The sequence below is a fragment of the Urocitellus parryii genome, chromosome 3 (assembly GCF_045843805.1).
Source record: "Urocitellus parryii isolate mUroPar1 chromosome 3, mUroPar1.hap1, whole genome shotgun sequence".
Lineage (NCBI taxonomy): Eukaryota > Metazoa > Chordata > Mammalia > Rodentia > Sciuridae > Urocitellus > Urocitellus parryii.
In genome coordinates, this window is record NC_135533.1 from 173,709,798 (window position 1) to 174,148,634 (window position 438,837).

General features: G+C 41.5%; 3 protein-coding genes across 6 annotated transcripts; 1 reads left to right on the forward strand and 2 right to left on the reverse strand.

Moving 5' to 3' along the window:
- Window positions 1-2,851: 2,851 nt before the first annotated feature.
- Window positions 2,852-327,233, reverse strand: Arhgef3 (Rho guanine nucleotide exchange factor 3). Of its 4 annotated transcripts, XM_026388621.2 has the most exons (13): window positions 327,182-327,233; window positions 280,319-280,411; window positions 214,255-214,321; window positions 147,272-147,334; window positions 46,306-46,413; window positions 28,810-28,980; window positions 24,444-24,506; window positions 21,979-22,075; window positions 21,741-21,817; window positions 17,381-17,638; window positions 10,034-10,204; window positions 7,144-7,330; window positions 2,852-5,060 (listed from the first exon to the last, which is right to left on the reverse strand). In XM_026388621.2, the coding sequence occupies exons 2-13, from the start codon at window positions 280,378-280,380 to the stop codon at window positions 4,708-4,710; spliced, it is 1,677 nt and encodes a 558-aa protein (XP_026244406.1). In that variant the 5' UTR covers window positions 280,381-280,411; window positions 327,182-327,233; the 3' UTR covers window positions 2,852-4,707. The 4 variants fall into 4 exon arrangements, with proteins under 4 accessions (XP_026244406.1, XP_026244407.1, XP_026244408.1 ...); XM_026388622.2 differs by lacking the exons at window positions 214,255-214,321; window positions 280,319-280,411; window positions 327,182-327,233 and adding an exon at window positions 175,432-175,532; XM_026388623.2 differs by lacking the exons at window positions 147,272-147,334; window positions 214,255-214,321; window positions 280,319-280,411; window positions 327,182-327,233 and adding an exon at window positions 72,885-73,069.
- On the forward strand, window positions 311,376-321,187 carry Spata12 (spermatogenesis associated 12). Its single transcript, XM_077796474.1, is given in 5 exon segments — window positions 311,376-311,409; window positions 320,700-320,777; window positions 320,780-320,848; window positions 320,851-321,009; window positions 321,012-321,187. Coding segments are annotated over 5 exon segments (516 nt in total).
- Window positions 327,234-334,864: 7,631 nt separating the features above from the next.
- Window positions 334,865-400,785, reverse strand: Il17rd (interleukin 17 receptor D). The gene is made up of 13 exons (XM_026388637.2): window positions 400,660-400,785; window positions 361,567-361,624; window positions 356,400-356,525; window positions 353,101-353,219; window positions 352,467-352,587; window positions 349,816-349,860; window positions 349,564-349,715; window positions 348,398-348,463; window positions 347,242-347,296; window positions 346,637-346,747; window positions 345,440-345,624; window positions 341,895-342,840; window positions 334,865-340,740 (listed from the first exon to the last, which is right to left on the reverse strand). The coding sequence occupies exons 1-13, from the start codon at window positions 400,783-400,785 to the stop codon at window positions 340,628-340,630; spliced, it is 2,223 nt and encodes a 740-aa protein (XP_026244422.2). The 3' UTR covers window positions 334,865-340,627.
- Window positions 400,786-438,837: the final 38,052 nt, after the last annotated feature.

Genomic DNA, 438,837 nt, shown 5'->3' on the forward strand with positions numbered 1-438,837 from the left:
CAGATAAACAGTGTTTGAAGAAAAAATGTTTACCCAAACTATGATACCCTCAGAAAGTTTATAGAAGACACTGTTTTCTCTAAAAAAGAAGAAAGATGCTCTAGTACAAGACTAATGAGAAAAAAGAAAAAAAAAATTAGCAAAAAAAGGATCTGTGAGGGTAACCCTTTCCTCTAATTAATATAAGGGTTAAAAACAAAGGAGAGGAAACATTTCTGAAAGTAGAACAAAATATAAGGAAATTAAAAAAAAAAGCAAGAATAGCTTATTCACAGAGTGCTTGCCTACCATGTACAAGGCCCTGGGTTTAATCCCCAGTACTGTAAGGGAAAAAAAAAGTTAAGAATAAAGAGATAGATATGCACATCTGTAATCCCAGAGGCTCTGGAGGCTGTGATAGGAGGATCACAAGTTCAAAGCCAGCCTCAGCAATGGTGAAGCACTAAGCAACTCAGTGACACCATGTCTCTAAATAAAATACAAAATAGTGCTGGGGATGTGGCTCAGTGGTTGAGTGCCCTTGAGTTCAATCCCTGGTACCAAAAAATAAAAAATAAATAAATAAAAATAAATAAATAGATAAAGAGATAAGGGGCTAGGGGTAGAGCACTTGCCTACCATGCTCAAGGCCCTGGGTGCTGTGGTACATGCCTGTAATTCCAGTGACTTGGGAGGCTAAAGCAGGAGGATTTCAAGTTGGAAGCCAAGCAACCTAGTGAGATTCTCAGCAACTTGGCTCAGCAACTTTGTGAGATCTGTCTCAAAATAAAAGAAAAAGGGCAAGGGGGATAGTAGCTCAGTGGTAGAGGGTACCTGGGTTCAGTCTCCAGTACTAAAAACAAAAACAAAATAACATTCAGATTCTTTCGATTGAAAAGGCTCCCCATGACACAGCATAATGAATGACAAAAGACTTGGACCACAGCCACACTTTTGAGAAATTCCACAACACATGATCAAATGTGATATTGCATAAAAGCAAGGAAAACTACTAGATTTTCATCATTTTAAAAATGATTTCACATCTACAGTCTCACTCTTTAAATGGGCTGAGTTACATCCCAAGTCTTTTTTTTTTTTTTAACATATATGGAAACAGACACTGAATAAAACATCTGAGGAGGGCATATTTCAAATCTTTCACAGGTGAGATAACACTGAGGTATGTTTGTGTGTGGACATGTATGCATAGTGGACAAGCCATTTGGAATGCATGTCCAATTTCCTGAAATAAATAATTAGCTTTCAAAAGATAGAGCTCACGCTACTAAATCCTTGCTATTCCCCTAGTCTGCTGATGAACTTCTTTGTCAGAGTAGGTCTGGGTAACTGATGATATGCTAACCATACCTGGAGAAATGAGATAGGATGTAATGAGCAGTGATGTTTTCTGTGAACTTGTTTGCCTAAATACCCTTGAGGTACAGTGAATACAGTCACCTCTTATCATTGTGTGCTTATTCACACGGTCACAGTTTTATATCTTCATAATCTTCAGATTCCTACTGGTAGGTTTGGCTTTGGCGATCTCTCTCCCATTTCTCTTCCAATGTAGTTACTATAGAATTCTGTCAAGAAACAAGATAGCATGAATTAAACGAATCAACTATATCAACAAAAGGGGGCATTCACTACCTATTCCACAATGCCAGGAGGAGCTTGGCTGAGTAAACTGACCTGAGTGTGGCCATTCTCTTCATCAAATATTCGAGAGAGTCCTCAGGCTTTTGGAAAATTAGTCAGAAATAGACACGAATAAAATATAAATGGAAAAGTGGAACCAAGATGGTTCACCAAGATGGTGGGCTGCAGCTTCCTGTAACCACAGTCTTTGCTGAAACAAAGACTGTGGTTACAAAGAGGTTTGCATTCTTAGCTGCTGGAGATTATGCTGGGAATGGAAACCAAAGCAGTCGGTGGTGGTGACCACAGCCCAAAAGCTGAAACCACACTCTAACTTTGTACAACATGACTAGTTCTGGCTGTTTTCATTGCTTAAGACTGTTCATTTAGACTGTGAGGATTACATCTAGTTGTGTGTAAAATAACCCTCAGTCATTTGCACTAACTCACAAAATGTCAATGCAAGCATTTTCTAATATACTAGTAAAGACACATCCTCTAGTCACAATTGTGGGAGTGAGAAATGGAGGGAATATCCAAGATGGCACCAAAGAAGGACAAGAAGGACAAAAAAGAAGAGGAGGAGAACTTTTTTATTTTAGAAAAAAATATGGACTTATTTATTTGACTTTCTTACATAATCTGGGAATTAACAACTTGTTAAAGAAAATGGTATCATAAAGATAAATCTACCAGCCTTATTAGACCAATGTGCAATTGAGAACTGGCTACTGACAGCTTAAAACTGTCTATTTTTTTTCATTTGAAAACTACCCTTTGTAGGAAATAAAACTAACCATTTCAATAAAAAAGTGGACTGAAATTCCAGTAAGAATTTCAAAGTGAAATTTGCCTTCTCTTATATTTAGCCCCAAGTTTATCAACAGTCACCTATGTTGGCAATAAGATTCAATATTTCCATAATAAGTGACTTTATACCTAATATGGATAAAGCCAGAGTTATTAAAATGAGTGAATAAATAAGTAAATGAATATAGAATGAAAAAATAGATCTTAGATACGTAAGTTCCAAAAAAGCTTTGCTAGGCTAAATCAAAGCATTTATTTCAGCTGTACACTGTTACGAGTTTGTATTTGGGAAAGATAAGCAAAAATTTCAGAAAGACCCTTCCTTCCCAAAAGGACAGTTGAAACTTGCTGGTTGTTAGGCAAACACTGGACAAAAGAAAAATGACATTTTTAATGTAATTTATTTGAAATGCTTCCAGAAAAGTTTAAGGCCATTATACAAAAACATTCATTTCATCAAGACATTCATTGACTTTCTTCTCTGGACAAACACTTGACAAATCTCTTCTCAATATGTTGCCCAAAGTGGCCCCACAGCTCTTTCTTTTCTTTCTTATCATCAAATGACTCTTCCGAGCTTCCCTCTGCTTCTTTCTATCTGCAGTAGGTTCATCCACCTGCTAACTCAATAACGACTTGAGAAACAAAGCAGTTTTAAATAAACTCGTAATAGAAAAAATTCACCATGTTTAAAATCTATAAATACAGAAATATGTTTTACAGGGTAAAATTGACCATAATATTTTTCTTTGTTTTTGAAAAATAATAATGCCATATACCTTATTTTTATATTGATAAATCTTGTCACACAGCTTTTTTGAATGCACATGATATATATACATAATAAAATGACATCATTGTATGTTCTGTTTTCTGTAAACTTGAAAGACACAGGAAGATTAAAAAAAACTTTTGGCAATAATTTAGAATCATTACTACTAGTGCTGGTGTGGGTATACTTTTGCACAGTTCATCCTAAATATTTACATTCATAGGGAACTTTTCCATGTATTTTGTTAAGTATTTTTTTGTTTGTTTGTTTGTTTGTTTTTTAAGGTGCACGCAACTTTGCTCTGTAAATCAGGGCCTGGGCAAGTTTTCCCAGGCCTTTTCTATTGAGTTTGGCTAGCTGATCCTAAGAGAGATAAAGAAATTGGCCTCTGGAGAATGTATACAATTCTGATTACAGTGCACAACCAGAGATGCAAAATGATGGCCCAAAAGCAGAGCAGGAAATCCAAGGCTCTGGCCTTTCTGAGAAGGCTCTGGACCATGCTTTTCTTTTTAAATGGTTCCCTCAGAAGGTCCCAATGAAGCACTTCTCACTCTCAATTCTCCCTCTCCTGGGACAAGGGAGCACTTCTCACTCCCAATTCTCCCTCTCCTGTGTTTTGTAAACAGAGTCATCCACACTAAGGTCTCTTTTCTGCTGCTTCACACTCTAAAATAGGAGTGGCTTAGGCAGATTAAAACAAATGGAGTCATTATCCTGGCAGGTTTTCCCAGGCCTTTTCTATTCTGCAGTTTTAGGCTAGAGATGGCTTTCTACAGCAACCCACTAACCATGACAGCCACATCCTGGAGCTGCACACATTTCAGTTAAAGATTCAGAGCTGGCAGCTGCTTTTGTCCCTTGCCCTTCCAAGGGCAGCCTCTATTTCATGTCCTCATAGATTACTGCATCGAATTTGCACTAGATGGAACTGCAAGGTTTAAACCATGATCTCTCCTTTGCAAAATAAGCCTTCAGAATCCCCAGGGATGTTTTCATGCTTTCTGTTTGAATAACAGAACCAAGCTCACTTCAAGGACTAGTCTTTTCTGATTCTCCCTTAAAGCTGTCCTGATACCCTGTTGGCAAAGCCCTCTAAATTTCATGCCTTTGGCTACCATGTCAAAGAGCTAGACAAGCACTAGAGAAGCATGGGAGGAAGGACTCTGCAAGCAAGCTATGCAAAACAGTAGTTTAGAGTTTCTGTTCTTTCTACTTTTCAAAATCCAGCAGGACAATTGAAAGCAACTTGTTCAAGTACCTGTCCATCCATCCAGACACTTGTGAGATACAGTACAGGGTAACGGCTGCCACAGATTCCAGCTGATACAGACAGATTGACTGGCAGTTACAGTACTAGGAACAAAGATACAGATACAAGAGACTGGGCCAACACGTTCACAAAAGTATGAAAAAGTGCTTTTCCAAACTGTTCCATGTGTGGAATGCAAATACTGTACAGGTAGAACACAGGGCTACTTCCAGGAACATCAGCCCCTCTATCAGACGTTGCTTTCCACATGCCTGCTGTTCCCACAGGAGGAATCTGTCTGTTCCATTCGCTCACAGTCAAGGCTGACCTCGCTTGTGTCCATACTGCAGTCTGACTCACTGTCTGACTGGTCCATCTGCTCGAGTTTTGTTTCTCCCTGTGGAGCTCTGCTTACAGTGGCGGGATTAAGGTATGGTTCCTCAGAGTCAAGCATCCCAGCCTGCCCGGTGGCACACAGGACTGTTTCCTTGGCTTGACGAATACAGTTGAGCCATTGCTGCTTGTTGAAAGTGTCATTGGCTTGTAGCGAGTGGGTCTGACTTTGGGATCCATTTTTGAAACTGACTCTGAAGAAGTTTTTAACTAGAAATTAAAAATATGTGGAAAAAAATGTCAACAGAAAAGTACTTCCCCAGGCTGACACTACCCTAGATACCATGGCAGACACTGCTGATTGTAAAATGTTTGCCACTGATGCGGCACATAGCTCAGCTCCACCAGATGCCACCATCTATCAATTGGAGTTGACAAGAGCTGGCCTCTCAGTTACCCTTACTGCTCTCAGAAGCTAGCAAATGAATATCGGCTTGGAATACCTAAGTGTTACTTTTCAGGGGACCACCACAGTATTGGTTACCAAACTTGTCTCCAAAATCCCTTAGGGAGCTTGTTAAAAATACAGATCCCCAGGCCCTATCCTTAGAGATTCAATATGTCTAAAGCTGACCTTATATTGTACAGTTTCAATAAGTGCTCCAAGGAAGAGCTTTTACCAGTTTAAGAAGCTCTTTGTAACATCAAAACATGCCCACAACCCTTCATATGAGAGTACCTGGATGCTTAGTATTCAGTGATTGAAAAGATATTTAAAGTCATAGAGCTGTTATAAATTTTTGCTTAAAAAGAAAATTTTATTTCAATTATCTCAATAGGCACAACATGCATTAGTTAATTCATGTATTTACAGTATTAGACATTGAAAATAGGAACACTTTAACACTGAGCTATATCCCCAGTCCTTTTTATTTTTTAAATTATTCCACGACAGGGTCTTGCTGAGTTGCTTAGGCTAGCCTTGAACCTGTGATCTTCCTTGCCTCAACTTTCCAACTTGCTGGGATTATATGGGTGCTCCACTGTGCCCAGCGGCAACTTGCATTTAAAAAATGCTAGTACATGATATGGAAGACCTTTATTCTAAAAACAACATTGACTAGCATGTAATGGGCCCTGTGTGCCACATGTAATGCTTGGTTCATAGAAATATCTATAGTTAGACACCTTGCACTTCCTGTGTGACCATCAGACTGGGAACTACCACTCCAGCCATTTAGTGGCTAAGCAATAAAGGTAGAGTAGGCCAAAATGTTTCATTGGTAGTTGCCTTTGTCTAGAAGCTAATCCTAGTCCCTTAAATTAAGGCTCCCCATTTTGATTCTGTATTAGTGCCTCAACTCCTCTGTGATTCAGTTGCTTTATTTGTAAAGCCTTTATTTGTAAATGTGATAATTCATGTAAGTGCTTATACAATACCTGGCCCAAAGTCAGTACTCAAAAAATGTAAGATTTATTTCTACCTTGGCTGCTGCTGCTACTACTACTACTACTACTGGGATACAGGAATTGTTGAGTAGCTAAGAGGCAGGACATAATAATTATCTTCACAACAGGATGTCTATGTTAACCCAGGAGATTCAGATATTATTTTCTTTAAGAACTCCCTGACAATCTCTCCTATAACAAACCTCCTACTCTATCCCTCTCTCTCCCCTTACTGGGTTTCAGTTTTTAACCAGCACCATGAATGTTTGTTTATTGATCTCCTCTATGACAATGTAAGCTCCACAGGGACAAAGAATCTAACTGCCCAGTTCACCACTGTATGTACTAGTGCCAAGAACAGCACTTGACACATGGTAGGTACTTTCTAGACATTGCTGTTGTAGCTTCTCTTATTTAATTCCTTTGTTAAGCCTCTAGTTAGAGAAGCCCATTGAGTAGTGTTTCAGATGAATGCTCATCTCAGCTGACCATTCTTAAGTCTCTTTAAGGACCATTCTGCCTGCTTAACCTCAAAAACCACCATTATATAACTGGTACCCAGATAGAGACCATCTGGTATTAAGTACACTTACATCCAACCGCAGGGATCAGGGACAGGGAGTGAAAGGTGCACCAGCTATGTGCAAATGGCTCACTTACATTATCTCTCTTAATTGTTAAAACAACTTTATGAAGGAGGTAGGCACGCATCGCTTTTGCAGATAGGAAACTGAGGCTCATGGAGGTTGAACAAGGTTACATAATCAGTAAGTGAAGAGACAGCATTGGAATGCAATTTAACTGGAAGGCTAGGGCTCTTCACTTTTCACCATCCAGGCATTCCTACTAAATTCTAACGACCAAAACTATTCACCAAATGAACAGAGTCTACCCCTGTACATACTTCTCTCATTGTTGCTGAAAGCCCCACGCAAAGAGCCACCTAGCCTCACTTCTCCGTCCTGCAGGTCTTCCAGCATAAGGTCCTTCACGGGGATTGGCTGACGGTACAACTGGTAGCAGAGCTGCTCGTTGTGGGTGACGGCTCGAGTGATCACAAGCACTTCTTGGAATAGGAAAACATGCAGTTTCTAGAAGAAAAGAATCCACAGATTTTCCTAAGCAACAATCTAAAGAGTGGTTCATGTGTAGATCTCTGTAGCAAGAGGTCCCAAGTTCTCACAAAAAAAAAAAAAAAAAAAAAAGAGGTCCCTAGGTACCGGGTTCACAATGGATTGTGGACTCTTAGGCTCAAATCTACCTCCAGGAGAGAAGAAGTTGGGCAGATTTAAAGCATTTCCATATATGAATAGCCTGCCTTTCATATAGATACCTTCCTAAAGACCCACTGGAGAAAGTCTTTCTGTTTGTTACAGATACGTAACGCCAGGGCTGTCAGCTCCAGGGGCCCTATCTACACTGGGATTCAAAACCTGTGCAGGCACACATAGCTTTCAGCTCCACTAAGAGAAAAATAAGAAAGGGGAATAGAATGAAAGGGGAAAAAGAATTCTCCTGGCTTTGGTGTATAATTGCCCCATACAAGAGATTGACATTAACAATGGTATATAAAAAATGAGACTGTCATATCAAAGCTTAATAGTCATCTCTGCTTCCTAAACTCGTGAAAACGCTTGTTGCTTCAACCACAGAGCTGATTATCAGCTTCATCCAGTGATTGCAATGGGGGAATACTGCTCATTCCTGAGGGAACAGAGTACACTGCTGTAACCACAGGAAAGATGATCCAAATTTTCCTTCTTGGTTAAGTTCATCAGCACCTGAGTTTTCCGAAGAGGCTGTGCTTAAAAGGCACATTATGGGCAAAAAAAAGGTCTCAAAAATGAAGACTTTTCTAACCATATCATGAAAGAGTTTGCCAGGTGGAGCTGAGGAAAATTTGCTCCATTCAATTCCTTTTTTTTTTTTTTTTGGTACTTGGAGTTGAACCCAGAGATGCTCTATCACTGAGCCACACCCTCAGCCTTTTTATTTTTTATTGCTGAGGCTGGCCTTGAACTTAGAATCCTCCTGCTTCAGTTTCCTGAGTTGTGGGCATTACAGGCATGTGCCACCACGCCTGGCTGCTGCATTCAATTCTAAGTCCCAGACTCTTCTCACAGTTTGGAAATACTTTGGGGTTAAAGTAAAAAGATCCACAACCCTGCAGCTAGGTTCTGGCTTTCTGGGGGAAACATTTGGGAATGTATAACCAGGGATCTCAAAGGAGTGATCAGAAGGTAGAGGTGGAAACTCAGATTAGATTCTTGATTTGGAGGCAGGAGAAGCACACTGAGCATTATCAAGTCATTTCTTCTTTGAGAAAAAAGTAATCTTGTCAGTCTCCCACCACACATACATACCACAAAGTGCAGAAACAAAAACTCCACCAAATCTCTGTTGATGAATATTAAAGGTATATTTTGAAAGTTTGGAAAACAGAGTAAAACACAAAAGAACCAAGTTCAAGATTTTTTTGAGATGGTGGTAGAATGTATGAGGATTATTCTTTTGGACATGGGGGTAGAAAGGGATTGGTCATTATTTTATATACTTAATCAGATTCTTAAACTATTTTTTAAAAATAGTATACGAACCTTTATTTTATTTCTTTATTTATATGTGATGCTGAGAATCGAACCCAATGCCTCACACATGCAAGCGCTCTACTACTGGGCCACAACCCCAGCCCCAGATTCTTATACTATTTCTACCTCAATCAATCTTGTAGTTGAGATATGTAGTTTGAATTCAGATCATCTGAGCAACCTTTAAAAAATATACTTCATTCATAAATATTCATGGAGAATTCCTCTTAGTTTCAGCTCCCTTTTGCCCTCAAGTTATCACATTTTTTTTTTTTGACACAGGATTTTGTTCTCAATGACCTTCACAACTCTACCAAGGGCGAAATGCAACAAACTTTCCACCCCAGTTGCTATCTTTGTTCTCATAACTCTATCTGCCTAGGGTTCATCTTAAATGTTCCAGGCACATCAATCAGAAAGTTCTCAGGCCTTCAGTGAGAGACAAAAGAGAACAGGTCCACACCCAGTGGGAAAAATTCTTCCTATTTTGCACAGGGCTTCATAGAAAGCACATGCAAGTTGTTGAGTGTCAGATAATAGAAATCCACTAGTGCTTCTTGTGTCTTTCAGCAAGAAGCAGAACATGACTTTCTGGCCATTGTAACTCCTTAGAAAACAGACACAGGACTTCAGGAGTGGTCTTGCTGGGTCTTATTGCCCACATCAAACCATCAGCTGGCTAGATCCACAGCAGCCCTGATAACAACCATGACATGTACTCACTGATGTCAAATGACATTTCCAGGCTGCTCAGTCTTGGTTGAAAGGGTGTCCCTTGAATTCTCAAACTTTATCAATCTCTTCAAGATTGAAAAATTCCTTTTTTCTAAAATTTTTTGAGACAGAGACTTGCTAAGTTGCTGAGGCCTCAAATGAGTAATCCTCCTATCTTGGCCTCCTATGTTGCTGGGACTATAAACATACACCACTGTACCTGGTGTCTTTCCAAAGGTCATGATCAAACAAAATAAAAAATCTGACAAACCTGTTGGTTTCCAAAATTCTTTCTGAATATTTACTTGCCCATGATATTAAAAATTTAAAGGTAATACATAGTTCAGTGATGTAAAAGATACTAAAAAACCAATTTTTGTTTATAAAAATTCAACCCTAGACTGGGAAGGAATAATAAGAGGAGGCTCAGATCAAATGCATTAAGGATGGGGGTGGCCCAGGATGAGATTGGCAAGGAGAGCAGCCACTTACCACACCCCGGTTGTTCTTCAGTTCACCATGACAACACAGGACTCTTGAGCTGTCAATCAAAGAGTCTTTCTGGCCTTCTTCCAAATAAAGAAGCCGTTCTTTATAATAACGGCATTCAGATTCCCCAGTCTTGATGTTGATTTCTGCCACAATTCCCTGAATGATGTTTATCTATGGCAACAAAAAGGAAAATAAGTGTGGAGAAAGCAAGCAAACCATCCATACAAAGTAGTTTTAGGGCCAGCCTAGAGATCACCAAGATCCACTTGTATCTAATTCTGAGATTTATCTCAGTTACCACTTTGGGAAAAGAGGAAAAATGCTTTTAATATACTGTTATCTATCCCTACATATCCTTAATGTGCACATACAAATACATTTTATTTACAAAAATATACAGATTTTTATATTGCATATAAACCTAAAAATATTGAGCCAGGTATGGTGGTGCACACCTGCAATCCCAGCAACTTGGAGGCTAAGGAAGGAGGATTTTAACTTCGAGGACAGCCTGGGCAACTTAGTAAGACCCTGGGGATTTAGCTCAGTGGTAGGGTGCTTGCCTCTCATGCATAAAGCCCTGGATTCAATTCCCAGCATCTCACACACACACACACACACACACCCCAAAAAAAAAGAAAGAAAGAAAGAAAGAAAGAAAGAGAGAAAGAGAGAGAGAGAAAAGAAAAGAAAAGAAAAAAGGACAGGAGTTGTAGCTTGGTGGTAGAGTGCCCCTGACTTCAATTCCCAGTACTGCAAATAAAACAAAACAAACCTAATATTGATGCATATTCTTATCTGAGAGAAAGAGATCAAGGTGGTCTGATGTTTAAGATACCATTGATGAGCACATTTCTTAATAAAACACACTCATAATGTTGAAAATTTAGGCATATAAATAATTGGACCAAGGAAAAAAAAAACAAATCTGAATGTAGATGTCCAAAAAAGAGGGTCTGTCTCTGGGATGTAAAAGTTGGTTTTAAGGTCTCTCTACATGTGCCCAACCTAATGCCACAAACTATAATTGCAAATTGAATGTGAACAAATGGTTTGAATATATTTTTAATGAGAAAACATAAATGTTTTATAAAGGATGGAGGAAAAAAGAATGCAAAGACACTAGGAGTAATGAAGGGGAAATTTTGTACAAATGCATTTTGCACATGTAAGGGAATTAGGGGCAAAGAAAATTCAAAGAGATAGTAGATTCAAGAAAAAAAAATGGCAAAACAAAACAAGACTCTGAGATGTAACCAGTGGGTACTTATTTGGATGTATTGTTATTTGATGACTTGGATAACATGTCCAAACATTAGAAAATATGGAAAACAAAGGATGAGAAATTAGCAGAACAAAATCAATTACACAGGGCTGGGATTGTGGCTTAGCAGCAGAGTGCTTGCCTCGAACATATGAGGCACTGGATTTGAGCCTCGGGACTACATAAAAATAAATAAATAAAATAAAGGTATTGTGTCCATCTACAACTAAAAAAATTATTTAAAAAAATCAATACTACAAATCAAAGGCAAAACAATGACTTCCTCAGCAGGGTCCTCTGTTCCCTAAGAGTGTAAAGAAAAACAGTTCCACCTTTCTTATGGTAACTGAAGAAAACTTAACAGATGGGTTATACTGACTAGGCCTCTTGGTCACATTTACTCAACAGAAAATACAATTTGGTCAAAAGCAAGGCTCTAACTTTTATACTGTTGGTGGGATTGTAAATTAGTTCAACCACTATGGAGGTCCTCAAAAGAGTGTGCATGACACTACCATATCATCCATCTATACCACTCCTCAGTATTTACCCTGAGGAATTAAAGTCATCATACTTAGTGATATGACATACCCATGTTTATAGGAGCACAAGTCACAATAGCCAAACTATGGAACCAAGCCTAGAAAATGGGATATATATATATATATATATATATATATATATATATATATATATATATATATAATGAAATTTTATTCAGCCACAAAACAGAATGAAATTATGTCATTTGCAGGAAAATGGATGGAACCTGAGATCATTACATTAAGTGAAATAAGCCAAACTCAAAAAGTCACAAGTCATATGTTTTCTCTCATATGTGGAAGCCAGAAAAAGAAAAAGATATGATGTGAACTCATGAAAAACAAAGGAATATCAGTAAAATAGAGGAAAAGGACCAGTGGATAAGGAGGAGGGGAGGGAAGGGGAAAGCGCTGGGGAGTGATATTGGCCAAATCATTATTAAGTTGCGTGTATGTACAAATAGGTAACAACAAATCCCATCAACCATAATGCTCTAATTTAAAAAAATGTGGAGGAAAAAAAAAGCAGGGTTCTAAAGGGGTCTTTATTTAGTCATCAGCTACCAGATCTGGTAATAAACATGGTAATGAATTCTTTCTAGATTTGCTAAGTGATCTTTTATCTATGCTAGTTAAATGATAACTTGTGTCCAAAGCAACCAGATAAAGACTACCACTCAGTTTTTGTTTTGTGGTTGTTGTTTTTGTTCGGTAAGGATTAAACTCATAGGCACTCAACCATTGAGCCACACCCCCAGACCTATTTTGTATTTTATTTGGAGACAGAATCTCCCTGAGTTGCTTAGTGCCTTGCCATTGCTGAGGCTGGCTTTGAACTCTTGATCCTCCTGTCTCAGCCTCCCAAGCTTCGGGGATTACAGGTGTGTGCTACTTCGCCCAGCTACCACTCAGTTTTAATGTTTGTATTTGACACATGTTTGGCAAATCTAACAGCTCTGAGTAGGTCTGGTGATTATGTCTAGAGGATAAATGCATAATCTGTACATTTTTGTAGCTATTATGAGATTCAAAGATGATTTACATCTTTTCTCTATTTCCTAAATTTTGGTGATAGCATGACTGATTAAAAATATATACTTTAGGGTCTGGGTTCAATCCTCAGCACCACATAAAAATAAATAAATAAAGTAAAGGTATTATGTCCATTTGCAACAAAAAAAAATACTTAAAAAATACAGGCTCCTTAGTGTCATATAAAAGCTTTTGGCCTTTGATGTCATCAGCCTAATATTAAATCCTCTAAAATTAGTCTGAATTTTATTAACACAAAGCAAATAATATTAGAGTACTTTGGTATCTTTGATATACTAATTTTGTCTTTGTTTCTTTCTTCTCATCTTGGTTTTCCCCTCTTGATACTCATTGTTACTTTTTTTTTTTTTTTTTTTTGGTACTGGGGATTGAACCCAGGGGCACTTAACCATTGAGTCACATCTCCAGTGCATCCCCTTTTTTTTCTTTAGAAACAGGGTCTTGCTGAGTTGCTTAGGGCCTTGCTAAGTTGCTAAAGCTGGCTTTGAACTTGCGATTCTCCTCCTCGGCCTCCTAACTGCTGGGATTACAGGCGTGTGCCACTGTGCCTGGAGCATTGTTACTTTTGAAACTACACAAAATACACTAAAACCCATGACTCATCTTTCAAATAAATTTAACTAATGTTTGTTGAGTACTGGTCCAGTGTTGGATTAGATGCTTTCAAAGAAATGAGAGTGGGCTGGGGATGTGGCTCAAGCGGTAGCGAGCTAGCCTGGCATGTGTGCAGCGCTGGGTTCGATCCTCAGCACCACATACAAATAAAGATGTTGAGTCTGCCGAAAACTAAAAAATAAATATTAAAAAAATTCTCTCTCTCTCTCTCTAAAAAAAAAAGAAGAAGAAGAAGAAGAAAAAGAAAAAGAAATGAGAGTGAGTCCCTGACCTTGAAAAGCTTAAAACACACAGGGAGGTATCTGAGCAATTGTTTTATGTCTACCTTATCATTTTGTCTTTCTTCGTCTTTATATGTAGTGGAATCCACACTTTCCCCTTGTTTTTAAAGAACTTAGCATAGCTGCCTGTGGTTTATCTTATCAATTAACTATTACTAGGTGTACCAAGCCAGCTGGAACAAACACTTGAATCAATTTTCTGAGTTACCTGCAAGTATTCAGGAAATCAGAAAGAAGACAAACCACAGCCATAATGATGTGCTCATTTCCTAATTAAACCTAGGAACTGAACAGCTGGCATGTCACGTGAAGATTCATGAACTCAATGCCACAGTGACTGTTCCTTAGGCAGCTATGACTACTTTCAAATTCTGCTTCTTTTTCTGGTATTAGAAAAAATATTGAGGCAAAACAATGGAAACAGTGTTATCATTTCATACTCTATATGTATACATTCATAAAAATAACTGCCATATCTGCTTTTGTTTATTAAAAATGTTTTGTACTTTTATCCACCTGATCATGACATCACAAGGGTCTTTTCCTTTCCTTTTTCTTTTTTCCTTTTTGTGGTACTAGGGATTGAACCTAGGGGCTCTCTACCACTCAGCTATATCCCCAGCCCTGCAGTGGGACTTGAAGGAGATTTACTCTGCAGGATTTCAGGCAGTAATAAAGTTACATGTAGCAGTTTGCCAGTAATAGTCATGATAACTGTATATTTAAATTAAATTTATTATTGCATGTCCCATCAAGGACTGGAAAGAGAAGATAATGAGAAACACAACAGGACACAATGGGCCCACACATTATGGAATCATCATCCTCAGAGTGGTATCTGAAAGCCCTGGCCATCTAGTCCCTTGTATCACAATGTCATCTACTCATCAGCTCCTGACAAGAATAGCAGTCTTCATTGCAGTTGCCTCAAAAGCAAGATTGTTCTTCCTATTTATTTATTTATTTATAGGAGTAAATAAGAAAGAGGAAGTTTTTTTGGGGGGAAGTAAATAAAGAAGAGTAAGGATGGGGGGTAGGGATTAGACTGCAGAATCATTTTCTTACTGAAACAATCCCTAGAATTTAAAAGATTAAACAACCAATTATCTGGAATATCTGAATATCCAAAGTTCTATTTTAAAAAGTTCCCTTTAGAGGGAAATATCTATCACCCCTCAAAACACTATTGATTCCTTTCATACTGGAAACAATCATATTTTTATCTGTTTTTAAATTCAAGCTTTAGCTCATTTTCTTACAAAAAGAATGGTATTCTTGTGCTACATATTAAAAAGAAATCTTTACAGTACAACTCAGAACAGGATTGTGTGCTTCACCAAAGTAATTATTTAGAGTAGCTGGGAGCTCACTGTTGTTTCTATTCAGGCAGACCACACACTTGCTGGGATGAAATATGGAGGGGAGGCAACATGATCAGACACTTCCCAGTAATAAAAACAGACATGATGAAGTGAGATAGGCCTTATCCTCAGAGCCTGCATCCCTATCCATGCTGGACTGGGAGCATGGTCTGTGTGTTGGGTCTGCCAATATACTGAACACCTCAAGGATCAGGAAAGTCTTTCCTTGTTCTTCTCTATTCCATGTGGAGACACTCAGCCCAGCTTTGCATCATAAAAGCCTTGCCACAAAGTCCGTCTGGTGACCAGACAGCTCTCTGCAATTTCAAAGGCAACACAGGCTCAAAGAAGTGGCCACCTTTCTGCACTAATGTACAGCATCATAACGAAGAATAAGGGTCCCAGCAGCTCAGGAGGCTGAGGCAAGAGGATTGCAAGTTCAAAGCCAGCCTCAGCAATGTAGAGGCACTAAGCAACTCAGTGAGACCTTGTCTCTAAATAAAATACAAAATAGGACTGGGGATGTGGCTCAGTGGTTGAGTGCCCCTGAGTTCAATGCCTGGCATTCCCCCAACACCACAAAAAAAAAAAAAAAAAAAAAAAAAAAGCATAAGGGCACAGTATTTGGAGTCTACATTGACAGGGTTTGAACATCAACTACTACTTGATGGCTCTGGACCTGAGCAAGCTATTTAGCTATAATAAACTTTATATAGACAATGATCCCAATAAGAAAGCTATTTTGGGCCAAGGTTGTGGCTCAGTTGGTAGAGTGCTTGCCTACCATGTATGAGACACTGGGTTAGATCCTCAGCACTACATGAAAAAGAAATAAATATTAATAAAGGTATTGTGTCCATCTACAACTAAAAATATTTTTTTAAAAAAAGCTACCTCATAGGTTATTATGAGTGTTAAAGAAATACACAATCTATAAGGCAATTATATAAAGTTGATTTACTAGATATTTGATAAATAACAGGAATTATTATTATTGGTGGTATTGGTACTGTTTATTATTATTAAATTACTCTCTGGGAGGAGACAGGCAGTTTGCTCAGCAGGTTCAAGAGTTCTGATTTTCAAATCACTTCTGCATATCCTTATGTTATTGTGCTGGATTAAATCAGGGAATGAGCCTTTTGTGTGTGTGTGTGTGTTTTGTGGGATTCAACCCAGGGCCTGATGCATGTGAGGCAAGCACTCTATCAACTAAGCTACATCCCCAGCCCAGGGAACGAATGCTTTGAATATGTCCATTAGCCTTTATCCTCCTACCCCAAATCAGGTTTTCATGACTTCACACCTACACCACTGTGCATTATCCCCACCAGCTTCTTTGTCTCTTCCTCCTCAGTTCCCTGTTCTACAAAGAGTAATGTATCCAAGGTTCCACAGCTTATTAGTGATAGAGATGGGATTTGAACCCTGAATCCCAACTATATAGGAAATAGAATAAATTACACAACACAGGAAACAGAATTAATTACACAACACAGGAACATTTCTCAAATTTAAACCATTTAAAACTTTCTATAACCAGATTGGAGCCCACATCCTGTGCCTCATCTTTTGCTCCTCAGAGTATCCTCAACCTGTGGTAGACTGATTCATGGTTTTCCCCAGGTGTGACCTGGCCTATTTCCTTACACCTGTGCCCTGCCTCCACCCCAGCCTGCCATCTGTTCCACCCTGCCCCACAGAGTTAGAACCCAGATCTCCAAATAGAATGCTCATAGTTCACAAGATTTTAATGATCTGGATTTCATTTTCCCTTGTCTTCTCTTGCTACCAGGGAAAGAAAAATCTATATCTGCTACATTGGGTCCAGCCCATACCTAATAAACATTTGCAGGAGGTTTGACTAGTCTAGTCACCCCATTGCAGTTGGGGCTGAGAGGAGCTAGATGTTCAACAGGAGGTTGCCTTTACAAATGGGCTTTGGGCCTAAGCTAACAGACAACTAAAAATCTCCACAAAGATTTTAATCCTCACAGCCAGCAACTGTAACACCACATTAGAACCATTGAAACAAAACCGAGAAATTTTAAAACCAAAGGAAACTTAAACTTCATGCAACAGTGTGTCTTACAGGTAGGAAACTGTTCAGAGAGAGGAAAAGTGACTGGCAATATAAAAAACTAGACTTAGATTTCTGTGTACATGGGACCCCAACTCCTAGCCATTATGGAAAAAGAAAAGGGAAGAGAGAAGAAAACAGGCATACTTACAGCTTCTTCCAAGTGCTGCTGATCTGGGTTATCATTTGGTGTGTGCCTCAAGATTTCTCGAAGAAGCAGAGGGTATTTCACCAAACGGCTTCTTGGAATATCAAGGAAATTCCAGAGATCTAGTTTGCGGCTAAAGGGGGACTCTAAACATCGTTGAAGAAAGTCCTGGACTCGGTGATCCTGTTTTTTATGATCTAGCAGAGCTTTGGCAGCCACTTGATTGCTGCAGTAGCTGTCATAGGAGCTGAGACAAGGAAGCTAAGGAAGAAACAGAAAAAGATTGGGGTGTCAACATCCTTAAGCTTTGAAATCTTCATTCATTGGGACTGAATGAACACTGAACTGGGATGTAGGCCTGGCCAACATTTCTTTATTTGCATGGCTGGAGGAAACCAGTGGAATCTTCAAAATGGCATGCAATAGACAGGTTCCGCTTATTTTCACAAGGTACCTTTCTTAGTTGCACATTTACTTTCTTGATTTTGAGAGCCCTATCTCAATTTCTCTGCACTTCCTACCAATCCAAGCTAGGGACAAAAGCACCTGAATTCTTACATATGCAAACAGTTCAGAATTTTTCCTAACTTTTTAAAAAGTATCCAGTATGTCAAAAGTTACCTTGTAAGGATGTCTTCAAAAATTATTCATAAAAAACCACGAAGAAGACTTAACCAGCACACACAAAAAACAAGGGGCCAGTGCAGCCTTTTGTATGACATTACACAGTCCTTTTTGTGTGGATTTGTGCAAACACCTCTATATTAGTTTAAGATTACCTGATTCTAAGGCAGACCAATTATAAAGGCCTTAAGAAGTTAACACAAAAGTATGATTAGTTAAAAAAGAAAATCAGGTGCAGGAAGCATTTAAAAAAAATCTCTTAAATTAGTTCTGACAGGCCAGCAAAGATTTTTGGTTATATCTTATGGTTCACATCACAGCCCAAGCAAGGAACAATGTAAGTTTAAAGACTTTAGAATGTTTTAAGTTCACTGCCTTCATTCCAGCAAAACAATCTCTCTGACATATTCTATCAATCACAATGTGCAAAGACCACATCAGAGACTCAAAGGAAAAGCTTCTCATCCTATTTTTTCTATTTCTCCCTCTTAATGGTACCCGAGATTCAGCATCTTAATGCAATGCTACCAGCCTCCAGAAAGTTTCAAGAGGCAATAAAATGCCTTAGAGCACTTCTCATTATTTTACACTAGGAAGCTACATTGTTTACCATGACACCTCTGTAGAGGACTCAATAAGTCAGTGACAAGAAGGTGTCTTTCATTTCTGCATCCTCAGTACCCTGCATTGTGCTTCCTATACAGCCCACAGTCAAAGTTTGTATTCTGGGAGAACAAATAAATGAATGCTTATTTGTAATAATGGATCATAAAATTGGGCAATATTTGATGGTTTGGGAACATCCCTTAAAAATAAAGTGTAGTGGCATCTGAAAACTTAAATATTCTTATACTTCTTTTACACCTTTTATTAAAATTATTTTCTCATTAACCAAAATAAAAAAAAAATTACTAGGGAAGTAGTATTTAAAAGGCTCAATACTAAGCTTAACAATCTTGGAAATGTTCACCTTCTTTCCATGTTATTAAAAATAAAACAACATCCAAAATAAAAAAACCCTCTATTGTGTTCAAAAGAGCTGAAAAAATTCCTTCCTCAACCTTACATTTGAAAGTAATGATAACCAGTACACACATATCCATACACACATCCATGCTCTCCCCATCCCGTCCCTGCCCAATAACAGATGTGGTACTTATAATCTAGATTTTAAGAGTTAATTAAAAGCATCTCAGGCCCTCTTAATTTCATTTCCACTTCCTTGCCTTTTAAAATACCTGGAAATGACCAATGTTTTGATTATGGAGAAACAAATCAGCAGTAACCATCGGATGTAAATTAGTGAGGAAACCCAGCTGCACTGCTGCTCACTATCCATTGGACTATTACTTTCACAGATCCTGACACCTGCTACCATGGCAACAAAGTTAAGCTGTGGTTCTGTGTTCACACCTGATGGGGTGCTCATTTCCTGGAAAGGCTACCACATTTAGCCACTGGTTAGAAAAGGTCACAAATGATAGGAGAAGACAAATGTACACATCTTGGTTCCCAAATAAAAATAAATACACTTATTTAAAATATGAGAAGTGAAAATTCAGTGGTGAAGAGGGAAGACTTTGGAATCAAGGAGAATCAGGTTCAAAGCTCAAGTTAGACAGCTGCTCATGAATGACTCCTGTGAGACTCAGTTTCTCCAATTAAAATACGTATACTAACATTTTCCTTTCCCTTAGTGAATGAGAAATATAACATGTGTATCATAGAGCTTGGTCCCTGTTGAGAATCAGTAAGTACTAGCTGTTAATTTTTGTTCCTAGAATACTTTATTCAAGAAACTGGTTTAAAGAAGCAAAGCTACTTGCTCAGCAGGACTCTGAAGCCTGTTCTTATCTATTTTCCCCTGCAAAGCTCTGAACTACTTGATATCTCTTTTAAATAGACTATCAAGAACTTTTATAAGGGAGGACAAAGAATTTATAAAGGAAACTCTCCCTTGCGCTGCCCCCCCCTTTTTTAAAGAAATTCTTATCTCCCTAACATTGTAAAAAGTGATAGAACAAATCTATTTTTTTTTTTTTTGGCTTCCAGGTGCCCTGCCTTTCTTTTTGGAATTAAATTTTAATTAGAACCCAAATTAACATGAGGACTGGCTGTCTTGGAGAGCTTATAAATTATTTTATTACTTAGATAAGTCACTTGGGAAGCTGATTCTTTGTGATAGGGAAGGCTTGCTCCAACAGGGTGACCTACTGGGGAGGGGGAAACGGATCCTCAGTAACCAGGGTGGTTCCCTGAAAAAAAAAAAAAAACAAACTGCAACCACCCTGTTTAAGGTCTTCAAAGTAAAAGTAATTGATTCATTCTAAGGTCAAAAGGAATGGTCAATGCTGCCCCACTTGGGCAGCTTACTTGTTTAAAAGGCTTTTTCATGTTTTTTCTTCGGGGGAGAAATAAATCAATTTTTCATGGGTTGAATGGGCTCTGACTTTTCTCATTCAAAGTCCACCAAGATGTTTATTTTGTTCTGTTAAAAAGACCAGAGCTCAAACAGATGTACCCTTTGGTTTACAGTTCCCACTCGCATGGACACATCTGCAGTTAAAAGAGGGAAAACATTTAACAGCTCGTTGGGCCTGTTAAATAAGGCCATTTCTCATGAAGTCTGGTAACAACCGGCCAGTTGTTTAATTTGAGGCTGCTCTTGAAGCTGCAAGTCCTTTGGCCTGAAGGATCCAGATAGCAATGGACCAGCATGGTCATTCCTCTCTTCCTTTGGATACCCAAAATGACTGTAAAATCTGCCCCTAAATCAAACTAATTTCCTAACAAAAGTGATAAATATTTATTTCAAAAATAAAGTTAATAACTAGACAGATTCCTACAATTTTGTTTCTGGAACAAATTCACAATTTGCACAAGATGTTTAAGGAAACCATGTATTTTTTATTGCTATCACAGCAAACACAAAGCAATCATCCTGCTAATTCTAGAGTGTGGCCCTATTGCCCCCTTTATTCCCTCAAAGCAGTCTGCAGACTAAAGAAATTTAAGAAATACTGAAACAGACCCTCTCTTCTCATTACACCTTCTGTGACTCTAGTTGGCTGGCTCTCTTTAGAATATTTTTTTTTTTTTTGCTAAAAGAAGTTAATGAAAGGAAAGTTGAAAGTGTAAGATGAACAATCTCTCCTGAAATATTAATGCTCATTTTTTAAATTATTCATCTTAGAACATTACTTGTCTTTCAGATACCCTTGGGATATTTCAGCCTTGGTACTAAAACAGACTCCTGAACTAAATCTAGCTAAGTCGTGAATCCTCAAAAGTTCTGCATTAAGGCAGTAATGCACTAGAAATGCTAATAATTTCAAGAGCAATTGGTCTGGATGCCATATTACCTAGTTTCGTTTTATTTGATGTGAAACTAATAGTTTCACGTGTACCTGTACTTATTTTAATGCCACATTATCTTAAATGCAGTAAATGTGTAACAAGAATTGTTTTCATGCTTTAAAAAGATAAGTCCTAAATATAATTACAAATTTTATTAGGAACTGAATTTTTATTTTTCTGATATAAGACCAATATTTGCCAATAAGAAAAGTCTAGGTATAATGAAACTACATCTAAATTATGGAAATCTTGCCTAGCATGTGTGAGGCCCTGAGTTCAATCCATAGCACATCTCCCCTCCCCACTCCACAAGAAAATAAAAATTAAAATTAAAAAAAAAAAGGAAATCTGTCTTCAACTAAGTCCACAGAACTTTTCTTACCCAGCCCACGAGGATGGGACCAACGTGTTCTGTTGAGCCATCAGGCTTCCGAACATCCCGAAGCTGACTAAGAAGCTCTGGCAAAAAATAAACAGAATGCTTATTTCGTTAGGCATTCAAATATGAACACGGCTGGAAGCAGTTCTGGGTTATTCACATTATTACACAATCACTGACTTGTTGTAAGACAAGTCAACTAAGCTACAAGTCACAACTCATCCCAGGAACAAAACGATACCTTCGTGTAGAGGAATTAGAGAGTCCAGTGTTCCAAAAATTTGGTTCAACTCTTGTTCTGTCATGATGGAGAGTTTCAGCATAGGGTCATGATAGGCCTGCATAAGAAGGACAAGAGATGGACACAAACATTTAAATTCAGAGGAACTAGCATCTAAGAGGTGCTATGTGATTAACAACAACAACAACAAAAATCTGGTTCTCCCAACAACTTCTCCCATAGTGCTGCAGAAACAGCAGACAGGAGTAGCTGGAGGAGAGGAGAATCCAGGACTCCTTGAGCCTTTTGTGGTCACTGATAAACCAAAGTAGAAGGAGCATACGTCCTTGATATAGATTTGGTTATTATAATGTTTTCAAAATCACCAAGATCCTACAACTTGAAAAACTCCCACTTTATTCAAAATTAGCTACCAGATGCTCTTTTGCAAATCAGTACATAGTTAAAAGAAAGATAAAAAAATGATTGGCACTGTTTTTTTTTTGTACTGGGGATTGAGCCCAAGGACATTTTACCACTGAGCAATATTCCCAGCCCTTTTATTATTTATTTTAGGATAGGGTCTCACTAAGTGCTTAGGGCCTCACTAAGTTGCTGAGGCTGGCTTCAAACTTGTGATCCTCCCACCTGTGCCTTCCAAGTCACTGGGATTACAGGTGTGTACCATTACACCCATCTGGAAAGTTTTTTTTTTAAATGCATGGAAAATTAAATACATGTTTAAAAATCTATTCAAGCCAGGCATGGTGGAACACATCTGTAATCACAGTGGCTCAGGAGGCTGAAGCAGGAAGACTGAGTTCAAAGCCAGCCTCAGCAAAAGTGAGGCACTAAGCAACTCAGTGAGACCCTGTCTCTAAATAAAATACAAAACAAGAGTGGGGATGTGGCTCGGTGGACGAATGTTCCTGAGTTCAGTCCCTGGTACTAAAAACAAACAAAACAACAACAACAACAACAACAACAAAACTACTCAAGATTAACAATGGGAGAGATGTTTATATGATCAAGTTGTAAGTGCTCTAGACAGCCAGAAGATTAAAGGTGCACTGACAAAGGAAAGTTTTAAAGATGAGCCACTTGGCACAAAGGAGGAGGTAATAAATATTATAGAAGAAAGAATTGAGATTTGTGGTGGTGCCCAGAAGACCGGTAGATAAAGAGGGTTGAAAGGAAGAGAAGTGTTGCCAGGAAGACGCTAGCATCTGGGAGAACTTGATCCAGGTGAGATGAGTTGAACATAGAATCAGCACAATGTCTCTTAGAGTGAAGAGCCTTTTTGGTCCTCTCTGATCTGCTCCCCTTCCTCCAGCCCTGACTGAAACTCTGTTTCTTGGCTATATCCAAGTATAGCTTGGATGGCCATATCAGGAATGCTGGAGGTAGGGGTTCACATTAGCAGAAAGCTGTACTAACAACCCTCAAAGAAGGGGAAACATCCTTCCTTCCCAATAATTATTTGAGGATGCCATGAATATCAGGATGAAGGAGTCTGGATTAATTTCCAAGCTATGGGAATGGAATGTGGTGCAGTGGCCTGGTATTGCTGGAATGGAAAAAATTTTGAAGGGAAGCTCATTGTCAAGAATGTACATTCTACAAGGCCAGGGTATTCCCCCCTGCTCCTCCCACACAATGTTAATTAAAAAATAAGTTTCTGGCTAGAGCATGGTTCAGTGGTAGTGTATGTGTGTGTAACATGCTCAAGGTCCTGAATCCAATTCCCAGCACTAAATCAACAAAGCAAAACAAACAAACAAAAACCCCAATCCAGTTTTCATAGAAAAACCCTAACTTACAACAGTTATACAATTGTCTCATTTCAGTACTTCATCCACTTTTGAGATTCATATGTCCTCCTTCCCCTTATACTAGGAATTGAACCCAGTGGTGCTTTACCATTACGGTTCATTCCCAGTCCTTTTTATTTTTTTATTTCATTTTAAGATAGGGTCTCACTAAGTTACCAGGTTGGCCTTAAACTTCTGCTTCAGCCTAAGTCACTGGGATAACAGGCATGCACCACCATGCCCAGCTTCAAATGCCTTTTTTCTAAGATATAGTTCCTGTTTAAGACATCCATTCTCTTCCACAGACAAAGAGGCCCTGCATGTGAGACTTCTAGGACAGGCATCCACGGACACTTTCTGATTTAAACTGATATATTCTTTGAGGTACGCCAGAGACATGAAGAGGTGAACTCCTACACGTGCCAGGTGCAAAGAGCTATTCTACCTTTTTCTTTGAACCATTTCCCACTGCTTGGTTTGTGGTCACAGGTTCTTCTCAATTTCTGATGACCTGTCTTAGTCATGAAGAAGGTGTTCATAAAGTATCATCTGAGTATTATGAAATTATTCAGAGGGGAAAAATATGAAGTGACTAAAATGAGTACTTCATCCACTTTTGAGATTCTTCTGAGCTCCACCAGGTACACTAAATAAAACTATTGGATTTTAGTTTACCTTTTTTGCTAATTTCAAGTCCTCTATCAAGTCTTCTTCTCCTTGAGAAAGTTCAAAGATTGCCTGAAAAAATAAAGATGAAATATATATATATGTTTTTTAAACAGAGAGGGAGAGAGGAGAGAGAGAGAGAGAATTTTTTTTAATATTTATTTTTCAGTTCTTGGCAGACACAACATCTTTGTTGGTATGTGGTGCTGAGGATTGAACCCGGGCCGCACGCATGCCAGGCGAGCGCACTACCGCTTGAGCCACATCCCCAGCCCCAAGATGAAATATATTTAATGAATTTTCCCTTCCTTTATGAGACCAAATTCAAACAGTGCCAGTTCTAGTACTCAAAAATCCATCTCTACTTTATTTAAAAAGGATTCTCGAAAAGTTAAATCAATCTGAAGAAAATGTACCTACTAGCTAAAACCTGCAAAGAAAAGATATTACAGTATTTCTGCATAATGGACTTCTCTGTGGGAGAAAGTATTGCCACAAATTTACAATTTAACAGTCATCTTCCATGTTTCAGTTTGAGCCATGGATTCTGCATCTTTGTTATGAATGTTAATCCTAAGAAAGGATTTAGGGTCTGTTCTCAGTAATAGACCTGGCAACATTATTGGCTGGCCCTTCACAGTTTGCCTCCCTCTTACTCAACAAAAGATGAATCTTAGTAGAAAGCTTTATTCCTATCACCGATTTGTCAGATGAGCGCAGGGGCGCATGCCTGTAATCCCAGCAACTCAGGAGGCTGAGGCAGGACAGTTGTAAATTCGAGGCCAGCCTTGGCAACTTAGTGAGATCCTGCCTCAAAAATAAAATAAAAAAGTCTGGGGATATAGCTCAGTGGTAGAACACCCCAGGTTCAAACCCTATTAAAAAAAAAATCCTATCCTCCTCTTAGCTTCTAGTTGTTTTGTTTTGAGATTGGGATTGTACAAAGAATCCAAAACTTCATCACTCTAAATAAAAACTGGTGAAGTTAATTCATTCTAAAGTACTTCTGAGCTCCACCAGGTACACTAAATAAAACTATAGGAGCAGGCTGTGTGCAAGAGTGTATAAATGGGTCATTTCTAATTTGGCTCTATTAAGCCATCATAATTTAGAGAGCTATGACACACAGAACATTTACATCAGAGGATCTAAATCCTTGGCAAACATTATGTTATTAAAGGACAAGTCTGTGACGATAGGTCAAGGACTACTGCAGGGCAGGACAGTGAATGTGGGGGCAGGAGAGTAGCCCAAGGGCCCAACCCCTCTGAGTTCCAGAAAACCCCATGCTTTTTATTCTACTTTATTTGCCTTTTTATTTTTAAATAATTATAGATTCACATGAAAAGTTACAAAAAATAGGCCAGGCAAGGTGGTGCAGGCCTGTAATCCCAGTGACTTGGGAGACTGGGGCAGGAGTGTAGAAAGTTCTAGGCCAGCCTTAGCAACTCAGCAAGTGTCTAGGTCAAAATAAAACAAAAAGGGCTGGGGGTGTAGCTCAGTGGTAGAGTGTTCCTGAATTTAATCCCCAGTATCACATCTACCCACATCCTACTATCACCCCCCAAAAAAATATGAAAAAAGTGACAGAAATAGTGAGGAAGTTCTGTGCTGTGCACCCATCACCTGTGGTACATAACTCTAGGGAAATAATGGGCTCAAAATAACTGATTAGCCTTAATGTGGATCTTCGTCAGATCTCCTTGTCCATCTGTTTTACCAGAGCTCACTTATACAGACTGGCCAAATGTGACCTCTAAGAGAGGCAAACCATAGACCTCCACACTAGGAAATACACCATGGGATTTGGTGCAGAAAAGGAGCCAAATTTGAATCCTGACTCTATAATATACTAGGTGGTGACCTCCTGCTCACCATGCCTTAATAATGTCCTCATCTATGGAATCCATCCTTCTTTTCTTCCCTTCCTTCCCCTTTCTCAATGTCAGATTGTACAAATTGTATATGTAACCTATTAACTTTTGGGAAAATATAGAGAAGCATAAAGAATAAAAACTTTAAATAATCCATAATAGCATCTTGTTAACTCTTGAGAACACAAGAATAACAAATTCAGTTTCTCCCATACTCTCACAACACATATCACTTCTGATATCCAGTATGTGGGGCTTTCCCCCACATACTGAACAAGCCATCAGTTTTGCAGTGGACACCAGTTGGGCCTCTCCTAATTCAATTTTGACACCATGTACCTGGGGACAGCATCAGATCCCACAAGTTGAGAACTCAGTCCCCAAGACTACTCCCCTGTCAGATGCCAGTCCAAAATCCAATCTGCTATAAATCAGGGTTCCCATTACCCTCTCCTCAGGTTTGATTAATTTGCCAGAGGGGCTCACCAGACTCAGGGAAGCACTTAGGTTTACCAGTTTATTTTAAAGGATATTACAAAGGATATCAATGAACACCAGATGAAGAGATGAACATGCTGGAGTACAGGGGAAAGGGTGTGGAGCTTCTATGCCTCATCCAGGCACATACCCTCCAAGAACCTCCATATGTTCAGCAATCTGGATGCTTTCCAAACCTTATTATTATTATTTTTTTAATGGAGGCTTCACTAAATCATTGGCAATTAGTTATCAACTTAACCTTCAACCCCTTTCCCTTCCCCAGAGGTTAGACTTTCAGTCGCAACCATCTATCTTGTCTTGGTCTCATTGGTAACCAGCCTCCATCTGGATTCTACCAAAGCTTGGTCAATCTATCAACAAACAAAATGCCACTCTGAAGATATGAGTTATATGCCAGGAAATGGGGATGAAGACCAAATACATCACAATATCACATTAACCAGATATTTCTTCACAGGACTTTTTTCAGTGCATGTATTATTTTCAAAGCCTTCATTTATTAATTGTTGAATAGGTAATACATTTACATGGCATAAAATTTATAGTGCACAGATGGGCACATGGTAAAAACTGTCCTTCTCACTTCCTTCCAGCCACCCCAGGAGGCAACACTGTTGACAGTTCCTTGAGTAGTCTTCCAGAAATATTTTATGGTTCTACAAGCAAATACATAAATATATTAATTTTTCTATTTTTATATACATGGTAGCATAATCTACATCCTATTTTGTTACTTGCCTTATCCACTTAGCCAAACATACATATCAGCACTTCTTCATGTGTCTCTACAGTTGCATAGTATTTTATTTATTTATTTGGTACCAGGGATTGAACTCAAGAACACTTGACCACTGAGCCACAACCCCAGCCATATTTTGTATTTTATAGAGACGAGGTCTCACTGAATTGCTTAGCACCTCACTTTTGCTGAGGCTGGCTTTGAACTCTTAATTCTTCTGCCTCAGGCTCCCGAGCAGCTGGGATTAGAGGCATGTGCCATTGAGGGAAGCATTATTTCATTTATTTAGACTGGTTTCTAATAATAGTTGTTTAGGCTCCTTCTAAATTAGTACAATTATAAATATTACTGTAACAAGTAATCTTGTACATATATCTTTTCACCTATATACAAGCAGTCCTGGCAGATTTCCTAGAAAGGAACTGCTTAGTCAAAGAACTAGACAATTTTCAAGTTCCCCTTTTGCCAATGTCAAGTTCTCCACAAAAAAATAGAAATTGCAGCAGAGATCTCATTAGAGGATGCACAATGCAAAGTGCTTAGCATAGCCTGGCGTATGACAAACCTTCTAAAAAGTATAATGTCATTGCAGTCAATTATTAGGGTAATTGATACAGAAAGCTCATAAAGAATGGAATTAACTATGCACTAGAAAGAAGTTTTCTGCAAAGCTGAATCAAAGTTCTATAATCTGAATTTTTAAATTTAAAATTTTATCTTTTTGCATTGCTAGGGATTAAACTCCGGTTCTTGCATGCTAAGCAAGTGGTCTACCACTGAGCTATACCCAGGCCTATAAACTAAATATTATAAAATATTCTAGAGGCTGCTCTCAAAATATAATGGAAAGGATTGTTTTTGTGAACTTAAGAATCTTAAATAGGCACTTGGTTAACATCCTGTAAACTCTAGATTTGCACATCAGTGTCTTTTTTTTTTAAATAGAGAGAGAGAGAGAGAGAGAGAGAGAGAGAATTTTTTAAATATTTATTTATTTATTTTTAGTTATTGGCGGACACAACATCTTTGTTTGTATGTGGTGCTGAGGATCGAACCCTGGGCCGCACGCATGCCAGGTAAGTGCGCTACCGCTTGAGCCACATCCCCAGCCCACATCAGTGTCTTTTTAAAGTGGGGGGCCACACCCACCCAGCTGGACACAGGTATTTTTCAGTTCCTTCCACTAGATTTGGAGACTGCAGTGCAGACCCTGCAAGATGCTCCCCTGCAGGGCACCTCCCTGGCAGATACAGGAACATACCTCCTGCCGTTTGATCTCCTTAGATGTAAGCATTTGATTGACACACACATCGAAGGTCTCGCTCCATAGCTTGCTGTCTCTCCGCTTGGTGCTTGAGGAAGAGGCATTTCTGGACCAGGGTCGGGGGGCGAGGATGTCAGGGCGGCTCTCGCTGCGGAAGCTAATGGAACGCTAAACAATGAGAAGAACAAGCCATCATGGGGTCAGCAGCAGAACTAGGTGGATCCTTTGAGCAGCTTCCTGTTGCTGACGGAACATAAATCATATATTTGCAAAAAAGAATGGACGGGACCACAGGGCCTTTAGGAAGCAGGGCATTGTCTTGAGTCTACGTGCTAAGTAAAACTGGACATGTTCCACACGTGTACTACAACACCAAAACACGTAAGGCCAAACTCCTGGGCAACAGCAGCTCCCAGAAGAATGGTGAGCTATACTTGTTTCCAAAGGCCACTTCCCCTCTTCAGAAGGACAAGGGATGATGGGCTGAGGTTGTGGTACAGCACTTGCCTTGCTCAGGTAAAGCACTGGGTTTCATCCTCAGTACCACATTTTTTTTTTTTTAAAACAAGTTAAGGGGCTGGGGATGTGCCTCAAGCGGTAGCGCACTCGCCTGGCATGAGTGTGGCCCGGGTTCGATCCTCAGCACCACATACAAACAAAGATGTTGTGTCCGCCGAAAACTAAAAAAAAAAATATATTTTAAAAAAATTCTCTCTCTTAAAAAAAAAAAAAACAAAGTTAAAAAGAAATCTTAAAAAAGGGAGGCTGGGTGCTGGGTTTGTAGCTCAGGGGTAGCACACTTGTCTAGCATGTGTGAGGCACTAGGTTTGACCCTCAGCACCACATAAAAATAAATCTATAAAATAAAGGTATTATGTCCATTTACAACTAAAAGAAAATATTAAAAAACAAAACAACAAAAAACATCAGGCCTCACACCTACTCCCCTCCTCCTACCAACAGCACTTCCACTATCCCTGGGCATTCCACTGCACTTAGTTTGGGTGGACTCCACCAGACTTGACCAGTTAGAGTATTCCAACCCTGCTTCAGGGTTGGGCACTGAGTCCTAGAAATTTGCTACATGGTTTATAAAAAAGGGAGGTGGGGCGGCTGAGGTTGTGGCTCAGTGGTAGAGCACTCACCTCACATGTGAGAGATTCTAAGTTCGATCCTCAGCACCATATAAAAATAAGTAAACAAAATAAAGATACTGTGTCCATGTATAACTGAAAAAAAATTATTAAAAAGAAAAAGAAAAGGGGAATTGTGATCTCAGGAGATAACTTCGGCAGGGGTTTCTTATAGTAACTCTCCCATGTCACAAAGGAGAATCTATCTGCAACAGGAGTAAAGGAAATATTCTTCTCAAGCTCTTCGTCCCTACCCTGTCCTTGTTTACACCCCTTATATCAAAGGAGTCATTTGGTATTTGTTTTTTAAAGATTGACTAGCTTCACTTAGCATAATCTGCTCTAATGCCATCCATTTCCCTCCAAATTCTATGATTTTGTCATTTTTTAATGCAGAGTAATACTCCATAGTGTATAAATGCCACATTTTTTTTATCCATTCATCTATTGAAGGGCATCTAGGCTGGTTCCACAGTCTTGCTATCGTGAATTGAGCTGCTATGAACATCGATGTAGCAGTGTCCCTGTAGCATGCTCTTGTTAGGGCTTTAGGGAATAGACCGAGAAGGGGAATAGCTGGGTCAAATGGTGGTTCCATTCCCAGCTTTCCGAGAAATCTCCATACTGCTTTCCAAATTGGCTGCACCAATTTGCAGTCCCACCAGCAATGAACAAGAGTGCCCTTTTCCCCGCATCCTCTCCAGCACTTATTGTTGTTTGACTTCCTAATGGCTGCCAGTCTTACTGGAGTGAGATGGTATCTTAGGGTAGTTTTGATTTGCATTTCTCTGACTGCTAGCGATGGTGAGCATTGTTTCATGTACTTGTTGATTGATTGTATGTCCTCCTCTGAGAAGTGTCTGTTCAGGATGAGAGGTGGGAGGGAAAGGGAGTGAGAAGGGAAATTGCATGGAAATGGAAGGCGATCCTCAGGGTTATACAAAATGTCATATAAGAGGAAAGGAGGGGTAAGACAAGAGAATACAAATGGAAGAAATGATTTACAGTAGAAGGGGTAGAGAGAGAAAAGGGGAGGGGAGGGGAGGGGAGGGGAGGGGAGGGGAGGGGAGGGGGGATAGTAGACAATAGGACAGACAGCAGAATACATCAGACACTAGAAAGGCAATATGTCAATCAATGGAAGGGTAACTGATGTGATACAGCAATTTGTATACGGGGTAAAAGCGGGAGTTCATAATCCACTTGAATCAAACAGTGTAATATGATGTATTAAGAACTATGTAATGTTATGAACGACCAATAAAAAAAAAAAAGAAAAAAAAAGGAGTAAAGGAAGGGACACACAGAATAAAGGATGGAGAGACTGACTGATAGAAGCAGCAGAAATGTAATGAGCTTTGCCAACACTAGTGTTTTGAACCCCTGGATTCCACTATGCCTGAAGCCAGGAAGAGCCACCTTTGGATATTTTAGTTACATGGGGTAATACATTACCCCTATTTACATTGATCTCAGCTGGAGTTCTGTCAACTCAAAAAGTCCCAATTAACATACATAATAAATACTATTTTAGCAGCAAATGATGATGGAGTGGTCTAACCACCCAAAGTCCAACCCTGTGGCAGAAATATGTTACCATGGTGCTTTCTCATGACAGAAACAAATCATCAGGAAGGAAGTTAAATGCATCATCTTTAGTCCTCATCCTACAAGATTTCAACACACTCACTGGAAACTTTGCCAAAGCAATGAGGTATGACTGTGCTCAAAAACCATATTGTTATTTAACAAGTGTTCCCTGCCACCATTCCCTGTGGCCTTCTATGTCAAGTTCCAACTCCTTAGCTTGTCACAGAAGGCCTCTTGTAATCTGACTACAGGCTACGTACTTAGGATCACATCCTGCCACTCACCCACAATCCCCCTATTCTTCAGCCATACTAGGCTATTTGCCATTCCTTCAGTGTGACATGCTTTGCCATCTCTTTGTGCTCCCTTCAAATCTTCTGTTTCTAGAATGCATTTCTTATATTTTACAGTTAATTCAGAATATAAGTCAAATACCATCTCCTCTAGGAAACCTTCACTAATGTTCGCTTGTCCTTCTCTCCCAGAGCAATTTGGACATACCTCTGATATAGCAATGATCACTTTTTACTATATATACTGGTCACCTGTTTTAAACTATAAACTTCCCAAGGGCAGGAACTGATTTTGCATGTGACATATGAGCCAAGATCACTAAGACGTTCTAAGGTAAGGTAGCTCCCAATTATTTTGAAATTCAACAATAAAATCCAATAAAGTAGAGTTTTTATTTGTTTGTTTTTATGGTTTTTTTTAAGTGAGTGAGTGAGAGAGAGAGAATTTTTTATTATTTATTTTTTAGTTATCGGCGGATACAACATCTTTGTTTGTATGTGGTGCTGAGGATCCAACCTGGGCCACACACATGCCAGGCGAGCGTGCTACCGCTTGAGCCACATCCCCAGCCCTTTATGGTTGTTTTTTAATACGGTATTGCTCTGTTGCTCAGGCTGACCCCTGGGCTCCTGGGCTCAAGTAATCCTCCTACCCCAGCCTCTCAAGGAGCTGGGACTACAGATGTGCACCAATGCACCTAGCTAAGAGAATATTTTTTAAAGGAACCATCCAATATAAGGTTTTTTAAAATAAGTTACTTGCTTGGAATATTATTCTAGCCAATAAAAGAATTCTGAGATAATTTAAAATCTGCATATGAATACTGTTTAATAATTATGCAAAAGTCCATAAGAGAAAAGATAAAATGGGAGTGCCACAAAATTCTATTTCTTTTCATCAGAGGTGATTTCTGATTTTCCTACTTTTTAATTTTTTATGACCTAAGAAAAAAAATGAATAAATGAAAAATGTAAGGAGAAGCTTCCAAGGAGCTTCAAGGTATTACCAGAGCCTTCTGGAAGCTGGGAGTTAGCCATTTGCCAGTAGCAATACAAGCTCCTTGGGCTGGCACAGGCCTCTGTGAGCACCAAGAGCTTAGGATTGCTGGAGCAGACCTGGGCAGGAGATCAAGAAAACATGTGCACCCAATACACAGTTCGCTAATGGCATCTTGCAAATCCTTATGATCTCTTAAAACAGTTCCTTATAAACAGTAACCAGATTAAATGAATGTAGATCCCCTGTGCTCAGAATCAATTAACCATAGTTGCTGAAAGGTCAAAACATGCATAGTGAGTCACCAAGTAACTCCATTTGCTGTTTTGAAGGCATCCCAGACAGGCATTAAAGCCCAGAAAGAAAGAAAAACACACACAAAAAGAAAATTCAAAATGAAACACAGTTTCCACTTTCACTTAAATGAATCACCCTCCTACCTCCTTACATTTTCAGTCCCTAACCAACTTCAGACTTTCTCCCCCAGTTTGGAAGTAATTTATGCTAATTTTAAAATTTCAGATAATACAGACATCTCAGATATTTAATATTAAGTAGCAATTCCCTCCTTTCCCCAAGGCCATTTCCTAAAAGGAACCACTGTTGAGTCTGTTCTATATCTTTCCAAACTTCCCCCTTACATTTGCTAACATTCACGAAAAACAATGTTATCTTCTTCTTTGAAATATCTTCATGTTATGGTGTAAGTCTGTCTGTCTGTCTGTCTGTCTGTCTCTCTCTCTCTCTCTCCACATTTATAGACGGATATAATACCTTTATTTTATTTATTTTTCTGTGGTGTTAAGGATGAAACCTACCACTGAGCCACAACCCCAGCCCTGTAAGACTTAATCTTTACAAAAACAGAGGTGAAATGCACAGAGCATAATCATTTTTAAAGTGAACAAGTCAGTAGCATTTAATAAGCTCACAGTGTTATACAACTTCTACCTCTACTTCTAAAACATTTCTCATCACCCTAAGGTTACTCATTTTTTTCAGTGACTGCAGTTAGTTATCTTATGATCTAAGCAGACTACACTATTTTAATTAATTCCCAACTAATGGACATTAAAATCACTCCCAGTATCTGTATCTGGCTATTATAAAAAGTGAACATCCTTCATGTAGTCATGTTAGTATATCTGTAAGGCAGATTCCTTAGGTAAAATTCCTTAAGTCTAAAATATTTCAACATTCTATTTATTTATTCTCTTAATTTATTTATTCTCTTAACAGAGCTGGGATTGAACCTGGGCCTCAAGCACACTAGGCAAGTGCTCCACCACTGAGCCATATTCCCAGCCTTCATATAACATTTCAAGGCTTGGTATGTGCTGTCAAATTGACCTTCAAATAAACTGGTTCAACTGTATATCTCCCAGATAGTCATGGGTAGCATACTTTATTTATACTCTCATCAACAAGGTATTATTATCAATCTGATGGGCAAAACTATATCCGAATTTCAGTTTCACGTTTTGAATATAAGAAAAAATATATACATATATATTGAATATATATATATTTGGCGGGGGGAGTATTGGAGATTGAATTCAGAGACACTCAACCAATGAGCCTTCCTACACCTCCACATCCCCAGCCCTATTTTGTATTTTATTTAGAGACAGGGTCTCATTGAATTGCTTAGCACCTCGCTTTTACTGAGGCTGGCTTTGAACCCACGATCCTCCTGCCTCATTCCCAAACTGCTGGGATTATAGGAGTGTGCCACTGTGCCAGGCAAGCATATTTTTATATATGTATTGAAATATTCCCCAGAGAGTTGGAGATTTTCTTCTGAGGCAACTTGGAGAAAATGAGAGAGGTGGGCTATACTAGATGAACTCCATTATCAAGAATTCCTCATTTTGGTTGGGCACAGTGGTGTACTCCTGTAATCCCAGCAGCTTGGAAGGTCAAAGCAAGAGGATCATGAGTTCAAAACCAGTCTCAGCAAAAGAGAGGTGTTAAGTAACCCAGTGAGACTTGTCTCTAAATAAAATAAATAATAGGGCTGGGGGTGTGGCTTAGTGGTCCAGTGCTCCTCAGTTCAATCCCCAGTACCCCACCCCCCAAAAAAAATAATTCCTCATTTTGTGTTTTCTCAGTGATTGCTGGGCTCCAAGTCCCATAGGGGTATTATCACTGAAGTCCTTTATGTGCCTGCCTGTGCTTAGACCTTCTGATTCAATCTCTCCAATCCTTGCCCCTACCCTGCAAGGTGGGATTTGTTTTCATTTTACCTGTGAGGAAACTTGAGGCCGAGAGAAGTTAAGGCAATTGCCCAGGCAGGATCCAAAAATCAGATATGTTTGTTCCAAAGCCCGAGTATTTTCTGCTCTTGGGGGCTACATATGCAGTTTCCATACAAGTCATGCACTGTGGGGAGGTTTCAATGAGAGGAGATACAGTTCCTGCCTTCTAGGAGTTGAAATCAAGTAAGGAGAGAAAATGCATTCGTTCTGTTTTAGGAATAATGAGTGATCACTGACCAATCAAACTTCAGTTTTATGAATGAGGGGTTGTCTTGGACACTAGGATATTTAGCAATCTGACCACTAGATGCTAGTAGCACTCCACCCCAGTTGTACCAACCAAAACATCGGTAGACACTGCCAAATATCCTCTGGGTTGAGAAACACTGGTCCATGGTACCTATGTCCACGGTAACAAGGTCCACCTTGAAGGGAGAAACCCACACTTGGGAGGGACCACCTAAAAACAGAAACATATACATAGATCTATTTCCAGGGGTATGGGGATTCTGGGACTGAAATGAGAAAATGTTCCATCCAGGACAAGCAAGAGTTTCCATGAGGAAATCTGGCCTAGCAAATGAGCTGAAAACCCAGACCTCATAATTACTGGCAGCTAAAACAATGGCCACAAGAGACACAGGTAAAGCAGATTTAGGAAATGGGTGTTCACATTTATGCCCAAGCTGGGTATGTGGAAAAAACACTGCACATGCAAAGGGGACTGTCCGGGTGGAAAGTGGAGGCCCTTTACACATGTCAGAGGAAATGTACACCCAGCAGGTAGACATGGTGGGACAGATTTGATTTATTAATGCTGTCTGTTCAGCCGGGTGCTCCCTATCCTTTTTAAAAAACAGAAAGTTTCCACAGCCAGAGATAACATGCTCCAGCAAAGAGAGGTCAAGATGGGTAAACCCTCCATAAGTTCCCTCCTGACTGTATTTCTATTTGGTAGCAAAGGGTTCATTATTAAATGGAATGTGAAATGTTCTCCCACCACATTCTGGAGGACTCTTCTAAAAGCTTGATTAGAGAAATTAGCTGAAAGTTAGAAAAGAAAACCTCTCTGTTGTGTAGCCGTGTCACATTTGCCCCTCATGCCAGCCCCTGGAGAGGCATTGGCAAGCTCTTCCACTTTTAACAGATGAGAAATTAAAGGACCAGAGGATTAAGTAACTGGCACACGATAGTGTTGGAATAGGAATGGAGTCCAGATGTTGAACTCCAGAACACAGATTTCGGTTAAGAACAAAAGCTCTGGAGTAAAGTAAACATGGTTTCAAGTCAACTCAATGGTTGAGGGACCTTGGAAAACTTCCTTTCTCTTTCTGGAACTCAGTTTCTTCATCTTTAAAATTGGCATTTGAACATGATACTTTTTTTTTTTTTTTTGTGGTACTGTGGATTCAACCCAAGGCCTTGTACAGGTTAGGCAAGAGCTCTATCACTGAACTGCACTTAAAAAAAATTATTACCTTAATTATTGCTTTAAGATAGGTTCTCAGTAAATTGCCCAGGTTATCATTGAACTTGCAACCCCTCTGCCTCAATATCCCAAGCAAACTGGGATTAAGGTTATGTGCTGCCACACCTGGCTGGGGCATGATAATAAGTATCACACAAAGTTGTAATGTTATAGTGAGGACTGGATATGATATAGAGTGTCAGAGGCTTAGCTAAATGCCGGTGTTCAGCAAGCAGGAGGTGGTTGGTAACTATCACTATTAGATTTTTTTTAAAAATTTTGTTTTAAAGAGAGAGAGGGGGGGAGGGAGAGGGAGAGAGAGAGGAGAGAGGAGAGAGGGAGAGAGAGAGAGAGAGAGAGAGAGAGAGAGAATATTTTAATATTTATTTCTTTTAGTTTTCGGCGGACACAACATCTTTGTTTGTATGTGGTGCTGAGGATCGAACCTGGGCCGCACGCATGCCAGGCGAGCACACTACCGCTTGAGCCATATCCCCAGCCCCACTGTTAGATTTTTGACTGCACTGCTACCACTAGTGCTGGTTTATATACAGTAGTCTCTCCTTATCCCTGGGAATATGTCCCAAGAGCCCCAGTGGATGTCTGAAACCACAGAAAGTACTGAACCTAATATTCACCATGCTTTTTCCTATATATACCTATCACAGGTATCATCATAAAGTTTAATTCATAAATGAGGTATAGTAAGAGTTTAAGTATAACAAAAATGCAGTAATTTTAATATTATAATAAAAGTTATTTAAAACTTATGAACTATTTATTTCTGGATTTTTCCATGTAATATTTTCAGATCACTATTGACTACAAGGTAATAAACTGGGAAAAGTGATATCATAGGTAAAGGGACTACAGTATGCTTTCATCTGTTAGCAAACAGCAGACACACCTCTGAGCTTCTTGGACCAAACAGCTCCTTGAAGGATCTTCACTAAGAATAACTTAAAAGAGTGAGAAAAACCATTAGAAGGATAGTACTATTTATAAGAGATCTGGGAAGAGCCAAAAGTGCCTAACAACAATGATTAGTTAAATAAGTCACAGTGTAACCATAAAATGGAATATTCCATGGTTGTTCAAAAAACATTCTTTTTCAGAAAAGCTTAATGATGAGTGGCAAACCTTACAGACAGACATAGGCAAGAGAAGAAAGCTCTTGATTTACAATAACACTAAACATTAACAGGGGTTACACCCTTGGATGATGAGATTTTAATAGTCCGCTTCGTAATTTTCTACATTTATCTTTTAGACTTCTTGAAATGAACAGATATTAACTAAAAAAAAAACCCCAAAATCAGTTGACATATATGCAAGAATAAGAACACTGAGTGAGAAGGGACACTATAAAAATAAAATCAAATATCTAGAATTTGGTTCAGATTAATGCCCAATAAAAACATAGTAAAAGGTCACTCAATCATTTGAAAATCAATACATTTCAAAACCCAAAGAGCCAGTGCAAAGAGAAACCTTTTGTAGCTTAGAGAAATTCTAAGTTAAATAAATGAAAAGCTGAAAACAATATTTGGTGTCAGTATGGAAAAAATATACAACTTGCTTTGAGCCAGCCCAAAATGAGGAAGCCTTCTAGAAGCCTGGGGCAGCTACCCAACCAATGTCATAGGGTACCATCAACAGGCCCTTGTATGCTAATGTTAATGACAAAATATTCCCCTCACTGAAAACAATGACTCTCCCCACCGCCCCCAAGCAAAGTAAGGGACATCTGAGAGGTAAGATGCTCCAGCTCCAAAGTGTGGTGGTTATTTTTAGATTCTGACAAATTGTAGGCTTTTTCTTTTTAATTTTTTTTTTCAGTTGTAGATGGACATAATACCTTTATTTATTTAACTTTATGTGGTGCTGAGGATTGAACCTACTGCCTCACACGTGAAAGGCAAGTGCTCTACCACTGAGTCATAACCCCAGTCACAAATTGCAGGCTTTATTATGACCAATTTTTAAACTTTTTTTGCAGAGCCTGCCATGAGAAAGGCACCCCGAACACCCTGTAGAGTCCCAGCTCCACCACTTACCAGCTGTGTGACTCTGGGCACATGTTTAAACATTCAGGTTTTTACCCTATAAAGTGGTAATGAAGCCCACCTTGCAGAGTCTGGGAGGTACCTATATGAGGTCATGAACATAAAGTGCTTTGTATGGGACCAAGATCATAGTAGCTAATCAACTAGTGAGAGTTCTTATTAAAAATAAGAAACAGCAAGCTTTAAATTACAAGTCAACTATTTACAATGGTTTGCTATTACTCCAGGAATAATGAAGAACAGCAGAAAACTAGAAGTTCTTCCTCATACAGAATTCAGGTTCCTTCTCAGCTATACCATTTCCTCGTAACAGCAAGGTAGATCTGGTTGCTGGTTGTTTCCCACAACACACATATATACACACAAACCCCAAGTTCATTTCCACATCTGCCAAGCAACTAGGGGCCAAGGACTTACGACATCAAACCAAGGGACTAAGTTGCAGGTCCTTAAAGAAGAAAATCATGCCTGCCAAATGTACAGCAGCACATATCCTTGTGAGATCATTTATTTCTCATATCTAGATGGTATCCATTTGTGTGCTCCTATCTCAACCCTGAAATGCCCTTTCTCCCCTTCATCCTTATCAGCTCTGAGCCATCCCAGACCCAACACAAATCCCTCCCTCTTTGCAAGGCAGCCTTTCTTGATGTCTTCCATCCCTAAACCACTACTAAACTCTCTCTCTCCCTCAAATACTTTATTACATAAGATTTTCAAGTCTTAGTTGAGTACATGGCTGTGGTTATCAGGAACCATTCTAAAACCAAGCAATTCTCCCTGGAGGGGCCAGAGTTGGGAAGGAGTACTGTGGGGAGCCACTCTGAATGACTCATGCCTTCCAGTCCTGAAGCAAGAGGCTCTGACCAATCACTATATTTCGAGGTGACTTGGGTGTTGTCCCAGCCCAGGAAGTCAAAGGCTGTCACCCTGGGGTTGAGCTACACTCACCTATTCCTTTGTAATCCTACCCCTTTTCCCTGTTTGGGACAGAATGTTCCATGGAAGCTCCCTTTGTGTGTCCCCTTCTCTTGCTTTGCCTTTGGGTGTGGCCTTCCTAGATGTCAGTCAATCTGCTGACAGCAGACATCATGAGGCTAGATTCAACCTTCTGAAACCTGACCCCTTGCCTCATTTGAATGGTTTCTCCCCAATGAAAGGGTTCAGCGAGTGCTCCTCTCTCTTTCCTGGAACCCCTAAGGTCAGAGGAGCTTCACAGGACCCAAAGAAAGGGTATCTCTTTCTCTTGTGTGATTATTTCACACAGCCCAGTTCACCTGGAGTCACCCTGAGTGTTTTAGTCATGAGGAATGCGACAGAATACATGTTCTGATGTGTTGGTTAAAGAAGAAGGGCAGGGCCCAATCACTAGGCAAGTATCCACTGTCAGCCCCTGGGGAGACCCTAGGAGTAGCAATGGCCACTGTTTCTAATAATAACAGTGACAATAATGGCAACTACCAATATTTTTTTATCACATTTTAAGTAATGTGTAGTTTTAGGCACTATTGACACAGATAAATAACTTTGGGGGCTGAGTGTAATGGCATGTGCCTGTAATCCCAGCAACTTGAGAGGTCAAAGCAGGAGGATCCTAAGTTCGAGGCCAATCTTGGCAATTTAACAAGACCCTATCTCAAAATAAAAAAAATAAAAAGAGCTGGGAATATAGCTCAGTGGCAGAGCACTTTTCTAGCATGCACAAGGCCCCAGGTTCAAAAACAAAAATATAAACAAAAAGTTTTTTACCTTTTTGTGTTCATAACCTTTGGTTGGAATTACACTCTAGGAATATAATTGAAGGAAAGGAAAAAAAATACAGGCACACACAAGAACGCAAAAAATCTGTGATCAGGATGTTTAAAGCAATGTTATCTACAAAGATTAAAAGAAAAAAAAGGGGGCACCATTTAAATGTTCAACAATATGAGTGTGATTAAATAAACTGCCATATCCTTTGGGCAAAACTCTATGAACCCATTAAGAACTGGGTCCATGAGCTGGGTGAAGTGGCACATGCTTACAATCACAGCTACTTGGCAACTGAGGCAAGAAGACTGAGGCTAGTCTTCTAGGCAACTTAGTGAGACACTGTCTCAAAAATAAAAAATAAAAATGACTGGGTATGTAGCTCAGTGGTAAAGCATTCCTGGGTTCAATCCATGGTACCAAAAAAAAAAAAGCAGTATGATTATGAAGTTGGTTTTAAAAAATATGCATGTTGCTGGGGATGTAGTTCAGTGGTAGAGTGCCTTCCTAGCATGTACAAGGGCCTATGTTCACTTCTAACACAGGAAAAAAAAATGCATGCCGCTATATATATAGTAAAAGAACAACTGCCTGAGTACATACTGAGAGGCTAATGTAAGCTTTTTTTGGTGATATGGAGGAAGGATTACAAGTGACTCTTACTCCCTTTTTTGTATTTCACTGTAATTTTAAATTTTATGTTATATAATCAAAAGAAAGCACAATAGATGGTACTTTTTAAAAAAATAGGACAAATATCTTCAAATGATATTCAACATAGTTAGCAATACAAAAATATCCACAGCCTAAATATTCACCAGTAGGCCAATTGTGTAAAATAAATCATATCAACACATTGAAATAATATATACATAGTCCATAAAGATCAGATTTTTCCAAGAACAACAGGGATATACTACTACTTCTCCTACATAAAAACTTCTCATCCAGGTAAATGACAAGAGGAGGATGAAAATAGATGAAACAAAACATACTAAGCCAAAAACAAACAAAGAAAAAAAAAGCATTAAAAGAAATAAATAGGGATATTTAAGTTGGTTTTTTTTTTTTTGATATGATATTGGGGAGTGAACCTAGGTTTGCTCTACCATAAAGCCACAACCCCAGCCCTTTTAATTATTTTGAAACAGAGTCTCACTAAGTTGCTGAGGCTGGTCTCAAATTTGTGATCCTCCTGCCTCAGCCTCCCAAGTTGCTGGGATTATAGGCATGTGCCACTGCACCCAGCTAGGGCTATTTAACTTTAAGGAAAGGCCCAATGCATACAAGAAACTGTAACAGTAACAAATATGAACATTTTTGCACCTAAATGCAGAGCTTGGAAACACATGAGACCAACACGGATCCACAGATCATCTGTGGTCACCTCGAAGGCAATAACCTCAAAGGCAGCCAATCACACAGACAGTGATGAAGGTGGAGATACTCTGAGTGACCCCAAAGTAGGCTCAGGGGAAGTAAACGATGTACTTATACCCCAAATAATACTGGAAGAAAATTATTAAAATATGAACAGGAGGTAGTTTTGGAGTAGAAGGCTAACCATGTTCTTTTCTCTTTCTTTTCTGTATTTTTTCCATAATGAACATACTTTCATAACAGAAGAGAAAAAAGTTGCTGTCCAAAGAGAATAAAGGGCTATATCACAGAGCAATGAGCACAGCATTTTGTCACATGTGCTGGACTCAGTGCAAATGAGTCCTGCAGCTGTGCACAGCAGTCACAGGAGAGGCAGGGAGAATCAAGCTGCCAGCCCACAGGAAGCTCACCTTCCCACTCCACACCAGGGGAGTACACTCTGGCCCCTTTCGGACCTGGGCCAGGTTTTCCTCTCCTGCAGTCCAGGGAGGGAATTTATAGGCCCAGAGGGATTCAGACATCTGTGCTCCAGTCTACAGAACCACTAACCTTCCTGGAAAGGAAGCAGACAGAGCGCCATGCAGACGTCGGCCTGTCCCTTCCCCGACATCCACAAATGCAGCCTTTGTACTGTGGCCCAAGCCCCCAGCCCATATGGGTTCAGGGAGGCAAGACAGAACAAATCCTGCTGTGTGCTCCAAGGACCACTCACATTTGTGACGGGGCTTTTTGTTTTTTGAGGGAGGCTGCCAGCCCAAAGCTCTCCTAATATCCTCCTGGGATAACTGCTCTCCCAAGGAACCAGAGGAAGACCTACTAAGTGTTCCTGTATTGATGAAAGCACTGTGTTCAGGCCTCAATTATCTCTTAGCCTACAATGAAAAGGAACCTGACTTGAGAGACATAATTGGATATCCAAAGGGATCCATAAACATCTAAGATGCCAGGAGCCAGGGAAAAGGAATTCTGCAACAGAAAATCAAGCTGCTCCATGACAGCCCCAAGTCATTTTTGGAAGAGAAAAGGCATAAATAATATATACATGTGGGTGAGGATGAATGGTTGCTTAGAGGCTCAGGCAGCCCAGACTTTCCTGATTTCTCTTTCTTCCCTATTAGAAATGTTCTGGAGCTCCAGACAAACTGCGGAAGGATATGAAATTGGTTTACTGAACATCCCTGTGAGGCCTGCTTGTCCTCCTTATCCTTCCTGTTCCTCAAGCTATGTTAGCATCTACACCCAGTCTAGCCGCTACAGTAAAGTCAGGGAGCAGTTACTGGGATGCTAGGACTGAAAATAATGCTGCAGAATGCAGAATGGAAATAATGTTGGACTGCGGGCCCCAAGGTGAGCTGCAGAGATACCTAGTGGGCAAGATGGCATTCTCCACGCTTCATGGATCATTTGTGGACATGCTGTGTAAGGCTGACTACAACCCACAGGGCACATTTTCTATTCACTGACCTCTCCACCCCCACCAGGACACACTTGAGAATAAACATGTTACTCAAGTACTTTTTGTGTCTTTATGCATAACTATATGAATAACTGTTCTATTTCTGCCAGGTTGTTTCTGTCCCATATGTACAGCTAGAGTCAGCAATTCATCATATTTGAAAAAAGTAAATAGAAAAATTCCTTTGCCAAAAAAGAAAAAGAAAAAAAAAAAGACTTTGAAGCTTTGAAAACCAATTTTTACATTTCAGTTTTCCCTCGGGCCTGGCTTTCTCATCCTTGCTTGGTCTTAGTCTACTGGATTTCAGACATGATTTCTTTCTTTCCCAATTCTCCAGGTCAATGCAAATTTCCAAGGTGATCAAATATTTTCTCTAGTATTTACTGAGTAGGATCTCCAAAAACAGGAGAAAAGAAATGAAGATTTCCTGAGAAGCCAAAAGAAAGACAGTGAGGGCAAGATATGGAGGATCTCAAAGCAATGTATCATCAGAGCTGGGCTGCAGTGGGAGACACAGAAGCTGCTTTTCCTAGGAGCATGAATACAAAAGTCTATAGTTCAGGCAAAGCGATGATAGCAAGTGAAGCAAAGGGATCAGTATTAGAAGGAGAGTGGGGGAACATCCGTAGGTGACAGGTGGCTAGTTACTCCGGTCCAACTCATTATTGCCACATGGGAACCTAAGCCCATCTCTGCCATGAATCTACAAGAAAGCAACTCCATACAGAACAGAGCAACAGGAAGGCAGGAAGAAGAATATGGTGCTTGGTGAGGTCTTATTCTGTGCCTGTGGAATGAATGAGGACCTCCTGGGCACAGGGTGGGACATTCTGGGGGAAAACAACAGGAAGAGATGGCCAGTGATGGGGACGTTCCGTAATCAAGAGAAGAAATTGTTACAGTGTGAACCTGAATCACAGTCACTAGGATGCAGAAGAAATAGTCAAATGCAGAAGAAGGCTAAAGAATTACCAAAAAGCAGAACTCAGTGAAAGACCAGACATGAATCAGGTGGTGATGACTCTTCCAGGGGAAGCTGATGGCAATGAGCTTGTCCAGTGGGGCTCAGAACTGGTCATAAAAGAGAGCAGGTAAAGACATCCTTCTTCACTAGTTTTTCAGTCCTTCATCTGGCTCCCCAGTTGACCTTATTCTCTTTTTCTCTGTTCTTCCATAAAAAAAGATCAGGGTGTAACTAGGGGCCCAGGGGACTAACCACTGAGAGAAACAGAGCCAAACCTACAGCAAATTAGGTGATGAGGGATTCATTTGGGAGCAACTGTTGGCACAGTTAACAGAGGAATGGGCACCAAGGGGATGAACTCTGGAGAGGGATAGCATCTATAGGAAAGTGGCAGGAACAGAATGGGCTCTGTGGAGTCATGATATATTGGCTAAACTGTGAAAAAGCACGGACAGAAATTGGGTAAGGAAGAACCCCAAAGAGTTCTCAAGTCATGGATCTTTGTCACATCAGACATGTCTGGGGTTCTGGTTCACAATTTTCTTAAGGATGCAGAAAGCAAGGATAATATTGCCAAGCCAAGGTATTTGGGAAAAAAAGAATGGCTCACTTGAAATGGTTCAGCTATATTGGGTGAGCCTTTTCATGGCATGATTTCTGTGGGCTTGAGTTTAAAAGAGGACACTTGGGTCTAAGGCCTTAGATAAATCTCAATTTTCACTTTAAAAAATAAACTTCATCAGGAGTTTAAGAATAACTACAGCTGGGCATGGTGGCACATGCCTATAATCCCAGCAGCTCAGGAGATGGAGGCAGGAGGATAGAAAGTTCAAAGCCAAACTCAGCAACTTAGAAAGGTCCTAAGCAAGTTAGTAAGACCCTGTCTCAAAAGATAAAAGAAACCTGGGCTAAGGATGTGGCTAGTGGTTAAGCACCCTTGGGTTCAATCCCCAGTACAGAGAGAGAGAGAGAGAGAGAGAGAGAGAGAAATAACTACAAACACTCATTAACTAAAAAATTACTATAGTAACCAATATTTACTACTGAATTAATTAGTAAATTATTATTATTATTAAAGAGAGAGAGAAATTTTAAAAAATATTTTTTAGTTTTCGGTGGACACAACATCTTTATTTTATTTTTATGTGGTGCTGAGGTTTGAACCCAGCGCCCTGCGCATGCCAGGCGAGCATGCTACTGCTTGAGCCACATCCCCAGCCCCTAATTAGTAAATTATTGATGGCTAACACAGGGCCAAAGCACTATAGGAGACCCTTTGAATATACTGTCACATAAATCTTTACAACGATTTTACAAAGGAGCTGGTGACATTGTGGCAAAATTTATCCATAAGGAATAAAAGCGAGAACTAGAGATGTTAAATTACTAGCCCAAGGTGACAGTCTTTCAGTGAGGCAACTAAGATCGGAGCCAAGGTACTTCCACTCCAGGGTCTAACCCAGGGATCAGCAAACATTTTCTGTGAAGGGCCAGATGGTAATTATTTTTGGCTTTGTGGGCAATATGGTCTCTGTCACAACTATTCAACTCTGCCATTGGGGTGCAAAGGCAATCACTGAAAAAGTACAGATGGGCATGACTGGGTTCCAACAAAACTTTACTTATAGATAATGAAATCTGAATTTCATATAGTTTTCATATATCAAGAAATACCATTCTTCTTTCCTGCTCCTCTCCAAACATTTTAAAAATAAAGCCACCCTTACCTCATAGGCCATAGAAACAAAACCCAGGTGGCAGACTACATTTTTTCCACATGCTGCAGTTTGCTGACCCTGCCACCAGGTTCTGTTATGAGTCACCCCCCCGCCCCCCCCAGCTCATATCATGTGCTGGGTTTCTTTTGAGCACATACATAGTTTAGGACAAAACCTGTAAGAGAACATCTAGATGCAGCATATGCCTTGGAAATACAATCGTGAGGAAAAATACAAGAGAAATGGTTCTGACTCTGCCTGACTTTAGATTGCAACTTGAAAACACTTTTCTTCCTTTCTGCCCTCTCATCTGTACTCTTCTATTGAGACAAGCATTGAATTTGGTCAGTCTGAAAGCAGGGGAAAATCTGGGTAGTATAAGGATGCCCCTTTCTACAGAAAACCACTGTGTCCATCTTACCTGCAGAGTTTGGCTGAAGCGTTTTAATGGGGTGGCCTTCACGGGTGGGATGAGGTTTGCCAGAGATGTGACTCTGGAAAGGGGCTTGACCCGTTTATTACTAGGTTCCTGTAAGGGGGAAAAAAAAAAGGAAAATGTCAAGGTCAATTCTGAAGACAACCTTATTCTACCACACAATCATGTCCTTCTTCATAAGCTGCTGGTTGCACACTAAATTGTGGAACATCAAAAATGCCCTGTCTTACTCCAGCTCTGCAGAGGTGACCTAGCTTAGGAGCCAGGAAAGGATAAATGACAGGGGATGTCAACAGAGGCAGCTTCTGAGAGAAAAGCACAGGGCAGGGATCTCCTTTTTCCTCACCCACAGTATCTGCCAGCTTTTTATTTGGAAGCCTCCACTTTGTAAAATCATCTTTCCTACTCCTGTAGAGAAAAGTGACCTCTGATTTCCCATTAAATGACCTTGTTAGGCAGGTGTCTTTTGTTGCTTGTGGTTTCATCTTTTTTACAAACCATCTCTCCATTTCCCCTAAAGCTACTCTTCTTTTTCAAAGTGGTCTTTCAAAAGCACAAAGATTGCTTTTCTTAATTCACTAAGTTAAAAATCTATTTTTTAAAAGAAAGGAAGTTTTATTGCTGGGATCTTATGAAAAGTATCTTTATATTTACAATGTATTTAAATGCATTATTTAAATATTAATACTCATAAATATAAACCTAATTGCAAAAGAATATGTACAAGGAGAAAATTGTACCATGGGCATTCCTTTCTATACTATTTATAGCCACAAATTTTGAACATCCCTCCACAGAAAATGCTATTTGCAAATCTGCAAGTTACTCCCAAACTGGACGATGGGCGAGAGACAGCCTACCCATCCCAACGACTTTAAAGACAAGAATTACATAAATAAAAACAGCAGGCTGTGGGGAACAGAGAGATGAAAGACAAAACATTTTCCAAAGACAAAGAGAACAGTTTACCCTTGTCTTCCTAAGCTCCATCTGACCTGCAGTAGATGCTGGACAGCACATGAAGACACCAGATTTTGATGGAAAAAGCCAAAGTAGCCAATTGTGGCAGACCTCAGTCATTTGCAGAGGGAGCCCCCAGGTGCTCATCTTTCCTTTTCAGCCATTGCTTTCAAAGTTTTGAGGGGTTAAACCAGAACTTCTGATTCTTCAGGACATCCCTGCAGAATATTCTGAACATAGCAGGTGCTTGGAAAAATCCTTTGTAAATCTGGAATTCTGCTGAGAAGCTCTCCTGTCATTTTATGCCCTTGCCAGCCTCAAAAAATTGTAAGTCTTCTCTGAAATAGACTGTCCCTGAGTTCTATGGTATTTAAATAGAAAAATTCAAAATTTTAACCCTCTCAAAAGTTCAAAACACTTCCACACTGTGACTAAGAATGACTTCATAATTTCTCAAAGCAGTCAGATACTTTTCTAAGAGAGAATGAATCTGGGCTGCCGGGGACCTCCCTGGCTTCTTGGCATGCAAAGTTGAACAGGCAGTAGAAAACTCTCAGACCACCAAGAAGGCTTAGTTCCAAAATGTGACAGAGGAATCTTCCAACATAAGAGACACTGTGTTACAAAGATGTAAGTATTGAAGAGAAAGGTCTAACAGTCTTTCTTTCAGCTGACAGTGCCATTCAGGATGCTCTCTGTCTGGTGTCTGGCTCCTGAGCATCTGCGCCTAAAAGACGACTTTTTTTTTTTTTTTACGTCAGAGCTGCACCACCAGCATTGAATCCACGCATGCGCGCGCGCGCGCGCGCACACACACACACACACACACACACACACACACACACACCCCCTCTTAAGCATCCCCTGAATTTCTCTAAATGGCTCATATTTTGGTTTGGAAATGCTAAGATCATGATATCTCTACCTTTGGTGGCATAAACTGCATTTGGCATAAACTGCATTGCAGCAATTGAGAAGGCAGAGGATTCCCTGGGGTAGCAGGACTTGGTCTCAGATAATCCTATATGTACTTCAGAGTCCAGAGCCTCTGGTTCTCATTTTTGTGGCTGAAGTTGTTGGGTCACAAATTCTGTATCAGAATGGAGAGGTTGAAAGGCAAATAGCAGCTAGTTTTTTTTTTTTTTTTTCTTTAAAAGGGGACAAGAAGACGCTGCATACTTGGCAGGTTGAGGGATGATCCAGTTCTGTTCCACCTGCTGTGTCATCTTTTCTAAGGTTCTGCTGACTTTGCTGCCCATTTCACAAAACCCAGTCAGATGGGCATTAGCTAAGTAGCTATAAAGATATATGTATGATGCAACTGTGGACTCCTCTGAAGGTTCAGCACAGTGTTGCTACACAAGATTCTAAACTAAAACTGCTTTCCTGAGGCATTGCCCATTTGCAAGTGAACATCAGGCTGCTATCTGGTAATCTTAAATTCTCAAGTAAAGAAGGACTGAACCAGAATCCATTGCTATCATCCAGCAATACAGGCAGGTGTAAGTTCAAAAACAGAACACTTACAGGTTATTGGATCTTTGTAGGGGGAGCTTTTTGCCTGACCCACGAGTGAAGTATGAATTATGGTGTTCTCCTTGAGGGCTTCTGTGAAACTAGGAGATTAAGAGAAATTCTTGGCCTAATTTGATTTTTCTTTTCCATTTACTCAGTATGTCTCCAGCTACATTTTACTGCTGTCTAAAGAGAGCCTTCAGGGAAAATGTTTCCAGATTCTAGATAAATAGCTCTACTGAGAACTAGCAAATGCAATACCAGGGATGCTTTCAGGCTTTGCAGAGAGACAACAGAACAAAACCTACAGAGAGGCTTCCTAGTCCAACAACTAAAGCTACCAGATCAAATTGGGCAAGGTCAATGCCTACCCTAGGAACAAGATGTCCTGTTTCAAGGGCACACACCAGCTCGACCACATTATTTTAAGAGAGGGCAGGAGGGCATATCACTAAAGAGGTTAAAAAAAAGATAAAAAAGCAATGAATATTCTCTGTAGGCATTATTTCATGAATAACAATAGTTTTGTTTCATATTTTCTAGATTTTAAGACATTTGTTTTTCTTATCTTATTGCACTGGCTGGAGCCACCTGTATGTTATTGATTATAAGGCAAGATAGTGAGTGTACTACTCTGATTTCTAATACTAAAGTGATTATTATTTAAGATTTCATCATTATATATTATGTTTGCTGAAAGAATGGAAGAGTCATTGTTTATTGAGAAGGGATAATTCTCTCTGTACCAAGTTTGCCATGAATTTCTATTATAAATTGGCATTGACTTTTTTTTTTTTTTTTTTTGGTGGTGCTGGAGATTGAACCCAGGGCCTTGTGCATGTGAGGCAAGCACTCTACTAACAGAGCTATATCACCAGCCTGGCCTGGCATTTGACATTTATAAAAAAAAAAAAAAAAAAAAAGGTTTTTTTTTTTTTGTCTATTCAGAGAGCAGGGAAGCTGGGAAAAAGAGGAAGAAACTAAAAGAAGGGAAATGTGGCAAAAAGGGAAAGAGAATGAAGAAAGGCATACAGGTAGAACTGATCCAGCAATTTAAAATACATCTTAGGGTTACAAACAAAATGGATTTTGATATTCCTTCTGAGAAACAATGATTTTTATATTTTCCTCCAAAGAGGTAAAAACCAAAACAAATTGATTGTAACATAAGAAAATGTTTACCACATGCATATGACCTGGCATATTTCTTCCTTCAAAAATAGTTTCAATGAAATAACTATGATATTAATGAGGAAACCCTCACTAATTTCCTTTGTTTTTTTGCAGCCATAGTGGGGTTGGAATACTAGGAAGATGATCCATGTTATGTCTGCAGCTGCCCTGAGACTCTACCTTCACTGGGCTACAGATACGGCCCAGGAGGGGCTGGAAACGGAATCATGTGCATAGGGAATTAGACTGCTGTACTGCAAGGAAGAAGTGAGAACTGACTGAGTCAGTAGACATTTTACCCATGAGTTGATAGAGTCATATAAAATAGCCTTTCAAACACTTGGAAATATTAGGGAATCCTTTATAGGACTCTGTGTAGGCTGGAAACTACCCTCCCAAGGGTTTGTCTAATGTACCTCGTCACCCTATAGGTGGCTTTCACTATCTTCATATGAAATAAGAAGTTATAGTCTCACAGTGACTGAGAAACTTTAGCTTAAATAAATAATAATAATTTAATACTGGCCGTAGTAACTTATCTCAGTGCTTGACATATAAAATATATTAGTTTACTCTTGCCATTATCCCTACAATTTAACTACTGTTATGATTCCCATTCTCAAGATGAAGAAACTGACACATGGAGTGGTCAACTTGCTTAAAGTCATTAAACTTAAAAAAAAAAAAAAAAAAAAGGTGAGCAGGATTTAAAGCCAAGGCAGCGTACTCCAGAGTCTATGTCCTACACCAGGCCTAGCTTTATCTGTGAGGGGCCAGAAAGTAAGTAATTCAGACTTTGTGGGACATCCAGCCTGTCACAACTACTCATCTGTGCTGTCAGTCATAAACAATAGGTAAAATTATGAATGTGGCTATAGCCCATTATACCTTTATTTACAGACATGCAAATCAAATTTCAGAATATTTTCATGTCAAAAATATGTATCCTTCTTTTTCACCTATTTAAAAACAGAAACTCTTAGCTTAAGGCCCATAGGATGTATGCTGTATTTGGCTTGGGGTCACCCAAAGACAATATATATAGAAGCCTCACTCTCACACATAAGCTAGATTTGCATATTCTCCCTGGGGCTGGGCATGCAGGCTCCTCTCCTGATGATCAGGGGATATATATGACTTTACTTTTTGTATGAGTGAACCTTATCCTCCTGCATTTTATCCTCTTAATTTTCTAAGCAAACCAGTCCAAACAAAACACCAACGTTCCCTGATCATTAACATGTACAAATAGAACATATTAAGAAATGACATGATGCCTGGGATTTACTTTAAAATAAAACAAAGTTGGGGTAAGGGGATAGGGATTGATTACAGGTCGATAGATGTCAAAACCAGGTGTACCACACAGAGGACTCAGTAAGCAATCCCACCTATGGTACAAGCCAAAATTCTCCATGGTAGGAAGTATTTTCAAAATTTTTGTGGTACTGGGTATTGAACTGAGAAGCACCCTACCACTGAGCTAACTTCCAGCCCTTTTATTTGTTTATTTATTTATCTTTTTATTTATTTATAGATAGGATCTCACTAAGTTGTTAAGACTGGCCTTGAATTTGAAATCCTCTTGCCTCAGCCTCCAGAGTCATTGCGATTACAGGCATGTGCCACTGTGCCTGGCACATGGTTATTTTTTCCCACTTTTTTTCCTTTTCTTTTTTTTTTTTTTTTTTAGAGAGAAAGAGAGAGACTTTTTTAATATTTATTTTTTAGTTTTTGGCGGACACAACATCTTTATTTGCATGTGGTGCTGAGGATTGAGCCCAGCGTCAGACACATCCCCAGCCCCCACTTTTTTTTCTTTATTGTGCTTATTTATTTTTACGTGGTGCTGAGGCTCAAACCCAGTGCCTCTCATGTGCCAGGCAAGCACTCTGCCACTGAACCACAACTCCAGCCCTTTTCCCACATTTTTTAGAAATTATTATTTTTTTAATGTACACAAAATGTTTTTGCAAATGTACCAACAAACACTGTAACTAGAAATAAACAGATGTCACCCAAGCATTTTATGTCATTTGTTAGTACAGGCCTAGTGAAGGAGGACACCAGAGAGATAGATGTCCAAAACAGAAATCTGGTAAAATGAAAACAACAACAACAACAAAAACCTGCTGAATTTTAGTACCTCTTAACCAATACAGACTGGACTAGGAAAAGGCCCTCAATGCTTGGATAGTGAAAGCTGGGAAAACTACTTCACAACATTTAAATTCCAGGGCAGGCATCTTGATGAAGAAGCAAGCACCAGCCCAGCTGTCAGACTCCCTGAAGTCTGTCTTATTCTATTGACTTGTTTATTTATTCCCTCTCATTAAGAAATCCATCAACAGGCTCCTGATCACTTAACTCCATAACATAAAGCAATCTAATGGAGGTCAACTCTGATTTATTTTGGAAACACACAGAGAAAACAGAGGGCCCTTCAAGGTCAGACTGCCCATGGACAGGAGTCCTCTGATCCTGTTGTATTTATTTAAATTTATGGACATGGTTTGCTTTCTCCTACCCCCATCTTTTCTGTCTCCCAAATTCATGCTTTTCTCTTCATTCTTACAATAACACTGTCTTCTACTTAAGAGGCTGAGACTTCTTATCAGGGCTAGAGTCTCATTTCCCCTCTGCCTCTCTCCAATCAAATAAGTTTAAAGTTTAAATTAGTGTACCATTGCCTTGACTTTATCACCCCATTCCCCAGGGCCAAACAGCAGTTCACACACTGTTCTACAGCTTATGGGCAAGATTCTCACCCTTCAAAACATCTAGGTCACCACAAATACCCTTGCGTTCTCACTTCCTTTGACATCTCCCATTGCCAAGTCCTTCCTTATCCTTCCAGAGGCTCTCATTTACCACTGGCCAATACCTCTCCTGCCTCTGCTTCCTTCCAAGACACAAACTGTACTTCAAATAGCCCTATCCCTCCTCTCCGGGGGACATGACAGCTTGCTGTGTAGCCTGTCCTTCAAAAAAATTCCTACAGATTCTCCCTCTTGTGTTAATGGCATTGGGAGGAATCGGCTGAGAATACGCCATCTTATTTTTAAAACATTCCAAGAGAGAGCTAATATTATTGTCCCCATTTTACAGGTGAATATGCTGAGGTTCAAGGAGCACAAGTACTTCCACAAGGTCACATACCTAAGATGGCAGAGACAAAATATGGACCAAATGTTTGATTATATGCCTCTGCTAAGCTAATTTGCCCAATGGCTAATGATGAGGAGCACATGGCACAGTCGCTTTATGAACAGTGAACTCTCAAGTGAACAGGACCCGGAACAAGATGGACAAACCTACATGTATTTTACTAAAGATGATTTCCCCTCTAAATTCTTTGCCTCTATTTACAAGTAAACTTATCTAATTACTCAATATATGCATAATCTTTCAAAAAATTGATTTAGAAATGATTTTAGATTTACAAAAGAGTTGCAAAAATAGTACAAAGTGTTCCCCTATACCCTTTTATCCCACTTCCTCTAATGTTAACAGCTTATATATCCAAGGAACATTTATCAAAACTAAGAAATTAACATCAACACAAAATTTAACTATAAAAGGAGTCATTGGGATTTCAACAGGTGCCTCGCTCATATCCTTTTTCTTTCCAGGATCTGATCTGAAATCCATATTATATTTCATTATCTTATCTCCAAAGTTTGTTCCAATCTGTGAGAGTTCCTTAGTTTTCTTGTCTATCAGGATGTTATAGCTATCTGACACTTTTTTTTAAAATGTGTGTGGCACCGAGGATGGAATCAGAGGTGCTGTACCACTGAGCTATACTCCTAGCCTTCTATACTTTTTATTCTGAGGCAGATTCTCACTAAATTCCCCAGACTGATCTCAAACTAGCAATCCTCCTGCCTCAGTCTCCCATGTGGCTGGGATTATGGGCATTCAGCTCAATGCCCAGCTCTCTGAAACTTTTGAGGAGATTGGTTGGTTATTTATAGAATAACTCTTGATTTAGATTTGGCTGATGGTTTCTCATGATTAAGTTTGGTTTATACATGTTTTGACAATTTGACAGAAGGATGTGACCTTCTCCAAACATCCTCCAAACATCAGAGAGGTACATGAAGTTGCTACATCTTATACTGATGATATTAACTTTGACACTTGTTCAAGATGGTGTTATAAGTGAACTATGTCCCCACAAGAAGATATGTGCAAATTCTAAGCCTGGATACTAAGAATATGACTTTATGTAGAAATAGAATTTTGGACATATAGTTAAGTTCAGATGAGTTCACGCTAGGTTAGAGTAGGCCCTAAATCTATTTGCTGGTCTTCTCATAAGAAGGAAGAAATTTAGGCAGAAATGCACAGGGAGAAGATGACCATGCAGTGAAAGGGAAGCCAAGATCAGAGTCATGCATCTGCAAGTCAAAGAATACCAAGGATTGCCAGCAAACTCCAGAAACTAGCATGAGGTAAGGAGGGATGCCCCTGTAGGTTTCAGAGGGACCAAGGCTGTGTTTACAATAGACTTTTAGCCTCTAGAACAGTAACAACAACTTTCTGTCCTTTTACATCAGTTGGCTTGTGATACTCTCTTATAGCAGCCCTAGGAAACTAACACAGGTAGCATCTGAGGGTTTCTCCATGGTAAAGTTACTACAGTGCTCTTTGTAATTAATACATAAGTTGGAGGAGACACTCTGTGACTATGTGTATCATTTTTAATCCAACTCAGTAGTGTTTACACAGTTTTTGCAAACTGGGCTTCACTGAAGAGTACATATATCAGCCTTGGGTGAAGCATTTCCTCCTGGTGGCACAGGGAAAACCAGAATATGGATCCAGAGTAAGTGTTGGCTGCAGCTGTCAGGGAAGTGGGCAGGGGTGAGGTGATGATCAGGCAGGGCAATTTGGATGATCCACACAGGCAGTCATAAAGTGTCTGGACAAGAAAGAAATAGGGTTGGTGGGGATGTAGCTCAGTGATAGAATTCTTGCCTAGCATGTGAGAAGCTCTGAGCCCAATCCCTGGTTCTATAAAAGGAAAGACAGGGGAAAAAAAAGAGGAGTGGGATTGTAGAGATAGGAAAGGGAACTTCCTTACAGCTCACAAGTGTCTATTCATCTTATTTATGGGGTTGGGGGAGACAATAATGAAGTGATTGTTCTAATTCCAAATTTTCCACTATTTTTTTTTCCTGTTCTCTTTCCCCTGGCACAGTTAATTAACCTGATATCATCTGTTACCAGAAGATGAAAGGCAAATAATGAGGCCCAAATTCCAACGGAAACCTGGGTTCATTGATTAAGCCTCATGTGTTTCAGAATTATTGATTTCTAACCCACAAGGTGAGTAGAAGGTCCTCCAACTCAACACTATAAATTTCCTCTACAGACCCTTATCAGTGATTTTAATAAGGAATGACAGGTTTTGTGGTTTTTGACAAACCACCAGGAACTGCTCCTGGAGGGATCCCCCATACCAACTGTGGAGGCTGGTCTCAAATATGGAGGCCACGCCCCTGTGTTTGTTTTTGCCAGCTGTCTGGCTGCCCTTGACCTTGCACTAGGCATCCAAGGGGAACTAGATTTCCTTTTTGATGGAAGGGCTCAACTCCCCCTACACATCAGGTGCTATGAGGAAAACGCTCTAATTTCCTTCCTTAAATGAGAAAAGAAAAAAAAAAGCTAGGGTTTATTTGTTTTGTTTTTGCTAACAGGGAACAAGAAGAACTTGGATAAATAAAATCCAGGGAACACCTTGAGTTAGTTTAGACTCATGCCCAAGCGACAGACAGACTGTCACACTGCTGGGTGGAAACTCTGATGACTTCTCCATCCTTGGCTCATGGAAGTGCAAAAGCAGATGATGAAGTTGCCCCAGGATGTTGTGAGCAAATCTACAAATTAAACCATCAACTCTAAGGGCTATAAGATTGAAAGTACTGGGGCTGGGCGTGTGGCTCACTGGTAAAGCATGTGCTCAGCATTCATGAGGATTTAGGTTCAATACTGGGCACCAAAACAAAATCCTGAACATATTAACGTTAGAGAACTGACATTTATTCCCTGTATATCAAGCTTTCAAGTAACATGGCGGGCAAAAATGTATAGCATTTCTGGACCCAAACCCTGTCTTTGAGCCAGTGGGCATCAGAAGCCAAGTGAGCAGCTGGGGCTTCTAGGCCAAAGTGGCTGCTTTTATGGGAGTGCTGGTTAAGGGACAGACATCAGGAGGATAGCTGGCTGAGCTCAGATGATTCTGGCATGAGTCTCTGAAGCCACAACCAGGGTATCCGCCCCAAATACAGCTTCCCATACAATGCAACAAAACAATGGGCTAGAAAGAACTCATTCCTATGACCATTTCTGGAGCCCTCTTGACTCCCTTTTCTTCAAGTCTCCCCTGTGTACTTCAAGTCCACAATACACCCTGGTGAAATACTACAGCTCTCTCAAGTTTACACAAATTAAATGGCAAAATGAAGGGAAGATGGGGGTGTGGGGCAAATGAGATGAATTTCATCCAGTACCCCTTGGAGAAGCCATGCATTTTACCACTGTGGTGAAATGAGGACTCATGTCCATGGCATATCATTTTGTTTCTGAGAGAAGACTTAAGCAAGGGATTGCCTTTATTCTTCTCATGATCACTGAAATTTTTTTTGCCCCCACCTTGAAAAAAGGATCTTGTCCTACTTGCTTGACTACAGGGAAATCGGTTTTTTATTTTTATTTTTATTTTTTTGCCAAATGAAGGTTTATGGGCTAGAATGGGAGGGAAAAAATAAAGAACTTTGGGAAATCATTTAGGAAAACATGGTGCTCTAAGAGTGGGAGCAGTAGCAGCCTCAGTTATGAATACAATCTCTCAGCAGTGCCAGTAAAATAAAACAGAACCACTGTTTCAGACTGTAGTTTTGGCTAAGGTTTCACTCCTCAATTACTTTCAAAGTTATTCATTTTTGTCAACATTATAAGGGTAAGTCAACATTTGTCCTGGCAGCAAGCCCATATAGTCATTTTATTAGTCTGCTACTGGTTAAACTGGCCCAAGATTAAACTCATCTAAAGATTAAACTCATCTAAAATAATGGAGTTTAGCAGAAAACCACGTCAGAGTTCTCTTACCCAGAATGTTACTATTACTTAACCTTAGGCAGAAGGAGAAACACACACCTCGGGTAAGTTCCTTTTAGCAAATGCCGTCCCCATTGCCTCAAGCTCATCTTGGTCATGCCCAGCCATGGTGCCATAGACATTCAGAGAAAGAGGAAGGTCCTTCTGTGGTCCTTGGCTCCACACCTGCCTTTCAAACTTCAAGCAAAGCTTTTACTCTGACAAGGCAGAAAAGATCAGCTGCTCAGGGTTGAGGCACTTTCAAAGTTTGACCTTCTGAAGAAGCAGGTGGGCTGCTAGCAGAGTTGCATCTCAGTGACTCTTTCAGGAAGGCCAACCTTAGGTCTAGAAATGCTATAGCTTTCTGTCTACCATTCTGCATTCATCTCCAGGTCTGGAAAAAGGGGCTACAGCTAGACATCCCTGGTTGGATGATGCCAACAAGGCTAAGGAAGCTCTCTGTGGCTTTGGTGTTACTCAATCAGTCACTTCCTACTGATTTCTTAGAAACCCCTGGGTGGGATATAAGCTCTGCCCATGTTTATCTCTGTCAAAGAGATATCCTGACTCAACCCTTGGTCTGGCCTGGAGGGGAAGGGAGAAAAGGATGCCACTGGAGGATTCCATCCCTGCCTTAGGGTTCACTGATACATACAGACCCCAAGAGTACTTTAAGGACATTTTCTGGGTTTGCTCAGAGCTAGGAATGAGTCAAAGGCTTCTGCAGCCAATGACAAAGCACTTACCACTATAGCCTAAAGAATGTGTCAATTCTTTGCAGAGGCTCTAAGGATAAAATATGAACCAACTTCCTGTCCAGAGACCAATATTCTAAAACTATGAGCGAACAATGTAACCTCTATGAGCACAGTTTCCTCTGCTGTGAAGTGAGGATGACACTCTTACCTCCTCACCATTGCCAGGAGGAGCACATTAGAGTACATGTGGAGTGTGTTTAGCACAGGCTTGCCCCATAGGAAGCCACCGGAAATTATCAGAACATTGCCCTTATTTCTAATGTCCAAGAAGAGGTCTGGTCTCTCCTCCAGGCAGCTCTCCTGCCCATCTCTGCTCCCTGCAGCACTGGATTTTTGCCTTAGGCTTCCTAAGTCAAATTGTTACAAGCATACCCTGGCACTGTGTGGCCACTGAGACTGCTATGAGACTGTGTATTTTGATTCCACATTCCTGCTTTCTCTTTCTTCCAGTGGCTTTATCATCTGTTTAGTCAAGCTCTGGCTGGAAAGAGCAAAGGTGGGAGTGGCTTGGCAGGATCCAAGGCTGTGTTGGAGGAGAGGAAAAGGTCAGTGGTGAAATCCCAAGATAAGGACATGAGTGGGAGGAGAGAGCCTAGTAGATGGGTTTTGAGGTCTGCATGGAAATATCACCCCATCAACAGATGCACTGATTATGGACTAGTAGAGTGGGTGTACAGTATTTTTTAATTTTTAACTTTGGTACTAGGAATTGAACCCATTGGTGCTTAACCACTGAGCCACATCCCGGAGACCTTTTTATTTTTTATTTTAGGCAGGGTCTCACTAAATTGCTTAAGGCCTCACTAAATTGCTGAGGCTGGCTTTGAATTTGAGATCCTCTTGCTTCAGTTTCCCGAGATTGGGATTATAGGCCTGCAGCACCACATCCTGCTGGCTTCTAGAAAGGACCACCCAGAGCTTCACACATATTCTTGTTTTCATCCAACTGTCATCTTTTGAAGCTCAGCTTTATCTTAGCATCTCAGAAGAGAAAAAAGAAGTACAGAGATAAAAAGGGATAGATCAGTGTCCCAAAGAAAGGACAGATTGTTCTAGCTCAATCTGGAATGATCAAACACATCCCAGGAAAGCAAAGTTGACAGGTCTGACATCAAACAGAAGATGTGGCAGGGACTTAGATTGGGTATAACCTATAGAGACATTCAACTAAAGGCACCAGGTGTGCAGGAGGAGATGGATCCCTTTCTTTTGCTGCCCAGTTGGTTTCTGTTTATGACAAGAACAATGATTTTGAGCAGACAAACCTTGCAGTGCTGTGAACTCCAGAGAGGAACACAAAACACGTTCACAACTACAACCCCTAACTATTCTCCTAGCACCAATATTCCTTCAGATGTTTAGCCCATGTGTGTCCTCAGCAACATATGCCCACACTTAGAACCAGGGAACATGGCACTTGGGTGTTTTAGAACATTCTGCTCCTGAGAACAAAATATATCCAAATCTGATGATTCGAAATTAAAAAAAAAAAAATCTACTAAACAACCACTTGGGATTGATTGGATTGGGGATATATTTTTTTTTTAATTTAAAATTTCCTATTTGGTATTTCAGACATTTTACCACCCACTAAGCAACAGTATGCAGAAAAACAGGGTACAAAGCACGCTGTTCAAGACACAGGTAGGTAATTCACAATGGATTCACATGGCCCTTCTGTTGTCCTCCACTCCCTGAAAGATGAACAGATGAAGAGCTTCAAAACGCTATTTCTTGAGAGGGATACTCAAGCAGAACATAAGACTGATTGACTATGTTGAGACAGTTTTAATTTTGTAGTGCATTTTTAATGACAGGAATTTAAAAATGCCCACTAACAATGGATTTTTCCACAGGCTCATGACAAACACTGGCTCTCAGTGCCGCACATTTGCAACCCTGAAACATAGTAATTATGTGTTATTTCTAAGTCTCAGCAATTAATATGCAGCCAGATGTATCATTATCTACAGCCTATTAAAATTTAGAAGCTTGTGAATATGAAAAAGAAGGTATCAGATGACAAAGGTGACAAGGAGCCTTGGAGACCTGCCTCTGCACCCCTCATCACTTTCAGCTCATTTCAATAATGCAGTGATAATCAAGAATATGGGTAGACAATGGCAACTGACTTAAAATACAGAGGTAAATACAAATCTGTGACTTAACTATTGGGTTTGGTAAAGAAATGTTGGCTTAGCTGCCAGAGAGGAAGAAGTAAGAGGTGCTAACAAAAATTTCCAGAAGAGACAAGGACAGTTTTGTTGAAAATTCCTATGTGTGGAGAAGGGCAACGTTTGTTCTCATGTGTTTTCCAGTAAGGGCCATCTACAGGGGGAAGGATTCCTTTAGGAAGCTGCAGGGTATCTCACCTGGCAAATGTATCCCTGGTAAAGGTTCCTGAGCATCTGCAGATGGCAAAGAGTAAGGGGAAGGAGTAAGGGACACTCCTGAGTGTACAGAGAAGAGATGTTTCCAGGGGCAGCAAGGGCCTCCTGATCCTGCAGAACCTCAGTGAATTGTTACTAAATAAATTATATGCTGACAGAGCCCCTGTCTACTCACAGATTCAAGCAGTTTTCTAGAAACAGAGAAATCATCTCACACCTGCTCCAGGTGTGAGTCTTCTAGTTCTGAAGCACTATGTAAACAGCAAGGACCTATGGGGAGGGTAGGAAGAGGAACCAAGAAAAACAGAGCTAGCCACCATCACCAGTACCAGGTGCTGGCATGCATTCTCTCATCTATTCTATGCAGCCACCCCATCACTCCATTTTATAGAAGAGGAAGCAGGTGTTCAGAGAAGTGAAATCTTGCTCCAAATCATTCCTAGTAATTATCTGGCAGAACTACAATTTGAATCCAGATCTACCTGACATGAAAGCCTTTCCTGCCAGGATACACAATTTCCTCTTATTAATAACGTAATAGTAATATACATGGCAACTTTGTGCCAGGCAGTGTCAAAGTGCTTTCTGTGAATGGTATTCTTAACTTCTCTTTAGTGCTATTAATATACCCATTTCACAAAGCAGATGACTGAGACCCAGAGGTGTTAAGAATTTGTCTAGGGTCACACAGCCAGGACTGAGCCCAAGGCTACTACTCAGCCAGCCTGGGTTCTCAACCACAGCATAGCTCTTAGTTTCCTAATTCATATGGGAACCTTGAAGGAAACAAAGGCTAGAGGCAGTGGGGAGGTGGAGACTGAGGCAGAAAGTGTTCAAGTAGAAGCGGATGATTCAACATTCAAGCCCTATAACTCTGGCATCTGCAGTCCCTCTTGGTTCCTCTGGAGCATCTCAGAGAGCTTGGCCAGGTACACAGGTGTCTGCTTATGCCCCCAGCAGGGGTACTCTGCTAAGCGCACACCTGGGGACTGGTGGGTGGCATCCAGCAACAGGTCCACTCTGCCAAGCTCCCCAGTGAGATGGCCTGCTTCTCTACTTGCCTTTTCCCAGGTTGATGGTCACTACCCATATGTTAGTTTTGCTAATGACTCAAACTCAAGTAGAGGTTCTTTGAAGGCAGAGAGTGTACCTTTTGTTTTCTAAACATGGGGGGAAATGACATACACTGTCAGGTCTCAATACATATTTAGTGACAACTAAAGAATAGTAGGAGTCATTTTTTATTTGTCCAACTCTTTACCAGCTCATAGCCATCATGCTATGGAGTTTTCCCACATTTCCAACAAAGGATTTATTTATAAGTAAAGCTCCCTGCTAATGAACAGGGCATGAAGAACTCAAGCAACCTAATCCACCCCCATCTCCTTGTCTTGGGTCTGTGTCTGTGGTTGGCCCTTAGCTAAGATTCTCAGATGAGGCATGTCAGGCAGAAGGTGCTCCCATGGCCAGGGTGCTTCTCTATCCAAAGGTCACACACCAACTCCTGTTTAAAACGTATTCTGGGAACAACTAGAAAAACTACACAAGATTTTTTTTTTTTAATTCTACCTGGCAGGAATGAATGTGAAGCTTGCCAATGTTCTTGGGACATCTTTTGTTAAAAATAACTAACATCCATTGCCAGCTCAGATTCCTGGGAAACTGAGTGGTTATTTCCTACAAAGGAAAAGAGTGACCTGAGAGCAGACTCCTTGATAGGGATTGCCAGCCACAGCATCTACTAAACTGATCTACATTCAAAACACACTACTGTTGCTGCTGATGATGCTCTATTGAACACTTGCTCCGTGGAAGCCCTTTGCATGCCCGCTTGATCTTCACAATTCCCTTGGAAATTCTCACTTTACAGATGAGGAAACTGAGGTGTAGCGGACCGATGGGTCCAACGCTCTCCAGTGGCCAAGTGGGGATTTGAATTCAGCTTACTCTGGTCCTGAAATTCAAGTTCCTCAACACTACACTCAGGCCCAAAGTGAAATATAATCTTGCCCAATCCTTCCCCCTCAGGGCGAAGGAAAAAAAGGAAGAGGATAGGTAAAATGATTGCTGGAATTAGGGACCTATCGTAGAACCTTTGAAAAGAAAAAGTAATTAATGTCCTTAGGGCAGAAACTTTTTTTTTTTTTTTTTTAATGTTGGCTAACAACTAGTCCAGGATCCTCCCCTTACCCTTCCCTCCCTCCTGCTTTTCTTCTTTCCTTCCCTCTCTCCTTCTTCCTTCCTTTTTTTTCTGTACTGGGAATTGAACCCAGAGGTGCTTTAGCTCTGAGTTATAGCCCCAGTCCATTTTAAAAAAAAATTTTTAAAACAGGGTCTCACTAAGGTTCCAAGACTAGCCCCAAACTCACAATCCTCCTATCTCAGCCTCCCAAGTCACTAGGAATATAAGAGTGCACCACCACGCCTGGCTCAAAATAATTTTCAATGACACATAAAAGACACTTTTTATCTACTTAAAAGTCTTAAATCTGAAATCTAGGTCCTATATATAATATCCAAATTTTAAGTTTAGTCTGTAACCAAACCTTTTAGAGCTTGCAGAACATGCCTATTGCAGTTTCTGAACTCTAGGTACCACTTAGTATTCCCCTTCCCCCACAAGTACAGATTACCTGAGCTATTGTGTATTTGATGTTTCCTCAAGTTACTTTTTATTTAGGTAAACTTATAAAAATATACAATATCACTACTTACTCGGAAAACTATCACCTGCTAAAACAGAAACTTTAAAAAATGAACACTATTAAGTTTTTGTCAGATACTCTTGTTTGCCTGAAGCTTCTGAGCCTAAGGTCTGTACTTTGTTAAGAAGGAAAATTAGCAAGTGATAGAGAGGTGTTAAAGACATACTAGCTCCAAACTGAGCTTGACATAATTAGGACAGGAAGAGAATGGGGAAATGATTCAAAATTATTTTGTGCCTCAGCAATTTAGAAGGACCCAATCAACTTATCAAGACTCTGTCTCAAAATATAAAATAAAAAGGACAGATGTAGCTTGGTGGTTAAGTGCCCTAGGCTCAGTACCAAAAAATAAAAAAATTGTGTCTTGTCTCCATATCATTTGAGCTGCCACAAGAGTATGAATCCCACTTTCTGGGAAATAATGATCTAATCTAATCTTTTCATTCCAGAAGCAAAGATTCCTGAGAGGCTGAGCCTGCTTATGCACTGTCACCAGCTGGTAGGGGAACTCTTGTTAAGAGCAAGCTCTTGTTAAGAATCAGCTTAGAAATAAATGCTACATTTACACAACCTTCCAGGCAAGCTCCTGCTCCTTGATGTAGGTCCCAGAACGGAGCATGTACATAAAGCATTCAGAGACTAATAAGAGAAAACAAGTCTCTTCTCGATGTTTCCGCCTTCAAAGTTTTCAGATAAGTCACCATTCAACAGCTGAGGGAGAGGGAGGTGATGTCTCACCATGTCTGTGGCTTACATGTAAACCACCATCAGTTGTTCCAGCTTCTAACAGTTCATTTCCTTCTTTACAGTGGTTTCCAAACCCTCGTGCAAGATCACACCCAAAAGTCCCCAAGAAAATCAACAACCAGCAAGGAAGATGGCTGGCAAGGTATGTGAAAATGAACCAAGACCTCTTAAACCAAACAGGATGTCGAAGACTCACCCACACCCCTCCCCTACCAGGTGAAGTCAGGAATTAAGAATGAGCTGGGTGTATGTAGAGCATACAGGAGGCCCAGGGTTCTATCCCCACCACTGCCATGGGGGCAGGGGGAGTCTACACCAGTGACCTCTAGTTACCTTCTCTGTATCTGCCCTTGGTCATTCTTAGCATGCCTGCATTGCTTAGGGATTAGAAAAGGTTAGCTTGTCAATTTAAGATAACACACTAGAGAAGGGATCTTGCACTGGCCTTGGGTTCAGACCAGAAAGCAGGCAGAGGGAAGATTTACCACTTAGGCCCCTTGGTCATCAGGCCCAGCTCCATCTCTTTCCAACCACTGGCCTATTCCCTTTTCCTTCTATGGCTTCTTCCTCTGGAAATACTGTGAACTTCCAAATCTAACAACAGGTGGCAAGTGCTAAGTATTTACCATTATATATATTTTAAGGTCCTGACAAGTGCTTTCAGTTTTATTTAACTCAATTAGGTTGTCAACCTCTAGTGGTATCTATGAAAGAGAACCTTCAGGAAGTGCTGTAGTTTGCCTGTTTTTCACCTCCTCTGTACACATTACAGTTTAGAAAGATATCACGTAAAGATATGCCACCTCATGTAGAAAAGGTTGTGGCCTCCTTCTTTGTGGGCTTTTATTCCTTTTTCTTTTTCTTTTTAAATTCTAACATTTATCTCATTTCAAATATAAAGCAAGGGCTTGCTTGTGGTTGGATCTTTTGGAATGTAGACCAAAGTCAAGGCCACCTGTCCACAGGCCTGAAGATGAAGTCACTCTGTGCAACTTTAATGGGGTTCACTTTGAATGCCTTCCAAATAGCCAGTGCTGCTTACAACCCCACTCAGGAACATGACTATCTTGAGTCAACAATGTGGCATGCCAAGAGGTCAAGGCTGGGTAAAGAGGGAACTGTCATCTTGCCCGGACTCCTAATCTCTCTAAAACTCTGTTTCTTTCGTTGATAAAGAGGATAGCGTTTGCCTTACCAACCTCCCTCAGCTGATGTAAGGTCCAAAGGGGATAAAACATATAAAATTTGAACAAGGGGTAGCACTGCTATTACTTTAGTGAACACAATGAAAAGGAGAGGGGATTCTCTGATTGTAACATCCCTTCCCCCATTCTCTACATCCCAAAATGCCATATACATACAAACTGGTTTACACTGGTTCCGTCATATATATATGTAGTTATGCTCAACTTTTCTTCCTCTTTATTTCTTCCAGGGACACTAGGGTATTTCTATTTGCTAGTTGGTAATGACTGCAAATGATGCCACTACAACCTGTGCCAGAGACCATGGTCCATGGTCCGTAGAACTATTTTATTCCCCTATTACTGGGCAGAAAGGCTGATGATTTCTCTGGTTACTATAAATAAGCAGGAAAGGATACTAGGCTGGAATTAGACAATTGGATGTCAAACTCCAGCTCTGTCATGCCCAACTGTGCAATCCTGGGCAAATCACAGAGACTCTCTAACCCTGGAATCCTCATTTTTAAAATAAGAATAATTAAGAGTCAAAGAATATAAAAGTGCTCTGAAACATAATAAAATGCAAAAATATAAAATATGAAACTATGCAAGTAACGTCATTAAGAACAATTTGGACACAGTTTTCACCCCAAAAGCTGGAACAATGGGTCCAGAGATTTGAAGCCTTTTTGTCTTTCAATATGCAAAAGAAGTGCATTATTTTGCAAAACCCACAGCATTGGGTTTTACCATGTCCATCAAACATTTGCAACATCAATTAAGTAAGAATTAGCAGTGATTACTAGCTGCCTTTTTCATTTATATATAATTCTATTAAAGTGGACATTTTAAATAACCTTTATTTTCAGAGTTCCTTGAATGTGAACTGTCTTTTGCCCATTTGACAGGGGACATCCTGGGGTATTCTTCTACATCTGTATAAATTACTTATATGACAAAGACATTAATCTTAAGTCTGTCATCATTATTATAAATGATTATATAATTATGTAATTTTATAATCATTATTATAAACTATATACATATTTGTCTAAGGAAGCATATTAAAGAAAAAAATTTTGTTTGTTGATATGGCACCATCAGTATCTCTGGGCTGATCAATACTCATAATTTCCTGGTACACTGAGGATGCCCAGAAGAAATAAGCAAAGACAAGAAAGAGAACAGTATATTACATTTGCAAAAGTAATGAGGAGAAGGAAAGCTGCTGGGGTGGGGTGGGGGGAATACATTCAACTATGCAGTAGGAGAGATGCGGGGAGGGATGGCAGTTTTCAAACATTGAAGGCAATGATACACAAGAGAGAATTACTAAATAAGGTGAGCTCCAGAAAGCAATGTTACAATTAAGGAAGGGTTTTCTTATGATCCATAATGAACAAAGACAGAGCATACAGCCTTGGAAGGTTATGAGCTCTCTGTCCCTGGAGGTGTTTAAGCAGAGATCGAATAGATCCAGCAATGGGATAAGAACTGGGCTACAGGTCTGCAACAGGTCTTGCCCATTCTGAGGTTCTCTGATGCAATGACCCTAGGTCATTTCCTGGAGTCTGCTCTTGTTTGTTTCATAAATCCCTGGAGGGAGGAGGGGAGGCTGTTTTGCTACTCCTTTCCTTCTCATCTTAGGAGCCAGAAAGGAAGAAGAAAAAAAAAAAAGCCAACAAATTTACCGTTAAGGTTTCTGGTTCAGCTCCAATTAATTGAAGTGTACTAATAATCAGGGTTGCCCTTTGCAAAAGGACACAATGGCCCAAACATAGAAGGTCCAGGCACAAGTATTGCTAGACTTGAAAAAAAAAAACAAAAACCCACTCCTTTCCTAGTGGAAGGTTCACAAGCCTTTCCTGATTAAATTGTGACAGCCTCTTCTAAGCCAGTAACTGATATCAATTTATTAATTTAAAATAATAAGGAAAGCATTAGAAACCACTGGCCCTTGCTCCTGACAGCCCATGAGCCAATACAACAAGAAAAAATGGCAATAGGATTGCAGCAATTTCCTTATTTTGTGTGTGACCTCTATCCATTACCAATGCTGACAAATTAGGTGAGGCAACTGCACACATACATCACAAATGAAGCAGCCATAACACACACACACCACTAATAACAATTACAATTACATAAGGCTTTGCAAAATTAAGATATGATATATCAGTAAACATTAAGATATAATATATGATCAGTAATTCAGCAGTTATGAAAACAGTGGCACTGATCCAGGATTTTATAGGCAATCACAGGGTGTCTTAAGAAGAAATGACACAATTTGCAATACCCAGACGTTAGTTGGGCCTTCCAGTTACTGGTTTACTTGGAAGGCTGGTGGTTCATGTAGATAAGCAAAATGACTAATAAAAGAACTAACAGTGTCACCTCCACAGAGCTGAGCATGCAGAATTCTGCCAAAACTCAGCTGCCTGGTCTCAAGAAACACAAAATGGAAATTACCAAAACCCTCCCAAACAGGCTTGAAAACCCCACTACCATAGGTCACAGCTATTCAATGAAGTGGGCTGTAGGAAGCATTGACCTCTGGTGGGGTCTCCTACCCATATAATCAGAAAAAAAATGGCCCTTCCATTGTCAGGCAATTAGCTTGAGCAGGCAGGTTCACCCTTCATGTGTTACGTGGTGAGACCTACGATTTAGTCAGTACAGGCGATGTGATGTGGTTGGGAAAGTACAGACTTCAGGGTCACACTGGGCTGTAAATCTTGGCTTCTCCACCCAGTAGCTTATCACCCTGGCAAGTCACTGTCCTGTTCAGAGCCTCAATTTTTCCTTCTACGAAAGGGGACAATAATATCAGCGTCCTAGGATTGTTATGATGATAATTAAAGTGAAGAATGTAAGTAAAGCTCCCCAAATACACTGCTATATCTAAAACAGCATTCAGGAAATCAGGATGGTGATCAAAATACCACTGTAGGGATTTTTAAGATGCCAAAGTACTGATGATTTTATTCAGCACTTACTATGTGTCAGGCACTATGCTAAGCAGTGCACAAGATTTCTCTCATTTGAACCTCACTGTTGTCTTAGGAAGTAGAACTATCATCACCTCCATTTTACCACTGAAGAAATTGGGGCTTTGAGAGGCATGGTGGCTTGTTCAAGGTTGTACTCCTGACAGGTGATAGAGATGGCTTTGGGACCCAGACAATATTGTTCCAGAGTTGATGCCACAAACAGATTTAAAGTCAACTTGTATAAAGCTAATCCATTTTTCTTTAGTAAACCTGCTCTTAGTTTATGTGCATCCTGGATGTCCACGATCCCCAACATACTTTTCCATGTGAATGAGATTTCAGAGTTGTGACCCAATGAGCACAACCAGATCCTATTAACAGTAGCCTTTTCCTGTGTAACTTTGCATGGCTCTCTACCCAGCAAGATCTCTGAGGTCACATGGTTGATTCATGGGGATTATTTATGTAGTCATCTGAAGAAATACATTTCCATGCAGCTGGTCATATATACCAACAGTATATATGATGCAGATTCCAAGGAAAGTATATATTACTGGAAGCCAATAACCCTTTAGCTCTCCAGGTGCCATTCAAGGAACAGAGCCTCAGGTGTGCAAAATTTCCAAATATACATGTTGACTGATGAGGCATAAATCATGGCAGAGTTCACTGTGTTCTTCAGCTGAGGCTTAAAAAAAATACATTCTTAGGTACTCAAGATAATGCATCTAAAAGGTAATATTTAAAAAATGTTTTTGTAGTTGTAAATGGACAGAATGCCTTTATTTTATTTGTTTATTTTTATATGGTGCTGAGGATAAAACCTAGTGCCTCATGCATGCTAGGCAAGCGCTCTACCACTGAGCTATAGCTCCAGCCCTAAAAAGGTAATATTTTAAAGTATTTTATATATCTGTTAAGCTTTGTATCTCTCTCCTCCCCCCCCCCAGAAATAAATACCCTTAGATGCTACAAGGGATGCCGGATATTGAAGGTTGAACTAAATCCATCAGGAAATCTGGCATTGGATCTTGGCTTAAGATGCTGATTTTCTTTGTGTACTTCTGCAAGTTACCTTCCCTCAGTGTCCTTATTCATAAAGTAGGGAGAATAATCCATGCTTTATGTTAACCTTATAACATAATTGGGGTCTCAAGAGAAACACTAGACATGACAGACTTTGAAAAGAGGTAGAACTTTGTTATTTCTAGATGCATGTCATTATTCCCAGGGTCATGCAAAGCCACTGGCTGAGGCAAAGTCAGAATCTATACCTTTGAGACCCAAGGCAATACTCAACTATTCACAAGAAAGGCATATGGTTTACATGTTCCAACCTTTTACAACCACTGAGAGACAAAGGCAATACAAATACCACCCACCAAATCAGGCCTAATCCTGACCAATATCTAAGACAGTAAATCTTAACCCCCAAAGTAAGTTGTCCACCAAATTATCAGATATATTCTTAGAAATAACAGAAAATCCTTCTTTGTATTTTTTAATAAAAATGAAATGGAGGCTGGGCATGGTGGCACATAACTGTAATCCCAGAGATTCAGAAGGCTGAGGCAACTCAGCAAGACCCTGTCTCTAAATAAAATATAAAAAGGACTGGGGATGTGGCTCAGTGGTTAAACATCCTTGGGTTCATTCTCTGGTATCAAAGAAAAAGAAAGAGAAAGAAAGAAAGAAAAATGAAATGGAGGGGCTGGGGTTATGGCTCAGTGGTAGAGCCTTGTCTAGCATGTGTGAGGCACCAGGTTCAATCCTCAGCATTGCATAAAAGTAAACAAATAAAATAAAGGTATGCTGTCCATCTACAACTACTTAAAAAATTAAAAGAACTGAAATGGAGCCAGGTGCAGTAGCACACATCTGTAATTCTAGTGACATAGAAGACTGAGGCAGGAGGAATGCAAAAGACCAGCCTGGGCAACATAGCAAGACATATCAAAAAATAAATAGGGCTGAGGGTATAGCTCAGTGAAAGTGCGCTTGCCTAGCACGCATAAAACCCTGTTAAAAAAAAAAAGTTAAGACTCTTAAAATTCTAGCTTTCTTAGCCAATATATCCATTCACCTAAGCTTTCTTCATTTAATAGCAAACCTACTGTGAGGAAGTAGAATTTTTAACTTACAGAGTATAATAGTTTTCTTTTAGTGAATTGATTAGGTGTTCAAAACACCTAAGCTGTCTAGAATGAACAGTCCCTTCTGGCATGGGAAGTGGCATGGGAATAAAAATGAAAACAGATAAATTGAGCAAGACCATATCAAGATCAGAAAAAATATACAGAACAATGCTTATATCATACCATGCTTCTCTATGAAAATCCAGAGCCACGTCCTAAGCTCCTTAGATTTCACAGTTAATGATTAGAGCTGGAAGGATCTAGCTGGTTATGGGTATTAAAATTGAACATTTGTAACTCAGCTCATATACTCATGTTATAAGAAATACCAGATTAAGAAGCAGCATTATATTAACAGTCATAAAATAGCAGACAAGCAACATCACAATCCATAGTTTAATAGATCTTTCTTTAAAGAAAAATAAAATTTAAACGTTATCACATTTTGTTCTCACTAGAAACTACCACTGGTATTCAAAAAAATTACAAAGCATTTTAATTAAATCTCAACAGAATTTTTATTATTTGCGTTCAAGAGAACTTTATTTTGCACCATTTTTTACTCAAGTGTACGGTGTCAAATGCACATAAAGGCTTGCTCCCCACAAGGTTTTTCATGAGTGACCTTCCCTAACACACTTGCTGCAAAGAGGATCCAGTGCTGGAAAGCACTGAGAAGGCCACACACTGTCCTCCCTGTGGCAAACTCAGAACACCACTGTGAATCTACAGGGCACAGGTGCTCTGCTGTAAGTGCCTTTGAAGGTCAATGAGTCCTAATATTCTGGAAAAGACCTTTGGAAAGACCCCTTTTTTCTTTTTATGACAGCCATATTCTTTCTACAAAGAAAATGATCAATATTAAAAACAAAACAAACAAATAAGCCTTTTAGAGGCATTAAGAGCCAATGTCTACTTTATGAATAATTATATAACTATGTTTTTTAAAAGGCAGATAAGTGAATACTGTTTTTTTAAACATCTACAAATACTGACGACACCTACTGGTAGAAAATAGATCTAGTTAACTGCTTATGGAGAGGCTATCCCTACCAAGATTGGTTGTCTTTTGTGCTAACAATGAAACCAGAAAACTTTCCCTTAAACTGACTTGGGTTTCTTTCTCCAATTTTGCTTATCGCCATTATTAGTCATTGATGTGTCAGATTAATGAAGCTAAAAGGCATCTCTGCCCTCAAGTTGCATTAAATATACTTTTACTCTGGTTTAAAACAACAACAACAAGAAAACTCAATGGGGGTGATACCTGAAGAATATCTACCAACTATTTCCAAAAAATCATTAATTTACCCATCCATACTCTCATACCTGACATCTTCAGAAAAGGAAAATAAGTCATATTTTAACATTTGGATCCAGTTACCAGAGAAGAAAATTAATATTTGACATCTGACGATACATTTATTTCAGCATATTTGTGAACTACAGACATATCTATATTCTATGCATAGGAATAAGATTAAAGAGATAAATTGCAGTGTTCCTCCATTCATTAAATTATAAAGTTCCCATTGAAAAGTATACTGTATCCATTCCAAGCCTGAACAACCTGAATTCTATGTAGGTGCCATCTTGACAAAACTTAAAAAAGAATCCAAATGCCACTAGGGCCACCACATTTTCACAGCTGTTGGGAACAAAAACTCTGAAAATATTCAACTGAGCTGGAGTACGGAGTGTGGAGTGGGGGCAAAAAAGAGAAGTTAATTTTGCTCTCAGTCTACTGAAAGCTGAATGCAACCAGAGACTATTGGGAGCCTTGCCAGCCTGGAGCAGATCCTGATAAAGTCAATGAATCTTTGATGCCACTCTTCCAAATACACATAATTCAGCAAGAAAAGTGCACACACTGAGCAGTAGTGGGTGATGTGGAACTCCAAGAAGGCTGTGATGGAGCCACGGCACACCTGCCTTCAGTCTCCCCCACCTGACCTTTGCAATGGTTGTATTCTCAGAGTGAGGTCGGGGGAGAGTGGAAATAGAAACCACAGAGTGTGTGTTGGGTCCTATGGCTCCAGCATAGCTTGGGCCACAGCAAAGCTGTGGTCTAATGAAAGCAACTGTTTTCCTTAAGGCCCTTTCAAAAGTTAGGACTGTTTTGTCCTCCAGCTGAGCCCAACTTTTAAGGCCAGTAAGCCATTTGCCAGAGAAATAGCACATGGGAGGAAGAAGACCACTAAATACAAGCCCTAGGACTCCCACTCATTACCCCCAAGGCACAGGAAAATTCCAGAAAGGGAAATGTTTTCAGTCCTCCAAGGCAGCTTTTTATCAACAGAAGGAGTTTAATTCATTTTCAAGATCCATGTGAGGAGACAAAGTACTCTTTTAGCTCCAGACCCTTAGATAAATGACCCCCTTCTGGCCAAAGGTGACAAATAGAAGCACTGTGTCCTATCTTTGCTGCCAAAAGCTGCAAGGCCAAGTCTGACAGGTGAGATGTAGGGGAGACCCTAAGAACCTTCTTCTGCTCTCCCAACCCTGTCAAAAGGAAACACCCGGTTAATGGATAGCTCTTCCCTGACATCTGTCTTCTGATGCAGTTGGAGAAAAGTCCGTTGGCCAGGTCTACAAAGAAGATCATAATCCCCAGAGCCCTGCAGTTAATGCTCCAGCAAGAGAGGCCAGAGCAAAAGGCAGGGAGAGGGACTGGGGCAGAGGAGGCAGCTCATGCTTTACTCACAGAGAAGGGGTGAGAAAGGAAACAGTGTAAGAGATGGCCATAGAGAGACTTGGACAGAGTGTGTGAGAGAGAAAGCGAGCGACAGTGTGAGATGGGAAGAAAGACGGGCAGAGGGAGGGTGCCAAGACAGTGAGAGAGGAGGAGGGAGAAAGGCAGGCAGATGGAGTCCAAGAGGTCCAGGTGGAGCGCGCCCTACCTCGGCGTCCTTGGCTAGACCGCTGGCCAGGGGCACCTCCAGGCTGCAGTTTGCTCTCTTGACAGTGAGGTAGAAGGGGTAATCCTTGGCCACCATGGCGGCTGCCGGGCCTGCCCTTTGGGATGTCACTGCTGACCCGAGGCGACCATAAAACTCCCAGGCGAAAGGGGGCCCCAGCTCCACGGTGCCGGGTGGGAGCGTCTACGCGGAGACCAACAGCCGGCTGCTAGCCTGGCGGGACTGATCCGGCTCTCCTGCTGAAAGCGGGGCGGAGCCGCAGCCGACAGCCGACACGCCCAGCGCGGGCGGGGCAATGCCGGCTCCGCCCGCCCCACGCTTCCTGGAGCCCGGGTGCTGCTCTGCCCACACACTAAGCAGGTGAGACCCTAGGGGCCGTCCGGGGCGGGAAGGGATCTCTCTCTCCGGCCCGGTAAGACGACGCAACAGCAGGGTCGCTGGACCCAGTGACAGCTCCACTTGTGCTCCCTGGCACTCTCGGCGAGGAGGAGGGGGCGGGTAGAAAGGAGGCAGGGTAGTAGGAAGAGGCCTTTAGGGGTGGGGAGCCACCGTTTTAAAAGCCCACATTTTAAAAAAGGTGGTTTTCTGTCTTGCCTTTTTTCCAGGCCGGTCTCCCAGCACCCTCCCTCCCTCCACAGTATTGGGAATTGAACCCAGGGGCGCCGCACCATTAAGCTACATCCCTAGGTTTTTCTTTTAAGACAGGGTCTAAATTGCCCAGGATGACCTTGAACTTGCTATCTTCCTGCCTCAGCCTCCTGACTAGCTTGGTGTTAGAGGTGTGTGCCACCGCCCCTGCACCCACCCCCTTAAACATCACTGGAATAAAAACAGTGCAAACTGTAAAATGCACCTGTTTTAAGTGTGCAATTTGCTGAGTTCTGACATATGTAAATACCCTTGTAACCACCTCCACAATCAAGATACAAAACATTTCACCACCCTTGGAGAGTCTCTTGGAGCCCTTTCCCCCATCCACTCTAAAATATGACCAGAAGGGTAAAGAGGCTGCCTGCCATTCAGAAGAGCAATCTGACAAAAGTCTGTTTCCAGTCCAAAGCTGTGCAGCAGTGACCTTGCCCTACCATGCCTTTTTTGGACCCTTTTTTTGAGAAATCATAACATTGTAAATGCCCAAGGAGCAATTATGAAGTCCTTTACTGCAGCCCTGTCTGGAGCAGTAAGAAATAAACTGGCAACAATGGTAATATATAAATATGGAGAGCTTAAATAAACTTTCTTTATTATGGAATACCTCTCATAGCAGCAGTCAAAAAAGGAGATGGAACTATGGGTATGGCATGGTAAGATCTCCAAATATTGGGCTCAGTTGAAAGACAATCAAGATTACAGCACAGTATAATACCATCTGTGTTAAAAACACATCTACAAAAGAATACCATATATTTTTCACAGAGATATATTTGTAGGTAAATAGTATTGAATACTGTCTGGAAGAATCCACAGCAAATCTTTTTCTATTCCCTGTGGATGGAGGGAGGGACCTGGAATAAAGAGATTAAAGCTAGTGGACATAGGGGATTTATGGCTACATTAAAAAAAAAATGTTTACAGGGCTGGGTTTGGTGGTTCACACCTGTAATCTCATGGTGGCTCAGGAGGCAGGAGAATCATGAGTTCAAAGCCAGCCTCAGCAATTTAGTGAGGCCCTAAGCAGTTTAGCAAGACCCAGTCTCAAATAAAAACTAAAAAGGGCTGGGGACGTAACATGTAGCTCAATGGTTAAGCACCCCTGGATTCAATCCCCAGTACCAAAAAAAAAAAAAAAAAAAAAAAAGTTTTACAAGAAAAATGTACTCATGTATCACTTAGCAAATTAAAAATTAATTTAAAAATATTAAAATTATTATCGCCAAAGTTATTTTATAGGCTGTACTGTTGACTCTTTTCTTCCTTCATATGAAAGTCGTGGCTACATCAGGTGTTGGTTTGGGGAGACAGTGACTCTTGTTTTTACTTCTTGGGTGTGGGATAGGTACTGGGAATGGAGACATACATCCCTATTTCATGTTTTCTGAGTCCAACGGAAGATGGAGCTCAGCACTTTCTACTTTCCAGGCAGGAAACCTCACAGTACATAGCTCTTTGATTCCAAGTATCAAATCCATGCCCAGGCACTAAATCCACCCACTGCCTTGCCCTGCTTCCCACAAACTGCCTTTGGAAGCAAGACGAATCTGAACCAATTAGCAGTCTGCTATTGCCACACATGTAAAGGGGGCTCCTGAATGAATGGGTGTCAACTGAGACTGAAGAGAGAGCCTGAGGTTTTTTCCCCCCTTGAATGCACAAGATAAAGGGAGGAAAGTGGCTAAAGAAGATGTGCAGTGAGAATGAACACCTCAGAACCAATGGGAATTCCTATTGATACTCCAGAACATAGCCTAATCCTTTTAGCCTGAGCTGTGCTGAGGGTAAGCTCACACAAGTGCACCTCCATCCCATCCCACACACTTTACCAAGAATTGAGCATCATGCAGGAGATGGGGAACAGAACAGGAAGACCATCTCCAAGGACACCCAACCAAAGCACCCTCTGATTAACTGTGCAGCCAAAGCCAGGCTGGGAGGCTTGCCTGGTCACTCAGGATCTGAGCAAAAATACCCAGAGCCACTCCTTATTCTCCTCCTTTTTCCTGCTCTTGGCCTCACAGACCTACTATCTCAACTAGAAGACTCTGGCCTTTAACAACTGATTCCCGGTAGAGCTTGCTGGGCCTTGTTCTCCAGCTAGCAAATGTACTTAAAGCACTTAGTGAAGAAAAGAATCATCCTGGTAAATTCTCATAACCCTGAAACTGGGCTACTCACTGTGGTGATCCTCAGGACTGAGCAGAGAATGTGACAAGCCATTAGTCCAGAATAATCATAGATTGACCCAAGAAATGGTGGAGAGAGGGGCTTTAACATCAAGTTTAAAACAATTATTGCCACAAAAAGAATTTTCATACTGATTGCAAGAAAGCTGCCAAACACATTTTTGGGGTGGTGTTGGGGCTCCTCCAGAGATAATGGAATTGATCTCAGCAGCACAAAACAAAACAAAACAAGATATTGTAGGACTGGGATATAGCTCAGTGGCAAAGCACTTGCCTTGTACACACTAAGCTCTGGACTCCATCCCTAGTTCCATAAAAAAAGACATCTCCCCACAAAAAAATGGAACCATGAAAACCAGTGAATATATACAGTGACTCAATATATGTACACCAAACTTATGTCTTTTCCCATGTGCATCTAGGCAGGGAGATTGCTAATGGCCCATAATAATTTAAATAGTGCTACAAAAAGGCATAAGTTTCAAAATGAATATGAAAGGAAAGAAGGGGACCCTTGGGTGGTCTGATTCTTCCCAGCTTCTTAAAACCTGAATACCTCATCCCTATATAGGATTCTGGTGTTTAAGGACATACATTTTTGGTACAATAGAGCCTATAAACCCAAACAGGCAATTTGGATCCACACAAGCCTTGTATGTGATCCTTGAGACATTTAAAGAATTTTAAGGGTACTTTTGACCCTATGCGATTTTTACCTTGTGCCCAGACCTCTACCCTGTGGGATGTGCTGCTCCACTATTAGCTGATTTGGGGTTTGGGCAATGTGCCTTGGACTCTAACCAGGGATGTGCATAACCAAAGACTGTCAGAAAACAGGCTGTCCTATAGAAGGAATCCCAGGCACATGCCCAAGGTTAGTGTCATAGTTGAAAGAAGCTGGTCCAGCCTATCGTGCCACCCAGCCAAGCAGCCCCAGCAGCTCAGGGTTCCCTATCCTGCTTGTGTCTGTATGTGTTTACAGGCCTAGGAAGAACACTGCCCTAACAGGCAGCTTCACTGAAAGCAACAGCACAAAGTGCTTTTCAGAACTCGCCTTTGGCGCAACCAGTTATAATCTTATAAGATGCTTCACAGCCAGGCAGTGTTCCTTAGGAGCCAGAAGCCTGGAGACTGGAATAAAGAAGGTTGTTCTGCATTTGCAGGAGTGGTGCCAAGCACAGAGCCATGGGCTTGCCAGTTCCAGGTGGGGGTCATTTGTGCTGCTAGTGGAGTGGTAGGCCGCCTCACACAAGCCCACTGCTTGGGATTAGCTTCTTTTTGATTAGCAGATGAGCAGGCATGGCAAGGAGACCATCTACTGATTCCTCAAAGCCAAGCACTGTGACCGTGAGTAGAACAGGCCCAGTATGAGGCTAAAACTTCAGAAGCTAAAGTGGCCGTGATAATCTCAGCCAGCAGAACGGTGCTCTGCCCTATAGTGTTATTTTTAATTAATATCAGGGCAGGGGGGGGGCTCCTTTTTTTTCTTAAAGTCTGTTTTCTCATTCATTCACCAAATATATACCAAGTACTTACTACCAGTCAGATGTTTAGTTCGATATCTTTCTCCCATCCTCTTCTCACCATTCCTGAACCTCCATGCCAGGCAGGTGTTGTGGTTGATGCTTTTTGTTTTTGTTATTTGGTACTGGGGATTGAACTCAGGGGTACTTAACCAATGAGCCACATCCCCAGCCCTATTTTGTATTTTGTTTAGAGATAGGGTCTCACTGAGTTGCTTAGTGCCTCACCATTGCGGAGGCTGGCTTTGAACTTGTGATTCTCCTCAGAGTCCTGAGCCACTGGGATTACAAGTGTGCACCACTGTGCCTGGCAGACAGATGCTTAATACATACCTGCTCAAGGAATATTGTCCATTTTAAAACATGGTCTTTCAGCTGTAACCTCTGCAATGAGGTTTGTGTTTGCAGAAGTTCAAGTGACATTAGCAGATCCCCAAGGCCCAGCTTTCAAACATGTATACCTCCATTTGCTTCCTTGGCATCTGAAGTCATCTCTTCTTCCTGTTAATTTGGCGTAGGCATGTAGGTACATGTTGGGCACATATGTGTTTCAACCCCTCTCCCCTTCACTTCCATTTGGGTAACATTCCTAGTTAATGATCAAGCTCCCTCTTCCCTCTGCAACTTCAGTCTTGATGAGGAGGGGTCAAAAAACCTGAAGTTGTTTTGGCAGGAATTTGGAGAGATCAGGACTATGACTTACTGTTAGGTAAATGTGGCACAAATGGTGTACTGATAATATCCAAATCACATACTATTATAACACTTTCCCTGCCTGAGGATGTGACCACTGGCTTCGGGTTAGAGTTATGAAAATATTTTATTGGATACTCTACAACTATAAGATTTAATTCTTGCATTTTTTTTAAAAGTTCATTTTCTGGAACAAGTCTTAAAAAAACAGTTATGGGATAAAATCTTTCTCTTCCAACCTAATTCTTTGGATTATTAGTTACAATGCCAAAATAAAAAGTTATAAAAAAATTAGATATAAAAATTATATTGTCGGTGATCAGGTACATTTCCTACCCTCTTGTTCATTACAGCATGGATTCTCAACCAGGGTGACTTTGTTCTTCAGAGTACATTTGGCAATATCTGGATATGTGTGTGTATGTATGTGTATATAATTTTTTGTTTTATTTTTTTTGGGGTAGTACCAGGGATTAAATCCAGGGCCTCATGCATGCTAGGCAGGCACTCTGAGCTATATCTTTATACCACTGAGCTATATCTTTAGCTCCTATTAATATCTGGATACATTTTTTATTGTCACTGGCAGGCACCAGGGGACCACTGCATCTACTGGGTACAGGCCAGGGATGCAAGTAGACTTAACACACAGGACAGTCTCCCACCACACACCCAGAAAATGAATAGGTCCAAAATTCCAACAATGCCACTTGAGAAACTTCGTTAGAGAGAGTAGAACTGAAAAATGGCATTGGAGCCAAGAGAATCTGTTGGTTTTTTACTTAAAGAATCTTTTTTATTTCAGACCTTGATCATTTATTAGTGTCATATGATAGTTTAGGCTAAATAGAGCAAAGAAATGCTGGAGTGCTAAGAAGCCCCAGACCACAGTCATACCTCAAAATCTTCCCTGATGCCCAAGCCTGACCCTTAACCAAATAACAGGACAAACACATAAAACACAAACAGGACAAGAAAACAAAAAGGAAAGTAGGAACAAGAGGGTGAGGAAACAGAAATTTTTCTTAAACTGCTTCAAATACAAAAACACCACTTCAAAAGACCAGTGAGACTTAGTTTCAATGAGATATAATTAAGGGTAACCAGAGGAGGGCAAAGAAAATTTTCTAATTTTGTTCTTTCCCATGATACCCATATTCTACTGTTTTTCTGCTATCATATTTTACTGTTTGGGGGGCAGAAATGCAAACCCAGTAATTAAATAAGAACCCCAAAGAGTTTAATTGTCTTCTTAAAAGTATTTCTGTCTTCATAACAGGTGTGATCAAAAACCAGTTTTACAATAAGAATTTTGAACTTTTCCAATTTGAATGGATGACTACCAAGTAGGCTTAATTTACTCATAGAAAAAAGCCAGTCAGGACCCCTAAAGCTCAGGAAATAACACCAAGAGTTAATAAATGGGATGGTATCAAATTTAAAAAGCTATTGCACAGCAAAGAGAACAATTAGGAATGTGAAGAGAGAACCAATAGAATGGGAGAAAAATATTTGTTAGCTACTCTTCTGACAGAGGATTAATATATAGAATATACAAAGAATTCACAAAACTTAACATCAAAAAAATCAAATAATCCAATTAATAAATGGGAAAATGAAGTAAACAGTCACTTCTCAAAATAAGAAATACAAAGGGCCAACAAACATGAAAAAGTGTCCAATATCAATAGCAATTAGGGAAATGCCAATCAAAACTACACTGAGATTTCATCTCACACCAGTCAGAATGGCAGTCATCAAGAATACAAATAATAGGTCTGGGCTCAGTGGTACAGCATTTGCCTAGCGTGTGTGAGGCATTGGGTTTGAGCCTCAGTACCACACAAAAATAAATATAGATATTTGTGTCTATCTACAATTAAAAAAAAGGAAAGAAAAAGCAGGCTTTAAAAAAATAACAATAAATACTGAAAGTATGTAGAGAGAAAGGAACACTTTTCCACTGTTGGTAGGATTTTAAATTAGTACAATCACTATGGAAATAAATATGGAGCTTCCTCAAAAGAGGAAGCTATACCACTCCTCAGTATTTATCCTAAAGAATTAAAGCCATAGTACAATGATACATGCATACCCATGTTTATAGTAGCACAACTCATAATAACCAGACTGTAGAACCAGCCTTGATGTCCATCAATGGGTGAATGGATAAAGAAAATGTGGTATATACACATGATGGAATTTTATTCAGCTATAAAGAAAAATGAAATTATGTCATTTGCAGGAAAATGGATGAAACTAGAGACCATCACCTTAACTGAAATAAGCCAAAATCAGAAGATCAAGGTTCAAATGTTTTCTCTCATATGTGGAAACTAGAGAGGAAAAAGGAAAAGAAAGGTTGGGGGATGGGATCTCATGAAAATCAAAGGGAGATCACTAGGGGAAAGGGACCATGGGGTAGGATCTGGGGAGGGAGGGGTAAGTGCTGGGGTGTGATATTGGCCAAATTATATTGCTATATTGTACACACATACGAATATATAACGACAAATTGCATCATTATGTACAACTAAAATGCACCAATAAAAAATGTGGAAAGAGAAAAAAGAAAAAAGAAATAAGCTAGCCCTTAGAACAGTTTCTGTATAGCACTAGTGAGGCTTTAACCTTATGGAGAGTCTCCATTTGTTTGCAAGTGTTTCCTACTTTGGGCTAAGAATTCAACAACTTTGCTATTTTCCAGGATTTAAAAAAAATTCTTCTCAGACTATAGCTAATTCATGCATTTATGTGGGCTTTTTATGTACTAGGCATTACATGGAAAAATTAGAACCTAAAATGTTCCTTCTCATAAATGCTGTCACCATGGATCTTCAGGCCAGAGGTGCCCAGGGGAAATTAAGTCTAGTGGTTGTAGCATCAAAATCTAGAATGTGCATAGGGAGCTCTTTATCTTATTTGTTCCTCCAAACCAGTATGTGCTGAGGAACCATGGTGTGCCAGGCCACATGCTGTAAACATGGGTACATGAAAAATAAATAACCAAGTCCATACTCTGAGTAAACTGCCAACTAAGCCATATACCTGGATATGTGTCCTGGCATTTGGGCCTAGATTTACAATCTGGAGTCCACAGCTCCAATTAAAAACATGCTTATCTTCATAACCAGGGGGCATAGCTGCATTTAAGTCTTTAAAAAATTAGCAGTAGAGAATGAAAGGAGGGCAGTTGGCTTGAGATATTTACCTGAAAAAAAAAGCCCTAGGGCCTAGGGTAATGTGGAGGGTGTTGGTGTAGAGGACCTTAATTACAGAACAGTCAAACCAGCAGAAACAGGCCTGGGGACTCCTGGCAAGTGTGTGTCTTAGCTGGTGGGAGCAGAAGTCGGCTGCTGTGTGCTTCTGAGCAGCAGCCCATCAGCTAAAGTGCTCTGACTCTGGGAGACTCAGGTGTGTTTTACAGAGGGGCTAGAGCAGGTGAGCTAATCGAGAGCTTTGGTTTAGTGGGAGTTGAGTTAAAAGAGCTTTTCTTTGTTTGATGTTTTCCCCCATCTCCCATCTAAAACCAAGCCCAGCATACAGGGTTCTCTCAGGGGTCCACAATTCCCTCTGAATCAAAAGAATTGGCAAGAGAAGGCTAAACCAGTGGCTGGCTGGCTTCCCAACTCTGAAGACTACACTATCATTGGTTCTTCAATTCTGGTGCAACAAGCACAACCACCCAAAGGCTTTGTCTGCTAATTCCTTTCAGCCAAGGTTGCTGGTGACCCCCAGGCAAGGGCAACCCTTGCTTTGAATCTCCACTGTGCCAAGTACTTCTCTTTCACCAATCTCACCCCATCCTTATCAGTTGATTTGTCTGTTTCCACTCATAGCCTGACTGCAAGCTACCAGGGGAAATGGACCTTACCTTATCTAACTTGCTTATCACATAGTTATTTGTTGAAACAAATATTAAATTGAAATGGAGAGACTGGGGTTGTAGCTCACTGGTACAGTGCTTGACTAGCATGTGTAAGGCACTGGGTTCGACCCTCAGCACCACATAAAAGTAAATAAATAAAATAAAGGTACTGCATCCATCTACAACTAAAAAAAATATTTAAAAAATTGAAATGGAGTAAATCAGAGAATATGTTATAGAGGACACACATCTGCAGAAGACTTTTTTATAAGAAGGAACATAGCATACTTGAAGTTTCCAAGATGGGATCAAGAAGTCATAAGTGAGCTGTCATAAATTTTGAAAGGTAGACAGGTATCCTTAACTGTTAGCATCTAGAAGGATCCAAAACTCACAAAAAACACTTTGAGAGAAATCCTGCAGTATAAGGCTGTGAGGGCCCTCTCTGATATCATGAGAGCTTTCAGTCCCCCAGCCTTCTACACAAACCCAGCAATTGATGCTCATTCCTGAACAAGGGGGACTTGCTAGGAAGACTAAGGCCAAGGGACAACAAATCATTTATTTTCAAAGATGTCCTGCAACATGCTCATCTCCCTCTTCCCTCCAACTCCATCAGGTGCTTTCTTCCCCTTTCTTCTCAAGGTTTTTGATTTCAGGTTCAACTTTACATACATACACATTATTTTTTCCCCTTTTCAATTTCTCATGCTCATACCTAGTACTATTCATATTGAAACTTTGTTCTCTTGAGTTGGACCCTGAGAGACAGACCTTGTAGGGGGAATTTCACCTAGTGTTTGTGCAAGATTACACATGACATTAATCTGAAGTTCTGGTTCAAATTTCTATCTTTTTTTTTTTTTTTTTTAGGAGTTATGTTGCTGAGGCTGGGCTCAAGTGATCTTTCTGCCTTAGCCTCCAGAGTGGCTGGGCCTCCAGTATTGGGCCACCTCATTTGCCCCAGGACTTGACATTTTTATCCAAGGAAGTCAGAGGAAGAAGAAAATTTCTCTGGGAACTGCTACACCAGGGAGGACCATGCTCTGCCTCTGAGGCTTATAAGAGTGCCTGAAGAGCTCATTCTGGCTTAGAGACAGTACATGGTGAACCAAACTCATCTGTCAGTGAGTAGGAGGAAGGGAGGCAAGGAGAGAAGAGAGAATTAAAATTGTAAACCCCATATCACGTGGCTTCTTCCTTGAACTTTAATAACTCTGTGTTGCCTACAGGCTCAGAAACACCAAATGCAATAGTAGGTACAAGGATTGCTCTGGTGCCAGGAAAATGCAGTAAGACACAACTTTTACAAGGTAGGCAATGAATAAATGCCCTGCAGGAACAAAACAGGCTTTTTCATCTCCAAAGTTGGCAGCCAGATGCCTCAAATGTTAGCTTAGTGCATTCACACACACAACAGATAGGACCACGTACTTGAAGATGAAATCATTTTCCAGGGGAAACAATCTCTGGGGAGGCTGGGTTTTATAAGGAGGAAGAGGGGAGGATCTGTATTTTCTTTGCCACAGCATGACACACTTTAATGCATGTTTTTGGTATGTTAGGCACATTTTTTTTTTAAAGAATGCTTTAAAAGAGAAGACAGTGAGCAGATTGCTTCAGTTACTCAAAGAACTATCATTGTCCCCTAGTTGGAGAGGGATCTAATTCTGTCTCATAGTGGTGTTATCAAAAAGATATGAAACTACAAGTCTTCATTTGGATTCTGCTGTTATGAAATGCAGTTGGGGTGTCTTGTTACACTCTACCCCCAGAAGTGTTAAAGGAAGTGCCTGTCATCAAAATTCAAAAGCAAATCCAGAAACGATGCAGGCAAAACCAAAAGGATCAGCATTTTGCTTCAGTTTCCTGTTCATAAAACTTTATAAAAACAACCCACCCACTTAAAAAAAATGCCACAACAATAGCTCATATTCTTTGCTTAACACTTGCCTCATGCCTGTGTGAAATGAGGTGCCATCACGTTTCCTGCATATACCACATCCCTTTCCTCCTTCCCTTGCCCTCACCCCACCTGGCATCATTCCTAGATTCAGTCACTTCTCCAGATTACGAGCTCAAGCAGAGGGATGCCAATTTCCTCCCCAACCTGTCCTGGGGAAGCCAAGTACTTGTTCCAGCTGGAAGCAGGAATAATTGAGGTTCTGTTTCCCCAAATTAATTCTCACTTCCTAGAGGAATTTGTAATGGGGAAGCTTAAGTTAAGAAGTCACAAAGTTAAGGAAAAAATGCAGACTGCTCCAGTAAACTGAAAAATAACCTTAATTTTTGAAGAATAGGATATTTTCTTCCTATCCTGGCCCTATCTCAAAACTTTCTTTGTGGAATATCCAACAGACTGTGCTTCATTTTCTGAGAGAATAAAGTAGAATAAAGCTCTTGAACAAAAAAAGGTGAATTCAAATATCAAGTTTTCACTTGCTAATCATATGACTTTGAACAATTTACTTAGTGATATTAAACCTTAGTTTAATCATCTGCAAAATGGGGATATGTGAGTTTTAAAGGCTTTGATAAGATAAAAACGTGGATAATTTAATGAGATAATATACATTTCAGCATCCTAGGCATACAGTTGACATATAACCCATATTGTTATTAACCTTTCTGATAAATGAATCATCCTACTCCCCTTTCATCAATGAATTAGAGGAGAAAAGATGGGATTGGGGGACCTTGTCCACTATCTTTGCTTTCAAAGGGGATAATTTTCATTATTATTATTATTGTTATTTTATTTATTCTACTTAGTTATACATGATAGTAGAATGCATTTAAATTTATTGAACCCAAATAGAGCACAACATTTCAATTCTCTGGTTGTACATGATACAGAGTCGAGCCATTCATGCAATCACATATGTACATAGGGTAATGATGTCTGTCTCACTCCACCATCTATCCTGCGCTATGCCCCCTTCTCTCCCAACCCTTCCCTTTGCCCAATCCAAAGTTCCTTCATTCTTTGCATGCCCACCCCCCCCCATTATGGATCAGCATCCACTGATCAGATAAACCATTTGGCCTTTGGTTTTTGGGGATTGGCTTACTTTGCTTAGCATGATATTCTCCAACTCCATCCATTTACTTGCAAATACCATAATTTTGTTCTCTTTGAATGCTGAGTAATATTCCATTGTGTATATATACCACAGTTTATTTATCCATTCATCTATTGATGGACATTTAGGTTGTTTCCACAGTTTAACTATTGTGCATTGAACTGCTATAAACATTGATGTGGCTGAGTCACTATGGTATATTGATTTTAAGTCCTTTGGGTATAGACTGAGGAGTGGGATATCTGGGTCAAATGGTGGTTTCCAAGTTTTCTGAGGAATCTCCATACTGCTTTCCAAAGTGGTTGCACAAATTTGCAGTCCCACCAGCAATGTATGAGTATAGCTTTTTCCTCAAAGGGGATAATTTTTAAATTTAACTCCATGATTTCAAATACTGACTTGACTGTTGCGAATATCAAAGAAGGAGGCACAGTGAAGGCAAACTGACCAGAATTGGAAAACATGGGTTTCAATCATGGCTCTACCATTAAAGCTGCCCAAAGCAAGTCAAGAGACCTCTAAGGCGTAGTTTCTTGAACTGTAAAATACCATGATTTTAATTATGTTTGAATTATGTTTCTGATTCTATAAAATAGCAAAGACCAAAAAGTATGTAAGAAGTATTGTCCTGATTTAATTCTATTTTATTCCAGGAAAAGTCTTCATAGAAAAATTATAATATCCCATATTGATGAAAGTACCCTTGTTAAAAATCAGCAATGTTTGGTCTAGGCAGCATGGAGTATGGGTTAGCTCAGTACAGTAATATTTCATATGGGTCATCAGAAAATTAAGCTTAATGACTTCATTTGTCAGAGAATGCATATACATACAGATTCCTTTAATATCAAATGCAAAAGCAAATAAGAGGGTTTAACAGAGGGAAGATCTACAATGGGAAAAGACAATAAGAGAAAATTTGTAGATAGACTACAAATGAGAGGGAGCTGACTGAAAATACACCACGGTCACTTAAAAATAGGTACTTGGTTATGCAGTGTCTGTGTTATCTGTCCAATAACATTTGGTTCCTTCTGTCTTCTTCCCACAGGCCTGTTATGACTATGTTCCTTCTGTGGACCTACTCGCTGCCCTGTGAATTCTATCCAGTCATAACTTCCTGCCTTGCAGGGGCGCGATGCCTGAAGAAGGCAAGGGGCAAGACCATGGTTAGTTGTATTCTAGAAGTAACACAGAGCTGGCTGCTGGTATGAGATACTGAGCTGTAGCACAGGCTTCTCAAGGCTGAGGGCTCTGTGCAATCCCCTGGTTAAACTTCTGACATAAAATATTGACATTGATGTTGCCTGTTATAAAAGTCAGAACTGAGGAAAAGATACAATGTAGCAACTTCTAAGTAGTGCCCTGTAAATAACAAAGGAAACTAGAATGGCTCATTAAGTCATTAGCTGCCTTCTTGTTTGATATTTGTTTCTCCCACTAAACTATAAGCTCTGCAAGGGTAAGAATCACAACTCTCTTCTTCAGGGCTGTGTCCAAAATATGTGTAAAAATATGCCTGGCAAGTGATAAAAGCACAATAAATGATGCTGATCTTGGCTGGGCACTGTTCTCTGACTTTACATGAAGTATCTCATGCAACCCTTTTCATGCAATCCCGAAGATAATCCTGCGAGATGAGAATTTTCATAGTGGGAGAAACTGAGGCACTGGAAGTTAAACAACTTACCCAAAGTCACAAAGCTGTAAGTAGCAAATCTGGGGTTCAAATGCTAGTATTTTGCTTCCAGAACCTGAAGTTCCAATTTTGAAATGGAACATTAATAATGTGCAGGTCACTGACAAAGCAAGATGACCTGACCCTACAGCCTGTGATGCCAAGGGTCAAGGATTCAAACATATATGATATGAATGAAAAAACAAAAAAGAACCCCCCCCCAAAAAAAAAAACATTGAATAACAATCAGGACCCATGGGTTCAAATCTTGGTCCTGCATTCCCACTCTAATTTTTGGTCAAGTCCCAGGATTTCTTTGCTCACTAGTTTCCCCAGTCTGTCAATCAGGAGGTTGAATGTTTACTCAAGTCCCTGTCAGTTGTCAACCCAAAGCACTAGGATCTCCCTGGATGTGATCTTACATGGAGACAATGGTAGTATACACAAATGTGTTCTTTCATCATCATCCATCAAAATTTCTTCAAAAATCAAGCAAGTTAATCTCTTGGAGACTCAGTTTCCTCACCTGCAATTAGAATATAACAACACCTACTTCAAAAGTGGAGAGGGGGAGATTAGAGAAAAGGCTGGTAAAGGAGCTGACATGTAATAGCAACTCTATAAACAGTAGCTTGGTTTATTATGGTCCCAAACATAGATGAGAGGTAAGTCTGGAGGAGGAGAGGATCACTTCAAAGCCCAAGAACCAAAGAGCCAGTCAAATGGACACTCTGAAACTCAGAGGTTCAAATAATTTCTAAGAGAAGATGAACTATGTGCCACATCCTCCAAGCAAAAATTTCATATCAGATTCTTTTTTTAATATTTATTTTTTAGTTTTAGGTGGATTCAATGTCTTTATTTTTTATTTTATGTGGTGTTGAGGATCGAACTCAGCGCCCCCATGCATGCCAGGCGAGAGTGCTACCACTTGAGCTATATCCCAAGCCCTCATATCTGATTCTTAAAATAAACAAAAAACAAAAAACACTGGGCTAGAGTTGTAGCTCAGTGACAGAGCGCTTCCCCAGCGCTGGGTTCAATCCTCAGCACCACATAAAAAAATAAATTAATAAAATAAAGGTATAAAATAATACTGAGTAATACAGATTTGAGTTAACTTTATATGGGACAACAACAATAAAAACACTATGGGTTGGGAACTTCACATCCAAGAGTGCTGAAAAGGAAGAAAATAATGTTTGGTGTCACTTGCTCTATGCCAGACCTAATAACAAGCACATGACATGCATTAACTTAGGGAATACTCCCAACCTGCTGAAGAGGGTCATTCCCCTGTTTCATAGATGAGAGCAGAGAGCCTCAAAAGAGGATAAGTAACTTGTGCAGAATCACATAGCTAAACAGCCATGAGAACTGAGCCAGTCTGGATACCAATGGTCTGAACCACACAGCTACAACCTGCCCCAAGAATAGGTGGCCCCTGCATGCCCCAGATCCACAGGTTAGCTGAAACCACAACATGGGGAGGTAGCTTTTAGGAAGGCTATGTCTGTGGTCTAGAGTCGCCTTGGGTTTTAGTCCCTGTTCGTCCACAGACTCTGGCAGCTATGGAAAAGTCATTTAACTTTCCTGAGCTCTGTTTTGATCAAACAGAATGTACTGGATTAGGCTTTTTCAATCCAAGTCTTGTGGAACATTAATCACATTTTATACCCAGGAGGTTGGGGATAAAAGAGAAGCCAAGACATCATGAGCTGACCCTCTGTCCTAGGATTCTGGTTAGGGGAAGAGGTGGAATACATTTGTGAACAGTCAGAACTAGTTGACCCTCAGTTCCTCCCATCTTGGATTTTATGTGACAGGAAGAGGAGCAAGGGGAGAAGAAGGACTTAGGGGAGTCTGAGGGAGGAGTCAGGCTTATCTTGAAGCGGTGTTTGCACAGCAGCTACAATGTACATACTTAGTTCGTATGATTATTCGAGGATATGTTCAGGGGGAGAGCTGATGGAAATAATGGGGAAGGGAGCAAAAGAGTCTAATACAGATGCTAATAGAATTGAATTCAAAGGATCAGACTTGAATCAAATGATCAAGAGCTGAGTTGCTGCTGAAGATGGATGAATATGTCAAGAATGCTAACAATTTCTTTTGTACTCAGCCACCCACTCTGCTATATGCCATTTTCAGTCTCTTTCTTGCAAATGAGCACACCTCTTCCAGAGGGATAACCACAGGTCAATCTCCCCTTCACCTGTGTCAGAGGAGCTTTGAATCTGAACAAAGGCAAACTGTCTAGAAGTTAAAGAATTCTTGTTTTCATTTACATCTTTGCCCAGAGTGGTGACAAATATTGCTTCATGAGTTTCTAGCTTGTTTTAGAGCTCAAAGGATAAAGTGCTCCCACAAAAAAGAGTCAAGAAGAAGAATACACACACATGCACGCGCGCATACGTATATATCAATTTTTTCTTTCCATTTGAATTGAGAAGTCTTTTCTCTCCAGCTGACAGTGTGCTACAACCTCACCCAGACCTGCCAAAGTTTCCAGCTAGAAATGCCAATAGTAAAAGAACCTTAAGGAACTCTTTTTGTTCTTCCAATTCGGAAAACTGGACTTTAAAGGTCTTTTGACTCTTCGATGATGTTTTCCCCCCAAATTAGGTTGCCTCATAAGCCGAAATCCCCAGGCCACAAAATGATTGCCACATAATAGGTGCTCAATAAATATTTGTCAAATGAATTAAAGAACAAAAGAAAGAGAAGGTCTCAGAAGATAGGTTTCAAGGGCTGTCAACATGAGTGGATAAACTTGTTGATATTTGAGTTTTGTCTTTCAACTCAGATACGAATAGACCCTCTCTCATGCTTCTCCACGTTTAAAAATATCACTCAGTATTCAAATCTCAAGCCAAGATTTTCTTCTGAGAAAAGTCTGCAGGTCAACTCAGCCCCAAGGATACAGTACTTTCTTTTGAGTTCCACTAACATTTATTACTACCATTTTAAACCATGTTCCAGTTAAGTAACTTTTCCAAGCAAATCTTCAGATTATCTCTCCATCTAGAAACCGTGGGATCTGGATCTAACCATACCTACCTCTGTAAGCATTCTTAGGGAACTAGAACTAAGAAAGGAACTTCTAGAGGAATCACCAATGACAGCTGGAATATTTTACACTAATATTATGACTTAATCTTATGTTCAAGTTATTCAAACAGTTAACAGGCAAGAATATCTTTAAACTGCTCTCCTGCTACCTGGGGATGCCAGTCATAATTGGTATCAGGAACTCTATTTAAGACTCCCTTTAGGAAAGGACTGTGCAGATGTGTTGCCCCTCAAAATACTTCATGTTAAAATTGAGGAAGGGGCAGGGGGTGTTGCTCAGTGGTAGAGTACTTGCCAAACATGTACAAGGCCCTGGGTTCAATTCCTAGCAATGAAAATTTAAAAAATTAAGGAAGGTACTTATCAAGCCTCCAGATCTATTCAACAGTTTACAGAAAACATGGGATAGAGAAAAAAGCTAAACCATATCATGAGAAAGCAATTCCCAAATCCAGGATAGAAAACATTCTATAAATCAGGTGCACTCCTGTAATCCTAGTGATTGCAAGTTTTAGGCTAGCCTCTCGACTTAGCAAGACCCCATCTCAAAATTAAAACAACAACAACAACAAAAGGGTTGGGGATATGATTCAGTGACAGAGCACTCCTGGGTTCAATCCCCATATAAGTAAATAAATAAATGAATAAATAAAATAATAACAACATTCTATAAATTACCCATTTTCTCCAATGAATCAATGGTGAAGGGATAAAGAAAGGGGTAGAAAAGTTTTTCAGAATAAAATCCATAAGAAATGGGTGAACCATGTCAAAATTCCAATTTAGAAAGAATTCCTTAACATCACCTAATACACAGCCCAAAGTCAAAAGTGAAAACTACTTACAAACAGGGTGTAGTGGCACATGCCTGTAATCCCAGCAGCTCAGGAGGCTGAGGCAGGAGGATCACAAATTCAAAGCCAACCTCAGTAACTCAGTAAGACCCTAAGCAATTTAGTGAGACCCTGTCTCAAAATAAAAAATAAAAAGGTTGGGGATATAGCTCAGTGGCTAAGCACCCCTGGGTTCTATCCTTAGTACCAAAACAAAATAGAAAAACAAATCCTACCATGACATCAAGAAGTGTCAATACATCCCAAAAGCAACGTGGATATACAAATATCTTGGCTTAATATTCCTACACATGAGAATTTCCCAAAAGGAATCATTCAAAAAGATGAAAAGACTGTTGCACCTTGATCTAAATAGTGATGAGTTAGAAATAATGGATTAGCTACTACATATGGGGAGTACAATATGTTCCAGGAACTCTATCAAAGGCTTTCTATACATTATTCTATAAATAACCCTTTAAAGAAAGTACTGTCTTTCCACAGATGAAGAAAGCAAGTCACAGAGCTAGGAAGGGGCAGACCTGGAAATCCAGGCTAGGTTGGCTTCAGGATGCACAATCCTGGTCCTCCCCTAAATTTCCCTGAGATCCAAATGTCAGGCAATAGGAGATGTTTAATCAAACTATAGGATATCCACTGGGTAATCACTGTGTCAAAAACAACAAGTATATTTACAAAGCCAAGCAATGTGGGAAAATGCCAAGCTAATAAAACAAAGAATGAAAACTGTTTCTGAGGGCACCCATGAAATACATATACACATATGTGGAAAAGCTTCTTAGGAGAATACACAAGATGAAAATCATGGTTGTATCAGAAGGGAGGGCTCCTGATTATGGGCCATATACTTATGCTATTTTTACAATTCAAAAAAGTAAAAGGTGGGGAGCTGGAATTATGGCTCAGTGGTAGAGTATTTACCTTGCATATGTGAGGCTCTGTGTTCGATTCTCAGCACCACATAAATAAATAATAAATAAATATCCATCTACAACTAAAAAATATTTCTAAAAAATGTAAAAGGTGGGATTGATCCCCAGCACTGCAAAAATAAAAGATAGGAGATAGAATTTTGGGAATGGTGTTTTCATATATATTAGAAACCATCAGTTTCTTCAAACGCATTCTTTTTCTTCTTCTTTGGAAGACTACTGAAACTACAGGAAGAAATATTCCCTTTTCCTTCCCTAAATATCTTTCTGATGATCTGTGCTAGGAATTCACTGACTTTGATCAGGAAGCAAAGATTATCCTGAAGTTTTCTCTTGTGGCAGAAGAGACATAAAAGGTTACAAGATGAGATGGATGTCTTCAACATACTACAAAAAGGATTTTTTTTTTTAAAAAGGCAATATCTTAAAGGAATCTACAAAGGACTGCTTCATGATTGAGATTCTCCCCAAGATTTGTGAACTTCTCTCTCAGGTCATTAGCAAAATTGGGGGAAAAGAAAGAAAACACCACCAGAGTTGGAGATCAGTTCACCATCTTATCATGGTCAAGGCCAGGCACATCCTGTATGTACCTACCAGAATGCTAATCATTCCCAAATCCTACCCTACAATTCTACATTTGATTTCCTCTTCCTTCCCTGCATCTTCCCTGGAAATACACATCTGACCAGTTCCCAGACAGGTTCACTGCCCATTTATGGAAGTGGAAGTGCTTTGGAATCTGTGAAATGCTCTACAGATGGGAGGTTATCCTGATTAAAAAGCTGATCTGTGCTCTTGTGCATTTCTTTGGCCACAAATGAATTCTACAGATGTTCCTTGGGAAGGGAGAAAACAAACAATTAAGTAGATCCCAAGTTATTGTAACCACCAGAATCAAAGTTGCCATAAATAATCAACTTTTTTTTTTTTAATGACAAAGCTCTATAACTGCCCTCAGAATCTTTATCACCTGGAAAAGGCACTAATCTGTGAGCCAAACCACATGACCACTTGAGATCCTAAGCAGTATAGGGCAGTACCTGTCACCAAGATAATAACTTAATTGTGAATAGGGGATGTGAGAATATTTTAGAGAAAACCCTTCAAGAGATTCCCCCGAAGCTGAATAAAGGATCTTGAGGGGGAAAAAATGAAGGGAACAAATCAGAGAGCCAGCTGGAAAGGAAGGTAGTGCTAAAGCTACTGGCCCATTGGAGCTTTCAGGGAGTTCATGCAACTTTTATCAAAGATTATGCAAAAGCTACTGTTTTTCAAGGCTTTAGGACATCAGAGGAAAACACACACACACACACACACACACACACACACACACACACACACGACAGTTTGCTCAACAGAGAACTTTAAACAATTCAAGTTCAAACAAACAGATTTCCAGGAATTAGGAAGAGAGGAAATTGCAAGGTACTTTGCAAACCACTGAAAAGGCAAGGCTATTTAACTATTAAATGTTGGTGATAAAAATGAAGATTTTGTTGTGATAGTATTTGTTTTGGAGTGGGAAGGAGTATTATTGTTTCCTGTAAGGATAGGAAATAATAGTAAGAGTCAGATGGTAATAAATGGTTGTATTTCTAGCAGCCAGCCTTTTTTGACCTCTTACTGGAGACAACACTGAGCTAAGCATTTTGGAAGCATCGTTTCCTTTAGTTCCCATGACAACCTAGGAACCCAGTCCTACAAATGACTCCCTTTATGAATGAGGAAACTGAAGATCAGATAGGTTCTATAATTTCTTTTGAGGTTGCAGTGACAAGGCTATGATTCAAACCCTGATTGCTTAAAAGTCCAGCCTTCGAACCATTGACAGACAGGTCTATAATTATCCAGTCTCATGGACTGATAGTACTTTTGAAGATTACTGACAATTATCACATTTAGAGCTGATGTCCAACAGGGTCAGCAGCCTTCCTCCTTGCCTTTCTACCTACTGATAAAATGAAAGAGAGTACCACTGCCCAGTTCACTGTAGTAACTGTGAATGTTCCCCGCAAAAGGAGGGAAGAAACAGAAAAATCTGAAAAGTTTTTCATTGTTTATGGCCCATTATTATGAGCCAGGATTCTCAAAGGAAAACACCTAAGTGGCAACACTATGTAGAAGTTTTTCTAATAACCCAAATACTCACCTGTAAAAAAAAAGACTGAGGAAACTCCAAGAAGCAACATGGGGTTATTGAGCATGGTTAGGAGCATACATATTGCTGTCCGGCAGCCTGAGTCTGAATTCTGACTCATTTGCTCTGGGACCATGATGAGCAAATCTTTCTGAGTCTTAGTTTCCTTAACCCATCCCCCTGCAAAAAAAAAAAAAAATTGAAGATGAAAACAGTTCCTCTCCATAGGACTGCTGGGGAAACTACATGAGATGATGATGCATGGACAATAAAGGCACACTACAGGGCAGCCACACCATTTCATTTACTAGGACCCCTGCACTTCATGCCACATTCTTCACAAGCTACAGAATATTCAGGTGTGAAATGAGTTTATTTTATTATTTCCCAAAACTTTTTTTTTAAAGTTTTGCCATACTGGGAATGAAACCCAGGGGTGCTCTAACTCTGAGCTATACCCCCAGCCCTTTGTATTTCCTTTTACTTTGAGACAGTCTTGTTAAGTTGACCAGGATAGTCTCAAAATTTTGATCCTCCTGCCTCAGGCTCCTGAGTTGCAACACCACACCTGGCTGGAAGGACTTTTCAAATGACATTTACAAAAGCACTAATTTCAGAATCTTTGCCCAAGCCATGGTCAGTGGTTGAGAAGAGGGAAAGAATCTTTCGATGCTCTTTTTTTGTTGAGATTTGGCACTTGATTTGAATGCTGATTGCACGATGATACCTATTCTGAAAAATTCCATTAGAATTTCAGAAACCCATCCTCAGGGACAGAGAGCAACATTTTCTGCTTGTTTAGTTTTATTCTGTGAAGCTGGTGAGGGCTGACAAAAGCTGTTGCTCATGATGATGATCACATGCCAGCAGCTCAGTGAGCCTTCGTGTTTTCTAGGCTTAGCAGAGTCCAACTGCTCCATTCAAGATGTTCATTACTTGGGCATTTGGCACCCAGAGTTGAGTACTTAAGAGCTTCAAGAACAAGCTGCTGGTGCTGCAGTGCATTCTGGGGCTTTGGCTCAGTTTGCACCAATTCCTCTCTTTTCCTATAATGGCTCTATGATTTTCTTTTGGGAGACTGGCCCTCCTCAACTCTTCAGTGCTTGTGATTTCAGAGGGACGGAGCTCACTCTAATCCCCTTGGAAGCACATGTGATTCAGGACTGAACCATCAGCAGGCCCCTTCCTATGGTCACAGTGACTGGTTCTAGAAGAGGCATGAAAAGCAGGCTTGGGATTTTTGCAGGATGAACTGGGCAAGAAAGCACCTCAAAGCCAGAAGGAGGCAAGCAGGGCTGCCGTGAGGATTAAAACACATGTGAATGCTCAGTGACTGCCGGTCACACAGCAAGTGCACAGTAAGCATCTGCTGATGATATTCAAGTAGAGATTTTAAAAGTAAGAAAACAACCTCAAGATCTTGCAGATACTCAGAATGCAAGTTCCATGTAAAGCATAACAACCAACCATCCACAGTTATAAAAAATAAAGTCCTATTCTTCTTTTTCCAACTTACCTGCCTTGTTAAATTTACAACAAACATGGATATAAGTATTACTGTTGCCATTTTACAGAGAAGAAAACTAAGACTCAGAGGGATTAAGTAACTAGATTAAGGTGGCAGGTTCTAAGTGGTAAAAATAAAGTTCTAACTGGCTGCAAAAGATGGGGGTTCACTAGACTACACCATTTTGTCTCTCCCTGCTTTAAAAGCAAAGAACCAATGTGCCCAAACTAAATAGTAGAAGGAGAAGCTATCCAGAGCTACTAGCACCAAAAATCCCAGCCCTTTAGACTGAGAACTGACTCTGGCCCAGGAGTGAAAATTACTATTCATGATGGCTTGTTTCTAAGTGGGAAGGAGAAGGTCCACGCAGGGACTGAGCGGATCTTTACCACATGTTGCTACTGATCTTCCTCATTGTCGCCCAGAAAATAGAGAGGCAGGAGAGATCCCTATGTGGTTGTGGTTGGAGGGAATTCACCGCTATTTCTTTGGGACCGACTTAGGCATGGCGCAACTGCCATCTGCTTGGGGCCTGCAGAAGATGCCTCAGCAGCAGTGAGCGTGGTCTCTGTCTCTTGCACCAGCTGTCTGGGCTCCAGGTGAGTGTACGTCCTGAGGGCATTTTCCCACTGGTTCCAGTGTGTGACAGACACACCAAGGCCCCCTATTTGGCCCAAATTATTAAAAGCCCATAACTGGAACCTCAGAGAGCTCAGCCACCCCTGTGGCCCTGCAACTTAAAAGAAGGTCTGCTCATGATGGCTAAATAATGCACCCTTACCATGCTTCCTTTTTTTGGCACCAGGGATTGAATCCAGAGGTGCTTACCACTGAACCTCATCCTCCATCTCCAGCCCTTTTGACTTTTTATTTTGAGACAGTGTCTCACTAAATTGCCAAAGGTCTCAATAAGTTGCTGAGGCTGGTCTTGAATTTGTAATACTCTTGCCTCAGACTCCCAAGCTGCTGGGATTACATGCGTGCACCACAGTAACCAGTCAAGCCTGCTTTTAAGAGGTAATGTCACGCGAATAACAAACTTGCCAACCCCCATGCAGCTGTGGCTCAGAGGCCCAATACTCTTGCTGTGGAAATTCCAATATGTATTTTGCCTTTAAATCTTTGGAATGCTGATTTAAAAGCCTGAAGCCAGAATGTTCTAACAAACAGTGGGCTGTCTTGTCTCTCAAATGGCAGCATTTCAGAGGTCAGGGCAGAAGCCCCCACCCTCAGATTCATCAATCGATGAGATACATAAAGAGGGATTTGTTTTCAACCTTCAAGGAGGATATCCACAGAAGATCAGGATTTGAGCAATGTCCCCCAAACTCTATTAAGTATAGGACTGTATTCCAGTTCCCCAAATAACAGCAACAGTGTTTAGTGTTTAGTATGTGACTGGCATGTTATGGAGCTTCACAGTGTCCTGTAAAGAAAGTACCATGATCACCCCATTTTACAATGGAAGTGACTGAGACACAGGAAGAAGTGTCCTTTGCCCAAGGATACAGAGCTGGTGAGCAGCAGAGCTGGAGTATGAACTCAAGTGGTGTGGCTAGAGTGTAAATTCTCAATCATAATGTCACACTATCTCTTGACCTGATGGATGGTGGCAGTATGACAGTGATGGAGGTGGTGGTGATTCTGCTGGTGGCGGTAACTGTGGTAGTGATGATGCTAATGACAACAGGGGTGTCAATGATACCATATCCCTGGTCCTGTGCTAAGCATGTCCCACATATTATCATACTAAATCTACTACTCTTTCAGCAGGTCCCATCAGTTTCACCTTCTCCACCTATTTCTCTTCACCTTACCTGCTTGCCACTGTCCCAGCCCAATCTGTTACCATCTCTCACCCAGAAGAGTGCAACAGCCTGCTCACTGGTCTCCCTGATGCAAACAGCACCTGTACCATCTCATTACCCTTCCCAACCAGAGGGATCTTCAGAATAGTTACATCAGTTCACGGCACCCTCTATTGTCTAACTCCTCCACTGGCTTCTGCTGCACAAACCTCAATTCCTTGTCACAACTGACAAGACCCTGTAGGATCTGGTTCTGCCACCTCCCCTCACCCACTGTGCTGCAGCATCTCCCTTTTCCTTTTTCCTGACCATGCCAGCCTCACACCAGGCCAGGGCATTTGTATTGGCTGTGTCTGTTGCCCCCAAATCTCTGCAAGGCTGAATTCTTTTAGTCATTGAGGCATCAGCCAAATGATCCCTGCTCAGAGATTCTCTGACCTCCCAGCTATGGGAGATCTTCAACTTCCATCTCTCTCTGGGTCTCCCCTGCCTCCTCTGGCCCTAGCCACCTCAAGACTAGACTGTATCTTTGCTGATTTATGGCTGTTTGCTGTCTCCCCAGGTAGGCAGGCTTCAAGCTCCATAAAGGCAGAGAGCTTGTCCCTTGTGTTTTCTGTTTTTTCACCAGCATATCAGATAGTGGCCAGCACAGAATGGAGACCAGCGAATATTTACTGATGAAATAACTGAGTTATCTCATTACCCTTCCCAAGAACACTGTTTTAGAAGTAAGGTAACACCCTGTAAGCTTTAATAACACACCCAAGGCCATGCACCCAGAAAGTGGCTTTTAACTCCAGAGCCCCTGCTCTTAACTCCCAAGAAGTAATCAGCTTGGACTTTTCACCCCACTTCTCTGCATTTCATTGTCATCTTTACCTAAAATAAGAAGACAGAAAGATCTTCATTGTCTCTTCATTACCTTCCAATGGCATTTGGAGTTAAGAGTTTATGTTCTAAATCACAGCCAAGGGTTGGCAAACTTTTTCAATAAAAGGCAAATAATAGTTATTCTAGGCAGGCTTTCCAGACCATGCCATCTTCATTGCAACTACTCAACTCTGCTAATGCAGAATGAAAGCAGTGATGGACAATAAGTAAATGAAAGAATGTGCTGAATTCCAATAAAACTTTATTCATAAAAGCAGACAGCAGGTCAGGATTGGTTAAAATTTGCTGATACCTGCACTAGGAGAAGCAGCCTATGGTACTCATTTGTCACTCATTATTTTGAGGCCTGCTTATCTGAGACAAAGATCTCCTCTTTCCCAGCAGAAATAATTTCAGAAGAAATAATCAGCACTTTAAGAAAAGTTGAGGTTTTCTTCCCAGTTTTACGGTAACTAGTCATCATATTCACAGAAACAGAAATGCCTCTTGTGTTTTTCTCAACCTAAACTTCATTAATCTTTGGGTGAGCCTGGCAGCAAGGGATTCACAAAGAACAGGCAACAGGACTATGTCCAGGCTCAGGGAAGAGTCAGGAGGGCAAAGGTCTGGAATGAGTCACAGAGGAATCTAGAACTTTGACATATCTACTAAATCAGGATTTCAGTGACAAGTTTGGTTAGGAGGGTCAGTGGAGGCAATATGGAGAGTGTATGATGCACTGGGGTCTAAGGAGGTAGGCAGAGACCTGAGCTTAATGGGAAGGCCCTTTACTTCCATAATCTTCCTTCTCCTTCCCTCTCCTCTTTTTCTTTTTTCTTTGTCAAGCTGGGGATGGAACCCAGGGCCTTGTGCATGCTAGGCAAGCACTCTACCACTAAGCCATATCCCCAGCCCAAGAAGGCCCTTGTCTACACCTCTATCATTTCAGCTGTCCCTGACGCTTTTACAAAAAATTTTTTTTTTCCTTAAGGAACTTGAAAAATCATAGCAAAATACTATGGATAATGTAATAAACATTAATTTTCCCATCACTGAGAATTAATAATTTGATGTTTTGTTAAATTTGTGTCCAGTCCTTTTTTTATTTTTAATAGATGAAAGAAATAAAGCATTGCCAATATGGCTGATATCACCTTTTCCCATATCCCACATTAGTTGTCCCCAAGGATACCTAGACTATCCTACAATTAGGATTTATGCCCCTATCCTACCAGTCCATTTATCATTACAAAAAAATTTATTGAGATAAAAGTCATAACATAAAATTCATCATTTTAAACGTTTTATAGCATGCAATTCATGCTAAGTGAAGTTAGCCAATCCCAAATAACCAAATGCTGAATGTTTTCTTTGATGTAAGGAGGCTGATTCATAGTGGGACAGGGAGAGGGAGCATGGGAGGAATAGATGGACTCTAGATAGGGCAGAGGGGTTAGAGGGGAAGGGAGGGGGCATGGGTTTAGAAATGATGGTGGAATGTATGAAGACATGAATTAGTGTGAATATACTTTGTATACAACCAGAGATATAAAAAATTGTGCTCTATATGTATAATAAGACTTGTAATGCATTCTGCTGTCATATATAAGTAAAAAAAAGAAAAGAAACAAAAAGCATGCAATTCAGTGGTGATAATTATAGTCACAATGGTGTACAACTATAGCAACTAATTCCAGAACATTTCCATCATTCAAAAAGAAACCCCATATCTTCTAAATCTCTCCTCCCCATCCACTCACAACTACTAATCTATTTTTTGTCTTTATGGATTTGGTTACTTTGGATATTTCCTATCAACAGAGTCGTAATGGATATATAAGACCGTTGGTATTTCACTTATTTTGTTTAGCATGGTATTTTTAAGTTTGGTGCATTTTGTAGTATTCACTCCTTTTGATGGCTAAGTAATAGCCCCTTGTTTGGATACACCAAATTGTGCTTATTCATTCATGGGTTGATGAACATTTGGGCTATTTCCACTTTTTGGATATTATGAATAGTGCTTCTATGAACATTCCTGTTCAAGTATCTATTTGAGTCCCTGTTTTTGAGTCTTTGGGGGTATATACCTAGGAGTGAAATTGCTAGTTCATATGATAAGTCTATGTTTAACTTTTTCAGGAACTGCCAAACTCTCTTCCACAGTGGCTACCCTATTTATATTCCCAGCAGTTCCATACAAGAATTCCAATTCTCCACTTCCTCACCAGCACTGGTTATTTTCCATCCTTTTCTATTATAGCCATCCTGGTAGACATGAAATAATATGTCATTGTGGTTTTGATTTGTATTTCTCTAATGACAATCAATACTGAGCATCTTTTCATGTTTTTACTGGCTATTTATGTATTTTCTTTGGAGACTATTTTTAGGATCTAAATATTTTCTCCACTTACCATTGTTTTTGAACGCCTCCTACCTAGTTTAATATTGCTCTAATCCAAAGCTTAACTGCATCAGGTATTCTCTACACCATAATTTATTTATCTCTTCTCTTGTGAGATGAATGCTTATATATTTTCTGTTTATGTAGTTTTTTTCTTCTCTTTTTAACTGTTATAAAATGTATTTCACTTCCCTCTACAAGCCTGCTGCATTCCTGAGACAGGATCTCAAACTTGTTATTTATAAGGCAGGACCACAGGATGTGCACATTTACAATCTTGCCAGATGTGCAGTTGTGTTTTTTTTTTTTTTAAACATATGTATGGAAAACCAAATACAAGTCTGAATCACACTTCAGGAGACTCCTCAGCCCGGCCTGTGTATATCACACCTGCACATTCACCAACCTGGATAACTGCTTAATTTTTCTGACTTTTCACTATTCTTAAGTGCCGATTCAAGCCTTCCAATCATAAGGCAGCATCAGGAAACAAGTCTTCTGCACTACCTCTGGCAGAGCAGTGATTCCCAAGGGGTGGTCCATGGACCAGCAGCATCAGTGACACCTTTGAACTTGTGAAGAGTGCACATCTTGGACCCAAATCAGAAACACTACAAGTCCTCCACGTGAGACTGACAGAAACAAACATGTGAGAACCATTATGTTGGAGCTTTGCCATTTTGCAAATGAGAAGCTGAGGAAAAGGACCAATCGTCTAACATGAGGTTGAAATGAACAGGCCAAGAGAGGAGGGCATGCTTGTATGTAAGAACCTACACAGCATTGGGAGAGGGCAATGGTATAGAGAATAAGGCTTGTCCACAACCACAGAGAACAGGGTTCAAGTTCTGTTCCTACAGGGTGGTAGTGATGGGAACACTGTAAGCTCCTTAACTTTCTTGATCTTACCTGAGAGCGCCTTTGAGGGATAAAAGATGTTACACCAAAGGTTAGATGTTAAATGACACATTGTTTCTGAAATGTCCAGAATAAGTGACTTCATAGAGATAGGAAGTAGATTAGTGGTTGCCAGGGCCTGGGGTGTGGGGAGATGAGTAATTGCTTAATGAGCAGGCAGGTTTCCCTTTGGTCGACAACACTGTTTTGCTTTCAGATAGAAGTGATGTTCTCACACCACACTGCACAACATTCTGAGATGGGACTGTACACTTTTAAATGGTTATAGGATTGAATTTTATCTCAATTAAATTTTAAAAAAGGCAAGTGTAACATGGAAAATGCTTTGGCCACCATTGGGTATGAAGTGGAAAGCAATCATCAGGGCTATGGACAGAGCTAAGAGGCAGAGTGCTTGCCTACCATGCCTGAGGCCCTGGTTCAGTGCCGAGTACTGCAAAAACAAACAAGCAAACAATGATGACAGATAGTAGGTATTGCCACTATAAAAAGTTGTAGCCAGAGTTAAGAAAACCTGAAGTTGAAAAACTGGGTATTATATAGATATTAAAAATACTAAGGACCATATCAACAATAATAATGCCCTGTGTACCACCAAGGAATACAAGCAAGCCTCAAAATTGCCTGTACCTCATGTCAGCTTGTCTGTCTGTACATGTAATTGCACATTCAGGAGCACTAGCCTCCAAAATATGAAGAGTGGTAAAATTATGTTCTAATAATCTGTTTTAATGTTTATTTTTATTTTATGATTTCCTGCAATACCCATGAAATGCTAGTATAATAAATAAGACTTTGGAAGTGTGAAAAATAAATGTAATAGGGTATTTTTAACTTTTTAAGATAAACTGTGGTCACCAAAAATATTCTGAAGATAAGCTCTCTTTTTGTGTATTCACAATTCTAGTATTAATTGTTTTTTTGGGGGGAGGACGTGGAAGGGATTGAACCCAAGGGCCCTTTAAAGGAGTAGGCTTTGAACTTGCAATCCTCCTGCCTCAGCCTCTGAAGATGCTACCATTACAGATATATGCCATCGTTCCTGGTTAGCAATTTTTTTTTAAGAGAGAGAGAGAGAAAGAGAGAGAGAGAGAGAGAGAGAGAGAGAGAGAGAGAGAGAGAGAGAGAGAGAGAATGAGAATTTTAATATTTATTTTTTAGTTTTTGGCGGACACAACATCTTTGTTTGTATGTGGTGCTGAGGATCAAACCTGGGCCGCACGCATGCCAGGCGAGTGCGCTACCGCTTGAGCCACATCCCCAGCCCAGCAATTTTTTTTTTAAAGTAAGTGTTTACACTTATTACCCGCTTTAAAATAAGACAATTTTAAGACAAGCTAAATGTTAGATAAAATAATTCAGAGTAAGATCTCTTTAATTAGTTGTTACTTCCATTTCCAAAGGTCTAAGCCACATGAAAGAACAATATCACTCCCTCAGAAGAAGAACCATTTCTCTTTAGCAGAAAGACTTAAGTGTACTACACTCTATCCTCTCATTTTCATACCACACAGAAAATGACCCAGAAGATACAGCACAGCCTATACTGTAGGGCTAAAATGGGGCCTGATAAATAATTTGCCCTGCGCTGAGTCACTCACAGCTCACCCCTGACCTCTGTAGAAAAGAATAGAAAAACTGAATCATGCACCTCCACACAACCTTCCTGTGGGAAAAAAAAGATTTCTCAGAGATCAAGAAATGGCTTAAGTCTTTTGTTTCCTAAAAGGAGAAAAAGTGACTTAAGTCTTTCCCCCCTCAATTTACCAAAAGGGAGAAAAATGAGGCCTCTCAGGAAAATGTCTGGTGTTTAGCATGAGCAGTTCTGCAACAAAAATGATTTTTCTGACATCTCAGGAGGCCAAGGTGCTCTGTTTGCATGAAATTAACACAAGCCACCTGCTCACTTGGGGGCCTCTCCTCATCCTCTGTGCTTCAGAGAGAACTACTCATGATTGCATGAGGTCAAGAGAATGATTTTAGGAAGAAACAAATTGAAAAACAGATGTTTGTTTTCAATCAAGAGTTGATGAAAATCTATTAAAGGAATAAAGGCAGCTCCTCCCTAGAGGGAAGGGAGCCTGCTGTAGGATATGGGATTTGGGGTTTCTGTATACTTTATTCATACAAATGTCCAGTTAACTTTAATCTATTATAATACTTGAGGAAATGGTAACTAGTTGAGTAAACATTTAAATTAAAAATCAGTTCTGAAACATTACAAACCCCTCCATGTGATTATTCTAATAAGCTGCCTCACTCATTCATTCTATGACTTATCTATTCAATGATTCATTCATTCGTCCAGAGAGTCTCTCCCATAGATCAGACACAATCCTGTGTCTGGGATGCCAGTGTGGTTTCAACCCCAACCCATTCTAAAGATCCTTAAAAGACAGCCAGACAGAATACATTCTAAAGACGAGTATTAGAGATTTTTTCTTTTATTTATTTATTTATATTTATTTGGTGGTACTGGGGTCTTAATCCAGGTCCTCTTTAATGCTAAGCACACATCTTACCAGTGCGCTATCTCCCTAACCCCTAAAAAAAGACTTTATTTAAAAGGAAAAAGAAGAAACAAGCAAAGAATCCAGACTTTATTCCACTGTGCTGCCATACTCCCAAAAAAAGCATGACCAGCTGAGCACACAGTAAAGAGACCCAGTCTCATGGTCCCCAACCCTTGCCTCAGGGTCCCACATTAGAGCCACAATTCCACCAGCTGAGCCGCCTGGAATTGCCTGCTCAATGGAATTAGCCTTCCATCTTTAATTGGCTAGAAAGCTTGCCAAGAAATTTGTCCTGAATAGTCCATCAGGCAGAAAACCTGAGGATAAAAGATGGTCCAATAATTACCACTGGGAACTAAAGAGGATGACTATTCATGAAATAGGCTATTTTGTGAAGCTCCCTGAAGCTGGAGGGCAAAGAATGCTGTGTGGGGCAGAGCCTGTGGAGGCCTGCCCCCTCATAAACCCTCCTCTCCGAGGCCATCACCTCTAGCCGATGAGGTCACAACAAACCGCAACAGGTCCTGACACATCGTGCCCTCCCAAGAGTCAACAAGTCACCTGAAAAGGCTGTCAGGATTTGCCCCAGCAAGCTGTCCTGTGCTATAGCCACTTGGACAACTCCATTCCAGAATTTCAGGAAGAGAAGCTTCCTTCTGCAGCCAGAGAAGCCTGCATTTCTAACATGCTGCTAAATGTGGGAAAGACCATTAATAACCACCTGATCATACATTTTTGACTCAACAACTCCACTCCAAGGAATATAATCTCTTTTTTAAAAAAATATCTTTTTCTTAGTTGTAGTTGGACACAATACCTTTATTTTATCCATTTAATTTTATGTGGTGCTGAGGATGGAACCCAGCGCCTCACACGTGCTAGGCAACTGCTGAGCCACAATCCCAGGCCAAATATAATCTCTTGGATATGTGCAAAAATGCAGCTATAAGACTGTTCATCACAGGAGGATTATTAAAAAAAGAAATACTTTATATGTCCTATGAATTAAAGATAATGGTGGGCCAGGGGTGGTGGAGTATGCCTATAATCCCAGCGGCTCTGGAGGCTGAGGCAAGAGGATTGAGAGTTCAAAACCAGCCTCAGCAACAGCAAGGTGCTAAGCACCTCAATGAGATTCTGTTTCTAAATAAAATACAAAATAGGACTGGGGATGTGGCTCAGTGGTTAAGTGCCCCTGAGTTCAATCCCCACTTCCACCAAAAAAAGATAATGGTGTAGGAAAAAAACCTTCTTATTTATATTTCCCAACTTTTTTATAGTAAATAAACATTTTTACAAAACTAGGGGGAAAAAAAACCCTGTGCGGGGGGAGTAAAATTTTATATATATCAATATTTAGAGTTAAGGCCCTAGGTTCAATCCACCAGCACCACACACGTGCGTGTGCGAGCATACACACATACATACACACACACACACACAAAAAAAAAATCTAGATTCTATTACTAAAATTCTCATTTAATTTTTTTTCACTGTTTTGTTTTACTTTTTAATTAAAATCTGGTCAAAAACTGGGAAATGGTACCAGGTACCATGGTGCATGCCTATAATTTCAACAACTCAGGAGGCTGAGTTGTTGAAGATCCCAAGTTTGAGGCCCTTAGGGCAAATAAAGGAGACTCTATCTCAAAATAAAATATTTTAAAAAGGGTATGCAACTCAGTGGTAGAGCACCGCTGGGTTCAATCTCTTGTACTGAATCCAAACAAAAAAGCTCTGGGAAATAAGATAATTAAGAAGGCTTTTGGGGGAAAAAAAAATGTCATCCATGAACTTTATCAACAGGTAATTTTACTCCTAGAATTTCAAAAAGCAGTACATGGTCATAAAATCTTAACAGGGCAGCAGCTATGGTACGGAGGTGAGGAGGTTTGTCTGCCACCAGAGATGCTGATGGCAGAGGAAAACAACAGCTGGCAGTTTGGTAACGAGAGAGGAGTGATTGAGCTATGAAGTGCTGACCCAAGAACTAGGAAAGCACAAACAGTCCTAAGACATCGAGAGGTCAACACAATCCAGCAAAGTACACTGACTGATGGTCACGTGAGTCACCCAAAAAACACAAATGGTGATTTGTATAAATTGACTCAAAGGCAAAGACCATGATACATATTTATATGACTAGGTAAATTTTCCTAGGCACATTTTTAAAGTAGGATTTCATTTATATTTGTGTGTTGGCATAAAGGTAGGGGGATATAGTTGTTTTTAAATTTTTAGCTTTTACTGAAGAATATAGGGTGAAGTGTAAACACTCTGTCATTTTCTTAGTAGCACTGTACCAATGACACTTTTTTGATTTTGACAAAGATACTGTGGTAATTTAAGATGTTCACATAAGGGGAAGCGAGGTGAAGGGTATGTATACAGGAACTCTCTGAATATCTAAAATTGTTCCTTGGTGAAAGTTTATTAAAAATATAAAAGACAAAGAATAGGGTCTTATTTATCTTACATTATCTCTACACTCTGTATCATCCCCCCAATTCTCCAAGGGTCGTAGACAACATTTCAATGATAGGGTTTTCTTATATATATTCACCATTGCTAGGATACTTTGGCCCCACCCTGCCTTTAGAACCTAACAGCTCAGAGCAGAGGGCAAAAGATCTCCCCTCCTCCTTCCCCCTTGCAAAACGGAGTGACCTTTCTTCATGGAGTATCAAAAAAGTCAGCTTGGTCCCTAGGTTTGCAAAATCTGGGAAAGCAAGTGGCACCACTACCCTCAATCCACTCCTGGGCAGGATCCCAGGGTCCGGAAATGCTTTATCTGACAGGAAGCCTCTTGAGGATGACTTCAACCACCAGACCCTAGGCATTATCTCATCTTGGCGGCGTGTCATCTTCTGTGTTCTCCCTCAAGTTGCTAAGAGGAAATGGGGGATGCAATGTAGTTCTCACAGCCCACCTTGTTCTTAAGTGGCTATTTTTAGTACTTTGAGGCACAGAAATTACTTTTTTTCTTTTCTTTTATTCTGCTTTAGTGGTGCTGGCGATGGAACCCAGGATCTCATGCATGCTAGGCAAATGCTCTTACCACTGGGATACACCCTAGGGTTTTTGTTATTATTGTCCTTTAAAAATAAACATAGTTTTTGCTATGTTACCTAGAATAGTCCCAAACTCCTGGACTCAAGGGATCCTCTTTTTTCAGCCTCATGAGTGGGCTACCACACTTTGCAAAGAGGTTAGTTTCTAAGGCCACACAAGACATGCTCTGTTACATTCAAGGAAAGGAAAAACAAATGAAACAACAACAACAACAACAACAAAAAAAAAAACAAAATGCAGTGGCTTAGAGGAGCCAGCCAACAACAGTGAACAATAGGGGGGAAAAAAACTACAATTCAAGGGGGCTGTCAATATTTACTGTGTCCAGGGTGTATTTACTATTCAATGGTCATGTAAAACAAATGTTCTAGGACCAGATGTAGCCTGCACCTCTATAGGATCCCAGAGTTTCAAAGCTGAAAAAGAGCAGAGATGTCATCTAGTTCCCACACTGTACAGATTAGAAGGTGGAAGCTCTAAGTACGCTCCCATCAAATGTCCACTTTTAAAAATATCTCTATTACAACACACACTCCCCAAGCCACAGTTCACTGTTTTATCTGTCTTATTTCTCAAATGAGATTAGAAATGTGCGTATACAGAGGGATTCAGTGCTGTGCTGTGAGACAGCATCATAAGTAGTCAATAAAAATTTGAGACATCAGGATGGAAGCTCTGCTCTGACTCATGCTTCCGGGGACCACTTCCCCACACCTAATTTTAAAACTGAGAAAGACAAATTCTATTCCTGAATGGCTGAAACAACAGGTAGGAGTTCATTGGGAAATTTACCCAGTGACATATAAAATTAATACTACTTATTAAAATTATTTAAATCTACTTATTTTGTCAAATAAAGACGAAAATAACTTTCATTTTCTAGATGAAAATTTCTAGAATGTTGCTTTATTGAATTTCATGGTTAGGAAGATTTACTGAGATATAAAAGATTTTTCAACAACTATAAGATCAAAATAGCAAAATGCCTACTACAAACATACAGATAGGTATTAAGCAATGCCAAAGCCTTGAGCCCCAGCTTACACCCACCTGATCTTATGAAGTTTAATTAGCAATCTGGGGTACAAAAAATATGGAAAATCATTCTCTTTGTCTCAAATACATGAATATCTCCAGCTCCTCAATTGTACTAATCAAGTTCAGGATAGAACAGAATGGCAAATTATCACAATCCCCAGATAAGCCCACTATATCATCTCAATACAAGAATGAGATGAAGGATCAGCCTGGCTTGCATTTTTTCCAGAAAAGCTTGAATCAATGCCAACTACTTAGAAGTTTCAAACAGGGGCAAGAAGGAGAACTTGCTGGCTTCCTATGGGTGGGCTTCCTCAACTGAGTCCTCCTTTCGGCTATAGGGCAGCTTCTGGTCTATGCTATGCAAGATCTTCAGTGTCTTCCAATTAAGACACAACTTACCCCATTAGCTGCCATCGGCTCTGCATGGCTCATGCTCTGACTTTCTCCATCCCCGCAATCAAAGCTTAGCAGAGGAATGAACTATGTATGCCATACGGGATGTATTTGATATAAAACTTAAACATAAGCACCAGCAATTGGATGAGATGTTTCTAAGGCTTTAGTTACATAGTTTCATACCCAGAGACCTCACCCCCATAAAGACTACTTAATTAGAAAAATTCTTGGGTGTGAGTCTATGCATTTCAGGGCAGCTATGTAATCACTCTGGTCCCATGCTTACCTTTTTCAGCCATCAGATTGATTTGCAATAGGTAATTCCATGTGTTAATAAGTGTTAACAAAAAAAAAAGTGGACTGAAAGGGAATAGCCTAGGGTGAAAACAAAGGAAAGACAAACACACATTTCCAAGGCAAGAACTTGAGCACTGAGCCATCAGTAAAGGATGGCAACATCTTTTGCAAAAATTATATTTAATCAAGACATAGCATTTGTCTTATTATTGCAAAAGAACTTTTTCCTTTGCTAACCTTTTTTTTTGTAGTACCACATATAATGCTCTTTTTTTTTTTTTTTTTTTTTTTGGTGGGGAGGGGAGTTGGGGGAAAGGCCCTGGGGATTGAATCCATTGGTGCTATATATTACTGAACCACATCCCCCAACAGCCCTTTTTATTTATTTTTTTAAATTTTGAGACAGGGTCTTGCTAAGTTGCTTAGGGCCTCACTAAATTGCCGAGGCTGGACTTAAACTTACAATCCTCCTGCTTTAGCCTTCCAAGTCACTAGGGTTACAGGCATGCACCACTGAGCCTGGTCACATTATACTTTTTATAGACTTTAGCTCAGGTAAATCTCACAAATGCCCTATGAGATAGGAACTACTAGAAGAAGTTGAGGCTAAGATTGTTAAGTCCCTAGGTCATCTGATTAGTTGGGGAGGCAAGATTTGAACCTATTTCCTCCATAAACCTAAGCCCATCACACTGTTATTACTGTTTCCCCAACTACAGTCCATGCACAGTAGTCATGTGTGAGATTTTTTAAGATACATGTGGATATACATATTTTTATTTCAATAGTTATTTTAATGTGGATTATGAAAGAACTATGCAACTAGCAGATTCACCTTGGATCTTATTGTTTAGGACCTGGCTAATTTTGTTTCAGTTATATACTTTTCAAGAGTTAAGGGTCTTGGTTCAGTGGTAGAGTGCTCATCTAGCATGCATGAGGCACTAGGTTCGATCTCAGCACCACATAAAAATAAAATACAGATATTATGTCCACCTAAAACTATAGAATAAATATTTTAAAAAAGAGTTAAAAGAAATAGTTACAAGTTTTTAATGCCATTTCTCTTAAGAATCAAGTGATTGGGGCTGGGGTTGTGGCTCAGTGGTAGAGCACTGGCCTAGCATGTGTGAAGCACTGGGTACAATCCTCAGTACCACATAAAAATAAATAAAATAAAGGTATTGTGTCCATCTATAACTAAAAAATGAATAAAAATAAAAATAAAAAAATCAAGTGATCTGGCCTGTCAAAGGATGGAATCTATACCAGTCTCTAAAATTAACTTCCCTAGTTGGTCTGGACATTAAAAGATCCTTAGCAGAGCCAGGTACATTGATGCATACCTGTAATCTCAGTGACCTGGGAGGCTGAGGTGGGAGGATTGAAAGTTCAAGGCCAGCCTGTGAGATTTAGTGAGATCCTGTGTCAAGATAAAAAATAAAAAGACTGGGGATATAGCTTAGTGATTGAGCACCCCGGGTTCAGTCCCCAGTACCTAGCAAAGAAGAATTTCTTTTCTTATCCCTTTCTTCTTCATCAATTAACCCCTCACCTTTCTTCCCATCCTCCAAAACACACACACACACACACACACACACACACACACACACACGAGTCATCTAGCCCTAGAAGATTACCCAACATAAAGTGAAGTGAGGAAGGGTGGAGATGTCTGGAAGCAAATAGACAGGCTCACTCATCCTTCTGTCCCCAGTATGGCTCATAGAACTCTCCCTGGGTGGCCATAGCTGACCCCTGAGCAAGTATTTTGTTTAGATGCTGGCCAAACATCAAAATCCTAACTGATTTACAAGTCTCTGGAGAAAAAAGTCCATTTGGTGATGTGAATTTTCAGTTCATCATTTTTCTCTATTGTGGAAATGACTTATAAGCAACTGTAACTGTTGGTTGTGGCTAGACATGAGGTGAGCTGATTTGAGGTCCACATTTTACTTTAAAAAATAACTTCTGTTGGGCATGGTGGCTCACACCTGTAATCACATCGATTCAGGAGGCTGAGGCAGGAGCATCCCAAGTTCAAGATCAGCCTCAGGAAGTTATCAAGGCCCTAAAAAACCTAGTGAGACCCTGTCTCAAAATAAAAAATAAAAAGGCCTGGGGATATGGCTCAGTGGTTAAGTACCCCTGGGTTCAATTCCCAGTACCAAAACAAAAACAAAAACTTCAAATGTTACAGATTGAAGTTCTTCCCAGACTGCCTCTGGGGCCCACTTCCTTAGAGGGAACTATTTTAATGAATTTAGGGTATTATTCTTTCAGACTGCTTCCTAAGCATACACATTTATTTATGTCTGAACACATTTATTTATGTTTGAAAAATAAATAGAGATGCTTTATGGTGGTTTAGTTTAGCATACAAATGCCATAATACTCAAATTTCTGTAACTACTTTTTACAAATCTAACACTGTCTTAGCAACTTTATTTATTTAGGTACTGGGTATTGAATGTAGGAGCACTTTATTTTTTATTTTGAGACAGGATTTCACTACACTGCTGGATGAGGGTGAGTATGGAATTTGCCATCCTCCTACCTTAGCCTCCTGATTCTGTAAGAAAATGAAATGAAGAAACAAGCAGAGTACCTGGCACATGGTAGACACTTAGTACATGGCAATTATTTAAAGATTCTTGGCAACATTCTGCTCGACAGTGCAGAATGTAAATAAATTTCTAGTATGGATAATTTCCAGTTCATGTTCAAAAATGACTGTTCCCCTTGGAACATCTTGTTAGTATGGATACTGCATTCTGGATTTATAGGTAGGGAAATTGAGACAGAGGGATTGCTCAAGACAAATCTATCATGGTGCCGGAATTAGCTTTTCTAAAAGCCATTAAGCTCCTTTTCTTGTGGCTTACTATTAAATTAGTAAACAGAATGTTTGAAATTGCTACCTGAAACCCGCTAAGCATGTTGACTGGAATCCTGCCTGTCTCTCTTAATTTCCCACAAATAAGTATTTAAAAACAAATAAAAGGAATGATATCTTCCAGGCAAAGGAAAATAAAAAAGAAATGGGAATAAATAAGTACCAACTGCTGCTGACCCCAGGATTCCAACCAACAGACAGTGGGTTTTGTCTTAACCTTGAAGCAGGACTAAAACCAATCAGCCTGTGGGATTAGGGGGCTGGAGGAGGCACTCTGGATTAATCTCCCAGGATTCCACAAAGTCTGAGGAAAACAGAGGGTAGTTCTGTGATAACAGAAATTTTTCTGGGAGTCCCACAGGCTGTGTTCTCCTCTCTGTTTCTCCTGCTTCATTAACCCCCACCAAATCATACACATCACATATGAGAGACAGCCTCCCAGGGTATCCCCTGATTTCTGCCTCCTGCTGCTTATGCCCTTGATCCTCCTCCCCTTGAGTGTAGACTGCTTAATGATTTGTTTCTAGCCATAGAGCACTTGGCAAGGTGGCAGGTTGTACAAGATTATGTGTACACAATTATGTTACCTAACATGGGTTACACACTCATAGTTTGAGGCAACTCTTCTTTGCTGGCATTAAAGAAACAGGTCATGTTGGGAGAGGCCCATATGACAAGGAGTTAAAAGGCTGCCTTTCAAAAAAAGAAGCAGGGACTAGGAATGTAGCTCAGTGGTAGAGCCCTTGCCTAGCATGTGTGAGGCCCTAGGTTCAAGCTTTAGTACTGAAAAAAAAATTGTTTTTAATTTAAAATAAAAGCTGAAGATAGCCCTCAGCCAATAAGAAACTCAAGCAAGCCCTCAGTCCTATAACCATAAGGACTGAATGCTACTAATAATAAGTGAGTTTGGAAACACAGCCTTCTCTAATCAAACCTCAGATGAGAGCCCAGTCCTAGCCCACACCTTGATTTTAGCCTTGAGGACCCTCTTAAGCTGCTTCAGATCCTAACCTACAAAAACAGTACCATAACAAGTGTGTGCTGTTTTAAGACTCCTAATTTGTAGTGACATTGGTATAGATAATGAATTCATCTTATTTATTCCCATTTCTTTTTTTTTTTTTTTTTGGAGGGGGGGTACTGGGAATGGAACTCAGGTACACTCGAGGACTGAGCCACATCCCCTGCCGAATTTTGTATTTTATTTAGAGACAGAGTCTCAGTCAGTTGCTTAGCACCTTGTTTTTGCTGAGGCTGGCTTTGAATTCGAAGAGAAATCACCAGCAGTAAAAGAGCAAAATTTCATATCAGACTTGGACCAAAAGTTCTATTTGGTGATGCCTGAATTGAATGGAGCCCTATGGCATTATTTGATTTTTCCTTTCCCTTCAGTGAGAGAACATACATTCTAATATAAAATGTTACATCATGAATAGATGATTTTTGTGGGAGATCTCCCTGACTTCCTAATTGACTTATCAGCCACCAGGGCCTGACTTCATCAAGCAGCTCCCTCAGTCCTTGGTCTTTATAAAAGACCATCCCAAACAGATTCTGTCCCTCTTCCAAAACCTACACTGCCTGGAAAATCAAAGCCAAACTCTTTAGGAGGGCTCCAAGGTCAGTTTATTGAGTGAATAAAGAAATAAATAAAGGTCTCGGGTACCTGTAATCCCAGCGGCTTGGGAGGCTGAGGCTGAAGGACTGCAAGTTCAAAGCTAGCCTTAGCAGTAAGAACCTGTCTCAAAATAAAAAAACTTAAAAAGGCTGGGGATGTGGCTCAGTGGTTAAATGCCTCTGGGTTCAAACTCTGGTACCAATAATTAAATATAATAAAATAACAAATAAAGGCATCTGGTAGAGCGAATCATACGCCCTGAAGCTGTGACTCAGCAATGGCAGGATTGTGGCTCATTCATCTCCATCGCCCAGCGTCTGGTGCAGGGGTCGCCCTGCAGTAGCTGCCCCTAGACTTCCACTGAAATGCTGAAATAAATGTGCAGTACTCTTGCTCTCCACTGCTTTAAGTATCTCTCTGTGTTACCTTAGTGGCCTTGGGTCAGGACCTGCACTACTGAAAATGAACCCAGCTTCTCCAAGGCCTATAATCCATCTATTATACAATAATATTGAAAACAGTATAATACATTAATAATCTGTTTAATGTCCCTAAAATCTCATCTGGGTCCATAACACTTCCTTCCTTGCTCTAATCCAAGAGATTTTTTTTTTTGTGTGTGTGGTGCCACGGATCAAACCCAGTTGCACATACTAAGCAAATGCTCTACCACTGAGCTGCATCCCCAGCCCCTCCAAAGGAGTCAGATATATGCCTTACATTTGATATTTTTTATTCTACTTCAGGCCTCAAATGATCACAGGAACACAAACACAACTGAACAGAAATTAGAAAAATTGGGTTGCAGGTAATAGGGATTGGATTAAAACACCAGATAATGGTCTTATAGCTATTGGAGATATGTAGTTACTTAAAGTTCAGCAACAATTAATGAGAGCTACAAGTTCACAACGATTAATGAGTGTTAATTATTACAGTAGGTGAAAATGACCAGAGAACTTCCAGGCCCAGTATTATTTACTCGAAAGGGCACACTGATAGAGATTGCTGGGAATGGGCTCAGAATATGTGTAAGTGTTTTAATTTGGTGGGTTTTGCTGCTTTGTATGAGCTCCTGTACAGCTGAAATTATCTGGTTGTGTTTTAGAACAGGACTTGCTCATGCACATGCTTCACAACCTATTCCTCAGAAAAGCACCTTCCTCAGATCCAGTCTTGGACCAAATATGCCCTGTGGACCCAGAGCCTTGGGTCCTATCCTATCCTCTCCCTCTCATTGCTCCTCACAGACCAGGCATGGTGATGGGTGCCTGTAATCCCAGCAGCTTGGAAGGCTGAGGCAGGAAGATCATGAGTTCAAGACCAGTCTCAGAAATTTAGTGAGACTCTGAGCAACTCAGCTCAAAATAAAACATAAAAAGGTCTTCGATATGGCTCAGTGGTTAAGTACCACTGGGTTCAGTCCTTGGCACAAAACAAACAAACAAACAAAAAAAAAAAAACAGCTCTAAACACCTAGAATCAGTCTTAAGACAGATTACTATTCAAAGTGCTTCCTTTCAAAAGCACCTGTATTTTAACGAAGAAAGCATCAATAATTATTAGAGAATTTATATACAAATTATTTGCATACATAGCATCTTATTCAATGCCCAGTACCCAGAACATAATAGGCACTCAGTCATTACTGATTGGGCAGATCAAGAAACTAAAGCTCAGATAACACAATATGTTAGAGATAGAACATATTTCCTGACTCTATTCCAAGTTCTCCATATTCCTACCAAGTTGTAAACTACAGAGAAAAAGATTCACAAGCAAAATTTTAATTCAGGGGTAAGTAGTCATCTCAACTCCCTAAAATTTATTCCATGAAAAGATTTTTACCTCCACCCTGAGCCAGCTGAATCTTATCTAAATTGAGGCACAATTCTAATATCCAAACTTGCAAGTCCATACCTGAATCCAGCCTCATTCTATACTTCAATTCAGTTTCCCTGGCCCACAGGGGCCCACTGTGCTCTACCTGTAGGTGCTTTCAAGGTGGAAGCAGGGATTTTAAGGATAGAGTAAGCCTTTTCTCATCTCTTCATTCAAATATTCTCTCCTTTTTTCCTGGTATTGCTTGAAAATTATGAACTTCCAGTTTTCAAAAGGCTAAGACATTCTTAAACATGCTAATCCTGGATTGTATAAAGAGAAGTTGGACCTGGCTGACTCAGCACAGAGAGCAGGGTAGGTACTGCAGGGCAGGATGGCACAGTGCCTACCCTCCAGGAGACAATCACACAGAGATGGTGACATCACACCCACATGAGCACCTGAACATGGAGGAAACAAGACTCCTGAGGCCATGGGAACCAACCTATCATCAGGCCACTTTACCCTGTATATTTCTGGGGACTCTTTCTTTGTCAGAGGTAGCTTTAAAGCAAAACAACAACAACAACAACAAAATCATTGTGACATTTAAACTTGGATTTTATTTATGGATTAAATAATAGACTGCTAGGATTTGCTTTAAAATACCCCTCCCCACAAAATGATGCGGGGGGGGGGGGGGGAATAGGTAAAAGAAAAATATTAAACTATGATAGGGATGAGTGACCAGTATTCAGGGCTTCATTATTCTAATCTCTCAAATTTTGTGCGTGCTTGAAAATGTCTACAATAAACAAAATAAAATATTTGGTGAATCAATGGTAAGCTGGGTAACACGTGAGCTCTGGGGTTTTTGGGCAATTTCCTGACCTCATTAGGCTTCAGTTTCCCTAAGTATACAATGATTATAATAGCATCTCCCATAGAGGGCTGTTTTTAGAACTAAATGATAAGAAAATAAAATATACATAAAGGACCTGATAATATTCCTGAAAAAAATTTAAGAGCTCAGCAAGGGGTAGTTTGTTACTGTTATTCTATAATAAAACTTTTTGGAGGACATGGGTGGTAAGTACATACTCCTACATGGGCACAGCTGAAGCACAGCTGAACAATCACCATTCAGTTCTCCCACGGAGACATCTTAATACAGTTGATATCCCGGTAGCTTTTTTAAAAGGCTGAATTCAACACTAATTATTATCAGCAGGTATCCCAGTTCTTTATTTAGTAAAACCATTAAAAGAGATTTATTTTAATCTTAACTGCAGCAAAGCAAACCTCCTTTGCCTCCTGCCAACAGGAAAGCCAGTCTTCAGTGAAGCTGCTTTATTCTGTATGTTCCTAGGGCTTACTAAATAGCACCTAAGTGTCCTGTAAGTACAGAATCAGAAGGTCTTTTCACTAGAAACTTACGTAATTCTTCTTTAGTTAACACTGTGGCTTACTTAAAGTAGAAACAAACATGCCCCATGAGGTGTTCCCAGGCAAATCCACATATGATGTGGTTTAGGGATAGTTTAGATCCATCTTAGCCATGTCAAGACCTTGATGAAGTTTCTTTAACTCTCTGGCCTCATTCTTTTCATCTGTAAAATGGGGACAGTGATAGCAGCAGTTTCCTGGGGTAGTTAAAAGGAGAAAACATATTAAGTCCACACAGTAAAAGTTCAATAAGCCTTAGCTACTTTTAATGTTGTTGTTGTTATTATTATCATTATTATATTTTATTACTATTATTTTTGCTGTAGTAGGGATTAAACCCAGGGGTGCTCTACTACTGAGCTGCACCCCCAAACCTTTTTAATATTTTGAGGCAGAATCTCACTAAGTTGTGTAGGCTGGCCTTGAACTTGCCATCCTTTTGCCTCAGCCTCCCAAGAAGCTGGGATTATAGGCGTGCACCACAGCACCTGTTTTTACTATTCTTGTACCCTGATCTCCACTAAGCAGCTCTCACTTGGAGCTCACACATCCTTCCCACAATGCTCATGTTCTGTTGCCTTAAAGATGATGTTATACCAACTCTAGTAGCCCAGAATAGACCATACCTCCTCAACTCTGGGTGAAGCAACAGAAATTTAATTACCAAAGAAAACACACTGTTTTCTATTTCTAGATACAAATCCAAAAGTAGCACAAAGCATGGAAGAGTGTCTCCGAAAACACATTTTCATCTAGGTTGGCTGTTTCTAGATTTCAGAGAACAATGTATTCTAAAAATACTATGCCTGCATTCATCTTCCCCTGCTTCCCCCTCAGAGAGCTGCCTTCTACCCTGACTGGGGTATGACAGCTGAAAGAGCCTTTGGCAAAACACAGCTTACAAGATGCAGTCCCAAGCCTTGGATCAAACCAATTTCATCTTCTGGGTTTTAATCTAGGCTCCACCATCTCTCCCATAACACTGCTGGTGCCTTATCAAAAATGTTTTTTAAACCCTATTTCTTGCTTAATTGATTGGTTATTACACTCAGGCACACAATGCTGCAATTCCTTTCATTTTTAAAAATGTTGGTAGTCAGTATTCAGTGTGTATATAGGTAGACCCCATCCAACGAAATAGTCATGTATCGATTTATTATTTATTTATTTATTTATTTATTGGTACTAGGGATTTAATCCAGGCATGCTTAACCACTGAGTCACAATCCCAGCCCATTTTTATTTTTCATTTTGAGACAAAGTCTCACTAAGTTGTTTAGGGCCTCACTGGGTTACTGAGGTATCTCGAGCTTTTGGTCCTCCTCCTTCTCAGCCTGAGTCTCTGGGAATACAGACATGTCCTGTTGTGCCCAGCTCAATTTTTTAAAATATAAAATTGATTATTTGGAACTTAAAATGAGGTTAATTTTGTTTTCTTCTTCCATTCTCTTCCACATAGGAAACAAATGGCTCTGACCATCATGGGATGGTCAAAAAACATTTAAAAATCTACTTGCCATATGTATTTATTTGACAACTGTATGCACACTGTGTGTGATATACTTGCAGGGCACTCTGGGAAGCACTTGGAGAGAGACAAATTAAATATACATTTCAGGTCCTCAAGGGGCCTCAAACCCTAGTTCTTTTGGGGAGGGAGGGTACTGGGGATTGAACTCAGGGGCACTTAACCACTGAGCCACATCCCCAGCTCTATTTTGTATTTTATTTAGACAGGGTCTCACTGAGTTACTTAGTGTCTCGCTGTTGCTGAGGCTGGCTTTGAACTCACAAATCTCCTGCCTCAGCCTCCTAAGCAGCTGAGATTACAGGCGTGCACCACCACACCCAGCCCTAGCTTCTATTTTTATTTATTGATGATTATATGGAGCTCACGATAGGCTCGGTGGTGTGCTGACCACTTTACAAATATTAATTAATTGAATCCTGTTCTTATAACAATTACATGTGAAAAGTATTATCATCATCCTAGTCATACAGATGAGAAAACTGAGGCACAAAAGAGGTCAAGATTATGCAGTTAGTGAGTGACAGAGTGGAAATAGAAACCCAGACCCCCTGAATCCCAGGTAGTTTTCTTTACTAGACCCAAAGTGCTGCTTCTTGGTGGGGAATTTCCCTCTGATTCCACATGAGGTCCTGGCTGTGTGCTGGGGGTGGGAGCATATGTCATCCATGTTACCACTTCCTCTGTGCCTGAACACATACTTTCTGCTCCATCTCAGCCCCAGTTATAGAGAGAAGTTATTGAGTCCTCAAATTATCACCCTGGCCCAGCACGGCAGCTCCAGCTTTATGATCCACTTCTATCCTCCCCTCTTTCAATGCCACTCTCACTCTAACCTGGACTATATCCTAATGGGTTTTCTTTGCTCTAGACTTTCTTCCAATGCTCTCTTTTCTTAAAAAAAAAAAAAAAATGGTGGGGGATGTCTGGGGATGTAGCACAGTGGTAAAGTGCTGGTGTAGCAAATGAGAGGCCCTGGGTTCAATCCCCAGCAGTACAATATAGACAAGCAAAAAGGAGAAACTTACATTACCTAAAGCCTATTCCTAGAGATAAGCCTTTCATCAAATCTTTTCAGATTTTTACCTCTTTTATGTACCCAATATACACTAACATCAGACTACCCATTATTTTTCTATAAAGCTTATTATTTCACAAAGATTCAGAATTAATGAGAGATGAATCTGGTCACATTTCACATGGATCAGAAACCTTGCCCCTGGGTCTTGTCACCTGTACTCACCCTGGGAGAGTGGTCACCCCTAAGGACCTTTGTATATCCCACATACATATGACTCATTCTGCCATTTTCCAAACCCAGTCTTCACCAGGGCTCCTCCTTGGGCAGGGAATACCCCCACCCTCAACAGAGATGTGTCATACTTGGCAATAATACCCTAGTGTAGAAAAAGAGAACTTCCTCCTGGGCCTCCTCCAATGATAGGTGTCTCCAAGGGCCTCATGGCTGCTAAGGGTTCTCATCTATTGTCATGATCCTTTGCTCTCTGGAGTGATTTTATTTCACTACTGTGAAAAAGGCAGACTCTGTGTAAGTGTTCTGTCCTGGTTCTTCCTCCAGTAGTTTCTTTGGGTTGAATGAGATGTCAGAGACCAGATAGAAGGGACCTAGATAAAAAGAGACACTGACCACCAGTGATATGAGCCTGATCACAGTTTAGTCCCTGGGAAGCACAGCCTGGCAAGCTGCCTGACCCTCAGCATGCTGACAGCACCACTGGAGGATAGGCACATGTATGGACAGACGCTCACAAAGCCCAAAACTGCTATTTTCTCAAATACATCAGGAGAAAGCTATAGAACTGGGCCCCTTTCTCTTTACTTCTGCAGACCAAAACCATGGCCTGTTGTTTTTTGTTTCAGAGGATTAAAGGGGGGAAAACCCCCTACAGAATTGAGAACTGTTGATTCACATGCTGGGGGGAAAAATCCTACTTAATATGCCATTATTTAAAAAAAAATATATATATATATATATATATATTTTTTTTTTTAGTTGTATATGGACAGAATGCCTTTATTTCACTATTTGTTTTTATGTGGTGCTAAGGATCAAATGCAGTGGCTTACACTTGCTAGGCAAGCACTCTACCACCGAGCTGCAACTCCAGCCCCTAATATGCTATTCTTTTTTTTTAATATTTTATTTTTTATTTGTAGTTGGACACAACACCTTTATTTTATTTATTTATTTTTATGTGTTGCTGAGGATAGAACCCAGGGCCTTGAACGTGCTAGGCGAGCACTCTACCGCAGAGCCACAACCCCAGCCCTAATATGCTATTCTTAATGGTCAACTTGGAGAAGAAAATGAAGTATGCAGCTGATTAACTCCCAGCTCTGGGCTGGGCTGGCTGAATCAAATCCCAAGCTGACATGTCCACTTGATCCTCTTGGCCATTCCCTTGACTCACAAGAATTAATTACTTCCCAAAGAGAATGCCTGGCTGCTTAGCTGCTATACAGATCATACACTACATTTCAAAAATAGTGTAAGTAAGGGCTAAAAATAGCAAGAAAAGTGCTTGAATCCAGAATCACTATTTGAAGTTCAAGGGGTTTTGTGTGTCAGAAAACAAGACCTCCAAGAACAGCAGACTTTTAAACACTGAATTTTTCCAAAGATGAAGATCTATATGCATGATAAACTGCATTTGTTAATTTTTTTCAATTCAGCACTCTCCACCAGAATCTGAGTATGGGCTGCTGAGTTAATAGAAGAGATGATCTAGTATCCTTGAAGGAAAATTCAGTACAAGTAACAAGTCAAAAGTCTACAGGTAAATAGGTCTGGTGATTATATTGAAGAAGGCTTACATCTTCTACCCTCAAAAATATAACTGAGCTATCTCACTATTCAATGTTTCTTACTGCATTTTTATTATGGACCATGTTGTTGGGTGTTAAGAACTGAATTTAATGACTGCTTTACTCTGTACAACCTCTTCAACACACTATGAATCTTGACTTTTTTTTGGTTCCCTTTGTTGAGTGTTTGTGAAGCACATACTATGTACCAAAAGTGGTGCCTAGCACTATAGGCACTTACATGCAAGTGAAACACAGGCTCCTATGGAAGCCTCCAGAAGGGGTGCCTCTGTTTGAGGGTCAGGGAAGCCTTCTTGGAGGAATTTACACCAGTAACCAAAACCTAAAGGGCAATCAGGCAAGGGTGAGGATAAAGGAAAAAGAATAAAGATTCTGGGCAGAAAGGCCAGGAGGTGGGAAGGACTATGTCCAGGAAGTTCCAATCTGTTTAGCTAGTATAAAGAGAGGGAAATCATGTATATAAAATATGTCAAAATACATTTTACTGTCATGTATACCTAAAAAGAACAAATAATAAATAAATGAATAAATAAAGAGGGGTGGGGGAAGCAGGGCATAGTGATGCATGCCTGTAATCCCAGCAATTGGGAGGCTGAGGCAGGAGGATTGCAAGTTTAAGGCCAACTTAAGGCAACTTAAGGGTCTTAACAAGACCCTACCTCAAAATAAAAAAGTATAAAAAGGCTGGGGATGTAGCTCAGTGTAAAGCGCCTCTGGGTTCAATCCCAGGTACCAAAAAAAAAAAAAAAAAGCTAACGAGAGAGAGAGAGAGAGAGAGAGAGAGAGAGAGAGAGAGAGAGAGAGAGAGAAAGAGAAGAGAAGAGATAGATAGATGGATGAGGGAATAGAGAGAGATTACAGAGGTGGGCTGGGGCAGTTCTTAAAGCCACATTAGAAGGATTGATCCTCAGGCTTTCTCTGGAAGGAAAAGGATGTGTAGTGTAAAGTGGTGGAGTGACAACCCAACTTGTAAGTTGGAACACTGAAGGGAACAGACTTGAAGGATGGCAGGGCAGCAGGCAGATCTCCTAGTTGGCAGCAGGAATCAGGCCAGAGATTAAGGGGTCCCCTCAGAGGAGGAGGCACTGGGGCTGGAAAACCTGGAGGAATCCAGAGACATTTAGGAGGCAGGCAGGTAAAAGTTAGTGGTGGAGTCAGGGATGAAAATGAGGGATGCCAGGCGCAGTGGCAACCAAGTAATCAAAGTGGCTCGGGAGGTTGAGACAGGAGGATCTTGAGTTCAAAGCCAGCCCCAGCAATAGCGAGGCACTAAGCAACTCAGTGAGACCCTGTCTCTAAATAAAAAATAGGGGATGTGGTTCAGTGGTTGAGTGGCCCTGAGTTCAATCCCTAGTATCCCAACCTCCCCCAAAAAAGAAAGAAAATGAAGAAAAGAAAGCAGAGGGGCTATAGTTCTACCAGGCATCTGGCTTTAGCAACTTCAAGGGGACTATTCAGGGGACATAAATACCTGAGGGGCACGGGGTTGGGAGAGGGCAGGAAAGATAAGGTGCTGCATCTTGGACATGTTGAGTGTCCCATCTGGGCACTGTCTGGATGTAGTGCCCGCAGGCTGTCTAGTAGGCCTCAGAGAACACCCCAAGGGATGTCCCTATTTAAGAGGTGGACACAGGAAGAAGAATTTTCAAAAGGATCCAGGCTAGAGTGCTCAGAAAGGTGAGCAGGGTCCAAAGGCTGAATCAGGGATGGTCAAGCCATTTCTTCAACACAGTAAGATGATGAGATCAATAGAGAGTAAAGTGGGCTGGGGATGTGGCTCAAGTGGTAGCACGCTCGCCTGGCATGCGTGTGGCCCAGGTTCAATCCTCAGCACCACATACAAACAAAGATCTTATGTCCACCGAAAACTAAAAAATAAATATTAAAAAAAATTAAAAAAAAATAGAGAGTAAAGGGAGGGATCCCGACTGAGGAGCCTCAGGGAGAGATGGGGATCGAGAGTGGTCTGTGAGGGGGAGATGGCAATGAGAGGCGAGTGGAAGAGGGCAAGCCTGCAACTACCAGGGGCCTTCTACTGAGATGGAGACACTTCAGGTTGTCAGGCAATCTTAGTGTTCCCATTTTTATCTGGAGGAAATTATTTTCCCCAGACCATGTATCTAAAAAGCAAAGGAAGAGGAATTAAAATCCAAGCTTTCTAACTCTGTCTATGATATCTCATCTTTGTGGCAATGAATGGATCTTTGGTGATGCAAAAACAAGTATGTTGGGATGCCTGCAAACCCCCACCCCATGGCTATAGCATTCCCCAAAGGGGAAAAAGCTGTAATGCTGAACTACAGTGTGCCCAAATTTGTGGCATATGGCACAGATGACAAGGATATCATCAGAAAAGCAGTGAATATTTACCCTTGAACCTAATGTAAAAGGCAATATAAGTGATAAAACTAAACCCAAAAGGAAAAGTGTTTTCTTTCAATGTCACTACTTAGCTTTCAAAGGGCTTCTTTCTTTGTCCAGGTTGTGTCATTCACTCAGTTTTGTTCTCAAAGGAGCAGCAGGCTGTAGAGCAGCCAGGGCTCCTGATCTGAGGGGGAAGATGTGGGCTGAGGCCTTGATCCCTGTATCTCTGAGATGCCTAGCAAAGATCCAGATGTCAGGAGTCCATGACCTACAAATCCTGAGAGTTGGTACCACTAGAAGACACCAAGTCACATAAAATACACATAACTCTGGGGCTGGGATTGTGGCTCAGTGGTACAACGCTTGCCTAGCACATGTGAGGCACTGGTTTCAATCCTCAGCAACACATACAAAACTAAATAAAATGAAGTTATTTTGTCCATTTACAACTAAATATATTTTTAAAATATATGCATAACTCAGAAAAAAAGAAACAAAGGGATAAATAAGAAGGAGGAGGATAAAGAGAAAGAAAATGACCTACGTTAATAATATGTCTGGAAGGACAACCACTCAACATTTTTAGAAATCTCAGTCCCTATCTCTAGCCTTTTGCCCCAGTGCCCTCGAAGGCCAACATGGGACCAAAGGATTCTTAAGTCATTAAGCCTAATAACTGCAATTTCACTTGTGTGTTTACTGCTAATAAGCTTTTATTAATGTTTTATTACATTAGTAATTCACAAACACCCCCTCAAGAGCTCCCCTTCCCTGTTCCCCACCTCCCTACCACATCCTAATACTAATCTCTACTTCTACCCTTGGGGAATTCCCTTCTCCACTGAGGAAGTTTAGGTAGCTCTCATTTCAGACCTTTCCATAGACCCTCATTTATTTGCATCTTTTGTTTAATAGATTGTTTCAAAGTGAACCAAATTCGACTTGCCCTTGCTTTTGTTTTGCTTTCTTTCTTTCTTTCTTTTTTTGGGGGTAGTTTTAATTTCATATCATCCATCAAGACAGTACTGACACTTCTGCTGCAATAAAACTGGAATTAACAAAATATCTACAGGCTTTCCGGCACTCGGTGATAGGCTTTGCTCTGCTTCCCAAAACCAAATGACTTGCTCTGCATCATCTAAGTAAGGTCTAAGCAATGTTATTTCTGCAGAAATTTATATTAGAGCTCTCCCAAATCCCTGGCATACACTTCCCCTTTAAAACTGAGGATGGAGAACAAAGCCTGTTATAGAAACATCCCAGTCTGCTGCCACAGGCTATATTTCTTCAGCTGCCAGATCACATGACTGATAACAAGGCCAAGATAAAGGCAATAATTTAAAGCATTTTTTTCCCTAGGAGAAAATAAGTCCCCCATATTTAAAAACATAAAACATAAAAAGAACTCTTCTTGTCATTAAGTGGTTATTCCTCAACACCAGAACAAAAAGGAAATTTTATTTTAAAGGAAGCCACACCTATAGTACACAGTGTGGGGTTGGTTGCTTTCCCTCCCAAGAGCCTCTACTTTCTGTAGTAGTTACCCCATTCATCCCCAGTGCCTAATCTGAGTCCATCTGTGGGGTATTTGGGGCAGGGGTGCTGTTATTGGCCCAGGGATGGGAGTATGATCTTACACACCCAATTACATTAAAGGGAAGGACTTATTTTCTAGAAAGTGTAAACACACTGCCCCGGTGGCTACTGGCAGCCATCTTGAAACCATGCGGGACATGAGCCTGAAGGTATGGAGAGATTAGGGAGATGAGAAGGCCGGATATTTGATGAGAACTGAGTAACTGAGTTGTCAATCAGAGATTAACCTACCTCTGTACTTCTTCTCCCCACACCCACTGCTGGAGACCAAAACAACATCCTTGTACATGCTAGGCAAGCACTCTACTGCTGAGCCATACCCACCCTGACCTCTGCACATCTTCTGAGATACAGATCATCCTTATTGTTTAAAGCTTTGTGAGTTGGGATTTTTGCTGCATTCTCCAAACTCATAAACATCAAAAAAGCATGGGGGCTGGTAGGAATTGATTGGTACCATTTTCTAACCTATAAGTTAGGTTTTGAAAGGTTTCATCTTTCCTTCACTATCCCAGTTGCCCTGCCCGTTCACTCTATCTATACACATTTGATAGCTGAATATATTTTCCCAGGTTTTGAAGGAACAACTTAATGGTTTTACACTTAGTGATTAAATATATATGGATATGATCATGGCTACCACATGGAAACTTCAGCTCAGAGGACACAAACTCAGCTCAGAGAACACTTGAGTGCCTGCCAGGACAGTCAAGGTGTTGAGATTATAACAATTGACAACTGCAGTCTTTGTACCTGTGTGGATGAGAGGACAGTCAACAAGGATGACAGATGGTTCAGAAAGTAACAACTGCATGGAGGAAGCCCTTGAAGTGAGGGCGGGGCTGCCTTTGGATTGAGTTATCAGGCTTGGCCTCTATATGATGGTGAGGTTGAAAACTGAACTCAGAGCAAGATGGGAGCCAGATCTGGAAGAAGAAGAAAAGCAAAAACCAACCTGGCTTGTTTGCACAGCATCAGGAAGTTCTGTTTTACTAGAAGATACCAAGAGAGGGTGAGGGTAGAAGGAACAAGTTGGCAGGTGGGTAGGAGCCCAGGCACAGAAGGCCCTAGAAGCCAAAGAATTTCTATTTTATTCTAAATTAGAGATTCTCAATTGTATCTGTGCCTTCATCCTCTTGGGCAGCCTGCTGAAGTCTACTGACTTCTTAACAAAATGTTTTTTAAATGCAAGATTATGAAAGATAAAGGGTGAGGAGTGGGGCAGGGAGATAGGGGAGTGGTTCATCCTGGCAGAAAGGAATATTTTGTCATAAGCATTGTTTTGAGACATCAGCCTAGAGTGGTAATAGAAAGAAGACAGACTTTCAGTTGATCTTATTGTTTTTCTTTCTTTCTTTTTTTTTAGAGAGAGAGAGAGAGAAAGAGAGAGAATTTTAATATTTATTTTTTAGTTATCGGCGGACACAACATCTTTGTATGTGGTGCTGACGATCGAACCCAGGCCGCACACATGCCAGGCGAGCACACTACCGCTTGAGCCACATCCCCAGCCCTTATTATTGTTTTTCGATACTTTAGCCCATGCAGCACCTTCCTGCCTGAACCCGGGGCGGACTGCATTATTGCCGCCCCCTTGTGCACTTCTGTTTATCCTGAAAGACAGCTGTCAACCTATTAGAAAGGTAATTTATCATCCTATTTCTCTGTTCATGCTTTAAACAAGACATCGGATCCGATTGCTACTGTCATTTTGAATAGTCATGGGCAAATGATATTTTGAGATGTATATAACCAGTATAATATGAAAAGAAAATATCTTTTCATAAAAGTGCATTCTTTTGGTGACAGCCATAGGTAACTGCTGATATCACTGTGGTTAGTAGTCCTCGCGTACATTAAAGGAAACTACAATTGTAGGGTAGCAAAAATAAAGCTGTAATTTTTTTCCCAGTCCAAGTTTACAGACCCCTGTGGAAGTCCCCTGATGTCACCGGAGGGTTTGACTTAGGATGTAATGTGATCCGATTTGTGTTTTTGAAAAGATCAGCCTTATGGGTGGGTGGGTAGGGGGTGAAACAAATAAAATATGCCAGGGTCATTTCCTGTTCAGAAGCTGGCAATGCCATCTGGAAGGAAGAGCAACAGCTGGCTTTTCCGGAATCATTGCTATTGAAGAACAGAGAAGGACTGCTGCAGGGAAGGGAGGTTGATGGCCTGGAGAGATCCTGTGTGCATATGAGTAGCTGGGAGGAAAGACACCATGTCAGTCTGGGCTTTCTCTAAGACAGGCATGAGGATGACTGGCTCCCAGGCCCCTTCTGCAGATGGAAAAGCGGCTGTGCAGTATCTGGCAGCAGTGAGCCCTCAGGAAGTCGGAGTCAGTACCCAGGTGGCCCCCTTCCCTTCTGGTATCTTCTGCCTGGGACCTCAGCATAAATTTCAGAGGGGGATGGAACAGGGAAACATCTAAAGGGCTTTCTCATCTTTCCAAAGACAAGGAATGGCCCTAGGTCATCACGAAAACTCAGGGTAGGGACTGGAACTGAATTCTGTCATCCATTCAGGTTTAGAACAAAATCAACATGGCCCTCTCAAATACTCAAAATTTAAAACCTACATTGCCCAGGTGAAATGTACTTCTTAGCAGGGAAAGCAAAGAAACTTGATCCAGAGGACAGTATAGGACAGTGGCTAGAGCAGGAGCTTTAGCCAGGCCCAAAGACTGGGTTTTTCTTGACACACTGGCAGAAAGAGGCTGTGGATCTTTTTTTTTTTTTTTTTGTACCAAGGATTGAACCCAGGAGCATTTAAGCACTGAGCCACATCCCCAGCCCCAGAATTTTTTTTTTTTTTAATTTTGAGACAGGGTCTCACCAAGTTGTTTAGGGGCTCACTAAATTACTAAGGCTGGCTTTGAACTTGTGATCTTCCTGCCTGGGATTACAGGTGTGTGCAACAACACCCAGCCATCACTTGCTTCTTAAAGGGAGCCTGAGTTTGTACCATTTGAGGGGCAAGGGACAGAGTGGGAAAGGCCATAGCTGCTGGGCCCATAATAGGAGATGCTCAGATCACTGCAGGGAGTGAGGAGTTCAGTCTACCATGGTTGAGTCCTGTGCTCAGCCTGAGACTCCTGCCTTCTAGAAGCACCCCTCTTCCCCAAACTGGAGAATGTGCCTCACGCTCTGCCTTTTTTTCTTCTAAAGGTTACTGAAAACCTCTAACCTCTTTATTTATTATCCCTAACTCTTTCTTTGCCAAATGTCTAATCTATGAAGTAGATTTTATATACAGGTATAGCAGGTCTACACCTGTAATAGTTCCCAACTGATCCCCAAAACCCATACGCAGCAACAAAGTACACGAATACAAGGGCAAAATCATATTCCCATCCACAGCTTAAAATGGGGGAGCAAAAGGAAGAGAAAGACCCTGACCCCCATCATCCCCTCTTTATTGGGAATTTAAGTGGAACAGGACAGAGGCCGAGCCTGGCTAGGGGAATGGGAGTCAAGGGCAGGGGTGGCTGTCCTGTGTGCATGAGAGAAACAATGAAAACCACCTAAGAAAATCTCCTCTCCACCCATTCATAACCCTGTGCCTGTGTGGAATGCAGGTCCACTGAAGAGCTGCTAGTGAGCCAACAGCAAACCAATTTTTAGGAGGGTGAGGAAATATTCTTTCCCCATAGCCCTATTCTTGCTCCTGGGGTTAAACAAAAAGCTTCCATCAGGTTTATTTGGCTGGGCGACATGGCACAATGAAAGCAGTCCACTTGCAGTCTGAAGGGCAATGGGGCTGCTCTTGTTTTAATCTGTAGCTCCTCTATGAAGACCAGGGCTGATTCACCCTCACCCCCTGACCTTAGGGGAACCTCCCTGCTAAGGTGCATTTGCTTAAAAACTCATACAGGACAAACCTGCTGCAGGCAGCTGACACAGGTTGGCCAGCAAATTACATCCTCTTGTCTTTCCCTTGACCCTGTTATTAGATTTTTTTTGTCATTGAAATTGTTATCAACATTCCTTCATGGAAAATATTTGGGGTTAAGCTGAGTGTGTCAGTTACAACCGCTGACAAAGGATTCCCAAATCACAGCACATAAGAATCCAATTAACCCCCTGAGCTTCTTTTGCTTCATTTAGGCTGTGTGCTCTGGGCAGCATCATTAGAATCTCTGCTTTCACTCCTACATCTATGAAGGGGTTTGTTTTGTATTTTCTAATAAATCACATCTGGTGGGTTTTTAAAAGGCATTCTAATTAAAGAAGACCCTTGTATTCACCATAGCATGAACTGGCAAAGTGCACAATGGTGCCCCCTAACTGTATATGCCTTCTTTCACCATCCAGGGAGTTGGAGTTACTTGAAGCAAGATGGTTATGTAGCAAACTTACATACTGATCTCCATTATTAGTCAACACATTTATCTTTTGGTCATCCTCTTGAAAACACACAGCAGCACAGACCCAGGAAGACTGAGCACTGAAAAGGATGGGATCCAACTGCATTATTTGATAGACGGGGAAACTGAGGTCCAGAAAGTTGAAGTGACAGGTACCAGGTCTGACAGCTACACAGTGACAGAATTCAAAATAAAACCCAAGACTCCTGATCCATGCCCAAAAGAAAAATTTCACTAAGTGGCCACTCAAAACCAGGCAGTAAAGATACAAAGGTACTCCACGAGTCTCCCAAGCCAGACTGTCCCAGGGACACCTAAATCCAGGATACCATTTCTCATCAGGAAAGCAAGGCAGCTTCTGAACTGTCATCCACATCTAACCTTGGCTTCCTCTGATCCATTCTCCACATAACAGCCAGAGGAATCTTCTCAAAACACAACTACACCTTGCTTATAAGCATCTGCCACCATGTGACTTCCTACTGCTCTTAAAGACTAAAGTCTTGAACATGGCCTTGGCAGAGCCTGGTTCCTGCCCACCACTCCAGTCTCCTGGTCTTCTGCCTACCCACCACAGCTGCCTTCAGAGCAGCATGATCCATCCTACCGCGGGGCCCTGGCACATGCTGTTCCCATGGTCACAACTCTTTTACTCTCTCCTTAGACCTAGTTAACACCCTTCCTTCTTTCAGATCTCACTTCCCCAGAGAAGGTTTTATGACCAGAGCAAGGTCCTTGTTTAAATGCCCTCAAAGCAGCTGCTTTCTTTCACCTTCAAAGCTTTCATTTCCACTTATTATTACATTCTCATTACCATGATCATTAATCAATACTGACTAGACCATGGGCCATAAATCACCAGAACCTCTCCTGGCTTGCTCACTGTGTTATTTTCTAACTACCAACACAGTGTGCACATAGGAGATGCTATAGCAATAGGAATATGAATGATTAAATAAACAGGATCAGAATAAGCAAATACATGGAAAGCCCTCAAAGACCTCACCATCTAGAAACGTCTTCTGATTAACCTGTGAGTCTGAAAGCTCACTGACCAGTGTCACTTAACATAGACATACCTAAGGAAAAGGGTCTAGATACTCCCCTCCCCACAGAAGACTGGAGGGTTTATGGCTTAAAAATTTTCTCCCCACAGAAGCACACTTGCTTCTTTGAGACCACATTACATATAATATAATAACGTTTCAGAGTCTACTCAGATCCCTTCTGCCAATGACAGACCTCCAGCCAAACATAAGCTCCCAACTAAACACAGCCTCCAGGGTCCCTAAGGAAATGCTGCTCCTTACTGTGGTTTCCCGGGAGCCCATCAATCAAGCCTTGGGTGGTATAACTTACCACGATAACCCCTTCACACAACCCCTGCTTGCGGATACATCCTCCCTGAGTCCCCAGAAGCTGGGTTACTTCTCATTTCAGGCACTCCTCCACTTCCCCCATGGGAACAGAGTGCGTGGTAGGCCTATTTCCACAGTCTGCCAATAATTTAAATTAAATTTCAGCCTCGGTTTCAGTTTGTATTACAGAGAAAGATCATCATCGAGGAACAGACCAAAACTTAAGACATCAGTCTGGCTGGGAACGCCGTGTGGCAGTGCCAGCCTCAGCACTTAGTAAGAACCTATCTCAAAATTAAAAATTAAATTAAAAAGTGATTTTTAAAAAGAATCCCCTCCTCTGCTCAAAATCAAAACAAGAGATATCCACTGTCAAGGAACATGATTTAACAATCATTCAAAGCCAAGTTTTTGTCAGCTAAACAGGTGAAGAAAGGGCTTTCTCAATTTTTTTTTTCTGTCCCTTATGTAAGTCATTCAATTCCCTTGTCTTTAATGACATTTAGACAGGTGGCTGGTGAGGTATTATCTGTGACCTTTGACATGGTTTTGGAATTAATGTTTGCATCCTCCAAATAAGGGTTAAAATCCTAATCTTCAGGAGCTGGGGATATGGCTCAAGCAGTAGCACGCTCGCCTGGCATGTGTGCGGCCCAGGTTTGATCCTCAGCACCACATACAAACAAAGATGTTGTGTCCGCCAATAACTATAAATAAATAAATAAATATTTTTAAAAAATCCTAATCTTCAATGTGAAGGTATTCGTGATGGTATCTCCAACAGGTGATTAGGTCAAGAATGGAGCCCTCATCATGGAATTAGTGCCCTTAGAAAAGGGACCCCAGAGAACTCCCTCTCTTTCTGCCCAGTGAGGATTCAGCAAGAAGTCTACCATCTGTATCCCAGAAAAGGGACCTCCCTCATCAGAAACAATCCAGGCTGACACCCTGATCTCATATTTCCAGCCTCCAAAACTGTGGGAAAAAAAATTTCTGCTGTTTATAAGCTACCCAGTCTGTGGTGTTTTGTTATATCTGCCTGAACTAAAGCAGGCATCTTTTTCAAGGTGCTTCTGTCAATTGAAGATGAATCATCTGCCTTTTGGATTATCTTCAAATTTAAACTAATAAACAAACACACCTTTCTAAGTTTTTAGCATGATTAAGCTGAGAAGAGCATCAGATCCATTTTGGGGTCCATTCAGCACCTCTTATTTTCCCACTGTCTTTGAATTTTATAGTCAACAAAAGGCATCTGATGTCAAAATTTTATTTACCTAAATAAATAGAAATTAAACACACAAGATAAAAGGGAAGCTACAGGTAGTGGGTCAGCCTGGCACTTCCCTGCATCACTTTCCTAAGGAAGGGTACTCTACCAACCCCAGAAAGAGAGAGTGGGGAAGAATATCACCTGGGACCAGCTGGGAGAACCTGGTACATTTCTAGTTCCTACAGTGTTGGGCCGCTCCAAGGTGCCTCCCTTATTTTCTTCACGGTGTTGAGAATGTTCAAGATGCAAGGTACATTTGCATTTGAATGCAATGACCCAAATGTCTTTGCAGATGGCGTAGAATTGATATACTGGTACCCTACTATTTGTATATCACATAGAATCTATTCCTTTTCATGAACTTGGATAAATAAGCAATGATGGACAGGATGAACACAATATGCACACAATAAATATGGGTTATATGGAAAGAAATCAAGATTTCAAAAATGGAATGCCTTGTATCTTTTTTTCTTTTGTACTAGGGAGTGAACCTAAGAGCACTTAACCACTGAGCCACATCCCTGCCCCCCACTTTTTAATTTAATTTTTTATTTTGAGATAGGTTCTTACTAAGTGCTGAGGCTGGCTTTGAACTTGTGATCCTCCTGCCTCCTGAGTTGCTGGGATTTGGGACATGCATCACCACATTCAGTTTCCCTTTTTAATTTTGAGACAGATTCTTGCTAAGTTGCTTAGGGCCTTGCTAAGTTGCTGAGGCTGGCCTGGAACTTGTGATCCTCCTGTTTCGGCCTCCAAAGTCGCTGGGATTACAGGCATGCACCACTTAGCCCAGTGGAATGTTTTGTATCTTAACGGACAATTTCCATTCCTACCCTCATTGTGATAGACTCCAAATGAACTTAATGTGAAAGCATTGGTGTCAACAATTCCACATCTATAGGGAATCATACATACATTTCACATTCTTTACATTCTCTCCTCTTCAGCCTGATTTATTTTATTAGCTCCTAAAGCCATGTATTATTTTCACATACCTTGCTTTGTGTTCGAGGCCTCTTTAGGTAGACTCTGCCTTTCCTCTTGTTTTTATTGGTTTTCTTCAAAAATGAAGGAATGCGAGTATGTGTATAGAGGAAGAAAGACACTCTTAAAATGTTGCCAAGATAAACCCCATTCATGTTTTCAGTAACCTTCCAGAGACAGGACAAAACTTACGAACAATGAAGCGGCACTCATTCATTTAGCCATTAAATGCTTACTGAATGCAGTCTGTGCCAGACACTGTCCCAGATACTGAAAATATGACAAATAATAACAACAATAAAAGCTGCATTCTATAATAGAGGTACAGATACTAATAAAAAATACATTAATGTGGCAGGTGAATATAAAGGTTATGAAGAAAAAAAGTTAAGTCAGATAAGCAAAGAAGGGAATGCTAGGGTGGAGTTAGGGGAGAATGAAAGGCTATTTCACAAGAGGGAATAGACTAAACCTTTCTAAGGGCACTTGAGCAGACACCTGAAGGAAATCAAGGCAGTAAGTCACATGGGTATCTAAAAGAAGTGTCTACATAAGGAGAAATAGCAAGTGCAACATCCCTGGAATATGTGCAGAATAGGAGGGTCATTATGGTGGGAACACAGGGAAAAGGGGAGAGTAGTAGATGATGAAGTCCAGAAGTAAAAACATGACCTGATCATGCTGGGCCTTGAGGGCTACTAGGAGAATGTGGCAATACTCCTAAAGGGGCCATGGGAGAAACAACACATGATTTGGAGCCCCTTTAGCTGCTTTGTTAAGAGTGGACAACAGAGTCAGGGTAGAAGCAGGGAAACTTGACAGGAGGCCCTGGAACCATCAAATCACTGCAGAGATGATGGGAACCTAATAATGTGGTCCAAATGGAGAAGGTGATCACAGTGTGAAAGGCAGAACTGATAGTGGTGTCTTCAACTCGTTGCCCCTAGATCATGACAGCTTGGATCTGAATGAAGCTTTGCAGAATGAAATCAACAGCTGAGGTATTTTTTACTTACTAATCATTATATATAAAAGTGGCTCATTTAAAAACAACTTTGTTCACTCTAAAGAGGAATAATACCCCATAAACCTTCTCCGATCAACAAAATGAAAGGTCCCTTCCAGGTCTGGTTCTGAAAACTAGTACCTAACTTCATGGAGGGCAAAGATGCAAAGCTCAATATAGCCTAATTTCTCTAGGTCAGATTTCACATAAAACAAAGTGAAGCACTCCCCTAAATGAACCTTTGGACAGACCTGATAGAGGCAAAGAAGTAGATTTCAAAGATATTCTAAGGGGAAAAATGTTAGCAGTAGAATTTGCAGTACAATTAAATTTTTTTTTCAAAACTAACCAATAATCCACAATTACATCCTTACATTCTGAAGAAAACCAACCCTGGGTACAGCTAAAATGTGCCTTTCCTGTGCTCAGTTCCCTTATTACTGGATCAAGATGTCTCGATCCCCAGCCATCTGTAGGAGAATAAGTTCTCCCTTGGTGGCCTGTGCCTGATGCAAGGCAGAGCTCAAATAACCGGATGAAAGAATCCTTGCATACACTCAAGTAGTACAGATACTAATAAAAAATACATTAATGTGGCAGGTGAATTTATCAGCTCTACAGATGTAAGCATTTTCTTGAAAGGAACTTACGTAGACATGACCAGTACAATGGCCACTTTCTGGCAAATAAAGATGAAGAAAACACTTAAGATATTGATTTTCATGTTCAGTAGACGTTTCCAATTTTAGAAACTGATATTTTGAGGTGTGTATGGAGTTTAAAAAGTCTCATTTACAGGTATGAGACACTACCAAGAAAAGTAAGAAAGGAAACAGCCTCTGCTATGGAAAACAGGAATATATAACCAGATCCAAGATGAGGCTTGATGTAATTACTTAAGTCATTTGGAGAAGAAATTAAATTAGCTAGGAATAGAAGCCCTGGTGAAACTTCCTAAGCAAGATTATTTACATAATTTTCAGGTGGACAGACCCAGGATACAGTCAAAAAGAAAAACATAAGCAAAGTATTATTTTTGAGTGGTTTCTTACTGCAAATAACCTCAGTCAAAATTGTATTAATAATAAAGTGCACTTTAAAAAATTTATTATTATTATTATTATTATTATTATTTTGCAGTATTGAGGATCCAGAAGTACTTTATTACTGAACTACTTCCCCAGCTTTTTTATTTTTTCTACTTTGAGACAGGGCCTCACTAAGTTGCTGAGACTGGCCTTGAACTTGTGATCCTTCTGTTTCAGCCTTCAGAGTCACTGGCAAAGTGCACATTTTTAAAGGCAGATGAAATAAAAATTTTGTCCATATGACAAACTTATTCTTTAAATTCAAAACTACTGTATCTGTTATATGCTTTATGTACACATATACACACTAGATGACAGACAAGGAATGCATTTATAGATTCATCAATCTAAGAAGTTGCAAACACCATCCTTTATATGAAGTATACATGGTGGAGACAAAACTTTCTCTCCCTACTAATAATGGTCACAGCCTGTTCAGACCTACATTTGGAAATGGTTTGCCTTTTAATTGTTTGATTTGCTTTGGTGTTTTTAAATAGCTTTGCATTCTAATTTTGATATCTATATCTATTTTCTATTTTATTATCTATCTATATATGCCTAAATATCTGGAAGGAGGCATCAAACAAAACTAGGAAGGTGAGATATACCTGGAGAGGTAAGACTAGCACACAGGGGAGAAAATGTTAGCTCCATCTCTGATGTTCAGGTTTTTTTGGTGTATTTTGCTACCAGTAATTGAACCCAAGGGTGCTTAACCACTGATTCACATCCCCAGGCCTTTTTTATTTTTTATTTAGAAACAGGGTCTTGCTAAGTTGCTTAGGGCCTTCCTAAGTTGCTAAGACTGGCCTTGAACTTTGATCTTCTTGCCTCAGACTCCCAAGCCACTGAGATTAAAGGTGTATGCTAACATGCCCAGCTTGACGTTCAGTTCTTCAAATGATGGGAATGTATGCAATATTACTTGCATAACTACAAATAAAATTGCTTTTATAAAATATTCATTTATATTTTATGCAAAAGTATTCAAAAAGTAAATGGCAGGTATCAGAACATGTGATCCCTAAATACCTCAGCATGCTTCTCTTAAAAAAAAAGAGAACATTTTATATCCTAAATTTTTTTAATATTAGTAGAAAAGATCAACTAAAACATTGGGGTAGTTTAAATCACCTATTTCAAAAAACAGTGCAAAGAATTGGTCAGTGAAGCTGGTCTTGAAGAAAATTTTGAACACTAAGTGTTGAGAACTGATTTGGGGGTTATCAAAAGGTCTTCCTAAAAACAATTTTTACAAAACGTTTTACATTCTCTCCTTTACTAACACTAACAATCTCATATGTCAACAGATAAAAAATCTTCTATATTTCCTGCATTTTTCATTCATATTATTATAAACATAATTAATAGAAAAGTTCATCACAAGAGATTATCTAGAGAAGGGACTTTTATTCTAGAATCCTCAGCTCATGCTCCCAAGAGGCCCACAGATATAATTCAGAGTATTTTCAAGGTTGATTAGAAAACAAATAGATCTTTATTTTACCAACAGTTAATTTTTCCTTTGCATTACTGGGGATCAAACTCAGGGTCTTGTGCATGCTTAGACAAACATTCTACCACAGAGCTGCATTTCTGCCCAACAAATTGAAAATCTGCATTTCCTTTCAGTATGTATGGAGATCACAAATCATAGAAACATTTGCAGACCTGAGATGGTATTCACAGACATCATTCTATTTCCAAATGACAGTAGAGTTGGTGCAGATTTTCGAAAATATCATTTCCTCTTACATCTAATTGAGGGTCTATTAGGATGAGACATGTTGCCAGGGCTTATTTATGCATTAAGAAGCACATATGTGGTTTTTGCCATGAATTTGATTTTTAAAATATTATACCTATAATTCAGTATAACTGGTTTGTTGTAACCTTCTGCATTTTAAGCATATTTCAAGCAAATATAAATAGTCTTCTAGAAGAAGGGGGTATTAATTCATAAGTTTCACAAGATGCCAAAGGTTAAGATCCTGGAAATTAATCACCTCATTCCCTTGATTTCATTCTCCCAATCCAACCCAAACCCTCTCTACCATACAATGTATGATTTTTCTTTTCCTTTATTCTTTTGGTATTAGGGATTGAACCCAGGGCACTCAACCACTGAGTACATCCCTAGCCTTTTATTAAAACTATTTTTTTTTAATTTTGAGACAGAGTCTTGCTAAGTTGCTGAAGCTGGCTTTGAACTTGTAATTCTCTGGAGCCTCTGGAGCCACAGGGATTAAAGGCATGGGCCACCATGCCCAGCCAGTATATGATTTTCCATGTTTTTTCCTTTACATGGACACACACAGGAACATGACATATACACTGTATTTTGCAATGGCACTTCATAGTTACAGTCTGTAATATATTTATAAATCTCTACATAATTCAGATGTTCATGCTGCTTCTGTCTTTTAGCAATTATAATTAATGTAATAAAGATTCTTGAATACATGTCTTTATATACTGTTTTTTTTTAAATTTCATAATCAGTTCTATTTTTGAAATACTTGTGCCAACAACAAAAACCTTCAGACTTAACCAGAAAGGGATTTTTTCTCATGAAATCAACAGCAATGATGGCTAGCATTTTTATGATAATTGTGGGCCAGATGCTAAGGACTTTATGTGAACTGATTTTAATCCTTGTAACTTGAAGGGAGGACACTGTTATGATTTCAGTTTTACAGGTGGGGAAATAGGTATGGAGTGATGTTTTCTCCCAAAGCTTGAAATTCTGGTTACAAATTCAAACAAAGAGATATTCTGGGACACAGGAATCCTCATTTAACATGGATACTACTGCTATCACCCGGAGGGGAAGAGTAAAAGATGGATATGCTGACTTGCACTTTGTTAAGCCATCAACTTCTCAGAGTGTGTCCTGAAGCTCCTTGGAATTTCTTTGTCATTGTGCTTTTCAAAAGTTGGGGTCAAAGAGAAAAGCTCGTGGCAATGATGACAATCCACCACCTAATCAATCAGGCCAAAAGAAAGAAGTGATGTGTTTGTGACAACATGGGGCAACATGTCAGGAGATGGCAGCGTCAGAAAAACCTTCAGACTGAATGTAGAATCTCTGCTACGTTAGGCCCAAATGACTTCACAGATAGCATAAATAGATTATACATCCAAAACAGAAAAACACCAATAGGTTAAATATAAGCATGTGTTAATGAAGACCCACTTTCCACGACAGGCCTGGTCTCCTCGGTGATAAGAACATTATTAAAATCTCCCATGTAATTCATCAAGGTCTCATGCTGGCTAGGGCAAGTCTAATCTCCCCAGTTAGTTAATCTCTTGGACTAGGAGAAACAAAACTTCAGAAATGGTATCTTCAAGCAGTCATATCTGTAGAGAATGACTATTATTTTTCTAGTTCAACTGTTATTTTCTTTTTTTAATGAGTATGATCTCCAGCACAATACTGACCAAAAGTAGTAAAAGCAGCATATTGTTCTTCAAAGTTCTGATGAGATGCTCTCCATTTTATTGACTTATTAGGTTTTACTTTTTACCCATTCTGTGTATAAAGATTTCTCAATATTCCTTAGTTTGTGAGGCTGCATTCCTCTTGGATTTATTAATTGCCTTCCCTGCATCCTGTGATCATGTTCATTCACTGGTAAGACTCAAGTACCTAGAACTCCAATTGGCCTATAATGCCTAATAAGTACTTGAATGAGTGAATGAATGAAAGGACTCTCAAATGTGGTCATTTATGATTTTTATTATTATTTATTGATTTAATTTTTAAAAAAAAAATATTTTGAGACAGTGTCTGGCCAAGTTGCTCAAGGCCTGCTGAACTGCTAAAGTGTGTGGACTTGTAATCCTCCTGTCTCAGCCTCCCAAATCTCTGGGATTATAGGCATGAGCTACCATGCCTGGCTATTTTATTTTTTTAATCTTAACATTTTAAAACTTTTTTGTGCTGGTGATCAAACACAGGGCCTCACACATGCTAGGAAAGCAGTATACCACTGAGCTATACCCAGCTAGTGTTAACTTTGTGTTCTTAGATCCACTCAACTTGGACATAATGGATCATCTTTAAAGGTAACTTGCATTTACTAATGTTATAAAATCTTCTCACAAATATATGTTTGAATAACAATGGCATGTGATTGTTCTGTAACAAAAAGCGGGGTATGTGCTTAGCATATGCAAAGCCCTGGGTTCATTCCCCAGTATTACCAAAATAATAATTCAAGAAAGACTTGAAAGATATTTAGATGTAGATTATGACAGTATCATACATTGCATTGGGGAATATTGCCATGTTTTCTAAATTCTTAACTTGGTGATTTATCCTGTTGATTTATTCAGATCTAGAGTAATTATTACTGTTTTAGGTACCCTTTTTCTACAATGATTTTAAAGCATTTGGTCAATTTCTTTTATGCTTATAGGACAACTAGGGTTTCCAATCCCATCTTACACATTGTGAGTTAAAATTTTCTAGACATGTTTTCATTTTCACTTGTGCAGCAAAAATTTATGGGTTTTTTTTTTCTTATATTTTTAATGTTTACTGGTTGGGTAATTAAGTTTAGGTTTCTTGTATTCTGGAATGATTTCTTTGTGAATTTTTAACTTGTGTTAATCTTGGCAAATATTTAGTTTTGTGATTTCTTTCAAAAAATATTTGTTTTGAAAAAATCTAAACTTTCTCATGTTTTCTATTCAATTCTTTTTTGATATTAATATGGCTATATCAGCCTGATTTTTTTTTTTTATTTCTCAGTCTCTCTGACCCTTTGTATATATTCTGTTTGTTTTTTGGTGCTGGGAATCAAACCTAGGGCCTCATGCATGCATGCTAAGCACGTGCTCTACCTCTGAGCTACAGCCCAGCCCCAGAGGTGTCTTTATATATACTTTAGTAGCTGGAGTTAAAAAAAAAAAATCGAATACTTGAAAAATCCTAACAATCCTTTTCTTTTATCTCGAACTATTTAGTCCATTATGTATAATATAATTAGTAATAAATTTGGAGTAATTTTTAGCATCTTGTTTTTTCTGTTTGTCCTTGTGCTTATCTGTATTTGTACTGGTATTTTTCATTGAGATTACTCTACTCTTGGTGTTTTAAATTTAGGTACTCCATTACTTTTTAGTTGCTATCTAAACCATTAAATTCATTAAAAAATTAAAAAAAAAAAAAGAAATGGTATCTTTTTTTTTTTTTAATTATCTGGACTCTGCTGAGAAGAGATAAAATAATTCTACTGCTATTCCGTGTCTGGTTGAACATATTCTAGCAGTGAAGCATCATTTAGCTTAATCAAAACAGGAAGGATTTCTTCCCCATCTATATCAACTCTCATGTAACTTAGCAAATAACAGGAATATACAGGTAATGAAAATTCAGACATGCCTGCTACACATTTCAAAGCTAGTCTGCTAATATGACCAGCTAAATGGCCTATAAATCATCTGGCACTAGAAGTAACAGTGCTAAATGCTTTATTCTCCTTTCTTTTCTATTCTGGAGGTGGTGTGGAAAAGCTGTAGAATTCAACCATCCTGGACTTGAATCCATAATCTATGCCTTTGAGCTCATTCCCTCTTTCTGAACCTTAGTTTCCTCATCTGGGGGGAAAAAAAAGGAGGTGGGGGTGGTGGGGGTTGGAGACCACCTATGGGGTTGCTGCTGGGAGAATCAAATGAGGTATTCAGAAAGCACAGAGCACATGAAGGCTTAATCCATACCAACACTCAAGTCATACTATTTGATAATATAATAACAACAACTATAATTAGCACTATGATTGAGAGCACAGGCCTGGAAATCACTGAGGCTGCTCTTCTTACCATGTAACTAAGAGGTCTCCCATAGCTATGTTACGTAAGGAAGGACTCCAGCAATTTGGTTCTTTCTTCCCTGATATTCTGATGATGATGATTATTATTATTATTTACCACAGGAAACCCATGCTAGTAAACAAGACTGAGCAGCTCAGACACACCCATCTGAGTAACCCATCTGAGACGCAGTCACTCACCCTTCATTCATCCCCCCAGACACATTTATGGAGCACCTATGATGAAATACCATTTGCTTAGGAAGGAGTTCATGGGCTACTGGTGAACTCAGGGACAGAGCGTGACCACTTATTTTTTAATAAACTCAGGAAACAGCTTGCTGACTGAACAGAGTCCAAAAGATTTCCTGGCTTTATACATCTGGGGTAAATATGTTCATTTTGTCTTCTGCCTTAGATTTTTTAAATTCGACCCCTTCCCTTTCAAAATGCCATTGACTTTATAACATTTATCTGTCCCTTTCAGTCACTGATACAATGAAAGAGATCTTAAGCCTACCATTACTCAAGGTTTACTAGGTACTTCTATTGGATCAGCGCCTGCCCCTGTGCCGGGGATGTAATGAGAGGGAACACAAGTTTCCCTGGGGAGAGTGACAAGGAAGGTGACATCACATCTATGTGATAAAGGCTAGGACAGGGACACAAGCCTGGGATGGATGGGAGGGGGTGGAGGGACAGAATACAGAATGGCTAGAAGAATCCTCCAAGTCTGAGAGCTAGGGCTGGATGTTGAAGTGTTAGTGGACAGAAGCCAGGCAAAGTACAAGAAGAAGGAAGAACCTGTGCACATTCCAGACATGGGGAAATGGAATGTGCAAAAGGTCTGGTGGCACAACAGAGCATAGTAAGTTTGAGAAACGGAAAGAAGATCAGTATGGTTGGCCTGTGTGACAGGGGGAAGGCAATAGTTTAGGAGGAAGATGGGCAGGTTGGCAGGGGCCAGGTGGTACAGGCTTTGGAAGCACTATAGACTCTTAAGACCTGAAAGCAGGCAATCTAAGAAAAGATTTATACTTTAGAAAGATGACCTAGTAGTAAGCAGAGGCAGGGAGGCCAGTACAGAGGCCAACAAAATGCTGAATAGTGCCAAGAAGAAAGGAGGGTCTGCAATCACTTTAGTGAGCTTCTGAAAAGACTATTCCAATTCCTAAACTCTTCTTCCTAAGGAGGGGAGGGAAAGGGTAAGATGCAAGCATATGTCACATAAACTTCTTTCTAAATTTCTCAAAGGGGACAGAGGAGATGCTGTAACAATGTATGGAACTCAAAAAGCACTGAGAGGTATGAGCATGTTCTTCCCCTATATTTCTTAGCAGGAGCTTAAATAGGAGTTATCCCAGTGTCTGCAAACCAGCAAAGCAGAATTCAGGAAGGATGTGAATGCCAATCCCATCCCACCCCACCCCACCCATGGTCCAGCCTCCTGCTCCCACAGGGAAGGCTCACCAACATGGAAAGGATATCCCATCACCAAGGACATTGCGGCTGTCCTAAAAGGCAGAGCTAACCAAATGTTCCAAATGAAGTCACAGTCTTAGCAAGGGACTAGTGATGTAGTGGGAAGAAAGATGGGCCAGAGAAACCTGAAAATGATCTATTTCTGTGAGGTTCCATACAACACACTTGAATGTGCACTTCTCTTCTGAAAGGGATACAAACCTGTTCACAAGTTTTAAAACTACCCACACCCTCTTAGCCAGGGATTTCACGTTTCAGACTTCATCCTACTGATAAGATGGGACCACTGAAGGATGTTCCTGGATGCTCATCAGTGTTATTTCTAACAGCGAAAAGTCTGAAATTATCTAAGTCCCCAAGAGAGAATGAGTTGAACAAATTTGTTGCAATCATTTGACAAAGTACTCTACAGTTATTAAAAATAATGTTCTTAAAGGATATTTCAGGATATGGTGACATGCTCTCAATATAGTAAGTGAAAAGTACAGGAATAAATTAATTTGTTTTATCCCAACTTTAAAAAGTTATATGCAGTTATATAACTACATAGGTAGATAGTTGATAGACAGGTAAGACAGCAATAAACATCAAATTTAGCCAAGTCAGGGGTTTGCAAAGATCTTCAGCTTCACTAATAAGAAAATATTTCTTCAGTTGCAGCAGTAGCTACATGGGGTTTGACGTTCTCTTAGTATTGTTTTTGTATGTCAAGTATTTCATGATGAAAACATTTTAAAAGGGCTCAGTGGTACAGCAACACTGGGTTCAATCATCCCTGGTACAAAAAAAAAAAAAATTATCTACTTCTCTGAGGTGCGCTGTCAAACTCCGCTGTTCACATTTTCCAGATTTTCTACAAAGAACATATGTTCCTTTTTACCTTTTACATCATTTTATCATTGGAAACTATTTTTGTGTCCAGCTCGATGCTCTTTTTGTTTTTGGAGAAAAATGTTTGGTGCTGAGCTGTGCCCTCAAGTGGGGACACACCTTGCTCTTCCACCAGGCTCTCTGCTGGGGTGCCATGAACCCCTCAGCACTCCACTCAGGCATCTCTTGCCCTTATAATTTAAACTAGAAAAGTGGGGGAAGCAATGTCCCCACAACCATCCCACTCATATCCTCTGACGTGAGAGGAGATTTGTAGGCGGCTGCTGGGAGCCTTCTTTGCTCTGCAAATTGTTCTCAAAACTGTTACCTTTTTTTTTTTTTCTGGAATAGTTTATGTTCTATTCTGCCCGGAAGCTGGGGGCTCAGCCAACGCACTGGGTGAAGTGGTGGGAAAAAATAGAAATCGATTATTTTGTCAACTAGTGTGGACTCTTTAGTCCAAATCCATTTTTTACCAAATGCTGGGAGTGGAGGGAAGAACAACGTAGTCACCCTGACTGGGCTTGAAAACACTGCCCATTTCCTCTCTAAGAGGAGCTCTAATGTAGGGCCTTGGCTGGGGTCTGCAAATGTCCTGAAATCTTGCCCTGAAATGAATCTTGTAAGATTTACTGGAACCCAGGGCTATCACAAGATGCCCCAAAGAATCAGGGACACCCCTACTCCAAATGACTGAGGATCCTGTTCTGTGAGAGGAAGCTCTTTTCTTAGCTCACCCACTCCCATTTGGTCTCTTCAGTCCAAATTTCACAGGAGGTTAGAGAGATTTAGCAGAAAAACTCCCTCTAAACACCTATCAGAATCATCATCCAAGGCTTTAAAATAAAACAAGATGTCACTGGGAATGTTTATGTTATCCTTACTCAGACACTGCAGAGGGTGCTACATAGCACTATTTAATCAAAGGGAGATTTCATCTGTACTAACATTTCCCAGCTTTTTATGTCTCAGTTATGTTTCATTAAAATCAGCACACATTAGGGCAGCTCACTATTTGGAAAAAAAAATTAACAGAGAGTGTTTAACAAGAGTCCATTGTTGGGCTGAGACTCAATGGAAGCTTGAACACAATCTCCCAAATACCCCTGACTCCTCATTGAGCAATTTCTTATTCAAAGCATATATCTGGTGACTGTCTTTCCACTTATTAAATGGAATCAAAATTGAGAGTTACCAATATTACTTTCCTAAACCCTCACATCCTCTGGTATGAGTCATCTACTGAAACCTACCTTTTTTCCCCCTCTCTCTTTTTCAGATACTTTCCACTACACATAGACTCAAAACAACTTTTTGGCTGGGCATGGTTGTGTGTGCCTATAGTCCCAGTTACTTGGGAGACTCAAGCAGTAGGATCACTTGAGCCCAGGAATTCGAGGCAACTTTTCAGTATTGCTGCTGGTTGGTTAAGGGACTAGCTACAACTTCAGTGGATATTACCATTTAAAAATACAAAGATAACTGGGAACAGTGGTGCACATCTCTAATCCCAGTGACTAGGGAGGCCAAGGCAGGAGGATTGCAAGTGTGAGGCCAACCTCAGCAAATTACTGAGACCCTGTTTCAAAATAAAAAATGACAAGGGATTAGGATATGGCTCAGCAGTAAAGCACCTTGGATTCAATCCCCAGTACTGAAAATAAATAAATAAATAAGTATTTAAAGATTAAAGTCCTTCTGAGTAATCTACAAAGACCATTTATTTATTAGACTAATTAACTTATTTGGCTCAGATATTTATTTAGATATTATTGCATTTATGGCAAAATATCTTTTCATGGGTGGCTCCACCTACCAGTTAATTCAACTCAACTCATCTCTACTGTGTGTCATAGAGTTGGTGAAATATTAGCGTTAATAAACCCCTTCCATGGGACTCTGCCACACAAATGTCATCTCCATATGACTCTAAGAATCAGCAGAACCTGCCAAACAGCAGTTTTCAAGTCCCTAAAAGCACTTTCAGGGTTCTTCTAACTTCTACAATTACTAATATATTACTATGCAGTAATAAATTAAGAAAATTCAGCCCAGGTTCTGGAAATCTGTTTGCCAAGATTCAGAAAAAATGCCAAGCAAATTAGAAATGAGTTTGGCCATAGATGAATCCCTAAGCATAGCCGTAATGGTGGTAATTGGGTATACTCCTCTACTATAAAGGTCTCATTACTGGAATAAAACATAATATTTGAAATGGTTAAGAAAAAAAAAGTAATATCATCTGCAGCTATACAAGAAGAATTCGTTATCTAGAAATTATTCATTTCCTGAGACTTAAGTGACCTTGACAAGAAAGCAGCCATTGATGCCAACCAGGACAAAAACCAAGTCATGACCCATAATTTCAAATAATCCTTTCATATCAGAGACTTTAGTGGTTCTTTGATAAAACATACACACACTCCATCCAGAGACGTGCTTTTCTGAAAAATAAATACTAATTATGTAGTTGAGGGAAACTGTAGCTGAGGCTTGACCTTAGAAATGATCTAGAGTAAAGTTTTGCCTCAGTCATTACACTCACCTGGGTTTCTATTTCTTCATCTGCAAAGTAAAGGGACTGAAGTGCATGATGGCTAGGGGGTCTTTATTTTATTTTAGTACCAGGGATTAAAATCTGTGGTGCTTAACCACTGAGCCACATCCTCAGCCCTTTTTATGTTTTGAAACAGGGTCTTGCTAAATTGCTTAGGGCCTCACTAAGTTGTTGAGGCTGAATTTGAACTTATGATCCTCCTGCCTCAGCCTCCCAAGCTGCTAGGATTACATGCTAAGGGATCTAGCTAAGGGGTCTTTAAATCCTAAAAGTTTTAAAATTCTAAAAATAAATTTCTACAAAATTATAAACATCCAAACACACACATAAAAAATCTGATTGCTGATGAAGAAACTTCCATAGCTTCATTGTCAGCAATAAAATATTCAATGAATAAAGTAAAACCCGGAAGACATCATCTTTTTGTCCTTTTCTATGGCAACCTAGTAAACTGGCCCAACTCCATCAATCTGATGGTCCAAAGACTAGAACAGATAAACACCATATGGTGAAATAAAGTGCTCAAGAATGCTAATTATATGCCAGCTCAGGCTCACTCAGCATGTCTGTTTGCATCACAGAAAACTCAGTCATAATTAAAAATAGCTTTTTAGTGAATGCATTGTTTATACCAGTAAATAAATGTCATCAGATCATGATGGTTTTAGAAGACCTGATCCCCAACCTTTCTTTTTAACAAATGGATAAATTGAGGCACAGAGAGGGGAAATGACATTGTTAGTCATTTCCCTGTGAGAGGCAGAGCTAAGACAACAAATCAGTTCTTAATTCTTAGCCTGTAAGTCTTCTCATCTCATAAAAATACCTTGTGAAGGTCTCTGTAGAAGAGAGACATTGGGCCTAAAGTCAGAGGAGTTGATACAATGCGAGATAGTGAAACCCCAATAAAGTGTAAAAAATACATAGATGAGGGGACAGGAGGAACCCAGTAAAGGCTTGAGTTCCTAACCACCTGCCCACTCACCCTGGATAATGAGAGCCTTGGAGGCCCAGGGAGGCTTCCCAGTTGCATTAGAGGGAAGCAAAGAGATCGTGCACAGGAAACTGCTGAAATTAAGTCTCCAAGGCCTGAAAAATTCAAGAAAGCTTTTCACCTCTATGATTACCAGCATTCAACCACACAGTCCCTCAAGCCTCTTTTGCAAACCTTTGCTTTCAAAGAAAAACACGATAAGGCTAATGTTGATAGGTACCTAGTAGGTGCTTGGTATTCTTTCATTGTTTTATTCAACTAAGAAAAACTTGTGTTAGATGAAGTCTTTTTTAAAATAAATTAAATAATTAATTTTTTTTAGTTGTGCATGGGCACAATGCCTTTATTTCATTTATTTTTACATGGTACTGAACCCAGTGCCTCACACATGCTAGGCAAGCACTCTACCACTGAGCTATAGACCCAGCTCCAGGTGAATTCTTTTCATGCTTATTTGCCAAACGAGAAAACATGCCACACAAATGGTTAAGTATAGAATCCTAATTCAGGCTAAGATCTACTGACTCCAAAGTCATCCACTCCATCATGTTGCTGGAGTTCTCTTCCAGCCTTTGGGCCATCCGGCTGCCTGAGTTGGGCCAAGCCACTAACTTCCTCACAAAGGGGCAAACAAACATCTGGTTCATCTTCTTGAACCAGCCTCTATAACAGCACAGCAGGATTCATCTAGATTTTACCCAGATGCACTAAGTTCGTACTTCATTTTATGAAAGAAAAGACACAGGCTTTGAAGAACTTAGCCTGGAAGTTTAAGTTGACCACACAACTTTCTCCAGTAAAAAGAAAAAAAAAATTTTATTTACCCTGGGTTACAACTTCCATATTGGACCAGGGAAGCCCACTTCAAAAAGGTACACAGCATATTAACAAATAATGATCAGAGAAGGGACATGGGAAGCAGAAAGGACTGCACTTACACTTATGTCGAGGCTGCAAAGGCTAACAGCGTCTTCATCTTGGGCGCTCTGCTTCCGTTTCCGCTGCAAAACAAACAATAAAACAAAGTTTAAATGTAAACAGGGATTATGGTTTTGATTCAGGAAAGCAAGCAAGCAATCCAATATCATATGCAAACCTTATCATTTCCACCACACTGCCACAAAACTTTAACGGGACTATGTAAATGAACAGTTCTAAGAATTACGGGAAGCTATTAAGCTCTAGGATAATCATTTTTCATTATTAGTCTTGTTCATGCTGCTAGAGTCTCTTTTTTCTTTTCTTTTTTTTCTATATGTCTCCATAAAACATTCATAGATACCAGGGTCAAATTCTGACTAACTTGGAGAAACAACTATACTGGAAAGAAAATCTAATTCACTTAAAGATATTCCATTTTCAGAACTGCTTTGTACTTGGGCAATTTAAGTGTCTGTTCTCAACCTGTCCAATGTTCTAATGCAATCACAGAACCACGATGCTGAAGAGAACCTTAGATGTCTTCTCTAACCTTCCCATTTTATAGTCATAAAAACTGAGATTCAGAAAAGTCGTTATTTTTTTTAATATTTATTTTTTAGTTGTAGTTGGACTCAATACCTTTATTTATTTATTTTTATGTGGTGTTGAGGCTCGAACCCAGGTGAGCACTCTACCGCTGAGCCACAACCCCAGCCCCCAGAAAAGTCGTTATTGAACTAAAGATAATTATATCTGAAATGAATTTATAAGTTTATGGCCAGGGCTTACGGCTCAGTCAGATACAGAAAAATATTTTCCCCTTTATAAAAAGAAAAGAAATTCCATCCATATATCATAAGAAAGTCCATCAAAGATATATTCACCTTTCTTTAGCATCCCCAGCTCAACTGATCAGGTCATTGTTTTCTTGTGTCTGTCCCTAAAGTGGGACTTGTTAAAGTCTATTGATGCTACTTGCAAGAAAGCAACCAAAAGATCAGAATTGGTGATGTGAAGCTATGGGAAAGTCCAGAGTCATCTGGGTTTTTGACCCCCCAAAGAATCCCACTACCTCCTTCTCTATCAGAACCCCGAGGCAGCCAACAGAACTGCTCATTTCTACTTCAATTCAGCAAAGGTTTGTTAAACATCTGCTGTATGCCAGTCTCTGTGTTTGCTCCCAGGAACAGGGGTTGGCAACTCCCAAGGTTAAAGAACTCACATTAATGTAGAAGAGATGGAATATCATGAACTGTAATGAATAAGATTCAAACATCTTAGGGAAAGTCACTTCACTCCTCTAATTCCCTTCCTCAACTCCAAGATGTGTATGCTTGGGGGATGGGGGTGATAACGGCAACTCTATTCTTAGGAGTAAAAACAGTAATGCACTCTAGTAGAGTGCGTGGTACACAGTAGGTGCTCAGAGTGTGGGCTGGAGGACTCTAGCACAATGATAAGGGAGGAAGTATTTAATAGGCCTAAAGGATGAATAAGACTCTACCAGAGAAGATGGGGAAAGGACTGAGGCCTCTCTTTATATAGCCAGCTACCTAGACATTTAAACTCTCAAAGGTGAACACAGTTTTATCCAGAACTGTGAAGTTTGGGATCCTATAAGTTTTCCACTGAAGCAGTAGTGCAGGGTGCCACCATTTTGGGCATCTACATTAACAAATTCACTAAGTGACACCCCTCCCTCCAATCACACTGGGAATCAAATCCAGGGAAACTTTACCCCAGCCCTTCTTATTTCGAATAGGGTCTTGCTAAGTTGCTGAAGTTGGCCTCAAACTTGTGATCCTCCGGCATGTGCCCCCACACCTGGCTCACCAAGCACACTTAGGAAGTCAAATACTCCACTTGAGTTCTTTCAGAAGAGACTTGTGAACTTGCTGACAACCACCCCATGTATATTTGCCCATATCTGAGGATGCTTCATGTTTGTACAGAGGCCTGGCCCTTGATTCATCATCTAGGTACAATTAAAAACAGCACTGTGGTTTCAGGGAAACCAATTCACTGGCTTATTTTATATGGTGAGATTTTTTTTTTTTTTTGGAGATGGGGGTGTAGCTATGTTACCCAGCTGCCCTTGAGCTTGAGGGCTCAGGTGATCCTCCTGTCTGAGTCTCCTGCTGGGCTGTAGATGCATGTCACCACACGCAGCTTATATGGTGATTCTTTTGAGGGAGATATGGTAAGAGGCAGTTCCCGTTTTACAGGTAAATAAACTAAGGTGGGAAGTTATAAGCAATTTGCTATCACATAGCCATAGCATAACACTCTGAATTCAGGATTCTAAATTTTGGGGCACTCATGCTGCTTACAGCATGTGAGGCAAATAGGTCATGTCTCACTCACCCCCTGGAATGTCTGGGAGCATCTGCCTGGAGTGCCTTGTTAACAAGGATCACACAGCAGAGTAAGCTGGAGAATGCAGCCATCAATTAGCAATACACAAGTGCCAGGGAAAAGGCAGGTGGTCCTGCTGCCTAGAATCACCCAGGACCTTCTGGAGTCAGGCTTCTCTTGCCTTGAGCTGCTATGGAGTTGAGAGGAGCCTGTTTCGCTGGTGAAGAAGAGGGGATAAGAATCTCTTCTCACAGCCAGGCAGCCCCCTTCAGACCAGCTCAATATATTACCCAGCGCTCAAACCCAGCCTCACACCACCCCCAAAGCAGCTCCAGCCAGAAACTTCCACCTGCTTCAAGTGTCAAGTCTAGAAGACAAATATTCTCTAGGGGCCTTTTTAATTAAGCCACAGCTGGTTAATCTGGGATAGAATGATCTCAAGAAACCCACACATTTTAAAAAATAAAAGCTGTATGGATTGAGAGAATGGATTTTCTTGTCAATTTTCATTACACACGGTAGTGGCTGACCACTGCTAGTAACAAAGAAGAAATCTGAGGCTTAAACTCTTGAGCTTGAAGCAAAAATTTCACAAAGCATTGCTTAGTTGTTGTTTATTTGCTCTAAGTTCACTGGGTACTTTTTGTGCATGATCTGCTCTGGGTCCTAGGATACAGCAGTGAATGAGCCAGGCACGCAGGTTTCTTTCACTCTAATTGGGAGTCAAAGGAAAAAAAAAATAGCTGAGTGTGGTGGTGTGTGCCTGTAGTCCCTGTAACTCAGGAGGCTGAGGCAGGAAGATGGCAAGTTGGAGGTCAGCCTGGGTAACTCAACAAGACCCTGTCTCAAGATAAAAAATAAAAAATGTCTGGGATGTAGCTTGGTGGTAGAGTGTGCTGGAATAAATCCTAGTACTGAAAAGAAAAAAAGAGAGAGAGAGGGAGGGAGGGAAGGAGGGCAAGAGGGAGGAAGAAAATTACATAATATAATCTGTCCTGTGAATGAATCAGATAAGGTGATGAGACAGAGATCAGACAGATAATCTTATTCTGGTTTTCGGTTGACACAAGATCTTTTTTTTTTTTTTTTTTTTTTTTTTTGGTACTGGGGTTGAACCCAGGGGCACTTAACCACTGGACCACACATCCCCAGCCCTTTTTTGTATTTTATTTCGAGACAGATTAGATTCTCATTGAGTTGCTAAGTGCCTCGCCAAGTTGCTGAGGCTGGCTTTGAACTTGTGATCCTCCTGCCTCAGCCTCCTGAGTTGCTGGATTATAGGCATGAGCCACCACAGCCAGCTTTTCATGAGATCTTAGTCAATGAAGGCAGGATATGGTCTGTCATGATCATATTCCCAGATGCTGGTTCTGTATTTGGTACATGGCCAACTTCTCCCAAATTAGTATCATTTGTGGGGGGTGCCGGGGCTTTGAACCTGGGACACTTTACCACTGATCTGCATCCCCAGTCTTTTTTTTTTTTTTTTTTTAATGAGACAGGGTCTTACTACATTACTCAGGGGCTTGCTAAGTTGATGAGGCTGATCTCAAACTTGTGAACCTCCTACCTTAGCCTCCCAGGTCTCTGGAGTTACAGATGTATGCCACTGTGCCCAACCAAAATAGAATTTCTTGATTTTTTTTTTTTGTTGTTGTTGATACCCTTGGTCCTGCTCCTTTTGAGAAGCTTGTCTTCTTTACCACTCACCCCACTCCAGAGAAAACTAGGTGGAGAAATCAGGGATTAAGTGGGCACGCAGCAGTCAGGCTGGCTCAGTCTGGTGATGAAGGACATGTGGTTGAACAAGCCACATGCAGACACTGCATTCCCCACCCAGGAACTGGAAATTTCTAAAATATTGGGAAACTGAACTCATGCCAATGATCTACAGGACAAAAACCACCATGTGGAAACAAACTACAAGGACATGGACAAGCAAGATCTCAGAAAGCAGAGGTGCTGCAGGACACTGCACTCATTTCAAATTTTTACCACAGTAATCATGATAATAATCAGAATGATAACATTGTAGTTTTAGTTTATTAAATATTCACTATATGTTACTCCCAGAGCTAAATACCTATATGTCATTTGATTGTCACACCAATCTCATGAGCTAGGCAGGAACCGGTATTATCTCTGTTCTACAGAAGGAGAGAAAGAGGCTCAGAGAGGGGCAGGAACTCACCCAAGGCTTTCTAATTAGCAAGAGGTATAGCTTGGATTCAAACCTAGGTCTGTCTGACTCCAAGCTCTGTAGTCTGGGCAAGCACATCTGTAGTACCCACAGAGGATGTGTAAGAAGGAGTTTAACGTGAGGAAAGTGGGAGGGGACACTTTTAGAACTTTTATTCTACTAGAGAATTGACCTTGAAGACCACAGCTCTCTGTTGATTTTGTGGTCCTTTCTAGTTTTTCAGGTTATCACTGTCTGCTATCAGGTCACAGCCATTTTACTTCCTCTGCACATGAGAAAACATGGACAGGGTACCTGGGGGAGTGCCTAGGCAGGAAGGCCACTATGTATGAACTGTGCTTTTACACACTCAATCTGACAGGTTCCCAGATACTCTGAGAAGCCAAGGACGCACCTTGTTATTCATGTCAAGTTTACTGAAGCAAATGCACCGTCCACTTCCCTTTCAACCATGAAAACAAAGCACCTGGGGTGAGCCCAATAATTGCTGGAGCCTGAGCTCTCTGATTTCAGCAAACTTTACCCCCCCATTGCACTGGCCCCGCTTCTTGTGCCCTATGCAGACTAGTAGGTCAGTGAATAATTTCCGAACGGGTGACTAAAATAAAGAATGAATAAAGGAGGCCAGTGTTCTTGAGGTGTCACCCTTTACTTCCGCTAACTACCTGGCTCCCAAAATTAAATCAAAACCTCAAAAGCAAAGGTCACAGAAGGCTAAAATCTGTCAACCTCAAATTTCCTTGGAGATTTAAAAGCTGCTAGTTGAAGCTCAGATTCTTGCTTTTAAACAAGAAAAAGCATTTCCCTCACCGGTGGGGGCATTGGTTTTCCTTAAAATATGTAGAAATGTGAAAGGAAATCATGGCATCTCAGAGCTTGGTCTGAGTGGGGCATTGGACAAGTTCCATGTCTCCTACCAGAAGGAATACCACATATGTTCAAGGCAAGACATCCCTGACCTATGGACCTATCCATGTCCTGGTTCTCACATCAGGAGCACTCAGTCTCTGTGCTCTAGAAACATGTAACCTAAGACTGACAACATCTCGGAGGAAAGGAAATCCAGCCATCAAAAACATAAATGACCACAATGGGCACCCAAGCTCTTGGTCCCAAAATACATACCTACCTGGGATCAGAAGGAAGGGCAGAGACAGAGGACAGTTTGTGAACAATGGGCCTGAGTGGAGCATCTGAATTCTTAACTCTGCAGGCTACATACTGCATGGAGACACCTTCTAGAAGAGCTTAGAAAACCCTCTCATGCTTCTCCAATAAAAAAAAAAAAAAAAAAAAACAGAAGGCCCCTTTGTTAATGCACAATTGATAAGGTCCCTGTGCAGTATCAAATATGAGGTTTCGAAGTGGAGTGGGTATTCCTGGGGGATCAGGTGACCTTCACTGGAAACTTATTATTGATCATATCCCCCTGCAGCCTTGTGACCATCAGCCTTCACACTTCAGCCTTTTGACCCACTTACATGATGCATTATTGTTCCCTGGGCTCCTCTGAGGCTCTCAGGATTTAGGCTTGGGCTACCTGCTGACAGCACAAGGCTGCCATCTAAATCTCATTAGTAAATGGTCCATGAACAAACAGCTTTTTCTGCTGTTCTGGGGAAGACTATGCAATGAACATTGACTCAATCTTTACCACTATGGCTTCTCAGAAAAGCAAGCCCCAGTCCACGCCTGAATATCTTCTCCTTACTGGCTTGGCTTCAATTCTCTCAGAACCCAAATCTTGGAATCCTTTAAGGTTTCGAGCCTCAGGATCAAAGGAGAATCACAAGGTGCCTTTCAATACACAATCAGAGGGAAACAGATGCTGGAACTGGGCATCTGCTATGAGCCAGAGGACCGCTCCATTAAGTTTCTCCATGACCCCATTTAAACACTGTAGTGTGCTTGAAAACAGAGGGATGCTGTAGGGCAGAAAGACTTTAGTGACCTGCTCAAGGTCACAATGACAGTGAATGCTGGCCACTCCCTATCATTAGGCCAGCCTGACTGCCAAACAGTGGACTTTCTGTCATGATAGTATTTCCCTTTATATATTATGCAAAAACAATATGTGGTTTCCTTTGAATTAATATATTAAAATGATATAAATGCATTTAAATATTTATTTAAAACAATGTGTGTGTGCGTGTGAGTGTGTGTATGTGTTTATGTCTGTAACCCCAGCAACTCAGGAGACCAATGAGGCAGGAGGATTGCAAGTGGAAGCCAGCCTCAGCAAGTTTTTATTTTATCTCAAAATAAAAAATAAAAAGAGCTGAGGATATAGCTCAGCGGTAAAACATCCCTGGGTTCAATTCCCAGTATTGAAAAAAGTTAAAATTATATATACATATAAATGCATATGTGTGTATATATATATGCACATACATGTATATTGTTATATACATATGTGAGATATATATATATATATATACACACACACACACACATATATATATATATATATATATATATATATATATATATATATATATATACATACATGCTCTGGGGACTGAGGGTATCAGTCAATGATGGAGTGCTACTGGCCTAGCATGCTCAAGAACACAGTTTATTCCCTAGCACTGTGTATATATACACACACACACATATATATGAAGAGAGATATACACACACCCAGATGAATACATACATATTTATATATGCATATAAGTATGTATATATACATATAATGCACACATACACATATAAAGGTTCACAAGGCATTCACCTAACATATCTCAAGGAAATGAGGAACAAATGAGAGATGCCTGAGTTCAAAATACAGCTCTAGGGCTGGGGATGTGGCTCAAGCGGTAGCATGCTCGCCTGGCATGCGTGTGGCCTGGGTTCGATCCTCAGCACCACATACAAATAAACATGTTGTGTCCGCCGAAAACTAAAAAATAAATATTAAAATTCTCTCTCTCTCTCTCTTTTAAAAAAATCAGCTCTACCATTTGCTACTTGGTGTGACCTAGAACAGGTTACTTTAGTCCTTTAATTTCTCAATAAATATTTATTGAGGATCTATTTTGAACCAAGCAGGTTCTAGATTTGTGGGATATATCAGTATCTATGCAATACACATATAAAATTTATTTTTTCCATCACAGTTATATTTCAAGGATTTAAAGGACATGACATATTTAGAACAGGGCTGGGCATACAGTGAGAGATTTAAAAAATGGTTATTATTGCTACTGTGGTCATTACCTTAATTCTTACTACTACCACTATCGCTGCCGGCATATCTGTTTTGTTACTGTTTGACACAGAGTGGTAGGCAAGGTAGATAGGAGAGGCAGGGGAATCCTGCAAGAAGATGGATAGGAGACCTGAGGCTTCTCTGACTACCAAGCCCCAGAAGGTTGCACACAGATGGCCCCTGGATACCATCAGTTTCCTATGCAGTGCCTCCTTCCCACCTCTGTCACAGAGAGGAGGGCAAATGCAAGCCTGACTTAATTTCAAACAGCTGAGATTGAATTGATTAGTGTCAGAACAACCCTGTTATTAAATCACAGGGCTTTTCTATTTAATAACCAGGTGACCAGAGCAGCAGAAACACACTGATAGAGACAGTGCAGCTTCCAACTCGGCAGTAAATGGTCCCTGATTAGTCATTTATAATTATTAAATTCAAACCAGATCTTGAACTCTTTTGATTTATGTCTTCCATAGCAAACAGCTTTGGTGGCTTCAGAGGCTTTGAGGACCTGCCTTTCATCTGCGCCTTCTTTGGGAAGAGATTAGCAAAAGGATTTTGTGTTCTTGCACTTGCCCTTAGCTGAAACTCCACTTGATAAACCTACATTTGAGCAGGGAAGAAGACCCACATTTTGTTTTTCTCCAGGGATAAGCAGAATTGAGAGGGGACTCTAGTCCATTTTGAACACAGAGTTTTTCTTCTCCCTATTTTATTTTTATCTTTGGTACGGGGGATTGAACCCCAGCCCTTTTTATATTTTATGTAGAGACAGGGTCTCGCTAAGTTCCTTAGGGCCTCACTAAATGGCTGAGGCTAGTCTTGAACTCATGATCCTCCTGCCTCAGGCTTCTGAGACTCTGGGATTATAGACATGTGCCACTGAGCCCAGTTCTCCCTATTTTAAAGATGCCCTCCCTTTCCCAGCATCCTGGAACCCTACTCCTTTTCTCTAGATTGTTCAATCTGTTCACAGGGTAGAGAATCTGGTAATCATGGTGCTCTCTAACCTACTTGTAAATAAATTTCTACTAACATGACATGCCATTATGTGCCCAGATGCCAGACAGGTGCTAACAACAGATTGGGTGAGTTTACATCTCAGTTTTGCTACTTATTTGTTATGGAAATTTCAGCATATTTCCTCACCTCTCTGAACCTCAGTTTCCTTATCTATACTACGGGGACACTAATGTGCCACCTCCTACAGTGGTCGTGAGAGCTCAGAAGATTGCCATGGGTAAATGATCAACACAATCTGGCACTCAGGAACTAGGCAATCCTATTATTAGTATAAGTAACAACAACAGCAATAATAACAAGTTCAGGAGCCAAGGAGAAAAATCATGGAGAAAATAACTCAAGTGTCTAAAAGTCTACTCATTAACTTGATTTTGAGAAAATAGGTAAAGCCCCTACTGTGATTTTAGCCACAGGGCACCTGGCTCTTTACTTGTTTGGAAGCAGAAATGAGATAGGCTGAGCCTTCCTCTCCCCTGGGAAGAAAAGAGCATCCAAGCAAGTGAGTGCAAGGAGGGGGAGATTCAGCCAATCCCCATGAACATTGGGGTTCACTCTGCCATTCACCCAACACAGACTACTGCTCCCCATAAAACACTCAGGCTGGAAGAACAGAGAAGAGGCAGGGAGCTTGTCTACCCAGGGTAGAGAACTGGCAAGCACTCGTCTCAGAAAGACTGTCCCAGAACAACCCATGCAGGCACTGATCTAAGTAGGAGAAGGGGTTCGTATCCACAGAGATTTTCAACAATGGGATGTGACAAGAAACACGAAATTGAGTTAACCAGAGCACTTTCTCCAAGGCCTTCTAAATTACTATAATTATATATTTTTTCTTCTGGTTCTTGGGTGCACTAAATTGGATTAATCACAATCTTTGATTTATAACACTTTTATCACTGGTGTTTCTCTGACCCTCTTTTGTTCGTTTGCTTTTTTTTTTAAAACATTGCAACAAATTCCTATTTATTAAAATTCTTCACTGTGGGAATGGCTTTGAGTCATTTCAACAAACATATATTTCGTGTGTGTGTGTGTGTGTGTGTGTGTGTGTGTAGTTTAGGGGATATTCAAATAATGGTTCAACTTCTAGAGAATTACTCCACGTAGCCAAATGACCTGGGCTATCCAGCTGCAGAATTCAGATGTGAACCTGCTCATCATCCACAAGGACCCTAGAAGCCTGAGTTGACAGGATGGTTTCTAGACCTGCACTCACACCTGGTTTATGTTCCTGCCTCCTCTTCTCTAGAGATGACCCCAGTGCTGGTACTGCTCCTGGGCTCAGAAGCAGTGCCAAGAAGCTGACCTTTAACCCTAGGGAGAGCCAGTCTTTCTTCAGCTACTGGTGTCTGGAACATTGACCCTGTGGCACCATTTGCCACACAAAATAGAGAAGAACACTGAGTTGCCCTGCAGATCTGAACTTTCCTTTAAATAAACAAAGGGTTCCTTTGCAGAACCATTTGGGATTGTCTACCATACTAGAATACACATCTGAGTGGCTGAAGTCTGGTTTCTTTATGGTAGATTCTGGCAATTTAAGGTAGCCCCTTCTCTCCCTCCCTCCTTCCTCCTGCTGGGATATATAACTGTCCAATATAGATAGCATTGCTGGGCACAGTGGTGCAGGCCTGTAATTCCAGCAGTTTCGGAGGCTGAGGCAGGGGGATCTCAAGTTCAAGGCCAGCCTCAGCAACTTTGTGAGATCCTAAACAATTTAGTGAGACCCTATCTCTAAGTAAAATATTAGAAAGGGCTGGGGATGTGTCTCAGAAGATAAGCACCCATGGGTTCAATCCCCCCCCAAAATAAAACCCCTAAAAAACAAACATACAGCATTCTGGGTGCTTTTCACCTAATACTTCCAATAATGATTGCTGTACAAAGAAGTTATAACACATAAGAAAACTGAGGTTTAAAGAGTTTAAATGATCTAAGACCACTCTATGCGTATTTGAACCAAGCCAATATTTCATATAAGATCAGCTACTTGTGGGACTGGTGCTATGGCTCAGTGGTAGAGCGCTTGCTTTGCACTTGTGAGACACTGGGTTCGATCCTCAGCACCACATAAAAATAAATAAATAAAATAAAGGTATTGTGTCCATCTACAACTAAAAAAATAAAATAAAAAAAAGATCAGCTACTTGTATAACAGATATCAAATACCCTGCACCTTACCTTTTTATATTTCAGAAATGCTGGGGAGTTATTGCCACTGGAAGGAGCCTTCAATCTGTGATGGATTGAATTTGTCAAACATTCAAACCTCCTAAAGCTTAGAGGCACAACTCTGAGGTATCGTCTCATGTCTCTGTTGTACATTAGAATCACCTAGACATACTTGACCATATTCTTTCTTATAGCATTTAACCAATGCATGTGCCAGTTTGCACAGTGCCTAGCATATAGTAGGTATTCAATAAAATCTGTCAAATGAATTAAAGCATATAGGGAAATTCATTTATTTGAGTCTCCTGTTTTTTCATCATCAAAATTCAAAAATCCTGGGGACTCCAGTATTAAAAAAAATGGTATCTCATGGTCAATACTTCTTGGCATTTAGTCTTCCTAAAAAGAGAAATTCTACAGCTTTATATTTGCTATTTGGTAAGCAAATGGGTTCATTTGTTCACATGTATTCAGTCAGCAAGCGTTGCTGAGTTTTTTCTTTGCACTGGTCAGGCTTCACCAAGATCCAGGAAAGTTTTGAACATGAAAGAATTCTATGTCTTAGTAAAACACCCATTTCCTGGGAAATGGATTAGACGCTGAATAAATATGCTTTGATTTTTGCAAAATCCAGGCCTTGGTTTCAGACTTCAGGATATACGTGGTTGGAATGGACTTTGAAGCAAAGATTCAGGATTAGAAAAGGCAGCACAGAACTCGTCTCTTCTCTGCAGCCCATTTGTGGCTCACCACAACTTTTGTTTTTGACTCAAAACTTGACAGGACATGATGGTGCCAGTGAAGAAGGGATGCTCTGAATACCTGCATGTCCCTGGTGTTCAGGGGCCCTTTGCCTCCCTCCCTGTAATTTGGGGTTGCGGTGAGCCCCTCCTCCGTTTTCAAAGGCAGCTGCAGGAGGAAAATGTCTCTGTAATCACAGTTGACATCTTTACAGATGGTGCCTCAGAAATGGTAGCCGGCTTTTGTGCTCTTGTTCTGAGTGTTTTCTCTACAGACTGTTGCCAGGGGCATTGCTCTAAAGTGAGTCACCACAGCTCTGAAGACTGGTGGCCCCCTGCGCTGAATGGGATCTGGCTGTAGAGGACCTTGTCACAGGCACAGCCCAGGATTGTTCCCGAAGCTCTGGCTCCTCCAGAGGCAGCACATGGAGGAGCCACACTGAGATGTTGGTTGTTGGCACAGGTGGGTCCATTGCTTTGAGGGAAGGGCATTCATTGCTTCAGTTACTTTCCTTATAATTTTTTTTTCCTACTGAAGGAGAAGAAAATCTTTAAGGATAAACAGCCAATCTCTTGTGAGAATTTCCAGTTTTGTTTAGAACAGAGCTATTTTTGATCAAATAATCCTTAAATGATCTTCTCGGGCCTAAGGAATTATGCTGCGGAAATGACTGGGCCAACTGCTGCCTCAAGGGAGCCTGAAGGATTGAAGGCACAAGAGGGGCTGCTGCCCCCTAGGGTTGGGCAGCAAGAGGATACTGGATCCAGGAGCAAAGGGACATAGGCCTTTTTCTTCAACAGGTCAGGGTGCTTAGGTCGTTTGTGAATTTGTGCATTTATTTTGTTTTACTTTTTTGTGTGTGTGTGGTGAATTACTGTATTACAAGATAATTACAGCAGTATACTTAAGTGCACTTAAGCATTGAGCCACATTCTCAGGCCTTTTTAAAAAATATTTTATTAATAAACAGGGTCTTGCTAAGTTATTTAGTGCCTCACTAAGTTGCTGAGGCTGGCTTTGAACTTGTAATCCTCCTGCCTTGGCTTCCCAAGCAGTTGGGATTACAGGTGTGCGCCACAACACCCAACCCATTTTGTTTCTTTGGACACTTTAATACAATTTGAAACTTAGAGATAAGCTCGTAAGTCTAGAATAAGATAAAACCCTTTACCCAGATTCACTGATTCCTTATATCTTTTTACAGTTATTTCATCCCTATTTATCTCCCCATTTATCTATCTAGACATATGGATGTAAAGTATTTCTTCCTATTTGAGAATGAATTACAGACTTCATATCCATTTAACCCCAAAATACTTCAGTGTGTATTTTCCAAGAGCATCCTCCTACACAGTGTAATTATTATCAAAAGAAGGAAATTTAACATTGACAAAATGTGTCAACTTATCCACAGTTCATTTTCAAAATATGCTGGACTGTCCCAATCATGTATTTTATAGTCATTGCCTTCCTGGTCCAGAATCTGATTCAGGATCCTGCCTTGTGTTTGTTGTCGTGTATTCTTCAGTCTCCTTTCATCTGGAACAGTCCCCAGACTTTGCCTTACCACTGAGCTACATCCCTAGCTCAACTGCTGAGGCTGGCCTTGAACTTGCCATCCTCCTGCCTCAGCCTCCCAAATCGCTGGGATTATAGGTGTGAGCCAACATTCCCAGCTGATTTTGACAATTTTGAAGAGTACAGGCCAGTAATGTTGTACAACTTCCCTCAATGTGGGCTTATTAAATGTTTCTTCATGATTAGATTCAAGTGATGTATTTAAAAACAACTAGAGTGATGGGAGAATAGGTTAAGTTGTGCATTTTTCACTGGAACATGATAAAAGTGCGATGTCTTTCTTAGTACATTCCATCAGAGGATCCTATTATATCAGTTTGTCCCAATATTGGTAACATTAGCTTTGATTATTGAATTCAAAGTTTCTCCATTGTACACTTTTTTTTCCCCCAGTACTGGGGATAGAACATAGAGTCTCATACACACCAGGCAAGTGTGCTACCATTAAGCTACATCCCCATCATGTCTCCATTGTAAATTTTGCTATTTTTCCTTTGGTAAGTAACAAATTGAAACTATAGGGGTGGCTCATTCCCCATGAAATGCTAGTTTCAGTACTGATGGGTTTTTAACTCCATCATCCTATTTGTGAATTAGCTCTACCTTATGGCAGAGCTCTCCATTCACCACCCTTTACTTCCCCATTTCTAGGAGTACCCCCTTACCCATGGTTTCACTTTCCCTAGTTTCAATTTCCTGTGTTGACCAAATATGAAATTGAAAATTCCAGAAATAAACACTTCATGTTTGAAGTCACACACCATTCTGGGTACTCTGATGAAATCTCACACCATCTACTCTGTCCTCACTGGGATATGACTTATTCCTTTGTCCAGGGTATCTATGCTGTATGTACTACTCCCTCATTAGTCACGTAGTAGACTGTGTATAGGAAAAGACATAGTATATATAAGGCTGGTAGTACCCATGATTTCAGGCTTCCAGTGGGGATCTCAGACCATATCCCAAATGCGTAAGAGAGGACTACTGTATTTCTATCACTGTGGGTTTTCATGGATTACTATTTTATTCAGTGGTTATTACTATCATTATTCACTTTGGTGCTCAGATTGTTCCAGACTTGGCCAGGGAGAGCCCTACTAGCTGGTTTGTATGTCCTGCTTGCTCACCTATCCATCATTCTTAAAGTACTTCATTACTATTTGGTATAAAAGAAATTATTGAGAGTCCTCTGGTATTTTCCCTGCCCCAGTCCTTGGAATTGGCCTTTTCTCCAAAAACCCTGGGTCTTTTTAGTGCAGAATGGCATTTAGAAACCAACATCTGGGCTCTAAATTTTGTTCTTTGCTGCTAAGAAGCCACTGTTTCTGGACCCTCTCTCAGTAGATGTAGGGAAAAAATACAAATGTGAATTCATTCTGAGGCTTCCATTCCAATCTAACTATATGTATCCATTTTTAAACCATTCTTTGGTGCAGTATGCCTATGAGGTGTCTTTGGGGTTCCCCTAACACAGACCCTGGAGATTCATGTATAGACAGTTTACTTGGGAGGTGATCCTCGGAAGAACCAGTGGGAGTGAGGAAGTGAGACAGGGGAAAGGAAGTGATAAAGGGTGTGGACCCAGCAGATTACAGCCATGGCCAGCTAGAGTTCAACCTGTTGGAGACCCCCTAAGAGAGTACAGACAACACCCAACCTTCTCCCCTGAGTGTGTGGAGGAAGAAGTGTCCAACCCAGGGGTAGAGGGGGCTCTCCAGGATGTCAGCTGCCTTGGATGAAAGCCCTGCAGGTAGAAGTGCATAGGAAGAGCCGGGAGCCATGGTACACACCTATAATCCCAGTGGCTCCGGAGGCTGAGACAGGAGGATCACAAGTTCAAAGCCAGCCTCAGCAAAAGCAAGGCACTAAGCAATTTAGCAAGACCTTGTCTCTAAATACAATATAAAAAAGAACTGGGGATGTAGCTCAGTGGTTGAGCATCCTTGGGTTCATTCCCTGGTACCAAAATAAATAAATAAATTTCTCACTTAGATGATTCCTATTATCAATATCTGTTACAGCACATCTAAAAGTGGGCATCACACCGGGCATAGTGGTGCACACCTGTAATCCCAGAAGCTCAAGGGCTGAGGCAAGAGGATCTCAAGTTCAAAGCCAGCCTCAGCAATGGCAAGATCCTAAGCAACTCAGTGAGACCCTGTCTCTAAATAAAATGCAAAATAGGGCTGGGAATGTGGCTCAGTGGTCGAGTGTCCCTGAGTTTAATCCCCGATAACCACCTCCCCCCACCAAAAAAAAAAAAAAAAAAAACACCAAGAAGGGCATAGGAAGAGACAGGCATGGATGGGAAACCTACAGGTGACATCTGGAGAGAGACCTAGGCCATATGGGTGGTGCACTACAACAGCCTTTACATAGCACCAGATCACACAATAACAAAGCTATTCCATTTCCAATTCATTGTCCTTCTTGATTCCGTCAAGGAGAAAGGCTTAAATTGGGGTTAGCTCTTGTTTAACACCCCTCTGATGTTTAACTACCGCCATCTTTTGGGGCACAAAGATGCCCAGGCCACAGCATCTAGCTGGAATTTAATTACATAGCTTAGTGCATGTTATTTACCCTAACAGTTATAGTCTACCTATGGCAAGCATCCTGGAGTTCTATCATTATAATATGAACATTTCATTAAAGAGAAATATAAGGAAAACCTACATACATTGTTTAGTAGAAAATTATTGTCTTTTCTGAGGTTCAGAGCCACAAATGAGTGATGTTTAAGAAACACTTCATGATGGAGGCTCTCTCTTGTAATTATCACACAAAGTAATGGTGTAACTGTGCCATGCATTTTTACTGCTCATGACAAGTACAAAAAAAAAGCAACTCTCTGGCCCAGCTCTCCCCTGGGATGGCTGGAAAGGGACTCCTCCTTTTTCCCGTCCTTTATGGAGAGGTCTGTAACCCTCTGTCTGCCCAGTCATGGATTAAAATTAAAATTCCTATCTAAAAGGCCTAACTTTAGCCACAGGAAATGGGAGTACTTGGAAGACCCAAAGAGGTTAGCCATGCTTTGTTTGAGGATGGGCACATTATCTTTATTTAACCTTCTTCCTTCCCCCTTTCAGGAGGGAAAGAGTGGTGGCTAGATTTGGGGAGCAGGCAGGAAGTAGGCTTCCTGGATCTGTTTCCTGGTTGGCTTTGTAGATTCCCCCACCTTCTTGCCACACTCTGGGCTTGCAAATTTATGTATGTGTGACTAGGACCAAGTGATGCCCACTTTTTAAAAAAAATTTTTTATTGGAGGGCTGGTACTAGGAATTGAACTCAGGGGCACTCGATCACTGAGCCATGTCCCCAGCCCTACTTTGTATTTTATTTAGAGACAGGGTCTCACTGAATTGCTTAGTGCCTCACTGTTGCTGAGGCTGACTTTGAACTCGAGATCCTCCTGCCTCAGCCCCCTGAGCTGCTAGGATTACAGGTGTGCACCACTATGCCTGGTGTGATGCCCACTTTTAGATGTGCTACAACAGATTATTGATAATAGAAATCATCTAAATGAGAGATTTATTTATTTATTTTGGTACCAGGTATTGAACCTATTGAGCTACATCCTCAGTTCTTTTTTATATTGTATTCAGAGACAGGGTCTCACTAAGTTGCTTAGGGCCTTGCTAAGTTTCTGAGGTGGCTTTGAACTCGCGATCCTCCTGCCTCAGCCTCCTGAGCCACTAGGATTACAGGTGTATGCCACTGTGCTCAGCCCAAATGAGAAATACAAAGACCCTGCTATCTAGTATAAACATCTAGACACCCTGACCAGAGATATGGAATGCTTCCATAAAAAAAAAAAAAAAACAGTTAAACCTAGATTGTTTTCTAAACTTCTGTTCAGATATTTTTTTCTTCAGCTTTATTACAATGCACACAATTTGCAGAAATCTGTTTCATGAATATTTTATCAGACATTGCCAGATCATAATTGATGCTCTCTTTTTCTTGCCTGATCCTTACTTGTAAAACAGAACAATCAGTGAACAATTAAGACCTGGGTTGTAATCTGTTTTTTTTTTTTTTAAGGCCCTCACACTACCTACATGACTCAGGCATTTCACATTCCCTATCTGGATCTCAGTCTCATTATCTGTAAACTAAGGGCGTTGGATCAGGTGGCCTCTAAAGTTTCCTTCTAACATTTTAGGACAACATGTGGCCAAAAAGATTGCTGGGTAGGGGAAAAAAGTGGGCAAGAATGGCAGAGGATGGGAAGCACTTTTAGAAATAGTTTCTGAGATTCTTGATTTGCTTCAAAATCACAGACTGCAATAATTCTATATGTATGTAATGTTTTTTAACATAAAGGTGTGTGTTCATGTCCTAGCCCAGCCCAGAGCATGGCAAAAAGAAGGTGACCCTCTGATGTGTACTGAATGAGGAACGAATGAGGGGATGAGCAAGTAAAGGGCCTTCTGTGGGCACCCTTTAGGGCTGAAGGATAATACAGAAGGATCAATGACCAAGGAAATCAGCCCCCCAAAAGCAAAGGATTAGGAGAAGAAAGAGAGAGAGAATAGGTAAAAAGGAGAGTGGGTAAGGGAGAGGAAAAGACACACATACCTCTGCACGTACAGTTAACTCTCAGTATTCATAACAGCCATGTTCTATAATTACAGGGATAAGTGTCTGCAATATTTGTCAGCTAATCAATACATAAGCTGGGTTACATGTGTTTCTGCTCAGGGTACCTCATTGAGTATGAACTGTTGATTCATTACCATTGAACTCATGGCATCATACGGGACCTGTGCCTGAAGGAAGCTTATCCAACGTGGTGTGCTTTTCTCTGGAAAGCACACCGCAGCCTAATTGTGCTTAAGGACACCACGAGGCACCTCAGCGCTGCACTGGGGGACCATTTGGAACAGTGAAATCACCAACAAAAACTACTTAAATATGAAAGCACAGCACTATATAGACTACAGAAAGGACACTTGTTTGCAGCAGGAGAGCTGGAACACGAAGATAGCGTGTCACGGGGTTCCACCTCAGCTAGACACATGCACACAGAGGGACTCAGATTCTTACTGCTTTGCACATGTTGGTGAATGATCACAAAAAAATGCTATGAGTACTGACCTGGGGTTACATATAAATTTTAGAGAGTAGGCACATTCACAAATATGAAATCTATAAATATGAGGATCTACAGTTAGAGTGTGTATAGAGTGGGGGGAGAGAAGGAAGGAAGGAAGGAAGGAAGGAAGGAAGGAAGGAAGGAAGGAAGGAAGGAAGGAGAGAGAAAAGGGAAAAAAGAAAAGCAATGCATGAAGACAGCAAATGAGTGTTTTATTCAAAAGGGATCTGGTACCATGGTGGAGGGCATCTTTTCACAGAGCAAGAAGAAGAGCATCCCCCACAGAACTGCACCTCTCTTTCCCACACTCTTTTTTGTCTGACACACAAAGATGCTTCAGGTCAGACTGGCCATATAATTTGCAAGACCAAGAGCAAACTGAAAACATGAGGACCTCATTTCAAAAATTACTGTTTTACAAGATAATTACAGCAGCGCACTAAGCCAAGCACACAGCACTCCTGAATGTAGGACCCAGTGTGGCTGCGTGCAGGCTGCAGGCTGGGGAAGAGGCCCTAGCTACAGGCCTGCAGGGAGGGCCCACCTAGGCAGGCGTGTGAGTGGCCCAGAGAAGCTGGCTTACATCAGCCCAGTCAGCAACAGAACAAGGCCTTCATTAAGGACTCCAAGCAGCCCCAAATCACAGCACACACTACCCAGAACAATTGACTAAAGAGAGAGACAGAGAAAGACAAATAGAAACACACAGAGGGAGAGGGAGAAAGGAAAAGAGAGGAAGAGAGAAACATAAGTTTCCTCAAGGCAAAGACTTTTCCTGAATTGCCTACAATTTAGAGTTTCTATTTTATGCTCCAAGGTGGCAAACAAAGGTGGGTTTCAGTAGAGAAAGGGTTCAAGTGAGATGCCACGCTACAGCCTCAGTTTTATAAGAGTGACATCAGGTGATAATAGGAAGTGGTAAGGATCTAGGGGCTCTGAGTCAAGGCTGAGGGGGAAACCCCCAGATGGGGGAGTAAGAAGCAGCTTCCAGTCAAGCTGCAGGTAGGTGCGGCATTCTGCTCGCCATTCCACCTTTAGGGAGGTACTCTGAGCTACATCTTGTCCTCTGTGAGCACCTGAAGACAGGTCCAAGATGTTTACAACAGTCAAGAACTGGAAATTAAAGAAATGTCCATTAGAAGGAAAACAATGTACAGGACATGCACCAACATTCCTGTCAGTCAAAACCAATCCATCAACCAAGCCGCCTCTTTCCCACACATCTGCCCAGGCCACATGTTTGCAGTTGGATACACATCAGCTCCAGCCCAGCTCAGCTCCCCCATGCAATTCACTGGGCTAGCTGTCTTTTCTTGTGATCCAACAAGAATTCAAGCACATGGCACAATTCTTACTTCTAGACCAGCAGTTCTTGTTAGTTCTTGCCTATCAAGACCATTTCAGATTTTTTAAATTTTTGAGGGGGGCCAATGTGCTTTTGTTTATATGGGTTATGTAGATGGATATCAACAACATTTGAAAACAATTTAAAATACTATTTTAAAAACAAATTATATTTAAAAATATATTTAAATCATATTGTAAAAAATAAATACATTACTTATTAATTTAATTACTTAAAGTAAAAATTAACTGTATTTCCCAAAATATGTATGCATAGGATTGCCAGTCTCATGCTGCAATAAATGTCCTTTTATGTAAACCAGTCTACCTGTACAAGGGACTGTGAAATTAACATTCAGGAATGGAACTGCTGGGTTCATTGATAAGTATTGCCAGATTTTCCTCCATAAAGCTTTGTCTCGTTTCTGCTCCCAGAGACCATGCATGAAAGGGTCTACTGCCCTCACCAATGTTCTAACTTTAAAATCTCTGCCAATGCAGTAGGTGAGAAATTATATGTGTCAAGTTTAAATCAATATTTCTCTCAGAAGATCCAATCTCTATAATTGGGTTGTCCAAGATGGCATCACTAGATACATGTGTCTGTTCAAATTTTCATTTTAAATTAATTAAAAATATGTAAAATTAAAAACTCAGCTCCTCGGTTGTGTTAGCCACATTTCAAGTGCTCACTGGCCACCTGTGTAGGCTTATGGTCTCTGAGACAGAGTAGGTATAAAACATTCCATCAAAGCTAGGCGCCTGTGGCCTATGCCTGTAATCCCAGCAACTCAGGAGGCCTCCTCAGGATGACAAGTTCAAGGCCAGCCTCAGCAACTTATGTTTCAAAATCAAAATGAAAAGGGCTAAGGCTGTAGCTCAGTGGTAAAGTGCCCCTGGGTTCAATCTACAGCACCAAACAAGCAAATAAAAATAAAATAAAATAAAACATTCCATCATTGTGGAAAGCTCTCATGGGAGGGGCCGCTCCAGACCTGCCCTGTGGGATGGCTACATGTGGTTTAGGGTCCCTTGAAACGCAGCTAGTCCTCACTGAGATGTGTTCTCAGTACACGATGCACACTGGATCTGGAAGACTTAGTATGGAAAAAGAAAGAATGTAAAATAGCTACTTAATAATTTCCATACCAATTACATGATGGAATGCTCATATTCAGGTACAGTGACCTAAATATATTAAAATTAATTTTTCCTGTTTTTCTCACTTCTTTTAATGTGCCTACTAGGGGATTTAAAATAGGCATGTAGGTTGCATTCTGGGTCCACTAAACAATGCTGTTCTAGAGGGCACAGTGCTCTGCTGAGACCTAGATTTTAGCATTTTTCTTTTTAACAAGTAAATAAATGCAGTTAATATTGCTATAAAGAAAAATAGACTCGTCAAAAAAAAAAAAAGAGAGAGAGAGAGAGAGAGAGAACGAAAGAAATCTCTTGCCTCCTCGCCCTTCCCTGTTCCATGAAGACAGGCTGGGCAACAAAGGAGAAAGGGCTACAGCGATCCTGCTGACAAAGGACTAGCCCTGAAACAAACTAGTACACTCCCCACCTGGGCGGCCACAGGCAGGAAGCAGTGGCATCGCTGACCGAGCAGGGATTGATTTCCTGGTGGCTGTTAAAACAATGCACCAGAGAACAAAGTGCCTTCGAACTAAGAATAGACTAATGTCTCCAAATAAGATTTCCAGGACCCTGCAGGAATAAATTGCTTCCCTGCTCTGTCCCTACTCCACCTTCTACCCTTTGACCTGGCCTGGGCACAAATGTCCCCATCTCAGCAGGGTCTATGCATAGCTCTAAGTGAGCATTGAGAGGCACCTTGGAAAGGAGAGATCCAGAGAAAGATCCCTAAGGAGCTCACCCCACGATGGTTCTATAAGTTGAGATATGAAACAGATGTTCCTGTCACCCATATCTTTGGTTTCAGACATGAGGGAGAATAAAACTTCTCATACAACCCAGAAAACTCATTGGAATAGGCTCTGTATTCTGAAAAGGCACTGAGTATCTAATTGTATGTGAACATAAGTTATCTGCTTTGGGGGAAAACATTAATTTTATTGTTATTATTAGCTGTGAGCCTTTGGGTAACTGAACTAACCTCTCTGGGTCTCAGTTTCATAATCTTATCAACTAGAGAAGTTGGATAATACTAGTTTTCCTATCTCATCAAGGGTAAAAGTTCTGTGACCCTAAGCACATGTAAACAAGATAGCACCCATACCTTCATCTTTGTGGTCTCGCCCTTTTAGAAGCACTCATTGGGCAGTTCACATGACTCAGACTCTGAACCTGGCAGCAGCACCCAAACACAAAAAAACATCCCTTCCACTGGATTGATTTCTTAAGGGAGAGAGAGAAAGAGAGGGGAAAGGAAATGGAGTGAATAATTAGAGCAGAGCAGAGCCATTCACCTGGTGCTGTGGCCCTGAATGGAAATATTCACAACTGTTTGCAATTTTCCGAAAAGAATACTCAAAGATGCATGTACCCTCAAGGAGGCAGAGAGCTGGTGGTTTAGAGAAACTGGGATAGACCAAGTACCTTGCTAATGTTTCAGTATGCATAGAAGCCTGAAGAGTTAGCAACGAACAGAGTCCATAATATGCACATGAGAACAAATACCCAACAAACATGACCCTGAGCACCACTGGTACAAAGCCCACTTCTCACCCACGGCAATGATGAGCTGTGCAGGTGATTATTCCCTGCCTCTGGGCCTCCACCCACTTGCCCCTTCCATACATAGGAGATGACAAGCATTTAGTTGGCCAGGATAAGATCATATCTGTCTGGCCTTGTACCACAATATCTGCCCAACAGGGTCTTAAGAGGATCAAATGAGACAACCCATGTAAGATACTCATCAATAGCCAAGCACTAAGAAGTCATAGAGGATAGTCATTTATCATGTGTTTATTGAGGACCTAATATGTGTCAGGCCTTAGGTTAAACTTTCTCATCACTTCATCATTTATTGCTCCTATATTTATCCCCCAAACATGGCATAATGTTACACATAGTAGATACTCAATTAGTGCAGGTTAAGAGATGCTCTCTGTGGTAGAGCAGTTTAGTCCTTAGAAAACATGGATGCCCTCCCCTTCTCTCCATGGCTTGATCCTGTGACTTCCTCTGGCCAAGAGAATATAAGCGGAAGAAACAAGGTTCCAATTCTGAGAATACCTTAAAAGACATTGTGTGTTGCTGCTTGCTCCTCTGGAGCTTCTAATCTCTACTAGAGAACAATACACATGTGAACCCATGGGGGGCCAACCACCCTAGCCAATCTGTGCTCCTGTGAGCAGAAGAATAAATGCTTGCTTGTTACTATTTGCCACTGAATTTGGGGGTGGCTGTTACTCAGCAAAAGCTGACTGAAACAGTCCCCTTTACCCATATCTAGAGATTCCTTTCTCAGTTCTCACTAAAGTGACATTTCAGAAATCAGGTCATTTTGTGCTTTTCTTTTCATTTCTTCTCCAGGCTGTTAATGGCCCATGCAAAAAAGATTAAAAAGGCGGGGGGGGGGGATTTGCAGGGGGGCATCTAGACATTTGTCACAGAAACAGGTGCAAAGCTTATTTTCAGGCAGGGCCTGATAAATGAAAGGACAGGGTCACTGTTCATTACAGTGGGGTAAGCATGGTCAAAATGAAAGAAGGCTACAAACTGGACCTCAGATGTTCAGAGCCATTGATTCTACAGACCCCAAAGTGTAGGAAGGACTCATCTCAGATCATATGTGTTAGACCTATATATATATTATAATGCATTTGAGGAAACCCATCCAACCTGAAATTCCAGGACTATGACTACCTAGGATGAACCTAATGTCTAAAAACAAACAAACAAAAATAAAAATAAACTATACAATTTAAAGAAAAATGGTTAGTGAAAAGTAATGGTACACGTGGTATGTGGATACGGAAAACATGATCCATTTCAGGACTCCTTTTCCTACAAATCACAATCACAACCATAATAAGTATTTTGGAGCACCAACAAGCTGCACCATTTGAAGGACTTCACAGACACTATTTAACAAACAGAGCCCACGAGGCAGGAACTATTACATTCCCATTCTGCAGATGAGATAGCTAAGACCCAGAGAGGTAAGGAGCAATACATCAAGTCACAGAGTAAGGAACAGTAAGGATTTGAAATCAGGTTGGCAATCTCAGCATCGAGTTCAGCGATGTCTCTACTGCGCCTAGATGGAGAACCTAGCACCAGGAAAACCAGCATTACCCATAACTGACTGCAGAATCCGGAACTTGGACCCCAAGCTCCCAACCCCTGGTCCCGTGCTCTTGGTCCTGCTCCATAAGGAGCACTGTGGAGAGAACCTCTGGAGTTTATGGCAGAACCAGGTGGGGTCTTGTGGAAGCAAGGGAGAGAGGAGGTAAGCGTCATAGGAAGACCTGGCAGGCATGAGGAGGGGAAACGAAACACACAGCCAAGCTTAGGCAGGTATGCCAGGGATGCAGAGAAGCTGGGTATGGATGAAGTTATGCAGAACAAGAAAGTTGCCAGAGCCCGGTGGCACCCAGGGGCTGCTTTTGAAGCTCTTTCTGAGAGATCTGCCCACCCAGCCAGCACTGGGAATGGTATAGTCACACTGTCTATATTTAGTTCCTAAAGCCACCCATTGTTTCTGTCCAGGTCAACTGTCGGGCCACCACCCTGACCTTGTCCCCTGAGTCATACTCGAATGAGTGTTCTATCAAGAGGGACCTTTTCAGGATCTGCTTTGAATCAGCTTCCCCTTCCATGGCCTCCACTTCATTCCCGCGCATGCTTTAAAAACATGGCTGGGAAAGGGGCCTGAAAATGAAGTGGTAACCTGCAGTGAAATATGCTGCTTCTTTCCCTCCACAAAATCAAACCAGGTCCACATTTATCTCAGGACATAAGTACCTGGCGCCTCACCACTATAAGCCCTTACACACTAAGGAGTTACAGTCGCAGACAGGTCCTGGAGTCAATACAAGGTGGGACATGGATTGCGTTTGCTGAGTGCCAACCCTGCTAAGCACTATCGTGAGTGACTTCAGTTAATCCTCAGGACAGCACAGCAAGGTGGGCACTGTTTATCATCCCCATTGTAAAGAGGAGAAAATAGATTCAGAGAGGTTCAATGACACTCCTTGGATTGCACAGCCAGAAAAAGGCAGGTCTGGGACTCGCCTGTTGGGTTGTAAAGGCCATCTCTTCCCCACCACAACATCCCTCCCAGTTCTCCATAGGTACAGATCTACTTGGCCAGATCTAACATGGGTTTATTATATCTTTAAAAGATGCCCCACACCTTGCTTCCCTCTTCTCCCTCCCATACTCAGGCTCAATTCCCTAGAACCTTCCTCTGGAGATTCTCACAGCTAAGGAATCAAAACTCACTTGATAATATTTTCAAGAACAGCAGCTTGTTACATCTGGAGTACCAGTCAACATCCTTGGGAAATGAGTGCTTTAAAACACTCATTAATCATTTGACTTTGAAACAAGGCAGCCGAGAAAAGTAGTTTTTATTTTTTATGCAAGGGAAGTGCATGCCACAGACTCGTATCAGAGCTAAAATGACTTTAGAGGTCTCACCATTAGACAGGTTGGGAAACTTAGTCCAGAGGAGGAGATGACATGTCATAGGTACCTCTTACTTAAGCACTAACTAGACCATACCAAGTATTCACCGAAATGGGATGACTTGACAAAGGACTAGAAAGTAGAGTGTCCCTGTAGATGCTAAACATGGTAGTCCTTGAAAGGGCCCCAGCATCCAAATCATCATGTAGCACCCCACGGCTAAGGGTGTCATTTCTGGACCAATTCTGCCCAGGTTTAAAATCTGACTCACTAACCAGCCAGGTCTCCCTGGGCAAATTCTCTTCTCTGAACCTTAGTTTCACTATCTTCAAAATGGGAATGATAATAATAGCTAATCTCTCTAGTATTGTCAGAATTTCATAAGCTAATATGAGTAAAGAACTTAGTAGTGTGAATAGCATCTAATAAATGCCAGCTATTGTTGAATTATATTGTTATTAACCACTGCATTAACCTTCATTAACATGTAGCAAATAATTTAAACTGTTGTTAATTTTCATGTCTCAAAAGCTCAAAAATTATCCGTCATCAAGTGGGCAAACAGAGTGAGATGGGAACAGTGAAAACCAGGTCACACGAGAGGATGAATGTATGTCTGTACAACATCAGTTGAATAAAAAGGAAGCCCCCAAATAGGAAAATACACTTGTATATCATATATCTGATAAGGGTTAAATATCCAGAATATATAGAGAACTCCTAAAACTCCACAACAAAACACAAACAGCCTGATTCAAAACTGGGCAAAGGACTTGCACAGACATTTTGCTAAAGAAAACATATATGTGGCCAATAATGTTTATGAAAAGATGCTCAACATCACTAATCATCAGAGAAATGCAAATTAAAACTATAATATGACTCTTCATACCCACTGGAGGGCTAAAAAAAAAAACTCAGAAAATAATAAGTGTGAGTTGACAAGGATGCAAAAAAACAAACAAACAAACAACAAAAAAAATGGAACCCTGGTTGGTGCACACAGGTGGGGATGTCAAATAGTAAAGTTGTGGAAAAGAGTAGGGTCCTCAAAAATTAAAAATTATGATCCTGAAATTCCACTTTGGGGTATAGCACCCTAAAATTCAAAACAAGGTCTCAAAAGAGATATTTTTATACCCATCTTCACAGCAAGATTATTGACAATTGCCCAAAGACGAAAGCCACCCATGGGGTCCATTGAGCATGAAATGGCTAAGGAAAATGTGATATATATAGAAACTGGAATATTATTCAGCCCCCCCAAAATAAGGAAATACTGATGTATGCTATATCATGGATGAACCTTGAGGACACTCTGCAAAGTGAAATAAAGACAGTAACAAAAGACAAATACTGTTTGACTCAATATAGAATAGTCAAAATCATAGAGACAGAAAATAGAATGGTGGTTGTCATGAGCTGGGGAAAGGGAGAAATTGAAAGTTACTGTTTAATGGATACAGTTTCCAGTTTTATAGAAAGAAAAAAGTTATAGATGAAGGGTAGTAATAGTTGCAGACTATTATGCATGTATTTATAACATTGAACTGGATACATAAAAATAGTCAAGATGACAAATTTAATGATATATGACTTTGAACACAATAAAAAGAACCAAAAAAAAAGTATATCCATAATGGTCATGTACAAGAGTTAGAACCTGGATTACAAGAATCAGTCTTAGAAACATCATTCTGATAGAAAAAGCAAGAAGCATGGCCTTTAGAAAGTAGGTTTTTGAGCTAGTGTCATGGCGCACACCTGTAATCCCAGCAATTTAGGAGGCTGAAGCAGGAGGATAACAGAGTTGAAGCCAGCCTTAACAACTTATCAAACTTGCAAAAGTAGTTTGGCTTACTCAAAACTTCAACAAACCTACCTCCAAATAAACAAATTCAGTAAATAAAAGGGACAAAGAATATAAGCTTCAAGACTCAACCATTCAACCCATAGAAACAAAACATCTGTAGCATTAACCCAAACCAAGCACCAGCACTCTGAGTGAGAGGTCTGAGTGTCCACTGATTTACCACCTGACTTCATCTTCCCAACCATAAACACATTCTAAACACAGAATCACTCTAGGGAAACCTACAAAAATAGGCCCAAGCAGAATAAACTTTCAAAACTGAGTCCAGCCATCTCCCAGCCCAAAGAAGAAAAGATAATCCTGGAAATCCACTTTGTGAATAAACAACAAGAACATCAAAGACAGAAGGCAGTTTTTCTCTCTTTTCCTTCCCATTAATTAAAATGGTTTATTCACTGAACTCAAAGGTACATGCCTATAATCCCAGCAGCTCAGGAGGCTGAGGCAAGAAGATCACAAGTCCACGACCAGCCTCAGCAACTTAGTGAGCCCTTGTCTCTCAAATTTAAAAAAAATAAAATAAAAAGGTCTGAGGATATAGATCAGTGTAAAGTGCCCTGGGTTCAATCCCCAGAACCTAAATAAATAAATAACAGATCATTTGTAAAAAAAAAAATTTTTTTTTAAATGCTAGCATCATACAGCAAGGAGTGAACAGCTCTCTCCCCTTGCTGTCCTCCAATCACAGATGTTAGAGGAGGCACTAACAGGACGCACGCCACTTTGCTCACCATCGAAACCACATACAATACTCTGAGGTCTTAAACACCACCACGCAGCTCCTGGTTCATAATGAAGGGAGGCAGGACTCTGGCTCCATCACCCAGGTGATTTTAATAGCAGCTCATTGCTCAGTTCCTTGGGAGGTGAGAAGACCTCTAAGCCCACCCACACCTCCAATCCTAGCTCCTTGTAGAGAGTTGGCTTGGAATCAGGAGCCATCCATCCCTGGCTCAGCAGCAGCAGGGAGCTTACCTGCGCCCGGACAAAGAAGCAGCACCACACCATAGGGCGCTCTGACCTCATCCACCCAGACTCCCCGGGCCCCTAACTGCGGCAGACCCTTGCAGACTGGATTCTCTGAGTGAGGCTGAGCATGGTTTCCCTGAAGGAACTCCTCCCCGCCACTGGGGCTGTATGACAGGAAGTGACAGGGGCCATCAGTTATAAGTGTCAGAAGCTGAGAGCACACCAGCCCAGGGCTCCCAACCTCTGGCAGTTTCCTCAGCGGTTGCAGCTGCTCTTTCAGAGCACTCTGCCTTTTGGCATACAAAAGTACACCAGAAATTCAGTTTCTGGCTGACAGTGCCCTGCCTATTAGAAGCAAACAGTGCTCACTAAGTTCCCACCTAAAGCCGTGCTGGGTGTCCCTGCAGCTCTAGGGTTGTGCTGCCTCATGTCTGGACCTTTACAGACCCAAATGTTAGGATGAAATGACAAGAAAGCATTATTAGGAAAGGGGTGCAGGAAGGAGAGTTTTGGGTATTCAAAGAGGAAATCAATGGTCCCCTTGAACTTCACCCAGAATCAGCAGTCTTGCCCAGGACACAGAGCATATACTGAGTGCCCAATTTAAAAGCAACTACACACCCATCCGTTTCTTTCTTGTTACTTACACAAATCTGGCATCTTCCCTTCAGAGCTCTTTCAAAATAGCTGATTCTGGAAACCTCCCTTTCGGCTTTTGTCAAGGATAACAAGAGGCTTTCCTGCTCTCCTCAGAGTTATGATAGGAGTAACTCCAGGCAGACATTTCTCATTTTGTGGACTAAGACTTTCACCAAAATGAACAGCTTGCACCAGTCCTGCTTTTTACAACCCAAACTCCGCTTGGGCAAGGTAGATGGTCTCACTGAGACCTATGAGGCTTCAGGGGGTAAAACTCTGTGGATATAACCGTCCCCACAGTACCAGTACCTCCCCCTCCCTGTACAGTGGCAATGGGTCTCAAGCCCAAGGAGACCTAAACCCCCAGTGAGTTTACATTTATTCTTTTTTTTTTTTAAGTCCTCCAATGGAGTAAAATTTGATTTGCAAGATTCTTCCTAACTGGAAGGTTCAGCTGCAAAGATTTAGCTCAGGGTTGCATGAGGCCTTCTCACAAATGCCACAGATCTAGAAGAGGCTTCATTTTTTCTCTCTCTGAGTCAGGGGATACAGCAAGATGAAGAGATTCATGCAGATAACAAGCTTCTGGTCTAACAAAAGAAGACTCAATTCAAGGATTGACTTTGGAGCTTATAAAGAAGCTGGCCCATCCCATTCCTGTTGCCAGGGATTTGCAAAAAATACTGAGAGAGCCAAGAAATAAATAAGTCTGGTGAATTCATTTTTAATGGGTACAACGTCTGGGAAGTCTTCTCAAAGCAGGAGATGCAGGAGCAGGTCTGGGGCCAGCATGCTCAAAGCAGAACAGTCAAAGGCCACCTGGGGGAGGTGCAGAACTCACAGGCACTTCAAAAGAAATGCAAATACTTAGATCTGGAGGCTGCACTGGCAGAGTAGGGTCCTACTTCGAGGAGAGTGAGGGGTCACACCTGTTTGAAGAAAGAAGGAAGTGAAATCACTATTAAAAGAGCTCTCGCCTTTTAGGCAAGCATCTGGGTCACCCTAGGGCTGGCACCAGGAAGTCCTCAAATTCCTATAGTAGTGCCTACCAAAAGATGGATTTCAGATCATCCTTGGGATTCCCTACTTCCCACAGCCTGCCACCTCACAAAGCAAGTGAGGTTGAGTAGTGGCTGGAGGGGGCAAGGGCTTCTTGTTCCAGCCTCTCACACAGCTTCCCAGATTTGTCCAAAGCCAGTCAATAATCTGAGATTAGCTAGCTTTGGGGACAACTCAGCTAATGAAGAATAACAGTGTTCTGGGGATCCCTGGAAGGTTCTCTAAGCCCAGCCCCTTCCCTCCAGGAGGATCTGCAAACAAGCCACTTCAAAGGGCCAGCCTCACCTCTGTGAGCATCCAAGGGAAATGAGATGACCAGAGCACACTACAGTTTGAATCTTTTCAGTGGAGGGAGAGTATATTCACCTTAACTAATCCTAGAATGAGTCAATCTAACTTCCGGCTGTTGACTATGAATGGGAAAGAAGAACTGAAACCGTGGGTTGTAGCACTTCATGGAAGAGGTGAGACTTAAGTGGGCTCCAGGGCTGGTAGCAGTAGAGAAGAAAGGAGGGAGGGAGACAGGAAGGGAGAAAGTGCCAGAAGACACCCTGCCAAGGGAGAGGGGCAAAGCCTGCAAACAGGAAGAAAGACCAGGGCACAGCCATTTCCTCTGCAGCAGCTCTCACTCTGACCAGAACTAAAAACTCCAGTTATGAAACTGGTCCATCAACATGGCATCTCAAGAAGAAAATTTCAGTAATAAGAAGCTCCTGACCTGCAGAGTTCAAATCTATTTTGGGTTGCAGAATGGCAGCTCAAAAGGAACAGAAATTTTCTCTGTGGCATCTAAGATACTAACAAGTATTCAAATGTGTTTTTTCTACTCGTTTTTAAATTTTAAAAGTAACAGTGTCGGGCTAGGATTGTAGCTCAGTGGTATAAGTGCTTGCCTAGTAAGTGTGAGGCACTGGGTTCAATCCTCAGCACCACATAAGAATAAATAAAATAAAGGTATTGTGTCCATCTACAATTAAAAAACACTTTTTAAAAAAAGTAACAGTGTCATCTAATACAGTCAAGCCATAGGGAAGAATATACAGTAAAATGTGAGTCTTCCTAAAGGCACTTTGCCAGAGACACTGGGGTTAAAGCCAGCTACAGATAGGAGGGCATAAACCCAAATGCCTGCAGGATGGGGAAGGGGTGGGAGATGGGAATGATAAAGTACCTGAAAGCAAAGGCCCAGGGACACTGGGGCACCACCGAGAATGTTTGCCCAAGCGCAGTTTCAGTTCGTTTTGGCCCAAAGGGGCAATTCGCCCAGGGTGACCAGACATTCCAGCTTTCACAAGAGAAATCCCAGCTTAAAATAAAATCTTCCAATTTTCACAACTATTCATCATTGTAAAAAATCCTATAAAGGCCACTCATCACGGTGCTAGCTAGATTTGTCCCAAGGGCTACCAGTTTGCAACCTATGGTGGTAATTCTTCCAGGAACTTCCTTCTGTCTAAACACACTGGTTTCTAATTTGTTAGTTGGTTGGTTTTGTTTTGTTTCCTAAAAACGGGATGACAACATTGTTTAACCACTTGTACTCACATAAGAGCTGGGGCATCTTTCATGTCATACAGAGTTTCAACCTCTCGCTGCAGGGTACAACATGGCATGGAAGAATGAGCCTTCACTCATTTAGCCCCTGCTCCCTAGATGCCCTGCAACATGGCAGATGCATGAAATGATTCTCAGCTGTTCATTTCTTTCACCTTTGCTAATGTTAAACTTCACTCATAATGAAACTACACCTGAGCCAGGTGCAGTGGTCCACACCTGTAATCCCAGTAATGTGGGAGGCTAAAGCAAGAAGATCTGAGTACAAAGCCAGCCTCAGCAACTTAGCAAGGCCCTAACCAACTTAGGGAGACTCTGTCTCAAAATAAAATATAAAAAAGGGGGACTGGGGATATAGCTCAGTTGGTAGAGTGCGTGCCTTGCATGCACAAGGCCCTGAGTTCAACTCCCAGCACCACAAAAAAAAAAAAAAAACGTGTGTGTGTGTGTGTGTGTGTGTGTGTGTGTGTGTGTGTGTAGGCTGGGGATGTGGCTCAGTGGTTAAGTGTCCCTGGGTTCAATCCCCAGTACCAAAAGAAAAGACAGACAGAAACTGCACCTGTGAGCAGTTAATAAAGTGTCATACAGCCACAGTGACTTTATGTGACTGAAGATTTCTGATATTTTAACATGAGCCCTTATCATATATTTTTTTGTTTGATCTTCACAACTGTCCCAAGGTAAACTTTATTATCTCTACTTTGCAGATTTTTAAAAACAGAGACTCCAAAAGGTAACATGAGCCTACCTAATGCACAGGCCTAGTAATGGGGAGTTCAGTCAGGAGGGGAACTCTGAGGGTTGACTTCAGAGCTCCTGCTTCCTACAAGCCTCCAGCCCCAACCCCCAATAGCCAGCCAGAAACCTGATTCAGAATATTCCAGAATCTGAAAAATTGGACCAAAACCACTAGAGAAGACAAGGGTTGCTACCAATGAGACAATTCACTTGCCTATTGAAAAGAAAAGCTTCCTTTTAAAGCCCTAAACCACATTCATCCAAGGTCAATGCTACATACATTTAAGAGAAATCTTATATGAAAAAAAAAAAAACACCAGGGGCTGGGATTGTGGCTTAGCGGTAGAGCGCTTGCCTAGCACGGGCAGGACCCAGGTTCGATCCTCAGCACCATATAAAAAATAATAATAATAAAGGCATTGTGTTGTGTCCATCTACACCTAAAAAAATAAATATTAAAGAGAGAGAGAGAGAGAGAGAGAGAGAGAGAGAGAGAGAGAGAGAGAGAGAGAGAGAGAGAGAACACAGAATGGAAGCAAATTTTTAAAAAAAAAGAAAAAAAAAAAAAAACCTCAAACAACAACAAAAAAGAAACCGACCATGAAATTGTGGGGGTGTAAGTTCTCAAGGTATGATATTTTCTTTAAGTGTGTGGAGGTGAATCATATTTCTATATGGGAAACTACCTACAAGGCACCTACAATGCAAAGACTGGCCCCTATGTTCTTATACTTGGTTAAATAACTAATCTGGTATCTTTGGACTCCAAAGAGACCAGCATCAAAATGGAGAATTAGTTAAAATGCCACCAAATACTTGGAGACATCGCTGGAGCCTGAGTGGCTATGTTTCCTGTGCTGATAGCTGAGAGCATTTTCAGTTGAGAAGTTTGGGTAGTTTCCTCACTGCAGATACTGTCAGAAACATACTCATCGGGGCTATGAAATTTCCATTTGCATAAAACAAAAAGGTTAGAATTTGACAGAATTCCTTCTTTGTTAAAAGTTAGCAAGGAAGGGCAGTTCTTACTATCTGAATTCACTCTGATTCTTTAATTTTTCCCCCATTTGTACCCTAGGTGCCACAGATGTCACAAAATCTGAGAGTTGGAAGGTAGCATCAAAATCCTTAACCATATCCCATTTGATGCCTAAAATTTGTAAATAATTCTGCAAACTGAATTGAAAAAGAGGCAAAATAATCTCAGTAGAAATGGGGTGATAGCAGTGATCAAATGAAAATGGTCTATTGCCCATTGATTTAACCAATTTTAACATCAGGAAACTATTATTCACAGATCTTAGGCTTCTGAAACAGTGGTAAAACTAGGAAATCCAAGAATCTATGCTATGATTGAGAGGGGAGGAATAGCAACACTATGTGGTGTTGTTAGATTGGTAGAGAGATAACACACAGCAAGAAAGAAATGAAAAGAACTTCAAAACATGTAGGTGGTCAAACATTTTTTTTAAAGCCACAGATCAATTTTTAATTTTTAAAATATTTATTTATTTACTTATTTACTTGATACAGGGTCTCAAACTCCTGGGTTCAAGCTGTCTTCCTGCCTCTGCCTCCTGGTTGCAGTCATATATTTTCATTGAATGTCTTCCTGTCTGCTCCTTCCTGCTAGAAGTATGATTGATCCATGCAAAATCTGTATAGCTACTCTGCCGGCCCTACCATGAACTGTGGACAAAAGGGAGGTCTAGACACTATCCCCAGGGCAGGACCAACCAGATGCAAGGGGATTTAACTCAAGAGTTTCTGAACATTTGAACATGCTGATGCTCTTATGGAGCCCTGCTTAATATCCCAGCTCAAGGAGATTACAAAGTGATGAGAAGAATGTGGGAACAGACCTGGGTGCCCAAGGTCAAGAATGAACAAATAGAAAAGTCTTCATCTATGGTTTCAACACAGGAACTAAAGATAAATGATGTTCCAAGACAGGAGTCTCAATGGATGGCTAACCAGGGTAATCTTGAGTGCTTATCTTGCTGATTTTGTTGAGAGCAATCATCTATGTGCTGTATTTTCTCTCTAAACAAACCTGAACTTTTATAACCAAATTCCTTGCATTATTTTAGCAAGTGATACATAAAGAGCTATTTTAAAAAGTGAACATGAGAGGCTGTGGTTATGGCTCAGGGGTAGAGCACTTACCTAGCACGTGAGAGATGCTGGGTTCGATCCTCAGCACCACATAAAAATAAATAAATAAAATAAAGGTACTGTGTCCAACTACAACTAAAAAAATAATAATAAATCAATAAACAACAACAACAAAAGAAAGTGAACATGAAGCAAGGAAAGCCACCTTCTGATAGAGGCTGAGGAGCAGGGGGAAGAATTTCTCCATGGAGCAGTTGGGTATCACTTGCAAATAAGCTCATTTGATTTATTTCTTAGAAATATGAGACTTCTGGGTACAGCTTTTTCAAGGGATTGTCAGGTCCCCTTCCTTATACTATCAGTTAAAAGTGAAACTCCTGTAGGTTGCTGACCTCTGCCCAATTCTTAAGAAGAAAAAAGTTTTAAAAACTGATAAGCTGATATCTTTCAGCCAAAGAGCTGCCTTACTTGGAAATGAGACTTACTATTTGGCATTATATTGTTAAAAACTGGCTGGGAGTGGAAACTCTGAATATGGGGGCGGAGATGGTATTTCTGACACTTAAATGAACACTCAGGAGGATTTTAAGTAGTTTGCTTATATCAAAAACAACTTGAAGGCTGGGGCTGTAGCTCAGTGGCAGAGCACTTGCCTCGTACATATGAGGCACTGGGTTCAATCCTTAGCACAACATAAAAAAAACTAAACAAATAAAGGCATGCTGTCCATCTATGACTATAAAAATTTTTTAATTAAAAAAAATACACTGAATTCCTGAGTTAAAATAAAGCAAAAATCTTTGTTATTGAAAAGTTTCTCACCATCATTTTAACTCTAGATTCCTCTTTAAGGATAGTTTCTGGAAATGACAGTCTAGCTAGAAAGATGAGTGGTAAATAAATATAGGGGCTCAGTAAGATTTTTCGGCTCTACCAGGAATTTACTGATAGGATGACCTGTGAAGTCATTTCACTCTCTTGACCCTTAGTTTCCTCATTTGTAAAACAAAAATGCTTCCTCTGTTCATCACGGGTTGAAGGGAGGACTATAGGATACTAATTGACATATATTTAAAGTCAGAACAAAAGATGATCGGGACATCAGGGGTACCATATTATTCTACTTTTGTGTAGGTTTTAATTTTTCTATACTAGAAATTTTTTAAAGATAAAACAGAGTAATAGCTTCTTATTTTTTTCCCAAACAAAAAAGGAAGTTTCTTGATGTTACAATGGATTAATTTTCCTCTTAGCGAGTTGGAAAGGTGGTAACTAAATATGAAATGGTTTAATTTTTACCCTGATTTATGAGAGCAATCAATTGGGCATCTAATAATAAAAGACAATAGAGCCAGGTGCAGTTGCACATGCATGTAATCCCAACGGCTCAAGAGGCTGAGGCAGGAGGATCATGAGTTCAAAGCCAGCTTCAGCAAAAGCGAGGCACTAAGCAACTCAGTGAGACCCTGTCTCCAAAAAAAAATACAAAATAGGGGTGGGGATGTGGCTCAATGGTCAGGTGCCCCTGAGTTCAATATCCGGAATCCAAAAAAAAAAAGGCAATAGAAATGAGCTGTGTCCCATTTCCCCTCTTCCTTCCAACAGGAAAAATTAGAGGGTGGTTAAAACTTAAGCCATATATATTTTTTTAATATTATAATGCTGACTTCCCTGGAATTGCTATGTTCATCTAAAAAGCTAAAGAGTTCTAAGAAAATTCCCTCAAGAAAATACCAAAGAGACTGAACATCCTGTGTCCTCCCATAACTCAACATTCACAGGACAATGACAATGACATGACATGACAATGAAAGTGGTTTTTTTGTTTTTTGTGTGTTCACATGTACTTGAAGAATACGTATTGCCACTTTTCACCACTTAAATCAAAATCAGAAAGGAATTATCACACACCACTGACCTGGCAGGAGGCTCCTTCCAGTCAGGGAATATTTCCCTGGTGTTTATCACAGATTTGTATTCCTGCTGGAAATGCCCTAGCCATTGTCAGTGCTTATAATTGCTTTTTGTTATGCCACGTGGGGCTTATTGTCCATAATTCTGCTGCACAGTTTATTGTTTATGGTATGTGGTCTCCAGGAAGCTACATGCGGAAATCCCTCCTCTCACCAGGAAGTCTAATTTAAAGAGACAGACTCCAGGGCAGAGCCCTGACTGGAAGGAGATAAAGAGTACCATACACCTGCTTCCCAGCCCCGCCCCCTTGCAGTTATGAGTTAGCTTTGGCCAATCTGCTACTCCCACCCTCGACTTGGCTGGGATACTGGGCAGCAGAGATGCTTCAGACCTCGACCTGGGAGGGTGGCAGATGCTCGCTAAACCAGTGTTGGTTCGTGGTGCAAATCGAGCCATCTATCCTGCCTAGCAATAATAGCAATGGGGTGGTGTAATTTAGAGGTTGTTCCTGGTTCCCTGATTCTTCCAAATTTCTCTGAGCTACCCCGGACCCTTGAGTCATTTTCTGCTTAACTCAGTCAAAACTGGGTTTTGTTGTTGGGGTTGGCTCATGTACACACAGAAGACAGGACAAGTGAAAGTTGAAGTAGTCCGGAAACCAATGGCACAAAATGATTCTGAGCTCAAGGACTGAACAGCTTCTGCCACACTTGAAAACACAGTTGCTTGGTTTAAAGCCCTGCATCACTTGGCCTTGGTCTTCCTCTTGAACCTTAACTCATTCTTCTCTCCTGACCTCCCAAGCTGAGGTCACACTTTCTGTCCCTCATGAGAGTACCCCTGCCTCTTTGCATTTGCTATCCCTTCTCTCCAGAAAGCTTTCCTCCAGCTCTTCCCTCACAGCACTGTCCTTTAATCTGTTTACAAGAGGGCCTCCCTGACCTGGTTGTTTAAGGCTGAGGCCCCACAGCCCATCATAATATTCTCTGTGATTTCCCTCCTGCCACTTATTTCATTTCATTATTAATAACAACAGCAATCACCACTGTGGGAGAGTGTGCTATGTGCCAGATGCTTGGCTCAATTCATTTAATCAGGGGCTGGGGACATAGATCAATTGGTAGAGTGCTTGCCTCACATGCACAGGGCCTTGGGTTCAATCTCCAGAATCACGAAGAAAAGAAAAAAAAAGACCTAACCATAAATTCATTCATGACCTCCCTGGGAGATAGGTACTTTTATTACCCCAAGTTTACAGACAAAGAAACAGGCTCAGGAGAGTTAAGGAGTTTGTTCCACGTGCCAAACAGTGATGGGACAGGAACTTGAACCCAGGCTTACAGCAAGGGCTTGTCAGCACAGAGCACACACTCTGCTGGACCTGGCAAATCCCACAGTCTTGGAGCACTGGACACACAGAAGGAGAAGCCAGGAACAATTCCCAGAGGAAATGCTATCTCAAGTTGTTAGGGATGTCTAGGAGCAGTCAGGCTGAGCAGAGGAGCCAGAGCAAAGGAGAGAAGCAGGGAATAGCACAGGTCCTTTGGGAAATAAGAGACAGTCAAATGGCCTGTGGGAAGGAAAGGGGCAGGGCAGGAAAGCTGAGGGATGAGATACTTGGACCAAGGTAGGAATTCCAACTCTATCCTAGAAGAAATGGGGAAGCAGAGCAAGTGTGTCAGCTACATGACCAAAGAATGTTCTTGACATTCTTTTTGTCATGAACAGTGGCCATGGTTATATAATATTGATGAGATGTTTTGGTGGTTCATTTCCTACACATTTTAAAATATACATCCATAAATGTATCAGCTAAAAAGCAGGGATTATAATAACAACAAAATTCCAATTCTGTGCTTCCTGACTCCCTCTCCTTGCTAAGTGAAATAAGTCTGCCCTTCCAAGGGAAGGAGGAGAAAGTATGGCCCTTCCCTACTGGGATGTGAAAGTGCACGGGGGCCTCTCATGATAATTTATGGAGAGAACAAGGAATTCCCTGACTACTTGACTTTATGACTCCAGTCACCTCTGCCCAGATTCCCCCAGTGTGATAAAAAGAACTGCACCTCTGGGGTTGTTTCATCATTAAAACAAAAGGCTGATTTTTATTTTCATAAAAGTGTATGTGGTTTGGACACAAAGGTTCTCCTGTATTGAATGAACACCTGGGGGCTATGGGAGAAGACCCCAGTGTGACCCCCTGAGGCCAAGAACCACCTAGAAACAGGCCCTAGGAAATGTCATGGTAAGTATGCAGTCATAGAAGCTGCATATGAAACACCAAGGTCAGTGTATGTGTGTGGGTGGGTATGTGTGTCTAACTATGAACAGTGTGACAAGAGTCACTTCCTAGAGACCCTGTAAGAAAAAAAATGTATAGAAAAATCATGGACAATACCCCTCCCCAAGGCACAACAAAAAGCCATTGTGCTGACAATGACAATTCTCATAGGAATGAAAATCTGTGCAAATAGCTGTGGCTGGATATTAATATATATATAATATCATTACATATGATTATGATATATAACATGCACAAGTTTATATTTTTAAATATGATAGAATATGTAACATTACACAATATAGTAGTAGTGATTGTTATGATCTGCTTTAACCCAATTTAAGAATTTGTGAACAAAAATGAGAGGTATGAGGAGGGGAGCCCCGAGTACAAGTGCTTAGGGAGTGCCTATGCAAATGATTACCAACCACCTCCAGGTACAACATTGGGATTACCTAACATGGACCCTAGAACCAGTTTGTTGGGCCAGAGTCTGGATTTCTCTGCATAGGAGCCATAGAATTGGGAAAGTCACTTAATCTATAAAGCCTTGATTTCCTCATCTCTGCAAAGAGGCACAAATGAGAAAACCTAAGGCTCAGAGATATTAAGCAATCACCAAAGGGCACACAGTTTGGCTGACAGGCAGGAAATCTGACCCCAAGACAAGAGCTAAGACAGCCCTCAATTCTAAAGGCAGGTATAGTGTGAGGAGGGTATGGTGACCACAGCCCCTCTGTGGGACAAGGTGACCAATGTTTTTGCAGAATTAGCCCTAAAGAAGGGTGTATGTTTTCCAATTGCAGACCTGTATGAAGGTCTCTATGGCACCTATGGGTAGTGAGCTTTTGAGCACCTACTACATTCCAGGTACACTGTTGAGTGTTCCACTACATCATGGCTTTCTCATCACCATGGCAACCCTCTGAGCAAAGGCTCAGAGTGGTTAAGTTCCTGGCCTGTGGTCATAGAGCTTGTTAACAACAGCATCTGGACACATATCCTGCTCCCACTCAGGTTTGGACACAGGCTCTGAAAATAGCCCTTAATGTCCCTCAAGCACCCTTCTCCCCCTCATTACCTCCCACTGTGAACACAGAACTGCTTATTTCGCACTAGGATAATGACCAGGGGGACTTTTTCAGGACTATGGTACAAACTACAATTACTGTAGCAGCCAATTTGTATCCTAAAGCTGAAATGTGCCCAGGGTTCCACCTGAGCCTAGTAATCACTTTAGCTTCAGCCCAAATTTCACTTGAAATGGAGTTCGATGAACCACAACTGGTGGGATTTGGAAGATGTACCTCTGCCCCCTGCAAACTTCCATTTGAAAACAAAATAGGTCAAGAAATGGCCAGGGGCCAGTGGGATTTACTCCCAGAGAGGTCAAATTCCTCTGGGGCACTATGAAAACAGCAGCTCGAGGCAGGGCCAGGCTGGTAATTAATCAAAGGCAGCAAGTGCATTATATAACCCGTGGCCTCAGTGAAACAGGGGAGTGGACGCCCTCCCTCCTCCATCACATGCTGCTTCTTGCACAGGAGTCACATGGCAGGGTGTGGTGACCCTGCTGCCCAGGACAGCACAGGACACCCCAAGGAGAGCAAACGGCCTACTACCTACCATGTGCACACTGTGAAAAAAAGTACACCCTCTGCATTAGAGAAAGTGTTCTAGGGAGACAACCCATGGACAAAGAATGACTTGGGTGTCCTGGGAGGAAGAAGGAGAGTATGGTGAGGGGACAGGAATGCCAGAAATTTGAATCCTGCTTGTGGTCTCTTTTACTATGAGACACAGAAGGATTTATATTAATAATTTAGGCACTAGATACCTGAAATTCATCTCAGCCCTATTTCCTTTTACTAGCCAAAGAGGACAAACCATGCATGATGTTGGTTTCTGTCACCCCAAATCCTGACCAAAGAATTTCAGAGGGAAGCACAACTGAGCCAGCCTGAGTCAGCAAGCTCAATCCAGACTGCCCCAAAATTGAACTGTTCCTCAAACTTCAAAGTGCCCACTGATCACCTGGGATCTTGATAAAATGCCAACTGGCATTCTGATTTGGGTGCCGGTGGCATCTGAGACTCTGGGGCTCTAAGGAGCCCCCAGGTGCTGTTGCTTCTAAAGTCCCAGCCACACTTTGAGAACCTCATTGGGAGATAAGCAGCAGCTTAAGTAGACAAAACAAAAAAACCTTTACATTTCCTGTGTTTCCACAGTCACAGGGACAGGCAGTGACTTCCATTTAAGAACAACAACAAGTCAACTTGAACACTATGTATCCTTCAAGTTCTTCTTTCCAGGCTTTTGGTCAGAACCACAGCGCTTGCAATTTATCTCATTAATAGTTAACAGCATGATTATTCTTGAAGGAAAACTATTTAGATGCTATTAACTGAAGAAAATCTGGCAGATCTTCCCTTGGCTAAAGTTTCTGGAACAGCTCTGGATCCTGAGGTAGAAAAAACATGAAACTGCTGGGCGTGGTGGCACACACCTGTAATCCCAGCAGTTTGGGAGGCTGAGACAGGAGGACCGAGAATTTAAAACCAGCCTCAGCAACTCAGTGAGACCCTGTGTCTAAATAAAAAATACAAAAAGGGCTGGGGATGTGACTGGGTGGTTGAGTGCCCCTGAGTTCAATCCCCAGCATCCCCAGCACCACCACCACCACCACCACCACCCCACAAAAAAAGAACCTGAAACCTCAAAATAGAAAGTGGCCTGTGGTGGCCAGAACACTGCAGGTGCACAACCATATTCCTGAGCTGGGGTCACCTGGTACTCCAGCCAGCCAGCTGTGGCTGGGCCTTCTTGGAGACTTGAGTGCAGCTTTATCAGTCACAAGTGCACTTTATCCATCTTAATAAATTCACTCAACTAATCCAAAACATTTTTTTTTTAAATAGCTGGGGTTGATTCTCATGTTCTGTTAACATAAATAGTACACAAAAAATTGCTGATCATGTCTCCTCACCATGCTGGGGGCATTACAAATGAGTCCCAAGAACCCCCCAGCAACAACAGCTGCAGAAGTTTCTTTACATAAACACAAATGATGAAAGATGAAAATGTTTTTTAACTCTTCCTGCTGCCAAATCAGAAGCTTATGAAATTGGGTTCTTCTGGGGTAAAAAACGGTGTAAAGAGTAAGCAACAGAAGGCCATTCTGGGGGGAAATAACAGAAAGCTAACTTTTTCTTCTGGTAGCACAAATGTAGGCAAAAATTTTTAATAAGATTTTTTTTTAAATGAGAACTTCTAAACCAATTAATCAAGACACTTGGATTTTTTTTTTTTTTTTACCACCAAATGGCAAGAATTTTCCTTCCTATTCTTATCTGCTACTCTTTTAAAAAATTGCCCTTAGCTCAAGCGGTAGCGCGCTCGCCTGGCATGCGTGCGACCCGGGTTCGATCCCCAGCACCACATACCAACAAAGATGTTGTGTCCGCCAAGAACTAAAAAATAAATATTGAAAATTCTCTCTCTCTCTTTAAAAAAAAAAAAAATTGCCCTTAGAGTTCTGTAGCCAACGTATTGATCTTACAGAAGTTTGAGACTCATTAAATAACATAAAATTACACATAAGAGAAAACTTTAACCTTCAAACCAAAACCTTGAAATGGAAATAAAATGCAAATGGATAAACAAAGGAGAAGGACAAGTACTCAGTGGAGAGATGATACTCAGCACCAGGCTTCTTGGAGGGAATCTGATGAATGAAACAAGCCTTCTGAGTCACAGGTGTCAGGAGAAAAGGAATTGCAAATCAAGGACAGCATTTTAGTGGCACATATACTGGGCCTCTCAGTCACTCTGGATTATCAGATGAGTATATTTTTTAAAAATATTTTTATAACTTTTTATTTATTTTTTAATGTGGTGCTGAGGATCGAACCCAGTGCCTCACCTGTGCTAGGCAAGCGCTCTACCACTGAGCTACAACCCCAGTCCCAAGAGGCGTATTTTTTAAAAAGGAGAAAGAAGAAAAAAAAAAAAAAAAGACATGAAATCCAGCCTGGAAGGTCAGTCAGCAGGAGGCTTTACTACACTTCAGGGCAGCACATCCAGCCCATTTGTGACAGTTCAGTACCCTTGAAAAGATGCCCAACTAAGCTACAAGCCTCTTCCCTCCTTGAGAAGTTCCAGAAAATACTGAAGAACATACTGATGGTTGGCCAGGGTTCTTCCTGAGAATAACACGTTAGCTTTTGATCACTTGAGTTCTACGATGGGAAACATACTGAGGGGGATAAAGTATTTTTTAAAAGCCCAAGTATCTTTTTTGACTGGTAAATTCCCAGTATAAGTTTGAAACCTGTAGTCCTCTGAGCCTCAATAATAAACCCAAGAGGAGGAATACATGGTTCATCACATTGGGTGTTTTTTCTCTAATTTTCTACCCCCCAAATTCCAGTGTATTATTCTATAACTGTCATCCAGAACCCATAAAAATAATGCAATGGTCATTATTATCCAAAGTACATGTATGAAGACACAAATTGGTGTGAATATACTTTGTATACAACCAGAGATATGAAAAATTGTGCTATATATGTGTAATAAGAATTGTAATGCATTCTGCTGTAATATAAATAAAAAATAAATAAATAAAAAATGTGCCCCAAAACAGTAAGACAGAATGAAGTTACCTATTAATACTTGGGAATATTAATATCTCTGTCTTTTTTTTTTCTCTGTCCTGGCTGAGTACACAGTATCCATTCTTGTTCAGGTGCCTCCCATCCCTCTCAAATATCCTAGTAAGATATATGGTGGTTCTTTTTGCTGCTGCTAGAATAGAAAGATGGAATCCCTCAGCTTCACCTTTACCAAATTCTCACATAGGAAACGCCTCCACAAACAGACGCCATATTTTAAAATTCCATCTTAAGTAACTAGGAGATTTAGGCCAATTCACTGCATTTCTGACTTAGATTCATTCCTATTCCTTGTCAGAGATGATTTTTATTTTTAAAGCTTAAAACCCTAAGACTCTATTTCAAGACACAAATATTCGTCTTCTTTCTTCAGTTTTTCTTCCCCACGAATCTAAAGACTATGTGTGCACCCTGCAGAAAGTTGGGAAAGTCAAAACAAAACAAAACAAAAGGTCATTTATAACCTCATTTACTGAGAGGAAACCATTATTAATATTTTGTACATTTTCTTTCAATCCTTTCAAATGATTCTTTTCATAGTTGGAATCATTACTACATATACAATTTTGCTTCCTGCTTTTAAAATATAACAATAAACATTTTCCATGAATTAACTCTCTTCCTCAACATTCCTTATGGCTCATAATATTCATTCCCATGGAAAAATCCCAATTTATACCAACTGTCTCACATTATTGGACATTTAGACTTTTTCCATTTTTCCCCTATCATTACTGCTGCTATTCTAAATATTTTTTCTGTGTACATCTTAATCCACCTTTCTGGTGGTTTCCAGAAAAGGTCACTTCCTTGAAGTGGACTTATTGGATCACAAATAGCAGAGCTGCTTTTCAGAAAGATGACCAAGTAACACTACCACTAATCACCAGTGATGGACCATACTCCAGCAACCTCATTAGCATTTCAAATGATGACTTTTGTAAATGCCAATTAATTTTGTAGGTGAAAACCAAACCAAAACAAAATAAAACAAAGCAAAATACTTTAAAATATTACCTCAAGATGGAAATAATCTTTGTTGGTCCATCAAAACAAGATGTTAACTTTTCCCACATCAAAACCCGCAAACATGAGAGGAATGTAGCCATTTGTTGGATGTTTTCATTGGGCAAAGAAGGTGCGGTGGCTTAGGAAGCCAAGAACAATCAGTTCAGTACCAGCCCGCAACAGTGCAGAGAGAGGCAAGCAAAATAAATCAGAACCAAACCAACTGTCAAACTTCACAAGATGGGTGCAACTTGAATTACCATAATTCAATACCCATCTAAGTAAATACACAGAAGGTTCAAGAATATATCCAGGCTACATTTAAAATTCATTCAATCGCTTTTTACATAAGAAGTTTTCTTTCCTCCATATTAGTACATTTCCCCCACAATCCTCAGGTACTTCTTTCTTAGTTAATGGTACATACACGCAAAGAGAAAATGGCTCAGGCCCAGTTTCCTGTAATCCAGAGTGTGAACTTATCGCCATAAAATGGGAAAATATTAGAAAATAAAAGGAAAAGTTTTGCTACTACGTTAGAAATGTGGTAGGATATCTTCCCTACATCTCCCTCCCAGGTAACTGACTCCTCTTCCCCAGTGTGCCCACTGCTCCTACTAAGTATGAGAGAAGAGGGAGGAGGGATTTACTAAGCAGAGACCCAGTGCTAACTTAATACTTGATGTAAATTATTTAATTTAAGCTTCATAAGAACCCTATAAGCTAGACATTTTAGATAAGGAGTCTGAATCTCAGTAAGGTTGATTATTTGCCCAAGCTGATGGATAGCAGATCCACTTGACCCTGAGTCTCAGGTCACAAATGACTGGATCCAGAGGTAGAAAGCCTTCTAAGAACTGGCCACCCCACCACCGGTGAAGCCCAGTGCAAGAAAAGTGAGCTAGCAAAATCATAGTTTTTTTAGGGACTTTGGAATGGGACAACTGAGACTATCCTATGGGTTGTGTGAGAGAGAGCTCCTGAAAGTTCAGAGGGAGTTGGTTCAGAGCCTAACAGTGCCACACACAGGAAGACACTGGGAGTAGAACCACAGGTCCTGAGAAAATGAAGGTGGACAGAGAAAGAGAATAAAATCAGCCCACAGAGAGAAATTCTGGGTTCCTGCAACTGTACATTTTCTTATTAGCCCATTTTACCCCACCATCTCAGATGTGGAACACCTATAAAAACTTAAACATTGCATACAGTATATATTTATATAATTATAAAACAATAAGAATATAATTATAATGTTCAAATTAAGTAATACAACAATACATAAGCTCTAGATTATTTTCAACCTATTTAATGCACCTGTGTCAATTTTGTTCAAATATTCACATATTTGAGGGCTTAATGGATTAAACAGCAATCTTCTTGGGGTTGAGGATGTGGCTCAAGTGGTAGCGCGCTTGCCTGGCATACATGAGGCACTGGGTTCGATCCTCAGCACCACATAAAAATAAAATAAAGATATTGTGTCCACCTAAAAAAAAAAAAACTAAAAACTAAATATTAAAAAAAAAAAACAGCAATCTTCTTGAGGTAACAGAGCAAGTGCCTATTCTTTGCCAAGAGATCTGTCTAAATGCCCACCAAGGAACCTGCAGGGGAGTTCCTCCCCACTCAGAGACTGGGCTATCATCAGATCTACCCAGCAGGTGAGGAATGAGCCTATAAGAACAAATAACCCCACACTGTGTGCCTCCAAATGGGATGAAAGTAACAGCCAGCCCTTAGGGAGTTTTCAGGCCCCAAAGTGCTTTACCAGAAACAAACCAAGCTTTTAGACCAAAATTAACTGTTCATAAAAAAATATAATGGACAGAGAAATAAAATCAAATGACATCACAGGGAAGCCAACAGAAAAATTCAAATATGAGACACATTCTATGGTAACTGGTGATCTTTTCAAAAACTTTAAATGACTGTCTGGTTTTTGTTGGTTTTGTTTTTCAAAAGAGGTGAGAGGGGCCTATTAGAGAATTTAAAAAGCTATAAAGATAATAATAAAATGAAATTATGGTCCTTTAATGGTAACAATAAATATTGACAAGGATGTGGGGGGAAACATCCAAAACAAAACAATCCAGGCAGACATAATGCAGGATCCTTGAATGGTTTGAGGAACGATCAGCCATAAGAGACACCTGGAATAACATGAATACGAACTGAAAACTAGGAAATCACTGGTGACTTTCTTAGGTTTAATAATGACATGGCAATTTCATCCTTATTCTTAGGACAACATACTGAAGTACCTACTATAGTATCAGCAATTGTATTACTTTGAAATGGCTTAGCCATACAAACAGCTAGAGACAAATAGGTAAAGCAAATAAACAGAGAACAAATGTTAGCAATTGTTGATTCCGGGTGATAGGTGTTCACGGCACTTATCTTTCAACTTATCCATGTTGGACATTTTTTTATTTGTTATTTTTAGATATACATGAGAGTAGAGTGTATCTTGACATGTTATACATACATGGAGCATAACTTATTCTTATTAGGACCCCATTCTTGTGGTTATACATGATGTTGAATTATACTGGTCATGTATTCATATATGAACAGAGGAAAGTTATGTCTGATTCATTCTATTTCCGTCCCTTCCCACCATTCCCTTTTGTCTAATCCAACAAACTTCTATTCTTCCTTCCTCCCAACTTATTGTGTGTTAGCATGCACATTATCAGAGAGAATATTCAGCCTTTGTTTTTTTGGAATTGGCTTATTTCACTTAGCATGATAATCTCCAGTTCCATCCATTTATCAGCAAAAATCATAGTCATTTTTTTTTATGGCTGAGAAGTATTCCATTGTGTGTGTACATCACATTTTCTTTATCCATTCATCTCTTAAGGGGCTAGAACACATACTAGATATACAGGTTCTGTCTAGTCCCTGATGAAGGCACTGCTTGCTTTTAGGGGACACACTGCAAGGGGCATCTAGGTTGGTTCCATAGCTTAGCTATTGTAAGTTGAGCTGCTGTCAACATTGATGTGGCTGTATCACTGTAGCATGCTGATTTTAAGCCCATTGGGTATATGCCCAGGAATGGGATAACTGGGTAAAATGGTGGTTCCATTCCAATTTGTCTGAGGAATATCCATACTGCAACCAGAGTGGCTACATCAATTTGCAGTCCCACAGGCAATGTATGAGTGTACCTTTTCCCCCATATCCTTGACAATTTATTGTTACTTGAGTTCTTGAATTGCCATTCTGACTGGAGTAAGATGGAATATCAACGTAATTTTAATTTGCATTGCTCTAATTGTTAAAGATGTTGAACATTTTCTCATGTATTTGTTGACCATTCGTATCTCTTCTTGTGTGAAGTGTCTGTTCAGTTTCTATGCCCATTTATGGATTGGGTTATTTGGTTTTTGGTGTTAAATTTTCTGAGTTCTTTATATATCCTGCAGATTAATGTTCTATCTGAGGTGCAGGTGGCAAAGATTTTCTCCCATTTGTAGGCTCCCTCTCCACGATCTTGATTATTTCTTTTGATGTGAAGAAGCTTTTTAGTTTGATACCATCCCTTTTATTGATTCTTGATTTTACTTCTTGTGCTTTAGGAGTCTTGTTGAAGAAGTCAATTCCTAGGCTGACATGTTGAAGTGTTGGGCCTACTTTTTCTTCTACTAGATGCAAGGTCTCTGGTCTAATGCCTATGTCCTTGATCCACTTTGAGCTGAGTTTTGTGGAGAGTGAGAGGGATTCAATTTCATTCTGCTACATATGGATTTCCAGTTTTCCCAGCACCATTGCTGAAGAGGCTCTTTCCTCCAATGTATTTTTCATAATATAAAGTTGAAAAATAGCACATATGGCAAAAATAATAATCATGGAAACTGCTTAGGAAGACATTAGGTAAAGTCTGACATCTCTTCTCTACAAACCACACTCAGCAATTCCTCCTCCACTGCTAGAACACATACTGGATATACAGGTTCTGTCTACTCCCAGATGAAGGCATTGCTTGCTTTTAGGGGACACACTGCAGAAAAATCCCATGTCAAGGTCAAGAATCACCATCACCCTGAGAAGACCAACAGAGGAAATAGCAGATTCACACATCCCATGTTGTTACAGATTACATATGGAATGCCCCCAAAGCCTCATGCACTGAGGCTTGGTCAGAGTCAGTGGGAGATGGTGGAAACTGTAGGAGGTGGAACCTTCTTGGGGGAAGTAGGTCACTGGGGGCATGTCCTTAAAGGCATTATCTATCTATTTGTGTGTGTGTGTGTTTGTTTCAGGGATTGAACCCAAGGGTATTTAACCACTGAATCACACCCCCAACCCTTTTAAAAATATTTTATTAGAGACAGGGCCTTGCTAAATTGCTGAGGCTGGCTTTGAAGTCACGATCCTCCTGCCCCAGCCTCCTGAGTTGCTGGGATTACAGGCATGCACACCATGCCCATGGTAAAGGCTATATCTTGTCCCTGGCCCCTTGTGCTTCTTACTTTGTCTCTCTCTTTGCTTCCCTGCTGTAACAAGGTGAGCAGCTTTGCCCTCCCACACCTTTCCACCATGATGTTCTGCCTCATCAAACCATGGACTAAAACCTTTGAATCCATGAGCCAAAATAAATTTCCTCTGCTAAGTTGATTTTCTCGCCATTTTATCACACTGAGAGAAAACTGACTAATACACACACGCCCTGCACTATACGTTTTCTCCCTATACCATTTTAAAAAAAGTTAGTTGAACCCTGCATAAATTGAAGGTATATCTGACACAATGCCACTGTACTTCCCTTAAGTCAGAGATACGTTTAAACAGATCCTCATCTGTCCATACAAAACCAATCAGTTTCATTCCTTTTTTTTTTTTTTTTTTCCTTAAAAGGTACACTCATACATTGCTGGTGCTGTTAGGTCAAAACAGCCCTGAGGATACAAAGACACAGTGCACACTAGCAGTACCCTGCTGCACAGAATGTTCCTTCCACCCTGAAAGTGCATTAACCAGAGGTCAGGTCCTGGCAGGACACCTTGTTGATGCAGCATCTAATCCAGGTGGATTTCATTAACTAGCTCCATATGGAAGTTGGCAGTAAGAGTCATGCACAGAAAGACTGGTTCAAGAGTCATGTTCATTATTGAGATCTCTAAGGTTGGATGGCAAAAGAAGAGTATCTGGGTGGAGAATGACAAATGTGGAAGGCCCAAACGTCAGGCAAGAGAAGAATTTTCATCATATACCACAGCCCACTGAAAAATGGGCCCTCCTGCAGCTATCAAGAATACAAATAATAAGAGCTGGGGTGGTAGCTCAGTGGTAGAGTGTTTGCCTAGCATGTGTGAGGCACTGGGTTTAATCCTCAGCACCACATAAAAACAGATAAATAAAATAAAGATTAAATTCTTTTTTTAAAAAAGGTGGGAAAGGAAAGGAGAATACTGGGGAATTATATTGGCTAAAATATATCATATCGTGTGCATGTACTAATATATAACAACAAATCTATTATGTACAACTGGAATGCACTGATAAAAATATGGGGGGAAAAAGAAAACAAATGGACCTTCTGCAATTAAAGTATAATGAGCATTTGCCTTTAGAATATATTCATTTCAATTACTAAAGAAGGTTGAGTTTGTAAGATATTCATTTTCAGTAACAGAAACTGTTTTAAGTGACGTTAAGTATATAATTAAGTGGTTAGTAAGTCAAACATGTGTGCAAAACATAGATGAAAGGAGCAAAAGATACCTAATATTCATGAGGCACCTGGTTACTAAATGTTACACACTAAACACTGCTAAGTGTTATATACTAAATATGCATGAGACTTAGGAGGTACTAAGTATACAGTTGCATGAAATATACATGAGCACTTAGTATTCATGAGACCTACACATTAGAGACACCCATTCTGACTGCCTGTGTAAAACAGAAATTAAGCATCTGTTTATTCATCTAACAGGCAAAAAGCAGTTACTAGTCAGGTGTATTAATCTCTGAGTCTCTTTGATACAAATTTGGGTCATTAGTCCAAGGTACCTTCTGTCTGTGAGATTCTTGCTCAGACTTCAACTTTAAAGTATATATAAAGTATATATAGGGATCCAACATGGCGGCCGGCGAGGAAGCAGCGATTCCAACGTCTCCACTTTAACGGGATAAGAAAGACCCACCTGGACAGCTGCAGCCTACATACGGAGGAACTCCTAGCATAATTCCCTTTAGAGGAGAGCAGACGTGATCTGGTAGGTTTATTGGAAGTGACAGTTTGTCCCAGAGAAGTGGATCTTGGGCGGCCACTCGGGCACAGAGGTCTAGTCCACAGACATTAGCCACTCCGGCAAGGGGCTCCCCCGGGACGCCTAGCTCTCGCTTTGCGAGCAGCCACCCCACCTGTCCGGTTCCTAACCACGCGGCCACAGCTAACCGGCTCCACAGGTGGCACCGCGGCGGGTGCAGAAGTCAAGTCCCAGAGCCAGCAATCGCTTTTGCAAGCAGCGGTCACCCTGAGCGGCTTGGGCCGCCCCGCCCGAACCCGCAGTCGGCCTCCGCCATCCGGGCTCCCCCGGAAGGCATAGCGCTCGCTCTGGGAGCAGCTGCTTCTCCCTCCCGGTCCCTAACCACGCGGCCACAGCTAACCAGCTCCACAGGTGGCACCGCGGCGGGTGCAGAAGTCAAGTCCCAGAGCCAGCAATCGCTTTTGCAAGTGGCGGTCACCCTGAGCGGCTTGGGCCACCCCGCCCGAACCCGCAGTTGGCCTCCGCCATCCGGGCTCCCCCGGAAGGCATAGCGCTCGCTCTGGGAGCAGCCGCTTCTCCCTCCGGGTCCCTAACCATGCGGCCACAGCTAACCGGCTCCACAGGTGGCACAGCGGCGGGTGCAGAAGTCAAGTCCCGGAGCCAGCAATCGCTTTTGCAAGCGGCGGTCACCCTGAGCGGCTTGGGCCGCCCCGCCCGAAACCGCGGTTGGCCTCCGCCATCCGGGCTCCCCCGGAAGGCATAGCGCTCGCTCTGGGAGCAGCTGCTTCTCCCGCCCGGTCCCTAACCACGCGGCCAAAGCAACCCGGCTCCATAGGTAGCACCGCGGCGGGTGCAGAAGTCAAGTCCCGGACCCAGCAACTGCTTTTACAAGCGGCGGTCACCCTGAGCGGCTTGGGCCACCCCGCCCGAACCCGCAGTTGGCCTCCGCCATCCGGGCTCCCCCGGAAGGCATAGCGCTCGCTCTGGGAGCAGCTGCTTCTCCCGCCCAGTCCCTAACCACGGGGCCGCAGCTACCCGGCTCCAGAGGTAGCACCACGGCGGGTGCAGAAATCAAGTCCCAGAGCCAGCAACCGCTTTTGCAAGCGGCAGTCACCCTGAGCGGCTTGGGCCGCCCCGCCCGAACCCGTAGTCGGCCGCCGCCAATTTCCAGCGAAATCGAGGGGCTCCAGACAGATTTCCATCGTGCAAAGTTCGACTGCGGGAGCTCCTTTTCTCCGCACGGAGGGGCGCATAGCCTGATAGGCAATCGCCCTGCGGCTGGAGTCTGTGGTGCGCACTGGGGAGCGGCAAGGTGCCGGAGCGGGGGGAGCAAAGATAACTGCGGCCCACTGGAAAGACAGGCCAGGGGGTAAATTTCAAAAACACAACAATTGCACCAAGCAGAAAGAAACGCGAGCAGTATGAAAAGACAAGGAAAGAAAGGACTACAAGCAATGCAGGTCAACTCAACATTAGAAGAGGTAATAGCTGCAACTGATGGAATGTCAGATAAAGAGTTCAGGATATACATGCTTCAGATTATCTGGAGTCTCAAGGAAGACATGAGACAGCAAAATCAGACAATGAAAGATCACATTGACAAACAAATCCAGGAAGTAAAAGATCAATTTCACAGGGAGATAGAGGTAATAAAAAACAAACAAATAGAAATCCTAGAAATGCAGGAAGCAATAAACCAACTTAAAAACTCAATTGAGAATACTACCAGCAGAGTAGATCACTTAGAAGAGAGAACATCAGACAATGAAGACAAAGTATTTCAACTGGAAAAGAACATAGACACCTCAGCAAGTCTGCTAAGAAACCATGAGCAGAACATCCAAGAAATATGGGACAATATCAAAAGACCAAATTGAAGAGTCATTGGGATACAAGAAGGCACAGAGCTCCAAACCAAAGGAATAAACAGTCTATTCAGTGAAATAATACGAGAAAACTTCCCAGACTTGAAGAATGAGACAGAATCCCAAATCCTAGAAGCCTACAGGACGCCGAATATGCAAAATCATAAGAGATCCACACCTAGACACATTATAATGAAGATGTCCAACATACAGAATAAGGAGAGAATTTTAAAAGCTGCAAGAGAAAGAAAGCAGATTACATTTAGGGGTAAACCAATCAGGATAACAGCTGATCTCTCAACACAGACTCTAAAAGCTAGAAGATCCTGGAATAACATATTTCAAACACTGAAAGAAAATGGGTTCCAACCAAGAATCGTGTATCCGGCGAAATTAAGCTTCAGGATAGAAGATGAAATTAAAACCTTCCACGATAAACAAAAGTTAAAAGAATTCGCAGCTAGAAAACCATCTCTTCAAAAAATCCTTGGCAAAACATTACAGGAAGAGGAAATGGAAAATAACATTGAAAACCAACAATGGGAGGTAGGACAGTAAAGGGGGGAAAGTAGTCAAAGAGGATAACAAATCAGGTTTAGTAACATCAATAAATAAATATGGCTAGAAGAACAAACCATATCTCAATAATAACCCTAAATGTTAATGGCTTAAACTCACCAATCAAGAGACACACAAAACAAGACCCAACAATATGCTGCCTACAGGAGACGCATCTGATAGGAAAAGATATTCATAGACTGAAGGTGAAAGGTTGGGAAAAATCATACCACTCATATGGACTGCGGAAACAAGCAGGAGTGGCCATACTCATATCTAATAAAATAGATTTCAAACCAAAGTTATACAAAAGGGATAAAGAAGGACACGTCATACTGCTCAAGGGAACCATACACCAACAAGACATAACAATCATAAATATATATGCCCCAAATAATGGCGCAGCTGTGTTCATCAAGCAAACTCTTCTCAAGTTTAAGAGTCTAATAGACCACCATACAATAATCATGGGAGACTTCAACACACCTCTCTCACCACTGGACAGATCTTCCAAACAAAAGTTAGATAAGGAAACTATAGAACTCAATAACACAATTAACAATCTAGACTTAATTGACATATATAGACTATACCACCCAACATCAAGTAGTTACACTTTTTTCTCAGCAGCACATGGAACCTTCTCAAAAATAGACCATATATTATGTCACAGGGCAACTCTTAGACAATATAAAGGGGTAGAGATAACACCATGCATCTTATCTGATCACAATGGAATGAAACTGAAATTCAATGATAAAAGTAGGAAGGAAAAATCAAGCATCAATTGGAGAATGAACAATAGGTTGCTGAATGATCAATGGGTTTTAGAAGACATCAAGGAGGAAATTAAAAACTTCCTAGAGTTAAATGAAAACACAGACACAACATATCGGAACCTATGGGACACATTGAAAGCAGTTCTAAGAGGAAAATTCATTGCTTGGAGTTCATTCCTCAAAAAAAGAAAAAAACAACAAATAAATGATCTCCTACTTCATCTCAAAATCCTAGAAAAAGAAGAGCAAAACAACAGCAAAAGAAGTAGAAGGCAAGAAATAATTAAAATCAGAGCTGAAATTAATGAAATTGAAACAAAAGAAACAATTGAAAAAATTGACAAAACGAAAAGTTGGTTCTTTGAAAAAATAAATAAAATTGACAGACCCTTAGCCATGCTAACAAAGAGAAGAAGAGAGAGAACCCAAATTACTAGCATACGGGATGAAAAAGGCAATATCACAACAGATTCTTCAGAAATACAGAAGATAATCAGAAATTATTTTGAATCCTTATACTCGAATAAAATAGAAGATAGTGAAGGCATAGATAAATTCCTTAAGTCTTATGATCTGCCCAGATTGAGTCAGGAGGATATAGACAACCTAAACAGACCAATAACAATAGAGGAAATAGAAGAAACCATCAAAAGATTACCAACTAAGAAAAGCCCAGGACCGGACGGGTATACAGCAGAGTTTTACAAAACCTTTAAAGAGGAACTAACACCAATACTTTTCAAGCTATTTCAGGAAATAGAAAAAGAGGGAGAACTTCCAAATTCATTCTACGAGGCCAACATCACCCTGATTCCGAAACCAGACAAAGACACCTCAAAGAAAGAAAACTACAGACCAATATCTCTAATGAACCTTGATGCAAAAATCCTCAATAAAATTCTGGCGAATCGGATTCAAATACATATCAAAAAAATTATACACCATGATCAAGTAGGATTCATCCCTGGTATGCAAGGTTGGTTCAATATACGGAAATCAATAAATGTTATCCACCACATCAATAGACTTAAAAATAAGAACCATATGATCATCTCGATAGATGCAGAAAAAGCATTCGACAAAGTACAGCATCCCTTTATGTTCAAAACTCTAGAAAAATTAGGGATAACTGGATCATACCTCAACATTGTAAAAGCAATCTATGATAAGCCACAGGCCAGCATCATTCTGAATGGAGAAAAATTGAAGGCATTCCCTCTAAGATCTGGTACAAGACAGGGATGAGGGATGCCCTCTCTCACCACTTCTGTTCAACATAGTCCTCGAAACACTGGCCAGAGCAATTAGGCAGACGAAAGAAATTAAAGGCATAAAAATAGGAAAAGAAGAACTTAAATTATCACTATTTGCAGATGATATGATTCTATACCTAGCAGACCCAAAAGGGTCTACAAAGATGCTATTAGAGCTAATAAATGAATTCAGCAAAGTGGCAGGATATAAGATCAACACGCATAAATCAAAGGCATTCCTGTATATCAGCGACAAATCCTCTGAAACGGAAATGAGGACAAATACTCCATTCACAATATCCCCCAAAAAAATAAAATACTTGGGAATCAACCTAACAAAAGAGGTGAAAGACTTATACAATGAAAATTACAGAACCCTAAAGAAAGACATAGAAGAAGACCTTAGAAGATGGAAAAATATACCCTGCTCATGGATAGGCAGAACTAACATCATCAAAATGGCGATATTACCAAAAGTCCTATATAAGTTCAATGCAATGCCAATCAAAATCCCAAAAGCATATCTTGTAGAAATTGATAAAAGAATCATGAAATTCATATGGAATAATAAAAGACCCAGAATAGCAAAAACAATACTAAGCAGGAAGTGTGAATCAGGCGGTATAGCGATACCAGACTTCAAACTATACTACAGAGCAATAGTAACAAAAACAGCATGGTACTGGTACCAAAACAGGCGGGTGGACCAATGGTACAGAATAGAGGACACAGTAACCAATCCACAAAACTACAACTATCTTATTTTTGATAAAGGGGCTAAAAGCATGCAATGGAGGAAGGATAGCATCTTCAACAAATGGTGCTGGGAAAACTGGAAATCCATTTGCACCAAAATGAATCTGAATCCATATCTCTCGCCGTGCACAAAAGTTAACTCAAAATGGATCAAGGAGCTTGATATTAAATCAGAGACATGGCATCTGATAGAAGAAAAAGTTGGTTATGATCTACACGCTGTGGGATCGGGCTCCAAATTCCTCAATAGGACACCCATAGCGCTAGAGTTAACAAATAGAATCAACAAATGGGACTTACTCAAACTAAAAAGTTTTTTCTCAGCAAAAGAAACAATAAGAGAGATAAACAGGGAGCCTACATCCTGGGAACAAATCTTTACTCCACACACTTCAGATAGAGCCCTAATAACCAGAATATACAAAGAACTCAAAAAATTAGACAATAAGATAACAAATAACCCAATCAATAAATGGGCCAAGGACCTGAACAGACACTTCTCAGAGGAGGACATACAATCAATCAACAAGTACATGAAAAAATGCTCACCATCGCTAGCAGTCAGAGAAATGCAAATCAAAACTACCCTAAGATACCATCTCACTCCAGTAAGACTGGCAGCCATTAGGAAGTCAAACAACAATAAGTGCTGGAGAGGATGCGGGGAAAAGGGCACTCTTGTTCATTGCTGGTGGGACTGCAAATTGGTGCAGCCAATCTGGAAAGCAGTATGGAGATTTCTCGGAAAGCTGGGAATGGAACCACCATTTGACCCAGCTATTCCCCTTCTCGGTCTATTCCCTAAAGCCCTAACAAGAGCATGCTACAGGGACACTGCTACATCGATGTTCATAGCAGCTCAATTCACGATAGCAAGACTGTGGAACCAGCCTAGATGCCCTTCAATAGATGAATGGATAAAAAAAATGTGGCATTTATATACTATGGAGTATTATTCTGCATTAAAAAATGACAAAATCATAGAATTTGGAGGGAAATGGATGGCATTAGAGCAGATTATGCTAAGTGAAGCTAGTCAATATTTAAAAAACAAATACCAAATGACTCCTTTGATATAAGGGGAGTAAACAAGGACAGGGTAGGGACGAAGAGCTTGAGAAGATGATTTACATTAAACAGGGATGAGAGGTGGGAGGGAAAGGGAGTGAGAAGGGAAATTGCATGGAAATGGAAGGCGATCCTCAGGGTTATACAAAATGTCATATAAGAGGAAAGGAGGGGTAAGACAAGTTAATACAAATGGAAGAAATGATTTACAGTAGAAGGGGTAGAGAGAGAAAAGGGGAGGGGAGGGGAGGGGAGGGGGGATAGTAGAGAATAGGACAGACAGCAGAATACATCAGACACTAGAAAGGCAATATGTCAATCAATGGAAGGGTAACTGATGTGATACAGCAATCTGTATACGGGGTAAAATCGGGAGTTCATAATCCACTTGAATCAAACCGTGTAATATGATGTATTAAGAACTATGTAATGTTATGAACGACCAATAAAAAAAAAAAGTATATATAAGTATAACCACATCATCAATAGTGAGGACCGACAGGGGAGAGGGACACAAAGACATGATGAAGCCCAGGATTCAGATGGTGTGTTCCTTCTACCCTGCCTGTGGTGAGCCGTACTTATAGACCTTGGCCGCCATTAGAAGATGGCGCCGGCTTCCACTGTAGCCTGTGATAAACAACTCCTGATATGGAGAGTTGGCGCACAATCCCTTATCACCCTATGAGAAAGGTCCACGTGGCGGCTTGGGATTGGGATGCGGGGAGCTTTATCAGGCTGTGCTTGGGTGTGTGGGATGCGGGCGCTAGCAGATGATACATTAATCAAGGCCTGAATAAACTGCTGAAAGAAGAATTCTGAGTCGTGTCCTCCTTTGCCGGCTGGGGGTCGTGACACCTGCCCACCATCCTCTCTGAAGGGTGTTAACTTATCCTATCTTTCTTCCTTGTTTTTCACTGTGTGTTTCAACTGTTTTAATGAACAATGTGATTTGGACATTTAAATGAGGGTGGCAGTTGAGAGTCATAATGCGCTACACCCAGTGTGATTCATCAAATGGGCCCCTATTGACCGAATAGGAAGAAATTGATGATGAGAGAAAGTTGATGGTGAAGGTCAGTGATGGGAACTTCACCAACCCCCATCCCAAGATTCTGGCACAGAAGCAGAAAACAGAGGAATTAAACCTAAATGGAAGAAAGACAGAAACTGACGGGGAAGTTCTAGCTTCAGAAAAGGAAGCTTCTTCATAGGTGTTTCCCCCAGTTCTCAAAGTTGCCATCCCCTCCCATGCCTTCAAATTGCATAGAGGTCTTTCGGAGGCATCAAGATCATTGCCATGACATTGTTTGTATGTTAAAGTCTAAACTTGATTAAAATGAAAAGTTTCAAACCATAAAGCAATATTAGACTGATTCTTGGGCCATCTGCTACTTAAAAGCCCTGATTAAACTACCATATTTCCCTATATTCTAGAATGGCCATAAACCATTGTAGAACTCAATTTTCCAGGATCTGCTGTTATTTTGATTCATCCAGAGGATTATTATGTTTTATGTGTATTCTTGTTGAACAGGATATTCTTAGTCCCAAGTCAAATTGTCAAGGTTAAAAAAAAAAAGGAATCAATAACTAAATGTTGCAGGAGATGGGAGAGGAAGAAGAGGTACTGGGGACTGAATTAGAATGAGACATGTTCCATGCTTTTATAATTATGTCAAAATGGATTCTACTATCATGTATAACTAAAAAGAATTAATTTTTTAAAAAAACTAGGGTTGGTGTTTTGGCTCAGTGGTAGAGCACTTGTCTCGCATGCATGCACTGGGTTCGATCCTCAGCACCACATAAAAATATGAAATAAAGGTATTGTGTTCATCTACAACTAAAAAAAGTAAAAAATAAAAAATAAATAAACTAAATGGACTGTTTCCATTCCAAAGAAGAAAAGTTAGGCCTCGGGAATCAGATTATTCTGTACTATAGGAGGAGTGAGGGGAAAGACTTTATAGACAGGAATTGTTTGCATCCACCTAAAGAATTTTCCCTTCTAAAACTGCCCCTTCCCTTCCTCTGTTACTATGGTTACCATAGGAGTCACAGTGGTGGTGCAATATTACCCTGCTCCCTGGTCGCTGCTGATTGGTCCAGGACCCAAATTGGACCAATCAGAATCCCTCCCCAATAATGCTGGCTTTGAGAGGCAGGCTGTCATATCTTTGCAGATGGCTGCATTTCCACTGTGTGGGGAAATGGAAGGAGTCAAGTGCGGAGCAAATGTGGCAATAGCAAAGAATAGCTTGGAATCTCATGGGATTCCAGCATCTAGTCCTGGGGTCTTGAGCTCCACTGCATTCCATGAAATACTTCCCATACCTCAGTATGTTTAAAAACTCCTTGCCTAAGCTAATCTGTATTTCTGTCACTTGCAATTAAAATTTCCTAATAAGTCCCAGAGATAAAGCGTCTTTTGCTCTGCATACTCTGTAACGAAAAGAGACTAAGTGAAGTGAAAACCACATAAAATGAAGTCATCTATAAATTCTGCCTCAAATGTGCAGAATCTGCACAACTGGCACACTAGTCCACTGTAACCCCCACAGATCTCAAATATGGCCAGAAAAAGAAATTGCATTGAATCTAAAAATGAGCTTCACTGTGCTGGCATAATTTTGGTGTTAGCAAGCTAAAGACATAACATGGGCTTTTCCTTTCAGAGGTCAGCATCTACACCTGGCTGGCTGCTCTACTGTCTGAAGGGAAATTTAGTAGAGCTAAAGAGAGATCCAAGAGTCAGTGTTTCCTTTTTAAGTAAGTGCTTCACATCAAAAAAGGCATCTAGCAAATACATATCTTTTAGAAAAGTGGTTTTAGGTATAGAGGAACCCTCATTATAAGGAGTTAAATGTGTTTTCTGCACACTTAACTACATGAAAAACATCATATCCAGGACACACACACACATCATTACTAAGACTCATGTTTGAGAAGATCACATTATTGTCCATTCTCATTTTGCAAATATAGGACCTGATGCTCTGAAATGTGTCTAGTCTGAAGTCCACAATCTGGCTTTTTGACCCCAACACATGTGCCTTTTAACTACTTAAGCTTTTGTTATAACTGCCAAGGACTATCCACCAAACTCAAGGGTATGAACTAATAAAATGCCTAACCCACAGTGTGCATGGAATTTGTTCTAGACTGACTATCAGGGAGGTGGGAGGTTGGTGAGACAGTACAAGCAAATGTCCTGTGGCACAGAATGTGCAGATCTTTTCTGTACTCCCAGATCAGATCAGTCCCCGGTGCCTGGCACGACACATATTCAATGACACTCCCTGATATGTTCTAAGACCCTAAGCTTTAAAAAATAAGTCTCTTCTTATGAAAATTTTTGATTATGGAAGATCTCTTTTAATTATCATAAATTTATTGTTTTGCTAATTATAAATGCAATGCATGCTCTCTCTAGAAAATTCAGGCATTTCAAAAGTATGTAACATAAGAGTTCCTGAAGATCTTACCCACTTCAGACTGTCAAGGGTAAGAATCCCCCAGACTATTTTCTATGTACATAGTAATGTATTATTTCCCTGCAAAAAAAATCATTTTAGTTTGTAACTTTAGATTTTATTATTTTAGATTTTCGTTTTCTTTCTATATTGGGGGGTGGGTACTAGAAACTGAACCCAAGGGTATTCTACCACTGAGCCACACCCACAGCTCATTTTATTTTTTTATTTTCTCTCTCAGTTGCTAAGGCTGGCCTTAAACTTGTGATCCTCCTACCTCAGCCTCCTGAATAGCTGGGGTTATGAGTTTGTGCCACTGTGCCCAACTTCGTTTCCTTTTCTTCTATGCACATATGTTTTGCATTATTTGTACTTGTTACAGTGACCCTGTTGTTGAAAGCAAAAGCTGGACCCATTACTTAATTGCTATGAGACCTTGGGGATGATTCTGGTCTCGGTTATTCCATTTGGAAAGTGGGGATAATTACAACACTATCTACTAAACAGGGCTGCTGGGGGATGTGATGACTTGGAATTGTAGCAAGAGTTAAATGACGTACATTATTATTGACAGTATTCTTATTACTTTTGTCATTTTAAAATATTTTTAATTTCTTAATTAGAATGAACACTCAACTTTGCTTACTTATTTTCTCTTTGGCATCACTTATTCCAGTCTGTTAACTCTTCCTATTGAGTTTTAAAATTTGTATTATGGTTTTGCAAGGGTCCTTTATACATTAGGGACCTTAGGATAAGAAGAAAATTGTAAATATTTTCCCCACTTGCAAATAATTTCATATGGAAGAGAAGTTACAAAAAAGGTACTGCTCAAGAACACGGAATTTGGAACCAGTTGAGGTCTGGTTCAAATCCACGCTCTACCACTTACTTGCTGTGTGGCCCTGGGCAAGCTGCTCCCTTCTCTAAACCTCTGTGGGGTTGGCAGAGTTCTAAAATGGTCCCCAAGGTCCCCGTCTCTTGGTGCATACACCTTGTATAATCCCATCCCGTAGAGTGCAGGCAGCACCTGAGGGAGTTGTGGGGCATCACCCCCATGATCAGATTACTGAACATGGACTTCAAGACCATGGACTTCAAAAGGGAGAGCATCTATGTAACCTGATCTAATCTGCTGAGCCCTTGAAAGGAATCTGATGTAAAGGAGATGCTCCATTGCTGGCTTTGAAGATGGAATGGTCCACACAGCAAAAACCTGAAAATGACCTCTAGGAGTGGACAGCAGCCCCAGCTGACAGCCAACAAGGGAACGGTGACCTCCCAGAAACTGCAAGAAACTGAATCCTTCCAACAGTCTACGTGAGCTTGGGAGAGGACTCTGAGCTTTAGAGAGAACCTAGTCCAGACTGACACCTTGATTTTTGTCTCATGAGACCCTGAGCAGAGATCCCAGCCAGATCATGTCCTAACTTCTGGTCTACACAATTGTGAGCTAATGAATGGGTACTGTATATGCTGCTAAATTTGTGCTAATTTGTTACTCAGCAATAGAAAATTAACATACTCTATTTCCTCATCCATAAAATGAGAATGAATCAAACTTCATGTATCTTGTGATGGAAATAAATTCAGCCAGCTCTCATTATCCGTGGGTTCTGCATCCACAGATTCAACCAACTGTGGATCAAAAATAATTGGAAAAAAAATGCATCTGTCCTGAATATGTACAGACTTTTTGTCATTATTCCCTAAATAACACTGTATAACAACTATTTACATAGCAATTACGTTGTATTAGGTGTTGTAAATAATGGGCAGAAGATGTAAAGTACTCAGGAGGATGTGCATAATGTACTATGCCATTTTATATAAGGAAGCTGAGTGTCCAAGAACTTTGATATCCACCGGGCTCCTAGAACCAAACCCTCCAACCCCAACACCACAAATATTAAGGGATAACTGTGCTCTCTTCCATGCAGGGCTGCCACAGTCTGGCCTGAAGAATGTTCAATAAACAGAAGTAAATGTACAAATTCAGCATTCTGCAGCATGGAGGGGTCACAATAAACACTGACCTGGCCTGGTGAATTTTGAGCAGCAGAGACTCTGTCACTCTAACAAGTTGTGAATTTAGAGCACCTCAGTCTAGCCTTCAAGAAATTCAGATATGCTGAATGTTTTCCAGCTTCTTTCCCAACAAGGGGCATGGGACTAATCAGAACTTCATGGAGAAAGAATCTACTGCCAGAAGACAAGTTCTCCTGAACTCTCACTCTGAGTAGCCCTCAGGAGTGGTTGTAATTTTCCCCTCTTTGTCAAGGAATGAGACTCCTTTTCAATAACAGCATCAAGTTTTCCTTTGAACAACTGCTTCTTCCCCACTTCAAGTGGTTCTAGAGGAACTGCCAATTGAAAAACCCTGTCCATCTGGCTCCCTACCATGGAGGAAGCATATTACAAAGACCTTTCTAATCATATTACCCCATCCTCTGATCACAGTGACTGGTCAAAGCATAGCTACATGATCCAAGCCAGGGCAATCAGAGTCTTTTACTGGGATTTTGAATGTAGACCCTGGTAGCAAAAATTTTTCACTTTTTTCCTGGAAACGTGGTTCTTCATGACCATCCTGTCATTCCAAAAAACGAAAACAAAACAACAACAACAAAAAAAAAAGTTCACATGTAGTAGGAAAAAATATGAGCAAACCCAGAGAGAAACAAAGCTGAGAAAGGAAATGCATCCCTGGATGCAGCTGTACCTGAAAGCTGCAACCTTGGTTCACCTCAGTTTACAAGGGCAATCAATTCCCTTCTTTACTTGAGCTAGTTTTAACCGAGATTTTATAACTCATAATCAAAGGATCTGACTAATACACTGGACCTTGTTTTCCTCATTTAGATAAGGAAAATTAAAAGGCCAGGGCTACAATGGTATGCCCTTCTAAGTCCAAGTCCAGAAATTTCTTCCCAAATAGCACAGGCAAAACTAAAGACCAGCCACTAGAGAATAAGAAAGTCACTAAAAGTTCAGCCCCAGTACTAAAACAATACTTTGCACACAGTAGGTCCCTGCTAAGCATTTTCTAGTTCACTTACAGGGCAATGGCTGGAGCTTTATCCTTGAGAATTTCAAGTCCTAGTATGAGTTCCCTCCTTGAGTCAGTCTCCCTCCCTCCCTCCCTCCCTCCCTCCCTCCCTCCCTCCCTCCCTCCCTCCCTCTCTCTCTCTCTCTCTCTCTCTCTCTCTCTCTCTCTCAACAGGAGGAGCTGTATAAAACATTTTCATAAGGAAGGATGGAAATTCTGAGCTCAGCACTTCCCCATCCAGATGGGGACCAGATGTGCAGAATGTACCTGATAGAAGAGCATCTAGGAGCAAGACACCCCACCCCCAGGGTCCCAACTCCTGGATCTTCTCATTCTTCCCCATTCTGTTCTGGTTTTACTCTGGTTTAAATGTTCCTACCAAGATTACCCCAACCTAAACCATGCTCTCAACTTCTCTCCATGAACGAATCTACCTACAGCATCCACAGGTCTGGTCATAGATAGGCACAGCACCACCCCTTGCCTGGGGAGGCCCTAGAAGATCAGAAACACCTAGGACCTCTGCCTCCTTAGCTCAGCATGAGAAGGAAGGGCTGAATATAGTCAACATCAATGGCAACCTGGGAAAGGGCTAAACCACTTGGGAAGTAGAAGGGACATGTCATCCAAGCATCACTGGTCCTTCCTGTGCCTCTGCACAGCCAAACCCTCCAGCAACAAAAGGAAAATCCCCAATGCAACTCCTAATGCTTCAAGGACCAATGCTAAAGAGAGCATTTCCAGGGAAGGGTTTGGGGGCAGGTGGAGGGTAACAATACAATCCACTCTATAAGAACTTCTTTAACATTATTCTGAAATCTCTCTTTTCCCCAAATGTCTCATCTAGAACAACATGATTCCTGCTCCTCATGGCTTTCCACTTCATTGCTCACCACTGTGTCCTGGGCCCCACCCCCCAGATCCACAAATGCCCAGGACCTGAGTCAACAAACACAGAATGCTTTCTCTTCAGAAGCTAAAGAGGAACAGGATTGCAAATGCTTATAATATAATGTGTTTCTCTGCCAGGTACATAAACATGGAAAAGCTGCTAGTACAGAAATTCTAAAAGCTTCCTTTCTAAGTCAAGAATAAAACAAAGTGTTCACAGAAAGTGTACCCTGCCCTAGAACAGCATGCACAGCTCTGTCTAACAGACCTGAGAGTCAAATTTCATTACAGAAAACGCATTGGCTAGAGGATGCCTCAAACATCCTCATCCTGGCAGCCTGGGTCCTTCGTCAATTTCAATTACCATAATGACGATGATGAAGAGTGTCCTGGCTGGGAGTGAGGGTGTTTCCACTTGGCTGAGTTCCCTTCCACTCCCATCATGTCACTGAGGATTCTACTCCAAGGTGGAGAGAGACTGATTTAGCCACAGAGGAATCTGGCAGTCGACCAGGCCCCAAGCCTCTCCCTCTGGTGTATCTTGATGCCAGTTTGTCTAGCTTTACAAAAAGCCCCAGGTCCAGAAGAAATCAAAGAAAGAACATGAGACCAAGCAAACCACACAGCTGACCCAGCTACCTAATGCACTATATTCAGACAAGTTAATGTAATGCTGTGGGACACTCTTATGAGTGGGCTAAGAATTTAAGTAAGGGCTGATAGGAACTTGAAGTTGATACTGCATTAGATTTGGATACCTACTTGGTTGCAGTTAGCTCAGGGCAGGTTTTGTCCCCCACCCTGCAGTGCATTACTAATTTAAAATATCACTATTATCTTAGATTTGGCAAAGACAAGGCAAACAGAGTGTCACTCAAGACATGTATATTCCTAATTGGTTCCTTTGAGCAGCAAATTCTATAAACAAGAATCATGCTGAAAATTTATAAAACTTTTTAAAATATTATTTTTAGTTGTAGTTGGACACAATACCTTTATTTTATTTATTTTTATGTGGTGCTGAGGATGGAACCCAGGGCCTAACACGTGCTAGGCAAGCGTTCTACCACTGAGCCACAGCCTCAGCCCCTTTAAAACTTTTTTTAAGAAGAAACAGTAGAAGAAGTCCAAGGACACAGGTAGGGTAATCAATTATCCCAGAGAGCCTGGGACCAAGGGGTTTCCCCAGGTGCAAGACTTAAAACCAGGATAGTCCCTAAGTAAACTTGGGTGGCTTGTTGCCCTATATATATATTCACTTCCCTCAGCCAATGACCACTCTTCAATTAGGAGAGCAACACTGAAGGGAGGGTGGATCAGGAGACCACCGGAAACAAAGTCTTCAAAAAGACTAATCTGCTCACAGGAGATCCAATTTCTCTATTGTCCAAAATTGACTACACATATCAGCTTCCAAAGTGTGTACAGACTGTTGGGTCAGTAAAAGGTTTCATGGGCCATGATTTTGGGCATTCTTGCAAATTCTATCAACTCTCCTTGTGAAGTCTCCCTGCACATCAACACATCAAAGTCTCTGAGAAGCCATGAAGTGATGAATATATTTAATTTTGTGCATTCAGAATGTCCCAAATTTATTTGACCACACAAGCCATTTTTTCACTTAGTGGTTATGATCATTCAACCGAACACACTTTGAGAAATGGAGATCTTATCCATTAAACCATAAACAACTTAGGAAGCACAAGACTTGCATTCAGTAAGCCTCGAACATCTATTTCAGAAGTCAACACATTTCTCTTTGTACTCAATGAAAAGTACACTGTAGTCTGAGTTAAAATAGTGCTGTGATCTACATTTATTTTTAATAAGACACCTGGAGAAAACAAGTGAGATCTATGTAACATTTTACAGGGTGAACAGTCAGAATAGTAATTGAAAGACAGAAGGCTTGAAACCCAATCTGAAGGCAACATGTGGGGTTTGTGTCAGATGGATGTGAGAGACAGATTCATTCATTCATCCATCTACCCATCCATCCATCCAACTAATTAATTAAGTATGGATATGCCAGGAATTGTGCCAAGCCCAGAGATATAGTAGTAACAAAAGAGAGGGGTAAGGTATCTGTGCACCTCCTGCCTGGGGGTTCCAATCTTGAATTTCAGTAAGTCCTAACTAAACATAATGATAAGAAAGTGCAGGATACATGCAGTGGGGAGGGGACTCAAGCTCAGATTCAGAAGGGTGGCAGTGATAACTTCCCAGAAAAGGTAATGTCAGAGCTTAGTCACTGTGGATGAAGTGGATGAGGGGGAGTACAGGGGTGCAGTGCAGGCCAGGAACACCACACACAAGGGTCTAGAGGTGACATAGCTCAAAGCCTTCCCTACAGAGCAAAGGTCCCTCTCATCCCAGGTCAGTGTTAGAACTGATTCTAATGCACAGCAGGACCTCCTGGCACTGTGACTGATCACATTATCATCCCTGTTATATCAAGGGTAATATAACAGACTACTGTTCTGTGATTAGGAGAACTTAATGATTCCCTTCCAGTCTGTTTAAAGCCTTCAGACTTCTGGAAAACAAAGTTCCCCATGAAAGTACAAATCTGCATATTAGTAGAACGCACATTTCTCACTTCTCTTTTCCTTCATTGCACATGGGCTCCTTCCAGGTTCCAAGGGTAGCAACCAATGCCCACCCCAGCAACCATAACCCTTCTCAGCTTCTTCACAAGACATTTCCTACATCCCATGAAGTTCGGGGTGGGCTAATGTCAGCAAATGCTTTTTGGGCCACTTCAACTACAACAGCTGATGCAAACATAACCTCCATGGGGAGTAAAACAGATGCTTTTTTGGTAGAAATTTATAAGTTAATCAAACCTCACAGTGACCTCTCTGGAGGCTGGAGTACATATCTGGAACAGGACCTTTAACAGCAGGAGCTGCCCAGGGCAGACACTTACCCCTCTGAAGTTCCAGGCTTTGGGAGAGGGAAACATGGGAAAGTTGTTCTGCCGCTGCCGTTTAGGCCTAGGAGAGGAGAAAAGACAACGTGTTCATTATTCATGGAGGAGATGCTTGGAAGAGATCACTGGTTTCAAATGCAGGTTTATCACAAAGGAAAATACCTGAAGAAAAGGACAAGGTGAACTTGGTGACTGGAGTTTTCTCTAGTTTTGGGCTGGAGGTTTTATCTTCAGCAGCCCAATTCACTACATATTCCTTCCCAACTCCCCAGGAGGAAAACCCCACGGTTCCACAAAGTAATCCATCTTTTGTCCAAAAAATAAAATCTAAAGTGCCCTCGGGATGCAACTAAAAAGTCAGATTAAACTCACCATCTTTATTTGTCACAAAGAAACCAAACAGAGGCAATCTGGTGATATCTAAGGCTTCAGCCTGGAAGCTCCCCAGTTGCATCACACTTTGGGGAGCCCCAACATCTCCACGGAGGTCAGACGTGATTTCTAAGTTTTTAAAGAGATGACCAACAGGACATATGGCTGCTGCATAACAAGTCAACTTTGGTATTCTTGTCCATTAACTTCTCTCCAAGAATCAAGCTTCCTGGGAGTGGTACAGGCAGCTTCAGGGTATGTCAGGGTAAGAGGCCCTGATTTCTGTCTTGCAAATGAGATAAAATTTTGTAGCTGCTAACCAGACCTACAGGAATATCTTTTCCAATATTTTGAAAACGTGATGCCTGCCAATATAGATATATGCACATTTCATGCTGGCTGAAAACATACCTGGAAAAGATCCACCTTGGACTTTTCCTGAGATTTTACTCACAGCTGTACCCAAAAGGTGTTAGTTATATGACAGTCACCTTCACCTTGGGCTCTCTGCTACAATCAACAATAACACAAGCAGAAAGTACACAGTGACCAGAGCCCAGGCTTTTCGGTATGTCAGAGCAGAGTAAAAGACTGGTTGGCTCTGTCATGTAAAAGAGAGAAATAAAGTACAAGATAATTATAATAGTAGCATCAACTAACAGGTATTGAGTACTTACAAAAGCATATGTTAAGATTTTATATAGTTAATCTCACTGATTTTCACCCTGTGAACTAGGGTTCATTATTATACCTACCTAATAGATAAGAAAATTGAGAGTCTGAGGATGTGGTTCAGTAGTAGAGCACTTGCCTAGCACAGGTGAGGCCCTAGACTCTACCCCTCGCACTTCCCCATCTCCAAAATAAAAACTGAGGACCAGGGATGGGAGTCCGATCTCAACTGCCTGTTCTCAAGTCCCTTGATTTTTGATTAGCCATATGACCCTGAACATGAGAGTAATTTCTTGAGCTTTAGTTATCCTATGTGCAAAACAGGGGAGATAATAACCACTAGGTAGACTCAATAGGTAAGGATTCTAACTCAGTAGATGACAGCACGGTGCTCCCTCCCTCTTTTCCAAACCCAGCTCCCAGAACAGTGTTCAAGTAGGGACGTGGGAGTAGCATTGGAGAGCTGGGCCAGCTGGCCAGAGTCTGTGGGAACCCCCATCAGACATGCATTTTAATGAAGCCCTTTCTGCCTCGCCCTCCCCTGCAGCCTCCCATAACAACAGAAACCCAAGTCAGTAATATCTGGAGATAAACAGAGGACATGTGGGTAGTAGATTTAATATCCTTCTCTATTAAGTAGCATATGGGTGTAAGTTCTTCTGAAAAGAAATTTCTATCTTCAAGAAAAAATTTTATATGTCAATAATACTTCTCCCAATTACAACTGGGTTTTGCCTTCCTAATTATTTAATGGGCTTCACTGCTTCCAAAACAACAATACATACCAGGACATTTGTAAAAATGTGCCCTGGTTTTATAGGTTGCAAGCTAATGCTAATTATTTCAACAATTAATAGTAATTCAGGTAGAGCTGTATCAGGAACTGAGCACTTTACCTACATACACCAAGCCTCATGATAACTTTACAATAGGTTATAACACATTATATGATGTGTGAATGGAATAACAATGGTGTTATATAATACTTTATATATAAATATTGTCATGAGATCATATACTTTCAAATAGATTATAAATTTATAATTTTACATAATGTAATTTTATAATATATAATATGATATAATGCAATGTTATGATTATAGCACTTTACAGATGAGTTAAAACAGGCTGAGAAAGGTTAAAGCACATAACAGAGGTCAGACAGCTGGCAGGTGCCAATCGAGAATTCAAACACCAATGCTGATGCACCTGACTCTAGATCCCGAGGCTGCAGTAGACAGGGTGTTAGGAAGAACGAAGCCTGGGTGTCTGTGAGGGAAGGCACCAGTTTAACAGGGTTCCTCATTACCAGGTCTCACAGCCAAAGAAAACGCATCAAGCCAATCTGTCAACTTGATTTGAGCCAATCTGCCAATCCCGCACAACTTGAGACCCCTCCCGGCACCACCTCAGCTAGGGAAACTGCCAGGAGACTCGCTGATACACAGGCTGTCCCTAATTTTTAGCTCCCACCCACCTCTCACTTCCCACTCCCAGCCAGACTTCCAGATATTCACATTATCAAAGAATCTAATGGGCCCATCAGCCCTGGGTGTATTTCTTTTTTTCTTTCTTTTTCTTCTTCTTCCTTTTTTTTTTTTTTGGTACGAAGGATTAAACCAAACTTAACCACTGAGCCACATCCCCAGCATTTTATATTTTCAGACAGGGTCTCGCTAAGTTGCTAAGACTGACTTTGAACTTGTGATCCTCCTGCCTCAGCCTGCTGAGCAGCTAGAATTACAGGCTTGTGTTCACCACGCTGTTGTTTCAGAAGCAACTTCTTCATATGGGCAACAAAAGTCCAAGCGATATGACACTTAGTTCTGCAGGTTTCCCATGCACAAACATATGCAGTTGGGCTCTGAACGGAGCTTAGAGGAGGGATCCAAGTCTGAGTGCAGCCCTCTAGCACCTAGTGTGAACCAGGCCTTAGTCAGGCACACGCTCATCATCATGAAGCATAGCCCTCTGTCCAGGCAGCATTTCCATCATGCTTTAGATGTCACGAGGACCAGGCTGACTGGCATTGCCATTCCCACAGGATGATGGGAAAGCCAGGGGGTGTGGGGAGTAGCACAAGAAACCACTGAGACAGGAGGGGAGCTGCCATCCATATGGGAAGGTCACCCCCTGTGACAGGTTTGAAAGAACACTTCTCTTCGCCTTGAGAGAACTTAAGGAAGAAATAGGGAAATGCCCACAGTGAGAGTGAAAAATCATGAGTCAAGCTGAATGTAGGTGCTGAGAGCCGCGAGTCGGGTGGCGCCAAAAGGAGTGGTTAAGAGGTGATGCCAGCGAGCCATTAAGATGATAATTAAGTTAAGCTGTAATTGCTGTGACAGGATGATCCTGGATTGAAACAGGCTGTGTATTCTATTGTATATAGACCCCTGCTTGCTGCCTCGGGCGCCCACTACTTTGGAGTTCCAAGACTGAGTGCACACACAGCCGGGGAGTGTGCGTGGAGTGCTGGTGGAGTTCAGGCAATAAAGTTTCCTGTTTGAACATACAAGTGCTTTGTGGCGGCTAGGTTATTTGTGCCCAGCCAGACTGTGGCATGTAGGGAATGATCGCTACTTCAAGTGTGTGCGTCTGGAACCAAATAGAATAAGGTCAGTAGCAGCAGGCCTGAGGGTCAGCCAGCACAGGATGTACCCACCATGTGAAAGCAAATGTGACCCTTGCTCATCACCTTAAGCAGGGAATTAGCCAACACTTCCAGAGCAGCCCCTAAGAGAGTGAGTGACCAGAGGTGCACATTGAGACTGCTTCTTCTGCCCAAGTCTAAAAATGGCTTCCTCCCTTTCTTATTGGGGAACTTCAAGCAGGTTACCTATTCTTTTCTCCTTTTGAGGGAAAGTGGGGATAATCAACCCTTTTCACAAAATGGAAGGGCTTAAGTCATGCACTATATTAAATGTGTACTAGAGAGTCTGGCACTTAATAGGTACTTAAATTAGTTATTCTTATTATTAAGAGAGGGTTCTTAGCTGGGTGTTGTGGCTATGACTATAACCTCAGTGACTCAGGAGGCTGGGGCAGGAGGATCCCAAGTGTGAGGCCAGCCTCAGCAATTTAGCAAGACCACATCTCCAAATAAAAAATAAAAAGGGCTGGGAATATGGCTCGGGGTATAGTTCCCCTGGGTTCAATCCCCAGTACCAAAAAAGTGTGTGTGTGTGTGTGGGGGGTCCTTCCTTAACCAAGTAAGGGTGAGTCATTATCATTGTTAAGATTCATGTTGGAGGATCTATGAAATCTGCATCAAATCCTTACACACCAGATAAAATATAAGTCAAATAAAACAAAGGCTTCCCCATGCTATGAATATTTGTTTAGGTAACATCATGGCCACACATGAGAACAGGATGGAGTCATTGGAAAGACTTCCCCTTCCCTTCTAATTTCCTGCCTCTTCTTTTCTCTCCCCAAAGACCACCTCCATAGCCAAGATGATGTACACATTGTAAATATTTAAATGTCTGAATTTCCAGCCCAGAGCACCTTGCTAACAAAACCTTCCTTTTCTCTTTCTTTCTTTCTCTTGGTTTTGCCCCTTTTCCATCCATGAGGGCAACTGTAGCATCACTGGGAAAATCAAACAGCTATACCTGAGAAGAGAGATTTGTACTGAGAACAGCACTGTCTGTGGCAGGTGTTTTGATTCTGTTTGGGCCGCTTAAGAAGGCGACAGCTTCTTTCTGGTAAAGGTTTTTTAGTTTCTGTTTTCAGTACATAATTGAAAACAGACAGGCAGGAGTTCAGCTTGGGAAGACCCAAGGCTTGGTGGAGGAGCACAGTGTGAGGAAGTAGTTGGAACAGAAAGCTCGTTGTTTTGGGTTTCCATTCTCTTCAAAAACAAAACAAACAAACAAACAAACAAACAAAAAAAACCACAAGGGTACCACCAAGAGCGGCTCCTCCACTTTATTCTACACAGATCATGCAGCAACCCCAATTTTTTATTTTCTGATAAACTTGGACAAAAAAGAATCACAGGAGGGCTGGGGATGTGGCTTAAGCGGTAACGCGCTCACCTGGCATGCGTGGGCCACTGGGTTCAATCCTCAGCACCACATAAAATAAAATAAAATAAAAATTCTCTCTTTCTCTCTAAAAAAAAAAAAAAAAATCACAGGACCTCAAAACTGGTCAGCAGGGCCTGGCACAGTGGTGCATGCCTCTAATCCCAGCAGTTCCGAGTCTGAGGGAAGAGGATCGAAAGTTCAAAGCCAGCCTCAGCAATTTAAGGAGGCCCTAAGCAACTCAGAGAGACCCTGCCTCAAAATTAAAAAATAAAAAGGGCTGGGGTTGTGGTTCAGTGGTTAAGCATTCCTGAGAGTGCTTAACAACCCCTGGAGGCAGGGGATGGGGAGATGGAAGGAGGAAGAAGAGGAGGAGGAAGATGGGGAGGGGGAGGAGGGGGAGGAGGAGGAAGAGTCATCAACTGGCACCATGGCTTGGTTACCAGTTGGCTCCTCTCTGCAGCAGTCCCACTGAGGACAGACCTGGGGGAAGGAGTGTGTATTCATGGGGACGCACCCATTAGATTTAATCATCAATAATTTTTAAAAAATCATCAATATTTACTGAGCACATACACTATGTCAGGTGTGGGGCCATATATTAGAGATATAGCATTGAACAAGGGATAGAAGGCTCTTGCTTTCATTTTCTCACTGAGACAATCAGACCAACACCTCCTTAAAAAAAAAATCACAACATAGTAAGTTTGTTATTTTTAAGTGGTGATATGCCAAAGGAGCACAACCAGAGTTTGAGGAGCCAGAAAGACCACCCCCACTCCCGCCCCGCAGAGGAAATGAGGCCTCCTGATGCCTGCCAGAGAGGGACTCAGTCAGGCGATGAGAAATGGAAAAAGCAGGCCAGGCCAAAGGAAAAGCAGGTTGGAAGGTGGAGGTGGACAAAGTAACCAGACCCATGAACTGCCCAAGGCAGAAAAGAGGTGAGGAGGACACTAATAAATACTGTCATGGGCATAGCCGTGGATCTACAGATGTGACATCTCCATAGCCTGTCTCAGCAGCACTTCCAAGATTCTGAACTAACACAAGGAAGTTGCAGTGTCCACTTGGATTTCTCTTCACCTTGTTCCAGATTTTTTTTTTTTTAAGAGCAGTGCCATTTAATAGAAATATTGGGGCTGAGGCTGTAGTTCAGTAATAAAGCACTTGCCTCACATGCGTGAGGCACTGAGTTTGATCCTTAGCACCATATAAAAATAAAGACACTGTGTGTTCAACTACAATTAAAAATATACATAAAATATTTTTTAAAAATAGAAATATCATGTGAGCCACATATGTACTTTAAATTTTTCTATTAGTCATATTTTAAAAAGAAACAGACAGTTTGGTTTTAATGATATGTTTAACCCAACATATTAGATATCAATTCAAATTCTAATCAGTAGGAAAAATATGACAGATAACTTGATTTTTCATACTAAGTCTTCAAAATCCAATGTGGATTTTACATTTACCACGCATCTTAGTTAGTGTTAGCCATGTTTCTAGCGCACGATGGCCATATGTGGTATGTGGCTGCCGTGCTGGACGGTACAATTATAGAAAAACAATGTGTGCAGTTTTAAAAAACCTCTGGCTATGAAAATCAACTGCTCTGTCTCAGCCGTTGGTGACCAAGCTGAGAAATTTGAAACCTGTATTTTAAAAAATGTGGCATTCTCCAAAATATTTGAGTACCTATCTGCATTCAGAAACACCCCAAAATATTTCACAAAGGCTTTGGAAAGTAATGTCTGGAAAATTCAAAGGAAATTATCTGTGGGTCACAAATGTATACATGAGTTACTTAAAGAAGCAACAAGTGAAACTGTGCCCCAAATGGGAAATACCCCAAACAAAAGTCTGTAAACTATAGCAAGATAATACTGGAGTACTCTAGTCAAACTAATTCCACAATAAACTAAAGAGATTAAACTGATTTTTGAAATCCATAAAGTTAGTATATTTGTAGTTCTTCCCTTGCAAAATGCCTGTTCTCATCATTTCTCATTTATATAAAGAAGGTTTATTTTAATTTATATGTAAGAACTCTTTAAATATTCAGGATATAACATGTATCAAAGTGTCTGGCATATAGCTGGTACTATTTTAAAGGTATCTATCAACTGATATATGGATAAACAAAATGTGGCATATCCATGGGCAAAATATTATTCAGCCATAAAAAGAATGAAGTGCTGATACATAACATGCAATAGACAAAAGAACCTTGAAAACATTATGCAATGTGAAAGAGCAGGCAAAAAGTGCTATGTATTGTATGATCCCATCTATCTGAAATCTTCAGAACAGGCAGAGATGTGAGGTCAGAAAGTAGATTAGTAGTTGCCAGTGGCTAGAAGAGAAGGAATAGAGAGTGCCCGCTTAGTGAATGCACAGACTCTTTTGCGGTGATGGAAAGGTTCTGGAACTAGGCAGTAGTAATGGTGTCACCATATCATTATAACTTAAAGTGGTAAATATGGTAATGGTTAAATTGGCAATATTTTATGCATATTTTACCATGATGTTCTGAAACGTGAGGGTAAAATAAAAAAGATTCTCAGGCAAAATAAAAGATATGTATGATAAAAGAAAATCTTCACAAAATAATAATGTGAAATAGAATCCTATCACCTACTTCAGAAGAGGGAATTCTGTAATTAAAAACGGGGAGCCTAAGCATTTTGTGCCGCCCAAGAGCTGCTGGAAATTGCTCAGTCATGAAGTTTTACCAGCAAGTGTGAGAAAGCAGCCCACAAGTCCCTGTGTCAGAGACACATATGTACTTGACTCATTCAGCCATGACAAAAATTCCCACACCTTCTGGCTTCCTCCACCTCTTCCCCATCCCTCCTGCATGCACACACACCAGGCTCAGAGACGTACAGTAACACCCGTGTGTCTTCTGCTCCCACCTCATAAGACATTTTGCTCATTTTTACTCTTTTGCACTTTAGCTTCCTGCAAAGCTTGTATTTCTTTTTAGAACAGCCTGTCATGAGTTCAGCCTTCCAGAAGGAAAATTGCCAATGGTAATTTTTGACGCCTCCTCAGTGGTGCCATATAGGGATAGTTTTGCCCAGTGCTTAAGAGCACAGATGTTGGAGATAGCTCTGTCATTCACTAGCTGTGTGATGCTGCACAAGTAATTTAACTATTCTGATTTCTATTTCCTCCATCTGTAAGATGGAGATATTAACAGGGCGCTCTCAAAGGGCTATTGTAAGGATTAGATGAATGTGTAAAGGACTTGGTGCCCAGCACAGCAAAAGTATACTTTGTTAGCCTCCTTCCAGGGGACAAGCTCTGGAAGGCCAGAGACTACATGGTTTGGAGTCATTGCTGGTCTTCAGTAGGAGCTTAATAAACAGATGGAGAATGAACGGTGCTTGTCCTCAAGAAGTCTGTGGTTGGGGCTGGGGACGTGGCTCAAGTGGTAGCATGCTCGCCTGGCATGTGTGCGGCCCGGGTTCGATCCTCAGCACCACATACAAACAAAGATGTTGTGTCCGCTGAAACTAAAAAAATAAATATTAAAATTCTCTCTCTTCTCTCTCTCTCTCTCTCTCTCTCTCTCTCTCTCTCTCTCTAAAAAAAGTCTATGGTTGAAGTATCACAAAACTACCTCATAGACATGATGAAAAAACATGAATACAACTGTGTACACTCAACGGGGTAAGAGAGAGGGGATGGTCTTTGTAGTTGAAGAGCCATTTATAGGGCCTTCTGGGCAGAGGTGCAACTGCAAGCCTGCGGTGGAGCTGCGGATCTGAACTTACCCCGGCCCACTTCTCTCTCCCTGGCCCCTCAGGCCAAACTGGATCCTTGATGGGTACATTCTGAACAGAAGGGTGCTCAAATGCCTGCCACCTTCTCCCTCAGAGCTGTCTAAATGAATAGCACTGGAGGGAACATTGGCCAGGAGGGATGTAGGGAGAGATGGCTCATGTGGCCCTTCCCAAGTGCTTTAGACTAAATATGATTTTTGTCCTACTAACCCTGGGGTGGCTCCCTGGTCACCTCATCTGCAAAACACCATTACAACCCACAGCAAATGAAAACCCCCAACACTCCAAGAGACATTGCCCATCACAAGTATGCCAAAACTCCGCTTCGCTTCCCACCTGAGCGGGGGGCCACAGTTGCTCATTCAACTTTCCGTGTGTTGGTCAGCCACTAAACAACTTTCTGGAACCAAGATGGGCCACCAAGGAGAAAAGGCAGTAACACAAGGTGACTGGAGAACAGGCTCTGCAGTCTCCCAGACCTGAGCAAGCCCACAAGTAACTTAGGCAACTCACACAACTTCCTCAGTAGTCCCCAGTTCCCATTCTGAAAGTGGCTATGATGAGACTTGGCCTTCACAGGGGACATGCTCTAACAATTTAAAGACATGATTCCTAAGAGGTACTCTGCCTACTACCTCCCTCTTGTTAAATGCATAATAAATGGTAGCTCTAAATGATTGCTGAGTAGCTACAACACACCAGGCTTTGTTTTAGGAATAGGGAGAGAATGTCTTCGGTCGAGAGGATGGCATATGCAAACTTCCTGGGGCAGAAAATGCTTGGTTCAGCTGAGGTGCAACAAAGCCAATCTGAGGGGGGTGGGGTAAGGAGTGTGTGGAATGAGTGGAAAAGAGTCGCAGAAGGAGCAGGAACCAGAGAGTAAGCGTCTTAGGCTACCACGAATGAAGTTTTTGGATTTTAGTCTGGGTGAGATGAGAGGCAATTGGCAGATTCTGAAGAGAAGAGATACATGGTCTAAGTTTCAAAGAGACTGTTTTCAACTGCTATATGAAGAGAGAGGCTCCAGGGAGCATGAGAGGAAGCACGGAAGAGGTGAAGAAGTTCTGTGATGGCCCAGGCAACAGATGACAGGGACTTGGACCAAGATGGTAGCAGTGGAGGTGATGAGAAGTAATGGAATCATGAACATATCTGAAGGTAGAAATAAGGTAGAAATAACAGGATGTGCCAAAGAGTTGAATACTCACTGAAGGTGAAATAAAAGAAGAAGGTGAAATAAAAAGAGGATTTAAAGATGCTCTAACAATTTTAGCTTAAATAGCTGGGAAAATAGAAAAGGCCTGTGGGGGGAACAGACGGGGACAAAAATCCAGAGCAGATGATAACAGACCTCCAAATGGAGGTGTGGAATTGGCAGCTGGATACAAGAACTAGAGATTGTACTCAGAGGTCATCAGCTTATAGAGGTCAAGTGACAGAAGTCCTTCAGGGTGGACAGAGACATGCCCACCAAATTTGACTTTAAGAGAGAACATCAGCGGGGATGGGGAACAAGAGCTGACAGATACTTGTCCAAAGAGTATCCAATTAACTGATTGAAGTTGACAGAGATCATAAGTTCTGGTCAGTCCCTTAAAGTCTTTAAATCTTTAAATCTTTAAATGAGTGTTTTGTTTTTGTTTGTTTTTATTTATATGACCTGGAATGTGGTAGATATCCAATAAGTGTCTATAAGACTCTTTTTAAAAAAAAACATTTTTAGTTGTAGATGGACACAATACCTTTATTTTTATTTATTTCTATGTGGTGCTGAGGATTGAACCCAGTGCCTCACATGTACTAGGCAAGCACTCTGCCACTGAGCCCCAACTCCAGCCCTGTAAGACTCTTTTGAACTTTCTTGATATCTGCAGCCAAACAGTACAGGACAATGGGAACTATCCCTAACTGTCTGGTATGGAAGATGATGAGAAATGTTACAGACAAATTACACCTAGATGGAATTTTTTCCTTCCTGTTCCTCAACTAAAGGGTATTTATTTAGTGTGTGTGTGTGTGTGTGTGTGTGTGTGCGTGCGCACACACAAACACAAACACACACACAAAGTGTTTCCCAGTGGCACTACCTTCTTGGCATCCTGATCACATCCTCATTGTTTGGATGAAGCTCTAGACTTTAAACATCTAAGCTAGTTGTAAGATGGTCTAATTAACTGAAATTATAGCATACTTTTTTATACCTTTATTCTATTTATTTATTTATATGTGGTGCTGAGGGTCAAACCCAGGGCCTCACACGTGCTAGGTGAGTGCTCTACCGCTGAGCCACAACCCCAGCCCCCCTTTTTTTTAAGACCTTTATTTTACTTATTTATTTATATATAGCATATTTTAAGGGATGTTATATACCAGAGATCTTTATAAAAATCTAACATAAGAGTTTATACACACACACACACACACACACACACACACACACACACACACACACCCTGAATGCTGACCTGCAATGATGTTTCTAAAATGTTTACGGGTTGCCTCTAGAAGCCATGGAATCCTCCCTCCACCCAGCCCCAGGCCCCCATGTCCATCTGCATCACCGTACATTTTCAGTGGGAAAGACTTCCCTACATCTGAAGGAAATCCACATCCTGCATCTCCAGGTCACAACCCGGCAGAGAGCAGTCTCAGGTCCCTCCGGAAAGAATAATTAGTTTTTTACTCTTTAATCAAGGAGCAGCAGATTGTTGTTTTTCTAAAGTTCTGCCTGGGGAGAGCCCGTTCTTTCCTGAGTGTGTATTTTTCTAACCAGGACTCCTTGTTCGTACTCACCTTCCTGTGAGCCAGCTTGGCTGGAATAAGAAACCGAAGCTCTCTCTGCTCATGAGCAGATGTGGGATCAGAACACGGGCACCCCAACTCCTCAGATCACTGCCCTTTGACTTGTGGACTGGAAGACACTTCAATTTCTCTGCCACCGAGACTAAGTTTTTAAGGGTTTGCTTTTTAATATCAGTGCTTATACAGTGAGTGCTAGCTGTGTGCTAATCATGTCCAAATGTTTGGTAAGTATTAGCTCATTTAGTCCTCAAAACAATTTTGTAAGTAGGTACCTTTTGTTCCTACTTTCCAGATGAAGAAACTGAGGCTCAGAGAGGTTAAATGAACTGCCCCAAATCACACAACTAGTAGATGTTGAAGTCAGGATTCAAAGGCAGGCAGTTCTGGCTCCAGAGCACAAAAATAAACAAATGATGAAAACATTTAGAAGCAGCAATGACAGAGAACACACATGCTTACTAAGTACCAGGTGCAGAGCCAAAGTTATCAGGTTTCTTTCTCTTTATGTGAAGTACAACTAGACTTTTATAATAATAATAATAATAACTATTATTATTATTATAGATCAGAGGTTACCCTTATTTATTGATTTTTCTACATTTACAAATAAAAATTCAAGAAAGCCAGACTCAGTGGTGCACACCTGTATTCCCAGCTACCTGAGAGGTTGATGTAGAAGGATCCCTTGAACCTAATTGTTCAAGACAGACTGGGCAACATAGTGAGACCTCATATTAAAAAAAAATGAAGATTAATTGGTATACTTTTCTATGTGCATATTATAGTTCATTAAATTTATAATTTCAATGTAAAATTTGCATGGCTGAATTTTCCTAGTATTTTAATGAATTTGGAGCAAACATCCCTTAGGGGGTATTTTTAAAAAATCGCTATGAGCTGGATGTGGTTGTACACACTTACAATCCCAGAGACTTAGGAGGCTGAGGCAGGAGGATCTGAAATTCAAGTCTAGCCTGAGCAACTTAGCCAGAACCTGTCTCAAAATAGAAAAAAAAAAGTGCTAGGGACATAGCTCAATGGTTGAGGGTCCCTGGGTTCAATCCCCAGTACCACAAAATTAAATAAATAGATAGATAGATAGATAGATAAAATCACTATGAATTTGAACTATCTTGCCAATCTTTGTTTAAAGAAATAAAAGTGAGAAAGCTGTCTCTGGAATTACTCAAATCACAAACAAAAAGAAAGGAGATAGCTGGGCATGGTGGTGCATGCCGGTAACCCCAGTTACTCAGGAGGCTGAGGTAAGAGAACCACAAGTTCAAAGTCAGCCTCAGCAACTTAGTGAGGCCCTAAGCAACTTAGCAAGACTCTGTCTCAGAATAAAATATATTTAAAAAGGACTGGGGATGTAGCTCAGGTGCCCCTGGGTTAAATCCTCATTACCAAAAAAAAAAAAAAAAAAAAAAAAAAAAGGAGGAGGAGGAAGAGAAAGGAAGGAGACAAATTCATGTTTTTCAAATCCCAGAAAGCTCAAATTCAAAACTCACACTGATAGCCACCACCCTGTCCTAGATGCTATGCATCAAGTACCCCATAAGGATCTTTTGCCATAGGAGAAGACAGTCTTCACATTTTATTCCATAGTGTATTGATCAGAAGCCAATAAATCAGCAGATAGGTGGCCCAACACCTCCAAAATGAAAATTGCAATCCTAAAAATGAGTTCCCAGGAATGGGCATTTCTAATAAATGTTCTGTTGATTCTAACAGCTAAAAACACCAAAAATTCTTAAATTAGCCAGCATGGCTTAAAGCAGTTTATTGACTCTGATACAGGACCTACCACAGTCTCCAAGGTAATTAGAAGCTCCATAAATGCTGTTTTTGGCAGTGACCAGGGCGACACATAAAAACATGTTTATTCCCAAACCATCAGTGAAATATGGTGGTGGGGGTTGGGACTGTGGCAGATTTGTTCAAGCCCATATAAGCCCAAGGTAACATGGAGGGCACCAATGGAGCTCAGGTGACTTCAAGCACTGTGACAAAGAGCAAGCTGCCCCCACTAATGTTGGCTGAACTCAGACACTAGAAAAAAAGGGAGTGTGTAGGAGTGAGAGGCAATTCTGAGTCAGCGAGACTAAGAGCATCAGTATTTTCATCATCATAATAATACCATTTCTGCTGTTTCTCTTCTACAGATTAATTCCTGGGGCCCTGTCAGGTAGGGGCTGTACAGGTGAGGCACTGTACGGGCTGGGGCACTGGGGTTAGACTTGGAAATGCCCCATGGCCATGAACGGGTAGGGCCAGACAGCCCAACACCAGGGTTCCTGCTCTTAACCCCTGAGCCCTATCAAAGGGTTTTTCTGACCACCAAATCCAAGAGCCACAACTGGGGAAAGAGCAATTAACTATGTTAATTAGTATGTGCCATGCTTACCAAAAATTCCTATCAAACAGAGTACACCTGAAAGCATAGGGCAACCCAAGCCCTATTCTCTTGGGCACCTTGCCATCTTCCTGCTCCCAGCTGGGCTTCAGAGGGAACAGGCCAGTGCTTGCATCAGCATTGCCATAGCTGCTGCCATGGCAACCGCCCCTTGTCACCCAGGCAAAGATGCTTGCCCTCAGCTCCATATGGGAGCCCTGATTCATGGATGCAAGACCTCGCAAACTCATCCTTTTACCTGCCCCCAACTTGCTCAAGTTTTTACAAGGTTGGGAACCAACTAGAGGTTCCCTGGATGCATTTGGACCAGGCCAATGTGTATACAGGTCAACAGAGAGATGAGGCTCATGGAAAGGCTATGTATAAAGAAACAGATCTGCAGAGTGGATGGCTAACATTTCAAGGGGCCTCTCAATGCCTGGAGGGGCTTGGGTTAAATTCTCGCTATGATCTGGCTATGACGCTTGCTGGCTGGTGACCCTAAAGCAAAGGGTTTGGCCTCTAGGAACCCATGTGTTAAGACAATGAAAAATAGGATAATATTAGATTTTTAACATCGGAGAGTGTTAAGAGGTTTAATGCAAAGGACAGATAGAGTAAAAGCTGGCTATTATTTCTTCCTCCCACAGAGGCAATGGTGCTGGCCCTGGCAGAGGACCAGGAGCCCTCAATCTCTTGATACTGCTCTCAACTCAGCAGTTTGACACCAAAAACAGAAAATACTCCTGTGGACAGCACAGAGCCAGACACAACCAGCAGATCATACATCCAAGTTGAGCAGGGAGAGATGAAAGAGCAGTTAGTAGGGACCCCAAATTCAGTACCCACCACTTGGCCACACAGCTTTTTTAAGTAGATAATTTTTTTCTTTTTCTTTCTTTCTTTCTTTTTCTTGAGATGGGGTTTTACCATATTGCCCAGATTGGCCTCAAACTCCTGGGCTCAAGAGATCCTCCTCCCTCAGCCTCCATAGTAGCTGGTACTACAGGTATACACCTGGGCAGTGCCTAAATAGATTTAATAAGAAATAAATCTACTACTTTTATTTGACAAAAATACTACTGAGCAGAACACCTTTTAAGACTATAAAGCCATGAATGAACCTTCAGACATCTTTAAGGCAAGTGAGTAGAATCCAAAAATTTCCATAAGATTCTGAAAAAATAATTTTCACACTGTCAACAGCAGTGATTTCTCAAGGTTAGGACTGACTCTGCAGTTCCATGTTATACATTCCTATATTGTCTAAATTTTTATAAAATACTTGCATTAAGTTTGTAATCAGAAAATACTAATCTTTTATAGGACACGGAAATGTCTTGCCATAACACAGAAGAAGGCCAAACAACCAATAAACAAACAAAAGAGTGTTTGCCTTCCCTAGTGTTGAGAGCCACAGCCAAAGGGGCCCTAGCAAACTTCCAGCTGCCGGCTGATGATTGGCTCACAGCGGCCCCAGCAACATCTAGCTGATTGGCTCCTCTGCGGTGATGTTCATTGGGCTGTTTCCCCGCCCTTCAGACTGCAAAGCTGATGATTGGCTCACAGCGGCCCCAGCAACATCTAGCTGATTGGCTCCTCTGCGGTGATGTTCATTGGGCTGTTTCCCTGCCCTTTCAGACCACGGAGCTGCTCATTGGGGGACTTCTTTGGCTCCGCCCACGCAACCCAGCCAATCGGCCTCAAGAGCAGGAGGATTGTGGGAGGTGGTGAGGCTTGTGTGGGTGAGAGGCTTGTGGAAGCCGGTGGTGGCAGTTGGGCTGAGGGTTTTTTCCTGAGGAGCTGTTTTGTTTGGCGTTTGTAGTTCTAAAAATAAAGTTAGTTTCTTTTGACAAGTGGCTCCTGAATTTTGCCCAGCCAGACTGCGGCACCTAGCAACTAGAAAAGTGGAAATTTAAATAAGATAACACATCTACTTTCAGATTAGCAAACTTTCATGGTAAAACTGAATGTGAGCAAGAATACGGAGAAGCAGGCACTTTGCTTCACAGTTTGGAATGTATAAATTGACACAACATCTCCACAGGATAATTTGGCAGCAATTTAACAGCATTTTCCAAGAGCATTAAATGATCCAGAAGTTCACCCTTATAATAATTAATGTACTAAAATGACTACAAAGGATGAAAGGACAGGGATAGCCCTCCCGGTATTGCTGTAGAGGGAGAAACCAGACAAGCTCCCAACAATCAGAAAGAGACTGGCTGTCAGGAAAGTCCCTTGTATCATTCCTAGTAAGGCAGGCCATGGCAAGGAGACCTGCTACTCCACACTGTGAAAATACAGCATTTCCTGGAGTCAGTGCTTTTCATCTCATCCTTTCATCCCATAATCACCTTGCTTGCCACTGAGCAGAGACCCAGACCTACAGCTCAGCAGGCCCCAAAGGGCTGAAATGGGTTCTTCACTTATCTCTCCACTCACCACCTTCCAGGCCAGATGCAGTCTCTGTGGTGGGGCTGGCTGGACCTTGGTGCCACAGATGGTCCAAGCTGGGGTGGGCACCTCATCAAGGACCTCCTCCTGTGAGAAGCCAGGCCTTCCCAAAGGCTCTCAGCTCTGTCCCAGCAAGAGACAGACAGGCTTAGATCCAGGAAAAGGGCTGGAGTCTGTGACAAGTGGCTGACCAGTAAAACAGCCACCCTCCCAGGATGGTCTGCCCCACCTATGCACAGCACTCATCTGGACCACCTAGCACCTGTGGCAACCCTGAGGCTCAGAAAGGTCAGCTTCCCTGTGTCTTAAATCACCCAGCTGACGAGGATGGGAACTATTCCCGTTCACAGCTCTTTCTAGGTGCCTCAGTTTCCTCATCTACAAGACGGGGAACACACCTACCAGCCTCATAGGGTTTGGCTTTTGTAAGGGTTAAATGACTCAAGCTATAGAAAGTGCTTAGAACACTTCCTGACCTCCCGGAAGCTCTCTGTGCAGCTCTTACTACTTAGCCAGACTACCTAGGGTGATGGTTAAGAACAAAGACTCCATAGCCAGCTGCCTGGGCTTCCACCACCTATTAGCTGTGTGATGCTGGGAAGGTCACTTAACCCTCTGTGCTGCAGTTGCCCACTCATACAGTGAGAATAATAATAGCACCTGCTTAGGCAAATGGGAAGAATCATCTCATCCACTTGAGTTCATGTGCTTAGAAGAACTAAGAACAGCGTCTGCTCCATCACGGGTATAACAGGCCTGTCAAAGCACATTAGCTATTGTGCATATGATACCACCCTGTCTCCTGACACCACCACTAACAGTGGTCCTTGTTCTGGGTGACAAGAACCTGAGAGGTGCCAGGCATGATGGTGAATACCTGTAATCCCAGTGACTCAGGAGGCTGAGGCAGGCAGGTAGTGAGTTCAAAGCTGGCCTCAGCAACTTAGCAAGTCCCTAAACAACTTAGTGAGACCCTGTCTGTAAATAAAAAATTTAAAAAGCTGGGGATGCAGCTCAGTGGTTAAGTGCCCCCAAGGTTCAATCCCCAGTACCAAAAAAACCTTACAGGTTTTATATCATTCTGACAACATCTTGTGAGTAGATGCTGCTGCTATTGTTCAGGCTTACAGGTAGGGATACTGAGGTTCAGAGAGATAAGGTAACTTGTGCCAGGTCACGTGGAAGGGTACTAACACTACTTTGCTTCCAGTCCAATAGGTGGGTACCAGAGCTTTTGCCTATTGCGTGGCTCTGTGCACCAATACCACATAGCTATGGCTGTGTCCGCAGCACTTCCTGCAGAGGGTGATGCATGGTTTTCTAGCTTTGAGGTGATTCACTCTCCAGTCCTCTGCCATGCAGCACGAACGCTGGTCCCTGTAGATGTCTGGCTAGCAGCAGGAAGGATAACATCCTTCCCCAGCCTCCCAGGACATACACTGGTGTGTATCCAACTGTCAAGATGAGACAGAACCATTAAAATGAAATTCTGGACTGAGACATCTTATTGGTGTCTTGGAAACACATGCCGACACCCACACAGCTGGTTTCCCCTACAGCTGTGGACAGACACGTAATGTTTAAACAACGGTCTGCTCACTAGGTCATGCTGGGAGGTGAAGCCAGGGTAAATCTTCCTTAATGAACCATTCTGGCCTCTGGAGCATGAAATCTGCAGCAGTGAAGTTCACTTCCCATCACCAGACTGAGATACTTGCAGAACTTCAAGTCATGTCATATGGGCAGTGCCATAGGTGATGCCACAGGACACAGCCCTGAAGCTTGAATAAAGGCAGGTCTCATGTCCTCTCAGAGCTCCCCTAGAACTTCACCAAGAGTTAGTTAGGGAGGACAAATCAAAACCACAAAACTACCCATGTGTTTCACCAGGATCCCTGGCCCTGTGTTGTTTCAAACCTGGTAATTTAATTAACTGCTGTCTGTTTTCCCATCCTGCACCTCAAACGCAAATGGACTGAGAGCTAGAAGGATCCTCAGAGAACAAGCCAGTCTACCAGCCTTATTTAGAGACTGAAAACCAGGAGCCAATCAAGGGTACATGGTCTGTGGTGGGCAGGTGGGGACCCTTAAAACAGGCACTTGGCAGAGCTTCCTGCTTCCTTGATGCAAGTGTCCCCTTTGATGCAGAGTTGCTGGGGTGGACACCAGCTTTTTCTCAATGACCAGCATCTGGTTCCTCTTCTTCTGTCAACAGTGCCCTGATTGTTGGCTGGGGTTGCTCCTCCTAGTTCTCAGACCCTGTGATTCATGAAGGGCAAACCCTGGGCTCCTTAGAGAGGCATGTGACCAGCCCAGCCAATGACAGTGCTACCTCAGACTTACTACAAAGAAAAGATATACATTCCTTCTGGTACAGTAGATTAGCAGATGGGGTACAAACTGGGAGTTGTACAGGGCATAGTATAGAAAGCCTACAAAAGAAGGAACCTAATCTGCGGAAAGTAGAGCAAGACACCTAAAAAGAGACAGATTCCTCACCATGGATCAGCCACATGGATCCAACCATGCCCGAAGGCAAAATTATCACTAGCTTTGCCAATGATAAAAAGGAAGCCCATTTTAAGCAAATCTATATCGTACTTTCATCACATACAACCAAAAGAACTATGCTTTATTTCGGTGTCCAGGTTTGTTTAGGGAAGCATGGAAAATTAGAGATATTGCCGGGAGATCTTCCACAGTGCCTAACATAGTGCTCAACACACAGTGAGCACTTAATACACATGTAGTGAAGGGAAACCCTTCCTTCGGGTCTGTTCTCAGTGGGACTCTTCCAGGCTGGCCTGTTGGAAACCGCAGCCTTCTCCGGCTTCCCTGTTCACACCCCTGCCTGTTTTCCATACTACTTCCCTCCATCAGACCTACCCTATATCTTACAGTTTCTTGTTGGTGGCCCCCATTTGAATCCCTTATGGGTGTAGATTTTGGTCTACTTGGCTCACTGCTGTATCCCTGGGGGCCAGGTCAGTTCTCAGCATTGCAGATGCACAGTATACATATGGTGGATGACTGAATGAGTGAATGAAGGATGGAAACCCAGAGTGCTCCCAGGTCCCCACCTGCCTGTTGTCCTAGTCAGAAGCCTAGGACGAGGCCTGCAGAGCCCTCAGGCTCTCCTTCCTTCTATTTCTGCACATGGGTTCTCTTCCCTGCACTGACGTTTGCAAAGCTTTCTGCAGCTTGACCAGCCCCACTGACCAGGGGCCATCAATGAGAACTAATAGGTGAGCAACCCTCTGGGTTATAAAGATGTCTTCCTCTTTTCCTCCCTATTTATAGGTAGATATTAAATGCTCATTGCAAAAGCAAACAATAAAAATGTAACAAGAAAGCAAGGAAAAATTATAATTTAACCTCTAAGCTAAATTTTGGGTACAAGTCAGGAATGGGAAGACCCCTATTTTTTATATTAGAGCAGGGAAGGAATTAAACCCAGAGGCACTTTACCACCAAGCCACACCAGCCCTTCACATTTTTTATTTTGAGACAGGGTCTTACTAAGTTGCTTAGGGCCTTGCTAAGTTGCTGAGACTAGTCTCAAACTTGTGATCCTCCTGCTTCATCCTCCCAAGTCACTGGGATTATAGGCATGAACCACCACACTCAGCTTACTCATATGTTTTATATGACCCACAAATATCATTTATTTTTGAGGTAGTTTCCTACACCTTAAAAGCTAGAAGATTTCACTTAGAAATCAGGTGTCTGAGCCGGGTGTGGTGGCACACACCTGTAATCCCAGTGGCTTGGAAGGCTAAGGCAGAAAGACTCTGAGTTCCAAGTCAGCCTCAGCAAAATCGAGGTGCTAAGCAACTCAGTGAAACCCTATCTCTAATAAAATACAAAACAGGGCTGGGGATGTGGCTCAGTGGTTGAGTGCCCGTGAGTTCAATCCCTGGTACAAAAAAAAAAAAAAAAAAAAGAAAAAGAAAGAAAGAAAGAAAGAGATCAGATGTCTGTTTGGTGAAATGTGAAATGTTTGGAAAATCTCCATTCCCAAGTGCTCATGTTCTCATATATGACTGCAGTCATCTGGGGATGAGTGGCAGCTGTCTTTTCAGATGGGGTGTGGGCTCTTGGGGTCTTTGCTCCTCCCTGCTGTCCTGCTCTGGCCATTCATTTTGTCACACTCGGAGTTGGTGACCGTTGGCCTAGTGTCTATCCTTTCAGACTTCACTGTGGTTATAAACCTGAGAAACCTCTCTAAAAATTGCCCTCTGCCTCCAAGAGCAGCCTGGAATGCTATCAACAGCCTCCCATTTCCAATACTGGAGACCAGTGCATTGACAGCACAGCCCTTCCCGCAGGCTCAGCGAGCTGGGTCAGGTTTAATGTCTCCTCCTAGGACAATCCCAATTCAATAACTGACCCTTTGCACACATTAACATTCAGTCCTCAGTTAGCCCCACATAGAAAGGGAACCATAGTCCTGAGTCCCCACTGGGGCATCTTTCATAGGGAAATTACAAGTCTAGTGTCTAAATTCAGCCTCCCAACATGGACAGACTTTATAGACACATGATATCTACAAAAGACTGGATCCCACTGGCCCCACTACCCATGCTTGGAGGTAAAACCCATGTGGCAGCCCCTTGCCCATCGCCCAGGGAGCCCCACTAACCTCTATATTTCTCTGTGTTTGTTCAAATTCTAATTCCACTATATAATAAATCCCCCAAGGGCAGGGATTCTGCCTGTGTCATTGGTAACTGTTCTTCTAGGTCCTAGCCCTGTTCCTAAACCTGTGATGGATGATCGAACACCACAACACATGATGGTGGGTGTGTTACAAAGCCGGAGAGAGGAGGAGGAGCCCCTTGAGTTTGGATTTCTAATTTGCCAATATCATGAGGAAATAACTCTACTAAAATATTGAATTTTAAGGTAGGATATAAAATTGCATAGTGAATCAAGTTATACTTTAAAAAAGATAAAATGCTGTCATACTCACCATGGTAGAACTTAAAAATAAAAACAAACCCTTCATGCATTTTTTTAAATGGAATAGACATCTGTTTCATGAAGCTCATTTTTAGTTGCCAACATGAAACTATAACCAAGTGAATATTCTCCCCCTAGATTTTTTTTTAACAGATTTTATAGCACCAAGGCCCCACAGAGAAAAGGATAATATTTTGGATTAGTTTGGCTCTCACAGTGGACTTGGGAGGGAAAGAAAAGAAAACAAGGGACAGCTGACCTTGCACAATGGAATGTGATCCTTCCAGACTCCTCAGAGGCCCCATAATGACCGATCCCCCTGCTACCTGGTATCAGCAGAGGGAACATCAATTCCCCTTTCAGATTCTGGAAACCCAGAACATTATGGGAAGTTCTATTTCTTTTGGAGAGAACATCAGTCATTTTTTTCATTCCAGGCCTATGAAGACTTCCTAAGAAACATAAGGAAATCTTCTAAAATGAATCTGTGGTTTTAAATTAAAACAGACACACACTTTAAAACACACACCACTGCTCAGCACCACCCTGGTGTGTGGAGCAGCCAGGGAATACATGCACCTCCAAGGCACAGTCCTCTGGCTGACAGGTGACAGTTGTTCTCTTCTCCCTATCCCTAAACCAGGTCTCTGCAACCTCAGCTGGTCTCCAGGTGTGTTCCCTACTACACAGGCAGGCAGCAGAGCTCAGTGCCAGCTACATTGTAAAGAAAGACAGGAAAACCAAAGTTCCAAGTGGGGATGTGGTGCACAGGTCTCAGGTAACCTGCATTGCTGAGAAAAGCTTGCAGGCCCGCTGCACTGCAACAGAGCTCCCAGCACATGCATTTGCCCAGTGTTTCCCAGGGACAAAGTGCTAGGGAGTGCGTGAGCCATGCACACCTAGGTGTTATAAGCAGGGCAAATGATGGAGTAAATGGATAAAATGACCCCATGGTGATGGGGCTGCAAAGGGAATTCATAGTGAACAGCTAAGTGATGCTGCCTGGCCAGGAGGGGTGGAGGTCATGGGGAATTCAGGCCAAGGGAGCCACTACACATGCTGCTACTGGGCTCCCAGAGAAGGCTCTGTTCAGACTCAGATGGGGACAGGCTGCAAAGGGTTATTTCCGTTTCCCCACAGCATGCTCATGGGAGGGTTGGCCATTAAGTATTGCACAGTTACGACACCTCTGGACTCTGCCAGATGCAGCCTATAACGGATTGTACTGAGGCGCTGGAGTCTAGGAGCAATCAGGCATGAATCACCATCAGAGGGGATTACACAAAAAAGACACATACCCACACATACACGTACATACCCACACAGGTATTTCCAGCATCGCAGAAGCCCCAGCAATAGGTTGGAAACACAGGGAGAGGCCCAAGCCTGCTCTTCGAGATGGATGGGCAGCCCTGGGGTTTGCCCTGCTTCCACATGCAAAGGCTTCCCAGTGCCCTGAGACAGAATTCCTAATTGTTTAAAAATGGCTGTTGGTCTCAATCTCATCCCCTCAACACCCAGAGAGACTGCAGCTCAGCCCTCACCAGCTCCTTCTCTCTCCTCTCCCATCACACGGGCCTACATACATGGAGCTCCCTCTGCCCCAGCACCTCTCCACTCCCACATACCCTCAGTCCCTGGCTCAACTGCTAGTTCCTCAGGACCTCTCCCCTGACCCTGCCATGGCCCCACACTACCAGATCCTCCCTACCACTCATCTCCAGAATGCTGCTGTCTGGGCTTTCTTCAGAGCAAGCTCTGTAAGAACAGAAACCAGCCCCCCCTCTGAACCCTCTGGCCTCAGCTCTTGATGCAGCATCAGGGCCTACAGAGGGCAAGTAGAGAGAAGAAACCTCCCACAGCTGCTTAGGCTCCAGAGCCTTAGTTTCCACATCTGTAAAACTGGACATAAGACTAAATTGCTGGCAGACGATGCCACCATGCTCTTTCTCCCTTCCTGGCAGCCTATATTTTATTTCATTCATTTGCTTTTTAAAATACTCTTTTTTTTTTCTTCTTTGGTACCAGGGATTGAACCCAGGGGTGCTTAACCCCTGAGCCACACCCCCAGCCCTTTTTTTATATTTTATTTAGAGAGAATGTCTCATCAAGTTGCCTAGGGCCTCACTAAGTGGCTGAGATTGACTTTGAACTCATGATCCTCCTGCCTCAGCCTCCCCAGCCTCTGGGATTACAGGCATGCACCACCACACCCAGCTTAAAATACACTTTTACACCAGTGAAGTTCTTTCTCTGGGTATATAGATCTGAGTTTTAGCTAATGCTTATAGGAGTATGACTGCCACCACAATCAAGAGCCAGAACTGTCTCTCCAGAAAGTCCCTCATGCTGCCCCTGTGTAGTCACACCCTCCTCCCTAGTCTAGATCCTGGCAACCATTAATCTGTTTTCTGTTTATACAATTTTGCCTTTTCCAGAACGTCACATTATGTCTTACTTCTTTTACTCAGTGTAATGCACTGAGACTTGTTCATGGCGTTGTGTATACCCGTGGGTCATTGGCTCATGCCTTTTTTTTTTTTTTTTCATTTTCAGTAATGAGGATTGAACTCAGGGGCACTTTACCTCTGAGCTATATCCCCAGTCCCCACTTTGAGACAGGGTTTTACTAAGTTGCTGAGGGTGTCAGTGAGTTACTGAGGCTGTTCTAGAACTGGGATCTTCCTGCCTCAGCCTCCTGAGTCTGGGATTACAGGAGTGCACCACAATACCCAGCTGGTTCTTCCTTTTTATTGTCTTCTCTTATCACTCAGAGACAAAAACATAGAAAATAACAGTGGACATATTGCCTTCTACATTCTCTGATAATTTAATCCTTAGCTTTCTGAAACCTACTTCTAGCTTGAGAAGAGAAAGTGAAGCAGGAGTCCACATGGGCTATGTCTGGAGTCAGGGTGCTGACCCTTACCAGCCCCTCTACTCAGCCTCCCTCTGAAGTAGCTCATTTGCAAAAGGCCAAACTTCCTCAAAGAAGATGCTGGCTCTAGTTGTTGACTCAGAAAGTAGAGGACCACTGGGGAATCAGGAGGCCAGACTGGGAGGAGCAGAAAGGTCCAGCTAACAGTGGAGAACTTGGATTTGTAGCTGAGGCTCAAGGAAATGCCCTGGCATGGATGGAATGGTCAAAGGCAAGGACCTCGGGTGATGAAAGAGGCCAGGGCCCTCATCCATGGAGAGCAGTGCAACCAGGGACTAGGGGGGGCCAGGGGGGGAAAAGCCAGCAAATGGACAGAAAGATAGTCCAGAAGGAGGTGGGCCAAGGCCACTTCTGTGAAAAGGGAGCCTCCGATGAAGACCCCGTAAAGAATTCCTGATACCAGATGCTCACTTGGAAGCAGTTTCAGGGCAGGAGTGGGAGTGGCAGAGGGTGGAAAGGAAAGAGTAGGTAAAGATATGGAGGCAGAAGAGAGGATAAACTCTCATGAGAATGAAAGAGAAAAATAGGATGGTGGTAGTAGTCATAACCTTCATAGTAATAATAAATGTTAATAATGGTCCATGGATATTGAATTTTCACCGTGGGCCAGGAGATACTTAAAATGCTCAGGTGAACCATCACTTCACATCATCCAACAACAGTTCTGTGGGCAGATTCCACTGGCAACCCTCATCACAGACGAGGAAGCTGGAGCACAGAGAGCAGACGCAATGTGTTAGCAGGTGGGAAGCTGGGCTTTGAGTCCCAGCTCTCCCTCTGGATCTCTCAATTGAACCAGTGCTAAGCTGAGGGGCTGGCAGTGCCAAGGCTTGGCAGGAGGCACAGAAGGAAATGTTTAGCATGGGAGACCTCTGGCCAGATCCAGACAGGAGGAAAGAAGCCCTTGGCAGAAAAGTGGAAGATGAAAGGGACTCAGGTAGATAACAGTCCTGGATGTCCCCTTAGCTAAGAGTCCCTACACCAAAAGTCTTGCTAAGATCTTTCTGGCAGAAGAACAGGTACAGGGGACACACTCTGCAGGGTTAAATCTGGATCCTCCCTCGCCAGCTAAGTGACCCTTAGCAAGTCTCTGACCCTCTCAAAACCTAAGAAGTCACAGTGGCTCCCCACTCCTGGGATTTTAAGAGGGTTAAACAAACTGGTGCTCATAAAAAGCATTTATTGTGTAAAAGCACAATAAATTTTACCTATCATTACTATTATGACCCTCCGATAAGATTAAAAGTAAAGGGAGGGGCTGGGGCTGTAGCTTAGGGGCAGAGTGCTTGCCTACCCCATGTGAGGCATTGGGTTCAATCCTTAGCACCTCATAAAAATAATCAAACAAAATAAGGGCATGCTGTCCATCTACAACTACCAAAAAAAAAAAAAAAAAGTATATGGAGTGGGGACAATTCACTAGAAATGTACCCATGGGAAGTAAAGTATCCCACATGTCCCACAGTACCCTGTTGCCCCCTAGGACTGGCCAGGGAATTCTCTTGTTTTGGTAACTGTCCAAAAAGTTTCTGTACATGGAGAGGAAGGGCCTGAACCACAGATGCATAAAATCTGGCAGACTGGCTTTTCTAGTGCCCAGTACTAACTTATTATGTTTATGTGACTATGTAAGCCCATCTGGCCCCATTTTTGCCTGAATCTTGTGCTTTAAGAAACCTGGAGAATGCATCTACCTCATGACTTTACTAGGGTTTCTGCTCAGACAACAGCAGATACAGATGTTAAAATAATAGGGTGAGACAGACAATATAGCTCTCAAAGGAAAAGGTTCCCTCCTTGAGGACTCAAAGATACCTTAGAAATAGCTCAAAGTGAATCTTTTCCAAGGCTGAAAGCAGGGAGAGCAGGGTTCCTGTAGACACAAGAGCAATCCCAAGGGGAAAGACAGCACCAAACACGCGCACAGAGTGCACTCTGCTGGACAAGATTAGAAACACAACTGACAATCTTGCACAGTGACTTTATGGTGCTGGGGATCAAACCCAGGGTTTTGTGCAGGCTAGGGGAGAACTCTACCTCTAAGCCTAACAAGCCAACCCTTTTTAAAAATTGTGATTGAGTCCGGGTACGGTGGTGCATGCCTGTAATCCCAGTGACTCGGGAGGCAGAGGTAGGAGGATTGCAAGTTCAAAGTCAGCCTCAGCAACTTAGCAAGGCTCTAAGCAACTTAGCAAGACCCTGTCTCTAAGTAAAATATAAAGAAGGACTGGCATGTGCCTCAGTGGTTAAGTGCCCTTGGGTTCAATTCCTGATGCCAAAAAATAAAAATTTCAAAAAAACCCCAAAATTTTAAAAAATTGGAATTGAAAATAAAAAGTCTTTATTTCTTAAAAGGAGAAGAATTGAAAGAAAGGATAATTTCAAGGGGTATTTCATTCTTCTCTTTGCCTATATATTTTTGCTGGTGCACTTGAAAATCACCTAGCAATGGCCCTGTGGATGCTCCAGCACAAGCTCTGCACCAAAGAATCTGAGGAACCTGGGATCTCAACCAAGTACCTAAAGGAGGGTCGCAGTAGAGTTCCACTTCCCTGTGAAGAGACTGCCCTTCTAACCAGATTCTAAACTTCACAGAGAGACACCCTGAGTCACATCTGCCAGCAGGTCTGGGCCAGGAAAGCAGCATCCTGGTAAGTGACAGGACAGGTTAGTTCTGGGTCAGAACCTGTACTCCCGATGGCCTGCCCTGGAATCTTCCTACCTCGAGAGCAGAACACAGATTGTCTGTCTTACAAGGCTGCTCCCCACAGCCCTGGTACCATCCCCATGGCTCTCCCTAGGATAGCCTCTCTCCTCTCTTGTCAGGCCCTGAATCCTCCTAGCTTTGCTCCAGAGCCAACTCGTCTGAGCTCAAACCCTGGTTCATCAGTTCACAGGTGCCTGAACGTCCCTGCAGTGAGCTTGAGTTTCCTTCTCTGGAATAATAATGGGAGCTGCTGTGTCCTGAAGATCCACTAACTTCTAGAAACCTCAAAGTCATTTTAGTGACCACACTAGGTGGCTAGGAGGGAGCTGATCTCCTTCCTGAATTGAGGGCAAAAATTACATGAAATAAAAGGCTTCTAGTCCGTATGCTGAAGACTGCCTTTTCCCCCAGCCACCACCTTCTAGCCTCCAGTCCGTGGTCTCAGTTCATTAGTCTCTCCACCAGTGGGTCCATCAAAGGGAGAAAGGCAGGGAAAGAACATGCCAGGGTGGCCAGGAGAGGCGCCCTGTAGACAAAGAAAATGGAAGGGGGAGTTTAGTGGTGTGCAAGAGGGAAGTTTGGGTACCTGCCAGGCGAGTTGGAGACAGACAGGAAGGAATGGGGAGGAGGAGTCCACAGAAGGCTTGCTCTCAGGTATAAAATGGATCCTCGTGGCTAATTTATTCATTTGTTGCGGTGCTAAGGATCGAAGCCCCTGCCTCATACATGCTAGAAAGGGCTCTGTCACTGAGCTACAGCCCCAGCTCCTCTTAGCTATTTTTTAAGAGACACTAGTACAAGCCAGAATCACTCTTACTGACGGCCGAGGGACTTCACATCTCTCAACGCAACAAACCCTGAGTCTGGAGTGCTGCAGCCTTTGGTGTCTGCTTGGCTTACACTCCAGTTTTACAGAGAAGGAACTCAAGGCTGAGAGAGGGTCTGTGACTTTCTCAAGGTCAGTCTGCTCAAAAGCAGCAGAGCCTGAACTCAACCCCAAGGGTGTCTGACTCTGCAGCCCAGGCTCTGGGAGGTTCTGCCCAAGGGGAATGATTTTGCTGAGGGGCAAGCGTGAGACAGACCACTAGACGGCGCCTTGCACGGTGACCCACATGGTGTGGGTGATGCCAGAAATGACAGTTCCTTTCCTTCCCCACCCTTGCCCTCATCCTTGAGGCCCCTTGTTCTTAAGATCCAGTTCCTGCTCAATAACTCTGCCCTCGCTGCTGGATTCTGCAAGGTCTTTCATTGTCCCACACCCTGTCTAGGTGACTGCCCCACTGCCCCGTCTCTGCCCTCAGCCAGCCCTGACCCCAACTTGCCCCAATGTAATAGTGAAGGCTCCTCTTCCTAATGAAAGGCTTTCCCTGCATGGCCCCCATGCACCTGTGGCTACAGCCTTCTCCCTCCATGAGAGAAACAGTCACAGCTCCTCCTTTGTTCCAGGTACCATGCTGGATACTCAGGATATAATGACATTTCAAAAGCCTAGCCAGAACTGAGAAATAAAGCAGAACTTTTCAGAGTCATCTGCAGCTCAAGCCTGCTTACAGGAAGGTAAGTTGATCGATTTACTATTTGCTTTTGATTAGGGCCCAGACTCTGAAAAGTTAGGATGTTAACTTATTGATAAACTGCAAAAAAAAAAAAAATCTATCAGGTGTAAACTCAAAGGTTACAGTGCTATGTTTCTGTATATTAACCAGTTTCATATGCAGTCTTATTCCAGTGTTCTTTTCTCCACAACTTTTTCTATGATGGAATACACATATGCACACATCTGTATTTATATATATACACTATATACTCAAATACAGATATACACAGATGTAAAGAGAGTGTATGTGCTCCTGAATGTACCCTAGAACCAGACTTCTCATCCTCATCCTGCTAGTTCTCACATTAATGAGCTAATTCAATGTTTTACCCAGGCTAAGTATATATTTGTTCAAGAGCCAAAGAAAAATGATCTGTCAAATGTGAAGGATGATAGAAGAGAGCATTCCAGGAAGAGGTGACAGCATGTGCAAAGGTCCTGTGGCAGGGAGGATGTCATGCCAAAGAGATAGATGGGTCACATGAACTCTGGTACCTGTGATTGGGGCCTTTTAACCAATTACATATGCACTAATATGATGACATGTCTGTCAAGTCAAGTCCCTGCCACATGTGACAGTTTTGTCTCAGCAACACAGAACTAGATTCACAGATTGGGAGAACAACTATTCCCTGGATGACATGGTTATGACTCCATATCACCCTTCACTGATCATCAGAGAATGGGCAAGGTAGAAGAGTCGACAAAGTTCTAATCCCTTCGAGGAATAAGATACCTCTTCCCCGGACTCCACACCCTAGCCGCAGTCTCCACACACAGCACAGGGAACGATCCTAATCCTTGGGCATCAGCTGCTCAGGGCCAGGCCTCCCATCAACCCACTGTAGCCTGTGGTTGGCTGAGCTTCACAGTCCGCCTGTTCCCCAAGTTAACACAGCACAGATGCCTGCTCAAGGAAGTCTGTTCGGCCTTACAGCAGATGCTCATTTCCCCCTGCCAAAAGCTCTGCTCTGCATTCAAGTCTTATACCAACCCCCGATTCTATCTGCCTCACTTGCAGGTCAAGATGTGAACGTGGTTTTTGCTCTCTTACAGTGTTAACATCACTAGCCAAGGGCTGAGGCTGATATCCTCATCTGGAAGTAGAAATATTCACATCTCATTAACAGGTCCAAAGGTCATGGATAAAAGCACATTGTAGATTATAAAGCCATATAAATGTGTTTTGTTCATAATTCTGAGTATCAACTGTGTTTTTTAAAATCTCACAAGACTGTATTAAGTAAATAATACAACTCTATATGAAATGTGGCCTGAATTTCCTTACAACATAAAGCCAAAAACAACCAACAAGCCATAGCATGGCATGAAAGCAAGATACAGAGCCGGGCATGGCAGCACACACCTGTAATCCCAGAGACTCAGGAGGTGGAGTGAGGCAGGAGGATCGCAGATTGGAAGCCAGCCTCCTCAATTTAGTGAGACTCTGTCTCAAAATAAAAAATAAAAAGGGCTGTGGATGTAGTTCAGGAATAAAGCACCCCTGGGTTCAATCTCCAGTAAGGGGTGGGGGGAGGCCAGATATAATCAGAGAAGCTGCAGAAGCAAAAGGCCAGCAGGCCACTTCTAGAGTACTGATGTATATCAGGCGCTTAGCTGGGCCCTGGCCTGACTCACCCCAAACATTAGCAACTTTATGGAAAATTTAAGTCTGTTGACTTATTTCTTTCTTTCTTTGTTTTTTCCCAAAAAAAGAAAAAAGCCTAGGGCTGGGCATATAGCTCAGTTGATAGAGTGATTGCCTTGCCTGCACAAGGCCCTGGGTTCAATCCCCAGCACCCCCCACACACACACACACACACCAAAAAAAAGCCTATTTGTGGATAAAATTAATGTTTCTTTAGAGTTATTTGCCAGAAATCGAGGAATCTTTGGCAACCAGTCCATTTTACCACCCCCTCCCTGACAGAGTCACATTGCACCACTGTCATAAGCCGTGACTGTCTCAAGACACAAGCACTCATGTGGATGGGGATCCTCTCCTAATTTTCTCATTAGACCTGTAAGCACAAGGGACGCCTCAGATACTGCTTACACTCCCCCAAGTCCAGGACAACAGAGAAAACAAGAGGTGCAGAGGGAGGAGGGCCAGTGCTGGCAACAATGCTTCTCCACCTGCAGTCTGCAACCTCAGGAGACTTACTAATCAAAGAGGAATGTGAAATGCTAAAAGCGTATTTTTAAAAAAGCAATGGAGCTGGTGCACACCTGTAATCCCAGTGATTCAGGAGGCTGAAGCAGGAGGATCAAGAGTTCAAAGCCAGCCTCAGCAACTTAGCGAGGCCCTAAGCAACTCAAGAGAGACCCTAACTTGGGCTGGGGATGTGGTTCAAGCAGTAGCGCGCTCGCCTGGCATGTGTGCGGCCCGGGTTCGATCCTCAATATCACATACAAACAAAGATGTTGTGTCTGCCGAAAACTAAAAAATAAATATTAAAAAATTCTCTCTCTTTAAAAAAAAAAAGAGAGAGAGACCCTAACTCCAAATAAAATATATTTAACTTACTTTATGTGCCTTGCTGCTTCCTTAGGAGCTGATTGGCCATTATGAGCTCAAGGGGTGCAGATCTCTGTGGCACCAATGTTATGGTTTAGGTTTGAGGTGTCCCCCAAAAGCTCACACATGAGACAATGCAAGATAGTTCAGAGGTGAAATGATTGGGTTATGAGAGCCTTAACCTAAGCAGCATACTAACCTACTGATATGGATTAACTGGGGGTAACTGAAAGCAGGCAGGGTGTGGTTGGAGGAGACAGGTCACTAGGAGTGTGCCTTTGGGGTTCATATTTTGTCCCTGGTGAGCAGAGCTCACTCCACTCTCTCCTGCTTCCTGGCTGTGTGTTCTGAGACGCTTTCCTCAGCCATGCCCTTCTGCTCTGATGTTCTGTTTCATTTTGGGCTCAGAGCAATGAAGTTGGCCATCTGTGGACTGAGACCTCTGAAATCATGAATACCAAATAAACTTCTCCTACTCTAAAATTGTTCTTGTCAGGTCTTTCGGTCAGAGCAACAAAAAATCTGAGTAAAACAACCTAGCATAGGACACAAACAATAACTTTTTCAATCAATGAATTTCAGGGTCTAGAACCAAAGAGTTGTTTGAGAGTCTGCCACCAGGGGTCACAAAAGAGTAAAATTTCATAGTGTAGTTTTGTTTTGCTGTTTTAAAACTTAGTTTCAACTTGAGACCTTAACAGAGAGAAACTGAAACAGGAGTGGAAGCTAAAATTGGACATTTAAAGGTTTTTCTGGCAAAATTTTAATGAAAACTTTACAGCTGACCTAATAGATCTGAGGACTCCCTTTAGTCCAGGCCTTGAGGACCTTCATTTAAAATGGAAACAGGTCACCAAGGACACACTACATATTCTCATCAACCACTAACTCCCACACTTGAGGAGAAGTAATATAACAGCTGTTAGCAGAGGGTGAGGCCCTGGGGGCACAAGGCTGGGGGATTCAATTTAGAGAGAAGGAAAGGAACGCAGTGACACACCCTTTACATACAGGCCATAAAATCTCCTTTAATCCTCCTCGCTGTCCCTTGTCCCCATTTTGTAGACCTAGAAACTGGGGCTCACCAATTCAGGAAGAGGATCCTGATAAGTGGTATCAATCGCCCCACCCCCACTCTGGAGCCCAGGAGGTCTGCAGAGACCTTCCCTCCCTCATTTCTGCACCCCTGTGCTTTAAGCCCGCTCCTCCCCCACCCAGGCCCTATCTAAGCTCCCCTGCACACTACAGCCAATGAGAAGCTTTTCAACCTCAAATAAAATCCTCCCTTCCTCATGCCCACAAGCCATTTCAAGTCTTTGAAACTGCTACAATCTATGTTTGTTCCACCAAAATTCACCTGTTGAAGCCTAATCCCCAAGGTGATGGTGTTGGGAAGCAGTGTCTTGGAGAGGTGGGAGGGCCATGAGGATGGAGCCCTCGAGGATGAGATTAGTGCCCTTATTACAGAGGTCCCAGAGAGTTGCTTCCTTTCTACCATGTAAGGACCCAGTGGGAAGATGCCACCTGTGAAGCAAGATATTAGTATTTCCTGGATGTCAAATCTGCTGGCACCCTTATCTCAGACTTCCCAGCCTCCAGAATTGTGAGAAATTAATTTCTGTAATTTATAAGCTACTCAGTTTACAGTAGTTATATATATATATGAAATCAGACCCATAGGACTGGAGAGCTTGGTTCAACATCTCTTTTTCTCCCCCACTATGGTACCAGGGCCCCTTAACCACTGAACCACATCCCTAGCCCTTATTACTTTAAAGACAGGGCCTTTCGATCCTCCTGCCTCAGCCTCATGAGTTGCTAGAACTACAGGCATGTGCTACCACACTCAGCTAGTTGGATATCTCTTAAAGAGTAAAATCCAAAATAAAATGCACAACTAAGTAGACCCTCTAGTCATTCCCCACTCCACCTACCTCCAATCCATTTCCTGGGATGCATGCCCCCGACCCTCCAGCATCCCCACACAGGGTCTCCAAAACCACAGAAGGACCTGGCCACCAAACAGCACCTAGACCTGTGATATTTGGCTCCCTTGGAGTAACTCAGCTTCTTAAGACCTAGCCCCAGGGACACCCTGTCTGACAAGCCTCTGGACACCCAGGACTTCCCTTGGGATGAACCACTCTCCCTCCAGCCCCCAACTCTCAGTTCAGACTTTCAGCCTGTCCCCCCCCCACCCCCACCCCAATGCAGTCTGTGGGGAGTTCAGGCAGGAGCAGGGGAGGATAGTCACTTCTTTCCAGTCAATGGCCTGGGAGAAAACTGGCCTCCGGGATCAGGCTGAGGGCTTTGGGATCCTGGAAGGAGCTGTTATCAAGAGGAAGACAGCTAAAGCTAAGCAGGAAAAAGATGCCAGAAACAGTCTACCCCAGACGGCTCAGCAGTGGGCTCATCTGATCAAGAGGGACGAGGCGGGCGTGGATCTGAAGGAGATCCATAAACAGGGTTGGCTCCACCCAGAATGACCCAGAGTAGGTGGACCCTGGAACTCAGAGCAGATGTCTGCGGGGACTTTTTCCACATTCACGTATGCCTTTGTCTTGATCAACCCAGAGCGACAGCCTGAGAGGGAGATGAGAAATCCCACAGCAGGGGGTGAGGACCTAATGATCCAAGCAACAGCTCTGCACTCCTCACCCCACTGTCCTGCCGTTAATTATCAGGAAAATTGAAGGGCTTTATAACTTCACTTCTCCAGGGTCTCCCCATTCCAAATTAAGGATTTCTGGGAGATGCATGGACCTGCAAAACCTTTACAATTCAAAAAGTCATGCTCCTTAATGACCTTGGACACCACTGTAAGCAATGTTGCACCTGAGCTCCTCTAACCTCTGTTTCCTTCTTTGGCAACGTGAGGTGGAAGAGACTTAACTTCTATGTCCTGCATCCAGAGGGTGTGGTGCAGAGTTCAGCTTTGGCAGCTCTCATGTTATTTGTGCAATGACAAATCTGCAGCATCACACACTACTGCCTGCTTTCCACTGCCAATTCTTACAGTCAGCCAAGGCTTCCCACACAGAGACAATGGAAAACCAGCCCCCCTTGGATTAAACCCATAGAGCCACACAAAAGGAAAGGGCCCAAGCACTTTTTGCATACACAAAAGAAACCAAATCAGGAAAATCAAACAGAAAGAGGCCTCCCCACTGAAGCATTTGGCAAGGCTACTCCTTGGTACCAGAGACTGCTCAATATTTACAAATATTAATGCTTATTAGCTCTGATCTGGGAAGTAGCTTGGTTCTTTCTCTTCCTGGTCATCCCGCCTTTTGTTGTTGTTCCCTCTCAACAGCCAAGAGCAACACAAGCTGGACCCCAGTTCACTTTCTTGCTTTCCTGACACTAGCACTCCAGGCACAGTCTATGAGGCCAGGGTGTGAAGGTACTCAAGCTCCTTGGCAGCCTCAAAATCCTGGCCGGTGTTGCCACAGCCAAGCTCTCAGCCCAGATGCCATTTGGGTTTCTTGGTGTGGCTTTTAATTTAACATGTTTCAAGGAATGGCCAATTCAAATGGCTTGCCTTCATCCTTTCCCCTCACCATGGAATTGGACTTTCAAAATCAAGAAGTTTACCCTCCTTAGTGTGAGTGCTGGCTCCTACCATGAACAGACCCTGCAGCCACCTTCCAAGCAGATTGTTCTGGCCTCCCTCAGTGCTGTACACAACCACTGCGTGAATGCTCCTGTGGGGTAGACCTCATGGAACTTTACTGCCAGGAAGCCTGATTTCCTGACTATTCATGACTGGAGCTTTGTATTAGCTCAGCTAACAGATTAAGTAATAAGCACTTTGAAGAGTATTTGACCAAAGACTTATCAAAGACATGGAATGTTGCAAATCATTCTTGCCTACTCAGCAGATCAATTACTATGGAAAATGCTGCTAAAGAACACATCAGCCAGGTATGGTGGTGCATACCTGTAATCCCAGCTCAGGAGGCTGAGGTAAGAGGATCATGAGTTCAAAGCCCCCCTCAGCAACAGCAAGGCACTATGCAACTCAGTGAGACCCTGTCTCTAAATAAAATACACAACAGAGCTGGAGATGTGGCTTAGTGGTTGAGTGTCCCTGAGTTCAATCCCCAGTACCAAAAAAAAAAAAAAAAAAAAAGAACACACCAGTTGGGCTGGGGTTGTGGCTCATAGTAGAGCCCTTGCCTAGCCTATGTGAGGCACTGGGTTCAATCCTCAGCACCACATAAAATAAATAAACGAGTAAATAGATAAATAAGTAAATAAAGTCATTTTTAAAAAGAAAACACACCAGCTAGATGGGCACAGTGGCACACACCTGTAACTTGAGCAACTCAGGTGGCTGAGGCAAGAGGACTGGAAGTTCAAGGCTAGCTTGGTAACTTAGCAAGATCCTGACTCAAAATATAAAAATGAAAAGGTCTGGGGGTGTAGCCCAGCAGCAGACAGCCTCTGGGTTCAATCCCTGGTACCACACATACCCAAAAAGAACACACCATCTATTTCCAAATATAATCTCCATGTGATAGGAGGAAACAGAACCATTTAAAAATATTTTCTAACCACATGCAGTAGGGTACACCTATAATCTTAGTGGCTTGGGAGGCTGAGGCAAAGGACATGAGTTCAAGGTCAGTCTCAGCAATTTAGTGATGCTCTAAGCAACTCAGCGAGACTATCTCTAAAAATAAAATATAAAAAGGGCTGGAGATGTGGCTCAGAAGTTAAGCACCTTGGGTTTAATCCCCAATACAAAAAAAAAAAAACAACTCTATTAAAAACACCAAGTCTGTATTGAAAAGAACATAAGTGGTATGCAATTATGATAAGGAAGAGATCAATAAGTATGGAATGCTTAATCCCTAGTAAATAAGTCTCCTTTTGCTGCATGGATTTGAATTCTGACTCTACAATGCACTAGCTATGTTACCCTGAGCAAATGGCTTAACCACTCTGAGCCTTTGCTACCTAGGTCATAATATAAGACTAATAAGCAGCATCTGTACCATAAATTGGTTGTAAGGAGTCAATGAGAAAAGCTTGCCAAATGATAACCCCAGTGCCTGCCATCTGGTGAGCGTTCAATACTAGTTATGTGAGTGTTATTACTCCTCTATAAAAAGCACCCCAGAAATTACTTCTTCTCAGTACATCACATACACACAATGCCCAAGTAGAGGCAGATTTATTGTAAATTCCTTTTTGTTTCCTTAAAGATGACTCCCTCCAACCCCCCACATACACAAACCATACACAAGCCCCACAAAACCAGATCCTTCCTTGATTATAGGTAGTTCACAGTCTTCCCTCCTTGACCACATTCCTCCTCAAACCCTCCCCTTCTGAATGTGGCTGCTGTCACTCTCATTTGTATTTTCTATAGTTTGTCACCTTAATATGTAATTATAAACAACAGGGAATATTTCTGCATATAAACTTCAAATTAATGGACCCATATTTAATATTCTGTGATTTTATATTTGAAGTTTTATAGCTTTCAGGTCTGTCTGCACTAACACACACAGGTCGTAACTGCTCTCCAGTGCTTACTGTGTGGATAGAGCAGCAAGTGGTCTGTGCCTTCTCCCGCTGAGGGACTTGGAGGCTCTTTACAGGTTTTGCTGTTACATGACACAGCAATAAGCATGCAGTTGTTCTTGTTCAGATCTCCATGGACTTGCACCCAACGTGGTTTCTCTAGAGAATCTGGCATGGGCCAGTGCATTCCTTTGTCCTTACAAACTGAAATGAAACGTGTTCCCAGGTTGCGATTAAATGTTATCACCTCCTCAGCCCCCATGCAGTTACTGGAGGACACAGTCCTCAGTTCTAGCCAAATATGTAAGCAGAAGGAGATTCCTGAAGGCCTTTGATAAAGCACTGACCCTGTTAAAGCACCCACCTCCCTTCTCCTTCATGCTGGAACATAGACTTGAGGGCAGGAGATGAGCAGCCATGGTGTGAACAAAAGGACATAGCCTCACCAAGAGGATGGCAGAACAACAACAACAACAACAAAAAGCCTTGAATTGTAGCCAATTGGATTATTTAGATGCTAAATTGACTCAGGAATCTTTCAGCACCATATTTATCTTTTTACAGGGAAATATAAAATATTTCTCCACAAAAAATGAGATAGCCTTACAATCTTACCTCCCAAGACCCAAAGTGACAATGTTAAAAAAAAAAAAACCTACTACTATATTGACAAGAGCTTTCTTTCCTAAGTGTCAATATTCAGATCAACTAGCAGACTGGATGGAATATGTATCCAAACATTTTCTGAATGCTCCTTAAGAATAAAATAATGATGATACCTAGGAGCAGTGGTGCAAGCTTGTAATCCTAGCTACTTGGGTGGCTGAGGCAGGAGGATCTCAAGGTGGAGGCCAGCCTTAGGAACTTATCGAGACTGGTGGTGGGGCTGGTATTGTGGCTCAGTGGTACAGAGCTTGCCAAGCACATGTGAGGGTTTGATTCTTAGTACCACACAAAAATGAATGAATAAATAAAATAAAGGTATTTCATCCATCTACAACTTAAAAAATATTTTTTTAAAAAATATTTTTTATTGGTTATTCAAAACATTACAAAGCTCTTGACATATCATGTTTCATACATTAGATTCAAGTTGGTTATGAACTCCCATTTTTACCCCAAATACAGATTGTAGAATCACATCTGTTACACGTCCACATTTTTACATAATGCCCTATTAGTAACTGTTGTATTCTGCTACCTTTCCTATCCTCTACTATCCCCCCTCCCCTCCCCTCCCATCTTCTCTCTCTACCCCATCTACTGTATTTCATTTCTCTCCTTGTTTATTTTCCCGTTCCCCTCACAACCTCTTATATGTAATTTTGTATAACAATGAGTGTCTCCCTCCATTACCATGCAATTTCCCTTTTCTCTCCCTTTCCCTCCCACCTAGTGTATCTGTTTAATGTTGATCTTTTCTTCCTGCTCTTCCTCCCTGCTCTGTTCTAAGTTGTTCTCATTATATCAAAGAAGACATTTGGTATTTGTTTTTTAGGGATTGGCTAGCTTCACTTAGCATAATCTGCTCTAGTGCCATCCATTTCCCTGCAAATTCCATGGTTTTGTCATTTTTTAGTGCTGCGTAATATTCCATGGTGTATAAATGCCACATTTTTTTTATCCATTCATCTATTGAAGGGCATCTGGGTTGGTTCCACAGTCTAGCAATTGTGAATTGTGCTGCTATGAACATCGATGTGGCAGTATCCCTGTAGTAAGCTCTTTTAAGGTCTTCAGGGAATAGTCCGAGAAGGGCAATAGCTGGGTCAAATGGTGGTTCCATTCCCAGCTTTCCCAGGAATCTCCATACTGCTTTCCAAATTGGTGGCACCAGTTTGCAGTCCCACCAGCAATGTACAAGAGTACCCTTTTCCCCATATCCTCACCAGCACTTGTTGTTGTTTGACTTCCTAATGGCTGCCAATCTTACTGGAGTGAGATGGTATCTTAGGGTGGTTTTGATTTGCATTTCTCTGACTGCTAGAGATGGTGAGCATTTTTTCATGTACTTATTGATTGATTGTATGTCCTCCTCTGAGAAGTGTCTGTTCAGGTCTTTGGCCCATTTGTTGATTGGGTTGTTTGTTTTCTTATTGTTTAATTTTTTGAGTTCTTTGTATACTCTGGATATTAGGGCTCTATCTGAAGTGTGAGGAGTAAAAATTTGTTCCCATGATGTAGGCTCCCTATTTACCTCTCTTATTGTTTCTCTTGCTGAGAAAAACCTTTTCAGTTTAAGTAAGTCCCATTTATTGATTCTTGTTATTAACTCTTGTGCTATGGGTGTCCTATTAAGGAATTTGGAGCCTGACCCCACAATATGTAGATCGGAGCCAACTTTTTCTTCTATCAGACACAGAGTCTCTGATTTGATATCTAGCTCCTTGATCCACTTTGAGTTAACTTTTGTGCATGGCGAGAGGAGGGGATTCAGTTTCATTTTGTTGCAAATGGATTTCCAGTTTTCCCAGCACCATTTGTTGAAGATGCTATCCTTCCTCCATTGCATGCTTTTAGCCCCTTTATCAAATATAAGATAGTTGTAGCTTTGTGGATTTGTCTCTGCGTCCTCTATTCTGTGCCATTGGTCCACCCGCCTGTTTTGGTACCAGTACCATGCTGTCTTTGTTACTATTGCTCTGTAATATAGTTTGAAATCTGGTATCGCTATACCGCCTGATTCACGCTTCCTGCTTAGAATTGCTTTTGCTATTCTGGGTCTTTTATTTTTCCATTTGAATTTCATGATTGCTTTATCTATTTCTACAAGAAATGCCGATGGGATTTTGATTGGGATTGCATTAAACCTATAGAGAACTTTTGGTAATATCACCATTTTGATGATGTTAGTTCTGCCTATCCATGAACAGTTTATATTTTTCCATCTTCTAAGATCTTCTTCTACTTCTCTTTTTAGGGTTTTGTAGTTTTCATTGTATAAATCTTTCACCTCTTTTGTTAGGTTGGTTCCCAAGTATTTTATTTTTTTTGAGGATATTGTGAATGGAGTGTTTTTCCTCAATTCCATTTCAGAAGTTTTGTCGCTGATATACAGAAATGCCTTTGATTTATGCATGTTGATTTTATATCCTGCCACTTTGCTGAATTCATTTATTAGTTCTAGTAGTTTTTTTGTAGACCCTTTTGGGTCTTCTAGGTATAGGATCATATCATCCGCAAATAGTGATAATTTAAGTTCTTCTTTTCCTATTTTAATGCCTTTAATTTCTTTCGTCTAATTGCTCTGGCCAGTGTTTCGAGAACTATATTGAATAGAAGTGGTGATAGAGGGCAATCTGTATTTGGGGTAAAAATGGGAGTTCATAACCAACTTGAATCTAATATATGAAACATGATATGTCAAGAGCTTTGTAATGTTTTGAACAACCAATAAAAAAAAAGGGACTGGGGGTTATAGCTCAGTGGTAAAGCACTCCTGGGTTCAATTCCCAGTATCGCCCCCCCAAAAAAAAAACGATAAAGATGGTGATAAAAAATGACACTCAAAATGTGCTTCCCATGTGTCAGGCACTTTCTGAACACTTCACATATATTAATTCATTAAGCGTCAAAAAAAGTGAAGTGCCATTACTATCCCTACACCAGATGGGCAGACTCCTTAAAAAGACTATTTAACTAGGACTGGGGCTGTAGCTCAGTAGTAGAGCACTTGTCTCGCACGTGTGAGGCACTGGGGTTTGATCCTCAGCACCACATAAAAGTAAAATAAAGGTATTGTGTCCATCTTCTGTAAAAAAAAAACAAAACATTTCACTAGTGTGGCGATCACAAAACCCAGTGAGTGGCAGAGCCAGAACCTGACCCCCAGGGGCTGTGAGCTTAGTGCTTCAGGCAGAAGGTTGGTGTGAACAATATCCCCAAAAGATGTCCCCATAATACGTCTCAGATCCTGGCAAAAAGGACTTTTCAGATGAGATTAGGTTAAGGATCTTGAAATGGGAGGTCATCTTGGAATCTCTGGATGGGACCAACATGACCAAAAGGGACCCTCTAGGAGGGAGGCAGCAGGGTCCAAGCAGTAGTAGGAGACACGATCATGGAAGAAGAGGCTGGATGATGCAGGGAGGAGGCCACCAGGCACAGAATGCAGGGGCCTTTACCAGCTGGAACAAGCCAAGAAAGAGATGGGACTGGTCCTAGGATTCTGCTGCCAGAACCACAGGAGAATAAATGGATGTTGTTTGAAATCACTAAGTTTGTGGTGGCTTGTAAGGCGCCACCTTACAAACCTCTCATCATTGGCAGCCGGCCTCACCCTGGCCCTGCGGAGCTCACTGGTCCAGGAAGTGGGTGGTCATACCACCACCTGCTCCTACAGACCCGACAGAATGAGAGCCACAGAAGGAGCCTCAACAAGGTGCAGAAGGTACCTGGACGCAGGTGTTGGGGTCTCCAACCATCCCAGTAGAATGACCTTATCGACCATAACTGGTTACAAAACCCAAGGAGACAAGACAGCTGGAGCCATTTACTAATGGACTGTGCAGCGGCTTCTTCTTCTAAAGGATCCACCCTGATAATGTTTCCATATGCGTAAGAGACAAAAACTTGACAAGGGAAAAGGCAACACCCTCAGAGCTTCCTTCCTGGACTCTGGGGGTGGGTCTGGATTTGCCAACCGGGTTTTCCTCCTGGCCCCTTCCAGCTGGGCCCCCTGCATGTTCAGACAGCTGAGGCCTGACATTTCCTTTGCGTCTGGCCAAGCCCAGGCACATAAACAGATGATTCTAACATGAGAGGCAGCAGCATCTTCGATTCACAGATCCCCTTTCAAGTAAACTCGCTCCAACTTGGGTGGGTCCCCGATAACGGGCTGTGGTCTTATCCTGGCCCACAGTAACAGTTCTCATAACATGCCCCGCTAACATACCGTCCCTGGGATCCCTGAAATAAATGGGGGCACAAAAGCAGAATGGGTTTATCAGATGTTTTCTTAAAATCCACAGTGAACTCAAGCCCCTTCTAAAATGTAGACTGCAAGGCTAAAAGTTTAAGCTACAATGCCAGGCATGGGAGGACCTGTTTCTTTGGGGGTACCACATATATAAAATAGACCCAGCTTCAAAATTGGGAGAATGCAAACATCCAGGAATAAATACAGAGAAATGACAGTGAGCATTTATTGACTACTTAATCATGATTATCATAACAATTCTGAGTTTCAGGTACTAATGTCAATCCCATTTTTTAGATAAGGAAATGGAGGCACAGTGTTAAGTAGCTTGGCTACAGATGGTCAGTGAGCAGCAGAGCAGAATAAGGGCTCAGTGAGGCAACCGCAAAAGTGCAATGATCGAAAACAACCCACCTACTACCTTGGTGCCACCTGTCTCCAAATCCCCCTGAATGGAACATGGGCAAAAGGAGCATTGCCAATGAGAACTGCAGGAAGATGTCAGTATGAATCCCAGACTCACAGGGAAGTCCTCTGATCCAGTCTGGCTGCCCAACCATCAGACAGTTTCACTGTGCTGCCCCAGCAGCTCTGCTCTAGTCCTTATTCGTCTGTGTCTGGCAGCCGAGGGCAGAGATCTGGAGCTGCAAACAGGGTCTGTGAAGGAGTGAGCACTTCATCTCCTTGAGGCTCCATTCTCCAACATGTCAAAGGCAGAGAATAGTGTCTCAGGACCCCAGCACAGGGCCTGCTCATCACACCATAACTCAGCACGTAAACAGAAGGTTATAGGCCCTGGAACAAATATACTCTCAGATTTGCCAAACACTTTCTAGTATACAAAGTCTGCTCCGTGCACGGTCTTGTCTGGGATAAGTCAGTATTATTTCTTGTTAAGATATGATAAGCACACACCAGGAGCACCATATGCACAACACACAGCCCTCAAACTGGACAGTAACTTACCTGTAACACTCTGCATACATAAAGGCTGACTGCCCCGGTAACTATAAACAAAGCCATTCCTAGCACCTGGTGCACAGTTGGTACTTAATAAATGTTGAATGAATACTGAATGAAGAGGGACCACTTTTAACAGGATCTTCCACTTTCCCTGTTTCTTTGAGCCACACAAAGCCAGTGTATATATAGAAACCATCCCAGCCACACATCAAAGTAATGTGAGAGAAAATCATGGAGAAGCCAAGCTATGCCCACACCTGCCAGGGAGAACTCCCAGCTGCCAATGTCAAGGACCAGTGTGAGCTCTCTGTAGAACCTCCACACTGAGACAGATTTCATTTGTTTTAAAACAAACCATCCAAGTGGCTAATGGCTTCCCTCAAAGAAACCCCACACCTTCAGCCAACAGACGAGGAACTCATTAGGCAGAGCAGCATCCTCCTGTCTCCATTGTCAACGGCATCATCCGAGCCATCAGAAAAACAGCTCCCAGGAGCTCTTGTGCTGACAGGCGGCATCCGGGGATGATCAGATTTCTATCAGTAATGACACATGGCATTTTCTTGCTGGCTCCGATTCAGGACTCCACCCTGATCACCCCAACAGGCAGCTCTCAGCTTTCAATTCTTCTTGAACAATCAGACCTTTTAGAAAAAGCTTGGGCCAGGGATGTAGCTCAGTGGTGGAGAGCTTGATTGGCCTGAGTGAGTCCCTGGGTTTGATCTCTGGCACCGCAAAAAAAAAAAAAAAAAAAGAAAAGAAAAGAAAAGAAAGAAAGTGCTCGTGCGTGATTGACACACACCACCAAAACAATCTCTAATTCAGTGTACCATCAGTCCCTTGACAACTCTCCAAACCCTGTCACACTTTCTCATGTCCACTTTACTGAAAATCCATCCCCACCTGAGCCAGCAAACTGACTTTTCACCCAGTCCCTACACACCACAGAAAACAACTCTCCCTAGCTTGACATGATCCTTCTTAGGACTCTTTAAGCTCCAACCACTCACCCGACATCACAACGACTCCATTCAGACAAAGTCAGACATCAGGATTGTGGTCATCCCCATGGAGAGGACTGCGGGGATGCTCCTGGGCACGGGCATGCTGTGTTTCTCAGTTTGAGAGCTAACTGCAGAGGTATGTTTAGTGTGTGAAACCCAATGAGTTGCATGGTTATTCGTACATTTTCCTGCATGCTTATTACTCATCTATTTAAAAATTAATACAAATAAAGTGCTGATTCACATGGCTTATTCTGGAACTTTAAGGGGTTGGAAGTAGCCACATAGTTCAGCCACATAAATCATAGACTCTCTTTCTTAAGAGCCTGAAAAACCAGTTGTTCCTGCTGTGGACCACACTGCTTTCAGAAACACTTCCAACAACCCTGAGGGAAAAGCAGCACGTGTCTCCTGCCCAGGCTGAGCTAGAACTGATCTTTTAAAATTTATTCCAAGATTGGGCTTGGACTGTGTGGCTTTGCCTTCTGGATAAGAAGAGTCGGCCAGCATGGCTTTTGGAGAATCTCCTATTTTTAAAATCACTCGGATGCTCATAGGGAAGGGATGCTTTGATTGTAACACACAATGTTTTTTAAAATCAGAGGCCATGTCCGCAGTGCCTCACCCCACCCTTCCACATGTGCCTCCTGGCTTAGCCTCTTTCTAGCTGGCCAGGGACTGGTGAGTTCTGGGAACTTCATTGTTCATGAGTCATCTTCCTGGGGCCTGAAGGCTGCTCTGGATCTTGATCAGTTTCCTTGAAGAGATTGGCTTTGGTGTCCACAGTGCAATAACTTGCAAAAATCAGACCTCTCCTTTTTATAAGCATGTTAGGCAAAAGCAAGTAAGAGTATAAGGATCAAACCCCACCCCTTCCCTCCTGCCTAACAGGAAATAATCTTTTCTTGAGGTCGTTGGTCAGGCGGTCATTCGATAAAGGTGTATTTATCTTCACCTTATCCCAGCATGGCTATTTCAGTGGGCAGCTGGTGTTGGAGGCCACGGATCAGGCGCAGCCTCATTTTTCCTGGTCATAGGACAAAGCTGAACTGGTCTGGCCCGTGGGAATTTCCCTTGCTCTACCAAGAACTCTGAAACATGTTAAGCAGGATAAATTCTTGGGGAGAAAGTTCTGTTGACCCACACATGCTTTCCTAGAACAGATCAAACTTGAACAAAACTAAATCCCTGTGCTTCTCAGCATGATTGACCCAAGAAGGTATCCCTGCTTTCTTCTGGGAACAGAGTCTGTGCTCCACTTCCTGGGGTTCCTTCCTCTTTTGGTTTCACGGAGGAATTTGGATGACCCCAACACCAGCACTGAACCAAACAGAAACACAGTGGATGGAAACAGAAGGAAAAAAACCTGCAATGGGTGCTCCGGTGATCACAGACAGGTCATTCCCTCTAGACCTCCAATTCCACATGTGTGAATCTCAAGGGCACAAGTAGGGCACCTCTCAAGTCCCTTGCAATCTGGTCTTTTCAATTCTGGCCCAAAATATGTTTAAAACTTTTCATTTTTTTTCTATTAGTAGCCAACATTTAAAAATCTGGCTCTCCTGGGAATTTAGAAATCTGATGTTAAGATTTTGATTTCTGGATTCTCTTGGGAAGCTGGCAGACTGGACCACAGTGAACCAGCATTCCCAAAAGGGAGTCAGAAACTGGGAAGGGGAATGAGTTCCTGAGAAAAGGAATGACAGGCCCAAGTCATCACCCCACTCTTCATCACTGGGATGGCCTCGTGGGCAATTACGTTTGAAATTCCTATTTGTTAAGTCTGGCTTTTTCTCCCCACCCCACCCCCTTTAACACACTGCTTAAATATTTTACTTTTCACTTCAGCTGGAACAGTCATGAATGAGCTCTGAAATGAAAATATTTGACGAATAACAGTACCAAAAGAAAAAAAAAATCCACAAAATGGGAGTCCACCAAGCTGCAATCTAGTGCCCCAGCCTGCCAGCAATTCTACCCTTGACCATCTCAGAGATGCAAAGCTGGCTAAAAGATCCCCCAGCAGCTCTGACCTCTGTGGGCTGTCTCCCAGGATCCCCCACCCCTCATTCCAGTTGCTAGCGGGAATCCAAGAATGCACTCGAGGCCAGAGGCAGGAGGTTTTCTGAGGAGGCGGGAGCCACATCTGCATTTTGTCAGCCTGCTGGATGGGCAGGGTAGGCAGGGAGGCTCTGAGTCTGCCAAGTCTCTGAAGATCAAAGGACAAGCAAGCCAACACTGCAGCAGGCAGCAACTGAGGGGGAGCATGGAGAAAAATCCAACAAGGGGCAGGAGGATAGCACTTTGCTCCCCATCTTTTAAAAGGAAGCACCAAGTGAGCCAAGAGCCCCATCGAACTGGCTAATAATAGACATGACTATATTATCACCAGCAGTGAACAGCTAACACTTGTGAGCTCTGTGTAGGCAGGCACTGGTGTTACTGCCATCGTCCCTATTTTATTTTTTATTTAATTTATTGTTGTTGTTGTAGATGGACATAATGCCTTTATTTTATTTATTTATTTTTATGTGGTGCTGAGGATCAAATGCAGTGCCTCACACATGCTAGGCGAACGCCACACCCACCCTGTCCCCTATCATCCCTATTTTAGAGGTAATAAAATTGAGGCAAGGCACAGCGTGATCACAAACTTGAACAAGGTCACACAGCAGCTGGGGGTGGAGCCATTCCCACAGGCAAGCACAACAGTTCATGTGCCTTTGACGGTCAGAATTCAGAGGTGATCCTTCCCATCCATATCTTCCCACGTTATTAAAAATCACACTGGGACCGACTCGTACTCTCCTCACGGTGTAATACCGAAGCACTCTGACATCAGAACACACAGGTCACTGTGCAGGGTTGTAAACCCAAAGTCACATACCCAAAGTCACATATGCTAGTCATGATTTAGAGAATTTTCAAGATTTTCTTTTAACGATTTACAACCTGCACCTACTCACAAGCTTCAGGTATGTAAAAATCGCTCATCTGGTCTTTGGCCCTATTCAATCAAGTGTCTGCATCCCCAGAGTCCTGACTCCAAGGACCTCCACCAACAAGAATAAAGGACCCCAGTGTTCACAGAAAAGGCCTCCACAATAGGGAGAGTGCTCTTAAAGAACAGATATCACCTGTTATAAAATACACTTTATTCCTAGGAAAAGACATTCAGGCCCTCAAGTTGTTGTCTGCTCCCACCCCTAATTGGTGGAAACACCACAGCATAGGTGCCATGGTGAGCATGCAACTGGCACGCATAAAACCAGAGCGCAGGCTGGGTGTGGTGGTGTGTGCCTGGAATCTGAGTAGTGCAGGAGGATAGCAAATTCAAAGCCAGCTTCAGCAACTTAGTGAACAATATAAAAAAGTAAACAATATGAAAAAGGACTGGGGATGTGGCTTAGTGGCTAAGTGCCCTTGGGTTCAATCCCCAGAGGTGGAACTGGACTCAGTTTTCATTTTTCATCTTTAATAAAGCAGGGGGCCAGCAACCCAAGGAAGAAACAAGCACAGGTGGGGAGAAGGTGAGTTTTCAGCCTAGGTCAAGCCACACAAGCTGAACCTGTGTGAACACGATGGTCTGAGCACCCAATCTAGAACACCAATCTCATTTTTTTCCTGCCCCAAAGGTGAACTCCCTACAGACTTCTCACAGGCGCACACTAAAGACATAATCCAACTTTCAAGTTGCTCTCGACCCACCTCCCAAAACACCAATACTGTTACACCTTGCTTAACCATGGGACATGTTCTGAAAAAAGTATCACTAGGCAATTTCACCATTGTGTGGAGCCGAAAAGGCTACGGCATCAAAGGCCAAACAATCTTGTGAAACTTCCACCATATTTGTAGCCTGTCATTGACTAAAACATCATCATGCAGTGTGTGACTGTATGCCTCTACTTTTGCCCCACCAGGGACGTGTGACAATGCTTGGAGTCATTTTTGTCTGTCACAGGTTGGCAGGAGGTACTACTGAAAGCTAGTGGTAGACACTACTAAATGACCTACAAGGCACAGGACACGCCCCACAGCAAAGAATTCTCCAACCCCAACTTTCTATACTGTTGAGGTGGGAAATTCCTGCCCTAAACCAAAGCAAGAATAAAAAGTATGGATTTGCTATCAGAAAGATAGGTGTCCCGACCACTAATTTACTGTGTGACCTAAGACTTTGGTCTCCTCGCTTATACAAGGAGATAATTGCTGCCAATCCCTACAGCTGTGCTGGGGAGTAATAAGGTCTGGTATTTCAAAGTGCTTTGTCAATGCAGGTCCAGTGCCACCTTCCCCTCCTCCTCAGAGCTGGCAGAGCCTCTGCGCTGCCAGAGGGTAAAGGAGAGGGTGGGAGAGAAGCAAGCAATGGGTCTAGTAAGTGGGGGGTGATGCTTTGGAGTAGCAGCATGGACTAGTCCTGGGTCCTGGCTGGAACCCACTAAGGATGCAGAGAGGGACACATACACTCTGAGGGGAGTTGATGAGCTAGCTACATCCCTGTTCCCATCAAGCCAAGCTAGGATGGCTGGGGTTGAGTCCAGCAGGAGTCTGCAGGGCAGGGCTTTGTTGAAAACCAAGAATTTCCCCCAATACAACATCAACACAACTACAGTAAAAACAACCATAACAAGGGCTGGGGCTGGGGTCAGCGGTAGAGCACTTGCCTGGCATGTGCGAGGTGCTGGGTTTGATCCTCGGCACCACATAAAAATAAATAAATAAAGGTATAAAAAAAAATCACAACAATCTTTAAAAAAAAAATAAATAACATGGACAGATGACCCTGGAGCACTTAGATCTGTGCTTGGCCAGGAACTCAGCTAGAACGGTTATCCACTCTTTACCACCTTCACAGGAGGCATGGAGAATGGTTATCTCCATTTTACAGCTGAAGCTGAAGTGATGGGTCCAAGGCCTCACAGCTCAGGCGGCACTGAGTTTCACACCCAAGACTTTGATGTAACTGTCCACAACCCCAACTACTGTACACCATCTTCCCAGACCACATCATGGCCACCACCACCCTCTCATCACTGCCTAGGCCCCCATATTCCAGAGGGAAGCAGGAAATCATGCTGAAAATATGGTATGATTTCAATGAAAATAATTAACGTGCATATTCATAGCAGGGCAAGAAGGAAATCTGCTATAATATTCAATGACTTTTATTGATGAGTAGCAGAATTAAAAAGAGATTATAAAATTTTCTTTCTTTAAACTACTCAAGGTTTTTATATAATAAACAAATTAATATTTAATAATATATAATTAAACTTTTAAAAGTAAAACTTTATGAAACTTATTTTAAATTTTTTAAGCATATGACTTTTTAGCAAAAGTCTACCAAACAAACTTAGACCACAAAATTATCTAGAGCATAGCTTGGCACATTATGGCCTGGGAGCCAAATCCGGCCCTCCTGTTTGTATAAATAAAGTTATTGTAACACAGACCACTCTTTGCTACAAATGCAGAGTTGAGTAATTGCATGTAGATGCAGGTATACTACACCCTCCTCCTAGTCTGGCCTAGAGATGGGCCTCTTGCTTTCCCATTTTAAAACTTCTCACAGTGGGTCTACTTGCTAGCAGCACCTCCTTTTACTCTTATAGGTATCAGGTTTTTGTTTTTGTTTGGGGTACTGGGGATTGAACCCAGGGGTGTTTTACCACTTAGTCATATCCCCAGCCCTTTTTATTTTTTATTTTGACATGAGGATCACTAAGTTGCTTAGGGCCTTGCTAATTTGTTGAGGCTGACCTCCACTGATGTCCACCATCCACCCTAGCTTATGTATTTCATGGGGCAGAACCTCTGAAATCACAGCATTTCCAAGAGATAAGAGGCAGACTGATGGCTTAAAACACCTTTGAAATGGTGAAGTTGTTTGCAAGCACAAAAAAATGACATCAAATCATGTGACATGTGCAAATGTTTTATTGTTCGAAAGGCCTCTCCAATGTGTAGCTACGTGATGGTGGAGCACTGACATCAGCTGAGACTGTGCTGAGCCCAGCTGTCAAACCAAATGCCCACTCATGCCTCACAGTCGGGTGGACAGTGTCCTTCACTCTTGCTCTGTAACTCCCTGGTCTATTCTTATCTTCCTTCTTCCCTGGTGTGGGGGAGGAGGCCATCTTTGGGGAGTGCAGCTGGCAGTTTTGATAAGCAGGTGTAGTTTGAAAATGACCTTGCCCATCAGCTGGTGGGAACCAAGTGGACAAGGAAGTCACTGTATCACTGCTCAGCGGATCCCAGCCCCCAGAAAAGGCACAGTGAGGGCTGCTGTGGGGAGGGAGGGCTGCTGTGGGGAGGGAGGGCGGGAAGCTTTCACATACACACACAGAGGGAAGCCCCCAGACAAAAGGAATCTACATAATGTCATTCAGGAGAGTAAAACTGTTTCCGAAGAGCTATAGGGAACACCTAAGGGTACGGATTGAACCCTTAGGTGACTGAAGTGATTGAAGCACTGCCCAAACTATAGAGGTACATGAAGGAGGCTGATTCTCAGAAAAATCAAGGGGAACGTCTGCATCCTACGCATGGAACTGGCAATTCCATGGGGACAGAGGTTGGGGGTGTGCACTCACTCAAAGCGACTACAGCTAGCCAGCCTGGGCTGTGTAAATGGCCGTCACTGTACCAGCCCCTGGAAGAAGTCCAACAGCCAGGACATGCTCTGGGAAGAGAGAGAATGTCCACTAACCCAGTTTTTTATTAAATGTGGGTTAACTGGCACCGTTCCTGCAGCTGAAGGGGCCAATTTAGAGCTTGAAAGGAGCACTTTTCAAAATAAAAAGGCTGAGCCTGCCAAGCCAGAGCTTTTTATTTTCTCACATCCTTTCGGTTGCTCAACTTGACCCACTGCTGGTTGACCTGACTCCTTGGTCCTCGGAGAAACAAACCCTTCCCTGCTCCCATCGGTTCCCGCAGTGCAACTGCTGAGACGTCCTGGTGGCACACGTTGGACTGGACTTCATCCCTCCTTTCCCATGGTGTGGTCATTGCTGCCCAAGGATGAATCAACCATGAAAGCCACACATTGTCCCCATGGACAAAAGGCTGGTTCCAGGAGAGTGGCCCATTCATGCTTCCCCAAGCGCCAACCAGGGGATGCTGCCGGGGAGCCATCAGTCTGCTCTTCCCAAAGCCCGTTACTAACACGGAGAAACAGGCTTGGGAAAAAGACTTCGGTGAGATGCAAAGAGCACAGGCAGCAGTGATAGCCAAGAAAACCAAGGCACAACTTGACTCAAAATGTTTACCAGCCAAAGAGAAAAACAGGTCAATTTGCTGGTGATAATAACAATGTCACATGTATTGCACATCAGCTGGGGCCCTGGGTTAAGAAAGGGTGGTGTGCACGTCACGTCATTTTCTCCTCAGAACTACTCATAAGGCAGGTCCTATTATTACTCTCATTTTGTATGTAAGGAAAGTACAGGACCCAGAGGTGAAGTGACTTACTTATCCATGGTCACACAACTGGTGAAGGGTTCAGTCAGGATTTGAACCAACAGAGCCTGGCTCCAGAGCCTGTGTTCTTAATACATACCATGAAATCACTAATTATAAAACTAATTTAGAATTCTAAAATTAAAGTTATGCTAAAATGTTAACGCTTGAGGAGAGGTTGTGATACTGTCCACTTACTTTCGTGTTTCACCTTCTCCCCTGAGAAATGCTATGACTTAATTTTCTGAATACAGTAACATGCCACACAAGGACATTTTGGTCAACACATATGTAATGGTGGCCCCATAAGGTCATCTTGCTCAGAGGATCACAAGTTCAACTTCAGCAACTTAGCGAGGCCCTAAGCAACTTAGTGAGGCCCTAAGCAACTTAGTGAGACACTGTCTCTAAATAAAAAATAAAAAAGGTCTGGGGATGTGGCTCAGTGGTTAAGTGCCCCGGGTTCAAGCCCTGATTCAAAAAAGAAAAATAAAAACCAATCACTTCACTCAATGACATACAGTTGTCTTAGTTTGTGTAAGTATACTCTATGATGTTCACACAAGGACAAAATCTGCTAACAAAGCAGTTCTCAGAATTTGTCCCTGTCATCAAGCAAGCATGACTGTATACAGACAGCATCTGCCACACAGTGTGCTGAGCATGAGGTGCGTACTAACTCATTTAATCCTCAGGGCCACCCTGTGAGGTCAGAGCTAATATGATCTCCTCTATAGATGAAGACACAAGGTTCATGGAGATTGATGTCCCTGTACAAGGTCAAAAAACAGGGCAAGAATGTGAACTCAAGAATGTCACATTCCAGCATCTATATTCTTTCAGTGCTCTCTTGCATAATTTCAAGATTTTACAAGATTAAAAAATAATCAAAAGTATTTTAAGTGAAAGGTATTATAACCAAATCCAGCAGTGAAGCCACTTAGTCTCCCTGGGGTGGCAGAGATCGAAGGGAGTGGCTAGCCCGCAATCAGGGACCATCCACCCAGCCTCCAGCCTGCATCAGCTGATGACCTTCCCAAAATCCTTCTCTTTCCAGACTTCCTTATTTGTAAAACAGGAACAAGAAGGCAGGTGAGGGGACCTGTACCTCAGTTAGACTATGGGTACTCCAGTGTCTGGAACAAGGGGCCCCTCTATGTAGTTGCCTCTCTTCCAATGGACCCTACTCTTCTCCCTTCCCATCACAAGTCTTCAGGAGCAGATTTCTAAATTGACCATGGATTTAGATCTGTACTCTCCTGATTACTTAAGTACAGCCTGAGAACAGGAAGAGGCAAGGAAGTCATTGTTTCCCCAGCCTCAGTGTGCTTCTGGGAGGAGAAGAGGCAGGAAGGGAGAGAAGGGACAAAAAAAGAGGCTGAGCAGGGGACAGTCTTTGAACAAATGCTACACATAAACATATGTGGACACTCACTGAGCTCAGCCCTTAGGTTGGCACCAGTACTTGTGGATTTATGTCTCAATAAAGATTTAAAGAAGAAAAGTATCTGAAGAGAAGACAAATCAAACCAGGAAAGATTTTACAAAATTAAAACTTTTCTTCTCTAAATGCTCTACATAAAATATTCAATATCCCATCAAAGACATCCTTTTAAAAATATCTGCCTTTTAAGTTCATTATGAAAAGGGGACAACACAGAATCACCAAAATCAATTCTGAAGTACGACTTGGAGGCCAGGAGAGAAGAACTCCTTTTATTACAGAACAAAAGCTCCAGGCACCTGGCTAATGTTTTACCTCTCACTCTTGTTTCTAAGCATAATTCAGTGGAGCAAATAAGATCTAGAACTTCAGGTAGGGACTTAAAATCTTGATTCTCTCACCTACTTGCTGGACTTTCACATTGGGTCAGGAATCGGCACCCGCTGGCCTCCCCTCTGGTCTGAGAAATAACAGTGAGGACCACAGACAAAAGGGGATGGCTGGCCCAGATGGCCTGTACACCTGGTGTTTGGGTCACAAATCATCTGATTCTGTCTGTAGGTATCAGCAGCTGACCTTCCCATGGAGGCCACCCTTCCTTGACTCTCAGTTCATCAGTCCTGATGAGGCTGACCTTTGTCTTCTACCCCCAAATTCCAGAATTCCAAAGCAGGAGGCCAATGCTACACAAACTTGAGTCCACTCAGCAAGTTCTGCTGGAACAAGTAAGAACAAGAAGTTCTCACTTTACACCAGTAGGAGAGGTCAGCCTGGAGCTTCTGGTTTGATAGGAGGAAGCCTTCTTGGTGAGGAAGCCAACACAGAAAAAAGCACAGCCATGCCTGAAGCCAGTCCCTCTCAGAGCTTCCACTTCTATGGCATGATATTCCCTGTTCTGCTTAATCCTGATTAAATTGTGTTCTCTCCTTTGTAACAACCGTGATCATAAAACCTAACTCATGGAACCACTGCAGAGAATCACAAAATCACACGGGCAGTGGAGGCCATCCATCCAGCAATATTTTGCACACACTAAGCATTCAATAAATGCTTGCTGGCCTAATGAATGATTTATTCATCCCTCTAGCTTCAACTTCCAGAACTGCAATAATGCTGTCCTACTGACATTGCTCTAAACCACCGGATACATGAACTGTGCCTTCATGGAGCATTAATTTAAATGATAAAAAATAGCTTAAGCCACCAGGTCTATAATCCCAGCAACCTGGGAGGCTGTGCCAGGAGGATCTCAAGTCTGAAGTCAGCCTCAGCAACTTATTGAGAACTTGTCTCAAAATAAACCCTAAAAAAAAAAAAAAGGCTGGGGATGTAGCTCAGCGATAGAACATCCACAAGTTCAGTCTCCAGTACCGAGAAAATAAGTAAATAAATAAAAAAGTAACTTAAAATACTTTTTTATTAAAAAAAACAGGTCCCAACAAATTTGGCTCACGCCAGGAATGAAAGAATGGATCAATATTAGGAAATCTGATGATATATAATACAAATGAACTAATTGGATTAAAAAGAAGAAAGGATAACAAAAACAGAGGTCTCCTTAGATGCAAATCTTATTAAACTCCAACATTCATTCCTGACTTAAAAAAAAAATTTAACAAGATAGAAACAAAAGGAAATTTCCTTAAGAGAGATGCAGCTCCCGCCAAAAGTCAGCTGGAGGTAGAAATGAGCTGGGATTCCACTATCATTAACATGATTCAGGAAGCAACTGCCAATCCAATTAGATAAGAAAAAGAAAAACAGGTCTTACCAATTGGAAAAGAAGCAGCAGCAAAATGTCATTAGCTTGCAGATGATATGATTATAACCCTGGGAAAAAAATCTTTCTCCACAAAAAATAATAATATTAAAATAAGATCTGAAAGACTATTAGAACAAACAGAATAATTGATAATATTTATCAAAATTAATAAAAGAAGTTATTGATCAATAGTTTTCCTATAAACAACAAAATAAACATGAATATTTGATGGTAAGCCAGATGCTTACCATTCTAAAACTGTGTTCCTCCTCAGGGGCCAACCACGAAGGAGGCCCAGGTAGGAGGGTTGCTTGAACACAGAGTTCAGGGCCAGCCTGGACAACACAGCCAGACCCTGCCTCAAAAAAAGTAATAAGTTAAATGAACTAATAAACGAAAAATAAAAATGAGCTCTGCTACATTTTTCTCATCTCTGATGTAAATTTTGGTGGAAAACTTGAAATATACACCACACCTAAACATAGATGCCATCAACCAGGTCTCCTGAGACTGCCCACTCCCCAGACACCTGAGGAAGCCCCCAAAGGTTCTTCTTTTTGCCAACACAGGAAGAGGAGACCCATTTTTCCAAGCATGACCCTTAGTAACAGAGCTAACTAGATTGATCTACACATGAAATAGCCCCATCATCACATATCTAAATTGGTCTGCCTGCTGCTTCACACACAGGCCAAGCCCCTTCTTGCCCTTGGGACTTCGTATATGCTATCCTTTCTCCCTGCCGTGAGTTTCATCATCAAGGCCACAGGGCTTGCTCTCTCAACATTTGGGTCTGTGTTCAAATGTTATTCTCCAAAAATAAAGCCTGCCTGTCTCCCTGCCTAACATTCTACTCTCTTATTCTTTAGCCTTTCACCCTACTTTATTTTCCTTCATGGCACATATCACCAGCTAATGTCACTATATAGACTTGTCTGTCCAGTTTGTCTCTCCCACCAGAAGGTAAGCTCCATTGGGTAGGGACCACTGTGTCTATTTCACACACTGCTATATCCCTTACCCCAAATACAGACCTCGATATACAAAAGGGATTCAATAAATGTTGAACAGATAGATGGACAGGTGGGTGGGTAGACACATTCCTTCAGCCTCCAGATACAATCTCAATCCTATCACCTAAATATTTTTCATTTATTTCTACCTCTCTTGATTGATATCCAAGCTATCTACCTACTCATTCTCAACAGGTATTTATTATCTCCATCATCTCTTCCCTGGTTGGCTATAATACCACTGACTCCTCTCAGTCCTGAGTTTGGCCTCCCTCCAAATCTTTTTCCCAATCTAGCCTGAGGCCTTTTCTCAAAATGCAGATTTAATAACACCACTCCTCTCTTTAAAATGCTTTAGGGTCCTCCTGGGACCCATAGGATGGAGTCTAAGCACTATTTTACCAAGAGTCATGGGATCCAACCCTCCCTCCCAAGAGCCACTCAGTCTTTCATTATACTTTATGATCCAGCCACACTGAGCTGCTGTCTCTTCTTCCATCTCTCTCTAGCCTCAGGCCTTTGTACATGTTAATCTTTCCACATGGCTTGCTCTTAACCTGGCTAGCCCTCTCATTCTCCTCCATTTTCTATTACCTTCCTGGGGAAAACTCTAGGTCCACCTCAAAGTCCTCACAGCTCCTCATGCTTTCTTGTCATGTATTCCACCTGGAGATGGCTCATTTAGGTCTGTGCCCTCCTAGACTGTAAGGTTCACAAGAGTTGGCTTGTGACATTCACATTTCCAGCACAATGTCTGGCACAGTGCAGATGCTCAAAATAAATTTCCTTGGCTTTAATTTAAACTGTGCCTTCTCCAAATCGGCAGAGGGTTCATTTATTTGTGTCACATTTGATGCTGCTTTTAGCACCTTATCTCACCATTCATATTCCCTTGAGACAACACGCACACATACGTGTACCTGTTCATACTCGCACACACACAAATCACTCTCCAAGGCTCCTCTTCTCCCATGACAGTCTAACCTTGAGATCTCATTTCCTGCCTAAACATCATAAACAGAGCACTGGCACCTCCCCCATCAAGAACATTCTACCCCAACTGGACCTGGGTCTATCAAGAAGGAGGGAACAGGGTTGGAATATAGCTCAGTGGTAGAAAACCTGTTTAGCAAGTGATAGCCCCTGGTTCAATCCCCAGCATCACCATTTAAAAAAGAAGAAGAAGAAAGAAGAAGAAGAAAGAAGAAAGAAGAAAGAAGAAAGAAGAAAGAAGAAAGAAGAAAGAAGAAGAAGAAGAAGAAGAAGAAGAAGAAGAAGAAGGAGGAGGAAAGATGTTGTTTTTTTTTTAATTAAAAAAAAGGAGGTTGTTCTCTGACATGTCTCCCTTTGCCACCTATAGGGCTGATATTAAATATATTCAATCTTACTTGAAAGTTAAAAAAAAAAAAAACAGAGCAGTGCCCAGATACGACTTTTTTGGCAGTTAAATATATATAAATAGGTAGACATAGATATATAGAGACATATATCTGTCCTGTGTCTACTGTGAGACACCATTTTTTAAAATTACAAATGCTTTTCTTTCCCAATCACTGTTAGAATGATTGACAACTGGTCAATACTTTATCAGATCTAAATACCAACTGGTGCCTTCACCCATCCAGTGGCTCTCAGCATCACCAGTCTGGGTCATCCTGACCTTGAAGGACCTGAAGTCACCAACGAGGCCCTGTCACTGGAGATACAGCCTCTAGGCCTCTCTTGAAGTTTATGGAAAGGGGGGACTGGGGGACCAAGGTAAAGGTGTTACCAGGACACACAAAGATGAAGGCAGAACGTGGGTCTCACATGAAGGGCCCAAATGAGGGAAGGCACTGCTCTGGATGGCAGACTGAAGAGTTGCCATATCCAAATGCCTCAGCCAGCACTGGGCCCAGAGGAGGGTGGCAGAAAGGGAAAGACCTATAAAAGGTATTTTGGAACAACTGAGGACATTTAAATATAGTGTGATATTAAATGGTATTATAAAATTATAGCAATTTCCAGAGGTGAATAACAATAAGTCATTATGTGGGGAAATGTCCTTATTTTTAGTAGATATAGTACAAATTATTTAGGGACAAAGTTTCAGGATGTTGGCAACTTGATTTTGGATTTTTGGGAGAGAGGGGAAGTGTATATGTGTACACACACACATACACTCACACACTCCTTCTCACACAGCTGAAAAGGCAGGGAGAAAACATAGATGAGACAAAATGTTATAATAAAACCTGGGTGAAGGAACTATAAAGATTTGCAGGATTCTTCTTTCAACTTTTTTACAGATTTGCAGATCATCCAAATACATAATTGAGAGCCCCCCCCCAAAAAAAAAACCATAGGCAAAAGCTTCTTTGATGATGCCTTATGATAAAAAGGTAAAGAATACAAAGTTAAGGGACTATTAGGTCTCTAACAACTGATTTCAGTTTGACCCATTTCAGAACTCAAAAACATATCTACTATTCATAAGCACAACGTTCTTTTACAGTACTGGGTACTTTTTTTTTTTTTTTGAACGTTCTACAACATCCTGGGAATGCCCATCCTCTGCCTAAAATGCTCCTCCATTCCCCAGATTTCACTGGAGAGATGAAATCCTCTGACCCCACTTTATGAGTTTTGGGGAATAGAGGGCAGATTATTAAAACTTACCCACAGGGCTGGTGAGGCCCAAAGAAAAATTTTAAACATATCCATAACTCCATCTCCATAACCTGCCAGAATATTCTACCCAAGTAACTACTAGGTTAGCAGCTGACTTTCCACCCATCAAAGCCTACATGCCACAGGCTTACTCATCTTCAGTTTGGTCTTGCACACTAGCCACTACATAAATATGTCTTGAATGAGAAGTTACACAGTCCTTTAAAAATACACATGGCCGAGTGCAGTGGTGCACACCTGTATTATGAGCGACTCTGCAGACTGAGGCAGAAAGACTGTAAGTTGAGGCCAGCCTTGGCAATTTAGCAAGATCTCTCAAAATAAAAAATAAAATGACAACAAACTCCTTTATCATGTATAACTAAGATGCACCAATAAAAAAATGTGGAAGGAAAAATAAAATAAAATGGGTTATGGATGGAGCTCAGTGGCAAACCACCCCTCCTGGGTTTAATCACCAGTACCACGAAATCATCTTCCTCATCATCCACGTGAAAATAACATAACAAAAACTGGATCAACACCAGTGAGAATTAAGTATAATAAAATTACCATGATTATAACAACATTAAAATCTAAAATGGTACCCCCAAAAAACCCACTAAGACTAAAAACAGTAGGTCTATCTTGTGGGGTGGGAAGACTCTCCTCATCTACCCTTAGCAGAATGTCCTAGGAAAAAAAACACCACTTAGTAAACATGCCTTAATAAATTGTACCTCGTCAGCACTTAGTAAACATGCCTTAATAAATTGTACCTCGTCAGGTCCAGGGCATAATCGGCAAGTGGGTTGAGCTGCCCCATGCCACCTCTGCCCAGCTCTCTGAGTCCAGTGCTTGGCTAGCGTAGGAAAAGCTAATACCTCCAGAGAACGTATTACACTCTTGCCTAGCTGGAATTTTCTATCAGATTCCCTGGGAGGGAAATTTTCATGACGTGCACACATGGCCTCCAGCCAGCCAGGAGAAGCATGAGGACAGATGCTGTTTCACGAGTGCTATCTGCAGCACCTGGGCCTGAACCTGGGCTTGTGAACTTCCTTTTTGCCAGATGAGAGTGGGCCAGAAAAAAATCTCTTAAAGCCAGCTTTTCCTGCCTGTTGCATTATACAACTGGCATTTCTTGAGCCATCTCAGAGTGTTGTGCTGTGCCCACTGAAACTGTCTCCAGTTTGTGTGTCTTTAGACATTCACCAAATATACGCTGGCCCACCACAGGCACTCAAAAAATATTTACTAAATGAATGAAATTTATAGAACCCTTTACAAATAAAGCACATGATGGTCCTGGCATAAAAACAGACACACAGACCAGTGGTACAGAAGAGAAGACACAGAGACAAACCCACACGTCTGAACCATAACAAAGTTGCCAAAACATACACTGGGAGAAAAGATAGCCCTTTTTAACAAATGGTGCTGGGAAAACTGGTTATTCATATGTAGAAAAATGAAACTAGACCCTTATCTCTCATACTGCACAAAAATCAACTCAAAATGGATCAAAGACCTAAGAATTAGACCAAAAATGATGCAACTCCTAGAAGAAAACATAGGGTCAACCCTCCAGCATACAGGCACAGGCAACGACTTTCTCAATAAAGCTCAGGAAATAATGCCAAGAGTTAATAAATAGGATGGCATCAAATTAAAAAGCTTCTGCACAACAAAGGAAACAATAAAGAGTATGAAGAGAGAATCTACAGAAAGGGAGAAAGTATTTGATAGCTAGCTACTCTTTTGACAGATGATTAATATCTCAAATATATAAAGAATTCAAAAAATCCCCTCCAAATCAAATAACCCTATTAATAAATGGGCAAATGAATTAAACAGACATTTCTCAAAGTAAATGCAAATGGCCAACAAACATATGAGAAAAAATGTTCAACATTATTGGCAATTAGGGAAATGCAAATCAAAACTACACTAAGATTTCATCTCACATCGGTCAGAAGAGCAGCCACCGTGATGAACAATAATAAATGTTGAAGAGTATGTGGAGGAAAAGGAGCACTTTTACACTGTGGGGAGATTGTAAATTAGTACAACCACACAGCAATCAGTATGGAGATTTCTCAAAAGACTGGGAATGGAACCACTGTGTGATCCAGCTATACCGCTCCTGGGTATTTAACCAAAAGAATTCAAGTCATCATATTATAATGATACATGCCTACCCATGTTTATAGTGGCTCAGTTCACAAGAGCCAAACTATGTAAACAAGCTATGTGTCCACCAATGGATGACTGGATAAAGAAACCCAGGTGTCGGTCTTGATCCTCCACTCCTTGGCTACAGGATTACAGTGTAGCCCTTCACTTCAATAAGCTGCTGCCTTCCCTTCTGTTCAGTATCTAGTTTCTCAAGGTCAGTTGCTGAATCTCTAGAGGGTGGAGGAAGTGGAGCAGGTCCCACACAGCCCTTTGGGCAGTGAACAAAGAACTAATAAAAATCAGTGACCAAAACAGCCCTGGTCTAACAACAAGATGAAAGCTGATAAGTGGATCAAGGAGAAGAGAGCAACTAACAGCAACCAGTGAAACCAATAAGTCCACAGGGATAGGCTCTGGAGCATGGAAACTGCCAAGATGTGATTGCTGAGGCCAGTCCCAATCCTAGATCAAAACTTTGTGGGGCCATCTTCGCACTACTGTTTCTGCACCAAGTCAACCCACCATAGCTGCTCAGGGTCCAAAATCTACTATGTGCTGGCCTGGGCCAGATGTCAGGCATCACTGTAACACATAAAGCTCTTCCTTCCAAGAGAGGAAAGTCTGGCAGAGCCAGCAAAGAGGAGATGCTCAAAACATACAGTGGGCCCTCCACATCATTGGGTTTCATAATGTGGATCAAAACTACTTCCCCATTGGGGACTGGGATTATTGCTCAGTGGTAGAGTGCTTGCCTAGCATGCGTGAAGCACTGGGTTTGATCCTCATCACCACATTAAAAAAAAAAAAAAAAAAAAAAAGGTATTGTGTCCATCTACAACTAAAAAATATTTTAAAAAAATACTTCCCCCCAAATTACATCTATACTGAACATGCACAGACTTCTTCTTGTCATTGGTCCTTGAACGAGTTCCATAATATCAGGTATTATGAATAATCTAGAGATGACCCAGGGTATAATGAAGGATATGCATAAGTTATATGCAACAAAGCTCCATTTTATATAAGGGACTTGAGAATCCTCAGATATCTACAGGGTCTGGGAACTAATCTTCCAGGGATGCTGAGGAATACATGAACCAGGGAGGATTTTTATTTTAGAGAAAGACACACACATGCATATAGTTTATAGGTGAAAGGCCCTGCAGGGAATGCTTGATCCCTTCCTGGAGTATTTTCCTATGTGCTGAGGCCTGCAGGGTAATGGGGTATTAACTGATGAATGAATTAATTAATGAATGAATGAATGGACTTAATCCTTACTGTTTTTCTAGCATGGTCAGAATCCATTTTACCACAGGTATATGAACAGGAAGGGCCTGGACTTTCAGAAATTCTGCTGCCTAACTCCATGACTACACCATGAGCAGAAAGAAACTTCCCTCCCCAGAGCTTTATCTTATAGAAATCCTATGTTCTTGGGCCTCTAAAGAGTGAGTTACCCACCCTAAAGTGAAGTAAGAAGAAATGATTGCTCAGTCAGTAAATGCTGTGAGAACAGGTCTCTCAACAATAAAATAGCTTGGTTAAAAGACAAAAGGCAAAATGTCCATAAATCTCAGGAGTGAAACTGCATCCCACAGAGGGAGATGCAGTGTGTGACAGGGTTTTCAGGGAGGTCCTGTCCTTGGGAAAGCGGGGGATTGGTCCCAGGTTGATCTGTGGCCCTACCAGCTGGTTGGCTTTGTCTTCACCTCAAGGATCCAGGGTCTCTCACTACTCCACTCTCTACACTCATCAGTCAAGAAAAAGTAATGAGCAACTACTATGTGCCAAGCTCTTGGTAAATAACAGTGAACAAAAGAGAGACCTGGCCCTATGCAGTTCCAGTACCTAAGAGAGACCCTAAAAAGACAAATGCAGGTAGGACAAGAGACTCTGTTACATTGATACTATTTCAGAAAATGTATGTCCATCAATTTCCTAATGGAAAAATCTTTCTGGTTCTTCACTCTACACAGAATTAAAAATAAACAACAACAACAAAAAATAATACTGCTTCCTTTATTGGGTGCTGACTATACGCCAGGTACTTTACTGTGATTGACTCAGAACATTTCTCAATAACTGAGTGCGGTAGATACATACTGTTACCATCCTCATTGACCTCTGGAGATTTGAGATTTTCCACTTAATCACTGCTCAGAAAGTGCATAACTGCCTCCCAAATCAGATTCTGAACTCCCTAAGAACACATATATTACCCATCTTTTTGACATAGCAGTATTCAGTAAATGCCCACTGAATGAATTATCAATTAATCAATCGATGGGCTGGTTTCCTCCCAAGTACTACTAGCTAACAAGCTCTAGCCATGAACCAAGAGGGATCATGACAATCCTATGAGAGGTAGCTTTGATGTTGTGCAAAGAGCCAGAGCCAGACCCCAGAGACCTGGGACCAATGCTTGTTCCTACAGCTTAAACTTGGCAATCACTTCCTCATATTCCACCTGTCTGCTTAAAATTGTAATGAAGAGTTACGTGCAATGATTCTGCAGTGACTCGAGGATCTCTTCCAGTCCCAAATTTTATGTCTCTGAAATATGTAAGAGGTAGGCTGAGAAAGCACAATCAGGGATCCCCATAAAAAAAGGACCCATTAGGACTGAGGGATGAACACTTCTTAGGGGAAATAAGACATCCTAACTAGCTCTCAGTCTTATGGGGTTAAAGCTACACTAGAAAATTAGGAGTTAAAAGTGTACCAGTTAGTCTAGCACAGTGGCCCCACACACCTGAAATCCCAGGTAGGCTGAGGCAGGAGAATCAAAAGTTTGAGACCAGCCTCAGCAAATAAAGGAGACCCTGTCTGAAAATAAAATAATAAAAATGACTGGGAATGTGGCTCAGTAGTAGAGCACTCCTGGGTTTAATCCCCAGTACAGAGGAAAAAAAAAAAAAGCGAGCCAGTCTTCAAGGCTATGGGAATGAAGTAACACACCTGGGAGATGGGAGGCTGGGAAAGTCAACTCAGCCTTCTGATACTATGTGGTCAGCAGAAATGCCAGCTAAACTCAGACAAAGCTGGGTCTACACTGTTCTGAAAATAAGATCAGATTTTCCCAGTGTTTTAGTCAGCTTTTTTGCTGCTGTGACTAAAAGATCTGACCAGAACAATTTTAGGAGGAAAATTGAGGGCTCACGGTTTCAGAGGTCTCAATCCATAGACAGCAGGCTCCATTCCTTGGGGCTCAAACTAAGGCAGAACATTGTGGTAGCAGAGTGTAGCAGAGTGAAGCAGCTTACATGGTGATCAGTAAGCAGAAAGAGAGATCTCCACTTGCTGGATACAAATACATACCCCAAAGCCACACCCAATTCCTGTCTCCTCCAGGCACACTCTTTGCCTTCAGTCATCACCCAGTTAATCCCATCAGGAATCAATTCACTCATTAGTTTAAGACCCTCACAACCTAATCATTTCTTCTCTGAACTTTCTTGCATTGTCCCACACATGATCTTGCAGACACCTCATATCCAAACCATAACACCCAGATAATAAAAATATATAAAATAGTCACTGAAGTAACCAGCAGTTCCCTTATTAGTATAGTATAAGGCACATACTAAGGTGGAGACTTGAGATGTAATGAGACACGTGATGCATGAAGACATATGATGAAAAAGAGTAGCAAGGCATGAGGGAAGTCCCACCCCTACATGTAATTATGTCTCAAGGCCTCTTCCTACTACCCTGAAGCTGCCCTAAAAGCTGTATGCTTTTGTTCTTTGCTGGAGCCGGCCTGGGAATCCTGTTCCCCATGTGCTGCCTCCCTTCTGCCTCAAGCAAACCCCCCTAATAAAGCCTTGCCTGGGCTTAAATTCTCTATGGGTTCAGTGTTCATCACTACAACTCTGGATCCAAGAACCTGAGATGGGTAACAGGAAAGCATTTGCAATTGCACTCTGCCTACAATTCCCTCCTTCCTTCTCTCACTCTTTTCTTTCCTTTTGTAATGCTAGGGATGGAATCCAAGACCTCGAATATGCTCTAGGCAAGGGCTCTATCACTGAGCCACATCCCCAGCTCTGCCTGCAATTTCTTGATCTTAGAATGAGATAAAAAGCTAAACACTTTAGGATAGGGTGATTAATTAGGTCTTTCAAGGGCAAGTAAAGCACTTGCTCTCCCTCCATAGCTCTGTGGGCATATCTGTCCTAATAAAGTACATTCACTCCCAAGACAAGTGTGCTCAACCTGGAAAATCCCTTCAAGAGAAACATCTAGTTAAGCATAAGTGAGACTGCCAATCCTAGCTGTGCCTAAGAGCAGAGGTGCTTAAGAGTAGAGGTGCTAATGGTATGCAAGAGCCCATGTCCTTGTGCTGGATGGGGACAAAGTCACTACTTTCAACTCCTACTCACTCTTGCTCCTCTGGGAATACTGCAGATATAGAATAACAGCTGAGTGTGTCCAGGGCAACTTCAAACACGGTCATGCCAACTCCAAAGCTATGTCCACAGGAGAGCTTACTACTCAGCAAGTGTGACTCTATTTGTCACCCAGTAAGAGACTCAATGGGTTGGTGTTTTCTGTTTTGTTTTGTTTCCTGCTGGGTTGGTTTTAAACAAATTCCTGTGTATCACCAAAAGGTCACAAAACAGGATAACACCATCACTCCTTACCTTCCAGGGCCAATGTGAGAATTAATGAGATAACCAGAGCAAGTGACCCACACACAGGTCGACACTGTAAATACTCAACTTTTTGCCAGTGACAGTCGTGGTAGTGGATAAAATCACCTGAAGTCAGGAAATCCAACAAGGGCTCTTCACAACCCCGCAGGGGGTTAAGAGAAGAGCCCTGCATTTGTGTACGTCAAAATGCATTCTACTGTCATGTGTAACTAATTAGAACAAATAAAAATAAAAACAATACTAAAAAAAAGAGAAAAGCAGATGCTCATGTGATGGACACTCTGGAGTAAATGGACAAATGTTTTTATTTATTTTTTTTTTTTATGTGGTGCTGAGGATCGAATCCGGTGCCTCACCTGTGCTAGACCACTGAGCCACAACCTCAGTCCTTCATTTTCACTTTTAACAAGGAATACATATCCATGCATTTCTTGTATTCAAAATTAAATTAAATCTATTTTTATTTTAAAAATTTATAAATTTAATACAAATTATAAAATTATGAATTTAATAAATTTTTATTTTTAAGGGAGAAAAAGAGAAGGCAGAAGGGGAAAAAAAGAGATATAGCTGTCAAGAAAGGACTCAGGGTCTGGGGCTGAGGATAGAGTACTTCATAGAGTGCTTGCCTCACTTGCACAAGGCCCTGGGTTCAATCCTGAGCATCAAAAAAAAGAAAAAGAAAAGAAAAGAAAGGACTCAGGGTCTGCCACTGCTTCCTTTTGGAGAACTGGCCACTCATAATTGTGTCACACACAATATAGACACAACATTCTGAGTATGTTTTACAGTATTTGGGAACTTCCCCAAGGAAAAAGAAGGGGAGGAAATTTATAACCTTGGAGACAAACCATAGTTCTGGAATGAAATATTTAATCTTATACTATACTGACTCTATTTATACCAATAAGACTTGGAAAAGTTCCCTCGTACTTAACAATGGCATCTCTTCTATGGTGTAAGAAATTGGAAATGTGAAAGGAGATGCATAAAATTCTGCTATCCCTTAATTATTTGTTTGCTTGCTTGTTTATTTGTGTGTGTGGTGACACTAGGGATTGAACCCAGCCCTTATGCATGCTGTGTAAGCACTCTACCACTGAGCCTCTCCCTGAGCCCCATGCGCTTCAAATTCTTCATGACTTCTATTGACTTATACAAGCTTAAAGCAAGTTTTGTTCTACATTGATTGCTGCTTGCAAACATTTTTACATTTTGAATTTTGAAATCTATTTACCTTTCCTTGTTCTCTTCCATTCCTCTACAGATGCGCTGGTTCATAGCTGTGGAACTGTCCATAGACTCGGTGTGGCAGGCCCAGGTTTTCTTTCTTAGAAAAGCAAAATAACCATTTATGGGTACAACCAACAAATAGGTACATTCACATTGTAAACACAGAAATAGCTGCATTATATTCAAAGAGAATGTGTCAAAGGTTCCCCAGTATCCACCAAAATCCTTTCTCCCTTCTCCAGAGACACAGGTTGAGCATTTCTTTCTTTTTTTTTTTTTTTTAAAGAGAGAGTGAGAGAGGAGAGAGAGTGAGAGAGAATTTTTAATATTTATTTTTTAGTTCTCGGCGGACACAACATCTTTGTTGGTATGTGGTGCTGAGGATCGAACCCGGGCCGCACGCATGCCAGGTGAGCGCGCTACTGCTTGAGCGACATCCCCAGCCCCCAGGTTGAGCATTTCTAACTCCAAAATCTAAAATCCAAAATTTTCCAAAATATGAAACTTTCTGAGCACCAACATGATACCACAACATGATACCAACATACCACAGAACATTGTTTCATTCACAAAATGATTTAAAAATTCTAAATAAAGTTAATTTGGGGGATGTGTAAAAGGTGTATATGAAACAGATAAATTTCACATTTAGACTCAGTTCCCATCCTTGAGATAATTAAACATGAATATCCACATATTCCAAAATCAGTAAAAATTCAAACCATTCTGGTCCCAAGCATTTCAGATGATGGATACTCAAACTGAATTTGAGTTTTATCAGGGAATATATTTCCCAGGCATCCTCATAGCTAGGTGTAGTCCGAGATCCGAGTTGTGAGTGGAATATGAGAGGAAGAGATGGTACCATTCTCAATCTTAGTCTTAAGGTATGAGCATGCCTTGGACCCCTTCCCACTGGCTGGAACCCAGCTCTGCCCATGCAGGTGACGACAGTATACCAACGTAAGTGGAAATGCTGAAGCAACAAGACAGAAGACACCTGGGTCTGTGACTGATTGCACAGAGCTCAGCTACCTGTCTCACCTTGGAATTACTACCTAGAGAGCAATTTCTTTGTTATTTAAGCCACTGTCTTTTGGGGATCTGTTTTTATAGCTCATTAACCTTCATCCCAGTTGGGAATACTATTAAATATTCTCACTAGGGCCCTTCTGAAGGGGAGTTTTGTTATTTGGAGCATAGGACATGCTAGATCTATAGAGACAGATGAAGCAAAATTATTTTTGGTCATGCTCTGAGTAAACAACATGCAATTTCATGAGCACCTGGTGCATAGTACATATTCAATCAGTATTGAATGAGTGAGGAGATGCCAATAAGCATGTGATATCTTCTAGCACAGAGACTCTCAAGATTAGAGCACCTGGCATAGAATGGGGAGTAGGGTGGGGGAACGAATGTACAAGTCCGGGTGTGAATCTCATCACAAAATGATTATTTGGAGTTGTAAACACCAACCAAATGCCACAAATGAAAAAGTTCCATACCATGAAACCCTGTTTCATTCACAAAATTATTTTAAAATACTGCATAATATAGGACTCAAGCTGATGTGTGTGGGAGTGAGACAAAGACTAAGAGTGAGACAGAGGGACAGAGACAGAGAGGCAGAGCTAGAGAAAAGAATACTCCAGTGTGGTATGAAGGATTTCACCCACCTCTCCTCTCCCTCATGTTTTGCCCCAGAAGGCGTGTGAACCATAACTCTGAGGATCCCTCTTCAGCCTTGGCTACTGAACTCCTTGCCATTCTGCTGTGGTTTTAGCACCAAAAATTGGATTTCTTTTGTACAACATGGTCCCAAACACAAACCAGTGACTCCATTTAGTATCAACCAAACAGCTGTCAGATTCCACTCGAGAAGGGCTAGATATGCAGATCATATTGAGGGATCCTGTGTTGGTTTCCAGCCTGGCACTTGCTGGTTAGGGGAGCTTTGGAGTAATTTTGACCATCCATGGTCCCCTAAGCTGCTGCTGTTTGTATGGCCCTGCTCCGTGATGCCAGCTGTTGTGAACTTTGAGAATTACAGGGCTGCTGGGCCATGTCTCTGGCCTGTCCTCCTCAATTTCTGCTCCATCTGACCCTCTCCCAGATGAAAGCACCATTTGGATAAAATCTCCATGCCAGGTGAATATGACCAGATAACTGAGGGGCACTGGACAGAGTAAGTGTTAGATCCCTGCCACTACCTTCAATGCCATTCTTTTATTTAACTTGCAAAGAATACGCCATTAGATATTTTTAGCATCTGGATCCCTGTCTGGGGCCACTGCTCTGGCTTCCATCACAGCTAACTTCATCAGCCGAGGCATGTACATTATGGAGGGGCCTGGAATAAGGCGAGAGTGAAGATGTGGATCCCGGGAGAAAGAGAGATGGACGGGTAGTGGGGTATGAGTGCAGAGTCCTGGAGGTGCCATTACAACATAGTCAGTGACAAAGTGAGGGGACAAAGCAAGCAGCCCGTACCTAGGTTACTTCTACAGCTGTGCCCATCTCTATCCACCTCATTTCAACCTGGAAGCCAAATTTGTTCAGTATCCCTAGTTCTTCTGTAACACAGTAAATGCAGTAAGGAGACTTTTTACCTCATCTCAAAATGATGTCCCAACAGAACTCTCCTCAAGGCCACATTTTCAGAGGAACTATGAGAGGGCAGGGCCTGCTCTCAAGGAACAGCTGTCTCGTTCCAGGCCAGGGCTTTGGGTTTTTCCCTCCCAGTGTTAGAAGTAGTATTCTGTAGACAGCCATCCTCAAACCATCACCCTTCAGCCTGTGTCTATGGACAAGGGCTGGGGGCACAGATCTCTGCACTCCAGCACTGAGGAATCCCTGGGGTCCAGGTATTGACATGAATTATCTCATGCTATTCTCACACCTTCCTAGGAGGCAAGGACTGATACTGCCTCACCTTAAATATCAGGAAATTAACCAGGTATGGTGGCACACATCTGTAATCCCAGTGGCTTCTGAGACTGAGGCAGGAGATCACGAGTTCAAATCAAGCCTCAGCAACTTAGCAAGGCCCTGAGCAACTCATAAAGTTCCTATCCCTAAATAAAATATCTTTAAAAGGGCCTCGGGATGTGACTCAGTGGTTAAACGCCCCTGGGTTCAATTCCCGGGTCCAAAAAAAAAAATCAGGAAACTGGAAATAAAGAATTTAAGACCTGGAAGAGACTACACAGACAGGAAATGGTAAAGCTGAGACTTGAGCAGATACCTGACCTGGGATACTGTTCCTAATTGCCATATTATAATTGCTTTACATAGTAAAGCTCAGTTGTGGTAGAATAAATTATCAAAGGAACAGATAATTTCAAAAGCAATTTCAGGTTTAGTGGGGGATGGTGTCTTTATAAGGCCCTATGAGGGGTTTATAATGAGTCTGACCTCACTTTCCCTGGATGCCACCCAAGCAGGTGATACCCTCTGTGTTCATTAATCAGAATTCATTGCTGTTACAAATTACCTGAGAAAAACAACTTGAAGGAGGAAAGATTTCTTTTGGCTCAGTTTCAAAGATTTCAGACCATGGTCAACTGGGTCTGTTGCTATGGGCCTGTGGTGAGGGAGAGCATCATGGTGGAGAGAGGGTATGGCAAAAAGAGGTGCTCATCTCATGGTGGCTGGAGAGAGTGCACACACAGGGGGTGCCCCCAGTGACCTATTCCCTCCAGGGAGACCCCAACCTCCTATATTTCCACAACTCCAATAATGGCATCAAATTATGAACCCATCAGCTAGGTATGGTGGCACATGCCTGTAATCCCAGCTCCTCAGGGGACCGAAGCAGGAGGATCACAAGTTCAAGGCCAGCAAGGCAACTTAGTGAGAACCTCGGCAACTTAGCAAGACCCTGTCTGAAAAATAAAAAGGACTGGGGATGTACTCAGTGGTAAAGTACCCCTGGATTCAATCCCCAGTACAAAAAAAAAATTATAAACCCATCAAAATGGATTAATCCACTGATGAGGTTACAGCCCTCATGCTCTAAACACCTTCGTAAAGTCCCCATCTAGTAACATTGCTGTATTGGGGACTAAGCCTTCAACACAAGAGTCCTTGGGGAATAGTCCAGATCCAAACTGTAACACCCTCAGACCCTGTCAAGGCAACCACTCAGCCCCCTGAACACTCTGAGCCTTGACATCTAACTTCTGTGAAGGGGCGTATACCATACTATTGTGCCACACCAGTAACGGTAATAACCACAACCACCACTGACTCTGTCTCCCATTTATAGGCAGCAAATCTAAGGCTCTCACCTATCCAGAACACCACAGAGAAGCCAGGATCATACACATTTTACAGACAGCAAATCCAGAGCTCCCAGGAGGCTGTGACTTGCTTATAGTCACTGCACTCAGAGAACTGCAGTTTTCAGATTCTGAGCAGCTGACTATATAGCCTCTGCTTCTCCCCACCACACACTGCTCACCACTTGATTAATCAGACATTACAAAGATGAGATAAGGGCTGTTCTAATTCTTCAAGCGGAAAGTTCTGTATTAATCTCAAGTGTATCAGTATTCATCCCAGTCACTTCCATGGAAGAGGACTTCTAACTCTCCCCAGCTAGAAATGGACACCAACCCTCCCTCTCATTCCTCTCCTTGGCTGGTTGCACCAGCATCGACCAACACTTCTGAGCATCAACCTCCTGCAAGGTACAACTGTTTCCATTGGGAACTGAGCCCTGTTATTCTCCATGTAAAAATCCCTTTTCCCAGGAAGCACCAAGTGTCTGTGAGAATGTGATGTAGCCAGAACACTCATGCTACCGCTGTTGATGCATAAATTGGTTCAACCATCTTGGAAGACTGGCATTTGCTCCTAGGTACATAAATATGTGCACTGGTAGACATGGTCTAGAATGTTCTCAGTAGCACTATGCATACTAGCTTTGTTATTAGTATCCTACTGTTTCCTTGACAAGCACCACAATCTTAGTGACTTAAATCAATACAAACTTAATCTTTTTAAAGTTCTGGAGGTCAGAAAGAGACCTAAAATGGGCCAGCAAGGCTGCATTCCTTGGCAACTTCATTCTCATGCATTTTCCAGCCTCTAGAGGCCACTCTGCATTCCTTGGCTTGTGAGAGTTTTTCCATCTTCAGAACCACAATGCAGCACCTTCAAATCTCCCTCTACTCTCAGCTCTGCTTTAATCATCACATCTAATTCTCTGAACCTGAGCCCCTACGTCTCTCTTATGACTATCTTGGTACCTCCAGAATAACCTCCCAGGATAGAATCATTAACTTAATCAAAACTGCGGAGTCCCCTTTGCCATGGAAAGTGACACAGTCCCAGGTATTAGAAGGGCTAGGTACAGTGGTGCATGCCTATAATCCCAGCAGCTCTGGAGGCTGAGGCAGAAGGATCACAAGTTCAAAGGCATCCTCAGCAACTTGGTGAGGCCCTGAGCAACTTAGCAAGACGCTGTCTCAAAATAAAATATAAAAAGGGCTGGGGATGTGGCTCAGTAGTTGAGTACCCCTGGGTTCAATCCCTACTACAGAAAAAAAGTTAGGTACCAGGTATTACAAGGGAATAGACCCATGACCAGGGATTAGGTCATGGACATCTTTGAGGAGGTCATTATGTGGTCTACCACACGTCCCAAACTAGAAGCTACCCAAATACTCATCAACAGTAGAATGAATGAAACCAATGGTGGTAACTGACAGCAAGGAGAATGGATGATCTACAACTACATGTGACAACAGATGGCTCTCATGAGACAATACTGAGCTAAAGACAACAAACCCAAGAGTGCACCTGACCAAGTCCTGAATAAGAATAGACAGAAACAAGGGCTGGGGATGTGGTTCAAGCGGTAGCGCGCTCGCCTGGTATGCGTGCAGCCTGGGTTCGATCCTCAGCACCACATACCAACAAAAAGATGTTGTGTCCGCCGAGAACTAAAAAAATAAATATTAAAAATTCTCTCTCTCTCTCTCTCTCTCTCTCTCTCTCTCTCTCTCTCTCTCTCTCTCCTCTCTCACTCTCTCTTAAAAAAAAAAAGAATAGAAACAAGAAAAATACTCACATTGTTAGTGGTCAGGATGGTCTTTATAGTGGGGACAGTGGGGAGTGGCTAGAAGAGGACACAAAAGGATTCGGCGGCGGGGATCTGTGAACTTCTGTTTCTTATCTGGGTGCTGCTTACACAGGTACATTCAATTTGTGAAAATCCACCAATCTGTACTGTGACTTGGGCCCTTCTCCACAGAGATGTTGTGCATCAATATGGAGCTTTAAGAATTGGCTCTGCCTCTCTCATCCCATCTCCATTCCACAGACCTGCCTGTGTCATTTCGCCTCTTAAAGAAGTGGATCCCACTTTGCCAACCACTAGCCTGATCTGGAACATTCTCCTGACCCCTGCTACAGATTCTGACTCTCCTTTATTCCCTTCCTAAAGGAACACCCCACCACTTCAAATACAATCCACACCATTTGGACTTAATTGTGACAGTCACATACCAATTGCTAATATCCTGAAACTCCTTTGTCTCTTATTCCCTAAACAAATGGTAAATGTCTCAAGAGCAGAACATCTCAAGATCTTGTACATTCCATCTCCTCCTGGCTCTGCCTGCAAGTGACCTTCTAATGCTAATTAATAATGACTACTATTGCTGACCAACAGCCTTTGTAAAGTACCAGCTATGCATCAGATTCATGTTCTTTATGCACTATCTCACTACTACTATTACTATCAGAGGAAGCAGATGCTATTGTGGTCCCTCTTTCAAACAGGGAGGAGACTGAGACCCAGAATGGCTAGTTAACTTGCTCACCATTCCAGAGCTCATCCTGAGAAGGGCAGAATTTGAACCCATGCTATCTGATTCTAAATCCCATGCTCTTAAGCCAAACTCTATTTTGCTTCTCTAACAACCCCACCCTAATGTGGGGTCAGGCATACAGCTGGTGCTTAGTAAATACTGTGGCATGCTTGATCACCAAAAATATGTACCAATTAAAAAGAAGCCTTCAGAAGTATACAAGTCACAAATCAAGACTCTTCACCAGGGGCTGGGGATGTGGCTCAAGTGGTAGCGTGCTCGCCTGGCATGCGAATGGCCCGGGTTTGATCCTCAGCACCACATACAAAGATGTTGTTATCTGCCGAAAACTAAAAAATAAATATTAAAAAATTTTCTCTCTCTCTCTCTCTTAAAAAAAAAAGAAGAAAAAAAGACTCTTCACCAAATCTTTTCATGTTCAGATTTCAAAAGGGGACACACCCTCTGGAGAGATCTGCAAGACTCTGTGAGCTCTGTGCTCTGCATCATGCTTGGCACTCAGGGGGCTTTATAAACATCTATCAGCAAATAATAGTCAGGGTTTGTTCTCGGGCTTTTATCAGAGCAGAAAAAGAGCTGGATACACTTTTTTTTCTCATTGTTTGCCAGCTTCAGGACCAGAGCCAAAATTAGAGCTAATGGCTGGTTAGACAACTTAGGCTGGGACCACAAGGTCCCAAGCCACCTGCCCCAGATGACTTCACCTCCCCTAAGGCCAAGAAACATGACCCAGAGTCCTTGGCTAAAAACAAGGTCACCACCCCTGAGGTCTGCTGTGGCCACTAAACAGAACAAGAGATAACAAATGACATAGGGAACTTTGCTATCCTGGAGACATCATCTTATCCTGGACACAATGCTACTGGTCATTTCAAGCCCAAATGTTGCCTTCCCTCAAGGCCTGATGCACAGGGAGTTACCAAAAAGTGTCCTGGCCAATATGGCCCAGTAGTACCTCTGTGTCAGCATGGTGTTTTTTCCAAATATCCACTGATGCCCTTAGGCCAACCACAAGCATCTACCTGGACACAGAAGAAAAGTGCTAGTATCCCAGGAGCAGGCAGATCCCTGAGGAGACACATCCCAGGAAACGCAACCAATATGTTCATGAAAGGTGTTCTGGGTACATCAATGACTGCTCAGGGTGAAGTAGGGTGCAGCAGTCAAAACAATAAAGTTGATCTAGATGCATTATCATGACACACTGCTAGATGTATCACTATAGGAAAAAAGATCTACTTAAAGTACTATCATATCTCTATCAGAAGAGAAACTCACATCATCCTAGATTGTTGCAGGAGGGTGTAGCAGTGCACTGGCTTGAGAGCAGACAGTGTACATCAGGCCAGGTTGGTGCCCTGAAACTGGACCAGGTAGGAGTTGTTGTTTTGGTTTTCAGTTTTGTTTTGTTTTTTGGTACCAGGGACCACTGAGCAACATTACCAGCCCTTCTTACATTTTATATTTAGAGACAGGGACTTGCTGAATTACTTTCAATTTCACCATTGCTTAAATTGGCTTTGAACTCATGATCCTCCTGCCTCAGCCTCCTAAGCCACTGGGATTACAAGCATGTACCACCGTGCCCAGTGACAAGATCTTTTAAAATTGTTTCTGAGTATTTTTTTTTAAATCACCAACCAGGCTAAGTGTGTAGTGCATGCCTGGAATCCCAGCAACTCAGGAGGCTGAGTCAGGAGGATTACAAGTTCAAGGTCAGCCTCAGAAACTTAGTGAGACCCTAAGCAACTTAGCAAGGCCCTGTCTCAAAAAAAATTATAGATAAGTAGGTAGATAGATAGATAGATAGGCTGGGATGTAGCTTAATGGTAGAGTGTCCCTAGATCCCCAGAACACAAAAACAAAAAATTACTGACCATTAACAGCATTATGTGATGAAGCACAGTGAAGGGATGTGCACCTATAAGGTGGAGAAGACCAGGTCAGCCTAAGAAAATTATAGATGGCTTCTCGGGGGGGGGGGGGGGGGGTAAGGCCTAGGCTGAGTTTTGAAGGTGAATAAAAGCCTGCCAGGCCAATAAGTTAGGGCCACTCTGAATAGAAGGCATGGCATAAACAATGGCATTTTGTAAGCTCAACCCCACATGTCTCCTCTGGTTTCCCCAGAGTGTCCTGAAGGTGGGCTTTGGTGCCTTCCCTGCACCCCGTTGCACTTCTCCTTTACCCCAATCCCATTACATGTCCCTCCACCTGAACTGGGTTCTATGGCATCCTAACTCTGAGTATGCTGACAAGAGAACACTTGTTGAATGAATGAACAACCTCAGCAAGCTGGACATCTCTCCACTCTAATGAAAGATCATGCAGACCTGCTGTAGAATCAGAATCAAGACACCATAGAGCCAGCACCATACATCTTAAGAAAAAAAGTGGCACTTAAAAAAACACTCCGGAATCACAGAAAAATAAGTTTCCAAGAGGTAAAACTACACAGTGCCCACCCAGGCCCATAAGTCACTATCTCCCTAAAGAAAATGACTGCTAGAGACACAAGGACCTGAGGTTCTATATTTCCAAACACAATGTCAAATTGCCCCATGGTGAAGCAGAACCAACAAGCTAATGCCTTTCCTTCTTGCCTTAACAATATTTCCAACTCCACTCCCCCAGGCAGCCTTTATGCTACGTGTCTGGCTATCTTGGTGACTTAATTCCATGGAGAAGCTGAGTGACGGTCCCAGCTCTCGCTATATCTGTGGGCCTGCCACTGTAAGCCTGGCATTCATCGCACACTCATCTGGACATTGTGGGGAAGTTAGGTCAATCCTTGGCCTCATCCCAAGTCTCCAGTCTTTCTAGAGCTCCCAGATCTCAGAACAAAGATTTGGCAGGAATATCACCAGTGATCAACTCCTGCTGCCTCTAGGATGCCTGTATTAGGGCTAAAATATATTCCAATTTCAACCACAGCATTTCATTTCCTGGATGATTTATATGCTGGGGCTCTTGGGTAAGTTCTCAAACTATAAAATAGTTCTAGGATTTGGGATGTTGCACAATAGTAGAGTGCATGCTGAGCATGTGCAAGGCCCTGTGTTCAATCCCTGCATCCAAAGGAGTAAAATAGCTGAGCACAATGGCATGCACTTGTAGTCCCAGTTCCTTGGGAGGTTGAAGCAAAAGGATTTGATGAGTCCAGGAGTTCAAAGCCAGCCTTGAAAACACAGGAGGGACCCATCTCAAATCCATAAATCATTTGTTTCAATGAAACAAAAAAGTTTGAAAAACCTTTCCATAAATAAACCATTACCATCTGTCTGGCTTTATAAGTCTCTCTAGGAAAGTCCTTAGTGAATACTCAGTACCTTTTTTTTTGGCAGTACTGGGGATTGAACCCAGGACCTTATACTTGGTAGGCAAGTGCTCTACCATTGAGCTACATTCTAGTCCCTCAGTATTTTTCATTTTTTATTTTTGGATGGACAGAAAGCACACCTGTGGATTCTGTGGATTCATGGAGGGTGCAAAGGGAGGAGGGAGTGAGGCATGTTGAGTCAGGGCAAGTCTAGTGTCTCCCATTCTGTGCAGCTTGCTGAGAGTTGGATGCTGGCCCAGCAAGGTCTCATTTAAGAAAGGACACACAGGCTGCCCAGCTGCTGCCATCATAGGCAATTGTGCTGGGGGCTTTACCATTGCTCCAGGCACCTGCTGAGGCTTCAAATGCTCCATCCCATTCACTCCTCTCAGCAGCATCACATAGCACAGGCTCATCTCCTTGCAGAAGAAGACACTGAGGCACAAAGGGCACAGACAGTCCACAAAGCTAGTGAGGGGAAGAGGCAGGGCAGAAACATGAAAACCAAGGACTCTTGTCTCTGTACTGAAGCCTCGAGCAAAAGGGCACACATGCAAAATGACCCTAGAACAGGTCTCATGCCAATTTTTCTAGCTGTGGTTAAAACTGGATCCCCTGGTAAGAAAAGGTTTTCTTACCTGATGCTTTACCCACTTGGGTATTTGTTCAAATGAGCTTCCCAGAACCGATTCACACACAGCATGCTAACTCAGCTCAGGGTTTGGCAGCCCAGTTCATGTAAGTACAGTACACCTCATACCAAAGAGTACTTCAAAATGACACACACAGACACAGACACACCAGGTGAGCTCTCTTAGAAGCCCAGTTACAAGTAATGTTTCATGAAATTGTAGCCAGATAACCACACTTGAAGACAATTTAAAACTCACTGAAATCTATGGGATTCTAGTTAAGCAGCATGAACAACCAAAATCTATCAAGGACCTTTTCTGAGCTGCTATGGTCATACAAGAGCCCTATGAAATGCACTGTTATCCACATGCTACAGAGAAGGAAATGAGCTCCAGCCTAAGAAGTGTGGCCAAGCTCCAGCAGCTGGAACTGGACAATGGAGATGAACAGCTAAATCTGCCAATTCCTGGGTTCAGGCCTTCCAAACTTCTAATATTCCATATGTTCTACACCTAAGTAAATATACAGCCTGACTCCTGCACAAAATAAAACTCTCTGGTTATGTCTCTGTGCTATGACCCTAAAGCAGCTAAAAAAGCAGCTTAAAAAAAAAAAAAATCGGGGAGGACCCAACATGGCGGCCGGCGAGGAAGCAGCACTTTCAGTATCTCCACATTAACGGGATCAGAAAGACCTATTAATACGCCTAGACTCTACCTGCTGAGGAACTTCTAGCAAAATTCCGCTGAAAGGAGACCTGCTGGGAATTAGTAAATTTATTAGAGGTGACAGTTTGTCCCACATGCGGCTCAGAGGTCCAGTCCCGCCGGCCACCGCCGAACGGCCACCGGCCACCGCCTGCCAGGCTCTGCAAACGGCCCCTGGCGGCCCAGCGCAGCAAGAAGGGTCCCCGCCCGCCTGGCTCTGCTAAGGGTCCCACCCGCACGGTGAATGGCCCCCCGCCCGCCCGCCCGCCCGGCTCAGGAGGCAACTTGAAGGGACTCTAACCAAGCCTTTATGAAATAACGAACTGGGAACTAAAATCAGAGATTGAATCAGACCAGAGACAAGCCAGTCCCACCCCTGCCTTCGGACACTCCGGCAAGGAGCCAGGGGCCCGCCATAGCAGAGAGGGGAAGTCACCAAAGTTCGGCCAACGAGATTCCTTCCCAGCGGAATCTACTTTAGCAGGTGTGTGACTCCCACCCACATCAGATACAAACAACCAGGAAACTTCAAAAATCTCTCCGTGGGTGTGACCGTAAGGGCCAAGGGACTCCCGACCCCCAACTACCCCTACCGCCAGTGACGTGGGCGTGACTGAAGGGGCGGAGGGAAGCAGAGAAGACTCCCTACCCCCAACTCCCCCAACCGCCAACTGAGAGGGCATGACGGTAGGGGTGGAGGGAAACAGAGGACACTCCAGACCCCCAACTCCTCCTACCGCCAGCGGAGTGGTTGTGATTGTAAGGGGCTGAGGGAAGCAGAGGGGATCCTCAACCCCCAACTCCCATTACTACCACTGGCGACACCAAAGTTCTTAGCCGCCAGCTTCCGAGGGCGTGCCCACCAAAGGGGTCCGGAAAAATTAGACTATTGACTCCCAGACCACAGCTCCACAGCACTGGGGCTTAGATGAATGACAGAGAGAGTGCTCAGTCGTTCGGGAAATAGGGCACGCGGTGGGGCTGAAAGTGTAACCAGATCCTTGGGGAACCGCCTCCGGTGAGCAGGACCTGGCTGGCTGGCAGGAGGAAGGGGAAGAGGGGCCATAGAAGTGAAATGGCTCTGGACCAACAGGATTGAGAGACTCCCAGGAGCCGCCTTATAGGGATTGCTGTTGACACATTGAGGGCAAAACTCAGCTCGGGGGGGCACAGCTCTGCCTACGGGAAGAGAAGAAAATGGATCTCTAAGACCTAATTTTATTTTTTATTTTATTTTATTTTATTTTTTCTCTCCCCTTTTCCATCTTTCTTTCCCCTTTCAATTTTTATTATTCTTTCCATTCTCCTCTATGCTATCTATCTCCTTCTCCTTCTTTCTTTTCAAGAGCACCTTCCTTTCCCTTCCCCCCAACTTTCATCCCAAGCATTACGTCCTCCATTATGTGTAATTGTCTAAATGCAAATAGGTGAATGTTTCGAGGCCATCTATAGGGCTCCTAAATACCTAGCTACAACCAACACCCTGATCCAATCGACGGTTAGTATCCCCCTTCAGTAGAGCAACCTTCTAAAGTAGCCAAGACATACTAACCCTTATACCTTCATAGCACCTAACCTAAAGTCCTAAGAACAAACAACAAATCACTATATGCATACAGAATACGGAAGCCCTTTATAAATTGAATGAATCAGCTCTAAAGTACAATAAAGCCCAACATCTCTAGGCATAATCTCCCAAAACAAAGGAGAGACAACAGAGATATACAAAGCCAAAACAAATGTATAGGAGAAAGCAGTTACAAAGCAGTCAAACAGAGCTGGAAAGTAACATGAACAACATGAAAAAACAAGGGAAAAAAGGATTACAGATAATGCAGGACAACTTAAATCTACAGGAGGACCTAGAAGCATCAGAAACATGGACAGGGAAAGAAATCAAGGCATACCTAACTCAGATGGAACGGAATATTAGAGGAGACATGAGACAGCAAGTCCAAGCATTGAAAGTATATTTTGAAAACGAACTAAACAAACAAATTCAAACTGCAAAGAATGAGGTTTACCAGGAGATAGAGATCTTAAAAAAAAACCAAACAGTAATCCTAGAAATGCAAGAAACCATAAAACAGATTAAAAACTCTAACGAGAATATTACAAATAGACTAGATCAAGTAGAAGTCAGAACATCAGATAATGAAGACAAAGTTTATCAACTTGAAAAGAATATAGTCAACACAGAAAAGATGCTTAAATCTCACGAGCAATCTATCCAAGAAATATGGGATCTCATCAAAAAACCAAATTTGAGAGTCATTGGGATAGAAGAAGGCACAGAGGTTCAAACCAAAGGAATGGACAACTTATTAAATGAAATAATCCTAGAAAACTTCCCAGAGATGAAAGATGGAATGGATTGCCAAATCCTGGAAGCCTACAGGACCCCAAACATCCAAAACCGTAATAGACCAACTCCAAGACATATAATTATGAAGATAGCCAACATACAGAACAAGGAGAGAATATTAAAAGCTACGAGAGAAAGGAGGCAGATTACATTCAGGGGTAAACCAATTAGGTTAATGACTGATTTTTCATCACAGACTTTGAAAGCGAGAAGATCCTGGAACAATGTATTTCAAACACTGAAAAATAATGGATTCCAACCAAGAATACTGTATCCAGCAAAATTAAGCTTCAGATTTGACAATGAAATTAAAATCTTTCACGATAAACAAAAGCTAAAAGAATTCGCAGCCAGAAAACCAGCACTGCAAAGCATTTCGGGCAAAATTCTACAAGAAGAGGAATGGAAAAATAGTGCCCAAAACTAACAGAGGGAGGTATCTCAGTAAAGGGGGAGGAAAATAACCAAAAAGTAAAAACTAGCCAAACTAAAATAAATAAATAAATAAACATGACTGGAAGTACAAATCATATTTCAATTGTAACCTTAAATGTTAATGGACTAAACTCACCAATCAAGAGACACAAGCTAGTAACCTGGATCAAAAAAACAAATCCAACAATATGCTGCCTTCAGGAGACTCAAATGATAGGAAAAGACATACACAGGCTGAAGGTGAAAGGTTGGGAAAAATCATACCACTCACATGGCCCTCGGAAGCAAGCAGGAGTGGCCATACTCATATCAAATAAAATCAACTTCAAACCTAAGTTAATCAAAAGGGATAAAGAAGGACAATATATCCTGTTAAAAGGAACCATCCACCAACAAGACAGAACAATTGTCAACTTGTATGCACCAAACAATGGTGCAGCAACATTCATAAAACAAACTCTCCTCAAGTTCAAGAGTCAAATAGACCACAACACAATAATTATGGGTGACTTCAACACACCGCTCTCGCCATTAGACAGATCCTCCAGACAAAAGTTGAATAAAGAAACTATAGAACTCAATGACACAATCAATAACCTAGACTTAACTGATATATATAGAATATATCAACCATCATCAAGTGGATACATGTTCTTCTCAGCAGCACATGGATCTTACTCAAAGATAGATCATATATTATGCCATAGGGCAACTCTTAGTAAATATAAAGGTGTGGAGATAATACCATGCGCCATATCTGATCATAATGGAATGAAACTGGAAATCAATGATAAAAAAAGGAAGGAAAAATCCTGCATCACATGGAAAATAAACAATATGTTCCTGAATGATCAGTGGGTTACAGAAGACATAAAGGAAGAAATCAAAAAATTCTTAGAGATAAACGACAATTCAGACACAACATACCAGAATCTATGGGACACAATGAAAGCAGTTTTAAGAGGGAAATTCATTTCCTGGAGTTCATTCCTCAAAAAAAGAAAAAACCAACAAATAAATGAACTCACACTACATCTCAAAACCCTAGAAAAGAAGAGCAAAACAACAGCAAATATAGCAGAAGACAAGAAATAATTAAAATCAGAGCGGAAATCAACGAAATTGAAACAAAAAAAAAACCATTGAAAAAATTGATAAAACTAAAAGTTGGTTCTTTGAAAAAATAAATAAGATCGACAGACCCTTAGCCATGCTAACAAAGAGAAGAAGAGAGAAAACTCAAATTACTAACATAAGGGATGAAAAAGGCAATATCACAACAGACACTACAGAAATACAGAAGATAATTAGAAAGTATTTTGAAACCCTATATTCTAATAAAATAGAAGACAGTGAAGATATCGATAAATTTATTAAGTCATATGATCTGCCCAGATTGAGTCATGAAGACACACACAATTTAAACAGACCAATAACAAAGGAAGAAACAGAAGAAGGCATCAAAACACTACCAGGAAGACACACACAATTTAAACAGACCAATAACAAAGGAAGAAATAGAAGAAGCCATCAAAAGACTACCAACCAAGAAAAGCCCTGGACCGGATGGGTATACAGCGGAGTTTTACAAACCCTTCAAAGAAGAATTAATACCAATACTTTTCAAGCTATTTCAAGAAATAGAAAAAGAAGGAGCTCTTCCAAATTCATTCTATGAGGCCAACATCACCCTGATCCCGAAACCAGACAAAGACACTTCAAAGAAAGAAAACTACAGACCAATATCTCTAATGAACATAGATGCAAAAATTCTCAATAAAATCCTGGCGAATCTAATACAAAAGCATATCAAAAAAATTGTGCACCATGATCAAGTAGGATTCATCCCGGGGATGCAAGGTTGGTTCAATATACAGAAATCAATAAATGTTATTCACCACATCAATAGACTTAAAGATAAGAACCATATGATCGTCTCAATAGATGCAGAAAAAGCATTTGACAAAGTACAGCATCCCTTTATGTTCAAAACACTAGAAAAACTAGGGATAACAGGAACATACCTCAACATTGTAAAAGCTATCTATGCTAAGCCTCAGGCTAGCATCTTTCTAAATGGAGAAAAACTGAAGGCATTCCCGCTAAAATCTGGAACAAGACAGGGATGCCCTCTCTCACCACTTCTATTTAATTTAGTCCTTGAAATACTAGCCAGAGCAATTGACAGACAAAAGAAATTAAAGGCATAAAAATAGGAAAAGAAGAACTTAAGGGCTGGGGATGTGGCTCAGGCGGTAGCGTGCTCACCTGGCATGCGTGCAGCCAGGGTTCGATCCTCAGCACCACATACCAACAAAGATGTTGTGTCCACCGAGAACTAAAAAATAAATATTAAAAATTCTTTCTCTCTCTCTCTCTCTCTCTCTCTCTCTCTCTCCCTCCCTCCCTCCCTCCCTCCCTCCCTCTTTAAAAAAAAAAAAGAACTTAAAATATCACTATTTGCAGACGACATGATCCTATACCTTAGAAGACCCAAAAGGGTCTACAAAAAAACTACTAGAACTAATAAATGAATTCAGCAAAGTGGCAGGATATAAAATCAACACGCATAAATCAAAGGCATTCCTGTATATCAGCGACAAATCCTCTGAAATGGAAATGAGGAAAACCACCCCATTCACAATATCCTCAAAAAAAAAATAAAATACTTGGGAATCAACCTAACAAAAGAGGTGAAAGATTTTTACAATGAAAACTACAGAACCCTAAAGAGAAAGAGAAGAAGAAGATCTTAGAAGATGGAAAAATGTACCCTGTTCATGGATAGGCAGAACCAACATCATCAAAATGGTGATATTACCCAAAGTTCTCTACAGGTTCAACGCAATGCCAATCAAAATCCCAATGGCATTTCTTGTAGAAATGGATAAAGCTATCATGAAATTCATATGGAAAAACAAAAGACCCAGAATAGCAAAAGCAATTCGAAGCAGGAAGTGTGAATCTGGAGGTATAGCGATATCAGATTTCAAACTGTACTACAGAGCAATAGTAACAAAAACAGCGTGGTACTGGTACCAAAACAGGCAGGTGGACCAATGGTACAGAATAGAGGACACAGAGACCAATCCACAAAATTACAACTTTCTTATATTTGATAAAGGGGCTAAAAGCATGCAATGGAGAAAGGATAGCATCTTCAACAAATGGTGCTGGGAAAACTGGAAATCCATGTGCAACAAAATGAAGCTGAACCCCTTTCTCTCGCCATGCACAAAAGTTAATTCAAAATGGATCAAAGAGCTTGATACCAAATCAGAGACTCTGCGCCTGATAGAAGAAAAAGTTGGCTCCGATCTACATATTGTGGGGTCGGGCTCCAAATTCCTTAATAGGATGCCCATAGCCCAAGAGTTAAATACAAGAATAAACAAATGGGACTTACTTAAACTAAAAAGTTTTTTCTCAGCAAGAGAAACAATAAGAGAGGTAAATAGGGAACCTACATCCTGGGAACAAATTTTTACTCCTCACACTTCAGATAGAGCCCTAATATCCAGAATATACAAAGAACTCAAAAAATTAAACAATAAGATAACAAATAACCCTATCAACAAATGGGCCAAGGACCTGAACAGACACTTCTCAGAGGAGGACATACAATCAATCAATAAGTACATGAAAAAATGCTCACCATCTCTAGCAGTCAGAGAAATGCAAATCAAAACCACCCTAAGATACCATCTCACTCCAGTAAGATTGGCAGCCATTAGGAAGTCAAACAACAACAAGTGCTGGTGAGGATGTGGGGAAAAGGGTACACTTGTACATTGCTGGTGGGACTGCAAATTGGTTCAGCCGATTTGGAAAGCAGTATGGAGATTTCTTGGAAAGCTGGGAATGGAACCACCATTTGATCCAGCTATTCCCCTTCTTGGATTATTTCCTAAAGACCTTAAAAGAGTACTATAGAGATACCGCTACATCGATGTTCATAGTAGCACAATTCACAATAGCTAGACTCTGGAATCAACCTAGATGCCCTTCAATAGATGAATGGATAAAAAAAAATGTGGCATTTATACACAATGGAGTATTATGCAGCACTAAAAAACTACAAAATCATGGAATTTGCAGGGAAATGGATGGTATTAGAGCAGATTATGCTAAGTGAAGCTAGCCAATCCTTAAAAAACAAATGCCAAGTGTCTTCTTTAATATAAAGAGAGCAACTAAGAACAGAACAGGGAGGAAGAGCATGAGGAAAAGATTAACATTAAACAGAGACGAGTGGGGGGAGAGAAAGGGAGAGAGAAGGGAAACTGTATGGAAATGGAAGGAGACCCTCATTGTTACACAAAATTACATATAAGAGTTTGTGAGGGGAAATGGAAAAAAAAACAAGGGAGAGAATTGAATAACAGCAGATAGGGTAGAGAGGGAAGATGAGAGGGAAGGGGAGGGGGGATAGTAGGGAATTGGAAAGGTAGCAGAATACAACAGTCACTAATGTGGCATTATGTAAAAATGTGGATGTGTAACCGATGTGATTCTGCAACTTGTATTTGGGGTAAAATTGGGAGTTCATAACCCATTTGAATCAAATGTATGAAAGATGATATGTCATGAGCTTTGTAATGTTTTGAACAACCAATAAAAAAAAAATCCTGCAAAGGGAAGGATTCCAGTGTCTTCTGACACTGAAGAGAAAATTCTAAAGTTAGCAGGGAATATCCTACATAGTTCAAAATTTCCCTGGAAAACCCCTCAGGAAGGTGTATTGTAGAGAGCAGCTCTCCTTCACCAGCATGGCCAGCTTCTCCCTAGTGCTGGAGCAGGTAGCTATGTGTTTAACTGCACACCAGGAAAGTCAGTAGTCAGAATAAAAGGAGAATTCAGGCCCAGAACTCCCAGACTCACACACAGAGCTGTGCCACACTAGAGCACCAGGAATGGGGACCCAGCTTGGGGGACCTTCATCACCCTTAATCTCCCCCCTAATCTCCCACTGTCTCCAAACATACCCTCTTTAAGTGGAACAGTAGGATTAAATGGCTGCTCCTGTTTTTTTTTTCCTAAGAGTTTCTAGTCAAGTGAATGAATTAAATACAAAAGAAATATGATTCTATGATATCATAATTTCACGTTGGTGTGATTTTACAAAAAGTACGAAAAAATCCATATTATCAAACAATTTACAATACAGACAACCAAAGGAGGTCTTGAATTCTAAAGTTAACTATTGGGACTCTAATTTGACTTCTTCCTTGAAAAGGACTAGAAAATCTTGAAAAGGACCTCTTTGTGCCTCATTTTCCCAACTAAAAAATGGAATCTACCTGTGGAACTTTTGTGGGTATACAAGGAAACAGGACAAGCAAGGAAACAGAGCAGCAAAATGCCTAACAAGGGCTAGAGCCCCTCTCCCTTTATAATAACAGATGAGGAGGGAGAGCATCTGGGCAAGACTAAGCAGCTTGTTAGAGGTCCCTGCAACAAGGCAGGGAGTTCCAGACAAGTTTGGGGGAGCTGGATATAGACAAAGATCTCTGCTGGAAAAAGCAAGCTCAGAGCAACTGGGTTAAAGAGCCCAGGAGGTAGAATCTGATGCCTTCTCTGGGACACTGTGCAAACAAGAGGGTGAGAAGAAGGCAAGGAAAAACTTCCAGAGGATGAACAGCACCCAGTAAAAAAACATGACAGACCCACCCACAAGGCAAGACTGTATAGGCACTGCATTCTCCAGAGGCAGTAAACCAGCCATCCCTACCATAGTCCCTAAAAGAATACCTACAATGACAATAACTCTCCATGGGCCTTTAAGCACTTCAGCCCTTCCTGCTGGCCCAGGCACAAATAGGCCTTCAGCCCATCCTGGAACCTCCTCCTATATATCCCACACTACCTGCCCCCAGCTCTACATCCCCTCCATCCCCAGCAACTCTGGGCTCCAAGACCTGGATCTTACGAGATCCCTCCAGGATTCCAGATCCCAAAAGACACTCATCCACGATACACATAATAAGTAACAATGACTTATGGACATCCTGGAGCTTGGCCAGCCAAGCCAAGTGTCCAGCATCTGCCTCCCTTCTGCCAGCTGCTGAGCCTTTGTCTACTATTCTGGTGAAGGAGAATTAACCAGGAGGCACTGCTCTCACCTTGATGAAACCTGTCTCACTTGGTACATTGGCATGTGCCAAGAACTGAATATATCTTCCACAGAACACCTCTGCAAACTTGCAAGAGCTGGAGGGACAGGGTAAAGGAGATTCTTCGATTTTGGTTGTGATCATTCCTTTGTATTCGAGGAGGGGTAGACAATGGAAATGGGTGGAAGCTTCCAGAGGCAAAGCCTGGGCTCTGAGCCTTGCACTCTTGCTAGGGTATGAACAGTGATTCCCCATTGCCTCCTTCCCAAGGCACTGGCAGAGAGAAGAACATAAACCAAAGCAAATTTGGGATAATGGGTCCCCCAATGGTTGGAGCACTAGCTATGCTCAAGATATCTGCCCCTGTGTAATTAGTGGTGGCAGCAGAGACACTCAGGATCAGACAACCCAAGTATTTTGATTCCTGATCATTGCAGGAGGGGCCAGCCACTGCCACTGCCCAGGAACCTTGCCTGGTGAACTGGCAACAAAATAATCAGCCTTACCCATCGTGACGGGACATGCCAGAGCCTGTGATTTGAGGACAGGAACCTTGCATTTCCATGACAAAGTCACAGGATGCCAGAGCCAACATTCAGTGCCGACAGTTGTCCTGACATGACAAGGCACAGAATTATGCTCAGCTGCAGCTGGGTCCTCTGAATCAGATTCACCAAGGCTGGGCCTGGGAACCTAACTTTTAAGCTCCCTTCCAGGCGACTGAGGCAGTCAGCCCAGCACTACTCTGCAAAATGAATCAGTCCAGCCTGCTGAGTTTATCCACACAGTTGTTGATGGTTCACGTGTTCCAGGGTGGCCCATGCGTGTGGTTGGAGAAGAGTCAGCTTCTGCCCTGCAGGCTGCAGAAAGTTAGAAGCAGCTGGGCTCACCTGGGATCATCTCAGAAATGTACATGTCTAGGCTCCACCACCTGGGATTTGATTTCTGAGGGACTCAGAATCCAGAGGGAAAACAAAAGCAATGCCTAACAAGAAGGGAACTTGGACACTGATGGCTAGGGAGACAATTCCCACAGAGAAGCTAGGTCTATGGAGGTAGAGTGTGGTTTCACAGCATCAGGGAAAGACTTGCACTTACCCAGCACCCCTATGTGAGCCATTGGCTGCTGTTAGCACTGCTCATATTTGCAACATCCCCTTGAGGGATTATTCAGGGTTATGACATTCCTTGCCCAGATGCTGGCATCAACAAGATTCAAACCTCGGCAGCTTAAGCACTTGCTCCTTCTGTTTTCCTCCTCTTTGAGTCCCAGGCTCAGGGAAGAACATCTTTATCCACCCAGATTTTATTTATTTATTTATTATTATTATTATTATTATTATTTGGGGGGGGTACTTGGGATTGAACCCAGGGGTGCTTACCCATTGAGCTATATCCCAGCCTTTTTGCATTTTATTTAAAGACAGGATCTTGCTATTTGCTTAGGGCCTCACTAAGTTGCTGATCCTCCTGCCTTGACCTCCTGACCCACTGGGATTACAGGTGTGCACCACCATGCCCAACCACCCAGCTTTTTTAATCCAGGTGCCCTTGACCCCTCATTCACCTTACCCCTTTGTCCAATCAACAACTAAGGTCTAACCCTTCTTCTATCATCCCTTTCTCTCTAACTCCTCCTATAAGGCCTTCTTCCATATGACCTGGGATATGTAAAATACAAGCTCAGCCAGATAACAAGTCACTCTGGCTCCACCTCCATAAAGTCTTCCCACAGTGTTCTGAAGATACAAATCTTTCTCCCAAGTCTGCCTTGGGGGCCTTTCCACAGGCTGTTCTCTTTCCTTAAATGCTGTTCTCAGAGCCTCTCGGCTTGGGGCCTGCAGCAACCTCATGGGGATGACATAACCAAGATGGGTCTCCTATTTCCCTGGAAGATAGGGCCACAGAGTTGGAAGTGGGGGGAAGGGCAGGGAGTTAGCCGCTGGGCAGACAGGCTGGAGTCAGACTGAGAAGGGAAGGCTACAAACTTCACAATATGGATATAAGCCTGTGGAATATAATGGCTGTGGATAACCATGCATCATGGGGGCAGCATGGAAACTCTTAGGAGCAAGGAAAGTAGTATGTACTTGTGCATGTCAGTGGAAAGGGTCTGAAGTCTCATATGTTCATTGAAGGTCACTGTAACTCAAGCCATTTTCTTAGTGATTATGCAAGCAAATTCACATTCACACACTATTGGTGGAAATGTTAATTTTATTCATCTCTTTGAAAGGTAATCTGTCAATAGCTCCCTCAATTTTAAATCTGCATGTGCTTTAATCCAGCAGTTTTAAGTCTATCAGTGATACTCAATGTAGCATCCTTTCAAATTAGCAAAAGGAAGAAGTGGCCAAAATGGTTACCTGAAAAATAAATTATGACAGGTGGGTCCACAGTCCCTTTTCTCAACCCTTGAAGCCAGACATGTTTCAGAATTCATAATCTGCTTGCATTTGGTGGGGATTGAACCCAGAGACACTTTACCACTAACCACATCCCCAGCCCTTCACATTTTTTATTTTGAGACAGATTCTCACTAATTTGCTTAGGGCCTTGCTAAATTTCTGAGGCTGGCCTCAAAGTTGTGATTCTCCTGCCTCAGCCTCGTGAGCCACTAGGATTACAGGTTTGCACCACTACACCCAGCAACCTGCTTGCACTTTGGAAAGGTAATATGAAATACATACAGGATGTTATATAAACCCCAACAGGTTTATATGTTATATAAACCCCAACAGAGTCCCCCATAATCAAATATGCAAATATTACTGCAGCCAAAGTTATAAATATTTCTGCTATGTAATATGAGTAACCTCCTATTAACGCAGATCAGGTTTGGTAATTCAATGAGATGTACCACTTTAAAAACAAAACAAAACAAAACAAACAAACAAACAAAAAACCTTGGGCTGGGGTTGTGCTCAGTGGTAGAGTACTTGCCCAGAACAAGTAAGGCACTAGATTAGATTCTCAGCACTGGAGAGAGAGAGAGAGAGAGAGAGAGAGAGAGAGAGAGAGAGAGAGAGAGAGAGAGAGGGGGGGGGGGGAGGGAGCGAGAGCCCATCAACAACTAATTTAAAAATATTTTTAAAAACCTTTCCATTTCTTGGTTTTATAACTGTGGAAAGAAGAGCCAAATGATGAAATAATAAAATAATAATGCTAGCAAACATTTACTGAGCCCCTACATGTGCAGGCCCCATTGTAGGAGCTCTGAGCACACAGACCCACTGGGCCCATCCTGAGTACTGTTTCACTTCATTGTTCTGGCTCATCTAAGCCCCCTTTACCACTGCTGCCACCACTAACACCTACTGAAGGCTGACTCTATGGCAGGTACTCTTTTAAACACTATATGTTCATCATCTCACTAAAACCACACGACACCCAAAGGGTAGTGCTGTCATTGTTCTAACGTTATCCAGATTTATCCTCTATCATCCAATCAAGAAATTGAGACATAGCTTGCCCAAAGCTATCAGCCAGTATGCCATTCCTTATTCCCTTGCCTCTTACCTCTACATTCTACAGTGCATGTGCATTAGATACACCTGTCCCTGGCACATTATGACAGGTGGGTCCACAATCCCTGTTGTTCCTGAGAACCCAGCCATTATGGCTCTAGAACCTACACTCTTAACCCTATGCTTTCCATCTTCTCTAGATAAAGTGAAAGAACATAAATAAAAGCCACACCATGGGGCTGGGGCTAGGGCTGTAGCTCAGTGGCAGAGTGCTTGCCTATTCCGTGTGAGGCACTGGGTTCGATCCTTAGTACCACATAAAAATAAATAAATGAATAAATAAAATAATTTTTTAAAAAGCCACACCATGCTTACATTTAGATCCATAACCAGGGCACAAATACTGTCCCGTGGCAACCAGCACAGAGACCTGGAAAGGAAGCATGTTCTTTTCCCAAGAAAGGATACCTAGCAAGAACACCCAAACACATGGCCAGAGACCATGTGTATCACACACCATGCCCCAGGGCACCATGGTCTATCCAGCTTGGGATGTGCCCCAGCAATATGACAAGTCCACCCAGGACCATCTACATACAGGCTTTAATTTGTACTGAGGATCAGCCCAGGGTGTGGGAGGAGGGTGATATGCTTGGGCAGAGGTAGGTTTGTCTCCTCACTGGATCCTGTAATGCCTACTGCCACTGCAATTCATCCTAAGCTTTGTATAAAACTGGCTACCCAACAGACTGCCACTCAATCCAGGCTGGGCCAGGGAACTCTGGAAGGTGCACCAAACAGATGCACCTTTACTGGAGATAGCACCAGAAGCAGGAAGAGCCACACTCCCTCCCAGCGCTGCCTTTCTTCAAGGTAAGGATCATGCCAGGGACCAGTGGCAGCTAGTGCTCACATGCTACAGGATATAAGGATGAGGGGAGTGAGGGTGGGGAGGGGTGCCCAGGAGAAATCATGCTGCCAGCAACTGGGGCAGGTAGGGGCCCTGAAGCAGGGAGATGCCTGGCCTTGTACCAGTTTCCACTTCACCTTTCTCTCTGGCCTGCCCTGCCCTCTGGTTTTGTTTCACCTCTCCAGCCTTAATCAAAGGACTTAATTCAAGGATTCTGCAAAAGGCCTCCTGTGATCCTTTTTCCAATATATACCTCAAAAACCAAAGTGCACAAATTCTTAAGTATACAACTTTATAGCATTCTTTATACCCCCATGTAATTACCAATCAAATTAAAACATAAAACATTGCCAGCCCCTAGAAAGAAAGTCTCCTCTGGCCCCTTCCTGGTTAAAGCCCTACCCAAAGGTAACCAGGACCCTGACTTCTAATAGCATGGATAGTTTTGCCTGTGTTGAATGAAATATGTATACATGAAATCAGGCTGCATGGACTCCATCCCTGGCTTCTTACATTCATCACTGTCATGTGTTCATCTGTGTTGTAGTGTGTAGCAGTAGTTCCCTTTCTCATCATTGATTATATTTAATTGCATGAGTAAATTACAATTTGCTTATCCATATGGCCATGGGTGGACTGGGTTGTCCTCATTATTTTTTTGATAATGATGAATAAAGCTTCTATGAGCATTTATGTACAAATCTTTTGGTGCTCACACATTTCTCTTGGTTTGCATCTAAGAGTGGAATTGCTACAGTGTAGGTAAGTGTATGTTTAGTTTGGGTACTTATTGTCAAAATGAAATTCCAAACTTGTTGTACCAACTCCCACTCCCACTAGCAGCATGTGTGAGTTTCAGTTCCTCCATATTTTCACCCACACTTCGATCGTCTTTCTCGTTTTACCCATTTTGATGAGTATGTAGTGATATTTTGTTGTTATTTTTCTAGAGACTACTGAAGTTAAGTATCTTTCCATATGTTTAGAGGTTGTTTGGATATTTCTTGGTGATACACTTGCTCAAGTCTTTTGTCTTTTTTCCAAATTAAGTTACCTCTTCCTTATTGGTTTGTAGAAGTTCTTTACATATTCTGGATATGAAGCTTTTCTTACGTATAAGTATCTTCTCCCAAACTTCAGCTTGCCTTTTCTCTCTTAATGATATCTTTCTTTAATCTTTTTTTGAAATTTGGTTTTTTTAGTTGTAGATGGACACAGCACATTTATTTTATTTATTTTTATGTGGTGCTGGGTATCGAACCCAGTGCCTCACACATGCCAGGAGTGCTGTACCACTGAGCCACATCCCCAGCCCTAATGATATCTTTAAAATATATATATAGTTGTAGATGGACACCATACCTTTATTTTATTTATTTATCTTTTATGTGGTGCTGAGGATCAAACCCAGTGCCTCACATGTGCCAGGTAAGTGCTCTACCACTGATGACAATTCTGATTTATTTGGCGCTAGGGAATGAACCCAAGGTCTCATGCATGCTAAAGACACAAGCTCTTTCACCAAGCTACACACCAGTTATTAATTTCAATGAAGCCTCACTTAGAAGCTTTTCCCTTTCTAGTAGTACTTTTGTATCTTGTTTAAACATCTGTGCCTATGGGGCTGGGAATGAAGCTCAGTGGTAGAGTGTGCTTAGCATGTACAGGGCCCTGGGTTCAATCTTCAGCATCACCAAAACAAAGCCAAAACAAACAAACAAACAAAAATCCCCAAGGTATCTATGCCTCACAAAATTTCATATAGATATGCTTCTCTATTATCTTCCAGAAGCTCTATGGATTTGCCTTTCTCATTTAGGTCCTCAACAGCTTTGGGTGATTTTTGTGTATGGTGTGAGGTAGAAGTAGCTGGTTGATACTTTTAAGGTAAATTTCTGTTGGCAGCGATTACAAGCCAGGCACACAAAAAGACCAATGTCTATCACTCCCAGAGGATGATGTAGGTTCCCCTACAACCTAGTTCTTCAAACTTTCCAGAAATGTCTAGCTTCACGTCACTCCCTGAGGCACAACAGAATTCAGATATGCAAGTCCCTATTGTTTGAGAGAATGCTGGAACACAAACTACATACAAAGCACTCCCAACTATATAGAGCTTCGTCTTTCCATAAGCCCATTTTGAAAACTGAAGGTAAGTCAAAATTCTCTCAAGATGTAATATGATAAAGTAGGAACATGCACAGGGACAATGTAAGGCAGCACCTGGCTGGGATCTGATGAACACCCACTAGGTCCTTCCTAGACTGGGAGTCAGGGTGGCACGCAGAGCCCCAGGTCACCATGCTCACAGCCTGGGGAAGTGATCAATAAAAATGGAAGGGAAGAAAGTGAGCAGGCAGAGGTGCTCATGAAAAGGCCTGTGTCATAAGATGTGAGTCAAAGCCTGAGCATGGGAAGGAGCTGCCCCTGAGAAGAGAAGGGTTGGGGCGTTCTGGTGAGGAGGAATGGTATACACACCCACAGGCTGAGCAAGGGAAGGGGCTGGGACATCACTGGAACCTCCATGAGACCATAAGGTATATCTCAGAGGGGCAGGGCACATCAGCAGAAGTAAGTAAAAGTCTGGATTTTTTTTTTCTAAGCAGAATTAGAAACCATTGGAGAATTCTGCTGGAACTCAGTTATCTTCTTGAACATGTACAACCATAAATCCTCTATGGTAATCCCGGCAACTCAGGAGACTAAGAGGGGTGACTGCAAGTTTAAGGCCAGCCTTAGCAACTTAGTGAGAGGGATGAGGATGTAGCCATGTAGCTCTGTGGTAGAGCACCTCCAGGTACTGTTAGAGAGAAAGAGAGAGAGAGAGAGAGAGAGAGAGAGAGAGAGAAAGAAGTCCTCTATAAGGTTGAAGGCAACTGGTCTACCTTGAAATACTTCTATCACAACATGATTCATATTATGTTTCAAGCAGAAAAGGAACCATGGAGACCCCATCAGACTTGACTGTGTGCGCGCACACAAACACACACGCGCGTACTCCTCCAAATATTAAAGTTAGAAAACACAAATGTACCCCACGTTGACCTTCGGCAGCCAACTGGTCAGCTCATTCCTAATCTTATTTCTTCTATATCCCAGCCCAGTAAAGCAAACTCCAGCCATCACATCACTCGATACACACCTGCAGAATGTGTGAATGAATGAACGAATGCCTCCTACTCTATCAAACAAAATGACCATAAACCCAGGAAAGATTACTATTTCACATGATCACTTTCAAATAAAAATCATGAAAAAGCTTCTTTCCATACAACAAGGTATGTGGGAAAAAAGAAACAAACAAACAAACAAACAAACCACCTTGGAAATGAGTATTACCACTTGCTTCCTCAAGAAGCAACCTACAGTACACCTATTTTATATATTTTAACATTTATGGTAATTTGTTCAAATGAGTCTGGTCTTTCAGAAACGCCATGGCAGACTTACACACATTGGACCAAAGTGTCAGGGACTGTGATATTCCCAGCATCCAGAACATAGAGCAAGACTCAGAACCCTTGGGTTTGGTTAATGTCATCCACTCCTCAAAATCCCAAAGGCTAGCATGACAAAATGGCCTGAAGCGCTAAAGCACAACCAAGTCTTTGGTTGTAAGATACCTTTGTTGGGCTGGGGGTGTGGCTCAGTGGTAGAGCACTTGCCTAACACATGTGAGGCACTGGGTTCAATCCTCAGAACCACATAAAAAATAAACAAACAAAATACCTTTGTTACCTGTATTTTCTAACTTTTTTCAAAAGTACAAGGAAAATTCTTGAGCATTCTCTAAAAGCCCACAACCTACAGATAAGTCACATTTTGGAGTTTTATCCTTTGCACATGCACATGCATGACTTAGGAGCCCAGGCTCCTAAGTCAGTGACAGGATCAAATCAGCCTCTGCTGCTGGTGGATTTGCCCTGATGAAAAGGCAAGATGGGAAGATGCTCCACCAGGTGGGAGTAGGCTTCAGAGGGATGCACAAAACCCGACAAAGCAAGTGCTCAGTCGATATAACTACTGCTATTTGTGTTTTCAAAGAGGAGGTATGAAAGAACTTGGGACAGATCCTAGGTTCAGCAGAGAAGCCACAAGAAGAAGGTTCACCAGTCCACACCATGGTGGAGAAGAAACCAGAACCAGGGAATGCAGGTGCCTGGAGGAAGCTTAGCACTGCAGTATGGCCTGAGTCACAACCCAATCCCTCCCTACCATATCCCTTTGTTCCCTGAGAGGTGAGCTATGACTCACATGGACTCTGGTCCTGGGTTGCACCCTTGTGATCTGAGTCCAGGCTGCCCTGCCCACAGAGTCACTATGCCTGTACTCCAGATCCTGTGCAGTTCCAGACCCTAGGGGGAACTCTGGGTCTCAGGAATAGTTGACAACACTAACCCCAAAAGTTCTCTTTTGGTCTGTGGCTATTTCTTCTCTGGGGGCTCCATTCTGACTTAAGTCCAATGCATAAAGGAAAAGTCCAAGAGCATCACTGTAGTATCCACAACCCATTCGTACCCTCTAACTCCCTTATACTTTTTAAAAATTGTGGCAAATATACATAAAATGTACCACTTTAGCCACTTTTAAATGTATATAATTCAGTGGTATTCACAATGTTGCAAAACTATCACCTACATCCACTTCTAGAACTTTTTCATCTTCCCAAATGGAAACTCGATGCCCATTAAGCAGTAATTCCCTTGTACCCTCAGTTCCCAAGCCCCTGGTAACTTCCACTGTTCTGTCTGAATTTGCCTAGTCCCAGGTGCCTCATGTAAGTGAATCTGTCCCTTTCTGTCTGGCTTATTTCACTGAGAATGATCTTCACATCTCATTAATGTTGTAGCAGGTATCAGAAACTTCTTTAAGATTAACATTTTGCCATATGTTCACACCACATTTTATTTGTTCATTCATTCATTGATGGGAGCTTGGGCTACTTCCATCTTGTGACTATTGTGTATAATGTCACTGTGGATATGGGTGTATACACATCTACTTGGGCCCCTGCTTTCAATTTTCTTGGGTATATGCCCAGGAGTGGACTTACTGGACCTTGAGGTACTTCCATGTTTGGCTTCTTTCATACTTTTAGGATTCTGGCACCATAACAGGAGCAGCCGCCACAGCCAATGCTCAAGGAGTGCTCTCTCCCTCTGCATTATAGTCTTCTAAAGCTTTGGCTCATTAATTCACTTAGTCTTCAGAACTACTCTCAGAGGTAGGGTGTGATTATGTTCAGCCCCATTTCATATAGAGAGGTTACCCCCTCTGGCAGTGCCAGTAGCAGGTGTGACACCAGTTCTCCACTGAGAATGTGGTTGTTCTGTCTGTGTACATTCCCTCATCCTGATGGTGCCCTTGGGGAGGCTTTCCTTGCTCTGGACTGAGAACAGCTCAAGGGAGTGGGAGAGGGAGGCTCCACTGATTAGATTAGTCTAGACTCATTTCTTACAGTAAAAAATTAAACTCTATGGTGAGAAACGGGATTTGTTGGTAGGTCACTGGATCAGCTCACACAGTCCCCGGATCCAAAGACCAACCCTCCCCTCATGCTGTCACCATTCCACATGCTGGGCCTATCCTCACTACCTGGTGTCTCTGAGCATCTTTCCATCACTTCTGAGCAAGTTAACATGAGCTTGAGGAAGCCCACAGCCTGCACTGCCTGGGCCTATAACCAGCCCTGGACTGATCATCACAGAGGGTGGGGAACCATGACAGGCCCAGCCTGGGCCATAGCCCTGCTCAGGCTCAGGAGAATGGGGCTTCTGCCAAAAGAGGGGAGCAAGGCAGGGCAAGTGCCTAGCACAGCCTTGCCATCTACAATAGCCCCAAACTGGAAGCTTCCCAGTAGGAGGGAACAGAACAAGGTTAAGTAAAGTTGCAACATCTACTCAGTGAAACATTTTGTAGCTGTTTAACAAATAACAATAATGAAGACTATGTAGCAACTTCGGTGGGAGAGGGGAAACCTTATTCAATAACATCTAGTTGGAAAGCCAGGGGTGTGTGTGTGTGTGTGTGTGTGTGTGTGTGTGTGTTTGTGTGTAAAATATAAACACACACATGCATGTACATCCACATATATGCATACACTTATGTAAATAATTCATAAGTTTTAAAATGCAGGCAAGAATTGCCAAACTTTTCTGGTCTAACAAACATTGTCTGAGCCAGGTGAGGTACTAGGAAGGACAGTAATATGGAGAACAAAATAAAGTGGGGAAGGCAGAGGGGAGTATTGGATAAAGTAGTGAGTGTTTAGATATGACGACCAACGGGCTGGAGATGTGGCTCAGCGGTAGCGCGCTCGCCTGGCATGCGTGCGGCCCGGGTTCGATCCTCAGCACCACATACCAACAAAGATGTTGTGTCCGCCGAGAACTAAAAAATAAATGTTAAAAATTCTCTCTCTCTCTCTCTCCTCTCTCACTCTCTCTTTAAAAAAAAAAAAAAAAAAAGATATGACGACCAGGGAGGGCTGACCCAGTTATGCAGACATTGGGAGAAGAGCATCTCAGGCAGGAGGAGCCACAAGGGCAGTGGCCCTGAGGTGTCCAGCCAGAGGAGCAGCACTGAGGCTGCTGTGGTTGGAGCAGGGTCATGAAGGGAAGAGCAAACTAAGAGCAGAGTCAGACAGGAAACCTGGCCAGATTACATTGGCTCTATGGCCACTGTAAGGGCTCAGGGCTTTTGTGAAAGTAAATAAGAGCTATTTGAGGGCTTTGACCAGAAAAGTGGTAACCTGCCCAACTCTTTTTGAGAGCTGGCTTTGACTTGAGAAAGAACTGAAAGGATCTAAGGGCAGAGGCTCGGGGACCAGCAAAGAGACCACCACACAGTTATTAGGTGAAAGGGGAGAACGGCCTGGACAAGGGCACTAGGAACAGGGAAGGCAAGCAGCAGCCACATGCTAGATGTGCTTTGACAATAGACACAGCAGGGTCTTTTGATAAGTGTGAAGATGAGAGACACACAAGTCAAAGATGATGGCCCAGTTTGTGGGTCTGATCAACCAGAAGGACAGAACTCACATTAACTGAGATGTGGGACGAGGACCAGGACAGTGAGAGGTCCTTGAAGCCAGTGGAAGGAAGGGTTTCAAGAAGAAAACATGACCAGCTGCACCCAATACTGCTGATGGCCTAATCAGATGGCATCAGAGATTGGGCCATTGGAATAAATAATGTAGCCATCTCTGGGAATCTCAGCAAGGGGCCAGGAAAGGGGAACAACCCTGAGGGAAATAATGGATTCAAAAGAGAAGAGAATGGCAGCATTATTCACAGCAGCCTAAAGGTAGAAGCAACCCAAGTGTCCATCAATAGAAAAAGAATGGATAAACAAAATGATATACATATTTGATGGAATATTTTTCAGCCTTAAAAAAGAAGGGGATTCTGACCATGCTACAACATGGCCTGAAAGCATTACACTAATAAGTGAAATAAGCCAGTAGGCCAGTCACAGAAGGATAAATACTATACAATTCCACTTAGATGAGGCACCTGAAGTAGTGCAATTCATAGAGATGAAGAGTAGAACAGTGCAGTGTGTAACAGGGGCTGGGGGATGGGGGCATTGGAGCTATTGCTCAATGGATACAGAGTTCCTGTTTCATGAGATGAAAAGTTTCCGGAGATTGGTTGCACAACAGTGAGAATATACTTAACAGTCCTCACCTACACACCTAGTTTATGGTAAATTTGACAGTCATATGTATCTTATCACAATTTTAAGTGGTAGACAATAGAAGGCAAAAAACTGGAGTAACAAGTACACACAATTCTTTCAAGAAGTTTTGCTCCAAACTGAAGAAAATAAGGGCATAAATAGGGAAAAAAATAAGGAAAGGATTTTTTTGTTGTTGCTTCTGCTTTCAACTGAAATAAACAAACAGCATGTTCATTCGATGATGAGATTGATCCAAGAGACAATGTTCTTGAATATTTAAATTACATTTGAAATAAAATGTCCTGGCATAGCAGTGATGGTTGTACAACCTTGTGAATGTGCTAAATGCTACTTGATTATACACTTCAAGAGAAAGTTTTGTTTTAAATTTTTTGTAGTTGTTGTAGATGGACAGCATGCCTTTTTTATTTGCTTATTTTTTTATGCAGTGCTAAGGATCAAACCCCGTGCCTCACATGTGCTAAGCAAGCACTCTGCCACTGAGCCACACTCCCAGCCCTCAAGAGAAAGTTTCGTTAGTTTATTTGCAGTATCAGAAATTGAATTAAGGGCCCTGCACATGTTAGGCAAGTGCTCCACCACTGAGCTCTGTCCCTATGAACTGTACTCTTTAAAAGGGTCAGTTTTATGATATATGAATATTACCTCAATAAAACTAAACTAAAAGCTATAATAAAGTTTTAAGTTTCTGAAGGTCTGTTCTTTTACAGACTGAATTCCCTCTTAGACAGCCCCAGATACCAACAGTTCCTATGACCAGTGATCTATGGGTAACCACAGCTCTGTGGGAGTTTGAGGCCCAGGAGAAGTAAGGTCATCCACATTTTGGCTGAGACACAAATGCAGCATAGCACACACCATCCACTGCCACTGAATTCACTGCAGACATATGGCTCCTACTTAGGGCCATGAATTCTCAGGTCTCTCATATAGAGAAATGTGACAGGAAAGAAAAAAAAAAAAACCCTTTCAACTCAACTCAGAACAAGAAAACCTGCACCTTCCACCTCAATAATGCAAACGCATGCTGTCCACCTACATAGTCATAGGTCACTTAACAGTGGGGATACAGTCTGAGAATTGCACTGTTAGACAACTTCCTCACTGAGTGAACATCAGTATATACTTACACAAACTTCAATGGTACAAGTCAATCACTGGATTCAGCCTCTTGATGCAATCAAGAGACTCAGTAAGATACCACGTGATGTTTTACAGTAAACTATTTGTTTGAGACAGGATCTCACATTTCTCAGACTGGTCTCGACCTCTTGGGTTTAAGTGATCCTCTTGCCTCAGCCTCCTGTGTAACTGGGACTACAGATGCACCACAACATCTGGCTAAACTTTTTATAAAATATAAAATAACAATAAATAGTATAGTAAATGCATAAGCCAGTAGTGCTGTATATAATCAAACATGCTACCCTCTTATACAACTGGTAGCACAGCACATCTGTTCACACCAGCATCACCACAAACGTGAGGCATATGTTGTGCTACAACATTACCATGGCTACCACATTACTAGGCGACAGGAACTTCTCAGCTCCATTACAATCTCAGGGGACCAGGGTGGTGTATGTGATCCACTGCTAAACAAAATACCATGATGCAGCACATGTCTCTAACCGCCAAGGAACCAGGGACAGACTCATTTTGCAATCAGTCAAATGGGAGGGAAGGGGTTCTTTTCAAACCTTCCCTAATCTGTAACATCACTCATGCTTCCAACCCCTTTTTTCTTTCTTCTGAACAAATTCAAAACAGTATCTTACTCTTTAAGATGGTAAATTTTATGTGTCAACTGGGTTAAACCATGGTGACCAGATAGTTGATCAAACATCATTCTAGATGTTTCTGTGAAAGGTATTTTTTAGATAAGATCAACATTTAAATCAGAAGACGTATAGTAAAGCAGATTACTCTACATGGTATGATGGGTGGACTTGTTTCAATCAGTTAAAAGTTTAAGAGAAAATGACTGACCTCCCCAGGCAAGAAGAACCTTGCCAGTGGGCCACCTTCAGACAATGACTACAACTCTCCCCTAGTCTCCAGGCTGCTAGTCTATGCTCCCTAGACCTCCACAATTACATGCACCAATTCTTTAAAGTATATCTCTTAATGAATAGCCAATAATATAGATAGATAGATAGATAGATAGATAGATACAGACAAATTTAGACATCATAATAGTTCTAATTCTCTCCAAACCCCAATTCACACCCAAAACAAGTGATTGCCTAGTAGAATCATCCTGAAGAACCTGTACTTGCATAAAATTTCAAGTCATCAGAGGAATAAAAAGACAAAAATAAAAACCCACAAAATTTAGCAACCTGGGAAGAATAACATCTATTAAGCAAATCAATCATAGTGATTATATTTTTAATGCAATCTTAGATCAAACAAGTGATATTGATTTTGTAGCATTTCTGTGGCTAGTTTTTACAATATACAACAAATCATTAGATACTGAATTATATCCTATTCCTTAATTGCTACAGGAGATAGGTATGTGACTTACTGGGGATTGAACCCAGCAGTATTCTACCACTGAGCTAAATCCTCAGGCCTTTTAATTTTTGTTTTGAGACAAGGTCTCATTAAGTTTCTGAGGCTGGCCTCAAACTTGCAATTCTCCTGCCTAAGCCTCCTGAGTTGCTGGGAGTATAGACACACACCACTGCACCTGGCTACCACGAACTCTTAATAGGACTCAGCTTTTCTAGGTTCAAATCCCAGCTCTATCACTCACTGACTATGTGACCCTGTAAGCTACCTCTGTCTCAGTTTTTCCATTCATAAAATGAAATTTTATGCCCCATGAGGATGTTGTGAAGATTACATGAGATAATATACATAAAAAACACAGGGAACTGCCCTGCACAGTGTTTTTCAAAGAGTAGGTTGTGATCCATTAGTGAAATAAACTCAGTGGGCCGAACAACCATTATTTAAAATAACAAAACAGGGATTGGGGTTGTGGCTCAGTGGTTGAACATTCACCTAGTGCAGGTGAGGCAATGGGTTTGATCCTCAGCACCACATAAAAATAAATAAATAAATAAAGGCACTGTGTCCACCTACAACTAAAAAAATAAACTTTAAATAACGAAAAAGCAGAAATAGACTAATGTATCAAAAAATTATCAGAAGACACTACACATAAGTACCATTTTATTAAACTTTTATTTCAGATATGTGCATGTACTTACACACATACCCTGGATTACAGTCTACATTTTTTTCTTATGCTGGGTCACATAAAAAAAAAAGTGTGAAAAGCTAGTAGACTTTTCCACATAGTAACTGCTCAATAAAATTTAGTAGCAACATCTTTATTATCTAATAGATAATATGTTTGTTCTCACAATAGATAGTGCTATCTACTATCATTATAAAATAGAGCTGCTAACATTTCTATCATTTCTGCCACTGGTTTACAGCAGTGCTGCTTAAGAATCTCTGCATCTCCTTCAATTAACTTGCCAACTCTTTCTTCAAATGGACTTGGGTGGTCATTTAAATATTTTCTGACTCACAATGCTGGCCAAAGATTAGTGAGGCCCCGCCCAGGCCAGAACACAAGAAATATGAGTGATTTGTTAAGAAAACCACATGAGTTACAACTACACAGAGCTTTTGTAAAATTAAATCCATGTTGGAGAGCTGCAGTCTTTCACACCCCCTTGGGAGATGTGTCATGGAGAGAGGTTACCCAAGGTCAGCTAAGCTGCACCTTCTGAGACTAGGCAAGAGTGGAGGTGCCAAACCTCAGCTCTGTAACACACTTCCTTGTTTGGGGACAGGGTTTACATCATTGTGTATTCCCCCTAACTTTCCATACACACACACCCCTCACTAGAGACTGGAAATAAAATCTCTATGAAATGCCTGTACTACTAACAGCTTAAGTAAAGGGAGTCTACTAAGTCAAAGGATCTTAGATTTTGAATATCTCAAAACAATTTCTATTACATATAACTTTTTCCCTCCACAAACAAACTAAAAACAAAGCCCCCAAACTAAAACCTCAGTTCCAATTAATGCTTGTTTAAATTGCCTTTTTGAAAAACAATGATAAATAACTATACATACACACACACAGTTTGTTTTAAAGGAGAACATCTCACTCTAGCTGAGGTATCAATGGGTTTGAAGTTTCAACTATAGTTTCCAAAGTTTTTCCTTAAGTTTGGAAAACAAAGTTCCCTATGATAGAAATGTAGTCACTTCACTTTTCAATTCTCCTTTCTTGAGAATAAAATCTCAGATTAGTGCCAAAGCATGACATCTGGAACATATAAGTGTGTGTAGGGATGTAAACTAAACTTTTAATATGTGATACTGTTACTTTCTTGTTTTTATTCCGTTCTTCCAACTACGATGCCAGTGAACTAGGGGGAGGGGGACAAAAACTGCTTTAGCAGCAGAATCCTTTACTCAAATGAAATCCTACCTCTTCACTCAATAAACAAAGCAAGTAAAAATGGGGGCTGATTCCAATACCCACACCATTAACTGGTGCCTGCTGGGGTGGGTCTGGTTTTCACCTCCTCAAGGACTGAAGGCAGGGGTGATGGGAGTATCTGGGGCATCGCCAGCCAATGCTCAGCGTCTGGAAGCCCAGGCTGCCAGATAACTTCCATGTTACAAATGCAAGAGTGAACATCTTATCCAAGGTCTCCAACCTTAGATTAGCCACTGCTCCGCACCATGTCATGTTCTTCAATGAGGAAAAGAAAAATTACATCCCTGGACTTGAAAGGGTAGATCTCTAAGTGTCTCCTCCACAGACCAAGTGACTAGGGGAGCTGAGCAGGTGATGTTGGCAATGAAAAGCACTTGGGTTCCAGACTGACTGTTGTTAAGATGCAAAACTCCCCATGTGACCTACAGGGTCAACAACTTCTATCAAAATCTCAGTTGCCTCTTGGCAGAAATAAACAAGCTGATCCTAAAATTCATGGTGTGGAGGAGGGGAGATAATCAAAACAAGCCTGAAAAAGGTCAAAATTGGAGTATTCATACTTCCTGATCACAAAGCTTACTACAAAGCTACAGTAGTCAAGACAGTAAACAGCACAGACATTAAGGACGCTGTGAACGGAACAGCTCTGAGAGTTAGAAACATTGGCACTGTACTTATGGTCAACTGATTTTCAACATGGGTGTAAAGACAATTCAATGGGGAAGAACAGTTTTTGTTTGTTTTTTTCTTCTATTCCTTTTTTTTTTTTTTTTAAGACAGGGTTTCTCCCTAAATTGCTGAAGCTGACCTTGAATTTCTGATTCCCCTGCCTCAGTCTCTGGAGTAGTTGGGATTGCAGATGTAATCTGGGAAGAATAATCTTTTCAAAAAATGGTGCTGGGATGACACCATTAAGTATTCAAATACAAAAGAACAGAGTTGGACCCCTACCTCATACCACATACAAAAATTAACCTTAATCTAAGAGCTGAAACTACAAAACTCTTAGAAGACACAGGCACAAATCTTCATGATCTTGGACTGGACAAAAATTTCTTAGGTATGACACCAAAAGCAGAAGCCAAACTAGAAAACCAGATTAAAGTGAACTTCGCCAAAATTAAAACTTTGTGTTTCAAAGGACACCATCAAGAAAGCAAAATGATAGCCAAAGAACAGGAGAAAATATTTGAAAATCATGTATCTTTTTGATAAGGGACCAGAGGATATACAAAGAACTCTTACAATTCAATATCTGAGTCACTGTAAAAACACAGCAAGCACTAATGTGGGGTTCCATGTAAATGTTGGTGAGCAGGGAAATTCACAGATCCAGAATCCACGAACAAAGAGGAACAACTATGTCAAGACATTAATCTCCACAGCGCACTCTTAGGTAATGACTTTATTACCCCCACTTAATAGATAAGGAAACTGAGGCCCAGAGAGGATCAGTGACTTGCCCAATGTTACCCAGCTGATTTGTGGTAGTGTGAGGATACCAATTTAGGCAATTTGGCTCCAGAGTTATTACCAAAACAAAGACCTCTTCTAAAGCTAATAAGATGATGTTGAAATGGGCAAACTTAGCCATTGCTGGGAAAAATCACAGAACCAAAAATATAGAAAATGTCTTATACCTGGTGTTGCCCAGCATGCCAGTGAGTTATTCCTGAGCATCAACTCTGGGCAAGAAGACAGGTTCAGACAAAATCCTGAAAGCTGTCCAAACTCCCAACACCTAGGAGGGAGAAGCTGGGGTGTCATGGAGAAGTAATAATTACCAAGACCCTGTGGGGCTTGAGGGGCTGTCTGTGATCTCTCCAGGGGACACGGGGTGAAAACAACACAATAAAAAGGGGCATATGTGTAAATGCAAATTTGGGGAGAAAAAAATGAGTTTGTGGACAAGAGAAAGGTGACAAATATAAGAATGAAATCAGTTGTGGAAGTAAGGTGTGGCATTATTTCTTTGTTTACTGTTTAAATGTTCCTTTGGTAGCTAATACATCCACCTTTTCAATAACAACAAAGATAGATAACCCAATTTAAAAATGAATAAAAGGCTTGAAGACATTTCTCAAAAAAAAAAAAGATACATAAATGGCCAATAAGCACAAGAAAAATGATGAACATGGTTAGCCATCAGGGAAATACAAACCAAAACCACAAGGAGAGCCTGTGAGGTGGTACATACCTCTAATCCCAGCTATTCAGGAGACTGAGGCAAAAGGATCCCAAGTTCGAGGCCAGCTTCAGAAACTTAGTGAGACCCTGTCTCACAATAAAAAAAATATATATATAAAGGGATGGGGGATAGCTCAGTGATAGAATGCCCCTGGGTTCAATCCCCAGAACCACATACACACTCACACACACACACACATACATACATACATGAGATACCACCTCATACCCAACAGGACAGCAGTAATCAAAAAGATGGATAGTAAGTGAGGATGAGGATGCAAAGAAATAAACCCTCATATACTGTTGGTGGGGTTATAAAATGGTTCAGTCACTTTGGAAAAAGTTTGATAGTGATAAATGTCAAATATAGGGCTGGGGATATAGCTCAGTGGTAGAGTGCTTACCTAGCATGCACAAGGCCCTGGGTTCAATTCCCAGTAACATACACACAGAGTTAAAAAGAGTTACCATATCACCAGCATTGCTACGAATTCAAGAGAAATGAAAACATACTTCCATACAAAGTTGTACAGTTTTACCTACCAGGGTGGTAAAAAGAAGAGAGATGTGCCTAGACAGAGAAAGCACTCTAGAACACAGTTAAATGGAAAAAATTAATTGTGAGCAATACATGTAAAATGGGATAATTTTAAATGTATTGTACATGTATATGTACTGCATATGTTTCTTTTTTCTTTCTTTTTTTTTTAAGATACCTGCACATAAAAACAAGAAAAACATAAATTCCCTCTGGAAGCAAACCTGGGATGGGAGAGGTAGAATTTCATTTTTTTATTCTACAACTTCTAGTTGTATATAAGAATACAGTCAGGATTCCTTGTGAAAAAGAATTTTTGCTTTTCTAGTCAAAAGGGAAGAAGAGAGGGAAGAGGCCCTTGGAGGTGGGCAGTGTGGGAAACTCTGAAAGTGGACTCAGGCAAACAGCATATCGCAGTCAAGACAGAGGGAGCAAAGGTATGAAGAGGAAGAGCCTCTATAGTATCTGAAGTCCTGGGTTGGGCCCTGTTGAAACATCCTGAGAGTGACCAGCATGCAGAGTGGGAGAAGACAAATCAGGACAAACCTGGAAACAGCCAGGTTGCAAGTGTGCAGAGCCCTCAGGAACCAAGGGCCTCCACTGATCTTCTCCAACTCTGGCCAAGGGCCCTAGCCTCTCTTTTTGGAGTATTCTAGTTTTGACTTGAGCTCCAAGTCTATTTTTGCCTCAGCTTGTGAATCTGTCTTGGAAAAGTCAGGAGATACCTAGGAACTGAAGGCAATGATCTCCTGCAGACTCACTGTTTTGTGGTACACAGAGGCCCTGGGGCAATCCCCCAACACCCTAGGAGTCCTCACTATGCACTGGCATTATGCCAGGGTCAGGTATTTAACCAGAGGCGGCCTCTACCTCCCAGAGCTGACACTTCATGGGGATGTGTACCACCTCTCTTGACATCACTGCATCCCAGATGAATTTTCTGTGCAGACCCTGCTCACCTCCAGCTCTCCAAAGCTGTCAGTAAGTCATTCATGACTCCAACTTCAATCCCCTAATCTAGAAGATGACAATAAGAGGGCTTTGCCACAGTATGTTTAAAGAAATCATGAGGATGCAGTTACAGAGCCAGCAGCAGAGTGCAGCCATTCCAATCAACTAGCATTTGAGGGTTGCTATCTCCCCCCCCCCACACACACACACACACAGAGTCATCTGTGAGACTTACATCATCTAAGAGCCTGGTAACATCCCCCCACCAGTACTGGGGATAGAAACCTGGACCTGGTACCTGCTAGGCAAATGCTCTGCCACTGAGCTATACCCCAACCCTTAAACTTCCCAGACTGACCTTGAACTTGTAATCCTCCTGCTTTAGCCTCCCAAGTAGCTGGTATTAAAGGCTTGTGCCACTGCACCCAGCTCCAGGCAACTCTTTATCTGGACCTTTACAAATGCTGGTTTCCTTCTATCCCTCACCCACACCCCAACCACCACTACCACCACCAGGGGCAACTAGCAGCCATTCTTTTTTCTTTTTCTTTTTTTTTAAGAGAGAGTGTGTGTGTGAGAGAGAGAGAGAGAGGGAGAGAGAGAGAATTTTTTTAATATTTATTTTTTAGTTTTTAGCAGACACAACATCTTTGTTTGTATGTGGTGCTGAGGATCAAACCAGGGCCGCACACATGCCAGGTGGACACGCTACCGCTTGAGCCACATCCCCAGCCCCACTAGCAGCCATTCTTGTCTGTATCTTCTTAGATGTCACTTTTTCCAAGATACCTTTTCGTCACATCTTTTCCACCATTTTATAGATGAATCACCAAAACTCAGAAAGGCAAAGTTACTAGCACAAGGTCATATTACCCAGATCTCATATTCTTTATTTGTTTTAAAGTATGTGTATTTTTTTTTTAAAATTTTCTTACTTGTCATTAGACTTTATTTGTTTGTTTATTTATTTGTTTGTTTGTTTGTTTGTTTGTTTATATGTGGTGCTGAGAATAGAACCCAGTGCCTCACACACTAGGCAAGTGCTCTACCACTGAGCCACAACCCCAGCCCCAGATCTCAAATTCTTAACTCCTGGGAATCTTTTTTTTTTATTTGGTTTAATTAGTTATACATGACAATAGAACGCATTTTCACATATTATACACAAATGGAGCACAACTTCTCATTCCTCTGGCAATACATGGGGCAGAGTCACTCCAGTAGTGTAATTATGCATGCATATAGGGTAATAATGTCTGTCTCATTCTACCATCAACTCCTAGGAATCTTATACTGTATTAAATAAACTTTAACTGATCATTAATCCAGAGAAAGAGGAGGACACACACACTTTCTGGCCTTTGATGCTATACATTTTGATCTTTTCACTTTTTCCATCAGAGCCCTGCTTACAACTACTTTTCCTCCCCATGATTCCCTTTAGGTAGATGTAATTAATTGAAACAAAAGAAGACACCCCTACCCAGGGAAGAGGGGTGAGACAAGTTTTATTATATGAGGGGTTATAACTCCTAAAGTGCCCTGCTAGGTTCATGTTCATTCCCCAGGTGGTAGTTTCAGAAAACATCAATGCTTCTGGCCCCACCTTCTGAAAAGGAATGCATGAGCCTTTAGTCAACTACCCTAGCCCACAATGCCAATACCTTACTCCAGCCATCTGCTAGAATCTGAGGGAAGGGAGGGGACTTCTGCCTACACTGCCTCATTCTCCTTCCCCTGCTCCAGTGAGATAGACGATGTCCAGGGCTCAAGAGCTGACTGGTCATACTGGGAGTTCAATGGCAACCTTAAGTTCCATATGCATGGAATGGTCTTTTCCCAGGTATCCTATATATGCCAGGTGATGTAAATCAGAAAATATCTGGATGAAACATTATGAAATTAATTTTAGAAAAATACAGTAAGGGCTGGATCCTTGATACATGCCTGTAATCCCAGTGACTTGGGAGGCTTGAGGGAGGAGGATCACAAGTTCAAGGGCAGCCTCAGCAACTTAGGGAGACCCCCAGAAACCTAGTGAGACTGTGTCTCAAAATTAAAAAAATAAAAAGGACTGGGGATGTAGCTCTTGGTATAAAGTGCCCCTTGGTTCAATCTCTAATGCCAATCAATCAATCAATCAATCAATAAGGAAGAGGAGAGAAAATGGAGGGGGATCACAGTTAATAAGTAGATTAAGGAATGGGTCACAAAAAATTCAGTGAAAGAGTGGCCACATCAATAATTATAGCAGTTCAATTCACAATAGCTAAGTTACAAAACCAACCTGGATAAAGAAAATGTGGTATACATACAGGGTGGAATATTCCTCAGCCATAAAGAATAAGAAAATTATGACATTTGCTTGTAAATGGATGGAACTGAAGACTTGTGCTAAGTGAAATAAGCCAATCCCAAAAAACCAAAGGCTAAATGTTCTCTCTGATATGTAAATGCTAACACACAATGGAGGGGGGTGTGTGAAATACTTTGGATTAGACAAAGGGGAATGATGGCAGGAGAGATGGGATGTGAATAGATGGAGTGTAGAACGAATTAGACTTAACTTTCCTGTGTTCATATACAAATGCAAGACCAGTGTAACTCCACATCATGTTCAACCACAAGAATGGGAAGTTATACTCCATGTATGATATGTCCAAATACATTCTAATGTCATGTATCACTAAAAAGAACAAATAAAAAATTTAAAACTTAATTTTAAAAATTCAGTAAAAGAGCCGGGGACAGTGGCACACGCCTGTAATCCCAGCAGCTCAGGAGGCTGAGGCAGGAGGATCGTGAGTTCAAAGCCAGTCTCAGCAAAAGCCAGGCGCTAAGCAAAATTAATGAGACCCCTGTCTCTAAAAAAAAAAAAAAAAAAAAAAAATACAAAATAGGGCTGGGAATGTGGTTCAGTGGTCAAGTGCCCCTGAATTCAATCCCTGGTACCCCTCCAAAAAAAAAAAAAATTCAGTGAAAGAATAAAAGAAACAGAGCTGCCCTTGCTCCCACTCTATGCAGGTATAGGGCTTTTTAGTCAGCTTTTATGTCACTGTGACCAATGGACCTGACAAGAACACAGAGGAGAGGAAGTTTATTTGGGGCTCATAGTTTCAGAGGTCATAGATGGCCTAGGTCTGAGATGAGGCAGAACATCATGGCAGAAGGGTGTGGTGGAGGAAAGCGGCCCAGGACATGGCAACAATGAAGCAGAAAGAGGGTAGGGGGAGTTGTGGCTCCGTGGTAGAGTGCTTGCCTAGCATGCAAGAGGCACTGGGTTTGATCCCCGGCACCACATAAAAATAAATAAAATAAAGGTATTGTGTCCATCTACACCTAAAAAAGAAGCAGAGAAAGAAAGCTCCACTACTCACCAGTGACAAAATATAGTCCCAAAGTCACACTCTTAGTGACCCACCACCTCCAGCCACTCCCCATCTACCTACAGTTACTGCCCAGTTAATCCATATCAGTAGGTTAATGAATGCTTAGGTTGAGGCTTTCATAACCTAAGCATTTCACCTCTAAACTCTCTTGCCCTGTCTTACCCATGAGCTTTTGGGGACACCTCAGATCTAAATCATACAAAGGTGCCTGAGCAATACAGAATTGGCCTTGAAGGTTTCTAATCTATGCCAATGGCCTTTCTGCTCTCCCTCTGGTCATACATGGCTCATGTGAGTTCTGGTCAGGGGCTCAGGGACCTTGGTAATGGAAGAGAAGTAGAGACAGATGCATGAGATAGATATTGATGGAAAAAGAATAATCAGGATGTAAAACAGACTGGGAGGACAGTGGCATACAGAAGCCTGGAGGCCATATCTTATCCTCATCGAAATCAGGGACTATATCTGATTCTCTGCTGCTCCCCACTCCTAGCTTCTTCCAAAGGAACAGCTGTGTTGGAAGCAGTGAATTCCCTGTCAGTAAAGGATTTGAGTTCAGGGTCAACAATAACTAGGAAAATAGGGCTGGGGATGTGGCTGAGTGCCCCTAAATTCAATCCCTGGTACCAAAAAAAAAAATCATTTCAGGCAAGTTCCATGAGCAAAATATAATGGGAGAATGTGACTAAAACTGTTGGGGAGGGATTGCTTTGGACAGAGTGGTCAGGGAAACTCTTTCTACAGAGGAGACAACTGAACTGAAGGGTAAGAAAGTGCAGGTCATGGGAAGAAGTGGGAGATAAGTGTGCTCACTAGAAGGAAGAGCATGAACAAAGGCTCTGAGAAGTCTCCTGATATCTTGAACTGAAATACTGATCAGCTGCATTCCACTCTGAAGGCCCCCACCGACTAACAGCCCCTGACCTGACAGCCTGCCTTCTCCATTATCCTTTCGTCTAAGTCAAAGCACATCTGAATTTTGCACTGGAAGGTGTGCTCTGAGCTAGGGTACAAAGAAATGTGTGTGCACCAACATGCCACTTCCTAAAAATTTGGGCCTGACCTGGAGAGGAGATGAGTAAAACTTGCACCTCCCCACCAGCCATTCAGAGTCCATTTTTATGGCACACAGGCTTCTTGAAAAATATGATGAAAGGGGAAGCCTCTGGGAAAACACACACCTGTGCTCCAAGTGTCTCATGTAGATTTCAGGAGGAACCCAGGACTCTAGGTTCAACACTCCTGTTTATGGAGTTCAAGAAAGAAACTAAACTGACAAGAAGAAATTAGACAGGTGCAGCCCAGGGAGACTCCACTGACACAGGAGTCAATCTGCTGGAGATGAAAGAATAAAGGAGAGGGAGACAAGATCAGGCCCCTGGGCCCTTAAATAGACTCTCACACTCAGAGACTAGTGGATGTGTGCCTGTCAGGGGGACAGAGGCTTGCAAGAATTCAAGTGAAACCTCATCCACTCCACCCCACACACCACTCCTGAGAGGCAAACATCCAGTCACATCCAAGAGCTTCCAGAAGGTTCAAGATCCCATTTCCCAGCAGTATCCTTGACAAAGTTCACCTCTGACCCCACATTCTGAGATATACTTTGCACAAGGCTGGTTAACCATAGTAGGTATCCCAACAAAGCCCAAGTTTCCCTGGGCTGAAGGGAAAATTCTGCTACTGCATAGAAAACACCAGATCCCTAGGAGGAAAGGAAGAAGGAGAAAGAGCCTACACATTCATTTCATTAGGAAGCTAGGGATGTGATACACTATTAGTCTGATGTCAGCAGTGATAATAAGAGCAACTAACAGCAGGTAGAATTCACCTTGTACTGTCACTATTGGGGAACTTTAACCTTATCAAACCCTTTAAGGTTCATACTATTATTACCCCCATTTTACAAATGAGGAAACTCAGGCATAGATTTGTAAAGTAACTTGCCTAGACTACACAGCTAAGACAAAGAGAGCAAAGCTCTCCTCTTCCACACCCCAGGGAAGAAATTAGTTATACCTAGGTAATGCGCGAAATGCTTAAAAATAAGTTCTGCATTCAGGACAACTGCTGTTTGCAGTTCGGACATCCTTGCCCAGTTTTGGACGCAAGCCTGGTCAAGGCAATAAATCGAGCAAGCCAAGTCCTCTAAGAACAAACCCTCTGTTTCCGCAACATTCAAGCCCACTGTGAGACCAATGATAATCGAGAGCAGCCCTCCACCACCGCAATGCCCAAGGGAACCCATTTCCATCCAGCCTTATCAAATTCCACCCTTAGAAAACGCTCACCCGACTCTGGCTAGAGGTACCAATTTTCACCTTAACCTCTAGGCGTCCGCCGCCCACCTCAGGATCCTTGGGCTGAGCAGTTTAAAAGACGAAGCCGCCGCCAGCTCAAGGACCCGGGCGGGCCCGGGCGGCAGTCCCCTCTCAGAGTGCTCAGAGCCCAGCTGCCCCGCTTCGAGTGACCAGGGAACCGAAGAGCCACCACCAACAGCGCCTCACGCGAGGCAGACCTGGAGACGAAAGTTGAGGAAAAGGGGCGCGCCCCCAGGACAGGTGGCGCCTCCCTCTCCGGAAGTAGCTTCGGGAATTTTCGCCAGGACCTCCCAGGGCACCCAAGTCAGCGTCTCCCTCAGAAGCAGCGGCTGGTCAGGACCGCGAGTGGCACTGCCCACCTGCGCTGCGCCCAGCGCACCCCCCGCGGCGTGGACACCGGGAGGGAGGCGGGAGTCCAATTCTGGCGGGGTTGGTGGGTTAAGGGAAGGGAAGAGCGAACCCCAGAGGCTGTAGCGGGCGGGTAGGATTCGCTTCCACCCTCGCGGACTCACCTCGTCGGCCCGCGCTGGCTCGGCCCGGCGGAGCTGAAGAGCGCTCCGCGGCGGCGGCGCCGGCGGCTGACGGGGCGGGGCGGGGGGCGGGGCGGGGAGGCGGAACCGGCCACGTGGGCGGGAGGCGGGAGGCGGGCCCGGGACCCCGGGAGCGCCCGGGCTGGATGAAGCAGGTCCTGGACGCGGCCCCACGTGGCTGCAGTTCTACACCTTGCTTCCCGCGCCCCGCCGGGGTCTCCCGGAGAGATAAGAAGGGAGGGCAGGAGGACCCTCAGAATATTCATTGCTACCCAAACCCAACTTAGACGGAGGGTTCATCGGGCTGGAGATTGAGGGAGACGGCCAGCCCTTGGCCCCTGCTCCCTAGGGCCGCCAAGGCGCCCCGGAAACACCATGGGTGGCTAAAGGACAGGTATCCTAGCGGGATACTTCACACCAGCTGGCGACTGTAAAGGCAAGAGTGGCAAGGGTTGCCCTAGCTGGGTAGGGCCAAAGCCTGCGCGCGAAGTCCCCACCGCAGGCTCTAGGCAGATCTCCAGCGTGTCAGGTCTTGCCCAAGCCTCTCTTTCCTTGACTGTAGAGGTGAGAATGAGGACGGGCATCGAACTGCTGGAACCCCTAGGCGCCCAGCACATCTTCAGTAATCGAGGGTTAGTTGTTGGGTGCTGAGCCTGTAGGCAGAAATAAACATGGGAATCTGCAGAAATAAACATGGGAATCTGCACCCAGTCATTCATTTAACAGATAAATAAATGTCTGCTGTCCTCAGGACCTCATACAGTCCGGAATAAAGAATGCTCTAGACTATAGTTACTGAGCTGTCATGATTCCATGAACCACTTGTGCATTTTAGGTGTGTGAAGAATTTTAACATTCCCAATGTTAAAATGGAGGGTCTGTGCGGCGCCCAATTCTCAGAAGAAGAAACTGAAGCTTAGAGAGTTTAAGCCAGCCCCCAGGTGAGAGAGATCTAGAGATGACCGTAGGGCCCCTGCTTATCAAGAAAAGAGCATTAGCCAATGGGCGGGCGCTCAAGCTGGTGTGAAGTAAGCAACAAGACCAGGGCTGAGTGGACTTAACTCTCTCCAAGGAGTGAACTCTGCCCCCCTACATCCCACCTCATAGGATGAGAGTGAGAGCTCACTGGAAGGCATCCCAGGAATATAGATCTTCCAGTCCAGCCCCAAGGACCAGTGCAATGTCTTTAGAACTTGCCTTGACCCAGCTGGGACTGTCCTCATGGCACCTCTGCCTGCTACTGCTACTTAGACTCTTCCTAGCCCACAGTCCCCTTCTGGGCCAGAAATCAAACATCTTGAGCAAATCAATGTCCGTTCCAACAGCTGCAGCTTCATTCCACTACAGTTTCAAGGGGGCTCCTAGATTCTAGACTGAGCCCTGGTGACCCATTGGTTTCCTGTTCAGGGACAACACACTCCCCTAAGTACTCCATTTTTAAGGGCAAACTTAGTGTCCAGTTCTCTAGTTCTCAACCTTTCCCCACAAGAATACCTTTGTTATTCTCCTTCCTCCACACTGTGGAAGATTCCTACTAAAACCAACCATGTTCATTAAGTAATTAAATTTATTAAGTACAAAGCAAAAGGCTTCCACTCATTCACCCAGGACTCAATTGGCAACTTCAGACCTACATGTGACACCTGAGGTTCTACCTAGGCAATCTTACCAAGGAGAAGAGTTTTCTTTCTAATAGATTCAGTTTAATTATTTAAGTGTCAACTATTGCCATATCCCATGCTGGGCTCTGACTAGTATCAAGACAGATTGTCTGGGACCTCATGGAGCTGAAGGGGCAGATAATCCCCTCTACAAGCAGATGGGGAACAAGACATGGAAAGAGACACTTGGAGAGGAGCTGGTCCAGGCAGAAGGAGGCTTCCTTGGGAAGCAGGTCTGGGCTGAACCCTGACAGGACAGGGAACCAGGCAGGGGAAAGTGTGAGAGGTCAGGTGGTGTGGAAGCAGGAGAGAGCAGATCACATACTGGAAGTCCACAAAGGTGGCAGGTGGGGGGGGGGACGAGGCCAGAGGAGATTTGTTGGCCAAGGTGAGCCAGACTTTGCTCATAGAAAGGCAGAGGCATTCGGGATTTGGGGAACATCGCACTGGTTGCTGAGTGAGGAAGGAATACAGTAGCTAAGTCTGTTCACCTGCCAAAAGCAACGTGTCTTTGTATTGTTATTAAAGGCAAACTCCTTGACTTCCTTTTTTATAATTCAGGGTTTCTGGAAAGCAGAATACACCTACAAGTAGGATATGCACACTTAGCAGCACATCAGTTTTATCTCATAAGGATTTATATACGCAGCTTCTCCCATACCTTCCTCCCATGCCATGCTTGGCCCTGCCGATGGCTGGGGGAGGAAAGAAGGAATTGGTCACTGGACTCAAGTTGGAAGTCCGTTCAAGGAAAAAAGGTTATCTTTTTGGTGGGGATAAAGAAGGGCATAGTCAGGAAATGTGGGTTACTATCCAGGGTTTGGAAACTGGTGAAGAGGCCAAAAGACACCGATCATCAGTCACTTTTTCTCCTTAATATAGTTGGTGGGGGGAGGGGCTCATTCTTAAATTCACCTGTCTTCCCTAATTCTGCAAGAAAGTTTGGGGTAGGACAAGGACAATCCCTTTATTAAATCAGTTAGGATACCCAGGGTGTCTGCAGGAGACCCCAGCATGAGGAGCTATGATTGACACCAGGCAGGAAAATAATGGTTACAGCCTGGAGCATGGGGCAGGGCAGCACACTTGGGGAAGCACCTGTGCACAAGACATGACAGGTTGGGTGCAATGGTACATGCCTGTAATCCCAGCTACTTGGGAGCCTGAGGCAGGAGGGTCACAAGTTCCAGGTCAACCCCAGTAACTTAGTGAGACCTGTCTCAAAATAAAAAGGATTGGGCATGTTGCTTAGTGGTAGAGCACTTCCCTAGCATGTAAAGGCCCTGGATTAAATCCCTAGCAACACAAAAAAATAAAATAATAAAAAGGCACAACAGTGGGCAAAGGCAAAACACTGCAACAACCAGCCCCTGCCTCCTAGTGTCTACCTTGTACCTTGAATACTTGCTGAACATGTTGTATGTAATCATATATTTAATACCCTCTGATTATATAATACCTCTCATTGTAAAACAGTGTAAAAAATTTCAAGAAGGGGCTAAGGATATAGCTCAGTTGTAGAATGCCTGCCTTGCATGCACAAAGTCTTGGGTTCAAACCCCAGCACCACAAAAAAAAAAAAAAAAAAAAAAAAAAATTCCAAGAGGTATAAAGAGTAAGATGGAACCACAATCACTACCCAGAGATAACCACTGTTAATTTGTGTCCTTTATATTTCATGTAATATGTTATGAGCCTTTTCTTCTGTCATGAACTGTTCTTCTACAACATGACTGTTAAAGTCTGCTTGGTTTGTCGTATGACAGTACCCTCTTCTTATAAAAATCAATCTTTGAGGGCACTTGCTTTGTTCCTCATTTCTCGTTATCAGGATCAAGCTTGGTGATGAAAATCTTTGCACAATAAACTTTGACACACATTTCTGGTTACTGGTTGTAAAAGATACAACCCTAGAAGTGGAATTCCTGGGAGAGATACTCAACCTTCTGCCTGTAGCGATACCCTGCACCAACGCTCCTCCTCCCATCGTTTTAAGAATCTGAAAGGTGTGGAGCAGCACATTGATGAAATAACACCTGCTTAGTGTAGTCCCCACCCTTGAAGATAGTGACACCTGTGGCAGGATTATGAGCTTTGGTGTTCACCTCCAGGGTCATTTGTAGTTTCAAGCAGGAAGTGACATCTGATCAAGTGTTCCTCTCTGCTGCAGGCCAGCTGAATTGAGACCTCTAAGAGATGGAAGGCCCACTTTAGTTTGCTAGCCCACCAGTTACCCAGCACCCATGGAGACATTCGTGGGAAAGTCCCATTAACTGTATATCTTTTAACCTGTCACTTGGTGCCCACATCCACAGATATAGGACTTACTGTGTGCCAGGTTCTGTGCCACCTGACCTTACATTCAAGTCTCACAAGAGCTCTGTTAGGCTTTCCATAGGGAAACTTTAAAGTCCTAAACAGGGTCACACAGAAAATGGAAGACTAAGATCTGAGTTCAGGATGCCAAAGATCAAGCCCACACTTTAATCACAATGCTAATAATGCTAACAGTAATCATCTTATCAATAGTACACAGTTTGCATTTGTGTGAAAGATCTTTAAATATACCTAACTTCAGTGGCATAAAATCAAAGGAAGGATCTGCCTGCATTTGCATTTGGTGAACAGGCACGCTCCTGCCTTCCTTCATTTTTTAAAAAATATATATTTTTTTAGTTGTAGGTGGACACAATACCTTTATTGTATTTATTTATTTTCATGTGGTGCTGAGGATCAAACCCATTGCCTCACATGTGCTAGGCAAACGCTCTACCACTGAGCTACAATCCCAAGCCCTGCCTTCCTTTCTTACAAGTTCCTTTTGGCCTGGCCTGGGTTTGCCTTGAAGCTGACTCCTGCCCACTTCCCGGAGTTTCTGAAAAGCAAGAATAGAAAAGACAGGCAGAGCTATTTCACCCTAAGAGAAAAAAAAATTCCCCTAATTTTTCACTAATAATTTCTTTGAGAATCCCTGCCTTTGTTCATATGCAGAGCTGGGTGTGGTTATCTGCCTGCCCCTGGGACCTTGCAACAAGTCCAGAAAAATGTATCCCCATCAAGACTAAAAGGTGAAAAGGAGCAGATGAATGGAACCACTGCAAACCTCTAGGAACATGGTCAACTGCCACACTATATGTGGTCAACTATTAAGAACCCCAGAGTTCATTCCAAGTTTAATTTTTCCCCCTTCAAACCTCACCTCCCACCTTCACCCTAGACCACCACAAAACAGCCAGGGGTGGATAGAGATGATTTTATTTTGTCTCTGGAAAAGTCTCAGGATTCAAGCTCTTTGTGGGCATGGAGCCCATCTCCATAAGTCCCCAAAGAATCCAAAGGTCTCCTCTTCACAGAACAGTTAGCAGCTACTACTTAACAGGTGCCTAGCACTTGCTGAGTACAGCCTTGGGTGTTCTCTGTATCCCAGTTCATTTAATCCTCACAATAATCCCATGTGGTGGGTTACTCTCCATTTTATAGAGCATTTAAGCATTTTGCTCACAGTTCCATACATAGGAGGAACTGGAATCAGGAGGCAGTGATCGTATGTGTGTGTGCCTTGTCCATTACTGTGTCCTGTGTCCCCAGCACACACTGTGGAATAAAGGCTGTAAGAAGGTCATATCATCCATAAATGTAAAATGTGGCGTAACATCCTCACCAGAAAGAAGCCAGGGGGCTAAATGCACAACACTTGCATTAAACTTTCCCTTAATCCCAAAGAGCCCATTTAAATATAATCTTACTATAAGAGTGCTTAAGCAGTGTTTGTGTCCATCATCCTCCTTCACTGCATCCTCTATGTCTCCTTTTTCTTGAGCTGCTTCTGATTTTGTTCCTGTGGGCAGTGAGGACAGAATAAGCCAGGGTTGGGCTAAAACACAGACATGTTATTGATGACCCAATATGCCAAGGACAGCAAAAAATATAGTTTCCTCCCTCCTCCACCTACTTTTCTCCTCCTGTAATTTAATTTAAGCCTGTAAAGGAAGGCTGGGCTTTGCTTCCTCCAAAGTTGACATTTCCTGAGGCAGGGGATGTAGCTCAGTGGTAGAGCACATACTTGGCATGGCCTTGAGTTCAATGCCCAGCACCACAAAAAAAAAAAAAAAAAAAAAAAAAAAGTTAGCATTGCCACACAAAGGCAAAAACAGTGGCAAGTCCCCACAGATGTTAGAACTATAAGAACCCTAAGGCAACTGTAACAACAAACTCCAACTTTCTAACACTGTGGTAATAATTAGGACTTCTCATGCTATCCATGTTTCCTCCATTAATAGTAAAGTACAAGCTGTAACTTATTTTAATGAAAGAAGAGGAAGTCACTTGTAGCACTGGCCTGAGGTTCTTCAGATTGAGATCCACTTGCTTAAATTCTGAACCAGATTTACTCTCAACATTTGGATTGAGAAAGAAACCAAGTCACTATAATTGCTACTGGAGACTTCCTTTCTCTTAAACTCTATTGAGGGACTATTGATAAGGAACGACAGACAATGCTTCCCTCAGATGTTTCAACCCCAGGGCTGCCAACCCTTGGTTGTGCCCTTGGTAAAGCTATCCAATTTCTGGAGTTTGGGATCTCAAACATTTCTTTCTATATCAAGTGGAGGTGAGAAAAGGCATGAGTAGTTGGCCCAGGAACTAGCTTTGCCAGTACCCAAAGTGGTCCATTAGCGCTTTCTCTCTACTGGCCACCTTATGAGGAGGCTCTCTGTTTCCCTTGACCACAGAGACATTATGAAGTCCATCTCTATCTGAATAGCTAGACCTATACCAAGGGGCCATGTGAAGTAGTCTAGGTGGGCTCTGCCACTAGCCAGCCATGAAATCTGAGAGCCTTTCCAAGCCTGTTTCCTTGTTTACAAAATGGACATAGAAGATTACCCACCTCAAAAATAGCTATGAAGATAAATGCTATCATGATCACGCATGTCAAGCACTTGGCACTCAAATTCAGACTCCTAAGAGAAGGAGAAATGACAAAGACCAAAGGAAAGAAGAAATCAACAGGTAAAACAAGCAGCAGCACCCTAGGCCACTATGAATAGTAAAAATTAAGGAAGTGCCAAGGTGAGGGGCAAGAACTTGGGATTTCTTCCTCTCAGTGACCCACTGTGCTTTGCTCAAAGCTGGTTTATATTATCCTCTCTTTCTATTTCCCTTGAGGACAGGTTGCAGAACCTCAGCACCACACAATCTCAAGGGAATATGAGAAGGGATAGGTGAATGGGAAAATCCATTTAGTAAAATTTAGTATGTTCCGAAGACCCAAAATGTAAAACATGTCTTTTTCAGGGAATGGCTCAAAGGCTTGTATTCTGTGTATACTATTTCTTCACACCCACTTGAGGACATTTGCCCATTTTCTGAACACTGACATGTGCTGCAGCATATCACCGTTTAATTCACCACCCTCTGAAGTAGGGAGTTTGGCCCATTTAGAGGTAGGAAATCAAGGAGTAGACTCTCACATAATCTTACAGTCGTGGGGTCACAGCAACGGCAGCCAGGCTGGGACCTGAACCTGAAGTTGATGAGCAACAAGAAGTTACCTTGCAGAGCATAAAGAGTGCGTAGAAGGTGAAAGAATGTCTCCTGGAAGAATGAGCAGACATCTCTTTTTCTAATTTGTGTGTGGCTCCCAAATTCCACTGTCTTGTTTTCAAACTTCTGAAAACGAATCCATTTGTTCTGAGAGTCAGATTTCTTCTGTAAGAAACAGTATTGTAGCAGGAAGGCCTCCTGACACAGATAGGTGAAACGCCAGTGCCTGCTGGGGGATGTAAGTGGTCCAAGGTGGTGGGTTTCTCTTCTCTAAAGGGCAAGAAATACTGACCCACTCACCTCCTCTTCCTGAGGCAGAACCCTCCAAAAACTACCAGCTAGCTAGGAAACAGGACAGGTATTCTAAATAATAAACCACTACAGTCTTAAAACAAAAACATTTTATTTGATGCATAAATTCTAAGGTACAAAACCATTTTGCAGATGTCAGCTGTGGTCTACTATCACTTACTTACATTGTTATACACAAATCAAACATGTCACTAACATTTTCAATGTAAAATTACAGCACACTGCTACAGTCTGTCAGTGTTCATTATTCCACCAAAGATAAAGATGAAACAAAAACAATGACATTAATGACCACTGGTGTTCCACAGGCTTTCCTCCTACAACATAGGAAAAGGGAGTTTTTGCAGTGGAAAAAAAGAAAAAAAAATTTAACTAACAGTGAAAATCATAGTTACCTACTCTCTAAATGAACACAGTTCATTACAGAAGCTTTTGCTGCTGTCCAGATTCACCATGCAAAAAAGCATCATGAGAGAAATAAAACTTTTTAAATAACAGATGAGCATGTTAGTGTCATCCAATGGCAATTTTTTGTCTACAAGTTGCAGCATTCACTTATGTCCACATCATATACAAATAGAAAACTGCTCCTTTGAATCTTCTTGACTGGAATTTTACATAATATAAATGTGAGATGTACAACAGGAATAGTTTGTTTTTGTCAGTCTTCTGATTGTGCAAAACACAGTGGTTGGTCAACGGAGAGCCATGGCGCTAGCCCCCTGGAATGCAGAAGAAGTCCTTGAGGTGTCTGTGGTTCCCATGGAATTCTGGAGAGGAACCAAAGAGCAGGAGAGAAGACAATTGGCCAAAATTCCCCAGAGGTCCTCATTGGAGGATTCAAAGGTGTCTGCAAATTAGTCCCCAGATGACAACGGGAAGGTGGCACTTAGCAACTAAACTGCTGCATCATCTCACCAGTGGTTAAACTGAAGTCTGTACCATGTAGTGATATTATGAGTCACCAAATAAAGGTAAAGATATGCAAAAATAGAATCACAAATTGGGAGGGGAGGGTAGCTGCCACTCAGAAGGTAAGAGCTGGTCTAAAAGAGTATCCTGAAATTCAGGAACGACAATCAACACATCAGAAGTAAGCACCAAATGTTTGCCCTTAGGAAGGAAAATAAACCACAAAATAGGACCATTACCAAGGGCAGGAGGAGAGGGGAATGGTAGCCTACTAATTCTTAGAATGAATGTAAGCAACACACCATTTTTTTAAAGTGCCATTCTATTTTTACATGCTAAGAGGCACTGGGCACATATGAATTTTCCTATAATCCCACCCTGAGCTTGGCCATCACAAGGCACCAATATGAAGAAGGCACCGATGTTCTGTTTGAGCAACTAAAACAAGTGTGAAACTGAGAAACTAAAGAGCAGTGAAAATTATTAAACCTTTGGAAAACAGGAGCTGTGAAGAATGGTTTAACTGGGTGGGATTATTTACCACTGAAATAAAAACACCAGGGGGTTGACTTCACTGTGGTTTTCAGATACACGGAAGGTGACCAGCTGTTCTTTCTCCACTACACCCTCAACAAAAGAAAGCTGGTTTGCATTTCTATAAGGAAGAACATACAAAAAACTATCTGATCAGCAGGGTAGGTTACAGAATCTCCTTTACTAAAAATCCACAACCTCATCTGCAGCCATATGTCTGGAATAATTCAGTGCAGCCCCGGTCTTGACACCAGGGAGGGAACACGTGAGATAATCTAAACTTTCTTCTAGCCCTTGAGGTCTGAAATGGGAATCAAAGCTATTGGCTTACAGATTTTCTTTTGTTTACTTTCACCCTGTGCCTGGGAAGGAGGGGAAACAGCAAGGGCGACCCAACACCCACAGGGTCTCCCCTGTATCTCAACATCAGGAAAAGCTTTTCTCCGTCCACAGTTTCACACAGCCAAGAGTCGATTCACAGATCATTTAAAACAGAAGGTAATGCATACCTGGCTGTAGTGGACACTAGGAGATTCTTTGCCTTATTACCCACATATGCCTGTTTTTCTAATTAGGTCTTGATCTAAGTTCAGATTTGCACACCATCTAAAAAAGGATTACACATGAGCCCTAGGGGTTGTGGAGTTTAAGTGAAATTGTTCAAAACATTCTGTTTCTTAAATTGGAAGACAATAAATCTGAACTTGAAATTAAATGTAAAGAAGCAATTAAAACCTTACAAAAATACATTCAGAATCACCTCAAATTTCTTTGAAGGAGAGTTAGGGGAAAGAAATAATCCAGCTACTGGCTGGATTTAGCATTAGTGGCATGGTTTATTTGTAATTACCATGGGTGATGTTCATTTCAAATCTTATAAAGCAGAGATCACAAACTGGCAGCCAGGGAGCCAAATTAGGTCCATCTGTATGTTCTGTTGGTCTTGAATTTAAATATTTTAAAATTTTAGTTGCCAATATTAAAAGAAAGAAAAAAATTTTCAGCTTCTCTTGAGAATGGGAAGATTGGGAAACACTTCATGTCCACAATCAACTGGAGCAGCCTCTCCCTGTAGGTAGGACAGAAGTTCTTCAATTTGCCACAGTCCCCACCATGCCTTATTGTCACTCTGACAAAGAGAAGGTGTGTTGTTGCCATTTGTTATCACACAGCTGATTTGCTTATACCTGACTACACTGGTGCCCCTGAGGTACAGGATCTGCTAAGAATAGATGTCTTCAACAATAGAAAAGACTAGTAACCTTCACATTGGCACTGCCCATCTCTCTCCAATAGAGAGAGTAATGTCTCTTCTTAAGAGAGCCAAATTAGTTTTGAGGTAGCCAGGGACTACAGAATGTTCTTTCTTTGAGAAGGAGGGTATGCCATTTCTTCTCCAGGGATAAAATAGCGTCCCTGCCGCTTTAGTTTCTTGTAAAGGAAAAAAATGTCACCTCTGAAAAAAAAAAACTCTTAAAATCATGTTAACCTACAGTTTTGCATGTATGTCAGGTAACCTGAGACTGAATGTTGGTAAAAAACAAAACCAAAATATCTTGTGTTTATAGAATAGCAAGAGAGAACTTTAACAAACATACATGCGGGAACTTAAATCTCCGTAACCTACTACACGTTGATTCTAATGATTGATGTCATCATTGGTAAGGACAATTTTTTTTTAAACTTCTGATCTGGGACTGTTTTTAGTTAATAACGAATCAACCAAAAGCTTTATCTCATGACTTTATGACCCAATCTCATTTTTGTCTCAAAATACTGTTACCTGGCTGAGTCCCTAACTCAGTACCCAGGACTGGACTGGAATGACTTCTGATTCTTTCAAGATCCTTGTGTTTCAAAGGCCCAAGTATTGATCCTCTGGAGGAGTTCTGCACCCAGTGTAGCTAGGCCTGGTCCATGAATATAGTCCCAGTTACTTGGAGCCAACTTCTCAGAGAAGAGCACACAATTACCTGGGTTTTAACCTCCCTGATCACTCTCTTGGCAAAGCTGACTGCATCATATACTAAATTCTTTCTGTGGGACATCGGTGAATTAAGGAGAATGACTAGCTTCCTACCTTTGGTATTCTTGGTTTTCTAGAGTCCTGGGATGAACACTGGTTTCCTTTGCAGAGGGCAATAACTTACCCATAAAAGCCTCTTACTCTCAGATCAAGACCTTTCACTGAGCGCATCACTATAATCTAATTCTTGTTTCCCCGATATCTAAAATTAGCAAGTTGGCAGGTTTTTTTTAATCCCATTTTATCATTTCCACTGTCAGACAGGTAGTTAGTCAAAAACTGCAACTCTACTTAGAACAGATGTTTTGCCTTAATCTACAACACAACTATTCCCATTCCTAGCATGATGTGGGGATGGGAGAAAACAAAAGAGTGAAACTAATGAAACAAAATTAGGAAGACAGACTTCTCAACTTATTCTGAATTAGGCAATCACACTGTAGTTTTATTACTTGGCATTTTAGAATCTGTGAATCAGAAACAATAGTTCAGGTAACTATTCAAACCCTAAATCCAAACTAAAAAACATCACCTGATTTTTGGACTAGCATCCTTTCTGTCTATTCCATTTTTGTAACAAGTGAGTTCATGTATTGAACTCTCTGCCCCCGCCCTTGGACCTCAATTAATACTCCTCTGAATGCTCCAAACTGTCCCTAGGGCCACTTTCTCAGAGATGCCTATTTCGTATGTGAAGCTGAATGTCTATTGTAAAAGCAGCTCCTAGGTTCCTTTGGGAGCATGAAACACCTCTTAGTCTAAATAAGAAATCTCTCTGGTAACGTTCCAAGTGAATTTTCATGTTAGCAAGTTTGGACCCACTGATCTCCTTCACAGAATGTATGTGGACAATGAAAACAGCAGGGCAATTTTACTTGGGCAGGAGCTCTGTGCTTGTCTTAGATTCCACACAGAACATCTCTACCAAGAAGCCAGTTTCATGGGGAGACAGTCTTGCAGCTCACTGTCTCTCCCTCAGAGCAGCTGCAGGAAACTTGATGCCAGAGAACAGATGAGCACATTATCCCAAGAAGCTGCCAGCTGCCTTTACAGAGCAGAGAATAGTACATTTGAGTCCAAAATACACACAAACCTCTTTCCAGCAGAACTGCAAGCCTTCCCTTCCCTACCTGACAAGCACATGCTTGAAAGATAAAGTTCTGCCCCATCCCACTTACCAATGTTGGTCCTATCTGATGAAGGAAAGCCACAATCCCTAGACTAAATGATGAGAAAATGGACTGCCAAAATCCAATGGCCCCCGGTGAAAAAGGTGTCGAGAGATGCTCATACCTGTGCCAGGGCACGGGGAGGGCAAGGGTTTCCAGAGAGGAGACTAACACATCATCACACACATGCAAATCAACAAACAGGATATGAACAAACATTTTCCCTTTGGAAACAGAGATTGTGTAGAGGAGTCATTCATAAAAATGTAACAATAACTTCTGTGACAGTCCCTTCATTTCTACTTTCTTAAAAGGAAACTTGTCATCAATCAAAACCAGTTGAGGAGATCAGCTCCACACACTGTTGTGTTTTTGCAAATTCTGATCCCTAATATTTATGATTCAAGTTTAGACCAAAAGGCCAAAATGAAGCATGAACTACAACTTTCAAAAATACAGCCCAGTTGGGTAACAGTCTCTTAAAATAAATGTCCAGACACCATCATCTGAGCTACAGCTCAGTAAGTGTAACCCAGGGAAACTTGATAGGCAGCTCTGGCCTTCACATGATGCCTACTTAGATTATAAGAAGACTCTGAGAAAGAATGAGCAAGACAGTCGGCCTGCTTTATGGCCCCCTCATCAAACAGCCATGTCACCCAGCAATACATAAAGACTTTTTAAAAGGTGACTGGATATTCAGTCACTTCTTTGACATTGACTCAAAACTTATTTAACGTAATACCCCTGACATCGTAAGTTCCACATCAAAAATGGATAGGACGACATCTGCAATACAACAGATTCCAGAGAGAATGGCACTTGATTTCTGTGGTGATAATGATATTACAAGTGCTTTTTCCACAGATCATTTCAAATCAAAGTAATTAACAGTGAAGAGCAAAGTTTGTTTATGGCGCTCAGTGAAGTCTGAATGGTCATTGTGAGTATTATCCTGTTTCTTTTTAACTGTTTCCTCTCTACCTTTCATTATAGGCTCTGATCCAAAAACTGACCTAATATAGCAAGGTCTTGTCAGACCCCATGGACATGCCTTTCAGAGTTCCATATGGTCTTGGAAAATTGGAGACTTTGCCAACATATTTGGTAGAGGGCTGGGGCAGCAGGAGCAAGTACTGGCCAGAATTTCACTCCAAATATCCTTTTATGAGCCCTCAGCTGCAAGAAGGCCATGTGACCAGAGATGAGCTATGGTACCAGAGAGTAGTGGCAGCTAAAGTGGCAATGCTTAGACTCTTCTGTTTTGTTACAAAGGGGCAACTGCGTGGAGTTCATCAGTGTAGCGGCAGCAACCAAGTTCTGTTTTGCACACTCCAGAGGCAAGGAGCTTAGAAGGGAGGGTAGGAGGATCCTCCTCACCTAAGGAGAGAAAAGAGGACAGATTCACACAGTCATTGCATTTCACTGAACCTGGCGCCCATACAAAGATATGGTTGGAATTGCATTTGGAGTACAGGTTTTGCACAAATGATGCAGGAATCATAATCAGTTCAAGATGTAGCACTATTATCTTCTTAACAGATTCCAGTTCCCTTACCCTGAAGAAGGAAGATACCTTCCTTGAGGGTCAAGGGTTTCTATACATAATTCCAACTAGTTACAGGCATGGTAAGGAGCAGCCTGAGATAATATCCTGGGGTTCCCTGGGGGAAGTGGGCCCTCCTACAGAGCCCTCCCACTTAGGGCCCTATACTGAGCTAGAAGGGAAAAAGTATTGCTCCAATGAACCTCTAGTCCAACAGATGTGATTTTAAAGGCAATGGAAAAGCCTGGAGTGGTGGCATACTCCTGTGATCCCAGCACTTAGAAGGCTGAGGCAAGAGAGATCTCAAGTTCAAGGTCAGCCTCAGCAATTTGGCAAGACCCTCAACAACTTAGCAAGACTCTGTCTCAAAATAAAATATAAAAAAAGGCTGGGGATTGGGCTGGGATTGTGGCTCAGAGGTAGAGCATTCACCTACCATGTGTGAGGAACTGGGTTTGATCCTCAGCACCACATAAAAATAAAGGTATTGTGTCCACCTATAACTAAAAAATAAATATTTTTTAAAAGTCTGGGGATGTAGTTCAGTGGTAAAGTGCCTCTGGGTTCATTTAAGTTTTTGATATGAAAAAATTAAAATTAAAATAAAGACAATGGGAAGGAAGGGGGCAATAAATACCACAGGTCCCAACAAAGACACAGTCTCATAAACCCTTACCCAACCCCCTGGCAGACGATGTATTTTGGTATTCCAATGTTTCTGGATTTCAAGAAGACAATATAATACACATACCATATGCTATATAACCCCCCTTGTGGGGTCTAGGCAGCTTACCATAATTTAGTATCAGTATTTCTGCAGATCAAATATTCACATTACTTGGATAAATCCAGTCTACCAAAGAAACCATATTATTTCCTTTAGGTTTAATTGTCCAATAAGTCAGCACCAAAATTAGAAAAACACTTTGACCTACTTTAGAAATGTTGCGAAAGTGTGTACCACAAACCTGAATCAATAGCACCTTACCCAGCCCGGAGGAAGAGGACAAGCTCTCCGTCAGGGAAGAAGTTTCCGTCTGGTCTGTTGAGAGTCCTTCCATCAGAGGCAGAGACAGCTCAGACGAGGGCACAGATGAATCGTAGATACCCGAGTCCCGCGGCATGTCTGAGGGGCTGCCTGCTTTCACAGCATGCAGCAAGGGCTGCAGTGTGGAGCCACTCTCCTGGGACGGGGTCTCGGGGTCTTGGTCCAGGCACACATGCTGACTCTCGGGGTGCGGGTGCGAGTCGGCAGGCCCAGTGGCCCCAAGAACGGCAGCATCAGCCTTTAGGCAGAAATCACTTTCTGGTCCTGGTTTGCAGATGACATCATTTAAAACCAAGCCTGAGTCAAACTTCTCCAGGACAGGCTCCCGGTAACGCAGGAGGGGAGCATGGAAGGGTAGGAACTGCTTCTCGAACCAGTCGGGCTCCTCGTCAATAAACTGGTGCATGTTGCAAATGGCGACATACAGGGAACGTCCAGACTTGCTCCGAAAGTAGTTCCTTCTGCTGCTGTGTCCCAGGTGCTGTCCTGACTCCTGGAGGCTATGGTCTCCAGAGTGCAGGTGGGAGCAGAGCTGGGGAAGGTTGTCCATGAGTTTGTATTTAGTACTCAGGTCCAGGATGCAGGGGACATCACCTTCGCAGGAATAATCAAAGTAGACAGCGATGAACTTACTGAGCGCAGCAGATGAACTCTGCTTTGCCTGGCGGAGCTTTTCAGCAATAGCCGCCACTGCCACCAGGAAGAGCTCCCCTTTGCCTGAGCCTCGGCCACCTCCTTTGTGTTTGTAGTTCTTCTTTTCCACAAAGTACTTCATTCCTTTGGAACACACCACGATGATGAACTGGGACTCATGGATCTTCTGTATGACCCATTCTCTCTGTCCTTCTCTACAGAGACTAAAATCTTCCCATAGGTCTAGTGTCACCTGGAAAGAAAACAAGGCAGCTCCCTCATCTACTCCACAGGAGACAGGAGTAACAAGATGGTGAATGTCCGAGGAAGTCACATCATCTATAAGCATCATCTATAAGCACATCTATGGGCAGGCTGTGTTGCAGACAAACAGCTGAGGTTCTACAGTGAGACTCACACACTAGGCCCTCTGAAAGGGCTTGCTATCCATCAACTCATTTTAGCATTATGTAAGGTCATTACCACTGGCACCCCAGAAGTGAGAAGATGGAAGCACTGAGCTTTTACCAGCTGGTCTTAAGTCATCACAAGTATGGCCTTAAGGAACCCACAGTATGGTGCAGAGCACAGAGTATGAAGGGACTGATACTGGATTATAAGAGAGGCTGCCAAGGAGCAGATCCTGGAAAGAAGGCTAACAGACTAGACTCAAGAGGAGGATGAGTGAGCCAACTGTGCTGGAAAATGGGGCTCTGGCCTATATGCCAAAGTCATGCATCCAGAGAACATGGATGGCCAAGAGGATTTCTCTGGTAATGGTAACTCTTACCAACCTGGGTTCAGCCATGTTGTTTGGTCAATGCCAGAGAAGAGGTTGGTGAACTGATAAAACAATACAACTGGTTATGTTCTGGTTAACTCACTCCAGAATAACAAGTACCTTCCTTCACAGCTTCATAGAAATCTACAGTGTCACATCTCTACAAGGCTTATGATCAAGAAGGCCTCTGGGGTATGATCTTTGGTAGGGAGGTTGGTGGTGGTGGTGTATCCCTGACAAGGGAATGAAAATCAGGTATGTGTGACTCCTCAGAGGGTTTAACCTTTGACGACTTTCATCTGATTCTGCTGACAACATGTCTTGACAATTGTGTTGGTATGAATGATTCCTTCTAAGTTTAAAAACAAATTCTCAATGACTATGACCAAACATAGCAGATACAATGTTTTAGAAGGAATGGGCACTCAGAAATGGCCTTGTTATCTTCCTCTGCTGTAAAATATTACCAAAGAAAAGAAAGCCCCAACATCCATCCACTTACTGAAAATAATCCTTAACTGTCTTATACTTTCCTTAATTCTTGCTGACATTATACTTGCTAAAGCTAACTTGGAAAATACACCAAGCAAATTTTTTAAAATTCCTATCTTTGACTCAGCAATTCCATTTCCAGGCATTTATTCTGGGGAAATCATCAGAAATGGGGCAGTACTTAACTACTGAGAAGTTTAATAATATATATGAACTCATTTATGGTAAACACACACAACACTTTGGGGATTGAACCCAGAGCACTTCACCACTGAGCCACATTCTCAGTCCTTTTTTATTTTAAGACAGGGTCTTGTTAAGTTGCTGAGGCTGGCCTTGAACTTACCATCCTCCTAACTCAGCCTCCCAAGTTGCTGGGATTACAGGAGTAGTACATCAATACTATGGATTATGTGACTATTTAAAATTTCAGTTTACATAGAATTGCTAATAAAGTAGAAAATTATGAAGAGACAGAAGTAAACCATTCCAATCTGCCCAAAATGCAAAATTATATATGTGAGTTCAAAAAAAGTCTGGGTAAAAATACATTAGATATGTCTGCGGTATCTGAAGATAGCATGTGCCACTGGCTAGATTTTGCAGTTGTTTTTCCAGCAGGTGCTTAAGGCCAGGAGACTAGACCAGCCTTCAGATTCGTTTAATTGACAGCAGAGGGCAGCCTTACCCTCTTAATCTGAAGACCAGGCTGACAGGCATTTTCAGAGTACAAATGACTTCTAGCTACACAATTACTGTACAATTATTGCATTTTTAAGAAACAGGGTGTGGTTTTCACTTGAGAGTCACTCTAAAAATCAAAACTATGGCATTATAGAAAAGCTAAGTATTCATAGTTAACTCAAAAATTTCTAAAAAACAGCAATCAAGCATTTGACACATCACTATTTTATGGATTCCTCCCTTCCCACTGCCTGATTGTCTGCAGCTACTGCCTTCTCCTACATCACCAGTTTCTCCCTTTCCATGACTCTGTACCAGTCAATCATCAAAACTCAGGAGCACTTTGTTAAACATTCCTCCCTAGTCCCACAAGATCCCTTCCCGCATCAGTCCCATTTTCCATTCCCCTTCTCAGCAAACTCTCTCATGCCCAGCACATGCTCACCGATGTCTTGAGTGACCCCTGAGTAGAATGTCCCACTCCGGGTACATAGTCCCATGGCAAGCCCATGATTTTTTTAGTGCTCATAAAACTTCCTTCCAGGTGGGTGCCACTCAAGGGTTTTAGGCATGAGAGTATCAGTGCTGGGCTGGGGTTGTGGCTCAGAGGTAGAGTGCTTGCCTAGCATTCATAAGACACTGGGTTCAATCCTCAGCACACATAAATATAAAATAAAGACATTGTGTCCACCTATAACTAAAAAATTAAAAAAAGAAAAAAAGAAACATTAGTGCTGATGATGGGAAAGACAGACTGAAAGATCAAAGCAAGACTGTCTCCAGTTTGGAAACTATGCCATTAATTAAGGGCAGACTTAGAAGAGAGAGGCAGCAATGAGGGAGTACAAACCATGTGTCCCGCCCGAAGTAAAAGAATAGACTTTAGATTCCGCACCTCACAACCACAGAAGTCCTGGAGGAAGTAGGCAAAACACTGGACAACGTTCATGTGATTCTGGCCATCTTTACTGGAATAGCACAGGAAGACCTTCGGCCTCGGCCTGAGCCTCTCCCTGGGGAGTGCTGCAGTATATGTGGAGGACTCAGAGCTCTCTTCATCTAAATGTGAATATATATTTTCTAAATTGGGAAAGAAGACAGGGTTGGTACCTATGAACAAAGCCTCATCTTGTTCCATATGACTTGGAACTCAACAACATCCTCAAGAAAGAACAGTTGACATGTCTACCTAGAGAGTCCTAATCCCACGACTCCATCAGACCCTTGGATCATCACTGAATGGGACAGCAGATTTCTGCAATGGAGCATCAAAAGATCAAAAACTGTTCCTAATCTGAAACTGACCTTGGACAAGCCAGGAAATGCTACAGGGTCCATTCTGGTCAGTGAAGTGCCCAGAACTGGCTCCTAAAATCAAGTGTACCTGCTAGACAAATTAAGCATTGGCAGAGTTGACCTTAAAAAAGTTTTATTGAAGTATAATTTACAAAGGTAAAGTACACACATATCTCTCTCTCTCTCTCTCTCTCTCTCTCTCTCTCTCTCTCTCTCTCTCTCTCTCTCTCCTCCCTCCCTCCCTCCCTCCCTCCCTCTCTCTTTCTCTCTCTTTCTTATGGGTGGGTGTCTCACAGGCCCAGACTGGCTTCCAACTCCTGGGCTAAAGCATCTCTACCTAAGTTTCCTCAGTATCTAGGAATACAGGCATGCACCATGCCCAGCTAAAAGTGCACAATTCTTCAGTGTACACCTTGATGAATTTTAATATAAGTGTCATCTGTGTAACCCCCATCTAAACCAAAGTATAGATTATTTCCAGCTCCTAAAAAGGGTTTCACATGACACCTGATTTTATAAACGATCAGGTCCTTCCTCTATCCTTATTCCTGCATCAGACTTCCTTCATGCTCCTAAATTTAGTTTGAGAATTGAATTGTGCCTACCCTTTTAATGGCTCCTGAGATTTTACTCAACTATTTTAATTCTGGGAACTTGAGAAGCCAGGGACTGACTAGGAGCTAAGGTTTCCCAGACACCCACCTGGAAGAACCAGGTATTCCTAACCTCCCTCTCTGTTGGCTCTGACCTCTGACCTGCCCCCTGGGTGGGGAGGTGGAAAGATACGAAGATATACCTTGTTGCTTCTTGCGGCACATCACAGTGAAGAGCGTTGCAAATGCCGATATGACAACCAGTGGCACTGTGATGGCCACAGCTCTGATAGGCCCAGCCCAGGGAGAATGCACTGAGAAATTTCAAACGGAAGGATTTTAAACTTGAGCAGCATAACAGGTTTAAAGATAAATAACTTTTTTCTTATAAACATTAAGCTGCCCCACAGGTTCTAGGACCCCAAAACCACTTATCTCTAGTTGTGGTGATTATAAAATGATTCAATGGTTCATTTTTAAAGGGTTGTAGAAAATAATTCAACAGTTGAGTCTACTGAGACAGTAAATAGCTCTGAATGGGAACTTCGCCTAAGAAAACCTCTTCTCCCACCACTTTTCTCCCAAGGACAAGTGACTATTTATTTAGTTCCAGTGACAGATACCACACTGGCTTTGATCTTCCAGGCATCAACATGAAGGTGGAAGGAAACTCACATTTGATGGAATATCATTTAAGAGGGAAGTGCTGCATTTTGTTTTGTTTTTGTAAACCATAAAATATAGAAAGTATTAGATACCTTAAGTCTACAGTAGTCTAGACCTAAATTTCAAACACAACAATTCTTACCTGGCTTTAAGGCATAATGCATCACTTTTCTTGTTGTATTGGTATCATCTACTAGCTGCAAAACAGAGGACACTGTATTATTTTTTAAAAAAGTGATAGCACCTCAACAAATTGTGTCTAGCAGGTAGCGGGGTGGGACACAATGCAAGAGTGAATTGATTCATTATTCCATTGGTGTGCAAGTGTGATGGGGGGGGGTAGGAGCACAAGTAGAAAAGAATAGTTGAGGGAGACAGAAAGCTACTGGCCTGTAATCATTTACCAAGCTAAGACTAGGCATCAGGGTTCATCTCTGCTTTGCCAACTCAAACCTCTAACCATCCAATTTCCTGTCATGATTAAAAAGGCTGCTTATTCACTGAAGAAATTCAGTGAGTGAATCCCACAATCTAACAATTTTCTATTAAACTGGCATCCTACACTGATTTTACTGGGCCTGCATGAATACTTTAAGAAGGTGTGTCTGGCCCAAAACACACACTGCTACTGAGGAATGCAATAAGTAGGTCTTTCTACCAAAATGTTAGGACACGCTGATTGTCTTTGAATCATACGGCAATGAACAAATTGTTAATTTACTTTTATCTCAATTCTTATAGTACCAATTTGATACTGGAAAAGGAATCTTAAAAAAGAAAAGAAACATATAATTTACATACTCTTTGAAATAGTGTCTGTTGAGAACAGCAATGGAAATCCTAGAGCAATATAGGCAGATATAAAAGGACTAACTTTTGTTTTGCTGTTTAGGAATAAAATAAAACTTTCTTTCTTTCTTTTTTGCAGTGCTGCGCCTCAAACACAGACCCTGGCACATGCTAGGCATGTGCTCTACCACTGAGCTACACCCCAAAACAAAGCATTTTTAAAGCTAAACTTTTAAAAATATATCTTTGTAGCATCAAAGAATATTATATAGAAATTTTATATCATAGTTATGTGGACTATGTGGTTACATAAAAATACATACTTGAACTCTTTAATGAAAAGATCAGATATCAATTATATATAAACTTTTTTAAAAAGCATAAGAATCATGTAAAAATATAACTGTGCTCACCTTCAATGGCTTGAAATATTAGTGCCATAAAGTTAAAACTGTACATGAACTACATCCTGTAGAATTAATAATAGGGCTTTCTATAGTTATACATACCTCAATTATATAATCCCCTGGAGAAACATTTTGAAGGAGGCAGCTGGTTGTCTCTGTATTTTGTTCCTGTAAAGAAGCAACCAACACTTTAAAAACTCACTTCTTGGAAAAGGGCATCAGAGACTCTTCTCTCCCCTAGAGCTGAAGGAAACTTGCCACCAGTCATACTTTCAGATGGTACAATTAGGTCAGAAAGCAGCTGCACTTATCTGACTCATGTTATCTGAACTTCACATCTGGGTAAAAGGTAGAAAGCCCTGGACTCCTGTCATATTCTATCCTTAGCTGGTGGTGCCCTCAGCAGGAATATTTCATCTGAAGGCCCCCCCCAAAAAAGTTCAAATACCCTCTAGTACCCTCTACTTAAAAAGGGAAAGGAAAAGATACTAGAGTCTAGGTTTGCATGTTATTTCATTTGCCACAATTTTAACCTGGGCAGAAAGTCAAAGGTCAATGATAGAGGTGAGAACTAGCAAGAGAGCAGAACTAAGTCAGAACCCGACAAGTGCAGGGGCATGTGTAGGAAGGGACAGTGTTTGGCCACCATGACCAATAACCTCTCTTGGTCCTTGAGTGGGCAATCTGGCAATCCTGTGAGCTTTCAGGAAATGTTTCCCACTTCTCTGATCACTCTGATCTTGGTTTAAGATTTTGATTACCTTAGCCTGTAGGTAGAACCAGGGGCCAGTAGACTGCTAATGGCTTGCTTCTAGTTCTAGTTTCCCTCCTTATCAGCTGTGTGGCTTTGATCAAGCTAGGTGACCTCCCTGAGTCTCAGATTCCCCATGTGTAAATGGGGATTACAGTAGCCTCTGTTTCAAAGAGTGCTCAAGATTCATGGAGTGGAAAGATCATCGTTTGCCACACAATGAGCACTTGATGAATGTTCAAAACATAGAAAAACAAACTAAAAATACTAACTCTTTTGATTCCTTAGAAATACTTTTTATAGATCATATCACTACTAGAACCGGTCAAGGTGTAGACAAGTAGGAAATAAGGGATGAAGGGAAGATGGCCTAAGATATAACCAGTGCTAAACATTCTAGAATATCTACTGATATTGCCACCAAAGCCTAGGGCTCACACTGAGCCACCCAAATTCCAGAGACCCAGGAGTCACTTTAAACCACAAGGTGCTCCTTTATGCATAACCAGCAGCTCACCTGCTTACAGGTCTTTCGCTTGAAGGGTACTTCATGCTTGAGCTTGTAATGAAGATAGAAAAAACGGAAGCCAAAGTTGTGTGGTGCATGGTCGAAGGACACCTGCATGTCTGAACCGTGCTGGGTGATGTTCAGGTTCCGAGGCTTCCAGACTGGGAGGAGGAAGCAGCCAGAGTGAGCATTCAGAGGCCTCCCAATGCTCTCACAGTGGCAACACTTTCAGACTTGACAGATAAGAACTGTTATACTTACAGGGTTTACAGGCAAGGTTGTCCGGTTGTAACAATAGGTCACAGGCTATTGAAAGAGATACATATCTTTAATTTTAGGACAGTTTGACATTTTCCTTACCCAGCAATTCAATAAAATTTAAATACACTATGCTTGGTGCTACTGGAAAGGGAATAAAATGCATCAATTCAACAATGATTTTTCACTGCAGGGCAGAAGTTCTATCTTATGAAAATTTAAATGGTATGATATAAAAAGGTTAATGTAGTTCACTTTACTCTACATAAGTGGAAACAGTATAAAAGTCACCCAGATTTTAAAAGCTTGTCAAACATTACATAGTTTGAAGGCTGGAAGCCAAGGGCAGCATAACCATGTTCATGCTACTATCACATGGAGGCTGTTTTAACTGTAAACAGAAATAATGGTGGTCCCCACTCCACTGTGGAAGTGTCTAGGCACAAGAGAACTTTGGAGTGGCTCTGGTAACTGTCAAGGGGTTATTTTGATCATCATTAGTATTTTTATTTAAAATCCTTTGTGGACTCTAAAAATGAAAATCAGGCATTTATTAAATAGTAGTGTCAGTGATGAAAACCAGGTACTGAAACCAGTAGCTTTGAAACAAGGATTTAAATGTGATAAAAACACACATTTGAAGGGACAAATGACTAGCCCAACATGTCATGCTGCTAACCCAGGGAGAGTCTTCTGAAAATTCATATAATACTCCCCCTCCCCCCAAAAAGGATAGTTTCAAAGCTACAATGCACTGAAATGGTGACAAAGGTCTACATTCCAGGAATGTATGCCCTACCTCCACCTTACCCCCAAATAGACAAATTAATTCCAATAGGAAAATTAATCTTAAATTATGCTCATTATTATCCAGGCAAGGTTCTTATAAACACACTCTCTGAATCCAACATCTGGTTATTATATACAAAGCATCAAGAAATGTGACATGTGCATGGTTTTTGCTCTATGGAATCTTACATTAATTAAAAAAAAAAAAGACTAATTGTTATAACTTTGAAGCACAGAAAACAACCACAGTAGGAATTCTACAAAGGGAAACATGGACATAGGCTAGAGTTGAGACCAAAAATCTCAAGAGCACAAGGATGACAATCAGACTACAAAAGAGGGGACATCAGTGTGATGGTTTAGATATAAGATGCCTCCCAAAAGTTCCTGTGTCAATGTGGGAATGTTCAGGGGTGAAATGATTAGATTATGAGACCTACAACCTAATCCGTGAATTGGATGGGGGGGTTAATAATCTGAATGGACTAACTACGTGGTAACTATAGGCAAATAGGGGATGGCTAGAGGAGGTAGGTCACTGGGGGCATGTCTTTGGTCTTTATGTTTCCCTGATGCCTCACTTGCTCTTCTCTGTTTCTTGGCTGTCTGAGCTGAGCAGTTTTCTTCCACTACGCCCTTCTGCCATGATGTTCTGCCTCACCTCAGCCGCATGCAATGGAATCTGATCATGAACTGACCCTCCAAAACCATAAGCCTAAAACCAACTTTTCTTCCTCTAAGTTGTTTGGGTCAGGTAGGTATTTTGGTGACAGCAACAAAAAGCTGAGAACAGAGCATCAAGATCATACTGATCAGGATCATGCCAAAGGGGGTCAAAGGGGCCACTGAAAGTTTTAGGGGAACTGGACATCACATTTGAAAACAGTGATTTAGGAAGATTAAAAGAGACATGAACAGGGAAAGGGGAGCAACTGGAAACCCAGATGGCTCATGGTTGAAGGGAGGGAGGGACTCCATCACTGTATTTCTGAGGATGAAACTCAAGCTCCAAATTCAAGCCCTTTTAACCCTGTGACTCAAAACCCTAGTCAGTGGGGACGGTATCCTTATAGGATTGTTACAGAGATAAAGTATATTAATACATGGAAAGGATTTAGAACAGGGCCTGGCACATGAATGTTAAGTAAGTTAAAATTTCTAGAAATAGGTGGTCTCAGGAATACTGTTTAATTTTCTTAATCTAATCCTGACTACCATCTAATAACAGGTATAAAATGGAATTGTTTCATGCTCCCACCCTACACCCCAAAATCAACTTACACTTTTGTTCCTGGGTTGTTGTTTTTTTTCCCCTTTAAGTATTTTTTTTAGTTGTAGATGAACACATAGTATCTTTATTTACTTTTATGTAGTGCTGAGGATTGAAGGGTGCCTTACACCTGGGAGACAAGTGCTTTACCACTGAGCTACAGCCCCACTCCTATTCCTGGATTTTAAAAAATCATTTGTTTTGTGTGTGTATGATGCTAGGGAATCAAACCCAAGGCCTTGCACATGCTAGGCAAATTCTCTACCATTGAACTACACCCCCAGCGCAAAAAAAATCACATTATTTTAATACGTGGCTGTCTTAATGGTGGTTATAGTGTCCTCAAAAAAATCAGCCATCAGGTTTGTTTTACAATAAACCAGGAGTGGGTGTCTCTGGTTAGGTTAACAAAGCCTGGGCCAAACCTTCATTTTAAAAAGTATATTTTTAGAATTTTCCTCTGGATGCTTTTCTCCTCATCCTGCTTCTTTTGTACTGGTATCTGGTGTGATTTTGAATATATCTCTGTAGAGCAATCATGAAAAGCAAGAGAAACATCTCCTCAAGGGAACCAGGCAGGAAAGAGCATACTCACCCCGAGTTCTGAAGAAGAAAGGGTGGTAATTGCTTTCGTTTTTAATGGAAGGGAAAGGGACAATCTTTACAAAGTAATCTGTTTCAAATTTCATATTCAGGAAAGGTTGAGATTCCATTCCCTAAAAGGGAACAAAAACACATGTGGTGTCATGAAGAAATTACCCACCCTGTCACTCACACCTGAGACCTTCACTTCTACCCAAACTATCTTTCAGACACAATTCAGAGCTGAGGATATGCCCCAGGGAAGCAGAAAGTCAGGTCCATTTCCTGAACCAAGTTTGAATTTGGATCTGTAACTCAGAAGATGGACAAGACTGTCTGTTCTCTGGCAAGAAAGCCATGGCTAGTTAAGCCTGAACCTCAGAGTTGCAGGGAGAGGACAGTGAGCCCACAAACTCCCGCAGAGTACAGACACTTTCTGGATGGCTGCTGGAATGTAACCTGAGAAGTGTGTTTACCAAAGAGAGGTGCTGAAGATCAGGCTGGTGTTGCCTCCCCATCCTAGCCCACCTTGGCAGGCAGGGTGGACCCCACCGCTCTGCTTCTCCAATTTCAGACTTTCAATAGACCATTCAGACCCCAGGAACAATGGCATGTCTTCAGGAGCACATTCCCCAAGTGTGACTTACAGTTCTTTTGAAGCTACTGTTGAGCTGCTTTGGGTCCTTTAGAATCAGTTGTTGGCACTGTCTTCCCTCCGACTTCAGCTCCTCCAGTATTACCCGAAATCCTTTTAGGAATTCAATGCCTAAGCAAAGCAGGATGCTTTTATGAAAAGCAAACCTAATTACTTCTGAACACACTTTCCTTCCTCCAAGATTAGGGTCCTCTCCACCTACACACCAGATGTAAAGACCTTGCTCTGCCTAGGACATCTGGGTGAACAGAAAGGAAATGAACATATCCTGCGGTCCTCTGGGATAGACAGGTGATTTTCTCTGTCCCACCATTACTATTATAATTAATCTCTAATCCACCAGGCCATTTCACAAATATCCACTGCCTCTGTAACATCAGGGTTCAAATATTTAGACCCAAGTCACAATTGATCATAAAAGTCTGCAGTGAACTATATAATTTCTAGGTCAGTGAACAAGGAGCATTCAGCTGACAATTCCCAATGCTGACTGGGAAGTGTCCCTCAACCACAATTCCACTTTAAGTTTTAGCTCTACATTTTTTTTATGTTTCACTGAGCAGAGTACAAAATTCCCAACATAGTGTCTGCACCTGAGGGGTTCCTAGACTAGAGAATAATAGTTTAGGAGAATGCTGATAGATTTACAAAGCATTTCTTGCTCTAATCACTGTAAGGCAGACACCCAAGGGCTGCCCAGTGTGTGCTCTTCACATAGCGCTTAGAGGCCAGACACCCATGGCGCTGCTGAAAGGCGCTGGCCCAACCTCCTGCCACCTGAGCTTCCCCCACTGCACGTCCCACTAGATGCTTTCAAAAGGATTAAGCCCTGATGGCCACAAGAGCCAGCACCAGGGGTCTGTATCCCATGGAGACCAGAATGGTCCAACTGCAGCTGGAGATCCCCAAAGCGGGCCTCAATTGGCGAGATATCGATTTCACATTCTTTCTGAACACTAGACAAGGAGACATTTTCAAACCTCCCTCTCCTAAGGCAAAAGTAATTACACAGGATGCAATTAACCAGGTGGGAAAATTATTGATGGCAAAGGCCAAGGAAATCTTTTTCTTTTTCGAACAGGTTCTCCAATCCTGTAATTATTTGATGAACAGCACATTTTTCATGGTGGATAGGGTGGAGGCAACACAATCAGAACCTCATATTTTAGGGGTTCAGAGTGCTCAGAGCCCCAGAACTGATTCTAGTAGGTCAGGTTTCAATCACAAAGCTTCCTGTGGGGTGATGGCCAGCTAATCCACAGGCCCAGAGATTCAGACATAATGGCAAGACACAAGGTCTTTGGAACAACTACTATTTAGTAGATTTCATAGGAACTTGCCTTTTGAGTTTAAAAAACAATTTTTTAAGCAAATCCTTTGTGTTTATACAAAAATTTAATTTATGCAATGTACCTGGAATTATTATTATTTAACAAGAGCAAACTGATTAATATGATTAAAGGCCAGGCATCTCATGAAATCACCATGACAAACCTGGGTCTGGAGGTAGAGGCAGCAAATGTAATTCTTACACTGCAGGAACTTATTTACCATAAAACTAGTAACACCTTGTTATTATAAAAGATAGGCTATTTTATAAAGTAACCTCCCCTAAATGAACTTATTTGTTCTCTTTTACACATTTAAACTCACTGATTCCTAACAATCACAGAAGTGCTATTATCCCCATTTACAAATGAGGAAATTGAGGTTTAAAGAAGTTAACTTGCTCAAGGTCACCAGGAATGACAGGACAGAAGCAGAATTCAAACCCAGGAAGTATCTGACTTTAATTCAGTGTCCTTAACCCACATGCTTTCCTGCCTTCCAAGTTTTCCTGTTAGAACCTGATAGAACCTGTCCATCCCCCCCCCCCCACACACACACCCATAAATCATCATTCAGGGAAAGCACAGCCTTCTGTGTTCCCTGTATTAGTCTTCCAACCACCAGCTCACACCTCTTACTTTTATTCTAATGAGGGAGCCCACAATTCCTTGGAACAAGCCCTTAACCATTTCAGCCTTATATGGAATGACCACTTCCCTTTTACCCACGGAGAATGTTTTTATCTTTAAATGTTAAGATAATATTATTTTTGGAAAACTCATGGGGTTCAGACTCAGAATTACTTCTGTGAACAGGGGAGTGAGGCCCTCAGCTCTATCCTTCCTCCCCGTGAACTCACCTCTCTGATGGTTGGGTTCTTCTGAGATTTATCCTCTTCAGATTAAGAAATCCAAGCTCAATCCCTGGCTATGTTTGGGAAAATGTCTAAAATTGGTGGCAATGTCAGAGGGGCAGGTCTGAGGCCCAGATTCTGATGAAAACAATAGCCCCTCTGCTCTGAGAGCTCTCTCTGAACAGCTTGCATCTACTCTTGATAGACAGGGAATCAGGGGCTCTGTGAGCCACGTTAAAATGTTGATTCTGGGTTCAAACCCAGGCTCATCTGAACAAATGCTCCCTCCCCATGTCCATGCTTGACTAACCATCCCCGTCCTAGGTATCATCAGTTCATTCAAGAGGACATACAGGCCAGGCCAGTGGTAAACGCCTGTAATCCCAATGGCTTAGGCAGGAGGATCCCAAGTCTAAAACCACCTTAGCAAGACCCTGTCCAAAAATAAAAACTTTTTAAAAAGGCTGGGGATGTGGCTCAGTGGCCAAGTGCCTCTGAGTCCAAACCCCAGTACCCCCGCCCCCCCAAAAAAGAGGACAAACAGACATCCAAACAGCCAAACTGAATCTAGCCAGATAATGTGGGTTTGTTCTCTTTCTGTCCTCATTTTGATTTGGGGTTTTTGTTTTTGTTTTGGTCTCTCACAACTTAAATAAAATTTTAATTAGCTGCCAACTTTGAAATCCTGAAAAATCACAATGTGTGTCAATGATGGGTCCATATGTCTATGTGTTCATAGAGACCGCTAACACTGGCTGCCAAAGCCAGTCTGCCCCTGAATGGGCCATGCGCTTTCCTGACACTGTTACCACCTACCACCAACTAGCAGTGAGACACAGAGGCCAAGGACTTGGTGCCATTTATCACCTACACACTATTATTTTAGAAACCCACATGTCTCTCAAGGGTCAAAGAAAAAACGCGAAGAGCCATGGAGCAGTCTTAAATTGGGCAGAGTCAGCAAGTGCAAGCCTCAGAGGACCAAGTGTGTCTGTGCCCCCATCCAACCTCGCCTCATCCTCTTCAAGACCTACCTGCCGCACATGTGAAATTCTGGCATTAGGCACTAACCCGGCTCACCAGGGTGAACCTGATTTCTGAACACTTACCGAGGGACCCTGGAGACCAAAGAATGGTGACTGCCACTTGGTCGTGGCAAGCATACTGGCTGATGGTGATGTTCTGGGCATCAGCAATCACATGCTTCCCCAACGGATTCAAGTAGGTGGTACAGTCTGGAAAGAACAGGAATGGTCTAATTTAAAATTTTATCTTTATTTTCAAGTTTGTCTTATCAAATTACACAAAGCATGTCCACAACTGGCCAAATCCATTCCATTTCAAGTCACATGCTTCAAAAGCCCAAACATGACATCAAGGTTGACTGACGTTTAGGTTACTACAAGATGCAACAGAGGAATTTGTTTATAGCATCACTACCACCACCCACTCTGAGTTAAATTCCAGGATGGTCCTGGGAGGATCATACATACACAGTGTGGAGAGTGTGTGTGTGTGTGTGTGTGTGTGTGTGTGTGTGTGTGTGTCTGACTTGAACTCTGATGACATTTACCTAAGTGAATAAGTATTTGCATCAGTTCAGCTAGCTTTCCGCATTAAAAAGAGTGATCTGAAAGAAAACACTGCTAAATAATTTGGGGTTTATTTGTTTTTAGAAGAAACCTAGAAGGCAAGGTGTCAACTGGAAAGGAAGGAATCAAGGAATCAACGTGCAGATATGAATCCACAGGGGAGTGATTCACAGCCATGCTGTTAGCAATTCATTAGTGCCCAGGTAAGGATGTTAACTAGCACCACAAAGGCAAAACTTTTGTTCTGAAACACTGTCATCAAACACACACACAATCTTCATCAAATCCAAAAACCCCACATTGCTCCCAAAATGAAAACCACCTCTGCTTCTTTGGTTTTTGTCTGAGTATATTACTCACTGTCACTTGTCAGTATAGCCACAATCATGGGAGCAGCAGCACCACCTGGTATTGCTAAATACACCTTCAAAATCTGTCTCCCCTAAAAAGTTGCCAGAAGCTTTCAGCCAAAATCAGGCTAGGACTTGAGAAGCTGGCTGTGAGATGGCTGTTCTGGCCACTTTAACAGAAGAACCATTGGTTGTCCCTAGAAGATACCAACTATTGCTTCATCTTTGTTTCTTTCTCCATGACTCAATTTGAATACCCTCTTTAGTGTCTACTGCAAAAAGTTCTCTTCATCAAAGGTCTAAATCTGTCTGTTTCTCTGCTGAAGCGGAAGGTTTTTCTTAGGAGTGAAATATTCCAGAGCATTTTCTCTTCTCTCCCTCTTTTTTTTTTCTCTTTTTTTGGTATCAAGGGGCACTTAACCCCTGAGCCACATCCCCAGCCCTTTTTATTTTGAGGCAGGGTATTACTAAGTTGTTAGGGCCTCGCTAAATTGCTGAGGCTAGCCTCAAACTTGCAATCCTCCTGCCTCAGCCTCCTGAGTCACTGGGAATTCAAATGTGTGCCACCACATCCAGCTATGATGCCCATTTTTAACTAAAAATAGACATTTAAAAACCACAAAGGAATATAACAACAAGTCATCTATACTCTTCTTACACGATATAACTGCTATTAACATTCCAATGGATGCCCTTACAAAGCTTTTAGTATGTATATAATATTCTTTTTTATTTCTTATGTAAGTATAACATCCATACACTAAATTGTACCTCCCTCTTTTTTTTTTTTTTTGGTACTGGAGATTGAACCCAGGAGTATTTGACCCCTGAGCCACATCCCCTGCCCTTTCTAGTTTTTGTTTTGACACAGAGTCTAAGTTGGTTAGGGCCTCGCTAAGTTAATGAGGTTGGTCTTGAACTAGTGATCCTCCTGCCTCAGCCTCTTATAAGTCACTGGGAATATAGGGGTGCACCACCACAGCCAGCCACACCTCCCATTTTTAAAACTGCATCCTCCACATAGTCTTTGTCCTGCTTTCTTACCTAACCACATTAGATGCACTCCTTTCGTTAAACTTCATTTGCTTCAAAAAGTGACAGCCATTCATATTTCACTATTACTTCTAATTGAACAAATGTTAATAATAAAACCAAATCCTACTTTTGATGAAACTCATTCTCAAAGCAATCAATGGGTGTTCTTCAAGTTCAAAAGAGAATTTAGAATAGGAAAAAGCATCTTTAAATATCTGGTTTAACACCTATATTGTATAAAAGAGGAAACTGTAACCATGAGAGATCACCTGGGTGACTCAGAAGGAGCCCAGGAGCAGAAGCAGAAAAAGCAGCTTCAGAGGGTTCCTTATAGTTCTTGGCACTCTATGATCAGCACAAGTATATTTCTCCTAGCATAAGCTCTTGAGTCTGAGGGGTTTAGTCTGAAAAAGTTCTGGCTGTCACTAGCTTCCCAATACAGAAAAAGAAGATCCTATCATACTTGTAAAGTTCCAGTATTTTCATTTGTTGAAGCCTACAATGTAAGAGAACCCTTTCACTTAGTTTTGAAAAAATGCAAACAAGAGAAATTCATGGGTTTCCTAATGCCAAAATTAACACTCTTTGGGTTTTCATAAATACAATTATGTAAATAGAAAGTCTAAGAATTAAGATAATGTATTATAACCTAGTCAGGCATACCCACTCAGAGCCTAAGGAAGCATGGAATGCAGGGTCAAAGGAGGTAAGGAGGCTTATGAAATTCAATTATGACTTAATGGTAAGACATTTCTTTTTTTAATATTTATTTTTTAGAAGTAGCTGAATACAATACCCACATTACCTTTATTTTGTTTTTTTGTTTTTATGTGATGCTGAGGATCGAACCCAGGGCCTCGAACATGCTAGATGAGCACTCTACTGCTGAGCCACAATCCCAGCCCCCATTTTCTTTTTAGAATATTTTTTTTTAAAGAGAGAGAGAAAGAGAGATTTTTTTTAATATTTATTTTTTAGTTTTCGGCGGACACAACATCTTTGTATGTATGTGGTGCTGAGGATAGAACCCGGGCTGCACGCATGCCAGGCGGACACGCTACCGCTTGAGCCACATCCCCAGCCCTAGAATATTAATTGACAAAGGAATAGGGGGAAAAAAACGGTTTCTGTAGTTCAGTAATTTTGGTGAAAACTTGGTAATTGATTCTCAGCTACTTCAAACACAACTAGTAATCAGTCAGCTGAGCAATAACAGGAACTTCCCTATGAAAGAGAAAAATATCTTTTTCAGTGAAAAACACTGAATAAGCTTTTTTTATACAGCTTACATCCAATTATTAGCAAGTCTAAAGTTTTGGATTCTGGTTACCAAAAAAAACAAAAAACTTTACACCCAGATGACATTTTGCCAAAATGCAACTGAGCTTCAGACATTTCAGGAGTCAATGCAAGTTGTGAATTAAATTCAAATTAAATGCTAAAGAATTAAGAAGAAATTACAACTAAGAGGTGGGAATAGGCATATGGGTCAAAAATTTAGTACAATGAAGACAACAATAGAATACTTTTAAGTTTTATAGGTATAGATCCCTTTACACAAAACTCATATTAAATTAGAAAGGCAAATACTTGTTTGCAGCTGACCAGAAAATTTTGAACTCCTGAATGTAATATAAGATCTGCTAGGACCAAGAGCATCTATTAGAAATTAACTTTCTAACTCAAAGAAAGATCCCTTACACATGTCTTTACTTAGCTGAACCAAGTATCATGAACTTGCAAATCTTTCATTACCATCACAGCATTTACCCAGAACATGCACACCCCACTAACACGAAATGCCTGAGTTCCATGTGGAAGCCCTCATTGGTTAACTTAAAATACCCATGCCAGTGACTGTGGGTGTGAATCTGACACACATATTTGTATCTTATTATTGTTAGACTATATCAATAACCTCAAAAACTCTACTTTAGTACTGATTATTCTAGAGGCCTCCATATGACCTAAGCCCCTAATTCACAATCTTCTCCAAGAGATGAATGAGATGTCAGGAGTCACCAAATAGAAGTCAAGCTCCCTCTCGTTATTTTCATGTATGAATTACAGCTCATAAGGCTAAAATGCTCACAATTATATACAACAACCTTCTTATGAATGAAAGCAGCTGCTTAGTGGGGATCCTATTAGCTTAATCAGAGAAAAGCACCCTCACCCTATCCTTAAACAACCATTTATCCAGGAAAAAAAAAAGGCACACTTGTTTGGACAAAGGACAAAAAAGGGTGTTTTTATTCAACCCCAGTTGAACTGGCTTCTGTTAACACATAGTATTTCCTGAATGTATACTCAAACCAGCTACCAAGCTGAACAGGTGTAAGCACTACCTCATTTAAGCCTCAAAATGATTCTAGGAGAAGGAAACTAATTTTTTTTTCCCCCTGGTGCTGGGGATGGAGCCCAGGGTCTTCTGCATACTATACAAGCCCTCTACTACTAAGTTATAGCCCCAGTCTACTAATTTTTGTTTCATATGAGCAAACAAGCATGGGTAAAGAAACCAAGTCACCTGCCACAGCTCACAGAGCTGACAGGTGGGAAACTGGGGTTGGGACATAGGCGCAAGTACATAGGCCCAGAGGTGACCAAGTGGTGACTTCTGGTCAGTCTGGGACACAGATTCACTTGCCCCACTCTGTTTGTGTATTTGTTATTTACTTATTTATTTTTTTAGTTGGAGATGGACACAATACCTTTATTTTACTTACCTATTTTTTATGTGGTGCTGAGGATTGAACCCAGTGTCTTACACATGCTAGGCAAGTGCTCTAACATTGAGCTACAAACTCAGCTCCTGTGTTTGTATATTCTTAAGATAGACGCCAATTATTTTTTAAATGTTCACAAAAAATACAGATTTCTCACTTCTCTTGGAAACCACATCTGGCTAAACTATAGGAATTCCTCAAGACCACAATGAGCTGGAAGTAAGAATTCAGTGTCTGCTTCAAGCCAAACATAGTCTGTAGTCCCCACTTTCTCCTAACATCCTGTTCTTAGGCAGCTTTGCTCCCCTGTCTCCTGCTGAGCCTGACCAGCATCTGTGCTTATTCGTAAGGACTTGGTCATGTCTTGAGGAATTCACAGGAGGTCTTCATACGTGACTTTTCTGAACACTATGGAAGACACTTGACCTATTCAAGGTCCCAAATACTTCAGTGGCTCGATGTTGAAAAGTCCTCAACCCCAAGATCTGTTGTGTCCTTGTTTAAGTACAACAGTGTAAGCTGTGGATTACTGAAAGTGCTTCATTCTTCCAGGTCAAGCCAATTACTTACTGTCATATCTGAAGGTAATGTTGTGCAGTCCGCTGTTCCTGCTGGCTGGCCCCACTCCCTGTGGGAAAACAAGAGAATACAATTAAGTATGAAGCCAACTGACTTTTCCAACACAGATCCCCACGGAGTCTAAATGCAACATTGCAGAGGCTTAGTGTCATACAAGTCCCCAAGTATCACCCACCATTCTTTCCACCCATCCTATGACATCACAACTGCCAAACATCCTCCAGCCCAAGAGATTTCTTACTGCCAGGTCACAGGGGATCATGGACACTCATTTCCCCTGAGACAATAGGAACAGGCTATTCTATTTTAGGGGTTAAATAATTCATTAATAGTAAAATTGGGAATAAGACTAGGGCTGCCAGCTGGAGTCGTTCCAGTTGGATCCACTTTTAGAACTGATTGGTTATAAAATTCTCTTACCAGACGCCCTCATCTGAAAGCTCTATTAAGCCAAGACAGATAGGCAATTCCTCAAGTCTAAGGAAACCAGTTTCTCATTCCCAGACTGGGAACGAGTGTGGGAATAAGCCGTTACTTTTATGAGAAAATTCTTCACTGCATCCATACCTATGCTTGGAATACACAGGGTGGGTCATAAAAGAAAAAGAAAAAAGACTTTAAAAGGTCTAATTCTTAACTGTTGGTGATGTGGCCATTAGCCATCTGCACTCTTAATAGCAGGGCTAACAACTCCGCCAGACTTCCCACTTTAATTACAGCATCCATAGAGAATCCTTCTACTGACCCCGCCTTTTCCTACCCCACGGTTTATCCATTATGGGAAAGAGCAGCTAGCTCTAAATCTACCCACTTTGACTTAGCTGTTTCTCTAATAATCTGCAAATGTGCCATTGAGTATTAATTGCAGAATTCTCTAAAATAGGTTAATTCTGAAGAGCTAAATGATGGGAAAATGTTCTAGCCACACAGCTAAAGTTTCCACTTAACAAGGAGGATGTTGGGGAAAACCATATGCTGGCAGCCTGGTATTTAATGGGCAATTGTTACACTGAGACACAATGTGGAGAACACTTCTGATGGGGCCCAGGTTTCAGGCCACAACCCCATCACATCCATATGCTTCAGGCATGTTCACGCTGTTTATCCTGAAGCCAGTCACGCCCACTGAAACCATATCCCTGAGCTCAGATATACATGAACCTTGGGAAAGCACAGCTGTGCAGAAAGGGACACACACCCCACTCTAAAGTGGGAAAATAAGTAAGCAGTAACACAAAACCTAAATCAACATGGTCCCCCAACCCCTGATCTGTGGCAGCTCCCCTTCTTCCTGGTTCACCTTCATTCTCTAGCTTCCTCCACTCACTTTTACTTCCCCACATATGTAAAGTTCCAGAACTCCTCGCCTGAAATGAAACTTTGGAAAGTACTGTTACCTTATTAAAATCCTTAGAGTATCCATGATTTCATAGGGACAAGTCACAAACTAGAGGCTGCCCAACCTTCAGAGATGGCAGAGACCCTGAGAGACAACCAGGCAGGAGAACAGTCCCTACAACCCTTTGGGAATGCCAGAGACCAAAGCATAAGACCCCCAAACCACCCTTCTTCTCCCTTCAGAACTTCAGGTTAAACTTACTCCTCAAATTTGCCATCCTCCTGCCTCAGCCTCCCATGTTGCTAGGATTATAGGCACGTGCTGCCATGTCTGGCAAGGAGGTACTTTTCAAAAAGGAAACACATTCCATTTAATAGCATATTCCTAAGTACACAGGGACGCTGGAGACCAGTCACTACTTGCTGGACATAGTCAGCTTTTGGTTTTGTTCCTGTTTCCCTTATATTTCTTTTGTAGCATGGTTTTTCCTTTTGTTTGTTTGCAATACTGGGGATTGAACAGATACTATGCAAGCACTCTACCACTGCACTATATCCCCCGCCCTTTTCTTTCATTTTATTTTGAGACAGGGTCTCATTAAGCTGCCCAGTCAGACCTCAAACTTGTTATCCTTCTGACTCAAATCTCCTGAGTAGCTTGTAGTCAGGTGCTGCCAGAGCTAGCAGTAGGATATTTTTAACAGATACTTACCAGGCACTTGCAATGGCTAATGCATTGTGGAAAGGAGCCCAAGACAGTGATGCAAGCAAAAACCTAAATCCCTCCCAATAAGGTCTCTGTGATGTATGCGGAGCTGTTCAGAAGAGGATCAGTGAGCTGAACTCAAGGATTATAAGGCTTGTATGTGGCATCCATTCACGACCCACTGAGCATTTCAACTTGTCTTACACCCCACAGGGGTGGGCACTCAGTATGAACCAAACACAGGTCCTGACCTCAAGGAACTTTGGGTGTCAAGATAAGCTTCAAACACACATGTCTACCTCACTTCCCTCCTTCCAGTGCTTCACAAGTTCCATGTTCCTCTAGACCTTTGCTGGTGTGGCTACTTCCTTCCCCACCTTCCAAACCTCCCAAAGCACTGCAGTTCCACTCAGATGCTCCTGCATCTCAAGAGTCCCCTTCTCTTCTTCCCATGAATCTCTTCCCATCATCCAGGTCCTGCTTCCCTGGTGGGCTGCCTTAGTCCAGCCTCTATCATACCAGGTTCCTGATACATCAGTCTACCTACATGGCACTTCTGCACATGTCAGTGTGAAACGGTGATTCTAATTCCACAGAAAATTAGAGACCCTAAGACCCTGTGACCAGCCAACCGTGGACATGGAGTTCAGAAAGCAAAAGATGCCATCCCAGGTACCAGTTCTTATCTGCACTTTAAAGACACTTTCACTCCCAGAAGTTCTCCAATGCACAGCCTCAGCACATGTATCACAGATGCTCCACAGGGTTGTCCTCAGCTCACACCAAATAATGCTTCAGCTGCTCCACAGCCCTCAAAAACCACCTTAGAAATGGTATACCCAGGCTGGTCCTCAGAACCCTGCTGTTCCTTTATATTTCAAGGCTGACAGAAATGATGGTCTCTAGAGCATGTCCACATTCTTATCTGGAACCTGAGACTGTTATTTCACATAGCAAAAGGAACTATGAGGATGTAATTAAGTTCAAGGATGCTGAAATGCGGATAGTATTCTGGGTTCTCCAGGTTCTCAGATGAGTCCAATGTTATCGCAAGGATTCTCATAAGAGGGAGACTGAAGGGACAGTGTCACAGAAAAGGAGATGTGACAGTGGAAGCAGAAGAGAGGCAGAGATGACTGGAAGATACATATCACTGATTTTGAAGACAGAGGAAGGAGGAGTGACTGAACCAAAAACTGCGGCAGCCTCTGGAGCATGGAAAAGGAAAGGAATGGATCCTCTCCTATGGCTCCAGAAGGAACCAGTCCTGCATACACCTGATTTCAACAGATTAAGACCCATTTTGGAGTTCTGCTTCCGGAATTACAGAATATTAAGTCTGTATCATTTTAAGTCATTAAACCTATGGTAATTCTTCACAACAGCAACTGACAGCTAATATCTGCATATATTTCACCCGCAATACAAATGAACTGGACCTTGATGCCACACACCTGCTGTGTGTTGTCATTCTTCCCATCCCACTCCCAGAAGTGATCACTCGATGCTGCCTTCTCTCCCACCCTGGTCTTAAGCAGAAATCCTGATCCATCAGAGCTTCTATTGAGATTCTGCCATTCTCTATTGGGCTTCTGTGGGCTGACCTGGAGTTTATATGGAGTTGAGGTTAAGAAAATGCGGTTGGCCTTACAAAGATGTGTTTTCAAAGTACCCACTTTCCCTGTGACCTTGGGCACATTTCCTAGCCTCATTTCAGAGGTTCAAACGCTCTGGAGACATCCTGTAAAAGACTGGTATGGGGGATACATCAGATGACATATATCAAGTGCTCAGACAGCATCTAACACATAACAACTAAGAAATGTTTATGTCATCCTTCCTAATAAGATTCCTGCCTCAATAAGCAGGTATGAGCTAAGCTGCAGGGATGACAATGTGGAGACACTCAAGAGAGGCAGGAGGTACAGAGACAAGTTTCTGTCTCCACTGTACAGAAACTTGAAGGACCATAGGATACATAGCAAATAGGTCAGGGCAAGGTGGCAGAAGGTTCTGACCACCAGGCTAAGGAGTGTGTTCTGCTGGTAATCCCTGTGGGAACTAGACGATCTGGTAACTCCATCTATGAAATCTGCACAAGATAAAGAGCAGAGGTAGATGACAGCATGGGTGAGAGGACTGTCCTCAAACCCCTGGCCCATTGTCCTGGGTCTGGTTCATACATAGTCAGCCCTTGAAACATATTAGTTTTCTAATGAAATGAATTTGTGATTAAGCCAGGTAATACACACAAGAACCTGGTGTGGTGTTTTCACAGTGATTTATAGGCTTAGAATGAAGGCCCACACCAAGAGAAAACAGATAAGGCCACTCACAAAGCTGGTCAGCAGCTTTATAAACTATTCTTCAGGAAACAATCCCAAGCTGTTAGCTACTACACTGTTTTGATATTTAATGAGCTGACAATTAAATATACTTGTTTGCTGCCTGTTACTTGAAACCTATAAATGCCAATGCTGTGGCCTCAGGGTGCCACATTCTTAGTTAATTAACCACCCCCATTTGCTCTTCTAACGGGTACCTTTTAATTTGTTCCAAAGGGAACTAAGATGCTAGCCCCAGGTGCCTGGAGCTCCACTATGAAATTCCTTTGGTTGATGCTCTGCGGTAAGCAGAGACGGAAGCAGCAAATGGGAACATAATGAAGAAAACATCTTCTACTCAGGAAGGATGGGGGAGGATAACTCTTAAGTGCTCTGAAGGATTAAAATTCAAAAAGTGGAAACCCACACCATGCTCCAGCCATATGGCAAGAAGCAAAGGCCTGGACACAAAGACTGCCGGCCATCCATGGCCAATTTCCTGAGGAGTCATGAGGATTTGGGGCCATCTGAAGACACCAACTCCCTAGAGCAACATTTCCAATTCAGCTCCAACAAGGTTTAACTGCCATTTTGGAAAAAAAGCATTTTGAAAAGGACTGTGCTGTAAGTACAGTGTCCCCTTTTCCAATAGAATGTTGGCCAGATGATAGGGCCTAACCAAGACTGCACTCAAGTCATTTAAGGAACTCTCAGAAAGCTGACCACCTTTTAGTGAACAGTATTTTGAGTTAAAATTTAAATAAAAGCCTTCATTACAAAGAATTGAGTACATTATTTTAAAAGGTGCACTGATTAACTACTTAAAACTAAGGTCAAGTCATACTTTCTATTGTCCATAACATTCTTCCCATCTTGGGTTTTTATTAATGAGATAAAAAGAGAGCAGAGAGTCCCAGGAGGCTTAAAATGTACAATAGAATGACACTTTTGCCTCTAACCTTTGGATGTGGGAAGGGCGGGAGGAGGCAAAATGTGGGCTCATGTGACTATTGGTTCAGGGTTTCATAACAAAAAATCCCACTTACCTCAGTTCAAACCTTTAACCAAAAAGAAAAGAGAGAAGGAAAAAAAAAAAAAAGTCAGCAAAGGCAGAGAAGCCCCAGGTGATGTAAGCTGAGGAGAATGCTGGCGAATCCAAAACACAAGGAAAATAAATCACAAAGCCAGCCTGCGCCTGGATCTATTCAAGATATATTCCCTCCACATTCCTGGGAGCTGTTCTCTCTCACTTTCCCTCTAGATGCAACCAACTTCAAAAATGAAGGATGCCAGCAATCTGATTTGGGGAGGTGAGGTCTTGGGTATCTGGCAGGGAACACACAAGCTCTGGGGGAGTGCCCTGGGGTTCCTACCAGCAATTACCCCATCGGCCCATAAGACCCAGAGATCTTAAGCTAATTAAAGAGATTTGCTTGGGGAGGTAGGAAATCACTACTCCAAAGCGTGGTCTGTGCACCAGACCAAAGCCGTAATCATGATTCATCTCTGACATGTTGCTAATCAGTACACACATGTTCCTAATTTCACGCTCCCCAAAGGAAAGCTGAAGGGACAATTGTTTCTGAGCTCTACTAACATGGAATAGACCCATGCCAAGTTACCATGTGTCCTGCTTATCAAACTGAAAACTCTAGTTTTCATCCAAGCTTCTTTTCAATCCTCCCCTACCCCCATCAATTCACTAAAGATATAGATGTGTCAGGATGTTTATACAAGGTGATTCTCAGAAAGCAACTTCTCTAAATGATGGTGGCCTACATGGAATTTAAAATGTCCTTCCCTGCTCCTGTCTTTAAGATTTTTTGATTGCTTCACTTTAACGTACCTGTGCAGTTAAAGCCCAGAGGTATGAGCATGCACATGCACACATGCAAAAGCTTTCTTCCTGTGTTTAAAAAAATACAACAGAGCTCTGCAGCCTCCTAGGCCTTCACAAAGCAAAAGCCCAAGTACTTTCTCCAAAATGTCTCTTAAGGATCTGGGATCTGTGCTCTCCTGTGGCGGATAGTCACAAACAGACAGTATTGTTCCATTTTTCCAGTTCTGAAAATGTTAAAGGCAAGCTATAAAACATGCCTCTGGATGGAGGGCCAGACCTTTCCCTCTGCTTCACACCACTCCCCTCCACTCAAATGAGAACCGCATGTTAGAGAGCCAGTTTCTTTAAGGTAAGAGTCAGTCTATCTGAAGTTTGCAAAGCATACACAGAAAAACTCACAGATTAACTGGTTTTCTGGGTAAACACTGGGTACAAAGAAGAAGCAACCAACCAGCCACCCAATACCTACCCAGCAAATCAGCTACTGGCTCACTCTCACTTAGCTATGAAAGGAACAAAGACTTCACTCCAGAAGCCCAAGAAAGTCACTTCTTTCCAGGGCAAAACAGTGATTAGACAATAGAGGAAAACTTAAAGCTATAAACATGATTGTTAGGCCTAAGCTGAGAGGAAATGTTCAGCTCAGAACACAACTACTAATAATAAGCCTTAGGACCACACAGAGAGCTGTGCACCAAATTCTGCCCACTTCAAATACTGTTTCTGAGGGCTGGGGATGGAGTCTATGAACACTGTGTCACATCTGGAATTCTGCTTTTACAGCACAAACACTTGCAGGAATGGGAGACTGCAGTGTTGCCATGGGGACCCAGCCTCCTTCATCCTGCAGGTCCCCAGCACGCCCACACATGTGCTTCCTCCAAGGTGGATTTTTCATATTTGGAATCACGGAAGGCTGCCCCTTTTACATTTTGTTATGAATCAAGACATTATTAAGACATGTTAGAAAACAAGTGACACCTTCTGTCAGACAATTAAGTTTGTCCACATAATGGTCTTGAACTCAAACAAAAACAAACAAACTCCCTAAAATAAGAGTGGGAAGCAGCAGTGTTAGACCCTTTTTCAAACCCTCCACTTTTTCTAGGAGGGAAACAGGCATCCCTTCTTTGTTCTGAAGCTACAAAAATCCGAGTCGACCTGTGCTTACACTGCCTCCTTTGGGCCCATGGGAGGGCTCCAGGTTCAGGCTCCAGGTAGCCTTGCCCTCGGCTTTGTGGGAGCTGAGCCTCTAATCCCAACACTGCAGGGCTACTGGCCAAGGCAGGGGGTCTTCACTTTTAATTATTGATGAACCTGATGTTATTTAAAGGGCAGGATTTCTAGACCGCCCTTGGAGAATCTTGTGAAAGACAGTCCTCACCTAATTTTGCACAGAAACACTTCTTAACAATTTCAGAGCTTTCCCAGCAGTCCTTAAGGCCACCCAAGAGCCTCTGAGGTATGCATAGGCCCCAGGTCCACAGGCATGTTAGAGACAAGGAATCTAGCAATCCCACTTGGAAATGAGGGTGTTACATCTGGGCTTGCCCACTCTCCTAGGATGCACACCCTCCAAATGGCCCCTCCAGGTATGCACTCAAATGTCCACATCTACACATAGAGCAAGATCCCACCCCACCCCCATGGTAGCAGGTACCCCATCACTCCTCATCTCACTGGAACTGTGAAATAGGTTTCCCTGGGACTCCAGCTGGGTCAAAACCTCATCTCTTCCCCAGGAGCATTCTCTCATCAGTTCTGACTAAAATTTCCAATCTAAACCCAGAGGGACCCTTCTAATATGTATCTGCCCCTCTGTGAGATCTGGCCTTTCCCAGACAATTTCCTGGAGAAGGGAGGGAATCGGCTAGCCCAGAGGTGAAGCAACAGTCACCGAATTCCGGATGGGCAGATGGGAGTAGTATCTCTGGCCTCCTGGTTATACTCCCTATCTGGGTGGGGTGGGGAATTTAAGTCAACAGCCTGACTTCCTGATTGAATAATTTCTATCTAGTCTCCTAGATACTGCATCCTAAAATGTACCCCTGAGGTGCAGTCAGGGTTTGTGAGCGCCAGTGTGTGTCTGTAAGTGTGCACACCCAGCCACATGGCAAAAACACACACATACACACACCAGGAAGTCAGCAGCAGCTCCAGGTGTTAACACTTAGCGCATCCTGCCCAGCCCCCTCCAGCTGGAAGCCGGCCGCCAGGGAGCCGACACAGCAATTAGGCCCTTCCCAGGCTGGGCGCCTTTGTCCCCTAGCTAACATCATTAGTGTCTGACTTCCTGTGCACAACGGGGCCTCCTGGGGGGCAATCGCTGGCTGACCCGGGCAGGGCATTAGACTTCCTTTGTCAAAGACCCTCAAATGTTAACAAGCATGTGAACAAGTTTCTCCCCACCCCACCCCACCCCAGTCCCGCCCCGCCTTCCCCTTAGCCTCAACCCACCATTCTCAGGGCAATTCACCAGTCTTGGTTCTTCCCATGCTGTGGGAATCTGAGTCACTTGAGAGAAATACCAAGTATCGATGCTGAGTGTGCCAGCCTGCAGCAACATACAGCCTCTTGCATAAAGAGAGTTCCAAACCTGAGTTGTAGAGCCTTTTCACTGTACACAAGTGACTCATTTGCTGAGTGCCCACAGATTATCAGGGCTGTGCCACTTGTCCTGCATTAACTAGGGGGACAGGAACAAAGTTAAGGGTGCTCAGTAACATGGGTTCCAGGCCACGCCATACTTAACCCAGAGCACCCTCCATTAGGCACGGGGTAAGGATAGGGGTTCCATTCACATGTGCAATGGGACTGAAATGCAAGATGGTCTCCAGATGCAAAGACTTGCTGAAGTTTGGGTAACACCCCAGGCTTCTAGACAAACAATGGTCAGATCTGAAAACTGGGGGAGTGTGAGCTACTATACAGCTGTAATTCTACCATTCCGATTCCTCTCAGTAACACCATCACCTTCGGAGCCAAAGTTACTAAAATCCTCTCAGTCCTCCCAACACAGGGTTTCAGTTCTTTGTTAAGGATACAGATGTCTTTGAGAATTTGATGAGAGCTGTGTTGCACACATTTGCATGATATTCCAGAAGGCTTCTGGATCCCTGAAACCTACCAGGCCCCTCATCTGATTGCCTGCTCCGCTTACTAGCATCATAGCTTAACACCAAACAGGTCTGTTGAACAAAACGGAATGATTTTACTTTGATGACTAAAACCAAAATCCAAATGAAGGAAGTGAGTGGTTGGAGGGGAAATTTCAAGTTTTAAACAGAACTCTGGAGTAATGCTGTCCAACTATTAGCCTTTATAGGCAGATTTTTGTTACAATTCAGTGATTGAACACTTTTTCCAAAATGTTAGGATTCTTGAAAAAGTAGCAAACACCACAGGGAACAACTATTTATGTGACTTTGTACAGTGGTGCCATTAAGAGAGAGGTGCTATCACTTTCCACATCACAGGTGCTGTCAGGTGTAGTAATCAGTTTCACCAAAAATCAAGTAAAAAATAAACCACAATGTCTAATTCCTGTTCCTTTAAAAAAAAAAAATCTCTGGATGTGGAGGAAATTCTTACAGTATCCAAAAAATGAAGAAAACAGCTGATTTTACCACTCTTGCTCGGTAGCCTTTGAAGAATATGTTGTCTGTGGTCAACCCACAAAACTGGGTTAGATTTGGGATATGTTTTTAAATATTTGCCCAAAAGCCACTATGGGGGAATAAACTAAAACTCCAAAACTCCATTCTTTCCAAAACAAAAATACCAAGTATGGCTTTGGCTTCTATGCCAACTGTGGAAAAATTCATTTGAGCCTCAAAACTAAGATGTTGATATACAACAAAAGACACTGACACCTTCGCAATGCCAAGTCCCCACAAGTTATTTTGATGAACATTATAAGGTTCAAAGGGTAAATTATTTCACTATTGTTTCAGATTTTTACCTTCTGACAAACTAATTTTAAAATAGTAGGTAATCGGAAGGATATACTCAAACACTAATGATTCCCAACTTTATGTCTCCCCACTTCTTGGATGGAAGCCAGCAGTCTGCCCTTAAACTATATGCAATAAATCCAGAAGACTTTCTTTCCTAATTTCCCAAGGCTACCACATGGAATTCCCATTAAAGCACACAGAAGCAACCACACACACAAAATGACACACCAATTAAATCATGGGTGATAGGTAGACCAGAAAATAATTGTTTGCCAAGAAATAATCAGCTTTGTTTTCATTTTCCTTAACAGCTAAAATGTCATTCTGAGAAGGAGAGTAAAGAATGATGTGAAAATAAAGTATTGATGTCTTGGTTGGTTTTAGATTTAGATAAATGTTCCTTGTGGGTAAGAGAGGCAGTGTGTTGTTCCTAGGAATGGTCTCCCTGAAATCCCTCTCTGGCATGGATTGGTATAGAGAGTCAACTGCATAGCAAGTTCATTGTGAGGGAGATAGACAAAGGGAACTGCAGGCAGAAGTATATTTCCTCCCCTGACAAAGTGGCCCAGGAGTGGTGGTGAACCTTGATTCCTCTCCTATAGGACTGTGGCAAGCAAATGGCATACACAACCTTCTTTCTTTTTTTTTTAATATTTCTTTTAGTTATACATGGACACAATATCTTTAGTTTTATTTTATTTTTATGTGGTGCTGAGGATTGAACCCAGGGTCTCTCACGTGCAAGGTGAGCGCTCTACCACTGAGCCACAACCCCAGCCCCACATAACCTTCTTTCTTGCAAGAGGAAGTCAGTATATCTTGACCCCTTCATTAGGCTTCCTGTGGCAAAATGTTTACAAAATCAAAGCATATGGTGGAGATAAATAAGAAACCTGTTACATTTTGTCATAAAGTTAGTGTAAAATGGAAAAGAATTTTATAAAAAGGAGTATTTTTTCCCATTAAGGAAGGTCCAAAGGTTCTGGAGAAAATGACTTCAAACTAAGAACGAGGAGCTGGTCAATGTGAGGCTTTGCTGTCAGGTGAGTGGCAATGCTCATTGGGACACAAAAGCAGTGCACTCTCAAGAACTGAGGAGAAAAGCCCTAGAGGCACTGCAGGCCCAGGACCTGATGAGCAGGAATCTGGGAGGAAGGCAGCGGCTGGGATGTGCCATCTCCTGTCTGTCATCTACTATCTGTCCAACAGGGATAGGATGCCCAGCAGTTCTGAGATTCCTTCCCAGTGGGTCTAAAGGAAAACTGAAGGCTTTTCTTTTGAAGTGGGCTTTATAAGTTCAAGACAAAAGAAATTTAAATACAAAGAAGAATACCTAAACCCTTCCCAGTCACCCCCTTATCATGCTGAAAATTATTCCTCCAGCTGTCTCTAATGCATGGACAATGCCTTGACCCAAGTTAGATCCTAATACACAGAACATCTTTCCTGATAAACCTCTACTAGCTACCAATAAGTGTCATTCCTTTTGGAAGAAACATGTAGGATCTATGAGGGAAATTACAAAAAAAAACTAATAAGGTGAGAGGTAGGACCACTGGGCCAAATTCTAGGGCTCCAACAAGCTATGAGTCACTCATAATTTTCTGTGAAGGTAAAATGCCATTGTTAAGAAACAGCAAAGCTGGCCCTTTTTCCTGCTTTAATGCTAATTCTATGCATGAAAAAGGCAATGCCGCAGATGGGTAAAGCCATTTGGCACATAGTAGGTAGGTTATCTGCTGGTGTGGTATCCTAAATGCTCTTCCAAAGGATAACTGAATTACTATAAATTATCCTGTGTGTTTTTTTAAATTACATAAATTTAGGGGATTTTATGTTTAGTTGGCAGGTCTCATGTGAATAACAGAACTGTGTAAAATTAAAAGGGAAACAGGCAAATCCAGGAAGCAGACTGACAGCATCCTCCCTCCTGCACAGTAATCACATTACAGCCATGTGGAAACTGAAACACTCCCACTCCTGTTTCCAGGGGGTCAGAATGGCTAGGAAAACACCAGGGCAAAGTTGATTCTACAGAGCAAGCTGAGGAGATAAGACAATTTGCTGGTAAAAGCTGTAAATTCCTTTTTGTGATTAGAGTCAAAGTGTCACCTGGTTATGGGAGAAGAAAGATCTGTGCTTCAAACCTTAGCCCAATCTAAAGACAGTATTTAACCCTTCCCTGAGGTTTTCTTCTCCTCACTTATTCATGAAAGACCTTTGCAAAGGCAAAGGTTCTTATTATTCAGATGTCTTAAGAGTTTCCAGGGGCTGGGGATGTGGCTCAAGCGGTAGCGTGCTCGCCTGGCGTGCGTGCGGCCCGGGTTCGATCCTCAGCACCACATACAAAGATTGTCAGCCAATAACTAATAAATAAATAAATATTTAAAAAAAAAAAAAAAGAGTTTCCACTATGCTTTGCCCTGGGAAGGCCATTTTAAGTAGGAATAAGGCTAAACAAGATCTCTGCTTCCAGGAGTTTATAATTCATTTTGGAAAAAAAGCTAAAAGATGTAAATCTACACTAGATTATGTTACACTTTGTAGAATAGATGTACTAAGTTATGCAGTTGGGCTTGAGTGCAAAAGGACTTCAGGGGGTGGGGAGGAGTTGAACAAAGGGAAGCTGGCCAGGAAGTGACTCCACAAGGACAAGTTCCTGAGGCACATGGTCTTTGGTGAATGGATCACTTCAAGCAGACATAAATATATGAGCACCTAAACAAAGTGCACAACCCTGTATCAGGCATGTGGTAAGCATTCAGTAAATGCCACTACTCCTTGTCATCCAGAGCAGATACTCTGAAGACCCTGGAATGACGACCAAGAGTCTCGTCCTTTCCATGTAAAATGGCCCCAGATGGCCTGAAAAGAGGGAAACCATAGGGCTACAATGGACAACTGGGTTCATCTTTGCATGTGGCACATCTTGGAGTTGGGCAAGACCCAAAGTATTCCTTACAGATGTAAGCATAGCCTTTGACTGGGAGAACAAGAGTGTAGGGGAAAGGGTCTCTGATGTAGACCAAGGTAGTGATGGGCTAGGTTAATGATGGGGAAGAGAGAAAAACAATAAAATAGCAGCTTCAAAGGATGAACCAAAAGGATCAGAGAACTAAATAAAAGGGATGATTCAATATAGGTCCTAGAGATTGGAGGGGACACCAATACAATAGCAAGACGACATCTGGGGTCTCCTTACACACCTCATATGTTCAAGATGGGCCTGTGCCTTGTGCTTAATACAGATAGAAGGAATTTAAGAAGGAGAGAGAAGAGTCCTAGCCACTATCCACTTACAGTTATTACCTTACCTAATTTTTGGTATTAGATGAGTGCTATGGAGGCCCAAGGTGAGGCTCCCTCAGCATCCCTCTTTCTCCATCACTTTCACACCTTGACTTCCCTGTCTATATTCAGGGAAACCCCTATCAGACCCCAAGATAGAACTCACTACTTAGAGTCTAAAGAGATATAGAGAAGACTTGGAAACAGAAGCCCTTTGATAGCTGTTAACAACTCTTCATCAAAATTCCTAAGGATAAGAGTCACTGAACACAATCTTTAAAAGCCTGACATTGGCACAAAAGGACAGATATGCATGATTTCATTTATGTGAGCTACTTAGAGAGTCAAACTCATAAAGACAGGAAGCAGAAGAGTGGCTGCTAGAGTCTCGGGGTAGAGAAGAATGGGAATTACTGTGTGTTTAATGGGTATGGAGTTTCAGTTTAGGAAGATGAGAAAGTTCTAGAAATGGATGGTAGTGACAGTGACACAGCATTATGAATCAAGGCCACTGAACTAAACACTTAAAAACTGTAAAATTTATATTATGTACATTATAACTTTTTCAAAACAGGAAAATTCTAAAATGGAGGGTGCTGAAGCCAAAACATAATCATAACAAATCAGTCATGTGGTCACATTTGCAGGAAGAATTTGGGAGGCAGAAGGCAGGCACACCAGGTAGGAGACAACCTCAGGAGTCTATAGGTATGAAGATAATATGGTTGGCAGTGGTAGGAATGATAGTAAAGGACAGGTCTGAGAGAAACGGAGATAGTCAAGATTAATATTTTCAACATGAAAATCACATTTTTTAAAAAATAAACTGAGCAAATAATTATACTGATAGACCATTTAAAATAGCTCCTTCATATTAATTCCCAACTGTTTTTTTGCTGCTATTCCGACATATCTCCTAGTTTATTTGTTTTGCTTTGGGTTTTGATACTAGGGATTGAACCTAGGGGTGCTTTACCACTAAGCTACATCCCCTGCCCCCCCCTTTTTTTCTTTAAAACAAGATTTCACTATGCTGCTGAGGCTGACCTTGAACTTGTGATCCTCCTCCTGCCTCAGCCTCCTGAGTCACTGGGATTACAGGTGTGCACCACATCTGGCACATCCCATGGTTTTATAGAAAAGTAGAAAGCATGTATTGGAGGCCACTTAAAGAAAAATTTTCCATTAGCTTAAAATTAAAACAAACAAACAAAAAAACCCAACAGGTGCCACTGGTACTGGAACAAGGAACTGAAAAGACAGATGGCTCATTTTCTGGCTGATGTGCACAGGTGCCCTCAGAGCTTGCAGTATTACCTGAACAGCACTCTAGTTGTTGTGTTATGGAGATCAAAGAGATCCCAAGCCAGAATGTTCCCCAATATCGGCTCAGCACTTTACTGTCTGATCTACTGCTAAAACAATAAAAGCTTCTGCAGTTTCTAAAACAATGTTATCTGGAAAATATAAAGGTAACCAAACCTGAACTACTAATTCTAAGGTCATCTTTTTAACCCAACATTCCTAACCAACTGGTCTAACAGCTGGTATCCTGAATAAATGAACCATAACATAACTATTCCTCAGAACCCCGAAATAAATATAAGTTCAAAAGATTAGCTAGAACATTATCAATATGACTCAAAGTTATCAAATTTGGGCTGGAGATGTGGCTCAAGCGGTAGCGCGCTCGCCTGGCATGCATGTGGCCCGGGTTCGATCCTCAGCACCACATACAAACAAGATGTTGTGTCCACCGAAAACTAAAAAAAATAAATAAATATTAAAATTCTCTCTATCTCTCTCTCTCTCTCTCTCTCTCTCTCTCTCTCTCTCTCTCTCTCTCTCTTTAAAAAAAAAAAAGTTATCAAACTAAACATAGTTCAGGCAAACCTTTTATGTCCCAAACTCAGGAAAACAGTAAATTTTTGCAAGAAAGCAGTCATACAAGCATTAATTTTTAGATCATCCTACTTTGGACATTATGCTACTACACTTGCCACCATTTGAACAGATACATCCATAATATTGATAGGCTTGGTGGATCAACTTTGGTGCCATGGCTAACAACCTTCTTTCCAAAAGGTAGGAGGAAAAAGGCAAAAGATGACAGTCCTTAAATTTGATTAACTTTTGAGATGAGGCCTACAGAAATATGGCACTCTAGAGTTTATTCCAGACACCCACAACCAACCTATGGCAAGCCATATTCTAAGCAGAAGTAACTACTATGCTAGTCACTATCACTAATGAACATTTATTGGGTAATAGCAGAGCTATGACCCTCATAACTTAACCACACTGCCCTGATGTCTTCCTAAAGGTCCAATTTTAATTCATAAACATAATTTTAAAGAGCATAAAAAAGAACTTTGGCAACTACCAGTTTGAACTGAACCATGTTGTTTTACAAGTACCTTAAAATAGCAAGTGCCCCTATATCTCATCTTCAAAAGCTTAACACTCTTTTAATCTCTTTTGCAATTCTCACTATACTAGGAGAACACTAGCCAGCATCCTAATTGACTGATGCTGGTAGATGAACCTCACTTTCATTGCACTTTCTGAGCAATATTAAACTTCTAGAAGATTCACCTAAGAACAACACAAATACTGTCTGATAAGGGGAAGACAGATTCTGTCTTCCACTGCAAGCCTTCAGATTCTCAGATCTGGAATGTTATCTATCAGCTGATTGAATCTACATTGTGTTCACCAAGAGGATACTGCACAGGAGAGAAAGTAGGACAAATGAGCCCGGACTATGAGTACCCCTGGGCTGGTGGCCTGAACATTCAGCCACAAAAAGCAGAAAAAGGACTTTAGAGAAGGGGCTCATGAATTCCCTGCCCTACCTTTCACTACCCCACCAGTAACAACCAATCATAAACATTTAGCACCTCTCAAAGACTTGGAGAGAGCCATAAAGGACATTTGGGCCTAGCTAAGGATTCTCAAAGTAGTGCAATTCCTTTTTTTACTGTCTAAAATACACAAGCACAGTACTTATAAACAAAGGAATTGGTTCAGTTTTTGCTTGGAAAAATGGGAGCCAATACATTCCTTCTGGGAATTCAGGGTAAGAGTTTTACGAAAACAGTGTCCAGATGTGCTTAAAAATTCAGTCTGTTCTTTCTTTGGGGGAGGAGTGGAGGGAGAAACAAAGGGTGGGAGAGACATTTTATTAAAAATTGAAAAGGTTATTAGATTTTCTTGGCCTGCATACAAACCTATTCTCTCCTTACAAATAAGTCAGGAAGGCCTGAGGCAGAGGCCTGAGGCAGAACCACTGGGCCTTCCTCCCACCTCTCTGCAGGGAGGGAGAGTCTGGCCACTGCAGTTGACACCAGCCTGGGCCTCAGAACTCTCACTGCCAGGATGTCCTTAATGGCAAAGTGTTCTACCAGGTGGTGAGGAAATGGAGGGAAGCAAGTGAGCAGGAGACTCCAAAGGCCAAAAATTCTCAAAAAGAAAATCAAGCATTTGTGCATTAAAACAGCCACCCTTGAGATAAACCAAAATGTTTTGTCAACACCATGTCCCAGTTTAACCTGGAAGCTTTGTTGAGACCTAAAGCTTCCTCAACCCCATGATTTTGTTCCCAGTATCCCTTTCAACCAGAGAGAGATGTAAATAGCCTGTTACAAAGTTTTCCTTCATTTTCAGAGGAAAAAGCTGGCTTAGGGTACTGAAGGTAAATGAGTGTTTTAAACAGAACATAAATAAAGTACAGATTCAGGCATATATTATGAATAAAAAGATAATCCTAATAATAGTTTATATTATCAGAAACCAAAGTTTATATGAGCAGCTAAGCCCCCTTTCAAAGTAGAGAGCAGCTGCTGGTACAGCAGAGGAAAATGGTATGTCAGAAATGTGACCTACCTTCAAGTCTGTTTAACTCTCCTGTCAGCCAAAGCTTCCTTCCGCCACCTTACAGGGGACAGAAATGGGGCGGGTATCCTTTCTGAAGTGTTTTGTTTGCAAAGGTTGGGAAATGTCTGAGTTTTTGGAGGAATTTATTTGTCTCCACTGTACCCAAGCAATCTCTACCAAAGGCTACATCATCCTCATCAGGACCCTGAGGGCAAGAATGGTGACCCTATCAGCAGGGTTGGCCCTGGGGATGCCCTCCTCCTCCCAGGAGTTAGAGGAATAGCTCCAGGATGGACAATCTCAGTCTCAATCAGAAGCAGGAGGTGTTGGGAGACTGGGCTTGTACACAGTTCTGCCAACAGGTTTCACATGCTTCCAAAAATGCTGACTCCATCACAGTCCCCTTTAACCAAAAGCCCTAATGATATGTAAGCTGGAAATCTATATTTAACAGGTAGTATAGCCCTTGTTCATGGAGCATCCAGGATGTGCAGAGTCCAGAGCTAGGCCCTGGGGAAGGGTCAAAGAGTGACTGAAGTGGGGCAGCGTTCCCAGGCAGTGACAGTCACATGAAAGAGACACACTCATTAGCTGAGAGACTGGATAATGGGCCACTTTTGAAAAGTGGCCAACTTTGCATTTCCAAATTAGAAAGCAGGAGTACAACTCAAGACATTTGTTTGGAGTTAAATTGTTCTGTACCTTCAAGGGTGGAAGGGCACATCAGGATAGGAGACACAGTCCCTAACATTTATCTCCTTTTCTAATTTTCACAGATATAAAGTCTATTCCAGGATATTCTCACCTGGAGACAACAGCTCTCTGCAAAGGTGGCTGAAGTTTCAATTAGGCCAAGACACAGTAAGGAGAAAGAGCTTCTAGTACTGAGTGGACTCCTAAGAGGCCACTACCTCTTCTTCCCTTTCCCTCCCTCTTAGCTTCACCACCGCAATGGGGCCTTTGTCACCAAAGCACACGAATGTTTTCTCAAAGCGTGACCAACTGGTGGCACTGGGGAGACCCTCAAAGGCTCCTACAAATATAAAGGACTGGCAGTGTGCCCAGCTCCTTGCTGGCCATAAGTCACAGAAGAGGGGCTGCTAAATCATGGAGTACTGGGTAAAGGTTCAGGGAAGCTGACCAAGCATTATTTGGGACAAGGATATTCAGAGGTACAAGTTGCATGTCCCTTGCACGTCTCCACTCTTTTCTGCAGAGGATTAAGATGCTGATTGCTCTGCTACAACTGTAGGTGGAGGCACAGGTTGAAAACCATACATTTCCTTCCCAGAGCAACTTGTCAACACTCCTGTCTAAGCACAGAGCTTCCGGAGGGCGTGACCCCAGAAGATAAGGCTCCTCATCAAATGGGCCTTGATGGTGCTTCAAGCTTCAGGCCCTGTTATCAGAGACCTGTCTGGTCACTGAATGGGTGACCTCTTCCCAGTCATTCACTGCCGCTTCCTCCTCCGGCCTGTGACACAGACCCCTCTGGAGACCCATCTTCCTGACAGCCTACCAGGCATTCTTTCCTTTTTCCCAAACATCAGAGAATGCCAATGCAAACCTTTACCATTTTTTTTTCTTTTTTTGTACTGGAAAATGAACCCAGATGTGTTCTACCATTGAGCAGCATCCCCAGCCCTTTTTAGTTTGAGACAGGATCTCACTAAGTTGTGAAGGCTGGCCTCAAACTTGCAATCTTCCTGCCTCAGCCTCCAAGTCTCACCTTATCTTCTTCTTTTTTTTATCCTTTTTTTTTTTTTTAGTTGTAGTTCAACACAATACCTTTATTTTACTTATTTTTATATGTGGTGCTGAGGATCAAACCCGGTGCCTCGCACGTGCTAGGCTAGTGCTCTACCACTGAGCCACAACCTCAGCCTCTCACCTTATCTTCTTAAAGCCCATCTCCACTTCTATCTTCTTTCTCTGGCCTCCTCGTGGCCACCTTCCTATGTACTTTAAGTCCAAGATCTTCAACCTGGTACGGGTAACCTCAAACCTACCCTTGTGGAGAGAAAAGGTTGCTCTTACAGGGATCTTCCAGAAGTGTTCTGGTCATATCCAGTGGCCTTCCCACGGGACCCATGAAAGCAACACCAGTTCAATCAGGGAGGATAGAGGAACACTAGGAGTAGAGTTCTTGACCCAAAGAAAAACCCACTAGATAGCAATCTCTGAGTAAGGGGCAGGGGGGCAAGGAACAGTACCAACAGTGATTTAGGGGGCTGAGTTTTTTTATTATCTTTAATAAATCCAGAATCAACCAGAGTTGCTGTACTCTGCTTCATAATGAAGTTTCAAGGAAGAGGTAAGGAAGAGGTAGGTATGAATGAGTGTATATATGTGTATCACTAGTCTAACTTCCATAGCATTCCTAGTAAAAAGACAGCTAGGTATAAATGAGAGAAAGGAGACACAAAAAATTAACGACTTGATTTTGCAGTTGCTACATGCAGATAATCTTCTAAACAAACTACTTCTTTTGGTGAGGTGGGAGTGCTGTAGATCGAACATAGAGGCTCTCAAACCCTAAACGCCCACACACTACTAAGCTAAATACCCCTATAACCCACCCAAATTTTTGTGTGTTCTGGGAACTGAACCCAGGGTCACTCTACCACTGAGTTGCATCCACAGCCCTTTTTATTTTAACGTAGGATCTTACTAAATTGCCCAGGCTGGCCTCAAACTTGTGCGCATCCTGTCTCAGTCTCCTGAATCACTAGGATTACAGGTGTGCACCACTGCACCCTACCCAACTATTTATGATCAACTTTTATCTTCAGTTGCCTTTCCCCTGCCCCCACCACCACCTACCGCAATACTCCAAATCCTCTTTGACTGTGATCCTGACAGTCGCTGACAGAAAGATCCAAGCCTCGGGGACTGTCAACACTGCGATGTGATTCAAAGCTCAAGGGAGTCTGAGGCAGTGCCCTTGTTTATGGATTCAGTGATTGATTAGGTCCTAAAAGCTCCTAGCCCAGAAAACTAAGTGGATTTAAATCAATCACTAACAGTAGTATAGATGTTAAAAACTGAGATATGCAAGGAACTTAATAAGTGGTATGAATAGAATTCCCATGATGATATTTAAATTCAACTATTTTCATAATATGCTGTAAAGTCAGGAAGGCTCACTCAATTAATAATTCTTATTTTAAACACTTATTCACTCACTTAAACCATCTTCCCTAACATTCTCTATCAAGCAATATTTCACCCACACCTAGCTTTAGTACTACTGGACTTAAAGGCATTAGAACATACTGAGAAGATAAATAACCAAGTAGAAAGATTCAGTGCTTCTCTAATAAACTCAGAATCAAGCAAACATAAGGAATTAACAAAATAACAAAGAGTAAATAATAACAAAGGTCAACATTTTTAGGATGTGGAAAAATAGCTGACAACAAGGACAACCATCAATCACTAAATAGTTACTGTGTGGCCAGGTGCAGAGCTAAATCTTGTTGTTTATGGACACAATTCCTTCATTTCATTTATTTTCTCATTTTTTATGTGGTGATGAGGTTCAAACCCAGTGCAACACACTCACACTCTCTAGGCAAGTACTTCACCACTGAGCTACAACCCCAGCCCAAAAATGTTTTGATGACAGTGTATAACTTAAACTTCAAAACAACTCAGGGAAATGTATGATTATTAATCCATTATACAGACAAAGTCATAGGTTCAGGGAGTGTAATACTCTCATATTATAAATATGTGTATTTTTTTGTCCTGAAAAAGAGAGGGAGGAGGGGGGGAAGGAAGGGAAGGAGGGGAGAAATTTGCCCAAGGTGACAATAAATGGTAGCAAATGGTAGAGCTAGGATTCGTGAGCCAAACCTGCCCTCTTCTCAAAACACAATTCTTCCCAGTAAATTGGCCAGTCATTATACACTGCAGCTCGTGAACATGTAGTAAAAGCTACAAATCCTTTGACCCAGTACTTCTACTTTGGGGAACATATGCCAAAAAAAATACACCAAAATGGCCAGGGGAGATGCAGGTACCAATCTGTATGGAGATGTTCACAGCATCATTATAGCCGCAGTAACCTGGAATCAGCCTAGATGAATGCTTCATGAATAGTGAGAAAGAGGGCTGGCAATGGGAGAAAGTGGCATACAGCATGAAAATACTAAATTGTCATTGGAAGTGACATTTTTATGAACCACATTAATAGTTAGAAATACCTTTGGAAGCAAAATTTTAAAATCAACCATAAATAAATACAACCAATACAATGATTACAACTCTGCCATTAAGATGTGTTTGTGTGAACAAGAGTAGAAAAAACTAATATTGAATGCTAAGCTCTTTTTTTCTTATTAGGTTCAAGTTACCAATTGGTTAAAACAATACAAGGAAATCTTCCCTTTACGATGCTATCATAATTTACTTATTCTTCTCAAGCCTGAGGTGCAGCTCAATAATAGACCACTAAGCTAGGTAGGCCCTGGATTTGAACCCCAGACTCTGCAAAATAAAACAAATTAAGTAGGTAAAAATAAAAGAATAGTTCTACTAATTTTAAAGCCCTCATTTTGGGGCTTTCATATAAGTCCTATTTTTAAATAAGATTTCAAAATTTAAGAGTTACAATCCTATAGCTCATGAAAATTTTTTGAGAGAGAGAGAGAGAGAGAGAGAGAGAGAGAGAGAGAGAGAATTATTTTTAATATTTATTTTTTAGTTTTCAGCGGACACAACATCTTTGTTTGTATGTGGTGCTGAGGATCGAATCCGGGCCCCACACATGCCAGGCGAGAGCACTACCGCTTGAGCCATATCCCCAGCCCAACATGAAATTTTTTGTTAGTCATTGAATACATTTATTTATGAACAAATACCTTTACAAATTAGAATATTACTTCGACCACCATTTTGTTCATAATAATAGAAGTCCACACTAGCCAGGCACAGCAACACATGCCTGTAATTCCAGTAACTCAGGAAGCTGAGCCAGGAGGATCACAAGTTCAAGGCCAACCTCAGCAATTTAGTGAGACTCTGTCTCAAAATAAAAAATAAAAAGGGGATGTAATTCAATGGTAAAGCACCCCTGGGTTCAATACCCAGAACTGAAAAAAAAAAAAGTCCACACTCTCTGAATCTCACTCTTTTATAGCACATTTGGAAAGCAACCCTACTGAAGATAACATAAATCCATGGGGGTTGAGGGAAGGAGGTTTAAGAGCAGCTGAATAGAGCCAAGGTGGAAATCACGTGATCAATGACTGATGTGGAAGGTTTATGCCTAATTGCCATTTTCACATTATCTCGTTCCCCCCCCCCCACAAAAGGAACAGGATATCCAATGTAGGTTTTTTGTCGCACTCTTTCCAGAGAGAGGTAGGCTCTGCACACCACCAGCCAGGCTACACACACCCCTAACCTCTCCACCCAGGGATCCCCTGAATCCTGTGCTACCTTCCAGAATATACTGTTACTTCAGAGAAAACAAATCACAATTACTTAGCATACCAACTAACTTCTGCATCTTTTAAGATGAATGAAGTTGGAAAGCTAGGAAAGAACAAAACCAAAGCTGTTGCTATCTTTGGGGAAGAAAAAGATTTCTCCACTTGACAGGACAGTCCTCTACCTGAGCAGGTCCCAGGTCAATCTTTATTCTAAGGCTCCTTTTCCTTTGTACTCACCAACCCATGCTGGCAAGTCCTGCCCATGTTCCCAGTTTGCCCTGTATTGGGGATGACTTACTATTATTGTTCTCCCGTAAGCATCAAGTACCACTGACCTAGGGGTACTTAGGTACCCCTAAGTACCTAAGGGTACTCCACACTACCACAAGGTCTGCTTCAGAGGGCAAATGATCCAATCAGGTATACTCTAGGCAGGTATGGCTATTAAAATTTAAGAAAAATTACAAATTCAGATCCTTAACTGTGTTAGCCACATTTCAAGTATTCACTAACCACCTATGGTACATGGTTACTGAATTGGATAGCACAAGGAAGAATGTTATGTGTTCACCACCACAGAAAATTCTACTGGACATCAATGGGCTTCAGAATTCAGCACCTACCTCTGCCTGCCTTTTCGATTCCAGGTGAAATTCTCTTACAGCTGGACAACTCTTCCCAACTGTCACCAGGCACCATGTGCCACCTTATCTTGAAAAATGTACGCTCAGTAAAATTGACATTTTTTGGTGTACAGTTCCAGAAGCTTATATGCATATATACATTTACTCATCCACCACCAAAATCAGTATACCACTGCTCCCCAAAATTTCCTGGTTCTGCTTCTTTATAGTCAAACTCTCCTTCCATTCCCCCCAAAACCCTGGCAACCGCTGATCTGGCAGCTTAAAAAAAAAAAAAAAAAGAAAACTCAGATTCCTGGCCTTCCCCTGGAAATCCCACTTAAGCAGGTCTACGGTAAGGCCCGGAATCTACCCCCTCCACCCTAAGAATGTTCCTCAGGTGATTCTGGTACTCAGCCAGGTTTGAGAACCTTTCAGGTAAATGCCTAATCCAAATTTAATTTAATTATCTGCAAAGCAGTCTCTGGTCTCTCATCTTGCTCTCTGTCCGCCCCCATTCATTGCTTTGTTGCACATGGCAGACATCCCTCTTAGGCTGGGGGCTTGGAAAGCAGGGTAAGCCAGACTGCTCGGGGCACGGGCAGGGTAAGAACTCTGTGGCTCTGGTTTTTGGCAGAGAGAGGCCTCCCCAAGTCACATGGCCTCCCATCTTAATCCCTTCCTGGCTCTTTGTGCCATGGAATCCTCATCTTGGGGTGGGGGGGACCACATCAGAAATAATCACCTAGTTCCAAGGCTTGCTGCAAAGTGATGACTGAGATAACACATCCACAGGCACTGAGCAGCCAGGAAGAAATCACCGTGTCCCCATCACATCATCACAACACGGATGTTCCCTGAATGCAACCCTTACCTGAACATGAGAGATCAGGGCTCACATTACAACAGAACTTTAGACTTTTAAAAAACAAAAAGACAAGAGGTAGAAAACATTTCCTCCTAAATTCATAATCCCAAGGGCAAGATACCAAATTCCATTTTTAAAGGGAACTTCAGAAGAGTCAGTATCATCTCAGAAAACCTCTGCTCAGAAAGAAGCCAGGACAAAGAGGGCCCAAACTTGAGTAAAGCCACTCTCCTCTGGCTTGTGCCTGCTCTGCTGAGGATTCCTGGAAAACAATGAAAAGTTAACGATTGTCAAAGGCCAACAGAAGAAATGCTATCATTTAATATCACATGTTTATTTAGCCCCACCAAGCCAAAGAGGGATGATTGTTTGAAAGGGAGAGAATGCCTGCTTAATCAACTAAAAATGCATTCATTACTATGCTGTTCACCACGGCTTTCCTGAAATCAGACACTTTTGCCCCTAGACCATAAGATTGAAGCGATTTGAAATGAAAATATTTCCTGTCCACCGCTTGCCAGTTTCTAGCCCCAGAGTGATATAACAGATGACATCCAGTACAATAAATGCTTTTATTAACCATAAATTTGAGACTGCTTTAGGGATTTGAAGTGTTGGGTTTCATGCTGAAAAAATGTAATGTTATCCACAGACCATCAGTGAGTAACAAAAACAGAGGCGCAGGTTAGCCTACTTTGATCAAATTATGGGAAAAAAAAATCGTCTTTTTGCATTTAGAATAGGAGTTGCATTCAAGGCATATCTTCAAGGAGCACCAGCATAGTTTAATCATATGCCTCGGAGATTATAGTGACAATTCATTCTGAGTGCAGATTTATAGAACCAGCAGCTTCTGTTAAACAGAAAGGAAGTTGAAAAGTGTTATGAGACTAAGTGACTGAAATATTCAAATACTAAGATGAGACCCCTAAATCAATTTCAGTGCTATTAACATTTTGAGCCAGAAAACCCTTGTGTATGTTAGGATGCTTAGCAGCATTACTGAATCCTACCTAAACCCTCACCCCAACTGTGGCAACCAAAAATGTCTCCAGAAATTCCCCAAACTGCTCCCAATCAAAAACTACTACTTTAAATCAAACTCTAGCAAATGTTGCCTGATTTTTCTTCATCCAAAGAAAATGTGGAGTCTGGGGGAACTGCATGGCCTCACACCTCTGCCCTCAATGCCTCTCTTATCATAGGAACAGTTAACTCTAGGTGATTTCTGAAATTAAAAGCCCCCTGCATCCCTCTTCTACCAAAACTGAGGGTAGCGTAGCCATGGAAACAAGAACTCTCTCTTCTGTGACCAGAGCAAACTAGATTCAGCAAAGGAAAGCTGCCACCCCTCCCCCAGGCGCACCCCCTCACTGGTCTTTGTGTCGGGGTACATTCCAGCATGGGAGCTGGGGCCCACTGCACTGGGCTGTACCCCATCCCTGCTAGCATCCAAATTGCTGCTTTCTGGCCTTTCACTGTCAGGCCACAGTGGGGACCACGGACTTGGTGCCAGAAAAGAAAATGAAAAGCAAAGTTGAACCTCTGCGGTCCATTCTCTGGATGCTGAATGTCCCACTATTACATCTCGGCATGACATTTCACGGCCAGCAGGGGATGAGGCCCAGTCCTGAAAGCTGAACAAAATGCAGGGCACACAAGCCCGCCTGCGCCCTTGCAGTCTCCCTGGACTTATGAATAAAAGATGGAGGTTTTGTCTCTGTCGTTTCCCTGGTACCCTGTAAGAATAACAACTTGTCGCTTTTTGACATTTTAACTTACTTTGAAAAATGACCAATATTAACTTTACATGTCTTGGCCCTTAAATCTAGGGTGGGGGCAAATAAAAGTAAGAAAAGCCATGTAATTAGGTAGAAGATAATAATTCAAGTTAAACTAATGAAACTGTCTGTAAGGGACTCTAATAAAATAATTTAGGCAACACCCAATCACAGATCTAAAAGGCTGGAAACTGACTTTAAGGACATTTTTTGAGTGAAGTGGCCTTTGCTGGAAATAAAGTTCAATGTTTTCTCAGCACAAAGGAAAGAAATGGCTGAATTTTGGTGTGAGGAAGCACTCAACCGTAAACCTGCCCTGGCCAAAATAGAGGTTTTTAATAGGAACTCATTCCCTGTCGCTGAGGGCAACATACAACTGTTTGTAACAAGCCCATGTGAATAGGAAAAGCCTTAAGCATTCTTGAGAAACAGCACTCCTAATTTTCAGAGAGCATAGTTGATTTCAAATGGTCTTTAAGAAAGAGTTTATTACAGGATAGCACAAATGATACCGTACACTATCTTTAGCCCCTTAATAAGATTAAGAGAAGTCTTAATGTGAAACACTACATTTTTTAAAAAACAACATATAAGACTAAACTTCATTCCACATTAGAAAGGTCTCTGTATATAACAACTTCAATCTAAAAAAAAAAAAAAATTTTTGCTTATGGCTAAAACAGCATCCATACTTATGACTGATATCTAAAATACAATGACATAATATCACCTTCAAAGGAATCTTGCCAAAACATTTGACTCTCCCTAATCTTGACTCCAAAACTTGACTCTCCCTAATCTTCAGGAAACAATTAGAAATCCAAATTGTGGGAACTGTCTACACAGTGACCTTGACTCCTCAGAATGTGTACATTATAAAGGACCAAAAAAAATAGGTGGAGGAAAGGCTGCCATTGAAGGAGACTAAAGAAACAGTATCAGAAAGGAATGATTCATCCTGGAATGTGATTAAGAAGTCATTAAAGACATTTAAAGGTCAATTGAAGTAAATGTAGCAAAATGTCAAGAACTGATGACTCTAGGCCAAGGAGAAATGGTATTCATTTTATTGTTTTTTCTACTTTTCTATAGGTTTGAAAAAAACAGATACAGAATACAAAATATTGGAGAATGAACAAAGAGAAGCCCACATACAGGTGACCTGCTGCGTGGGGAGGCAGCTGGCCACAATTTCATCTTCCTGTTGAGTCATAGAAAATGCATGCCCCAAAATATTACTGATACTTAAAAAGAAAAATTAGATACTCTTAATACAAGATAGACCCAACATTTAAAAAGCAAATTTTTAAAAACATAAAGTGACTTGTTATTATTAGTGGTATTCATTTAGCTGGGAGGAATGCACACAACAGACATGTAAGACAAACGTGTTTCTGCTTTTAAAAGTCAGAGGTACCAGGTGTGGTGGTGCACACTTATAATCCCAGAGACTTGAGAGGCTGGGACAGAAGGATCAAAAGTTTGAGGCCAGCCTCAGTAACTCATGGAGGCCCTAAGCAACTGTCTCAAAATAAAAAATAAACAGGGCTGGGGATGTAACTCAGTGGTAGAGCACTCCTGTGCTCAATACTGGGTACCAAAAAAACTATTAAAATAGAAAAATAAAAATCAAAGTTCTCTTTAAATTCCTCTGAATACCTTTCCTTAGAACTCTTCTTCAATCAATCAATCATTCTCCTTCTCCTCTTATCAAAATATCTCATTTAAAAACTCAGAACGCAAAAAATTCCTGCTTTCTGCACACTGTCCCCTCATTATCCATCCCCATCTTTTTTTAATGAGATAAAAGCAAGGATCATAGTAGTCTTGATCAACTTGAAAAGCGTGCTTTTAAAAAAAAGTGTGATCCTTTAAGTAAAAAGGGGAAAAGCTCAGTAGATGGGAAATGTGCTCAAGTGAAAAGATGTGGGAGGTAGATTTTCAGTCTCTCAATGACTCCAAAACCCAGAGAGGAGAACAATGGGAAAGCAGTATCTCCAGAGCAGCTTTAAAGGGGTCTGGGTTACCATCACCTTCCTCACAGTCAGACACTGAGAACCCACAGCTCCTGAGTCCCTAAATCAGACTTTGGCTTGTACAACCAGATGTTGCATTTTTCTCTGCTTAATTTTGGTAAAACTCCATGACCTCTTTTTCAAATTAAAAAGGCAATGCCTTTTTTTTTTTTTTTTTTTTTTTTTTTTTGTAAACCACAGGAGCTATCTTTAGTGAAGCCTTCTAAGGATTTCATTAATTCATAGCCAGCCAACCAGGACTTTTCCCACAGTCTCCCACAAAAAAGCCCGGGAAGTCACTGATTGCTTGGCTGGATCTGAATATGAGTAGAGGTAAGATCAGAAATATCTAGTTCCTCCCACAGGGAAGCAAGGCATGAAAATCAAAGCCCAGCAAAAACTCATTACCACAGCTGGCCAGCGAATCCACAGCCCCAGAAAGAAGGCAAAGAGCACCTGTGATTCTGGATGGACCCCCACATGTCTTCAGAAAATGAACTGCCTTCACAATGGGGGGAGGGAGGAATGAGACAAAAATGAGCCTCATGTGTCTGTTAAAGACTCAGTTTTCATGCAGCCTGAGGGCTGCTTCCAAGGAATGACATCCATTTTACTCACATCATTTTGGAAAGCCTGAAACCAGGATGCTTACTGGTTAGCAGTAACTTTTTACATTTTTCTCATCCACAGTACAGGCAAACAAAGTTTTCAAACACCCCCTCTCAAAAGCCACAGACACTCTGCAAGGTGTGGCTCCTATAAAATACCAGCCCCTCCTCAGTCCCTCCACCATGAGGGGGGACTTGAACCCCTGTCTGTAGCCCAGCCTTTTGCTAGTAAGAGTACTAATAATCTGTGGTGTAAATGAATACATTGAACCTATATTTATGCTACTCTCAGTACTTACTACCAATCTTAAAAAAAAATACAACTAACTATAGAATTTCAGAGGAAATTCTAGCTCAACATCTGCTTTGCCTTCTCCAAGAGGCCACTGGAGCCATCCTTATCACCCTGTTTTAATGTCCTGCAGAGCAGTTAGCCATTCAAGAAACATGTGTGGAGAACCTACTATGTACCAGGCACTGTTTTGGAGATGGAGAAGTGAACAAAACAGATAAATGCCCATCCTCCTGGAACTGACATGGTGATGGAGAAGACAGGCAAGAAAATACTATGTGTCTCACAGTAAAAGGTTCTAGGAGAAAATATAGTGAGGAAAGGAGGACAAAGTGAGCAGTGGGGTGCTCTTTAAATAGGGTGGTCAAGTCTGGTATTTTGTTCTATTTGTCTCCCCTACTTAAATCTAGGCTCTAGAAATCATGTCTAACATGCAGAAAGCACCAAATACTGAGTGAATGATTGGCCACTGAGCATGCCACCTATCAAACTGTCAGGTGCTGGAGAAGCCTTCTGAGACTCAAGGTTCCTGACAGATGCATGCTGGCAAAATTCAAATTGCCCTATTATCTAGTCCCAACCTACAGCTTCAACTTTACTGTCTCCCTCCAATAAGTCCCCCTTCAGTTCTGCCCACATCTTGCTTGCTGCTCAAACTGCCCCCCACTTTCTTGTTCCACTCACTAGCAAGACACTACTCAAAGTTCCCTCAGAGAAGCCTGCCTTCTTCCTGACACCTCCATTCCTCCCTCTAAGACTCCTCAGAACCACTCAAATTTAATATCTTCTTCATAATAAATCTCATTTCTGGGGCTGGGGATGTGGCTCAAGCGGTAGCGCGCTCGCCTGGCATGCGTGCGGCCCGGGTTCGATCCTCAGCACCACATACAAACAAAGATGTTGTGTCCACCAAAAACTAAAAAAATAAATATTAAAAAAAAAATTCTCTCTCTCTCTCTCTCTCAAAAAAAAAAATCTCATTTCTGTTTCCTCTTCATCGCTTCACTGCAAAAATGGTTGGATGCATTCTCATTAAATCTGCAGGGATAATGAGGTTGACCTAATTTTTTATTAAATACAGACTCTGTGGCACAGGTAAAATTCACAGGCAGAGAAGTCTCACAGAGAAAGGTGGGCTGCCTCCAAAGAAAGGGAATCTGCGGCAGAGCAAGAAGCCAGAGTTCACTGGGAAATGAACAAGAACAAAAAAGCAGAGTTCCCAAAGCAGCATCTAGGCAGTGCTCAAGTACTCACTTGTCACCAAACTACTTTCCATAGGGGAAAGTCTAGGATGAAGGGGCACAGGAAGCAAGATTCACACTTCTCTGGGAATAGTAGGGAAGCATGGACACAGTACAGGGACTTCTCTGTACTGTGGACTCAGAATCCCTCCTGTATCTTCCTGTTGTCTGAGCCTGCTCCTTTGGTGCATCCCCACCTGGATGGGGAGCCACATGGACAGGAGTCTCTTCCCTGAGTCAAATCACAGAGTAGTTGCTCAAAAAAAGAAAAAAAAAGAGAGAAAAAAGAAAGAAAGAAAACAAACAAAAAAAAAAAACCATCTCTTGCTTCCTGGCTCCAAATAAGTCTTTTAGAGATTGGGATATTGAGCAATGACAATAAATCCTAAGTAGGTGAGTGCCTGTGCCCCACCCAGAGCAAATGTACACACTCCAGAGGCAGGAGGCCATAAACTGTCACTCAACAGGGACCATGCTCAAGCTGACTGCTCCCACATTTGGTCTGCATTGCACTGCATTTCTCTGAGATAAAAGGGAGGGAGGCCCTTTTAAGAGGGGAAAAGCCAGAAATCACCTGGACAGAATAAAATCCCAGGAAAAGGGCTTCTAAACCATATGTCCTGTCTCAGGAAAATGTACCTCTTCATTCCAAGGAAGCCCTCCTTTATCCCATCCACCCTCCCACTCTTAAGCCCAACAGTGCATCTGAGAACAGAAGTCTGGGGCCACTGCCAGCATTTTTTAAAGGGTTAGTATTCAATTGGGGGAGAGAAAGACCACAAAACAGAACATTTGGGAAACTCTTTCTGTCTTTTGTGTGTGTGTGTGTGTGATGCTGAGGAATACCAGTGCCTCACAAATGCTAGGCAAGTGCTCTACCAATGAACAATATCCTCAGACCTACTTTTAAAATCTGGTGGGAGGCAGGAATTTGGGCGGGTGTATTTATTTATTTATTTATTTAAGAGAGAGAGAGAATTTTTTAGTTTTTTTTTTAGTTTATTTTATGTGGTACTGAGGATCGAACCCAGCGCCCCACACATGCCAGGCGAGCACATGCCAGGTGAGCGTTATCACTTGAGCCACATCCCCAACCCGAGGGGTGGGTGTATTTAAAGCCTAATCCCTCATGATTTCAAAAGGATTCAATTTAAGTATTTACTTATTTGTTTATTTATTTATTTATGGTGACACGAGGGATTTAACTCTAGCACTAAGCTATACCACCAGCCATTTTTTATTTTGAGATAAAATATTTTTATTTTACTTTTTTTTAATATTTACTTTTTAGTTTTAGGTGGACCCAATATCTTTATTTTATTTTTATTTTTATGTGGTGTTGAGGATCAAACCCAGCACCCCGCAAATGCCAGGTGAGCGTGCTACCACTTGAGCTACATCCCCAGCCCCTTACTTTTTATTTTTTATTTGAGACAACTTGCTAAGTAGCCCAGGCTGGCTTTGACCTTGCCATCCTCCTGTTTTAGCCACCCAGATAGCTGGGATTACAGGCATCACCCTGCCTGGCTTTGAAAATATTTATTTAATGTGTAAAATCTAAATATTCACCTAAACATTTTGATTAATGCTATCAATTTCTACGTCCTTATCAAAGTTGCTTTAATGTTATATGGCTTTTCTGTTAAGTTCAAGCAAGCTTCCCTACAATCTGCTACTTTTCATGAAAAGCCTCATGATTAATGTCTATTAGATCAGGTTTGGAATGAAGAAAGGTACAATAAAATTACAGTGTATAAGGCTTCCAACAATACCTGCCATCTATTGCCCTTTCAGTTCTTTTATGGTACTAGCCATATGCAAATAGGACATTTTGCCATTAGATTCACTATAAAACAAATGCTTCATAAATATGCACGGTAGAGGTAGTTTGAATTTACCTTATTAAATCAAAATATTTATAGGCCGACTTCTGTTTTAGAAGAGAATTACATGTGTGTTCACATCACATCTTTATTTTGTCATCCACCCCATGATTTGTTGAGGACAGCTGGTACCTATTAAGTCCCCCCTTTAAATGTTGTAGCCTTAATTAGCTACATCCACCTTCCCCCAACATTTCCAAACAAGGAACCAAAGAAAAGGGAAGCTGTTTTTATCATGGATACTTTGAACAATGGAGTTGAAAATGTTAACTCTCTACTAGCGAGTAACCAAAGTTATTCCTTTTTAAGGCCCCTTCACAAAACATAGAGGACAACCAGTATTTCAATTTTCAGTCTTTTGTTACATAAGTAATTTTTTTAATTGTTGAATTTTTTGTTTCTGGCCTAGTGTTACTAATTAAGCCTTCTTTTAAGATATTGCTTGGGAAAAAAAACAAGAAGTCTCCCTGGAGTTTCTCTTGGTGTTATTCAAGCTACAAACTTGTTGCATGAACTTTTAAACATGAGATGAAGTACAGAGAATCTGCAAGAAACAAACCAAGTATGGCTTTTTCCTTGTTTTGTTTTTTGTAGTACTGGGGATTGAACTCCACTACTGAGCTACATCCCTAACCCTTTTTCAGTGTTTTTTTTTTATTTTGAGACAGGGTTTCCTTAAATTGCCAAAGCTGTCCTCAAACTTGTGATCCTCCTGCCTCAACACCTCCCCTACACACAGGGCTGGCGATTTTTTACAAACACATCCGCCCTTCCCAGACACCCTCCCAAACACAAACAATGAGAAATTCCATTGATCAAATTGCTTTAACCTGCCACATGTAGATTAAAACAAACACGGATTTAATTAATAACTTAAGCTTTCTTTCTTTATTAAAAAAAATTGAAGTACCCATTTATGCATTCAGGACTTCAATTGTGAAGTATGTCAACAGGCTAAATTTTGAGCAAGAAAAAAAACCATCTCAAAGATTCCCCCTGGGATTTGTCCCTTCTAGAGACTTGCCCTAGCTTTAATCTGTAGTAAGGCTATCTGTTTCAATAGGATGTGATCACTCCAGGGCTTGTGTCTTTTCAATCAGCTGGTGGCCCTGCAGGGTTTAGAGTGGCAGAGGGGAAGTGGCCTGTGGTTAAACAGAGGAAATACCAAGGCATTTTAACAGAGCAAATAGTCTCTTTACTTCTCACGGGGAAGAGCTTCAAAGGCCCTGGGCCTCAAGGAGACAATGTGTTGCAGGGCCATCAGTCACCTAATCGTGTGTCAGTCCCATTCAGAACTTCTCAGAAGCCAAGACAAACACTGCCCAGGAGGACAATACCTCCCACTAGCTGGGCAAGTCTGGCCAGCTTGAGATGGGGCCCATGGTACCAGTATAGACAGCCTCCAAGATTGCGGAGGGCAGAAGACACTCCAAATTTTAGGGAGATGGCGAAAGGGCAAAGGTCTGGCAGTGAGGGTGGCAGAAGTTAGGTCTGCTCCCAGGGTACTGCTCCCATCCCAACCCGACAAGCTTCTGTGGGGACCTGAGCCCCTTCCTCACCCCATAATCTTACCAATGGGGAGTGAGTACCCAAGCATCCAGAAGCCTGAAAACCCATCCATCATAAGCAAGTGCAAGAGGTGATGGGGAATGAAAGAGGATAATAAAATTGTTGATGGAGTGGCCTCAGCAGCAGCAGACATCTGTTGGAGCAGAGTATATGAAAAGTTCAGGGACAGGGGAGGAAAAGAGCTTGGAAGTGTTAAAAAAAAAAAAAAAGAAAGAAAGAAAAAAAGAAACCAACACATTTCAGACCAAATGAAGCATGAAAAATACTCAACTTAAAATAAAGACTTAAAAAAGCATTAGTAGTTCTTTCCTTTGTAGGGAAGCTGTCTGTAAGATTTCAACTGCGAGACTTTGATTTGGATCCTGCTCTACTCCTTCCGGAGACAGTTTTCCAGACAAACCCAGCTGTTCTGGGGAGGAACCCAGGGGAAGTGTCCAGTCCCCTTCATAGGCCCAGGACAGATACCCCACCAGAGCCAGAGCACCCCTTCTCAAGACCACAGTCAGCCTGACCCATTTTATTGATCAGAACTAACAAAGTCTCCACATTCCTAAGTCCAATGAAATCATTTAAAACCAAACTCTGATTTTTTTTCTTTCCTTTTTTTTTTTTTTTTTTTTTTGGTGGGGGATGGGGCTGGGAAGACACTGGGAACTGAACCCAGTGCTTCAAGTATGCTAGGCAAGTGCTCTACTATTTAGATACACCTCCAATCCCTCTGATTGATTTTGAAAGTTTCAAATGTCTTCTCTCCCCTGATTGAGGAAGCTTATTTCCTAAAGCAATAGGTCTCACCACTGAGACAGCATCAGAATCCTCAGAGGAACTTGTTAAAATGCCAGTATCTACGTTATGTCATCTCACTTGCATTCTGGTCCCATTATCCTTGACTGCATTCTAACAAGCTCCCAAGACAATTCTGATACTAGAAGCCCCTGAACATCACTTTGAGAAACCACCCTTGGAAGGAAAAGGTACAATAAATGGTACTGCTCATTCACCCAGCTGTATCCCTGAGTTAATAACTAGCATAATGTCCCAGGCACCTCAGGAGATCCAAAGATGGATGGTTGGAGGTTGGTAGAGAAGGAAGGGCTGCACAAAAAAGATGGACACAGGCCAAGAGAGTTCCCAATTAACCAAGCAAAACAGGCTGCAAAAAAGCATTGCATTTCTTATAAAAACGTCTCAGAAAAATGTGTCAATCCAAGGCTGAGTAATTTTTAACAAGGAATTCTCTAAGGGACAGCAGAGCATCTGTAACTTGGAAGACATGATCACAGGACAGACAGACCAGATATGGGCTTGGGAGCCATGAGCTGCAAGTGAATGAAAATGCATCCAATTCAGAATCAAATAAACGCGCCTGGGCCCACAGCCAAGAAGAATTCTTGGACTGGACTTTTATCAGGGACCTAAATTTTAACCAGCTGGAACTTTTTTTTTTTTCCTTCCAAGTACCACCCTATTGCTTTCTACCTTTTGAGATGAAGTATTTGCCTTAAATGGGAAACTTGCACATCATTGTAAAGATGATGCCAGAATCCTGGTTTCCTGAATTGCTGAAGGTGCAAGCTTTGTGGAGGGTAGAAACTGTTTCAGGCATAACATACAAGAAAAGGTAAGAAATCAAGAAATGTTCCTTCCTCCCCTACTGCAGGAAAAGCTATTAAATAAAAATCTTTAGGAGTAGATTCCTAACTCCTTGTTCCAAAAATAGGTTTCTCAACCAGCAAGACTAGGAGAGATGGGGGAACCTTGGTGCAAGTGAATGATATAATTACAGTTACCCATCACAAAGTCATCCCACTATTAAGAAACAAGAATTAAGAGCCAGGGGCTGGGGATGTGGCTCAAGCAGTAGCGTGCTTGCCTGGCATGCGTGCGGCCCAGGTTCAATCCTCAGCACCACATACCAACAAAGATGTTGTGTCTGCTGAGAACTAAAAAATAAATATTAAAAAATTCTCTCTCTCTCTCTCTCTCTCTCTCTCTCTCTCTCTGTCTGCTGAGAACTAAAAAATAAATATTAAAAAATTCTCTCTCTCTCTCTCTCTCTCTCTCTTAAAAAAAAAAAAAAAGAATTAAGAGCCAGTGTAAATGAAGGAGCCAGCCCGCCTGGAAGTTTTACAAATTGTTACTTCTCTGAGAAAATAGCATTTATTACTCAAAGAGCAACTTTACCTGGCAAGGGCCATAAGAGATTTTTTTTCTAGGAATTGAGGAAGTGTGCCCACAACTCATTTCCCAAACTCTGAGCTGTGTTCAAGATGGTATCAGTCTCTTAATTGCCCCACAAATAATAGAGAGGTTGTGAAACCTGACCACTTAAACCAGGCCAGCTCTTGGCTCCTCTGAGAACAGCTTGAAGGGTCTGTTAGCAGAGCTGCTGAGGGCAGACAGACGGGTAAGTGGGCGGGTGGGCAGGCAGGCTGGCTAGCTACAGCTACCTCGAACATCCTGGGAAAATTCTCATTCCTACAGGGGCAAGGGTTCATGAACAAATGCTCCCTTGAAGAACAAGGGGTTCACTCACTCAACTGGTCTTCCACACCTAGATCTTGCCCCTCCTTCAGGACTCATTTCTGTACCTTGTTGTCCCCTCAGGTTCTGAGTGAAACTCAGATCCACAGGAAGCCCTCTCCTGTGTGTATTACATATAACTGACCCTTACATACCCATATTAGACTATAAACAATCCCAGAGCTGAGGCTGACATCTACAGGGACCCAGACATGAATCAAACATCTAAGTCCCTGTAAACCAGTATTACTGGAGCCCCATGCCAGCAACTGCAACTTCTGGTGGGGGTAGGGAGGGTTTCCTGCAGGAAGTGATGCTAGAGTTGAAAGGGGAAACTGAGGAGGCACAGAGAAAAGGAACAAAGGCAGAAATAGATGCAAAGGCCTTCTATGGAGAGGACATAGGCACCTGGTGCTGAGATCTCTCTCCACACTTTGTAAAATCTATCTCAAAACAGGACTTAGCCTATAATCCCAGCAAGTCAGAAGGCTGAGGCAGAAGGATTGCAAGGAACTTAGCAAGACCTTGTCTTGAAAAAATTAAAAAAAAAAAAAAAAAGGCTGGGGGTATAGTTTAGTGATACAGCGCCCCTGTGTTAAACCCTACAAAAGTAGGAGGGAGGATTCAGCAGGAAGGCTGCAGGGTCTAATTGGGTTCAACCTACCTTTACAGGGTTCCCAGGTTCTGAAGCCACCAACAAACTAGTCTAAAGACACAGGGTGAACAAATACTAGCTAAGCAGTCTGGTGAAAACCAAAGAATAAGCACCTGCATGAGAAAGTCAAAGATATGGCATTCCTAGAGGGCTTCCCTGGTGAAATCACCAGAGCCAAGTATTAAGCTTGGCAAGGGATTCTTATGAAGGTAAAGGCATCCAGGGAGGAGGGGAAGGTATGCCTTTGTAAAAAGGCATCAGGAATTAGGGAACAGGGAGGGGGATGTAATGAATGAGGTTGCAAGTATGCAAACAGGATGGGTAAACAGGGTCCACAGGATACAGCAGATGGAAGTTTGAGAAGAGTCAAGGCAAAAGCTGTTGAGAGGATCACCCCCAATAAGGCTCTGCAGAAGGGGAAAGGAGGTCAGCATTAGAGAGAGGTGACTGAGATGAGAATCACCATTAATTCTGTCAGGAGTATAGATTTGGGGAGGGCCACACATTCCCACAGGTACAGAAAACAAAACCACCATCTTGGCTTCTTCAGAGCACTACCATCCCCACAACATTAAAACTTCATAAGCTGTGTATACTGGCACATGAAGCCAACTAGGCAACAGCAGAAAAACAGCAAACTGGACTGATCCACCTAAACCATGAGTGACATGTAAACTCAGAATAAAATACCTGTGATGCTGTTACAGTTAGTCAAAAGCCAAAATCTGTACAGATCCAAAATTTTAGCAGTATGGATAACACTAAACAGACTTAAGAAAACTTGATATCTATTAGAAAAAGAGCAGTGATGTTTTACAATAGAACAAAATAAGGAAAAAGTTTTTTCCTTAAATGGGAAGGAATGGTAGAATTTACGTTAAATTCACTAAGGGTGGGAAAAGTCAGGTACATCAGCTATTGGGGCTAGGGACATCCCAGCTAATTGGCTCATACCTGGTTTTCTACACAATTTCTCTATATGTGTGGGGCAAGTGAGCAGGAAGCATTAACCTGTGCCCCTGGGCAAGGTGTCATGGCCTACCTTTTATCTGTGCTGAGGCTTTTCACAGTCTCCCAGAAAAGGTAGGACAACCTTGGTCTATAACTACCTCCATACCCATCCCTGGGACTAGGGAAAACAGAAATCACTCATTTCCTCCCACTTTCCAGATGAGTAAACAGAGGCTTTTGGCGCCTAGGAACAGAGCCAAAGTCAGGTACCTGGCTGTCAGAGTGCTAAGCCTGTGTTCTCTTTGGAAGTTTTAAAGCGTGAGTGCCCCTACCCGGTGGCGGCCCTAGCCTCTGTGGAAGGCACTGACCAGACGAATAGGAATCTCCAGGTCCCAGGGCCTCCCAAGCCCCGGAGCTCAAAAGCCGACCCTGGGTTGGGAGGCAGTGTCCCGGCGCACATCTTTCATCCCCAAAGCCTCACCGCCCTGACAGCGTCAAAGGAGTGTCCCGTTTGGGGAAAAGGGTTCCAACTACACGGCGAAAGTCTGGGCATCTCTCCTCTCCTCACGGGCACCTGACTGAGGTGACAAACTCTTACTGCCCTTTCTTTGACCATAAAAAACACCCTCAACTCGGGTCTGGGGCAGAGATGGGGATTCGGGTAACAACCGTGAGATCATTCGTGAGACGAAAAGTTAAACGGGGAAGCAAAGTTTCTCAGGAAGTCTGGAGTCCGAAATGGGGTGGGAGTAGGATGACGACCCTAGGCTAGAAGGAACAAAGGGAACACAACAGATGGGTGCATCGTTCGCCAGCGCTCCAGGTGCCCTCCCTGCCCGCCCTGAGCCTTTGCACAGCTGGGAACTAGAGGTCCGGGAGAACCCCACATCCTCTCTGAAGCTCCCCGTCATGCAGACTGTAAGGGGATCCCAGCTCCAGACGGCGCAGCCCTGGGACGGAGGGCCGAGAACAAAGGGTGGGGCGCACTCTCCCCGCCTCGTCGCCCCCTCACACCCGCCCTCTAGAATCGGACCCCAGCCAGCGGCCGCGCCTCATTAGCAACACAAAGCCAGAGGTCGGGCGGCCCCTTTCATCCCGGCTGGGGCGGGCGGACGCGCGACCCAGGAGGGGAGAAGCGAGGACAGCTGAAGAAGCTCTAGGACCAGGATCTTGGCGGCAGACTGGACCGAGAGCAAACAGGTCGCCCGGGCTTGTCTGCCCGCGAGCACCTGTGCGCGCCGCGCCCCTGCCTCTCCCAGCGCCCCCTACTAGTTTGGAGACCTCGAGAAACCCGCCGTCCTCGCCTTACCCTCCAGCCACAGGTGTCGGCGCCCCTCGAGCGGCCGGAGCCGCCCGCGGCCACGGCCAGTTGCGAGCCATTGAGGCAGGCATTGACAGTGAAGAAGACAGAACAGAGCTGCAGCCACGGGGCCATGGCCGTGCGCTCGCCCAGCCGGGCCCTTCTCCTAGCCCCGGCCGCCTGCCGCTGACCAGCCCCGAGTGGGCGGTGGCAGCGGCGGGGAGCGTGGCGCACTGAGCATGCGCCGCCGGCCTACGCCCCGCCTCTTCCCTCGAGGTCCCGCCCCCAGCCTCAGTTCTTGTGTACAGATCCTGCCCCTCTAGACTGGCCATCCCGTCTTGGCCCGCCCTTCTGGTCACTACCAAACAGCTGCTGAGTCTCTGGCAATTGCAGGTTTATTCCCCCTCGCCTAAGAATTTTTTTTTTTTTTAAACAGAGGATTTTTCCAAATGATGCCTGCTCCATGCAAAAACTTGGAAGAACGCAAAGAACATAGTAATTTTAAAAATAATTTAATAAGCACCTGCTATGTGCCAGATCCCTTCTTGTGTCCTCCCAATCACATAAGGAAATGTTAGTATTATTGTTATCCCAGTTTTAGGAGTAGAAAAGTTAGCTCGACTTCAGATTTAGAGAAATCCTCACTCTACATTTACTACCGGGACCTCAGACAAATGACTTGCTTTCTCCACAGTACTGTTTCCCCCATAAGCCAGAATAATAAGGGTAAGAATACTCATCTGGGGAGGATTCTTTTGGTTAACATATAACAAGGGTTCAATAACTGCTCCAACCTATCATCAACTAACTTGCATAGATAGGGTCACTGAGCTAGTACCCATTAAACCTGAATTCAAAGTCAGATCTTATTGAAAACAATACTCTCGACCACTACAATTGTCAAATTTACCCTTGTGAAGTGGGTATTATCTCTGGAAGATGAAGCTGAGGTCCAGACAACTGGAGAAAACATTACACAGATTTTCACTAAAATCCTCCCACCTCTTTGCCTCATATCTAAACACTTAAACCACATCACTTTGTCCCTCTGGGTTGCCCCCACCCTCATCTAGGCTACCACCTCCACCTCTGCAACAGCTTTCTGAATACTTTTTCTGCTTCCACTTGTATCCCTATATTCAATACATTTGTTCACACTGAAATCAGAGAGATCTTCTAAAAAAAGTAAATCACCCAGCAAATGGCACAGCTTAGTGACTTGGGAGGCTGAGGCAGAAGGATCACAAGTTAGAGGCCAAACTCAGCAACTTAGTGAGGCCCTGAGCAATCTAGTGAGACCCTGTTTCAAAATATAAAAAATGGAAGGAGCTCAGTGGAAAAACACCCTGGGTTCAATCCCCAGTACCAACAGTAAAATTTAAAATAAATAAATAAAATTTTAAAAGTAAATCAGACTACTGATTTCCCTTGATTAAAACTCTTCTGTGGGGCTGGAGATGTATCCTAGTGGTAGAGCACTTGCCTAGCATGTGCAAGGCCCTGGGTTCAACCCCCAGCACTGTAAAAACAAAACAAAACTCTTGTGTGGTAGTTTTGTTGATGTTGTTTGGCAATTTTGTTGTTTTTTGGGTTTTGGGTTTTTGACTAGGGATTGAGCCTAGGCGGCACTCTACCACAAAGCTAATCTCCAGGCCTTTTAATTTCATTTATTTTTATGTATTTATTCACTTATTTTTGCCTTGCTGAGGATTGAACCCAGAGCCTCATGGATGCTAGGCAAATGCTCTGCCACTGGGTTACATTCTCAGGCCCTCTTTTGTTTTATTTTGAAACAGGGTCCTATTAAGTTACTCAGGTTGGCCTTGAACTTACAATCCTTCTGCCTCAGTCTCCTGAGTTGCTGGTATTTTTTTTTTTTTAAAGAGAGAGGGGAGGGAGAGAGAGAGAGAGAGAGAATTTTCAATATTTATTTTCTAGTTCTCGGCGGACACAACATTCTTGTTGGTATGTGGTGCTGAGGATCGAACCCGGGCCGCACGCATGCCAGGTGAGCGCGCTACCGCTTGAGCCAAATACCCAGCCCCCTGAGTTGCTGGTATTACAAATGTGTGCCACTGTGCCAGGCTCTGTGGTGGTTGTTCTTCAAAGGCTACTTAGAATAAAATCCACACTGGTCTCCTCTCCTACATCATCTTGTCTCTGACTTCACCATCTGGCTCCAACTACACTGATCTCCACCCTCCCACACATACACCTTGACTCAATCTTGGTCTAGCTGCTCAGTAAATGTTTGGAAACTATCACCTTTGTCCATCCAGCAAGGCAGCCTTCTCTGCATAACTCCATCTAGGGCCCAGAATCCCCTCTTCTTCTTGTCTGGTGTGAACTAGGCTCAGCTGATTCTACCACAGGATTCAGGCACTTTCCATGATGGCTCCACACATGCTACCACAACTTAGTACTTAAACCATTCACAGACTTTGAAGTGGTCCCAGCTTTGTCTGTGACCCTTATGTGAAAAAAGAGGACCTTTGGTAATACTGCAGAAGTCCTAGGGATTTGAATTCAAAATAGTTATCTGTGAAACCAGGGAGAAGGTCTGGTTGGAACTCCAGGGCTGGATACCACACACACACACATACACACACACACACACACAAAAAAAAAAAAAAAAAAAAAAAAAAAACCACTGGCATTATTGCTAGAGAAAGAGAGAATGAATGGGTGGTCCTAGGTTCTCTAAACAGCAGCAACCACCCCAAGACCTGGGGATTTCCTGTCCATTTGCACAGCTGGACAGAAATATTTAAGTTTCCATCTCACTGCCAAGGCATTCAGAAATTCAGACAGATCCAGTGAAGGTAGGCACCACAACATTTTTGGTCATCCAGAAGGGCCATGGTCCACACAAGGCAGCTGTTGGAGTAGCCTTCTCTAAACAGACCTCAGGAAGCACATTTGTTGGCTCAGAGCTCTATCTATCCTCTCGCACACTTGGTATACCTCTCTGTGTCATTCTGAATCCATCACAGCTGAAGATGTCCAAGGTCAAGGTGCCATGGGCTGAGATGTGGCCAGGGCTACTTGGGTGTTGAAAGACAAGGAAACCATGAGGCTACTGGCTCCTTATTCCATATGTATTCCTGCTTAGATACGCTCCCTAAATTATTAACCAATCCCATGGTGAGGAACTTCTATTATAATTAGTGATTTTAAAATATCCCCTGCACATTTATCTCAACACATTTATTCAACTCTTTTCTTAAGATACATTCCTAAAATTGGGATTGTTGAATTATGCACATCTAAAATTGCTGAACCGTTCAACATCTCATTGCCCTCTTAACTGCTTCTCTGGTTGCTAATGAGGTGGAAGGAAGTGTTCCCCTGTACTGATGGGCCATTTGCACTTCTTCCTTTGTTCAGGAGTTGGACTCTAAGAAAAGGAGTAGTACATGGAGCTTATGATAGAGGAAGAACCTTAAAGAGGGGATTGGGGAAAGGGGAACATTTGTATTTTTTTATTCACATCAGGTTTTTTTCACGTCACCACCTGACTTTGTGACAGGGCAGGCAAAGCCATACTCCCATTCCCTGTCTCCACTACTGTCGAATTTCTTCCCATCACCATTCACTGCAGAATCTGCCCACTGACAGCCACTGGGTACAGCCTGCAGAGTTCAGAGACTGCTTCAACTTTTCTACAGAGCCTAGAGGACACAAGGAGACATCCTGTCTGGAACACAGGATGACTTCTCTCAGGACCAAGAACCTAGAGGCCCTCTATTTACCTTCTAGGAAAGTCCTGTGCAGGTGTGGAGGTGGAAGGGGAGCCACAGACATCAAAGGATCAAATTGGGTCAGGATATTAAGGCAACAAATCGACATTTGGCATCATCCTCCCCATTTTGGTATTTTCTTCTGATTCTTTTCATCTCCTCTTCTTTTCTTGACCCTTCAGAATATTTGAGGAGTGAGGGGAGGGCAGGGCTTCTGTAGGTATGTGTGAGCTTCTACTTAGAAGCTGAGATAAAAAGAAGATGCCAGATTCCAACATAATTCCAAGATTATCTCCATGAACCATGGTTTCCCTTAGACCACTGTTAAACCTAGCTGTGCAGATGCCCAGAAGATGAGTCCAGGACATCCTTCACAAATATAATACCTGCTTTCACTCACCAGGGCCAGAACTGTCTTGTGGTCCAGTCACAATTTCAGCTACCATTCACCTCTCTGCCCTCAGCACTCTACTTGGGACATATCAGTGGGAAAAAAATTGTTACCACCTCCCCCTGCTAGAACAAAGCTAAATATTAAAGATAAAAAAATCACCTTAAAATAAGCTGTTGATGAATTGCAAATATCTTTCCCCAATCTACCAAGAACCTAACCAGATAAGAAAAATCCATAATTACAAGGACTGAATTTTTTTAGGAGTCCAATTATCCCATGAAACAAAATAAAGGATAAAAAGTGATCATGGTGTCATGCATCATTTTTAGTCAAGAATAACTAAAGACAATTTTAATGACGGTGGTTATATTCAGTGGACCGATATTCTAATTTATTTTTGGTATTGTGATAAAATAGTGCATGTATGTTTTTTGTACTAATCAAGGCATAAAAGGTGAAGGATGTCCCCAACTTCACTCCCAACCTCCTCAGCAGGTTGAGGTTGCAGGGTTTCCCAGGGCTTTAGGATGATCATATGCGAACTGGCATCTGCCTTCGAGTCCACCCCATTCCTCTGAGGGAACACCCCAAGACTGTCCCTTTGTCGGGATTGGCACCCAGCACCCAGCAGTCTTGGTTCCAATGGGGTAGGTGTGATTATCCCTACTTCAAAGATAAAAAGCCAAAATTCAGAGCTGGGATTGTGGCTCAGCGGTAGAGTGCTCCCCTAGCATTGGGTGGGACCCAGGTTCGATCCTCAGCACCACATATAAATAAAGGCATTGTGTTGTGTCCATCTACACCTAAAAAATAAACGTCTTTATTTTTAAGCCAAAATTCAGCAAGGAGAAGTCTATCTGCAGTCACAGAGCTGAGGTTCAAACCAAGTCTCATCACCCTGCCTGGGATGGAAGTCCTCAGACTCTTCTGACTCCTCCAAACCCTCCCTGAGTCCATAGCTTTCTTGAACCTTATCTTCCCACCGCCAGGACTTCCCAGAGACCGCCAGGGGGCGCGCACGGTCCAAGTCCGAGATCCCTAGACAACCCTGGACTGTGCGGATGGAGTCTAAGATGAAGTCCCCAGGGCAGGTGCAAGTATTCCGCTGTTATCCAGAGCCGGTGCTAAGTTTGGGAAGTGGGAAGTAGAGTTCAGGAGGCAGTAAGAAAATAGAATCAAATATGGGCTCTCAGCAGCCAAGTGGTTTGGGGCAGCTCATCCTTTCTGGATGTCAGTTTTCACAGCTGCAACAAAAATGCAAAAGTAAGTGGGTTTTTGAAAATCTAAAGTAATCAAATAGCTATGAGGATGCGCTATTGCCTGTTGCATCAGGTGGACCAGGAGTTGAGGCAGCCAGGCCCTGAGGCAAGCAGAACCCAGACAGCAGCTGGGGAGATGTCTGCCTCTGTTTCCATAACACCCTGGTTTGGAGCTGTATTAGACTGGAAGTCTGTGGATTGTATCTTACTTGCCACCCATTCATTCAACAAGTATTTATGCAACATATCAGGCATTATTCTAGGAGTTGAGGAACAGTGTGAACAGCATACTGTCCCCAACAGGACACTGTCCCAGCTGTAATAAAACTTACAAGAATGGGGGACTTTGGCATTACTCAGATAGCCACATGACCACAGGAAAATTATAAGTAGATGGATTTGTTGTTCTTGCTTTATGAAGAAGTGATGTTTGGGCTGGGATCCAAGTAAAAGAGTTACCTAGGCAGAGAGGAGGGAGCAAAGAGAAGACTCATTGTGAGCAGAAAGAACAGCATGTGCAAAGGTCTTGTGGCAACAGGGAACTTGGCACCTTCAAGGAACTGAAAGAGTCCAGTGTGGCTGGAGAGCAGAGAGGTGTGGAGGAATAGTGCAAGGTGAACCAGAAAAGCATTCAGGGACAGGCAGACAAAACCTATGCTCTGGTTGTTTTGTGGTACTAAAGATTGAACCCAGACCTTCAAGGATGCAATTGCTCTATTCCTGAGCTAACCCCAGCTCTGGTTTGCCCTGGTTTGCACCTAAAAGTAGCCAGCAGACTCTGAGGGATTTATGGGCAGGACTGAAGCTATATTTTGAAAACATCCCAGTATCTGAATGCCATTATTGCTCCATATCACAGCCTTTAGCCACATTTGATACATATTTGTTGAATGAATGTCATAAATTCAAGAATCATTTTAAAAAAATCATAAAAATTTCAACCCTACTAGAGCTCCAAATTATGCAAACAAAAATAGAGTGATGGGGCTGGGGATGTGGCTCAAGTGGTAGTGCGCTTGCTTGGCATGCGCAGGGCGCTGGGTTCGATCCTCAGCACCACATAAAAATAAAATAAAAAATAAAGATGTTGTGTCCACCGAAAACTAAAAAATAAGTATTAAAAAATTCTTTCTCTCTCTTTAAAAAATAAAATAAAAAATAAAGTGATAAACATTTTCTTATCTTTTGAAAACTTTTTTATTATAAAGTTCTTTGCTCTTTTAATAGACATTTGAAAGAATAATTTTAGATTTACAGAAAAAATTGAGAAGATACTAGAGGGAGTTCCCATATGCCCTGCCCTTAGCTTCCTCTGTTATTATATCCTACATTGGTATGGTACATTGTTACAATTAACTAACAACCAATGTTGATATGGTATCATTGAACACCAAACTTAATTCAGATTTCCTTCATTTACCTAATGTCCTTTTTTTATTCCAGTGTCCCATCAAGGGCACCACATAACATTTAGCTGTCATGTCTCTGGTTCTCTCACAGTTTCTCAGACTTTCCTTATATTTGATGACCTTGATAGTTTTGAGGAAACAGCTGTCAGGATTTTTGTAGGATGACCCTCTAGATATTATTATTTTTTTACTTTGAAGTATAAAAAGTCGTATCAGGACTAATGGATACATAATGGAAAGCAGCCATCCCTTGCCAGTCTCATTCCCCAGAGCAGCCTTCTTCTTCAACTATTTTGGCTATTTCTTCTGGCATCTGCTGCCACAATTTTAAGTTGTGTGCTGATCCTGCTATTTCTTGACTGATTGGTTTGGACATTAGCACCTAATTTCCTTCCCTTTATGATACATGAGAAATGAGCTGATTTTAAATTCCCTTCCTCTGTCCACCCCTGATGCTTGTGCTGGATCTTGGCCCTTCCAGAACCACTTTGTCCTGCGTAGATCACATTAATGGTTCCCTTCCCCTTGGGCTTCCTGTCCCTTTGGACTAATGTGGGACATAGGCAGGCAACTGGGGGGTGGGGAGAAAGGAGGAGGATGAATAACGGAACTTATGTCCCCAGTGGCCTACCCTAGGGTTCCTTGGGGTGGAGAACTGTATCCCTGACTCTGCTGTTTCACATTCTCTCCATTAAGCTTTCTCCCCAGTTTTGGCCAACCATACCTTGCTTGTCTCTCAGGCCCCAGAAGGAGAAGCAATGGCCCTTCTATATTGGTACTATACTTTCCATCCTCGAATTCTTTTCAACCTGCTCATGCTGTCCCCTTTATGAAATTACCCTCAAATTACCCCATTTGAGAGTTATTTGTTGCTGGAATCCTAACTAATGTAATTTTAGTTAAATCAATATTCCGTGTTTATACAATTATGACTGTGTAACATTATTCACCTTAGAGGCAAGTAGTGTTTGATGATAGCATTTCCTTTCTTTTTATAACTTTCTGGTTTTATATTGTGTGTGTGTGTGTATATATATATCTTTTAAAAACATACTATACCTTTATTTTTTTAATAAACACATTTTCTTATAAAACTTAACTCTTTCATACAATATTCCACATGGTCAAAGACATTTCTTTCAGTTCTAGAGCCTCTGGAGTCCATATTCTCCTACTAAGTCAGGCTTAGTCTGACTGCCTGGCTCTCAGTCTTTTCCTTCTCTTAGGTTGGATCTTCTTTTCTGGATGCTATGTCTCTTTCTGGGGTTTCACCCTCATTTTGGCAGAGATGAGACACACACACACACATACTATTAGCTTATTGAGAAAAGGTTTGGGAGATAAATTTTATGGTAATTTGCAAATCTAAAAATCTTTTTTGGGAGGAATGCTGGGGGTTGAATAAAATTTTTTTTTAAACATCACCATTAAGTTGTCTAGATACTGAGTTTTATGTTGAAAGAAATCTTCCACAAGAATGTTGAAGTCATTGCTCCTCCATCTTTCATTTCCCAAGGTTGTTGCATTTAGATGATCTGAAATTCTTCTCTCTCTCTCTCTCTCTCTCTCTCTCTCTCTCTCTTTGTGTGTGTGTGTGTGTGTGTGTGTGTGTGTGTGCGCGCGGGCGCGCGGGCGCGCACCCACTTAGGCTGCTGTCTTTATCCCTGTTGTCTTGAAGCCTCACAAGGATGAGTTTCTTCATTTTTGGTGGCCCTTCACTTTAGAGACTAAAGTTCTAGAAAATTTTTTTTGAGCACAATAGTCTTCCTTATCCACAAAGGATACATTCCAAGACTCCCAGTGAATGCCTGAAATCCCAGGTATTACTAAACCCTGTATATTATATCTTCTTCCTAGACATGAATACCTATGATAAAGTTTAATTTATAAATTAGGCAGAGTAAGGGATTAACAACAATAAAATAGAATAATTATATCAATATACTGCAATAAAAGTTATGTAAATGGGGTCTCTCAAAATATCTCATTGTTCTGTACTCACCCTTCTTTTGATGATGCAAGATGATACAATGCCTACATGAGGAGATGAAATGAGGTGAATGATATAGGCATGAGTTCTTAGCATTAGACTACTGAGTAAGTGTTACTTGAACACAAGCACTGCCACACCATTAGAGTAGATCTGATAACTGAGATAGCTACTAAATGACTGAAATGGGAGAGGAGTGTATGTATATAGTCTGGACATACTGGGTGAAGGATGAATTACATCCCTAACAAGAGAGAGGAGGATTACTCAACATTTCATTGGGCTACTTTGAAAAGTATGTGATTTAAAATGTATTATTATTTATTTATAGAATTTCCCATATAATATGTTTGGGTTATAGTTGACTGTGGATAATGAAAAACACAAAAGCGGGCTGGGGATGTGGCTCAAGCTGTAGCGCGCTCGCCTGGCATGTGTGCGGCCCGGGTTCGATCCTCAGCACCACATACAAACAAAGATGTTGTGTCTGCCGAAAACTAAAAAAAAAAAAAAAAAGAAAAAAGAAAAACACAAAAGCAAAATGAAATATAATACAGGATGACTATATTTTTAAAAATATTTTTTTCTCTGCTTCCTCTCTTTTTGGAAATCCTGAGCTGGATAACATATATTCTAAAATTTATCTTCAACTTTCTTATCTTTATTAACTACTTTCTCTTAACCGCTTCATTCCACAATTTAGGATATTCCTTCAAGACGATTTTCAAAAACTGATATCTTATGTCAAATTTTATATATTTTTTCTTCTTTTTTCTTTTTGCCAGGGGTGCTCTACCACTGAGTTACATCCCCAGTCCTAGCCCTACCACCACCACCCCCCTTTTTTTTTCTTTTTTATGACATTGTCTTGCTTAAATGGCTGAGGCTGGCCTTGAATTTGCAATCTTTCTGCCCCAGCCTCATGAATTGTTGGGATTACAGGCATGTGCCACCATACCCACCTCAATTTTTGTAATTCTAAAATCCAAGAGTAGTTCTTTCTTTTTTCCCAATTTTTTTTTTTAAAGAGAGAGTGAGAGAGAGGAGAGAGAGAATTTTTAATATTTATTTTTCAGTTCTCGGCGGACACAACATCTTTGTTGGTATGTGGTGCTGAGGATCGAACCCGGGTCGCACACATACCAGGCGAGCGCGCTACAGCTTGAGCCACATCCACAGCCCTTCCCAAAATTTTTTATTGGTTCATTATAGTTATATATATACTGATGGGATTTGTTGTTACATATTCTTACATGTACACAATACACAATATAACAATATAATTTGGCCAATATCATTATCCAACACTTCCCCCCTTCCTCCATACCTCCAACCCTTTGGTCCCTTTCCTCTACAATCTCCCGTTGATTTTCAGAAGATCCTCTCCCAGCTTGCTTTTCCTTTTTCCTCTCTAGCTTTCACATATAACAGAAAACATGCAACCCTTAACTTTCTGAGTTTGAATTTTTTCACTTAACATAATGGTCTCTAGTTCTATTAATTTTCCTGCAAATGACACACTTTTATTTTTCTTGATGGCTGAATAAAAAAAACATAATGTATATATACCACAGTTTCCTTATCCATTCATTCGTTGATGGACACCCAGGCTGGTTCCATAGTTTGGCTATTGTGAATTGTGCTGCTATAAACATGGGTATCAAGAGAAGTTCTTTCTTATTTTATGGCTGTTCCTTTTGCTGGGCTTTCTGTTCTTGCTTAAAGGAAGTAATTCCTTCCTTTATCTCTCTGAGTAATAGTTTTATTAAAGTTTTCTTCTGTCTACTCCAAATGCCTTTTTCCAGTTTGAACTTTTAAAATAAAACCACCTTTTCCTGGATCCTCTAAAATCATTCTTAAATAAATTGATATGCTATGTTAGCAAGTTAAAGACTTAAACTGAGTAATCAACATTCAAAAACAAAGATCCCAGAGGAGGTCACATATGTCAAGAGGAAAGGGGCTCTTTTGAGCCACTTAAATGAGACATAGTGAATAAACAATCTATGCCCACTTTTGGTTATTTAATTTTGCAAATTTTCACACCTATAATTTTTAGCTCTCCATTCACCTTCTAACATTACATTATTCTTTTTTTCTCCAATGCCATTACGATATGGCCTGTGATACATATAAATGCATAATCATAATGACTAACATTTATATTCAAGTATTAATTTAGCAAACATTTATTGAGTATCTACTGTATGCCAGGCACTGTGCAAGGAACTTAAAAAGAACATGATCAAAATCATAATGTTTTTTATCTCTGGGAGCTTACGCTCTGGGGCAGTCCCTTACACTGGCTCAGTGAGCCCGGGAGGCAGCTACTCGGAGTTCCAATTAATGGGGAAAAAAATCTAAGGCTCTGGGGGTTTGCTCAGTGACATACAGCTGTTTAAAGACTGTGCTTTATAATGAACACAAATCTTTTCCTATTTTGTTTCAAAGACTTGGATATAAAAGAGAAGCCAGAGAAAGTGAACCATAAAAGGAGGGTTTACAGAGACAGAGAATCAAGAGGAAGAAAAAGTTTCAAAGTATTTGCTCAGACTCTAGCCCCACAGTTTACTAACATTTTATCAGGGACTAGCTCTATTTCTGGGCAGGCAGCTAGGAGCAGGGGCTGCTGATGCACCTATTCATTTGACAGATGTGGGAATCTCTCTATTCCTCCAGGAATTAATTCCAGCGGAAAATAATATTTACAGGTAAATAATTTGCACTTCTAGAGTAGTTGGTAGAGGTCTGGAGGGTCAGAACCTTCTCAGGGGTCCCTTTTCTGCAGGAGACAGGCCAGCTCACCCCAGTTATGAAAGTACAAAGTGTACACTGACTGATCTATCTTCTAATCCAAGGCCATTGCACAGGCAATTCTAAATTTTAAAATCTAAGCTAAATTTTGCTATGATGGAAGCAAGGAGTGACAGATTGCAAAAACAGAGCAAGGTGTTGAGCCAAGTTCACAAGCACAAGAAGTGAGCTTCATACCAGTGACAAAAGCACACTATAGAACAACCTAAAGAGGCCCCAAGCTTCTCTGCCAGGTGGCTTTCTACTCTGGGCTTTCTCCTCTGGCAGGAGCTGCCCTGAGAATTGAGGTGAGAAAGCAGCTCTGCTTCCCAGAGCAGGCAGGTGGGAACCCCTGCAGGTTAGCACTGAAGGGTGCAGGGGCTGGGGTGGAGCCAAGAAAGGGAGTGCAGAACAGTGGTCCCTCTTTTTACGGGATCATTCAGATGATGACTGCCATTGACCTTTCCCAGTGTACATAAATAGATATATTTAAACTGGAAACCTAAAATAAATTCTTCCATCATTGCTGGCTGCCATTATGTAATGTCTCACAATGTTTCCCAGGGATCCTCCAGGCGGTCTCATTTACTGCCTCGATTGTGCTTCCAACTTTGTTCATGACTTCCAGACTGCTCTCCAGAAAATTAAGCCATATGTACATTGGCTACTTTCAACATAGTTTTTACTTTTAAAAGTATGCATACATCATCACAAGGCCAACATTGGGAATGGTATACAGGGCCAGAGGTTGGGGTTCCTCTTTTTTAAAAAAAATGGCAATATTTCAAGCTCATTTAGAATAAAACGTTTTTGAAATAATTTCCAACTTACAGAGTTATTGTAAAAATAGTTCAAAGAGTATCCCTATACTCTCCATCCAGCTTTCTCTAATATTAACTTCTCATATAACCAAAGCATAATTGTCAAAACCAGAAATTTAATATTATACTGAGTCATCTATAGACCTATTGGAATTTAACCAGTCTTCCCACTAATGTCCCACTTAAAAATATAAATTTTAAAATTTTAGTTTCAGATTTATACAAAAATTGAGAAGATAGTACATAATTTCCATAAACCCTATACCTAGTTTCTCCTATTATTAAAATCTTTAATGTGGTACATTCACCCCATTTTTGATGGTGGTAGGGATAGACTTAGGCCTCACACACGCTAGGCAAGTGCTCTACCACAGAGCTACACCCTCAGTTCTCATATATTATTATTAACTAAAGCACATATTTTACTCTAGTTTCTTTTAAATTTTTACCTAATACCATTTTCTGCTCCAAGATCCCATCCAGGATACTACAGTAAATTTAGTTATCATGTTGACTTGGGCTTTTCTTGGCTGTGATAGGTTCTACTTTTCTTGTTTCTGATGACCTGATGGTTTTGAGGAGTACTAGTTAGGTATTTTGTGGGTTAGTCCTTAACTGTTATTTGTTTGACATTTTATCTCACAAGTAGACAGTGGTTATGGGTTTTTGACAGGAAGACCACACATTTAATGTGCCATTTTCATCACATAATATCAGGGATCCACTAAAGTCCTTTTTTCTAGCCTAGAATCCATTAGAATTCCACTTTGCATTTAATCATCATGTCACCTTAGCTTCCTCTAACCTATGAAAATTCCTCAATCTTTTTCTTTTATGACCTTGAAACTTTGAGGGGGGAGGCTAGGGATTGAACCCATGGGCACCTAACCACTGAGCCATATCCCCAGCCCTTCTTATTTTTCATTTTGAGATGGGGTCTCATTATGTTGCTTAGGGCCTCACTAAGTTGCTGAGGCTGGCTTTGAACTTGTGATCCTTTTGCTTCAGCCCCCTGAGCTTCTGGGATTATAGGTGTACAGCACCGTACCTGGAAACCTTGCCACTTTTGAAGGAATATTCATAAGTATCCCTTAATTTTGATTGTCTGGAGTTATTTCATGATTGGATTGACATTATGCAATTGGTAAAGATGTCAGAGAAATACTGTTCTGTATCATATCAGGGGGTCCATGATGCTACTATATCTTATATTACTCCTAATCACTTGGTAAAGATGATATATCTGCTGGGTTTCTCCACTGGGAAAATTATTATTTCCTTTTGTAATTAATAAATATTTCAGTAGAGATGGTTTTATTTGGTCAATTTTTTCAGTGTTGTGGATTGAACCAGGATCTAGAACATGCTAGCCAACGAACATATGCCTCCCAACCCTATGATATACTTTAGATGGTATAAATCACCAGTTTCTCCTCAGACTTTTACTTGCTAACTTTAGTACCCACAGGTGGATCTTGTATGCAGAAAATTTTACTATAGTATTCTAATGGCAATTTTCTACTCACCTCTAAAGTTACTAACTGGAATCCTGTAATGAGAATATTTCTGCTCTTTCTGTCCCAGTAATTTATTTATTCAACTATTTATTTTACATTGGTAGGAACTCATGAACATTTAATTTTGTGAGTTTTATTCCAGTACCATTATTATTTATTTCATTGCTCAAATTGTTTCAGTTTTGGTCACTGGTAACTCTTCCAAGATGGTCTTGTGTCCTTTCTACATGCCTCTTTTTTGTTTGTTTGGTTTTGCTTTTTTGTTTTGTTTTGTTTTGTTTTGTTTTAATTGTAGATGGATACAATATCTTTATTTTGTTAATTTGTCTTTTTATGTGGTGCTGAGGATCAAACCTTTACCACTGAGCTACAACCCTAGCCCTCCTCTATCATTTTTTGAGTGCATTCTTTCCTTCTGGTACAGAAGATGCCCCATGATCATCTTATATTTTCCCTGTCCCAATTCCAGAATAAACAATTTCTCCAAGAACATTTGGTTCTTTTATTGGAATATCATATTTAGAAACCAAGATCTGGGTACTCAGTGTGCTCACTACTATAGGGGGTTGTCCTAGGAAGGAACACTGAGCAGACAGAGCTAGCAAATACATGCATCTATACTAACACACACATATACATACACCTAAATTTATTTATCTCTATGTGAGTATATATGTGTATATACATGTAACCATTAGTTCACACTGTCAAATTCAATTCTAATCTAACACCATCAGCTCATCCTGATAAGTTCAATTCTAATCCAACACTAACAGCCCTCCCTGTCTCCTTATTTGTCATTCCCTTCTTCCATAAGGAGAAACCTTATTTTTTCTTATTTTTTCATAATATATTCTGTCCCACAATATTGCTGTGGACTTACAGAATACCTCATCCAACTGATATCATCATGACATTCTCCAAATTATTACATCTAATCAAAAATTCATTTCAAAGCAAAGGAAATATAACAGGAGACTCATGCTTATGGAATTAACTGGTCTTAAGACATACTCTATCACCCCAAGGCAGCTAGTCTAATTGAAAATTGTAATACATTAATGAAGACTCAGTATGGTACCATTTGAAAAACAACACTCTGTAAGAATGGGTTTTATCTTATAGGAAGTAGTATATACTTTGAATTAGAAAGCATTTATTATGGGGTGCTACCTCTCCCTGAACTGGAATAAACAGATCCATAAATCAGCAGGTAGAAATGGGACTGGCTTCTCTATGCCACCTATTAACCCCCTTGCAGAGTTTTTGTCTCCCTTCACAGCCACTTTGAATTCAGCCAGCTTGAAGGTCTTAATCTCCAAGGAAACCCAATACTGTTTCCATTGAATTGAAAGATGAGATTTCCATGTGGCCATTTTATACCACAAAAAAGCATTACTCTACTGAGGGAAATGACTGATTCCTGTTAAAAAGGGGGAAATGGGTTGTTGCTCCACAAGAAAGATACTCTGTAGAACCCAGTGATTCTCCATGTCACCTTTTAATATTGCCATGACTCTAGCGAAGAATAATGAAAAAATAAAGCAACGAAAAAAGGCAGGACCATCAAGTACTCAGAACTTGGGAAATTAAAGTTTGGAAGTGTCACCAGGTGAAAAATCCCAACCAAGTTCTGGTTGAGGGTAAGGGAAATACTGAATGGGTAGTAGAATAAGGAAGTCATGGATAACAATTATGTCTTATGATCAATTAAAGAAACATTCTATTAGCCTGTTATATGTATATGATTATTTGTCTATGTTGGCCATTTTCCCCTTTCTCTTTCTTGCCATTTTATTTTATATATAAATTGCTGAAGTTAATGTTAATAGTTTAGTCTTAGATAACAGAATATTCAGTGAGATCATGACTTAATATAGGGATAATTAATATAGCCAGCAATTGATACAATGTCTTTATTTTATCAACCTCTTTATTTCTAAAATGAACAACTATATTTTGTTAGATGGAATCATAAAGATATTTTGTTGCATAAGACTTCAGATGTGTGTAAAAGGGAGCACATGGCTACAGAATGAGAGAAAATCTTTGCCACCTACACCTCAGATAGAGCATTAATTTCCAGGAAATATAAACAACTCAAAAAAAAATTTTTTTAATTTTTTAATATTTATTTTTTAGTTTTTGGTGGACACAACATCTTTACTTTATTTGTATGTGGTGCTGGGATCGAACCCAGGGCCCCGCGCATGCCAGGCGAGCGAGCTACCGCTTGAGCCACATCCCCAGCCCAACTCAAAAAATTTAACACCAAAAACATCTCCAAAAAACCCAGTCAATAAATGGGCAAAAGAACTGAACAGATACTTCACAAAAGAAGAAATAGATTAATCAATAAATATACGAAAAATGTTCAACATCTCCAGCAATTACAGAAATGCAAATTAAAACTATACTAAAATTCCATCTTACTGCAGTCAGAATGTCAATTATTAAGAACATAAGTAATAATAAATGTTGGTGAGTATGTGGGGGAAAAGGTACACTCATACATTGCTGCTAACAATGCAAGTTGGTACAACCAATCTGGAAAGCAGTATGGAGATTCCTCAGAAAACTTGGAATGGAACCACCATTTGACCCAGTTATCCTACTCCTCAGCATATACCCAAAGGACTTAAAATCAGCATACTAAAGTGAAGTGGACACATCAATGTTTATAGCAGCTCAATTCATAATAGCTAAGCTATGGAACCAAACTAGGTACCCTTCAACAGATGAATGGATAAAGAAAATGTGGTACATATACACAATGGAATATTATTCAACCAAAAAGAAAAACGAAATTATGGCATTTGCCTTTAAATGGATGGAACTAGAGACTATCATGCTAGGTGAAATAAGCCAATGCAAAAAACCAAAGGCCAAATGTTCTCTCTGATATGCAGATGCTAACTCACAATAGGTGTGTGTAGTGGGGTGGGGAATAGAAGTTTACTGGATTAGACAAAAGGGAATGAAGGGAAGGGAGGGGAATCTGACATAACTTTTCGATGTCTTATGTGAACACACAACCATTCTAACTCCACATCATGTACAACCACAAAAATGGGAAGTTATACTCCACATACTCCACATATGCATGATATATTTACAGCCCCAGCTATGTGTAACTAAAAAGAGCAAATAAAAAATTAAAAAAAGAAAAAAAGTAGCACATGGAAGGTGAGTAGCCAAAGGTGAAGAGTTTATTTCTAGTTATCAATTTGTTGCCTTTTAAGGCCAAATTCACCCACTATCTGATATGAAAAGATGAAACTGGTCCATTTAGACATTTTCCTTTCTCAGCTAGCACTATACTAAACTTTGTCAGTAGAGGGTGATGGAGAGACATTTCAGAGAAAGGAAGAAAACAGTTTAGTGTGTTCCTAAGTAGAGCAGTCTCCTGCAGTGTGGGCTGTTTGTCTGACACCCAGCTCCTAAAGCATGGGCAGCTTTCCTGACACCATGTTCTCGTAGTAGCTGGTTCCTCTGGTGCCCAGGAGCCAGAAGTGCCAGTGGCCAACAGTTTCTCCCTCCTCCCAACTTGGGCAGCTTCATAGCAGAGCGCCTCCAGTGAGAGGTATGATCAGCTTTCCTAGCACCATGGCAGCTGGATTTCTAGCAAGCTCTGAAAGTACAGTGCCACAGCAGCTTCTCTGCCACTTGGGAGGCATGGCTGTACCCTCTACAACAGGGTCTGGATCCTTGCCCTAGTAGAGGGGCTCTTCCTTAGGATGTTTTTCTCAACCCTAGGCAGTGGTTGCTCCTTCTATTTGCTATTCTTATATTCTTTTTTTTTCAAATATTTATTTATTTTAGTTTTCGGCGGACACAACATCTTTGTTTGTATGTGGTGCTGAGGATAGAACCCGGACCGCACGCATGCCAGGCGAGCGCACTACTGCTTGAGCCACATCCCCAGCCCTATTCTTATATTCTTGAGTATTCCTTCTACTTCTTTCTAATCAATTCCTCATTTCTCCAGTCTCTTGTTATAGTTTATAAGACCTTATATTAAACTTTCCCTGTCCAAATTACTGCCTCCTGATTGGACCCAGGCTAGTCTGAACCTGAAGTAGTTTCAAAATTCTTAACTTCTTATTCCCTTGTGAGAGCCATAAAGAAAAACAAAACTACTAAACCACAATCTATCTACAGTCCCTTTCCATTTTCAGTGTTGGGGATTGACTTGAGGGCCCCATGCATGCTAAGCACACACCACTCACTGAACTATACCCTCAGCCCTCAATCCTCTCTTATAAGGGCACTAATTCCATTTTCAAGGACTTTGCTCTCAATACTGGATCACTTCTCAAAGGCCCCTCCTCCTATTACCATCATCTTGGTGGGTCAAGGGGACAAATATTCAGCTCTTGCAGTAACATCATCATCATCATCATCATCATCATCATCATTATTATTTAGTTGTAGAAGGACACAATATATTTATTTTTTATTTATTTGTTTTTATGTGGTGCTGAGGATAGAACTCAAGGCCTCATGCATGCAAGACAAGTGCTTTACCACTGAGCCACAACCCAGTCCCCAGTAACATTATTATTATTATTATTATTATTATTTTTAAAGAGAGAGTGAGAGAGGAGAGAGAGAGAGAGAGAATTTTTTTTTTTATTTATTTTTTAGTTCTCGGCGGACACAACATCTTTGTTGGTATGTGGTGCTGAGGATCGAACCCGGGTAGCACGCATGCCAGGCGAGCGCGCTACCACTTGAGCCACATCCCCAGCCCCCCAGTAACATTATTTTTAATGACAACATTATTTTTTTATATGTTGATGGATCTTTATTTTACTCATTTATTTATATGTGGTGCTGAGAATTGAACCCAGTGCCTTGCACATACTAGGCAAGCTCTCTACCACTGAGCCACAACCCCAGCCCCAACAACATTATTTTTAACAACAGAAACAACCTTAATGTCTATAGTTAGAGAAATCTAAAAACAGTATGGAATAGCAATCTGGCCCACTACAAGCCAGAAGATTTGTTTTTGTTTTGTTTTTTCCAATAAGGTAGATCTATGAGGAGCTTAGGAAAAAAATCTCTAAGATTAATTGTTGAGGAAGGAGGTATTATAGATAATAAATGTGCCAGAATACCATTGATAAAAAATCAACAAAGTAATAGAACTACAAAACAATACTGCGTATTTTATGTGGATACATATACAAGCATAAAAATCCATAAGAGAAAGATTTGGAAGCATGCATATCAGACTAGAAAAGTAGTTACATTGAAAGGGAGAGACTGAGGATTTGAGCAGAAAAGCCTCAAAAGGAACTTTTATCTGTAATGTGTTCACTTTTTCAGCATTAATGTATTTGTATACTACTCATATAATTAAAAACAAACAAGTCAACAAAATGTTGACTATATTGACCAGATCTTTTTGAGAGAAGTACTACAACTTTTTGTGGAAACAGGTGAATAGACTCAGAATATTTTCATATAGAAAATTCTGCAAAATGAAAAGGAGCCTGTCTCCTGCTTCCATAAAATGTGAGAATGCTTTTCTAAAAGTTACCTGCCTAACTAAGGCTTGTTTTCTCTTAATAAAACCAAGTGATATCAGCAAATCAATGATTTAGACTCTAGGTTTACAGTTAACACCATATACCCACCATCCAAATTCTACAGTTCACATTTGGCCCATCTCACCTTATCACATTCCATCACTGAGATGTAAAACCCTACTTCTCCTGATACATGAGATCTACTTTGATTAAAAAAAAAAAAAATATATATATATATATATATATATATTTTTTTTTTTTTAATATGTGGTGCTGAGAATCAAACCCAGGGCCTCACACATGCCAGGCAAGTGCTTTACCTCTGAACCACAACCCCAGCCCCTGCTTTGATTTTTTTTTCTTTGCTGAGTCAAAAGGATGCTCCATCTGAGGAAAATAACTGGCCCCAGAAGACAGAGCTCAAGATATTCCAAGACCCTTGCTTTCATTTCAACCATCTGATGAGTGAGGTGAGAAGAGACAATATTCCCATGTCAAAGTTAATAAATATATTATTAAAGATAAAGAATATATTAAATGCCTTCAAAGCTATATGGAAGATTTCTTATAGAAGAAAATTAAATCAGAACAAAACAAAAACTAAAGTCTTAGCTTACTTACACTTAAAAAAAAATCCCTAAAATGATAATGAGTCAGAAAGCTGACTAAGCCACCAAGCAAAGACAGAGACACAAATACAATTAGTGTTTTGGACAAGTTGCTCTGAGGATTCCAGGTTAATCCTGAGATATCCAGAGGCCTCACATGGGGAGGCCTCACATGGGGAACCCCATACCCTCCCAAGGCAGGAAGGCACACCCTGCCCCTGCTCTCTGCTTTTGTATAGCTTGGGTTAAGACTATGCAAAATAAACAATGGAATTTTGCCCAGGCGTCACATTCCCTTCTGGAGGAAATTACTACACTCATTTTTAGCTCCTCTGTTTGGAGTATATTTTCTGGCATTTTAATTTTTAAATCCCATAGTCCCTCTCCTGCCTTTTAGGATAATTAGTCTTGTTTTCTAACCTTAGAGAGCTCCAATTTATACCTTTAAAAGGTCTCTCTGTGGCTAAGGAAATGTGCACAAACTGTAAAGAAATTCTACTGAGTAAGATTCAACTTCCTTTCATTGAATGCAGGTGGAATCATTTTCTTAATACAGTAAGAAAAGTATTTTTATAAAGTAGCATTGTGGTATTTTATTTGTGCAAAATGCTTGTGTACTCATGGAGAATGTCAAAAAGGATAACAGGGCTAGGTTACAGTATCTCAAGGTAGTAGGACTTCTGGTGATTGATTTGTTCTTTTTACCCTTCTCTATGTTTTAGATTTTGAGTATTGAGAATATATTATTTTCACAATAAAAAGAACTTTAATTTTGAAACAACAGAAAAGATGGGGAAAGTGAGGTAAATAACTACAACAGAAGAAAATAAGAATACAACCAATCAGGACTAAGATTGGCACTCACAATTCTCACAGACTCAATAATTGTCCAGCTCTAAACCCATGCCCCTGCCAGGCTACCATCCCTTCTGACCCGCACCTCTATAGAAGGTGGTGCTGGGGATTGAACCCAGAGCTTGTGCTTGCTAGCCCAAGAGCTATATCCTCATCCCCTCAGAGTGGTTTTCTTAAAATGAAAATCTAATTCACCATTCCTCACACACAAAACCTTCAGTGGCTTCCAGTCACATTCAAATAAAAACCCAATCTCTGTATCCCACTTGAGGCCCTGCATATTCTGGCCCTTGCTTCTTTTTCTGGCTTCTGCCCTTTTCTCTTTTGCTTACTTTGCTGATTTTTCCTGGAACACTCTTTTCCGCCTTAAAGACTTACTACTTGCTGTTCCCTTTGCTCAGACAACTTCCCTCAGCTCCTCATATGAGAAGTTCTGCTAATCAGAATCTCCAGGGATGGGGTTCAGGAATCTGTGTTTTAAATATGACCTCCATGTAAAGTGTGGCGGCATGTACCTGTAATCCCAGCAGCTGAGGAGGTGGAGACAGAAGAATCAGAAGTTCCAGGCCAGCCTAGGCAATTTAGCAAGACCCTGTCTCAAAATAAAAAATAAACAGGGCTGTGAATGTAGGTCGGTGGTATAGCGCCCCTGGATTCCAAGCCCAAGAACCCCCACCACCACCAACAAAAAGAATTTCATATGATTCTTTCATTCTTGTGTTTCAGAATTCCTGACTGGTGATGAGTCTTTAAGGGGCAGGAAGTTTAAGAACAAACTTCTGAGGGATACCTGGAAGTACAGTTATTTTCTCTCAGTTCCTTGTAAGACAAGGTAGAGCCTCTAGGTCTAGATCTTCCTCATGCTGGTTTCGGTGGCATATGCCTATAATCTTAGCAGCTCAGGAGGCTGAGGAAGGAGGATCACAAATTTGAAACCAGCTTGAGAAACTTAGTGGAGCCCTAAGCAACTTAGTGAGATCCTGTCTTTTTTTTTTTTTTTTTTTTTTGGTACTGGGGATTGAATCCAGAGGTGCTTAACCACTGAGCCACAACCCCAGTGAGATACTGTCTTAAAATTAAAAATAAAAAAGCACTGGGGATGTAGCTAAGTGGTTAAGCACCCCTGGGTTCAATTCCTAGTATGAAAAAAAATCTTCCTCAAGAAGGACTTGAGTATATCATCTCATAGGGGCTTTTAGAGTCTCAAAGTTCCTTTACCAGAGGCCAGAATGGCCAAAATTTTAGCTAGGGAAGTTTTATTCATTTATAACCAAGTTAAACATAAACAATTTACATCAAATTATCCCCTCCTTCAAAGTAGGATTTGGAAACTGAGCCAGGAAGAATTCTGAAGGAGATATAGGTTGACACTTATCTCAATGTACCCTGGAAGGCCTAGCAATGATAATCAGATTATTGAACCCTTGGAAGGTACTAGAAGTATTCAGTAAACAGTCTCTGAGCTTGCATTAAGGAAAAGTTCCTGTGTTAGGCAGGGGCTGGGGGAAAAGATGCCACAAGATTATGAGCCCAGGTCTATCCAGCCTACCCACCAGGGCTTATAACCCCTCAGAGGAGCTTGCTATAGGGCAAAATGGTCAGGGTAATTTTATATTTTGTTTAAGGAAATTATTCCTACCTGGTAGGCATACACAGAAGTCAGAACTTTACAAATAGGCCATGTCAAGGACAAGCAGTGTAGAGTCCCTACTAGTTGCCAGTTTTTCCTTTCTGTGCTTACTTTGGAAACCACTTCCTCACTCCTTTCATTCTTAGGGGACTGCCAATCAAGGTGCTCCATCTGTCCCAGATCTGGAGTAGCTCCTCCACTCCAGAAGGGACGTCCTTGACAGACTTAGTGACAGGCTCTTTCCACTGGGTTTCCTAGATTGGCTCCAAAATGAGCTTTGTGCTGTCAAATTCCATCATGCCCACCAGGAGAGGAGGCCTGAAATATGAAGAGTTCTAACAACATCATCTGAAATCTAAATCCAGACAGATCTGAAGCTAAACCCTGCTAAGTCTTTAGACTATTTTACTATTGTTCCAAGTTTCAAACTAAAAAAATGTCCAACTGGCAGAAAATCATCTTTGTGATTTAATGGTGAGGCCAAGCTTGAAATGTAGATGGTCAGCTACAATTCTACAGAGTGTGAGGCATCTGTAAATACTGAGCCAGGCACCAGTCCACCATTCACAGCTCTTGAATGTTGATCTTATGTGTAGGAGTGCCACAGTCTCTTATCACCAAACAATCTGCTCTCACATGTCCTGAACCCACATTACTGACTCTAATTCCAGCCCAACATAACAGTATTCATTCCAGTCTTCCTGCTTTCCAGACTTCAACTCCCTTTCCCACCTGTTGGAAACCTGGCTCCCCTACCCAACATGTTTTATTTACTTGCTCAAATCTGTAATACACAGAGAACAGTTTCAGAATTACTAATACACACCACTACAAAAAGCAAACTCAATAACGAGAGTTCAGTATTTGTTTATAGTTCTTTATCTTGAGTCTGAGTTTACAGAATCAAATCACAGTTTGCAAAAATTCCTTGGGCCAGTTCTGTAACTCCGCTGACCCTACTTCATTTGAATTAATGTTAAGTTTATTGTTTTTGCATATATTAAAATTTAATGGTTTTTCCCCTTCCACCCTTATTGGTTTTAATTTTTGAGCATGTGCAACTTTTATACAGTCCTGAAAGTCAAGCATTGCACTATGAATAAATACATGCTTAACTCCTCCTATACCCCAGTCCAGACCTTCTAATCTGTCCTGTGCTCTCATCCCTGACACAGGTCCCTTCTCCCAAAAAGTAACCAATTTCATCTTTTGGTTTATTCTTTTTTTTTTTTTTTTTTTTTTTTGGTATTAGGGATTGAACCCATAGCCTTGTACATGCGAGGCAAGCACTCTACCAACTGAGCTATATCCCAGCCTTTGGTTTATTCTTTCTGTGTATCTCATTAAAAATAAGCCAAGCCAGGCAAGTTCCTGGATTTAATTTCAGTACTGCCAACAACAACAACAATAAGAAAAAAGAAAAACAAAAAGAAAGAAAATAGATGTAGATGTATCTGCTTTTTTTTTCTTTCTTTCTTTTTTTTTTTTTTTTTTGGCAGTACTGAAATTGAATCCATGTCCTCAGTTCTTTTTATTATTTGATACAGGGTCTTGATGAGTTTCTCAGGGTCTTGCTAGGTTGCCCAGGCTTGTCTTGAATTTATGATCCTCCTGTCACAAGTCACTGGGATTACAGGCATGTGTCACCATGCCCAGCTACATCTGTTTTCTTTTTTCTCAGACGCTAGGGATGCCAGGCAAGTGTGCTTTACCATTGAGCTACATTCCCCAGTGCATACATCTATGTTTTTTAAATTTCTCCTTTCTACACTGAGCCACATCCCCAGCCCTTTTCACACTTTTTAGCACTTCTCTTTGCTCAGTTGATATTATATATCCTGGATATCACTCTAGGATATTATCAGTACACAGAGATTTTGTTTAATATTTTTTAGTTGTAGTTGCAAATACCTTTATTTATTTATTTTTTATGTGGTGCTGGAGATCGAACCCAATGCCTTACGCATGCTAGGCAAGCACTCTACCACTGTGCCACACAACCCCAGCCCAGTACACAGAAATTTTTAATCTTTTGTACAGTGTCTAGTATTCCATTGTGCAACTACTATACTAGATTTTATTTAGCCACTCTTCTATGTTTGGCATTGAGGTTATTCTAATATTTTGTCATTACAAATAGGCTTCAGTGAATATTCTTGTGCATAAAATATTTGCTTTGTTGGAAATGTTTCTTTAAAGCCCAAGAAGACACATTGCTTGATCAAAAGTTAAACACATACACAGTTTTGTAAGATGTTGTTAGATTTCTTTTCATATGGGTTCCAGTAATTTGCATACTCAACATCAGTATGAGAGTACCTATTTTCCCCATAGCCTTGCCAACTGAGTGCTGTGTCATAAAATTTTTGCTCATCTGATGATTTATCAATGCCATTTTAAATGTATATATATATATATATATGTATATATATAGTAAAATTTTTTTATGTGTGTACAGTTCCATGAATTTGTAACGGTATAGATTTGTGTAACTATAGTTAAGCTATAGAATAGTTCCATCACACACATTCCCAAAAATATTACCCCATGCTATTCCTTTTTAGTCAAATACTCTTCCCACCCATAAGCCCTCACCACCACTGATCTGTTCTCCATCCCCATGGTTGTGATTTTGTCCAATATTATGAAGGTGTAATCATATATCATATAACATTCTGAGACTTGCTTATTTCACTCAGCACATCCTTGAGATTCACCCATATTGTTGTATATGCCAATAATTTGTTTCTCTTTATTGCTGGGTAGTGAGTGTCCCATCATAGGAATATTTGATAGTTTGTTTAGTTTTTGTTCCCAGTTTTTGTTGATTATGAATAAAACTGATATAAGCATTTGTATTTGGTTTTAAAGGTAAAAATCTAAAAGTGGGTTTCCTGAGTTATATGATAAGCATATGTTTTGCTTTTTAAAGAAAATGCTATTTTAAAGAAACTATTTCAAAGAATAGCTATGCCATTTTGCATTCCTATCATTAATGAATGAGAGTTCTGGTTGTTCTGCCTGTACTTGTTGGCAGCTTTTCTTCTCTTTTTCCCTAGATATTCTAGTAGGTACTTAGTGGTATTTCATCATGGTTTCATTTGCATTTCCCTAATTGTTAATGATGGTGAGCCTCATTCCATGTGCTTGTTATCTGTACATCTTTTAAAATTATGTATCTATTCAGATCTTTAGCTCATGTTTATTGGGTTTACTTTCTTATGGTGTGTTTTCAGAACTCTACATATTTTGTATACAAGTTCTTTGTTAGATATATAATTGGCAAATAATTTCTAGTCTATAGTTTGTTTTTTCATTCTATTAAGAGTATCTTTCACAGAGAAAAGTTTCACATTTTAGTGAAATCTAGTTCATCATTTTTTTTCTTATAGATAATATTTTTGGTGTCATATCTAAGAACTCCATCTAGTTAAGCAATGTCACAAAATTTTTTTCCTGTTTTCTTCTAAACATTTCATAGATTAATAAATAATTAATAATAATAAACATTTTGCACTTTATACTTAGATCTATGGTTCTTTTAGAGCCAATTTTGGTATAAGGTGTAAAGTTAAGGACAAGCTTTGTTTTTTGGGGGGGCGGCATATGGATTTCCAATTGTTCAAACACCATTTATTGAACAAACTATTCTTTTTCCTTTGAATAGCCTTTGCCCCTCTGTCAGAAATCAATAAACCATATTTTCATGGGTCTATTTTTGAATGCTCTATTTCAGTGGTTTTCCACTCCTGTGATTTCAGTTACCAGAAATAACTGGGAGGTCTGAGTCAATAAAAAAACATAATGTATATATACCACAGATTCCTTATCCACTCATTCGTTGATGGACACCCAGGTTGGTTCCATAGTTTTTCTTTTCTTTTTTTTTGGTGCTTAGGGATTGAATTCAGGGCCTTGAATGTGTGAAGCAGGCTCACTAATCTATATCCTCAACCACCCTTTTTAAATGTAGGTAGAATTTGGCGTTTAGGTCTTTTAATCTGGGCCTGGAATTTCCCTTTTCAGAGATTCAAAATTATTTCACATTTCTTTAATGATTATGTGATTAAGGTTATATATTTCCTCTTAGTTGAATTTTAGGAGATTGTAGATTTGTTTTATTTCTTCTAAACTATTGAATTTATGGGCATAGAGTTCTTAATAGTGTTTTTTTTTTTTTTCTCTCTTGGTACTAGGGATTGAACCCAGGGACACTTTGCCACTGAATTATATCCCCAACCATTTTCATTTTTAAATTTTTATTAAAATTGTATTTTTTTAAGTTGTAGGACACAATACCTTTATTTTATTTATTTTTATGTGGTGCTGAGACTTGAACACAGTGCCTCATATGTGCTAGGTGAGAGCTCTACCACAGAGCCACAACCCCAACCCCATCATTTTTTATTTTGAGATATGGTCTTGCTAAATTGCTGAGACTGGTTTTGAATTTGTGATCCTCCTATCTCTGCCTCCCAAGTTGCTGAGTTGCTGGGATTACAGGTGTGTGCCACCACACCCAGCTTATTCTTCCTTTAGTGTTGCTGAGGTGTGTTTATAACTCCTCTTTCATTCCAGATGTTGTAGTTTTTCCTCTTTTTTATTTGTTAACATGGCTAGAAGTTTACCAATTTTATTGAAATTTTTAAAGAATTAGTTGTTTTATTGATTTTTCTTGATATATTTGTATATATGTTTCTGATTTACATATGTATTTCTGATATCTAATATAAATATATTTGGTACTGGGGATTAAACTGGTGCTTTACCACTGAGCAACATCCCCAATCCTTTTTATTTTTCATTTTGAGACAGGGTCTATGTTGCTTAGGTCCTTGCTAAATTGCTAAGGCTGGCTTTGAACTTGTGATCCTCTTGCCTCATTTAAATTTCTGAGATTGCAGACCTGTGCCACCATGCCGGCTTAATTTATTTTTTTGTGGTACTGGGTATTGAATCCATTGAGTTATTCCAGCCCTTTTTTTTTTTTTATCTTTTATTTTGAGGCAGGGTTTCACTAAATTTCCCAGGCTGACCTCCAGCTTCTGATTCTCCTGCCTCAGCCTCTTGAGTAGCTGGGATTACAGGTATGCGCTATCATGCCTGGATGGTTTTATATTTATTATTACCTTACTTCTATTTATTCTAAATTTATTATACTTTTTTTCAATTTTCTTAAGGTAGAAGTTTAGATTATTGATTTGAGAATTCTCTTTACTAAAATGTCTTTAACACTAGACATTTCCCTCTAAGTACTACTTCAGTTATATTTCACATGTTTGACATATTCTATTTCCATTTTCACTCAGTACAAGTATTTTCTAGGGTTTTGGATATAGCTCAGTGACAGAATATAGCAGATTTACTCTTTTGATATCTTTCTTTCTTTCTTTCTTTTTTTTTTTTTTTGGTGGTATTGTAGATAGATACAATACCTTTATTTATTTACTTTTATGTGGTGCTGAGGATCAAACCCAGTGCCTCACACATGCTAGGCAAGGGTACTACCACTGTAGCCCTCTTTTATATTTTTCTTGCCATTATTTATTGTTATTTTTCCATATGAAATTTAGAATTAACTTTCTTGCTAAAAGAACCTTTTGATATTTCTGGTAATGGAGATAGAAGCATCCTTGCTTCACTCTTGATAATCGTGGAAATGTTTCTTGTTTTCCCCATGAAATAAAATATTTTATATAAAAAAATGTGTCCATCAATTTATATTTTCTTTTATGTGTTTGTTTTTAAACAGATATAAATATGAAAGTTTGTTGAAGATTTTGTCAGGAAGTCAAGGAAGAAAAATCAAAATGGGGTAACATTGGTCCTGGCTATTTAAAATAGACTTGGAAGGCTGTTACTAATCAGATCTCAGACATATCATATCAAATGCTGAACCTTTGAACTGGGCTGCAAACAAGCCCAGCCTCCGATATGAGTTGACCTTTGATATAATGTTAACCTCTGCTGACCTTCTGTAGAATGAACCCCACTCCTCAAATGACTCAGAGGCTGAGGTCACACCCAATCCCTCTCCTGCACAGTTTAACTTTTGCCTGCATCAATCATAATTTCTCACTAACCAGTGATGTAATTTACAACCCCCATTTGGATTAAAGCTATAAATACTGCCACCATTTTGTAAAACCTCTGAGGATATTTTCAAGATTGTTTGAATCTATTTTCTCAGACTGCAACCCTAATTAACCCAAATAAAAATAATTTCTTTGTTCTCAAGGTTTATCTTATTCTATTCAAGGAACTATGGAGTGCCAGGCCTAATGGCTCACTCCCATAATCTCAGAGCAAGTTTGAAGCCAGCCTCAACGATTTAGAGAGACCCTATATCAAAATAAAGGAGCCAGGAATGTGGCTCAGTGATTAAGTGCCCCTGGGTTCTAGTCCTGGTACCAAAAAATAAATAAATATATATATATATATATATATATATATATATATATATATATATATGATTTTATTTCTAAAATAATTGACTTTTGTAAATTCTGGGGTTTTTTGTTTGTTTGTTTGTTTTGTTTCTTAAGAAAATTCACCATTTTTTCTGTGTTTTCTTAAAGTCCTATAAAATAGTCTCAATTTTAAAATTTTCTAATTTACTTGACTTAATTTACACCATTTCCTATTCTTTATCCACTAATTTCTATTGGTCTTACCTTTATTGTTTCCATCCTTGTGCTTATTTTTGTTATTTGTATATTCTATAATTATTTCCTTGTTTCTTTTCTCTTTTTCTTTTCTTTTGGTATTAGGGATTTAACCCAGTTGGGCTTTACCACTGAGCCACATCCCCAGACCTTTTTGTATTTTTTTTTTTTTTTTTTTTGAGACAGGATCTCACTAAATTGCTAGGGTCTCACTTGCTGAGGCCTTGAATTTGCAATCCTCCTTCCTGAGCCTCCCAAGCCACTGGGATTACAGGTATATACTACCACACACTGCTCTTTGCCTCTTGAGTTTGGAATTAATTTATTTTCATTCTTTCACTGTTACTGACACATGTGGTTAGGGATATAAATTTTCTTTGTGTCATTGCTTTATATGTATTCCGTAAATTCTGATACATATTTTCATGATCACTATTTTTTGTTTATTTTTATTTTTAATTTTTTGGCACTGGGGCTTGAAATCAGGAATGCTTTACTACTGAGCTACATTCCTAGCTCTTTTTATTTTTTATTTTGAGACAAGATCTCACTAAATTGCTAAGACTAGTCTAGAACTTGAGAGACTCCTGTCTTAGCCTCATGAGTCTATCACTATTTTTTACAAGTTCTGTAATACTGGCTCACCTTTTCACTCAAAGTTGTTTTCATATAAAGTTCTAAATTTCCTGCTGGAAGAGTCTTTTTGTATTTATTTATTTATTAGGTACTAGGGATTGAACTCTGGAGCACTCAACCACTGAGCCACGTCCCCAGGCCTATTTTGTCTTTTATTTAGACATGCTTAGGGCCTCAGGAAGTTGCTGAGGCTTTGAACTCTGATCCTCCTGCCTCAACCTCCAGAGCTGCAGGGATTACAGGAAGGCACCACCCTGCCTGGCCTTTTTGTATTTAAATAATATCAAACTTGCGGAACAACTGCAAACTGGAGGGATAACAACTCTCAGTAAATAGAATTGTAATGAGCTTAACATAAGTTACCCCAACTATGGGAGGAACCACAATAAAGGACCTGCTAACAATTATTTAACAATTATGTTATATTCAGGTATTTGTTTTGTTTTATGATACTGGGGATTGATCTCAGGGCCTCCTCTACCACTAAGCATGTTTTCTTTTTTTTTTTAATTTTTTTTTTTGAGAGAGAGAGAATTTTAATATATATATATATATATATATATATATATATATATATATATATATTAGCTTTCGGCGGACACAACGTTTCTGTTTGTATGTGGTGCTGAGGATCGAACCCGGGCTGTACGCATGCCAGGCGAGTGCGCTACCGCTTGAGCCACATCCCCAGCCCAAGCATGTTTTCCTTATGCATAATGGCCCTATTCTACTACGTTTTAGTTTCAAACTGCTTTCCAAAAGTTTTTTTTACATCCTTTCCTTAATTCTTTTAAGAGTTTACTGAAGCTGGGTGTGGTGGTTCACAAATGTAATCCTAGGGATGGAGGCAGGAGGATCACAAGTTTGAGACCAGCCTCAGAAACCCAGTGAAATTCTCAGCAACTAAGGGAGACTTTGTCTCCAAATAAAAATATAAAAAGAACTGGGGATGCAGATCAGTGGTAAATCACTCCCTGGGGGTCCAATCTCTGTTACCAAAAAAAAAAAAGTAAGGATTTTTTAGTGTGCTTAATTTCATGTGTTAACTTGGCTGGATCACAATAACTCAATACTGCATCAAACATTATTCTAAATGATTCTGTGAGGTATTTTTAGATGAATTAACATTTAAATGGATGGAGTTTGAGTAAAGCATACTGTCCTCCATAAAGTGAGTGGGAGTTATCTAATCAATCGAAAACCTGAAAAAAACAAGACTGTACTTTTTCAAGCAGAGAGGAAATTCATCCATTAGACTTGCACAGCAACATCAGTTCTTCCTGGGTCTCCAGCTTGACTGCCTTTGGATTCAATTTTCAAGTCTTTCCAGCCTCTAGCCTGCTAGCCTCCCACACCAGATTTTGAACTTACGCTTCCACAATTGTGTGGACCAATTACCGAAAATAAATTTCTGTGTATGTATATGTGTGTGTGCGCATGGGTACTTATATGTGTACATATACATATTCTCCTGTTGGGTCTGTTTTCCTGGAGAAGTCTAATAAAAACATATATTCACAAGGTTGTGCAACCATCACAACATCTAATTCCAGAGTATTCTCACCACTCTCCTAAAAATTACATACTCATCATTTACTCCCTCTAGTTGCTGGCAACCACTAATCTATTTGTGTGTGTGTGTGGCAAGGGTAATGGGAAGATGGAACCCAGGGCCCTATGAATTCTAGGCAAGTGCTCTACCACTGAGCTGAGCTATACCCACCAGGCCTTTATTTTATTTTGAGATAAGGTCTTGTTAAATTGCCCAGATTGGCCTCAAACTTGCAATCCTCCCGCCTCAGCCTTCAGGGTAGCTGGAATTACAGGTGTGCACCACTGTGCTCAGCTCTATTTTTCATCTCTATGATTTTGCCTGTTCTGGACATTTCATACAAACAGAACCATACCATATGTAACCTTTTGTGACTGGCTTCTTTCACTTAGCCTAATGTTTTCAAGGCTCAGTCATATTGTAGTATATGTGCCTTTTTATGATTGAATAACATTCCATTGTATGGATATGGCACATTTGTTTATGCATTCATTAGTCAGTGGCCACTTGAGTTCTTTCCACTTTTTTGGTTATTATGAATAACATTAAGCACTGGTACACAAGTTTTTCTGTGAACATACGTTTTCAGTTTTCTTGAGTATAGACTGAGGAGTGAAATTGCTGGTTCATATGGTAACTCCATGTTTTTATTTATTTATTTACTTTTTGGGGAACTGAGAAACTATTTCCAAAGTAGCTACCCCATTCTACATTACCACCAGCAACATATGAGGGTTCCAATTGCTTTGTATTCTTGCAGATATTTGTTATTGTCTTTTTTATTATAGCCATTCTAGTGAGTATAAAGTGGCATTTTATTGTTTTGATTTGCATATTCTGGATTTTCTCTTTCTGATTTTAACCCAATCCCCAACTCTGAACCCTATGCTACAACATATAGCTTCATAAAACACAGAAAGTGAGCTGGGATTATAGCACAGTGGTAGAGTGCTTGCCTAGCACATGTGAGGCACTGTGTTTGATTCTCAGCACCACATAAAAATAAATAAATAAAAGCATCGTGCCATCTACAACTAAAGAAAACACAGAAAATAAAAATTCTCTTTTGCAGAGAATAAAATCATGGCATTTGCAGGTAAGTAAATGCAGTTGGAGAAGATAATGCTAAGTGAAGTTAGTCAATCCCCAAAAAACAAATGTCGAGAATGTTTTCTCTGAAATAAGGTGACTGACTCATAGTGGGGTAGGGAAAGGAGCATGGGAGGAATAGACAACCTCTAGATAGGGCAGAGGGGTGGGAAGGGCAGAGAGAAGGCAGGGAGTTAGCAATGATGGTGGAATGTGATGGACATCATTATCCAAAGTACATGTATAAAGACATGAATCGGTGTGAACATGCTTTATATACAAACAGAGATATGAAAAATTGTGTTCTATATGTGTAATAAGAATTGTGATGCATTCCGATGTCATGTATTTAAAAAATAAAAGCAATTAAAAAAATTCTCTTTTGCTTTTTTCATAGTAACTACTTGTTACAGTTTTGACAATTCACTATATGTCCTTTCAGACTTTGTCCCGACATTCACACATATATACAGCTATTTTCGTTTACTTTTGCTTTTTACATAAATGATATAATATGCATATTCTCTAGCTTTCTTTTAAAAAATTTTTTTAGTTGTATACAGACTCAATACCTTTATTTTATTTATTTTTATGTAGTACTGAGGATCGAATCCAGTGTCTCAAACATGCCAGCAATCCCTCTTCCACTGAGAAACAACCCCAGAGTAAACATGCTTTTTAAAAAATATATTTTTTAGTTGTCAATGGATCTTTTGTTTTATTTATTTATATGTAGTGCTGAGGATCAAACCCAGAGCCTCACACATGCCAGGCAAGCACTCTACCACTGGGCCACAACTCCAGCCCTCTACTTGCTTTTTAATTCAACACTTTACTCCTAGAAAAGTCTATTGTATAGGCACTATGCACATATTGTGTAAATCAGAATCAATTTAAGTGGTGCCTTCCAGATGAATGAATGTATCTGTATTTATACAAATTTCTGATGGCAATTTTATGTGAAAAGGACTTATTATTATTATTATTATTATGTGAAAAGGACTTATTATTTACTTAAAATTCATAGAGACAAGGAAAAATATATTTTCTAGCTAAAATACCACTTTTCTAAAGAGAACACATTATAAATAAAGAATCTTGGAACTTGAGAGAATTTGATTATTTTATATATCATTGAGACCTCTATTCTTGCTCCCCTTAAAAAAAAAAAAAGGAAGGAAGGAAGAAAAGAAAAATTCAGTATGCTTTTCTAAGTACTGGCATCACACTAGTGATTTCATCTTCTGGAAGGCTCTGTGGAAAGAGGTATTTGGAGTCAGACAGAACATGGTCTGAATTCTGGCTGGGCTACTTACTACCTGTGTGATATTGATCATTTATTTAATCTCTCTCTGTTCCTCAATTTCATCATAATAAAAATATTTGAGGCCAGGCTTCCTTATTTGTTTTTCATTTTGTTTTTGGTACTGAGGATTGAACCCAGGGGTGCTTAGCTACTGAGCAACATCCCTAGCTCTATTTTTTTTAGATGTTGGTGGACCTTCATTTTATTCATTTATTTATATGTGGTGCTGAGAATGAAACACAGTGCCTCATACATGCTAGGCAAGTGCTCTACCACTGAGTCACAACTCCAGCCCCCCTGCTCTTTTTTTTTTTTTTTTTTTTTTTTTTGAGACAGAGTCTCCTTAAATTGCATAGGGCCTCACTAAATTGCTACAGCTGGCTTTGAACTTCTAATCCTTCTGCCTCAACCTTAGGAGTTGCTAGGATTACAGGTATGAGCCACCGCCCCCCAGCTCAGGTTTCCTTATTTGTAAAGGGGGTTGACTATATCCACCTTGCACAGCTACTGTGAAAATTAAACGGGATAATTCATGTGAAGTACCATATCACACAGCTCATAGTGGATATTATCTTTGTTTGGGCTATTCTAACAAAAATACCATAGACTAGCTGGCTTATAAACAATAGAAATTTATCTTTCACAGTTCTGAAGGCTGGAAAGAACAAGATTTAAAAAACAGATTCAGTTTCTGACTAGTTATTACTTTCTGTGACACAGATGGCTTTCTAGCTATGTCCTCACATGGTAGAAGTGGCAAAGAAGCTCTCTGGGGTCCCTTTTAGAAGGGCAGCAATCCCAGATATGAGGGCTCTATCTTTATGACCTACTCTCCTCCCGAAGGGCCTACTGCCAAATACCATATTGGGAATCAGGTTATAACAAATGAATTCTAGGGGGATTATTTGGTCTACAGAAGGCACTTAATAAATGGTATTACTATTTTTATTATTAGTATAATCATCTTTTATTTCTATGACTCTTATAAGGAGTATTGTTCTGGTTATCATATTTAGTATGCAAAAAAAAACCCTGGATAAACTAAAAATGCAACAAGTCATAAAGATAAGTCATCAGGTTACTAGAAGGGGATCATAAGAATGGGAAGGTATCAAGGACTGGGGTTGTAGCTCAGTGGTAGAGTGCTTGCCTCCCACATGTGAGGCCCTGAGTTGGATCCTCAGCACCATATAAAAATAAACAAATAAAAATAAAGATACTGTGTCCATCTACAACTTAAAAAAAGAAAAAAGAATGAGAAGGTGTCCAATAAAGCCCCAGAAAAAGTCATGAAGGAAAAGACTGAGATTTAAGTAAAAATATTTAAATTTTTGTATGCAAAAGTCACAAAATTCAAAGGTGTTAAGAAATCATGGGGCTGGGATTGTGGCTCAGCGATAGAGAGCTCACCTAAGCACATTCAAGGTCCTGGGTTTGATCCTCAGCACCACATAAAAATAAGTAAATAAAATAAAGGAATGGTGTCCATCTACAACTAAAAAATATTTAAAAAAATAAATCATGAGTCAAAATATAGTAGCCAAATGTTTACTATATAAAGAACTGAAATTTTAATAAGAGAAACTATGTATAGTACCTTGAATAGCTGCAACAATGCTGTTTTTCTAAGTCCTTAAACTCAGCTTGCTCACCAGTCAGTGGGTCAGTGGAGGGGTTTGGCAGTGTGTAACCAGGCCCCACAGGGCTTGGCTCCAAACTGCAGGTTGATTTAGGTCTTCTTAGTGTTTCTCCATTTGGAAACCAACCTAAAGGGGAAGCAGCTACTCAGGTTATTTACAAGCTTTTGATGTGGTAAATAGGACAATAGGACACAAGTTATGCTCTCATTTATTTTACTGAAATTACCTTGTCATAAAATGCTAAAGCAGATGGTTCCTAGACCACCGTAAGATACCTGGAGGAAGAGACCAAACATGAAGTTCTTAAATATTGGTGATTTTACACTAGAAAGAAGGCATAACATAAACTTTTTTTGACTGGAGGATCATTTGCGGGACTCAATAAAGCCTGTTTATAACAATATACTTGCAAGGAAATAAATAATAAATAATTCCAAAGAGGAAAAGAAGCAGAATAATAAGTGAAGAAAATGGGGAGGGTGAATCTAATAGGGTATGGAGCAGTGAGAACCAACAACAGCTGCCTTGACTGCTTGCTGTGGGAGGGTTCCCAAAAAGGAAGGAGAGTAAAAATGAGCATTAAATTTAGCCAAAAGAGGAGTTTTTATTGCTGTGGGGCTCAGTGAAATGGAGATAGCAAGTCATCATCTGTCATAGTGATATGGGTTTTATATCAAGTAAACAGACTGGCTTTGGGCTCCCTGCCCTTAGAGGTTGGCATGAGACCCAGGTTGATGGGTTTGGTAATAGGAGATTTATGCCATTCGGGTGATGTGTGATAAGATATAGGCCCTGAAAGCGGCTATTAACACTGATTAACTCAAAAGTTGACCACCAGCACACACAGCCATTGTTTCCTCCAGCACTCTTTAGTGATGGGCTTTGTCTGGCTGGCTTCACAAGAGACAAATGCCATTACAGGAGACCAAATAACCTCATTTAGGCAGTTGTCAGATAATAGAGACGCTCTAGGTCTTAGCCTGACTGCATTAGTTTGATTTGTTACTACTATTCACCTTGTCCTGGGCATTAATGGAGACAAAGGCCTGGAATTACCAGGAGCAGAGATAAACTATGGATTAGAGCCTGTGGGTTTTGAGGGAAAGAGAATTCTATCTTAGATTTTTATTTCCATTTTCATTTTGCTTGATATTTCATCAAAGTTAAAGTCCAGTTTTTCCCCGAATATCATATTCTTTCCAAATTACTACCAATTGTAATTCCAAAAAATGTTACTGATTCATTATTTCCTTTAATAAGATCAATCTTAACTTATAGGATTTTGTTTTACTTTTTTATACTGAGGATTGAATCCAGGGGCACTTTATCACTGACCTACATCCCCAGTTCTTTTTCATTTTTAATAATTCACTTATTATTGAATTTTGAGACAGGGTCCTGATATATATTTAATATTTATTTTTTAGTTTTAAGTGGACACAATATCTTTATTTTATTTTTATGTGGTGCTGAGAATCGAACCCAGTGCCTCACACATGCCAGGTGAGTGCGCTACCATCCCCAGCCCAGGGTCCTGATATATTGCTGAGGCTAGCTTTGAACTTGTGATCCTTCTACCTCAGCCTTCCTACTCGCAGAAATTATAGGTGCGTATCACTCTGTCCAGCCCTTTTAGGTTTTTGAAAATGATTTTAGGGTAAATACAGTAGTGATCTTATATATTATCTTGCTTCTTTAATATTCTTATATATGGTGAATCTGCTTCATAAAAGTTGAACTAAAACTGATATTCCACTATTAGTATTAGAAAAAATAAAAGGATGTACACATTACATTTATAGTTACTCGTTTAATATTATAAATTCTGGTGTTACATTAACTTTTTCTTACTTTTATTTTATTTTTTTTTAAAGAGAGTTTTTTTTTTAATATTTATTTTTTAGTTCTCGGCGGACATAACATCTTTTGTTTTTGTATGTGGTGCTGAGGATCGAACCCGGGCCGCACGCATGCCAGGCGAGCACGCTACCGCTTGAGCCACATCTCCAGCCCCATTTTTCTTACTTTTAAATAAATGTTTCAGTTATAAAGGTGTTATTGCTATTATAAGTTACTTCAGTTATATATATATATCTTTAGTTATAAACACAATTTATTTCAGCTATAAGTAAACACTTTATTTATAAATAAATGGACTTGAATTTTAGGACTACCCAAATCAGTTACATAAAATTGTTGCTGGAAAATACTGAGATAATAATATTCTGGAGTTACTCTGTTTCTGTAGTCACCAGACTTTTTACAAATATGATAAATTTTATGATTAAATTAGGTGTTAGTTGATCAGTGTAATACTATTACATTTCTTCTAGATTTTATATAGTTTTATACAGAATCCTTATACTCTTCAGATCCTAGACAAACTAATTTCTCTTTGAAAATCCCAATTTATAAAAAGCACTACTTCAAAAATGCTAAATATTAACATTGTGCAATAGTTTTGTTTTGTTTTTGGTACCGGAGATTGAACTCAGGGGACTTGACTACTGAGCCACATCCTCAGCCCTATTTTGTGTTTTATTTAGAGACAGGGTCTCACCATTGCTGATGCTGGCTTTAAACTCTTGATTCTCCTGTCTCATTCCTCCTGGGCATGCACCACCACATGTAGCATGGAATAGTTTCTTGTTCTGTGCAATATTTGAAATGTTATTCTAAACTCCTCAGATATTAAGGAGAAAAAGCTGTAATTCTGACATAGCAAGGTATCAGAAAGATGCAGAAC

Bases quoted from the DNA above. Each gene is read 5' to 3' on its own strand.
- Arhgef3 (XM_026388621.2), bottom strand. From the start codon at position 280,380: ATGGACAGTTCCACAGCTATGAACCAGCGCATCTGTAGAGGAATGGAA. The intron at 46,414-147,271 runs GTAAGTGCAGTC...TCCCCCTTACAG, and splicing joins TTTGCAGCCTCGACATAAGT to GAACCTAGTAATAAACGGGT. The intron at 22,076-24,443 runs GTAAACTAAAAT...CTTCTTATGCAG, and splicing joins ACTTGAAATTAGCAAAAAAG to GCCTATCATGACCCTATGCT.
- Il17rd (XM_026388637.2), bottom strand. From the start codon at position 400,785: ATGGCCCCGTGGCTGCAGCTCTGTTCTGTCTTCTTCACTGTCAATGCC. The intron at 361,625-400,659 runs GTAAGGCGAGGA...GTTTTCCCACAG, and splicing joins CCGACACCTGTGGCTGGAGG to GGAGTGGGGCCAGCCAGCAG. The intron at 342,841-345,439 runs GTGCGGAATCTA...TTTTCTTTCCAG, and splicing joins AGGACTTCTGTGGTTGTGAG to GTGACACTAGACCTATGGGA.